This window comes from Colletotrichum spaethianum (assembly GCF_022836535.1).
Source record: "Colletotrichum spaethianum MAFF 239500 DNA, contig35, whole genome shotgun sequence".
Lineage (NCBI taxonomy): Eukaryota > Fungi > Ascomycota > Sordariomycetes > Glomerellales > Glomerellaceae > Colletotrichum > Colletotrichum spaethianum.
Window position 1 is genome coordinate 1 of NW_026054805.1, and position 480,122 is coordinate 480,122.

Sequence of the window (480,122 nt, forward strand, 5' to 3'; positions counted from 1 at the left end):
GTTTATCCTAACCGTGAGATCTATTAGGGACTAAGTCCGCCTAAGGGAGATACAGAACTACTGGAAACTACTAGGTGGTGACGAATATTGGTGGATAATCATAGTCATACCTTTACTTGTTTGCCTCTGGCATTGCAGGCAGGCAGACGGAATAGAGAAGTCAACTGATATGCGCCGAAAACGTCACAAAACTGACGAAATCGAACCCCTTGCTAGTGTACTGGAAGGCGGTCAAATTGTGGACGTCGTTCGTCCCAAGATGTTCAATGCGAATGGAATACAGAACCTTACACCTCACGAGCCATATCCATCCGTAAACACAAGGAGGAACTCGAACGCGAAAACACAGACCTTCACGAATTCCTGCGCTCCCTACACCTCTGACATGAAGGGGAAGCCGTCGAGATCTTTAAGAGTTGCAGGGAGTGGACTTCGACACAACTCCACGTGATGTCATGTTTATCAATCCCAATGGTGCAGACCGCTCTACAGGCCTTCTGAAGGTCCCTGCAAAACCTTGGACCGATCTGGCCAACGACAGCATTGTGTCGGAGCTGATTACTGGGTTCTTTCAGTGGGATGAGCCGTCTCTCCTCGCGTTTGTCGACCAGGAAAGCTTCCTCGAGGATATGCGCCAATCTTTACTCGAAACGGCAAGATACTGTTTCCCGTTACTAGTTAACGCCATTTGTGCGTTGCGAAGCGTACGTACCAGGGTTCCTCTGGCGAAACGGTGATTTGAGGGACTAGACCATGGTAAGATGCGTTGAAAGACGTACCAATTAGTTTTGTGCTACCTTCGTCCGAAGAGCTGAGGGTCAAAGGCGACACCGGAGTCCGGTTGGGTAACTTGATATCCAGTTGCAACGGGCTATCTATGTCTGAATAGTATTGATGCTGCCTCCATCTTTGCATGGGCTTGTAGCTTAAGCAAAATCCTGGGCATGTACGACAGCGGATTACCGATCTTTGGTCAGAAGGGCCGTCTTACAGCTTTATGATTATCAAGTTTGTTTCAGTCGCAGGGTTCGATAGCTTTTCAGTAGCCCACGGCCATTCGCTGATACTACCTAATGCGTGAAAATCCCGAGTCTCCATTCATTGATGTTGTTTGGTGGCTCAGTCACCAGGATACCTAGATAAAGAAACATGGACTGATGCGGCCGATAGTTATCGGCTGGCCGGCGGGGTAATGGATGCCAACTCCGGGCTGATCGAAGCCGTAAGCCAATGATGTTAAACAACACTTCATTCAAGTTTGTTCCTTTCTGATGGTGTTTCTTCCTAAACCTTCGGGCATACAGAAAAGGAGCACGAATGGGGAGTGCAAATCACCCCTATTTCCAATCAGAGTTCACTTCTACTATTCATCGCATTGAATAGCCGTCGGGTTCTTGTCCAGATCTCACCATCAGTAGACACGTGTTGGCAGACTTCCGCTGACGAGGAGCATCCCTTCTTAGGAATATTGATTTACAGAAATACATGGAAAATCCAGACTTGCTAAGGTGCTGGTCAACTCAGCAGCAGAATGAGGACCCAGCCCACCCATTTACCCAATGTATATCCCGTGATCGCTTCCAGCTACTTCCGGCGGCTCCATATTTTTGATAGTTCCAACCCAGCCAGTCGGAAGGACTAACTAATCCACGAGAACCAAAACCATATAGGATACCCAGTGCATGGAGCCAGTAAAAGGAGAAGCTTATGTAAGGTTGGACGAGCCGAACGGCTGATTGTAAATAAAAGGACTTATGAAATTAAGCGGCAGTTGCTCTTTCGCTATCGGGGCGTAATGTGATTTAATCAATCAATCAATCAATCATCACACTGACCCCCTACCCCGGGCTTGTCATGTCACTGCCCGACAGATTGCATGTTATGTACAGCGTGGAGAAGCCCGCTGGACCGTGCGTCACTATCAGCTTGTGTGGTGACTCGGCCTCCGGAGTCTAATCGGCTTCACGTCGGAATTTCGCCGGCTGGTGTGGGCAGCTGCCTGTTTCACACTAGTTTGCAGCCCACGTAGACTTATATAAGGATTTTCAAATCGAAATAGGCAATAGCCACATGTCAGTAGCTCGAGCGTTGCCACACGGTCCAAGACGGTATAGGCCAACTCCTAGTGTGTCATAAGAGCGGCCGGGGTTCATTTCATCCTTTGTCATCCATCCCTTTGAAATGACCAACGAGGTGGCAAACAAATCTTTAAAGTCTCGAAATCTTTTTGTCATTATCACATTACTACCGAGAGGTTCTCGATCGTCAAAATCAGACCTTACACCCGGCACGCATCGGCGTAGAACTCGATCATCGTCTTCATATGTCGCTGGACGGTCAGCGGCTTCGTCCGCTTCTTCCGCAACCCGCCCAAGGGCCCCGTCACGATTTAGAGATCACGGAAAATCATGCGAGTAACAGAAAGGGACGCAAAAGACAACGACCCAATACTTTGAAAGCATGCAACTTCTGCCGGGAGAAGAAGAATGCCGTAAGTAAACGGCGGGGTTTCCTTCCTCTTCAGAAACCAAAATGCAGCCGACCAAGCCCCACTTGGCCATGCTAAGTATTGGTGCCTCGTATACAAGCCAGTAGTACTGACAATCAACTTTAAACAGTGCGACGGTAAACCAGAATGCTCACAATGCTTGCGCCGTGGTCGTAAGTGTGAATACAGACTGATTACCAACTCCATTCTGAAGGCCATCCCCCCCGGAACCCAACTTGTGGACAAGGAAGAAGCTCTAAACAATGCTGACGCCGGAGATTTGCTTGAAATCTTGAAGCATGTGCCAGATGACGAGGCCCTAGAGGCACTGAAGCTTCTGAGAAGTGGTAACAAACCGGCCGAGGTGGGCTCAGCTTTGCGGAGGTACAACGTAGGGTTGTCGCAAGCTGCGCTCAATAGGGCAATTCTACCACCTAAGCAGTCTTCCTTGGAATTCGAGCTGATGACAAGGCATCCTCTTACTTACCCTACCTGGGCGCCGGTTCGGCCACTCAGGATTGACCTAGAGTTCCTGCTGCTCCCAAGAAAACTTCGATGGGACGGAGCTGGCGAGATTGTGTAAGCTTTTCTATTGTCAAGCAGCACAGATGGAGCTGTTACGTCTCTGCTAGCCCTGAAACGGGCTTGGAAATGTACTAGGAACCTCCCGATTGTACCTAAAGCTATTGTTGGCGGCGGCGCATTATTAGATCCTCACTAACTTTGCAAATCTATTCAGTACTGCAGGCTCGTCCGATGGTAGTTCCTACCTTACACCATATGGCCACGAACGTCGAGAGAGAAGCCCAGACGCAGAAAGTCTGGTTGAGCCTCTCAGACCGTCCACACTGTATGACAATAGACTGCTCGGTGTCGACATAACTCAATGGACGGATGTGCCCATCACCAGCGAATTTTTCATCGCGGTCCTACAGCTCTACCTCGAGACCGATCACCCAATGATGCCCCTGATTGACGTTAACTTATTACTGAACGGGCTGCTTGGTGAAAATGAGTTTTGTTCTCGAATTCTCATCCATGCGCTATTGGCCTGGGCTTCTGTAAGTGTTTTCACAACTGATAAGTTTATAATTCAACTATATGCGTAGTCTTATGCTGAACTAGCAGGCATATGCTGCCTTTGAACCAGAGGCCACAGTTTTGAGCTATACCTTTTATAATAAAGCAAAGGCATTGTGGAAGAACACTGAAGAAGCTCAAGCCATAGATCATGTCTGTACTGTGGCTGCCCTGTATTACTTATTAATAACCGCAATCTCCCATGGGGCAGGGGCAGATTATGTGGAGTTACTTAGCGATCTCTTAGGGATGTCCATAAGGCTCGAGCTTTTCGACATTGACCCTTCTCAGATATCAAAGAGCGATTCTAACGACAACACCGAATATCAGCGAGCAAGAGCCCGAATTGCGTGGGCGCTTTTCAACAATCTTACGTACGTCATCATTGGATTCATGAATCCAGCTGCTCGTTCCATTTCCCCTCACAGACCATCCCCATTACCGTCCTAACCCTTTCCTCCCTCACTTTTCACAAAGCAGAATTCATCTGTCCAGAGTCGTTCTCTGACATAAATTCGATCCCGGTGATCTGAATTTGCATCTTATGCATTGTCAGTAACCTTGAAGTGTGCAAGCTAATGGGTCTGACAAAGCTTTTTCTCGATGCACGTCCATCAGCGCCTGGTCCAGCACCCACCCCATTTATCCCCGCCAGACAATAGCATACATGCTGCAGAAGATGTGAACACGCCGAAAGAACACGAAAGACAAACACACAGCGAAAATTTGTTTCGTGAGCACTGCCGCCTCTCCTCGATAGCCCACAGCTTGATCCAAGCCATGTACCAAACAGAACAGGCCCCGTGCGCCAATGCCATAACTCTGCCCTTCGCCGCGGAGACTTACCAACGGCTTTTGGAATGGGCAGATAGCTTGCCGCTCGAAATGGCTCAGGGCGATGAGTGTACACACCACGCTATGATTTTGCAGTAAGTCACAAGTGATCAATAAAGTTCAGGAGCTACAGCGGTGTCTAGTATATATTATCACTTGGTCATCATGGACCTGTTTAGACCTCTTCTTCCGCAACACGGCGCTCCTAGACAGCGACTTCCCGCCTTTAGTTCCAAAGACTCCACCCCGGATGCCGTATACAAATCATCCGTGAACCAGTTGAAGAGACTCGTGCTCCTTTACCGGCAAAGCTATCCGCAGTCTGCATACTGCTTCCTTTGGCACTCAGGACTGCTCTACCTCGCAAACGCGATGCTAGCCGAGGCAAAGACTTCAGGAAAAGCGTCGGAATGGCGATTCCATTTCCGCCTCTGTAACTCAACCACCCTGCTTCCCACGCAACCCCGCATACCACGCAGCCCCAAACCCCCATCAATATCACCATACCCATCAACAACATCCATTATTCCTCATCCCTACCACCTACCCAGATGCAACTTTCTGCTTCACTAGATAATTCAGATCCACTGGATTCACTTGTGCTACTCTCTGCTTCGCCAGCAGCAATTTGCGCCCGTCGGATATCCTCGATATTAGCGAACGTCGTGTTAGGGTCCGTCTGGACCCTTTTTCTCCTGCCTTGTTGCTGACTATCCGTCTGGGCCTGGAATGCCTGGGCCTGACGCTCTAGGACTGTCAGTCTATAGGCCTGTTGGTCCCAGCCTTTTTGGACCTTTCTAAATAGGTGGCGTTGAGTATAGATTTCTTGGGTATCTTGTGTAAGCTGGTTGAATAGGTGCAGCTGACGCTGAAGATCAGTAGACTTACGCGGGGTTAACCATGGGACTATAGATACAGCTTCATCCCACTGCTGACTTCCTGACTGCCCAGCTGTCTGGCCGTCTAGCTATCTGGCTGGCTAGCTGGCTGATGCCTTAGACACGAAAGGGCTAGATAAAGGTTGCGCTACATCAACTAGCCATAACCCAGTGTGTTTCCAGCCACTTTTAATAACCTAGATAATCAAGGCGTCTAGACGTGCCCTTCTATAATAGTCTATAAAGTTCCTCTTACCTATTACAGTTAAATTGCTTTATATATCTAGGTACCTTAGATACTTCTTATAGGCTGCCTTAAGAGGTCAGAATACTGACTGATCTAGAGGCTAGAGGACGTGTAATGTGTGCAGTGGCAGAAACAGGAGGTGTATATGGTTCTGGAAGCATTGCCACAGAAAGTCTGTTGTTATATGGCTGTGATAGGCGTCTAGAACTAGTAGTCTAGTATCTGAAGGGTCCTCTGGGACAGTCTAAGGGATAAAGACCTTTTCTAGCCATTCTAGGGCATTCTGATCAGTTGTCTAGCTGTTCTCTGTTGCTATGAATTTCCAGCTAGCATAAGGTTAAAGATCTAGAGGAAACTACTGTTGCTAGACTGACTTACCCTTATACATAACAAGAGGCGGAAGTGCGCGTCCTCTGGCAGAGACGCACTCGATCAGAGATACCCATACCCGCGATCCAGGCTGTTTTTTCTGGATATACTTGGTCTCTGACGATCCTAGTACTAGCCCATTGCTTCCTTTGCCCTCGAGGATACCAGTCTCATCCATGTTCCATCTATTAGCTGGCTTAATAGGCAGGATTACTGGCAGATCAAGGCGATGAAACCATTCCTGGATAATGTCAGCAGTTGCCCCATTAATTCGCCTAGCGTCAATTGCCCTGCATCGCTGGGTTCTGATAGATGGGTTTCTGCGAAGAAATCGCTGCATCCACTTCCTCCCAAGTGGTCGCTGCCCATCGCCCAGCATACGCTCAGCCAGCCCTTTGACTTGCTGATGGCAAAACGCAGAGCCTAGGGCAGCCTGCTTAGATATCCACTCAGCAAGTAGACCTTCCTGGTTCTGAGATAACCGCTGCAGTCTACCAAAGGCAGTATTTCTAGACTGGGTACCATGGAGACGTTGTCGTACAGTCGCCTCTGGGATGCCCCATTTGCGACCTGCCCCGCGGATACTAAGCCCGTCAGCAATATCCCAAAGTGCCCGCTGCAGCTCATGTTCACTATACTGCTTCATCTTATAGTAAAAAAGATATCCTCAAAAAATGGCGTTGTTTGGGGTAGAATAGAAGATGTTGTGATAGTTAGAAAAGAGGAGTAGGTTTTATGGTGACGCGTTGTTGGGCTGCGTGGTATGCGGGGTTGCGTGGGAAGCAGGGTGGTTGAGTTATGGCCTGCTACCAAACATTGTACACAGGATTTTTCTTAGCCAAAGACATAGCGCTGAGCCTGTTGTCCATGGCTCTAGAAAAGGGTGTCTTGGACGTCTCGCAGGCCAGGGGAATCAAAAGAGACCTTGAGCTTCGGGGCAAGCACCATAAGGTCTCGCACCAAGTGCCGGCTTTCCTGATCGTGGATTTGGACTTGGCAGTGACGAATCCTTGCGCAGCACAGGCGGAGGTCTTACTTCGAAAGTTTCAGGAGGTTCGGCTCCTGGAGACGAACGACAGCGATGAGTCGCTGGTTTGAGATCCAGAGGACGACCTACAGTATTTTGTACGGTTTGGCGTTAAATCCCGAGGCATTTTCCTCAATGCTAGCTGCACCGAGGACCTCAGCTCGGAGAATGTTGAGGGAAAGAAGACAGTGCTACTCGTTGACTCGTTGATCAACAGCGGCAAGACAATCGTGGACTTCTCTCAGCAAGTCCGCAAGCTGGATAAAACTAAGTGCATCGTGGTACTGAGTGGGATTTTCCCGGTAAAGGCAGTCTCGGATGTACCGGAGCCATTCATTCGAGTCTCGTTGAACTACGTATGTCAGAGAACAAGTTTCCGAGACGGGTAGCACGGATACCCGGTAATAAACTTCTTAACATGATCAACCTTCCCTGAGCAGGAGGGATTGTTGACAAATGGTGGTTCTAAGTGGGTTGGTGTAAATAGAAACGAACCGTTTTAGAGCTTGTATGATTTGATATCTTGATCCGCCACATCAACTATGTCGGTCTGTACACCAGCAACGCGAACCGCCTCTAATGGACTCCTAGTCTTTCCTAGCAGACCTCTAGAAGCAAGATAGTTACGGCGCAACGATGACTATGTCGCGTCTCCAGGATCTGTGCTGGACGCCGGACTCCGAGACGCAGTGACCCTCATCCTTTGGTCGAGGAAGTCTCTGAACCACTGGCTGAGCAGGCAATGCAACGACTTACAATTGTTGATGGTACGGAACTGTTAGATACAAGATACTCGGCGTCTGGGATCAGAAAGGAGGTTAATCATCAGTCCGATGTGAGTTGAAGAAGACGGTCACGCCATGTACCTGTAGGTACTTGGGGTCGAGCGTCCAAAGCTGCATAAAATCGACAGAGGTGTGCGAATAGCGACTATAGCCTGGCCATAGGTTCCTTGTTGCTGCTCAAAAAGTGATACAAAGACACCTCGCCTTGGAGTGATAATGAGCTGGGTGTTTCTCTGTCGTACGCGATACACTATATCCATAACTATTCGTCCAGTGGCACACAGAGACAGAGTGAACGGGGAAAGTTTTGATGATGCCAAGTTAGCAAGTCCCGCTTTCGTATGAGGTGACATTATCAGGAGGGATGAGGCATCCGAATAGTCATGGATATTGACACCATGCATTGAATCATTGCATCTGTCATTCATTAACGTCAATCGACTGCGAGAAAGCCAATGACCAACTGCGGCGCGACCCGACGCAATTAAATCAAAAACGGCGGATGCGGTAGAGCTTGCTATCGTCTCTAAAGACGATGTAGTGTGCGCAGCAGCTCTGTGATGATCGCCCGGCGACTCGACAGTGGGCGCTAAGATACATCAGACATCTTTTAAACCAGGAATGTGCAAAACAATATCCCCTGAAGGGCAACCCGACCCAGTGGGACAGCCAGCGAATACAGCACTTGAGATGGAAAAGAAACGAAAGACTGATCCAGCTGGGCGATGCATAAGTTGAAACCACCAAAAGGCCAGTCAACAGGTCCTGGACTTTGAGAGTACAAACAGAAAATTCAAAATGGAAGTGATTAGACGAGATGCTCCTCAACCTATGCAAGAGATTATCATCGTCTTACAATGCATCAGAATCAAATCCACCTGATCAGAAATATCGATCATTGAGATATAATACGTCTTCCATTATTCTGTGAACTAATCAGTGATTGCGGAGATATAGATTTAAAACCACTCACTGCCGTTGAGTATTCGGGCTCCGACGGTCAATCGCGTGTTCAAGATTAAACTTGATGCTGTACAACTTGAGTCTATCATCCCATTCCTCAACAGGCTCGGATGGCGGATACTGTTTTTGGTACTCGCGGAAGAAGGACCAGGGCAAGGTCCCAGTCTTGCGGCACCAGCCGCCCAGTTCGTACTCGTTGTGAGCGTAGAGAATGCGCGGGCCGAGGAGGATGGGCTCTTCATTGTCCATGTTGAGGGCCATGGTGCTGGCCGACAGGTTGCCATGAACGAGACACGGTTTGATGACGCGGCCATTAGACTGCAGGGCGCCGAGAAGGCGGGGAATGGTGTGGTCAATCAGCCTGTTGAAGTCTCCCTGACATTGCTCATTCCAAGGCCCATGCAACGATGTCTCAAAGTCGAACAGGCGGTTTAGGAGCCTGGCAAAGAGATTGGCCCAGCTTTCATCCCAATCGACAGGCTGACGGAACGGACCATGACAGCTGACAACTGGGAGGCCGAACTGGCTGTTTCTTGGCGAGACACTGTCTCGATGCATGGCGGCAAGTTTTACGCAGAGTATGGTCGGGTCGGGTAGGATATGGTCGATCGAGACAAAATCCATGACGAGGCTGTGGTGTGGTCGTGGGTATATAGATGCGGCGCCGATTCCCTCGTTCTCTTTCTCGCGTCTTGGTCTTTCTCTTTCTCTTTGGTCTTTCTCGTCCCTCGTTCTCTCTCGTCCCTCGTTCTCTCTCGTCCTCTTCTCTCTCCTCGTTCTCTCTCGTCCCTCGTTCTCTCTCGTCCCTCGTTCTCTCTCGTCCCTCGTTCTCTCTCGTCCCTCGTTCTCTCTCGTCCCTCGTTCTCTCTCGTCCCTCGTTCTCTCTCGTCCCTCGTTCTCTCTCGTCCCTCGTTCTCTCTCGTCCCTCGTTCTCTCTCGTCCCTCGTTCTCTCTCGTCCCTCGTTCTCTCTCGTCCCTCGTTCGCCCACGCTCGCGACACCAGTCCCGGCACAAGTTTGTGTAGTGCCACTAAACCTGTTCGTTGACTTTCGAGGGCCAGCTGTTCATCTTCCGTGGTAGATTCCTATGAGTCCTATCAGTTGTGCCGTTTCAGCCGTAAACCTCGCTCAAACTGACACTACCTTCACAAAGTAAAACTTCCTAGTACCGTCTGGCAGCTGGACTATCAGACGACTTGTTTTCAACCCCCTGACCCATACGGACACGCTTCGATAACCTTGGAGGCCGGCGGTAGCACGTTCCGTAAGTCATGGCACTGTTCTACCATGCGTTGATACCGATCCATGGGGAGGTTGCTTGCGATGCTTCTGCAGAACTAGTGATGCGGAAACGCCAGCCTGGCGTTTGTCCAAGTAAAGTGGCTTAGATAATCGGCACAAAGATAGGCCGTTAGTGCGGGGTAGATGGGGGTATGCCTTATCAACTCTGGGTCCATTAAGGGGCCCCGAACTTGTCCATTGGCCCGTGTCTTGGCGTTACGGCGCCGTCCTACCCAAGATATCCCAAGGTCCGAACAGATCCTAACCTTCGTCCACTTCTATCCGATTCGCTTATGGGTTGCTTCGACACAGCACGGTCTGTGTTTACTTACTCCCGGTTACATACAATGCACGAACACAAGCGGGACATCTTTAGTCTGAAAACGGTGTATGAGCCTGCGGGGGTCTTGCCGTACCTCAACATCGTTTTAGTTCATGGTCTTGGTCGTACAAGCACTGAGACATGGTCGAAGGAAGGACGACAGCCGTGCTTCTGGCCGGCCTGGCTGCACGAGACCGGCTCGCTTCGAATGGCGCGGGTGTATACGACAGAATACCGAGAGCTCAACTTTCTCCAGAGCCTCCTCGAGACACCTCAGGATACCATCGATGACTTTGTAGAGGGTCTGTGGGGTACACTAGCGAATGATGTGAGTTGCCGTGTTCGACGCTGCTACATTGGTATATACATCTGACTCTGAAGCTATACAGAACGTCTCCCCCGAAAAGCAGATACCCGTCGTTTTCGTAGCGCATTCAACTGGCGGCATCGTTGTAAAACAGGTTTGTTTGTCGCCTTCTGGCTGCCTAGATATAGTCTGAACGTAACAAATATCAGGCATATCTTTCCGATACCAAGTCCACCACGCGGTCAACTAGCGCAATTCTTTTCCTAGCAACCCCTCACAAAGCTAGTGCAGTGGGACCTTCTCTCACTTGGGGATTAGAGAAGCCTTCGTTGGTGGGGGAAACGACCGAGGACGGGATACTGTCGACACTGCAAACGATCAACCAAAAGTTTCAAGCAACAAGAGGAGATGGGCTACATATCGCGTCATTCTTTGAAGCATTGAGGACGCACGGCAAATTCATCGTGGACCAGAGGTCTTCATGCTTGGATTTGGAAAAAGAGGTTAAAATGCCAATCGACGCTGACCACGAAAACATCACGCGACGTCCGAGTCGTGACGACCCAGGATTTGTGAAACTCTCTCAGCAGTTGCAGCTCATCCTTCGCTGCCAAGGTCCGTTCAAGCGGCGCGTTTGGGGTCTGGACCCAAGAGAGAAGACCGATCTTCTGTACAGGATGCTCGGTGTTGATGACGCTATGGATGAGCTTGAATCCGTATACAGTCAGTACGTTCCAGGAACTTGCGAATGGATCGAATCAAATTTGCAATATCGCGGCTGGCTGAACGACAGATCACTACAGCCACGGGTCTTGTTCATCTCTGGCCCTCCTGGGTCTGGCAAATCAGTCCTGACATCACACATTGTACAAAGCCTCAGGGGTCGCAGCCTGTCCTGTCAATTCTTCTTTTTCCAGCATGACGATCAACGAAAACAATCTGCTGTCTCCCTCTTTAGGTCACTGGCCCTTCAACTAGCCAACAAGATCGAGCCGTTCCGCGACTATCTGGTGGCCCTAGCTGCCGGTAGCTATAGCCTCGAGCACAATACCCAGGACCTAATCTGGAACAAACTGTTCACCGACGAGCTTCCAAGGCTTTTACCCGACCGGGACAACCCCATGTACTGGATCATCGATGGCCTGGATATTTGTGGATCCGGTGAAGCGTTTCTTTCAGGTTTAGCTAACCCATCCCTATCTTCTATTCCCATCCGGGTTGTCGTCACCAGCCGTGTCACGCCAACCCTATCTCGCGTATGCAATCGGCTGGGTGCTTCCTTGCAGGTTCAGGTTCTGCGGCTGGACAAGGATGCAACAGATGCGCAAAAGGCAGCCATGAGACCCCTAGTACGGACCAAGCTTGGTGCGCTCCACGAACATCTGACTGATCAGACCGTGCTGGAAGGCCAAGGCAACTTTCTTGAAGTCAACAGAATCGTCCGAGGTATTCTACGCGGCAAGAGCCACCCCTTAACCAGCCCTGACAACGTCGCGACAAGCCAGCCAGATACCAGACAGTACTGGAAAGAGGTTGCAGCAGACATGAGTGCCGGCTGGACAGCTAGCAAACGGGCACATGCGAAACGCATATTGACATTGGTTGCTTATGCCCGTTATCCCCTTACAATTGCGCAAGTTTGTGAGGCCATCACGCGATACGAACCCATGGCGCCCGATCGTTATGACCCAGTCCAACTATGCGGAGCATTGCTCCAGGTCGACGGGCGGTCCCGCCTCATACTAAGACACCGCACCGCTCACGAGTACTTAGTCGCCGCGGAAGGCCGTGACCTATGTTGCGAATCCCACGAGGCCCACGGGATCATTCTCGCGATGAGCTTGAAAGCCATGGCGAGGATGAGCGTGGGTGGTACCGACAGCCAGCCCCGGTTGAGTCTGCCGCCGGACTCATGGGCCTCATATGCCACTACGTCCTGGGAATTCCACCTCTCTCGCGGCGCAGTGTACCTCGATGGAGAGCTTCTTTCGATAGTCGACAGTTTCCTCGAGGCCCCAACGGTGGTTTGGTGGATCTTCATCCTCGCAAGCTCTAATCAGCTGGATCTCCTTACGGACGCATCGGCCGCCTTGACCGTTCTCCATGCGCGCAGGAGCGCCATGCCATCACTAAGGCACAACGTCGATCATAAACTGTTACAATGGGCCACTGAAATGGCCATGGTTCATGGAAAATTCGGGATGCATCTGTCGAGATTCCCTCGCGCTATCTACGACGTAGTTCCAGCGTTCTGCCCCGAGACTTCACCAATACGAACACTGCATACCAGCAGGGACGAGGCATCGAGGCTCGTCGTCAAAGGCATTCCGGACAAAGCATGGGTTGAGACGTTGGCTAAGATCCCTGTTAAGAACCCCTCTGGCATCGCGTGTACCAGCCAGTATGTCGCATTATCCTCTTTTGGCAGCCGTCGGGTCAGACTAGTCTCAACGACAAACCCGTGCAGTGCTAAGACGGTTCATCACCAAGAAAGCGTCAGCCGCATGCGCTTCAGCAATTCTGGGCATATGCTTGCCCTGGCCAGTCTACGGACCATCAGTGTATGGCAAATCGACATCTGGGTTTTGCGCTGGACCTTCGCCGCCCCGCCGGCTGCCCCGATGGTCGACATGGCCTTCGACTCCGGAGACACCGCGCTTCTGGCCTATTTCAAAGATGGGCACGTGTGGAGATACCCGCTGGAAGACTTCGCGGCAGGCAGTTGCTGTCTCGGGCCAGCTCTCGCTGTCGGCCCCGATGGCCGCCGCCACGTCCCTAAAGCTGCTGCATTCAATCAGGGCGCCACCATGCTTGCTACCGCGTACTACGACCTACCCCTATCGGTATGGGACGTGTCCAGCAGCGGCCTGCGCGGGCCGCGACCACAGAGCAACGCCGCACGCCAAGATGCAGACCGGGCGCCGGACCCCGTGGACCGGATCGACTGGACCCCGGCTCCGTGCCACGTTCTCACCATCCGTGGCGGCTCCGCCTACGCGTGGGATCCCGACCGCCAGGTTGAGCGCCAGATATGCGGCGGCGTCGAATCCAACTTCACCCATATATGTACTATTCCAAATCGCCTCTTCACGATCACTGCCACTGAATCTGGCTTCCTTCATGTCTGGTCGACCGGGCAAACACGTCTCCTCGATAAATTGGAATGTGGAGAAAACATCCGTTATTTTTGCTCAGATGGACATAAGATATATGTCCTCCATGGCAATTCCTGCGATGTATGGCGCCCGGCATGCCTTACTTCGTACCGTCCAGAAGTCGATCACACACTGAATCGTTTTCAAGACCCTTCCCGACTTTTCACCACGTCTCCCATCACTTCGTCCAATTTGTCAGACACGCATGGCCCTATTGAGCTACTCGAAGTGAGTTCAATATCTCGCATGTACTGCACAGCACATGCTCGTGGTAAACTCAGAGTTTGTAATATGGATGGAAAGTCTTTGATAACATACACACCGCCTTATTCCGCTACTATCACCCAGATGGTGTGGAGTAACGATGGACAGTATTTAGCCACTGTTGATGTATCACGCAAGCTTTCCGTTAAGCGCGTTTTGCCCAAACAGCCCTGGTTGGTTACTATCACTGAAAAGAGCTTGACCGAGGAGCCGAGTCAGGTACTCTTCAACATGACTGACCAGTTGATTGTTGTTGTTTCAGCCCAAACAATCTTGTTGTGGTTCTATGCCTCCCACCCAGAGTCCCTTCAGCGTATCTCCCTCGACAGACCTTATTTCTTGATTAGCCATCCGTTTGAAGCTGACGTCTTCCTTGGATTTACTCCTCACGGGCTTCATGTTCTCAAATGGAATGACCTTGAGCACAGCTTAAGCATCCCATTCCAGTTTCTGTACACCTCTATCGATGCCGATGTTCAAGAGCGCATTATGAGCCCTGTAGCCACTTGGAAGGTCTCGAAAGTGTCGGTGGCACCAAATGGATCACACATATTGGTTCAAGCCACTCAGTTCGACCATAGCTGCGTTGATTTGCTCCACATCAAAACCACCGACATCGACATGGCCCGGCGCAGTTTCATATTAGAGATACCAATTAGGTTTTATCCACTAAGCCTGCGTGTTGTCGTGGACAGGCCTCTGGGTTTCGTGGATGACGGTTCGGGGTTTCCTATGTTTGCATTCTTTCACACGAATGGTTGGGTATGTACAGTGGGGAACGGCCATGAGCTTGCAGAGCACTTTTTCTTGCCTTACGACTGGCTGGATAGTGATAGCCTCGAGAAGATATGCTTGGGAAAAGATGGTATCATGTTCGTTCCCCAAAGAGAGCGGGTGGGAATCATCTTGAACGGGTTCGAGCTCGATTGCTCCTCCAGACGCTCATAGCTATTACTCGGCAGTGGTGCTATCTGGCATCCATTTCTCTCTCCATTAACTAGCCTTCCTCTTGCTGCTGAGACGTCTTGGCTGAAGGTCGCTAATTTTGTTACTGGCTGGTCAAAACTGACCAGGGAGTGCACGAGTCCCAATACGGTCTCCCAAATCATTCGTCAACACCATCATAACCACAACCTCTTGGCAAACTCCCGCTGCGGCTGATAAATGTCGTGTAGTATTCGCTTGAGATTTCCAATTATATTTTTTTTTACTTTGACGCTTGTTTTCCCGACTATTCCATTATCCAATAGGCTACTCTCAAGATATCGGTGTCCTGCATAATGAGCTAACCGCGCGCCTGTCATGGCGAACTGCAAGGTATGGCGCTTCAAGTGGGTCACCTAAGGCATTTCCTTCAGGGGCGATGGTGAACCCTGTTTTATTATTCGTGGCTCGTACAATGATAGGCTTGTTGGATCAGAGGGAAGGCCTGGCTGACCGGACCCCTTGAACTTCGGCCCCTGTGAAGAGGCCGCTGATACAACGCTCCAGCTGTGAACAAGATATTTATAATTAGTGGCCCCAAGAGTATGAAAAAGATCTCTTTGATTGTAACAAACTCTGAAGACCTAATATCGCTGAGTCAGTCTCCACAATCAATCATCTTGCCATCAACCTAACATACTCTAAGCACGACAATCTATACCTTCCCGCAACTGTATCACCTGATCCAAATACGTGACGCATCTACGCATAAGTAATTTCACCATGAACATCGGAGTCGGCCTGGGCGATTTTTTTTTGGCAATCAAGCTTGCACATACTATTTACAGTAGGTTCAAGGACGCCCCGGTCAAATTTGATCGCCTATCGAACGAGTATGTGCCTCTTGAGGACATCAAATACCATTAATAACTCTTTGCCAGGGTCAAGCTTCTCGTTCCTGTTCTCGACGATATCGATCACGAGCTCAAGCTTGGGCGGCTTACCGAGAAACAGAAGGAGGAGCTATGTGACCTTGCGAGAAACTGCAAGAATGTACTTCATGACGTAGACGCCACACTACAAAAGTTTGCTGTTCTCAAAACGGTTACGCCTCAGTCAACATCTTGGATACATAGAACGCGGAGGGCCATTAAAAGGCCTCAATGGGACCCGGCTGAGGAGCAGTATCACCAAGGAAGAATCGTCAAAAGTCTCATTTACTTACAGGCCTTTCTTGATAGACTCATCAGGTAATTGCAATCTTGTGTCAACATTCCTCAGCTAATGAAGCTCCAGACAGCAGAATAGAATGTCTACAATTCTCAATTGGATCAGTATCCCAGGAAAAAAAGTTTCTCCGCCTCTCGAAGGCACTGGCCACTGGCTGCTGGAGTGCAGCGAAGTCCGATCCTGGGTGCGAGGAACAGAGAGTACGTTGCTCTTGCATGGACCTCCCGGTGCGGGAAAGACAACCATGACGTCACTGGTCTCTAATGACCTGCGTCGACGAAACCTCGCAGACCCCACCGTTGGCATCGCACATCTGTACTGCGAATCTGGAAGACGAGACTACCAAACTTACGACATTCTGATAGCCAGTCTCCTGCGTCAGCTGGCAGAAGCCAAACCCATCGTTCCTGCACACTTGATAAGCTTTTACGAGAGATACGAGAGTCAGATATCATCGCCATCTGGACATGAGCTCACGCAGGAACTCAAACTTGTTGTGACAGGGTTAGCAAAGGTGTTCATCATTGTCGATGCTTTAGATGAATGTGACCGGGGTGTTTCTACACACCTTTTGGCGACGATTCGCAGCCTTCAGGCCGATTACAACATCAGATTTCTCGCAACCTCGCGACATCGAAACGCTTTGACTGGCTTTAAGCGTTGTGAACTGGTGGAAATTCGAGCAAGGGATGCAGATGCGCGAAAATACCTGCAGTATCATCTGACGATGCTTGATGAATTCGTTCAAGATCGTCCGGACTTGCAGGAAGATATCAAGACTGGAATTACCAAAGCGGCCGATGGCATGTATGTGGAACGTTGCCTATAGTATTGCACACCTAATTTTGGACTAGGTTCTTGCTTGTACAGATCTATCTCGAGCTCTTAAAACATGCAGCCACGCCAAAAGAGATGAGGAAGATGCTGAAAGAACTTCCAACGGGACCAGACGCCCCCAAAAAGGCGTTCGATAGGATCACCAAGAGAATCAAGGAATCACACTTAGAACAGCTCGCTAAAGACGCCTTGAGAATTGTTACATTTTCCAGAAGGCCACTATCGATACAGGAGCTTCAACATGCCCTCGCAGTGGAACTGGACGCTACTGAAATTGACCCGGACAGCATTCCAGCCATTAACAGCATAATCTCAGCCTGCGAGGGGTTTGTCTCACTGGATGAAAAAAACAACACGGTCTGTCTGGTCCATCGCACAATGCAGGAGTATTTGAGACGTCTGGACTGGTTTTCCGACGCTGACAGAGAGATCGGCAAGATCTGCACAGCATATCTGTCGTTCGAGGCATTTAACGACGGGCACTGTCAGAACGACAAGGACTTCGAAGAGAGAATAAGAAGGTACCCTTTCTATGATTATGCGGCGAGATATTGGGGTCAGCATGTTCGAAAAGGCTCTGCTGAGACACACGGAACCATTCTCAACTTCCTACGGAACGAGAAGAAAATCCTTGCATGTAGCCAGGCATTGCTGATTAAGAGAGCACATTCTTGGCGAGGGTATTCCCAACGCGTTGCCGGCAACGTCACGGGGCTCCACCTAGCATCATATTTCGGATTGAGCAGCACAGCGCAGAAACTCTTGGTTACTGGAGCACCGGCCGGAAACACCGATACTCAACATCGAACTCCGCTGTCCTGGGCGGCTGAGCATGGACATGATGCCGTCATTGAGCTGCTGCTGGATAAGGGAATCAACAACTACGGCTCCGATCATCTTGGCCGTAATCCCATGTTTTGGGCCACGATAGGGGGGCATAAAACCACGGTCGAGTTGCTGCTTAACACTGGGGCTTACGATATCAACGCTGAAGATGGATGCGGCCGAACAGCGTTCTCTTGGGCCACAGGCAAGGGCTACAGCGAGATCGCTCAACTGCTTATCAACCATGGTATAGCCAATATGGATTCAACTGACTATTTCGGCCGGACACCTCTCTTTTGGGCGGCCGACAGCGGAAACGTTGCCACGGTGGAATTCCTTCTCCGTACAGGACAAGTTGAACTTGACCGGGGGGATAGAAGAGGGCGAACACCTTTTTCGAAAGCGGCTGAGATGGGACATAGTAGTGTTCTTGAACTACTCCTCAGAGCAGGTGCGATCGATGTTGATGCTCAAGACAAGAGCGGCCGAACACCCCTATCGTGGGCAGCAGGAAATGGCCGCGAGGTAGTGGTAAAACTACTACTCAACACGGAACGCACGTGTGTTTTGTCTAGAGACAGAGACGGCAGGACCCCATTTTCCTGGGCCGTTGGCTCTGGCCACTTGGGAGTTGCCCAACATTTCTTCAGCGGCGCAGCTGCAAATTTGGACCTGGCCATTGATTCCCCCGATAATTTTGGCTGGACTCCGCTAATATTGGCAAGCCAAAATGGCCATGCCGTAGTCATAGATTGGCTGCTCAACACAGGGAAAGTCAATGTTGCCAAGGCGGACCTTAACGGGGGAACTGCTTTTTCGTGGGCAGCTCGGAACGGCCAGGAGGATACAGTCAAACTTCTTCTTGGTATATCAACACCTTGTGTCGACTTGAAAGACATGGATGGCCGAACTGCGTTCTCTTGGGCCGTCGGAGAGGGACATGTAGCGGTGGTCCAACTTCTACTTGATGCAGGAGTCGATATTGACACAAGAGACGATCGCCTCAGAAGTCCGGTCTCATGGGCCGCTCAGAACGGACATGTCGACATTGTGAAACTGCTTCTTGGCAGTGGAATGGTAGATGCTGATTCTAAAGACAAAGACAACCGCACACCACTCTCTTGGGCGGCTGAATACGGACAAACCGACATTATGAAGCTGCTACTTGATATTGGGGTGGACGCAGATTCTAGAGACAAGGACGATCGTACACCACTCTCGTGGGCGGCTGAGTATGGGAAGGAGGCCGTAGTAGAGTTGCTCATTAACACAAGGATGGTTGCTATTTATTCTACCGACAAAAATGGCCGAACGCCCCTCATCCTGTCAGCCGCAGATGGATACGAGAACATCGTTCGGAAACTCATCGCCGCATCAAAGGAAGGAATTGAAATCAGGGATAATAGTGGTCGTACTGCTCTTTCATGGGCAGAACAAGGCGGATGCACAAGGGTTGTACAAATCCTGCTCAGAGTCCGACGGGGTTTGTCAGTTAATGGCAAGTAGCACTGGTTGGGATAACTTGTTATTGCTTACACAAAACCGTCTCGAATCCGCGTCCCACAATTTTGACTCTGTCATCTTTCGGCATATAGAGCGTTCCATCATATGTAATGTGAACCAAATTCAAACACGCTTCATCCATCCATTCGGGCGGCAAGAACGCAGCATATTTCCTGAGTTTACCATCGCTGCTGCAACTCCAGAACCAGCCAGCTTCATCAACATAAGCCAACTCGTCACTCCTGGAGGGTTTCCTTATGAAGCCAAGAGGCCTAAGAAGCTTATTTAGCACTGTTGGGGTGTAGGTTTTGATAGGAACGCGTTCTTGTCCAGAACGATGCGCCCTCTCAATATCAGTTGACATGACAAAAACAGTATTCACATCATTTTCATCCTCTAGCGACGCGTGAATCAAGATCTTTCTTCCGTCGCTTGATATAAAGACCTTGACCTGCTGTCGGATGCAGGCAAGGGATACATGGTCGTTAAGACTGCTTGTCTGGGTTGCCATAGTTCGGGGAATTGACGTAGAGTCGAAGTCGAGATAGGTGATGAATTGTAAAGTGTCCCATTTTAAAATGCGAACACCAGTTGAATCGCATCCAAGTAGCACATTAGAGCTGGATGGATGGTTGATCCAAAAGCAATGATGCGAGAAAAGGATGCGCTGTGAGATAAAAAGCTGTTCCTCCAAGGTCCAAGTGGACAAGGAGTTTGCCGAGACAACAAACACCATATCTTTGATCTTATGAAAAACAAGTTGACGGGCAGATTCAGGCATCTGCGCATGAAACCTGAGAGAGAATTTTGCGTCTTTGTAAAGCCTCTTCCGGATATGTAACTGTTGAATATCATTCGCAAAGCCAAAATATTTTTCGTCTGGACTCCAAGCGGCGCATTTGATTGTCAGCGAATAAGAATAATTCTCAGAAAGCAACTCGTTCGCATTCTCATCGAACAGCCCCAGGCTGCCGCCAGCATGGGCCACGAAGTACATATGGGTTTTGGGTGAGACGACGAGGGCCTCAATAGCTGCTTGTGAGTCCCTAAAAAGAGGTTGACAGCGCTTGTAGAGCAACATCGATGGTTGGACACCAAGCCCTGCGTCGTATAGGTTCTCCTTGCCAGGAAGGAGAATCCTGGGAAGGCATTTCAGACCCACAACGTCACACGAGGTATTGCCGAGGAAAAGCAATCTCCTGCCCGAAGGACAGATAACTAGTTGAACCAAAGATTGAGACAAATGCAGGGCATAGGCTTTGGCAAAGGTGGTTGTACTCCAGAAGTTCATCATACCATCGACCTCGTGGATGGTGATAAGAAAGTCCCCGCCGGCAGAGGAGGAAATATATTTGGGACGGCCGCCGCATATCTGGCGCTCAACCTGGCGGTCGGGATCCCACGCGTAGGCGGAGCCGCCACGGATGGTGAGAACGTGGCACGGAGCCGGGGTCCAGTCGATCCGGTCCACGGGGTCCGGCGCCCGGTCTGCATCTTGGCGTGCGGCGTTGCTCTGTGGTCGCGGCCCGCGCAGGCCGCTGCTGGACACGTCCCATACCGATAGGGGTAGGTCGTAGTACGCGGTAGCAAGCATGGTGGCGCCCTGATTGAATGCAGCAGCTTTAGGGACGTGGCGGCGGCCATCGGGGCCGACAGCGAGAGCTGGCCCGAGACAGCAACTGCCTGCCGCGAAGTCTTCCAGCGGGTATCTCCACACGTGCCCATCTTTGAAATAGGCCAGAAGCGCGGTGTCTCCGGAGTCGAAGGCCATGTCGACCATCGGGGCAGCCGGCGGGGCGGCGAAGGTCCAGCGCAAAACCCAGATGTCGATTTGCCATACACTGATGGTCCGTAGACTGGCCAGGGCAAGCATATGCCCAGAATTGCTGAAGCGCATGCGGCTGACGCTTTCTTGGTGATGAACCGTCTTAGCACTGCACGGGTTTGTCGTTGAGACTAGTCTGACCCGACGGCTGCCAAAAGAGGATAATGCGACATACTGGCTGGTACACGCGATGCCAGAGGGGTTCTTAACAGGGATCTTAGCCAACGTCTCAACCCATGCTTTGTCCGGAATGCCTTTGACGACGAGCCTCGATGCCTCGTCCCTGCTGGTATGCAGTGTTCGTATTGGTGAAGTCTCGGGGCAGAACGCTGGAACTACGTCGTAGATAGCGCGAGGGAATCTCGACAGATGCATCCCGAATTTTCCATGAACCATGGCCATTTCAGTGGCCCATTGTAACAGTTTATGATCGACGTTGTGCCTTAGTGATGGCATGGCGCTCCTGCGCGCATGGAGAACGGTCAAGGCGGCCGATGCGTCCGTAAGGAGATCCAGCTGATTAGAGCTTGCGAGGATGAAGATCCACCAAACCACCGTTGGGGCCTCGAGGAAACTGTCGACTATCGAAAGAAGCTCTCCATCGAGGTACACTGCGCCGCGAGAGAGGTGGAATTCCCAGGACGTAGTGGCATATGAGGCCCATGAGTCCGGCGGCAGACTCAACCGGGGCTGGCTGTCGGTACCACCCACGCTCATCCTCGCCATGGCTTTCAAGCTCATCGCGAGAATGATCCCGTGGGCCTCGTGGGATTCGCAACATAGGTCACGGCCTTCCGCGGCGACTAAGTACTCGTGAGCGGTGCGGTGTCTTAGTATGAGGCGGGACCGCCCGTCGACCTGGAGCAATGCTCCGCATAGTTGGACTGGGTCATAACGATCGGGCGCCATGGGTTCGTATCGCGTGATGGCCTCACAAACTTGCGCAATTGTAAGGGGATAACGGGCATAAGCAACCAATGTCAATATGCGTTTCGCATGTGCCCGTTTGCTAGCTGTCCAGCCGGCACTCATGTCTGCTGCAACCTCTTTCCAGTACTGTCTGGTATCTGGCTGGCTTGTCGCGACGTTGTCAGGGCTGGTTAAGGGGTGGCTCTTGCCGCGTAGAATACCTCGGACGATTCTGTTGACTTCAAGAAAGTTGCCTTGGCCTTCCAGCACGGTCTGATCAGTCAGATGTTCGTGGAGCGCACCAAGCTTGGTCCGTACTAGGGGTCTCATGGCTGCCTTTTGCGCATCTGTTGCATCCTTGTCCAGCCGCAGAACCTGAACCTGCAAGGAAGCACCCAGCCGATTGCATACGCGAGATAGGGTTGGCGTGACACGGCTGGTGACGACAACCCGGATGGGAATAGAAGATAGGGATGGGTTAGCTAAACCTGAAAGAAACGCTTCACCGGATCCACAAATATCCAGGCCATCGATGATCCAGTACATGGGGTTGTCCCGGTCGGGTAAAAGCCTTGGAAGCTCGTCGGTGAACAGTTTGTTCCAGATTAGGTCCTGGGTATTGTGCTCGAGGCTATAGCTACCGGCAGCTAGGGCCACCAGATAGTCGCGGAACGGCTCGATCTTGTTGGCTAGTTGAAGGGCCAGTGACCTAAAGAGGGAGACAGCAGATTGTTTTCGTTGATCGTCATGCTGGAAAAAGAAGAATTGACAGGACAGGCTGCGACCCCTGAGGCTTTGTACAATGTGTGATGTCAGGACTGATTTGCCAGACCCAGGAGGGCCAGAGATGAACAAGACCCGTGGCTGTAGTGATCTGTCGTTCAGCCAGCCGCGATATTGCAAATTTGATTCGATCCATTCGCAAGTTCCTGGAACGTACTGACTGTATACGGATTCAAGCTCATCCATAGCGTCATCAACACCGAGCATCCTGTACAGAAGATCGGTCTTCTCTCTTGGGTCCAGACCCCAAACGCGCCGCTTGAACGGACCTTGGCAGCGAAGGATGAGCTGCAACTGCTGAGAGAGTTTCACAAATCCTGGGTCGTCACGACTCGGACGTCGCGTGATGTTTTCGTGGTCAGCGTCGATTGGCATTTTAACCTCTTTTTCCAAATCCAAGCATGAAGACCTCTGGTCCACGATGAATTTGCCGTGCGTCCTCAATGCTTCAAAGAATGACGCGATATGTAGCCCATCTCCTCTTGTTGCTTGAAACTTTTGGTTGATCGTTTGCAGTGTCGACAGTATCCCGTCCTCGGTCGTTTCCCCCACCAACGAAGGCTTCTCTAATCCCCAAGTGAGAGAAGGTCCCACTGCACTAGCTTTGTGAGGGGTTGCTAGGAAAAGAATTGCGCTAGTTGACCGCGTGGTGGACTTGGTATCGGAAAGATATGCCTGATATTTGTTACGTTCAGACTATATCTAGGCAGCCAGAAGGCGACAAACAAACCTGTTTTACAACGATGCCGCCAGTTGAATGCGCTACGAAAACGACGGGTATCTGCTTTTCGGGGGAGACGTTCTGTATAGCTTCAGAGTCAGATGTATATACCAATGTAGCAGCGTCGAACACGGCAACTCACATCATTCGCTAGTGTACCCCACAGACCCTCTACAAAGTCATCGATGGTATCCTGAGGTGTCTCGAGGAGGCTCTGGAGAAAGTTGAGCTCTCGGTATTCTGTCGTATACACCCGCGCCATTCGAAGCGAGCCGGTCTCGTGCAGCCAGGCCGGCCAGAAGCACGGCTGTCGTCCTTCCTTCGACCATGTCTCAGTGCTTGTACGACCAAGACCATGAACTAAAACGATGTTGAGGTACGGCAAGACCCCCGCAGGCTCATACACCGTTTTCAGACTAAAGATGTCCCGCTTGTGTTCGTGCATTGTATGTAACCGGGAGTAAGTAAACACAGACCGTGCTGTGTCGAAGCAACCCATAAGCGAATCGGATAGAAGTGGACGAAGGTTAGGATCTGTTCGGACCTTGGGATATCTTGGGTAGGACGGCGCCGTAACGCCAAGACACGGGCCAATGGACAAGTTCGGGGCCCCTTAATGGACCCAGAGTTGATAAGGCATACCCCCATCTACCCCGCACTAACGGCCTATCTTTGTGCCGATTATCTAAGCCACTTTACTTGGACAAACGCCAGGCTGGCGTTTCCGCATCACTAGTTCTGCAGAAGCATCGCAAGCAACCTCCCCATGGATCGGTATCAACGCATGGTAGAACAGTGCCATGACTTACGGAACGTGCTACCGCCGGCCTCCAAGGTTATCGAAGCGTGTCCGTATGGGTCAGGGGGGTTGAAAACAAGTCGTCTGATAGTCCAGCTGCCAGACGGTACTAGGAAGTTTTACTTTGTGAAGGTAGTGTCAGTTTGAGCGAGGTTTACGGCTGAAACGGCACAACTGATAGGACTCATAGGAATCTACCACGGAAGATGAACAGCTGGCCCTCGAAAGTCAACGAACAGGTTTAGTGGCACTACACAAACTTGTGCCGGGACTGGTGTCGCGAGCGTGGGCGAACGAGGGACGAGAGAGAACGAGGGACGAGAGAGAACGAGGGACGAGAGAGAACGAGGGACGAGAGAGAACGAGGGACGAGAGAGAACGAGGGACGAGAGAGAACGAGGGACGAGAGAGAACGAGGGACGAGAGAGAACGAGGGACGAGAGAGAACGAGGGACGAGAGAGAACGAGGGACGAGAGAGAACGAGGGACGAGAGAGAACGAGGGACGAGAAAGACCAAAGAGAAAGAGAAAGACCAAGACGCGAGAAAGAGAACGAGGGAATCGGCGCCGCATCTATATACCCACGACCACACCACAGCCTCGTCATGGATTTTGTCTCGATCGACCATATCCTACCCGACCCGACCATACTCTGCGTAAAACTTGCCGCCATGCATCGAGACAGTGTCTCGCCAAGAAACAGCCAGTTCGGCCTCCCAGTTGTCAGCTGTCATGGTCCGTTCCGTCAGCCTGTCGATTGGGATGAAAGCTGGGCCAATCTCTTTGCCAGGCTCCTAAACCGCCTGTTCGACTTTGAGACATCGTTGCATGGGCCTTGGAATGAGCAATGTCAGGGAGACTTCAACAGGCTGATTGACCACACCATTCCCCGCCTTCTCGGCGCCCTGCAGTCTAATGGCCGCGTCATCAAACCGTGTCTCGTTCATGGCAACCTGTCGGCCAGCACCATGGCCCTCAACATGGACAATGAAGAGCCCATCCTCCTCGGCCCGCGCATTCTCTACGCTCACAACGAGTACGAACTGGGCGGCTGGTGCCGCAAGACTGGGACCTTGCCCTGGTCCTTCTTCCGCGAGTACCGGCAACACTTTCCTCCATCCGAACCTGTTGAGGAATGGGATGACCGACTAAGGCTTTACAGCATTAGCTTTAATATCTTGGACCTGATCATCTCAGAAGCTGCCGATATCAGAATCCAGTGAGTGACACCTACCATTCTTTCCTTGTATTTCATTCTTTTATCATGCTGAAGGACTGCGCTGAATCCCTTCTTTCAGAATTCAGGACGACATCCGCCTCCTCAACACCCAGTCATTTTAGCTATGGTCCCTTTGGTGTTGTAACAGTTTCCCAAACCTTCAGTCAGCTGTTCAGGTTCACATATCCGAGGCGATCATTATATCTAACCAATGCATGGCAATGATTGTTAAGGGAACTGCGAGCTAACCCCATTCGATCCCTTCTATCGTGAGCTTCGCCTGAAGTACTTGTCTTTGGCTCTTTCAGTAAACGGCCAATCCAGCCGAGGGAGTGTTGCTTGGAAAGGCAGATTGGTTAATGCAAAAGATTGCATGATTTATGAGTCATTTGCGGCGGGCTGTTTATAGTCGCCTACAGCAGCGCCTGACCATCACAGCGAAATAGATCCACATCTTCGCATCATAATCATGGGGCTTCCATCGAAGCAGAACTGGAAGCTCAAATGATGACTTCTGAATGATAAACACACAGAGAGTTTGTCACGCGCTCGCTACCGATGTTTCACAAGGACTCCGGAATAGATCAATCAATCAAATTAGAAACCGATAGACAAGATAATCCTGATCCATCTACGCACAGCTAGGCAGATCGGTGCCCCTTCAACGCCAAGGAGGATGTCGTCCAGCCAGGCTTTGCCTAAGAAAGACCACATATAGTGAGAATCACTCAGGTCAGTATGAGCTACATTTGGCTGTAAAGGCACAATTACTCGACTGGCGAAGTATCCGGCTCCCGGGTTTAAGCCAAACCCGGCTCCATTGGGCGAAGTCGCCGTCTCTTCCCCCTATGTGGTGGAGACCCATAATCGCTCGCGCCTCCCTCATTGCTGCGGCTTCTCCGCTTTGCTGAAGGGAGAGAAGGGAATATAGATACTGATGAAAATGTTGTGATACTCTCTTCGTAAAGAGCACCCAGAGATGACGCCGGCGGCAGTAGAGATGGGTCGCTATACGTAGGAGGCCTTTTGAGAACCGCAGTGTAAAGTCGCTCTCGATCAGTGTCGGCGTCCTGACTGACCGTATCTCGTGTTGTCTCATCGAGGTAAGATGCTGGGGAGTTGGGTAAGCTGGCTCCTGGGTTTGTCGGGTGGGGTCCTGCTGGGTCACTGTTAACTTGGACATTGTTGGACCTTCTCTCATCAATCTCCCCGGTCGTGCCACATTACCAGATGATCAAACGACATGCTCCGACAGACGCAGGAAGGCAGTCCATCGGGATGCCGAGCAGGCTTTTGGAGTACTGTCGTCTTGCTCATGCCCTCCAAGGCGGGGGCAAGACCAAATCGCTGATGTTCCCCCAATCAGACAGCTTATCTCGTCCTATGCGTCGTTCATCTCGCTGATACGTTCATCCTTCAGCGTAGCAAGTTGAAGCGGTCGTGAAGTGAGGTAAACAGGTCCTCAGGAGGTAGGCGGAACTTCCATCAAGGCCGAATCTAGCCTCTTACCGCCTGCATCTGGGGAACTGCACCCTGGGCGTCGGTGAGGCTAAGCGAATCCTGGCTGATATGTCCTCTGCGATATCCTATTTCCACAGCCAGGGCATTGTGCACAACGACATCAAGCCAGCAAACATCACGTTCAGCCACACTCGCGGTGCTGTTCTCATCGACTTCGGCCTATCGTCCGGGTTGAAGGATAGTGCCGTACACGTTGGTGGTTCGCCGTGGTACACCCCCCACCCCCAACACGCCATTAACGGTAAGCGAGGGGCCCCTGGCGATGTCTTCGCCTTGGGAGTTGTGATGCTCTTTATCCTCAGAAAAATCCCCTCCCAGATTTGCGGCCCCGACTGAACTGGATGATTGCGGATGTGCGGAAAGGGGGGCAAGGAACGCAGCTTGGGACACCATGTTTCAGTGGCTGGGAATTGTAGAAAAAGCATCCCGAAGTTCAAACGGCCTTCAGCATGCGCCGCTGGCAGCATTAGTTAGAAAAATGCTTCTCACCGTCTCCAAGAGGACCAGTGTTGACGAGCTTCTCCAGCGCCAAGGCCTGGAATAAGGAGGCATAGATTAATGCCACAGTGCTGAACAGGTGGAACTTGCAATTGCAAAACTACACGATATTTGTAGGTGGAAAGAAAATATAATTAAATCTCCTTCGCGGCATCTCCCTCGCTGTAATTTCGAGGTCACGATGGCTTCATCATCAGGCCCACATTAATTCCTCGCTAACCTACGATCACCGACCCTCGCGACGACAAGTCGCGCATCGAGCGAATAAAAGGTGGCCTGTTGCGAGACTTCTACCGCTGGGTCCTCGACCACGACGACTTCCACAGATGGCGCGACGATGACCAAAGCCGGCTGCTCTGGATCAAGGGCGAACCCGGCAAGGGCAAACCCGGCAAGGGCAAGACCATGCTGCTGTGCGGCACCGTCGATGAGCTGGAGAGGCTGCCTGCAGGTACTTCTACGCTATCCTATTTCTTCTGCCAAGCGACCGATGCGTGTCTGAATAATGCGAGGGCCGTGCTTCGCGGCCTCATCTATCAGCTCCTCGATCAAGAGCCCTCTCTTATCGGGCGCGTACGAAAGAAATACGACCACGCGGGCAAGAAGCTGTTTGAAGACGCGAACAGCTGGGACACTCTATCCAAGATGCTTATTAGCATCCTGGAGGAACCAAGCCTATAAAACAAATACCTTGTTATTGACGCACTTGACGAGTGCGAGACGGACCTCGACCAGCTTCTACACCTGATCGTCCAATTATCCTCGTCATCCCGCGCGAAGCTGATTGTATCCAGCCGCATATGGCCGAATATCGAGGACGCCCTAGCTGATGCCACGCAGAAGGTCCGATTCTCGCAGGAACTGAACCAAGACTCGATTTCAGCTGCTGTTAGCAAATACATTGCGTATAAGGTGGACCAGCTAGAGTGCTCCAAAAATTACGACAGTTTAACACGGGATGCTGTTCAGCAGCACTTAACTCCATCGCGTGCGATCGCTATGTGGCGAACTTCACAATCAACAATATTCATCATCTAGTTGACCTGCTGGTTCCAATGAGTCGCTGCTACCACTCTTTTGTCGCTAACGGCCTCTATACTGCTTCACATATTCAAAAGCCTCGCACTAGAGACATTGAGCATCGATCAACGCTCAAACTCAACTGACATCCAAGCTTGTTGGCGCGAGTGCTAAACGGAATCGCCACGTGCATTATCAGTGATTTGCACTTTGTATTTAACCATGAACGATCACTATTTATACCAGTGAAAAAAGGCGCGTCAGCAGACACATTGCCACCTGCTTACCCCAAAACTACAGCTTCCTCTCTCAGGTTAACTTGTTGATTTCGCGATGTCTGATTTCTACCAGCGTCCGGAGCTCTCGGGAGAATGTCTTGAGTCGGTTGTGCACCTCTCTGTCATGCGTCAGAAAGGGCAGCATAGAAAAGTTGCGCCCTCACCTTAAAAGCGCCTGGTGTTGCGTTGGGTAAACCAGGTCAGACATATCAGAGAATTTATTCTTTTCCCAGAGTTTGTCCACCACCTCCTTTCCTGCGGCTTCTCTGACATCATCTGCCATGCACCAGTCCGCTACAGCAACGACCAGGTCTAGTAAACAAAGGAGCACAGTGATTGCGTTCATCGCGAAGCCACGTCCTTGATCCGATGGCAGACTGCTCTTGGCTTCATCGAGGCGTTCGCGGGCAAATTTGTGGAGGTCGAATCCCGCAGCGTCTGAGGCCATCGTATAGTCTGTGTGATGAATACAACCAACTGTTTGAAAAGTTTCGACGTTGTGGAACGAAAAAGCGGAGAATGGAGTGACAGGCGACGAGGGACTGACGGACCATTAATAACGGATCCAGCATTGGCACTCGTTGGTCGCAACAACCACCAATGGTACCAGCAGGCGATGCGGCCGAGAGCAAACGCCCAGACAAGCAAACATTGTCCACTGGCGGCAAACGGGAAGCTGTCTTGGAGGCGGGACAGTCCCCTATTGGCCAACGAGCGAGTCTTCCCAGTCGCACGAGATGCACTAGCGGAGTTAGATCTTGGCCGCGCGTGTTTGCACAAACGGGTCTGGCCGTGCAAAAGCATTGTTTTCAGTCGTAAAGTAGTATGCAACCCGCTCAGTGGGCTGGAAACTCGCCAGCCTTTCTAGCGCCTTGGCTGCACGGGAGGCCACCGAGGCCACTCAGTCAGGGAAGTTGCGACGACCTCCCGCAACTTCAAGTGCCCTCAAAAATACATGGCTCTTAGTCTCGGTTGACCTGGCGTGAGACGCCAACACGACCCAACAGAGAGCATTTGATTGTCTCTTGACACTGCCCCACAAGCCCTGTCTAGCCCCGCCTCGCAAGTGATGACTGTCAGCATGCATATGCAAGAGTTCGATAACGACGACCAAGGCAACTGTGGCTACAAACCCCGCCACCTCGAACCGCCTTACGAGGCGCCACGCCGCTGCCTACGAACAGCGCTTCCGGCCGCCTAATAAAGGAAGAAAGCCCGCAGAATGCAACAAGATACAAACGCGAAGCTGCTGTGGATCAACGGACCGCCAGGATTCGGGAAAACGATCCTCTGCGCCCGCATCGTCGAGCACCTGTATTCTGCACTCCAAAGGCCCGTCGCTCACTACTTCTTCTCCTCTGACCTCGAGACCCGTGATGATCCTTTCTCGATCATACGAGCATGGGTCTCTCAGATTGTGTCTCATCACGATGAAGCTTTCGAATACGTCCGTCAAAGGTGGGAAGCAGACTCCGATTCCGTTGTCGCGCGCCCCACTACCCTGGCGACCTTCAAGCGGCTCCTCCACATTGTTCCTGGCTGCCTCTGCGTAGCTGATGGACTGGATGAGTGTACCTCCTTGGACATAGGAAATACCTCGCTTACGGCGTTCTTTCGGTCTGTTGCGGATGCCATGTCGGGAACAAACACTAGCGTCCTTCTGGCAAGCCGCAACGAACAGAGGATCCGATCTACTGTGACAGACAACGACTTCTACAGCTTCACTGAGTATAAGATATGCCCATTTCTGGCGGCCCACGATAGCGGCGTCCGGCCCTCCTTATCCGCTGCCTCGGTATAGGCGCCCCTTATAAAGAGCAGCCGCTAGACGCCCTCGTGCCCGTTCACGGCGGCCCATGATAACGGCGTCTGACCTTCTCCGTCCGCCGCTTCGGTGTGGACGCAGCGATCGAGGAGCAGCTTCAAGACGGCCTCGCTCTTGATCCAGTACTTGTTACAGGTGGCCCATGATAACGGTCCCAAAATCCGTAGCACATGCGAAACAGCGTGGTGCTATGTTCAAGTGTGCCGAAACCGAGAGGGAAAACTGCGACTCAGTGACTGCTATTCCTACAAGCTAACAAAGCATGCTTTCGACGGCTCTGTTCGGGTCCAAAATGCAGTGAAGGCCGGTTGTTACGGTCAGATATCCGATAGTGGTGTTTTCTGCTAATAGATAGCTGAGGTCGATAATCAATAACAGTAAGTCAGGTCTCGTGGGTACTCTTACTAGTCGTAGGCGTCTGGTGATCAATCAGTCGTTCAAGGCATAGGTAGCTCGTATAGCTTCACAACAGAAGGATAATCTAAGAGTCACTTAGGGTAGAGTGAATCACGAAGTTGATTGCTGAAGAGCTATGGAAGGTTTCTATCTTCTTGGAATGAATGTCCTTATATCCCAACGAGTTCCCTTGGATCGTTCCCGTCGCTCATGATCCTGGATGGGGGATCAGTCTTGCTGGTTAGTTATCCTGGCTGGGGGATCACATTGGATCACCAGTGATCCAACTAATCCATCACGTGACCTTCCTTAGTTCTTCCAATCCGAACCCGGCCCGTGCCGCAGGCCTGCATACTTGAATCGTCTGGCTGCCCACAGCGAGCAACAGACGGAAGAAAGCTGGGAAACGTATAAGGAGGCGAGAAACAGAAAAGGCCGTGTCATACGGAAAGCACTGCAACGAGCACACCGCGAGGCAGTGGAAACAGCAGCTGAGTCTCCTGCATCGCTATGGAAAGTCGCAAAATGGGCACGGAATAGACAAAATCAGTCACCGACCGTCACGCCAGAAATCAAGAAACCAAACACGACTCAGACCGCCACCACCTCTGGAGAGAAAGCGGCGCTATTCAAGGAAACCTTCTTCCCCCCACCTCCGGAGGCAAACCTCGAAGATATCGACAACGCATCATACAGCAACCAGATCATCTTACCGTTAATATCAGAAAGCGAGGTGGAAGAGGCCATTCAGGAAGCAGCGCCGCTGAAGGCCCCAGGCCCTGACGGCATCACCAACAAGGCACTTCAGATAGCGAGACAATGGATCGTGCCACACCTCACTCGCATATTCAATCAAAGCCTCCGAATCGGACACTGCCCGCAACACTTCAGAAAGTCTACCACAGTGGTGTTAAGGAAGCCAGGCAAAGATAACTATACAGTACCTAAAGCATACAGACCGATAGCCCTCCTGAACACGGTTGGCAAGATTATGGACGCTATAATAGCAAAAAGACTCAGCTACCTCGCGGAAACACATGGGCTACTACCAGATAGTCATATGGGAGGTAGAAAACAACGGTCCACAGAGCATGCACTACACCAAATAGTAGACCAGATTTACAAGGCCTGGGGCTTAGGAAAGGTGGCAAGCCTACTCCTCCTAGACGTGTCAGGTGCCTTCGACAATGTCTCACACCGCCGACTCCTGCATAACTTGAGGAAGAGAAGGATAAACGAAGCATTAGTGCGTTGGATCGCAAGCTTTCTCGGATCACGAGAGACAGAAATCCAAGTGGACGGATTTCGATCCGAAACCTACAGAATCAATACCGGCATCCCCCAAGGATCACCCCTGTCGCCGATACTCTACCTCTTCTACAACGCAGATCTCTTAGACAGCTGTAATGAAGACGAAGACACAACGGCCACTGGCTTCATTGACGACGTAGCGATCCTCGCTATAGGGGACAGCACCGAGGAAACCTGCCAAAAGCTGCAAGAAGCGCTTCGGAAGGCTGAGTCATGGGCTCTCACTCATGCGTCCGTCTTCGCACCCGAGAAGTTCCAGCTTACCCACTTCACACGAGCAAGAACTAGATTCAACACAGACACAGCACTCCAGAGCCAATGGGGAGAAGTCAAGCCCAAAATGACCTGTAAATACCTCGGCCTCATCATGGACTCACCCCTTAAGTGGAAACCACACATCGACGAGACAGAGCGCAAAGTCACCAACACCATCACAGCACTCGGCAGCCTAGGCAGCTCCACATGGGGCGTGAAAACCAGAGAGATGAGAACTATCTACAAGGGAGTCGCAATACCACAGATGATGTACGCGTGCTCGCTGTGGTCGAACAGCGGATGGGGGGAGAATGGCTATACTAAAAGAACACTCTACAGAGTGAGCAGGCTCCAGGCCAGAGCGGCCAGGGCGATGAGCGGGGCGTACAGAGCAACCTCGTTCCCAGCGCTGGATGTGGAGATGCATCTCTTGCCAGTCGAACAACAGATATGGAAACACAACATCGACACCATCAGCAGAGTAGGCATGGCCGAAGTCCCTGCGCGCAGAGGAAGAAGAGCGAGCCCGAGACAAGCGATAACAAAACGACTGCTTGAGAACCCAGACACAAGCAGCGGAGAACCTGAACACATACCGCCATTCGTGACTCCCCCGTGGTGGCAGGGACCGCGCATCCATATCGTCGGAGGCGCAGAACAGGCTGAAAAGGAACACCAACGATGTCTAGAACAGAATACCGACGCGATCCACATCTATACAGACGGCAGCGGCATCAATGGCCAAATCGGAGCCGCCGCAATCTGCACAACCACACAGCAAACCCGAAGAACACACATGGGCGACGACACAACATCGACGGTCTATGGGGGAGAGTTGCAAGGGATCGTTCTAGCCCTCGAAATGGCCCAGGCAGACAAGGAAAACGGAAACCACAGGAGCAAAGTCTTTATCCACACCGACAATCAAGCCGCAATCAGGTCGTCAGCCAAACCGAAGGGGAAGTCTGGCGCATATCTCCTCGAGATCATCGCAGACAAGACACAAGCCCTCCGCGAACAAGGACTCGACGTCGAGCTCCGATGGGTCCCCGCCCATATCGGCATTCAGGGCAACGAAGCAGCAGACGCCGCAGCGAAAGAAGCCACAGGATGGAGGCAGGATGGACAAACGGGGGTCAGGGCAGACAAGCCAAGAGCTCTGTTCAAGCTCAGGTCCACAGTCAAGACCTGGTCACACAAGCAGTCGCATCGAAAATGGCAAACCGAATGGGAAGCTGAGACGCGAGGAAGAACGTCTTTCCGCCTCACGCCAAAACCGACAAGGAAGGTCCTTCAGACGCATGAAGGACTCAGCAAACGACAGAGCGCGCTCCTGGTCCAGATGCGCACGGAAAAGATCGGACTCCAGGAATTCCTCTTCAACCGAAGAGTGCCGGGCATCACCAGTGCCAACTGCCCATGCCGGGAAGGACGACAAACGGTATCGCACATCTTGCTGCAATGCCGCAAGTATCGACAACTCCGACGCCAGGAACTAGGAGCCCTCCCAGGACGACACAATCTCCGGGTCATACTGAACGAGCGCAAAGCAGCCGCCAAGGCAATCAGGTTCATAGAACAGACCGAGATCCTTGGGCAATATGGGATCGAGTCGCAACCCAGACAAAGCTGAACATTGGGGGGAGACTGTAGGTAAACAGAACCATCGCAAGAGGTATAAAACCTCGACAGAGCCTAGATATATATGTAGATTAGTAGAGAACCGCAGACTACATGAGGGTGCCAGCCAAATGTAGATAGAGGTTGGAAAGCAAAGCGGGAAATTTGGAAACAGCTGGCCAATGTTTTGCATTGGCGAAGTGGGGCGCAACGGATTAACACTCGGAGCGCGTCGGCTGTCGGCCAAACCCCGCTATCCGGGCATAGCTGCTGACAAAGCGGCTGAAACTGAGTAGGATATAATCAATCAATCAATCAATCGTCTGGCTGCCCTGCTGGTTGCTTCAGGGGTTCACCTCAGGCTGCACTAGTCACCAACCGGATTTGGGTCGTAACACTATGATAAGGTAAAAAGGATAGGTTGCTAAAGCAGGCAGAAAAGAAACAGGGAAAGAAAGAGAAGAAAGACGAGAGGGGGGAAGACTGTTAAGCACCTGCCGCGTCCTCTGAGAATCGAAAAACCAAAACACGGCCTGAAGCATAGCCGATGCCTACTGTAGATCCTGCTACAGCTGATACCGCACTGTGCTCTGTCGGCCGATACTCTGGCGGCAGCCACAACAGGTTTACAGAGTTCCTTGTAATCCACATCCCGTCACCACTAATTGCATAGCTATGAAAACGCGGCGTTTCCATTGCACTCGTCAGCGGTAGTGATGCTGTTGTATTTACAGTAGAAGTAGGTGGCCTTTCTAGATCGATGACACCTATTTCCGTGTAGAGAAGATGCGAATCGGTTTTTGAGAAGGAGATATATCGAAGCGATCGACCGATATTAAGCGTCCGGAGACACTGAATCGTGGCGCTGTCCCAGACCTTGATGATGCCGTCGCAAGATGCTGAAGCCAGCTGCGTGCTATCGCCTGAGAAGACCACTGAGTAGACACAACGACTGTGGCCCTCTAGCGTCTGGAGACACAGGCCCGTGGCGCTGTCCCAGACCTTGATGATGCCTTCGCAAGATGCTGAAGCCAGCTGCGTGCTATCGCCTGTGAATGCCACTGAGGTTACGGGGTTACTATGACCCTTAAGCGTCCAGAGACACTGGCCCGTAGCGCTGTCCCAGACCTTGACGGTGTTGTCGTTTGATGCTGACGCCAGCTGTGTGCTATCGCCTGAGAAGGTCACTGACGTAACAGAGCGGCTATGGCCCTCGAGCGTTTGAAGACACTGGCCTGTGGCGCCCTCCCAGACCTTAACGGTGCGGTCGTTTGATGCTGACGCTAGCTGCGTACCATCGCCTGAGAAGGCCACTGAGTTAACCTGGTTGCAATGGCCCTCTAGCGTTTGGAGACACTGGCCTGTGGCGCTGTCCCAGACCTTAACGGTGCGGTCGTTTGATGCCGACGCCAACTGCGTGCCATCGCCTGAGAAGGCCACTGACCTAATGAAGTCGCTATGACGCTGAAGCGTCTGGAGACACTGGCCTACAGTGTTATCCCAGACCTTGACAGTATAGTCATCTGACGCTGATGCCAGCTGTGTGCTATCGCCTGAGAAGGTCACTGACGTAACAGAGCGGCTATGGCCCTCTAGCGTTTGAAGACACTGGCCTGTGGCGCTGTCCCAGACCTTGACGGTGTTGTCGTTTGATGCTGACGCCAGCTGCGTGCTATTGCCCAAGAAGGCCACTGACCTAACAGTGCTGCGATGGCCCTTGAGCGTCTGGAGACACTGGCCTGTGACGCTGTCCCAGACCTTGACAGTGTGGTCGCGCGATGCTGACGCTAGCTGCGTGTTATCGCCTGAGAATGCCACTGAGGTTATGGGGTCACTATGGCCCTTGAGCGTCCGGAGATATTGGCCCGTAGCGCCGTCCCAGACCTTGATGGTGTTGTCCTGCGATGGCACGCAGCTGTCGTGTGTCGCTGACGCCAGCTGCTTGCCATCGCCTGAGAAAACCACTGAGCTGACGGAGTCACTATGGCCCTCAAGCGTCCAGAGACATTGACCTGTGGCGCTGTCCCAGACCTTAACGACACCGTCACAAGATGCTGACGCTAGCTGCGTGCTATTGCCTAAAAAGGCCACTGAGTTAACAGAGGAGCAATGGCCCTCCTGTGTCTGGAGACACTGGCCTGTAGCGTTATCCCAGACCTTAATAGTACTGTCCCAGGACGCTGACGCTAGCTGCGTGCTATCTCCTGAGAAGGCTACTGAGACAACGCTACCACTATGGCCTTCAAGTGTCTGTAGACATGCATTCCACTTGTCTTCCATAGTAGGCTTTGTGACTATCCATGTAGGCTCCTCCTGATGAAACAGCTTCCTTGTAAAGCTATGCACTGGGCTGAATATGAGTGCTGATGCATACGTCTGGAGAGGGCTACTCTCTATGCCTGCTCTATGCGTCCGAATAAACCGGAGTCCATCCCAAGCTAGCTGCGCTAGCTTAGATGTTTCTGTTGACACCTACGGAGCATTAGTACTATTATGTAGCTTCTACTGTATCTAAGACGAACCTGGGCTAGATGTGCCAACTTAGATAATTGAAGGATACCTTCTGATACGCTCCTGAGAAGACTAAGCGCTTCCAGCCAGTGAAGGTAGTGCTGCTCTAAGAATGTATAGACCGTTTCGCTGTCCTGAAGGCTTTTGCCGCGCTGTTCCTTTCCAACAGCATCCCTGACCTCCAGATGGTTGACCCAGTAGATGCAAGAATACTGGACTGGCGCTAGTGGATCGGGTTTGGGCGGCTTGACTTGGTCGATTGGGAACCCGGGCGCGCGTAGGTCGTACACATCGCGTCGGAGTGTTCTCGACATGACCTGGATCGACCTTGAGGCGATAGTATGGTTTTCCTGTGTTACACCTTGTGGGTAGATTCTCTTCGATTCGTTCTTTAACAGGAAGTCCTTTGCCGACTGATGCACAAAGTAGACAACCCCCTCCCGAAGAGTCAGTAAAGACCCACAGATACCAATCATCTCCTCTAGAGCGTTGACATCATCAGCGTATTCTTCAAGCGACTCGGCAAGAGACGCCAGCTCCGTCAAGCTGAGCGGGCGGTATGCAATTGACACAAGGCTGAGCACCTGCCTGCAGAGGTCTGCATCGTCTGAGCTGAAAACGCGGTCCATCATCCGCGCGTACAGCGAATCAAGCCCTGGCGGAAACTTCTGCAACTTTGCGCGGATGTGCCATTTTAGGACCCTTGGATCCGCCAGCTCTTGACAGACCAAGGCTACCCAGAGAAAAGTGTTGTTTGCGTTTGAAACCAAGTGCTGCTGAACAACATCCCGTGTTTTACAGTCGTACCTTTTCCGTTGCACTAGCTGGTCTACCTTGTACTGTATGTATTTGTCAACAGCAGCCGAGATCGACTCTTGGTTTAGCTCTAGACAGAACCGAATTTTCTGTGTTGCATCACCCAGGGCATTCTCAATGTCCGGCCAGTTACGACTAGACACAACCAGCTTTACGCGGGATAACGTGGACACTTGGACGATCAGATGTAGAAGCTGGTCGAGGTCCGCCTCGCACTCATCAAGTGCGTCGATAATTAGATACGTGTGGCGCAGGCTAGGTTCTTTCAGGATGCTAATCAGCATCTTGGACAGGGCGTCCCAGCTGTTGGCGTCTTTAAATAGCTGCTTGCCCGCGTGGTCGTACTTCTTTCGCACGTGCCCGATGAGGCAGGGCTCTTGATCGAGGAGCTGATAAATGAGTCCGCGAAGCACAGCCGTCGCGTTGTTCAGGCGCACATCGGTCGCCTGGCAGAAGAAGTACGACAGAGTGCGTGTGCCTGCAGACGTCTTCTCCAGCTCGTCGATGATGCCGCAGAGCAGCATTGTCTTGCCCTTGCCGGGATCACCCTTGATCCAGAGCAGTCGGCTCTGGTCGCCGTCCTCGCGCCATCGGCGGAAGTCGTCGTGATCAAGGATCCAGCGGTATGAGTCGCGCAGCAAGCCGCCCTTGGTGCGCTCGATGCGTGCCTTGTCGTCGCTGGGGTCGGTGGATCGCAGGTCGGCGAGGAACTTGGTATCTTGCTCAGAAAGGTCGGAATTTGCTGTAGATATGTCAGCTCTTGAATACTTCCTGGATTCCAGCTCGTCGAATTTGATTACGCACGTATCCGTTGCTGGACAACAGCTTGAGCCCCTTTACACATCCTTCGCAGCTCCTGTGACACTCTTTCGAAGGAGCGATCGTGAGGATTGGAGAACTTATTCATCATAAAATGATCCGCTTGGAGCGCGATCCTATTGGCGCCATCGATGCAAGCGGAGATCTCGTCGACTACCTGTTTGGTGTGAGTGTACTGTTCAATTAACGTTATAGAGACCTGGCATACCATTCCTTTAATGACCCCTCGCAGCACACGTTTCCCGTAGTCAGCCTCGTACATTTCGAAGAAGCAAGACACAGGCAGAGAGTGTGTGTTCGTCATCCGACAGAATTCGTGTAACTTGTCTCGAAGGGCTGCATCATTGGGTGCCAGCTCACGGACGATGCCGTCGTGGGAGCCAGCGGGCTGGAGAAGTAATGTCAGGGCTTGGGACACGGGCTGAAATTTGGAGCCCCTCAACGGCGAGCCCAGGAAGATGACGCCCGCCGTCCAAGTCACGATATGCTGAAACTCGTCATCTGATTTGGCGTACAGGAGGCCCTGCTGGTGTCAGCTCGTCGGCCACCGGCCGCTCTGGTCACTCACATGCTGAATGACGTTGCCGCCTAAGCTATGGCCAACGAAGACAACTGGTCGGTCCGCGATCCCTTCCCGGAAATTTCGGATGCTACGGATGAGATCCTCTCCGCACAACTGGAGACGGGTCCTGGGTGCGTCAGCGTGCCACCTGGAGTCGTAGTTATAGAGCGCGACCCGCGATTCAGGAACGACGCTCGGGAGCATATTCGTATCCTGGAGCCACTTGACATGGCGGCTCGGGTCTTTCGGATCTTTCCACGTCCAGGACCAATCCACGTTGGCGCCGAGGCCATGGACGGCGATGATGCTGCGGATGTTAGCTGGACCACCGTACGCAGCCAAATAGCATACTCAACGTGGGCGCCGGTCTTGCTCTCGTAGACCACCTCGAGGGCCTGTCGATTTCTTTGGTTCTAGACACTTCAGCGAACGGCCAATAACGAGGGGAGAATGCTTACCATGGTGACAAGGTAACTAGTCCTCCGGAGTCGCCACGATAAGCCATGGAAGGTGTGATACTCAAGATATTCCGTCGTGGGTGAAACGAGGTTTGGAAATAGTCTCCCGCGGCGGGTAGCCTGCGTCCCTCTACGACCTTAGTTGACCGGGCTGTTATCACAGCCTGATTTGCCTAGTGGGATCAGCTGCATCTTTTTCCATGGACCAGGGTGAAGCGTGAGTACTTCGGGCATACTGCGAGCGCCTACGCGGGATGGTCAGCAACTCTGGAGATGATTGGGCAAGATAATAAGCACCTATGCAGGCCGCCTACACTTTCGGTTAGCACCTCGCCCCTCCAATGCCCGTGAGGGGTTACCAGCCACCTTGGAAGAAACATGTCACGGGTTCATGCCTGGTAGCTCGAGAGATAGGCCATTAAGGCACAGACTGCTGGCCGCTGTGATGGCTACATCTTGGCGATGAGAGGTGCGGGGACCATGTACCGGCCCCATTCGATGCCTGCTTGCGACGGCTCGTTGCGCAAGGGATTGGCTGCTCCTCATCGTCAGTATAGGATTGCCAAGCTGGGAGATACATGTGTAGCATCATGACGGCTGGAATACAAAAAGGCCCAGCATCAGCCGTAGGCCGTCCAGTCACGGGCAACACAATGTTCCAACGTCGCGATGGCTTCGCAACCAAATCAAGTAAGCTCTCTGTCAGGCTTTTGTCTGGGAATCCGTGCATATTAACTAAGCTCGACAGTGGCCTCCCTTCACCCAGCAACTCTTAAAAAACGACATCGCGCAAGGGACTCAAGCGTCACAAGGCGGTGAGCACGATCTCACGTCTCTTTTGCCTGCATCCAGACGGACGACGGAGGATGATGTGGTAGCCCCTGCTCTTTCTCCCATCCGCGATCGCGCCGATGTTGAGGTCGACATGCGCCGGCTGGCCGATATCCACGACTGGATTGACGAGGAGGTCGACCTCCGCCGACTGGCTGCAATCCACGACTGGCTGTGGATGGTGGGTCGGCCCATGCCACCCCGTGCGCTCCACCAGCAGCGCCTGCTCAACCGCGAGATCGCGATCACCGAGAAGCTGGACCTGCACCTGGTGTGGACGACCGGACGCATCTTCATCAAGCCTCTTCCGCGCTTCTTCCTCGAGCCGCGCTTCTGGGAGAGATTCCTCCGTTGTCACACAGTGCTAGTCCCCAACACAAACTCATGTAGATGTAGCGGCCGGCGGGAACGCGCGCTTGGCTTCCTCTTCTCGTACGCGGCCCTCATAGCACATGAGAGCGACTTTCATATTGCCAAGGCGACGCACCTTATTCCCGAAGAGGTACAGTGGTCGGCGTGGCGGACGGCCATGCGGCAATTTCTGGGGACCTCGCCCATCTACCCCTGGATTGACCCCCGCTTTTACTACGGGGAGCTCCGCCTCAGCCGGCTCAACAAGATCTACTTCTTCTGGAAGACCCCGCTCCGCGGCTACGAGTCTCGCTGGAACCAGTACGGCTCGTTCTTCCAGGACAACTTCACCTGGCTGGCCAGCTCGACCGTTTACATCGCTGTTGTGCTGACGGCGATGCAGGTTGGCCTCGCGACGGAGGTTCTCCAGGGCAATCAAGCCTTCCAGTCGGCCTCGTACGGCTTTACCATCTTCTCCGTCGTGGGGCCTCTGGCCGCTGCAGGTCTGGTCATGGTTGTGTTCTGCTACATGTTCATCGGTAATTGGGTGGCTACACTACAGTATAGTAGGGTGAGGTTGGAAAGGATTAAGGGTCGGTAAAAAGTTGAACAGTGTTTAGGCAGCGCCAAGTCGGTGATGCTATGCCTCGGCTTGGGCTACGGGCTGTTACTCTGACTTCTATCGATGGTGTTATGCTAAAAAACCGGCTGGGCTCTCTTGGTGATTGAATACACCATGCTGGTTCGCCTATACCGGATGCCTTGTACGGCCATCTTGGAGAGCGCTGTTTCTTCTCTGTATGGGGCCATTTTGGTAAGAGCCTGAAACTCCGTGGTTTGCTGCCACGCTGGTACGGGCTGGTCAATTGAAAGCTACACAACATCTGCTTTGGCTACCTCTCCGATGTCACCGTCAAGCGATGCGATAGAGGCATGATCTTGTATACTGCGGACGTCTGCTTTTGAGGCCTTAAGCATCATCCACGTCGTAGTATTCTTATATTTTACAGTTCCTGAGAAGTCTTTTAATAGTGGTACTAGCAGAAACGATGGCTACGACTTTGATGCGTTCTCGACTGCAACTAGTTTGAACCTTTTACACTAAGTCTCTGCTGTTACAGCTTTAAACAAGAAAGAGCAAATAGAAAATGGGAAAGCGTCCTAAAATTTCCTAAATAAGAATATAGCGGATTAAAGCCTATATACTTGTTTTAGCCTTACGTGTTTTTCAAAAACTCCACTACCCTCCTACTTTAACCACCTGCTGTAGTAGGAGACCATTGTGATTGAACTTGAAGTAGTTATTAAGCATCTTCTCCCTCAAAAGTTTCCCATAGGCTGTATCTACCAATGTTCCTCAATTTACGTCGTCCATTCTGAACGGCAGTCTGCACCTGACTGCTGTCTCTGAGACTAGCAGTTCGGAGTCCGGACGGTTGGTTAACGAGGCAAAGGGTATCGTCGATGCACAAACTGAATTGTTCTTGGAAACTACGCCGCAGACAACTCTCATAAAGAGATTCTATATGTTGAGGATAGCAAAAAACAGAAGCTTGGGTGTCGCCTTGTGATTCGGATCGGATTACTAGGCCTAAGGCGTCCAGGACCTTGTCCATCAAGTTGGATTGGGTGCCTAGAGCTTCAGCGGTGGACCTTCTTACGTCGCTGTCCTCGTCCTTCAAGAGTTCCACAAGGGCAGTCGTCGTCGTCTCTGAAAGGGTCGACTGGTTGCCTAGAGCTTCAGCGGCGGACTCTTGTACTTCGCTGTCCTCGTCCTTCAAGAGTTCCACAAGAGCAGTCGTCGTCGTCTCTAAAAGGTTCGACTGGTTGCCTAGAGCTTTGGCGGCGGACTCTCGTACGCCGCTGCACTCGTCCTTGAAGAGTTCCACAAGGGCAGTCATCGTTGTCTCTGAAAGGGTCGACTGCTTGCCTAGAGCTGAAGCGGCGGAATATCGTACGTAGCCGTCCTCATCCTTGAAGAGTTCCATAAGAGCAGTCATCGTCGTCTCTGAAAGGGTCGACTGGTTGCCTAGTGCTTTGGCGGCGGACTCTCGTACGTGGCTGTGCTCGTCCTTGAAGAGTTCCATAAGAGCAGTTATCGTCTTCTCTGAAACGGTCGACTGCTTGCCTAGAGCTCTAGCGGCAGATGTTCGTACGTAGCGGTCCTTGTCCTTCAGGAGTTCCACAAGAGCAGTCATCGTCGTCTCTGAAAGGGTCGACTGGTTGCCTAGTGCTTCAGCGGCGGACTCTCGTACGTGGCTGTGCTCGTCCTTGAAGAGTTCCATAAGAGCAGTTATCGTCTTCTCTGAAACGGTCGACTGGTTGCCTAGTGCTTCAGCGGCGGACTCTCGTACGTGGCTGTGCTCGTCCTTGAAGAGTTCCATAAGAGCAGTTATCGTCTTCTCTGAAAGGGTCGACTGCTTGCTTAGAGCTCTAGCGGCAGATGTTCGTACGTAGCGGTCCTTGTCCTTCAGGAGTTCCACAAGAGCAGTCATCGTCGTCTCTGAAAGGGTCGACTGCTTGCCTAGAGCTGAAGCGGCGGAATATCGTACGTAGCCGTCCTCGTCCTTGAAGAGTTCCACAAGGGCAGTCATGGTTGTCTCTGACATATATCTCCCAGAGTATTGCAGACTGTCTAAAATGGCGCGTTTGTTTCGAGAAGCGGATAAGGCACCTTGCAGAACTTCGTCTGGAAGCTCTGATTCACTCGTGAAGGTTGATGATTTTTTGAAGTCGATTTCGAATAGAACCCATTCCTTCAGTCGTTTCTCCCTATTCGACCGAATCCCGGCTGGCAAGGAAACAGCCTCGCTCAAGCAATGCATGACCAGCCGCTGGTGCGTGGGCCCCAGGAGGTCGACCGGCTTTCGCTCAATTGCCTCGAAGAAGCGAGTTGACTCGTCTTTCCCTTCGTTATCCAACAGTCCAGCAACGAAGCGCCAGAAGATGTCGTAACGTGCGCTATACTTGTGTTGTTGAAGGAAAGTGATAGGAGAAATGTCCTTTGAATGTCCAGTGTCCCTGAGGCTGAAGTCTATGTATTTGAGGTTGTTGCCATCCTTCCATCTTTGTACAAAATATTTCGCTGCAAAGAACTCGTGGAAAGTGAGATGTATGAAGTGGAAACTCTGGTGAGAATGTTGTGCCGAGGGATCGGATGTTCGTAGGAATGATAGACGTCCAAATGTCTCATCGAGAGTCCACTTAGGGTTATGCTGCTTGACATGCTGGTATAGAGCATTACGATGAACCGGCTGGAACTCGATGATGTTGCTGCATATCCCACTGAAGGCCATGTATTCAAGAATCCCGATTTCGCCTAAGACGGCATTCTTTGTTTCCGCCGGATTCCTAAGTCCGACCATTGATGACTTTTCGAGTCGCTCGATGTCCTTGCTCCACAGCTGTTGTGTGATGTCTTCGTAGACGGCAGTCATTGTCTCCCGGATAGCCTTGGAGGTGGGGTTCCATGTGTAGCAGAGTGCGTCCAGCTGAATCGGAATTCGGACGAGGCTCTGCATAAAGCGATTCTTCTGAAGGTACGACTGGATAGCCTTAGCATTCGTGGGATTTTTCTTCATGACTGTTTCGATATATTTCTGTACTTGGTCTGGGTAGAAACCGATGGTGTCCAGCTCGAGATCAGGCCGTTGAAATTGAGAGGGGAGTGTGGTATGCGGCCGAGTCGTGATGATGACGTTGGGTCTGTTCAACAGTCCTATGAGGAACTTGTGCCCCGAATGAGGCTTTCCGTGTTTATGCTCCATGACAAGTTCAGTGACCTCGTCCAGACCGTCTAGAAGAAAGAGGGTGTCCTGTGAATTCGTGCTCTCCAAATGCTTCGACAACTCAGTGTGGAGACAATCGTCGCCTGCGTGTTGCCGAAAGAAGACATGCTCGAATATTCCACCAAGGTTATATTCCCTGTCAGACAAACCCTTTAGTTCCCGCAGTCGTATCCAGACCACGCGACGAAACAAGCCTCGCCACATGCTTTCGTGGATGTAGCTGTGGACAATCTTCTTGCATAGGGTGGTCTTCCCAACTCCAGCACGGCCTCGAATCAGTATTCTTCTCGGCTCTTTCGTGCGGCCGTCGGGCAGTTTGCGCGACGCGAAGAGCTTCGCTAGCTCTACCTGGAGGTCCTTGTGCGGAGTTCCAATTTTCAGCCGATCAGACAGGGAGAATGGTGAAGACTGTAGCGCTGGCTCTTCAGATCTGCGCTCCGAGCTGTCTGCCCGTTGCAGCTCCACAAGCGCAAGATTGATATAGCATTGGTCCATTCGCAAAGGATCCCCGGAAAGCCGCTCAATCTCGAGCTTCTCCTCGGTACAGTGCTCTTTGCGTATGTAGGCATCAGCTTGCTCGATGAGAGACGGTTCTCTGAGCTCCTCTATGGCCTTTTTGATTGCACGGTACCCAGGGTCTTCATGATTGCTGAACTTGTTTAACCCAGAATGGTCGGTGTCTATGTCGATAGGCTTTGCTGCGTAGCCCATGGCCGAGGATTGATCAACAACCTAAGCCATGGTCAGAAGATAACTTAAAAGCTTAGGGGCCGTACGTACGAGGCCGACAGATAACCATCCAAGCATGAATGTAGGCTTTGTCTCACAAAATGACATGATCCTCGATACAAAGTCTCGTTTCTGGTCGCTGACGAGACGCCGAAACCGACGTTCCAGAATTAAAAGCTGGCTTCCGCGGCTTCGCAGCGCGAGAAGCAGCGTAGTGTTCGAGCCGAGGAACCCAGTCAACTTGGCCACGAGAGCTCCTGCAGTTGACAGTGACGAGCCCTGATGGGGAGTGCCAAGAAAAATGATGCCGCATGTGTCATCGCGGATTGTCATATGCGGTTCGGCGACACAAAGAGCCTTTAGTAAAGACATTAGACGCTGGAAAGCATGGTGTATCGCAGGGACCGTACCTCTTTTATAACGATGCCGCCGAAGCTGTGCCCTATGAAGATGATGGGAAGGCGCTGCAGGTGTCAGCGAGGTTTGATGGAGGGCACACACTTCCTACTTGTTTTTCTTTGCCTCGGTGGGCCGCAAGTCCATTCACCAGTCCCTGGCCGATTTGTTGAGCTGTCTTCTCGAGCGCATCGACTAGCCAGTCGGAGTTGTAAGAAAAGCTCAGGATTCTAGCGGTTGGGAAGTCGGGTGGTAGTAAATTTCGGAGTAGGTGAGACTTTGTATGGTCCTGGCTAGTGGGTTTGCCCTCCCAGGTGTGCTCGGGATGCGCACCTAGGCCATGGACAGCAACAATTCTGTGAAGAACGTCAGCGGTGTGAAAACCACATGTTAAGGACGCGGATCCTTCTCACTCAAAATTGGCGTTTGAAGGATTGTGAACAACCTCGATTCCATCTGGGCGCAAGCTTTGTCTACGACGTTGTACTTTGATGGCAACAGGGTACAAAGCAACAAGCACGACGGCAACGCTGGTGGTCCAGAAAGCCCCTCGGATTATAGAGGCAGTGCCATGAGAAGAAATCATTATGTGCCCAACGCGAAAAAGATCCCTAGAGGATGGCTGAAGCTCATAGAAATAGTTCTTGGAGTATGTAAGTAACTGAGGCCGACGGCATCGAAGGGAAAAGCGGTAACTCAACCACCCTGCTTCCCACGCAACCCCGCATACCACGCAGCCCAACAACGCGTCACCATAAAACCTACTCCTCTTTTCTAACTATCACAACATCTTCTATTCTACCCCAAACAACGCCATTTTTTGAGGATATCTTTTTTACTATAAGATGAAGCAGTATAGTGAACATGAGCTGCAGCGGGCACTTTGGGATATTGCTGACGGGCTTAGTATCCGCGGGGCAGGTCGCAAATGGGGCATCCCAGAGGCGACTGTACGACAACGTCTCCATGGTACCCAGTCTAGAAATACTGCCTTTGGTAGACTGCAGCGGTTATCTCAGAACCAGGAAGGTCTACTTGCTGAGTGGATATCTAAGCAGGCTGCCCTAGGCTCTGCGTTTTGCCATCAGCAAGTCAAAGGGCTGGCTGAGCGTATGCTGGGCGATGGGCAGCGACCACTTGGGAGGAAGTGGATGCAGCGATTTCTTCGCAGAAACCCATCTATCAGAACCCAGCGATGCAGGGCAATTGACGCTAGGCGAATTAATGGGGCAACTGCTGACATTATCCAGGAATGGTTTCATCGCCTTGATCTGCCAGTAATCCTGCCTATTAAGCCAGCTAATAGATGGAACATGGATGAGACTGGTATCCTCGAGGGCAAAGGAAGCAATGGGCTAGTACTAGGATCGTCAGAGACCAAGTATATCCAGAAAAAACAGCCTGGATCGCGGGTATGGGTATCTCTGATCGAGTGCGTCTCTGCCAGAGGACGCGCACTTCCGCCTCTTGTTATGTATAAGGGTAAGTCAGTCTAGCAACAGTAGTTTCCTCTAGATCTTTAACCTTATGCTAGCTGGAAATTCATAGCAACAGAGAACAGCTAGACAACTGATCAGAATGCCCTAGAATGGCTAGAAAAGGTCTTTATCCCTTAGACTGTCCCAGAGGACCCTTCAGATACTAGACTACTAGTTCTAGACGCCTATCACAGCCATATAACAACAGACTTTCTGTGGCAATGCTTCCAGAACCATATACACCTCCTGTTTCTGCCACTGCACACATTACACGTCCTCTAGCCTCTAGATCAGTCAGTATTCTGACCTCTTAAGGCAGCCTATAAGAAGTATCTAAGGTACCTAGATATATAAAGCAATTTAACTGTAATAGGTAAGAGGAACTTTATAGACTATTATAGAAGGGCACGTCTAGACGCCTTGATTATCTAGGTTATTAAAAGTGGCTGGAAACACACTGGGTTATGGCTAGTTGATGTAGCGCAACCTTTATCTAGCCCTTTCGTGTCTAAGGCATCAGCCAGCTAGCCAGCCAGATAGCTAGACGGCCAGACAGCTGGGCAGTCAGGAAGTCAGCAGTGGGATGAAGCTGTATCTATAGTCCCATGGTTAACCCCGCGTAAGTCTACTGATCTTCAGCGTCAGCTGCACCTATTCAACCAGCTTACACAAGATACCCAAGAAATCTATACTCAACGCCACCTATTTAGAAAGGTCCAAAAAGGCTGGGACCAACAGGCCTATAGACTGACAGTCCTAGAGCGTCAGGCCCAGGCATTCCAGGCCCAGACGGATAGTCAGCAACAAGGCAGGAGAAAAAGGGTCCAGACGGACCCTAACACGACGTTCGCTAATATCGAGGATATCCGACGGGCGCAAATTGCTGCTGGCGAAGCAGAGAGTAGCACAAGTGAATCCAGTGGATCTGAATTATCTAGTGAAGCAGAAAGTTGCATCTGGGTAGGTGGTAGGGATGAGGAATAATGGATGTTGTTGATGGGTATGGTGATATTGATGGGGGTTTGGGGCTGCGTGGTATGCGGGGTTGCGTGGGAAGCAGGGTGGTTGAGTTAAGCGGCATGTCGGATGAACGAAGGATTAGGGCCGTCCCAGTGGGCCGTCCCGGTTACTTAGGACTATTGCCGCTGCTCTGTGCATGCTACAAGCACAGCCTGCATTTAACCAACGCTGGCGATGACGGCCAAGCCAAGCCAAACCACGTGGCTTTGTGCACCAAGCTGGGAACGAGACTGCCACGCAACGTAGCGATAAGACGGCTGCATCTTGCCTGCAGAATGGGGTTGGGGTGCGAGTGGTCCACAGCGGGTGCCAAGGGCGCCTATATAATTGGTAAGGACTAAAGATGGACGGCATGCTCTTTTGGTGATTCAACGAGGTGATGGGCACGTGCGCGGGCTGCCTGTGCTTTTCGGTCAGCACTTAGCCTCTCTAATTCTCCCCGGTAATTGGGTGCCTACACTGCAGTACAACAGGGCAAGGTTGGAAAGAATTGAGGCTCGAAAGGCTCAGTGAATTCTCGGGCAGTATTTTGGGCAGCACCAACTCGGCGAAGCTGCACCTCAACTTGAGCTACAGACTGTTTACTTTGACGTCTATCGATAGCCAGAACCTCCACACGGTGCAGTTGCATAGCCATCCCACAGAGCGCTGTTTCTTCTTTGTAAATCATCATCCACGCCGCAGTAGTCCTGCAGTCTGCATTTTTGGGAAGAATTATCACAAATAGACGCAGAAACTATGACCATTAATCTAACGCTGTCTTGAGCACCGCCTCTTCAAACTTCCCATCGTGCGTTTTCGCCGCTACTGTGGTGTCGTTAACTGAGAGTATGCGGTGCTATAGAGCCAAAGATAAAGGGAAGCCACTGCTCTGACCAGGATAAGAATCCAGCCGACCGACACCGTTGTCTCAGGCAACAGGTAGAGACTGCAAGTCTTTTGCTCGTCCTGTCGATGGTAGAGAAAGATGTTGTTGCAGCCAGCCAGCATTCCATCGCGGGGTCAAGATGCGTGGTGTCACATGGGCAGCAAGCTGCACTACGGAACGGGTCCTCCAATAATCAGCACCGTGCAGGGCTGTGCTACCTCTTGCTGGTTAGACCATCAGTCCAAATTTGATTGGATGAATGAGTGTGATGCTTACTGTTTATCGATAAATGCCAATTCTGTTCTTTCGGCTTATCAATGCGTGCGCGGTATGTCTGCTGCCTGCACGAAGCCTGACGACGGAGAACGACTCGACGAGCCATGCTCTCTCTTGCGTACTCACCTATGTCTATGTGGAGGTTGGTCTGATCCACCTGGTTGACAATCACGACTGGTTATGGATGGTAACGTCGGCCTAAGGTGCTGCGTCCGCTCCATCAGCGCTTGCTCACAACTACAATGAAAAGCTTAATCAGCACCTGGACGGCTGACAGAATAAAACACAGACGGCAGTGAAATGTGTGCTTGCAGGCAGCTGACAAAAAGCAAGAAGAATTTTGGTAGTCATCACTTGCGAATGGATGTTTGCGTTGAGTTGTTTGCGTTGAGTTGTTTGACAATAAGGGAAGTGAGGGGTACTGATGTGAGCGACCTTTTCCATATCGCAGCTACACGAGAGCAATGCAACTAAGCCCTAGAATGAATGGGTGAAGGATAACACTTAATTGGGGTTATGGTGATGCCAAGCTAGTATCATCTTAGTGGCTCATACAGAATCCACTGCACTTGTCTGCATGCTAGGGACGGAGTGCTCTTGGTCCAAGGAGTGTGCCAAGAGCACCGATGTGATCGACATGGGTTGAGAATGGTCGGCGAGCTCTGGAGGCGATTGGGCAAGACAAAAGGCATTTATGCAGGCCGCCTGTGCAACTCGGTCTGTGGTAGGCAACTTCGATGCCCGCTGGGGTCTCCACCCACCTTCCGGCGTTAGAAGAAAAATGTCAAGGGTTTTGTGCTGGCAGATCAAGAGACAAGCCATTGGAGAACAGCCTAGTACTGCTGTAAGACTACATCTTAGCGATAAACAGGTGTCGGTAAACCTACTGAAATCACGTACACAGGTTTGCCTTAAGCCTTCCTGCGACGACCTGGTAGTGCGTTAGCCGCTCATTACCATCAATATCTTATTGTCAGGCTTGCAGAGATACATGTGCAGTATTAAGACGGCTTGGGATAAGACGGGTCGGTATCAATTGTAGCCACGTTAAGTTACGGAGCAACACACTGTCCTATTTTCCCATGCTGTGATGACATCGCAACCATGATGTCCACACCTTTCTTGCGCTGGGCTAGGTTAGTACTGCACACTCTATGGTTCAGGTCGTTGCCTAGCCTAAATGCATCAAAGCGTCGAGAGGCTTGCGATAACCGATCAAGGTTTCCGTCTCAGAGTAGTGCCCTATCCTCTAAGTTGCGCTCGGCTTGGCAACGGCTTAGCACCGGTGCCCCCCGCGCCGTGACTCGAGCCCGACCGTGAGTTACGGGAGGTAACACCGTGCCGGTCTCCTGGTGGTTCCGGATTTGTGCTCATGACGGCTCCGGATTTGGGCTCGTGACACCGTCAACCAATCTTCTTCGGATCTGTCGGCTTCCATCTCGCACAGCTCGAGTCTTCCGCGTCAAGCCATGGTCGCCTGGCATCACCAGGATTCGCGGCGTCCCCATTATATGCGCACAAGCGGGACGAGGTCCAGCGGTTCTCAGAAGGCCCGCGCAATTGGCCTACTAAGCCTTCCTCGGAGCCTGTTGCAGAACCCAGTCATCGGTTGCTTCAATACTGCTCGGGTTTGCGAAACAGTCCATCAATATTTGTAGGACAATGGGTGGTGCGATCTTGGCTGCAACCGGGCTACATCGATACTCCGTCACTTCTGGTTCGACTCGGTTGGGAGGCGAGAGACAGATGCAGTCAGCTTCTGATGAGTCTCGCCCCGATTTTTGTCAGGGTCTGCAGTAGTTGCAGGCAACGCAGTCTATTCACCACCGGTTCTTCCAAGCCCATCCTCCTAAGTGTTCCGGTCCTATCTCTTGGCCCTTCAAATCTAAACATCCCATGTCCTTCGGAATTGCAGCCCCAAGGTGCTCCCTCTCGCCCCGGTTAGATAAACCTAACCACCACGTCGCTACGAAGCGTTGGTCCCCCTTGACCCAGCGCAATGCGCCTCAAGAGCGTCTCGTCTGTCTTTCATCGCAATTGGCCTTCGGCGTCGTCGATGTACTTGTACCTAAAACCGCTGGAGGCAGGCTGAGACGCACGAGTCATACAATTGTACACCAATCTGTCAGTAATTGTTATCATGGTGCGCGGGCGGCATATGCGGGAGGCCGTCCAAGTCGGGCAACCAGAGCGGCGCAACCGCTGAACAGCACTAACTGTCACTATCACGTATGAGAGCGTGCCAGATAATCAGAGAGACCTGGTGCTGACCGAAAAGTATAGGCGGGCCCGCACACGTGTCCATCGTTTTGTCTAATTACCAGTAGCTTGCTCGGGGTTTGCCAATTACATAGGCGCCCTTGGCATCCTTCGTCTCTCGACCGAAATTTCGGCTGATCTAATCAACAAGAGGCAGCGGAGCCACTCAAGATTCTGATTATAGGAGGACCGTTCTATGGTGCATTTGTTCCGCGCATGGCCCCGCGACGGTCCATAGCCGCCCGCCTCTGAAAACACCTTTTCGCTGCCATCCTAAGGAGAAGTAGAATGTTGCATTCTTTCAAACCTATCATCCTAAATTACGCCAATCCGCGAGTCAAGCAGATATCGTATTCATACGATGACAAGGCTGTCCACGTGCAAGGCATCACCACCAGCAGGATTACGACCCAGCCGCTCGCGCTACGATAGGACCGACCATGCTCACCCAAGTAATTTCCCTCGCCATAGCCACAGTTGTTCTCTATCGTTGTCTCCCCAACAAACTCGCACAACTCCAATTCACGTCATGGTTCGAACCTAAGCCATCATCTCAAGAGCGCCCTGCACCCCACGGTGCGACACCCCAGCGGCAACGCCGTGGTGTTCGCGTGCGCAAGGTCTACCCTATTGAAAGCGATTTGGAAACTGACATCGACATCATTGCCGTCCATGGCCTGGACACGAACTCGCCAGATACGTGGGAAGATAGAAGCAAAGGCAAGCCGCCGGTGAACTGGCTGGCTGACGAGGGCATGCTGCCGCAAGAAGTCCCACGCGCTCGCATCTTCACGTGCGACTGGCCTGCAGACCTATTCCGGGACCCAGATGTGGAGGAGAACAGGATCGACGAACTTGCTCGACTCTTACTTGAGGGCATTTTTGGACGACCACAAGCAACGGACAAGCAACTAAGGAACCGACCAATCCTCTTCATCGCCTCGTGTCTCGGAGGTATCATCCTGATGAAGGCACTTGTCATGGCTGATAAGACATATCTCCCCGTTCAGGAAGCTACTTGTGGCGTTATCTTCCTTGCTACGCCATTTAGTGGCACTTCGTTCGAGAAGGTGGCAGGGTGGGCTGAGCCGGGTCTAAGGACATGGGCTTCACTTCGAGGCCAAGGGATTAACCAGTTACTCGACTGGGTGAACGGGGACCATTTTGATCTCGACGAGCTCGTGCGCTGCTTCACTACACTTTATCAAAAGAAGGCCTATAAAGTACATACCTTTCACGAAAAAGGTTTCACGGATCTATCTCGCAAAGTCCCATTACTATCCTTCTTATTTCCCTCTGAAAAGACGCAGGTAAGACCTTTGCCTCATCACAGGTATAGGAACTTCCGTGCTAATGCTTGTTAGCTGGTCAGTAAAACGTCTGCGACTCTATCCACCGTGCAGGACCCAGTTCCACTAGAGCGAAACCACGTACGAATGAACAAGTTTCGCGGGCCCAAGGACTTAGATCCAGACTACAAGTTAGTGGCGGACAAGATTCGCCGCTGTCTTGAGGAGATCCAGAAAGGGACACCGCTCGAGAGAGCAGATGCCTAGATACGCGAGAACCACTATACTAAGGACAAGCTCAAGATTGAGCGGCTCTCAAGGGCTCCTCTACAAATGGATCAATGCTATATCAATCTTGCGCTTGTGGAGCTGCAACGGGCAGACAGCTCGGAGCGCAGATCTGAAGAGCCAGCGCTACAGTCTTCACCATTCTCACTGTCTGATCGGCTGAAGGTGGAAACTCCGCACGAGGACCTCAAGGTAGAGCTAGCGAAGCTCTTCGCGTCGCGCAAACTGCCCGACGGCCGCACGAAAGAGCCGAGAAGAATACTGATTCGAGGCCGCGCTGGAGTTGGGAAGACTACCCTGTGCAAGAAGATTGTCCACAGCTACATCCACGAAAGCATGTGGCGAATACACTTCACGCGTGTGCTTTGGGTACAGTTACGAAGACTGAAGGCATGGTCTCCGCGAGAATACAACCTGGGTGAAATGTTTCGTCGCATCTATCTAGAGCAATGCCAAGATGGCGCCACTTTCGCCAAAGAGTTATGGACAGATATAGAGGATGCTGCATCCCGCCGGACCCTCTTTGTCCTCGACGGCCTGGACGAAGTGTCTGAGCTTTTGGATCCAGATGACAATGCTTTTGGATTTCTTGTGGGACTACTGAACAGACCTAATGTTATCATTACGACTCGGCCCCATACCACGCTTCGCTCCGATGTCAAGACGCCTGATCTCGAACTAGACACAATCGGGCTCCACCCAGATCAAGTACAGCAATACCTCAAAGCGGTTGTTCCTGGGAATGCCGAGAAAATCCAGTCGTTCCTTCGGAAAAACCAGCTTTTGCAAAGCCTTGTTCGAATCCCGATCCAGCTAGATGCGCTCTGCCTCACGTGGGACGAAAACCTTGAGATCGATCATATTCCAGAGACAATGACCGCAGTATACAGATCCATCGTGGAGCGACTGTGGAGGAAAGACATCAAACGACTCGGCAAAGAGAAGAACACTGAAGATCTTCTTTCCTCCGAGGTGGCCAAAATTGTCGAGCCTGAAAGCAGCCTTCTTGAATGCCTAGCCTTTAGTGGTTTGCATGGCAACGTCATTGAGTTTCAGCCGGCACACCGCGATGCTCTATTACATCAGCATTTATGGCCATTGCAAATAAAGATAAAGGCCAATGAGATGTTCGGTCATCTCTCGTTCCTACGAACATCTGACCCCTCAGCAAAACCATCAACCCGAAGTTATCATTTCTTACACCTTACTTTTCAAGAGTACTTTGCACGGAAGTGGAAGGACAACCAGAATTTACCATACCTCGGCTTAAATCGTCAGAAATTCGAACGTTATAAGATCTCTCCTAAGTCTTTTCTTCAACAACACAAGTATAGCGCACGTTACGACATCTTCTGGCGCTTCGTTGCCGGACTGTTGGATCACGAAGAGGGAGACGAGTCAGCTCGCTTCTTCAAGGCAATCGAGAGAAAGCCGGTCGACCTCCTGGGGCCCACGCACCAGCGGCTGTTCATGCATTGCTTGAGCGAGGCTGTTTCCTTGCTAGACGGGATGCGGGCGAATAGGGAGAAACGACTGACGGAATGGGTTCTATTCGAAAGCGACTTCACGAGATCATCAACGTTCACGGGAGAGTCAGAGCTTCCAGATGGAGTCCTGCAAGGTGCCTTATCCGCTTCTCGAAACAAACGCGCCATTTTGGACAGTCTGCGATACTCTGGGAGATATATGTCAGAGACGACAATGACTGCCCTTGTGAAACTCTTCAAGGACGAGGACAGCTACGTACGGGAGTCCGCCGCTGAAGCTCTAGGCAACCAGTCGACCCCTTCAGAGACGACGATGACTGCCCTCGTGGAACTCTTGAAGCACGAGGACAGCAACGTACGATCTTCCGCTGTTAGATTCCTGGGCACCCAATCCAATTTGATGGACAAGGTCCTGGACGCCTTAGGCCTAGTAATCCGGTCCGAATCACAAGGTGATACCCAAGCTTCTGGTTTTCGCTATCTTCAACATATAGAACCTCTTCATCAGAGTTTTCTATGGCGCAGTTTTCAGGAACAATTCAGTTTGTGCATCGATGATAGCCTTTGCATCGTTAACCAACCGTTCGGACTCAGAACGGCTGGTCTTGGAGATAGCAGTCAGGTGCAGACTGCAGTCCAGAATAATGAATGGAGGGAAGCCAGCTTAATGCCAGGAGCAGGGCACAACTGGAACTGGCAAGCAGAATCTTTGAGACCACAGGCCAGTAGTACTACAACCCTTGAATGGCTGGGACTAGTGTCGCCAGATCTGGGGTTTCTGGAGACTGGTCTCGGGCGCACTGGAAAACCTGGAGACCAGTACCACTGCAACGCAGGCCTACCCTATACCGGTCACCCAACTGTAACCTGACCAGTTACCAGTACCACGGCCCCACATTGTTGTCTTCAGTGTGGGACTGGTCAACATAATTACATTATGGCCGCGTTCCTGGTAGCTCGTCCCTGCTGATTTCGGGGTACTATTCACCCATGGCTCCTCATGTTCAGATACCAGTAGCCAGGCATAGAAGCAACTACCAAAACTTTGGTGCCCAGAAACTCTCGGCCGACGGCAGCTGGTGCCAGCTTCACAGCTGGCATCCTATGTTTGTCACCAAGACGGAGACAACCAGGTACATGTTAGTCAGCTAGGGGCAATGATCGCTCTGGAGGTCCACATCGCCCATGAGCGAGCAAACACTTGATCGATTCGTCACGTATTCCGCCCGGGTAAAAGGAACCAGAAATGGGGCAGCCAATGGAGACGAACTGGAAAACCGTGTGCACCCATTGCTTGGAGACGGGGACATGCACGGGGCATTGCAGCAAGGCATCCTTGCTCCCGGCTTCATTCACGGCAAGTTCACCCGCGAACTGAAACGATGCCAAGGGCTGGACTCAGGGTGACCAACCCAGGCTTACCCTCTGCTCACCTTTGCACACCTCCGGCTCAGGTTAAAGCGGCCACAGATCAGTCCCCACACCCAATGCGTATTTGGGACGAAGTTCCTGTCGCGGGTGACTATTGAGGTCATTAGCGGTGGTTGCATGACTTACGCCACACTCAGGCTGTATTGGCGCGTGGCCGTTGCTTTACACGGTCTCCATCAGGCTCTACGCGATCTGTGGAAACCCCACTTCTTTCTGTCATTACTGCCAATCATCGGGAGAGAGGTCGGCATCCACGCTCGTGGCGCCATTTCGGCCATTGGATCGCATCGGTCATACGGTTAGCTACTTCTTTAAGGCCAATACCGGCTACTGTAGTTAGTTACACTGCTAATAGTATTCTTATATAGATAAGAACACTTAAGAAAAGCCAGGAGGAATCCTGGAAGACTGCGGTCATAAAGACGATAAAGAATAATCTTTTGGTGCGCTTCTGGCTTGACCGAGCAGTTTGCCGGTGCCCTAAAAAGGCCGATCGCCGGGTGAATGGCTATGGCTGCACAGGTTCCTTTTGGAACTGTGACACACGACCGATGAAACAAGAGCAGACTTTACAATGGCGTACGGCGGTCCTAGTTTTGATTGTCAGGTCCGTCTGTACTTGATAAATAATCCAATCTGCAGAAGTTACGTCATTCGCTTGTGCTCTCCTGTATTTGGTTCTTTAGTGAAGTCGTGTTAGTGAGGCGCAACGCGAACATGGCATTTCCGCATGGATATCAAGTTCGCCGGACGCGTTTGGACAGACGATGCTTAGTCAGCTCCCGGCTTATGTTCGGGAACGCGAATTCACAAGCTTCGAGTCTGGGTTAGTTGGCTGGCTCGCATGTCGACCAGGGCAAGTCGTACCGGTGCCTCAACACCTTGGCAGCAGCTGGAAAGTAAAGGTTTCTGCAGTGCGACAGGGAACACACGGACGAACACCCGCGGCACCACCCTCTTGATTGTGAATGTACACGCGTACTTTGCATGAAGTTGATAACCATGATCATTGGTCAAGACCTGCAGTGCTCTGCAGTGCCTATTGGTTGGTGCCTCGGTCTTGGACAGTACTGTCGCCTAAGCGCTCAGGCATCAAGCGAGTCCAGCAGTCAACCCAGACTTGGCATTATTAGAGCGACGCCCCCCAGTGACAAAACGCTAGAAGATCACACAAACGGTCAAGCTAACCGTCTAAAATGCCCGTGTGTCGGTTTTACGATTGTCCGCCCCGTCCGTTTCAAAGAGCAATGCCCACCATTTCAGGTTGGTGAAGCCATCACGAAAAAGGCTGCCTCCGCTCCTTCTAGAAGAGAGTTCTGAGGGCCGGATTAGTAGTTGGGTCGGTGACGACCAGCGAATACCTGGTGTTGTATGTTTTTGATGGTTTGGTGGCTCGTTCTTTCAGTCTTCTGTGGGAGACTGTGTTCTGCTAACAAATCGGTGTATGAAACAGAATGGGCCCACAACTTATCTTACGGTGCGACAAGCAGAGTCGAATTCTGTCCCCGTGCGCCGACCATGCCTCCCTCCCCTCTACTAAATGCCTACCTGATTGCTATCTGCCGCTAGTTAGCTAACTTCTGGCCTGCTATCACACAAGTCCTGTCTCTAACAACGCTCGACTAGTAATAGTCAATTCCGTTAAAACATAAAAAAAAGATGGTCACCTCTTATTAATGAAATTTCCCTTAGCTACTGAATACCTAGTGTGCCAGGGCCTACTTCAGTAACTAAGACTATGGATATAAACTATAGTGCTAGGTGTAACCAAGGAGCCAGTCCTAGCCTACACTTAGCTTGTAAGGGGCTATATACTTACCACTAGGTCATGAGAGCTTCTCCTAGGCCTAGGCTTTAACAATCCAGAACTATATCCTCTCTAGCCAGTTCCACAGCTTCACAACCAGCTACATCAGCTCAAGCCGGTCAATCTCCACCTCTCCGGACCAAATATCTATCTCCAAGAGCTTTATAAAATTAGTCTTTTTAGTAAACTTATATTCCACAAAGAGAGATACAAAAATCAGTATATCAATATACAGCAGCAGAAACATCTTTGTGCTAAACCACCCAGGGAAGAACACGTCAAAGCCGTTGAACAGGGCCATCGTCTGAGAATTCTGCAAAAAGATATTCCGGCACAACGTGGTAGAATCCAATGAAGGAAAAAAGTACTTTTATTACTCATAGTACAATCGCCAAATAAGTCCGGCCCCTACCTCCCAAGCTACCCATGCTCACCCGTATCCACGTTCACATGTTCCTCTCGTCTCCACTTCACGACCCGTCCAGCCTACTTGCGACTCTTTTTCTTCTCGTCGCGTTCCTTCTTCTCATCACGAGCCTTCTTCTCATCGCGAACACCTCCCGGCTGAATGTAGGGTACCAGCCAAACAAACCCGACGGTTTCCTTGGCAATCTCCTTCTGTCGAGAAACCGTCTGTATAACGTGCTGTGTGGCCTTGACGCCGTTGGGTAGTTTGAATATCTGGAGCTGACTCTTATTGTCCAGTCTTAGGCTTATCTTGTCGGTAGTGTCAGTGCAGAGGTTGCTAACCAGCACGTCATTGTCGACAAACTGCAGAAGATGGCCTGGTAGTTCAATGCCGTCAGCATGTAGCCTCTTGTTTCTCGAATTCCAAACAAGGTCGCGCCAGTTTTCGCCGTAGATCTCGCGGGCGTCACTGAGGAGATTGTTAGGGATTGCGACTTGAAGAACTGCTGCTTTGATAGGAGGCAAACGTTCAGCCTGGTATCGAGCGTACTTGAGGGCGACATCGTGGTGCTTCGTGAAGTAAAGAAGCGTGTTGCTGGCTGGGTGAAAATCCGTCGGTGCCGTGGAGTATAGTTTTCCGATTCGGAGGCCTTGAGCTTCGCTGATGCTATCTTGAATTCGTGCCTCGGAACCGCCTTTATACATCATGGTGCGACCATCGATGGCCTTGGGGGGAGTGGGTGAAACTATCGCAGGTGAAGGAAGACTGCCAGTGCCACTACTCGAAGATGCACCAGAGCGTTCCTGACGACCAGGAGGAAAACTACCACTGCTTGAAGATGCACGAGAGCGATCATGGCGATCAGGGCGGATAGCAGGCGTGGGCTTTTTGTTTTCATCGGGAGACTTGACGCGATCGATGGTGTTTGCTTTGCGAAGTTTCTCGATCCTTCTGCTGAGACCGGCAAGAAAGTCGAACGTTTCCTCGAGGTTGTCCAATGCCCACTCTTCAGCGCTCCGTGTGCGTCGAATGTCGTTGAACTCTGGATTCATGATTCTTCTTTGCATGTCCTCCGAGATACCCATGTTATTGAGAGCTGCATTCCAGTCGTCATCGTCGTCAATGGCATTCAGTTCTATAGCCTTAGCCTTGATGTAATGACGGCCTGCTTGGATGACGAAATCTTGCTGGTCTTCTTGGTCACACCAATGACGCCAAATCCTGTCCGCAACGTCCTTGTCGAAGCCCGCGAAGAGAAGAATCTCCTTGCTGTTGAGATCATCGGGAACATCGACGGTATCCTCAGAACTGGAGGAGCTTGAGTATGATGCCATGGAGATGGTACGGAAACCAGGTCCTCTCTTTGATGGTGGAAAGTATGCCAGACTCGCAAGCGAGGCTTGTGAGAATGTTCGAGTCGGCATGGTTCCTTGATTGTAGAAGCAGTGCGGATTGGAGAAGGGAAAGAAAAAAAAGTCGGTTGTCAGAGAAAGATTTAAAAAGATTATATGTCAAAAGAAGACAGCCACATGACTTTCAAAAGGTGATGCAAAGCTATCTCCGGTACCTTCTGCAGTGTGATTCACACCGCAAGGTTTTCAACAACCATTGTTGTAGAGAACAATAGGGTCATGTGACTTTTAAGTGATGTGATTCACCCCGTGCTTCCAATACCTTGTCTCTAGGCCGATTGACACCATATTTCTAGTGACGAGCAATCAGTTCCTGTGATCGACTGAGACTTCCGGAGTACACTCGCCCCTTGCCTTGTCCTTGAAGTGGACCAACTTGCACAATATACTGTAGGATAAGTAGAGGGGAAGTGTACGTATCTAAACGCTATTTACTATGTACAGTCAGTACAGTTTGACACGGGAAAAACGGAGGAATGCCGTTTCGCTCGGGATTTACTGTGCTCCGTACAGTGGGGCCAAGATGGGAGCTTTGCCTTCCGATGATGGAAGTGGCATGCTTCACATTCAGGACGTCAAAGCTCTCACAGCTAAGACTTCATGAGGGCCGGATTAGTAGTTGGGTCGGTGACGACCAGCGAATACCTAGTGTTGTATGTTTTTTGATGTTTTGGTGGCTCGTTCTTTCATTTTACCCCATATATAATGGATCGACTCCATCCAAAACAGCCCACCTCTCTTTGCTTAAGAGCCAACCCCGGTTTCGTTGGCAACGGGCCAGAAGACTTTGTGTTTTATTCTCTTCGAATCGCAAATGCCCAGTATGCTGGTATCAATGTCGACTTTGCCATCGGAAGTTCGCTGGGGGGAAAGGTGGGCAGTCAGGCTTCGGCCTTTGTGCGCCCGTTTTCGAGGTCTTTCCACGTGGAACCTTGTCTGGAAAGATACCGGTTCTTTCTAGACCCCTCGATAATATTCGGTAATCATACGACTGGGGCACAGCGTTGGCTCCTTGAACTAGTTGACGGCATTCTTGTAGGTAGATGAAGTATGCTCCGTCTTGGGCATGAAGCTCAAGCCCCCGGCACCTCTGCCTTGGAAATACTGGGAACTCGCTTGCCGTTGTAGGTCAGAACAATCTGCGACTCGCCGTTTCCAGCCTCGGCATGGCGCATGGTCACCCCCATTCCTCTCAACCCCTCCTCCTCCGCCTGCTGGTTCCAGAGCATCTGCCGCACAATCCCATTGCTGGAGCACGAGACAAAACCCATCGGCCAGCGACCCCGCCCCAAAGCCTCCCGCACGCCCTTGCTCGCCGTCTTCTCGCTGACTAGGAATGCGATAACGCCGGCACCGCGCCAGCCGACCGGGGCGCCGATGAAGGAGCCCTCCAACTCCCGGATTAGCGAGGGGCCGGCGCGCTGGGCGCCTCCTTTGCATTGGATAATGACCTTGAGAGGTTCATTCTGAGAGGGTACGTCCCATGTACCGAGGAGGTCGATGCCGTTGTCTGAGGCTCCGCCTACCCGGACGGCCTGAATGCCGTACTGTGAGAGGGTTGCAGAGACTGTGTACTCATAGAGTGTTCCGACATAGACTGTCGATGCAACGTCGAGGCCAGTGCGATTTGCGTATGCGAGAAATGATGCGAGGTCGTGGTGGTGTGTTGTTGGAGGGTCAGGGTAGAGCAGTTCGGGGCGCTCTTTTCGGCTCTGTTTTGATGATGAGCATGTTGATATGAAAGTTGAGTGAAGCAAGGGGATGGTGAGCTGTGGATGTCGGGGCCATTGCCGGAGTAAGGGGCGTCGTAAAACATGCATTCTTTGAGAAAGAAAAGGTATGGTCCGTAGAAAAAAAATAGTCAGTCACCGATTCTCATTTTGTAGGAGTCTCGAGAGCGGAAGCCTCGTTAACATGAGTTGAAGTTGAGATTGGCAGGTAAAGGTACGTACCGCGGCTGGCAGCTACGGCGTTGAAGCTGGCCAGTGCGCTTGCAGCAAGCACCCCGGCGGTTCCAGGTACCTTGGCAGATCGCGGAATAAGAACCTAGCCTAGGATTTGGCCCCACGAAGCCACCACCACCCGTGAGCGCAGCCTTGTCTGTCACCGCATACTCAAGCAAATACATCGACAGGAATGCTACAGCAGTACCGCAATGGGCGATAGACTCACTCAATTGCAAGATGCTGTGGACCAGGTACAAACCCATGCTTCTCGTTCTTGGCGCCTGCAATAGCTGACGACGCCTCCAGCTGGCCCAGCAGTTCGTCGCGAGCTTCCACTTCGTCCACCGACGTCACGATCTCGAGCTCCTAGGGCCCAACGATAAGATTAGAGAGGTTAAGCAAGACCCCGAACAGAAGGAGGGTACGCAAGACCTCTGAAGCCCCGAAACACCACACGTCCTGTATAGTTTGCTGACATACCACGCGCAGTCGACCCCCTCCCGCCCGACGAGTTCAAGGATGGCCTAGCTGAGCTGGCGCGCGACTTAATTATCAAGGAGCAACAGATTGAGGTCCTCATATCCACTCTCCCAGGTCTAGACAGCAGCGAGGCCGACCAGGAGCGCTACATTCGAGAGCTGGAGGACGAGCTGAAGGTCGCCGAGGCGCAAAGGCAAGATGCGATCAAGGAGAAGGACCAGATCTTGGCAAAACTTGACGAGGTGATCAGGAGTATTCGACGGCCGTGAAGCCAGCAGCACCACAGGCACAGGAGTTTTTGCAATTGCGCGATTGCGCGCGCGGTGTCTTGGCGTTGAAGGTGTAAAGAAAAACCCCGGGGGTATGTTTACGATATCTATGGATTCAGCGAGACCCAGTCCACCGAAATAAAAAAATTCACGGTTCTACTCCATCTCTATGCTCCCTCTACACTGGTGTCTTTGCCCTCGCTGGCGCCCTGCAGTGTCCATCCGTGGTCGTTCAATCATTGTCTCTGATGATTTACAGAAGTCTAGGCGTTCTTTGACTTAAAGAATTGAGGAAACACCTCTCGGAGCTCCCTTAAGTGCCGGATCTGGTGCGCGGATGCCGGCGTTCTCGGCACAGGTAGATTCTCTTCCACCAGATGTGCCACGTTCCAGCCGTAACTTTGGGCTTTCTGACAGTTCAGATACGAATCGTCTAACATATCAGTCAGGGGGGAGATCGGTAAAGGGTGGCCGTGCTTTCCACATACCAACGAAGTAGCAGTCCTCCATTTTCTCGATGCCCGCCTCCCGCATGGCTCTGAGGTACATCTCCTTGGCAGGCTTGCAGACCAGCGGTTGCTGTCCGTAGTCGCAAAACGTCAGACCGTCAAAGAGGTCCTCGATGCCCAGCAGCTTCACGACACGCTTGGCGTGGTTGACGTAGGCGTTGGTCAGGAGCCACATTGTGCACTTGCTCTTGTCGACGTCCTCGAGAAGTTGGCGCAGCTCGGGGTTGGGCTTCAGGATGTCCTCGAGGGGTAGCGCATCGTCGACCTTGGAGTTGTACTCTAGGGGGTCAATCTGGTGGTGTCGTACGAGGCCCTCGATGGCGAGGCCGTAGTTGGTATAGTACTCCTTATGCAGCTTCACTGCATCTTCCCAGGGGAGAGAGAGATGCTTCGCAAAGTACTCGTCAATGAGCTGCGCCATGTGATCTTGGACTCTCGAGCCTGGCTGATTTTAGCTTCTGAAAAACTAGACTCCCAGGCGCATACGACTCACTTCTGGGGTACAGGCAGTTGTCAATGTCACTAGAGGCGCATCAGCTCATTGATCCTCACCATACTGCCGCATAGTAGCCAACTTACAAGAAAAGCACTGGCTTGGGAGTTGACATTCCATTCGTCTGGGGCTTGCTAGGATCCATGGTTGATGCTGAGGAGTAGAAGCGACTTAGTCTGTAGTGGAAGGGAGAGCGTAGTGACGAAACAGGCCTGGGAGGCTCGGCTTCGCGTATTGATGTAAAAGGCTTGGTGGTATATGAGCAAGAAGACCTGAAAGGTCGGATGGTAGAAGAGAAGCTTCTGGATATGCGAGGTGGGAGTCTGGCCGGCATGAAGCAAGCGAAACGAGTCGCGTGGGAACTCAAGGACACCTTTAATGCTCCTGTTTCTACGGCTCAGGAAATAGCAGACCCTATTGCTGGCTTATAAATGCAGCGTGGGGTTTTGTGAGGCGATTGGAAGGCTTTCCAAGGTAGTTTGACAGATGTATCCTGTGATTGACTCACGCCGATAACGTGAAATGCACACTACGTTGCTCTCTGAGGCAATTAGAAAGGGAGCTACAGGGAGCTGTTGCCGGCAGACAGGAACCTTGGCGCTAATTAGACAGCGGTGGATGACTGACTGACGGAAGATGTTGAGGTGCACGGCCCACATGCTACGTAACTGCATTGCAGCCCCCTTTGAGGCATATCGCTCTAAGAAAATTGGTAAAGCAGTCAGTCGTGGACCTCGATTCTTTTCTCCATCACATTCACCAACACACATTCTTTTCTTCATCTTCCACGGCACTGCTGGACTACCTTCCCGCCCAAGGATTGCTACGCCGCTTGTTAATCCGACAGTGCAGGCTTTTACGATATTTAGTATTCCTGTTTTCCTGCTTGGATTCCTTTCTTTTCTTTGGCGCGTTCTTGTTTGATTGCCGATCTCTGTCGCAGAGGATTTTCTTGCGCAGATTGCTCATCATCATGGCTCAAGGCCAGCTCGCTTCAATACCACCAATGGCAAATGGGGTGTCGCTGGGTCTTTCCAAGGATGAGCTTCACCACATCCAGCAGTACGAGAGAATTGTGCAGTTTCGCGATGCAGTCCTTGCTGGGTCACATCCCAAAATCAAGGTGCCAAACCTGTCGGCATCACAAGCATCTGCCACTGCAGTAGCATCGCCTTCAAATGCCTTTACAGCAGCAAAGGAAACAACGGGGAGCACAGCGCAGGGATATCAAGTTGGAAATCTGCAGTCGTTGGCGTCCAACACGCAACAACACGCGTCTCTTCCTGGCCTGGGAAACCCGCCACCCGCTAACGCGAACTTGCCTGCAAGGCCGTTCGTTGGTGCTGGCAACACGGAGATCAATCCCATCTTCCTCCAGAAATCTGATGACCTAATCAAGGCCGAGATCCAGCTCCAGAGGCAGCGTCTTGAGCGAGCGCTGCGTGATGAGGTCGATCAACGCCGGGCCTCTATGAAGGCTTCGGCGCAGTCGGAGCCTCTTGCCGACTTCGACCTCTCCGACGTCTTGTCCAAGGCTCTGACTCTGGTCCAGGCTGCTTCTTCTTCATCTGCCAATGCTCTGGCTGCTGCTAACACTTCAGCTGCAAGTGACTCTTTTGATGAGAACTCCTACTACTCCTCCCAACACAACTCACCCGACTCCTCGCTCCCCAGTTCGCGCGCAGGTAACGACGCCAATGCTGCTGCCCAGGCATACAAGCCGTCCGCTGCCAACCGGCCACTCGAAGGTCAGGCGCAGGTACAAGCAAACCAAAGAGCCCAAGCTGGCCTGCCCTCTTCGCTTTCCCATGCGTCTGCTACTCATCAGCCACAGGGTCAAGCTTCGAACTCTACGCCGTCCCAGACACGGCCGATCCCAGGCAGAACCGACGCCGCGCACGGATACTCTCGATACCCGTCGGTAGGAACGACGCAGAGAATGGAAGGAGGTGAAAATACCGGCGCGTCTACATCAGGAGGTGGGAGCGGAAATGCCAGTCGATCTGAGGAGTCAGGCGTTATGGATCTTGACGACAGTGCTGATAGATCTGTTCCCGCTGCAGGTCAACAGCAACTTAGAGAGTCTATGCTTGCCCGCCAACCCTCGCCTCTGATCCAGGTTCGCGCCCCGAACATATCCCCCTTGGCGCCCCAGCCTTCCCATGTTTCGCCTCTGGCAATGGCCAGAGGTCCAGCAGTCGATGTCCAGGATATGACCATCCCTCAGGGAACCACCGCTCAAGTTGCAGCATTGCGCAATGAACCCAATACTATTTCCAGTCCAGATAGCTCGCCGCAAGGGGGACGGAATGGTGAGAAACGAAAGGGCAAGAAAAAGAAGAACAACGCCAACAACAACGCGAGCAACAAGAGGTTAGCCAGGCAAGCGCCAGACGAGCCTTACATCAAGCCAGAGCCGCGTTCGCCATCCCCCATGAGCGCGCCGTCTTTCATTCGACCACAGAAGAGACTGAGAAGACAGGCTGACGAGGAGCCTCGTTATGCCCAGCCCGAGCGTCAATTCTCTCGATCCTATAGAGAGGAGGGTGCTGCGTCAATGTACGAGCCTCAGGAGTATCGCCCACGACCGATGAGCCAAGTTGTAACGACTGGTGACTATGGGTATGGAAGGGAATACGCGGAGGAGCCGCGCGTCGCAAGTGGTGCTGAATATGTCCGACGAGTGCAGTCACCAGGTGTCTACGCTGTCCACGTTGCTCCAAGTGAGATATACGCAACTTCCCCGGCAGCCAGTGTCGATCGCTACGGTAGGGAGCCTACGCGGCATTATCGCGATGGTTACGAAGTAACGCGCATGAGCGCTCGTCCCATGGCAGATCGTGCGAGATCTCGCTCCCCCGTCATGAGAGAGAGAGCATCCCCGCTGATGGGACCACCCAAAGCACCGCCGGCGAGAGTCGTAGTTGACCCCGCCACCGGCCGACGATACTACGAGCCGGCAAGCGTTATTCGACAATCGGTCGCGCCGCCGCCACTCCGACCGGGCGAGCCCGAGATCATCTACGAGAGGGCGCCGATCCGAGCCGAGTCCAGGCGACCTGGGCCCAACCCTCGTGACGATGACGTGCTCTACCAGCGTACCTCACCAATGTACGCGGCGCCTCGCAGAGTCGTCACTCAGCCCGAGTATGCTGTATCGGATCCCCAGCGCGTCTACAGACAACGGGAGTATTCGACCAGACCGATGGCGCCGCCAGGTGAAGAATATATCCCGGCGAGAGGCGGTTTGGAGCAGCGAAGAATCATTGACGAGCCGCCGCGGGAATACATGATGCGGGCAACGACAGCTCGACCGGCAGAGACAGTGCGGTACGAGCTTCCGCGGGAATACGGAAGAGTGCAGAGCGTGAGGCCGGAACAGCTACCTATCCAGGACTACGCCTCGGCACCGATGCACCCAGAAGCCCGTCGGGAGGTCATCCAGCCGGGTCCTAGATCTTACAGTGTGAGGCCGGCGGAGCCTCAGGTGGTACGCCGGGAGTACAGCGTGCGACCGGTGGAGCAGCAGTACTATGGGCAGCCGCTGCCGGCTCGCCCCGAGCCGGAGGTGTCATACATCGAACGGCCAAGAGTCGCCGCGCAGGAAATTTATTATGCTGATGAAGCACCGCGCTCGGTGTACCGTTGAATGAGGGACGGGCTGGTTCATTAGTGCGGAGCAGGTCGATATACAAAACCAAATTCACGCGCTGTCGGAAACTCGGAAAAGGGAAGGCATCAGATGGAGTTTGGGTCCTAAAAACTGTGAAGGATTGGAAGGGGAAAAAAAGTTTAGTTTTTGTTTGATGGGACGGAGTTTCGGATATGAGGCGTGGTCGATAAAGAACTCTTTTCACAATGCTAGTCGTACTCAGCTTCACCATATACACCTTTGTAATCGGACACCCGGAAGGCGACTCCAAATCAGCATCATTTGCGGGAAACTCGACCCTAGTGACGTGTACTAGAAGGCAAGTGAGTTTTGGGTAAACTAGACAGGCTGCTGCTTCTCGACGGTTTGGGCCATGGCAAACACACCCGAGACACGGTCACGATGGAGGGAAACAGTCTAGAAAGTTGAGACCGCGGCGTCTTCAACTCCGCGACTAGACTCTACTCGAGCCAAACTTTGTTCGAGGGAGCAAGGGAGACTGAGTAGGACAAGCGAGAAACCACAACACATGATTGAGTTTGCTCCCATCCAAGAGGAGAAAGACCCGCCGTCAACTTTGGGCCACGGAGCACAGACACGATGCCCAAAGCGCGCCGTCGCCGTCCGTAGAGTACGGATGTTGGGGGAGGATCTTGAGTTTACATGGTTTACTTGGTGTGCCCGTCCGCTTGGTGCTTTACGAAGCAAGACGGAAGTGAGAGGGGAACGCGTGGGGGCCGCCTCCCGAGCCCGGCGGTTGGCGGAGGGGGAGATGAGCGGAGGAAACAGGATACAGAAAGCAAAGGGAAGAGGAAAAAAAGGGAGAAACAAGGAGATCTCGAATCGGGCGTTTTGCTAGTTTGCCTCAGCGGTTACATCGTCGCTTGCGGAGGGAGGAGCGAGGGTGCCAAGGGAGAAGGAAGCGCGAAGCACGGCGAAGGGGTTCTGTGAAGTCATTGTTTGGATACTTGTGCGCGCTTTCTGTCGGGGTTTCCGCTTCATGTTGGGTTATGTGTGGGTGGGTTCGAACTGGAGACGAGTGAAGATCTGTATCCGCAAATGGAAGATGCTGTAGAAAAGGAACGATATGTGTACTTGAGAATGATCGCAAAGTGGGTTCGTCTTATGCGAAACTTTTCGTTGCTTCGTTGTCGTCTTGATAGGAGATCCTCCATGACAAACGGATCTCCCAAAGTCTGGTACTTGTTTTTTTCTTCTCGCAAAATGTCCGGGGACGCAGATTAACGGAAGTTAGTTTTATTAGTCGCCCTGACAATATCGGACGTGCCAAGTGTGCCTTGATCGGCGGAGGGAGACAAGCAAGGGAGGAGACATCACTACCGCCGCGCTCTTTACTCCAGTAACTGTTGCTCAAAATGCGTCTACTCCGGCGGGTCCGGCACGCGGAGGCACTGTTTTCAACTGCATCAGAGACGTCGACTTCTAGGCCAACTCGCCTCGTCCGCAAAACAAGGTTTGCCAGTCAGTGTCGCTGCAAGGACGTACCCAGACAGCAAGTATGGCCCATCGCTGACTTGGTCTTGGTCTTGGTCCGAGTGCCGCTATGTGCAAGACCAGTTCGAGGTTGAAACGTTCATTCCAGGATCATCGATCTACACCCTCTCTCAAGCTAGAGGGCGAACGAGGCGGGATAGGTCGATACGGGCTGGGCTCCCGTTGCCTATCGCCGTTGGAAGGGTCCAAGGCCACTTTCCATCAACTCGGCTCCGGCCATGCTGGAGTTGGTGTAAATTGGATGTTTGGAACCGATCTTGGGCGCCAGCAGAGCCCATCCAGCACCAAGGCAGGCTTGTCATTCGCCTTTTATGTACCGTAGTGTGTAGGTATGTGTGCCGATTCACCTGTGGGGCATAGCTGCAGTTGGCGAGCGCAGGAGGGCGCGGCCACTTTTTCATGGTTGCAGATCAAGTAACCAGACCGTGCCAACGCCCTGTCTTGTTTCCAGGCGCCGACTCTCTCCACGGCATATTCCCTGTCTCGGGAGCGTGTCGAGGGCGCGTACAGCAAGACAGGACCAGGTTTCTGTGGCCCGCGAGGGAAGCCCTAACCCGCAGCTTTGGTGGTGTTTGCTTGACATGTGTCAGTCACCCTTGTGCAGAGCCGTTGCGCTGTAGGCATGCATAGTGTCTCGTTCTTTCGCAGTACTCGAGTTTTTTTGAGATGTTCACCAACCAGCGAGACACACAGAGGGATATGCGAAGCCAGCAGCAAGTGCCGTGACCGGGACATGCACAGTGCAGTGCCGGCGCCCCGAAGTAGCCCTATCAACGAGCCAGAGGACTGGAGCACACGGCAACTGCACTGGTTAGTGGCTAGGTAATGGTCACGGTACGTGGATGGGTGGTGCAGTGGGATTCGGGAAGCTTTCGTTCGGGGCTCGAGCTCCCTACACACCCACTCTTTGAGACGTGAATGCGAATTGGTCCAAGGGTTCAAGGATGTTCTGACTTCAGGGCAAGAGTTGGAAGTTCAGTTGAAGCTCCAACATGTCGGGGAGTGACGGTTTAGGAAGTTACGGTGACTATTTCGCGCGCCCGACCGATCTTTCTCTCTTCATAGGACTTACAGTAAGCATTGCATTGCCGTGTTCAACCATGGCTGCTGTTGAGGGACTTGAATCAGTAGGACGGAGAGTCTGAACTGTATCGAGACTGACTGGCAGACGCCTGTGCTCCGAATACTCCGCAGGGTGTTTTGAACAGATCGACAACGGTCAGTGGTTGATCTTCCGGTGTTGCGGTGATCGGCTCAGATTGGGCCGCTTTGTTGCGGATAGCGGACATGATCCTTTAGAGGTAGTGCGGACTGGACCCCAAATACGAACGGCCCAACTTGACGGAGACACGGACATAACGTCGGCCGGTTGATAGCAGCTGGGGCGGCCGGGATATGGAGATGCTGAAAGTTGGGGAACGAGGAGAGAAATGGAGCTTTTGTTAGGTTACCGTTCGACTCTGCGACAGGTCCTGCAAGGGTTGCCGTTTGGGCTCATTGGGAGTTGGAGAAAATGGTGACGACGTTGTAATCATGACGACTGCTGGGCGGGCAATGGATCCGAGCACTAGGAAGCTCCCCAAAGCGATGTGTCCGCCATAGTTACCACGACGGTTTGAGCAGCTTTCTCTGCCTACCTCCCTGGGCTCAGGATTCGTTGATGTGAAGAGGGGTGACCTGGGCTTTCGTAGGCGTACATGATGTATACCACAACAGCTCAGTAGGGGACAGGGCACGCGGCAGATTTGATCCACGTCGGCTGTCAGTCGCGTGCCCAGCGCTAGGAATTCAGGATCAAGTTTCTAGCGGAACGAGGGAGGGTCTCATCAGGCGTGGGCGGCGGGCAGTGCAACGCGATGCGGTGCGTATTGACTGGTGACTGGCAAGCAAGGTGGTGCGTACGTAAGGCGCGTGAGACTAGGTATCCATATGAGTTTGGTGATGGAGTGGGGGCTCTGCTCGAACCTCATCAACCAAGAGGAATCCTGGTCCGTGACCTCAGGCTTGCGTTAGGGAGGAAAGCTGAGATGTCTTGGGTATAGAGACTTTTTGACCTTGGGGCAAGAGACCCGAATCGAAGCTGACATTCGACGTCTGGCCATCCAACCATGGTTGCCTTGGTTGCTGATAGGATTTGCATACCTGTCCGGACGAGGAGGAAGGAGTTGAAGTCCTGACCGGACCGCTGAAAGGCCCAGCCAGCGTCTGATCAAAATGGTCCGGGCTTGAAGATGACCTGCATTCCTGCGCGAGGTGTCTCGAGAGTCGACGAGTCGAGATGGTATGTGCACGAGTTTCCATTGACTGATGTCTGAGTGTTTGGGAAAGACGGTAGTCGGAAAGTGTCGTTTGTGGGAAGTCTCACGCAAAAATGCAGCTCTGTATACTTGAAAGGTACATGGCATGACGGCTGGGCTCCCGAGTGCCCGCGGGCCTGTCGTGGTTTCCTGGGAGGCGGCGGCGGCGACGCACACACACCTGCTTGGTCCTTCCTCATTAAGCCCGGCATGCCGTAGACGATCCTCGCATCTCCTCCCACCCGAAGCATTTTTCTGACCTGACTCTGCTCTCATAAGCTTGACTGTCAACATGCCTGGCTCGAACTGGCGGCTTCGGGAATCTCGTGACCACCGAGCAGCCCAAGCATACGTCATTTAGCGATTTCCCCCTGAGGCTGTGCTTGGGAACGGGGAGATTGTAAGGTCAGCTTGACCCTTACCATCTGCAAATACCTAAGCTTATTTGCTGCAGGTAAAAAAGGTACTTGGACTACCTCGAGGTATTCCACCCTGAAGTGCACAGGTAGCAATAGTTGGACAGAAAACAGCCAAACATTGGACACGGCTCACCGGACGCAGAACAAACGAGACAGAGAGCGAGCGGACGCATCCTTATTTGCGAGTCTACATATGTCCTGGTTGCCTGCTTCGAGGGCCAGTCTCGTTGGAAGCCGAAACACATATTGAAGGGCGTCTTGTTGTTTGACATGGACATGGACGCGTTGTTGCCCTTCTAGATTCTCATGAACATGCAGCCACCATGGATGGCCCAACGTCCCGTCTCGGTCACTTCTGATTTGTCTTTTCCGCGGCAGCCTGTCTTTGATCTGCGGTTGCTGGGGTTGGTCCTCCGCGCGGCTCGAGGTCTTGGTGCCCGTGGATGACATGCACAACGACGGTTTTGCAACCAGCCGAGCAGGCAAGCTTCGTTGTTTTAGCTGCCGCCACACGGCCAGACAGAGGTACCTGTCATGTCTACCCCCAGAGCTTCCCTCCGTCAACCGCTGTCGTCCCAGTACAGAGTACTTTTAGTACCGTGTTACACAACAACCAGACACTTAGGACGGGTTGAGAGTCGGAACACGACTCGGCTTTCTCAGTCCCCCCAAAGCTTGATACGTCCGCGTTTGCAGAAGACGTGCCAGGGATCGTGGAGCCCCAGAGAAGTGGTAATACTGCAATAACCTGTGGTAATATGGAACCTCGATGTGTGATGTTGGACCTGGATTGGACGCAGCAATCAAACGATCGCGTGTGGTCTGGCGCCTTTTGTCCCCTTCATTTTTTTCTCTCTTTCTGTTGGGTTTTCGAGAAATGCGGGACGATACTGTACACCTTAGCACTCGAAAAGTATACTTTGGCTTCTAGCAGGACGAAAGAATACACACTGCCGGTTTGGCCGGCCACTGTCAACGTGGACCCACTTGGCCTTACGTACCCTGCTATGTACGGGATCATAACCTTTCCAGTCAGCGGCGTAATAGCGTACCCAGTCCCAGCGAACTGCGGCCGTTATGAGTGAGCGCACCAAATGCAAGGGTGTGCGTTGTGTGGGTACATCATCCATGTATGTTTACCTTAGCTGCCGGAGGTACTTGACATACGGCGACGATGTCGGGGGCTTTGAGCGGGAGGAAACGCCATGCTGAGTGAGGATGTGCGGTCTTCGGGATGCGCTGATGGGCGTCATGACGTCCAGGTATTGGGTAGTTGTGCCTCCCTGATCCATTTCCCATGTCATCGTGCTCAACAACCACAAAGGCTGAGAGACCGTCGGCCGATTGGACAAACACGCAGTATCTGGACTTAAGGGTCTTGCTGCACCGGATCTCCCCCCCAGCGAATCGATGACTGAGGTGTGAGGTGATATGCCCTGGACAGTGGGCTGTGTGGGTGAGTCGGTGGTCTTGCCGGGGGAAACTTTAGTGGCCCTCGCCTGAAGGGAGCCGAGCCCTGTCACTGCACTCAGGGCATTTGAACAGGGGCCCCGTCCAGTGTTGCCAATCCGGCGTCCAGTGTCCAGCATCCGTGGACCCAAGACAGGGTTGGAGGGAAAGATACTTGGCCAGGCCGCGATATTAGCGTGGACGTGGATGTACCTAAGCATGTACCTACGTATCGGGACGGGGAACATCTGGGACTGGAGGAGGAGGAGGAGAGGAGGGGGCCACACACCACTGCAACGGAGCGGCTGGCTTGACTGGCTGGTTGGTCTGTCGGGTGGAGTTGGCCTGGGACTGGGTCTAGGACGGGGGACTGGGAGTGGCCGGACCATGCCATGCCATGCCTTGCCTGGTCTGGCCTGGCCTGCTGCCGTGTGGCCTTGACCACCTATGACCATCTTTCGCTGTCCAGTATCTGAATCTCCCGACTCGACTCCTCTTCTCTTGAGTTCTTCCCACACTCACACCTTCACCCAACATCTTTCACCCTCCTCTCTCTCCAACAATTCCCTCTCTACAGGCCCCTTGTCGAGTCTGAGAGAGAGCTTCGAGAAGCGACACCCTCTTCCTTTTTCTCATCCCCCCATTTCCTTTTCTTCCCCTTTCCCTTTCCCTGCCCGTTGTTGCGTTTTCGAATACCCTCAATTGCTGTTCGCGGTCCGTTCCTTTGGCCTTCTGCCCACTCCTCCCTGTCCCCGCGCCGCCGCCGCCTGTCTTCGCTCGCAATATGAACAAACTGGCAAACATGCGTCACTGGTCCGAGAGGATGAGCCCCAACTTCGGAATGGGTCGTCCCAACATGCCCATGAACCCCATGAACCCGAGGAGAGATACGGCTCCCCAGCAGGCTGCTTCGATAAGCTCACCTCAACCTCTCGACGCCCCGACACCAATCATTCACTACTCGTTCAATGTGCCCTTTGCCTCCGACCTCGCCGGTCCCAACACCGAGGACATTCTGCACGCGACTGCCGATGCCGTTCTACGATGGACTCATCCCGAAGACGCGCCCGATGATGTCCAGGTCCACGAGTTGCCCGTTCACACCCAGAACCTCGCCAACCTCCGCAAGGTCTGCAAGGACATCACCAACGGCCCTTTCCAGATCGAGGCTCATGTCATCTCGACGACGCCCAAGAACGCAAAGGGACAGCAGGTCACCACCGTGTGTCTGTCGGGTACTCCGGAAATGGTCCACAAGAGCAGGGAGACAATCTTGAACGACAACCAGACTGTCCTGGTAGGTTTTCAAGCACACGTGCAGCAGGCGTTCAGACCTTGGATTAACGTGTGCTGGTTTAGCGCTGTACAACTGTTGACGTGGAGGGCCATCTCGTCTGTGACTTGACCGCCGGCGCTCTGAAGCAGCAAGTGACGGATACCCTGGATTACATCTCCAAGTACTGCGGGGTCGACATTTTCCTGCTGGGCCCCAAGCTTACTCCCGTGGTTGACGGCATGACGGGTGATGCCGAGATGCGTGTAGACCAAAGATGGCGAGTGGCCATCTATGGTGATATCCTCTCTGTTGAGCATGCAAAGGCCCGTGTGCTCATCCAGATTGACACTCTGGTAAGCCCAACCAACCACCCATTGGTCTGTCTCACCTTGCTGACTGTATGACAGCTCGGAAGAGTTGTGGATGCCACCAAGCTCGACCTGTCGATTCATCAGCTCGTATGCGGCCGCCACCGGAAGAACATCAAGCTCATCGAGTCGTCTACCGGCACTGCCATTTACTTTCCGCCTCCCTTCTCCCAGATGTACAGATACTGCCCCCCTGGTGCAAGCCGCCGAGACCCTACGGACATCTTCATCACCGGAGAGAGCCCCCAGGCCATTGAACTTGCTAAGCAGAAGCTTCACGAGACTGTTTCGCGCATTCGCCTCTACATGAAGGACGTTACCATTGCGCCGGCCAAAATTGACAGTGTGCTTCTGACGCGTCTGGACAAGGTCCGCAAGATTCTTGAGGCGAACGGCACCTACATCTTGTTCCCTCCCCTGGCAAGCCAGCGCAACATGGTTCGAGTTCAAGGCAGTGAAGGACTGCATGTCGAACGCACGGTTCGCGAGATTATGGCCTTGGTAGGTTTGGCAAAGATTTTGCTTGCAGACACATCTAATTCTCTGTTACAGGCCGGACAGTTCTACAGCGCAGCTTGGTGGATTCAACAGCCCGACAGCCGACAGCTTCCGAACCCCGCTGACGTCAGAACCATGCTTGGTGATGTTTGCGCGAACTCTGATGCAGACCTGTCTTTCGACAAGATGAACTTCTCCATCACTGGTTCTGACGACGCCGTCAAATCTGCTTTGATGGTTATGTCCGAGATCAAGTTCCTCGTCCAGTCGCAGTACCAGATTCGAGTCAAGATTGAGCTTGCCAATGAGCACAAGGAATTCGTGAGCGGCAAGAAGAATGGAAAGATCAACAAGATTATGGGGCAAAGCAGCGTCCAGATCATCTTCGACGGCTTCAACGAGTATAACTTCAACATTGATGTGATGGCGGCTAGCTATGACTCGATGAAGCAAGGACTCACCCTTGTTGAACAAGAGATGCCAGCTTCCATCTCGTTCCATGTCCCGGATCAGTACCACAAGCGAATCATTGGCATTGGTGGACAGCACATCCAGCGGATCATGAAGAAGCACTCCGTCTTTGTCAAGTTCTCTAACGCCATGGACCGTGGAGGCATGGGCCGTGAAGATGACGACGTCAAGGTCGACAATGTTATTTGCCGCACTCCTGCCAGAAACGCCCAGAATCTCGATGCCGTTAAGAACGAGATTCTGGAGATGGTTGACAGGGCCGTAAGTCTACGCCAGTGCTCCCGAGTATGCCCCCCTCGGCTTACCGTTTGCTCTAGGACTCCGAGTACACCTCCCAGATTGTCAACGTTGACCGCCTGTACCACCGTCAGCTCCTCGCTCGCCTCAACGAGATTGACGAGCTCGAGGGCAAGTACAACTGCAAGATTGTCTTCCCCAGCACTGAGCAGGCCAGCGATGAGGTCACTGTTACTGGTCCACAATGGCAGGTACCTCATTGCGTGGATGAATTCTTGGTACGTGTTTGTAGTGGCACTCGTTGCGCATGTCACTAACGGTTACCCAGGGCATGGTTCCTGACAACCACGAGTTGGTTCTCACCCGTACCCCCGAGTTGATCAAATTCCTCGAGTCGCCAAGCTTCGCTCACGACCTTGTTCCGAAGCTGAAGACCCAGTACGAAGTCGAGGTCACGGTCCACCAAGATGCCGACTCCGAGGAGGGCTTGCCGGCTCTTGCTCTGCGCTGGACTTTCACTCGCAACAATGCTGGCGGCCTGAGAGATGCAATCGATTTCTTGCTTGCTCAGTTTGCCACTGCCGGCGTCGAGGTGACCATCTTGAAGGGCTCCATCCCCCGACCTAAGTCCGACTCGTTCGAGGATTCGCTTCAGTACTTTGACTCGAAGCTTCTCCAGCATGCCCCGGCCACGATTGCCGCCGATTCCCCCACCAAGGTCGCCTTTGAGGGTGAGGTTGCTCGCGAGCGAAGCACCATCTTTGATCGCCTCCGTAAGCCTGGCAGCATGACCTCCATTTCGTCTTTCCTTGATCGCCGAAAGAACAGCTCCCACTCGACCAACGGCAACTTCTTCAAGGGATCCAGCAATGTTTCCAAGTCTTCCCTCATTTCGATCGAGTCCACCCGCAGCTTCAATGCGGACAGAAACCCCTGGAATGATAGCGGCGTCAATCTTCCAGACGACGACAACCCTTGGGCACACCGCCCTATGGGGAATGGTTCCGACAAACTGAACATTCCCCAACCTGGTGACGTTACGCCACGTCACAGCACTCGAGCGTCCGGTGACAGCGGACGCCCTTCTACGTCTCATTCTACGAATTCTGGATACCCCGGTCCCATCGGACCTTTCCGTTAGATTCCCGTCTTAGAAACTCTACGTGCAAAATACCCCGGCTGGATATACCCTGGCGTACAATACCCCCGGAACGTTGCTTCCGATGCATCGGTCGGCCGAAGTTATTGTTTTGCTTGCTTTACTATTGTTGCCTTGCTTTCTGGTTTGCTTTATTTCCAACTCTCTCAAGTCTTTCGGGTTTCGATGGTTACTTGTCGCACGATTTCACGTCCACTCTTTATACCCCCAATGTCGAAAGACGGAGGACAAAAAAGAAAAGATACCTTGTTCGCGGTTTGATTTCGATTGTTTTGATGCTTCCAGCGCCTCTGATGACTACGGTCATCAGAGGATACGAAAAAGAAAAAGGCTGAGGGGTCATGCGGTTTCGCCTACCGCCTCAATTTTAGCGTTTCAGTTGCTAGGTCTCGCGACTCAAGGATCTGGTCGACCTGTAGCTTCTCTTATCTCTACTCCGACGGTTTCCCACCACAGATATACGCCGGCACAAGGGGTCATGGGCCAAGCTGGGGTGTAAACTGGGAAGAAAGATATGAAAAGAGGTTCATGCTCTTTGGTGCTGGTTGGCCCGGCGAAGCTGCCACGCGGTTAAGGGAAAGATTGTTATGGCGGCGGGCCAGTGTGGCGCAAGATTCAGCGACTGACTGAACTATTAGCGAGGGAATGATGACGGAACTGTATTGATATCTATACACCTTTTAGGTCGGCCTTGACATGCAATGATACCCATGGTCGATCATACAGGCTCTCTTGGAAACATGTGATGATTTGACGATATGCCCTGCTCGCATGTGTGTAAGGGCTCCCGGGATGGACGTGTTCTTACTGAGGGGGTCTATATCATGATTGACAGCGAGGTATCGTAGCCTATATCAAGCTTGATGGAAACCCTCTCAAGAGTGCGTCTCACTCGGACGGAGAAAAGTAGGTGCTATCGCGTTTCTTCATGGTGGAACCGAACAGACGTCCGCCGTACTGTGGATATGCCACTGCATTTCTTTCATGTACTTTACACGTCCGTATATCGTACAAATACACGCTAGTTTTACCCAAGTACAACAATGTTCTGACATCGCTAAGCCTTACAATTATCATCAAGGAATGACGAACGAGGCAGGCCCTCACGAAGCAACAGGACCAACGGAAACCTTCTCCTGCCGCGTTCGCGCCTCGTGCTGCGCAATCTTATGATGCTGTCGCTGGATCTTCCTTTTCTCCGTCATGATGCCCGCGAACCGGCCCTTGGCCCCATGCTTGATCTTGGTAATCATGTCCGTCGCTTTCCCCTTGTCGACGTTTTCGGCCGTCAGGGGCTCCTCTTTGGAACGCAGCTTATTAAGGAACTCGAGCTGGCCGGGCGTCGGCGGACCTTTGCGCCAGCGCTGGTACCGGTGGATGAAGACGTGCGGGAAGACCTCAGATGCGTACTTGTCGCTGCCGTGTACGGCATCGGCGAAGGTCGTCGCTTTGAGGAGCTCGCGCGGCGCGGCGTAGGGGGATTTGGCGACGCCGGGGGTAACGCGCGGACTTCAACGGCGAGCCAGAGGGGGGATGGTTGTTGTTTTTGTTGCTGTTGGGCTTTGGTGGCGTCAGGTTCGAGCTTGGAGAGGCGGATGAAGGATCCGTTCGGGGCGCAGAGGACGTATTTGTCGACGCCGACTTGGACCCAGGCGTACTGGCTAATGGCCCGTATGTGTTTCTCGCCAGAGGTATCCTCAATCAGATCGAAAACGGAGCCGTAGTCGGTGAAGGTGACCGAGCCAGCGGGTGCGATGCTAGGTTGAGGGCCTGGAGCGTCGGAGTAAGCGTGCTGCTGCCGGAGCTGCTCCGCCTGTTTCCGGTCCTTGATGTTGTTCAGATCCACCGTAGACGCCTTGTCCACGAGCTCGCCCGGGTCGAGGCCGAACAGTGTCGGCGTGGTTACGATGCCAGTCTCGAGACTCGACACCATGTCGATTACGTGACAATCGGACTTCCCCTTATGGAGTCTCATGCCTCTCCCGATCATCTGGACCAACAGGTTCCTAGATCGCGTCGGCCGGGCGAGAACCACGCAGTCGATGTTGGGGATGTCAGTGCCCTCGGTGAAGACTCCACAGTTCACGAGCACGGGGAACTCTCCATTTCGGAAAGCCTCGAGTATCTCGCTTCTCTCTATTTTGGGCGTGTCGCCCGTCACGAACCTGGCGTCGTAGCCGTGCTTCCGGAACGTCTGGGTCAGCCCGGCAACGTGTGCAAGGTCGACGCAAAACACGAGCGTCGACTTCCGGTCCGATGCCCTGGCCAGCCAGCTCCGGACGGTGATCTCGTTGATCTGATCCGTGTTGACGGCACGGGACAGATCCCCCAGCTGAAAGTCCCCGTTGGCGCCGTTCTTGACCCTGGATATGTCGGCCGAAGACTCCACGGTCGTGAAGATAACGTCCGATAGCCACTTGTCGCCGATCATGTCGACATAGTCCTTGTGGTAGACGATCTGGTCGATGGCGGCTCCCAACTTCAGCCCATCGAAGCGGGAAAATGTGGCGGACACGCCGACCAGAGCCGGGGAGTCGGGCCGCTTGGTGTCGAGCCCAAAGTGGCGAAGCACGCGCATGTATCCCGGTGCAACGATATGGTGTGCCTCGTCGACGAGGACGAGCTTGAAGCGCCGGGGGTCGAACTTGCTAAGCCGGTCGCCCGAGGTGATGCTCTGCAGACTGGCAATGGTGATGTCTGCGGTGCCGGAGGCGTGGATGGAGCCCATTTCAATCTCCACAGAACTGCTGGGATAGGCGTTTGTGCAGTGTCGTGCTGCTTGCTCTACGAGCTCCCTTCGGTGTGCGAGGATCAGGGTCTGCGTGGCGAGGCCTCGTCTTGGTTGAATTCTTTCAATCAACTGAGTAAAGATTACCTGGGGAAAGTTATCACGAAGTAGGTTTTCTTTGGAACAAGAGAGCTTACTGTTTTGCCACTGCCTGTAGCGAGTGATATCCCGAGTCTCTTGTGCCCATCTTTGAGAGATTGTATGACAGATTGGATGCACTCTTCTTGATAGTCTCTCAGCTGAATCTTGGTGCTTGCGTATCGTGAGGCAGAGGGTATGGGCTGCTTCGGCAAGGTCACGAGTGGCCTGAATGCACAAATTTGTGTTCTTATTGTTGACGAAGGCCTGAGGAGCTCCCTTGCTATAGATCGTATCATGTTGTACTGTTTTCCATGGTTTTTTGGAGTTCAAGACGATTGAGTGAGTCTAAGTCCTGAGGTCACTAACTCAGGAGCTCGAGAGCACATGGATTAGGCAGATGCGCCAATCAGGAGCCTGGAGAGCCCCCATAGTGGCAGCATGCCTGAATGCCGATGTACCAGCGGCTCTACACTAACACGGATCAATGCAAACCCCTTACAAATCTGATAGACGGATGCAAGGTGCACTTCCACCAACCCGTTTCCCTGTGGGTTCCAACCCAGGAAATCTTCAATCTCAAGTGAGGCAGACAACTTTCATTTCATGACAAGAATCAACCGGTCTCATGTATCCGCAAGGCAACCACGAATAGCAATCGCTTTAACTACAGCATCCAAAAGCAACCGACAATTTGCCTGATTCGGCGTCGCTCCTTTTGATGCTGGTGTTCTCATCACACCATGTACGTTTTACACCGCCCAGGCCGAATCGTCGACTTCAGAGTACCAGACGAAGATGAGCATGGAACCGGAAGCCGACTATTTACACGACGAGGAGGAGATTGAAGATTACGGGAACCATGAACAATCGCCCTCAAAACGGCAAAGGACCGAACGTAGAGGATATGAATCTGCTTATTCAGGAGCATCATCCAGCGACAATGACATTAGCATTCACGCAGGCCGCTCGTCGCACAAGCGACGGGCTATGAGTGAAATTATCGAGCCAGTTCTCAAACGACGCAAGGGCGTATTCAACAACAACTACTTGGATCTTCTCAACAGGGACATTGAAGATGTTGCGAACATGTCACTTGACGGGGAGGAGGACTTACCCTCGTCTCAAATCGGCTTGACGCTGTGGACACCATACGAGAAGAAGGTGTTTTTCGAAGCGCTCGCCAGACTCGGAAAGGACAATATTCGGGGCATTTCTGACCGCATACGAACCAAAAGCGAGGTCGAGGTCCGCCAGTACATCGTCTTGCTCGAGGATGCCGTTCAAAGGAGAGGACAGGAACAGGAAGGAGGCCTGAAGTCCCTGGAACCGGCAGAGTACCCCGCGGCCGTCGAGATAAGCTTGCCATGCTGCCACGCGCTCGATGAAGCGGCGGACGCGCTCTCCTTCCGCCAAGAGCGGCATGAGGAGCTCGCCGAGCAGAAGAAGTGGGGGGAGTTCTGGAACATCAACCTGGAGCTCGCGAAGCGCATCGAGGGCGACCACGGCCTCGAGAAAGACGCCGCCTTCGCGAGTGACCACGGTCTGGAGTTCACCGAGCTCCTCCACGTTAAGAACTTCGTCCGCCTCCCCGAGCGCATCTTCATGAACGCGTCCCATGCCGAGGACAACTGGCAGTTCGTCAGCGAGGAGCCGCCGACGATCCGGGCCACCGCCTTGCAGGATTTCCACTCGCTCTTAGTCTCTGTCACGAAGAAGCTTGTCCTCACGACGCTATTTATTGCCGAGTCCCGTATCAGGGGAAAGAGGAAGGTGGAGCCGTCCACGAGGAACCTTGTTAGACGCAAGGACGTCGAGGCGGCGGTCGCGTCCCTGGGGATGAAGCAGAACAGCGACGAGTTCTGGGTAACCTGTGCGCGTCGGCTGCGGCTCGAAGTTTGGGACGACAAGGATGAGGGGGACATCGAGGACGAGTGCGAGAACGAGGAGCCGATGGCTTACGACCGCGTGGAGAGTATTCTTCGTCGTGAGTCCGATGCCACCGAGTCCAGGGCAACGGGAAAACCATCCTCGACGCCAGAGGTCAAGCTTGAGGACCGCGATTCGTCTGAATCTACTGACGACGAGGCTTCTGCTGGTGAAGAATCGGGTGACGAGGCGGACGCTGCTGCGCTCGGCAGCGCTGAACGCGAAATTATCGAGGAGGCCAAGGAGGTCCTTGTCTACTCCGCCCACGACTTCCCCGAGACACACCGCACGAGGGAGGCTCTAAGGAATAGGATACGCAACGAGCGGGAGCAGGAGGCCCAAGCCGAAGCCGAGGATGCGAAGGCAAGCTACGAGGCTGAGTTGGAGATGTGGCGTCTTCTGCAGCGACAGCCACCCGAGTCGTTCATGATGCCACAAATCCCGGAGCGTGGCCGTAGAGCTGTCGGAAACGTCGAGGATTTTTATGACGCCGGGCGAAAGTGGAGGGAGAGGTTGACGTATCACAGCGAGTGGGAGATGCTTGGAACGTCACAGGTAGCGGACAAGAAGGACTGAAACGGTAGTTTCGTTGTTGGATTTAGTGATCGTTCTTGATACCCATAGACTTGGCTTAATCTATATGCTTTTGGCGAGACCCTCCGATAATATTCCATGCTCGTACACTGATGAGAGGTCGCGGTATGTCCAGCTACAACGTGGACCTGCTGAGTCGTTTCCATACATGTCGCGCCTTGCGACGGGTATCATTCTTGCCTACGCCATCTCCGAAGGACAACCCACCGATCTTTGGGTGCGAACGTGATCTAACGTCCTCGTGCCCTCGCTCTGCCCCGTCCTCTGCCTCTCGCACGACCGCGAGCGTTCCCTCTGGTTAGCCGTGACACTGGAGTCCCGCTATCCTCGGCGCTCTCTTCATCGTCGTCTTCTTCTTCCTCACCGTCCTCCTCCTCGGAATCGCCTGAGCCGCTACCTCCCTCTTCGTTTTCCTCTTCCTCTTCTTCCTCCTCCTCCTCCTCCTCTTCTCCCCCTCCTCCTTATCTCCCTCTTCTTCTTCTTCTTCTTCCCCTTCTCCTTCTCCTTCTCCCCCCCCTCCTCCTCCTCCTCGTCATCGTCATCTTCTGCCTCCTTGCCTTCGTCTTCCTCGTCGTCTTCATCTTCAGAGTTCGTCGACTCGGCCTTTCTAGCCTTCCCAGCCTTCCCACCCTTTTTAGACTTTTCTGTCTTACCCACTTTCCCAGGCTTGTCAGACTTTTCAGGTTTCTCGACCTTTTCAGCCTTCTCAGCCTTGGCCTTGCCAGCAGCCCGCTTCTGACTCCGGGCCACCCTGGCCGACTTGGGCGGCGGCGACGCAGCCTCGGTATCACCGTCCTCTGTGTCCTCGACAGTGCTGGCGCGGGTTTTTGTGACGGTAGAGGCGCGCTTCCTTCGTCTGCTATTGCCGCCGGCATTGCTGCCCCCGGTGATGGCGGGGGTGGCGTGAGGTCGAGCTCGGGCGGCGAGGTCGGGGGCTCACTACCGCTGGCCAGGCGGCGTTCCATCATCATGTCGTCGAACTCGTCATAGGGAAGGGCAAACTCCTTGAAGCGGTCGTCGTAGTTTTCATCCTCCTGCGCATCGTAAAAGTCCTCGCGTTGGTCGATCGTCTTAAGGTCGTAGAAGGTGCGCAACCTCGTCCAGATGTGGGGGATGCGCGTGTGGGTGAAGAAGTCTGGATCGATGCCGTGATTTCGTAGGTGTTCGCTGATGGCAATCATTCGAAAGTGCTTGTGCATGCCTGCGAGGGATGGGTCAGCTTCAATGGGTCCGTCCAGGACAGTAGAGAGGTAGTGTGAGCTCACCCGCGGGCTTCCATCGAATGACTCCCTTGAAGAGCGATGAAAGTTGATCGTCTGTCCACATATTGTTTGGCCATTCGTCTAGAGAAGGCTTGACTGGAGGCACGGTTGCTGTGGGAGTATCGGCAGCTGGTGTGTCAACGTCCATAGCATCTTCATCGCGAGCTGGCGTCGGCGTTGCGACGGCCGAGACGCTGCTGCGCGCCTTCTTTTTAGGAGGCATTACGGCGTAGGTGAGTATCTGATTCGGATGTCGCACAGGCTATAGACTCTAATGAGCCGAGGTAGAGTAGCGATACGCGTAGCTTTATCGTGGGTGCAAGGTGCCGTGGTCCAATGGGTGTGGAAATCGATGTAGAAAGGTGAAGCATTTCGATCCTGGAGCTCCAGCAAAACAGAAGAGCTTGGTTTGTTGCTCCGAGCGCGGCAGGGTACATCTTCAGCCGCCAGGGGCCAAATCTGTGGGGGGTAGCCGCTAAGAATCGGGTGTGTGCAGGGTTCTTTTCTAGCGGGCGTTGCCTGGATTCTAGAAGTGTGACGCGCCTGTCGCGTCGCGGAGGCCCTGCACTTTCTCGGCTCTTCCGATCGTGCGGTGTTGAAAGGCAACGAACGTCGACGGCATCAGGATCCTGGGCGATGCGATGTCACTGATCGCAAAGCGCACGCCATATTCACCAGGACCAATGCTTGCCAGGAATCAGTCCCATCGGCGCAATCATGTCCAAGGAAGATGAGTCGGCCAACGTCTTCGCGATTCCAGACTTCTGGGAGTCGTCAAAATGGCTAGAGGAGCAGCTGCCCCGAGCCGATGCTGGTTTCTTTGCGCTCGACCTAGCAGGTTGGTCTTCTCGAGACTGCAAAAAATTGTTCTTACTTGCTGATTTATATGACTCGACAAAGAATCGTCTTCTCTCTATAGCCTTCCCGATCCGAAACCTAGCGAACTCTTTACACTTCCTACGATAGATCCTGTGACGGAGCAGGAGGCACCAACTGCTATAGACATACCGGATACCACCCACGGAGAACCTCCGATCGAAGAAGAAGTTGAAACGAATGACTTTTGGTTGTCTCTTGAAAGACCCGCGCGGAACAATCCAGAATACCAGACATGGGAAAGCTTCGAGTTTCGCGACACTCTCCCGACAAAGCCCCTTTTTATATCAGAAGCTGGTCCCGGTGCATTTGACGCCTTGATTGCGTTGAAGGATGACCCCTACGCCTTGGAAGCGCCGAGTTTACTGTGGTGGAGGCAGGTCCATACTGTAATGCGTTGATGGCTTTGGCTCTTGGTCGAGAGTCGGTCTTCTTCTCCTGGCAAGACGAAGCCGAGGCCTTTAAGCCGGCTTTGCCACAGATCAGAATCTCCGCCTACTCTGGCAAGACTATTCAGGAGGTCCAGCGCTCCTGCTTGAAGTGTGGAAACACATACCGCCGACTGCGCAAGTTTGTCGACACTACATACCTGAAGAACCCGACGCCTTGTCGTGTTGCTCTGGCGAGCGCCGTGGACAAGGCCCTGTTGGTCGTTCAAAGCAGTATTGCTTTACACCATCAACACCCACGGTCGATCCTCCAAGTCCAATCCCTTGTCGTCCACATATCCACCATTCTGCGCCAGTTCGAGTCTTTGGTGTCGAACATACGACGTGGCCATTTGGACGAAGATGTGTTTGTCATCGTTTTCCAGCAAGCCCAGTCTGCCGAGTACGCCGAGATTCATCTCAGAGACATGATGCGGGAAGTCCTTCGGCGGGTGTCCAAACCTTGGATCGAGCTAGTCGAAGAATGGATTGGCACCCGCCGCGAAGTTGGCGTGCCGCTGGGCAAGCATGAAGTGGGCAGACAGAAAGGCTTCATCAAGGTTGAATCTGAGACTTACATCGACGACTTCGGTGACGAGGTAGACGAAGTCGATTACCGGTTGGACAAGCAACGGATACCCAGCTTTATGCCAGAAGACGTGGTTAAATCTCTCTTCGAGGTTGGACGAAATCTTCGTTTCATCAGGTCGACGCACCCAAAGCATCCCTTGGCACAAGACCATGTTGTCTCCTCGAGCAGACCTCCTGTGTTGGAGTGGCTGTTTGACTGGGACTCTATCGTACAGCTGGAAGGTAGGGTCCATTCTTACGAACGAGCCCTACGAGAAGCTGTCAGTGTCTATGTTACAGAAGAATCGACAGAAATCGAGACGCCAGCATGGCCGATGGGTGGTTCAGCAACATACCAGCTACAACTATTCGGTCTGAATGAGCTTCAGTTACAAAACAAACTGGCCGAATCCATCTACGACTTTGCACAGCCAATCGCCGACTCAACATCAGACGACCCACTGGGAATTATCATTAGGGAGCGCCTATCTGACGTTACAACCGAAGCTGCAAATGCAGGTACCGATTTCACTCCGCACTGGTCACTGCTTCCTGTCCTCTCATTCGGATCGATTATAGCGGCACAATCCAGAGTTGTTGGCAGGGAAAGTCTAAAGTTGCTCTTCACATCTCACAATCTGCGGGATCATTTGAAGTTGCAAAAATCGTTCCACTTGCTAGGCAATGGCTTCTTCTGCAGTCGCCTCTCCCACGCGCTGTTCGACCCAGATCTCGAGACGGCGGAAAGACAAGCCGGTGTTGCTCGCCAGGGCGGCGTCATGGGACTGCGGCTGAGTGGTAGAGACACTTGGCCCCCAGCCAGTTCAGAATTGCGTCTAGCACTGATGGGAGTTCTGACGGAGAGCTACGAAGGACCTATTCAAGAAGGCCTCAAGCCTCGAGACGGCGAAAAGAACGAGCTTCCCGGCGACTTGAGTTTTGGTGTTCGGAGCTTATCCAGCGAAGAGATCGACAAGTGTATGGACCAAGACGGACTAGAAGCGCTTGATTTTCTTCGACTGTCATATAAGCCTCCAGCTGCATTAGGAGCTATCATTACGCCCATCATCTTGGTGCAATATGACCGGATCTTCAAGTTGCTGCTCCGAGCGCTTCGGATGCAATACACCATCAACCGCCTCTTCCGCGATGTTACGGCTAGGGAGTCGGGTTGGCATGATGTCGAGGATGTGTCTGTCCGCTTCTGCTTTGAAGCTCGTCACTTCGTCTCCAGCCTCAACTCCTATATCTTCGACACCGGTATTGAGATGCCTTGGCAGAATTTTGAGGGCTTGCTTGACAAAGTTGAATCTGATCTCAAGAGTGAAGACCAAGAGAGGTTTTCTGGGTCGGTCCTCAGCCCTGACCGTCTGCGAGAACACCATTCTCAAGTACTAGATCGGATCATGCTGGCACTACTGCTGCGGAAACGACAACAGCCTGTGCTCAAGTTGCTTGACGATATTTTCCGAGTCATCTTGAACTTTGCCAAATACTCCAGGCTCCAGTCCGATGGGCGAAGGTCTCGCAGCCAGGATGACACGACAGCAAGGAGTCTCTACAAGACCTTCAAGCGGAATGTCGAGGTTTTTGTGACGGTTTGCAAAGGTTTGAGTGAGAAGGGAGACTATGGAACAAAGAATGATACAATGGGCCAGACAGGAAACTCGCGGAGAGTTGACTCTTTAGAGGACAACCCTATTGCACAGCTCCTCCTGAAGCTTGATATGTCCGGTTACTACTCTAAAGCGTGAGGTTTAGTAAAAGATTGGATCAGTTGGTAGATTAAAGATACCCCCGGCGTTAGATAAATAAATGGCCGTTGTGCGTTATAAGCCTCTGACCTTACTACAGTATCTTGTTGCGATTGTTGATTTTGAGTTCGGACGATAAAATATAAGGCTGACAACACCCTGCGGTAGGTATGAGGACGGGGATGTCCCGCCATTCGATTGCCCCGACCCAGGCTCAATGACTAGGAATTGCCCCGCATCGCGTGTCCCACCGCCATCCGCGTTTGTTGATTGCTTTCCTTCATTGGACGAAACGCTCACCTTAACAAAACAAAACAAAACCACACTCTGCGACCTACAACTAGAACACCGACAGGAAACGCATACAGCATGTCTCGTCCGGGTCCATCGGCGCGCAATCTCACTCTCACCGAAGAGTTGGAGAAGTTGGAGCAGTCCATTACTCTGACTCTGCAAGGTAAACAGGTCTCCTGCGAGCAATGGTCGATCTGTTGGTGTTAACAAACTGCTCTATCGCATAGAGATCGATTCAAACTTCAGCAAGGCACACCGCATCGTCACCACAAGCATTTTACCCATAGTCGAGCAATATGGCGAGCACTCAAGAAATGTCTGGGATGCTTCAAAGGTGCGCCAACCACACAGCCATGATACGACCGCTGTGGGCTAACCTGGTGCCACCCATAGTTCTGGAAGCAATTCTTCGAGGCCTCAGCCAACGTCTCACTCTCCGGGTACGAGGAACAAGCCAATGACGATGACGAGACCGGGGCGACCGAGGAGTCGATAGCCCAAGACGATACCAGCGTCGACTACACCCGCACCCCCCAACGACACGAAGGTGCTGAAGACATGACGCAGGCCTCGGTCGCAGACTCTACGTTCCGCGCCGAGGAGTCCGTCCTTGAGGACAACGACCTGACGGGCAGCACGCCGCGACCGCCCAAGACCAAGACGATCAAGCCCCAATTCTCGAGCCTCGAATCCCCCTACGAGGCGCTCAAGCGCGAGCTCAAAGGCGAGCCGCCCGCGCCGCACGAGGAAGACGACGAGGACGAAGATCTCGGCATCGAGGAGGACTCGACGGTGCTCTTCGCGCAGCACACGGCCCGGCTGCCGGATATGTCGATGACACCGCGGTCGGGGTTCGCGCCGTCGTCTCGGCAGGAGCACCACAAGGACCCGCTGATGCACCGCATGCTCGACAAGACGTTCCGTATCCAGGCCACGCCGCACAAGGGGCCCACATACCGCGTCTCGCCGCTCAAGCGTGACGACAAGGGCAAGGAAAGGGAGAGAGAAGCCTTGCCGGCGTGGCGGCAGGATTCGCCCATGTCGTCGCCCGTCATGGAGATGCCAAAGCTCCGCAGTGAGGCCTTCATGTCACCGGCCAAGAGCAACGCCCGCCAGCGCCTCGTTGCGGCAACTGCGTCCGCGGGTCCGCGTACACCTGGTGTGAGCGTGCAGACGCCCGGAGCGGCGAGGAAAACCAAGGATGTGTTTGCTGCGCATGGCGACTACAACGATGATACAACGACGACGGACATTGGCGGCGGCTTTGCCAAAGACAAGTATGAGATTAATTGGGAGAGCGACAGCGATGAGGACCAGGCGCTGTATGGCGGCATGAGCCCGCCCAAGACAATCCAGTTCGCGCTGCCCCGTCCAAGCTGCTTCAGACACCTGGTAAGTGGGCGTTAAACTGGTGTTTGTGGTAACTTGTTTTGCTGACAAGACTTACAGCGCGAGAAGCGAGCAAGCGTATTGTGGATGACATCCTGCTTACAGCTGGCGCTGAGCCGGAGAGCTTCGAGGAATACAGCCCCACGATGGTGAAGATGAACAAGGACATTCTCGATGAGAGTTTTTGATCTGTTGTCAATTTGACTGGTTTGGCGGAAACCTAAATAAATAAAAACCAGAAGAAGGAAAGGCCTTTGTCTATAGGTATAGATCAGGCTAGTGCTAGGAAAGATACCCATGGATCCAACAGTTGAGACCATTCGACCTGCTCCAGACTTCTTGGTGAAGGCCCCTTTTCTATTGTCCCTGCCCGGGATACCCAATTACCCCTCGGTCCATGTTCCAAAGAAGTCAGCCAAATCTTGGAGAGCATTAACACTTCCGTCTGCAACGTCCCACCTCTACAAGTACAAATCACACCCATGGTATTAAAAAAAGTAGAAAACTCCCAAACGCCAGCCCCAAAAACCATTGTAACTCATCGAGGACGGCCGGCTGGCGTTCCTCGCCAGCGTCTTGTATCTCCGACCCATAGACCATTTGTCGTCTGACTTGATCCTGTCCACTCTGTTCGTTGTTTACAAGTCATTGCGGGCCGAAGAAGCCCAAGCAGCAGACTCCGCCTTGGAGACCTGCGCCTCCGCATCCTCAGCGGCCCGTTGACGAGCTACGAGGGACGAAGACTTTTTTGAGCCGGCGGAGGAGGACACTGCGCTCGAGTGGTTGTGGAACTTGCCCTTGAGCAGGGAGACGGAGCTGCCGAAGCTCGAGACCGAGGCGGCGTCGGCGTCTTTCTGGCGGGAGGACGAGCCGGTGGCGGCATTGTTGCTTGCGCTGGAGCCCTGTTGGAGGGCGGAGAGGAGGGCATAGCTGTGGCGGTTGTCGCCGGTGACGGAGTTGGAGAAGGTTGAGTGCATTCCCGACATGGTTGTGGTGGTGAGCTGGTGGTTTTGTGTAAGTGGGGTGGGTATGTGATGGTGGAGGAGATGGTGAGGTTTGCTTGAGAAGCTTCCGAGGAAAGATTGGGCTCTGTGTAATTGATTGTTTGGCTTGTTGATCCGAGTGATGACGCTGATGAGGGTCCAAACGAAGCCTGAGGATGAGATGAAGATGCCTCTACTTATACGATTCTGACACTCACTCTGAAAGCTGCGAGATGCGACCCTGACATGACTTACACCTACACCCTCGACCTGGGACGTGGAAGCGCAACGCCAACGGGGCTCAGTTGCGGAAACTCCACAGGCCCATCCGTCAGTCAAGGGAAAGAAACCCGTCATTGTCAGATGTGTCACGTCCATGGAGTTGAGCGTAAACCAGACACACACCACGTAAGTCGTTCCGCGTCTCGCCATTTGCCGGCCGGGGGTGGGACTAGAAGGAGCGGGCGGTGGACGGGTAAGCCTACGGACTAGCCATCCCTACCCGGGGCGCTGTCGCGCGGCGTGGACGCATGCCGGGATCACACACGACACATTGAGCAGAGACCCGGCATGATTGTACCGTTGAGTCACCACGTACGGTTCGCGCCTCATGCGAGTGCGCTCGTGGCAGCCTCTTGGATGTACGCCACGTTCGGTGTGTGTGTATTACACAGCCCTTGCTCGAGGCCTTGCATGAGGCCTCTTACATAGTCTATGTAAGCGAATTCGCGGACAAACTTCAATTACAACTCGCCGTGCTTACCTATCCCGAGTATCGTCTAGAGCCAACTAGAAGGGACTCGAGTTTGGGGATGATGAGCCTAGGCATTGGAGAATGAGACGCGCCCGGCAGATGTCCAGATGCCTGTGTGTGCGTGAGTATGGTGTGGCATCCCCAACTACAACCGCGACTGATTGGGGCGTCTGCCTGGCGAGGAGCCTCGGGTTGCCTGTCTTGGCCGGGCAATCTGGCTGTGCTGCTTATGGAGGTCTTTTCCCCCATCCTGTTTGTTTCTGAGCTGCTCAACATTTCTGGCCTCGGTAGATGCCTGTCGCAAATAATCTTTGTCCTTTACTTTCAGGCAGCAGCAGCACAGCAGCTGTGCTTGCGGGATCTTGTCGTTGGTTCACCGCATGCCATGAATACAGGTGGTGGAGCATGGTCGGAGTAAGATGTGGTCAGTGTGGATGTTGCGGTTGGGGTACCGTAGCCCGGAAACTTGGCCGGCGAGTGTGAGCGTGACTGTCAGGTTTTTCTGCAAACTTTTTTCTCCTCGCTGGAACTCGAGATGCGACAGTAGCATTGCGTACTGTCCATCCAGCCAATCTCCGGACTGAGTCACTGGGAGTCATGAGCCAGCCACCTTGCACTGCACACCGTCGAGGACAGGCCTCACTGCTCCGGTAGGCCTTGTGGGGCCGGCCGACGAAGGCTGAATTGTTGCTCAGATCGGTGCCGAATCGCCTGTCGCTCCGGAAACTTTTCGGCCGCCAACCGAACTGGGTCGCCTGCGGTCATGGGGATTGCTCTCAGCAGCATCCCGACCAAGAGAATGCCCATCACCTTCACGGATCTCATCCGCGGTGACCAACGTACCATTCAACCCCGCTTCCGTAGAGTACTTAGCTGGTCTTGCGCTCGTGAGCGTTGTAGAATCCCGGCCTGAAACTGTTTACAGGCCGCAGCTACAACAGCAAGTGAACATACTGTCGATAATGACCCGGACGTCAGCCGTCAAAGGTCCGGAACGAGCGTGTGCGAACCTTCGACCCGAGAACCGAAAATCCATGTTCTGCTCGGCAAAACAAGCTTAACTCCTTGGTTCCAATTGGGTATTTGGCTTCGTGGGCGACTACGCAATGGTTGCACTTCATCTCGCGGCCAACCGTCATCAATGCTTGGCGGGCCGCGTGGCTGGCTACTTGCGGCATGGCTGCCACACACAGCGACGCGCAATTCACCAATCGCTCCATTTCCATGGTTGCGTCGACTCAGCCGTTTCTTCCCTTTGAGGCTTCCATGCTGGCTCTCATGGGTCTGTCGCTTCGCCTCGAATTTGTCGGTGGCTGTGAAATGCTAAAAAGACTTCACCGTATGACCTATCATCAGCATCTTACACCTGCAGTCATGCCTCATAACGTGGCTCGACTGCCGCGCAAATTTCGGCTGCTCCGAGAGCAGAATAGTCAGCGAGGAAGTTTCGTGTCTGTCATGGTATAGGACATTATCGCCTATTGGTCACTTCAATCTCTCCTTGCCAGGCTCACCTCCGTCAGATCTGAAAAGCCCGGACGGGAGCCAGAAGAAAGAGGTTCGGCTCCAACGTCCACCAGGCGTATGTCTTATGACCGTGTGAATAGACGAAATAGAGTGGCTAACAGACCGCTGCTTATCGAGAGGCTATAAGAGTATCGAGCTTCGAGAACTACCGACCCAGGTTGCCAAGAGATGGCTTTGTATCAAGAACACGATGGTAAGGCTCCAGCATGGAGAAGTATCAGTCCCGAGCAACGCTATTGTTTGCTTGCCGACCAACTCCGCGAGCTGCTCGTCACGCAATGATTTGAGACTGACTGGTTCGGAGGCTTGTTGCGACATGGCCAGCAAGGGCAGCAAGGTAGACGTTTTGCCCCCAGGACATGTTTTCTGATGGCTCGCAAGCAACCGAGTATCGATAGACGGGTTAGACGATGGAGTTGCCTACCGTCTCCGCGTTTCCAGCAGGAAGACCGTCAACGGTGGCTGGTCCGATGATTGTAGGAGCGGTTGTATCAAGGTAAATGACGACCGTACAATGAGGCTTGGCTTGCCTCCACGGCGCCAGGATGGGACGATCATGTTACATACTCCGAAGAGGGAAAAGCAACCGGCTCGATGCTATTACAATGAATAAACTGCCGTACTTACGGGATCCCAGTTCCCAGCTTTGCAGCGGAGATGCACCTCTTGTCCCGCCACAGTGGGAAAGGTGGTCTGTGTACATTCATCGACAGGCACTCCACAAACTTTAATCAGAGCCTCAAAGCTGGGTTAAAAAAAAAAAAAAAAGAGCGTCATGACGTTTCCAGAGGCCAGGCTAGAGGAAAACCAGACGCTTGGGGGAGTTATACAGGCGGTGGACGCCAATCAGGCATTACCCCGCCATGGCTGCACCTGGGCAAAACAGCTGCTTATCAAAGCCAATGGCTTATCAAAGGAAGGAAGGGCACATCTCTCGTGTTCGTTTAAGGCATCAACCATGGCCCGTGGACGGGAGACGGGGCGGCCAGGAGATCAGATGATGTGATTGGCCTAGGTGCCAGATCACAGATTAGGGGTAGCTGCCATTTCTGGTGGATTGGCCAATAAGAGAGCTCCCGCGGCATACCACAACGGTGGGGTCGCATTTGCACAACTCGGTTGCTCTAGCACATCAAATTACGTCGATGGGTTGAGCGGAACAGACGGACAACGAACTCAAGTCCACATTTGGAACGAGATGTGAAGAGTGCGTTGTGTGCATTTGCGATTGGCACATGATTTCAAGAAACAGATTTCCCGTCCGGGAAGTCTGTCTACCGAGGAATCAGGATGCATCGGACTGGATCGTGGGTCGGTCAAGTCACCGACAGACGCCACCAAGCATACCAAGGGCAAGGTAGATAATCGTACACAGTACATCGACTTAGCTTTTGTGTGCGCCCGAACCCGCGTAAGTTTGCCCGGCCCTGTGATCTGGGTTAGGGGACAAACAGGGCGACACTGACGGTTGACAATGAAAGCCAAGCCAGCTGGACCTACATAGTAGCCTTTTCGACGTGTATCGGGTATTCATTCTGCACCAACTCACGGGTGCTCACTGCTAACGGGACCACCAGAGAGCGGTGCTGGAGATTCGCGTTCGACGATGCGTGCCGTCCAGTTGGAGCGTATGCGAATACGTGGAAAGGAGAGGGAAATTTTGAAAACGACTGACCCACGAAGTTGAGAGAGGCAAGGCAGCTCCAATCTCGCATGGCTGCGTGGTACGCCAGATTCAGGGTCAAACCCATGAACCAAACCCCACGTCCCAATGTATCTGTACTGTTGCGCCATTCGGACTCTCGCTTCAATGGCGGCGCCCGAGAAGTGAGGCGCGTCCAATAGGGCTCGACAGATGGTCATTCAACCCGGGCAGATTTCGACAAGCAACGCCAGACGAATGGCGCAGGACCGGGGACTGAATGGGCAGGTTTTTTACCTGTGTTGGTGTGTTGCACATGGGCAATCGCAATGGCATGCGCATTGCGGCCCCTCCCCTCCTGCTAAACGAAACGAGGTAGAGACTAGTCGGGCCCAACAAAAAATGGAACACTAGTCCCGTCTGCGAGAGATGGCCAGCAGATTCTTCTCAGGCTAAGACAGAGCGAGGAGGAACCCCAAATTGCCATGTCGACGTTGGGTGCTGGCGGACATTGCGTACCGGCCCCCCGAGCGCATCACGACAGTCGCTGGTGGGTATTGCAGCTGCCGTACCTAGCTTTTCGGGGCGCTGCGATGTCAAGCACTGCAGGGATAAGGATCATGCTTATCAAGACGCAAATTTTGAATAGTCAAAAGCTTCTTACTAAGACCGCCTTGCGCACCCAGAAGCCCAAACTCTACCCCCCCAAAATACATTGTATGGATCTGGGGAATGTCAAACCGAGAAACCTGTAAAGTGTCGAGTATGAAGTCGGAACTGGAAGTCTGCAAGAGGTCCACAGGCGGGATGAGCAGAGACGCCCGGCCACCGTCCGATGGTCACCGGGGCATGTAGGGGTTCTGGCAATAGGGGTCTTGTGCAAACGATTTGCTGGTTCCGTACAGCAGCAACTCATGGCATGAATTCCCTGAGGTGGTATTGGATCGAGAAAAAAACTTCGGAAACCCACCTTGGCCTAAACGGGGAACCTGCAATCCACAGTTCCAACACCGTTTGATCGCGTTCTTCTGCTCCTGGTCGTGAATTGGCGTAACGGAGACCGCCCTGGCCGTCGTCTACTAAAACACTGGTTATGTCAATACACTCGCGTACACCAACAGAGGCCGAGAGGTGGCAGGAGAGGTAGGGAAAGCAGGGAAGGTACAGGTACATCCGAGTGACCCCTTCCTGGACAGGACTGGGTACAGTACGCTGCACTCCCACTCACCTCTCTCAACTTTCACCTGGTCATTTGCTGCTGGCCTACCACGACAAACAACCTCATCCGGGTATCCACTCACTCCCATGCCCCCCGTCCATGTCCGCCGTGGGTGATCAACTCCCTTCTTTAATCTTTTGAACATCTCCTTCCCTCCCACATCTCTCTCCCCAGTGCTCCTAATCAACCTCCACCGAGAGAGTTGCCCAAGTCCACCATCCTCGCACGGCATCCCCATTGCTGTCTGTGTCCCTTTTCTCCGGAACTAGAACAAGCGTGAATCTATTCTGCTTCGCGCTGCGCCTGAGTCGCCAACCGATTCGTTTGCGCCTCGGTGTTTTTCTCGCCCGCTGGCCTGTCTTTCGAACCGCATCCCCCGATCCCGACATCCCAAGCCGACCACGATGGATTCCAACGCGACCACCTTCACCTCGGTGTTGGCCAACGCCAAGCTGGGCAACGTCAACATCCCTCCTCAGATCGACTATGTCATCGAGACGGTGGCCAACGCTAGCGCCTGGACGATTCTCTTCACCCTGCTGGCGCTTGCTGTCGCATACGACCAGAGTAAGTGATGCGCCTGTGCCCGGTCTCAACGATAGAGCAGTGTCTGACACACCGCAGTCAGCTACATCACCTCCAAGGGCTCCATCGCCGGACCTACCTTTAAGATGCCCTTCATTGGCCCCTTTTTGGAGTCTGTGAACCCAAAGTTCTCGGAGTACAAGGCCAAGTGGGCCAGTGGTCCCCTTAGCTGTGTCTCTGTCTTCCACAAGTGAGCGCATTCCGTGGTACCCCCCTCTGCAGTTGATGATGTGCCTGACACCCGCAGGTTCGTTGTCATCGCCTCGACCCGTGACATGGCTCGCAAGGTCTTCAACTCGCCCGGCTACGTCAAGCCCTGTGTTGTTGATGTCGCCCACAAGCTCCTTGGCCCGACCAACTGGGTCTTCCTCGACGGCAAGCCGCACGTCGATTTCCGCAAGGGTCTCAACGGCCTCTTCACCCGCCAGGCCCTCGCTTCCTACTTGCCTGGCCAGGAGGCTGTTTACAAGCAGTACTTCCAGGAGTTCCTTCAGACCACCAAGAACGCCGGCGGCGAGCCCGTCCCCTTCATGCCTTGTTTCCGCGACCTCATGACCGCCGTCTCATGCCGCACCTTTGTCGGCCACTACATCTCGGACGAGGCCGTTCGCAAGATCTCCTCCGACTACTTCCTCATTACCGAGGCTCTCGAGCTCGTCAACTTCCCTCTCATCCTCCCCTTCACCAAGCCCTGGTACGGAAAGAAGGCCGCCGACATGGTCATCGGCGAGTTCGCCAAGTGCTCCGCCAAGAGCAAGGTCCGCATGGCTGCTGGAGGCGAGGTGACCTGTATCATGGACGCTTGGGTCAAGTCCATTCTCGAGTCCAAGAAGTGGCGTGAGGCCGAGGCCAGCGGCTCGACCGAGGGTCTTGAGAAGCCCCACCCCCTCCTCCGCGAGTTCTCCGACTACGAGATCGCCCAGACCGTCTTCACCTTCCTTTTCGCCTCGCAGGATGCCACCAGCAGTGCCGCCACTTGGCTTTTCCAGACCATGGCCCAGCGCCCCGACGTCCTCGACCGTGTTCGCGAGGAGAACATCAAGGTCCGCAACGGAGACCGCCACGCCGAGTTGAACATGGACCAGCTCGAATCTCTGACTTACACCCGTGCCGTCGTCCGCGAGTTGCTCCGCTACCGCCCTCCCGTCCTCATGGTCCCTTACGTCGTCAAGAAGCCTTTCCCCATTACCCCTGAGTACACTGTCCCCAAGGGTAAGTCGTTCGTTCCTGTGGAGTCGCATGAAGTTTTGTTGACGTGATTCCAGGCGCCATGGTCATCCCTACTGTCTACCCTGCTCTTCGTGACCCTGAGGTCTACGACCGCCCCGATGATTTCGACCCCGAGCGTTACTATACCGGCGATGCGGAGGAGAAGGGTGCCAAGAACTTCCTCGTTTTCGGAACCGGTCCCCACTACTGCATCGGCCAGACGTACGCTCAGCTGAACTTGGCTCTGATGATTGGCAAAGCCTCTGTCATGATGGACTGGGTTCACCACCCCACGCCGAAGTCTGAGGAGATCAAGGTGTTCGCGACTATTTTCCCCATGGTATGTTTTGGCGCTGTCCCGGAAAGAGGTGTGGTAACAAATACTGACAAAACGTAGGATGACTGCCCTCTTACCTTCAAGGAGCGCGAGGCATAGATGTTTTATACGTCTTGTTCGAGGCCATGCGCTGGCAACGGCTCTGTCCAATAAGTGAGCCAGGCCTAGTCGGCTGATGTTGTAGGATCGCCGCTAGTGCTACCTCTTTGTAGGTCAGACGCCATGTGGGGTCCTCAAGCAACGGGAGGCTCGTAAGACTCGAGTCGAGGTTGGTCGAAGCCAATTCTTTAGACTACAACTTGTAATGAACGTTTGCATGTACATAATTATACCAGGGCAATGGTGTCCTCAAAAGGTGGACAAAGACCCGTAACTTGGGTTGTCTTCGGGGCGTGACCTCGGGACGAGGATATTGGGTATTCGGCCGATTTAGATGATGCTGGGTGATGACAGACTCAGTTTAGTGCCAATGGTAAACAGATTTCAACCACTTCTAGTTGGGGCAGCCGGCGAAAGTGATCCTCTTGCAAAGGAAGGTGTGATAATCGGCACTGCGAGCTGTGATGACCCTTGGTGTTGCCGAGAAGTCTGCGTTGCCCGGATTAAAGGTCGTCAAAGAAACCGCATGTTGATTGTACTAGGGAACAAAGAGGAGAGATTCCACCCTGCCAAAGTCACCCAAAGATGGGTGTCCTTTCACGAGGCGGGCAACACGGTGTGGTGGTTTTTTGTAGGGTCAACCTTCGAAGGCGACCAAAAGACCGAGTTGAACGGATTCCTGAACTATACCCATGTGACCCTAGACCCCTGGGCCAGAAGGATTGCACCCCCTCCCCTAATTACTAACCTTCAGCGGGCACCGGTATCAGAGCTTACGGCTCCCGGGGAGCCAGGTCCCGCCGTCCAATGGCCGAAAGCCGTCTAGAGCTCTCCCATCCAGGACGACAGCTCCAAGCTCCAGCCCGGCACCTCCTCAACGTCATCCACCAGCGTTCAAACCTACCTGCCTTTGCGTGAGTGAGCCGAGACACCAAAACCACAAAGGAACAGAGGGACCAAAAAGAAAAAAAAATGGCTTCAACAAAACGAGTCTGCACGAATGCGCTCCGCGCAGGTAGCAGCCGCATCGCGGCGCCGACACCGGTCGCGGCCGCGAGACGGTGCTTCGCCGCTGCGGCGGCGGCGTCATCGTCGTCGTCGTCGTCGTCCAGGCTCGGGTCGTCTGTGACACGCGCAACGACAATGGTTCCCATCCGATGGAAGGGCGCATCCGCCGCGGCAGCACCGAGGTTCTTCTCCTCCAAGTCGGACGAGCACCACGAGATCGCGGCCAACGGTAGCAAGCTCTGGAACTACGAGCAGATGGCCAAGCTGGCCAAGGACCCCAAAGACATCGTCATTGTCGGTACGTGCTCCGTTCCCCGGACTCACCCGGCTGCTGCGCGGCCTTGCAGATTTTCCTCAATGCTAACGCCGCCGCCCCCGTCCGCAGATTCCCGCGAGCCGAGCGAGCTCAGGCAAACGGGCCGCATCCCCTCGGCCATCAACATCCCCGTCACGACGGCGCCCGAGAGCTTCCACATCCCCGAGGAGGACTTTGAGGAGCGGTACGGATTCCCGCGGCCCGGCAAGGACACGGAGCTCGTCTTCTACTGCAAGGCCGGCGTGCGGAGCCGCGCGGCGGCGGCACTGGCGAAGGAGGCCGGGTGGACCAAGGTCGGGGAGTACCCCGGCAGCTTCCTAGACTGGGAGGAGCACGGCGGCGAGGTCGAGAGCGGACGCAAGAGGCCCGGTCAGGAGTGAGCTTTGGCTTTCTTCTCCATGGCAGGGATGACAAGGATCATGAAGAAGGTGGGACACGGGGGAAGGCTGGAGCAAGTGTACGAGATTTTGTTAAGGCGGCTACATGGCACAGGCACAGGATAGACGGTGCGTTCGATCATGATGTTCGTTGTACAGTAATGGTACATGGAAAACCCCATTCCGCTCCAGCGGATAACATAACAAGTGCCGATCCTAAAGTCCAAACCGAACCCGGCGACCCCGCTCCTTTGCGTGGCTCCTCTAGAGACTCTAAAACTTTTCCCCCGTGACGAATGCGTGCGATGAACAAATCAGAAGAACGCGGGCTTGGGAGGCTGGCCGTCAGCCGGGGGCGCGGCAGCGGGCGGTTGCGCGGCGGCGGGGTCCTTGTTCGCGACGGGGCTGCCGTGGGCGAAGAAGAGGATCTTGATGGCGAGGGATAGGCCGAGGTGGAGGGCGACGACGACAACGAGCAGGATCTTGCTCGTCTGGTGGTCGGTGGCGCTGAGGACGGGGTAGAGGTTGCGCAGGAGGAAGGCGACGGAGAGGCCGCAGCCGACGGCGACGAAGACCCAGTTGAGGATGTTGATGGGCGACCAGCTGATGAGGGCGACGGGGATCCAGATGAGGTTGGCGTAGCCGTAGAGCGCCCACTGCTCGAGGAGGTTGGCCGAGTCGGAGCCGAAGTAGCGCAGGGCGAGGTAGAGCGCGACGGGGACGAAGAGGGTGTAGCCGTAGATGAGGCCGGCGGCGCCTGGGGGGAGCGTCATCGTTAGTACGTTCCTCACTGCAAAAGGTTGCCCGAGAGCTTCCACATCCGGCTACTTACCACTCAAGAGCTTGAAGTCGTAGGCAAACGGCCCCGTGCCGGTGCTCGCGAGGTACTGGCTGATGGTGCCGCCGAGGAAGAGGATCAGGACGACGGTGGTCGCGATCCAGAAGGGCCCGTATAGGTCCGGGTTGCCCTCGAGGACGTCGAGGAAGTTGGCGCGCGGGTAGAGAGCGGCCCAGCAGCGCGAGAGGACGGCCGAGGTGTCGACGTCAAAGTACTGGGCGTAGAAGTTGATGCTCCAGAGGAAGCGCTTCGAGGACCCGGACGACGCCGTCGCGGGCGGAGGCAGCCCCGACGCGGGCGCCTTGCGGGTCCCCGGCGTCGAGTCCTGGAAGTTGGAGCTGTGGAATTCGAGGTCGTCTTGGAGGTCGGTGTGGCCGAGGTCGCCCTGCGAAGCATGTTCGGTCAGTTTGGTCGTCGGGAGCGAGTACAGTGTGTACGGCAGGGGGCTTCTACCTCGTCGTCGACGTCCACGACGGCGTCGTACCCTGAGCCGGACCGTGACATGACTGCTGTTTAAAGCTTGTGGTTGGGGTGGCAGGTGATCTCGAAAACAATCCGCTTATGTGTACTCGTCGATGTGCAGCTTCTCGCGCTCGGTTCGTCGTCAATGTGGGTAGATCGTGGAATCAGCTACCTATGTCCAGATGGCCGGATACGTGACCTGAAGCTCGGACGGGACAAGGTGTCGTAATCCCACATATGCAGTTTGGCCCTGTAGCTCCCTGCCAAGGTGGCCCCACCCAGGGATGCAGACTCGTTCCCCCCCTGCGGGAGCGGTGCTAGTGTTGCACTACTGCGGATAATTGTGATTTTCACTTATGCAACACGCACAAGACCGCTTAGTGAGGTCACGAAATCGCAACTTTGGATATCAGATTAGATTGAGGCGACGGAGCTCACATGCAGGCAGGGGAGAACATGAATTTTGGGTCTGAGGCTCTGTATTCCGCTACGGTGCTGGAATTCCACTGTAGTCAATGAAGCATTGTGAGGCAGGTCAGTCGCCATCCCGCATCCATCATAGTACGTCTCTCATGCCCATTAGCATCTCCAATATGCTGCACTCAGGACGCCCAGGCGCGCTCTCTCGCCAAACGATTTTTTTTGTTTCTTTCTCCCAGCCTCCCGACATCGAAACCTAAGTGATGCAGGACCAAGGCGGCAGCCCCGGGGTTTGTTCATTTTGCCTGTTTTCCCGTCTTTGACATTTGAGGTAGGAGGGCGACCAATTCAGTTTTTATTCGTAGAACTGCTTGCCGATGGAACGTAATGCTACCACAAAGCCCAGGAAAATTCGTATCCCTGCCATCCTCTCCAGAATGCCAGAACCCGTGACGCCGCAACCGTGATAAATCGTCTATTTGAGCTTCTTCTTGGGGCGGAGCTGGTTGGTGTGACCGCACTTGCGCTTGCGGCAGTTAGTCGCACGGGGAGGGAGACGGGCCTAGAGGTTGGGTGTTAGGTTTGCTGCTGTGCGCGCGCGACGGATGTCGGTTCATGGGTTGCGGCCACTTACGTAGCACTTGCGGCAGATCATCTTGTCGCAGTTGAACTTGGAGGCAAGAGCCTTGAGCGAGGGCTCGATGATACCACCACGGAGGCGGAGGACCAGGTGGAGGGTGGACTCCTGTTGGGTGTCAGCTTCTGTTCCTTTTCCCCATGTGGCCGTCCCGAAGTCTTCAAGTCCCAAATGTCTCCCTCACTTCGTCAGACCCCCGGAGCGCAGAGTCCACTGACCTTCTGGATGTTGTAGTCGGAGAGGGTGCGGCCGTCCTCGAGCTGCTTGCCGGCAAAGATCAAGCGCTGCTGGTCGGGGGGGATGCCCTCCTTGTCCTGGATCTTGGACTTGACATTGTCGATCGTGTCCGAGGACTCGACCTCAAGGGTAATGGTCTTACCCGTCAGGGTCTTCACGAAACTGTAACCATTATCGTCAGCACCTCGGCGTCTTCGGATGCATCGTCGCGTAGGAAGGCGAGAAAGAAGAAAAAAGCTGTCGCGCGGCGGGGATTGGTTCGGGGGCGGCTCACATCTGCACTACAAGTCAAATTGTTAGCATCGCCATCTCAACGAAGCAACATCAACGGCGCGCTATATGACGCCGTCAACAAGGGGGGGTATTCTCTCATCACTTACTTTTGCCGACGTCCGTGAACTGGCTGTTGTTACCGAAGAGTTCTGGTGATCGCGGCAAATAATTGGTGGGGCGACGCTTGAGAATGGTGTTCAAGCAGCAAAGGCCGGAAGAGAAATCGAAAGCCCTAATTAGGGCACGCAGTTAGTCGGGCTGGTCCGAGCGTCTGGGCGGGTGCGAAAGCTGGGCTGCCCGGGTACACGAAGGCGGACGCCCTGTGGGAATGGCACACCTCGCCTCTGACGACGTCCGCCCCGCACTAGGCACTTCACTCAGTGCCCTGTAGGATTGATTGATAGATTGCGATGACCTCAAACTTGACAGACAGCCAAGCCTGGGTTAGGAGAAGTGGTTCTGCACCATTTCGTATGGGCACTCTTTTCCGGAGGTTTTGTTTTTTTCGTTTTTGCTTTAGGAGGCTCGTTGAGGCTTTGTAGAGAAACTTATTTGATTTCGGGTATCTTTATGTGTTTCGATATGGTCCTAACTCCTACACTGACTGCCATGCAATACTTGTTGCTTCTTGAGCCCAAGCCAAGGGCACTTACATAAATACCTACCCCTGGGCTCTGAACTGATATCGCGACTTGCTCGCCTACAGATTACCATCACTCGGCAAATGTGGGCTGCTCAGTCTCCGAGTCTACATTCATTACTGACCGAGATCTTTCGCGACGTTCAATTGCCGCCCGACGTTGCTCCCTTTGCCAGACTACTATGTATGCCTCGAGCATGTTGACTGCTCGCACCAGCATAGGAACTGACAACCCTGCTAGTTGGGCAGCGAGCTTAAAGAAGTCTCTGCCTGCCGGCGGCAAGTCTTCTTCGGACTTGTAAGAGTAGTATCGGTTCTTTCGTGGACTGCCCTCCTGGTCGGCAAACGATGCAGCTTGTGCTTGGATGGTGCGTAACCTCCCAAGCGTCTCATCTTCGGGGGTCTCGGACATTGCTTGCTTGGACGGCTGCTCGTCGATGGGAAAGTACCTCGCGAGCATCGTTTCCTCGGCTATGTAGTTGTCAGTTCTTTGAGCGCGTTATGAGAATACCCCGTGGTTGTTTACCTTGCGCGTCGGTAAGGAGGGACATATGTGCAAAGTACTCGTCGAGCTCCGACGGCTCCATTGACATTATCTGTGACGCCGTAACATCGGTGTAGTCAACGCTCGCCTGAGCCGGGCCTGGGCTCAAAGCTGGTGCCATAATCGTCCGCCATTCTTCCCAGTTGAGTCTCGGCACCATGAAGTTGTTCTCATCTCGAGCAGAAGGCGTAGATTCCTCGAAGGGGAAACAGTGGATGGTTGCGAAAACGAGGATGGCAACAAGAAGAACTTCTGGCTGGTGTATGAGACGAATTCGAGTCTTCTCCAGTGGAAAACCAAAGGTCATATTGGCAATTGGCGGTATTCTACGAGCAATGGCGATCGTCTCAACTGCAAGCCGTCAGTCTGTGTGCACCTTCGGGAAAGCTGGGGGGGGGGGGCTTACTGGGCAGCCCAAGCTCACGGACATACTGCAGCGTCATCAGGACGTCGTTGAGCGGGGGAAAGACCATGTTGTAGTTGAAATGATACGATAGAGCAAGGTTCAAGACCGAAGCATGGAGTTCGCCCTGGTCGAACGCAGCAAGGCGTGCTGCCTTGAGCGGTGTGGTATACCACGGCGGTAATCTGTCGCGCATTTCTTGAGGCAGCCGACGATACTGTTCATCATCAGTATAGGTTCTCAGAGACAATGGACCATGCTACATACAGCTTGTCTGTAGGGGATGCTTCCTGTCCTCGCCCATCTCGCAAGATCACCGATGCGCGTTGGTATCCTGAGAAGCACGCATCCCAGGAAGCAGAGACCTAGAGTATCCATCACCCGCGGTGCCGGCCACTCACTGCCATTTTCAGCAGTCCAGCTTTGTGCCCTCTTGGTCCTCGTGTGAGGCTGCTCATCCTGCGTGAGGTCGAGCTGTGAGCTGAACAGTGAGGGCTCCCCCTCCGAGGCCGAATCGTCGTGGACGACAGTCGCAGCTCCGCAGGTCCGAAGATCCCAAAGGTCGCGAACCACCGTTTCCAGCTCGGCCTTATGCCCCTTTTCCCTGACCAGCCAGAGGATCTGTTCTCTCAGTATAAGCTGGAGGCATTCAAGATACAAGTCCCGCGCCTGCTGGCCGGTAAGCACCCTTTTTACACGCTCCTTGACCTGCTTCTCTTTGCGAGACACACGACCCTTCTGGCCGAAATCCTCGTCGCCAAGATCGAACTCCACATAGCCCTATGGTCCTGTGTTAGGTGTTTTCACACTGAGAAGCGCGCAACGCAGTTGGACAAACCTGGAGTTGATGGCCTTCCTTGGCACAGTATCTCAGACCGTTCTCAAGGTACCACTTTCGAGAACCGCAGAACTCGCAACGTTCTCCCTTGGGAAACTTGTGAAGCTCTCTTTCGGGTGCCATGGTGACGAAGAGACCAATTTGGGCGGAGGTGGTTCAAAGTTGATGTTAGGCGGAATCTTCACCGTGTCAGTGAAGTTTTGGACAGTGCGCGCGACCTTGCCCGCCCGGGTTCCGGTCAACTGATTAGGCAGGCGAAAACCAGCATATTGCTTGTGTAACACGAGACTTTAAAGATTATATCCTTGGGCCAGTTGATAAGTTTACGAATTCAAACGCCAATGCTAAGCTCGGAAAACGGGGTGGTTCAGCACTGCAATGCCACCAACATGTCGGCTGCCCTTACCGTACGTGATCGTCGCTTTCCACAGCTGAAAGGAGCTCGGTCTAAGTAGTCGCGTAGCCACCTGGAGGCTCAAATCCGCCTATTGGTATGGGCATAGCTCGTTTTAGGCAGGATCACTAAACCAACATCGCGTCACTTGTGCCCACGAGGTCGAAATGGTTCTGAAGGCAAGGCAGCGTCACACATGAGGGCGCACAGCGCTTTGGTACTTCCACGAATATGCACTTAGAGTATGAACGAAAAACAGAGACGACGTGGTGGGGAAGTGTACCGCTTTTCCATCGGACAAATCTGCTGCCACCACGAGGCTCTCCCATTTTTTTCACCTATCCCATTGCTAGTCTGATCGTCGTAAGTGTCTGTGAGACAGACAAAACAAAGGAAAAAGTCGTGCGACAAGTCTTGCAGTTGTCAAGTCCGCGTACCCAGTATCAAGTCCTGTCCAGATATGGCCCTTTACGCAACGACTGACGGGGATACCGTTAATTTCGACGCGCCAAGAAATATCGCAAGAAATGTCCCCAGTCTGCCAACATCTGCCAGCAAGGCCGCACGAAGTAAGCGCTTGTGGAAGTCATTGTCTGATGATGTGGTTGAGAGCAGCAGCGCTTAGTTCTGCTTGGGGGCCTCCTTGGCCTCAACGGCGGCCTCCTCACCCATGGCGGTAAGAATAACGACGTCTGCGATTCGAGGTTAGTAGTGTCCCACGTCCCGCAGCTGTACAGGATTCGGCAAGTCTCACTGGTGTCCTTCTCGTCAATCTTGAAGAGCTTGTTGATCTTCTCGCCAACCTCGCCGTCGGGGAGACGGACGTCGTCCTTGAGGTCACCGTCGTCGTTCATGAGGGACAGGAAACCATCGTCGGAGATGTCGAGCTGAAGAGTAGCTTGTTAGCGGACCGCAGAGGTTTCCTGGATGGGAGGACAGTCGTCACTTACGAGCTGGAACTCCTTGCGGGAGACGTTGGGGACGTCCATGTTGTGGGTGGAGGGAGACAGATCCTCAAGCTTCTTGCCAGTGAAGATGTCGATGGCGACCAAGTGGACCTTGGCGTGACCGTGCTTGCCAGTCTTGGAGGTAGACATGTCGACAATCTTGCAGGGACGGCCCTTGATGACGACGTGACCGTTCTTGCGCAGGGCAGAGCACTGCATGGGGAAGGTGAGAGACGCACCGGCGTCGGTGGACTCGAAGGTCATCTCATGCTGTTGGATCGTTGCGTTAGCAGAGTGTCCTCCAAGAGATGAGCATGTATCAACATGGTGTAAAATGTAGTTCGAGACGAGAAGATGGGTTCGATATCGCGGGTCGTATCTAGTGTTCGGTTGTGTTGCATGTGCGTGTGATGCGCAGAGCCGTGTTGTGTCGAGATGCCCGCGGGGCTCTCGCAAACTGTGTGGGTGCGGGGTGGTGGTTTTTCGCCCAGGCCCAAGCAGCGGACATAGCATCGCATGCGACGACGGCGGGAGGGTGGGAAAAAAGGGGAGCAAGAATAGCTATCGCGATGGACTCACCTGGGCGTCGTCGTTGGACATTTTGAAGGATTGACTGGAAGATGTCTAAAAAATCGAAGGGGAAGATGTCGACAGGCAAAGGGGAATTACCCAGCAAAGGACGGCTGCTATGTTTTTGAGGGGGGAGAGTTGTGAAAGGAAGAGAGCGGGCAGAGGGGGGGAATGGAGGGGAAAAAAAGAAGCGAGGCGGGAGTAGATAATTTTTTTCCTGGTTTTATTATTGGTTTTTTCGCTCCTAGGCCCAGATTCGCGCCCCTCCCTGGCCTCTCAGGCTTCGGCGGACACTGCGACAGGGTGCACTTTGACAGTGCAAAAAAGGTGGAGTGCGGGCTCATCTGTTTTTTTCCTTCCTCAAATTCAGTCAGTCTGCCTGTCACCCCCCGCCCTCTCCGGGTGAGTGACACTTGGGCCGTCCCAATCACTCACTGGGGGGGCGAAGTGCCTTTCTCACTGGGGCCCGAGGTGCTCGCCTGTACTGTCATTCTACAAGGCCACTGACCGCCTGTAACTCGTGCCCTATCCAGGTACACCTCCCATCCCAAGACGAAGGTTTCGCCCTCCGGAGACCCAACAGGCGAGTAAGTACCCAAACCAAGGGGACTGGACGGCAGGGAGGAGCCCCGTGGCAACAGTCTTTTTTTCAACGCTAATGCCGTCGGGCCAAATTCTCGCTGAGGCGGCTGTCGGCCCTGGCTCTTCCTCCTGCACCTGCCTTTTTCCTTCGGAAGTGTACCATACTTGAACGACGGAAGGGAATGCGACGGCATGCGCCTGAATTCCCACCGAAAATGAAGCTCTTGTGCCGCCTTCCCTGAATAAGCCTGACTCTGTGTACATACCAGGCACTACGGCATCCGACACCGATTCATCTCAATGGACACCACACATTCATTCATTAGGACCCCGGGTAACCTGACCTCCTCCCCTGCCTCAGCTCAGCCGAGGTCAGGTACCCCTCAAACCCATGTAGGAGCTCTCCTCCGAGACAATTCCAGCAGTCCGAGGTACGGTTACCTTGGAGGTGTTGCGGATTCTGCACAACATGTTGCAGTCTTCCTTCCGTCTATATCTGATGCATCAATGGTCTGTTATTTGCTCTTTCACTGCACAGCCAAAGGCCTGCCCCGCACGTTTGTTTGCCGCTTCCGCCCTCAAAAACGCTGCCCCGCAGTTGTTCACCCTCCCCTCCAAGTCAAAGAAATCCGACCCCTGTTGCGCCACAGTAGAGCTTCAGCAGTGCGGTCTCAATGTGGCTGATGAGACCTCCTGTCACCCATCCAATCAGAACACATTGCCTCCCTAAGGCCGTCCAGCCTCGTCTGCTACCTCCTAGCCATTGTCACAGGTGTACATATCTCCCAATAAGACAGACTGCGAGCAGATCTCCCCGTTTCCACCTCTCCGTCCGCATCGCGAACCCTTGTTGACATGGTTCTCAACTCTTCCGAACTCACCGCTTTGTAGCCTCTTCTCACCACAAGTCCACCATGTGGCTTGATCGGCTCGCAGCGCAGTCGAATCCGTCTCCTTCCTCGTCGCAACCCAGCAGCCGACCCTACTCCCCTCTCCCACGACGAACATCGAGCAGCCCATATGTCACCTCGCAACGACCTGGCCTCACACCGAGGGGGTCACAGCTCTCTCTTGTCTCCAACGATTCGTCGAGCTCGCTCCTAGCCTCTCGCAGAGTCAATGGCTCCGGCTTAAAGCAGTCCCAGACCACCTACGATGGGCCAGATTCGGTCGAGATCTTAAGCCAGATCCTGGACACAACATCCATTGCCGACTCCACCACGAATAGCACAACGGGAACCATCACCGAAAAAGACTTGGAGTTGGACTTCGACTTCGATGGACTGGGTCTCCGAGAGCTTGCTAGTTCCGATAAGGCTGATGCGGACGAGGCGGATGGCTACCGGCGGCAAACCGCAGAGGAATGTATGAGCTTCCAAGAGCCTACAATATTGTCTCCGCAGATTGTTAACTTGGATATGCAGTTGAAACTAGCAAAGCCCAATTTGAGGACCTGCATCGGTCTATCGCGGCATGCGACGGCGTCCTCAGTTCTGTGGAGACCAACCTCACCAGTTTCCGCAACGATCTCGCCGCCGTCTCTGCAGACATAGAGAGCCTACAATCCCGCTCCACAGCGCTCAATGTGCGGTTGGAGAACCGGAAGGCGGTCGAGAAGGCGTTCGGGCCAGTCGTCGAGGAACTGAGCGTCTCTCCCCACGTGGTATCCAAGATATCTGAGGGGCATATCGACGACACCTGGGTGAAGATGCTGGCAGAAGTAGACAAACGAGCTACGGCTTACAAGAAGAGCATGGCAAGTCAGGGAGAAAGCAAGGCTTGGTCGGACCTTGGCCCGTTGTTGGAGAAACTCACAATGAAAGCTGTCGAACGAATACGGGACTTCATAGTGGCTCAAATCAAGGCCCTGCGGTCTCCTCACATCAACGCTCAAATCATTCAACAACAGAACTTTTTGAAGTTTAAAGAGTTGTACGCCTTCTTGCACAAGCACCACTCTACGCTTGCAGAAGAGATCAGCCGGGCATACATGAACACCATGAGGTGGTATTACGCAAATCAGTTCGCGCGGTATCAGAAAGCATTGGAGAAGCTCAAGCTACACATCATCGATAAGAACGACGTCCTTGGGCATGACGAACCGACTCGGAGGGCCACGGTTCTGTCTGCCACGAAGCCTGCTGGGCCACCGCATGATGCCTTTAACTTGGGACGACGTATCGACCTTTTGAAGACAAGCAACGCCGCTGCCCTCTCATCTTACCTGGCCGAGGAAGACCAAACTACACATTATCTGGAGGTGCCTTTCAGGAACTTCAACCTAGCACTGATAGACAACGCCACCGCGGAGTACACCTTCCTGGCCGCATACTTCTCGCCGCCACTGTCATTACAAGCAGTGTCGCGACAGTTCAATTACATATTCGAACCAACCTTTGCGCTGGGCAAGACGTTGACCAAGACGCTTACCGCGGAGTCCTACGACGCGCTAGGCTTGTTGTTGTGCATCCGCCTCAACCAGCATCTGGCATTCGAGTTGCAGAGGCGCAAAGTCCCCGCCGTCGACGGCTACATCAACATGACGACGATGCTTCTGTGGCCAAGACTGCAGGTGGTTATGGATCACCACTGCGAGTCGGTGCGGCAGCTAACAAGCTCCTTGCCCACCAAGCCTAGGGCCGCAGACCAGAACAAGCTTTCGGCGGCGCCGCATCTCGTCACACAGAGGTTCGGTCAGATTCTGCAGGGTGTTTTGGCGCTCAGCACCGAGGCCGGGGATGACGAGCCTGTGGTCACTAGCTTGCGCCGCCTGCGGTCCGAGGCGGAGGCCTTTTTGACACGCCTCAGCCAGTCGTTCAGCGATAAGCGAAAGCGCGAACGGTTCCTCTACAACAACTACTCGCTGATTTCGACCATTATCAGCGACGTTAGCGGGAAGCTGGCCGTGGAGCAACAGGAGCATTTCGAGGGACTCAAGGCGGCATTCCAAGAGGGCGCCTAAGAAGGAAGCCCGATTCCAGGGATTGCATGGAAATGTGTTTTGCAGGTTTGGGAGTAGGCGCGGCGTCGGGTGCTCCTTACCAGATGGGATATCATGAATGTGCGGTAGCCTTTTCCCCTACCACGGAAATCTAAATTTACATGATGCACAACTTTCCGAGGGCCAAGACCTTGTCCAGCTCTGTCTAAAAGTTATGCGTCCAGTTCGTCCCGTTTGTCCATTTGTTGTACAACTCTGCCAGGGCAAACACGGGGCTGGGGTTCCGACGGCCCAGATAGACCGCCACGAGGCCGACGACGACGGCCAGTCCCGCGGCGGCGGCGCCCTTTCTGTACGCCCACAGCACCCTCATGAGTTTCTGCCGGCGTTCCAGAGCCTTGAGCTCGGCCAGCTGTCTCTGAAAGTACGCGTGCCCCTCGTCCATCGTCTGATTGGCGCAGGCCTCGACGGACCGCGCCGTCTTGAGAGAGCTCGCCTTTGATATTTTGCGCCAGGCAGACAGCGACTCGGGCGGGTATCGCTCGTACAACGCGGTAGCACCGGCAATGAGCGACTCGAGGTCCATCTTCTGCGGGACCTTGGAGAGGATGAGGTGCAACATGGAGGGGTCTTCCTCGTCGTTGTCGAATAGCTCGTCGCGGCGGTTGAGAACAATCTGGGCGAACATGTAGACGCTAAAGACTGGCTCGCGGACGAGGAGGATGTCAAAGAGGCGGGCGATATCGCCGTACGCCTGGATGTCGTGGGCGTACATTGTCAGCGTCCCAGCGAGGGCGTAGAAGGGCTCCGTGCCGGCAAGGTGGCGCTTGAGCTTCGGGTCCGCCGCCTGGAGGATATCGGGAATAAGGCGCAGCTGGGCCACGGTCGGTTCGAGGTTCGTGAGCATAAAGTCTCGTATACGGAGCACCGAGAGGCGCGAGACCAGCCGGGCGCGCCATGGCGGCTCGAGAACCAGCATGAAGACTTGACAGATGTCATGGTAGCCTTGGAAGTAGCAAAGGTATGGGTAGCGGCGGAGGACCTCGACAATAAGATCCGATAGTTCGCTCTTGTTCTTTTCGAGTTCGGTGTCGTTCTGGTCTGTTCGGTGGGTCAGCTTGTCTGGCGCATTCCACCGCTTCTACTACAATACGGGTGTGGCAGGCAATGGGCATCTTACGGTTCGGGTAGTAGATGAAGGCTCGGTTGACGTCGAGCGCAACCTGATCTTCGTCTCCATGGCGCGGCAAGTCTTTCCAAGAAGGCTTCTCATCTTTCTCTTCTGCAACAGTATCTCCAGAACTCTCGTTCTCTGCAGGACCTAGGACTATCGGCCCTGTTACCCACGATGCATGTATTAGCTTCACGGCACAGGACAACGGCGCGCAATGGCTGGCGCATGCGGCACTAACAAGCTTTCCTGCGCAAAGTGTCGGTAAGGAAACCGCCTCTAGTGCCGGCAAGACCCTTGAGAGCCTCGATATTCCTCCACTTGCATGCTTCTAGGATATCTTCCGTCTTGCGCTGGGTTGGGTCGGTCGTCTCGTCCTTGGTCTGGGTATCGGCCACTGAGTCAGAGCTGAGGAGAGCCTGCTCGCCAGCTACCGGGTCTACCTCCATGTGTTCGTTCCGGCAGTGGGCGTTGTTGCGTTACGGCACTTCGAGGGGTCGTTGATGAGGGTTCTCGTGTCGGGAACAACGCGTGCATCGTGCAGCAGCGAGCTTGTTGGTGATATGCAAAGATCAATGTCACCCAGCGCTTGCGGACACTGGTTGGACTGGGGAAGCCCGGAAGGCGGGCGATCTTGAGTGATTGACTAGAGATGGAACACGTTGTCAAAGGTGGAAGCTGCGATTTGAGTCGATGTAAGGAGACAAATACGTTATTACACGCCTCTTCGGCCGGCGATGAACGACCGGTTATGAACGGGAGTGTTGCAGAACCCAAGGCAGCTGAAGGCCCGGGCCAGGAGCTGCTACCACCATGGCGGAGTTACCTCCACAGTAGATCTCTGTTTCGAACTTCGATCCAGCAAGGCCCGCGTCGCAAGGTATGTATGTACCCAGGCGAAGAGCGCAGTGTACCGCCTGGAGCACTTAACTGGCCCCCCAAAGGCCTAGATCGGCAAGACGGGACGCACAGGCCAGCATCGGGAAGGAGCGCCACAACCACAAATTGTTGACAGACGAGCTTGAACATTTGACATCGCACCCTGAACTTTTGTGCAGGGTCAAAAGTGCTGCCAAGGGAATTGTAGGTGAAGTGTAGCGCGGTCCGCCGACCCAGTAGTATATACGAAGCCAAGATACGCCGAAATCGGTTACATCACACAACATGCAGTTGGCAAGTAGCCGAGTATGTCGCACATTAGTGTCTCATGGCCCGAACTAAAGGAATAAGGAAGACCGCCTTACCACTCGGGCTCCCTTGACACGAGAATAGAGCTGAGGCTGAGCACTTGAAGGGCAGAAACTCCGTTATTCAGTAGAACTAGCTCCAGGCATACGGCGTGATTTACCTGGAGCAGACATGCCATTTATAGCACGGCGCTCCTAGACTGGAACTTATAATCGCGTGTGAGGAGTCACTCGCACTGGGGACGATTCAAGACTTCAACCGGCACCTGACGTCCGTAAACTGGCTGTGATCTTTGGAGTTGCGTCGCGAGCCGGCCAAGCAGCAAACTCCGCAACAACCATCTTCTAATTGATAGCAAGCCCCTTCCTTCTTGACTCGGCCTTTAAATTGTTGGGGCAAATCGTCCTGATGATCAGTTGAGATCGACATTAATCGGCATACATGGCGTCGCCTTCAAGGGAACACTCCAAGGGAAGATGTGAAGCCGGGGCTATGAGTCAGTTTGTTTGGTCGTGCCGTGGTGTAGAAGCCATATTGTTGGCTCATGGCGAGTATCTTGACGGCACGGGAAAGGCAAGGTTGCTATGGCACAGATCGCTTCGGACGACCTGACTGGTGCATTGCAGCACTATTGACCTAACAATGCATGTTCATGGGCGTTGCGCATGAAAGCGCATTCAGTTGGCTACTCTCACATGAGGCACATAAATACACAGGTCAGTTGGCTCACACAGCCCTGGGCATTCAACAGCGGAGAGGGGGTGTTGGCCATGATAAAGTATTCACCAATGTGAGTCGTGGCCGTCTGCGGAGGAGGCAATACAGTGACTCAAGTTGTCGTGGTGGAAATCGTCGCGAAATTCGTTCCTTACTTTTCGACACTGCAGCTCGGCCAGCCGACTTTGTTGGTAGTTTCCGAACATTTGATGACCGAATAAAGACAGCGGTTGGGCCAGCAGCGAGTAACATACGCCGGCACGAGGCTTCTGTGAACGGGGAAATGTCATCACGAACGACAGGCATGACTCCTGGGTCCCTTGTCGAGTAACCCCCGGCTGGTCTGGAGGATCATAGACCCGCATCCAGGCCCTGGCGCATGACGACGTCTCCATATTGATTCGGCCGTTTGCCTCATTTTTGGAGTAGAATCTCCGGGTACATGTGTGATAGCGCGCTGGTAGATGGCAATGGCTTTGGGGTCTGCCACTTCGGCCTCTGAATATGACCAGGGTGTTTTGGTTGTTGAACACTCGTCCCATATTGCGTGAGCCAAGGTCAGACAGTCGGAGCCCATAAAGATACACTAGGTTTGGTGTGGCCGATACTCGCTCGTCTTGCCTGTGCAGCGGGGGGAAATGGCCGCCGATCCTACAATGCAAGAGGGCATTCCGAGTGTTGTGGATCGTCAGATTACACGTCCGACACGCGGCGAGGTCGTTGCTGTGCTTTGGAGTGACTTGGTTGGTGAGTTTTGAAATTCCACTCACACACATCTGGAGGTGACATTTGAAGTATTTCAGGTTAGGAAGCACCAATCATCTGTCCAATAAGCAAGGACCAACGATTGATTCGAACTTTCTTATTTGGCGCCGGAATGTCCTTGCAACCGCAATATTGGATTATCCCATCCAATTGTCCGACTCCAAGGTAAGGTAGTCTTTGCCCATGGCGGACCTGGCGGCAAGGATTTCGTGGGTCGACTTCTTCAGCGGCCGTCAGTGTCATGCTGTACTGTCCACTCACTTTACTGCCACTTCGGGATACCTACACTTGTTCACATGGAACGTCCAACCCCGCCTGGCTGTCGTTCTCTGCCTATTGCCTGCCTGCCCGCCTTGGCCCATACGTAAGGTAAGGTACAGTACAAGCAGATGGCTTCAGACCACCTCACCACCGACGTTCCATCGCCTTTTCATGCAGTACTGACCGAATCTCGTCACAGTGGAGTGTCTGGCGGTCGAAGCACACATCTTTCGCAGTACCCAGGTCGGGTCCCGGCTTATTTAGCAAAGAGTAGCACATCTCGCGAATCCAACTCGCAGACGCCTGGGTTATTGCTCCACCGCGCACCTTGGACGGGATCTAGATCGCGAACAGCACCTGCCCTTATCGAGCTGCCCTGAACACCCAGAGGTAGGTTATTATGTCTCGCCTGAGTCGGCCGAGTGAGTGTGCGCATGAGCAGGGTCTTTGGCTAAGGTGCTACAAACTTGCGGGTTTAGCTCTACACCACTTGAACTGAAATGACCAGGAAGGTGGTGAGTGCAATGTAGGTAGGTAGTGTGGTGGAGGAGGTATGTAAGCTGAGATGAGGGTCTTTGATAAAAATAAAATAAAGGGTACATCGGGCTTGACCATCACTTTGCTTTATTACTTGCGGCCACCGACATTTGTTCCATAATGTGCGTTACGCCCATCCATACACATGAAGCTGTCTGGCGGCCCCAAGTCCGGGACGCGCCTTACCTTACCTGACAGATATTCTGCTTTGCACCACACTCATTGGTTCCTTAACGTTGGCTTAAAAACACTCTCACACACAAAAAGTACCTCATTCGGGAACGTTTCATTAGCTTGTGTCTTGCGCAACGTGGTGCCCCACCAGCAGCCAGAGTACCTAACCTACCCTAAGCTACTTGGTGTACCGTAATTACTTACCTACTCTCTCACCTCACGGCTGGGTACTCTAAAACCAACCTCCACTCCCCCGGCTGTCGCAACAGGCGGCACGACTACCTTGCCTACCTCACCTTACTCATACTTCGAGGTAGCTCAGCCCCAGTCACCGTCCTGTCGTACGGCCGATAAACCCCCATTCTCAAACATTTGCTAGAAACGGGAAAAGACGCTCTCATATTGACTTGGTTTTTAAGTCACGAGACCCAACCTCTTGGTCCCCCGCGCAGAGAACAAAACAATTTTGATCCGATTCCACGACTGCCATCGTTCCTCCAACCTGCTGTCCCCAAGACCAAGAGCTGGTCCAACCATGTTGACATAGTACGGTCCGTCGAAATGGCCTTTCAGACGAACGTCTTCAGGAATGGAGCCTGGGTGACGGAAACTATCGACCTCCAAACTGTGCTTAGGGGCTCAACCACCACCGCCGCCACCGCCGCCCCTTCACTCCCTGCCCCGCCAAATTGCGGCATCCTGACGAGAACCATCATCGAGAGCCCTATAGCCCGGTGGGTTCTCCCAGCTCGCCTCAGATCTGCGCATCATAACGATGTCGCCTTCGTTGGGGTGAGTCTCTTACTCTTGCCTTCCACAGCCGCCTGCTAGCACGGCCATGCGACCACCCTTACGCGGCGTTCAATACGTTGTCTCTTGTCCAGAACGAAAGCTCACATGAACAGGACCGTTACGTGAGCATCAATGAGCTGCGGAAGGATGGCCAGCTTCAAGAGGTTCTGCGGAAGAGCGACTTCGGCTGCCGCATCCGAAATGCCCTGGTGATTGGAAACAAGTATGAGCACTTCCGCGTCGTGGCTGACGAAACTGGGCCCGACCATATCAAAAGCGAGGATGAGGACGACGACACTCAGATGGCCGACTTCAGCTCGGCCTCCGGTACCGGCGGCTCCCATGGTCTGTTGCCGCCGCACTTGTTACTTCTCGTTCTTGAATCCGGGTCCTTCGTTTTCCTCTTCATCAGGAGGGACCTTCACGGAAAGCTAGAGTTCGTTGCCTCGCCCTTCCACAACCCAGCGAGGCGATTGGGTCATCTGGGCTTTCATGTAGCCGTTGATCCTCGTTCTCGTTACATTGCTGTTGCTGACGCCCAAAACAAATTTGTTGTCTACGAACTTGAATCCATGGAGTCCATGAGCGACCAGTATATGCGTCAAAAGTCCATCAACCCAATCAAGACACATCATCCAAGGGCCATCCAGGGGACAATACTCAAGATGGAATTTCTTTACCCTCGCCCAGAGGATGAACAGCATGTTATTCTCCTTCTCATCGTTGTTAAAGGCGACAGATCAAAGATGGTTATCTACGAATGGGAACGTGGGGACGATCTCAGCCAAGTGCTTGCAGAGGAGAAGCGTGGCCATCGTATAGCACCGGAGCATCGCCTGCCACTCTTGATTATTCCTTTGACGGTGAGAAGCTCCTTCTTCGCGGTTTCCGAGCATGCACTTGGCATCTGCAAGGACCCTCTCCAAGGCCCTCCCGATATTGAGACGATCAACCCGATCAGCCACCCCACGACTTCTTTCCACCACGGTACTGGCGTGCCACTTTGGACGGCATGGGATAGGCCGGTACGAAGACGACGCTACTACGACACAAAAGACCTCATTTACCTGGCTCGGGAAGACGGGGTGATTGTCTTCTTCGAGTTTAATGCAACAGACATTCTTAGCGCCGCCATGAATGTCGGCAACTGCAACTGCAATATTTCCACCGCTTTCACCACAATGTACGATGCCTACTCTGATGTAGCCATCGTTGCGGGCGATTCTGGTCCCGGAATGGTATTCCAGGTGAGGCGAACCGTTCGTGAGGCTCCAACGGCCGGTGCTGACAGACGAAATAGCTCAAACCTCGAGAGCCCCTCGTTGAGCTTGGAACTATCCCCAACTGGTCGTGTGCTGTTGATTTTGTCACTACAGATGCTCTGACGACATGGAATCCTGAGAGCGGGCCAAGGGGGAAACCAGTCGTGCCCTGGCGACAACGAACGCTGGATAACTTGACATCTCCAGACAAGGTCCTTTGTGCCTCGGGAAATGGCCCTCAAGGCAGCATCACAGAGCTCCGCTACGGACTCCCTGCCAACATAATCTCGTACTTTGAACCGTTACCCACGAGACGAGTCTGGGTGTTCCGGACTACTGATGTCAACTGGCCATACCAGATGTTAATGGCAAGCCCCGGAACCTCGGATGTGTTGCTCATATCCGCCGATCTCTCTCATGCAGAGATGGCGGACCCAATGTCGACTGAATTCGACACAGCTTCCCGAACTCTTGCAGCAGCTCAGAGCCTGGAGGAAACCATCATTCAGGTGTCCGAAAAAAGTATCACCTTAATCAGCCGAGACCGCAGGTATGTCTCTGACGGCCAACTTTCTATCACTCTGTGATCTTTTCAGTTTCGCTGATATTGTTCTCAGTTCAAGATATGAACTCGATGAATTCCCCGGCATAGATGGAGTAGCAGAGCATGCAGCGGTTAGGGGTGATTGTGTTTGTGTATCGACCTATGCAGGGTCTCGCTTTCATATCCACGCATTCCGCACTAGCAATGCTGGGGTGTCCCTCACTCAGACATATGCCGTTGATGGCGAGGTGACTTGTCTAACACTATGCTATATCAATGGGCGAGAATTCATAATGGCTGGCTTGTGGCGACGAAACAGCCCTTGGTTAGCCATCTTTGCTGCTGGCAAGTCGGAAGAAGCTCCTGAACTAATAAGGCTCGATGTCGGTAAGTGCTGCTCTTCGCTCTAGAAGTCTGCAGCGGCTGAACTTTTCATGTGTGACAGATGACGCGGCAATCGAGCCAGACGATGGGGATGCAATGGACATAGCACCGACCATTGAGCTTATCAACACTATCGTGGCGGTAGCTGAAACAAAGCAGCAAACGAGTTTGGTTCTGGGGACTCGCAGCGGCCATCTGATAACAGTTCAGCTCAGCGGCGCTGCCCCCTTTCACCGACGTATCTTTAGGGAAAGGCTTGGCACGGTTGCGCTTGAGGTTCTTCCTGTCGATGCGCCATTTCTCCCAAACTCGGTGTTGATCTGCTGCAACGACACTCTGCTTCTGCTGAGAGACTTCGAGGCCAGGCGGCCAGGCCAGTTCGCCACCAGGCACCGCGTGTGGGTAACTGATCTGAAGCATCCAACAACAGGCTCTGTACCAGTCATCTCTGCTGCAAGCATACCGACCGACCTTAGCAGTAGCAATCGCATACCTTTGGTCCTTCTGTCGGGGAGCGTATATCCTTCACAGAGCTGTATCTGCAAGCCGGGCCGGTTCCCAAGAGCCTGCCATTGCCGGGAACACCCTCCAAGTTGCTATACTCCCAAACGCTGCAGTGTTTGGTTGTCGCTGTACAGATCGGACAACAGCCGACCATCCTATTTATGGACCCCGAAACAGGAGAGGATCTCTCTCTTCCTCAAGACAAACACGGTAACGTAACGACATTCATCAGTGGTATGGGAAGTCTCAACGACAGGATACATGCAGTCTATGACTGGTTGTTCGTAAGGGATGGGATGACTTTCCATTATCTCATCATCACAACAGCAGGTGGGCGCCTCCTGCTTGTGACCCCAAAGAAGGAAGAAAGCCGAGATCCCGAGGGCAACAGGAGAACGAGGATACGATTCTTCACCAAATACAGGTTGAAGGAGCTTGCGCCCATATACTCGATTGTTGGAGACGGTGACAGCATCATTTACTGCGCCGGCAATGTGCTCCACTGGGACGTTCTTGATCCCGTCGAGAAGAAGCTCGTTCGGAAAAAGAGTTATGAGCTGAACTCCCCTGCCACCTCACTGCGGATAGTCAACGGCAAAATATCGGCACTGACTCTGAGCGATTCCGTAGTGGTCATTGACCACAAGTCAGAACACGGACATGGCGATATGACACAGATCCACGCGGACCAGGTAACGCGGAAATCGAGCCATTTCTTCGATGTTGGGGATAGTACAGACGAACAGCCGGCCTGGCCAGTGACTTTGCTCACTGGCATGGACCGATACTTCACGGCAGTGTGGACTCCTTGGAAAGAGCCTCAAAGAGAGTTGGAACTTGTCGCTGAGGGACCGCTACCGGCCAGTGTTAGGAAACTCCAACGGGGCCATGTGCGGCCGGAGTGGGTTGCAACGGGACATGCGCCCCGGTACGGCAGCGTACCAAGCACGGTTGACGGGGCTGAGGTGCTTGGTGTCTGCCTTGATGGATCGCTTTTGCACTTCAGCCTTCTCAACATTCAAGCATGGCGATTCCTTCGTCTTGTTGAGAACCTGGCCTTGAGAAGTCGATTGCTGTTTCCGTACAATTACGAAGTCTCAGTTCTAGAAGATGAGGAGTACGATGCGGAGGCAAAGGAGACGCCTAAATCAATGAAGCACATCGATGGAGACCTGCTTCAGCGGTGCGTCGATTATCGGGCGCTGGAGAAGATTATATCGGAGGACAGCGACATCGACCTATTGCGGGAGTATCTGGACGACCTGGATGACGGAAAATGGACGGCATCGTTCCAGGACGCCAACGACTTTTCAAGGTACTTTGAGCTGGCCTACGACATCTTGGACTATTACCTAGCTCCTGTTATCTGAGTAATGACATTGAAGATGGTCATTGATGGGCCAAGCTGAAGCACCCCATCCCACGGGGCTGTCATTTCCAGTAGCGTTGGGGTAAGAGTCATTCAACTAAAAGAAAAGACGTCATCCATCTGTTGGTGTATTTCTAGCTCTTGGCCTCGGTGAACAGGCCTACGCCGTGAAGGAGTACGGATGACCTGGGTTTAAGCAGAGACACCTAGATGTGGTCACCTCGGAGGCCTACACTATAGCCAAGCTCTCATGCACTTGAGAACCTCGATGTGTTGAAATGTGGGGACTGAGGGGCTGGCATGGGTAGCTTGGCTTCCAGGTTGTGTGCGTAGTGTATCCAGCACTGGTCACTGCAGGTCGCAGCTGTAATGGAGAATTTTGAGTGGACGACACCTTGATGAAATTTTGTTTGCACCGTGAGTGGGCGATACATATGTGTGCTGCCCTATCTTTACTAATAAATACTCTTTCTGCTGCGAGAAAGGACGCTTGCAAGGCAAGCCAACCGACCCGAGACTCCTTGCATGGCAGTACCCGTTACCGTTCATGGAATTGGCCTCAGTCGAACTCGTATTTCTTAGTGTAGCGTCAGCTCATGCTCAACAAGTGTCTGTAGTGTAGCTAAAAGCCGGCGCATGAAAATTGTGCAAGTGCGGGTTGGTAGCCCAAGGAAGTGCCTGCACAATCTGAGATACCCCAAACCCACAGCAGCTATTTACGCACCAAGTGCGACCGCACTACGCACTGGACTCCCGGCCTCTGAACACTCGTCCTTTGCCCCGCAGTGAATCTTTGCCATCCCATTTTCCCTGCTCGAGATTTTGAACACCGTCCAACGGCCGCCGTCTTTCTTCTTCAACTCGAAAATACCGGCGTATTACATCGTCCGTATTATGTCGTGTCGGCCCCGACAGTATTGCACCCAGGACTCGGTTTTCTCGCCACCCAATCTCTTACATCGTTGAAAAGCCTTCATTGTGCTTCTCTTCTTGAGCCACCAAAAACCCGACCCCACCCATCCTAGGGAATTTCCATCGGTTCTCTACCCGTCACTCTCTGCTTGATATCGCCCACACCCAGCAACTTTTTTGCACCGGGCCCAGCTGCTTAGCCAAGAATCTACTCGACTCGTCCACAGTACTCGAACGTCGAATACCGCCAAAATGCCTCCCAAGAAGAAGGGAAACAAGGCTCGCGCCAACGACGACTGGGAGAATGAGCTTGGCGAGACCGTTGCCCCCGCCGCCGCCACCCCAGAGGCTGATGCCGAAAAGCCAGCCGAGGAGGAGGATGAAGCCCCCGGCGGTCTCATGGCCACCATGCGCAAGAACAGAGAGAAGAGAAAGAAGAAGGGCATCGAGGAGCCCCCCGCCGCACCCGAGCCCGAGCCCGAACCTTCGCCCAGTCTCGCTGAGAAGGCCCCTCAGGAAGCCACCATGGAGGACGAGTTCGCCCTGCCCGAGAAGAAGGGTAAAGGTGGTAAGGGCAAGCAGGCCGCCGCCGCCGCATCCCCCGCTGCCGACGATGAGGGGGATGGTTCCGGCCGCGTCTTGACCAAGGCCGAGAAGGAGAAGTTGAAGAAGGAGAGGGAGAAGCAGCGCAAGAAGGAGCAGGTGAGTCTATATGGTCTCTCTCCGGAACCGCGAACCTTTGTTAATATTGTTTTGCACAGGCTGCGAAGAAGAAGGGCACCACCCCTGCCGCAAAGACGGAACCTGCCAAAGCAGCTCCCGAGAAGAAGGACTCCCCGACGCCCGCCGCTTCTGCCGTCGCTCCCCCACCCGCTGAGGAGAAGGGTGGTAAGAAGAAGAAGGTTCCTGCTGCCCTTGCTGCACTCCAGAAGCAGCAGGAGGAGCTCCGCCGCCAGCAAGAAGAGCAGGCTCGCATGGCCGAGGAGGAGAAGAAGAGAATCGAGGAGGAGGAGCGCGCCATGGAAGAGGAGAACAAGCGCAGAGAGGAGGCCAAGGCTCTGAAGAAGCAGAAGGAGAAGGAGAAGATTGAACAGCTCAAGAAGGAGGGCAAGTTCTTGACCAAGGCCCAAAAGGAGGAGAAGGCTCGCAACGAGCGTAAGCTCCAGCAGATGCTTGCTGCCGGTATCAAGGTCGGTCCCGCCGACGAGGCCGATGGCGACAAGAAGAAGAAGGTCGTCTACGACAACAAGAAGAAGGGAGGCCGCAAGGCGCAAGACAAGGTGAGCTACGCATGCGTTTGTCTTTCCATAGTTCCCCCAAACTAAACACCTGGTCTGCAGATCGATGAAGAGAAGGCCCTTGCCGAGGCTGCCGAGCGCGCCAGGAAGGAGGCCGAGCGTCTCCACAAGGAGGCGGAGGAGAAGGCAGTCAAGGAAAAGGCCGAGGCCGAAGCTGCTGCCGCCAAGAAGAAGGCCGCTGAAGCCAGCGACCTGGAGGACGACTGGGAGGCTGCCGCCGCCTCCGAGGAGGAGGACGTCAAGGACAGCTGGGACGCCGACAGCGACGAAGAGCAAGAGAAGAAGAAGGCTGCCAACGGCAAGCCCGAGAAGCCCGCCCGGAAGGGCGATGAGGACGAGGACGAGGAGGACGACTCCGAATCCGACTCCGAATCCGACGACTCTGAAGAAGATGAGAAGGAGACGGCGGCTCGCCAAGCCGAGCTTCAACGCAAGAGGGAGGCCGCAGAGCGTCGCGAGAAGGCTCACCAGGCCGCGCTGGCAGCGAGATCCAAGGACAACCTCCGATCGCCCATTTGCTGTATTCTGGGCCACGTCGATACCGGAAAGACCAAGCTTCTGGACAAGATCCGTCAAACCAACGTGCAAGAGGGCGAAGCCGGTGGTATTACTCAACAGATTGGTGCTACCTACTTCCCTGTCGAGGCTATCAGGCAGAAGACGGCCGTTGTCAACACTGACGGCTCGTTTGAGTTCAAGGTCCCAGGTCTGTTGGTCATCGATACCCCTGGTCACGAGTCTTTCTCCAACTTGCGTTCTCGTGGTTCGTCACTCTGCAACATCGCCATTCTTGTTGTCGATATCATGCACGGCCTCGAGCCGCAGACCTTGGAGTCGATGAGAATGCTCCGTGAGAGGAAGACTCCCTTCGTTGTTGCTCTCAACAAAATCGATCGTCTGTACGGCTGGAAGAAGGTCGACAACAACGGTTTCCAGGAGAGTTTGGCCCTGCAGCCCAGAGGTGTCCAGAACGAGTTCAAGAACCGTCTGGAGCAGACCAAGCTTGCCTTTGCCGAGCAGGGCTTCAACGCCGAGCTTTTCTACGAGAACAAGTCCATGGCGAAGAACGTTTCCCTCATCCCCACCTCCGCCCACACTGGTGAGGGTATCCCCGACATGCTGAAGCTCATCATCCAGCTCACCCAGGAGCGCATGGTCGGATCCCTCATGTACCTTTCCGAGGTCCAGGCTACCGTTCTCGAGGTCAAGGCCATCGAGGGTTTCGGCATGACCGTCGACGTTGTCTTGTCGAACGGTATCCTGCGTGAGGGTGACAGGATCGTCTTGTGTGGTGTGGAAGGTGCCATCTGCACAAACATCCGTGCCTTGTTGACGCCGGCGCCGATGCGTGAACTGCGTCTCAAGTCGGCGTATGTACACAACAAGGAGGTCAAGGCCGCCTTGGGTGTCAAGATCAGTGCCCCTGGTCTTGAGGGTGCCATTGCCGGTTCTCGTATGATGGTTGTTGGCCCTGACGATGACGAGGACGACATCATCGACGAGGTCGAGTCTGATCTCGCCACCCTGTTCAGCCGTGTCGAGAAGACTGGCCGTGGTGTCAGCGTGCAGGCTTCCACTCTCGGTTCCCTCGAGGCTCTGTTGGACTTCCTCAAGGACTGCAAGATTCCTGTTGCCAACGTCGGAATCGGTCCTGTGTACAAGCGCGACGTCATGCAAGCCGGTATCATGCTGGAGAAGGCGGCCGATTTTGCCGTCATGCTTTGCTTCGATGTCAAGGTCGACAAGGAAGCACAGCAGTACGCCGACGACGTCGGTGTCAAGATCTTCACGGCAGACATTATCTACCATCTCTTCGACGCCTTCACCAAGCACATGGCTGAGCTCCTGGAGAAGAAGAAGGAGGAGTCCAAGATGCTGGCTGTCTTCCCCTGCGTGCTCAACACCGTTGCCGTCTTCAACAAGACCAACCCCATCGTTGTCGGTGTCGACGTCGTTGAGGGTCAGCTGAAGATCAACACGCCTATTGCTGTTGTCAAGAATAACGCCGTTACCGGTTTGAAGGAAGTCATCAACCTGGGCAGAGTGTAGGTTTTCCCGCGTCCTTTGCTTGCAAACCATCTGGAAAAGAAAGCTAACATTCAAACCACTAGTACTTCAATCGAGCGTGACCACAAGCAGGTCCCCGTCTGCAAAAAGGGCCAGCCTTCGGTCGCCGTCAAGATCGAGATGGGTGGCCACCAGCCAACCTACGGCCGCCAGCTCGAGGAGTCGGATACGCTGTACAGTCTGATCTCGCGTGCCTCCATCGACACGCTCAAGGAGTTCTACCGCAAGGACGTCAGCAACGACGAGTGGCAGCTCATCATCAAGCTCAAGCCCCTCTTCGACATCCACTAAATACAGAACCCCCCCCTTTCCGCCTCTTCCTTTCTGGGAGGGGATGGCCGTGGTCTCTTTGTCTGTCCAGATCGCATGGCGGATAGAGGATTTGCGAGGGTGGTTTCGTTTTGCGTGATGAAGGAGAACCATGTTTCTTGATACAAGGGAAAAAGGAAAGGAAGACAGGAAACCCCGGGCTTGGTTGTGACATGGGAAAGGGATTGATGATGGACGAGTCAAAGAAAAAAGGAACATTGTTTTTTTTTGTTTTGTGTATGATCATATCCCCACCAAATCTCCTGCATCGTTTCACTATTTTTTATTTCTTCTTGTCTTCTCCCCAAGTCTCTCCCCTAAAAGCATCTACTATTGTGTGGTACAGTTTCCATGTTAAAAAAATATAAAAGCAGGTCAATGAACCATTCATTCCATCTGGGCACGAGGTTCGGTCACGATGACGATCCATGAGTGCATTCGATGTTTGACGTTTGGGGAACGGCCGACCTTGTGCCGTTCAATGCTGCTGCTGAGTTGCCCAGTCGAACAAAGGGGCCAAAGACGCCCCGTCAGAGCGAGCGTGTCTTGCGGCAGAGTCGGCTCTCTGGTCATGTTCCCGTGTGGATTCCACGAGCGCAGAATCACCAAATCCTGACCACCCGGGCGGCCCTGGGTGACATTTCAAGCAAGACAGGTAGGATGACACGGAATCACGTTGAAAGTCATGTGCATGCAAAGACGACCAGCTTGGATATCATCAAAGATCATGTCATTTCTCTCATTCCATGATAAAACCGTCGAAGCTGCTCTAGCCTGATAACCCTATGCCAACCCGAAAGAAACCATAACTAGGGTCTATTCTATCGTCTTCGTTACTTATCGCTTTTTCTTTCGTTCTCGTTCAGGCGCCAGTCTGGTCGGACGAGGCCCTTATTTCGCGCCCTCGCCAGCCTCCTCAACCTCGGGCTTGTTGCCGTCGGCATCAGTCATCTCCTCGTCCTTGGGAGCCTTCTCCGCCTCAGCGGCCTTGCGGGCCTCCTCTTCGGCACGCTTGGCAGCCTTCTCGGCGTCTACTCTCTCCTGGACGAGACGGCGCTCCTCCTCAACCTTGTCGAAGTGGCGCTGGACAATGGGGCCAGCCATGGCGCGGATCTCGTCGATCTTGGCAATGTAGACAGCCTTGGTGGTGTCGTCACCCTCATCGTAGAGCCAGTCCTGTTTTGAGAAATTAGCAAACTATTCATACAGAGCTTCGGCCTCCTCATTGCATTATTAAACTTACCTCGGTCTGCTCAAGCTTCTCCTTGATCTTGGTCTTCTCCTCGTCACTGGCGAACTCGGCGTACTGGTCGTCGAGCTTGTTGCGAAGGTCGTAGATGTAGGTCTCGAGCTCGTTCTTCTTCTCCTCAGTGTCGGCGACAAGCTTATCCTCCATAACCATGGAAGACTCCTTCTCAAAGAGGGAGGTTCTTGCAGTGTCGGACAGGGACGCGGTGCCGCTAACAATAGGGAGATCGCCCTTGCGGACCTGCTTCTTAACCTTACGGGTCTTCTTGGGAGCGTCCTCCTTGTTGTCGGTCTCCATGGCCTTTGGGAGTGCATAGGTTAGCTTCGAGATCTCATCTTCGTCCTCCTCGACATATGCGCAGGATGAAAATGGACGAGTCTTCGGGTCGACACCGTGGCGTCGCCGCTTCAGCGGCGACTCCATGCTATCGCCCACTTCGGTAAAAGACAAATTCTCGGAACGAGACGCCGCAAAACTCACATCAGGGTCCTTCTTCTCTCCGGTCTCCTCCTCCTTTACCTCCTCCTCGACCTCCTGGTCCTCGACGTAGTAGCCGCTCTCGACGTTGAGGACGCCGTGAATGTTGACGCGCGCCTTGAGCTTGCAGATCATGAAGTCATCCTTGCCGTCGGCCTTGACACCCTTGACAGAGAAGCGGCCGATCCACGGGTTGATCTTGCCAGGAAGGTCCTGGGGCTTGGCGTAGCGGGCCTCAAGATCGAAGGGCTGCTTGCGGTAGAAAGTAAGAATCTTGGTGGAGGGCAGAACGTTGCCGCGGTTGAAGACAGTCAGGCTGGTGTCCTCGTCGGGGATGTCGGGGGCCTTCTCCCAGGTGAACTCGATGGGGTAGCTCATAATATCCTGGACAGTGAAGTCACGGACTCTGAAGACGGGGGACAGGATGGCGCAGCTGAAGGCGCAACCGCGGGCAACGGCCTCGTCCTGGTTCAGGGTGAAGGACAGGGTCTTGCCGAAGAAAGCCTGGATTCTCTCCTTGAGCGCGGGGACACGGCTGCCACCGCCAATCACCTCGATGACGTCGATGTCGTCCTTGGTCAGCTTGGCCTCGGCCAGAGCCTGCTCAAGAGGCACGTGGACGCGGGCCAGCAGGGGCTCGACCATGGCCTCGAACTCCTGGCGGGTGATCATGGCGGAAACGTCGATATCGTTCATGATGGACTCGATGTTGACGGGGGCCTGCTGGTTGGCGGACAGGATCTTCTTGCACTTCTCGGCGGCGGCAATGGTGCGAGCCATGGCGCGGCCGTTGGAGTGGATGTCGATCTTGTACTTGCCGCTGAACTCCTTGCCGAGGTGCTCGACGAGGGCCTTGTCGAAGTCACGGCCACCAAAGTGGCGGTCGAAGGCAGTGCCCTTGACGGCGAGCTCGCCCTTCTTGAACTCGACGATGGACGCAGTGTAGTTGCTGTGGCCAATGTCGATGAAGGCAACGCGGCGGGGCTTCTCCTCGGGACCGGGGAGGTCGAGCTTGGTGATACCCCAGCCGAGAGCGGCAGCAGTAGTGTCGTTCATGAGGCGGAGGAGCTTCAGGCCGGCGATCTCAGCGGCGTCGATGATGGCGCGACGCTGGATGTCGGTGAACCAAGCAGGGACGCTCATGACCAAATCAGAGACGGGGAGCTTGATCTCGGTTTGCGTTGTCTGCTTGAGCTTGCTGAGGTACATGGCGATCAGCTGGGTGTTGGTGAACTTCTCCTTCTTGCCAAGGTAGTTGACCTCGACGCCGACCTGGCCGTTGACATCGACGAGGGGAGCAGTGATGTACTGCTGCTCGAGCTGGGCATCGGGGTCGTCGAAGGAGCGTCCAGCAAGACGCTTGATGGAGCTGACGGTGTTCTTCAGGTTGGAGATTTCTTGCGTCTTGGCGCTCTCGCCGAGGTATCGCGACTTGGGACCAAAGCCGACCACAGACCTACGAATAGCGGTCAGCACAACTGTAAAAAAGAATGTGTATACGTCAGGCGGGAATCTGGGTAATACATACGGCGTGGCGCGGTTGGAGACCTCGTTACAGATCTAGAATACCAATGTTAGCCGTCATTGTTCTGTCGTATAATGCCGAAATTTTTGGAGGGGGAGGGGCAAATGTTGGGTACGCACCACATCGACGCCGCGATTTCTGGCGACGGCAATGACCGACTTGAGGGTTCCGAAATCGACACCTGAAAGCAAGGGCGCAAGTCAGCAAACATTCTATCCATGTGGCACGTCGACGGGCGACGGGAGCGACGATGCGCAAACATACCGACGACACTCATGTTGGGTGGTTGTGTTCTTTCTGTGAGGATTGTAAACAAGGGTCGTTCGGCGGACTTTTGATGATGGCGGGGTTGCGCTCACAACAACGCTCTATAGAGGGGGAGAGAGGTGATGATGCGAATCGAGTCGAGTCGAATCGAGTAGGGGTTGATTATCCGACTTGCTGGAAGGGTATTTGCAAGCGGTCGAGTCGAAAAGGAAAAAAGGTCGTCTCGTTTGGATAGGATGGGGGAGGGAAAAGCAGAATGCAGACAAATGCAAGGTTTAAGAGTTTGTCGATATGCAAGAGAGCCTGAAGGTGGGATGTGTGGGAGGTGGGCAAAAAAAAAGTTGCAGTGCGAGTGCGCGCAGTTCGCTCTAGCGTAAGTCTGAGCCTGGGCGCTGGTGTGTAATGGGAGGTGTGGATGGTGGATACACTGTGTGGAAGGCAGGGAGTAGGGAAGGCGAGGCAGAGAGCGGTAAGTCTAAGTGGCCACCTTTGTGCTTGAGGCGAGCAGTGCTATGTGTGTATTGGACCTGATGCCTTGTGCCGTTGTTGTGAGCTATGCTATACGATACCCAATGGTGAGCCTATAGCGTTTTGGACCTCAGTAAAGGTAGAGTGCGTCTTTAGTGGACGGAGGATGGGGGGGTGTTTTTCTTTTTTTTTTGGCGGGGAAGAGGCAGCTCCTCCAGCGGAATTCTCACAGGTGTCGTGGTCGGGGCGCTGAAATAGTAGTGGAGGCCGAATGGGAAAGAAGATTCTCCTTCGTTCTCTGTCGTTCCGCTGGCGGCCCCTGTCCGGACTGTCCACCGTCTCTCGTCACGTACTCCAGCCCTGCCCCTCCATTGCTCCTTTGCTCCTCCACCCCCTCCACCCCTCACGGCTCCTTGTCCCCAACTGGCTCGGGCTTTCTGGGGCCTGCTACGTAAGGCCAGACGAGGCGAACAATCAAGGCAAGGAGACACGCTGCGGACGGGGACAACATTGCCATCATCCGGATGGTGTACCTGACCTGCTCGAATCCGGTGCCATAGTACAAACACGCCGTTTCGCATAGGAAACATGCACCCGACCAATGTACCTATGGCATCCGCTGAAATCGAGAACAATCCCGACATGTCAGGCTTTGTCTCTCTTGGCACGAAGTCCAGCACAAGCGACCACATGTCGCACCTTCAGGGATGCCCCGAATCTGTCAACGTCAGGGACGATTGAGTTTCGGCCGAAATGCTCCGGATCAACGCGTCCTGCTCTACTACCATGGACAATTACCGCCTGACTGCCGACCACCAGCCTCTTTGCTTTTCGTTATACACACCGAAATACCTACGCAGCGAATACACCCAAGTCTCGCCAGAGTACAGCATCCCGATCAGTCCATCCCACCTGCACTTATCTAATCTAATCTTGGCGATACCCCACCATTGGGTAATGTCTGCTCTGTGCCACGGTTATTACCACAAGCATCCCCCAGACTCTCCATCTTTACCTAAGTTACTACCTCACGAAGGCCAATCCCATGGCACGGGTTCGACATTCGATACCTGGCGCTTATGCACCGCTGTCATCTCTTCAGAATCTGGCGACTCACCCGAGCTGCCTTCTTCGAGGCCTGTTCCTGGGCTGATGGTGTCACGGCGTTGGAGTCTCCATTTCAACTTGCTAGCTTGCTTGTAGCCGGCCACCGTCATATTTCCGGTGCCATGTCACCATCATTACTCATTGTCACCGGTTTCCAAGACTATGCCTGTCTCGAAGCGGTATTGTATTAGGTAACTCTTGCCAACAGCTATTCAGCCATGGGTGTCCCCCGTTTCCAACGACGTTCACACGGCCAGATTCTCTCATTTTCAGTTTTTCCTACACTGTTGACCTCTGGGTGAACCGATTTGATTATACAAAAGGAAGGAGGGGAAAAAACGAAAACAAAGATGCTGTCAACACATCTCTACCTGCAATCCCATCACTACAGGCCCTTCTAACGCCAGTATTTATGCATATATCCATTCTGCAGCACGACTTGTCTTCCTTTGCTCCATCCTTCACCGCTCTATGGTTTGCCCCTGGGCGAATGGTCGCGGCTGTTCTTGCCGCTGTTCGAGCTCTCACCTTCGGATGGGACATCTTCAAGCTGGATGGTACGGACAAGGCTGGCTCGTGCAAGTGGACTACGGCCACCACGTGCTGAATGAGTTGTAGACATTGAGTGCGTGGAGGTGGCGGTGGTGGTGGTCGTCGTCGTTGTTCCTTGTCTCGATGACAAGCCTTCTCCGGACTTGGGTCGAGAGAGGCGGTTGTCAACGTTGCCCATCCTCACGTTGTCCGTGTACTCCTGACCGCCTTCCATTGGATCGGGTGCGTCTTGAAATCCCGCTTGCTTCATCTCAGCGTCTGAGTACTCGTACACTTGGCCGGTCGACGTCGTCTGTGCCCCAAAGCGCTTCGAGTTGGACAGAAACTGGTTGAACTGGCTCTGTTGGGCGAGCTCGTACTTCTTCCTATCCTCATCTCCCATGATACTTTCCACGCGGCGAGGCATGTAGACAGAGTTACCAGCAGTCTGCGCCGATACCATACTATCGAACGAATCGCGTGACTGCAAGGCCCACGCAGGTCCAAATCCGCTAGGACCAGACCGGTTGACAGTAACTTGGGAGTCATCAGGGTTGACGTAGAAACCATTCTCACTCTTCTTTCTGGCGGCAAAACGTCCCTCGATGTTGGGCGGCGGCTGGACCACACTGTGCTTGCGACCCGGATGACCCATGATGATGTGGCCCTTGCCGCCGGCAATGCTCTCCTTCCTAGCTTCGGCGGCAGGAATAAAGGTTTCGGGCACGACGTTGAGATCGTCTCCGGCCTCCTCGGCTTGCTCGATGGCTTGCTGGGCAGTAGTGGAGGTATCAGCAGTAGCGGCGTCGGCTCTGGGTCCTCCCCAAGTTCTTTGTCCGGCAGTGAAGATACCATACACCATGTAAAACCAGTTGAAGAACGGGTTCAAGATGAACATGACAGGATAGAGCCAGATCTTGAATCGCCTGAGCTTGGCACCGAAATACAGCATCATGAGCCAGTTGAGCCCAAGTGAGATGGCGATGAAACCGACTGGCAAGTTCTCGACTTTTTTGGATGTGGTGATGATGGCGAGCACCATGATGAAGAACAGCAGGGCCGTTGTACGAATGGTGTTTTGCATAAACCGGACAAGGACCAAGATGGGGTAACGCTTCCAAAGACGCCAATCAGTAAGCATGCACACTTCGTTGGAGAGGAAACCCAGGAACCAACGTCGGCGCTGCTTGATGAGTGATTTCATAGTCTGTACGGCCTCGGTCTTGCAGAAAGCTGACGTGCACATCTGGATCTGGTAACGCTTCTTGGCTCCGATCATGAACAAATGGGTAAGCCAACGGTCCTCTCCAAGATGGCACTTGGCAAAATCGAAGAGATCCTCGCATTGCTCAGCTTTGTCGGCGAAGTAGTATTTGGCCATGCGGCGAAACGCGGAGAATCGAAGCATTGTCAGAGCACCAGGAAGGCAGGTAACAGCACCGCATCCCGACTCGACGGTACGCTCGAAGAGTTGACCGTGAATATATTCCATATCTTGGAGCAATGTGATCAAGCTGTGCTTCTTGGTCGTAGATGTAATGACACCAGTCATGGCCAGCATGTCCCTGTTGTTGCCGGGACTCAACTCCATATCGTAGACAAAGTTCTGCAAGCAGGTAGGGTCGAGGATACAATCGGAGTCGATGAAAAGGATGAAGAGGTTGTCGTTTCTCTTGAGGTAATGCTCGTACACCTTGTCGATGAGTTTGAAGGTAGCCTTCTGGCAATGGCGCTTTCCACCATGCGGGAAACGGGAGACAGTGATACGGGCGGACTTGTAAGTAACGTCGATACTCTTAGGGTACGTTTCGAGAGTCAATGGAACCCCCAATTTGTCTAGGGTGTTCAAGTAGAGTTCGTCCTCCTGGTCACCGTCAAAGGACAGGAAGACGTGAATGCACGACGGCGGGTAGTCGCAGTCTACGACCGAATTGATGGCAACGACGAGTACGTCAGGGTCTTCCTTGTAGACCGGCATGACAATGACGACCTTGGGAGCCGAAACCTCGTCGAGTACCTGCTTGATTCTCTTCTTTCTGCCAAGCTGGTTGGTAACCAGCTGGTAGACACAGAACAGCCAGGGAATGGTCAGCAGACCAGCAAAACTCCAAAAGGCGAACCACTGCAGGACGTCAACCATGTTCTCTGGCCAGTACTTGACGACGGCACTGGGCAGCGGCAGTGTGACGATCATAATCGGAAGGAAAATGGCTCTGTTGGATGTCAGCTTTGAACACTTCCTGAGAGTATCATACGAGGCCACTCACCTGAAGCATGTGAATATAACGCCAACAACCACCGCCAGAACTCGAATGGACCAATGTTCAGCCTTGATGAAGACCTTCCAGAGGCAATATAGAAACGCGGCGACCCATAGGAACCATTCAAGAATGGCCGCCAACATCACCAAGCCCACAATGGCCGTGTAGACGATCTGAGCAAGTCAGCGAAAGAAGCAAATGTCATGCTTTAAAAAGGAAACTCACGTCCTTCGTCGGCCAGTAGTTCTCGTCCACTTCCGCCATCTTGAAGAGTTATTTGGGTAGTCTCTTTGGGTATGGTGGGCAAGTCGACGAGCTTTGAAGCTCAAGTGAAAACCCAAGGAGGGCAAGAAGCCGAATGAAAAGTTACCCCTCAGTCACCCAAGAAAATCGAATTCGCGGTGAAAGAGGCGGAATGCTGCAGGATGGACGTGGTGTCGTCGGATGAGTGCAGCTCGCTTGCTCGGCGCGTACTATCTTTAATACCGGTTCCCTCGAGCCTGGTGGCACGGGTAGGTCGGGCTGAAAACGTTGCTCGAGGCGTACTGTACAAACAGAACAAAAACGTCCGGAAGGAATGGTCGGGTGAGGTATTCTTGGTGGATGGGTGCCACTATGTCGGTCGCGAAGGTGGAAACCTCTACCTTTTTCTTAAAGGTGAAGTTAGTATGAAGTGTCGCTGGAAAACTAAAAGGGGAGGCGACTCGCCTTCTAACACTAACACGTCCTCTTACCTGGGCCACTCAAGCCCCAACAGATTGGTCGTGATAGCTTGGGGTCAGATGGGCTTTTATGAGATCAACAAATGCATCATGGATGAGGATCAGCAGAAAGGACAAAGAAGGTATGAGGAGCAATGAAGACTAAAAGAGGCGCTGGGAGGCAAATAGAAGAGGTGAACTGCTGGCCGGCTTGTACTCGTTTATAAAAGCACTGGGCCTGACGTGTGGAGCGACGGAAAGGGAAAAGAGACCAAAGACGGAGGAGGCGCGAACGGGGTTCGAGACTCGATAGGACCGCGCCCGGCTTGGACAAATCCGGTATATCACAGACTGACTTGGTCAGGACGGATGGCTCAAGGTCCTTAGTCTAGTTGTTGGGTGGGATGGCTAGGTTGCCCGCCCAGGAGGAGCAAGCAAACAAGCGACAAGCAAGCAGACAAGCAACTCTCGGGGACGCCCGATATGCACGGGTCAGGTTAGGTAGGGCAGGCTGGTCGTTGGATAGACACCGATGTCGGGTCAGGGTGTGTGTGTGTGGGCGATTTGGTGCAGATGGCCACCCGGCCTCACACTCAATTTTCGCGCATAGGCTAGCTCTTGGAATTGCAGCCGGCCGGTTAGAAGCATAACCGCCATGCCTCTGGGGTACCGGAGACGTGTTTCGGTAACCTACTGGACGCCTCCGGCTTCTTCTGTGCGGCAACAATGACGAAGCGGGCTGCCGTCGTGGCGACAGCCTCGTCCAAAAATGCGGTATGCTGCCTCTTTCTCCTTCTCGGGGCGACAGCTAGAATACATGAGGTGTGTCATTTTAGGTCCTCTGGGCCTGGTTGCCTCGTGTCTTGGAGATCCCACGCAGCCGAACACTGGTTGACAAATTGCGCATCATGGCTACTTCCGGGCCCCGTCTTCGTGTACCCTACCCTTGTTGCCATGTTACCTATCTCGCCTTGCGTTGCAGTCACTGACGACAAGAGGGGCGCTTGCGATGGTAACGGCGGACTGCCTCAAGCAATGTCCTCACTCATTGCCAAGAGCACCTCTGAGCGAGAGTTGACTCTAGTCCTAGTCTGCGGAATGCACAGCCCAGCCCAGGCCAAGAGCTTCTTCAGCACACCTGTCGAACCCGAGTTTTGAATGCCTGCTCGGGCTAGGCCTAGTAGCATCCACCGTCGTCAAGGTCCGAGCAGGACGCGAGAGAATGCGACGTGCGCGGGAGGTCGAACAAGGCCAAAGGTATCCAAGCGATGCGGGATGTGGAAAGTAGACGAGGAATTGCAACGAAGGACGGGAGGTGAGCCACGGTGCCTCAGCTTAGCTAAGCTGCCTCACCCCTTTCCGTACATTGATGTCGCGGACTAGAGCGAAGACGGTCAAGACAATGAAGCCCCAGGGATCAGAAGGAGTCGTTGGGCGGATCGACAGCCCAGCAAGAGGGATCGGACGGTAGGGGCGGCTGTATAATTGTTCCTAGGATGAACATTCCCAAACTGCAAGCGCCTGATCGTGTACCCAACCAGCTCGGTGGTGAAGTGTCACTGACTAACTCTAAGCTGTGCTGTCTCCTGTCAAACGTGAAATCCAGTATCCGCGCGGTTGCCATAGGAATCATCGCGGTCTTGCGTCTCGTCCGCCCCCGTCAAAGAGCATGGCCATCACATTTTCCCTCTCTTTGTCTGCCTGAATATGGCCTCATCCGAATGAGTGAGTGAACGTCGAGCTCTGGTGCCTGGTTGTATGCGAGAATGCAGAAGGACGTTGCCGTCCAACCTAGGGTTGATGTGCTTTCAGACGGGATGGAGGAAACATCTGGAGAGTGTCCCACTTGCACCTAGAAGGAGTTGTGATTGGCGTGATTGTTTTCCGATAATGGATCCTTCCCTCTCCTTGGCGGCACTAGGACGATTTAGTCCAGGGGTAGTTGATCTCGCAGAAGAGGATCCTGGCTGTGTGGGGAATCCTCTCTGGAATCATCCACCTCACCTTCCATTTCGCCTTCCCTCACCTCCATAAGCTCACTTCGTTGGTTTAGGCTCGAGCGTCGTGGATGTAGGGAATCCTAGACCATGCCGCGATCAGTCCCAGGCCAAAACTGACGACAGCAAACGCATCCGAACCTCTACATATCCAATCTTCCCAGTCACTCCAACACAGTAACCTTACAGCCATGGAATTTCCTCCCGATCACATCTGCGACAAGACATCACATTGCTCACGTTGTTGCATCCGCTTCAAATCCTCTTTCTGACCCCCCTTCGTCCTTCAGGCTATCCTCAATTCCGACATGGTTGGCACAGAACCTGAAATGGTGACTGGTACCACACCCGTCCGTCCCATGATGTCTGTGAACGTCCGAGCAACCCAGGGCCAGCCGGAATGTGAGATTTCAGGACATTAGGAGATGGGTCTCCCACCATTCTCCCAGCTCTTGCTCCCACCTACAGTTGGGCTCCTCGGTATCATAACCGTAGTGGTCGTTTGCGGCCTCATTTCGCCATCGTGATCGCCCGCCACTGCCGACTCGAGTTTCACTTGTGTGGCTAGTGACCACTCTTATACGCCTGCATCCACTGACGGCGCGTTGGGTCCATCATGCTATCGTTTTTTCTTGGCGTTGAGGGAACAAACGTCCGGCCATGTCCGCCAAGCTTCCCATGCTCCCGTATATTCTTACCATTATTCTGTCCGTTTGCGGCAGTTTCCCATTCAAGGTAACTAGCTACTTTGGTAAGCCAGCAGGTGCCGCCAGGGCCCTACATCATTGGACGAATCAGGACGGCCTCGAGCAAACGAGCCTAGGACCAGCCAAGAAAAGATGGGCCCAGCCGTGTCATTTTGTCTGCATCGATCTCAAGAGATGGGCTCTGTTCGTCTGTTACAACCGCCAAGGTTCGAGGCTTATACTTTGTACGTGCATGGACCGCGCCGGACGCGCTTCCGCTTTGCTTGCAGTATCAGTCTTGCGTCCACCGGATATATATGTACCTAGACGTTAGTCACGCTGCACTGCAACGATGGCAAAATCAACAACGCAACTCGTTGTCAGGACATCAGGTGTCCTCGACTAAATCAGAACGAGAGTGAGTTCCTCGAGATCCGGCATTTGCCACGTCTGCTACTCAACACCAGGCACCTGTTCCCCGGATGAAACGAACGATGGCGCCCTCCCCAGTAACTGCTATTGTCTGCTCCAACTGAAACATATGCACTTCGTATTTCCTCCATTGCCTGCCAAGAAGCACCATCGCCTCACATCCGATCTAATTCGCAGCGTCTTTCGAGATACTCCACTCCACCCACCACCCGCGCTCTTGATCTGTTGCAAGCCACACCCGCAACCGGCGTGTCTGGACGTTGCCCAAGTCCATTCGCTACCTAGCACACCACATCTGCCAGTCTAGTACAAGACCAGAATATTACCCACTCGGCCGCAGCAGCCATTGGGGCCATCACAATCACACCAGTCGTTTCCTCGCTGGCCGCCGCCGTCGCCCAGGCCGCGTAGGAAGCATCCGGTCTGGCAGACAAGTCTAGCACGACACGTCTCGCGTATGCGTTTTTATGTATTTCCTACTATCTCGAAAAGCATCGCCTCTCTCTCCCCCTACTAAACGAATGTGGTGGTTCACGAATGATGTGATACTCCTCCATAATCAGAGGCAGAAGCGAGTGCCCAAGTGTCTCTGGCTCTGGTAATAACAGCATCAGTTCCTGAAAACGCCATGCCACATGCTCGTGAAGGATACTGAAGATCTGCCTTGCCCCCATCTTCACACCTAGTCATCTCCTCGGCCCCTCGTAGCCAGTCAACACACCGAACGAATCTCAAGTTGGGTCTGTAGTTGACTATCGTCACAAAAACCGGTTGCCCTCCACTGCCTAACTGCTGCTTATGGAGCATTTGCTTGTCAGTCTGCCATAGGTCTTGGGGCCAGACCTTGCATGTTCGGCATTTTGGTCTGCGTTATCAGGTGGGTGGAGCCCTCGAAAATCCTCGATAACCATGGTCTTCTCGACTGCCTCTTGCGCCCGGCATCCTTGTTGTGCCTTGGTCAGCCTTGCGAGTCATCCTTCGTTTTGAAAAGTTTGGCCGCTGCAGCGTCCCGGCGATCTGCGTCGGCTGCGTCTGTTAGACTGTGATGATGTGTTTTGCATAGAACCTAGTTCTGTGTGGTTTGCTTTCTTCACGTCCTATAGTCAGAGAATTCCCTATCGTTAGCAAACTCTACTGGTATTTGCGGACTCCGCGAGGCTGTTCCGAGCTTTCAGCTTGGATGCAGAACCCATAGCCAGGCATGCAACGCTTGTAGACATTGCCGTGATGATGTGTTGGAGAAGTCATCGACTACCCCTCATCGTTGCCAGGATCCGCCCTCCGAGCTGGAAGAAGGTCTAGTCGTCCGCATAAAGCATGATCCACGCTTGGTTGATGATTCGTACCAATCAACATCACTTAGCTGAAGCTTGCGGACTCGCTGTCCGCCACGGTCTTTGCCGCGATCCGATCGGTTGTGGTGGTAAGACGTCGGCTTGTCATGGCCTGCTTTGGTCTTGTGAATATTTGGGTTGGAATGTGGCGGCGGCACCAGGTGGTCATTACCATCGGGATCCTCGTTCTCGCGAAGATCGTAGTTCAAGACAAGATTCTTGATGCGCTGTTGTTCCTCTCTCTCAGCCTGTTGCTGGGTCTTCATTGCTACGGCGAATGTCGAGTCTGAAGGAAGCTCCACAGTTCGGGTCTGGTGCAAGTGTCAGAAAGGCCATAAGTCGATCAGGATACCAACGCTGCACGAACCTGTTGACGGTTGCCCTTCTTCGTCAAGAGAGAGAAGGCCATCGTGCTGCTAGGAGCGGGAGCTCCGGTTTCTACAGGCTCGGATCCTGTTGCCGTCTCCTTGGACTTGCCCCGCACGGGAAGCGGCACATCAAAGAGAGGCTTGCGCTCGAATTTGCGCGACTCTAGACTCTCGGCCATCATCTTAGCATACTCACGTTCGAATTCAGCCTCGGCCTCCGGGTCGATTTGCTCCTGTTGACGAGTGACGACGATGGCTTCGTCTTCGCTTTCAGATTCTGCATGCGACATGTCAATGTCTTGGTCCTGTGCAACGTGTTAGTCACGGTCTAGGTCAGTAACAGCTAGATGAGTATAGTGTCTCGTACGTCGACGCCTTCATCTTCAGAATCCGTTTCCTCTTCATCAGCCTCAGCTTCAGGAAGATGTTCATCTCCATCCTCGTCATCCGAAGAAGAGCCAATCGATGCGTCATCTGCCTCAAGGGCCTTGTCGGCTCCCGAAACCTTCTGATCCTGGGCTATGGCAAGTTGGAATGCCTTTGAAGCCTCTTCCAAGTTGGATGCCAGCTTCCACTGGGGTCGCGTGAGGGCAAAGGTGTCTTGAACAATGAACTCGATATCCATGGGCAATGACTGTTTGGTGTAAATGTAGTACTGCGCTGTGTTAGTTAGAGTTTATAGCAAAGCTTAGCATTGGACGAACCTGGAAGAAAGACAAAAAGTAGTCTAGTTTTTTGCCTGCTGCACCTTTGGCAAAGTACATGCCGCATGTCTCCAGGATAGTTGCAATCAGGCGAATCCGGAAAAAGTCGTCTGGCAGATCGAAGTGGTTCAGTCGACCAGGAATGGGAGGGCCACCATGACCGAATGTCATGATTTTGTACATGGTGTCGAAAATGACTGGATGTTCAACCATCCTATAGTTGTAAAGCTCACCAATGTACTTAACTTCGGAAATCCGTCGTTGATAGAACTTGAAGTCGTTCTGCTCCAGGCCGAAGCAAATCGATTCCATGACATTGTCGATGACTCTGACAACAAAAGCTGGGTGGTACCGATAAAGCGCGCTAAGGAGAATAGCAAGGAGGTGAATGTTGCCATATTTGACCTTGCCAGGCTTGGAGAACACCTTCTCAAGGATACCGACGACCTTTTGGTAATGGGTTAGTACATGGGAAACGTATCAGTTCTTGATGCCTTGGCTTACCTCGGCCTCTTCCCAATGAAGTCTGCGAATTTGCTTCAAGATCTTACTGTAGTTACGCTTAGTCATGTCCATGTAGATCAACTTGCGGATGAATAGCTCCATGGGTGTTCGCTCCTTTTGCTGAATGGCGGGCCGATCGGGAGGGTCGACGTAGTAAACAGCATTCTCGATGAGCATGCGCTCAGCCTGCCCAATGTGCTGGACAGACTTCTTGCGCTGTAACGTCTCGAGAAAGGTTGCCATGCGCGGCGAAGTCTCCGGATTCCGTAGAAGGTAGCGTCCGCAATTCTCTAGGAGGTTGCAAATGATTTCAATGTTCATTCTTGAAAAATCATCAAGGCTGACCTTGAGGCAATGGAACACAACATGCTCCGGCACTATACCAAACTTGGTCAACTCGGCAAGGTACCGGATGTTGCTCAACCGAACTTGGCCGAGAAAATCCTTGTCCTTTCGTCTCTGAAGACTACGGAACTCGGCATCCAGATACTCAACGAGACCCTTCGGAATGTCTGGCATGTATCTGCCCAAAGTTGCGGCAAGTCTCGACCATGAAGGCAGAAGGTCGCCTCGGCCTTTAGGGACCTCAGTCAGAGCTTTGACCAATCTGTTACGGGAGGCCTTTGAGTTCAAGTAGCAGAAGTCGATGGCGGCTTGGTCGATAACATCCTTGTTGGTAAGATCTGGCAGTCGGGCCAACACGGCATCAACCTGCGCACCAATCGTCTTGTTGGCAATGGAAGTGGATTGGTCTTCGCCTGCATCGGGGGCCTTTGGTGCGTCCGGGGCATCTGCCGGGTCAATCTTCTTGCCGACTTGCTCTTCGTTGTCCGGTTTCTTCTTCTTGCCGTCGTCGAGAAGGATCCCCGGAACCTTGCCCTTCAAATCGACCAGGTTTTCGTAGAAACGTCGCTCGTCTTCATCTTCCCAGATTCCAGCACCGTCTCCGAGGCCTCGCAGATAATCGCCAGCCTTGACCAAGCCGATGGAACCGTTGGTGTTTGCTAGCGAGTCGTCGTTGTCCTTGAGGTCGGGCATATCGGCGCCAATAGCATCCGCGATGGCCTGGGCATTTGCTACAAGCCTCTCCTGAGCCTTCAGCTGTTTCTCAAAGTTTGCTTGCCGGTCCTCGAAGACTTCGCCGGACTTCACGTAAGCCTCAGCGTTCCGTCGAGCTTGGGAGTGAATGGATTTCTGGTCCCGGACAACGTGGCTCTTGACGTCCTCAAAGTATTTCTTGAGAATGGTCTTGAACTTTTCCTGGAGCTCGGGAGGCGTGAACGGTTGGTCGTCGGCATCGCCAGCATGGTCTTCGCCGCTGCCGTCGCCCTGCGTAGTCCCGTTGGTCGTCTTGGTTGCGCCATCCTCCTCTACCGTTTTGCGTCCTTCGCCTGCCGAGGACTTGACGCCCAGAATATCCCAGCTGAAAGCCTTGACAAAGATGACGAGTAGCGGTAGGTTAACATGCTCCCTGTCATGACCCAACAGATCCTTCAGCACCTCAAGGGGAAAGGGCTCAGCCGCGCCGCTTTTATTCACTTGAGCCCTGGGCTTCAACTCGGCAACCTTGCCTGTGGCACCCTTGGTGGCATCATCGGGTCGTGTAACGTCATCGAGGGTTCGCAGAACATCGACCAGCCAGAGTTCGGTAACGACGCGCAAGAGCACTCGCTGGCGCGTCAAGCGCTCTTTCTCCTCCTTCTCGCGGACCTCGGGAGCCAGTGACTTGAGCAAGCTCTTGTCAGGCGTTGCCATTCCCTTGCCAAGCAGCCATCCTAGGTACTCGGTGAACTCGCTAGGGCCGAAGCGCTGGTGCAGAGCGCTGACAATTTCGACGCCGGCCTCGATCTCGCCGGGGGACTTGAGCCTACAGAGGCCTTCGTAGCAAGCGGAGATAATCTCGGAGAGGTACTTGTGCAGGCTGAGGGCGCGGATCTCTTGGAGGAAGGTATTGAGGGTAGCTGCAGAGATGGCAGTTCGAAGGCGCTTGATGAAAGCAGTGTTCTTCTTCAAGGACGAGTCGAGCGACTTGCTGACGGCGAACACATCTGCGTAGGTAAGGAGCAGTCAGAGGAGGGGCGCTCAGCATGGTGGGGTTTGGACATGGTGTACGAACCTTGGTCGCCATCCCAGGCGCGAGTGTTCAGGGAGCGCAATTCGCCTAGACGGCGATGTCAGCGGATTGCAAAGAGATGAGGGATGAAGCGGCGGGCAGAGAGGACTAACGCTTCCTTGCACGATCCATGGCGGATCGTGTAAATGTTTTGTTGTGTGTGGGGAGGTCGGATGCGGATGAGGGCTACATAAGGCAGGATCGCAGCGAAGATGTTGGAGGCTGATGCTATGGGATCGAGTGTTGTAAACGAATGTGACTCTGCGCGTCAACATGGGCCGGCATCGGTAAGGTCGTTTGCAGCAGCAGGCCGGGCCTGAAAGCGCAGGAGGTCTTGTCGGATCGTGGGATTCGGTGCCGTTCAAGTTCGGCGGTGCTGAGAGAATTCTGGACCTGACTTGAAGGTGATGAGCCGTTGCCTGTAGCCGATCTGCAGAAATTCAGAGGCGGAGGCGGATGTGTTTAGCGGGCGTTTGGTAGCGACCTTGAATTCCTAGAGACCGGGCGTTCCCCACACCACAGGGAGCCTTGTTGGACTTTCAGGCGCACAAAGAAGGTACGAGGTAAAGCGCTACTGCGTAGGTACAGGTACAGTAAGGTAGGCTGGTACCTTGATGCTCAATCGAGGTAGGTGCCTTACTCACAGCATAAGGCAGGCAAGCTTTCAGTGAGAATTTCCTCTAGAGCTAACTCAGAACCTTGGGTAAAGGAACCGGTCTGTCAGCGCATAGTCCCTGCTATAGGCCTGTAGCTTTCCGATTCGCGCAGGGCACTTCACGGTTGTTTTAGCGCCCCGGGCGGTGAGCGTCATGGCCCAGTGTCTTGGTTGAACGACTGCGCTTGTCGGAGAATTGTCTTCGGAGGGATTTACAATGAAGCGAACAAGTGGAGCACGAGGGGACAAGGACCTTCTTGGGGCTCCTTACCGACGACACATTCAACAGGACCAGGCGGTCCTACAGCTGTGCCCGGCCAAAGAGGCCGAACGCGACAGCTTCCACGTCCATGCGCTTTGGCACTCTCCGCCTCGGCGTCTTTGGCGGCAGAGGGCGATAGGCTGTCGGAACAAGTAAGCTGAAGTGAGTCGAGGCTTGGGAGGAGCTTCCCAGAAGCCACTGCCAAGCGTATGGCAATTCCGCCATTGTGGCTTGATCTCGACCAACACCAGCTCCTTGCCCTCACCTCACATCTCCCCACTCTACCTTTGATATATTGTGTCATTGGGGGCCAGAGACTCGTGACAGCTCAATGTTGATTCTCTGCATAAGGACTAAATGTGGCGGAACAGCAGAAGCTGTCGACGTATATCAAACCAAGGCCTAGAGGAAATGAGAGGACAAGATCATGCTTGACAGGCCAACCTTAAAACTGACAAAATATCGGTCAATTGTCCAATGGCAGACTGATCTTGAAAACAAACTCGCCAATCCAAAGCCCAGCCCACCAACCGCATCACCATGCAGCCTGTGAATACCGGGCGATGCAAGGCACATGCCTGAGAAGTTCCGCTGTCTTGCAGCCCGATTTGGCTGCTTAGGTCTGCATCTCCGACGAACTCCACGAGCTCATCTTAATCACATGGTACCTGAGACATGGGTCTCAAGATCACGCATCGGATAGCAAGGCTTCATGAGATTACCATGGTATGACCCAGATGTTATTGCCCAAGCCTCTGGCGCCACATCGACACCGCAGCATTCGTGGACTACGGCTGGAGACTGTGGATGCCACGAGGACTAGGTTTATTCTCCGCATCCCGTTGTGTTAGCTCTCACGTTGTGTGACGTGCTAGGTTGTCGACAGAATCATCCGAAAGGAAAAGACGCCTCATGATCCGGCCCAACACCCGCCTTTCAATGTTTGGCGGGCGATTCCCAGGAGAAGTAATACCGAGTGTCATTGATAGAGGCAACGCCCGCATTCACACGCCAGTGTTTACTTTTTAGTCTGATAGAATTGCAATTGCCATTGCGTTCGGTTTCTTGCTGGCCGTCGCAAAGAAAGCTACTGGCACCCGTGAAATACATTGGAAGATACTCAACCATCAACCCCCATCTCTTGGCACACAAAACGGGCGTCAGACGGGATGAGGGAAGACGATGATGTGCGACTTGGGCTTCCACATTTGCATACCTTGGGGGCTAACAAAAAGTCGCAAGAAGGCCGAAACAGCAAAAGCCGGGCATGGTTCCCGGTTCTGCAGGACGTGAGGACCCGTTCCGGAACCCTCCCACGGGCCATTCTCGGGCCCAGGGGCGTGGATCCAAGTGCAATCGTCCTTATCTGGCCAATCGGGACTTGAAAGGGCAGCCGATACATATGTAGGAAACGCCTGGCGATTGACGCATCTCCGCGCTGGGAATTCCCCCTTCGTCCCCCTTGCCTTTGTGCCCTTATCGCCCCAATAGCATCAGTCGGATGGTCGACGTCGAGTTCACGGCCGCAAAGAATATGACGCCTGCTGATAAGAAACCTGCGTTAGTTGATGATTAGACGTTCGTCTTCTTCCGCGGACTCTTCAACACACGAGCATCCCCCCTTGGTTAGGATGTCGCATCTCCTCGCCTGACGCCGTGCCGTCCCCGTCAAGTTACCTGATTCGGGTTCATTCTTATGTATCCTAGTCACCGGGGCATGTGGCCTATTCCACTTACACGGTACTTGGACAATAGCTGACAAGGGCACAGAGGGCTAGGTACCTCGAATAGTGTACAGCATGTATCAGCAAATGGCCATTGGGGAGTTATCCAACCGTCAGCGCGCTTCGATTCGAGTCGGGGCCGGCGATCATGCTTCGTACACAGCGTAGTTAATTATCGCTCGGTCTGATTTGCCTTGCGTCACTTCCTCCGGTGATGTATGTGGTGGTGTACTATCCCATCCCGTACTGACCGTCCCAGCCCATCCCATCCCATGCTTTTCTTGCCTTGCCTTACCTTGCCTTGTGCCGTGCAGGAAGAGCCACTCCCTCGCCTCCCGTCGTGCGTCCGATCCGCCCACACCACAATCACTCAACTCCGGCTCCAGGAAATTCAAATCTCACATCCACCAACCCACACAAAGTGGTACTTATTCACACCGTTGTCCCGTTCCACGAAACGTTTCTCTTCTCTTACACTCCTTGATTATCTGTTCTGCTATATTAGCCTCCTGGCCACGGTTTACTTTCTAATCTTCCGACCTTATTCATAATACCCAACGCTTAAGCAGGGATTTTGATTTTGTCTCGGCTGGCTTGTGATCACCGCACGGAACAACCTCTGTTTGGAGTTTTGTCATCCGGAGTACACGCTTATACACTCTCATCTCCAAAACACCAAACCCCGTACGATCGTGGTCTTCGCCACGATGGACGTCCTTCCTGTCCCCGTCCCCGTCGCCTTCCGGGAACCATCCGCCAAGGCAGAGCTCAGCTTCCCACCGAGCCCGGCTACCACAGTTAGGGAGGGTTTGTCTTACAGCGTCGACGGCAGATCAGAGCATTCGGCCTCAGGAGGTCTACTCGACGAGCCCAGCGTTGAGGGCTCTCGCAGCTATCCCCTGCCTCCCAAATCAAGAACCAACAAGGTCCTGGCCGAGGATCTCAAGACACCAGACAGCCATGTCACCCGAGACCCTCGACTAATACGCCTGACCGGAATCCACCCATTCAACGTCGAGGCCCCTTTGGGCGAATTGTACGACGAAGGCTTCATCACCACCAAGGACCTGCACTATGTTCGGAACCACGGAGCCGTACCCAAAGTCGAGGACGAGGACATGTTTGACTGGGAATTTACTATCGAGGGCCTCGTCGAGAACCCCATCAAGATGACACTGAGAGATCTCATCTCAGACTACGAACAAATCACTTACCCGGTCACCCTGGTTTGTGCTGGCAACCGCCGAAAGGAGCAGAATATGGTCCGCAAATCAAAAGGCTTCTCATGGGGCGCCGCCGGCTTGTCAACAGCCCTCTGGACCGGTGTGTCGATCGGCGACCTCCTTGCCCGGGCAATGCCCAAGAGAGGGGCAAAGTACGTGTGCTTCGAGGGTGCCGATAAGCTTCCCAACGGTTATTACGGAACGAGTATCAAGCTCAACTGGTGCATGGACCCAAACCGCGGAGTGACAGTATGCTACCGCATGAACGGTGAGCTGCTGCACCCTGATCACGGAAAGCCTGTGCGCATCATCATCCCTGGCCAGATTGGTGGCAGGAGTGTCAAGTGGCTCAAGAAGATCATCGTCACCAAGGAGCCCAGTGACAACTGGTACCACATTTACGACAACCGAGTGCTTCCTACTACAGTCTCCCCAGACGCCAGTGCAGACCTGCCGGAGGTGTGGAAGGACGAGCGATACGCCATCTACGACCTCAACACAAACAGCGCCACCTGCTACCCCGCTCATGACGAGGTTGTCCCCTTGGCCGATGGGCCAGAGACTTACAGAGTCCGCGGGTACGCCTACGGCGGCGGCGGCAGGAGAATCACAAGAGTGGAAATCACCCTTGACCGAGGCAAGACGTGGCTCCTTGCCAATATTGACTACCCCGAAGACACGTATCGACTAGCCCCCGAGGGCGAGACCCTCTACGGCGGCAGGGTTGATATGGACTGGAGGGAGACTAGCTTCTGCTGGTGCTTCTGGAATCTGGACATCCCCATCGCTCAGCTCGCCGACACAGCAGACGTCATGGTCCGCGCCATGGACGAGAGCATGATGGTGCAGCCTAGAGACATGTACTGGAGTGTACTGGGCATGATGAACAATCCGTGGTTCAGGGTGGTCATCCACAAGGAGGGACACAGCCTACGCTTTGAGCACCCTACTCAACCGGCTCTCATGGCTGGCGGGTGGATGGAGCGCGTCAAAAAGGCAGGAGGTAACCTCTCCAATGGCTTCTGGGGCGAGAAAATCGAGGGAGAAGCCGAAAGTGCCGTCGAGCCGGAAGAAATCAAGGAGATCTGCATGACGAAGGACACCATCAAGCGCAGCATTGCCATTGATGAGCTTCGGCAGCACAACGGCGAGGAGGAGCCGTGGTTCGTCGTCGATGGCGAGGTTTACAATGGCACCCCCTTCCTTGACGGTCATCCGGGAGGCGCGGCCTCCATCTTCGGCGCCGCCGGCCAGGACGTGTCGGAAGAATTCTTGACCATCCGTAAGTCCACGCCCGCGCTACATAGCCCCTTACGTCCACTAACACGCCACTGCAGACAGCGAGAACGCTAAGAAGATGATGCCCGACTACCACATCGGCACACTAGACGAGGCCGGCCGGAGGATGCTTGCCGAAGGCGAGATTGTGCCAGAGGATGACGACAAGACTGCGCGGTCAGTCTTCTTGCAGACCAAAAACTGGACCAAGGGCATCCTTTCGGAAAAGAAGAAGGTCTCGTCCGACTCCAAGATCTTCACATTTACGCTCGAGCACCCGGACCAGATGGTCGGCCTGCCAGTCGGCCAGCACCTGATGATGCGGTTGCGCGACCCCGTCACCCGCGAGGCCATCATCCGCGCCTACACGCCCATCTCGGAGGGCACCGACAAGGGCAAGCTTCACGTGCTCGTCAAGATCTACTACGACACACCGGACCGCAAGGGCGGCAAGATGACGCAGGCGCTCGACTCCATCCCCGTCGGCCACTTTGTCGACTTCAAGGGCCCCGTCGGCAAATTCGAGTACCTCGGCAACGGGCTCTGCTCTATTGCCGGCAGGCCGCAGCGTGCCGTCAAGCGCTTCATCATGATCTGCGCGGGCTCGGGCATCACGCCCATCTTCCAGGTCCTGAGGGCCGTCATGAAGGACGCCGCCGACCCGACGAGGTGCCTCGTGCTCGACGGCAACCGCGTCGAGGAGGACATACTCTGCCGGGAGGAGCTCGACGCCATGGCCGCCGCCAATCCGGGCAGGTGCCGGCTGCTCTACTCGCTCACGAAGCCCGATGCGTCGTGGACGGGTCTCAGGGGTCGGATGGACGGCCAGTTCTTTGGGAAGGAGGTGGGCGCGTGCCGCAACGAGGCGGGTGGCGATGAGCTCGTCCTCGTGTGCGGACCCGAGGCGTTCGAGGCATGCGTGCGCACCACCCTCACCGGTCTCGGCTGGAAGGAGGACGACTTGGTGTTCTTCTAAAGTCGGCCGTTTCTGCTTTACGAGCAGATGGGGTCAAACGCCCCAAGTTGGCTCTTTCTTCGGACGACCAGATGTCGGTTCCTTCAAGCGTCGTCCCACGAACGTGCTTGCCGATCTCGGGTACCGGCAGTGCTAGTCACCAGGGTGGGAAGTGGGTGGTGGGATGAAGTCGGATCAGACCCAACCCGAGCCGCCATCGCCTCGGGCCGTCATGGCGCGCAACCGTGTCCGGGTAATTGCCGGCGACCGCTGTTACTCGTCGGGCCCTAGACGCTGACCGTTTAGGATGGGTGTGTGTGTGAGTGTGTGGGGTGGGGTTCAATCGGTCGAGCATAGAAACATTGGAGAATCGAGCATCTCCGGAATAAGCTTCGTAAGCGGCTCAAACCTAGATAGCACGCACACGAGAAGATCGGGAGTGTGTGGTGGGATGGGACGGGCGTTGTGGTGCTTACCAGCGGGTCTTTACCTTTGGGATTTCTTGCACGGAATGGCATTTTGGAAGCATCTCCGCGGAGAACAAAAGGCGATCTGCACTACAAGGTTGCAAGGATACAACGCAGCCCAGACTCGGCACGGCGGTGCCGACACTTTATCGGAACGGGCGCAGAGATGGGATCATAATCTTTTTATATCATTAGTTGTCTAAAATACAAATGCTCTCATGGCCCTTTACGTTGGAACCTATTCCATCGCCGCTCGAGTGGTTGTCCTTCTCTGTCGAGCCTGAGAATGTGCACTACGTGCTAGCTACAGGACAGATCGCAACCGGGCCCTGACTGAACCTCGGGCATCGGGGGCAGCGGATCACGTCACACATGGGCTGTTACCACCTCTCTGTTGTTTGTACAATCTCTGGTTCCCATCAAACACCGCAAACGCTGGCAAGGAAGGTAAGTATAGCATGCTTGTCTCTTTTCGTAAGCGTCGTAAAACACCTCCGTCCTCTCCTCTTCTCACCCACCCGCGCGCGTGCCGCAGCTCAATGCTCGCCGAGACCTTCCGGGTTGGGGTAGTAAAAGGCAGCAACCGCGATGGCGACGTAGACGGTGACGCAGAGGTAGCCCTCCAAGTAGTTACTCTTCTGGTCGCGCAGGAAGTTTCCAACTGTCAGTATGGACAAGATGAGCATGCCAATGTCAAAGACCTCGAAGACGATGTCCATGTGCTTGTGCAGGCCCCAGGCGACGATGACGACAAGCGGGCCGTTGAGCAGGGCCGTCTGCAGCGTGGCACCCAGGACGTGGGAGAGGGCAAAGTTCATCTGGTTGTCCCACGCCTCGTCAACAGCCGTTAGGTGCTCGGCGGCCTTCTCGACGAGGGGCACAAGGATGAGGCCCATGAAATGGTCCGATATGCCATGCTTTAGGACAATGGGGTGGATCTGCTCGACAAGGTAGAAGGCCATAAAGGTCACAAGCGTAATAGAGATAACGAGGGCAATGATGCACTCCGTCAGCGTCAGCTTGGGCTTGTTAATATCCTTATGCTTGTCGTGGTCCCGCTGCTCATCGTGCTCAAAGATGGCATCGTAGATACCGTGGTGTGACCGGGCCTGGAACCACACAAAGACGCCATAGGCTATAATAAGCAAGACGGAGACGATCCGTGAGATGTGGAGCGTCTTGCTATTGAGGTCCTCGACCGTGAGCGACTTGGCCATAGAGTAACTGAAGATGGCGGGGATGGCCAAAGTGACACCTCTGTTTATCAACAGTCAGCATTCATTCGAGGTATTCCCTCTTAATGGATTCCGCTTACGCCGTGAGTAGCAAGCCACTACCGGCTTCACTGACGGTCTCACTGAACTCAGCCTCGTCGCGTCGCATGCCGCCGGCAATAAAACACAACCCCAGACATAGGAGCATTGTTGCCAAAATTGAACCGAGGATAGCGGCTTTGATGACGGTGAACTGGTCGCTCCTTAGGAGTATCATAAAGAGGATGATTTCGACTATGGATCCAAAGCTGTAATGGTAGGAATGTGTAAGTGACAGTTGCGGCATGCAGGGGCGGGATAGGGGTATCTCACGTCGTCTCAATCAACACGCCGAACACGTGGCTAACCTTGCGGGACAGTTCCTGGCCAGCAAAACCGACCATGTTGGCACAAGGAATCATGGCCATGTAAGTGAGGATGAAGATCAAGACATGGTCTTCAGGCCGAGTGTCTGAACATCCTGTATTAGTTCTGCCAGTGCCTAGACCTGCAACTGTCGCGGACGACTTACAACGAACGACAAAGGCGGCGGGGACCACAGGCCAGAAGAAGTTACAGGCGAGAGACGCCCGACTCGACGACTTCCACGTAATTTTGAGAAACTTGAAGGGGTGGAAGCCTTTGCGGCCACTTTCGCCCGAGGGCTTTACTTTGACTTTGTTTCCTGGCGGAGGGGCTCGGTGATGGTGGCCATTGTGGACTGGTAGCTCCTCGCGGGCCGAGTATCCTGAGGTGCGTGCTTTCTCCAGCGGGATGATGGGGTGGTTCGATTCTCGCCGACGTGAGCCGGTCGACTGGCGATGGGATTGACGATAGGGAGATCTGGGAGCCGACATGACGGCGAACTGGGGCGTCTAAATGGATAAGACGGCACGTTCGTTGGGCGAAATAGGCAAACACGCTCCCTAAAACTAGAACGCGGAGGAGCAGAGAGGGTATATAGTCGTACAGAAGTATACCCAAGTGGGTAGGCTGGCTCGTGTTGCTGGGATAGGGAACGGTGAGGACGTGTGGAACAGCCCCAATACCAAGAGGTCTCGAAAGTGTGGCTGAATGGCCAAGAGATGCGGAGCGAGGTGCAGAGATGCCCAAGAGACGGGGAAGTGAGGTCCCTTATTCTCCAGTCTTGTTCGACGTGGTCCAGTCCGCCGGGTTGAGGCCCCTCGGCGGTAACTAGGGTGTCTGGTCCGGGAGGGTGGCTGGGCTGGGCCGCGGGTCTGGGGTTGCGGGCGAGGGTGTTTCAACCTTAGCTTTTCTCGCGGTTTCTACTGCTACTGCTGTTACTAGACAGTCGGTGAAAATTGATGACAGTTTTTCGTGCTGCTGCGATTGTGGAACGAGAACTGAGGCCGGCAATCCAATCCGTCAATCCGAAGTAAAGGTTTCTAACATGTTCGGCATCGCAGCAGTTTGGGATGCCAAGAAGAGACGGAAGGGAGGGTGAGAGTGAGAGTGAGTCCTCCAGGGAACCGCTCGATACATTTAACTTTTCACAGCCAAGGCGCTCCGAAATGAGTGAGAGATTGAGCAAGAGCGATAGTAGGAGAGGCTTTGGGCAATCATGGAACGTGGATGACCGTGTTGTGCATCAATCAAGGCACGGCCAAGCTTGCTGTCATGCCAAGACCTTTGACAAGATCCCTGTGCATTGTTGGACGAGCAGACGAGTTAGGTGCTTGGATCGTCGTGTATGGGTACACCTGGTAACACCCAACGACTCGCCTGAAAGGCTGTGAAACCTCGAGTATACGATACTTTCTGCCCGTGTATGAGATGAGGCAGACGCGCAGCTTGCGTTTCCTCCACTCAGATTGCGAGGAAAGGGCCGGCGCCGCGGGTTCCACGTCGAGAGCGAGAGACACGCAGAGAGGCCCTGTAGATTCAAATGTTGTTGTTGTTGTTGTTTCTGGCTGCGTCGCTACGCTGTAAAGAGGCGGTGATAGAAGGCAGGGGTAAACAAGCCCGACGACGTCACAAGCTTCCAGACCCCTGCCGACCCCAATGACGGAGCATTTCCCAATGCAATTCCAACCGACCACGTCTGTCTGGCTGGCTGAACGGTCTTCTTTGCTTGGCGTTGTGCACCCGTTGGTGATGCTACTTGTCAAGCCTTTTCATACCAGGCCCAAACACATACTCTTGGCCGTCATGATGACCAGTCCGACATGGCCCCCGATCTATCTTTTCCCCAAAAGCCTGCCATCAACGCCCGCAAGATACGGGGTGCCGAGGCTTCTGGCATCTGGGCAGAGTTATGCAGCGGGCGGAGGTGATGGACTGTATCAATGCGCCAAATTGCAGCACGTCCCAACTACCTTGGCTTCTCAGCTGCAACCGTCGTGAGGGAGGCCGCCAAGCACTGACGCTACAGCGAGACCCTGGGTACACCAACATCAGGAGATCAGAAGCCAAGGGCCTCCCAACAACATGCCAAGCTGATGCCACGAGTGCCATAGAGGCTGAGACACCCGTCGCACATCCACCTCCATCTCTATCTCCACCCTCGACCTCCAACGCGGACAAACCATCCATCTGGCCGCCCCTTGGCGAAAGCTTTTTTCATCCTCTCGCTTCATCACTTACGCATCCTTGTGCACATCCTGTTTGTTTCGTTGACCACGAACGGTTCTGTTTAGTATTTTCTGGTTGGTAACTTGCGGTAACACGCACAAATTGTATCCCAAACGGCTGCCTAGTTCCCATGTTACGCTCAGCTTCTGCCCCCCTGAAGCTCTCCACGTCCTACTTGCCGCCACCTGCCATATGCCCTGATTATATTCCTCCGCCCGGTATCCGAAAATCCACGCAAAAAGAAAGAGTGCAAAACAAAAAGGAAAAATAAAAGAAAAGAGGGACCTCAGAACGAGGCCAAGCTAGGGACGGAGCCGAAAGAAAGGGGACCCCACTGAACAGAAGGCTAGAATGATGCTCACGCACAAGGATCCTATCCGTAGCGACATTCCACCATTCCGCGAAGCTCCAAGCCAATCGCCATACATGCAGCTTCCCCTTGACAGCGGGTGCTCGCGAACCGCCACTCTAAAAGCTGTACGGCCTGGCCTCCCGGATTGACCCTGTATTCGCGTGGGATGACTACCTCGGTCTCGAACTTGAAGAACTGCTTGAACCATTGGCTCAGTCGTGGCTCATTGACGTATTGAGCTGGGCCATGGATGAGCACCACTCGAGACTTGTGGCTGTCTCTGGTACCCCGTGCTGCTGTCCTGATTCGATTCCAGGTGATGCGTGGACGACGTCCTCCCACCAAGAACCTGCCGGCCTGGTTGGCGCCGAGCAAGCTCTCTGCGCCTTCGCGCGAGAAGAAGACAATCTTTGCCGCAGCATGCGGCTTGTTGTCAGCGGGATTGGCTGGGTTGATATACGAGGCCCAGATCTTGCCTGTCGGGCGAACCTGGGCGATTGCTCCCAGAAGCATATGGGGCGTACAGCCAGCTGGAAGGCCTTCCATCCAGAGCGATGTGTTCTGGTCGGCCGGTACGTCGGCACTCATGTTGCCGTCATTGAATATGTCACCGCGGTATTGGGCTGAAAATCCCCTAGCCTGCCGGAAAGCACGCTCGAGATCTGAACTGTTGTATCGAAGCACGGGTTGCACGACCATTCTCATGGGATGATACTGACGCTGATGAATGCCTTCGGTTTGGGAAGGTACAGCTGCACCACGGCTCGCGCCCGTGTCAGCAATGTTGACAGAGGCCATGGCATCATTGAGGGCGCCATCGGCAGGATCGGTGTGAACAAACGGAAGCAAAGCTGCACCAGGTCGTCCCAGAGGGTGTGGGCCAGAGCCGAGGACTTGGTCCAGGGTGATGGCGCTTTGGGGAACGAGAAGTTGGCCTAGGGTATTGCCAGGAGCCTGGGGAAAGCTTTGAGAAAGATCGACGAGGGGAGCAGGAGCGCCTGCTTGATAGGCTTGACCTTGTTGAGTACTGCGGCCGCGACCGACCTGATTGGAGTTGGATCCGTTGTTAACAGACATTTCTAGTAATTATTAGCAAACAATAAATGACAATGGAATAAGTAGGTGACTTACTAGCTGGTATGTGATGATTTGTTGATTGAGGAACGTTAGGGTGATATTTTGTGCAGTGTTCCTTCTCAGTAGAAGGATTTTGTGGTAGTACAAGTGGTCGTGATAGAAGAGAGGCAATCGGTTTGATGGACGGCAATTCTTGTCAAGGAAACAAGTCTGTGAAGGTAAGTTCGGTCTCGAGGCAAAGAGCAAAGTTGGATCGAAGGAGGCGATGGGATCGAATTTCCAGATGAAAGGGGATCTTTCGGTCCAAGATCAAGCGAGTACTTTCTGTGTGTGAAGTAGGTCTTGTTTGCCCAGGTGGATTGTTGTAAGTAGGATGGGAAAGAGAAAGAGGTTATATGTGGAAGGGGAAATGAGAGAAGAGGGTGGTTCAGATAGAAGAAGAAGGAGAGAGAGAGAAAGTTAGGCAGACAGGCAGGTAAACGGCACGAAAAGGAAGGAGGGAGGGCGGGCAGGTCGGTCTCCTTACAAAAAGGGAAGGGTCGCTGTGGCCTGTGAAGCTATTCACGTGTATTCAAGGCCTAGAATGTGGAGGCGCGCTGATGAGGCAGGAGCGAGGGGACAGTCTTTGTGTAAGATGCCGCCCCCAGCCCCTAGAACTCGCCAAAGAATCAGATTCTGGGTGCCTGCCTACTATAAGTAGCAAGGAACCGGAGTCTCTTTCTGTAATCGGACTCATCTTTTCATCTGGAAAGGAACAAGACCGGAGCAAGATGGGAGCGAAAGGACCGTCAGGGGCAACCGTCTTCATCCATACTCACCAGTATCGCACACGTTTCATCCCACAACACCCAAAAAGCTGCATTCTAGACAGGGAGGACAAGGAAGCCACAGACTTCCTTCATTGAAGACGACTTTTTGTTAGTGTTAAGAGCAGTAAATTTCTCATCTCCCACTCAGATTCGCAATACATTCAGACATAATCCGTACTTCATTGGCTTGGTCACTTGCTTTCATGGCTTCCTTTATGTGAGGAGCACCTCATCTAAGAATTGGCTCTGCTCTGATATTCGACTGCAGTGGAAAACACCAGCGAGGATTCATCCCTCCTCCTGCTGCCCAGTCCAAGCTTCAGCCTCCTCCAAAAGCACCGAATCACGATCCTCAAATTCCTCGTCCTTGATCTCAACCACCCTAAGGTTATTCCGGTCCTTGGGTGGCACAGTCTGAGCAACAACAACCGTCTCGATGCCCGCCGGACTGTACTCCTCGGGTCCCATTGGTAACGCCTCAACATCAATCTCGAGGTTCAGCAGAGCTTTGAGGATGACCTGGCTGCCCGCCTTGCTCATCACCTCGTTGGCCTGCTTGCACAGGTCCGACGCCACGCACTCTCGGCACCCGTTCTCGCAGTAACAATTCTCAATCCGCTTAAGAGCCTGCTGAAGGAGATGGTCGATGTGCTCGAAGGCCTTGGTGCTGATCCCCGACCCACTGGCACCTCCCTTGGCGTCGTAGAACGTCAGCCGTCCGGGCCTCTTCCTCTGTGACTCCTTCTTAGCAAACTCCTTCAAAGCGACCTTACATTCCGTCCGAACGTCTCCAGGTAAGCTGATGACGAAGTTGGGCATCAGGCTAAGGATGGCGTGTTCCGCCGCATGGATGGACGCGGCGATGTGCAGACGCCTGTCTGCGAGGATCTGCAAGGCCTTCTTGGGTATGTCGAGCCACATGCCCTTCCCGTACCTAATGACGGGAGGGTTGTCTACGTGCACAGCGTCGAGCACCCGCTTCTTCTTGTCGACCTTGAAGAATCCGTACACGTTCTGCTGGATCTTGATTGTGCCGTAAAACGCTCTGGACAGGGATCCGGAAATTTTCCTGATGGCCTCCGTCTCGATCGGGTCGATATCGGTAAAATCTCGTTGCGTCGTGGTCCACTCGACCTTGACTCTTTCCACTCGGGCCATCATCTTGTCGGGTTGGAAATCTCTGACGAGGTATTTGTTGCCCTGGTGCAGGAAAATGGCCCCGTCGTATATCGTAAATGTTGCCCTCGAGGCCTCTAGTTCCTCCAAGACCTCATTCCTTCCATGGGTAATGTCGATGATGGCAAAGTGATCGTCCTCGGTGTCGCGGATGGCGACGAATCTCGAAGGGACGGGTCTAAACCGTTCGTGACAATGGTAGAAACCCAAGGTGTCCTTGAGCAGCCTCTCCTCGCAGATCTGGGGCAAGTCATTGCCGAAGTATTCTGCATCCTCAACTGGCCGCACTGGCATTTCGTATGCGGCACATTGAATATGTCCTTCTCGCACCAGCATGTTCTCCAGGTCAACCTGGAGCTCACAATTCGGCTTCGAAAAAAGCTCGTCGGGGTTTTGCATGTAATGTTGATCTGTAGCGAAGCAATCCCCCACCAAGATCGACAGTGAGTCTTTGTTCCTTCTTCCGGCTCGGCCGCTCTGTTGACGCAAGTTGGCGATGGTGTATGGAAACCCCCAAGTCAGCACACAGTCCAGAGTTCCGATGTCGATTCCTAGCTCAAGCGCAGTGGTCGCGACAATACCCAAAAGTTTCCCTTCGAACATCTCCGACTCAATTCTCCGTCGGTCTTGAGCGGTGTAGCCGCCCCTGTAGCCCATGACTCTGTTGACACACTCTGGCCGTCCAAGAGACTCGAGTTCCTGTTGTACAGCGGTTACCAGTTTCTCACACTGCTCTCTGACTCTTGTGAATGCAATGATACGGACGCCCCTGAGCATAAGCTGGCAGAAGAGACGAGCACATTCGAACATTGCGTCGCCACGACCACTCGATGGATCCCCGGGGTCTTTGTATGGCGTGTTCCAGCACAGAAACTCTTTGCGGCCTGTTTAACGTCAGCAAAGGACACTCAAATATCGAAAGGAGACTGGAAGACATACCTGACGGTGAACCATCAAAGTCCACCAGCCGCACGTTCTCTATGCCGAAAATCGTCTTGAAGTGCTGTTTTGGGTTGGCCACAGTTGCAGAGCAGGAGATGAACTTGATGTGTCGGTTGCCAACGGCAGCGCATATTCGTCGAAGTCTCCTCATGATGAAGGCTACATGGGAACCCATCTGCCCGTTGTAGTAATGCAACTCATCCACCACGACATACTTGAGATTCTTGAGGAACGTCCTCCACCTCTCTTCTTGTGGCAGAATAGTTATGTGCAGCATGTCCGGGTTGGTGAAGATGATCCTCGCCTCTTCCCGAATTAGGTTCCGCTCATTCATCGGAGTGTCGCCATCAAACGTCTCAACAAGTACCTCCTCCATGCCCGGCATGTAGCTCATTAGCTCTCTCAAACTTCGCTTCTGGTCCTGTGCCAAAGCCTTCGTGGGGAAAATGTACATGGCTCGGGTGTTCCAATCCTTTTCCAAGGCGTGAATCACGGGGAGTTGGTAGATAAGGGACTTGCCAGAGCTCGTTGATGTTGAAACAACAACATGCTGTCCTTCCAGCAGACTATTAATGGCTTCCGTCTGATGCGCAAAGAATTGGGTAATCCCCTTGGAATTGTATAAGGCGTTGACAAGATCCTGGCTGAGAAGGAAATTGAGGTCGCCGTACACGGGCTCCTGCGGCTCGAACACGCGATGCCCGTCGGGAACAATCTGCCCTGTGTACCATGGACCGTCTTTCAGCTCCTGAACGATTTCGGGAATGCTTTTGCGCTCCGTTGGAATAGATTCTGGCAAAGCTCCGAGTTTCTTGTCCAACGGCTCTGGCATCGTCGGCACGGGTATATAAGCCTCGGTCGCTGTTGCCAGCCTCAGCTCGGGATCCATGCTCTCGGCTACGCATTGGTTGATGAACAGACTAACGGCGTCGCTGAACTTTTGGTTCCGCCGCTCGATCAAGTTAGTCATCTGCTTCTGGCTGTACACTGGTATCTTCAGGGTCTCCTCTCTCAGCTTCCTGTTGGGTTTGATGATCTCGCCCGTCTTCTTGTCCTTGACCTGCCGTTTCAGGTCTCCGTCCACGAACTCGAAATACAGCACTTCCTTTCCCCCTTCAACCGGGTCGTCAGGGTGATGATCCAAACTATCAAGGCCTGAGATCCCTCCGACAGAGACATCAGGCGCGGGCGCCTGTGAGAGAAAGTCCCGCCCTTTTTTGAACACCACGTCCCGCTCAGTACCTCGGATCTCAGTCTGCAGCATGATTTCGTCGACATAGGCAAAGTTTACGCCCTCGGGACGAATGGCGGCAATGGCTGCAACATCCTCAATCGTCAAGGACGTCTTAGTGTGCGATTCCACCGCGGACTTGATCGTCTCGAAAGTGGTGGCGAGGTGCTTGCGGGTGCAACAGAAGGTAAATACGAGGTTGAGTGCACGATGCGTCTTTTCCAGAGCCTTGAAGCGTTCGGGCCACTTCATCTTGCACTCGACAGCGGATACTGCGCTATCCGTGCGGTTCAGAGTTGATCCAGCCTTCTTTGACGCAGCCCGTTTCTTGGATTTGGTTGTTCTCGGGCTGTCGGTGGAAGTGACACTTTCGGCAACTGCTGTGTCTCCTTCTGGCAACTCGGCAGCAGTCTCTCCTTTTTCTACCACAGGTGTTTCGCTCATCGCCCTCTTACGTTTCCCTCGTGGCTTTTGGGCTGCAGGCGGCTCTTTGCCTGGTGCGACGGGCGACATGTTTGCAGGGCTTCAGTAGCCCTCCAAAGGCCGTTCTTCTGCAAGCATGAGTAGGAGGAGACTGCAGTAGAGTAAGAGGTAGAAAATGCGGTTTAGACTCGAAAAGGTGAACAATGAATCTGTACGCAAACCACTACATTACTGCTGTTGTTGTCAAGTGAGGTCCCCAGACGAGGAATAAGTGGCTTGACAGTGAGCGCGCGACGCCACAGCGTCAGGACCAGGAAAGTCGTATGCGTCACGTAATCCACACCAGATCACGTGGACCATGTATATCACGGAGGACCAGCAACCCGGAGCCATCCTCCTCTCGAAAGCCATATCTCGTTATTTCGAGGCGCCGAGATAACTGGTGAAGGTGAATCTCATTTAAGATTGAGCTTGATTGATATCTAATCGTATCAAAAGATAGCCTCTTTCCTGGTATCGTGACAGGATAGCGACCTGAGATTGAGATACCCTGCATAGTCAAACTGGAATGGCCCCCCTAAACAAATCCTTGCCATCCCACCGGTTGTATGCCTGTGTCTTCTTTGCCTGCTGTCCCGCCTCCAGAAATGCTCACGCCAGCCCTCCCTGTGTGGTACCATGCGTTCGGATCTGTATCGTCTTACAAGCGTGCACAAGCTGCAACGCCGTTCGATGCCCTTTAGACCTCTTTATGCCTATGGGTTCAAGTGCTCAGTTGCCCGAGAGCTCTCTCTGTACCATTCCAACCTCATTAAGGAACGACTTTGCACTGGCGGCGCTCATCTAGAAAACTGGCGTTAGTAAGCAGAATCAAAATGGACGCCGGTGGCGCTGATGAGCACGTACCCTGACATGAACGCTCACAGGTTTGGCCTCCGCACCCTCGAAGGCCGTAAACATGACGCCAACAGACTTCAACGTCGCCTTTTCCTGGAACTGCATAGCGGGCAGGATGACTGTGTTCAGCAGTATTCTGTGTGTTTGGTCCTGTCTCATGATGAGACGGGCTACCTTGTGGCCCTTGTTGTCGCCGGCCTCAGGATCCTCTTCCAGGCCTGATGCGTCAAAAGAACCAGGTATCGGCAACCCGGCCTCGTCGAACTGAACGCACGCCTCGGGAACATTGATCTTGAGCATGCCAGATCCACGCTCCTTCCAACCGACTTCCTTTTCTAGATAGAATATTTTGGCTCTGACCTGGAGTATGGTCGCTTCACCGGCTTCGCCGTCATCGACAGTAACTACGCCCAGTTAGTACAACTGTAAGTCCTAGGCTGATTAATATCCACTCACTCTTCTGCAGCTTGGTACGTTTCTTATCGTCCACAGCCTTGGATTCCTCCTTGTCAGACTCCTCCTTTTCGTCCTTGTCGCCAGATTCTGAGGCAGCCTCAGCGACATCGTCCGCTTCATCGTCGCTGCCTTCGTCTGCGTCGCTATCGGGCGCACCAAACGGCTTGGCTGCCTTTTCAGTCTTGAATGAAGACTCGCCTGTCTTAGAGAAGCTTGTAAGGGGCTTGCTGCCCAGGCCACTGCCAAAGGCACTGCCGAATGCCGATCCGAAACCACCATTCGCGCCAGCGGGCTTCACACTGGCGAAGGGGGAGGATGCTGCGCCTGCACCACCAAAACTAAGAGTAGGCGTAGGAGCGGGAGCGGGGGCAGCAGGCTTGGAAGGGGACAGACCGCCAAAGGGCGAGGCGGAAGATGCTGATCCACCAAACACGCTCCCCTTAGTCGCAGTCCCCAGCGAGCCAAACGGGGATGCACTCGAGGCTGACAGTTTGGCGAAACCCGAGCTAGCAAAAGCAGAAGCCGAAGCCCCCTTCTTCTCATCGTTGGTGGAACCCTGTGATGTCGCAGATGTGCCCTTGGTGGTCTCGTTTTCCTTCGCCTTCGTGTCGGCAGCGGCAGAGGGTGTCGCCTACACGGAGTAATTCCAGCGTCAGTATGCATGGCCGTGTCAACGATACAGCAGGGCGAAAACCTACAGAGGGATCGGTCGCAGCGTCAGCGGGGGTAGCGACCTCGTCTCTGTGTCTCTTCTTCTCGGGCTCTAGTCGCGAAGCCCTGTCCTTGGCCGAGTCGCTTGAGGCGACGCTCTTGTCGTCAACCTCGTCAACGTCCTTGTCTTCGTCTACCTGGTCGTGTGCCCGCTTCTTCTTTGGCGACGAAACGCGCTCCTTGTGGTCCTCGTTTTGCGACCCCGAGGGTGTGGTCTCGGCGGTGGCTCCATCTGCGGAAGACTTCTCTGAGATGGCCGTATGCTTCAGTTCTTTGCGGGCAGCAGCGGTCTCGGCGTCCTCCTTGGCATAGATCGGGTCAGACTTTGGACTGCCGGGCTGAGGGTCGTCGGCCATAGTGACAGGTTGGTACGGCAAAACGGCTCGTCGTCGGCGTCGGCGTCGGCGGCGGCGTCGTCGTCGTCGTTGTCGTCGTCGTTGAGTGGTGTGGAGGTTTCTTCTCCCCGACTCTGCAAGTGGTAGAGCAAAACGGGTGGTTAGCAGCCAAGCGCAGAGTTAGCTGGCAGGTGATAGTTTGAGCAGCTGTGCAGGAACCGGAAAAAAAAGGTGCGGGTCCCTTCCAAAAAGACGAGGGGCATCTACACAGTAGGAGCAGTGGGTGTGCAAGAGCAATTTGAGTTGAGAGTCAACGACGCACGTCTTTGGATGGTCGCGCGACTAGGCTTTTGGGGGTTGTGGTCGAAGAAGTTTGGGTGCGGTGCGGTGCAAATGCGGTGACAGCAGGCCGGTCGGTGTCTGGCCGTCACTCGTCCTTAACCTGCAGGCGAGATTCAGGCGCCGTTGCTGAAATGAGGAATAATTGGATTAGACCGACTTCACTATTGGAGCTGCCGGGCAATCGGCCCAATCATTCAGTGCGCTCCGGCTCGGATAAGACGATGCTGGGCACCCTTCAGTCCCTACCGTGGCAGACAGTACTCTGTAGGGAGCCCAGATTCCATTGGGTCGAAGGCGGCCTGCATTAGCGTGCTTTGCCTGAGTAGAGACTGAACCACCTGCTAGTAATTCGCTAAACTGCCCGAATGACTTGTTGACATGGCGCGGACTCGATTAAACCTTTGCCAATGACCCACGCCTGGACAGTGGGCCAACCGTCGTGATGAATGGAAGTACAGTGTTCCGGGCCGTCGGGGTACCAGCGCGGCGGGGAGCGGCATGTAAACTAGATTCGTACACTCAAGGTACCAGTGGGGGAAACAAAGTCCCCTGATTCCACCCCCACCTCAGCATCAGTCGCTACCTAAGATTGGACTGACGAAACTACGGTTCTTCTTTGCACGGTCTGAACCATGGCCTTCCAAAAAGAGCAACACGGGTGACATTCTCAAGGCAACTACCAACGCTGTTTGCGGCCAGAGCTTGCCTCCCTTGAGTGCCTCAAGAAGACTAGCTGTCGAAGGCTCGAGCAAAGTGTAACCATGCCTATGACACGAGTCCCTCTTGCTGAAATCACCTCGTCCTGTGTCCAAGACGTTCCAAAGACCACGGCGCACAGAGGAGCATTCACAGGTAAGGTGTCTTATGCAGGGCAACTCTTTCCCTCCAAGTCAGCTGAGACTGCAACCAGAAAACTCCACATTCGCATTCATTGGCCTGCCGTCGTCTTTGAAACAAGTAAAAGGTACAGCAATATGGGATATCTAAAAATACAGTGTACGCGCCTCGGCTTTTTGCTTCGGCCACACGCAAGATGCAGCGCAACCCCCTTCCCGCCAACAGTTTCCTGCCCAGCACTCTTCCCGTATCTAGAGCTCAGCTGATGAAGCAGAGACAGCCCAGGCCGAGGTAGAAGACGAATAGCGGGTACACTGCTATGCCGACACGGTTCTTCACCACGCCGCTGCCCCCCAGAATACTCACGCCTGCGGCCAGAGACCACGCGACGAGGAACAGGTAGACGGGAACGCGAGCGACGGTCGGAATGCCAAAGGCCGAGAGAAGCGCCGCGATTACGAGGGGGAACAGCGTGTATCCTATGATGCAGACGCTCTGCGCGAAGGAGCTGCCATGTTCCGTCAGCATTGACTTGCAAGATGACCAACGGCCACTCTTGGGATGAAGGAAGATGACTTACATGCTGCCTCCCAACAGCTTGATCTGCAGCGTCACAACGGCCTCTCCGATCCAAATCATGGCAAAGACTCCGCTGAAGACAATATCCTTCTGATCGGCTCGTGCGTTGAAACTCAGGAGAAGACTCAGGAGCAGACAGAAGATGAGGGGGCCCCAGAGGTCCCAGTCGCGCAGGCCCGGTGTCATGTTGTTCTGCGACAGAAGTGCCTCCGAATCCATGAAACGACTGGCCAGACCGGTTATCTCCTCGCGGGCGCCGGAAAGTCCAGCCCCGCGGATGTTCGCGTATGCCCCTCGGATGCCGTCGGCATCAAACATAGTTCCTCCAAGCAGGTACTTGGGGTACAGAACTTCCCTCATCTTGGCCCAGACGGCGAGCAGGTCTCGGCGGAGGGTGTCCCACACCGACTCGTCAATCGTGTTTTGCGGGGCAGCGCGGTCTTCGCCAGGTATCCTAGAGGTCCAGGCGTTCTCGTTGAGCGGCCGCGACGAGGAGGAGCCCGAGCCGATGTTGCCTGTCAGCGGTTGGCGTGACGATGTGTTGCCGAGGGGGTCATCGAAATCATCAAGATCAGCTGCGCACCGATGAACCGTTAGCTCCAGAGGCTTGAAGAGCGCGCAGACCGCTGTAGAGCCTTACCATCGTCAGGGTCGATCAGGTCGTCGTCAGGCAAGGGAGGGTTGGCGTAGTCGTCCCGTCTGCTTGTAGATGCCATGGTCGCAACTGTTGTAGCGTAGTGTCGACACACCTATATTCTCGACGTTTCTGGTGGGGTGATAGGTCTTGGACGGTTATCTAGTCGTCTGTTGCCGTCGCCGATTGGATTCTTAATCGCTCGAGGCGCTGCAGTTCTCCGTCCTTGAGATGGGATGGGCAGAATGTCGAATTGACGTACGTAGCAGCTTGCGACTCCCTGCTGGAAAGACTCCACGGTTTCCTCTAACATGCATGAGGGTGGTCCAAGCTCCCTTGATCCGGAAAATACTGGCCCGCCCTCCCGACTACTACTCACTGGTACGATGTTGTTTACCTGTAGTAGTTCCACTCTTATTGCATGCTCCACCCGAGCTGGCCCCTCCACGCCCGGCTTTCCATATGGATTCCCGTCCGTCACACGGAAAGAAGCCGGGCTACTGAGTGCTTGTGCAGTCCTCCTGCGAAGAAGCCGCCCAACCGACACACATAATTGAAAAACGCATAGCACCTGAGTCACGCATCGTCATGATACATGGTGCTTGGCATATCGCTTTTATTGCATTGGGGTGCGGTGTATCTACAAGCGCCCAGACGACGCAAAACGCCTCCGACGCCCTATCCAGCGAAGCATCCTGATGTTGGGATTCCATGTGCCAACTCCTTCTCCTTTGCGAGTGCACAGGCCTCGCGGGTATCTACTCCTGCCGCTGTTTCTAGTAAAACGTGGGACGTTAATGTCATTTCCCCCACCATCTGCTGCCCCGTGGATGTCAAGCTCATCTGTACATCCACCTTGTCCCCATCTACCAAGAGACAATATTCGTTTTTCTCCAAGATCTAGCACCCTTGCCCGCTCCTATCGTCGACAAAATTTGGAGACGTTCCAAACGCCAGAACTGGTGCCTTCACAATGTTCGCCCATCTATCGTTCTCTCAGTTTGTCGGGTTCTCGGACTACTGCCACGGGTAGCGATAGCCTTGAGACGGCCCATGGTTTCCAGCCGGGTTGTTTGGACCATGGTTGGAATGTCCATTGGAGTCCCCGTTTGCGTGTCCGTTTGAATGACCATTAGAATATCCGTTGGCATGCCTTTGGCCATTGTACGGCGGTGGAGTCTCGCCCCACGATTGATCCTGTAACGTTGACTGATGCCCAAAGCCATGTGGCTGCTGTTGGTGTTGTTGATGGTGCTGCTGTTGGTATAGTTGGTGATGACCGTGGTGGTTATGGTGAGCATGATTTTGCTGATACTGCGTATGCTGTTGATGCTGATGGTCTCGATGATGGCTGTTGTTGGCGAAGGGGTCGAACGCGGACGTGTAAGCAGGCTGTAGGCCAGGCCAGGTGGGCGGCGCTGGCTGTGAATAGATGTAGTTGCCCATGCCGCTTTGGGGGCGTGGCCATATCCTGCCGTCGCGCCGTGAGAGTATGGCTGCTGATACGATGTTGAGCCCAAATTCTTTTCCTTATCATAATTCGCCCAACGACGGACTGCCTGGTTCTCCGGTCCGAGATACGAGGCACTTCCAGCGCTCGGGTCCCAGACAGGTAGCCCGTCAGGCTGGGCTTGATCACGCGGTAATCCTCGCGTGTACGTGGCGAGGTTGCCATTGATTCCCACCAGCGCCCACGCAAAAACAGCAACGTCTCTGATGGAGTTCATGAGGTGGTCGACTGGTGGACCTCCAGCCGTCATCACATTGTCGCGCAGAGGCATGTACTGTGGCATGAGAGGAGGCCTAAACGTGTAGAGCGCTTCCTGTGGGACTTGAGGCCGAATCGGATATTGGCCCCAAGGCGCAGCGAATAGACCGTTGGTATAAGTTGGCACGACCAGTGGCGCATGAGGCGCCGGAATCGGGGGACGCGCCTTGCGGATCACGACAACGAGGCCGTCCGACGTGCAGGACACGACAGCCTCCAGCTCAAAGGCCGCGGGCGGCTCTCGACGACGGTTTCTCGGACGGTCAGCAGGCGCGGATGGCTGGGCTGCCGCGCCATCGACGGACGGAGCTGAAGAGGCCGCAGTCTGCTGCGTCCCACTGCTCGAACCCGAAGCATTCGTGGTCGCTGTGTTTGTCGTGGAACTGTGATGTGACATCTCTGGCCGGGTCTGGTCCTCTTGCTTAATCTGAGTGTCATCTTCGTCGATGTCCATTCGACCATCAAGCTGATCGTCGAGTTGAACGCCGCCACCATCCGAATCACTCGAGTTCCCGCTCTGGTGTTCCTCATCATCCTCGTTATCGAAGTCCTCGGGCCGGCGCGGATCTCTATACCAGAATCTTAGGTAGGCAATCGAGTCGTTGGCCTTTGCACTCTCGAGACACCGGATGGCATCCGGCAGACAGTTCTCCTGGATGCACTCGTAAAAGCTCTTGTCCTTGATCTGGTCTGGTCGGACACCGAGGATGGAAGACACGGCATTGGTTGCAAACATGACAGTCAGGGTGCGAGTGAACCTATTCAAGATAAGGGCTGCGCGAGGCTCGCGCTCGACGGGAGGCATCCTGAATTTGGGCGACAGATGCTCCAGCATGTGGTAGCGGGGGTCTCGGGGAGAGCTCGAGAAAAGTCGACGGATCTGGGGGGCTTCAACAGCTCGTCCTGGTTGTGAGTTAGCATAAAGTGGCCTGTGAGTTAAGAGATGAGAATGCCTGCTTACTATCGCTCTTTTCGCCACGCCGATAGATACTGGTGCAAGCGACCAAAACATCATGGACTACAGTAAAGCAGCACTCACAGCTCACCCACTGGCCGTCGCGCGACATGATGCGAACATAGTGAAGCACGGCGGCCTTATCCAGTAGGACGCCGCGACTGTGAACAGAACGAGCGAAAGGCACCTCGTCGGGGTGAAAGAAGTCAAAGCATGACTTCCCCTGTACCTCCTGAGGGGTATAACCCAGTATGTCGAAGACTGAGTCAGACACGAACAGAATAGCAGCGCTGGGGTCCGTGGAATGAATCGTCATAAACGTTTGCTCCATTGCAAACAACTGTTGGGCTCGTAGCAGTAAGGACAAGGTTTGGGGTATATGTCTGTCTGGCTAGCCGCAATCACACCCGTTTCTCCGCGCCTTGTCCGGAAGCTTGACTAGCTGCTATTAGACAGGTAGAGTTTTGGAAAGCGGTTGAATAAGCAGCCTGTTAGAACCGCAGCACTGCGTGGTGCCGTACTGGTAGATGTTTCCTCGATGACGACAGCCGTTCGAGGAAGTCGGCTTGGACTGGACGTTCGTTCTTCGAGGAACTGATACTTGTAGTACGCGCCCGATTGTTGACGTTAGTCACGGACTGCGCTGTTTCCTTGAGGGCAAAAGGCCGGCAGTCTCACAAAAATGGCGTGCTGATAAAGTGACCAGGGCAGTGACAGGCCGTGGTGGAATTAGGAATAGCTGAGGGTAGCGGTTATGTGCAGTGCCTAGGTGAATATGTGTCGTACACGCAATTATGAGCAGTACGAGTGAGGACAGACCGGGGTATGTTCCACTGCCTGTGGCGACCAAGAGCGATTATTGCAGGCCACAAAGAGCAGACTGCGGAATTGGGGGAATTGGGATATGCTGTCGGAACTTTCTTGCAGGCTTTCGGTGCGAAGAGGGCGCAGTCTGTTGAAAAACGAGACCCCTGGCGGCAACAGCGGCGGGATTTGTTAGTGCTCGGTGGAGACGAGAGCGTTGCAGTGCTTTGGTTCAAATGCCAGAATTCCTGACGTAGTTGAAGTAAAGGCAAGGCACTCGGACGTTGAACGAGGGTTGGGCTGGATATCAAAAAGAAGGGAAAAGAGTTGACTCGCTTCCACAAGGTAATGGTAAAACGACAACTAGACTGTGAAATACCGTTGTTAGGTCCGGGATTGTGGGAGAGATGGCAAGAACAAAACACCTAATAGTGTAGTAACGGCTGAGATGAGAAGAAGGAGGGTTCGGGGGGTGCAGCGCGGCGCAAATGGCGGAGGAGACGAGCATCTTTTTATGACAGCTCGTTGGGTTGTTGAAGGACGAAAGGCGACGGCGGCGGCGGCGGCGGCGGGGACGACGTCCAGGACTGGTCTGTGACGGCACCGCACCGCACCGCAGCCCACCAGTTGCAGCCCTCCTCCTCCTCCTCCTCCTCCTCCCCCTTCTCCTCCAAGCTCCAAGCTCCAAGGGCCCCCAGCCAGCGGCTTCGAACAACGGATGCGGATAGGGCAAGGTTGGTGAGGAGAACTGACAGGGCCCAGCTAACAAGGGCCCCAGATGATGCAGCCCAGGGACCCCTCCATCTTGCAGCAAGCCCGACCTGCGACTGTGACGGCGACTTTCGACCTTGGACTGCTAACCCCCGACAGCTGAACCAACCGGTGCGTGTGTGTGTGTGTGTGTGTGTGTGTGTGTGTGTGTGTGTGTCTGTGTGTCTGTGTGTCTGCGAGCGTGCGTGTACATAAGAAAAAGTAGCTGTCTAGTCTCTGAAATCCGTCGCGCTGGAGGTGGGCTTGTCGCTGGTCCGTGAACCGTCCACCGATCCAACTTTTGCCCAGCCAGGGCCGTCTGTGTTAACACATTGCTTTGCCTTGCTTTGCTTTGCCAGGGCTTAGAGCCAGGGTCGTGATCGCCTTCTCGCATCAGGCAGAGGGGCAGATGCAGAGCAATACTGATCCTAAGACACATTAGAAACATGGGCAGTTGGGATAGCTTTTCTCCCACGCTCCGCAGAAGACGACATCTCACTCCTTCGCCTGCATGTCAATCTATGCTGCAACGGGACACATACGGCACCAGTAAAGCTCACTAGTAACGGTTCGGCCATTTAGCTCATGTCCCTATCGTCCTTGCTGCTCGACGACCAAGGTGCTTGATTGAACCTCGTCCCGCGCAACTCAAGGCCGAACCTCTTGTGAATCTTGTCCATCGACCAGGTATGTTGTGAGGTGAGACTGGGCACGCAGTATACGAAATAGCGCACAAATCGCCCGTGTACAGGTCCCAACACACTCGATGATTGATGTACATGTACTACATGTGAAAGCACATATACACTACATGTGCACTACCGCTCTTGTTGATGGAGAACGACAACCAATGTCCAATGTGCAATCGACGTTGACAGCGGGGCAAGACACTCTGCAGCCATGCCTGTTCCCTGCTCTTAATACGCGGCGGTTTTTGCTTTTGGCCCGTGTTGGGACTGTAGGCCGTGCAGCAGCACAACGCCGTATCGATAGATGACGATCCATCATGGACCAATCTGCTTCCAGAAAGACAGAGATGAAGAGCTGGTAACCTAATCTGGACAAGACGAGACAAGAAAAGAATACACCAACCTTCGTACTGGAATACAGTGATATCACGTCCATGCTGGTCCCTTCGGAGAATCCTGCCCATGCTCAACCGATGCCTGATGAGTCTTGATTCAACGTTACACACTCTACCAGGGTGGGGAGGCCAATTTGCCTCCCATACCCCCTTGAAGCTGCTTCGGCCTGAGGGAACGAATAGTAACCCGAAAGTGATTCAAATATCTGGGGACGCCCAGATGAGATGATTGCTCAAAGTGGCATCTACTTCTACGGCCATGACACCTGACCTCTGAGTTTGCTATTGACGGACTCGTCTGGGTCTCTTGACCAAAGGCACCCTCATTCTTGTATCGCCCTCGACGAGTGACGGGCACCAGTGGTGTGCCGTGTCGGTCTACAGTTCATTCGCTGACGGTTGTGTGTCCGACTGTAACACTTGTCACTCGAGGGCTTAAAGGCTAGTCAATCAGATCACCAGCATTGAGACAAAGCCGTTTGCCAACATGTCCTTGCTCAAATGAAACCCTTGTCATAGGCTCCCGGATACAACACCCGCGCAATGTGCATTGAGCATCGACATCGAGATATGCGGCGGTTGTCTGTCAACAGCTGCCGGTGGGGCGTACGCAGTTCGGAGAAGATGGGATGTCGAAGTGTGCCGTTGCGGACGTGGATGGTGGACAACAGCCACCGGTACCTGCGTACGCATAGGTGCGGATGGAAGCGTACCATAGTATGCGGATACTCAGTGACGCAATATTGGTGCCGCTCTTCGGATTAGACTGACGAGAAGTTAGAGATTGCTTTTGACGACTTCAAGGTTCTGAGATGTTGCTCATGAAGCCGAGGCCTGACAATTGTCGGGGTGATGGCTCCCGGCTGAATTGCGGCATCTTGTCCGACACTATCGTCGGACATTAACGGGTTGGACTGCCGATGCGTCGCTAAGTATTGTGTTTCATGTCACGGAGATACACACGCCAGAAACGCGGTGCTGTAGACGAGAAATGTTCTGCCATCAATCCTTCCAATTCGGAACATCCAATAATCATTTCAAGGAGTGTAGACGAACGGGCTGCTGCTCCAGGGCCTAGCTCCCCACCTCTTCCAGAGCCCATGTCCATGATACCGAGACCAGGCCTGGGGTCTGGGGATCTCGCAGGGGGTCAGCGGGCAGCTCCCTTCTTGTTTGGGTAGGGCTTGCGAGACAGCGGCCCTTTATCCCAATTCGAACTGACGGCCGACGGGCCTTGCAGGACAGACAAGCCCAATTCTTTACCCAAGCTCCTATTTCTGGTGTTTGCTCTTTCTCCTCAGTTTTTGCAAGGCAGGCTGCCCGTCAACGGGAGTGAGAAAGGCTAAAATGGCGTTCGTGTGGGTTGAGTATCCGCGCAGGGGCGACGCTACGCTCTGCTTGGCATAGCTTGATGTCTGATTTCAGTTGACAGCTGTGAAGACATCGTTACCCGGTTCACCAGTTGGGATCTGCTGCCAGGGTCCCCGAGCAAGCAAGAGCAGTCGCAGTTTCCCCGTCTCATCTCTCCGAGCTGCACCTTGCTCATGTATTACAGAGTTCCAACCTCGTTGTCCCTGTCCGATGCTGGGTGTTAACTAGAGAGGTACTCATCTGGAGTATCCGCAGTCTTTGAATAGATGCCTGGACGACGTGTACCACTCCGGCATGTTCGTGGATCCATAACAGTGAACAGGCCTCTTGGAAAGCCATATTGCTGCACTGCCCTAGATGGCATGGCAAAGGCGACCGTCGTCGGGTCGGGATAAGCGGGAGCTTCTCGATGTGGGAGTATTAGAGGCGTCCGAAGTGCCTGACTCTTGCGCCTCGTATCATCTAAGAAGCCGGGTCCTGTTCTTCCCTCTTCACGGGTCGAAGAGATGGATTGGCCCAAGAGACCGAACAGGGTCGCTTCGACATACCTTTGTGGAAGTGAACTGCATCTAGACGTGGACGCCGATGTCGCGGTCCCGGGTCACAGAGGGGTCGTGCGGCTAATTTGCAGATGCCCAGCAGCCCATGTTGACCACTATTGTAACAGTACACAGAGTGCGGCTCACGGACGACGACCCGCGGTGGGACAGGATTATTGGCAGTTGGCGGAGCCCCATTCCAAGGCGTGGCTTGCGTGGAGCATGCGGCGTAGAACAGGCGCTGGAAGCGTGGTATTAGCAGACAGGGCCATAACGAAGTATCGAAAGACGGATACGGTTGAAGGGCGATACTGGTATGCCGTGATGGATTGCTGGCATCGAGAGTCGACGATTGGACGTGATGGGGATTTGGCTGCGACGAGGGTCTGTGAGTCTAGTGATCCGGTCATTTCTCACATCCGTAGCTGACGTATTCCCACGCCTTGTGCCATGGTTATGGTGTTCAAGATGCTAGGTCCGGAAGGATCGTCGTATTGAAATTTGGCAGGCAGGGACGGGCTGGCGTTGAAGTTTGAAGGCGGTGATAAGAGAGAGTCGTCTTGTTACTCATGCGTCGGTGAGAAGTGATGCAGCCTGGGGGTGCAGTCGGTCATGTGTATCACCAATCCTTTCCTTGCCAGGTTGCCCGACGGACTATCTCAGGGCTGTCCGGCAGGAGTTACAGGCTCCGCTCGGGACGGCGTCATGTTGCCTGTTTGCAAGGTTGCAGACAATGTCTCCGGTCATGTAGGTTGGTTGGTGGTTTGCGCATGCAATCGAAGGAGGGAGGGTTTTGGCTACCTACCACGGTTAACCTCGTTCTGCAGAAAAACATGCACTGGACGGTGCGCCTTCCGAGGTAACCCACTGTCCCTGAAGATCCGGATTGCTACCTACATATTGCAGTGGTTTACTCTATAGTGGTCCACAGTCTGGCCAGGACTGCGTTGGCCGAGCAGACAAACTGCGCAGGGCCACCAACAATGAAGGGGACGGCCGAGAGACACAGACGGACAACCTTCTGTGCCAATGTGTCCGTCTATGGCTTTGCTGCGCTGTTAACGTTGCCGCTCCAGAAATCCAAAGCAGGGCCTGTCTGTGATGACCAGCATCCAGGGCGCCCATGCTGAAGCTGTTTGCCGCGAGGCTACTTGCCCGCCGGCAGTGACATTCGTACGGACGTTTACGTTCGGTTTCACAGGGCCCGGCAGAGGCTGCTGTTGCCTTGAGAGTTGCTTCCTGTATATCCTCCAGGGGTGTCTGGTCTGTGTGACACTACGGGTAAGCTGCGAAGAATCCACGAAGAGGTAACTACACTGCATGTTGTGTTGCCTCTAGTGTATTCGAGCTTGCATAGCAAAGGAGATACTGCAAGCTAAAGTAGTGTAGGTAGCTCAGGGAGAAGCGGCGGGTCCCGTCGTGGGATTGATGTCGTACGGCCCCATTTGGTGTTGGCGCACCGTTGCAGGCGTTGCCGGCCCCATTTGCCATTCTGTCCCTTGATTCAGGCAGGCACTGAACAAACGGGTCACAGGAGGGAGGTGGACGCTAAGGAGGCTAAGCGTTCCTCCACCAGAATGGAACTTGGCCCGGCCCAGGCAAACCCCATTTCCCGCCAACCCCGACGGGAACAACTAAAAAAAGAAAAAAAAAAAAAAAACCTGCAACTCATTGGTCTACCTAAGACTGCAACTCAGCCATTGCCACTCTTGGCTCAACCCCGTCTGCAATACTGCATCTTGGAAAGTCGTCTTCGTCTGGTTACCCGCCTTGCATCCACTGTCTGACCGCAACCTTCGGCTCCAGCCAATTGACTCTACCACTTACACCTTCTCAGCCCTTGCTCACCGGCCTGCCGCCTCAGGCTACTGTGATCCCATCTCAACGCGTCTTGTGTTTCCTTCCTTGTCTCATACCCACCGCCGCGCACTACTTGGGACCCTCTCCGCCTGCCGCTGTCAAATCTTAGCTTGCAGACAAAAAAGGGTGGTATCACTGCAGAAAGAGAGCAATTGGCCCAGCACTCGGACCGGGGTCGCACTCATCGTATCCTCCGATCTCCGACCTCAGTCTCAACCGTCTCGATTCTGCCATGGCCCCCATTTCCGTCCCGACCCCTTATGACTTTCCAAGACTAAGAGTGTCGGTCCATCTTGAGGTACGTGTGTGTCAAGCTACGCCAATCCATGGTGGCCGAGGCCCCTCCTATTACTGTTATCCCACCTCTCCATGAACCTCCCTCCAGCTGGATGAATGTCGGTAAAAGACGCACAAATGCATGAATCCAGCAGCAACCACAAGCAATACGTGTCTTGGCGTAATTCCACTTGTCTCCTGCTAACATTGTCTACAGGATGACACCAGATACCTCGCTCAAGATGACCCCGTGCCTGGTAAGCTCGACGGTCAATACTCCACTGGTTCAGACCGAATCTAATGCACTTTTGCTTAGAGTTCTTCGACGTCAAATTCTGTCCCTATCAGCCACTAGATGCGAGCTCCGTTTTTGCTGCTGTCAGCAAAAAGCATGTAAGTCTCTCCCAAAACGCCGCTTACCACCGGGCCCCTCTTCGGCCCAGACGTAAACTCATTCTTGTCGTTAGATAGTTGTTTGCCGTTTGACGGCAACCGCAGATGACTCTAATCCTTGCGAGATAATCAGCATAATTCGGGATGACGATGTACGTTACCCACAGTAACCATCTGCCCATACGGCCCTTGATGACTGACTCAAGTGCAGACCGAGGCTAGAAACTATTACTGCACTTGGACTAGAGATGCAGAGACGGGAAGGCCACTCCTGTGCTATGGCGGCGAGGATGCCAAGATCAAGATTTACGACATCGTTGAGAACAAGCTTGTTAACGTAGGTGTGGAAAACCACACAATCCCCCGCTGGACGTTTTGCTCACATCTCACCTAGTGTTTAGTCGGTCATGGAGGAGTAAGCTTTGCCTCGATTTTCGTAAAGAGGAGTCGCGCTGATGAAACGGCAGGATGTTTGCGATGTGGTCACCTCGCCCATCGACCCCTTGATCATCGCCTCGTGTTCCGATGACACTACAGTCCGTATATGGAGTCTGGACCCGAAGCATGAGAAACAGCCATGCCTGTGTATTCTTGGTGGCGAGGGTCACTATTGGAACTTGCTCACACTGGTCTGTTCAGAATCGTCCTTTTTAATACAGCCGCGAGCCTGTGGCTAACATGAGCGGATAAGGCTTGGCATGACACTGGCCGTTACATCCTCTCAGCCGGTCACGATCAGATAATCAACTTGGTAAGGACCCTCTCTCAATCGGACGCTGTCTTGTAAAACTGACGAAACGGGCAGTGGACGGTGCCAGACCTCCCAACTGAGCCAACCGACCGTCCAGTCGAGGTTCACTACCCGCACTTTTCTACGTCTGAGGTGCACAGCAGTCTCGTAGACTGGTAGGTGTTCTACACAAGAAACAGCCACAACAACAAGCTTACGTCCCTTAGCGTTTCCTTTTTCGGTGACTACATCCTATCCCGAGCTTGCCACGACGATGTCATCGTCCTGTGGAAGATCGAAGGTTTCTCGTCCCAGGACCCGCCCCCGCCGCAGTCCATGGCCCCGACCACCATCAATCCGGCCAACCTTACCCGATCTGCTTTCAACCCAGGAGTCTCGGCGGAATGCCCTGCCCCCTACACCCGTCTGATCGAGTTCCAGACCCCCGGATGCGGCCCGCAGTTCTTCATGCGGTTTAAACTGCATTTCGTCCCTGACCAACATCCCGTCTTGGCTTTCTGTAACGCCAGCGGCAAGATCTATTTCTGGGACTTTGAGCAGATTACCGGCTTCCACCACTACGTCAACGCTCTCAGGAGGCCGAGGCGAGACGGCGAGGAGCCTGTGTCGAAGCCGAACTGGCTCAATGCCATCACCCACAGGAGCACCGGCAACGCCAAGTCGGGGCTGACCGTCCGGGAGAGGAAGGCGGCGGACAAGGTCCATCGCACAGAACTCGAGCAGGCACCTGAGCTGAAGGGCCAGTTCAACCAGGAGACACTGGACATGTGGAACGGTAAATACAGCGTGAGCAACCCTCAAGTGCCTCTAAAGCCCCATAAGATAGAGAACTGTGGCGCATCGACGTTTGTGGGTAGACAGGTGGCGTGGAGTCCGGGAGGCCAGTGGTGTGTCGTTGTGGGCAGCTCCAACTTCGCTCTGGTGCTGCAGAGATGGGCGCCTTCCAAAAAGGAGGGGTGAGAGGGAGAAAGGCTACGAGGCATATCGTGCCTGCCGGCGAAAACGAAGGGACGTGGGCTTTTTTTTTTGGTTTTATTTTGTCGGCTCTTGACGTCTCAACCATTTAGAAAAACGCCGACGACCACTTCTAGATAGCCGTGCGGTACTCTCGGATGGGAAGCGACGAGAAAACTGGCAAGATGGGGCCGTCGTCGTGTCCGGCGGGTGCGAGCATATCCTGAATAAACACATCGGGCTTTCCGCCGTGCTCCACCATCCTCTGAAAGCTGCTGCGCGCGTTGTTCCTCTCGGCATCACGCCGTATCCTCGCCTCGGCCATCTGACCCTCCGTGTCCGTGTATGCCGGGATGAGCAAGTCACCAATGTACAACGACACCATCCCCCGTAACCGCAGCAGCTCGTGGTTATGTGAAAACGGCCGGTCCTCGAGCAAGTCGTCCATGCGGCCCGCCACCTCGCGCATCGCATCCAGCGTCCGCAGGCGGATCTGGTCCCTCGCCTGGCGCTGCCGTCGGTCCCGCGCATCAGGCTGCCAGACGGGCGCCTTGAAGTCGGCGTCGTCCATCATCATGCCGTCGCCGAGCGACGAGGGCTCCTGCCAAGAGTCGTCCTCCCAGTCCTCGGCTTCGCGCTCCGACCGCCGCAGATACGATGCGTGCTGCGTGTGTATCTGGAACACCTCGTAGCTCAGCAGCGCGGGCCAGAAGTCGACGGCCGAGACGGCGCCGCGGTACTTGAAGTTGTACGGGTAGCGCTGAATGAGGTCCTGGAAGTACTCGCGCACACGGGGAACGTTCGACGCAGGGTATGCTTTCCCTCCTTCTGGCCCGTCGTTTGCGGCGTCGGTGAGCGGGCCGCCGCCCTCGCGCATGAGGATCTCGGCGCCGAGGGCCCAGTAGCTGTTCCGCCTGATGTCGACCGGCTTCCCGTGGACGTGGGACCTCACGAGAATGCCAAAGGCGCGCTTGGCGTTTGACACGTCACCATTGTCGAGGAACCCGTAGATGGCGCGGACCAAGGGCCGGAACGGCGACTTCTCGGAGGCGTACTTGGCCTTGGGTTCCCCATCCCTCTTCCTCCTTCTCCGCTTTCCATCATCATCGTCCGAGTCTTCCCCCTCATCCTGACCGCCATCTTCGTTCACGTCGCTGCTTTCCAGGTCTTTGGCAGTGGCGATGGGTCCCCGTCGGCTCGGCGCATCCGGGTCCTGCCACGCGCGGTGCGGGAACCTGGGCTGCATCCGCGAGGGAGGCTGGTCCGTCTCCGCCAGACCGGCAAGGCGGAGCTGGCGCAGAACGGAGGGCGTGTGGCTGAGAGGGTTGATGGAGTCGCTGGGAAGTTGGGACCCGTAGTGAGTGTCTTGGCTGTCGCCCATGGACATGGCTGAGGCAGACCTCTTGCGGCTAGAAGCTGGTCGGCTCATGGTCGCCTTCCACCGTTCACAACCGGAAGCGATGACGATGAAGAAATTTCAATGGGGTGTTAATACTGATTGTATGACGAGATACGAACTGTAACAGTGGGATATCGTGCGTTGTTCTGTTGTGTTTCGCGCGCGAACTAGAAGTGAGTCTGGGTCGTCGGTGTAAGCTGTAAGGTGTGAGACGCAGTGGGTAAGGATTCGGTGAAAAACGAAGTGGGACCCTCTCTGCCTCGGTCTGCTTTGGTCAAGTTGCACGGCTACTTTGACTGCCCAACTACTTTTGAGGCCTGCTATTATTAAACTGCTCGGGAATACTTGGTACGTTTGGTCCTTGGGTCAATAGCGTGGAACTTATCCCAGGCGTCTCTCTAATCCTTTTTCTTGCTCAAGGTAACTTCATTCAAGGTTTATTCTACCGTGCTCCCCAAGAGGCGGGCGGGTGAGGTCACCCAGCGTTAGGCGTGCACGCTTTTATGTTACCCGACAAAGAAGTCGACCGCTTTTCAATATTAAGAGGCCTCTATGGTGACATGTTGTCTCGCGATATAGTTTTCGTGTAAGCCAAGTCTTACTATTGCGAGAGATAATGGTGCAGTCTATGTCTCCTTATGTCAGAAGACGAGCGGAAATAGTCACGAAAGGTTTTGAGAGCGCGTCCCTTTCGCGCGCTCGTGTTAAATATAGAGCCACGTCAACTACAAGGGATATATAACCCGCACACACTCAACAACTCAACAGCCAACGCGGAGAAGCAACAGCTCAATGTGTCTTGGTCATCACAGTCGCCTAATATACACTGTCTATAACGCGCAGACTACTTTTCTGCAGTAGGTGGCCCAGCTTACGCAGAGTTGCGTTCAAAGTAGGTCCATTGGCCTTCGACGGGCTTCTCCTCCAAGTCCTCCCATCTGTTCAGAAACTGTTAGTACGCGCGGGGCCTAGGGGGCTGAGAAAAAGGGTAGAAACGTACACCTTGGCCTGCGTCATCACGTCCACGAGCTTCAGCTCGCTCTCGGCGACCTGGATAACCTCCTCGATGAGGCCAGCTCCAATCTTGTTCTCCAGTTCGGAAATCCTATGGGCGCGCAAAACCGGTTAGTATGCATGCCATGCCATTGAGCCCCGTTCCCCACTGGTAGATCCGTAAACATACTGGTCGGCCGTCAACTGCGGCTCAGACTCCCACTGGACCTTGGCGATGTCGTTCAGATCCTTGCGGTCGGCGAGCAGCTGGTGGTCCTTTCGCTCAGCCTCGGTGCGCGGACCCTCGAGAGTGCCGCCCTCGTCCTTCTCGCCATCCCACTCCTCGACGCGGACGTCCTTGGCGTCGTGCTGAGTAGCAACGACGAACGTTCGGTTGCCCAGTTTCACTGTCCGGGCACCGCTGCCGTCGACGCGGCCGCTAACGAGGCGGAACTGTTCGGGCTTCTCCTTCATAATCTGCTCGGCCTTCTTCTCCCACTCGGCGTATCCAGGGGGTACCGTGGCTTCGACGAGTCCGAGGCGGTGCTTCGTAAGGGCTTCGACAGATTGGCGGTATAGAGAGGACTCGGGACTGTCTTGAGCTTCTCGAGGGTAGTGCCGTACAGGTACAGCAGCGTCGACCGGGGACTGTTGTGCGTCCAGAGGCCGGTGAGGCCTGTCGGGGTGCCGGCTTCGAGATAACGAGCAGGCTTGACGCCCGCGAGCAGGCGAAATGTCCTTCGCATGATTGCGGTATCAATTGGCTCGAATTCGGGTAACGGCGTTGGGGGGATTGAGCTGTGGAGCGTGAGGTCGGGAGCTGCGCTCGCAATGGCAACGGTCGCTTTGATTTCATTGACCAGTAGATTTCCTTACATAAGTCAGCGTGTTCAAGTCACGTGACCCAGCGCCATGACGCAGAAATTAACAGAATACAGGTAGACACGCGATGACTAGGTAGGTTCCCGCTGTCAAACGCCAGCCACTGAACGACTGGTATGAAAAAGTATTAGGGCGGCTCGTGGCCGCTCTTAGAAATCAAAGAACTTTTATACTTAGCCTTTGCAAGTGTGCACCACTAAGATCGGAGCGCTGCTTCAACGTGATCAAGCCGCCTCACTTTCACTGAATCAGGTCAGGCGATGTATACCCATTCGGAAGTTATGCAATTGGATATCCAATCACCGAATGTAACATCATTTGGACCTCGCAAGACACGAAAAGAGCTATATATTCGTAGGTCGTGGAAAGAAACATGAATGGACGTGAACCAAGGCGCCTTCATCCCTGCTTTCCAGTCGTCGGGCGGAGATGCGAAGTGTTCCTAGCAGCCACCAAACGCTACACAGAACGATGAAGGGCCGTTCTATGTGGGGGAAATGGTGTGTAGTAGAGGCGGTCCCGCCAGATTGGCGGCAACTCAAGAAATAACCTTTCCTCCAACCTTCAAAGTACTCTAGTTACCGAAGTTCGACGCTTCAAGACATCAAACGGATCTAGGCGTGAAGAAGCTGCCAGCACAGTGGTGGTGATTTTGAAGAACGTGACACTCAATGGAGTTGCTTAAGAAGCGTTCTCACGGCTCTTGCGGTAGCTGGCCTGAAATGACGGCGTCAGCAAGGACGGGGCTTGTTAAACATCGAAGGTCGAGGCGCGACTAACCTCTTGCTCAACCTGCAGACCATCCACAACGGGAGCAAGCTCGCTCAGGATCTCGTAAGCCCTCTTGTGGTACTCGATCTGAGCAGCAATCAGGTCGGCAAGGTTGCGAAGGGGCTCAGGGGTATCAAGGACCTGTCTTGTATGTTAGCAGCGATTACGATGCGAACTAGGAGACTATGTCCACATACGTTCTTCATGACGCCGACAGCCTCCTCAGTCTGCGTGACGAACTCGTCCTCGGCCTTCTCGATCTCTTCCTGCGCCTCGGGGCTCAGCTCCTGAGACTGAGGCTCGTCCGGACGGGGAGAACCGGGGCCAATCTTCCAGGTGGTACCGTGGGCGCGGGCCTTGACGGCATCAAGGGTCAAGCGCGACTTCTCGACGTTTTGGCGGGCACGAGTAGCGAACTTGAGGTTGGTGTTTAGGGTGGTGTTCCAGCCAGCAAGGAACCGGCTCTGGATCTGGGCATCCTGGGCCATGCGGGCCTCGCCGACGCGCTCCATGGCCAAGGCATACTTCTCGAGGGCCGTAGCCAAGGGGTCCTCTCCTGCACCAGTGTGCTGCTGGTGCAACACCTGGCTGCTAGACAGACTGGCTCTGGCGATGGCATGGTTGAAGGTCTTGGGCTGGGGCTTCGCGGTGGGAGGGGCAGTCAGGGCGGCCTGGGCCTCAGCGGGAGAGGCGGCGGAAGAAAGGAGAGTGACCTTCTCGCTGACGGTGCGACCGAGATCCTGGAAGGTCTCCTTGATGTTGGGAGGGTAATCATAGGCCTCGTTCGAATATTGTGAGCTTCACGTATTGGTGTTAGTGATGGATTATTGGTTTTGGGGTAGTCGCTGGGAGAAACCCACGTCACAGCCAACATCTTCTGATGGACCTGCTTGAGAGCATCAACTCGCTTCTCGAGGTCGATGTAGTCGGGAGGGAGCTGGGTCTGTTCAGATCATAACGGTTAGCTTCTTTCGTCAAGGAACTGGTAATCGATTGGCGTCAGAGGTGCCGTACCTTGTCCTCGGCTTGACCGAGCTGCTCCTTGGTGTACTGAAAGGTACGAGAGGCGAAGGGGGTAATGGAGGCCCCGAAGGAACTGTGGTTGAGGGTTATTCGTCAGCCTGAAAGCACCCCTCGAGATAGCCCATTCAAAGGGTACACAGCGACACGACATACGTAATGTTCTTGCCAAAGTTCTTGAAATCCATCTTTGCGACAGTCCTGGACGAAGTCTGAAGATGTAAAGCAATGCGAATCGATCGCAGCGGAAAGTCGGCACCTGAGACGTGCCTGTTGAGAGGATGGTGGTGGGTTGTAGATGCGGAAGTTCTGCTTCGTATCGTACCTGCGATCAGCTAGAGCAAGGTAGACAAGTATCCAGTATCTTAAATTGGCTGCACAGCAACGTTCAGTATGCTGTCACAAGCTATCCAGGGGCAGCTGGACCAGCCAAGCCAGCACCGGGAACACTGGAATGGTGCACAAGGCACGTGATGTGTGGAGAAACCAAGCCAAGTACCTAAGGTACACTAGGTACTCCCTCCATTCCCACCCCCCGTTACTTGTAGTGCAATTCGAAGTTGTGCATGCACAATCCACCACGCGACAAACAGTTCTGCTCCTCCTGCCCATTTTCAAACGCTGATCATCATTCTGGGGATGCGATTCATATCCAAGCAAGACTGTGGCTCTCACAACAAGTCCCAAAACAGCCAAGTGGGAGCAACACAATCCACCCCTACAGCATTAGGTGTATGGGTGCATCTTGGTCACTTGTTCCGCTCCCCTCAGTCGTAACCATCCACTATGCTCGTAAAACCAGACATCAATTTCTCTTTAGTTGTCTTCTTCCCAGTCCTATTGACCTGGGCGTTGCTTAAATAACAGAACGCGGAAGTTCTCGTCTACACCTGTCTTAGTCTGGTGGCCTTGAATCTGCCCACGATGGCTCAATGTTGCGGCAAACATCCTCGTAATCCAGCAACTTCGGATCGCTTAGTGGCAGATAAGGAGTTGTCCAGAACATTGTCCAGTTGGTGTCCTTCAGCTTCCACGTTCCCAATGACCTTTCGAAATACCACTTGTTGACGGGGTTATCTTGTCGACTACGCCAACAGACACCCTCTGGGAAACAGCCCCTCACCATGGCGTTGAAAACTACGTCAGCAACACCGCCGCTGCCCTGTCGACTTTTGAGGACGGCAAACTTGTCTAGATACGGAACGAGGCGTCCCGTCTTGTATGCCGTCTCCTCGTCCAACCCGAACGGCCTCTCCCACGTCAGGATCGCCCCGCCTTCGTATTCTCCGGCAATTATGATGCCAGCCAGATTCTCATTGACACGCTCCAAATAATGTTGAACGTCCAACTCACGGTTGAAGGAATCGTTGATCAGATGAACCAGTCGTGGCAGGTCTATGCAGGTGTCCGTGAGCCTCAAGCGTGGGCCTCCCGGACGCGGTGGCAGCCAGGCACTAATTGTAGGATCAGGGTACACTGTAAGAGGCATCCCGCGTTTGAGCAAAGTTGCCACGTGTGTTTCGCCGGATACTGCATCGGCCTTCTTCCCTGAACGCACCCGCTCGAGGGGCAGTGATGACGAGAAGACGGGTTTGTCCGTCAGGAGGTTGTGGATCAAAGGGTTTTGCCTGTTACGCGTTGTAACCCTGGTGAATTCCTGGATGGGCTTGTTCGCTGCAGCAGAAGGGGTGCTGATGATGGCCGAAGACGTCGATGGCAGCATGGCAAGCACCTTCCTCGACAAGTCAAGGTTGCGGGCATGGATCCGCCGTGCATCTTCCGGAACTTTGTCTCGTGCCGCCTCCGACCCCGAAGGATGTGTAAGCCCATACATAATGCCTTCGAATTCCTGCTCGAGATTGATGTATCGATGGCAAGAGTCATCGTGCGCGTCAGATAGAGGCGTGCCTCCGACTGGGTCCAGAATGATGACCTTCTCAACCGAGGCAACCCAGGCGCCTGGACTGTGACTAGAGTCTGGCGACCCCATTGCGTGCTCAGAAGCATTGGGCTGAAGCCCGCAAAAGTATTTGGTAAGCGCTATAATAGTTTCATCAGCATCAACCACGTCAATGCTCTTCATATCGTGCGCCATAGTGACTGGAGGCACGACTACGATAGCGTTATCCCGTAGAGCTCGTAGCAAAATATGTGGGTGCTGGACGTAAACGCCAGACGGCATAAAGCCCTGGGTTTGAGGCGTCTGTGACTGAGCCTCGGCAACGCATTGGTCAAGCAAAATGCAGCCCGGTTCGCCAAAGACCTCGACGGCTTGCTGAACCCGCCATGATTGTTCACGGAGGAGCTTTCGGTTCGAGGCTGACCCTCCATCCAGAACAATGAGACTCACAAGACCGAGTTTTCTGAGCTGGGTCAAAGTCTTGGCCATGGCACTCAGCATTTCGTCGTCAATCTCCTGCGGAAGGCGTATTTTGACAATGGCCAAGTTGATGGGCTCATCAAGGGGAACGGTAGTCTCGGTCTTGGTATCACTACCCTGGATGAACTTTGGCGCCTGATTGACAACCCGGATGGACGAATAAGTCTGGTCAGGTGGTTCTTGCAGCTCGTTTGCCTTGCGGTTCTTGGGCGCGCCTTCACCCGACTGAGGGGCGTATTTCTGAAGATATCCCTTGGCATCACGACGGGTAGCTGATGCCTCTAGAACGGATACAATGAAGTCCTAAAGGTGGAGTTAGAAGTAGGTAGCAGAAACTTGTCAGAATGGATGATTACCCTGTCTTCTGCTCGTTTTTTCTCCCGGGCTTTGGAGCTCGAAGAGTGGCGGACTGCCGAGAGTGCATTTTGCAAGGCTTCTTCTTGGCGCGTGCCTCCTAACCGCGGGCGGTGGTAAAGTCTGCAATCAGGAGGACTACATGAGTCGAGAGCAAACGGTGCCTGGAAGGAGTTGCGTAAGCTCATTTGCTGCGACTCTAGAGGATATCGTAACGGTAGAAGATGCAACACATACCCTCGCAACCAGGTTGCTCGCTTGTTTCAATGCAGGAGCCCGCATCTTACCCACAGCAGTGGAAAACTACAGAGCATACCAAAACAGTCGTTCGTCCTTAAATGACGGTACAACTCAATCTGGTGTAAGTAGAGCGTAGCCGCCAATGCGATGGGGAGCCAGCCAAGACTCATTCAACTCCTATCTTTTTTTTTGGCGGTGAGACCCAACCCAGTCGTGAGCGTTGAAGTAGGTTGAAATCTGGTGCTTGAGTTCCCGGCCCGTTGGAGGCAGCGCTTTAAGAAGGGGGAAGGGTCAAAGCCCAGCCATTTCTTCAGACGGCCATGCAGATGACCGTCAGTCTGCCTTGGAATCTGCTCGAGCTCAGAGATGAATCAGTTGTCAAAAAATGAGCTTTGGTGAAAGTTGGAGACGGTGACGAAGGGAAAGACGCGGGCTGGGGACCTTGAAGAAGAGCACGAACTGCAACCCGCCCTGTTCCCCCCGAACCAGGGAATTTCCGCTTTGTGAGTCAAACCAACCTACCAAAGGGCGTACTGATAAGGCGATAAGGCAAGAAACGTCCCCATCATGGGGCCGCCATCGGCGACCGTGTTGTATCACCGTAGCACCGAGGCGAATTATCGGCCAAGTGTAAAGGTAGACCAAGACTTGACAGTGATCACAGAATGTCTCGAAAACACTCAGGATTTATGCCTCACAGCGTTTTCCAGTTGCGCTCGCATACGAGCTGGAAAACAGCTCAAACATGTGACGAACAGCAAACTAGTCTCTAAGCGGCTACTTGCGGTTGGTTGATGGGTGTGTTCTGAACGACTTACATACACTGACTGGGTTCGCAACCAACAGGACCTATGTAGCAAGCATCGGTTTCTAAGTCTGCGGCCTTGGCTTCCAAAGACCAACTGCAAGGACGGGAGCTGCCACAGCCAGCAGGTTGGCTGCCTGAAATAACTGACATCTCGGCACTCATGGTGCAGAAGCTGAGATCATGAAAGAGAGCGATGTGTAATACGTAGGCCCTACCAATCCGCTAAAAATGCAAAGCGGAGTACTATGCAGATACGCAACTATGCGTATAGGTAATTGCCGTTGTTGTTGCCGTTTCCCCTCCATACGTGCCCATCCATACCTACTCGTTGGATTTGCAGTATCTCCGTATGTTGTTTAACACAGGCCGTCGATGGATATGCACAGATGACCCCGCTTCTCTTTGCAGCACATCGGCCGTTGTCGTCACCCTGTGAAACTTACCTGAGCTGCTTACCTTACGGGTATTCCGGGTGTCAATGCCGCTTACCAAGTTACTTACCTCATTGAGCTTCGTCTTAAGGAGCGTTTCTACTCGGATTTTCCATGCCTGGCTCTTGTGCTCTCTCAACTTTCCACCCCTTCTTCAACTCCAAGTTCCGAGTAGCTGAAGCTGCTCTCTTTCTCATATCTCTGACGTTTTTACTCTGACCCTGATTGCCACTCATCACACATTTACACAATGGCTCCAAGGCTTCTTTGGATCGGCCTCGGTAACATTGGAAGGGTGAGCCTCCCCCACCTCTAATTTGGTCAGTTCCCACACCATTCAAGGCACGGAAGCTTACCTGGCGTAGGGTATGTGTAAGAACCTGGTAGAGAAGTCTGACTTGGACCAACCGCTCCTCATCTATAACCGCACCGCTAAACGAGCGACGGAACTGAGTCAAAGCTTGCCCGCGGGCAAGACAGAGGTCGCTCAGTTGCTTGGAGACGCCATCACCAAAGCTGACATCATCTTCACGTGCGTCGCCAACGACCAGGCAGTAAAGGAGGTCTTCGCAACGGCAGTAGAGCACGACCTGAAGGGCAAAGTCTTTGTAGAGTGCTCGACCATTGCCCCGGGTGCTACTGAGGCCGCCGCGAAGTCGGTTCTGGACAAGGGCGCTGAATTCATTTGTGCCCCTGTCTTTGGTGCGCCTGCCATGGTGGCTGCTGGTAACGCGACCTTGGTGCTGGCAGGCCCTAAGGCTTCAATTGAGAAGATCCGGCCATATGTCGACGCCATGGCAGCTCGCGAGATCAACATGGCCGATGAGCCGTACCACAAGGCCTCGACGTTGAAGGTGCTGGGAAACACTGTCATACTGGGCATGGTCGAGCAATTGGCAGAAACATATGTGGCTGCCGAGAAGAGCGGGCTTGGAACTGGCTACGTCAAGCAGTTTGTTGATGCTCTCTTCGGTGGGAGTCCGTACCCTGCGTATTCGGTACGCATGTTGGAGGGTGACTACTATAAGAGAAAAGAGCCGCTATTCGCGGTTGATCTGGCGCGGAAGGATGCAGGTCATGCCATTGCCATCGCCAAAGCTGCTGGCACGCGCCTGCCTAACATTGAAACCGCCGACAAACACCTCCAGATTGTAAAGGAGCACGCAGGACCGTCTGGTGACATGGCTGGCATTTATGGCGCCGTGAGAAAGGAAGCTGGTCTCAAATTTGAAAATGACTCTTGAATAGATTTGCGATGTAGAACAACTCAGCCGAGTTCTCAAAATTGTAGGACATCCGGGCGGAATAGGGTAAAGCAGGAATAACTCCTCGTCTTTCCCTTCGCCTTCATCTGCCTGACACAATTCCCTTCGTCCCCGAGAGTTCAGTCTGCCCCATCGACTTTTCTGTTCGTCCGTGCACCAACTGGGATAGCAGTGAGATACACTCGACGAACAGAGGGGACTCAAAAGTACGGGTAAACCAAGATGTTGTGCCTGACTTCTGCTTGACAAGTGCGCGCGTTTCTGTATTCGAGACGGAGAATGTGAAGGCAGGAACACCAAGCGATGACAGAGCGCGTGGGGCTGTGCATGACTAAGCAAGCATTGACGTTCGTCCTCTTGGGCCTTGCGTCAGCCACACTGTCCTTGGCACTGTATCGACAGCTGCACCCACTGTCGACATCCAACCTCTCAGCCTTCCTGCCGACGACAGGAGTAAACGACAAAGCGGCACGACAGCACCATCGCGAAGCTCGGTACACTTGCACACCCCAACGTAAAACCACATCTTGGAATCGAACATCGAAATGGCGCAAGGGTTCGTCTACCCCGTATCCACCTGTTCGACGGGCGGAATGCTGACGCGAGGGACAATAGGTACAGCATCTTCATCGGCCTCGTCGTCGTTGTGGTGATGGGCGCTGGCGCATGGTTCTTGTCGCCCAAGGGCGATACTCAGATGTAGGTTCTATCCCGTGGGATACAAGTCACGATAGAGCCCAATCGGGCCTCACATTTCTATGTGGCACTGCTAACGCCAATGCCAGCATCTGGAGGTCGTCCCTCCTCCTGGCCCTCGCATGCTGCTACCTCATGTGGGCTATCACGTTCCTCGCCCAACTCCACCCTTTGATCGAGCCCAAACGCAGCAACCTTCGAGAAAGCGCCGTGCACCACTGATGAATACCTCGAGGCGATGGCGGCCGAAGGACCGCGATGGGATACCGATGTACTATTACCGACTTTACACAACTACAACCTCATATGGACGGCGTTAGGGACTTGCGGGGATTCTGTCATAGAGGCTTGCTGCCGGCCGTCGAGGGTGTTGCCACGGGTTTTCCAGGCCAGATGACGATAACTGATGGCGCTAGCGAGACTCGCGGCTTGGGCCGGTGCTCGATCGTATGCGCACTCGAGCCGGCGAAGCAAGTATTTAGGCAACATCAATTTAGGCAATGCTGAGTTCTACACTATTTGCCACGTTCTATATGATTTCTTTGGTAGTAGACGCCCTGTTACCCGGCGGCCAAGTCGCTCGCCCATCCCCTCACGTACATCAACAGAGCCCAGAGGGCCTTACCGTCTGCAGCAATGCTCGTCTCACCAATGGAATCGACGCCATCTAGCCCAGCAGCCCACAGAACGCTGCGTCCTACAGCCCAGCGCGCCAGAGCTCCCGTCGTGGCCAGCAAGGTAGCGACCCCGTAGCCACAGTCCAACAGAATACGAAGTGCCTCGACATTGTTCGCTACCACGGCCCAGCCAAGCGATCGCGCTGCGGCTGGGACATCATACTGCCATATAACCATGAGGATCGGGAAGAGCTTGGTCGAGGATGAGACGAGTAGCGCGGTCGAGACGGAGTTGGGACGCGAGTATCGAGGCAGGATGTTGAGCATGCCTAACGGAGAAAAGACAGACGAGGTCATGAAACGGATACTCATGTGGAAGGCGAGGGTAGACAGAGCACAGAGGATTACTGGTGACATGTTAGCTTATGCTTCCGCAATGCCCCTGTGGTGTTTTCAATTTCTTTATTGTTACAAACTTACAAAAGAAGAGGTATTGCGACACAATGGACTGTTGGGTCAGGCTACCTAAACTGGCGCCCTCGTCTTGGGCGGATTTAGGAACTGTTTGCTTCTCGATACGGGCCCATGTCAAGTACACGTCGAACAGCAGCAGCAGAACGCCAAGTCGCACAATGGATGACTATCATGGACCATGTCAGCAACTGTTGAACATCAAGTAGTCAACACGCCAATCGCCTTACATCGAACCGGTCATCGTCCTTCATTAGGGTATTGTGAAGCAGGTGACGGTAGACCTGGGGTTTGATCAGAACCAGGTCAATGAAGAGCACGACGAAATCGTGCTCAACGTATTTGTCGCAAAAGTGACCACAGTTTCTGCAGACGGTCAAGCGTATGTTGTGTCCGCTGGACTTGTCATCAGCGTTCGAGTATTTGGTCCATAGTGTCTTGACCGGGTGCCGGCACTCGATGCAAATGGGCATCGCGTGCTGAAGTCAGAGCCGAAGCGCTGCGGCAGCATACGCGAACTTGGTAACGCTGGTCGACACTGAATGCAATCCGACTAGAATCGACCGAGAAACAAAGCGGTCGCAGCACGTGGCATTGTCGTGGTGTGTTGAGTCGTATAGAAAGCTGTATGCTGCGCAAATGCCGAGTTCAATCAGTGTAGCCTTGTCGCCCAAGCTCTAGGTTGGAAGCTGCCGAAGCGCGACCTCGCACTCGCAGCCAGTAACGAACCCAGGTGGGGTCGCTGCATGCCGGGCGCAGAGTCGGAACTAAGGTACCTCTCACGGGCAGGACAGCTGCAGGTGTACATACATGCCCGCCAGTGGCTTAAGCACTATGTATGGTGCTGTTGAAAAACAACCCCCACCTTGCTTGCCTGGGCGGGGGCATTTCTCCAGTGCGCCTGGAAGACACTGGAGTGAGAGGGCCGCTAACTCGGGTCCTAAAACGGCCCAGGCCTCAAGCGAATTGAGAGGATTGCAGGAAAGCCACCTGTTCCGTCCCCACGGAAGGGCCGCTAATCATCATTCACGGCGACAGGGAAGGGGGTGGGAATGGGCAGGGCTGTTCGCGGCGCTGGTTACGTCGTCTCAACCAAGGGTCCCCGTCCCCTTGACCCTTCGCCCTTCCAGCAAATCAGTCCTAAGTCCAAGTCCAAGTCCAAGTCCCGCCCGCCTAATCAGTGGAGGACAGTTTAACCCAGTCCAGTCCAGTCCAATCCACATCCACTTTCCCGCTGCCATTACAGCTTCGCTGCTGCTTGCTCTCTCTACTTTGCAGCGACATACGCTAAAGAAGAGGTACTACGAACCACGGACAGTCCCGATCACGCACTGTTGTTCAGCTTCAGCCATCCTACTATCTCGCCTCATCCATTCGTTCCTCTTACTCAACGACCGATTGCAATTCCCCGCCTCCCTTACGTACCCTCCTTTCGAACCGTCTCGAGGGCGAATCTGCATACTTCCCGACATCTCCTGTGAACCTAATCCACACCGGCCCTCCCCCTCGTCGCTTTCTCTTATCCAAAGCCGCCCACGACGCCGCGTTTCCGAATCACCTCCCTCTTCTTGCGATCGAACGTCGTTCATGTCCCAAGCTGCGCGCTGATGCCCTCCCTTTCAACTGCCTGCCACCTATCCGACGAGGTGGGCGGCCTTGCTCCATCATGGCAAACTCCCTGAACCCGGTCGGGTCGGCATCCCATATGTCTTCATCGTCCCTCATGCCCGCACGCCATGATGCCGAAGCCCGCCCGCGCAACCGACGCCTCATCAGCACTATGGACGATTCTTCCTCGACCAGCGGGCCTATAGAGAGGCTTTCTGCTTCCTTAAATGCCCTGCGTACCCCATCTAGCCGCGAGCCCAGCCCTATGCCTTCCGGCCACCTGTCCAGGGGCACATCTACTAAGCCCAATGCTCGAGATGCACCTGCCAGCAACCGACGAAACAATACCGCACCTAGTACTGCTAGTTTTTTGGATACGACGTGGTCCCAGGGCTGGGCCTCGATTCAAGGGCTGGCGTCTTCCATCTTGTCTGGTGGAAGTGTCCACGATGCAGGCTACGAGTCAGATCACAGGGAAGGGAGACGGACGGGGTTCAATTCTCTTAAACGGGACTATTCTACGCCGCCACGGAAGGCTCCAAAGGATTGGGGTCCTGCACCTCCATCGAATTCTCGGCCTGATCATCGAGACATAGCGGCAGGTTCTCTCGCGGAGAGAGACGCTGCCCTCAAAGCAGCCCGGACGGCGAGCGTCCTGGAGAGCCACGAGGGCGTCAATGGGGGTCTTGACGTGGCGGGCAGGTACAAGAGGAGGAACTCGGACGAGGTTGCCAGAGACATGCCGCAAGAGGAGGAAATTCAAGATCAACTGGTGTATATCCACCACGTGCAACCAACTGACACCTATGCCGGCATAGTGCTCAAATACAGGTGCCGCGAGGACGCATTCAGAAAGGCCAATGGCTTGTGGTCTAGGGATATCCAAGTGCGAAAATGGCTAGCCATACCGGTCGACGCATGCGAGATCAAAGGCCGCCCATGCGAGCCGCCTTCATATGAGGGGCAAGCTGTCGACTTGCTGGCTCCAACACCGGAGCCGAGAAGCGCGCATGGGCGGGGTGGGCTTACTTCCGCTCAACCGCAGCAAGTTGATTTCTTCAGCTTGCCGGCCACGAATGGCTCAGCATCCGAGCTATCCAAAAAGGAGGAGCAGGAGGAGCCGCCATGGACTCACGTTCGGTGGGTTGCTCTGGACTCGGTTCCGAACCCAGTTGAGATCGCCCGTGTTTCCAAGAAAACAATAGGGTATTTCCCGCCACGACGGAAGAAGAGCCTCCGAAGCACTTCGACCATGTCGACACCGAGGCACTCTCTTGATACTGCAGCGATAGCAGCCGGGTTCACGGAAAGCCCCGAACAAGTAGGCAGGCCATCTTCTCGACGTCAAAGCAACCTCAGCAACAGGCCGAACCTACCCAGCACTCCGGGGCTGTCTACACCTGCGTCATCCAGAAGCAGGATGAACAGCGATGCGGGGGACACACGGCCAGCATGGATGAGGAGGCCTGGCGGCGTTGGTTCCCTAAGTCGAAGCGTGCGGGCTCCTGGCCCGGAAAAGGATTACTTGAACTCGTGGGCGAAGAAGCATCTCCCTGGGATCGCCATCGACGAATCCCTGCCGTCCATTTCTGTCATGGGCTCCGAAACCGCCAATTTTGGGTTTAGGCCAGGGTCTAGCGGCGGGATCGTCGAAAGCCCCTTCGATGAGGGCCAGGATCTCTCGGCGAGTTCCCGTCAAGGCTCGGGTCTTGACCGTGCTGCGGCGACGGTAGAAACGTGGTTGCGCGGCGCCTTCACCAAATCCCCTGGCACGCCGATTTTAGGGACCCGGGGCCGCCACCCGGACGATCTCGATCTCATCGAACTGACGGATACCAACAGTGACGACGGAAGACTGCCTATGCCGGTTGGCGGCGGGGTGACAAGTTCAGGCTTACTGGAGGCCCCCCCGATGACGGTCGGCTCCACGAGCAGGAGTGACGGGAAAGGGTCTGTCAGAGGGCGAGGCTCAAGCAATATGGGAGCGGCTGCCAAGGGTAAGAAGTCTGATTAGACTCGAGATGCCGGTGCTGTTTTGGCAATCTCGAGATGCACAGCTACCACGCCCTCAAGGTGTCAACAAGGACGCGTACCATTATCTAAAGCAAAGACGGAAACGCCCATGAGGTGCAAGGGGTGACGAGGGAAGGCAACATTCGAATTCGTGCCGTGTGATTGAGCATTTGCAAAGGCGTTAGCGGGCATAGAAGGGGGTTTTACGGCAAGGGTGGGTGGCTTGTCAGTCTGCCACGGCTTCCACTTGGGATGGTCGCCCAACCTGCCCTTGACCGACGACTGCCTCCCACCTTTATTTACCAATCTCTTTTTCATAAACATTAGACATGGGAACTATGTATTTGTTCTTCAACGTTTTGCGGTCTAGGTATGAAGCTAGGGAATGAATCGATGGGGGTGTAGGTGGTGAACGGGCAGGGGAGAGGGAAAGGGGTTGCGGAGCGAGGAGCCCCTGGAAGAAGTTGGCCTGTTTCTTCGATTAGAACGAATCTTGGACATTGCACCACCGCCTTTTTATCACAATTTTCGTGGCAAAGATGTCGGGCCAACTGCGATTAATCAGTTGTCGGTGAGAATGTGTGTGGCGCTTCTCAGCAAAGCACAAGATGAAACAAAAGATAAAGCCTCTCGCTACACATCTCGAACACTGTTCATTTACACATCCTCTATCTTCCTTTGCAGCTATGGACACGCCTTGGACGAAGCTTGGCTACATGTGCCGTGGGAATGAAGCGGAGAATGTACATAGAGCGCATTTGAGCCATCTTCACTGAGGGCCGAGCCCCAGGTCAAGATTCATGCTTGCCAAGTCGCCATTGTTGATGCCGAAAAATTGGAACCTGTCGACCGTCGTCAGTTTAGTGAGTAGGTTTGCGAGCGTCATGTTCACTCACCAGTCTTCAACATTCAAAGTGTTTGGTACAGGCTGCCCCTGAGCAGACCCTGTACTCCAGCTATCACTCGGACTCTGTCCGTCAGGCATCAATCCATCAAAGTTGGCAGTCCACAGATTGCTGTTAAGACTGTTGTTGGTGTTGGAGTTCTGCCCTTGTCCTTGCGTCTGCGGCTGTTGCTGTTGTTGTTGTTGTTGTTGTTGTTGTTGTTGTTGTTGCTGCTGCTGCTGTTGCTGCTGCTGGAAGCCTTGCATGCCTGATTGAATGACGTTGTGACCTTGGAGAGGGCTTCCACTTAAACCCGTCTTGCTGGGCCCCTTTGCTGGAATGAAGTGTTCTGGGCTGGCAGTCCACTCTGCATATTGGGATTTTGCAAGTGCGCCATGAGGCCTGCGTCGAGGCCTGGTTGGTTTGCGGGTGGAGGCGACATGTGGGGGAAGGCCGGCATGCTGGCACTATCAGGGAACAACTGGTCGGGCTGGAAATTCTCCCACAGAGACTGAGATATGTTCGGCGAGTTACGGGTTACCAGGTATAAATCTGGTGGCGTAGCGGGAACTGAGAAAGAAGGGTTGAACGGGGTTGCAGGTCTGGTCTGCGGCCGCGAAGATGTTCCGCCCATGAATGTATCGTGTTGCCTGGGGTTAGGAGAGGTTACCGGCGGCGGCATGGGTTGGGGGTTACCATCGCCCTTCATGTGGCTGGGCGTCTGAGGACGAGACCGTTCGTACGACTCCTGAGGCGTGGGAGTGTTGACGCTAAAATCGATCGCCATGTCATCGTACTTCCTCTTAGCCACATCCTGAGGACGCGAATGCTGCTCCAACTGCGCCATGGCCTGTTGCGCTTTCCTGTGTCGCTTGCCTGCGGCTTTTTGCAAACGCTCCTCGAGGACCTTGTTTCCTATGATGGACTCAAACAAGGTGTACACCATCTTCCCCACCAGCCACACCCGCGAAACTTCCTTGAGGGCCTGCATACAAGTCCGCAATCTGTCCTGGGTCACCTGTTGGATAGACGGCACAGGCGACCGCATTTGATACACATGCATGATTAGAGCAGAGAACAAGCTGTACACCACAAATGCAGGGCAGAATCGCAGTTCGCCGTGGGCCGCCAGGTTCTCTATGATGGAGGTGATCATAGCTGCTGCCTGGAACGCAATGTTCCGCGATGGGTATGGAGAATCGTCAGGGAACCTGCTTCCGCCGTTGGGCGGCATGTGCGCCCTGTGTAAAAGACACAAGGTTGTGTAGTAGTTGGAGTGAAGCAAGGCAGACCAAAAGTGATGCCGAGCAACCTCCCAGTACACAATCTTGGGACAGTTTTGTAGCCAGTCTGCCAGAGCCATATCGCTATGCGTCAAATCAATCGCGTTGCGCTGTCGGCCTTTCGAGGCCACCGAGTACTGTTGAGAGAGCACCAAGCCCATGATCTCGCAGAGTTTGACATATTGCATGAAAAACTGAACGTGTATCGGATCTGGAGGGTACTCGCTGTTGCGGTCGCCGTCATCCTCGATGAAGTCATCCTCGGTAAGCATTTCGACATCCGAGTCGTCGAGGTTGATGTGTACCGGCCGGCCAAGAGCTACGGCAACGGACCTATCTCGCGTGAACAGAGTCCACCAGATTCTCTTCCAAAGCCTCTTGTCGGAGCGACTGAGCTGCGATTGTTCAACGCTTCTATGCATACCAGAACCCTGAGCGACGATGGTAGCGACTCGGCTCCAGTAGAACACGTTCTTGGTGACATCTTCCGGCCCTTCCCAATACCAGCCCATCAGCAACAGTGACTGCACGATGGTCACTCGATCGTCCTCGTAGTTGGCGTCGTACAATGCCTTGGCTCTTTTATAGAAGGTCAGAGCCGCAGGGGTCGTTGAACCATTGGCGTCCATCAACTGTGGGTTCGTGCAGACTCGGGAACCGGCCAGCAGCACAGCCTGCAGCAGCAAAAGGGAGGGCGGGTTTTTGGGATCGCGATATTGTCGCATGAAACGGGTGCGGTTGATGACGGGAACGATGGGATGAATCCATTTGAAGTACGAATCGATGAGTTCGTCGCATAGTGACCTCGGTGGTAGAAGAAAGGCGCCGCGCTGGTGCAGAATGTCGATTTCGACGTTGTCCAGCTCGGTTAGGCGGGCTCTCGATCCCCTGACGTTTTCGGGCAAAGGATAGTGGACGACATCCGACGAGCCTTGGCGATCGTGAACAAGTAGTGTCAGGTTAGAAGATTCTCCGAGATATGCGACTCTGCCGGCATCTGTAATGGGAGCCCTCGTAAACTTTGGTTTCATCACTAGGTTGAGATAGGTGCCACTGTCAACCTCCTCCTTTCGGGCTTGCGACTCGGTGTAGTTGGACGACGGCGTACCATCTGTGGTGTGATAGACAGCAGGTGTTCGCGGCGGAAATGTCCCAGGGCCTGGAGCAGAGATACTAGGGGCTCTCGGTGAACGGTCATCGGCAGTATCTCCTTTCTCGCTGGAGCGCACCTCAGTTAGCCCAGTGTTGGGGGTATGCGGGAATGGCGAATCTGAGGCAGACCTGTCCGAGTCCTTATTCGTTCCGGCATTTGTCGTCTTCTTGCGCTTAGGGGTAGGGATGCGGCACTCGATCTGGAAGGCGACGCAATTCGTGCAAGGCACGCCTAGACTCGCGGCGTCGCATCGCACCTAGCAAGTGTCAGTAAAACGAGGCTTGGTGAGGAGACTCGGTGGAAAGAAGAGGGGTTTGGGAGATGGATGACCGCGCAGGAAGCCGGTGCATGCCGTTTGGCGCAGAGGGGGTGAGTGGCAAAAAAAACAAAACAAAAAAAAAGCGCCAATTGCGTATGCGTACCTTGCGGGCGTGACATGTCTATATATTGAAAGGCCAATAGTCAGTTTTGGTTCGAATCAGGACGGGTCAAAATGCTGTGGTGGGCGATGGAATCTCGCAGTGTAGTAGTGCAGCGCAACGCGGCGTGGCGGCGCGCGAGGTAAGGAAAGATGCCTCGGCACAAAGTGGGCAGAGGGGCAGAGGGATAGCGGGCGCGGCCAAGATAAAGGTGGGAGACTACGTACCTCACAAGCTCTAGAAGCTCGTTGCCTTATGAATCAAAGATATGTCAGCACACACATGCCATTTGAAACCGACGACAACGACGGCGGTCATCGTGAAGAATCACCAGGGCGGAGGTTGGTGGTGAAGGACGAACCTGCGAAAACTCATGTGGTTCGCCGCGGCAGCGGCAGCGGCGGCGGCGGCAGCAGCAGCAGAGCTGCCTTGGGCGTTGGGGCTTGTGTTGGCGGCATTGGAACTTCCGCCAGCAGACTGGGATGGCGATTCGGACTTTTGCGGCGGTTGCGGCTGCTGCTGCTGCTGCTGTTGCGGCTGCTGGGCCGACTGGTCGGTGGATGACATGTCGACATCCATGGGCGACCATGAAGCGGGAGCTGCGATGGAGTCGTAAGAGAAGTGGTGAAGAGAGTCGTCGACGAATTTCTCTGGTCGAGTCGTAGTAATAGGAGGTAGAGGGCCACCAGGAGGGAACAGGCGCGGCACTGGCACTGGCAGCGGCAGAGGTGCTGCTCGCTCTAGAGGCGGCCCAGGCGCAACGTCTGGCTGTGTCTCCTGCTGTGTCCCTGGCGGCGGCGGCGCTGGCGGAGGGCACGGGAACTGGCGGCGGCGCTGACGGTGGGCTCCTCCAGCTGGGTAGGGGGAGTGCTGCTGCTGGAGCTTCTGGGGGTTCTGGTGCTGCTGATGTGTAAGAGGATTGTTCAGGTGGCGTGGATGCGGGTGCGTGTGCGTGTGCGTGTGCGTGTGCGGGTGCGGGTGCGGATGCGGGTGGAGGGGGGGTGAGGCCAGCAGAGAGGAGTGCGAGAGTGGTGTTTCCCCTGATGAAGCTGCGAGGATGGAACGGGAGCGGGAACTGGAACTGGTGGAATCGGTGCTGATGCTGCTGGGGCTGGACGTGGATGAAATGGAATTCGGCAAGTGCACGTCTGCCGACGGTCCTGCTGCTGCTCCTGCGGCCGGGCCCAGCAATGACAAAAGTGGGTCATCGACTGCGGGACCACAACCAGCAAAACCGTGACGTTGCTCAAGTCTAGCACTGGGCAACGCAGATGCAAATGTAGCAGTTTTCGAGGCAGGTGCAAACGCACCACTTTGGACTGCTTCTCCTCCCGCAATGGAGCCTATGTGCGCCTCGCTCGTTGTCGTCGTGAACGGAAGCTGCTGGAGGGGTGAGAGGAGCACTGACGCCAGAGTGGTCTCGTCCTGCTGCAGACCGGGGGCCGCGTTGTAATTGTTCTCTGTCAGAACCAGGGTCTCGCCCGCGTTGACGACTGGCAATCCGACGTTCAAGTCAAGGTCCTCGTTGACTTTGGCGCCGAGGTCAAGGCTGAAGGCGAAGTCCAGGTCAACGTCGACGATGCCGTCGACGTGTTGGTGAAGATCGGCGTGGTTGCAGCTATTGGCAACGTGGTGGTATCCAAGGTCCAGCTTGGGGTCAAGACGACTGCCACCGTCTGGATATTCAGATTCGAGACTGCTCTGTTGAGATAGGAGCCTTCCCTGATTCTGTTGGTGCTTTCCCTCAGGTTTCAATACCAGCACGCCTGGAAACTTGACTTCGCCGTCCGCTTCCAGATTCGGCACGCTTGGCCACTGGAGTACAGCCATCCAACTCGTGGTTTAGGAGACAGCCGTCCTCCTGCTGCTGTGTTGATTTTCGTCTCTGATTGAGTTGTCTTGAGCGCTCGGTAAGCTAGGGCAGTGGCTGCCTCGCTCAAGATGGTCGGTCAGTGTTTGTCCGCTGCTCTTACGGGCTCTTCTCTGCGCGAAAACGTCCTCCTCGTCGAATAGCCAGAAGAAACTCCAGGGCAAAGTAGCATTGAGGGAAGAATCGGAATAGTATGCAGCGCAACAGGTGTAGATAAGACGCAGAAATCGATGGACCGGGTACCTTGGAGTAGCCCAAAAGATGTCATTTCCGTACCAACGTTGTTTAGAGCTAAAATGGTTGTCATGTACTGTTCTCTCGAACCTTGCCCCCCCCTTCTGAAGACGTCTCAAGACCTAAATTTGTAACAGAGTTGTCGCCTAAAAGTTTGGGGTTGGTGGATGACGGCGCATTAGAGATCGGTAATCAGAGATCAGGTCGTACCCTTTGAGATTCTCGCAGATATGTTCCGGTTCGCCGCTGCTGGGTTGGCTTTCGAACAGCCCGTCTTACATCACCGAGCAGCCTGTCACTGTAGCACAGAAAAGGCAATCAGCTTTAGCTTTATAGCAACAAGCCCTTGGCGTTTCTCTTGGTTGCCGTCGTCTGCTCCCAGGTTAAACGCTGTGCGTGGCCCACTGCTGTGGTATGCAATGCACTTTAACGGCCCTTACTCGTCAGTTCCCGTTAACTCGCAACCGGCTCCCGTGCAAGCAAGGTAAGCTTGTCTGCCTTGGGCCGGGGTGAGCTAAACGGGCTTGGAGGTGCTAGTACTCTAAGGGTGTGGAGGGGGTCCGTCAGTCGTATTCCCAGATATCGATCCCGAAATGCAGCTCGAGTATTGTCCGGCAAGAGATTAGACTGGACCTTGTAGTCGACTCCTGACGCTCTGCGTTCCGATCGAGGTGATTTGCGGGTGTGCTTGCTTTACTTTTGGTGAGCCCCAGCAGTGATTGCCTGCCTACACTCTGAGGGCCTCTTGAGTTCGAAAGGGAGCGACCACATGCTATTATAGAAAGAGGAGTGCCGGTGCGGTGACGGGGGTTGCGAGAAGGCTGGCTTAGCAGATACCAAGCCATCAGGTACGACGCCCACGAGAAGCACATCGTCCCCCTTCTCACCATGTACTTCCGGCATGATCAATGCCAGGCTCTGCCTATGCCGCCAACCAATAGCTAGCTTCTTCATTCACCCTGGCTGTTGACGCTCAAATCATGGCCCCGTGAGTGAGTGTGGCAGCTGGACAACGCTTGCCTAAGAGCAGTAGAAATAGACGCCACAAACGTCGGCTTGGCAAGCATGTGAGACTTCCCTCAACGGCACTGCTGACAAAATTGCGACCCCTCCACCAAGCTCCCCGTCCCGGCTCCCGGCGAAGATGTGGAAGGCATGTCAACTCGAGGTAGCAACGGGGATGAACAATGACTGGTCTGCCAGAGAACACCTGGACGCGAGACAGTATTAGTGACTGTGTGTGCCAGTCATCAAAAGTCCAATTCAGGACAGTGGCCGCCAAGCCATGCATGCATCTACCCATGTCGGGGATGAGAAATGAACCCACCCCCTTCCGCTCGTCCCCGGCCGGCCGCTGTCCCCTCTGCCAATGCCCCTTTGCCCTCCTCCCACTTGATCGAAGTTGGACCGCAGGCCCCCAGATCTGGGGTAATAGGAGATGAGTGTGTGAAGGACTGGGATGGTGCAACTTGGATGCGCAGCTGTGGGTAGGGCATAGAAACGGGAGGCAGTGCGGTACGGTAGGTACTGCATGGATCAGGGCGAAGCGCTGGCACGCGCCACGAAGACAAGAACAGCCGGGTCGAAAGGTGAGTCGAGAGTTCAGCATGTCGCTGGCACGGTTAAGCTGTGGATCGGGGATGTGCTCCGAAACGGCTTGGTCCGCGCATGCGTTTCCTTTTTAGGCAAGGACCACGCTGTGCGTGGACATGGATATGGAAATCCTTCCCTCGTGTCCCCAGAATGTTGCCGAGAAAAGCATATGATCACGTCTGGTCTTGGATCGTCCATTGTTGTGATGCCATCTTCCTGGAGAGTGCTCAACGTCTTGCTCGCAGCGTGTTCCCACCACTCCGTAGGCAATCGACAACACTGTAGTGGGGGGAAAAATGTCGAAAAACTAACCGATGAGCTCGTTACTAGCCGGCAGTTCTCGGAGTCTGGACAGCGTTTTCTAGGCCACGGACGTCGTCCGGAACCAAGCCAGCACACCACTTGATGAGTGTTAGAAATGACAAGATGGTGGTGAAATGGCGAGGCGCGCACGCACGCACACATACACATACACACACTTATACACACACACTTTGGAAAGAAACGCGCTGCAATACTTTGGGGGTGGGGGAGCCAAGCCCTCGAGCTGGTCGTCGAAAGCCTCGCGTGCACGGCATCCGCGGAGGAACGACATCGAGGTGATTCACTGTGGCAGGGGTATCAACTTGAATCGAGCTGATCAAGAGTGACAAATGCCTCTGTGAATGATGGGGTATCAGACGCTGCGACGTGTCGCACAATTCGGATGTGTACCCAGACCGGTGGGTGTGATGGGCATGACGCAACGGAGGGAGGGGTGCGTTTGCTGATCTTGGCATCTTGGGATGAATGAAATGAAATGGATGGATTCGAGAAAGCTTGAGAAGAAAGAGATAGCAAACATCTCCTTGGAAACACCGCTACCGTGGTGCATACCCTTCTGGTATATTAGTCCTATGAGAGACACATGTGGAAGGCGGGAGGAACGAGGTCTCACAACGCGTCATCTCACGGCAAGAGCAGCGAGCTGGTAGACATGCATTGCTCACAGTCCTTTTTGACTACCTATGATATTGGAACCTATCTTTATTTTCCCCCAACAACGAGCCGAGCCTCCACATCGGAATAAATGTCCCTGGTCACCTTCACTGGACCCCATACCTAATTACCATGAGGGACCCTGCTAAATCGAAGTGCCCGAAGTCAAATAGTGTTGGATGGAGTCGACTTCTAGGTAAGCTTGGCTTGAGACGCTCCGCAACAACACGGACTTTGGCTTGCTTCCCCGTATGGTTCACTCACCACCCTCAATCACACCACCAGACACTGTTCTCGTTTTGACTCGGTTCCATGTACATCTCGACAGGCCATGTCCTACTATAAGTCTTTCGCACTCCAATGCGACATGGCGACTGCATCGTAAGCCCTATGCTGCCCTCCATTATCTGGCTGGCCCCAGGGTGGCCCTCCTTGTCTGTAGAATCGTGAAGCTGTTAGTCTGGAGAAGCAGAGATACGCGGTCCATCCAACTGGTCACGAAGGTCACATCCAACTGTGCAGAGCTCTGGACAACTCGGCTCTCACCCCCTCTTCTGGTATACCACGAGGCATCTCAGACCCGCTGGCGAACTTGCAACACGCGAGGAGTATACAACCAACTCCCTGCAAGGTACCACGCGCCAGGTCGTCTCCTGCACACAATGTCCTCTTTGACCCCTGCACTCCCACAAACGGAGACGGCGTGACGGTTCAGCGACCCCTCACCACGCTTCCGGTTTATTTTCATGCGCTGGTACACCGATCCCAGCCAGTACTGTAGATCCCTATAGGCTTCCAAAGTATGGATTTGCTGTCCCCATGGTATCTTCAACATGATGCCGAGGTCCAACTGTCCCTGAAGACAGTGACCAAAGGCAAGGCTTGGTCGATGATGGTTTGGACTACGCATCGACGTTGCTGAGGATGACCTCAGGAGATCGGGTAGTAACAAGCCAGAATGACTGGTTGTAGAAGAAACTCAGGTCGATACGAGAGCTGAACGCAAGCCTTAGCTACAGAGAATGTGTTTAGTCAATTCACTTACCCCCCCACGCCAAACTGGAAAAAGTCAAGTAGGATGGTGCCTGCCGGGTTATTTGGGCCTCGTATTAAAGCATGACGCCAATATATATATATATATTAAGGTTTGTTAAACAAGGACCACGGTCCGTCATGGGTTGGCAACGGCTGAAGGTATCTTGCCGTTGGTAGTTGTGTGTCCTGTGGTATGAGATGCTACCGTCCCGTTCTGTATGCCATTACCTTGCGGTCCCTCGACTTCGATGCCGCCAATGAACAGCGCACTGACTCCCTCAAGGGCGGCCACAAAGACGCAGAGCAAACTCGCAATAAAAAAGTGACTGATGGTGGAGCCGATCTCTAACCACGAACCCTCGTCCTTCACCACCCAAAAGAAGTAGAGTGTAAGAACATCGCTAATGGCCATGACAACCATAAAGAGAGACGAGGGCGCCACGCCCAGTCTAACGTTGAGGATTCCGAGGTTGGCCGAAATGAGGGCGAAGGGGATCATGAGCTTCAGAACGAGCAGTGCTCCCTGGGAAATGGGGTCGAAGATGGGGATCAGCCGGTATACGCTGTCTAGGCTGAAGGACGAGACCGAAGCCACATTGCCTGTGCTGAAGAAGGCCGATTGCAGCAAGACGAAGAAGAACAATGAAACTCGCGCGTCGGCGAGAGTCAAGGCTCTGAAAGCTGACGAAGACGTTTCCGGCTTTTTGTTGGCAGTACCATTGGATTGCAAGCGTCGCTCGTCTGCAGAGCTCTTGTTAAAAATGAATACGCGATGCTCAAGGCCCACCCAGGCGACCAGCAAAATGCTGAAAGCCACGTAGAAAAGCCCTTCATACGAGATGGTCAGAATTACAAACGTCGGCGCGCAGGTCAAGAACATAGTCATCAGACGGTGCATGTAGTGATTGTTGGGCTGCAGGCGATGGGCCAGTGGCATAAGCAGCGAAACAACTACAGAATAATTAGCACCATTGAACGTCGAGCCGTGCTTTACACTTACCAAGAATAACCCAGCCAACCACCTGGTTGCCCCGAGGCAATCCTAGTTTTGCTTGTAGAGACAAGGCGCTGGACCGGGTAACTACGATTGCGAGCAGGATGAGACCGACCTATATTCAACTGTGTTAATTGTAGAGCCGATTTGCAGAGAGCCATATATTTACCTGGACACCAGTCAGAGCCCTGGCAGTCGGCAGAGCTGGTCTTGCAAGAAGCTTGTCTTCCCAAACAAGATAAGCCAGACCAATAGCTGCCATGGCAGTTCCACCGGCCACGCTGCGAATGGGTCAGCCTGTGAGAACTCCTGGGACAGAACAACGTAAACATACATGAGAGGGACGTCCTCTGTTTTCATGGCCGGAAGCAATGTGAATACACTCATGACGAGGCACGAGAGAAACCAGACCACAGACAGCAACGCGTTCGTATGGAGGAATCTCAAGCCGTACGTCATGGGCCAGAATGCCGCAAGGACATAAATGACGGTCAAGACCTCGCGATAGATGTATCCAAGAGCCTCGGCTGTGTTAGCAACATCAAAGTGGTTAAAAGTGAGGATGAATCTTACCAAAGAGACAATGATGCCAACGTAGAACACAACGTTCAACGAAAACGATACCAGGCTGCCTCCAGTCTTGATGTGCCCGAAAAGCACCTGCCTACCTTCAACAAGTGAACGGCGTCGGGCCCAAACTTCTTCCCAAAAGACGACGGGAAAGAAACCGTACGCATAATAGGTGATCGGGGACTTGGAGATGATAAAGGATGCGTACAGTGCTGCGAGTACTGATGTGGAAACCATTGTGCCCATTGTCGTACGGCAAGGGGGGTGGCTGCCTCGCAAGACGTGCAAGTCGATGACAATAGTGAGTGCAAACGCCATCCAGCCAAGGTAGCCAATCGTGATCAGCGTGCGAAGGAAGAGCCAGTCATATGTTTGGAGGTATCTCAAGCCCTCCAACGCAATTTTCATAAGAGCAGCCGATTCTTCAATAGCCTCTTCGTAGTTGCCAGCGTCGACCAGACGTTGAATGTCAGCCACCCGGCTATCAGGGGTGAAACCCGCGTCACTCAGTGGTCCGAACGGCCGATAGCGCAACTCCGTCGCCTTCTTCCGCTCTTCCTTCACTCTGTACATCTCGAGAATCTCACGGGCGTTAACAAGAGCCGCCTGCGCTTTCTCCTCGATGCTCGACGAAACATAAGACAAGGGAAGCTCGCCAACAGAGTTGGCAGGGAACTCCACGCCGATCAAGTATGACATCAGGGCCGCAATGTCAGCTTGCGCCACATCGTGTCGCTTGACACTGTTAAGGTGCCAGTCGGACGAGTACTCGTCGTGCCCTGGAGCAACGGAGTCTGGCGTGAGCACCGGCGGTGCGATGCCAGAACCCCAGGTGATTAAGGGCGTACGAGTATTGTTCGGATGGCCGTCGCCGTGGCTTCCCCAGTCACTCATGCCGTGGTCCGCTGTGAAGACGAAAGCGGTTCGGTCATCAGCGTAGAACTTCTCGATAAGCGCAGTTATTTCCTTTACGCCTTGGTCCACAACCTTGATATTGTTGAGATATTCCTTTGAGTAAGGCCGGTACGAGTGACCGTTGGTATCCAAACCAAGAAGATGGAGGAAGAAGACGACCTTGTCCTGACGAAGGGCAGCGTCCAGGGTTTCGTTCTTGGCCGCCTCGGCAAAAAGCTCCTTGACATGATCAAAGACCCAGTAGTCAAGCTGCAGAGCATCCTGGCTAAAATCCTCAAACTCATGGCCGTAGGTGTAGGAATCCACACGGCCAGGGACAGCACCGTCCTCGAACATAGGAAGGATATCAGGAGAACCCCAGCTCCAAGTGTGACGGCTCCGGTTGAAGACGCTGTCGAAGTTGACAGGGTTGTGCTTCCAGCCAGTCGCGACAGCCGAGACGTCCTCGTATAGGCCGGCGATGAGCGCAACGTGACCGGGACGAGACTCAGTGGGCACGCGTGTATGCGACACGCCGAAGGTGCCGTGCTCCAAGACGCGGGATCTTAGGAAAGGGGCCAATGGCCGTGGAGTCAGGTCGTCCTCGGATTCGGGGTATGGTTCTGGGAAGGACTGGAAGGCCTTGTCCGCTCGCAAACCATCTCCTAAGTTGAAGTGTCAGAAGCTTGCTCGCAAGTCGGCGCCAGGTGTTAGGGAAACAGAGCAAGCGCATACCAACGAAGAGAACCAAACGATCAGCAGGAGCTTTGACATGGTCGGGCCGGTCGATCTGGACAAGTGCCATGCCCGAAACGATTGGACTAACAAAGTAAATGTCGAAAATGGAGTAAATGTAGGCGAGGTGAAAGACGACTGCGATGGCCAGAAAGCTGGCGCGCGAAGAGACGGCCATGGTGGGTAGAACAGCGAGGAGTCGGAGCTCTTCTGGTGCTGTTCCGTCCTTTGACTCTATTCGAGTCCTTTGTGTCGTGTTGTTGCTTCGCTTGAGCGCCCCGAGAGATATGGGAGTGGCCGAACCGACAATGGACCGGGGAGGGAGGCGTCAAGGCTGGCCGGTTTATATAGCTTGTTCGACTGGTTCGACGCTCAAGTCGTCTCACCGAATGGTTGGGGTTAAAGAGTGAAGAGAAATGGGGACCAAGGGCTTCTTCTTCTGCGCAAGGGAGTGGAGGCGCATTATCTCCCAGCGTAAAGCATTGCTCCTGGGGCTGTTGGTGATGCGCAGCGCTGGATTTTTCTTGCCCATGGGAAATGGGAAACACTGTAGTCCCGTCCAGTCCGGTGCAGCGCAGTGCAATCCAGGTTCAATTGGTCCCGCTTGTTACATCGACGCGGAAATTATTGGTCTCTTCGCGACACGTTGACAACCCGTAATGCACCAATTTGGAGGTGCAGGGCTCCTAGGTCAGAAGGGACCGACCCACTTCAACACCCCGGAAGCCTACACCATGACGCGGGAGCGGCTATTGGCACCTAGCGGGGTTCTGGAGGAACTGATCCTGGATACAACGTTGGTTGGCGCAGAGGCAGTACAAGAGCGGGCCAGTCATCGCCCCCCTAACCTCATAGATGGCGAAGCTTTCTTCTCGTCGCCCCTTTAAATGCAGTTTCGGGCGATATTCTGTAAGCCACAAGGATATTAGCAAACGACTTGCCGGACATCAAGGTATCTGCTTTGAGGGCAAAGATATACCAAGTATGCATGATACCCCAAAGCCTATTGTCAAGGCGATCTTTGCCTCCGCATGACGTGTCCTGGCGGATCGGAAATTCTTTGAATAAAGACATTATTTCGTCCCATGACACCCTTTATTTTTACAAGCTCCTTGCGTGGTAGAGGATTGTGTTTGCAGGGCGCCAGGTTAGGCGCTTCGCTCAGTGCACCATGGTCCGGAAACCGCCACACTCAACGCCAGGTCTCGCTCAGCAAAGTCGTTACTCTTCAGAACCAAGTCAAATTATCGACCAAATCTATACATTCGAGCGATGTTGAGAAAACAGAGTCTTCAGGGGTATCGTATTGACCAATTCCAAATGCTTCTTAATCGCCACCCCAAGCTTTTATCCCTAACAAGAACATTCGTCCAACCCAGGAAGACTAATCGAGGCGCTCGGTTAAAGACTTGACCACACGCGCGTAGAACTTCGCGGCATGCGGTCGAGGAAATGTGATCTCCTCGACCAAGAAGTCAGGAAGCATCTCGATCAAGTCGCGGTCTCGGTTTGCGTCTAGTTGTGGTTTGTACGTGAAGTGTGCTTCTTCGTAGTTCTCGCCTGAACTCTCACTCTCGACTTCGAGCTTGAAGTGAAGTGCTTGAAGAGCAGTTAGTACAGGGAGACCAGTCCTCAGGGTACTGCAGGATACTGCTGCCAGGGGTTAACTTACTTCCGTTTTTTCCCGTCTGTATGCAGTCAAAAACCTGACCAGCGGAGTCGCGCTTCGTGACCCTGACGATCAGCCCAGTCAGATCGCCATAAAGGTCCTCTTTCAATTGCCCCGTTTGCACCGCATCTGAGCTAGCGAGAGCTCGAGCAGCTGCAGCGCTTCCAGCCTTGACAGCACTGCCAGGAATCACTTTAGCGCTTGCTGCAGCTTCAGCAGACCTGCTCGCGGCTAATCTCGTCGACAGCGTCTTAACTTCTTGTTTTGCTTCGGCCAGCGATGTAGTCAAAGCTGCTACTTTCGCCTCCATTTCTTCAAGCTGCTTCTTGTGCTGTTGTCCTGCCTTTGCTAAATCCCGCTGCATGGCAAGATCGGCCTTGAGATGACCTATGAGTTCGCTCGCAGCTTGAAAATGTTAACACTGCTCTTTCGCCGGCTTTGGCCCGATACTTACTGTTTGCTCGTTCCTCGGTTTCCTTTTTAAGATTGTCAAAATTGCGTTCGGCTGCCTTGACCCCAATGTCCCGAAGATCACGGTATTTCGCCTCAAGGTGATCATACTTCCTGGTCGTCTCACCCAGCCGGCGTCGTAGTTGCACCTCGCTTGCTTCCACGTCTGAGCTCCCGCTGGCCTGACTGGAACGGTGAGCGGGTTGTCGTGGTGCTGGCAGGTCTTCGGACTGATCATCAACCTCCGTATCAACGTCCATAGCATCTTGAGGCTGTGTCTCCGGGATTTCCGCCTCTTCGTTTCGCGTCGATTTGGTAGCAGGGCGGCGCCCACGCTTGGCTGGCGGCGCGGTGTGCTTCACGGCGGAATCTGGTACCTCCTTCGATTCGTCTACATTGGATGTTGCTGCTGCCCTGGCCTTTGGGCGCCCTCTAGGCTTGGGGACACTCGACTTCACCGGAGAAGGAGCTTCCTCGTCTGTTCCGGCCATATCTTCATCCTCTTCTTTGTCCTTCGCTGCTGTTTTGCGCCCCCTCTTCGGAGCTTCGCTATCGACCTTGGTCGATGCGTCAACGGCATCGTCCTCTTCTTTCTTACTGATTGCGGCTGCGAGCTTGGTATTTGTACGAGTTTTCGTTGATCTTTGCGGTGGCTTCGTGACTTTATTGGCGGCCGGAGGTCTGCCCCTGGCTTTCTTCGCCGGCGGCATCTTATGTTCTTTCGACGCGCTGTCGCTGCTGACTTTCGCGCCGAGACCAGAAAGTTCGTCGGAATCCGAATCCGCCAATGCCAGCAACTTAGCTGAACGAGCAGTACGCGACATTCGCGCCGGAAGTTATTGTGGTGGGTAAGCTAGTCGGCGCAAGTTACGCAGTGGAGAGCAATTGGGTTTGGGCACGCGCTCGAGAGGATACCATCCGCATCCCACGGCAAGGTAGTGGGTCGTAATTCGTGGGTCGTTGGCTGTTGCTGAAGAACGGGGTGAATCGTGTTCATCAGGGAATTGACGGCATGTACGTTACGACAGGTATTCGTGAGAGGGGGTTGGAGCGAAGGGTTGCGCAGACTGCGATCCCGACTGAGAAGCACGGGAGGGGAGGGGCATCTGCGCAAGCAAGGCGAATATCTACAGGTACTTTGCGACGAAAAAGTAAACAAAGAGCCCAGCAGCAACCCCTGGACCTAACCTGCACAGGTTTACATCAATTGGCAGATTTCCTGGCCGAAGCATATGGCCGTGCGTGTTTGTGGCGGTGCACCTGTTGTTTGGAAACTGGTGCACGGCAATCCATGTGTGGCTTACAATTCCCTCCGACAGCTCACAGTGCAAAGATACTTACCGCGGGTGGCGTTAACTCGGCTCAGTTTCTACACTAGAACGGGGGCCACGTCTCGTCCGCCCGCCGTCCGTTCCTCACCTGGATGCGCCCTACGAAGCCACTACACAATCTTTGCTTGCCGACGTGCAACCTCAAAGCGACGTTCTTCTCCTCATTGCAAGGAGAGACCACCGCGAAAATCGCATTCGACTGACACCGACCACTCACTATTACGTTACACATTAGGCTGTTTCAACCACATCCTGTCGGCCCTTCGCCGCGACGCCAACACTGATGACGGGCGACCTTGACCGTTGGCTGGGCTCCGTCGGAAAACTCCTCGGCATGGGTGACCGCAAAAAGGGCCTGGGCGATTTTGCCCTGGACCTGCTGCTAGTGGCTGGCATGGTAAGCGGACTACATCGTCATGGATGCGATGGCGCTTGAAGGCTGACATGGCTTCGCAGATGGCAACTGGTGTATACCTCGCAAGAAACTTTCTATCGTCGCTTACCAACACCCTCGCCGACCCCGATCGAGAGAAACACGAGCAAGCACGACTGCAGGCAAAAGCCCACTTGGAACGTTTGCGCAAAGGCAAGAATGTCGGCAAATCCGGCGAGGAACAGTCGGACGATAGCAGCGCGTCCCGCCGCGGACCGAAGCCAGAAGAGCTGGTGTTGAACGAATACGAGAACCTCATTGCTCTGGAGATGGTGGCCCCGGAGGATATTCCTATCGGCTTCTCTGGTAAGCGCTACGCATGCACCTCGATACGGCACATCAGGCCCGGGGCTTCGCTAACGAGGCATGCCAGACATTGGCGGCTTGGAGGACATTATCGATGAGCTCAAAGAGTCTGTCATTTATCCCCTCACCATGCCACACTTGTACTCTCATGCAGCGCCGCTCCTGTCCGCGCCGTCTGGTGTGTTGCTGTACGGCCCTCCTGGATGCGGGAAGACCATGCTGGCCAAGGCGGTTGCCCGGGAAAGTGGCGCATCTTTCATCAACCTGCACATCTCGACTGTGACCGAGAAGTGGTATGGCGACTCGAACAAACTGGTTCGAGCTGTGTTCTCGTTGGCTCGCAAGATGCAGCCTGCAATCATCTTCATTGATGAAATTGATGCCGTTTTGGGTACGAGAAGAAGCGGCGAGCATGAGGCCAGTGGTATGGTCAAGGCAGAGTGAGTCACTGGAAAGGGGACGTCATCATATTCAATTGGCTAATAAAACAGGTTTATGACCCTATGGGATGGTCTGACGTCGTCAAACTCTGCGGGCATGCCTGCTAGAATTGTCGTTCTCGGGGCAACAAACAGAATACACGACATTGACGAGGCCATTCTTAGACGAATGCCCAAGAAGTTCCCGGTTTCTTTGCCGAGCAAAGAGCAAAGACGGCGTATTTTGCAGCTCATTCTCAAGGACACAAAGACTGATCCAGAGTTTAGTCTTGAATACATAACCAAAGTCACTGCCGGCATGTCAGGTAGCGACATTAAGGAAGCATGCCGCGATGCTGCCATGGCACCGGTCCGTGAATATATGCGAGAGCACCGAGCCAGCGGCAACTCTATGTCCAGCATCACGCCTGAGCACTTCCGGGGGATACGGACAGAAGACTTTTTCGGAAGAAAAGGCGGGGGTCAGATTCTGATGGACAACCATGCGAAGCATTCAGCGAAGGGTTCAGGAACATCAGCAACCGATGAGTACGAGGATATGGTTGAGGAATTGGGATAAGGTGAATGCATCACTGGGCGTATCGAACAAATGTTGGACTGTTTTGCGCATCAACACATTTCGGAGGCGTGTCTTTGACGACATCAAACTCTTCACATGTAAAAATGATTGCGCGTGAGTTTGGCGGTCTTGAGGATAGATCTACATGGCAAGGCCAGCCTTCAGGCCTCCTAGAACGGCAATTCCTTGTACAATAATTGTACTATCCAGGGCCAAGGATGAATACCAGACATAGAAAAACACCTCTCATGGCGACCGCAACTTACAGCCAGATTTGCTCGGCGGTTATACGAGTGCTTGCTCTGCCAGCTACCTCTGCTTTGTCTAGGGTTGTTTAGTTCGTGAAGTCGTTTGTTCCATGCGCCAATCACTTCAAGATTGTTGAGAAGACGTCATTCCATGCCAATTATTTGTTTCTCCTGGGTGCCGGGCAATTGCAGTAAATGCCATCCGTACTTGTCCCAAACGTCCGGACTAACGGCCCTGGTCCTGCATGCCCAGGTGCATTGACCAATTCCGACGCCGCTCCTCACCTCCGCGTCCCATGTCCAGGGTTCAAGTCGCCCCGCCATCGCCGACTTTCGGGGGACACTGGGTACACCGACAAATCACGTCATCCATGGGGATCCACAATAGTCATTGTCAGTGCTGCTCGAGTCACACGCTCCCGTCTCCCCAAAAGCCCGCCATCCGTTCCCTTCAACATCGCCGGAAAACTTCTCCTACACATCTACAAGCTTCCATTAGCTCTTTTCGTCCTTCCCGCCAACCACCTGCTTCAATCGAGTACGCCGGTGCTGCGTTTGGACAATTGATTTGCTGAGCAATTCAGTCTGTCCGCGGCGACAAGTCTGGCTCTTTACGAGACCAGCGGTAGTACTGTACTCGATCTACTAAAGCCTTTCCGAACCTCTGTTCCCGCCTCTTCCCTTTCGACCATTAACTGCGACGGTCACAGACGCTGTCTGTGTAGTACATTATCGTCAATCCGATTAGCCGAGAATAGCCCCAGTCACTCGCCGCTTCGAGCCAGACAAGCCGGCAGTTCCCACGTTGCGCTACCCCGCCATCGCTACGACTTGCCTGTCTCACAATGTCTACACCGCCTAACAACGGACCTGCGGCCAAGTCCAGCAACCCCCTAAAGCGGGTTGATCTCGACGGTCACGATCTCCCTCCATCTCCAGCGCCCTCCAGCCCTCGCAATGGTCGTCGCCGTTATGCTCTCGCCACTGAGCTGGTCTACACTGACAGCAATGACCAGTATGGCGCGTCCAGCATTCCCATCTACCAGTCCGCAACCTTCAAGCAGACCTCAGCCACCGGTGGCAATGAGTACGACTACACCAGGTCAGGCAACCCAACCCGCACTCACCTTGAGCGCCATCTGGCCAAGATCATGAATGCCACGAGAGCCCTCGCCGTTGGTTCCGGCATGGGTGCCCTGGATGTCATCACCCGTTTGTTGCGCCCCGGTGACGAGGTCATAACCGGCGACGACTTGTACGGAGGCACCAACCGGCTGCTCGCATACCTGTCCTCGAACCAGGGAATCATCGTTCACCATGTAGACACCACCAACGTGGAGAACGTTCGTAATGTCATTTCTGACAAGACGGCCATGGTTCTACTCGAGACGCCTACGAACCCCCTCATCAAGATTGTCGACATCCCTTCGATTGCCAAGCTTGTGCACGATGTCAACGACAAAGCCTTGGTCATTGTCGACAACACCATGCTCTCACCCATGCTCTTGAATCCTCTGGACATTGGTGCCGACATTGTGTATGAGTCGGGTACGAAGTATTTATCTGGACACCATGACATCATGGCAGGCGTGATTGGCGTCAACGACTCGGCCATTGGAGACAAGCTGTTCTTTACTATCAATGCCACCGGATGTGGTCTCTCGCCCAACGACTCGTTCCTCCTTATGAGAGGTATCAAGACGCTCGCTATCCGCATGGAAAAGCAGCAGGCCAACGCCCAGCAAATCGCTGAATTCCTCCAGTCCCATGGATTCAAGGTCCGATACCCGGGACTCAAGTCCCACCCTCAATACGACCTGCACTGGTCTATGGCGCGTGGCGCCGGCGCTGTTCTGTCTTTTGAGACTGGCGACGCCGCGCTTTCCGAGAGGATTGTCGAGGCTGCTAAACTGTACAGCATTAGCGTGAGCTTTGGCTGTGTGAACAGTTTGATCAGTATGCCTTGCCAGATGAGTCATGCTAGCATCGATGCCAAAACCCGGAAGGAGAGGCAGATGCCGGAAGACCTCATTCGGCTCTGCGTGGGCATCGAGGACGTTACGGACTTGATTGAGGATCTCTCCCGTGCCGTAAGTGGCCATCTATTTCACACTTCTACAAGCCCAACTAACTGTCTTGACAGCTCGTTCAGGCGGGAGCAGTCAACGTGACCTTGGAGGGATTCCATGCCACTGACTCTGTCCAGCAAGCCTGAAATGTGCTACCGGACACGGGACTATGATACCCAGCGTTACTGGACCTAGTCAGGGACCCTGTGTTGGTGATGAACGGAAGAAATTCTATATCTGTAGCACGATGGTGCTTGACTAGGTATCCTTCGGATGCGTTATGGAAAAAAGAGAAAGGGTTAGGGTGAAGAGGGAAAAAGAAAGAGAAAAAAAAAGGCGAAGGCATAGATTACCCCGGCTACGAATTTGCGTGGAGCTGCTTCAGGACAGTGTCAATAGTTTTGCCGTTATTTGTACGTGACCCTCAGAACGATGAGTGAGCAGTTCGTATGCCTTTATTTCAACTTCACATCAGACCAATATATGTGATGCGGAATTGTACATACAAAAAAGGCACTGTTACGCAACAGAGCCAACCCCAATAGACCCTGTAGGCTAAACATAGTCTCGAATAACGAATGGCCTCAGGCAAAGTCAAATTAGAAGACAATATTTGTTGTAAGCAACTAGGCCGTCTAATGCACACTATGCCTCCAAGTGAGACTCCCGAAGAACTCCAGCATCCGTGGAAGAGAAAAGAGACTGTATGTTGTAACCAAAACAACAATCATGAAAAGTCGAAGCGGTCTGGGAGAATGACCGGAGCTACCAATGTCCAAGCATACATGGCATAGCAAACCCAGGCGCTCACGATCTTAACCCAACTAGCCCAGTAAGATCGGCCAACGGGGGCAAAGTTGCCATCGGCATTCTGGTCGTCGTAGCTCTGGGTCAGCAAGGTAGCGATCCAGGTTGTAGCTAGGAAGAAGATGATGTGGAACACTGTGTAGTTGTATTGGGTCCTCGTGCGCTCGTCGTCGCCGTGAGTGTGGGTACCGCCGGCGTCGCTCTCGTCATCAGACAAAAGGGCGTCTGCCGGCAAACTGCCCTCTTCGACGGCGCGGCGCAAGGCCTCGGCTCGCATTTGCTTGTGGCCATTAGGCTGCTGGGTGACGAGATCGTGTTCGTCCTCCTCGGGAAGACGGATGCCGCCCGAGGAACCCAGTCCAAGACTCTGGGTCGCAGCCCTCGTGGTAGTGTAGGCGATGGTAAGCATGGTTACAACAGCACCAATAACAACCGAGGTTGTTCGAGTGCCTTGCGCACGAACTAGAGGGTTGCATAGCTTGTCATCCGGCTCCATTGAGACGGCGGACATGGTCAGGTAAGTGCAGTAGACTGCTACCATGGCGCCCTGGGCTAACCCAGCCTTAGGGTTATACTCCTGAACCGTGGGGTGAACCGAGATGAACGAGATGCCGAGCCATAGTAAGAGGTTGATGGTGATGGCCGCCTGGTTCATGGAGCAGCCAGACCCAGCAAAGAAGATGTACTGGACAATGGTCATGGCGAGCGAAGCGAGGTACATGCCCAAGGTTGAGCCAATGAGTACTGTCCGCCAGACCTTAGAGTCGGTTTCCTCAATTTGCTCGAGGCAGTATTCGGCCCAGTTATGTGCGAGATCAACAAGTAGGATGAGACCGAGGATGAGGAACAGCATTCCCCCGAAGCGGGCGATATAGGCGCCGTAAAACTGGAAGAACTCGTCGGGTATCAGGAAGGAAAGGACAACAAAAGCGAGCCAAACAATAACCTTTGGGCCCCAGTATCCGTTTTGAATAGCGGCGCGCGGGTTCTTGGAAGACGTGATGCCGAAGAGGAGGCCAGCAAAGATGAGATGGAAGAGACCGAGGGCGAAGTTGAAGCGGTGGACAGCCATCCAACCGTAACACTGGCCATTAGGGCAGTCAATCTTGACGTAGTCGAGCATGAGATGTTCAAGCTTCTTTATGGCCCACGGAGTAAGCATTATCCAGGACAGAATCGAGTTGACGAGAAGTATGAGGGCGTAGCCGATACGCGTAGCGACACTGCGGACGAGGTTAGTACCATCGCGATTCGCGTAACACCGACAACGCACCTGTTGCCGCATTTTCCGCAGGCACTACAGACAGCTGAGCATGTTGCCGCACCGCAGCAACTGGCGGCGAAACCTATGACCTGTAAAGCGTTAACCAGCGATGAACCTTGGGAGCAGTATGCTACAAGTAAAGCGACGTACCGTGCCCATGCTCGGCACCGCCATCAGCGGCAAAGACAGCAACGCACCCATGGCGTCAGTCAGGTATGGAAAACGCGATCGATCGTATGAAACGTGTGGAACGGCGAGCGGATATCACAATCAGTCGTGAAAGGTGTGGTGGTCGTCGACGGTGTCGTAACAATAGTCGTCGTTCGGGGCTGGGATCGGAAGCCGCCTTGCGCTTGCGCAGCCCGAAAGCCGACTCCAGGACAACCAGCAAGAAATGGGGCAGCTCGGGCGACGAAGGCTGAAGGTGCACGTGAGATTACGTAGTCATACCCTCCTGAGCCACACAGGTGGAGCCGGGAGGTTGTTGCGACGGCTGCGGCTTCCCACCCGGACCCGACCCCAGGTTTTCAGGATTTCTCCGCCGAAGTCGGCCAACCGCCGCCGTCGGCATCGAGGCACCGATTCCCGACATCTTGAACAGATACGCAGTCCATGAAACCACCTTCCAATCTAGCACATCCTCCCCACCATCCCTGCCCAACCTCGCCTGCCGCGCAGCACCAAGTGGAACTGCACAAAAGCCCAGTGGCTTGTCTTATCATCCATGCCCAAGCAAAGCGCATATAGGCCACGCTGATGCGTCTGCAAGACATCATATCGTGGCACAGGCGTTGAGTTGTCAGATTTCGGATCTAACGCATGCCGAACCTTCATGGGTAGGCAAAGCTTCTGTTCCGGCCAGCAATATCTCCAAGGCATATTGAGAATTTGGGAATGGACAGGCATCGCGGTGCGGCTGGTGTATCGAGGTGGTGGTTTCTGTCAGTACTCTTCGCTATAGCCTTTCGACCTCCTCGCAGGGCCTGTACCGGTATTTTGGGCACGGCATGGTTATGCTCTCTTGCGTGCGAGGACCGTTATCATTCGAACCCACATTTTCAGTCGCATTCGTTATGCAAGGTGCAGTTCAGCGTTGCGCCGTGTTATCGTTCATCTCACTTACTCAAAGAGCCGATTAGAGGAGTTTGCGAAGTTCCGGCCCTCGATGTTGCAGCACGGCCAACGGACATACTTATTCATGGATGCCAAGCCCTTTGTGGATTACAGAAGTTGACCAAACTACTGGGTGTGTTCCTCCTTAGTGACTTGGGCCCGTGTCCTGATCTTCGAGGTGCAGCCCAACTAGTTCCCTGCTCCGCGACAGCCACGCCCTCTAGCGCTCCATGATGATGCCTTTGAATGGGTCATATGACTGAGCCATTCCTAAGTATCGCGCGAACCACCCCGAAACAGATATTGAACAGTCGACTGGGGTTTCTCGCTCACAGCTATCGGCACAAAGGCATGCTAAGGCGGACTGATTGATGATGGTCGACAGACCGGTGCCGCAATGATACTTCTGGACGCGCAACGAGCGGTTTCAAGCCTGTCAAGCGGCAACGGCGGCGGCGCATGGGATTTTGAAATCTGGACCAAAAACAGGGGTTAGGGGGCACTGAAGGAAAGGGAGGGAAGAAGGCCCCGTCCAGTTGACACATGCACGCGCTACTTTGCGCAGCACGCCGCACGGCGTCGAGCCATGATGTTCCGAACTCCTTCAATGTACTGGGTACGAGACGGGTTACGTATCCAATATGTAATATCTCTACCGTCATTGGTACTCGTTACGTAGCTGGTTAGCCTTTTCGGCAGCGAACTTACGGCATTGCAGCTCCGACCTAGGAGGAAACAGGGGGCTCCCAATTCCCTACCTTATTTCCCGTTGCCATCCCAGTCGGAGGGATGGGCCACTCAAGCCACTGTACACGTACATGTCATTGGCAATTGCAGGGAACCTCTGCACTACGAAAGGATTCGTGATTTCCTTCCCCGAAGATAAGGGATCCGGCATCGTCCCCGTTTCGTTACCCGTCCGCGAAGCTTCCCGCCGCCCTTAACCACCTCCCCTCTTGTTCCCTTTCCCCTTCTTATTCCACCACCTACTTCCTCCGGACCTGTTACACTTACCAAACCTCAGATCCTCCGTGCGACGCCTATTCTACATGTCGCATGTTGTTGACCTCGTCCGTATAGCTATGAAATCTGCGCCTCCGATAGTACACTGAACCAACCACACCGCACGTTGACCCCAACTCAACACAAAGACTCCAAAGCATCGCCGTTATCGCCGCCCATTGCCGATTGTCGCTATTGTCAGCCATCGACGGCCGGTTGCATTCGTACTTCTACCCGAAACTCGAAGCATGATATCTTGAGAGGCTGGATTTCCTCTTTGACTACAGGTCTACAGCAAGCATGGTCAACCAACGAGAGAAACAGCTGCATCGCGCGCGCCTGGTTGCCAGCGTCGCAGCTACCGTCATCTCTCTGGCATGTGGCACCAATGTGAGTTGGCGCGACCGGATCGTTTCCCTTTCCACAACATCTGCCATGATCCCCAGCTCAGCCCTCTTTGCTAACATGCTATATTGTACAGTACGTTTACTCAGCATGGGCACCCCAATTCGCTGAGCGATTGAAGCTTTCCTCGACCGAAACGAACGTCATTGGTCTGTCCGCCAACTTGGGAATGTACTCGTTGGGCGTTCCCGTCGGCATGCTTGTCGACCACAAAGGACCTCGCTCTGCAGTCATTCTTGGCTCCGTCTTGCTCGCCCTTGGATACTTCCCTTTCCACATCGCCTACGACCGCGCCGCGGCTCCTGTGGCGCTCCTATGCTTCTTTTCCTACTTGACTGGTCTCGGTGGCTGCCTGGCCTTTGCTGCGGCTGTCAAGACATCTGCTCTGAACTGGCCGCATCATCGGGGCACCGCAACGGCGTTTCCTCTGGCTGCTTTTGGTCTGAGCGCCTTCTTCTTCTCGACATTTGGAACCATCTTTTTCCCGGGAAACACCAGTGCCTTTTTGGCTCTGCTCTCCTTTGGAACCTGTGGGCTGACCTTCCTCGGCTTCTTTTTCCTGCGCGTCTGGCCCCATGCCAACTACCACAGCGTGCCCGCCAGCGATGTCCTATCTGGCTCGCAGCATCTCCGTCGTACGTCCTCGCAAGAGGTCAAGCCCAACCGCCCTGGTCATGCACACGGCGCCGCCCTGATTGAACCTGGTACGTCGCTTAAAGATGCCAATACCACCACTACCACTACCGACTACGAGCCTGTTCAGCCAGAACAGGAACCGTCCGCGCCGTCTCGCGAGGCTGATGAGGCGCAAATCGAAACCATCGATGCCGATGATTATGAGCCCGACGAGACGTCCTCGCTGGTGTCAAGCTCCTCCTCTATGCCCGGTGATGTTTTTGTGCAGAGTAGTGTTGATCTGGATCGTTCTCATCGAGTAGATATTCGTGGTTGGGCACTTTTGCGTGAGGTCGATTTTTGGCAGTTGTTTATCATCATGGGAATCCTGACGGGTATTGGCCTGATGACCATCAAGTAAGTCGCGAGGTCTCGCGAGACTGTCTGCAGTCCGAAGCTAAGATGCCTCTAGCAACATTGGAAATGACGTAAAAGCCCTTTGGCGCCATTGGGATGAGTCCGTGGACGAAGCGTATCTCATCACGAGGCAGCAGATGCACGTGTCTATCTTATCAGTTTGCAGCTTTGCGGGTAGGCTTCTTAGCGGTACGATCACTGTCGAAGATCCTAACTCCACCTACACACTAGCTGACTTGATTGACTCAGGTGTTGGTTCCGACTTCATTGTCAAGGTACTCCACGGCAGTCGAGTCTGGTGCCTCGTAGCATCCAGTGTCGTCTTCTTTGTAGCGCAAATTCTGGCTCTGCACGTCACTAACCCTCACTGGCTTGGGTTGGTCTCTGGTCTGTCTGGCATCGCGTATGGCTTCCTTTTTGGGGTGTTTCCCTCCATCGTTGCTGAAACGTTTGGAATCCACGGGCTCAGCCAAAACTGGGGTCTGATGACGCTGTCGCCCGTTGTCTCTGGTAACGTGTTCAATATTTTCTATGGAAAGATCTACGACAAGCATAGCATCCTGGGACCGGATGGCGAGCGTGTTTGCCACGATGGGCTCGAATGCTACCGCGCAGCGTACCTCATGACGCTTGGAGCATGCTCCATTGGCCTGGTCCTTACGCTATGGGTTATCCACCACCAGCGAGTAAAATGGGCCAAGGAAGAGAAGAGCAAGGCCGAGCAGGATGACTGAAGAAGAAGCCATCTGTGGCAGATATCGGAGACATGGTTATATATAAAAAAGCGGAGAACACGGCTGATCATGAGAGATATGGCCCCGACTTTCAGTGAGCCCCCAAGAGCTCTCTTGCTCCGGGCAAAGCGAATTAAGGATGGGCGGTATCGGAGCGTGGGTCGACATTCTAGCAGACCTTCCGACGCGACGACCATAGACAAAGGATAGAGTATCGGCGTTCTGGGTTGCTTCACTAGCGCACCATTTACTAGACAGGTTCATAGGAGTTGATTCCGGTTGTTTTCTACGAGGGCCACCGCAAGCTCCCGGTGCCTCCATTGTTCAACTTCCAGTGTACTATTGTTGTTGCTGTTGTTGTTGTTGTTGTTGTTGTTGTTGTTGTTGTTGTTGTTGTTGTTGATGTAGATGATGGGTTGGACAAGCACCGGTCACATACAACGTACATAACCGCATCTGAAGCACATGCCAAGTCACAGGCGAGTTTGCGGGGATTCAGCAATAGTAGCAGAACCGATCTAGCATTTCATCGAGTATCTGTGGGCAGTCGCCGCCATTTGGCAACTCTGCGCGTCTCCTTACGCATATCATCACTTCCTCTTCCTCCTCGCCCCGTTCTTCTCTCCTGGCGTGCGCTCTTGGCCGGCGCGTGTAGAGAATGTAAAGCTTCCTCTGGGTTGCTACTAGATTAAAAACCAGGGACGGGATCCAACACCTAAAATGAAAACCCGTCATGTCATTAAACAGAACCTTGGGAGAAAAGAAGTCTCCCCTTTCTAGCATATAGCCTGCCACATGGAAACGCCACTTCGGGCGAATGCTTTTGTGCAACGGTGCAATTCCCTGGTCCAAGGGGAATAGGAGAATAGGAAAGAGAACCCAGGACACGACCGAAGCTCTATGGCCTAGTCCATAGGAAAACATATTCGTTTCGACGCCTCTAGCCAAAACGTGCAAACCGTGCAAACTCCCCAGCCAATGCAAGATGCAGATGAACGAAAATGACGAGAACCCAAAAACATTGTGCCAACGCCAATGTGTCGTGGTCAAAGGCCTGGTATATCCGTCCTGACGTCGAGTCAATACCAATTTGACGTCGATTACAGATGGCTGAGACTGTCTATATCAAAGAAATGAAGGCTCCTGCATCTTCACCGTTGCGACCCCCTCATATTGTAAGTGAGGGCGCAACGAGCTGATCGCATTCGTCGTATATACATCGTGGACTGGTCGAGTTAAAAGTCGGATTCCAAGAAGCTATGAAAGTTTTTTTCTGACCGAGCAGCCATTGCCAATGACATGGCAATCTGGACAATTGACCAATTGTCAGCTCTGCCGTCATGGTGTCTTACCACGCTTGCGGCCTTCGAGGTGACTGTTCTCGAAGATTGAACTGAAGCCGGCGAGGGGCCAGTTATCATTTGTTGAGTGGATCACCACTAACCATGCAGCTATCAAGTTGACAAGGTAGTGTAGCATGTAGGCGTATGAAACGCCGTAAATGGCAGCATAAATGGCTGTGCCAAACAGAAGCACACTTGTAAGATGCCTCATTCTGCCGGTGACTCTAGGCACCATCTTGCCCGTCGTCAAGTTCTCCACAAGAAGTATGAAGGGCATGATGGAGAGTACATTGTGATGCGAGGAGAATGGTGTAAGCCAATGAACTGAGAGGTTGCGAATCCACACGGCCAATATCGGCAGGTTGATAGGAAGGACCCAAAGCATGAGCAGCAGTATTGAGTGGGCGTAGTGGTAGAAGTCGAAGTTCGGCCCAGACTTGAGCTCCGAAGCAATTCGGAGAGCTCGGACAACGGTGAACAGCTGGACGAGGCATGCTACCAAGTAAGCGAATTGGTAGGGTATGAAGGTAGACACTAGAAACAAAAGGACAGCCGTGGTGACCATGCGCCGTCGGGGCGACGAAGCGGCGAAAAGTGGTAGCTGCGCTCGTCGGCGCTCATCTCGCGCCTGGCCGAAGGGTCGAAGAGCCACCGACGCGTAGACGAATCCAAGGAGCTGAGTCAAGGCCAGGGTAATATAGTGAAGAACAGCGCACACGCCGATACAGACAACTCCGATTAGGGGGATTAAGAACCAGAAGAAAGGATCCTGAGTACCCGTCAGAAGGTCGTTGCTGTGAAAGTCGGTCGCAGTTGACGTTGTATTCCGCCAGTGCCAGAGTACACCCGGCCCCGACGACCAGGATCCTGTCATTGACAGGGAGAGGAACGTCAGAGAGAGAAGCATAAGGGGTAGCGACTGCCGCAAACAGAGGTCGAGACTCTCGGAAAAAGAGATGAATGTGCCAGTGGTGTCGTATACCCGGAACTGCTTGCGAAGCACGAGGGTCACCACGAGCAGTGGGAAAGCTGCGAATACCGTTCGATAGCGCATGTATAGCTTGCCCAAACTGCCCAATGCGTCGATCGTCAGCTTGACTTGGATAGTAGATTCGCATGTCGGGTCAGTCCAGAATTGAAGGCTCAGACCCTGCTCATCATGCTCCTTATGCCTCAAGGGGGGCGGAACAAAGGGGGCTACTCCGTGCATACTGATGCTTGCATGCCTCGCGTTTACGAAGAACTTGGACTCGTACGGCTGAGCCAGGTACTGTCGAATCAGGGGAGAGAAGAGCTCTGAAGTGGTGCCGCACGCTTGGTTGCCAATTTCCAGATTGTAAGCCAGAAGGCTGGATTGGAGCGTGGGGATGTTGATTTCCGCAACCATGGGACGGTTCGATGGAAGTCGCAATGTCATACCAAAAGCGAAAAGTCTGCGTAGACTGATATTGCGCCGCCTGTGGGACTGCGAGTTGTCGCTGAACTCGGCTACAACAAAGCTTTGAGTCGGTTTGACAGCTTTATCCACAATGGCCACAAATTGGTGATCGGCGATGTCTTCAATGTCGAACTGAAGATATGAGAAGGGCTTCGCTACCGGCTCGTTGTCCAGGGAAAACGGTTCATGACGCGATCGTGTCGAAGCAGGGAGCAAGATAGCGTCGGGCGCAGCGTTCTTGCATGCCAACCTGGTCGACCCGGTGCTGTCTCCTGAGAGATCCATGTTCATGGAAAACAAGGTTGTCGCTTGGCCAGGCTGCAGCGGGAAAACGCTGCAGAACAAGATCTCCAGTTTCCCATGTTCTCCCGGCCCATCCAACGTGGTGTCAGTCAGAAGAGTAAAACGCTTGCCTTCTGGGGACCCCTGAGGAGGCACTGGAAGTAAATGTGCCCGCGGTTTCGGGTCGCGTCCAAGCTGCCGCAGAACTAGGCGCTCGCCTTGCGCCATAATCGCGTTGGAGTTGTCCTCGAGAGTGAGCAGCGTGCTTGGCCCTTCGGAAGGTAGAGTTTTCTCCGCGATGGATTCCATGCCGGTAAGAAACCATTTCTTAAAGACTCTCATCCTCTCTGCCCTCGGTTTCGTTTGCGAAGATCTGTGGACATCAACGACGTCGTACATGGCCCGAGCAACGACTTTGCGGAACTGATCACACCACAGAATAGCCTGGTGATCCATACTGGTCCAGACACCAGGAATGCCGGTGGTGAAGACGGTGAAACCGTGCGTCTCAGGAATTATCGACTCGACACTAGCATAGTCGGATGGGACCACGGTGTCTAAGCCACCCCCAGCAATCGAAACAAGAGTAACGTGCCACAGTGGGTTGTTGTTAGCCCACTTCTGAGAGTAGGCATGGCGCCAGTAGTCGTTGATATCGTCATATATCTTGACAATCTGCCCGTCAAAGCTCACAGGAGGACGCGAGTGGGGAGCAGACATGGTAATGATGGTGTTGATCGAGTTGGACTGGTAGTTTGGCATGATGAGCATGGTGCGCGCAACTATACCACCCATTGAGTGACCGAGAACGAGAACAGACGTGGGATCCGGCAAGTCTTGATCACGCGCAGACATGCGCGGGTCCATGTACAGAGACAGAATGTACCTGATGGCCTCGTTCAAGTACTCTGCCTGATCCAACATAGTCTGCCCGTGAAAGGCTGTTATGTCTTCGTTGAAGTCAACGGTGAAAAAGTCAAGGCTTCGAGCGCCGGCGGCGGCAGCAGCTTCATCGTGTTGGAGAGACTCGTGGTAGTAATTTGCAGCTTCGGCGGCTATCGGTCGAACTTGTTTGTAGCTTCCAGCGTTACCTGGGATGAAGAGGACAGGGACACCTCGCAACTGCAAATGGTCAGTACAGTCCATCTGACGGGGGATTGAGAGTTTGGGGAGGGGGGCACCTTTCTTTCGTCGTCGACGCCCTGCTCACGGTACAGGTACAGCGAGTACTTTGTCGCAAAGCGGGTGTGTTCGGTGTCGAAGTCACGCAGGCGAATGTAAGAGGGCCGCATGTATGACATGCGGCATCCCTTCGCGTCGAGCTGGCGAGTCCATGACGAATTCAAGATGGCGCAGAGCAGAGTAATGCCAAAAACAGTAACAGCCAGAGCGAAAATGGTGATGGACCAGGGGCCGCGAGATCGGGAGCGGCGGCCTACGAAGCGCACGTCGGGCATCTTCTCGGTATTCATTGCCATCTGATCGTCTGGAGGGGTGTCGTCGCGACCGCCTTGGTCGTCTTGCAGGCTGGCGACGTCCTGGTGGAGCTGGCGTTCGGCACCGGGAGCTTGGGAGTGGTTGCGGTTCGGGAGTTGTCGTTGGTTGTCTCGATATGCTGGCGATAGCGCGTTCAGGGGCGGAGACGAGAGGGGCGGCGGCGGCGGCAATGAAGACGCAATTAAGGAATGGTTCTCGGGCGATCCATTCGCATCCAGGCCATGTTCGAGCTTCCAATTGGGGTTGTTTGAGCGTCTACTCCTTGCGGACGACGGTCTCGAGGCGCCGGCAACTGCGGGAGCGGCGGCGGCAGCGATAGCGGACTGCTTAGGAGCGTGAGGTGGTGGTGCAGAATTGCGCCCTTGGGCAAGCTGTCTGTATTGGTGTTGATGTTGAAGTTGGATAGCAGCAGCAGGAGGGTCGGGGGGAGGTTCGTCGCTGTCGTCGGTCGAACCCGACGAGCGCCTCTTCATGGGTGGAGAGGGCTCGCTCGAGTCTTCCACGGTAGGGAAGCGTTAGTTGGTTGAATCGAGCCTCGAGGGAGGAGATTGTTTACCTCTTGGCTACAAGGAGAGGAGGGAACCGGTAGAGAGAACCTAAGGAGCGAGACGAAGGACGACGGCGACGACGACAACAAAGAAGGGACAGACGGTAGCGGGAGGAAGGGACGAAAGAAGGAAGGAAAAAGAACGTGCTTTCTTTGGGCGAGGCGCTGGTGGTGGTGGTGGTGCTGCTGCTGCTGCTGCTGCTGTCGCAGCTAGGTAGGCTATCTATCGCTGCTGTCACTGGCGCTCAGGTATTTACACGGTACCCGGCTACTGTTGTTAGTGCTGCTCCCAATGTAAGATGGGCCCGCACAGATGAGGTGTCCGTCCTTCCTGGTGGGAAATAGGCGTGTCAAGTGCAAGTGAGGTTCGCTTTCTGAGGTGGTCTTTCGATGCTGCCGAGACTAGGCATCTGTAAAGTACTCCAAGGTACTTGAGGGGGTACTTGACCCAGACAGATAAGGAAACCATGGTTCGACACACGCAGAGGACACTAAAGCAAATGCTGCAGTTATTCCAACATTCACAGCCTTGACGGTGAGACACTTCTGAACTACCTTGATGCAAGCCCACTTTCCGCTGAGGAACCAGGTACACGGCACGTATCCACGGGTTGGGCGCGTCGAGTCGCATGGCAAGTACCCGAAAACTGCAGAGCCCCAAAGTGTATTAGGTATGGAACTTACCTGTCCCGCCTGTGTAGCCATCCCTCGGTGTCCTCCTTTGCGACATGGCGTTGCACTTGTTACCAACATAGAGCATGTGGAGGCACCGACGTTTGGGGGAGCGTACCTACTGTACTGCACTCTACCTGTCGACCCTGCCAGTCGTCGCCTTCCTCTCGCGCGCGCAATGCGCGCAGAGACGTAGGATTGGGTAATCCATTCGCAATCAATTTGGGGCGGGGGGGTTTTCCCTTGATGGAAGCAGACCCCTTCCTCTTTCTGGTACGAGCTTTTCTGCACAGCCCGTGCTCGACAATGAGAGGGAAACGCAGGATTCACAAAAACTAGAACTAAAAGATGATAAAGTAAAAGGGGGTGGTAGGAGCCGGTTTCTGCGTGAAAATGGCTCTGGCGGCAAAGGCTTTCTGTCACAACTTGTCCCGAAGCACCCGACTCGACTCATGGATGGGGGGACTTCAGCAGCGTCAACATGTGTACACCACACTCTGCAGACGTCCGAAATACCGCTCACCTTACCCTCCCATGGTTGATCCCCCTTTCATAACTTTGCCCCGCCGTGTCTTCTTGCTTGCGTACACTAGTGTATGATGGTACCTACAGTCCCGTTCAGTCCCAACCGGTTGCCTTGTTTTTCACTCTTCTTACACTACATAGGATTAGTATCCCCTGAGCTAGCCTGGCATCCCTGGCTCTCGCAATTGCCTATGGTTCCCTCAATGTGACGTGAAACGTTTTCCTCTCGTTTCTCCAGCAAACGCTGTGTCCGTGTCGGTCGCTTCACATTGCCCTCTTTCTCTCTCGTTTGCTCGTACATATGAGTGGCAGCTGTTTTGTTTTGTTTCTCCTCATCACTCATCCACCCACCCACCCTTGCATCCCAAACCCATTCTCACATCTCCAACTCTGAGCTTAACCCTCGTTCTCGTCGTTGGGCCGCATTCCAGCGCAAATTCGGCCGGTCTATCCAAAAAAGATATTCCGATACTGCCGTCACGATTCGACTTGCCACGGTCTGTGAATGCCCTCTGTCCCAAAGCCAAACCAGGTACAAGATCGATATCCAACCTCTTCAGCAACATGCATCCCAGCAATCTGATATAAATCACTAGCGCAAGTCTTCTGCAGCTACGATGCAACCCTTACCGCGCCGTGTACACAACTCCGAACCCGTCCAGCACTGTTACTGACCTAAGTACCTGTGTTTGCCGCCGATAGCTGTCTTGTGGTCGTCATCGTACACCAAGCTATTATACTTGTTCCGCAGCATGGCTAGAGACACAAACTATGCAGTAGTTGCTCTTCTCAACTTTTTGTGTTTCCATCGCAAGGTTGGACAGCCCCGAGACCACAAGAGGGTATCCGCTAGACCGGAACTTTCGGGCGTTTTCATCTTCGCGAAACTGCGAGTCGACACTCGAAGAACAAAGGCCGACCAACCACAACATCACTACATAGGACGAAGTAACCCGCCACGACCCCCATCGGCCGCTGTCGGCAGTCAGTGCAGTCGCCGTGATTGTAGTGTGTGTACTGCGTAGCGCCGGCAGCCATGGGCTTTCTGCAGAGTGGGCCTTCGCCAAGAAACCCTGCCATCACATATCCACACCCATGCCGATGCTAATGTCCATGTCCACGCCAATGTCCATGTCCATGCTCATGCCTGGCATGGCCTGGTCTGGCACGGCATGGCACTCAGACGCGATTGACAGACACAAGTGGGATACCGTCCCTGTCACTTTTTGTCCCTGTGCATGCACTTGTCCTCTGATGGCCCCCTGGTTGCTCCGTCTGGACCCTCAAAAGTCGATTGGTTAATGTGAAAGAAAACACCCTCATGGTGAGAAGCGGGACATCGAACTGTCGAGTATTGAGTCGTCGTCGAGCTTACCGACCCAGCGTAAAGGAGCAGCAATGGAAGTATAAGTGCATATGGCACATGGCATTTGGCCGTGGGTTAATGACGAGCTCCTGGCTTCACATGGCGTCGCTACGTTTCTTGGCCGCCGCCGCCGCCGCTGCCGACAACTAACAGGCCAACAGCCACCACCTACTTATCGACGCCTCCAAGCAAGGAGTGAGGTGTATCGGCCGCAATGCAACAAGATCGCCCAATAGGCAGCTGCTACTCCCTACGGCGCTTCAGTTCACCAGTGTATGTGATGCCAGCCACGCGGCATGGTATGGCAATGTCTTGCGGACTGGGCTCCGTACAGCTCTGGTATGGGAGGAACACTTTTCATGGTGTTTTTGCTACCTACACCCTGCTTGAACAGGTGTGACTTTCTATGGAGACGTGCATCCGTAAATGTGTGACAGGAGATATGCTCCTCTGCTATGCGGCAGAAACGCAACCACATGTTCGACCTTGCCCACCGCGGCGGGCGTTGATATTCCATCGCTTATTTGTCCCGGCCATGGTGAGTTTGACGGGAAACCTATGGGAAACCAAATCGACCTGGCTGCTGCACGAGTACGTTCGAGCTATGTGACCATCTATTTCAGCATTACCAGTACGCGTTACCTGCATTACGCACATTTGCTCAAACAAGGATGCTTTTTTTACGGGAGCGAATAACGGCCGCTCGTCCTTGCTCCGTACGTCGCATGAAGCTGGATCCGGCTACTCACCGAGTCGCACATCCTCATGTCGTCTCCTCTGAAGAGAAGGAAATCAATTGGACCAGGCGAGCTTCATATTTGCATTCAACCTGCGAGATGAGATGGGCCCATCGTGGCATCAATAAGGAAGGGCCGTAGTGCCTGTCTAGTGTCCTGCAGACCGCTGACCATAGTACACTATGTACTCAAATCTCTTCTTGATGCTCCTTTGCCAGTCATTGCTTACCTAACGCTTGCAGTCAAGTCTCTAGGGACAGATTGGCCGAGTGAAGGCTCCTTGCACTGGTGCCCACCCCCTCGAGCAACTCCCGACAATCAAGCATTTTTTGCGTCCGAGACGAGCGTGGAGACGCTGTAGGCGACGGCTTGGCTGTGCTGTAATCACAGCGGACAACATGGACACAAGAAATCGAGCACTGCGCTGCAAGTGTATTGGCTTACTTAATCGCGTCTGGATGGATGGGTATGGCCGGCCATACTTCGGGTTGCATCATCCGCTGACACCGTGCGTCCGCTGCGCACAAGACCATGCACTAGCGGGTCGTTACTTTACGCGTGTACGGCACGTCTTTGCCAGGTACTTACCGCGCGTCTGACGCGGGTCACCATACAGGAGTCGTTATCGGCACACATCTCTGCTCCGTTTCGACGTACCTGATCTTACCTGAAGTGCCTATTCTACGAATGCGAAGATTATGTAAGAGGGGTCCTTGGGTGAGTGAGTACTAAACGGTATTGCCTATGAAAGCGGCGTGGGTATAAGAAAAGTGATGCACTGAATGCCAAGTTCAAGATTCGTGGAAATGGCCACAATCAAGCCCATAGAGGGCCGCACAGTGAGCATCCTCCCCAGCATCTCTTCCTTTACGGAAAACCATTCTCGACCGTACTGACCCGTCTTCCACCCTCAAGGTCCACCAGATCCAATCCGGTCAAGTCATCGTCGACCTCTGCTCCGTCGTCAAGGAACTAGTCGAGAACAGTATTGACGCCGGCGCTTCGAGCATAGGTATGACCCTTGGATACCTTCCCGCACTGCCTTCCATTCCGAAGCTGACGTCTGTCTTGTTTTCCCACAGATGTGCGCTTCAAGAACCAGGGGCTGGATTCCATTGAAGTTCAGGACAATGGCTCGGGCATCTCTCCTGACAACTACGAGACTATAGCTCTCAAGCACTACACCTCCAAGCTCTCAACATACTCCGACCTCGCTACTCTCCAAACATTTGGCTTTCGTGGCGAAGCCCTGTCGTCCCTGTGTGCTCTCTCACAGTTCAGCATTGTCACATGCATGGTCAAGGATGTTCCCAAAGGCACCAAGCTCGACTTCGAATCCTCGGGGAAGCTTAAAGATACGCACGTTATTGCCGCCCAGAAAGGCACCAATGTCATTGTCGAGAATCTATTCCATAACCTTCCCGTGCGCCGCCGCGAGCTGCAGCGCAACATCAAGCGGGAATGGAACAAGGTCATCGCACTCCTGAACCAATATGCTTGTATTCAGACAGGTGTCAAGTTCTCCGTATCGCAACAGCCCACCAAGGGGAAGCGTATCGTTCTCTTCTCCACAAAAGGCAATCCCACCACGCGCGAGAACATTGTAAACATTTTCGGCGCCAAGACAATGACAGTCTTGGTCAAGCTCGACCTGGCCCTCGAGTTCGAGCCTACTACTGGGCCTGGCTTGAAGTCTGCTGTTAAGGACAAGCAGATCTCTACAGAGGTTCGCGTCCAGGGTTACGTGAGTCGGCCGGCCCATGGAGAAGGTCGTCAGACTCCTGATCGACAAATGTTTTTTGTCAATGGCAGACCATGCGGGCTGCCCCAGTTTGCCAAGGTCTTCAATGAAGTGTACAGAGCCTACAATGCGTCGCAGTCCCCTTTCATCTTCGCAGACATCCAGCTTGATACCCATTTATACGATGTCAATGTCAGCCCAGATAAGCGCACCATCATGTTGCATGACCAGAACCGCATGTTGGAGTCTTTGAAGGAGGCATTGGCATCTCTTTTCCAGTCTCAAGACTACTCTATCCCGGCCGCTCAGCAGTTGACGCAGAAGATGAAGCCGGGTGAGAAAGCGGCCGTTGCTCACAACGACGGCTTCGACAACGAGAACGAAAGCCCCAAACAGGCAGCAAGCCCGACACCTGGTGCTGGGTCGAGCTCCGGGGACGACGACGACGACAGTGATAATCAACCTCACTCTCACACCAAGCCAACACAGAGGGCTCGTACCTCAAAGCCCAGGAAGCTCACCTCTGCAGATATCCAATCACAGAGCTTGATCAGCCGGTGGGTTGGACGAACCACAGACGATACAAACACACGACACGAGGAACGGGAGACACGATCTCGGTCTAGGGGCTATCCTGCAAATGGCAGGAGCATGAGGGTTCCGGCGGCTCTTGCCACGTCCGATGCCTCTGAGCTGGAAGACGAGGCAGCTGGAGAAATGGCCGGTTCTCAGGCAATCCAGCCTGAAGCTCGATCTGTCAATTCTATTGAAACACCTCAACGAGTCCTTGACTTTAACGCTCGACTTGCCGAAGACAACAAGGATGACTCGGAGACGTCTCCCGGCAACGACTCGCAGCCAGGGGTTCGCAGCAAACGTAATGAACAGGCCCAAATTCCGGCCATAACACCGGTTCGAACGCCACGAGATGGGCCTCTTGCGTCTTCATCGGCTCCCCGGCTACCTAAGCGGTCGGCCCCGGATGTTGCGACTGTTACTATTGGCGACAGCACGGCCACAGGCTCTATAGGGACAATGCCTAAGAAAGCAAAGGTTGGGTCGGAGATGCCTTCTTTGCCGGGGCTGCCGTCAAAGACAACCGCATTCAAACCGTTGACGATTTCCGCGGCAGCGAATGCCTCCTTTGGCTCGCGCCTCACCCAGATGTTTTCAGCAGCTCAGTCGACGAGGCAGGAAGGGAGAAGTCGAGGAAGCGCCGAATTGTCAAGCAAGACCAGTCCTAGTGCGGATACGGGCTCGGACGATGAAGAGACCAACAAAGGCAGTCAACTGGATGACTTGCCCCAGGACGAGCAAATGAAGGATAATACTGTTCTAGAAGGTTCAGACGCTTCTTCTGGCACCTCTGATGAGCGTCCAAGTCCAACAGCCGAACCAACTAGGGAATCGCCGGGTCGCAACAATGAATTGGCGCAGTTGTTGACAGCAGACGATGGGGCAAAGCAAGATTTGTCCAGGCAAACCAGGTCCACAGACCACAGGTCACATATCCTAAAGGGGGCATCAAACGCAAGGATGCTACTCTACAGCACAGTCAAAATTTAAAGATCGATGCAGCCGATCTGCAGTATCGCATCCAGGCGTGGAGAGCAGAAATAGAACGCGTCATTCCGCAGCGAAGCCGGTCTATCATGACCTCCGGTATCGATGCAGAAGATGCTGAAGAAGTTTTGTCCCTGATCATATCGAAATCAGACTTCGCCAAAATGACCATTGTCGGTCAGTTTAACCTAGGGTTCATCATTGCTGTTCGTCACGCGCCGAGAGATGGAGATGGGGATCCCTCGGGGGACGATGAGCTTTTCATCATTGACCAACACGCGTCGGACGAAAAATACAACTTTGAAAGGCTGCAGTCGACAACGGTCGTCCAGTCACAACGACTGGTACACCCTAAGCAGCTAGAGCTCACGGCCTTGGAGGAAGAGATCGTGATGGAGAACATTCCTGCCTTGGACGTCAACGGTTTCAAGGTTGGTGTAGACAGCTCAGGCGACCAGCCCGTGGGATCTAGATGCAAGCTTCTCGCCCTACCCCTGAGCCGCGAGACGACCTTCACACTGTCCGACCTTGAAGAGCTCATCTCCTTGCTCGGCGACCATCACCTGACGGAGACTAGTTCGTCCGCCCCGCGACCATCCAAGGTGCGCTCCATGTTTGCCATGAGAGCGTGCCGCAGCAGCGTCATGATCGGCAAAGCTCTAGCACAGCGGCAAATGGAGAAACTGGTCCGCCACATGGGCGAGCTGGACAAGCCTTGGAACTGTCCGCATGGGCGACCAACAATGAGGCACCTGAGTGGGCTTGGCCCCTGGGACGACATGGGGTGGAAAGAGGCCGAGCCTCGGGTCAACTGGGCCAAGTACGCTCAGAGTTGATTAAAATTGTCGTTCTGCGATGTTAAATCAAGGGCCCGATGCTCGCAACCAATTTGGCCAGGCAAGGTATCATTCATGGTCATCAATATGAGCAGGGAAAAGAGCATATATTGTGCAGGAGCATTAACCATATCGGTGTTCGTTGAAAAGTATGTATAAAATAGCTTGGCGTCGAAGGATGGCCAAGAGGTTGCTCCAATAAGTTTCAGCTCAAATTCTCTGGATTTCACTGATCTAATCTACAAAACGTCACATGGATTGCAATGCAGTGGCCTGCACAAGGTATCAATCATATTTATTCTCTCTCCGTTCCCCTGACGAAGCCATCTTGCCATACACACTCAAACTTGGCTTGACGTCGTAAACCGTGACCTTAATCCCACGCCAACTCCAAAACAGAAATCCCCATGATCTGAACCATTCGCTTTCCTTCCTTGCCGAGGTCTCTTTTCATCCAATCATCCCCGTATCGCGCTGTAGCGCGAGTAACCGCCTTTAGACCCGGCAAAGCCTTCTTCGGCGACCTTGCCGCTCACGTTGCGTCGTCCGTAGGCCGACGAGTACTGTTTCTTCTCGTAGTCGTTACCGGACGACACCTGACGGTTGCTTTCGATCATGACGGGCGGCGTCGCGGGCTTCAGCTCGCCATAGGGCTTCGAGTAAAAATCGGACTCGGGCTGGATGGAGCTGTCGCGGTTGCGCGGCCAGGCCTTCGGAGCGAGCGAGGAAGGCCTCTCGTCGGCGATGTCGTTTGTGCCGCTGACCCTTCGTGAGTTGAGGTCCACCTCCGACAATGCCGTGTCTTCCAGAGAGTAATACGGCGTCTTGGCTCTCGGGGAGTGGCGTGGGGGTTGGATGCCAGTGGGTTTGGGTGAGGGCTGTTGCCGACGTCATTCTCGAAGTCGCTGCCAGCGAGGTCATTCTCATCGCGCTCCGAGTCGGAATCGTCTGCATTGTAACGCTGGCCAAGCGCCTCATAGGCTTTGTTGCTTCTTCTCTTCTGCTCTGCGATCGCCGCAGCATCCATGGCGCGATTCCGCTTCTGCGTGCGTGAGATCAGCGAGTCCGTTGCGAACCAGGTCTCTGTAAATTTGCCAGTGTTGCGAGGATCACCCGGAGACTGCGGTACTGCGGCGGAGGGAGTGGACAGTCTGGATGGCTGGGCATTCGTTTCGTGGAGCGGGACTTCGGCATAGGAACCACGATGCGAGAACCGAGGCGCGGACATGCTTGCGTATTCGCTGACGGCTGCCGAGTTGCGTGGGGAGTTTCCTGGGGAGATCTGGTATTGGCGGTAGGGCAAGTCAGTGCGGGAGTCGCGGGTGAAGTTGGAAACATCCGAGCCGGCTCGCGTCCGCTGGAAGGGGATGCTCGGGGGTCGAGACACATCCTCGTATGGGGCGCCGGATCGACGTCGGTCCTCGAGAGGCGTCGACATTCGCTTCTCGCTATCGCCGCTCACAGACGTCGCAACGCTGGATTTGTTTTTCTTGTGCTTGGCCCGGGTGGTGAGATGATCTTCTAGGGGATTCATGTCCGGAGGCATCTGCGTGATTTTACGGAACATGAAGCCAAGCCAGACGGAGATACACAAGGAAATCAGGTGCAAGCCCCCAGCGCCAATAAAGGTATAAAAGACGGCAGGGACGAAATATTCCAGCAGGCTCTGGTCAGCCAGCCTCATCTTCCACACATCGCCGCTGCTGTGAGCATTCAGAGCACCGTATGCGTACAAGGGCATGACGCCCAGATCTGAGATGCTGGCGAACAGCTGATAAGCGGTGGAGGAGGCTGGACTACGACCGCCAGCAGGTCTCTGTAGGTGGTAGATAGCGTATAAACAGTGGACTATGCTAACACCCGGCTTTGACTTTGTTAGCCTCGGGAACCTCAAGGTCTGGCGGATATGAGGAACAAACCGTAATACGCATGACCCAGCCAGCGAGAGTTTCGATGTTGGTCAGCAAAATAAGCAGAGCAAAGAGCCCAGCGGCTCCGATGAGCTCGAGGGCCCTCAGGCCCAGCTGAACGAAACGAATGGACCTGATCCAACTCTTCATCCTTGGGCTGAGAGAGACGTAGTTATTGGATCGGTGAGAAAGTACCAAGTGTGCGCTAAAAAGATGTCGTAGTCAGTCAATACACTCTGCAAAGGCTTCAGCAGACGTTGTCGACGTAACATGGACCTCATTAGAGAATTAACTCACTCGGGATGGCGGTTGAAGGAGACCAAAGGGCCTTCGGGTTTCGGTTTACGCGGCTTCGGTTCCCAACTCGCTCGAGTCACAGCCTTGGGGTCGAACTTGGGCTCGGGGAAGCGGGCATCGCGGTCGTGGCTAACGGCATTGTAGAGGTAAGGTTGGTGAACCATTGTCGCGACACGCGTCGTAGTCAAGCTCTCTTGTCGTCTTCCTGGTTGAGGAGTGTAGGGTATCAGGAATGCGCGGGGAGGCTCTGTTCGAAGTAAACTGGCTGGAATGCCGCCAACCCAACAGACAACGAAAGAACTCGAAGTGGTTGAGACTGTGACTGAGAGGATGGTCGCTTGGGAGGGTCTCTCTGTCAGCCTATACCTTGTAATGTGGATGAAGGAGGGGAATGCCCAGCCAGGCGGTCGTGGTGGGAGCGACGGGATAAGATAGTTTAAGAGCACAGTAAGACAGACCAAGACTAAAACCAGGCACGGTGAAACCAAATCAAGTCAAATCAACCCCGGCCAGGCCAGTTGCCTTGAAAGTAGGTACCTGCGGTGGGTTGTCCAACGCATCATCACCAAGCTGGGTTTGGATGCGCTAGGTTGCGGTGCATGAGAGGTTGCTACGGCAACGGGGTGCCTATATGCCCGCAACTTCAGGAGATTTCACTTGGTTGCAGCACTGAAAGTTGTCCTTCTCCTACTGGCCCAGGAACCGCAGTGCAGGTGTATGAGGTAGTGTGGGTAGTAGTATCCACTGGCTTCCCGAGGCGCTAGTTCGGGATTGGTAAGGTGTCTTGCGCTTGGACCAGATCCTCCCGTCAGACTTCGGTAGGAATCAATATTGTTTGCACAAGCTGGTTTGATCGCAACAATTGCAAGATACGACAAACGAATTGGTTTATTGGTGTAAATAGCCATCGTGTAGTTTCTTGGCTTCGACTGACTTTCATCCCAGCCCAGTATGCCAAGAGTTGTGTCTGTTCTGCTCGTGCATCGACATTGATGATCCGGAGACATCTGCCAGCCTTTTACCGCCGATCACGCTCCCAACGGTGCCTGCCGCCCGTCACTTGTCCGAATTCCGGAGTTATATCCGACAGCTTCCATTACGGTGCTCTCGCCTTAACTCACTTATCACTACTTGGTAACTGTTCTGCATCTTATTTCGGCCAAGCCCCCATCGACTTTAGCACGATCTTCCTCTTCAATTCATTCAGGGCCATCACCAGGTGCTATTCCTGGAGGGTACTTTCCAGGCGGTTGACTGAAAGCTCACCGGGCCCCGCCCCATCCCGCCGCTTTTTCACTCATCACCAGTGTCATGCTTCTGTCCCGAACCCGGTCCCGGTTTGGACCGTTATGTAGTCATGCCCGGCCACAGGTGGGCACCGGCGCCCCAAGCTTGCGCCCGATGAGTAAAGCCACTCCTGCTGCGAGACAAATCCGTCGATCTGACGCCCCATTCCGCCTGGCCGTCGTCGGCTCCGGACCTGCCGGCTTCTACGCCTCTTACCGCGTTATGTCACAGCTTCCACAGGCCAAGGTCGACATGTACGAGTCGTTGCCTGTTCCTTTCGGCCTCGTTCGTTTTGGAGTCGCTCCGGACCACCCCGAGGTCAAGGTTGGAACTCTTGCATCTTCAGCTGCAAACATTGCGCGTCTGACTAACACACGGCAGAACTGTCAAGATAAGTTCGAAGAAGTTGCTAGCTCGCCTAACTTTTCCTTCATGGGCAACGTCTCCGTTGGCGACTCTGGTCTTTATCACGATAGTTGTACTGTTCCTTTCACCACCTTACTACGCAACTACGATGCTGTGTTACTGGCGTATGGGGCTGCCAAAGACAGAACCCTCGGCATTCCTGGAGAGTCTGGCCTCCGTGGCGTCTACTCAGCCCGCCAGTTTGTGGGCTGGTACAACGGACTTCCGGAATACGCCGGACTTGTGCCGGATCTCACGAAGGGCGAGGAAGCTATCATCATAGGTCAGGGCAACGTGGCTTTGGACGTCGCTAGGATGCTCCTTGAAGATATCGACGTTCTGCGGCGAACTGACATCACCGAAGAGGCTCTGGCTCAGCTTGCGACATCTCGTGTCAAACGAGTCCGTATTGTCGGAAGACGTGGACCAATGCAGGTGAGTATGATAGTTAGTTTCCATGCTGGCAGGGAACTCAAGCTAACCCCCCTTTTCAGGCAGCGTTCACCATCAAGGAGGTCAGAGAGCTGATGAAGATCCAAAATGTTGCCTTTCATCCTGTGGATAAAACCCTTATCCCCCAGATATCAAGTCACTGCCTAGAGCAGCAAGGCGCTTGATGGAGGTGGTCGTAAAGGGCTCCGCGGCTCGTCCAGAGGATGTTGATAAGTCATGGTCACTTGATTTCTGTCTCAGCCCAATTGAATTTCGGGCCAGCGAAACGGCCCCTTCCGATGTTGGGAGCACCGTATTTGAGCGGACCGAACTGTCCCACAAGTTCGACCCTGGTGCCCAGGCGCGCCTTACTGGGGAAATACTGGCACTATCCTCGGACTTGGTCTTCCGTTCTATCGGATACAAGTCCGTACCTTTGCCTGGGTTCAAAGAAGCCGGCATAGCGTTCGACGATCGGCGAGGCGTTGTGGTGAACGACGGACGAGGCAGGGTTCTCGGGATAGACCAGGATGAAGCCTCTGACTCGACCCAGTCAGGAGTGTCCACTGGCGTGTACTGCGCTGGATGGGTGAAGCGAGGCCCAACTGGTGTCATTGCCTCAACGATGCAGGATGCCTTCGAGACAGGTGACTCTATTGTCCAGGACTGGCTGTCCGGATTGCAATTCCTTTCACAGGCCGACACAAAACCCCCGGCAGGCTGGGAGGGTGTCCGAACGGAGATTGGCGAGTCTGCATCCAAAAGGATTGGATGGGACGACTGGCATAAGATAGATAGTGCAGAAAAGGAAAAGGGTCGAGCCGCAGGCAAGGAGCGGGAAAAGTTTACGTCCACCAAGGCCATGCTGGAAGTACTATCATAGAAAACCACCCCATGTCGTGCAATACTAGTGTAAGAAGAACGATCACTTGTAGAAATACCCATCTTTGTATATTACAGAATCATTGCTGCTTAATCTTCTCAGTCAACTCCGGCACCTTGTCAAACAAATCGCCAACGAGTCCGACATCCGCGACTTGAAAAATCGGAGCGTCTCCATCCTTGTTGATGGCAGCAATGACTTTGCTATCTTTCATACCTGCCAAGTGCTGGATGGCACCAGAGATACCCACGGCCAAGTACAACTGAGGTGCAACAACCTTGCCGGTCTGGCCAACTTGAAGACTGTTGTCTGCGTATCCGCTATCGACAGCAGCTCTCGAAGCACCAACGGCAGCACCCAGAGAATCGGCCAGGGGAGCATAACCTTATCAAACTCCTCCTTGGACTTGAGACCTCTGCCGCCAGATACAACCTTGCTAGCAGTTGAGAGGTCTGGTCTGTCAGACTTGGCGAGGTCCTCAGACACCCACTCGGTCGTAGACTCGGACTTAGGGTCAACACCATCCTCGACCGCGGCTGAACCGCTGGCGATCTCTGCAGCGGGGAAGGCCGTACCGCGAATCGTGACGATCTTGATCGCATCGGACGATTCGACGGTTGCGATGGCGTTGCCAGCGTAGATGGGACGGACGAAAGTGTTCTCGTTCTCAATAGAGGTGATATCGGAGATCTGCTGCGAATCCAGGAGGGCGGCAACGCGAGGCATCAAGTTCTTGCCAAAGGCAGTGTGTCCGGCGATAATGTGAGTGTACCCGCCCTTCTTGATGTTCTCAACCAAAAGCGGCGCGTAATTTTCGGGCAGTCCCTGAACAGAAGTTTCAAGTCAGTGGCCTGTATGCGAAGTACTCTGTCTCATCTGGCGGCAATACCGACCTTGTCGTATGCTGCGTTCTCAACCGCAATGATCTTCTCAACACCCTCAACCTTTGCCGCCTCATCGGCAACACCCTTGATGTTGCTTCCCGCCACAAAGCCATGGACAGAGCCGCCCAATTTCTTCGCAGCAGTGATGGCGCTCAGAGATCCATGATTCAACTGGCCTTCCCTCTGCTCCAGAATCGCAAGAGTGGACAGCAGACTCCTCGTAGATCCAGGTCGGAACCCCGAAAGTCCCCTTGACGCCGCCGCAGCCCCGCTGGCAGCTGCTCTTCGGGCAAAAAAGAGCATCGTCGCTTGTGCAAACAAAAGAGAAAGGCACAGTATAGATTATACTCGGTGGGGAGGAGCAATTGACGAGGCTCAGCGTGAGCTGGCAGACTCTGGGCTTGGTGTGTATGACTGCGAGATGTACAGGGACGGTTGGACACGGCCCGAGGTTACTACGCCGAATTCGCATGAAGCCTTCCTCAGTTGCCAAAGTGCCGTCATCAGCAACAGGGTGCTGATGGGCACGTCCCTGGGGTACGCCTAGTGTGGGCCAACTTGAGTCGGCTTTATGCTCATTGCGGCCTCAGGACAGTTATTGGCTGACTGAGCTGAATCTTGCTAGACGCTGTGCCTCGTCCACGTGACCTTAATCTCCACGTGACTCAATGGTCCAAGCGTCGCGCTTACACCTTGCCAGCTTAGAGCCAGAGGTGCGTATTGGACGGTGGCCATCAGACTCAGAGAGCCGCCCCTTGGAGCAGTTCACCCCAAAGCATCTCGCGCCAAAATTTCTCCAGGTCCAGACGCGACTCCATAATCACCAGACCTCGTCAACGTTCATCGAAACCACGCGCTTTTGGAGGGGCAACACCTGTGGGCTCCATCATCCATCAACCAATTTCAACAGTCGCATGCCGTAGGCTGATTCATCCGTGCAATCTGCATTCCATTCTGCGCGTCGCTTTGTTGAGTTACTTCGCGACTTTCCGACTGTCTTGATGTTCGCTTGCTCCTGAGTTTCCTTTACCAGAAGTCATCATGGAGGACCAATCGAACTATGGAATCTCCAATGCCGCTTCTCCTGGAAGCAACCCAATTCTTTCGCAACCACCTCTGCAGCCTGCTGCGCCCGCCGCAGGTGATGGAGCTGAAGGTAAGTGAGAGCGTTGTCCTGATTGACACCACCCTTGTTACGATATTGGGCGCCATCTAATAATCTTGTATGTAGATGTCCAGATGACCGAGGGCCCTGTTGCCGAACCCAACATCAAGCAGGACAGCGCAACACCCGCACCAGGTGTTACGTCCGACAACCCTCTCGATGCTCCCGATGGGCCCGCGCCTGAGGCTACGCAGGACCAAGAAATGGACGGTTCTCGCGACGAAATGAAAGATGGCCAGGTTGCGGCAAAGGATGGCGACGATGCCGCTACCGGAAACGATGCTGAAGGACAAGATTCCAAGACCAAGGAGACCCTCGAATCCGCGGCTCGGGAGCACCTCATCTCTCAAACGCATGCTATTGTCCTGCCGAGCTATAGCACCTGGTTTGACATGAACACCATTAACGACATTGAGCGTAAGGCCATGTCCGAATTCTTCAACAGTCGCAACCGCAGCAAGACACCTGCCGTCTACAAGGACTACCGCGACTTCATGATCAACACCTACAGACTGAACCCTGTCGAATATCTCACTGTCACGGCTTGCCGGCGCAACCTGGCTGGAGACGTTTGCGCCATCATGCGCGTTCACTCTTTCCTTGAGCAGTGGGGATTGATCAACTACCAGGTACATATGTCCATGAGATGCGCACAATTTACAGCACGAACTAACAGAAATTTAGGTTGATGCCGAGCAACGACCTTCGCACGTTGGCCCCCCTTCACTGGCCACTTCAAGATCATTTGCGACACGCCCCGTGGCCTCCAGCCCTGGCAACCGTCTGCCGATGCCGTTGTCTCGACTGGCAAGCCAAGTGCCGATACCGATAAGAAAGCTACGGCAACGTCTGCTGCCAAGAGCGATCTTAACTTGGAAGTTAGCCGGAACATTTATGAGGCAAGCGCCAAGGGAACGAAGCTGAACAAAACGGAGCCCAAGACCAATGGCGAAACACCTGTTACTAACGGTATCTCGGGTGTCGAGGAGGCTACAAAGACGCCTATTGTCAAGGTCAACTGCTACACATGCGGCATCGACTGCACCAGATTATATTACCACAGCTCGCAGGCCGATCCCAACTCCAAGACCAAGTACGATGTTTGCCCTAGCTGCTACCTCGAAGGTCATCTTCCTGGCAACCAGACCAGTGCCCAGTTCACCCGCATGGAGAACCCTACTTACACAACCGTTCTCGACCGGGACGCGCCGTGGAGCGATGCCGAAATTCTCCGGTTGCTTGAGGGTATTGAGAGAATGGACGACGACTGGAATGAAATTGCGGATCACGTGGGTACTCGAACGCGCGAGGAGTGTGTCTTGCAGTTCTTGTCGCTGGATATTGAGGGCAAGTACGCGGACTCGGACCTCGCCGTGAATGCCCCAACCGGCCTTGCGATGCTCGGACAGCAGGGTGGTCATCTGCCTTTCAGCCAAGCGGACAACCCTGTCATGTCAGTGGTTGGTTTCCTAGCGGGCCTCGCGGACCCTGCAAGCACGGCGGCGGCGGCCAACAAGTCGGCCGAGGAGCTAAAGCGCAAGCTCCGCAGACGGCTTGAGGGCGAAAGCTCCGAGGAGCAGGCTGTCACCAACGGCAAGGGCAAAGACAAGGATGGTGACTCAATGGAGATTGACATCCGACAAGACGTAACGACTACGACAACGACAACAACGACGACGACGACGCTGGCGACCATCCCCATGGCCACTATGGGTGCCCGTGCTGCCGGTCTTGTATCACACGAGGAGCGTGAGATGACGCGACTGGTTTCTGCTGCAGCAAACCTTACGTTGCAGAAGTTGGAGCTGAAATTGAAATATTTCAACGAGATGGAAGCCATCCTGCAGGCAGAGCGGAGGGAGCTTGAGCGCGGCCGGCAACAACTGTTTCTGGACCGGCTTGCGTTCAAGCGCCGTGTCCGAGAGGTACAGGATTCACTCAAGACGGCGGTTGAGACGGGTGGGGACCAAGGCCTGAAGATGGCGCAAGATGCCATGACGGACGGTGCCAGCCTCACATTCCAGGCGGCACCCGGGCCCGGCGCGGTACAGCCGCTGAGCAGCGAAGGGCAAATCAAGAGCTTTGAAGCCTGAGTGGCGACTGAGTCTCTTGCTCTGACTAGGCTACCTTGGGCCACAACAGCGACGAGGGGCCCAACTGTGGCGTGAATGTAACCGTGTATGTGCTGTTGTGTGTGTAGGTGTGTTCGCACGTGCGGAAGATGGGGATTCTTTTCCAAGGGGTTTGGGTTGGCGATGAACAGGAAACGGCACGAATAATTGTGGTGAATTGAACTAGTCCGGGTGATTTTGGGCGTCGGAGGGGTTCCAATCTGCTTTGCGGCGTGTTGTCGCCTTGTGCAAGTGTATTAGATAGTCACATTACCCAGTTACCTTTGCCTTTGTCGCTCTTGGGTCCTCCGTGTTGTCGATGGTCCATGTAAGTGGTCTGCAACTGGTTACTGCTCGACGCATGTGGGAGTTGCATGTGGTTTAGTAGTGATCTAACTTAGCTAGCCCCGCGAATTGAGCCGTGGTCCATGCTGGTCAAAATCATACATATGGCATCGACGGTGGTGCTCAAGGCCAATCGCGGTAACTACAGCAAGTACAATGTCACATGTAGTATGGATGTCAGATGCCAATATGATAGATATTGAGATGCAGAGAGGTCAAGGCACGTAAGATCAAGGTACATCACACGTGTCTGCATTGGACTGCACCTTGGCTACTACGTACTTTTCAATGGTATAATGGCTTGAGATTTCAAGAGAATAGGCGCGCCAGGGTTAGAACCAGATGCCCACTAGTACACCAGTGAGAAAGCTGCAGTCAGATGCCACGGCAAGCCTGGCTTTCTGCTTTCCGTCAACCATTCTATGTAAGGTCTACCCAAGCCGGAGGTAGGCTAACACAAGAGTGAGATGCTGTGCATGTCAAGGTGGTAAGGCAAGGCCAGGCTGCGCATTGTGTTCATGGAGGGCCGGCCAAGATCCCCGTGCTCCAAAAGTGCAAGTGATCATCGGGTCCGTTCGTCCAGAACGTTGCAAAGCTGGAGAGTGTTGGAGATGAAGTTGCGAGCAAGCGCTGCGCAGTTTACTCAAGGCCGTGCTCTGCTTTAGGGCCTGGAGATACCTCAGATGTCTGGTTAGGCCTGTAAAGAGACCCACTCCGTTGGAACCTCCGTTGGTCCAGTCCGGCCTAGTCCGGTCATATCCTCCTCTCCGGTCGCGTCCTCCCCTGTCCGTCGCAAAATGGTAGCTACTATCCTGGTAGAAAGCCTTCTCATTGTCCAACTTTCAGTTGAACACGTTCCGCAGCTGGTCCCATCGACGTAGCACTTTGGTCGTGGGCCAGATGGAACACTACCGTCGCCCAGGTTGGGTGATATTCCAGAAGCGGGAGTGGCGGGTCGTGGTTCGTGATAAGGGCTGTAGACAGTGAGCTGAAGTGGTCACGAGAGGGTTTGACGGGGGTATCGCAACGGCGGCCGGCTCGAGTAGCTCGGTCAGCATACACAAGTCAACCGAAGGTGCCACCCTACCTAGGTAAATCCGTTCAGAGCCTAGGCTCAAACAAAGTATGTGGACTTTTTACCATTTCCGAATCGGAGGTGCATGGTGAAGCTGCACCAAAGATGTCATGGCTGACGGCAGCGCGTTTTAGAGTGGATCTTTGGGCTTACCTACACTATGTACTTGTCTGGACTGGGGCGGCTTGGAACTGGATCTCAGCAGGTCTGCTTCGGTCTCCAGAAGGACTGGGGTGTGGAGACGCCCACACATGTATGTACTGGTAGAGCTGCACCCGTGGGGCACGTACTGTAGAACCTTGCTTGTTCTTGGTGCAGCGGCGCGCAGCAACGCTTTCCACATCCACCGGTCGGCACGGAGAGTACGGGGTAAAAGCGCGCAGGCCCCCTGTTTAACCTCGGCTCAGTGGCACAGTCCACACTACTCCCGGCGCTCAAGGTCCCACACAACACAAGAGACAATAAAATAAAATAAAAAAGACAACGCTTACTCACTGCGCCGCACGGTACCGAGGGATAGCAAAGACTCAAGGAAGGAGCACGAGGGAGAAAGAGTATAGCGCTGTACGTACACATTTACTGCTATCCTATACATAGTAGTAATCGATGTATGTTTGGATGCTCGAGCAGACACATGAGCATAGCATGGGATCAGGGCCCAGATACGGGGGTCGAGCTGTCATCTGCTGCGGTTGCCTGCTCCCCAATTCTACCTCCGCCGGCCTAGTCATTACACCGTGCAAGACCAACTGGTAAGCAAGGTACTGTGTAAGGTGAGACCAGACATCCGGACCAAGGCAAGAGATGGCAGCGCGAACAATGCCCTGGAGGAAAGGGAGGGAGGATGAACGAGATAGACCGGAAATGAGTGTGCGCCAATGACCACCAAGGCCGATATCACAGGTACATACCCAACCTACGCCGACTTTTCTCTCTCTCCCTCTTTCTCTCTCTTGTCTTCATTTTCTCCATGGTCTTTGCCCATTTGCCCCTTCTTCTAATACTCCTCTGGCCATAAGAGCCGTAAGCTGGCAACCCATCTGGCCGCGCTGCACTGCACGACACCTGTCCGTTGTAGGTCTCCCCATCAGCAGCAAGACTGAAGACCCGATCCCCACGCCGTCCTCCCCACACCAATTATCTAGCTACCCTGTCGCCTCCCGCCTTTGGTCACCATTCCAGCGTTACTGCTGCTGCATTTTCAACGACGCTACTGCTGCACCTCTGAGAACCCGGCGATCAACATAGACCAAATTACCTTGGAGGGAACAGGTAGAGATTTTCCAAGCCGAGGTATCGGCAATCAGGAATACTTCTCTTCAAAGAGTTACACTCCATCTCTCGGTACCCTCGCCATTGAAGAAGGCCTGAAGCAACGCCTGGGTAATCCCCATACCCCGTCCACGCCCCCCCCCCAAATCCCCCATAGCCAGGGCCCCGTACCGAACCGTAACCGCGTCCCTGATTCCTCTCCCTTTGCCCCCTTCCCCAAGAGAAACAGGGATTGAAAGGTACCTCAAATCCTCGACACACACTAAACACCGATCTCCAGCCACGCATCCTTGCCCTGTTGACATAATAAAGCCGGTCCCTCGTGGCAGCTGGGTTTTGGCTTGTGACAAGCAGCCACTCTCAGTCCCTTCTTTCCCAGTCTCTTACTGTCACTTGCGACGGCTAGTCTAGCCTCCGCTCCGATCCACACCGAAAGCTGACTGACCGGACTTGCTACCGCTGCCGTATCGTCCGTTCTACCGCGGATCTTCCTGCGGCTACGTGTGCCACTGCAACTGCAACTGCAACTATTTGGACACACCAACCACACACACGGCACCACCACCATACGTCTTCCCCTTTCAAGAATTGGTCATGTCGGCCGCTCTGCGAGCTTTCGAGGCTAGGTCTGCCACGGTACGAACGTCGTCCTTGAGACATCTGAGGTTCAATCGTCCCGTAAGTCATCCTGTCTGCCTGACGCACTACTCCCGAGTCCATATATCCTCGGCTCAACCCCATCATCCTTGATCCCACCCCGCTCCGCTTGTTTGGCTGGCTCCATCCGTTGTTTTTGGCGTCCCTTTCCGCCGTTCTGCTATGCCACATCTGCCTCTTTCTCCTCTTCCTCCAACTTGTGCCTCTAACACTTCATTGACTTTTCCCCAGACCTTTGCAGCAGCAATGGCTCCCGCCGCAAAACGGAACAACAGTTCCCTTCCCTCAGGTATGTTTTATTGCCTTGCGTTGCACCTCTGCGACGTCCCTCTTCGCATCCAAGTCCCGCAACCCTTCGCGGTTGCTCATCATCGGTCGCATTGCCTCCAACAGTACCGGCTGACATCCACTCGCGCACAGGATATGTCGAGGACAAGTCCAAGGGCCCCATGTTGAGATTCCAGGACTCTCTTCCCCGACTGCCTGTACCGACACTCGAGGAGACGGCCGCGCGCTATGTCAAGACACTACACCCCCTTCTCTCCGAGTCCGAGTTTGCTGCCAGCAAAAAGGCCGTCGAAGAGTTCGTCAAGCCAGGTGGTGTGGGCAGCAGGCTCCAAGAGAAATTGCTGGCCCGCAGAGAAGACCCTGCCCACCGCAACTGGCTATACGAGTGGTGGAACGATGCAGCATACCTGAGCTACAGAGACCCCGTTGTCCCCTACGTCAGCTACTTCTACTCCCACCGCGATGACCGTCGGAGGAGGAACCCTGCCAAGAGAGCCGCCGCCATCACCTCAGCTGTCCTCGAGTTCAAGAAACAGGTCGATGACGGCACCCTTGAGCCTGAATACATGAAGAGATTGCCCATCTGCATGGACAGCTACAAGTGGATGTTCAACACGAGTCGTGTCGCCGCAAAGCCCGCCGACTACCCCGTCAAGTTCTCCTACAAGGATCACAAGTACATCATTGCCATCCGCAAGAACCAAATCTTCAAGATCCTACACGAGGTCGACGGTAAGCAGCTCAACGCCTCAGAGCTTGAGCAGCAGTTCAACAAGGTCTACGAGTTGGCCCAGAGAGTCCCTGCTGTTGGTGCTCTGACCAGTGAGAACCGCGACGTCTGGGCCGATGCGCGCGAGATTCTGCTCAAGGCCAGCCCTAAGAACGCTGCTGCCTTGGAGGCCGTTGAGGCGTCTTCCTTCGTTGTCTGCCTCGACGACGCCGCCCCCGTCACCCTTGAGGAGCGTGCACACCAATACTGGCACGGTGATGGCGCGAACCGCTGGTACGACAAGCCGTGCCAGTTCATCGTCAACGACAACGCTACTTCAGGCTTCATGGGAGAGCACTCCATGATGGATGGAACCCCTACACATCGTCTCAACGACTTCATCAACGACCTCATTTTCAACAACAAGATCGACCTCTCCGACCCATCGATCCGGTCCAACCTGCCTGACCCTCAGGTTGTCAAGTTTGAAATCACTAAGGAGGTTCAGGCCGAGATTGACCGCGCCAGGAAGGACTTTCATGATGTTATCAGCCAGCACGAGCTTGCTGTCCAGGCCTACCAGGGCTACGGCAAGGGTCTGATCAAAAAGTTCAAGTGCTCACCCGACGCCTATGTCCAGATGGTCATTCAGCTGGCCTACCACAAGATGTACGGCAAGAATCGCCCTACGTACGAGTCAGCCGCTACCCGCCGTTTCCAGCAAGGCCGCACCGAGACGTGCAGAACCGTCTCTGACGCCTCTGTTGCTTGGTGCAACGCCATGGCCGATCCCAACGTGGAGGACAAGGACAAAGTCAACCTATTCCGCCAGGCCATTGACTCTCATCTCGAGTACATCACCGCTGCTTCGGATGGCAAGGGTGTCGATAGACATCTGTTTGGCCTAAAGAAACTTCTGGAGCCTGGCCAAGAGCTACCGGCCATTTACCAAGACCCTGCCTTCACGTACTCGTCCTCCTGGTACCTTTCGTCTTCTCAGCTCAGCTCTGAGTACTTCAACGGATATGGGTGGAGCCAGGTCATTGACGCCGGATTCGGCATTGCCTACATGATCAACGAAAACAGGTGAGTGCCGGGAAACTTCATTTCCACTCTTACACTCTGCAGAGCCTGCTAACCGATCAATTCTCATAGCATCAACTTCAACGTTGTCTCCAAGGGTCTGGGCAGCCAGCGCATGAGCTTTTTCCTGAACGAGGCTGCGGGCGATATGCGCGATCTGCTCATTCCCACCATCAAGCCGGCCAAGGCCAAGTTGTAAACTCCGAATACGAGAGCGCAGAATTAGTAGGCCATAAAGAGGTGGGGAATCGAGCCCAAGCCTAGTGAGGCAGAGAGGGAGAAGGGTGGGGGGCTGTCTCTAGGATGAGTCCCGTGGCTATACGTGTTTGTATGTGGGCGGCCAGTTATGCTTGGCATCGATACAGTAGAAGCGTTTCCGCAACATGATAGACGTGACCGGCAGTGTCGGCACTGCCGCGATCATTCCAGTGTTTTCCAAAATCCCTTCATTTTTTTTATCTCCAATGTACAATACACTTCAGCGTTGGCTGCACCGCTAAAGTCGGACCATATTTCACTCCTTCTCCTCGGTCTCTTTCCGTCCATCCACGCAGCTAGAGAAGAATGCACGGCAGGGCGCTGAAAATGTACGCTGGTCTAAATTAAAAAGAAGACAAAATCAGGATGATGGAAAAGATGTGGATGGCAACTAGGCAAAGTGTCAGAAACGGGAGGTCGACGCGTCGACGATTCTATTCAATCATCAGAGCGTAGAACCCGAGTCTTTCATCCGGAGTGAGAGACGATTTCATTGACGAGGTCGCCCTTGCTTTCATCGAAGTAGGAGCAGATCTGCGACGGCAGAGGCACTTCCTTGTAGTCCTCATCTTCCCCAGAGATAACATTAAGGTTAATGCCAGAAGACTTGCTCGAGTAGATCTTGGTCCCCGTGCTCTCCTTACTAAAGTAGATTTGAGCGCCATCGATCGAATCCATTAGGACAGCTGGCACAGCCCCAAGAACTTGTAGTGCGAAGTTCTGGGACTTGATTACGTCCACCGTGGACACCAGAGACTCCACAATCAGCGACAGGCGGCTCGAGTTCTCGATGGTGACGGCATTTGCCTTGCCCTTGACAATGATGGTGGTGTTGCTGCACTTGCTGATCAGAATGGAGTGGGAGATGGATGCGTCAATCTCGATAGGTTGAGGCTCTTTTTCGAAGTTTTCCTAGAAGAATGGATATGTCAGTTTTTCTTCTTCGTACTACTATGGCTGGGTTAACGGGGTCGCGTACGATAGTCCACTTGTTGCCCTCAAGCACCTTCTTTGGCGGTTTCTTGACGCGCATGCTTTCCGGCTTAGGCTTCTTTCCCGGAGCAGGGCTCTTGCCGCGTACAGATCCCTCTCGCTCAGATACTGTTGAGCTTGCGCGGAGCGACGGGTTCTTATGCGTCATTTCCGATCTGTCAACCTTGCGAAGGCCCTTTGTTACAGCCTCGCCCTTGTTCAGCTCAGAAAAGACGGCGCCCAGCCCACCCTTTCCGCCCGGGGTTTCTTCCTTGATTTCGAGCACGGGAGGCGGCCCAGGAGGCGGGGGCGGAGGCGGCAGGCCGCCAGCCGGAGGAGGAGGAGGTGGGGCGGAAGCGGCAACGGCAGAGGCGGACAAAGACTTGGCGACTTCCTGAGCAGGCTGACCTTTGGGATTCCAGGGGATACCGTTGGGGAAGTGTTGCTTGACATAGTCGGTCAGATCGCGAAAAACTTGGTAGAAAGCTTGGACCCATTCCGTCTGTTGTAGATCCCTTGAGGCAGCACGTTAGCACAGTGATTCCACCTTGAAATTAAGGTAAACCAGGCCAGTCAGGCCATTCTTACTTGTCCTTTTGCTCCTTCAACACTCTGTTGCCGAAGAACTGGGCCGAACCCAACGAATCCTCGACATGCTTATAGGGGCGATTATCGACGGTGACCCAGGCGAGAACCATGATGCCCTCGGCAACAGCGCTCAGCTGGCTAAAGACAGCCGATCCTCGGTTGGACTCCTTGATGTTACTGACAGCGACAAGAGCTTCATTGATGGGTTTGAGGAGGTCCTGGTATACGGCCATCTCGGCCCCATTCAGGTCCGGCTTCTTGGCCTTGGTAGTGATAAGTAGAAAATTGCGCTGAGCTTGGAAACCCTGCAATACTTTGGCTGCCTGTGGTACAGATTTGTGTCAGTTTTGAAGTTGGAGTTCGTCGCATGAAGCAGACGTAAACCGACCTGGTCAGCAATGAGGCCACCCAGCTGCTTGCTAATCGTGACGTATTTGTCGACCGAGGTAGCTATGAACTGGTCAAACTCCTCGACGGACTCGGGGACCGGCTCAGGGGGCGCTTGGGGCGCGGCGGTAGCTTGCGGCGGGGGAGGCGGAAGGGCCGAGGCATTGGAGGCAGTAGGCGGCGATGGGACAGATTGATTAAGGGAAGGGACGGCTTGAGGGAGCTCGATGGTCGAGGTAGCGATATCTTCAAGTCTAGCTGTAGCAGCTTCGAGCCTTGTTTCAAGGTTAGCTACTGACGTGCTGACGGGTTGCTTTGATAGAAAACAGGAACGACGCGAGACCCATCGTCATCCTCTTCCCGCAGTGAGAGGCAAGGAGTTCTGGTTTGTGGGAAGGCACTCAACATACCGCTTGATGAGAGTCGTGAGGTTGTGCATGTTGTTTGTTGCCATGTTGAACAAAGAGGAGAAGCCAAAGCTCCTCGCGAGGTAATCAGGGTCGACAGAGAGGAGTATGGGTCGGCAATGGCCCAAGGGCTACGACGCGTGGCAGAGATGGTGTGACGAAGAATGTCAAGATACGGAATCCAATGGTGAAGGACGGTGAACAGGGCCGGCTTTTTCGCAATGCGATACGGATTCAATGCAACCGAGGCCGAGTGAAGAATGCTGGATAATGACAGCTCAGCACGAACACAGCAGTAGCAACAGTCCGTCGATGGATGGATTGATCAGAGTGGAAGCTAACCAAATGGGTTCGAGGTTTCAGCTGGTGCAGGGCCACCGGGATGGAAGGAAATGCACCTGGCAAAGAGCAACGGGTCGGCGGCGCTGAAGATATTTGTAGATGGGACAAGATGATATTGGGTGAGCGAGGTGTTTTGGATGGGTATAATCGCAAACATCTAATGTCATGCCAGACCACGACTCGTCCAATGTGTGGGGGTAGGTACGTACCTCGTGCCGACAACAGAGGCACTGAGAGGTACCGCCAGCCGCACACGCCGCATTATGTATGTACAGGTAGAGAGGCAGAAGGTACCTTGCTATGTACCTACCTCAAGCTTGGGTGGGTCCACGCCCAAATGGTGGACAAGAGTCTCTGGGAGCCTGGCAATGAAAGCGCACTACTCTGGGTGTTGTGTGAATTTGATGAATGCCACTTGTTGAAGGTTATCGAACCCCCCAACTCCTACTCCTGCTTACGTGCTGACGACATTGTTGACGAATGTCACTCAGGCAACTGCCACGCGCATTATGAATGGAAGCAAGGCAACAGATGTATTTAGCTATAGTCAGCCCCTTCCCTTGGATGCCTAAACATCATTACCATCTCCAAATGATGCTGACGCCGTTTGTTGAAACCCGTCAACGGGAACGCGAGGCATGATTTGAAGTTATTGGTAACATCCAACTTAACATGCACGCTCAATTGTGGAAACATCACCCGCCATGGGTGCCTATAGCGGGACTTCTCTAGTGATTGCTGTCATGGTCATCTCTGTATCTCTGCCGAGAACGGAGGTAAGGTCCGATTTCACTGCGAGCTTGTTTCCCCCCTTAAGCAAGCCTAAGTGAGGTGAGACAAAGCTTCTGGAACTTGCCTGGCATTTTCCGTTGCAGGCTTACCCTGTCCAAATCCTATGCAGGCTCGCAGCGGTGTCCATGCCTGACTTTAGCAGGAGACGATGGGACTTAGGGCAGATGGACGGTTATCATGGAATATTGAGGCTCGTTATCAATTGATGTCAATCGCTCTCTCGAGCTGCGCTTCTCAACCTACCTCATTTGTCTCTCGTTTCCTGATATTGGTGACTCGTTACCGCCTCACCACTCAACCCGCATACTTCTGATCTCGCCGAGAGCTCTTCCCCGTCTCACCTCTCCTCACCTCACCTCAATTCACCTCCCCTAAGAGTACAGATGCAGTGGCCTGTCTGAGCACACACTCAATTCCGCTCGTGCATGTGTTTTCCTCTGTTCATTCACGACCAGCAACCCCCAACAGACAGCAGACTGAGTGCCACATACCAAAAATCTGTCGCCCGCCAGTTCCTACCCTCAAAATCGCTTACCAGCTGCAGCGTCGTAGCTGTGGTATCAGTATTGTCGAGGAAGATATACAAACTACACCAGTCTAATAAGAGCACGTCAGTTGCGCCATAGCAGCAGCCAGCAATCCAACTACCCCTTGACGCATCACGCATTTTGTGGCATACCCTGGGATTCGCTGATTGCCGACTCGTCGCCATGGCCGATGACGATTCACAAAAGCCGCCAGAGCAACGGCTCACCGACGAAGAGCTTGCCTCGCTACCCCCCATTGACTTTGTGACATTGGGCATGTTCATAATTGGTGAGCAAAGCAACCGTTTCCTTCCCCATTCCCTCTCGACTCAGCTATAAGCACACAAGCCCCGCACTCATTGACGGAAATCGTAGATGAGATACACTTCTTACCGCCTACGCCACCAGTTTATGATATCCTCGGGGGTGCCGGGTCATATGGTGCCCTGGGAGCCCGTCTCTTTTCGCCGCCTCCCCACGCCTCCTCTGTGGGTTGGATTGTCGACAAAGGCTCTGACTTTCCACAGTCCTTGACCGACCTCATCAGCAGCTGGGGGACTTCCGTTGTGCTCCGCGACGACCCTGAGCGTCTGACCACTCGCGGATGGAATGGCTATGAAAGCGCAGAAAAGCGTGCCTTCAGATACACTACCCCCAAGAAACGCCTTACCGCCGGCGATTTGACACCCCATCTGCTACTTTCCAAGTCATTCCACCTCATCTGCTCCCCAACCAGGTGCAGAGACCTAGTAGCAGAGATCACCTCGTCCCGCAAGCGTATATGCCCGCCGGATGTGTACACAAAGCCCATATTCATATGGGAACCCGTACCAGACCTATGTACGCCCGACGAGCTCCTTAACTGCACCAATACCCTACCCCTCGTCGACATCTGTAGTCCGAACCACTCAGAGCTGGCCGGTTTCATGGGCGACGATGGATTGGACACGGAAACCGGCGAGATCTCCAAGGCGGCCGTCGAGAGATCGTGCGAGCAGCTCCTTGCCAGCATGCCTCTTTCATCCTTCACGCTAGTCATCCGCGCTGGCGACAAGGGCTGCTATGTCGCTCGGAACGGCGGCCGTAAGCGCCAGCCCAAGACACGGGACGGCATAGGCTCGAAGCGCCGCAAAAAGGATTACACAAGAGGCGGTATTCAGCCCGACACCGACATGGAAGCACTCTTCGCCGGTTTGCTTCAGGATGACGATGGTGTCGTTGTTCGCGAGGAGATCGAGGTGGATTCCGGTACGGAGCAGTGGATTCCTGCTGTCCACAACGACCGCGCCAAGGTGGTAGATCCAACTGGAGGCGGCAACACCTTCTTGGGCGGTCTCGCCGTCGCACTCGCGAGAGGTAAGAGCGTCGAGGAGGCTGCCATATGGGGCAGTGTCGCTGCCAGCTTTGCTATTGAGCAAGTGGGCGTGCCTCAAATGGAACAAGATGACAAGGGCAACGAGACATGGAATGGCGTCAGGGTAGAGGACCGGCTTGCCGAATTCAAAAGTCGTTTGTAGAGAGAATAGAGACTGGTGCATGAGGTTCCATTACAACACTTGAGTTCGCGGAGAGGGTAACGCCAAACACTGTGTCTTTTAAAGTGTTTGCCAGAATCACTATACGTGACCGACCCTCTAATCGTTACTCAAGAATACCTCCCTCGGACGCCGCCTTGACATGAGCCCAACGCCGGTTTTCATTCATAATCAACCCAACACGTCATGCTACAGAACTAGATCTTGTATACAAGCTCACCATCGGTGTACCTGTTTTCTTATTAGCCTTGAACGTACACAATCCAACATGACACAGGGGAGACAATGCACCAGGAGAACATACATGATCTGATTAGCTTCGTCCATCTTCTTAAGAGCTTTGACAGCCTCTTGCTTGCTGAAAGCAGCACCACTGCGAGACTGCAGCTTATTGTTGACTGCTTCAAGAACGGCATCGACATTGGCAGAATCGTCGTCGAACAAAGCTGAGTTGAGTAGTTGACCGAGAGCGCTTCGGAAAGCCGTCAGTCGCTGAGGAGTGATAGGCTCGTCTGCAATAGCAAGACCGGCTGCCTCTGAAGCCAGTTCGTCGTCGTCCTCCGCATCCTCTTGCGACTGCGAAGGCAAATGAGACGCGGGTACTGATGAAGCAAAAGATGTCTGCGTATGCGGCGCCGCACTCGAGGAAGCAGCGTCCCCGCCGCGACGACGAGACCTACGGGGAGTGGCATTATATATGCCTTCTTCATCGTTTTCCTCTGCGTCAGGTCGTGCCGATGATTCTTCATCACTCTCATGAGCATCTCCGTTGGCGCCAGTATCGTGCGGGTCACCAGCGGTGGTCCGAGGACGCGCAACACCTCTTGTAGATCGCGTGGAACGCGCGGCTGGTGTCCGGGCAGCTGAGCTTCTGAAGTTCCTGTCGTCCCCATCCTCGTCAGAGGAGCTTTCCTCGCTGGATGAAGCAAACTCGGTGGTCTGTGTCTTTCTCCGCTTCTTTCTCGACTCGTCCTCAACCACTTCTTTGAACAGGGCAAAACGAAGGATTCCCTCCGCCGCAAGTGCATCCCGCTCCTCGACTCTGTTGGAAAGTCGGGACTTGGCGTGAGCGGTAGCTAGACGAATCAAAGTCTCCAAGGTACGAACAGTCAGAGGACTAGTTCGACGTTGGTTGCCCTCCATTTCATCGTTTCGTAGACCAACGTATATATCGGCGATACGGTCTGATGCCGCCTGGGTTAGAACTGGACGTATTCTTGTCTTGGCGTATTGGATGTATTTCTTCATAAAAGGAATACTGAGCACCTCAGGCTTCTTGTTTGCTCCACGGCCAGACGTCAATGTGACACCGGCGTGGAGCATCGCGTCAAACTTCTCGTAAACATCAGTGGGTCGATGAGTATCAGTTTGATTATTGAGGGCGACGCCGAGGGCCTGGCCAGCATTCTCACGCACCGGTGCGCCTTCTTCGGTTCCCGGTTGGCGGTAGCGGTGCATCCGTAGAACGTGCTCCGAGACCTGTCGATCTCTCGTGTCCTCGATATCATCGGTGACGACAAACAGAAGATCGAAACGTGACAAGAGAGAGTCCGGCAGGGCAATGTTCTTGTGCGGGTCCTTGTGGGTGTCGTACTGCCCGAAGATAGGGTTGGCGGCGGCAACAACGCTGCATCTGGCGTTTAGTGATGTGTGTATACCGGCTTTGGCAATGGTGACAGTTTGCTGTTCCATGACTTCGTGAATGGCAACTCGGTCGATGTCAGACATCTTGTCAAACTCATCAATACAAACCACACCACGGTCAGCCATGACCATAGCTCCGGCCTCCAGTCTTCTCTCTCCAGTCTCCTTATCGGAAGTCACAGCAGCCGTTAGACCAACACCAGACGAGCCGCGACCAGTGGTAGCAATGGCAAGCGGTGCCGTATTGAGGACGAACCGGAGAAGCTGAGATTTCGCCGTGGAGGGGTCTCCCACCATGAGGATATTGATGTCACCTCTTAAATGGGTGCCGTTCTCCAGATTCTTCTCCATTCCACCGAGGAGCATCAACAGGATTGCCTTTTTGATATAAGCGTGACCATAGATACTAGGGGCGAGTGACTGGGATAGTAAGTCGAGAAGGTTCTTCTTCTTGGCGACTTTGTTGATGTTTCGAATATCGGTGTCGGTGATGGTGGCTGTCGCAACACCTCCTCCAGACTTCGAAGATAGAAGAATTATGTGATTGGCAATGATTACCGTCTTGAACAGGGCGCTGTTGTGGTTTGTGTTTCTGTTTCCAAGAGTCCTGTAAATACCGACAAGTTGGATGCGATCGCCAGGCTTGACCTTGTCCACGAGGTCATCGTCAAGTATTACATCCACGCCACGAGGCAGCTGACCGGCAGGGGCACGCTCGGGCATCTCCTGGATGGAAACAGTCTGATGGTCTCTATAAGTGCTGAAACCGTACTCTGTGGTGAGGGGGTTGCCTTCGTCGTCCTCCTGTGGATAAGCGCTAGACGTGGTGACTCCATTGGTCATGGTTTGGTCCTGGTATTCGCGGAAGTGGAAGACATCCTTGGTCTCATTATAGTGTACACTCTTCACCACCTTGGGGCGAATCAAAGAGCATCTCGTAACAATGCCTTCGAGGGACACCATGCTGTTCAGGTGCTGGGAGGACAATGTGCGAGGGTTGCAGGCATTCATGCCAAAGCTACCAGCCCAGGCGCAGTAATATGAAACATCGTTCAGTTTTTCGGCGTCGCCCGACTGTGGCAAAGTCTTGACGATTTGCTTGAGAGCATGGTTGAAGGCTAGACTGTAATCGAAGGGGTCCTCGAGGATTCCAGAGGCAAGTTCAGGGTTGTGAGCTCGGAGTTGGTCGAGATTGACGACGAGTCTCCTCTGGTTCTTCTGCAGCATCAAGATGATGGCTGACCTGTAGCTGCGCCCTTGGGAATCATTCTCTATAAGGTCGCAAATCAGCATGTGCATGCGATAGCGAGTGGCACAAAGGAAAGCTGGAGGATCCAGCCAGACGCGAACAACATACGAGGGTCGAGGAACTCTTGGGCTGCGCGGACGCGGTCCAAGGCGGCTGCGTCTTGCAGCATAAAGGAATCCATGGCGACGACTGTTTACGGAACTCAGCGGCAGGAGGTGGAGTAGGGAAAAGGCGAAATTAGGGAAAGGGTATCAGAAGCGCAGGTTAGCGACAGAAAGCGACAGTATGAGGTGGGATGGAAATTGCAGATTGCAGATTGGAATGGGAGTGTTGAAGGGGGGCGGGGTGAAATGCGAAGGAAAGCGGTCCCACCGCAAAGAGTGTGCAGATGCGGGTGCTGGTGCAGGTGCAGGTGCACAACAAGCCAGGCTGGTTACCTAGGAAGAAAAAAAAGGAGGGGACAAATTGAAGATCAAAACGCGACTTAACGCGCTATGGATGGTGGCACGCGTTAATTGATCCGATGGGCCCCGCCCCTGTGGCTGGTGTCTGGGTGACGTGGAAGCCATTCGCTAGGTATATGGGGACTCAACCCCTGACTACTGTACATATGCTCTGTGTAACCCGAGGATTTACTTGCGAGCGGCGGTGCTTTCCGCACTGTTCATTAATCGGGACGTCGTCTGATCAGACGTATCGATGCAGGTACAAGAGGTGATGCCCATTCATCCGGTAATTGCTATCATCTCGTCTAAACTTTCAACATCCATCGTTTTTTCCTTCTTGTTTTTTTCTCTCTTTTGGTGAACGAGTCTTACATAATCCCTACATTGTCTCACCTCTTTCTTACGTTTGTGCGGGTGAGAGGTGTTCGTCTCTTACTATACTCGTACTTCAACTGTATCCTTCCGCCAGACGGCAATACATTCGGTGACACATTACTTTTTGTTCTTCTCCTGGTTCTCGTCGTTTCTCTTGAGCAATTAAGCCTCGAGGTTTGTCACACTGCGGCTGGCCCGTCGCACTTCTCAACCACCTTATCTTTGTTGCGTCTTAGATAGCGTACAGATGTCACAATTATGATGTTGGTTTGATGAGAAAGTGACAAGGACGTCGGTTGGGCTGTCTCGTCCCATTGATAAATCTTGAAGTAGGGAAATTTACATATGCCGGATTTGTCGGTCATCCAGCTTCCAGCTGAGCCACTCGGAATGCTACCCGACACCAGTAGCATCAACAACGAAGGCACGGATACCAACATTCGTATACCGCGCTACTCGTTTCTGAGGCTGAGGTGTCCTGGCCTGCCCCAGCCGCTGGAGGCGGATGAGTCTCTGCCATTGCCCAGTGTCTCTGTTGCGCATGCGCTTCCATGCCGATATTATATCGAAGACGCGGTCCGCCGCCCAACGCAAACGAAAAGGCCCCGACTACATGATACCGCTCCTTTCAAGTGACGCTGGTCACACTGGCGCCTTCAGGTTGTCGCTGATCGCCACAGTTTTCTCTGCCTCTGGTCATCCATTGCCAAACGCCCACGCGTATACGCCTGTCGCCTTAAATTCGTTAAACAGGTAGACTGGTTTGTTCCAGCAGCCATGGATGCGACCTTCTTTGCTTCATCGGTAGTGAATGTAAGCGTTATTTGAGTAATGGAACGACTCGTATCCCAAATGGCCGACCACCTTTAAGTCTTCTGACTTTCGGTCACTCGTCATGGTTTCCCTTTCCCCTCAGCTGGTAAGGGCTCACTCGTTGCCAGCTGTCGAGGATGGGGCGCATACGCCCCCCCTTGCAATATGACTGCTGATCAATCAAGGTGGCAAGCTAGTTCTCTGGATTTGAATCCGAACACCTCATGTCCGTCAACTCCTGGTACCCTTATACCCGTCATCTTGCTAAGCGTTGACTGAGGCTCTTCCCCTACCAGCGACTAGGTAACGGTGGTCAAAGGGAGCGACACATACAGCAACGGCAGTTAACATCCAAGAAGGTCGGTGATCTGACGACATAATTGTCCGGCGCGTGTGCTCCGTGTGCAACTCTTGAAGCGCTCGTCATTCGGAGTATCCACGACAAAGGAGGTATACAGCCTTGCCTGGGCTTAACATTCTCTAAACCAGGCCTCATCCATTAGCCCTACAGCCACCTAGATGACGACAAGACATCGGTTCCATGTTGAAAAGGGGTAGCCGCATAGTGCACCAAAGTAGGCGACCCGAAAATGTATCTGTATCCCGAGAAAATTGACGTCGGAACTAGAACCGCCTGAGCAGCGGATAGCCGATACATCATGAGCCTCCCGGTATGTTGGTGACATGACAATCATCAGGTGACGGGTTTTTATATGCAGGGGCCACGCCTGGATAGACACCCAGACTTCTGCACTATGATCGGCGGTAAAGTACGGGGTTGTTTACCGGCGCTCCGAGTGTTACCCTCCCGAGACCCGATGATTCCACAGAGCGGTCGAAGCAACGCCAGTTCACATTGCAGGCCAATAGAGGGGGTCTAATCTGCGATAGAGGCGATGGTCGCTGCACGAGAGCACAAGAGAGCCAACGGCCAACGACCAACTCTTTTCTTTGTGGAGCGGCTTGGTGCTCGAAGAGCTCGCCGTTCCGTCTGGCAAGCCGATGGCGGGATGGACACGTCTGCGCCCCCTTCTCGACAGGGGTGAAGCACCCTGCCAATCACTGGAGCTGGTTCAAAGCTATCGCGGCGCGGCTCGTTTGTCTGGGGTTGTGGTCTTCGGCACGAACCTCTCATGGCGGTTCTCCCAGCGATGGCTTGCTTACTTTGAACTCTAACCCCGATGCCACGCCCCTCTCCGCCCCGTGTAGGATGCGCCAATACATCCCCTCTCACCATGGGGGATCACACTACGCCATCTCATATGTACTCTCCACAAGGTATATACAGGACACTAGTGTGGAAAGCAGAATACTCTAGCTTCGGCTTGCCGGCATTTACACGGACGGTAGACCGACACAATAGCTTGTGAGATCCCGTAGGCTCCCGATATATGCTTCATCCTCTGTAAAAGGGCTGGCTTGCCGTGGAAACAAATGGGAAAAGACATATATATTTGCCTCTACATCTTGCAGCGGACGCCATTTAGCCATACCAAAGACACTGTGCTTATAGTTCCATACCGGCATACATTTTACGCTTTGTCCCGCGACCCTTGTTTCTTCTTTCACTCTTGTCCACATCTTGGCGCAGCATACCCATTGATCAAGATGGCTCTGAAGTCGCTTAATACCGCGGAGTTCACTGATGCTAGTCATTCAGCCGTTCTTCACCGTGATCTACGGAGTCAAATTGCGCGGGTAATTGGCGGAGAGGGCCACTGTTATGTGCTGGAAGGTGGCAGGAAGATATTCGATGCCTCTGGAGGCGCCGCAGTGGCGTGTCTTGGCCACGGGGACCAGAGAGTGGCAGATGCTATGATGCGGCAGCTAGGCGGTATCGCATACAGTCCTTCGACATTTTTCACGACGTCGGTATGCGAACAACTGTGTCGGTTCCTCGTCGATTCGACCAACGGCCACATGTCACGAGCCTACCTAGTCAATAGTGGTACGTGTGCATGGCTTTGGCAGGAACCGTTCTTCAGCCCGCTGCTAACGCATTATAGGATCTGAGGCTATAGAGGCAGCCATGAAACTAGCAAGGCAGTACTATTTGGAAAAGGAAACAGCTGAACCGCAGCGGCATCTCTTCATAGCGCGAGAGCAGTCCTATCACGGAACAACATTAGGCGCACTGTCGATGGGAGGCCACGTGGCCCGTCGAGCTAACTTTGCGCCTATGCTTATCGACAGCATTGTTTCACGCGTTTCCCCATGCTACGGATACAGGCACAAGACGTCAGGCGAATCGGATGAGTCGTATGTTGCAAGACTCGCCCAGGAGCTCGAGGAAGAGTTCATCCGGGTGGGCCCAGAGAAAGTATGCGCATTCGTGGCGGAACCGGTTGTTGGAGCTGTAAGGCGATCCACTGAAGCAGCGTTAAGCGGTACCAATTTGGTTGATCCGACTGACATGTTCGTGCAGGCCTTGGGCTGCGTCCCAGCCGTGACCGGCTACTTCCGAGAGATGAAGTCAGTCTGTGATCGATATGGAGCGCTTCTAATTCTGGACGAGATCATGTGCGGCATGGGCCGTTCGGGAACACTCCATGCGTGGGAGGACGAAGATATGGTACCCGATATTCAGACGATCGGTAAGGGGCTAGGCGGGGGTTACCAACCGATTGCAGGCGTTCTAGTCAGCAATAGAGTGAGCGAGGCGTTGGAGAAGGGCTCCAGGTAATTCTACTGTTGTTTTGCAGTGGCAGTTTGGCGGCAAAAGGATTGGCTAACGCGGGACTAGGTGTTTTGTTCATGGACATACATATCAGGGCCACCCCGTTGCGTGTGCAGCAGCGCTCGAAGTGCAGCAGATCATCAAGGAAGAGGGTCTCCTCGATAACGTACGAAGCATGGGCCGAGTGCTGTCGGAGCTCTTGAGAGAAGGACTCAGAGATGTACCTTATGTTGGAGACATTCGCGGCAAGGGACTATTCTGGGGCATTGAGTTTGTGCGAGATAGGGACAGCAAGGAGCCGTGGCCCCAAGAGGCACAGGTTGCGGCGGGAATCAGTGATCTTGGACGCACAGAGGAGTATGGAATAGTCGTCTATCCCGGAGCAGGCACCGTAGACGGCATATTGGGCGACCACATCATTGTGGCGCCGCCATACACTGTGACAAAGAACGACATCGAGTATGTTGCGAGGACGGTGACAAGGCTGATCAAGGGGTATTTCTCAATGTTGGAATAGGTAGTAGATGAATTGATTGTTCCATATATTTCACCGAGTGAGATGCAAAGCCCATCCGTACAAGCAAGAGGTGTTGAACAGGTTGGACCAATGTCATATGACGGAGCTGTAGACGATAGGTGATCGGTGTCTGTTGGATGGACGTCAAGGTGACAAGTCGAGTAACGACGTCTTGTAGCATTCTGCAAAGGTATTAACCCTTCCTCAAACAGCAGCCACAGGAGGGAGCATCTTGAAAGACCTGGCATTGCGTATGATCTATAATGCTTGGCCTTGAGTGCTTCATACGTTGCTTGAAATAGACTACACACACGGCCTCGACAGCTCCCCAACTTGCTTTGAGATACTTGATTAGTTATTGGGCGATGCACAGAAAACTATGCATGCATAGATATATCTTAGACTATTGTGTTGTGCATGATGCACAAATTCGGGAAAAGCCAATGCACCAGCCACAACAACTCGACATAATTCATCCCAACTCGGTTCATCCAACCTCGCCCCTGGACGCAAACCGCCTGCCCGTTGCGTCAGGTCCCAGGACCACAGCTGCACCTAGGTATCTTATCCGACTCGGGGCCCCAATTAACGTGCTCCCGCTCTGCAACCCCGGCGTACCTTACCACGATCCACCCGCCCGCCCTAGCTTGGGAATCAACCCCACGGCGAACTGCAGATGACGGTGACTTTACTTTGACTTCGCGCCTACCGAACCGACAATACCTTCTCGCGACGACCACAGTACTGCCGTCACCTCCGCTACGTTGGCGACTACGACACTGGCGACGCCCGCCTGCCTCACTCCCGGCCTCCTGCTCCCCATGATTCCTACTGAGCCGACAACGGGGCGCAGTTGATTCCATCTTACCCTGTCTTCATTTCCTCTGTCGCTGTCTTTAGAGTCACAACCGCCACAGATTGCAGGCGCAAACGAAAAAGTACATCATGTCTGTCGGCCCTGCGACCAGTCGTCATGCCGCCGATGAAGAGGCTCGTGCCGAGGTCGATGTGCTCAACTCTCGACTCGAGAAGACCTCTCAATTGACCAAGAAGATACAAGCATGCATGGGAAGGCTAGAATCTACCGGCAAAAGCGTACGCGAAGTTGCTGGCCCCTGAGCGGAGAGACCAAGAAGCTTCAGGTCTTAGGCAATAGTACGTCCATGGGAAGATCCTCCCTCCCCGGGTCCTCTCCCCAGATAAACTGACTCTTGGTCCTCACTCGCAGATATCGATGCTGTCCTCGCTGCCATTGAGCGCCTTCGCCAACCTGCCGATAGCAAGAACGATGAAGAGCAGATCATTCGCGCCGGTCCCGACAAGGCTGGCCTTTCCAACTTCCTCGCCTCGATCAAGCGCCTATCCAAGGCTCTCGCCGACATGCAGGCGTCCAACTTGCGAGCGAACCAACAGACAATGGCGGAGCTGGTCCGCTTGATCAAGTCAGGCAACTCACAACTTGAGGGTCACTTCGATAAGTTACTTCGAGGAGATACCCCCCGCTCGGTAGAGCCGCTCCATTACATCACGAAGGACATGCCGTTCCCGGTTCTGTCTCAGGACAAGGTCACGCGCCTCGGCTTGGTCAATTCGTATATATCGAGCACCCATCGTCAGAATGGTGGTGGTGCTGCTCCTCAAGACTCGTCAACGGCCAAGATCTATGCCGAAATACGCGGGCCTTATCTTTCGTCTACGTTGGCCAACCTGGCCGCCGCCAGCGTCAACACGACGAAGAAGAAGAACCCTGACGCCATTTACCGCGCCGGAACCAACGGCATCGGCACGTATGCGCAGGCCATGGAAGGTCTGTTTCTGGCTGAATACGACAACATCTGCAGTATCTTCACACGGGAGGACTGGGGCCCCCTTTTCCAGGCCACGTGCCAGGCCGCCATGGCGGAGCTTGCCCGCACCTTGCGAGAGCTGAATAGTCATATCAAGGGTCACCTAAACACAGATTGCTACCTCGCTTATGAGATCACCGAGATTATGTCGGGCTTGTCGAGCAACTTGGAAACACGTACTGGCGAGCTCAAGTCATCGCTTGCTGCAGCGCTCCGGCCTGTGCGAGAGACGGCCAAGCTGTCGCTGGGAGAGTTACTAGATGACACAAGACGAAGGATCGCTGCCATGCAGACACTTCCCCAAGACGGTGCACCCATACCAATCGTGTCCGAGACGATGCAACGTCTGCAGACCATGGTCGAATTCTTGCGGCCAATCTCGAGCATCATGTTTTCCTTGGGTGATGGGGGCTGGAAATCCAACGCCGCTACCGACGGACGGTCCACTGACGCAATTCCCAGTCTCTCCTCATTTGACATCGGCGCTGACGGCAAGGAAATCTTCTCACATTATTGCTCAGACACGGTTGATATGCTCATGACATCACTTGACCAAAAGGCGAAGATGGTTCTCAAGGGTGGTAGGGCTGTGATTGGTGTATTTCTGGCCAATAGCGTTGTCATTGTTGAACGAATGATCCGCGATTCGGACCTCGCGCCTCTTCTCGAGGGTCGAATGGGCATGCTGGACCAATGGCGCAAGAAGGCGACGGGCATGTACACAATGGACTGCAAAGAGGTGTCGACACACTTATTTGATGTCATCCACACAAGCAAGCAACGGCCCACGTCGGGCCAGGCCGACTCAGCTTCCATCCTCAAGGGTCTGAGCAGCAGGGATAAGGACAATATCAAGGGCAAGTTCCAGGCGTTCAATACCTCTTTTGATGAGATGGTCAGCCGACACAAGACGTACAACATGGAACGGGAGGTGCGACAGATGTTCGCTCGGGACATTCAGCAGATGCTCGAGCCTCTGTACAATCGTTTCTGGGATCGATACCACGAGGTTGACAAGGGCAAGGGCAAGCATGTTAAGTACGACAAGGCTGGAATAGCCGCCGTTTTCATGACGCTCTACTAGGCAGGGGTTTTGGTTGTCAGGACTGAGCACATTTGGGTTTCCCCCCCCCCCCATGTTTTCGGTCCATGTTGTTTTTCATCGTGGAACTGGCGGGGCGTTTCGGTGGCGAACACCAAATCGCGGTTTGGCGAATGGGTTTTATGTTGGGTGTAAGCCAGGGTCTCGTTTGGGCATGGGAGAAGATAGATCGGGGAGGCACGCGGAGGCTGCTTAAGCACAGCGATCTTGATGGTTTCCACGCAGCCCGCAGGACAATACGCCTTCCTTTCTCCAATATAATTGAAGGCATTAGAAGACTTAATAATTATGGTACACTGCCAGTATCAATGTCATACTGAAGAGGGCTAGACAATGCTTCCAATTCGAGAACCGGTGCTTACACGGCTGTGGGCAAAGGAAATAGGATGGGCTGCGAGTGACGTTGTATTTGCAGATCTATCTTGGGCCCATTCGCTCTTCTAACATGTCCATATCAAAGACGCCGTTGCCAAAGCTCACGTCGACAGCGCCCGGCCAGTCCCAAGCTTTTACCATGATGACCATTCTCATTCACCTCGTTCCTGCTGCGTCGTATCCGGGACATTGCCTTGTGCCTTTTTGAAGAGCAGGTCAATGCGTTCGGACCTATGCCAAACGATGACATCGTCGCTCCGGCGCTTGAACCATAAGATGCGGTGCTGGGGGATGAACTCTTCATGCGTCTGTTCACTCTTCCAAGCAGAAAGAGCCTTTTCTTGTGGCCCTAGAAATCGATCCTCGTACCCGATAAGGAAGTCATTGCTGTCAATGTCCGGGTCCCATCGCAACCGGTTCAGCACGTCAAGTGCTGTGCGCAGCTTGCCCGCCCCCTCGGGTTTCCGGGTCGTCGTCGAGCGTTGCTTTGCCGACTTGCCCTTCTTTGCCGCCTTCTCCAAGAGCCACTCCTGGTTCTCCTCCTCCTCCTCTTCCTGTTCTTCATCCTCCGTGTCCGAGTCGTCGTCACCGTCAACGTATACACCCCATTCGCGACTGTCCAACTGCAGGTCGCCCAGCTCGCTTCCCCTTACAACGGTCGCGCTAAACCACATAGTGTTTGGATCGAAATACTTTTCGTCACTCATGATAAGCTTTTCAAACTGCTGCAAAACGCCCCGCAGGTTACTGTGCGCCGTCTCCAAGTCATCCTTTGATGGCTTCTCGTCCGAGTTCATCCACTCTAATCCGACAAGATAGGAGCCCTGGTAGTCGCCCTGGGTCCCCTTGGCTTCGGAAGTGGATGAGTCTACAAACCTGGCGGGCCAAATTCTGGCCGAGAGTTGAGGCACCCTCCTGTGCATATCTAGAGAAAAGAATCATCAGACACGTCTCGCCTCGGTGTTGGTTGCCGGGGGTTTTAAGTTAACTCACCGACCAGAAGCGACGCACAACGGGACTCTAGCCAGCCAACGAGTCTGCTCCCGCGTTCGAGGGAGGCACCCCAATAGTGAATGCGAAGATTGGCGAACGAACGGTATGAACCGAGGAAACTCGAGGCGCTCGGTGTTAAATTCTTGTCCTGGCTCAAGTCTGGGATAGACAGAAGGGACTGCCAGCTTGCTCCGTCTCCCCATACTTGGGTAGCGGTCTGGGCAATTTCAGCCGCGATGATCTTCACGGTCGGAACGGAGGCGATGAGCGCCGTGTTGAGCGTCGGAGAGTGCCAGCCGAGAAGGCACATGGCCTCCCTCGGCGTACGATGATACCTCAAAATCTTGTGGAAGAATGGATCAAACACCATGTCGTTCTTCCAATCAAACTGTGAGTAGTGGTCAAAGAAAGTCGTGATAATGTCAGCAGTAGAGACTACGCCGCCATCGCGCAAGAGCATCTTGCAGACCTTAACCAACATGACGGACAGATGTATGCCGCCGAAATACCCAAACTTGGCTGCGTATATCCCGCGCGACTTTGCCCAGGCCTTGATGACTTGAAAACTCGCGCGGAACTGCGCCAGGTCTGGAATCGAGCGCTGTAGGTAGAACAGATCCCTGGCAGGTTTCAGCTTTAGGAGTGTCTGCATGGGTAAGCTGAAAGTCGGGTCTGATGGAGGCCGCTTTAGCATTTCGGGCCACTGGTCTACTACGTTGGGTGCTTGGCAGTATTGGAGGTCGCATTTCACGCCGTTAATCTCGACCTCAAACATGGTGCCTGTCTTGGCCTTGACTTTCCTCAACAACCGCACACCCGGGTCAGTCGACTTTCTCAGCCTTTGACGGGCCAGGGTGAAGAAGACGCGGGGGCTAATGGACCCTATGCAGAGGCAGTCGATGTCAGACGTCCTAGACCAGGTACCAAGACCGTACGACCCTACGGGTACCAGCACAATGGCAGGACGGCCCCGTGTCTGATCTGGGGTCGCCTGGTCCGACTCCAAGAGGATTTGCCGCAGTAGCTGAAGCGCCTCTTTCCGGGTGGTCTCATCTTGATCCGTTGGGAAAATGTCAAGGTTCTCCATACACTGTCTCAACGCGGCAGCGTCCGACAGACCGGCCGGGGCCTTCTTGTGCTGGACGGGAACCACACGGGCGTTGATAGCTGCTGAATCCCTAGCGGCGAGGCGCTGCAGAAGACATCGGATGCCCCAGTGATCACTTGCGTATACTAGGCCTTCTCCGGGTCCGCCTTCGCCGGTAATAAAGCCGAACATGTTAAAGCGTGAGATTTGCAAGGGGCCTCCGCTCTTGACCAAAATGCGGTCATATCGCTGCGGACGGTTATTGAGGCCGCTTCCAACCATCTTGGCAGCATGCGGATTCTCTCTAGGGTCAAAGGTCGCGCCCTGTTCACCTTCAAAAATGTCGCCAATATCCCCTTTGAGATTGTCACTGACGCCTGCCTCAATGCGTGAGACCATCCAGACATCGAGGAGGTTGGCTTCCGCTAGAGTTGTCTCGATGCTTCGGAGAACATTCTCCGTCTGCACAGTGATTGATCCCTTTCTGACGGCGGTATCGACAGTGTAGGAAGAAGTGGCAACATTAAAGTCGCCGGCAATGATCCATTGATTGGCTGCATAACAGGTCTTGAGATGGTTCAATATGCGCTGGAGTTCTCTGCACAAGGAGATGTCAGCCTGACAGAAAACTGATACACGCAACAGCCAAAACCAAGTTATTTTTACCTTTCTTTAGCGACAACAGCGCCGTCTGTCAGACCCTGACTGAGGTGGCAGGTTGCCAGTACCAGAGGCAAGGCGCGGCCCTCTGCCTCGCCGTGTCCTAGGCCGTCAAATTTGAGTACACATGATCCTTTGTGCTGACGCTTGAAGGGAAGATATTCCCAGGAAAAGAGGTGTTTACTAAGGACCACGTTGTTAAGTATGTTGGGCAACGGGCCGGCAGCAGGGTCGTCGGGCGATCCGTGTGATACGTATGTGTATTGGTTTCGAATGCGGTGATCCTTGAGCAAGAATGGCAGAAAGTCGTCGGTTATCTCTTGAAGTACTACAACATCTGCTGACGAGTTTGCTGCAAGCAGGTTTTCGATGATTATGGGATATCTTGTGCGAGAAGGAGGCCAGTGAAACTCTGCAAGGACGTTCCAACTGGCGACGATGAGGTTTTCTGGAGGCTTGACATCCGAATGTGGCGGCTCCGAAGAAACCGCGTTCACCGGCTGCCATGCCGAGTGACATTCGGAGATAAACCATGTTTGTTGGGGGATCAAAGTCGCAGTTGTATCTTGGTCCAGGCCAAAGGAGTCCTCACAGAGCCGCAGAGAGGGCGAGGTAAGATCAATGATACCCCACTGCTTCATCTGACCTGAGGGTGCGCGAACTAGAACTGCCAGCTGGCTAGCCTCCCAACTCACGAGTGGCAGACGCCGCAGCTTTTCAAGGAGGAACTCGAGCTTGGATGTGTGCGTCGTATCCTCACACTGAGCCACCGTCATGTGCATGTTATATGGCTCGGAACGTGTCTGGCCAATGGCTGCAAAAATTGCGGCTCTCAGAGAGGTAAGCTGAGATGTCCTTTTGGCATCCTTATCACACAAAAACAGGGTACTGCCATTTCGGTGTTGAAAATAATCTGACGAGTCCAGGTGGACGGAAAGAGCGGCGGCCTCGCCCGAGGGTGTGCGGTTGGCGAGGCAATCGACAATGGCATCACAGGCCAGGCGAAGGGCACCAGAGTCTGTGAACTTGACGAAGGGGTAGATGAGGTTGACATGGGGGGCCATTTCGCATAGGCCTTATCGTTGTCGAAACGAAGCCGGTCGACTGATGGCCATTGGTCCCTTGGCGGGATCAGGCAGAGAGCCGTGTCGTGAGTTGCTGGAGCTGGGAAATCCATAGGCACCAACGTATCGAACTGACTGGCGGCTGAATTTGTGCTTTTAATGTGGTTGAGAGGGAACAGGGCTGAATGTATGGTGTCGTCGTGCAGGGTACACCGGTAGAGGAGCGTTGGTCCTTCACAGCAGTCGGCCCTTGAATGGCAGTTGATGACCAAGAGGTTGGTATATGTGAAGACAAGTAGTTCCCCACGCTGCAAGAAGAACGGCTGGTCCTTTGTATATTACCTACTGAATGAATAGATCGAGTGAGGCAGCCTATGTGTAAAGTATCTGATTAAGCGATTGAAGCTGAATTAAGGCGGGAAGTCATGTATACGAATCCTTGGCATCCCATGAACAGGGTCAAGGTTGTAGTCGAAGTCAAGGGTCCAGGGCCATCAACTCAATTGGGTTGTCTGTGGGTTGATGGCAGGGAGTCACTGGCCGAATGTGTCAGGTGAGTCGCAACTCGATTCAGACTCCTTTGGGACCTTGGCTTAAGCGTTTAGGCCAGTGTCTAAAGTATCCAAAGAAATGGCAGTGACTCACGGGGCCTTTTACCTCTACGAAAGTACTGGGATTGGGCCTGGGGGAAGCGTTCGCGCTTTACTGTGTAGTAGTTGGCGGTGGCTACAAACGTTACCCCTTCCAAGTCGCCGAGTGACTCACTTTACGTACCCGAAGCAAGGTACCACACAAAATAGTGGCACGCTGTAACATCATATTTTTCTCAACCGCCAGCCGTTGCGTACTGGAAAGTGGATAAAATTACCTAGGAAATACTAGAGACCCCTAAAGCGTAGAAGTCCCATAACATGATCTTCTTTCGACTCTGGGGCCAACACTGGTGGAGTTGAGTGGCTTGTACTGCACAGCCTGCTCCCCTTCGTGCAATGACTGCTACTTGACAGTAGGTGCATACCGCATGGTAGCACTATATTGTACGCCATCCCAAACAGAAAGCACTGTCGCTGGACCCAAGAACCATTGGAAGGTGCGTGCTTACTCATGCACCTTGCCTCGGCCGTTAGGGGCACCATCTGCACATCATTGATAGGCGCGATAATTTACAGTGTCTACCTTGTAATAGTAAGTTCAAGACAAGAACCGGAACAAGCATCTGTACAACCTTGGACTTGGTCAAGGGTATGAAGCGATTGGCCAATCTTTCCAGCTCTCTGGTAAACCAACCTCCAATTAACCCTAAAGCACCTAAGCAAACTAATTCATCTGCGTCAGTCTCCAACCACAGGTGTATCGTACGCGCGTACCTGTAACAAGATGATGCTTCTAACATGCTCACGGCCAACTCACCACTCTTTGGGTATCATCCTATCCTTTTCCAGCACCCTTCTCCCCAACGAGCCCAGCAAGAAACACATAATCAGCCTGGAACGACATCACGGGCCGTGCTCGTCAACGTCGGGCCCACCCCAGTCGATGGATGTTACGCCCTTGCCCTTGCCCTCCATCAAAGCCTCCAGCTTGTCCTCGTTCGTCACGTACGCCCCATTCTGTCTCTTCAGCGTCATGGCGTACTTGATCGAATCTCGCCACTCCTGCGATGAACAACACGAATTAGAAGGATTGTTCAAAAGGTAGGCAGAGTATCGTTGAGATGAACAATACTCGGCTCGGCATGGGAACTTACTCTCCACCAGACCTCCTCACTCTGCACCATGCACCTCCGTCCATCCTCGCCGTTTCTTGCCGACGCAAACGGCCACACTGACTGTACCACCTCGTATTTGTGTTTGCTTGAGAAGAGGTTCTTCATGCCCAGGTACAGTTTGCTTGGCTTCTCGGCGCTCTTGACTTTGACCTTAGCATGCGTAACGGGAAACGAGATGTTGATTTGCCCCTTGTATTGTGTTGACGCGATCAAGCTGCGAATCTGACCCTCGATGTAGAGCGTGTCCATGTTGGCAACGACCCGTTCAAGCGCTGTGGGCATGGAGTCCCAATATTAGCTATAATCATCGCCACGAACTTGCGACATCCAGGCGCTTACCGAAGCCTTTTACCGGCGCCGGGTCCTCGATGAAGCGGCGGCACCACTCTTCGAGCTCCCTCTCCCCTACCTCGGGGAAGACATCGGGCTTGGCGCCGCCCCGGAACGCCAACTCGCCAGGCGCAACGCATCGGATGTAATCCATGCGTCTGCTCGCGTCGTCGGACACTAACAAACTCATAAGGTTCAGTTTGAAGTCAAAGTCGACGGTGCGCCCGCGGTTTCCTTTGATATGTATTAGTGGTTTAGGTGGGACACTGGCCTGCGCCTTGATGAGAGAAACGAGGGCGCTGGCGCTTGCCGTCAGATGCTCTGCCTTGGAGGACAGGGTAGTGCAGTCCGGTGACAGGGTGAAATGAGGCGGCGAATAAAGCCTATAATCCAGCCTGGGCAGGCCTGTGTAGCAGGGAGGCGCTGGTGTCGTCCCGGAGAGGCCCTGCGAACCATGCGAGATGGACATCTGCGAGTCATTGGAGGGGCTCGAATATGGTGGTGGTTGCGGTGGGCTTGCGCCGTTGGCCGTCACACCGTGACTGCTGGTACGACTTGCAAGCAACGTCTTCTCGGTCACCAGAGAGAGGGGCCCCGCCGTGTGAGTTACATTGGCTGTTGGCGGAGGAGCCGGCGGCGGCGGCGTCGTCGTCGTTGTCAAAGGTGGCAGCGGCAACGGCGGCAGGTCGGCCGGCAACTCCGACGGGCCCGGGGAGTCCGCCGAAAGCTCCGGTAGTGACTGAGACTGCAGCCGCGGCGGAACTATGTTGTTTATTGCTCCAACCATCGCAGGCACCGTTTATGGCCGTGGTAGAGTACTGTGTGTCACCCAGTTGAGCAATTATGATCAGACGGACACAGATGATCGTCCAATGTGAGAGACCGCTGCAGCGAGCGACTGGGAGGAGAGTGGTGAAGAGTCAAGATGGGCCAGGAGGAAGAAGCAGAAGAAGAGGGAAAAAGAAATTTTATCTAGATATTGGGTCCAAGATTGTCAGGAATAGAAACATGTGCTGCATGGTATCTACCCTATGTAATACGCCAACGAAAGCAAAGAAAGCTAGCCTCATGTAAGGCAGAAACCAGCGAAGGGAGCCACTCCGAATACCTACCTACCCTTCGCCTCACTATAAAAAGGACCTTGGGGCTTGCTCTAGGCACCACCATTCTGTCCGGCCCCGCGGCGCTGCTGGAGTCGGGCAACTTGGGTGTTAATAGAGCGCCCCTTGCACTTGCACCCAGCGATAGCCGAACACAGGCAACGCCGGACAACACTGCGTTAGTGACGAGACACAGGAGACCCAGTAAGGTCCAGTAGGAGAAATGAGATGCTTATTTAATGAACGTCTCTAGCCGCTTTCGGTTCGAGGCTGCCTGGAAGGATCACCGGCCCCTTGTTAGTCAGGACCGAATCCGACTCCGAGCTGACGAATCACGGCCACTCTCTAGAGAGATCCTCCTCTGAACATGCCACTCCGTATTAATCGTCTGGGCATATCTTGACTTCAACTCAGAAATCACTTCTTGCCATTGTCAAGGAGTCCTTTAATTAGGTTGAGTATGCTGCAGTCAGCCTAGGACTGGCACTCTGTCAGAATGGGAATAGAGATGCGAAGCCATCTGACTAGGTTGTCTCGTTGAGCGAGTTCTATTTACCTATATTAGGGATCACCATGGTCGTTCCTTCGTACACGATGCTGCTGTCCTCCTTAACCCAACGCCATCCCATGCCACCAAGTCCGGCACATCGCAAAACCATTGAAACCCTATAGTCGCCTTGCGTGCCATGCTCAATTCCAAACGCCAGGGCAAGCATAATCCGCCAAGCAACAAGCCAATCATTCAAGTATCATCTCATACAAGCACTTAGGCGAATTGTTGGCGGGATCAGACCAGTTGGAAACCATCATCCTCGGAGACGCGAGTGCCATCCTGACGCAGGTTCTGACGCGCCTTGCGGCCCTTGAGGATCTGGCCGTTCTCATTGAGTATCTCGTACTCCTTCTCCACCATGCGCTCCGTTTCACGTCCCGTCGTCTTGACGAAGACGTCAAGCGTCAGCGGCCGGTTGGGACTTTCGATCCTATCAAAGCTGTACTTCCAATCCTCCGAGGCGGCAAGGTTTTTCCATCCGTCTTGAGAGGGTGCCATCTCCATGACTGATCGACTGAGCGGGTCCTTGATCTGTTCTCTAGCTCGTGCTGCCGAGTGCAAGCGGCCTTGTGGAAGCTCCCAGTGTGATCGGAACTTGGTTACGTTGTGCTGTGTCTTCCTGTAGTGGGAGCTGCATCTCGTGGGTCAGAACAAGTCATGCGAATGCGCGACATGGGTACTAGTATAACAAACGTACGTTTCACTGTTCTTTCCCCTGGGACGCGTCTTGGCTCGCTGCTGCTCGGTTCCACCGACAGCCTCCAGGGTGGTCCAGTCAAGACGACAGCCTGCCAGAGGACGGGCACCGTTTGACCACTTGGACTGCGAATCCTTGGTCCTTTTATATTCTTGGTGTGCGCTTCGGAGGTCCCGCTCGAACTGGGCCTGAGACTCAATCGCGGCGGCCATTACGTCGGCTGCTTGTAGACAAGACAGGTAAGTTGGGGTGGTCTTAGGATTCAAAATGGCGGCGCCGCTTCCGGGTGCGTCGCTGCGAGTAAAGCACGATATTTGATGTCTACAGCCTAGGAAGCTGTGTGATGTTCGAACTCGGCGTCGATTGATGGTGTCTGAGTCGCTGCGATGCCTGTCACGTGTAGAGTTTGTAGAAGGGGTGCGGCAAGTTGTTTCGTTGGAGGCGGAGGTTGAAAGGCGGATGAAAGTTGGATAGATATAGAGTAATAGATGGAAGGAAGCCTGCTGAGTTATGCCCGCTTCGATGCCCGTGTCTGGAAGGCGGGGGCTAAGACGAGGCCAAAAGGTAAGGCGATGTGAGAGTTGATAGGTGAGGTGAGGTAATCACTGTCGGGACGGAAGTGGCCGGGTGAGTCACCGGACAAGTCAAAGGGCTGGGTTACCGAGGATGACGGCAACAACGGACGGGGTTAAGAAGGGATCCTGGATATTGCTCCAAGAGGCGCAGGTATAGAAATGGACAAGACCCGAGTATAGAGCCAGAGACGAAGTGAGCAAGTTACTAGAGGGTGCGATGGTAGAGGTTTCGTTCTCGTGTTGTTGGGTAAACAGGTTGATGAGAGGGGAGCAGAGAGTCAGGCCCAAGGACAAGGGCGCGGGGCTGTGGATGTGATGTTATTATACCTCAAGGTGGTTGAACCGTTTATAAACTAGACTGGACGGGACGGGAACTCTACGGAGAAACCTGGAAACAAGGTCGGAAAGGCAGACGGGCAGCCCATGTGCCAACTTTGGAGACAGCTGAGCTCGACTCCAGATGAGACGGGACGAAAGGAAGTGACGACGTTGGCTGCTTCCTTATCTCTGCGTCTGTGTCGTCAACCCCGAGGGGGATGGAGGTGTGATCCAAATCTACTACAGCGTGTAGCAAGTCCGCCTGGGGGGGGGGGGGTGCGGAGCGTATCGTCTCGGGCGCGTCGTCTCGGCTCAATGCAGGCGGGTGATAAGGGGCCCGATAGGTGCTGATACGAATGATGATAAAGCTCGGGGCGTGGCAAAGGCAAAGGGGGAGGGGTGGCTGCGTCATCAGGTCCCTTGGCAATGGACAAAACAGCAAGTGCAGGTTGGGTGCCGCAGATGTTCTGCTTCAATTCCTCATGCTATGGGTAGCATCATCCAGGCTGCTCCAATCAGCGATGGCTCATGAGGGGCGTGAACGCCAGGATTCCAACCATCCAGTTACTATGTATGCCGATGTCATCCGCGATCCGGCGGGCCCAGCTGCGCGCAGCTGCCACACAGCCTGAGCCCCTTTCGGAATGAGGCGCAGCTGAGCACGGAGCACCGGCACAGAGGTACCATCCCTCACCATCAGCCCCCATGATGGACCTGAGGTACTTGAGGTACTTGGGGTCAGCAGTAGCCAATCGTGTCGCTGCTGTTGATTGATGTCATGCATGTGCCGCGCATCTCTTTGATGTACACTATTACGGTCCGCAGCACTCAAGTTGGGAAGGCTTCCTCTCCAGGCTTCCTCCCTGGCCTACGCGGGCGCGTGTGCTTGCTGATGACGATGCTAGCATCCAAATCCATGCACTCCTCTGCTCTGGGCCATTGTTAGGCTGTCAGCTGGCCGCTCCTGAGCCATGCCTACCTTACTTCAAATGTACCTGACGGTCCTGACTTGCCTCACACACAGCCTATGGGATGTCACCTTATTGTTGGTGCACTGCCAGCTCAGCCTGAGAAGGTGGTCGCATTGGGGTCATATGGCCTCACCCACACCCTTCCATCTCCGTTCGTTTCTCTCCCAGACTAGTATTTGCTCCCATTACCTCTCTCTCCCACCTCTCGCCTCGCCCATTCGTTTCGTAGTGACAGGAAAATGCGTTGAGATTTTCCAGTCAAACTTTGAGGAGATGGTCTTTCTTCGCCCAACCACCCATATTAACAATTTCCTGTCCGGCCGCGGCCGCCGTTGCTTGAACGGGTTAGACTCGTCGGTCGTCATTCGTGACGTTCGAGTGCGACAACTGTCTTTGGTTTAATGAGGAGGACGGGGGGATCTGAGGCCCGAAAGGGTCGACTCAAGGTCGAAGTCGACATGGCGCTCATTTCGATCCAACCATACACTGGCTGACCAGCCCATACCCAGCCAACATAGACCAAAGCCCCGAGGACGACGTATCCGGCGGCTCCCGTTGCTCCTCCCCTTCAGCTCCTGAGGGTCTTGAGTGTTTGGAATCCACCGACTTGCCCTTAGGTTTCATTGTTCCATCAGCGCTGGCGGCTGCCGTTTCCGGAAGGTCGAAACGAAACCCAGCTTCTTACCCGCAATTGAACAATAAGTCTGGATGGCTGCACGTGCAATGAAAGGACCGGTAACGTGGTGGCATGCATGACTATGGTGTAACGGCATACTGGGAGATTGACAGCTCGTCATGTCCTGACGTATCCAGTTGCCCTGTTGTTTTTGTAGCTGTCTCCGGCGAGTTCATTTACGTAGGCCGGTCAAGCTCGAAACCTCAACTGCAAAAGTTCACCTACTGGCCGTCGTTGTCGTATATTGAAAGCGTGATAGACGAAGGCCAAGGTAGCTCGGTTCACGCTCGTCACTGCAGCAGCGTGGGGACGTCATGGTAATAGGTAGATAACACAGCGTGAAGCCATTACCCGGTCCGAGCTCGGAGCTAAGGCAACCATCTATCGCGGATCCTGTGCAGTACCACTGTACCGCACCACGCCGCTCGGGCCGGACAATGGCTCTACCAATCGCAATGCCCGGGGGCTTGCATGGCCATCCATACCACGACTTTATCCGTAGGCTTGTGCACTCTGCACGCCCGCCGCTCCCGGGCCCGTCCCTCGAAACATCGACACCTACAAGTTCCTCGCACTGATCTCGTTTGGCTCGACAACCAACTCTCGGGTCTCTGACATTGTGGCATCTTGAAAGCCCCTCGGCCCCTGATTTAATCTCCCAGTCACAGCAAAGTCAGACGCTCGTCAGTATCGTCTTTCCGCTTAGGGAGAGAGCCATGTAGTACCGACCGTGTTGAACGACATGGCCAATCGATAGCCGGAAATGGGGAGGGAGGAAAGACGTGAGCAGTCAGCAACGTCTTCGTCGTCATTACCGGCATCGTCACTTTCGTCTTAAACTAGCTGTGCTGGGCTTGAAGTCTTGACTGGCTCTCTTTAGCCACCGCCGTTCGGTATTCGACTGCTTGAATAGGTCTTCCCATCACTGATTTCTTCATTGGCTGATACTCCCACTGCCCGGATCTTTCGTGTCGAGCTTGACCATTCAGATCATCATGTTTCGACTCGATATATCACGCCCAGATTGGATTTGACCCTAAGCGCATGATGGAGGCAGAAAAATGCGAGAACGCCCATAGTGACCGCCCGGGTCAATGCAAAGCACTGCGATATTTCTTGCTTCGAGCTAACGCAGCCCACAGAAGCCATTGCTGGGGTCGCTGGGAGACCGCCGATCGCAACCCATTAGGTCTTTCAATGCGTGCAGCTTCAGGTAGGCGAGTTGGTTTGCTACCCTTGATGCTTGGAACCCCGCCAAGTTGTCTATCGTGATCCTACCCGCAGAACAAACTCTGATTGCAGGGACTGACTGTAGTGTCAGACCGCAGGCCAGTCGTGTACGCCAAGGCGAGCCGCTGAGTGATCACTGTGGGTTTCCTGGCTCAGGCGTTGCTGGGTCCTTCGTTGGCCTAGGCGATGAACCGAGGCTGGAGAGACACAGGCTCTTGAGTTTCCATTCGCAAGTCGGTCCCAGATGCGCCAAGATTGAGAATGCGCCGAGAGGAGGAGTGCAGTACGAGGTTCAAAGAAACGAGCAGTACTGCCAAGGGCCCGCCAGCGCCAAGATCGTGGCATTTGCAGCTTCCGTCAGTTGCATCGAGTATCGTTGTTGGTCAAGGCTAGCCGGCCCGAGTCCTCATCTGGCAACACTGGCAAAATGTTAGCGACATTTGTTCCTTCATGTTTATTTTTGTGAACGCCTCCCACATTGGTCTGGCGAACTAACTCCAAGACATGGTGCCGAGCCTGCTCCAACAGTCAACCCATGATTTCAATCTCGTCTTTTGAATATTTCTTGGCTCTCGCTCTCCCCTCTTTCCCCTTGGTAGAAAGACGAAGGATGTCGAGGAATGATGGAGAAGATCGGATACGTTGGTCAACATCTCTTCCCCGTTGACTAGTTGTCGATGGGTGTGTCAACCAAGTGGATTGCATCGTGTCATGTGTTAGCGAACGTGTAGCCATTTCATCCACTCCCACTTATTGGCGACCAGGGCTGCATCAATTCATTGAATCGTTGACACCATCAGCCGATGACTTAATTAAGCCTTCATGCTTCAGAATAGTGCTACTGGCAGACCGTTTCAGAGGATTGTGTCTAGGTGGCGACCAGAAGCTTTGTCAGGTTTCGTTTTGTCTCGTTTTGTCCCGCACTGGCTCATAATCTCGAGGCTTTGTCGACCTTGCCCGTTACTTTCACGTTTTCCCCTCTATTCCAGAACCGGTTTTTTTTTTGTATCAGTCAGACTCTTCAACGACTGGACTCGACAAAGAACAAAAACCTCCTCCGAGAACCCCACCCACCTGTCTGTCTCTCTCTCAAACAGATCATCACCAACCCTTTGTACGAGTTTCATCTAATACAATGCAATTATGGTTACCATCAGAGGCGCCACACCCAAGTATTGGGCCCTGGAAGCCCCAACGCCTCGTTTCAACGATGCTCTTTCTCGGTACCCGCCTTCACTTGGCAGGGCGGTCATCTCCACGATCCTTTTCACCTGAGGGAACGACAGCCCATGCCTAGCTCGCGAGCTGCCTCTAGTATCTTCTTGGCCTGTCGAGTGGCAGATCGGGCCACCATGCTTTGTCCTTCATCCCATGGCCCTAGGGCTCCCCGTCCGGCCATGGGCCCACCCAACACGGTCCAGCGTCCGAGAGTCAGCGAACAACGGCTTAACCTGTTGATGGTTTTGCCATCAGGCGAGAAAGTGGCTTCGTAGAGTTGCAATGTCGCCCACGCTCTTGACTTTCACGAGTTTACGCGGTACGGGCCCTCGGCGCCACCAGTTAGGTAGGGCCGGGGTAGGGGTCCCCGGTGCCTCCTCGAATATATATCTCTTGTATCTCGTTCCCTACCCTCTTGAATGAAGACTTGCTTTCATCCTCATCTCATCATTGCCATCTGGCGCGCAGTCTTTCGTTTTCTTCTCACCTTGAGGAGGCCATTCTTTCTAAACTTATAACCTGGCAACACACCGCCATCATGGCTTTAACCAACACTTTGCTTGGCCTTCTTGGCCTTACAGGAGCTACATACGCAGCATGTTCTAATCTCTTGATTGACGACTTTTCGAGACAAACCCCCTCCGGTCTGAACAGCTTGAGTTCATGGACTAGTGACGACAACTCCATGTCGAGCATCGTCCTCGCCAACGGAGTACTTTCCTTCACTCCCAAGCCGGACAGTTCTTCGTACTTTTACGAGACTCTTGATTGTTATCGAGCAGCCACTCAAGGTTACAAGGCATTGTCTTTAACTGTAAAAGGACCCAAGGATGCCTCCTTCATGGTAGAGATCCAGACCAAGCAGGCTTGTACGGATAAGGAGTACAAAAGCCAATGGGTTGTTATCTCTGGCCTGACGGGTTCGACGCAGACTGTCAGCATCGCCCTGTCTTCGTTTCCCGACGCCAATTTGGACGGCATCACTGGCTTTGTTTGGTCCACCTACTCCCAGTTCTCCGGCTACCAGTTCAGCAACATCCAACTCACTTGCAATGAGGGCACCACCTCATCCCCACTACCAATCTCATCAACCGCATCCATAAAAAGCTCTCTTTCGGCTTCTCAGCCTGTTCCAGCCTCGGCGTCTTCAACGTCCTCGACAGTGCGTGCTGCCGGCACGCCATCAAGTGCGAGCTCATCCTCCACTACATTGGCAAGGTCGCCGAGTATCTCATCTACCTTGACGTCTCGCAGTACCTCTGCCAGCTCAATGAACAGAGTGTCCAGCGCGCTGTCAAGTTCTGTCTCTAGCACGTCTACTAGTTCTTCCCAATCATCCTCCCGAACATTCAGTACGTCTTCATCGGCCTCGCGCAGCAGCTCCTCCTCTTCAAGTTCAACCACGTCTTTGACCTCAAGAGGCAGCACCACTTCAAGCTCGTCAAGCACCACCGCCTCTTCCAGGACATCGTCCCTCCCCAACAGCAGTAGTCGCTCATTGACTATGTCCGGCTCGGCCACTGCTCAATCATCACCAGCTTCATCGAGTTGCAGTAACCTCCTCATTGATGATTGGGAGTCTCAGTCGCGGTTGACCTTCCTCTTTTACAACGCCATGCTCCAGCCAAGTAGCGATGATGGTTCGATGAGCAAGATTGAGGTTAGCAGTAATAGGGTCAAACTGACTCCCAGTAGCAAGGACTCTTACTTCTACAGTAAGACTGCGTGCACAAACGTCCAGGCTAAGGGGTACGGCGGCATTTCCTTCCGCATCAAGGCCAACAAAGGAACAACATTTGGAGTTCAGTTGGCGTCAGCAACAACGTGCAGCGGCGAGGATACGAGCTTCAGCCTACATACTACCAGCGAGCTTGGCTGGACGTTCGACGGCACCGAAAAGCTGTATAACCTACCCTTCTCCAAGTTTACGACGATTGACCTGTCCAAGGTGTCCTCCATCTTATTCACCACGCTTTCCGGACCTGTACAGTTCGGTCCTATGGCCTTTTATTGCGGCAACACACCATCCGAGTACGTCATCAAGACGCTGCCGTCAAGCGCTGTCCCCGTATCGACTGTTGCCGCGCCCAAGGGCACAGCGGCAGCCAAGCTTATCGATGACTTTTCAGCCAAGGACCAGAATTCTCTCGGACAATGGCATGGCGGCGACAACGAAGCTGCAGTCACATGGGTTAAGGGCAAGGTGACCATTAAGGCGCCAGATGCCGACTTCAGCTACTACAGTCAGTTCGAGAACAGCTGTGCCGACATGACCAGCTATGATGGTTCCTACTTGCACATTGCATACTCGGGGAGCAACAAATTCACCATCGCCATGCAACAACACAACTCACAGTGTAACGACGCCATCGCACCTTTCCCCGAGACTTGGGACTCGCTCGAGGCGGCCCGTTATGCTACCGGCAACAACATCTACATTCCCATGTCACACTTCAACATTGTGCGCACACGTGCGGTCGGCCTGGCCTTCAAAGGATTCTACACGAACGAGGCTGTTACCCTGACCAAGATTGAGATCGTCTCATCTGTGCCGAGTGGTGTCTACATCCCGAGTAAGTTGCCTTCTGGCAATCTCGTCTTCGCTTGCAAGCGTCCCAACTCGATTGCGTTTGCCATCGACGACGGCGACCCAACCTACGCTCAGGAGGTCATGGAGGTCATCAGATCTGAGAACATCAAGGTCACCTTCTTCACTGTTGGCGCGCCTCTTAGAGACCCTAGCACGAATTTGAGCAACATCTACCAGGACATGATGACACAGGGCCATCAGATGGCTCTCCACAGCTATACTCATCCCAGGATGGAGGGTCTTCCCAACAATGAAGCAATTGCTTGGGAGTATAAGCAGGACATTGACGCCGTGTCAGACATGTTTAGTGGTCTCAAAACCAAGTACTTCCGGCCGCCTTTTGGCAACGAGGGCGCCCGTATGCGTCAGCAGCTTGTTTCTACCACAGGCAACAGCGACGCCTATATAGTCAATTGGAACATTGACGTCGAAGACTGGCTTTGGGCTACTTCCTCCACACCCGAGAAGCAGTTGGAGGCTTTCCAGCGCGACCTGGACAAGGGGGGTAGCCTTGTCGTTATGCACTACTTGTATCCCAGCACAGTCAAGTACCTGAGACAGTTCATTCAGATGGCCAAAAAGACAAACAAGCAACTCATGCGGGTTGATCAGTGTATGGAGGATCCCGAGGCGCCTCCATTGTAGATACGAAAGGTTGATGCTATTGAGACGGCATCGACTCAAATGATGAACGAAGTTGGTGGCGTTTGCATTTTAAGGGCACCTCTAGTTTAGTTTAGACAAACTATAATCTGATGGCCATATTCTTTACTAGTTCGTCTTCCTTGCTGCTTTTGGACCGATTGGGAAAGCTCCAATGTCAGAATAGGCAAGGTACTACTGTTACACGTAACAAGTGGCTGGGTGCTGACAAAGGGCCGCGCATATGTCGGGTCATTGAGCAACACCTGGAGGCTGGTCTCTGGCTGCGCGGTGGCCATCATTAACCACGGATCAACCCAACAAACGATGACAAGCACTGCTTGCTTTTGAAGTAAGGCGCAGTCAGACGGAGGCTTCCCGTCCACTGACCGTCATTGGCGTTTACACGCACCATGCGGGCTTACGGTAAGATTACTTTTACCGTCATCGGATTGGACGAAGTACCTATCATCATATCGTCCCGAGGCCAGGATTGTTGATGTCCTTAGTAAGAACCATGTGTCTCTGCTGGACCATGCAGGCTGGCAATTAGGTGCTTGTGCCATCATAACTAGTGGTTCCCTCGTAAGGAGGATCCATGTAGCGTAGCGTATATAAAACAGACAGGAGATCGATAATTCAGATCTTGGCCTTGTAAGTTCGCCAGAATAGTAAACCTCCTGGTTCGTCTGGTGCTTTACAAAAAATCATCGCCTACCATGCCTCTGCCGACTGACAACAAAGTTGTTGAGACCTCCCAAGGTCTTGTCGACGTGCTACACAACATCTTCGGACCACATCCGGGATTCAGACCAGGTAAATAGGGATCTGTACATCTTATGGGAACTAAAAGTACAAGCCAATGGTTAATATTCTCAGCACATGCGAAGGGTGTCCTGCTCAGAGGTGTATTTAGGCCCACGGACACAGCTGCTCGACTTTCACGGGCTCAACATTTTACAAACCCCGAGACGCCGGCCATCGCTCGCTTCTCCAGCTCTACGGGTATACCCAATCTCCCAGACACCGATCCCAACGGCAACCCACGTGGCCTAGCCGTGCGCTTTCAACTCGCAGACTCTCCTCTTCGTGTCCACACCGATATTGTTGCGCACTCGACGCCGTTCTTCCCTGCTCCGAATGGCGAGGAGGCGCTTGCCTTCTTCCAAAGCGTCGCCAATGGTGACGTGGCTGACTACGTTGCTTCTCACCCAGCAGCGCTTGCCTTTGTGCAGGCGCCGAAACCTTTCCCGGCTAGTTTTGGACGGGAGACATACTACAGCGTCAACGCTTTCAAGCTGATTGCTGCGGACGGTACTGGGACTTTTGTCCGCTATCGCTGGGTGCCAGTACGCGGTGAGATGTACCTGGAGGGCGGCGAGGTTAGGAGCAAATCTCCACGCTTCCTCTTCGACGGCGTCTCGGAAGTTTTACGCCATGGTCCCATCGAATTCAAGCTCCTAGTGCAGGTGGCCGAGGATGGTGATGTGACTGACGACAACACTGTCCACTGGCCTGAGGAGAGACAAGTTCTTGAACTGGGACAGCTGTCTCTAACGGAGCTTGTGGACAATGATGCTGCAGAGCAGAAGAACATTATATTCGATCCTGTTCCAAGAGTAGACGGTGTAGAGCCATCGGCAGACCCACTGCTAGAGGTGCGAGCAGGTGTTTATCTTATTAGCGGCCGTGAGCGACGACAAGCCTCTACGTAGTCTTTGAATATAAGTTACAGGTCTTCATATAACGTATATGTATAGCAAGCGAATCAACATAGTGAGCAGATCACTTTTCTTTACCTTTCTACTTTTTATATAAGTTAATTAAGCTCTAACGTACATGCATAGTGAGTCGCCTACTTCTTCTTTCTTCTACACCTTTCCTTTTCCTATTAACTTTACTTTATATATAACTATAAGTTTTACTTTAAATAAAAGTTGTATTCTTTTTATAATTACAGCTATTTAAAAAGACCTAAAGTTTTTATATAAAAGGTTATTTTTATTTATATGTCTTAAAAATAATAATTTAAAATTAATACATTAAATAACTATTATAATAAGAAATATAATTAAAACTAATAAAAATAACTAAACAATTTTATTTTTCTTAAATAAGTTATTAACTTAATTAATTAAATATTTTTAACTTAATAATATATAAGATATAACGTAACTACACGTATAGCGAGTAGCGTATTATAGTAAGCGGCGTGTTTACTTATTATACCTTAAAAAGTACTTTTTTTTAACTATTTTTAAAAAGTTAAAATCTTATTTGAAATATTATTTAAAATTAATAAAACTTAGTATTTAGCTATTAATAAGAGTTATATACTAGTAAAAAATGTATTAGAAATTATTATTATTTTATTACTTTTATTCTTATATAATTTTCTTACCTAAGGCTAAAAGTAAAAGTATAAGGGTTAAGGTAAAGTAGTAGTTTTTAGGATATTTTTAAGTAATATATAACTCTTATTAATAGCTAAATATAAGGTTCTATTAGGTTTAAATAAGATTTTAATTTTTTAAAAATAGTTAAAGAAGTACTTTTTAAGGTATAATATGTAACAGCACAACTCCCTTAGCCAGATGGTTGTACGTCACAAGGGCATATAAGCAGTGTTGACAGCAGGGCTTGCACGCGTGCAAGCACTGACGGATCTTTTGGGTCAATTGGTTAGGCCGTAGAGTCAAAGGGTCCTTGCGACCGACGTCACTGTCAGCGTCTGTTACATAATAAGTAAGTGTATTACTTACTATAATACGCTACTTACTATATATATGTGTTAACGTATATATAGTTATAGTTAGTAAGTAGCTTATTATAGTAAGTAGACTTGTTATACTTTTGTTATAGTAGTGCTATCTAGAGACTTAGACGCTGTAGCGGACCTTGTAGTAGACCCTGTGGCTAGAAGTAGGACTAAGGCTACGTCACATGATCTACAGGATTAGCGTACTGGAAAGGGGCAGGGTTTCGCGTTTTTGTTTTTCCTTTTATTAGCCTACAGACACAATCACAGGCCTGATCAGACGTGACTAAGCAGGACCCTTCTAAGTACAAAAGGGGACTCTAGTCAAATACTATCACAAAAGCAAGGCATCAGCATCTAATCACTAAGTAAATAGATAAGCTTAATATCTTTAAATAAGTACTTAGGTAGATATAGACAAATTTATTACTTTAATATAAAAATAAGACGTATAATAAGTAACTATTACTTTATTTCCTTAGGCCTAACTAGACCTTTAAGGTCTAAGAGAATATCCTTCTCCTCTAAAGATCACAATATATATATATATACTACTTAGTAATAAAAGCAAATTTAAATAAACTATAAGATATAAAGGATATACTTTTCTAGTTTACTTATAGCCTTAATTAGGCTAAAGAGAACCTAAAAAGAGTAATATCTTATAGTCTAGGCGTTAAGGTAGTTACTTAAGGTAATTAGTTACTCTAGGTATACTTATAATAATACTAGGACCTTAGTATTTAGTGTGGTTTATATGTTAATTGCTTACTTGCTAGCTTCTTTTATCCCATGTAGTTTTAATAATACCTTATAATAAAATTAAACTACTAATTTTTTTATTATTTTATTTTAATTATATAATAAATCTAATATTAATACTTTAAAAATAGCTTTAATTAATAAAATATATTATTAAAAAGATATAAAAAAATAATATTTTTAACTTAATTAGACTTAGTCCTAGATATAGAAGTAAGCTTAACTTTAAGAAACTATAATAAATAAGACCTAAGAAAAGTAGGATGTTTTAAAAAAGTAAAGAAATAAATAACTAGCTATAATAATATAATATAGCTAAATAAACTTTTTATATAAGTAATCTTTTTATAAGTAAATACTAAGTAAGCCTAATTAAAAAAAAAAGTTTATAAAACATAAAAAAAAGAAAAAAAATAATAAGATAAGAATAATATCTTTTATTAGAATTAATAAGTTAAAAAGCTCTTTTAGTATAAATTATAAAATAATTATAACTATAAACTAAGCCTAGAACTTCTTAAAATCTTATTATTATATAAGCTTTAGTTTAATTAGGTTTAATATTACACTATTAATAAAGATTAAACGTTTTAGTATTAATAGATTAATAGTAATAGAAATTTAATGTTCTTTTAGGATTAGCTTAGACTTAATAAGTATTTTTTTTAGAAACTTAATTAAAGATATAATAAATTAATATTTTATAAGAATATATAAAATACTACTTTTAAGTCTAATTAGGTTAATAGACTAGGCTAAGTAATAACTTTAAAGAGATTTTATATATAGTATTTTAAAATTAATTTAAAGTAATTAATATTATTTATACTTTTTATAATTAGTTTACTAAGATATTAGTAATATATTTAAGTTAACCTTATTAATAATTAATATAAAGTAGCTTAGAGGTTTAATTAATTAAGTAGTTTTATTTACTAGTAAAGCTTTTTAGAGTTACTAAGGCCTTAATAATAATATAAATACTAAGTCTAAGACTAGTCCTAGGATTCTTAACTTTAGAACTACTAAGAGAAGTAAAAGTAAAAACCTAAGCTTAGGCTATTAGTAATATAAAAAGAATCCTAATTAGGCTAATAAGGATATAAGCCTTTTCTTTAATCTAGTATTAGACTCCTTTATTATAATAAACTTCTAGGCTTAGTAACTCTTAATAGTAAACTTATTAACAATAGTTAATATAAGTATAACTAAGGACTAAAGGTTTATTAAGCCTAATTAAGGCGGGATAAATTACTTATATTAGTTAACTATTAAGATATTACTACTAAACACTAAAGAGGCCTTTACTTTTAATAGCTATAATATTACTAATTTTCTTAATAAATATAAAGTCTTAACTAGGCTTATTAGTTACTCTAATAAAAAGAAAATAAAAGTATTATTATAGTACTTATTTAATAAATACTAAGTAATAGTAAAGATTAAGGCTAAAAAAGAGACTTAATAAGAACTAAATAAGTTTTTTTTTAATACTTATAAATAACTTAATAAAAAAGTTATTCTTTAACTAAACTGTTATATTAAGAACTTTATAAAAAAAGACTTAATTAAGAATAATAACTTAATAAAAACTATAACTTTATTTTAAAAAGTTAAGAGTATAAAAGAAAAGGTAAAGGCTAAAGAGAAGCTTATAATAAGTGCTTAAAAGCTAATTAAGCTTTTTATTATATGATTTTTTAAAAATATAATTATAGTAATATCCTTATAGATAAGACTTTTTTCTATTAATCTATTTAAGAGAAGGAACTTTAGTGCTTTTAAGAAAGTAATATTTATATAAGTAAAACAAAAGTTAAAATATAAGGGTTATTATAGAGATTCTAATACTTTTACTTTTTCTTTATTAGCTATAGTTTTTTATTCCTTAAAGTAGCCTTTTAGCCTTAATTAGGTTAAAGGTATACTCCTTAAAAAGTCTACTTTTAAAAATATTAAAGTTATAACTAATTCTATTATAAATAAACTTTTAAAAATAGTAATAGCTTTTATACTTACTATAAAAGCTAGTCTTAAAGCCTAGATTATCTTTAATAGTTAACTTATAGTTATATATAGTTATAATGTCTTTATATCTAGTCCTTTATAGCTATATATATTACTAGCTTAATAACTATTCTCTTTTAATAAGCTAGGTTTTATTCTAAGCTATTTTAATTAGTATTAATATAATATATATAACTAAAGAAGGTATTAGATATACCTATAACTTAAAAAGGATAAAGAGGCTAACTTAATTATATTAAACTATAATATCTATAAGTATAAAGTACTTTAAGGATTAAACGTTAAAGTAAATAAAGTTCTTAATATTACTATTTAAGAAGTTTATAAAAACTACTAGCTTAACTAGGTTATTATTCTTACTTATATAGTAAATAATACCTTATTCCTAAAAGCTATAAAAGTAATAAAATATATAATTAACTAGGGTATTAAACATCTTTTTTAACCTAAAATATAATACTACTTATTACTATATACCTAAGACGTCTAAGTAAATCTTATTAAATATATCTTAGTATCCCTTAAGATATACACTAAAGTCTTCTTAACTTAAGAAGTAAAAGTAAACATAATTATTAAGTTATTAGATATAATACTATAACCTATTTTGTATTACCTTAATTAAATAAGGCTTTATTTAGTATACTAAGGCTTTATTTTAAAAAATATATATTAAAAAAGAAGTACTTCTAGTATTAGCTTCTAAGCTAAGGAAATAAACATAGATACCTATACCTAGACTCCTCTACTAACATAACCTATTAGTCTAGTATACTTTAATTAGGCCTATTAGACTCCTGAAAGTTCAAGGTCTTTTTTTATTTAAACTATACTAGTAAATAAACATATTAACTTTATATATAGCCTAGGATATACTTAAAAAGCTACTAAAAAGAGTTTTATCCTAAATTAGTTAAAGATAATAAACTAAGTTATATCTACTTAAGCTATTATTAAGAAATTTAGAGGGAATATTACTATTCCTTTTAAAGTTATACTTTAAATCTAGCCTTAGTTTAACCAGGATATAATAGTAATAATATACTAGATACTAGATAGTAATAGGTATTTAGATATCTACCTAGAGGCTTCTTTTAACCTAATTAGGGAAGTAAAACTATATAAAAGATTAAAAGCCTATAAAGTAATTAATAGATATAATAGAGATATTCTAAACCTTATAAGTAGAACTACTAAGGTTAAACTTATTAAGATACTTAACTTAACTACTATTAAGTTTATTATTCTATACTTTATAATACCTTACTTTGTAATTAACGTTTAAGTTAATAGTTTTTGTTTTAATTAGAATGACTTAATTAAAGGTATTATTAATAATAGTTTATAAATTAATATTATTTTAAAATTATATATAAATAAGTATACTATTAAGCTTATAATTATATTACTTAGAATAAATGCTTTTAATCTTAATTTAAAATATATATCCTTTAATAAAGTAGCTATTATATTTATTTAGGTTAAAGGCTACTATTTTTTAACTAGTATATTTATTATTAATAATAAAAGGATAAATAAATTACTTCTTTTAAGATTACTTTTTAGGTTCTATATATAGATTAATTATATATATAGCTCTAATATAATTATACTAATACTAATAATAAAATAAATTTATCTTTATATCCTAGTTATATTTCTGAAGTTTAGTAATTCTAAGAAGTTCCTAGATTATTTACTAAACTAAAATAACTATATAAGAGCTTTTAAGGATTATTTTTTTGATTAGACTAAGCTGTATTAAGACTAGGAAAACTAGACTTTAGTAATAGTACTAGGACTATTACTAAAAAGCTTAAAATTCCTGGATATAAGCTATAAGAGGATAATAAAGAAGTAATCTAGTTATCTGAAAAAGAATCAGATTATCTAGTGAAAATAGTATTAACTATACTCTTTATCTTAGCTATAGAGGACATCTATAAGACTATAGTAAAGGTTAAAAGGTATAATAATAAGGGATGTTCTTGCTACATTAGAAAGCCTAACCCGCCTTATATTAATACTAATTATTTTAATTAGGCCTACTATCTTAAGGTTTACCTTAACTAGTTATTAGTAACTATTAGAAAAGTTAAAGTAAAGAGAATTAGAAAGCAGATAGTTAAGTACTTTAACATGATTAATAAAAAGAGAACACTTTTACCCCTAGAGTAACTATATAACTATAAGGTAAATCTAATAAAATATTATTCTTAGTTTAATTAGGCTAAGTAGAATATAAAAGTATTTACTATATATAAGGAAAAAGACAAAAAGATATATTTAGTTAATAACTAACTATCTAATAGATTAACCTCTAATAGTAATCCCCTTTAGAAAGTTAAGAACCTAGTTAAAGTTAAAAAGATAATATAACCTGATAAAAGACTATTCTAAGGCCTAATTAAGCCTAAGTATTTAAGTATTAAGCTATATTTATGCCTTAAGCTAAACAAATTAGTAGCTATTATAGATATACTAGGTTATCTTTTACTCTATAAAAAGGACTTATTCCTCTAAGTCCTTCTGAACCACGAAAATGCTCTTACTTAGGACTTCTTTAAAAACAGCGTGCTTAACCTAAAAGTTACCTTTCCACAAGTAATTAAAACTATACCTTATAAAGCCTAATAAGAAAAAGGGATTCTAATACTTAAAGTACTTAAATTATAAGCTATAAATATTATTTAGGTATAAATTAATAAAAGTATTCTAAAAAAAGGTTATAAGGCTATATAAAACCCTTAGTTTTTTATAAAAAAGAAGAATAGTTCTTTATACTTAATTAATTTAGTTACTTAGATAAATAAGGTTATAATTTATAATACTTTTACTCCTTTAAGAACAAAGAATTTCTTAAAAGACTTTAATATATACTAAATTCTTTTACTCTTAAACTTCTTTTTTAGATATAACTAAGTCCCTTTAGCTAAAAAAAACAAAGATTTAATAATATTTACTACTCCTCTTAGACTTCTATATATATATACCTTACTATAAGGTAATACTAATTCTATAGTATAGTTTATAAGAGTTATTACCTAAATACTTTATAACCTTATATTATATTATTACTAAGCTTTTTTTAATAATATTATTATTAAAAGGCTTATAACTATATATAATAATAAAGAGCTTTCTAATTGGGCTAGTATTTAACGCTATATTTATAAATATATTTATTATATTAATATAGTACTCTTTAATATTAAGTTAATAAGCTATATAATAGCTAGCAAGAAATTATAATAGCTTTAAAGAACAGCTATTATTATTAATTATATTTATAGTTCTAAAGGTTATTACTTTAATTAAATAAATATTATTAAGATTAAGGAATAGAAAGAATACAAAAATATTAATAAAGTTAAGTTATTTATAGAAATAACTAGGTTTTATAGATTATAGGTTAACAGATACTTAAAGATTATTTTGCTTTTCTAGAAATTCTTTAAAAAGAATACTACGTTTACTTAAAGGCCTAATTAGGTTAACGCTATAAATACTTTTAAGTCTAAACTAATAACTTCTTTTATAATCATTTTATTATCTTATAGCCTAAAAGCTAAATTAGTAGTTATTAATATAAATATAAGTTTATAAAGTTAAGGTATAATACTAAATTAAATAATTAATACCTAGAAGGTTATAGTAAAATATGAAAGTAGTATTTAGAGAAGTACTAAGTTAAAATATAACTTTAAGAAACTGGAATTAAGAGTGGTTTTAATAACATTAAAGAAGCTTTAAAACTATATCTATAGTATTAGATTTTTGTTAAAAACTAATATATAAGTCCTAGTTACTTAGCTTAATAAAAGGTCTTATAATCTTCTTAGTACTTTAATTACTAAATAGATTACTTAGATATATCTTTTTAACTTTAATATTAAATATATACTAAGAATAAAAAATATAATAATAAATATACTATTATAAAAAGCATTAAGGTTATCTAATATTAAAAAATATAAAAGCTTTAATTAAGTTAAAGATTTTATTAATACTAACTTTTATTTTATTTAACTATATAAATTATTTAAAGGATCTAAATCTAGTATTTTAAAAACTTTTTACTTATATTAACTCTTTAAAGTATAGCTTTACCTTGATTAATATTAGACTAACTAAATAAAATAAATTATCTTTTATTTAAAGATATTATTATATTTAGATAAAATATTACTATATACTTTTAAGAAATTTAAAATAAAGGCTTAGTGTTATCTTATTTAAAATAGCTATTTATATTATTAACTAATAAAGAGATATTTGATTTCTAGACGCCTTATTAATGACCTAAAGATTTAAGAGAACCTGATTAAGAATATATATATTAAATTAAAATACTAAGGATATAATATAATATTTTATTAGCTTTTTATATTCTATATTTAAAAAGATATATATTAAAGGGTATAGGCCTAGTTTATATTATACTTAGCTTATTAGAAGGCTTGATTAACCTGGATAGACAACTAGTATATTGGTATAGTTTTAGGGGAATTACTGTTTATAAAGATATCTATTGATGTCTAGTGGATTAGTTCCTGGGTATTGATTGAGGGATGTTGTAATATGATGGGTTAGCTTGAAGTAAGGAGGGTAAGGACTATTACCTTTGATTAGGTTACTAACTTTATCTAGGAAGACTTTTTTTGTTACTATAGTATTTATAGAAAAATAATTATTAATAGTAGACTAGAAAATAAAAGGACTATAGATTACTTAAATAAAAAGTATAGTATTAAAAAAACGGTTATATTAGTATATAACTTAAAAGTAAATAAGGTTAATAAATAAGGCTATAAACCTATTATGTATACTATTTTGACTTAGTTAAATAGAAAAAAAAGAGATTAGGGGAAAATTGTGCCTATTATGTTATTTATAGACTAAACGATAGTTTATATATTAATAGGCTATATACCTTTCTTTTTAACTATAAGATATAAAGTAATTACACTTATTAAAAAATCTATTTTAATTTAGAGAGTATTAAACTAAGGATAAGTTTATAACTTTAATTAAGAATTTACTACTAAAATATATTTTTTTAAATAACTTAAAATTAATAAAAAGACTATAACTAAGAATATAGTTTTTATAAGATAAAAATCTATAAATTACTATAATATATACTATTAATATATAATATAATTAAAGAAGCTTTAGTTTAGCGATTTAGTTCTTATTTTTAATAAAAAACGTATAATTAATAAATTAAAAGCTAAAAAACTTATATATTATTAATAAGGCCTTTTATAAGTTTACTCTATGTCTAAGAACTTAGTATTATATTACTTAGAGATATTTACTAGTAACCTTATTATAAAGGCTATATATATTAAAAAACGTTTTAAAAGATATATTAAGAATAACACTAGTTTCTAGGAATCAGAGGATCCTATGTAAACTAAAGCCAAGCTTAAAAACAAAATAACCCTCTTTTTCCTAGCCTAGGACTACTAAGATAAACTTTAAGAATTAGATATAGCTCTTAGCCCTGATTAGGATAAAGACATTATATAGATATAATTAAGGCTTTAATAGCTATACCTTAAAAAAGAAAATAATATACTCTATAAAGAACTAAAATATTAAAAGTTATTATTTAAACTTATAATTAATATCTAACCTAAGAACTTAATAAAGGATATATAGTATACTAATATAATATAATAAGCCTAATTAAGTTTACTATTATATTTTTTTATTTTTTATTATTAATATTTATATTATATTATTATTTCTATAATATTTTATATATATTTCTTTTTATAAAAAGTTTATTAATTTAGAACTTTTATTATATTTATTAATAAACTTAGGGATAAGGTTATCTAGAAAAAGAAACGTTTAATTAGACCTAGAAATATCTTAGAATTACCTTAAATCTTAAGCCTAAACTACTAAGTTATTAGATAACCTTATATCCCTAGTTTAAATCCTTATTATTACTTTTTATCTTTTAGTTAATACTATTCTATACCTAGATAAAGCTATTTAAGATACTAAGTAACTTTCTCTTTTTCTTAAAAAGCCTTTTATACTAATCCTTAATAAGTTTTATAAAGTTAAACTAAAAGAACTATATAGAATTAATAAAAGAGATATTATTAAGAATACTTAAAAAGATACTATTATTATTAGCTTTTTGCTCTTTAGTGCTTTTTACTTAACTTATATATCTAAACTCTTAGTAAAAGTCCTTATTTTAATAATAGTATTAGACTTAAGTCTTATAGTAAAGGTAATTAAAGTATATATTACTGAATTTGTTAAGAAAAGAGATATATTCTTAGAAGGGGATAAAACAGGTAACTTAATTAGGCCTAGCCTGGACAGCTTACTAACCCTTTTTATAGTATTTATAAAAGATAATATTATAACTACTAAGGCTATAGATAGCTAAGGTAATACTAGCCTATATATAACTAGTAAGCTTTTAAGCTAGGGATCTAAAAGCACCTTAATAATTAATATAAATAAAAATATAATACTTAAATAAGCTAGTTTTAGTATAATTTTAAAGGACTTAAAGGATATTACTTTTTATAATAGCTTACTAAAAAGCCTAAATAACTTTTTTATAAGTCTAATTATTCTAAATTTTATTAATAAACTAGATTTTATAGTAAAAATTATTAATTAAAGACTTAAGTTTTTATTATATTAAAAAAGTTATAATTTATTTAATTAAAGCTATAAACCTTTAATAAGGAGTAAAAAACAACTTATTATAGTATTAATAGGAGTTATAGTTAAGTAATTATTTCTGGTAAAAGAGTTATAAGTAAAGAACTATAGGTTCTAGGTAGCTTTAGGCTTACGCTTAGAAGGTATAGTAATATCTAATTAAGGCTATAATAAGAAAGTTAAGTTGATTTATTAAGTAGTTTTAAGTTATAGAAAAGATAAAGCTTAAGAAGTAATATAAAGTTATATAAAGGAAAAGAAGAAGTAATCTAAAGGAAGATTCTTAGCCTCTTTTTTATTTTATTAACTATAGTCTACTTTTTTTAATTCACTAATTAAAAAAAAAGAACTAAAAGAAAAAAAGTAATTTATTATTATAAATAAAAAAAAGTTATTTACTTTTATAAATATTAAGTAAATAAATAATTATTTTTTTTATTTTTTTATATTTTTATTTTTACTTTTTTTTTAATAACTTTAAATTACTTTTTTTTTATAATAAAGTTAAGATTTATTAGAAATAAAGCTATAAAATAAGCCTAAAAAACCTATTAATAATAACTTTTACTTTTCTTTTTTTTATTACTACTATTAACTTTAGCTATATAATTTTAAATTAACTAATAATTAACAATATATTATTTCTTTTTTCTTTTTATTTTCTTATTTTAATTAGACTTATCTATATATATCTATAACTTATTATATTTTTTTTCTAAGCTATTAATATTATCTAAAATGCTTTTATTAGCTTAAATAGAACTAATAATATATAAGTTTTAAAGTACTACTAAACTCTCTTTAAGGAATACTATATTTAAAATCTTAGTAATAATTTTTTTAATTTAACTAAGTAAACTATAAACGCTATTAAGATACTATAGAAATTATAGTATATATATCTTAAAGACCTTAAGCTATTTAAAGGGTTTATAGACCTAGCTACTAAAGACCTTATTACTCTACTAAGACCTTTTAACTGTCTTGGTTTATCTAATTAGGGTAATAGACCTGCTCTTATATAGATTCTAAGTAATAACATATCTACTATAAGTATAATATATAATTATTAAAGTAAAAGCTTTTTATAAAATAGTTTTTAAGAGAAATAAATAAATAATAAGTTAAAAACTTATTTTTTTAGTATTTATAATATAATTAGATATTTAGTTAAATAGTCTTAGATAGCCTTTAATAATATTTAAAGTCTTGTAGTATTTACTGCTTAAGATATTAAGGTTAATTGCTTTATTACTAATAGCTCTTCTTAGAGCTATAATACCTCTACTATAATAGCTAGACTTGATTAAAAGGACTGGATTTAAAAGGTGGACTACTTAGTGTTTATTACCTATTATATTAATTATTTTATTACCTTCTTTATTAACTAAGTTACTAGATGATCTTTTTGGTATAATAGTATATAGAGAGATAGAGATATAACCCTTTAGTATGCTATTAATATAGACTGTCTCTATAAGTTCTATTAGAGCATTAATGTTGCCTTTAACCTAATTAAAGTAATCTATATAAAAGTAAATATTATGATTAGCTTTTAATAGCCTAATAAGTAAATTTATAGAATATATATAATAGAATTTATTAAATACTATATCTAAGATAATATTACTAATATTACAAAAAGTCTAACTTAGATAAAAGTTTAGAATAATAATAAAAGTAATATTATTAACTATATTAACTATTTTTAATATTAATAAGTTACTAAAGAGTTTAATAAACTAAAAAACTATAATAAAAAAGACCTTTATAATAAGCTAAGGCTTATATTAGATAATTATAACAAGAAACTTTAATAAAAAGTATTTAATAAGCCTAATTAGACTAAGGAGAACATACTAGAGTTCTTTAATACTTTTTTTAGGACTTTTAAGCCTATTAAAAAGACGCCTTTTTCAGTACCTTAAAACAATAATCTTACTAGTCTCTTTGGTTTAATACGCCTCCCTTTAGATACTAGTGTGCTATAGGACCAGCTAGGCTTCTCTACTACACTAACCCTAGAAAGTAATATAATAAGGTTATCTCCTAAGCCTAATTAGGCTTAAGATATAGATAACAAAAAAGAAGTTAATAATACTAATTCTAAGGCTACTATAAAGCCTATGCTTTTATACTACTCCCTTAACCTTAAGTAATTATCTAATATAACTTCTATTATATATATAAAGACTAAAGAATAATAAAATACTTATAAAAAAGCTTTATTTAATATATAAAAGTAATACTATAAGCTAAAAAAGCATAAAATCAAGTCTATTATTAATTATACTAAGAATAAATATATTAATATATTTAAGAACTTTTATAAGACAATAATAATATAATAGTACTCTTAGTAGTTGTTTTTATAACCTATAATTATATTTGGATAAGAGGGTTATAAGCGGTATAATTAGAGATAAGAGTAGAATACTAAGTTTAAGGAGGAGCGTCTTAAGGCTAAAAGGGAGGCAGCTTATAACAAGGTAAGTAGCTTAAGATACTTTTTCTGCTACTACTAGGAGAATATTATAAGTCTAATTAGAGAAGATATAATAAGAATAAGTAGTTTTTGCTTTTATATATTATTTACCTTTATACTTTTATACTTTTTTTTTTTTAATATATTATATAAAGAAGAAAACTAAGGGATAATTAGAAAAGGGTAAGGTTTTACGTTTTTGTTTTTTCTTTTATTAGTCTACAGACATAATTATAGGCCTAATTAGACGTGACTAAGCAGGACCCTTCTAAGTATTAAAGGGGACTCTAGTTAAATACTATTATAGAAATAAAGTATTAATATTTAATTACTAAGTAAATAAATAAGCTTAACATCTTTAAATAAGTACTTAAGTAAATATAAATAAATTTATTACTTTAATATAAAAATAAGATATATAATAAGTAATTATTACTTTATTTCCTTAGGCTTAACTAGACCTCTAAGGTCTAAGAGGGTATTTTTCTTCTCTAGAGATTACAACATATATATATATACTACTTAGTAATAAGAATAAATCTAAACAAACTATAAAACGTAAAGGATATATTTTTCTAGTTTACTTATAGCCTTAATTAGGCTAAAAAGGACCTGAAAAGAATAGTATTTCACGGTCTAGGCGTTAAGGTAGTTACTTAGGGTAATTGGTTACTCTAGGTACACTTATAATAATACTAGGACCTTGGTGTTTAGTGTGGTTTGTGTGTTAACTGCCTACTTACTAGCTTCCTTTATCCCACGCAGTTTCAGTACCTATAAAGGTCTAGCCTTCTAGCCTAGTATAACTATAGTTTTCTTTTCTTTTTTACCTTAAAGTCTTTATAAATAAGTAATATAGTTATATATTAATTAACGTATATATATAGTGAGTTAGCCATCATAGTAAGTCAGCCACCTTCTCCTACCCTCCAGTTATTTATATAAGTTAATCAAATAGTATCATATAAAATCAATTAAAACTACTTATTATCCTCTTCTTTAGAGGTCTCTTATACTACTTAATATATTTATACATTATATCTAATCTTTCTATAATTACTATATTACTAACTACACAATTTACTCCCCTCTATATAAGCCCCCTTTTAATATATATTTTCGCCTCTAGCATTAATAACCCTTTTCTTTACCTAGATTACTTTTACTTTAGCTATATTAAGAGACCCTTTAAGACATAGTTAAGTTTTTTTAGCCCTTTAACGTTTACTTAGTATCTTATTTATTATATAAAGCTTATAGTATTTAGCTTTAATAAAAGCTAATTTATATATTAACTTATTAATACTTTTAGCCTATAAATTAATTACTTTATATAAATAAGTTAATAAGCTATATTAATAACTAGTAATCTTTTTCTTAAGTAATATAAAGCTTTATATAGCATTATATACTATAGTTAATATCTTTAGGTCTTAAGAGCCTTAGCTATTTAAGCGTAAATTAGATAATATTAATATCTTTAGCTTAAAATTTAAGTAAAAAATAACTACTTTTAAGTTAAAAGGTATAAAGCTAGCTTATTTAAAACTAGCTTATATATTTTTTTTACTTATTAAAATAAAAAAAGCTACCTTAAAAACAAAAAAAAAGTTATTTTTAGTAATATATATAATTTATATTTATATTATTTTTTTAATTTTCTTATTATATAATACCTTTAATAAACTAAAATAACTAATATTAAAAAGCTAAAGCTTATATAATAAATTAAAAAATATATAAAAAGTAATAATACTATATTTTTTATAATAATTATTAAATTTAGTAAACTTATAGCTATTATAGCTATTAAAAATTAAAAGCTACTTAATACTTTTTATATAAGACTTTATATACTTTTTAAAATACTATAACTAATTTAAGCTAATCTTATTTATAGTTTATTTATTTTTATTAAAATAAATATATTATTAAAGTAAAAATTAGCTATTAATATACTATAAAAAGAAGTAATATTTACTTTTAATAATAATATATAAAAATAATACTTAACTATTTATATATATACCTTAAATAACAAAAACCTATTTATAATTACTAAGCTACTTTATATAAGGCTTTTTATAGTAATTAGAGGTTATAATAACTTTTATATATAATAGTATTTTTATTAAAAAGCTTATTTTATTAAAATTATAAATATTATTATTATAAATTTTATATTTTATAATTATATTTTATATAAAAATAAACTAAGCCTATATAATTATAAGATTTTTAGCTAATACCCTTTAATAGTTAATTTTATATTAAAAACGCGTTTTTAGTTATAGTTAGTATTATATAAAGTTCTCTACCTATTAAGGTTTAATACATATTACATTATATTTATTAAGGAAATAATTAGCTATATTTTATATATTATTAAGTTATAGTAAAAACTTTTAATTAATTAAGTTAATAACTTATTTAAGAATTACTGTTTTTTTTAGTTTAGTTATTTTTATTAATTTTAATTATATTTTTTATTATAGTAGTTATTTAATACGTTAATCTTAAAGTATTATTTTTAAGATATTATAGATAATAGCTACTTTTTATATAAAAAGATTTAGGTCTTTATTAATAGCTTAAAATATAAATATAATATAACTTTCTTTTAAGGAGAATTCTATAGTTATATATAGAAAAAACTTAGTATAAAGAGGAAAAGTGTAGAAGTAAAGAGGAGTGGCTAACTTACTATGATGGCTGACTCACTATGCATGTATGTTAGTTAATATAAGATTTACTATTATAATATTACTTTAAGGTCTTTTTCTTTTCTTTAAAGACAAAAACACTAATATCTTAATTCTTTTTATTTTAAAGCGCTATTATAACTTATCTAATAGCTATTACCTTTATTTTTAACTATATGTTTACTAAGCGTCAACTAGTACTTTTATATACCTTACTTATTAATTAATACCTTTTACCTTTTTAATAATAATAGCCTAATTAACTAACATAAATAATTTAGCTTTTCTTAACGCTAAAACCTATACTTTTATTAAAACGCTTATAAGAAACTATTATAGTATTTTGTTAACTAAAAAGAACTAAAATAAAGTAAAGATCTAGGTCTTTAATAATAATTATTTACTAAAAAAATAACTATTAAATACTTTAATTATAAAAGCAAACTAAAAGACCTATACTTAATATCTTTAGTATATAATTAATATTACTTTTTTACTTATTACTATTTATAATACTTTTTTTACTAAAAGTAATAAAAAGTAATAACTTATTAATAACTTATTTTAGTATTATTATATTAAAAACCTAAAAAGTACTTTTATTTAGTTAAAGCACTAAATAAAAATAACATTAGCCTACTAATAACTAGAGCTTTAGTTAAGTATTATTATCTAAGTAGCTATTGTGAAGGGCTAGGCCTAGAGTTTAGTTTAACAGGTAGGTAGCTTAATTAGGTTTATCTAAAGCTAAGGAGAGAAAGGAAAAAGAAGATGACTATCAAGTAGGGCGCCATATAGATAGTTAAGCTATTGGGCGGTCACGCTAAGCAAAATGCCAAGGTAATCGCCAAGGGGTCGCTAAACATTCAGCCAAGGCAAAGCCTAGCCACATTTAAGGCTTAGCCTATTATAATACCTTTCCCCCTTTCTTAATACACTTTTACTATATCTTCTACTAGGAGTTAAGGTCTTTATTAAATATAAGAATACTTCCCTAATAAGCCTCAAAAGCGTCTAAGGCCTTTATGTCTTATATTATCTTAACTAGCTCCTAAGTAGGTTATATATAGCTTACCTATTTAATTAATACTTCCCTATAATATCCTTTACCTATTTATTACTAATAAGCTACTAATATCTTTTTAGTAGCTTATTTTATACTTTTAGTATTATTTAGTATAAGTATTAGTTAAGTATTATCTTAATTTTGTTTTAGTAGTAAATTACTAGTTATTTAATAAAAAATATTTATATAAAACCTTAAATAAATTTTACTTAAGATATTTAATTTTACTATAAATAAGAAGACTATTTTAGTTATAATATACTTAATATAACTAATTTAGCTTTTTAAATAGTCTTAATAAATAATAATTAAATATAATCTTTAACTTTAAATCTCTTAATAGCTATTTATTATTAGTTTACTAAGTCTTTTTATTTCTATTATATAATAGTTATAGTAGCTTATATAAAGTCTATAGTATCTTTAAGCCTTTGTATTAGATCTTTTATAGTAACCTTTTAGTTATTAGTTATTAATACTTTATTTTTTTTAACTAATATAAAATTTATATTTTGTTTATACTCTAAAAAGAATAAAAATACTTTAATTATTAAGTTAAACTAGTTATTTAAGGCTAACTATATAATAAATAGCTATTTTTTTAATTTCTTTACAAATAATAAATATAAGCTTAAAAAAGGCTTAAATCTTTTAATTAAATATTTAAGTTTTATTATTTATTTAAAGGTAATAAATAATACTTAGGTAATATTTAATACCTAATAGCTAATAAAACGCTATCTAAAAGTAGCTAATCTAGTTACTTCTCTTATTACTAATAATAAAGTAAAAGATACTATAGAACCTTATATAGCACTATAAGAAGCGTTCTATATAAACCTTTACTTTTATAGATTTTATCTCTTTAAAGGTAATAGACTTACTAAGTTTATTTATAATTACTTATAACTAAGTAATATACTCCTTAAAGGCTATTTAGTAATAGATTAGTAATAAAGTCTATAGATAAGTTAATATATAATTATTAAGGAATTAGTAATAGTTTTAAGAACCTCTTCTTAAATTATTATTATATATACCTTTTTCTATAAACGTTATAGTTTTATATAGAATATCTAATGAATTATCATAGTTTAAGCTAAAAAACCTTTTAATTAATAATATTAAGAGTATTATTATAACTAAAATAGCTTATAATAAAAGAGTTATAAGATTATTAAATTATCTTTATATAAAGTATATTTATTTTATTATTAAGGTCTTATTTACCTAGTATTTATATATAGTTATAAAATAAAAGTTAGTTTATAGTATTTATAAAGTATTTTTTAATTTATACCTTTAGACCTAATAAAAAGAAAAAGGCTTTTTGTTAATAAGTAATAGCTTAAAAAGCTTATAAGTAAGTATTATTTTTTATTAACGTCTTGTCCTAGAGCTCTTAGAGCTTAAGGTATTCTTTAAAAACAACTATACATAGTAAAGGGTCTTAGGTAGCTTAAGCTACTTAGGGCCTATTCGCTATACTTTTACTACTCTTAAGGGTAAAAGTTAAGATAACTTAGACTACCTAACCTAGCTTTCTTTTATCCTCCTATTCCTTTATTTTGAGGCTTATTAGGGAAGTATTCTTATATTTAATAAAGACCTTAACTCCTAGTAGAAGATATAGTAAATCCTATTTTTAGTAAAATAATACGTTTAGGACTATAGCCTTTTACCTAGGTTAATATTTTAAATAGAATTTATGTTAAGCAAATTCTTTAGTTTACTTATTTACCTATTTTATTAACTTCTACTTTTTTATAAAGTACTTTAAGCTCTTATAGTCTATTAAAACCTTAAATAAGCCTATACTTTATAGTTTAGCCCTTTAAGTATATAAATAACTAAGTATAACTAATAACTTTTTATTATAAATAAAGTAATTATATTTAATAAAAGTTAACTTTTATAAGTAATAAATAATAACATAGTATCTCTTAAATAAATCCTTTTAAGTTAATATACCCCTTAAAGTATACTTAAAGTAATTAGCCTTAATAAAAGTCTTTTCTTTAAAATTAAACTATTATAATATTAAGGCTTTACTAAATATTAACTTTAATTATTAAAAAGCCATTTTTATAGCTTTTTTTAACAAAATATAATAGTCTTTTTTATAAGTTTAATAAATAAATAAATAATCTTAATAAAGTTTAATATGAATACTTAATAATAGTTAATAAATCTTAAGAAACTTTTTACCTCTTTTATAATCTCTAAAGCCTACTATTCTATAATAGCTCTTAACTTCTTAGAATTACATAAAATTCTTTGTTTAACAGTAACCATAAAGATAATATACTTAATAGTCTTAACTAAAAACTTATATTTAGTAAAGTTAAGGTTTAGACTTATTACTAAAAAGGTAATAAATATATAATAAACCTTCTCTTTATATTTTTATAAGCTATTAATATATACTAAAACATTATTAATATAAATAATAACAAAATTATTAAAGAACTCTTATAAAGTATTATTAATATAATATTAAAAAGTTATAAGTATACTTATAAGGCTAAAAAAGTAAACTAGCTATTTAAATAGTTTATACTAAGTTTAAAACGTTATTTTAGACTTATTTTCTTTTTTTATTTATAACTTATAAGAAATAGCTATTATATTAAGTTTAGTATACTATTTAGTAGTACTAACCTAGTAAAAGGTCTTTAAGATTAAAAGGAAAAGGTAATAATTCTTTTTTATAATAGCGTTTAAGGCCTAATAGTCTATAAAGAACTATATTCCTTTACCTAGCTTTTATATAAATAAGACTAGTACTAAGATAAAAGAGCTACTTACTCTAATAAACCCCTTATCTAAAAGGTCTTAAAGTATCTTTTTAAGCACTAAAAGCTCCTCTTATAATATACTATGAAATAGCTCTTAAAGTAATAGTAATTTATAACTATCTAGTTCCTATTTAATAAAGATTTTATAGTCTATACTTAGCTAATAAGGTAATAATAAGTATACTTTCTAAAAATCAAAAAGTACTCTAAATTCCTTTAAAATGTTCTTAAAGACCTAATTAATAAGGTTGACCTTCTTCTTAAGCTAAAGCACCTAGTTAATATTAGTAATACTAATAGCTTAAATATACTTAATTACCTAGTATCTCTAGGCTATTTACTAATAGATTATTACTTTAAACCTAGTAGCCTCTAAGAATCTTTTAAACTAAATTTCTTTAACCCTCTTAGGTTCCTCTTATTTAACTATATAAATAGTTATTTCCCTTTTCTTATAAAATAATTATTTTTTTACTAAGTTATAAATAATATAATTGATTTTAAATTAAAGATTACTTTAAAAAATATTCTAGTCTAAGCCCTTAACTATACAAGCATAAATCTTTTATATATAAATTCTAAAGTAAATATTACTACGCTTAAAGCTAAAACTCCCTCTACTTAGCTAATAAATCTACTAAATATTCTTAGTAAATAGTTAGTATATAATAAATAAAGATGTTAAGTGAATTTAGCGTTTACTATTATATTAGTATTATATCTAAAGTTAATAAATACTTAGGTAATAAATCCTTTATTTACTTTAAATACTTATAACTACTAATAAACTACTTTAGTATTTCTTAGCCTTTTATTACTCTTTTATATTTTCTTTAATTACTTTTAGTATTTACTTTTATACTAAAGCTATTCTTTTTTTAATATATTATTAATATAATACTTAATAAATAAGCTTTTACTAAAACTTTACTTAACTATTACTTTATTCTTTTTAACTTTAATAATAAACACCTTAGTCTTCTTGATCTTCTTTTAACCCCTTAAATAATTCCTCTTAATATACCTTTTTTTATTATATATATAATATTAATAAGTATTCTTATTACTTAAACTACTATTAGCTTTAGTTATTAACGTACTCGCATAACAAGTAGGCCAACATAACAAGTAGGCCACTTTCCTTTACCCTTCTACCTTTTATATAAGTTAATTAAACTATAACATACAAAATTAATTAAAACTACTCCTTATCCTCTTCCTCATTACTATCCTAAACTACTTCATAGGTTTATACATTATGTCCAGGCTTTCCGCAATTGCCACATCATTGCGCGTATAGTTCAGCACCTTCTATACAACCCTCCTTTTAAGGGTTATTCTATCCTCTAGCATTAACACTACCCTTTTCTACTTATAGTGCCTCTACTTTAGTAGTATTAAGTGACCCTCTAAGACGTAGTCTAGTCTTTTTTGCCCTCTAGCACTTACTTAGTATCTCTATCCCTATATAAAGCTTATAGTTCTTAGCCTTAATAATAATAAGCCTATAAGTTAACTTATTAATACCTTTAGCCTAGAAGTTAATTACTTTATATATTAGTATTAGTAAACTACTTTAATGTACTTAGATCTTTTTTTTAAGGGAAAAAGCACTTTATATGCCCTCTAATACTATAGTTAGTATCTTTATATCCTAGGAGCTTTAGCTACTTAGCTATAAGGTTAAGGGTATTAGTGTCTTTAGCTTAAAATCTAACCAAGAAATAACTACTTTAAAGTTAAAAGGTATAAGGCTTACTTATTTAAAATTAGCTTATATATTATTTTTCCTTATTAAGGTAAAAAATACTGCTTTAAAGGCAAAAAAAAAGTTATTTTTAGTAATGTATAAAATTTATATTTATATTATCTTTTTAATTTCTTTACTATATAAGTACTTTAATAAACTAAAGTATTTAATATTAAAAGGCTAAAGCTTATATAATAAATAAGAAGATATATAAAAAGTAATAATACTTTATTTTTTATAGTATTTATTAAAGTTAATTAATTTATAATTATTATAATTATTAAAAATTAAAAGGTAATAAAAGCCCTTTATATAAGTCTATATATACTAACGTACATGCATAGTGAGTCGCCCATCATAGTAAGTCGCCTACTTCCTTATCGTACATAAAACCCCTAGTTTTCAACTATTTTTTAAAAATCTATTTTAAGCTTAAAATACACTAGGTTTTAACTATTAGTATTCGATAAGAGTTATATTATAAGAAATAATACTATAGAAATTCCTACCTTAGTTATTATACTACCTTATATAAGCTAGCTTATCTAGCTTCTAGATAAGAGATCTAGGTATAAGGTATTATAAGGCTAGAGTAATAATTTCTATAGTATTATTTCTTATAATATAACTTTTATTAAATACTAATAGTCAAAACCTAGTCTATTTTAAGCTTAAAATAGATTTTTAAAAAATAGTTGAAAACTAAGGGTTTTATATACAATAAGGAAGTAGCCGACTTACTATAATAGCCGACTCACTATGTATATACGTTAGTATTATATAAAATTAATTAAAACTACTTATTATCTTCTTCTTTAAAGGTCTTTTATACTACTTAATATATTTATACGTTATATCTAGTCTTTTTATACTTACTATAACATACATATATAGCAAGTAGCCTATCATAGTAAGTAGCTTACCTTTACTTACCCTCTAGCTATTTATATAAGTTAAGTAAGTAGTATTATATAAAATTAATTAAAACTACTTATTATCTTCTTCTTTAAAGGTCTCTTATATTACTTAATATATTTATATATTATATCTAGTCTTTCTGTAATTACTGTATTACTAACTACACAATTTACTTCCCTTTATATAAGCCTTCTCTTAATATATATTTTTACTTTTAGTATTAATAATTATCTTTTTTACTTAAATTACTTTTACTTTAGCTATATTAAAGAACCCTCTAAGACATAGTTAGGTTTTTTTAGCTCTTTAACGTTTACTTAATATCTTATTTACTATATAAAGCCTATAATACTTAACTTTAATAAGAGCTAGTTTATATATTAATTTACTAATACCTTTAGCCTATAAGTTAACTACTTTATATAAATAAGTTAATAAGCTATATTAATAACTAGTAATCTTTTTTTTAAGTAATATAAAGCTTTATATAACATTATATACTATAGTTAATATCTTTAGGTCTTAAGAGCTTTAGCTACTTAAATATAAGTTAAATAATATTAGCGTTTTTAGCTCAAAATTTAAGCAAAAAATAATTACTTTTAGGTTAAAAGGGATAAAGTTAGCTTATTTAAAATTAGCTTATATATTTTTTTTACTTATTAAAGTAAAAAAAGTTACTTTAAAAGTAAAAAAAAAGTTATTTTTAGTAATATATATAATTTATATTTATATTATTTTTTTAATTTTTTTATTATATAACGCTTTTAATAAACTAAAATAACTAATATTAAGAGGCTAAAGCTTATATAATAAATAAAGAAATATATAAAAAGTAATAATATTATATTCTTTATAGTAATTATTAAACTTAATAGACTTATAGCTATTATAACTATTAAGGATTAAGAGCTACTTAATATTTTTTATATAAGACTTTATATACTTTTTAAAATATTATAACTAATCTAAACTAATCTTATTTATAGTCTATTTATTTTTATTAAAGTAAATATATTATTAAGGTAAAAATTAGTTATTAGTATACTATAAAAAGAAGTAATATTTACTTTTAATAATAATATATAAAAGTAATACTTAGCTATTTATATATATACTTTAAATAATAGAAACTTATTTATAATTATTAGGCTACTTTATATAAGGCTTTTTCTTATAATTAAAAGTTATAATAACTTTTATATATAATAGTATTCTTATTAAAAAGCTTATTTTATTAAAATTATAGATATTGTTATTATAAATTCTATATTTTATAATTATATTTTATATAAAAATAAACTAAGCTTATATAATTATAAGATCTTTAGCTAATACCCTTTAATAATTAATTTTATATTAAAAATATATCTTTAGTTATAGTTAGTATTATATAAAGTTCTTTACTTATTAAGGTTTAATATATATTATATTATATTTATTAAAGAGGTAATTAGTTATATTTTATATATTATTAAGTTATAGTAGAAATCCTTAATTAATTAAGTTAATAACTTATTTAAGAATTACTATTTTTTTTAGCTTAGTTATCTTTATTAATTTTATATAAGTCTCATAGTATAGTAATTATTTAGTGCATTAGTGTTAAAGTATTATTCTTAGGATATTATAGATAGAGGCTATTTTTTATATAAATAGTTTTAGGTCTTTTTTAATAGCTTTAATTATAAAGATAATATGACTTTTATTTAAAGAAGAACTTATTATTATATATAAAGTAAAATTGATATAAAGTTAAAGTTTAAGGAGAAAAGAGGAAGTAGGCTACTTGCTATAATAGGCTACTTGCTATACATGTACGTTAATAGTATTATTATATTTAATAAATATATATAACTTTTAATTTATAAAATTAATAACTTCTAGTAAGTAGTTATATTTTAGTAGCTACTAAAGTAGTATTACGTATATCTAGCTACTAAGGCAACTAATTTAGTATCTAGACTTATTAGCGTTCTAAATATCAGAAAAGCTAAGGTTATACTCTTATATAATTACTTAGTACTAAGTAAAGAAGTCCTTTATTAAGGCTAAATTTAGCTTTACTTTCTTCTAGTATAGCTTAATTAGCTTAATAGTAGACTTCTTTTAAAGCTCTAGGTAGTTAATAAGCTAAATATAAACAAAATACTCTAAGATAAGGCAAATACCCTAGAGGTTACAGAGGTAATTAGCTATTTCTTTGACTTATATTAGTAAGGCTAGGAAGCCAGCTTTAGTAAGCTATATAATAAAGGCTATAAGAGCTACGTCTTTAACGTCTATTAACGCCTAGGGCTAGCTAAGGGCAGCTAGTAGGCTTACCCAGAGGTTACAGCCAGCCTAAAAGGCCCAGAGATACCAATAAATAGACATATTAGATATACTATACTACTAAGTAACCTTACAAATAAATATAATAGATATCTACTTACTAGCCTAATTAAAGTAGCTAGCCTATTACTAGGTAATAAATACTACTTTAATAGCCTTTTTAGTAATAGTTATATTTTTGTTATATTAGCAAAATATATTAACTATATTAAATAAAGATAATTAGTTTAAATAGTGTTAATATTTATTAATAAAATATCTAAATAATTAATTGTTTTAATAAAAATATAATAAAAGTTAGAACAAAGTGGGGACAGGCTGTAACCTCCCTTTTCCTGCTATAACCCCCCTTTTTTTGCCCTCTCCGTGAGGAGAGGGTGTTTAGCTCTGCGCGGCGCTGACTAACACCCCCGGGTACTCTAAATAATCACTAAGTAAAAAGCTTACCTTAGGCCTACTTTAATTAATTACTTTAACTAGTATTATAATAAATAGAAATAATATATAAATAAGACTTAAGCCTAGGGCTTAAAGACTCTCTATAGCTCTTTAATAATTAACTTTATGATTTATTTTACTATAAGTAACTCTTAGATTATCTTTTTATTATAAAGCTATATAAGTTATTTACACTTTAACGTATATAACTAATTACTATTTATTAATAAAGCTATAAATTATTAATAAGACCTAAGTTACTATTATTAAGTATTAACCTTAGTTATCTATTAGTAAATACTACCACTATTAAGTATTTAACTATAATACTTTAATTGCTTCTATTTAGTAAGTTAACTTTAATACTTACTTAATAGTATAAAACCTAGTAATATATTAACTAATAACACTGCTGTAACTCTGTGACCCCTAGCTACACCTACTACTCTAGTGCCTAGGGCTACTACAACAGTACTACTACTAACTAACTAGTAGTTATTCAAAATATTAGCTTAATTAAAGACTAAAAACAAACAGCTCTCTACTTAACTCTTAGCTCTATAACCAGTTCAGGCCTTATAAGCTAAGAACTTTAACTTAGATCTATTTAATAGAACACTAAGAACTCTTTAAGAATACCTTACTAAGACTAAAGTATACCTTAAGTTTTATAATAGCTTTTTTACTATAAAGGCTAATAAAGTTTACTATATAGCCTTATTTTTAAAGAAAAATGCTTTAGTATAATTTAAACCTATTTTATAAGATTACCTAAAAAATAGTATAAAAAGATAAGATAATAAGATTAAAAAGACTTTTAGTAACTTTAACTACTTCAAGCTATCTAGAGACAATTAACCTAACAAATTCCATAAATACGTTAAGAAAGCTATCAAGATTAATAACTAATTATATAAATAACGCCTTAAACAAAGAGAATAACCTAGTTAAACTAGCTATGCTAAACCTAATACTAGCAAAAAGTATATACTATAAGGACCTAAGACTACATAGCCTAGTAACTACATAGCCTAGTAACTACTAGAAGAATAACCAGAACACTACCTATAAATACTATAGTAGCTTAATAGACCTAAGGGCTACTAATAAAGATTAACTAAGGAATAACACTAAAACTATTTAATACTATAATCATAATAAGATAAGATATTATACTAATAAATACTAAAACTAGAAGAAGAAAGGATTTAGGCTAGTCCTTTAAAAAATCTAAGAGCCTTAGTATAGCTTGTAAGACCTTATATAAGTAACTTATATAAACTACCTACTATAACAATAAGTATACTACTTATTAGGAATATAAGGAACAAGCAAAATAGTACTTCAAGGAACCTTAAGTTAAGACCTTAGCTATAGAATAAAAAGCTTTTAATTAAAAGTTAACTAGAAAAGCCTAAAAATAACTAAATAAGATACTATAAATCCAGGAATACTAAGTACCTTCTATAATATACTCTATATTATTAATCTTAGATAACACAGTAATAACTATTAAAATACTACTATAATACTAGAGGTAGCTATAATAAGCTACTAATAACTATAAGTATTACCTAGACTCTTCTATAGAGGCTATTAGCTTATATATAACACTAGAACCTTAAAGGATGCTTTAAAGGACCTTTAGCGTTAATAATACCTCTAGTAAAGAAGAAGAAAAAGAGAACCTTACCCTTTAATAGATTATAAGAAAAACTGTAAACCTAAGTAAAAATAACTACCTACACCACTAAGGCTTAGAGACTATACAATGCTTAACCCTGAACACCCTAGATACTAGACAATCTTCTAGGCAAAATGTATCTAAGACTATTATATTAAGTATATAACGTATAAATATAAATATTAGTTCTTTCTAAGAAGATATAGTATCAACGTTATCCTTAAAGTCTATATAAATAATTAGCTAAAACTATAAGAACTTAAACAAGTAAATAAGCATAATATAGCAACCTAATCCTATTTATACTATAAAAAAACAGTAAACTAAGACTTTACGTTAATTATTAATAACTTATTAATATTATAATTAAGAACTACTACTTACTACCTCTTATCTCTGAATTACAAGACTTATTATATAACGCTAAATAGTTTATAGCCTTAGACCTTAAAGGAGCCTATAACCTAATTAGAATAGAGGAAAACAAAGAATAAAAAACATGTTTCTATACTTATAAAAGTAACTATAAGTACCTTATAATACCTTTTAGACTCACAAATACACCTACTACCTTTGTTGTACTTTAGTGTAGATAAGATAAGTATAAAGATTAATAATTCCTATTTTACTTGGCTAGCTAGGAATTAGTGATGAAATACTAAGGGGTTCCTGTCTAGAGCCGTCTGAAGCGTAGGGAAATTACTGGGAATCTGCTAGGGATTTCCTAGTAGATTCTTTGTAGTTATAAAAGTAGGTCCTATTAGGAATTTATAGCGAATTCTTAGTAAATATACTACTACTATGTAGGTAGACCTGCTGCTATAGCGTGGTAGAACTACTGTGATTTCCTAGGGATTTCTTAAGGCTATTTCTATTTGTATAAAAAAACCTTTTTCTATAGATTTATTACTTTTACTTATAACTATTATATAATAATTACTTATATAAAAAATATTCTTATTTTAAGTACTTTTTTATTAATTAATAATAATATATATAAAATAAATAACTATAAAGACTTAAAATAACTATAAAATAATAAAAAAATAAAATATAATTTATTAAACTAAATTTAATTATAATTTTTAGTAAAAAACTATTTACTATTATAAAATAATTAAGGATTCTTATATTAATATTTATATATTTATATAAATATATTAATTATAAAGTATTATAAAATTATTATTAGAAGTATATATAATTCTCTATAAACTACTTAATTAATTTATTTAATATCTAGACTTTTTTTATAGTTATTTAATTATTCTACTAAATTACTAGTAACCTTATTATAGTTAATAAGCTTATTTATAAGGCCTATATTAATATCTTTTAATTACTTAAAATTAATTTTTAGTTATTTTTAGTTTCTTAAGCTATTCCTTTAATATTTTAGTATATTCTTTTAGCTATAACTTAGTTACTTAATATACTATAATAATTTTTTTGTTATAGATATAAAAGGTATATACACTAATATAAAATATAATTTTAATAAAGGTTATTTTTTAGTATTACTTAGTAAGCTTTACTTATTAATTGTTCCTTATTATAAAGGCTATATAACTATTAGTGATTATTATAGTTATAGTAAAGATAAAAAGCTAAAGCTAGATTACTTAGAATAGGTTATAAAGGGATAATTAATTATAGTTAATGTGTTTTATGAAATGCTTATTAATAAGGTTTATTATTACTAATATAAGGTATAGGTAAAAGATAATAAAGTAGCTGTTTTAATATAAGTTAATATATAAATTAACTTCTTTCTAAGTAATAATATATAAAGGATTTACTATAAGTTAATTAATAAAGTCCTTAATAATAATACAAAATATTATCTTTGTGTTTAAGGTAGGCTTATTCTTAGTAATAGCTGGTTACTTAAAGGTTAGCTATGTAATTAGTAAAAGGTTTACTTTAAAGTTTATTCTTTTATAGTATAAAGTATTAATATAAATTAATAAAAAAACTTTACCTTATTTCTTATTTTTAATTATTACTTAAGCCTAAGCTTAAAGGTTATCTTTTATAGTTAAGTCCTTATTAGTTACTTTAGTAGCTAAGGACTTAAGGATAATTAGTGTTTATAGTGTAAATACTTAGAGAGCTTATATAAGAGTAATAGTTTATTAATTATTAGTTTTATTATTCTCTTATTTAGTTAAAGCTTTATAAAAGCCTTTAATAGTATTAACTATATTATTTATTTGTTTTTTTGTAAAGTTACTATTAAGAACAATTAAGGTCTTAGTAGTCTTTCTTATCTACTAAGCTATTACTAAGAGATTATAACTAAGAGTTTTACTAAACTTATTAAAAAGTATATAATATTATTAACTACTTATAGTTTTTTAAAAAAGCTTTAAATTATTATTAAAAGAGTTATAAATACTTAATATATTTATAATAGTTTTATTAGTATTTATTAATATAGTAATAAGAACTTAAATAAAAAATAGTTAAGTCTAATTATATTAAAAGCTAAAAGTATTAAATTACTTAATAAAAAGTAATTAAATATTTACTTTAAAAACTTATTTAGCTTTTACTTAGTTATTAGTAAAAGTAACTAAATAACCAATATAAAAAATAATATAATTAAAGAAGTTAACTTTAATATTATTTAAGCTAAAGTTATAAGTTTACTTATAATAAAGAATAAGAATAATAAAGTTATTAGTATAAAACTTCTTAAAAGTAGTAATATAACTCTTAGTTTTATTAATTAGCTAAGACTTTTTATTATAAAGTATAACTATATAAAGATATTTTTAAAAGAAAATAAAGTATTATTTTAAGATTTAGTAAAATAAGTATGAAAGTTATACTTATAGTAAAAGTTATAAAATAGATTCTTATTAGTTAGTTAAAGGATAAAAAGAAATCTTATAATATAGAATTAATAAGGGATTAATATATAAGCCTCTAGGTATATAAGAGTTAATATATATATTATACTAAATGATTACTAAAGAATAAAGGAATTATAAAGAAAATAATATAAATAAATAAAAAATAAATAACTTTTATTTATTTAGTAAAAGTAAAAGAAATAAGTAATAAGTTATACTAAGTTATTTATAATGTCCTAGGTAATATTTAATAGCATATTTACTTATCCTGGTTTACTAATAGTATATTTATTATAAATAGCGTAGTTATATTGTCTAATTATCTGGTTACTTAATGGTTCTTTTACTAAGATTTCTTAGGGGCTATTAGTTTAAATCTAACCTACAAATAATATTTTATTAGTTCTCTTTTAGCTATTATTTAATAGTAGTCTCTTTTAATAATAACTATTATTATCTAGTAGTTTAAGGCTAAACTTTAGATACTTCTCTGGGATTCTATAGTATATATTAGTGTATTAGTAGTACTTTTTCTACTTAAATCTTTACTTATTTATTTTTTATTTTTTAGTAATTTCTTTTAAACTTTTAGATAAGTTTATTAGCTTTTATTATATTAGTATTTATCTAAGTATTATAAGTACTAAGATATCCTTTTTACTTAATAAAATATTAAGTCTAAGGTTTTTCTTAACTTTAATAAGTAATTCTTTTTTCTAGAATATATTCTATTTTATAGTATTAATAGTTATTTTTTTATTTCATTTACTAAAAGTTATTAGTTTTTACTAGTTTTACTAAGACTAGTCTTTATTAATATAGATTTAACTATAGATCCTTAGCTAAAATAAGATAAGCTACTAATACTACTAAATAAATATTTATTATTAGTAATAACTTTAGCTTATAAGCTAGTTTTTTAACTTTTTAAAGGACTTTTATTAGTTTAGTATACTAAAGTAATGTTTTTTATAGTAAATTCCCTAGTAATTAATCTTTTCTTTTTCGTTATAAGTAAATAAAGTTCTTTAAGGTAAATAAAATATATCTATAATAGTAGTTAAAAACTTGTTTTATATATATTTATACTATTATAATAGAAAATTTTAGTTTTTTTTAAAGTGTTTTATAGTTTATTTATATATTTATATTACTTAATAGGTTTAATGTTTTATTAGTTTAAAACTATATAGTATTTTATTTAGTAAAGCTTTAATAACTTTAAAATATATATTATTTAGTTTAGCTTGTTTTTATATTATTATATTAATTTATTTTTTATTAAAGAATTTAAATAAAAATACTTTAATAAATATTTATATTATCTAGTTTTTTTTTTAATAGTTTATTAGTCTAAGGATAATAGAATATAGAGAATTAAAGTATAGTATTTATTTTTTTCTATAGAGTTTACTAAAAGTTAAAAAGAAACTTAGGATTCTTATTTAAAACAACACTTTTTAGTATCTTTTAGTTATAAAGTTGAAGAAAATAAAGGAGGACTTTAGCTTAGTTTTTTATTATATATATAAAATACTTAGGGATTAGTATAGTTGATTTTATAAACTTATTTAATATTATTAGTAAAGACTTAAATAATAGGAATTTTTTGAGTTATTATAGAGTATTTTTAGATAGAACCTTTAGTAAGCTTATAATAAAATCTATAGCTATAGTATAAAAAGGTATTAGTAATATAATAATAAGTTATAACGCTTTTAATAGTTTATGTTTTCTTTTTCTTAAAAGACTATAAATAAAGTAATATTTATAATAAGTTTAGATTTTTCTTATTATATTATAAATAAAAAAGTTCTTTTAAAGTTTATATTATATTTACTTATTTTTAGTATAATAGTTTTTATTATAAATAAATCTAATAAACTTATAAGCTATTAATTCTAAAATATAAAGTTTTTTTTTTCTAGAATATTTTATAAAATAGAATAAGTAGTAGTTAATTTTGAATAAAAGTTTAAAGTTATATTATAGTTATTAAAGTTAATCTTATATTTTATTAAGTTTTTTATTTTTCTTATAGCCTTTCTAGATTTCTTATTAGAATTTAAAGTCTATTCTTAGGTCTATAGATATATAGATTATATTATTTAACTATATTTTATTTAATTCTTTATAATCTTTTTAAAAAGGAATTATTTTATTTAAAAGTCTTAATAATATATTAGCTATTATATTTAAAGTTCCTAGAATATAAATATAAAATAAATTAAATTAGAATAAATATTTAGCTATAAGTATAAAATATAGATTTACTTAGTATTTATTTATTATAAATAAAGTTATTTATTATATTACTTTAAAAGTAAAAGTATAATCTATAAGAATTATAGTAGGATTTACTTATACTAAAGTAACTATAGTTCTAGTTTTACAAATCACCTAGACTAAATAAGCTACTTTAAGTTCTATAACTTAGTACTTTTATTCTACTAAACTAAGAACTTTATTTAAGTATATAATTAATTAAATTAATATATAAAGAATTAGTTTTTTTAGTAACTATTTAGTGTTTTCTTTAAGATAAAATAGAAAAGCTTTAAATTTATAGTTATAAGAAGCATTTAGCTAAATAAATAAACTATAATTAAGATTATAGTAAAATTATATATTATTTATTATAAGAGTATACTTAATGTCTTTAAAGCTATTTATTTATTCTTTAGTTAAAATAATTATTATTTATTTATAATAGTTCTCTTTCTTTATTTTCTTAGTAATCCCTTAAGACTAGGCCTTAGCTAAAAGAGAGGTTTTTAAAGCTTATAATAGTTATATTCTATTAATATAATATAAAATAAGATACTATAGATATCTAGTAAACCTTATTTATTTTTCTAAGGCCTTTAAGTTTAAAGGGAATCAGATTTATTATAATACTTTTATATAATCTTTTATATTACTTAACTTAAATATATTAACTTTAAAGCTAAATAACTAGACTAATAGAAAACTTATAAAAGATTTATTTAGAGTAAAAGTTAAATTATTTTACTTAAATAACTAAAAGATTATTTATAAGTGTTTCTTATGTTCTTTTTAAGTATTTAATGCTATTATAATATTATTAATAAATACCTAAGTAAAATCCTTAAATAAACATAAGTAATTATCTATATACTATTAAATATAAGTAAGTAAATTCTTAAATCTTATAAGAGCTATTATAGATTTTTCTTATTTATAGTGACTAATAATTATAAATCTATCTTAATGCTTCTTCTTTACTAGGAACTAGTAAAAAAAGAATTAGGTATTTATAATAGTAATAAAAATTTTTTAATCTTTTATATTACTTTTATTTATAAAGGTATTAAGTATATATCTAAAATAATTATATAGTTTAAAGCTTATAAATTATTAACTATATATCCTTTTAGTTTACTATTAACTATTCTTTATACTATAAAGGCTAGTACTTTAAATAAAGTTAGGTTAGTTATCTATTTTAGTTTATTATTAGCGTATATATTGTCTATGGTTTTGTTTAGGAATTCTTAATCCCTAATGCTTTCTAGGTATAGATATTAACCTAGCTAATATTTATAGTAGTTTTTAACTAAAAGAATAGTTATTTTTTTCTTAGAAGTAATTTTAACATAACTTATGAGTTTTTATAGGTTTAGAAAGTCTTTTATAAGTTATTTTATTTAGTTAATAAATATATTATTAAGATTATAAATAGTTACTTTTTTACTTATAGTAATAAATTCTTAAGAATAGTCTTATTTAATTTTAACCTTTTGATTTTTTATTAGTCTTTTTTAAAAGATATTATTATTTTCTAGTTTATATTAATTAGTTAATAGTTAATTTAGTTTAATCTTTAATAAAGAGAAAGTTATTTTATATTTAAATAATAAAATAGAACTAATATTTTAATTCTTTTATATCTTTAATAGGTATAAGCTATAATTATAGATAATAATAACTAGCTTATAACTTATAATAGATTCTATTTTATTTCTTTATATAAATTAAAATAAGAGTAACTTTGTTTTAAATTGTCTATATAATTAATTTGAACTAATGCTTTAAAGTAAAAGCTAACTATAAGTAACGTTTTTAGTACTCTTTATTATATATTAATAAAAGGATCTCTTATTATATATTTATATATAGATTTTAATTCTATTATATGAATATATTTTAATAATTTCTTTTAAATTAAGTGTATTTATGTTATCAAGAATGTTAAATTCTTAGCTTATAAGAATTCTAGTAGATAGCTTTTTTATTACTTACTTTTAAAGGTGTAAGATAGCTTTTTTATTTTATCTATAGATTTTTCTAAAGTATTTTACAGTGAATTTAGCTTATCCTAGAGTTAGGGATTCCTTTATTTCTTAGAGGTAAGTTTAATGGTAAGTGTCTAAGGTGTGATTTAGAATCTGCTTTAAAAGATCTTTTTATATTAATATCTACTTACCTTAGTATCTATATAAGCTTTAGTGGTTATAGTAGAGTTTCTGCTTATATCTATATAAATATAGATATAGATATAACTATAAGAAATATAATATTAACTAAAACTAGCTTATAGTAAGCTTTTTATTTACTTATTACTTAGAGGCTTAATAATTATATTTTAATATAAGAAAAGATATTTCTTTTAGGTCTTTTGTTTCTTAGGTAATAGGAAGTTATAAGTAAAATAAGCTATAAATAAAAAATATTTATTTATATATTTTAGTATTTATTAATAAAATTTGTTAATAGTTAGATCTAAGTAAAAGTTTACTAAGTTTAGAGAAGTTATAACCTTATTTAAGGTATTTAGACTACTTAATTAACCTATTATTAAATCTTTTATATAAAACAAGTTAGCTATTATAAAACCTAAGTCTTATATATATAAATAGGTTTTTAGATCAAAAGTATTATTCTTTTTTTTAAATATTTATATCTATATAATTATTCTTGAAATTTATACTTATTCTTAGTATATATTAATATATAAGCTATATTAATTAAGAATCCTATATTAGTTTATTAAAATTAAGTTTTTAATATTAACGTATCTGTATAGCGAGTTACTACTTATAGCAAGTTACTACCTTTCCTTTACTCTTCTACCTTTTATATAAGTTAATTTAGCTATAACGTATAAAATTAATTAAAACTACTTATTGCCCTTTTCCTTATTACTATCCTAAACTACTTTATATGTTTATACGTTATGTCTAGGCTTTCTGTAATTGCTATATTATTGCGCGCGTAGTTCAACACCTTCTATAAGACCCTCCTTCTGGGGGTTATTCTCTCTTTTAGCATTAACACTACCCTTTTCTACTTGTAGTGCTTTTGCTTTAGTAGTATTAAGTGACCCTCTAAGACGTAGTCAGGTCTTTTTAGCTCTCTAGTATTTACTTAGTATTTCTACTAATATATAATACTTTTTTTTCTTAGCTTTAATAAAAATAAGCTTATATATTAACTTATTAATACTTTTTTTAGCTTAGAAGTTAATAATTTTATATATTATTATTAATAAGCTATTTTAATATTATTAGATCTTTTTTTTAAAAGAACTAGTATTTTATATACTATTTAGTATTATATTTAATGTTTTAAGGTCCTAAGAGTTTTAGCTACTTAGCTATAAGCTAGATAGTGTTAGCGTTTTTAGCTGAAAGTCTAAGTAAAAAATAATTACTTTAAGGTTAAAAGGTATAAGGTTTACTTATTAAAAACTAACTTATATATTGTTTTTATTTATTAAAGTAAAAAATGCTACTTTAAAAGTAAAAAAAAAGTTATCTTTTATAATATATAAAATTTATATTTATATTATCTTTTTAATTTTTTTATTATATAAGTACTTTAATAAGCTAAAGTACTTAATATTAAAAGGCTAAAGCTTATATAATAAATAAGGAAATATATAGAGAATAAAAATATTTTATTTTTTATAGTATTTATTAAAGTTAATTAATTTATAGCTATTATAGCTATTAAGAATTAAGAGCTAATAAGAACTTTTTATATAAGTCCTTATACATTGATTAAAGTGTTTTAGTTAATTTAAGTTAATATTATTTATTATTTATTTATTTTTACTTAGATAAATATATTATATAACTAAAAATTAGCTATTAATATACTAGGAGAAGAGGTAATATTTACTTTTTATAATGATGTATAGAGGTAATATTTAGTTATCTATACATATACCTTAAATAATAGAAACCTATTCCTAATTACTAGGCTACTTTAGATAAAGTCTTCTTTTATAGTTAGAAGTTGTAATAACTTTTGTGTATAATAGTATTTTTATTAAGAAGCTAATCTTATTAAAATTATAGATATTATAATTTTATATTTTATACTTTATAATTATATTTTATATAAGTATAAACTAGCCTTATATAATTATAGGATTCTTAGTTAAGGCCTTTTAATAGTTAATTTAATATTAAAATTATATTTTTAATTAAGGTTATTATTATATGAAGTTTTTTGCTTATTAGGGTCTAATATATGTTATATTACGTTTAAAAAGGAGTTAGTTAGTTATATCTTATATGTCTTCTTGTTATAAAGGAAACCCTTAATTAATTAGGTTAATAACCTATTTAAGAATTACTTTTTCTTTTATTATAGTTATTTTTATTAAATTTAGTTATCTTTTAGCTTATATAATACGTCTAGTATATTAGTTATATAGTATTATTTAAGGGACCTTAAAGATAAATATTGTTTTTTTATAGATATTTTTAGGTCTTATTTAATAGCTTAGATAATAAAGATAATATAATTTTTAATTAAAGAGGATTATATGTTTATACATAGAGGAAAGTTAGTGTAAAGGTTAAAGAGGTAGAAAGAAGAGAAAGGTAGCGACTTGCTATGAGTAGTGACTCGCTATGCAGATACGTTAATTAAAAGAAGTTTTTTTAAGAGTATTTTTTATATTACTTTATTCTTTCTTTAATTAGTTTTTTATAGTATTAATATAATCTGGTTTTTAATAGTTAAGAAAACTTCTTTTTAGTTATCTTAGTATTATTTGATTTTATATTTAAGATAATTTAGATTTTTTAATAGTTTTTTTTATTATAAAAGTTAACTTTTAACTAAGTATAATTAATTTCAATAGTATTTTTGTTTTAACTAAATATTTCTAGTTACTATATTTTATATTGTATCTTTAACCTTTTTAATAAAAAGTTAGATATTAGAGCTAATATGCTTAATAGGTATCTTTATTTGGTTATAGTAGACTAGTAATAAGATTTAGGTTTATTTTATTATATATTAGTAAAAGATATTTGTTTTTTAGTTTTTTAGTAGCTTTAGTTAGCTGTTTGACTTAGGCTATAAAGTAGTAAATATCTATATAATCTTTAATGTTTTTTAAAGTATAATAAAGTTTTTTAAGTTTTTATTTTATTATTTTTTATAGAATTTTGAATTATTTTATAAGTAAGTTTACTTATAGATCTAATTTATTATCTAAGTCCTATAAATTTTTTTAGTTATTTTAATTTAAATCTCTAGTATATTATTTATTAGCTACTTCTTTTAAATAAATATATAAGTTTAAAAGTATAGCTTTTATATAAGTAATAGATATATAGGTATATTTATAAAATAAATTAATAAATTAATAAATATTAATTTATATTATTTTTACTTCTTTTAAATAGTTATTTTTATTATCTTTAAAAGATTTTAGTAGATTAAACTATTTAATATTTTTTGCTTTAAATTAAAAGCTTAATTAATGTTTATATATCCTAGAATTAATTAGTTTTTTTAGTTTATTTAGTTTAGATAAGTAATTAAGGTTTTTATTTAGTAGATTTAGTAGGTTTTTATTTTAGTTTTTATTATTATTTTTTTAAGAGAATTAAAAAACCTTTTTTTATTTTTTATAATATAGTTACTTTTTATGTAAAGGTTATTAGTATATAAACTTTTTTTATTTTATTACTTTTAATAAGCTATTATTAAAAGAATTTATTTTAAAGTAAAGATTATAGCTTTTTATTAGTTTCTTTTATAAAGAAATAGATTTTTTAGTTTTATTTATTTTCAAAATAAATTTATTAGTAAGTTTTATAAAAATAAAATTAGATTATTTAATAATAATAGAATTATTTAAAAGAATAAGGTTTTTATTTTAAAGTTTTTACTTATTAATTTTTTATAAAAAATACTTTTTTAAAGAATATTAATAAAGGATTTTTAATATACTAAAAATAAAAATTAATATAACTTATTAAAAAATAAAAATAAAGCTAAAGTTATTTTTATAATTAATAAATATTATAATAGATTTTATAAATATATTTATATTTTATTTAAGTATTTAGATTTAGTTATAAGCTAAATCTAAATAGCTTTTTTAAATCTTTAAGGACAAGTTATTTAAGTTAATAAATAAACTATTAATAAAAAAAATTATAAATATTAAGCTTATAGTAATTATTAAGTAATTTAAAAGAGTATATGTTTAATTTATAAAAACGTTTATTTATATATTTTTAAATAATATAAATATATAATTATTAGTTAAACTATTTAATATAAATTTATTAGTAATAGAATTTAATTTAAAGTTTATAATAATAATAATAATAATATAAATATATTTATTATAATTTAATAATAATAAGTATTTTATTTAATTTAATATAAGTACTAAAACTAATAAAATTTTAAAAAAAGCTTAAACTTTTATTTTATTATTTTTTTTATTTACTAAAACTCTTATAAAAACTTAAACCTTTATTTTTTCTTTTTTATAGTTATTATAAAATATTAAAAAAAGCTTAAACTTTTATTTTTTTATTTTTTTATTAACTTAAATACTATAAAAATAGTTATTTTTAAATAAAAAATAGTTATATTATTATTTATTATATTTTAATATAAATAAAATAAATATAAAGATTAATAATTTTTATTTTATTTAATTAATTAAAAATTAATAATAAAATACTAAAAGGTTTTTATTTAAAGCTATTTAAAGGATAAAGAAATTACTAGGAATCTACTAAGGATTTCTTAGTAGATTCCTTATAGTTATAAAAGTAGGTCCTACTAGGAATTTGTGGTAAATTCTTGGTAGATATACTGCTACTGCGTAGGTGGACCTGCTGCTATAGCGTGGTGGATCTACTGTGATTTCCTGGGGATTTCCTGAGGCCGTCTCTACCTGTGCAGGGAAACCTTTCTCCGTGGATTCACCGCCTCTGCTCGCGACCATTGCGTAACAACCTTCTAAACCATGATTAACCACGTCCTAAGAGAATTCATAGATATATTTATTATAGTCTACTTAAATAATATTCTTATCTTTTCTTATAACCTTAAAGATTATAAAAAGTATATTTACTAAGTTCTTTAAAAACTATAAAAAGCTAAACTCCTAGTAGAACTAGAGAAAAGTGTATTTTATAGCTAATAAGTTAACTTCTTAGGATTTATTATTATATTTAGTAAAATTTAAATAGAAAATAGAAAGATTATAGTAATAAAAGACTAGTTATAACTATTGGATATTAAGGATATATAATCCTTTTTAAGATTTATTAATTTCTATTAATAATTCTTCAAAGGATATTTAGGAAAAATTAACCTACTTATTAAGCTTATTAAGAAAGATATATTTTTTATATAGACAGACAGAGGAACAAGAAAAGGTATTTAAAGAAATTAAATAATAAGTTCTATTTAAACTAGTCTTAACTATTCTAGACCTAGGTAAACTATTTAAGCTTAAGATTAACGCTTTAGATTACGCTATAGGTAGATAACTTAGATAATAAGATAATAAAAGGAGGTTATACTTTTATATATTCTTCTCTTAAAAACTTAGTAGACCTAAGCTAAACTACTTAATCTATAATAAAGAACTTATAGTAACGTAGTCTACAAGTAAGCAGGCTATACAAGTAAACGGGCTACTTTCTTATTGTTCCTTAAAGCCTAATATTTTCTCTTTTTATATCTTTCCAAAGATATAACTAAAATAACTAAGATTTTAAATACTTTATTTAATAAGATATCTAAATATAAAATAAAACTTTAAAAATTCTTAGAAATTTATAAGAGGGGTAATATTAAGAAATAGCTTATTAAAGCCCTACTTTTAAAATATTCTAAGGTATAGCTTATAATAAAATTTAATAGATTTACTGATAAGTTAATAACCTAGTTTTATATAGTACTATAAAGTTTTATTTATTTTAACTTTATTTTTATAAAGATATTAAAAGAGAAAATATTAGGCTTTAAGGTACAATAAGAAAGTAGCCTGTTTGCTTATATAGCCTGCTTGCTTGTGGACTACGTTAATTATTAAAGTATTTAAGGAATAAAAACCCTAGTTATTAAGAATAAAATATAAAGTTAAGGTTTGTATAGATTATAAAAACCTAGTTTACTTTATTACTTTAAAAGTCCTTAATAAATAATAGATCTAATAGTCTAAATTTCTTTCTAAATTTAACTTTTAAATTATCTACATTAAAGGAACTAAAAATAGAAAAGCAGATGCTTTAAGTAAAAGACTAGACTATAAAACGCTAGTACTAGAAGAAATACTTATTATTTTGAAGTAAAATAATAAGAAAGACCTTGTATTAGCCTAGAAACTCTTAATAATTATTTAATGTACTAATACTAGTATAACTAGAAGAATAATGCTTAAATAGATTAAAGAAATTTATGGTGCTAAAGCATACAGACACTAAAGAGTAATAAAAACCTTTAAATAAATTTAGTAATATTATAATAAGTAAATTACTTAAGTAAAAGTAGCTAAAGTAATTAGGGACTATAATATATATAAGAAGAGTAAAAATAGCCTTTATAAGTTATATAAGTAATTATAACTACTACTAGTACTATTAAGAGCATAGTATTTAATTTCTCTTAACTTTATAATTAAACTTTTATGGTTAAGAGAACTTCTTACTAAAGTCTAATATAATAGTATTCTTATTATTGTAGATTAACTAATAAAGTATATCTACTTTATTTTATACCTAGAAGCTAGTATAGCTAAAGAATTAGTATATATATTCTTAAAGTATATTATTAGTAACTATAAATTATTAAAAGAAATTATGTTAAATAGAAATAAGCTGTTTATATCTAAGTTCTGAAAATCCTTGATTTTATAACTTAGAGCTAACTATAAGCTATTAACCGCTTTTTATCTATAAATTAATAAATAAACTAAACAAGTTAACCAGATACTAGAATAATAGTTATAATACTATATTAACTATAACTAAGATAATTAAATACTATTACTACTACTAGCCTAATTTATTTATAATAGTACTATTAGAGAAAGTATATTTAACTTATAATTTTACTTTAACTATAGATTTTAGTTAATAGCTTATAAAGAAGTATAGTAAGACCTAAAAGTAAATAAAGCTATAACTAGTTATAATAAATTACAAAAAATCTAAGAAAGTATTACTAAGGATTTAGAATTTATTAAGATATAAATAACTAAATACGCTAATACCTTAAGGATAACGAGACTATCCTTTAAAGAAGAGGATAGCGTGTATTTACTAGGCTAAAACATTAAAATAAAGCAACTAAGCAATAAACTAAACTACAAAAAACTTAGACTTTTTAAAATTACCTAAAAAGTCTCTAATATTAACTTTAAACTTAACCTACTAGAAACTATAAAGATTTACTTAGTTTTTTATATTATGCTACTAGAACTAATACTATACAGATTAAATACTAATAACGTATATGTATAGTGAGTTGGCCATTATAGTGAGTCGGCTACATTCTTTTACCCTCTAGCTGTTTATGTAAGTTAATTTAGTAGTATTATATAAAATTAATTAAAACTACTTATTATCTTCTTCTTTATAGGTCTTTTAAATTACTTGATATATTTATACGTTATATCTAGTTTTTCTGTAATTACTATATTGTTATTTATATATTTTATTCCCTTCTATATAAGCCTCTTTTTAACGCGTATTTTTGTTTCTAGTATTAATAACCCTTTTTTTTACTTAGATTACTTTTACTTTAGCTATATTAAGGGACCCTTTAAGACGTAGTTAAGTTTTTTTAGCTCTTTAACGTTTACTTAGTATTTTATTTATTATATTAAGCTTATAATATTTAGCTTTAATAAAAACTAATTTAAATATTAATTTATTAATACTTTTAGCTTATAAATTAATTACTTTATATAAATAAGTTAATAAACTATATTAATAACTAGTAATCTTTTTTTTAAGTAATATAAAGCTTTATATAGCGTTATATATTATAGTTAGTGTCTTTAGGTCCTAAGAGCTTTAGCTATTTAAGTATAAGTTAAATAGTATTAGTGTTTTTAGCTTAAAATCTAAGCAAAAAATAACTACTTTTAGGTTAAAAAGAGTAATACTAGCCTATTTAAAACTAGCTTATATTTCTTTTTATTAAAATAAAAAAAGTTATCTTAAAAGTAAAAAAGAAATTATTTTTAGTAATATATATAATTTATATTTATATTATTTTTAATTCTTTTATTATATAATGCTTTTTATAGACTAAAATAACTAATATTAAGAGGCTAAACTTATACAATAAATAAAAAGGTATATAAAAAGTAATAATATTATATTTTTTATAATAATTATTAAACTTAGTAGACTTATAGCTATTATAGCTATTAAGGATTAAAAGCTATTTAATATTTTTTATATAAGACTTTATATACTTTTTAAAATACTATAACTAATTTAAGCTAAGCTTATTTATAGTTTATTTATTTTTATTAAAATAAATATACTATTAAAGTAAAAGTTAACTATTAATATATTAAAAAAAGTAATATTTATTTTTAATAATAATATATAAATGTAATATTTAGTTATTTATATATATATTTTAGATAATAAAAACCTATTTATAATTATTAGGCTATTTTATATAAGGCCTTTTATAGTAATTAAAGGTTATAATAACTTTTATATATAATAATTAGTAAAGGAATAATACTATTAGCTTAGCTTAATAATAGATATAAAATATTATATTTAGAACTACTATATATACTATTAACCCTAAAAACTCTATAAGAAGCCCCTTAAAGAACTTTATTTTTTACTTATCTTAGACTATTTTTAGTAATATATTACTATAGACTTTATAGCTTACCTTAAGAACTCTAAGAGTTATAATACTATCTAGGTAATAATAGGTTACTTAGAGAAATAAAGGATCTTAATATTTTATTATAAAATAATAATAGCTTATAATATAATAAGAATAACTAGCTTTTTATAGTAGATTACTTATAAACTATCGTTATATATAAAGAAAACTTAGTGTAAAGAGGAAAAGTGTAGAAGTAGAGAGGAGTAGCTGACTTACTATGATGGCTGACTCACTATGTATGTACGTTAACTATATTATTATAGAAACTAATAAACTAAAGTATAAGGTTAAATAAGTTATTAGCTATAAGATTAAATAAAACAAAATATAGTACTTAGTAAAATAAAAGGACTATAGATATAAAAAAATTATATAAAAACTAATAAAGAACTTAGAAAAGTGTTAAAAGAAATTAAATAGTTACTTTAATAATATTAATTTATAGGATTAACTTTAGCTAGAACACTACTAAGAACCTTTAATACTCCTAGTAACTCCTTTAGGACTATTATAGGCCTTAGGACCCTTAGTTACAAAAACCTTAATAAGTAACTTATTAAAAAACTACTAGGAAAGATTACTAGGATTAAAAGAATTAAAAAAAGACAAATTAATTACATTAAAACTACTATTAGCTTATACTTTATAAACTACTTTAACTACCAGATCTATAGATAGATCTACAAGCTATTTAACAGTAGCCTTATAACTCCTCTTAAAAATCATTTGCTTCTCTTTATATAAATAATTAAGCTAGGTAAAGAATACATTTATCTCTAACTACGTAAAACAAAATAATTCTATTTACTTTTATAATAACTTAGCCTTTTAATAAAGTAACTTTTTTTTAGTTCTTTAGCTTTATTTAAACGATTAGCTTTATTTAGTAAATAATTTACTATAGTTATTAAAAAAGAAATATCTTAGAACTATAGAAAATACTTATACTTATAAATTATATTATTATTTTTATTATAAAAATAATTTTAATAAGTATACTCTTAATATTTCTAAAAACCTATAAATGTTTCATAATAAATCCCTTTGGAATAGTACTAGTTATATAGTATCTTGATTTTGATCTTATGCTTACAAATTCTTAAGGAATTAGTAAGATAACGTTTAGTAAAAGAAGCTTTACTAGATTTAAGAGTATTTGATTTTATTATATTAGCTGTTAATGATATAGGAAAAGGAAGATAAAGACAAGGAACCCTAGGGACAACCTGTAGCAGGAACCTATTTACTTATATAGGTCTAAGGGACTAGACCTTTAAAGAAAAGACCTAATATTATAACCTAGAAAGCATTAGTTAATATAACCACCTAGAATAAACCTATAAAAGGACTAACAGAACAATTAGGCTTATATATATAATTATAGCGTTTATAGAAAGGGTTAGAATAGAATAACTATAGACAGGTTATATAATAATAAAGAAGTAATTAAAAGATAAGGTAATTACTCTAAATAATTACTAAGTAAATAGCTTACTTTAGGCCTACTTTAGTTAATTAGTATTAGAATAAATAAAGATAATGTATAAACAAAACTTAAGCCTAGGGCTCAAGGACTCTTTATAGCTCTTTAGTAATGAACTTTGTGGTTCACCTTATTATAAGTGACTTTTAGATTATCCTTTTGTTATGAAGCTATATGAGCTACTTACATCTTAACGTGCACGACTAATCACCGTTTACTAATAGAGCTATAGATTACTAATAAGACCTAAGTTACTATTATTAAGTATTAACCTTAGCTGTCTATTAGTAGACACTACTACTGTTAGATATCTGACTATAATATGAGGCTATCCCTTTAACCTAAAAAAGAAATACTAAGTAATATAATAATAAAGCTATTAATAATGAAAGTAATAATAATAATAAAAAATAAACTTAGTAATAACTTACTATTAAAGATTATAGTCTATATTATTAATTTTACTTTACTTTAGTAGAACTTAGGTAAAGCGACTTAGAAACAAGAAGTCTATAGCGTCTTTATTAATTTATACTTTGGTTTATATGTTTTTTTATATAGTATTATATTAGATAACTATAAAGTTATTTACTTAGTAAACAATATATTTCTTTTAGAACTAGGTATAGTCTAAGTAGTTAAGAAAAGCGATTAATAAGTTAACTTAAGTACTACTTAGTATCTTATATATATAAAAGGTAAACGTATAATTAAAGGGATTCTTAAAAGTTAAAATAGAGTAAACTAGGACTTTACGCTTAAGAATATAGTATATATAAAGAACTTTTATATATATATTATATTAAAAACTTTACTTTATATAATAGGCATTTAGTACTTAGGGCTTAATTATACCCTTTAATATATAGGATATTCAAATAGCTTTATATAAGACTAATAGAAATAAGGTAATAAAGAGGTAGAGAGTAGGTTAAAAGGTGACTTTATTAATAGTTGCTTAGATTACTACGATTAATAAATTTGAAAATCTTGCCCTTAGGTAAGAAAAAGGGCTTCTTTATATAACTAAATTCCCTTGGACGTAAAAAGTACTTTAATAAGGAATTTTCCCTTAGTTTAACTAGAAACTATCCTAAAACCAGTATTTAGGTAGTCTGGTTTTATTATAACCTTATTATATAAATAGTTATTATCTAGTTTTGTTTTAAGCTTTACTTTTATAAATATCTTAGACCTAGTTTTATCTTTTAACCTTATTAATAAATACCTTCTTTTAAATATTTTAAAGGGTTTTAATCGTTTTTTTTAAACCTTTTAGGTACTACTTATTATAGTAATACTACCTATTAAGGTAATATTACTTATTTAACTTAATTATATTATAATAATAAGTATTTATTTTCTTTTATATCTTACACTTTATAGTTAAATAACTTATATAAAAATAAATATTACTTTTCTTAAATATAAGCCTCTTATTAGTTATTTTACTAATATATAAATCCTTAACGTACATACATAGTAAGTCAGCCATCATAGTAAGTTAGCTACTCCTCTCTACTTCTATACTTTTCCTATTTATACTAAGTTTTTTCTATATATGACTATAAAATACTTTTTAAAAGAAAACTATATTATACTTATACTTTAAGCTATTAATAAAGACTTAAATCTTTCTATATAAAAAACAGCTACTATTTATAATATTCTAAGAATAATATTTTAAGACTAATACATTGAATAACTACTATAATAAGAAATATAATTAAAATTCATAAAAATAACTAAGCTAAAAGAAATAGTAATTCTTAAATAAGTTATTAACTTAACTAGTTAATTAAGGATTTCTTTTATAATTTATTAATATATAAGATATAACTAATTACTCTTTTAATAAACATAATATAATATATATTAGACCTTAATAAATAAAAAACTTTATGTAATATTAATTATAACTAAAAACGCGTTTCTAATATAAATTAACTATTGAAAGGTATTAGCTAAGGATTTTATAATTATATAATCTTAATTTATTTTTATATAAAAAATAATTATAAAGTATAGAATTTATAATAATAATATCTATAATTTTAATAAAATAAGATTTTTAATCAAAATATTATTATATATAAAAGTTATTATAACTTTTAATTACTATAACAGGCTTTATATAAAGTAGCTTAGTAATTATAAATAGGTTTTTATTATTTAAGGTATATATATAAATAACTAAATATTACTTTTATATATTATTATTAAAAGTAAATATTACTTTTTCTTATAATATACTAATAACTAATTTTTATTTTAATAGTATATTTACTCTAATAAAAATAAGTAAAATATGAATAAAATTAGATTAAATTTAGTATAATATTTTAAAAAATATAACATATGTACATAGCAAGTAGCTTATCATAGTAAGTGGCCTACTTCCTCTTTTCTCCTTAAACTTCAACTTTATATTAATATTCCTCTATATATAATAATAAGTTCTTCTTTAAATAAAAGTTATATTATTCTTATAATTAAAGTTATTAAAAAAGACCTAAAACTGTTTATATAAAAAATAACCTTTATCTATAACATCCTAAGAACAATACTTTAATACTAATAAACTAGATAATTATAATACTATAAGACTTATATAAAATCAATGAAAATAACTAAACTAAAAGAAATAGTAATTTTTAAATAAGTTATTAACCTAATTAACTAAGGATTTCTACTTTAACTTAACAATATATAAAATATAGTTGATTACCTTTTTAATAAATATAATATAATATATATTAGATCTTAATAAGTAAAGAACTTTATATAACGTTAATTATAACTAAAAATATATTTTTAATATAAAATTAACTATTAAAAGGTATTAACTAAGGATCCTGTAATTATATAAGCCTAGTTTACTTTTATATAAAATATAATTATAAAATATAAAATCTATAATAATAATATTTATAATTTTAATAAAATAAGCTTCTTAATAGGAATATTATTATACATAAAAGTTATTATAACCTCTAATTACTATAGAAGGCCTTATACAAAGTAACCTGGTAATTATAAATAGGTTTCTGTTATTCAGGGCATATATACAGATAACTAGGCGTTGCCTCTATATATTATTATTAAAGGCAAATATTACCTTCTCTTATAATAAACTAATAGCTAATTCTTACCTTAATAATATATTTACTTTAGTAAAAATAAATAAACTATAAATAAAATTAGCTTAAATTAGCTATAGTATTTTAAAAAATATATAAAGTCTTATATAAAGAGTATTAAGTAGCTTTTAATTTTTAATAGCTATAATAGCTATAAGTCTATTAAGTTTAATAATTACTATAAGGAATATAATATTATTACTCTTTATATACCTCTTTATTTATTATATAAGCTTTAGCCTCTTAATATTAGCTATTTTAGTTAATTAAAAGTATTATATAATAAAAAAATTAAGAAAATAATATAACTAAATATAAATTATATATATTACTAAAAATAACTATTTTTTTACTTTTAAAATAACTTTTTTTACTTTAATAAGTAAAAAAAATATATAAGTTAATTTTAAATAAGTTAGCTTTATTCTTTTTAACTTAAAAGTAGTTATTTTTTGTTTAAATTTTAAGTTATAAATATTAATACTATTTAACTTATACCTAAATAGCTAAAGCTTTTAGGACCTAAAGATATTAATTATAGTATATAATACTATATAAAGCTTTATATTACTTAAAAAAAAGTTTATTAGTTATTAATATAGTTTATTAACTTATTTATATAAAGTAGTTAACTTATAAGCTAAAAGTATTAGTAAGTTAATATATAAACTAGTTTTTATTAAAGCTAAGTATTATAAGCTTTATATAATAAATAAGATATTAAGTAAATATTAAAGAGCTAAAAAAACTTAACTATGTTTTAGAGGGTCTTTTAATATAGCTAAAGTAGAGGTAATTTAAGTAAAAAAAAAGGTTATTAATACTAAAAGCAAAAATATACGTTAAGAAGAGGCTTATATAGAGAGGAGTAAATTATGTAGTTAGTAATATAGTAATTATAAAAAGACTAGATATAATATATAAATATATTAAATAGTATAAGAGACCTCTAAAAAAAAGGATAATAAGTAGTTTTAATTAATTTTATATAATACTACTTAATTAACTTATATAAATAGCTGGAGGGTAGGTAGAGGTAGGCTACTTGCTATGATGGGCTACTTGCTATATATGTACGTTATTTATACTATTATAATAAAGAACTTTGTTTTTTTAGAGTATTTTATAGTTTATTTATATGTTCATATTATTTAGTAGGTTTAATATTTTATTAGTTTTAAAACTATATAATACTTTATTTTATAAAGCCTTAATAATTTTAGAATATATATTATTTAGTTTAGCTTAGATTTATACTATTATATCTATTTATCTTTTATTAGGGAATTTAAAAAAAAAATACTTTAGTAGATATCTTTATTATCTAGGTTTTGTTTTAATAGTTTATTAGTGTAAGGATAATAGGATATAAAGAATTAAAGTATAATTCTTTTTATAAAGTTTACTAAAAGTTTAGAAAAAAACTTAAAATTTTTATTTAAGATAATACTTCTTAACATCTTTTAATTATAAAGTTAAAAAAACAGAAAAAGACTTTAGCCTAGTCTTTTGTTATATATATTAAATGCCTAAAGACTAGTATAATTAATTTTACAAATTTATTTAATATTATTAATAAAGACTTTAATAATAAGAATCCTTTAAGTTGTTATAAAATGTTTTTAGGTAAAACCTTTAATAAGCCTATAATAAAATCTATAGTAATAGTATAAAAAGGAATTAATAGTATTATAATAGGTTATAATGCTTTTAGTAGTTTATATCTTTTTTTCTTAAAAGACTATAAATAAGATAATATTTATAATAGGTTTAGAATTTTCTTATTATATTATAAATAAAAAAGTTTCTTTAAAGCTTGTATTATATTTATTTACTCTTGGTATAATAGTTCTTACTATTAGTAAATCTAATAAACTTATAAGCTGTTAATTCTAAAATATAAAGTCTTTTTTTAAAGTATTTTATATAATAAAGTAGATAATAGTTAATTTTAAATAAAAGTTTAAAGTTATATTATAGTTATTAAATTTAATCTTATATCTTATTAAGTTTTTTATTCTTTTTATAGCCTTTTTAGATTTTCTTTATAAATTTATAGTCTATTCTTATTATAATAACGAATTCTGCGTTAGTTAATATATAACTATATTACCTAACGTACTCGCATAGCAAGTCGCGGATTATAGCAAGTCGCGCACAGGCTTATTGTACCTTAAAGGGCACTTTTTTAACTATTTTTAAAAAATCTAAATCCTATTTAAAATAGATATAACTTTGTATAGAGGGTTTGATAAGGGTTAAAAACTAGTAAAAAATCTGCTAGAAATTATTATTATACTATAACCCTTAGTTCTACTTAACCTTCCTTATCAGAGTAAACGATAAGGTTTCTAAGTGTTATAGTACAATAATAATTTCTAGTAGATTTTTCACTAGTTTTTAACCCTTATTAAACCCTCTATATAAAGTTATATCTATTTTAAATAGGATTTAGATTTTTTAAAAATAGTTAAAAAAGTGCCCTTTAAGGTACGATAAGCCTGTGCGCGACTCGCTATGATCCGCGACTCGCTATGCGAGTACGTTAATTATAAAGCCTTTAAAGTAAAGAAGAAAAGAAAACTATAGCTACGCTAAGCTAGAAGGCTAGACCTTTATAGGCACGCTGATCCCGCAGATCACATGATGCAGCCTTAGTCCTACTTCTAGCCACAGGGTCCACCACAAGGTCTCCTACAAGGTCCGCCACAAGGTCTACCACAAGGTCTACCACAAGGTCCACTATAGCCACTAAGTCTCTAGCTAGTATTACTATAACATTACTCCCCTCTTTAAAAAGCGTTGTTATTTATAATAAGTATTTTCTTAAGCTAGAATTATTTATAAACTAACTATTTTGTTTTTATATTTAAAATAATTAATTAGGAAATATTTTTTTAGATATAAACGTAATATAGTAAAATTAAGAATAAAAAAGAATAGATAAGTCTATAATAAGGTTATATAATACGTTAAGTAGCTAGGGTCATAATAGCGTTATCGTTAAAGTAACTTAGAGGGTCTTTACTAGCCTTTGCTACTAATAGCTAGTAATAAAGGTTTTTAAAAGGCCTTATTACCTCTAGATAATCCTAATAAAATTATTATAATATTACTAGTAAATAGTAAAAGCCTTTTATATTATATTATATAAGGTCTTTATTATAATTAACTTAATTAGCTTAATATTATAGTTTCTTTTAATAATCTTATAACTTTAGGATTTTTATTATTTCATATTTAAGTTTATTAGTATTATATCTTACTAGTAATAAAAGCATCCAGTATTATCTTAATAAGAGGTTATTTAAAGCCTTTTATAGTTTACTAAAATAAAAGACAAGATAAGCTTTTATATTTTCTAGTAGCTAGACTTTTTAGGTATTACTAAGGCTAGCCTTAATAATAAGCTAAGACCTGACTTAAAGGTTTTAAAGCTTATTAAAGTTATTATACTTTTAGTAAAAGATATTAATAAAAATATTATTATTTATAGTAAGATTATTAAGGTAATAATATTATTTAATATAGTGTTTATGGTACTTTTAAATAGCTTTTATGTTTTTTTAGGCTATTTACTAATACCTATAAATATATTATATTATCTTTTATATATTAGTATAGTTTAGGTTTTTACAAGTAATTAAAAAGCGTTAAGTATAATAGTCTTAATTAAAACTTAAGTGAAGTAATATTTTAAATTTTATTTTATAAGGTAAGAATCTTATAGTTTTACTAAAAAAAGATATATTAATAAAATTAATAATAAGTAATATTTTATTTTAGTTATTTTAGTATTAGTTAATTAAAAGGTAAAGTTATTAAGTAATATACTAGTTTAAGAACTTTTTTTATTTATTAGTTTATAAGTAGTTTATTATAAAAAGCTAAATCTTAACATTATATATATAATAAAGCTTATTTTAAAAGTTAAAAATAAATTATAGACTTAATTTAAAGTAATAGTCTTAAGAAACCTAAAGATAAATAGTATTTATTTATAAAATATTCATATTATATTATAGGCTATTATTATTTTATAATAAGATACTAAGAACCTTTATTTCTTTAAGTAATCTACTATTACCTAGATAATATTATACCCTTTAAAGTTTTCCAAGTAAATTATAAAGTCTATAGTATTATATTGCTAAAGATAATTAAAGATAAGTAAAAAGTAAAGTTTTTTAAAGGGGTTTATTATAAGGTTTTTAGGTTTAATAGTATATATAGTAATTCTAAATATAGCGTTTTATATTTATTATTAAAGTAAGCTAATAGTATTATTCTTTTATTATTTTTAAGATCTTGTTTTAGCCTAAATAAGCTAATAGTTTTTAATTAGAGGCCTTTTAGATAATACTAATATAAAGGGGTTTTTTCAGGTATTATTAGCTTATTTTTTATAGTAAAAAGCCTATTAGACTAGACTTTTTAGTGTTTTTAGCTTTATTAGGCTAATTCTTATTATAGTACTAAGAAAAAGTAAAAAGGTCTTAGTTTAATTAAAGGATTTATTTAATTAAGAGGTATCTTTGAAGTTTATCTTTAAGGGTTAAGGCTATAAGTACTATAAAGGCTTTTAAGGTTAAAAGAGTAGTTATTATAGTTTCTTTAAGAAACCCTTTAACTTTTATATAATTTTTAGTAGTAAGAAGTTAAAAGGTAAAAGGATTTAGGTATAGTTAGCTTTTTTAAAGCCTTTTAGGTATAAGACTAATAGAAATAGGATAATAAAGAGGTAAATAGTAGGTTAAAAGGTGGCTTTATTAATAGTTACTTAGATTACTTAATTTATTGCTGTAATTAATAGTAATATGTTTTACCCTTAGGTAAGAAAAAGGGCTTCCTTATATAACTAAATTCCCTTAGACATAAGAAATACTTTAATAGGGAATTTTCCTTTAGTTTAACTAGAAACTATCCTAAAACTGGTATTTAGGTAGTCCGGTTTTATTTTAACCTTATTTTACGGATATCTTAGACCCGGTTTTATCTTTTAACCTTATTAATAAATATCTTCTTTTCGGTATTTTCAAGGGTTTAGTCCTTTTTTAACTTTTTAGGTATTACTTATTATAGTAATACTACCTATTAAGGTAATATTACCTATTTAAGTTAATTAGGTTATAATAATAAGTATTTATTTTCTTTTATATCTTATACTAAGCTTTAGCTAAAAGAAAGGTTTTTAAAGCCTATAATAGTTATATTCTGTTAGTATAATGTTAAATAAGATACTATAGATATCTAGTAAACCTTATCTATTTTTCTAAGGCCTTTAAGTTTAAAGGCAATTATATCTATTATAATGCTTTTATATAGTCTTTTATAATACTTAGCCTAAGTATATTAACTTTAAAGCTAAGTAATTAGACTAATAGGAAACTAATAAAAGATTTATCTAGAGTAAGAGTTAAATTCTTCTGATTAAACAGCTGAAAGATTATTTATAGGTGTTTCTCGTGTTCTTTATAAGTGTTTATTTAATGCGTTTAACGTAAGCAAGCGAATCCTTGAATCCTATAAGAGCTACTATAGATTTTTCCTGTCTATAGTAACTAACGATTATAAATCTATCTTAATACTTCTTCTTTACTAGGAACTAGTAAAAGAAGAATTAACGTACTCGCATAGCGAGCGGGCTAACATAGTGAGCGGGCTACTTCGTTATTATATGTAAAACCTTTAATCTTTAACTATTTTTAAAAATCTATTTTAATTCTAAAATACACTAGATATTTAGCTTTAGTACTTGATAAGAGTTATATTATAGGAAATAATATTTTAGAAATTTTAGCCTTAGTTATTATACTACCTTATGTAAGCTAGCTTATCTAGCTCCTAGATAAGAGATCTAGGTATAAGGCTAGTATTAGAATTTCTATTGTATTATTTCCTATAATATAACTCTTATTAAGTACTAAAGCTAGAAATTTAGTGTATTTTTGAGTTAAAATAGATTTTTGAAAAATAGTTGAAGATTAAGGGTTTTATATATAATAAGGAAGTAGCCTGCTCGCTATGTTAGCCTGCTCGCTATGTTAGCCTGCTTGCTATGTTAGCCCGCTCGCTATGTTAGCCCGCTCGCTATACAAGTACGTTAAGTATTATAACAGTAATAAATTGTTTTCCTCTAATATTTTATATTACTTCTGTTTATAAAGGTATTAGGTAAGCATCTAGGATAGTTATATAGTTGAAAGCTTATAAATTAATAACTATATATCCTTTTAGTTTACTAATAACTATTCTTTATATTATAAAGGCTAGTGCTTTAAATAGAGTTAAGCTAATTACTTATTTTAGCTTATTATTAGTATATATATTATCTATAACGTACATGTATAGTAAGTTGCCTATCATAGTAAGTTACCTACTTCTCCTTCCTTCTACACCTTTTATTTTCCTCTTAGCTTTACTCCACGTACAATAATAAGTTTTATTTTAAATAAAAGCTATATTCTCTCTATACTCTAAGCTGTTAAAAAAGACCTAAAATTATCTATATAAAAGGCTACTTTTATCTATAACGTCCTAAGAATAATACTTTATAATTAACGCGTTAAATAACTACTATAATAAGAAATATAATTAAAATTAATAAAAATAACTAAGCTAAAAGAAATAGTAATTCTTAAATAAGTTATTAACCTAATTAATTAAGGATTTTTACTATAACTTAATAATATATAAGATATAGCTAATTACCTCCTTAATAAATATAACATAATACGTATTAAACCTTAATAAACAAAGAACTTTATATAATGCTAACTATAACTAAAGACGCGTTTTTAATATAAAATTAACTATTAGAGGGCATTAATTAAGGATCCTATAATTATATAAGCCTAGTTTACTCTTATATAAAATATAGTTATAAGATATAAAATCTATAATAATAATATCTATAATTTTAATAAGATAAGCTTCTTAATAGAAATACTATTATACATAAAGGTTATTATAACTTTTGACTATAAAAAAGGCCTTATATAAAGTAGCCTAGTAATTATAAATAGGTTTCTGTTATTTAAAGTATATACATAGATAACTAGGCGTTACCTTTATATATTATTATTAAAAGTAAATATTATTTTTTCTCTTAGTATATTAATAACTATAAGATATAAAAGAAAATAAATACTTATTATTATAACCTAATTAACTTAAATAGGTAATATTACCTTAATAGGTAATATTACTATAATAAGTAATATTACTACAATAAGTAATACCTAAAAAGTTAAAAAAGGACTAAACCCTTAAAAATACCTAAAAGAAGGTATTTATTAATAAGGTTAAAAGATAAAACTAGGTCTAAGATATCTATAAAATAAGGTTAAAATAAAACTGGATTACCTAAATACTGGTTTTAGGATAGTTTCTAGTTAAACTAAAGGAAAATTCCCTATTAAAGTATTTCTTACGTCTAAGGGAATTTAGTTATATAAGGAAGCCCTTTTTCCCACTTAAGGGTAAAAAATATTATTATTAATCACAGTAATAAATTAAGTAATCTAAGTAACTATTAATAAAGCCACCTTTTAACCTACTATCTACCTCTTTATTACCCTATTTCTATTAGTCTTACAATAACTAATTCTTATTTTAATAATATATTTATTTTAACAAAAATAGTTATAGTATTTTAAAAAATATATAAAGTCTTATATAAAAAGTATTAAGTAGCTTTTAATCTTTAATAGCTATAATAGCTATAAGTTTACTAGGTTTAATAATTACTATAAAAAATATAATATTATTACTTTTATATATCTTTTTATTTATTTTATAAGCTTTAGCCTCTTAATATTAACTATTTTAGTCTACTAAAAGTATTATATAATAAAAAAATAAAAAGAATAATATAAATATAAATTATATATATTACTAAAAATAACCTTTTTTTTGCTTTTAAAGTAATCTTTTTTATTTTAATAAATAAAAAAAATATAAAAGCTAATTTTAAATAAGCTAACTTTAACATAGTCCACAAGTAAGTAAGCTATACAAGTAAGTAAGCCACTTTCATAGTACTTATACAACAATATATAAGAGATATTAATTATAACGCCTTAAATTAATTCAAACTATTCAGAATCCTCTTTTTCAGAGCTAAATTCAACTTTTTAATACATATAAGCATTATAACTAGGCTCTCTATAGATGCTATATTATTATATATGCGTTTCTAGCCTCCTTATATAACCACTATTTTGACTTATTTCTACCTTTAACTACTCTATTATATCTATTTAAGACTTTAAATCTTTTGTCTTATTAATTATAAGTAATTCTTTTTACTGTAGCTATTTTTCTTTTATATAGTAATAGTAACTAAAGTAGTTATTTACCTCTTAAAGTTTAGCTAAGTTACTTTATATTAAGGTCTATTTATCTACTATTATTATTATTATTTTTTAGCTACTATATATTTTAAAGAATTATTGTTAAAGAGCTATTTTTGGTGTTATATAATATAATTACTAATATAATTAGATTATAAAGTAATTTTAATTAGGTTATTTAGCGTCTTTAGGACCTAAGTTAATAATAAGCTAGTAGATAAATTAGGCAGTATTAGCGTATAAAGCTTGATATTTACCTATGAAATTATATAATTAAGGTTATATAGTATAAGGCTAGTTACTTTAAAGCCTACTTAAATATTTAATGTAGTTATTATAGTATTATATGCCTTATAAAAGGCTAGGAGAAAGTCTTTTTTAGTAATATATATAATATATACTTATATAAGACCTTTAATTTCTTTACTATATACTTATTTTAAAGGACTAAAGCACTTAATATTAAGAGGCTAAAGCTTATATAATAAGTATATAGGTATATAGAGTATAATAATCTTTTGCTTTTTATAGTATAGCTTAAAATTAATAAAATAGTAGCTTTTATAGCTATTAAGGATAAAAAGACAATAAATACCTTTTATATAATTCCTTATATCGAAATCAAAATACTATACTTATTCTAGGCTTTTTTTTATTATTATTTAACTTTTTTTATAAATATAATTACTTAGTTAAGTAAAAAAGGGCTATTATATATCTAAAAGTTAAAATAAACTTTATTTATAAAAATAATATATAACAAAATAAAATAACTATATAACTTAATACTTTAAATTACTATAACTTATTCTTAATTCTTTTATTATACTATTTTTAGCTTATTATATTAATTAAAGGTTATAATAACTATTATAGCTAAGATTTTATTTATTATAAACCTAATCTTATTAAAATTATAGATATTATTTTTATAGTCATATTTTATATTTTATTATTATATTTTATATAAGAGAAAACTATATATAATATATATCTAGATCTTTATAAAGGACTCTTTAATAATTAATTTTTAATTAAAACGCATTTAAAGCTTAGGTTATTATTATATAAAGTTTAAGGCCTAGTTTGTCTTAACGTATTATATGTTATATTTATAAAAATGTTAATTAGCTATTTCTGAAATACTACCTAAGCGTAAAAGAAATAATTATAAATTTAAGTTAATTGTATATTATATAATACTATTCTTTTTATATAAAGTTAAATTCTAGTAAAGTAATTATATATTTTATTTTATAAGTTAGCTTTTATATTATTATTAAAAGGTTAACATATATGTATAGTAAGTGGCCCATCATAGTAAGTAGCCTACCTCTACCTACTCTCTAGCTATTTATATAAGTTAATTAAGCAGTATTATATAAAATTAATTAAAACTACTTATTATCCTTTTTTTTAGAGGTCTCTTATACTATTTAATATATTTATATATTATATCTAGTCTTTTTATAATTATTATATTACTAACTATATAATTTACTTTTTTTTATATAAGCCTTTTTTTAATATATATTTTTATTTTTAGTATTAATAACCTTTTTTTTTATTTAAATTACTTTTACTTTAGTTATATTAAGAAACCCTCTAAGACATAGTTAGGTTTTTTTAGCCCTTTAACGTTTATTTAGTATCTTATTTATTATATAAAGCCTATAATACTTAGCTTTAATAAAAGCTAATTTATATATTAATTTACTAATACTTTTAGCTTATAAGTTAATTACTTTATATAAATAAGTTAATAAGCTATATTAATAACTAGTAATCTTTTTTTTAAGTAATATAAAGCTTTATATAGTATTATATATTATAATTAGTGTTTTTAGGTCTTAAGAGCCTTAGCTATTTAAGTGTAAGTTAAATAGTATTAACGTCTTTAGCTTAAAATCTAAGTAAAAAATAACTACTTTTAGGTTAAAAGGGATAAAGTTAACTTATTTAAAATTAGTTTATATATTTTTTTTATTTATTAAAGTAAAAAAATTTATTTTAAAAGTAAAAAAAAAGTTATTTTTAGTAATATATATAATTTATATTTATATTATTTTTTTAATTTTTTTATTATATAATACTTTTAATAAACTAAAATAATTAATATTAAAAAGCTAAAGCTTATATAATAAATAAAAAGATATATAAAAAGTAATAATATTATATTTTTTATAATAATTATTAAACTTAGTAGACTTATAGCTATTATAGCTATTAAGGATTAAGAGCTATTTAATACCTTTTATATAAGACTTTATATATTTTTTAAAATACTATAGCTAATCTAAGCTAATTTTATTTATAGTTTATTTATTTTTATTAAAATAAATATACTATTAAAGTAAAAATTAGTTATTAGTATACTATAAGAAAAAGTGATATTTACTTTTAATAATAATATATAAAGGTAATGCTTAGTTATCTATATTTATACCCTGAATAATAGAAACCTATTTATAATTACTAGGCTACTTTATATAAGGCCTTTTATAGTAATTAGAGGTTATAATAACTTTTATATATAATAATCCTTTTATTAAAAAGCCTATTTTATTAAAATTATAAATATTATTATTATAAATTCTATACTTTATAATTATATTTTATATAAAAATAAACTAAGCTTATATAATTATAGAATCCTTAGTTAATACCCTCTAATAATTAATTTTATATTAAAAACACGTCTTTAGTTATAGTTAGCGTTATATAAAGTTCTTTGCCTATTAAAGTCTAATATATGTTATATTATGTTTATTAAAAAAGTAATTAGCTATATCTTATAACTATGTTATTAAGTTATAATAAAAATTTTTAATTAATTAGGTTAATAACTTATTTAAGAATTACTATTTTTTTTAGCTTAATTATCTTTATTAATTTTATATAAGTCTTATAGTATAGTAATTATCTAGTATATTAATATTAAAGTATTATTCTTAGGACATTATAAATAAAAGCTGCTTTTTATATAGATAGTTTTAGGTCTTTTTTAATAGTTTTAATTACAAAAATAATATAACTTTTATTTAAAGAAGAACTTATTATTATATATAAAAGAATATTAATATAAAGTTAAAGTTTAAGAAGAAAGGAGAAAGTAGGCCACTTACTATAATAGGCTACTTGCTATGCATGTACGTTATATAGAATACATTATAGATTAATATAGCTTTTTATACGCTTAATTTTAGGTTTAACTAGAGCGCATTAAGCACTAAAACTAAATTGCTTTTAATTAAATGTTTTGCTATAGTTATAAGTAAAGAAAAACAAAAAGAAAGGTAATATGTATAAAAGTCTAGGAAAATAGCTTACTTGCTTGTATAGCTTACTTACTTGTAGACTACGTTACTTCTATATACTATACTAAATATTCTTTTAAGAAAAGGTCTACTTAAACATAATATAGCTTTATAATATACTAGTTATTTAGCTAATAATATATTAGAATAGTTAGAACTAAATAAACAAATATTATATATAGAAATATATACTTAGGGCTATATTATTACGGTTTATAACTAATAACTTCTAGGCTAAACAGTAAAGCTTAAAACCTTTAATAATTATAATATAAAAGGTCTTACTAAGCATATAGTGTTAGTACTTAAAGGTCTAGCTATTAGTTATTAATATATACTAACTTAAAGAGTTACTATATAGTATACTCTAAATACACTATAAGTACTTAAAGTCTCTTTAAAGGGTAGGCTTTAAGGTGTTAGTATACGCTTTCTTTTTCTCTTTATTCTTCTTCTTTTCCTTTATCTTTTTTTTTAGTATAAACCTAAAGGTAATTATCTTTATTTAATAGCATTAGTAAGAAGTTTAAGTTAAATAAGAAAAGTATAATATATTAGCTAGTCATTAATTATAAAAGGCCCTTAGTATTATGTTAAAGTAGGCTTAGGCGCTAAAAAAAAGGAGGTAACTTTAAATTGTTTTTATTTTTACCTGTAGTACTTATAGAAAGGTTGTTTAGAAGAGGAGGCTATAAGCTGTTCTTTTTGTTATTAACTTTCTTGTTATTATAGCTTTTATTAAGAGGAGTCTACTTTTATGTATTAATACTACTTAAGATATAAAGGACTTAGCTAAAAGATAAACGTATAAGAGAAAAGGGGCTATAAGCTAGTTACTAAAAGGATTAAAGAAGCTACTACTCTTTTTATTATATTTATACGCTTTGTTATACTTTTTAAGTTAAGCTATATATACTATAGTAATATAAGTATATATAGTAGCCTTTTTATTAGACTTTAAAGGTATTTATTCTTAAACGTTAATATTATACTAAGAGCCTATAATATAAGTAAATATATATATATATAATAAAAATAAAAGTATTTTAAATATATAGTTATTATTATTATAAATAAAATAGAGAAAAAAAAGACCTTCTTATTAGGCTAGAAAAAAGTAATATTATAAAAGAAGATAAGTATTTAACTTAATAATTAATTAGCTAATTAAAGGCTATTAAACTAATTAAATTATTTAAAGGTAATAAGAAGAAAAGAAGTAGGTTATTTGTTATCAATAATTAGATATAGCGTTGTATAACTGTTTTTTATAGTTATTATTTTAAGAGTAAGTATTTATGTTCTTATTTATTTTTTAAAGGTAATTCTTTGATATATAGCTATTCTTAGGCATATAACGGTTAAAATCTATTAATCTACTTAGAGGGGTGTGTCGTAATGCTTTCACAGGTATTACGTAGCCTTATAAGATTTATACTAAGGCTAGATTAGCTATTAGTCTAATTACTTTATACTAATCTACTATAAAGGATATATATTAATACGTTTTAGATAAGGTAATCCTGCACATAGAAATCTAAGCCGGTTTTCTTATGTCTTTTTCACTCTAAGTAGTAACTTTATAATAGAATTATAATTATATTTAGTTTAGTTTAGTACGTTTTACTTTTTTATTACTTTATAGTTATTTTAGGTCTTTATATTACTTATACTATATATATTATTATTAATTAGTAATTAAGTTCTTAAGATAAGAATATCTTTTATATAAATAATTATTATATAATACTTATAAGTAAAAGTAATAAATCTATAAAAAAAAGTTTTTATATACTAATAAAAATAACTTTAAGAAATTACTAGGAAATTATAGTAGATTTATTACGCTATTATAGTAGGTTTACTTATAAAGTAGTAATATATTTACTAAGAATTTATTATAAATTCCTAGTAAGACCTACTTTTGTAATTACTAGGAATTTACTAGGAAATCCTTTGTAGATTCCTAGTAATTTCTCTACGCTTTAAACGGCTCTAGATAAAAACCCCTTAGTATTTTATAACTAGTTTCTAGCTAGCTAAGTAAAATAGGAATTATTAATCTTTATACTCATCTTATTTATACTAACGTATAACAAGAATAATCTAGTTGTTTTCTTATTAATATAGGTTAAAAAGAAGTAGTAATATATAGTAAATAATAATACTAGTAATAATACTATTATTATAATAGCTTAAATTTCTAATTATTATATAAAAAAAGATCCTATTTTAAAGCCTTAGATTAGGCTATTAATTAATACTCCTTTTATTATTATGTAATTAATACTCCTTTTATTATTATGTAATATTATAGTTATTCTAACCTTTTAAATTAAAAAGTAAAGGTTTTTGTCTATAATAGGTAAAAGTAATATTATTTATAATGTAAAGTATAACTTCTCTTTTACTATAATAACCTCTTTTTTTTTGCCTTTTATGTAAGTAAAAGATTTTTAGCGTAGTAGCTTAATAACTAAAACCTCCAGGTAGTAATTATAGAAAAACTAGATATAATATATAAACCTATAAAGTAGTTTAAGATAATAATTAGAAAAAGAGTAATAAGTAGTTTTAATTAATTTTATATATTATAGCTTATTTAACTTATTTAAATAATAAAAAGTAAGTACATATACGCTACTTACTATAATACGTTACTTACTATATATATATATACATATATATTATACTAAATATTAGCTTTTATTTATTATACAGCTTTTAGGTTTAAAAACTTTTAACTTATATTACCCAGGGGTGTTAGTTAGCGTAGCAGAGAGCTAAACACCCTCTCCTCACAGAGAAGGTAAAAAAAGAGGGGTCATAGCAAGAAAAGGGGAGTCATAGCTTGTCCCTACTTTATCTTAACTTTTATTATATTTTTACTAAAATAATTAATTATTTAGATATTTTATTAATAAATATTAACATTATTTAAACTAATTATCTTTATCTAACATAGTTAATATGTCTTAACTATATAATAAGAATATAACTACTACTAAAAAAGTAATTAAAGTAGTATTTAGTTATTACTTAATAATAAGCTTAATTTAATTAGGCTAATAAATAAATATCTATTATATTTATTTATAAGGTTACTTAGTAGTATAGCGTATTTAATATATTTATTTATTAGTATCTTTAGACCCTTAAGGCTAACTATAGCCTTTAGGTAAGCCTATTAGCTGCCCTTAGCTAGCTGTGTGCGTTAACTACTACTGAAGATGCTGCTCTTATGGCCTTTTTTATATAGCTTATAAAAGCTAGCTTTTTAGCCTTACTAATATAAGTAAAGGAGATAACTAACTATTTATATAACCTTTATGTTATACCTCTCATATTAGAGCATTTTATTTATACTTAGCTTGTTAACTACTTAGAGCTTTAAAAGAAGGCTACTATTAAGCTAATTAAGATATACTATAAAAGAGTAGAGCTAGACTTTACCTTAATAAAGGACTTCTTTATATAGTATTAAGTAATAGTCTATAAATATAATCTTAGCCTTTTAAAAATATAGAATACTAATAAGTTAAAGTATTAAATTAGTCACTTTAGTAATAAAATATATATAATATTATTTTAGTAGCTACTAAAATATAACTATTTACTAGAAGTTATTAATTCTATAAATTAAGAGTTATATATATTAATTAGATATAGTAATACTATAAGTAATAATATACTAGGATATTTAATTTTTAAAATATAGCTAGTTATTACTTAAGTAGATTATTAGATTTAAGAAGGTATCTACTTTGTCTATTTAGTAACTAGCTTTTTAAACCAAGAGGTTATAATAAACTATATATAACGTACATGTATAGCAAGTAGCCCATCATAGCAAGTAGCCTACCTCTACCTACTCTCCAGCTATTTATATAAGTTAATTAAGTAGTATTATATAAAATCAATTAAAACTACTTATTATCCTCTTCTTTAGAAGTCTCTTATACTACTTAATATATTTATACGTTATATCTAGTCTTTTTATAATTACTATATTACTAACCACGTAATTCACTCCTCTCTATATAAGCCTCCTTTTAATACATATTTTTACCTCTAGTATTAATAACCCTCTTCTTTACCTAGATTACCTTTACTTTAGCTATATTAAAGGACCTTTTAAGACATAATTAGGTTTTTTTAGCTCTTTAATATTTATTTAATATCTTATTTATTATATAAAGCTTATAATACTTAGCTTTAATAAAAGCTAATTTATATATTAATTTACTAATACTTTTAGCTTATAAGTTAATTACTTTATATAAATAAGTTAATAAGTTATATTAATAACTAGTAATTTTTTTTTAAAGTAATATAAAGCTTTATATAGCGTTATATATTATAGTTAATATCTTTAGGTCTTAAGAGCTTTAGCTACTTAGATATAAGTTAAATAGTATTAATATTTTTAGCTTAAAATCTAAACAAAAAATAACTACTTTTAAGTTAAAAAAGATAAAGCTAATTTATTTAAAATTAGCTTATATATTTTTTTTACTTATTAAAGTAAAAAAGGCTACTTTAAAGGTAAAAAAAAGTTATTTTTAGTAATATAACGTACATACATAGCAAGTAACCTATCATAGTAAGTGGTCTACTTTCTTCTTTCTCCTTAAACTTTAACTTTATATTAATATTCCTTTATATATAATAATAAGTTTTTCTTTAAATAAAAGTTATATTATTTTTATAATTAAAGCTATTAAAAAAGACCTAAAACTATCTATATAAAAAATAGCTTTTATTTATAATATCCTAAAAATAACACTTTAATATTAATATACTAGATAATTATTATATTATAAGACTTATATAAAATCAATAAAGATAACTAAGCTAAAAAAATTAGTAATTTTTAAATAAGTTATTAACCTAATTAATTAAAGATTTTTATTATAACTTAATAATATATAAGATATAGCTAATTATCTCTTTAATAAATATAACACAACGCGTATTAGACCCTGATAAGTAGAGAACTTTATATAACGCTAACTATAACTAAAAACGCGTTTTTAATATAAAATTAACTATTAGAGGGTATTAGCTAAGGATCCTATAATTATATAAGCTTAGTTTACTTTTATATAAAATATAATTATAAAATATAGAATTTATAATAATAATATCTATAATTTTAATAAGATAAGCTTTTTAATAAGAATACTATTATATATAAAGGTTATTATAACCTCTAATTGTTATAGAAGGCCTTATATAAAGTAGCCTAGTAATTATAAATAGGTTTCTATTATTCAGGGTATAAATATAGATAACTAAGCATTACCTTTATATATTATTATTAAAAGTAAATATCACTTTTTTTTATAGTATACTAATAACTAATTTTTACTTTAATAGTATATTTATTTTAATAAAAATAAATAGACTATAAATAAAATTAGTTTAGATTAGCTATAGTATTTTAAAAAGTATATAAAGTCTTATATAAAAGGTATTAAGTAACTCTTAATCTTTAATAGCTATAATAGCTATAAGTTTACTAAGTTTAATAATTACTATAAAAAATATAGTATTATTACTCTTTATATACTTCTTTATTTGTTATATAAGCTCTAGCCTCTTAATATTAGCTATTTTAGTCTATTAAAAATATTATATAGTAAAGAAATTAAAAAAATAATATAAATATTAATTATATATATTACTAAAATAACTTTTTTTTTACCTTTAAAGTAACTTTTTTTATTTTAATAAGTAAAAAAAATATATAAGCTAGTTTTAAATAAGCTAATTTTATCTCTTTTAATTTAAAAGTAGTTATTTTTTATTTAGATTTTAAGCTAAAAATACTAATACTATTTAACTTATACTTAAATAGCTAAAACTCTTAGGACCTAAAAACACTAACTATAATATATAACGTACTCGCATAGCAAGTCGCAGATTATAGCAAGTTGCGCACAGGCTTATTATACCTTAAAGGGTACTTTTTTAACTATTTTTAAAAAATCTAAATCCTATTTAAAATAAATATAACTTTATATAGAGGGTTTAATAAGGGTTAAAAACTAGTAAAAAATCTACTAGAAATTATTATTATACTATAACCCTTAGTTCTACTTAACCTTTCTTATTAGAGTAAACAATAAGGTTTCTAAGTGTTATAGTACAATAATAATTTCTAGCAGATTTTTCACTAGTTTTTAACCCTTATTGAACCCTCTATATAAAGTTATATCTATTTTAAATAGGATTTAGATTTTTTAAAAATAGTTAAAAAAGTACCCTTTAAGGTACAATAAGCCTGTGCGCGACTCGCTATGATCCGCGACTCGCTATATAAATACGTTAATACTATATAAAGCTTTATATTACTTAAAAAAAAGATTACTAGTTATTAATATAACTTATTAACTTATTTATATAAAGTAATTAATTTATAAGTTAAAAGTATTAATAAGTTAATATATAAATTAGCTTTTATTAAAGCTAAATACTATAAGCTTTATATAATAAATAAGATACTAAGTAAACATTAAAAAGCTAAAAAAACTTAACTATATCTTAAAGGGTCTTTTAATATAGCTAAAATAAAAGTAATTTAAGTAAAAAAAAAGGTTATTAATACTAAAAGCAAAAATATACGTTAAAAAGAGGCTTATATAAATAAAAAAAATTTATATAGTTAATAATATAGTAATTATAAAAAGACTAGATATAATATATAAATATGTCAAGTAGTATAAGAGACCTCTAAAGAAAAGGATAATAAGTAGTTTTAATTGATTTTATATAATGCTATTTAATTGACTTATATAAATAGCTAGAGGGTAGGTAGAGGTAGGCCACTTGCTATGATGGGCCACTTGCTATGCATGTATGTTATATAATTTATATTTATATTATTTTTTTAATTTCTTTATTATATAACGCTTTTAATAAACTAAAATAACTAATATTAAAAGGCTAAAGCTTATATAATAAATAAAAAAATATATAAAAAGTAATAATACTATATTCCTTATAATAATTATTAAACTTAATAGACTTATAGCTATTATAGCTATTAAGGATTAAAAGCTACTTAATACTTTTTATATAAAACTTTATATACTTTTTAAAATATTATAGCTAATCTAGGCTAATTTTATTTATAGTTTATTTATTTTTATTAAAGTAAATACGCTATTAAAATAAGAATTAGCTATTAGTATACTATAAGAAGAAGTAATATTTATTTTTAATAATAATACACAGAAATAGCGCCTAGCTATCTATATATATACCCTGAATAACAGAAACCTATTTACGATTACTAGGCTATTTTATATAAGGCCTTTTATAGTAATTAGAGGTTATAATAACCCTTATATATAATAATATTTCTATTAAAAAGCTTATCTTATTAAAATTATAGATATTATTATTATAAATTCTATATTTTATAATTATAAATTCTATATTTTATAATTATAAATTCTATATTTTATAATTATAAATTCTATATTTTATAATTATAAATTCTATATTTTATAATTATAAATTCTATATTTTATAATTATAAATTCTATATTTTATAATTATAAATTCTATATTTTATAATTATAAATTCTATATTTTATAATTATATTTTATATAAAAGTAAACCAAGCCTATATAATTACAGGATCCTTAGCTAATGCCCTCTAATAGTTAATTCTATATCAAAAACGTATCTTTAGTTATAATTAGTGTTATATAAAGTTCTTTGCTTATTAAGGTCTAATATATATTATATTACATTTATTAAAAAGGTAATTAGCTATATCTTATATATTATTAAGTTATAATGAAAATCCTTAATTAATTAGGTTAATAACTTATTTAAGAATTACTATTTCTTTTAGCTTAGTTATCATTATTAATTTTATATAAGTCTTATAGTATAGTAATTATTTAGTGTATTAATATTAAAGTGTTATTCTTAGGACATTATAAATAAAGGCTATTTTTATATAGATAGTTTTAGGTCTTTTTTAATAACTTTAATTATAAAAATAATATAACTTTTGTTTAAAAAAGAACTTATTATTATATATAGAGGAATATTAATATAAAGTTAAAGTTTAAGGAGAAAAAAGGAAGTAGGCCACTTACTATAATAGGCTACTTACTATATATATACGTTAGTACTTTAATACTAAATTATATATAAAGTTAATTAAGTATTACTATATAAGCTATTTACTTAAGAACTATTTTAGCGTTAATATATATAGTTATAATAACTATAACTTATATTTATTTAATAGTAAACTAAATAAAGTATACTAATAATACTATAATTATTAGAATACTATTAAGAAGTTAAAGTAGTTATATTATTTACTTTTATTAAATAAGTTTATTAGTTATATTAGTATAAAGCTTATAAAATGTTATATTAATTTTAATATTATTTTAGGTTTCTTTTAACCTTATATAATACATTTTCTTTAACTAATAAATATTAAGGTTTTTTTAGTTATCTAAGAGTATTTAGTAAAAAGTACTTTATAACTATATATAAGATAATAACTTTATATTTATAAAAAGTGACTTTATTATTACTTTTACTAATATAACTAATATTACTTTTATAGCTATAAATATTATAAGAGGATTTAAAAAATTAGGTATTTAGCTTATTAAAGATAATATTATATTAGCTTAGTTAATAAGAAAGATATAGTAAAGTAAAGGTAATATATTATCTTATTTTATATATCTTTTACTATATAATAATTACTTTAATAAAGCTATATTTATTATTAACTATATAAAAAAGAAATATAATAGCTTATAAAGTACCCCTTTAAAAACAGGATTTAAGGTAATTAAAGAAGTAATTAATAAGAGAGCTTTTAGCTATAAGCATTAATAAAATTATATTAAAGACTACAATAAAAAGCTAATAATATAATAATAAAAAAGCTAAGTCTAATAAGCTATTAAGTTAAGCTATTTATTTATATTAAGTATTACTTTTAATAATATAAAATAAGTATATAAAAAGTAAATAACTAAGGCTATATAAGTAAAATAATAGTAGTAATAAGTAGTAATTAAGGGAATAGCTTATAGCTAAAAAAAAGAGGTCTACTAATAATATAATACTTTAAAGTATTAGATAGTAAATAAGTAAATAAAGTAACTAACCTTTAAATAGTAGCTATATTATACTAAAGAAGTTAATACTTATATTCTATTTAATACTTTAAATCCTTAATAATATAATAAACTAAAAAAAAAATTTACTATTAACATTAACTTTACTTTTTTACTATAGTATATACTTAATTAATTTAAGTATATAATAAGGCCTCTTAATTAAGGTAATATTAACTAAGTATTAACTAATACTATTATAGAAATAACTAAGCTAAACTTTAATCTTAAGATATTTATAAATATAAATAATTCTATTAATAAAAACATTAATAAGGCTATATCTAGCAAAGAATTAGTTAATATAGCTAAGGATAAAGATAATAACCTTGAAATAGTATTAGTACTATTGCTACTAGTAATATTAACGCTAATAATAACATTATAAGTACTATTATAATATAAGTCATAATACTATATAATTAAAGATACTATAAATACTTAGTAAAACAAAAATATAATAAAGAATAACCTATTTACTTTCTTATTAATATAAACTAAAAAGAAATAGTAATATATAGTAGATAATAATGCTAATAATAGTACTATTATAATAGTAATTTAAATTTTTAATTATTATATAAAAAGAGAAAAAAAGGTACTATTTTAAAGCCTTAGATTAAGGCTATTAATTTATACTATTATTATTATTATATAACGTTATAGTTATTATAACCTTTTAAATTAAAAAGTAGAGTTTCTGTGTATAATAGGTAAAAGTGATGCTATTTGTGATATAGGCTATGACTCCCCTTTTACTGCTATAACCCCCCTTTTTTTACCCCTTACGTAAGTAAAGGGTTTTTAGCGCAGCAGCCTGATGACTAAAACCCCTGGGTATATTTTTATATATTATAAAATATTTTTTATAATATGTAACGTAGTTTATAAGCAAGTAAGCTACACAAGCAAGTAAGCTACTTTCTAGTACTTATATAACAAAGTGTAAAAGAAATTATAAGATATAAAAGAAAATAAATACTCATTATTATAATATAATTAACTTAAATAGGTAATATTACCTTAATAGGTAGTATTACTATAATAAGTAACACCTAAAAAGTTAAAAAAGGGACTAAACCCTTGAAAATACCTAAAAGAAGGTATTTATTAATAAGGTTAAAAGATAAAACTAGGTCTAAGATATTTATAAAATAAGGTTAAAATAAAACTAAATTACCTAAATACTGGTTTTAGGATAGTTTCTAGTTAAACTAAAGGAAAATTCCCTATTAAAGTATTTCTTACGTCTAAGGGAATTTAGTTATATAAGGAAGCCCTTTTTCCTACCTAAAGGTAAAAAATATAATTATCAATCAAAGCAATCTAAGCAACTATTAATAAAGCCACCTTTTAACCTACTATCTACCTCTTTATTACCCTATTTATATTAGTCTTACAGAAATCAACCATAACGCCTTAAATCAATTCAAACTATTTAGAATCCTCTTCTTTAGAAGTAGATTTAACTTTCTAACATATATAAGCATTATATCCAGTCTCTCTATAGATACTAGATCGTTACACACATATTTCTATCCTCTTTATATAACTACTACTTTAACCTATTTTTACCTATAACTACTCTATTATATTAATTTAAGACTTTATATCCTTTACTTAATTAATTATAAGTATTTTACTTTTCTAAAGTTTTTTTTTATATAGTAATAATAGCTTATATACTTATTTGTTTCTTAATACTTAGTTATTTATACTTATATTAAAACCTGGTTATAAGCTATTACTATAATTCCTTTTTTAGCTACTATATATAACGTACATGCATAGTGAGTCGCCCATCATAGTGAGTCGGCCACTTCCTTATCGTATATAAAACCCCTAGTTTTCAACTATTTTTAAAAAATCTATTTTAAGCTTAAAATAGACTAGGTTTTAACTATTAGTATTCGATAAGAGTTATATTATAAAAAATAATACTATAGAAATTCCTTCCTTAGTTATTATACTACCTTACATAAGCTAGCTTATCTAGCTTCTAGATAAGAGATCTAGGTATAAGGTATTATAAGGCTAAAGTAATAATTTCTATAGTATTATTTTTTATAATATAACTCTTATTAAATACTAATAGTTAAAACCTAGTCTATTTTAAGCTTAAAATAGACTTTTAAAAAATAGTTGAAAACTAAGGGTTTTATGTACGATAAGGAAGTGAGCGACTTACTATAATAAGCGACTCACTATACATATACGTTAACTAAAGATATATTTTTAATATAAAATTAACTATTAGAGGGTATTAGCTAAAGATCTTGTAATTATATAGGCCTAGTTTACTTTTATATAAAATATAATTATAAAGTATAAAATTTATAATAATAATATCTATAATTTTAATAAGATAGGCTTTTTAATAAGAATACTGTTATATATAAAGGTTATTATAACCTTTAATTACTATAAAAGGCCTTATATAAAGTAGCTTAGTAATTATAAATAAGTTTCTGTTATTTAAAGTATATATATAGATAACTAGGCGTTACCTCTATATATTATTATTAAAAGTAAATATTACTTTTTCTTATAGTATACTAATAGCTAATTCTTACCTTAATAGTATATTTACTTTAATAAAAATAAATAGACTATAAATAAGATTAGCTTAAATTAGCTATAGTATTTTAAAAAGTATATAAAGTTTTATATAAAAAGTATTAAGTAACTTTTAATCCTTAATAGCTATAATAGCTATAAGTCTATTAAGTTTAATAATTACTATAAAAAACATAATATTATTACTTTTTATATATTTCTCTATTTATTATATAAACTTTAGCCTCTTAATATTAACTATTTTAGTTTACTAAAAGTATTATATAATAAAAAAATTAAAAAAATAATATAAATATAAATTATATATATTACTAAAAATAACTTTTTTTTTATTTTTAAAGTAGTATTTTTAATTTTAATAAAAAAATATATATATAAGTTAACTTTAAATAAGCTAACTTTATCTCTTTTAACCTAAAAATAACGTATATATATAGTGAGTTAACCATTATAGTGAGTCGGCTACTTCCTTATTGTATATAAAACCACTAGTTTTCAACTATTTTTTAAAAATCTATTTTAAGCTTAAAATAGACTAGGTTTTAACTATTAGTATTTAATAAGAGTTATATTATAAGAAATAATACTATAGAAATTCCTACCTTAGTTATTATACTACCTTATGTAAACTAGCTTATCTAGCTTCTAGATAAGAGATCTAGGTATAAGGTATTATAAGGCTAGAGTAATAATTTCTATAGTATTATTTCTTATAATATAACTCTTATCGAATACTAATAGTTAAAACCTAGTCTATTTTAAGCTTAAAATAGATTTTTAAAAAATAGTTGAAAACTAGGGGTTTTATATACGATAAGGAAGTGGCCGACTCACTATGATGGCTAACTCACTATGCATGTACGTTAGTTATTTTTACTTAAATTTTAAGCTAAAGACGCTAATACTATTTAACTTATACCTAAGTAGCTAAGGCTTTTAAGACCTAAAAACATTAACTATAATATATAATATTATATAAAGCTTTATATTACTTAAAAAAAAATTTACTAGTTATTAATATAGCTTATTAACTTATTTATATAAAGTAATTAACTTATAAGCTAAAGGTATTAGTAAATTAATATATAAACTAGCTCTTATTAAAGCTAAATGTTATAAGCTTTATATAATAAATAAAATACTAAATAAACATTAAAGGGCTAAAAAAACTTAACTATATCTTAAAGGGTCTTTTAATATAGCTAAAGTAAAAGTAATTTAAGTAGAAAAAAGGGTTATTAATACTTAAAACAAAAATATACGTTAAGAGAAGGCTTATATAGAAGGAAATAAATTATATAGTTAGTAATATAGTAATTACAAAAAAACTAGATATAATATATAAATATATTAAGTAGTATAAGAGACCTCTAAAGAAGAGGATAATAAGTAGTTTTAATTAATTTTATATAATACTGCTTAATTAACTTATATAAATAGCTAGAGGATAGGTAGAGGTAAGCCACTTACTATGATAGGCTACTTACTATACATATACGTTATGTAATATATACTTATATAAGGACCTTAATTTCTTAGCTATATACCTTAAAGAACTAAAATACTTTACATTAAAAGGCTAAAGCTTATATAATGAATAACAAGGTATATAAAGCATAATAATATTTTACTCTTTATAGTATAACTTAAAATTAATAAAATAATAGCTTTTATAGCTATTAAAGATAAAAAAGTAATAAGTACTTTTTATATAACTCCTTACATAAAAATTAAAGTACTATACTTATTTTAAGCCTTTTTTATTTATTACTTAACTATTTTTTATAAGTATAATTATTTAGTTAAGTAAAAAAGGTTTATTATATATTTAAAAGTTAAAATAAACTTTACTTATAAAAATAACATATAGTAAAATAAAATAACTATATAACTTAATACTTTAGATTATTATAACTTATTTTTAATTCTTTTATTATACTTTTTTTTTTAGCTTATTGTATTATTTAGAGGCTATAATAACTATTTTAAATAATATTTTACTTATTATAAACCTAGTCTTATTAAAGTTATAAATATTAGTATTATATATCTTATACTTTATAATTATATTTTATATAAAAAAAAACTATATATAATATATATTTAGATCTTTATAAAAGACTCTTTAATAGTTAATTCTTTAATTAAAACGTATTCAAAGCTTAAGTTATTATCATATAAAGTTTAAGGCTTAGTTTATTCTAATATATTATATACTATAGTTATAAAACAGTTAATTAGCTATTTCTTAAATAATACTAAGGCATAACAAAAATACTTATAAATCTAGATTAATAATATATTATATAATAGTTTTTTTTTTAATATAAGGTTAAATTCTAGTTATATAGTTACATATTATATTTAATAAGTTAATTAGCTTATTATCATTAAAGAGTAGCACAAAATATATTATACTATAATATAACCTTTTATACACTTAATTTTAGATTCAATTTAAGCGCATTAAGCGCTAAAACTAAATCGCTTTTGTTTAATTGTCGTACTATAGTTGTAAGTGGAGAAAACCAAAGGGAAAGGTAGGTCCTACAAAATTCTAGAAAAGTGGCTCACTCGCTTATGAACTACGTTATAGTAGGAATTTAAAAGAATTTTTAAGGCTACTAATAAAGGCTTAAACTATAAATCTAGTCTTATATATAAGTAGTTATTTATTAAAAATCCTTAGTAGTAACCCTTTTTTCCGGTTTTTACGCCCTTTACGTTAGTAAGGGTTTTTATCGCAGCGGACTTGATGACTAAAACCCTTGGGTAAGACAGAGTTCACTGGCCAGATACCTAAAATCCGATGGCATGTGCATTCAGGCACTTTGCTAAAAGGGGCCTGGACAGTTAAGGGGAGATTTCCTACCAAGATAGTCACAACAAGGATATCCTATTAATTAATATACTTGAACAGTATCACCATGCTACACAGATTTACCACATTAAACCCGCAATATATATCTAAGCAGTGTATTGTAATGTAGCTTTAAACCTCTAATGGCCTACTGTAGTGTGCCTCCCTGTCTGTTATGACCCACTTAAGCTGCAAAACGTTACTCCGTAGACCAATTATACCTAGACGAAGTTTCCCATCCACTACACTTCACTCATCAAAGCCACTAGATTCAGGTTACGATGTCACTGCTCAGATCATGGGCTTTTATACGGGGAAGCTCCTCCAGGCTCTTCAGTCCCTCTCGGGCTATGTCTAGTCAAAGTAGGCTGAGGCTATCCTATGACCTGCACGAACCAAGCAAGCCAGGGGCCGGATCATCTCCGAGTCCTATCATCTTCCTTCATGGCCTTTTTGGATCGAAGAAGAACAACAGAAGCATCAGCAAGCAAGCACAATTCGAAATTCTCCCTTACGAAACAGCTGCTGACTGCGTTATAGAGTGCTTGCTCGTGACCTGGGTCGACCAGTCTATGCCTTGGTAGGAACCCAAATGAGATGTAAAGAAGTTGTTTGTTGACAGGCAGATAAGGACTTACGAAACCATGGTGAATCGCCGCATGATCGACAACATGACTATGTCCATATGGCCGATGACGTTGCCGGCTTTATAGACGAGCATGGCCTGGAACAACCAACTGTCATCGGACACTCGATGTGAGTAGTGGGCTTTTCTCGTGGCAGAGTTTCGTTGAGTCGGACGCTAAGGGGAACTGATGCCTGAAGGGGAGCAAAAGCCGCCATGACTCTTGCGTTGAAATCGCCTCAACTTGTCCAAGACATAGTGGCGGTTGATAATGCGCCGGTCGACGCCGTGCTCGAGAGCTCCTTCAGTAAATACATTCAAGGCCTGAAGAAGATCGAAGCTGCCAATATCACCAGGCAGGCTGAGGCGGACGAAATTCTGAAGGAGTACGAGAGCGTAAGGCTGCCCAAACCACCCAACTGCGGCCTCCCATCTCACCTTACCCTGTTCATTAGTCCCTTCCTATCCGCCAATTCCTCCTTGGGAACCTGCATCGACCAGAGCCCGGTAAGCCGCAGCAAAAGTTCCGTGTGCCACTGGACATCGTCAGTCGGTCTTTGAACCATATGGGTGATTTCCCGTACAAGGACCCTACAAAAGTCCGGTTTGAGAAGCCCGCTTTGTTCGTCCGAGGAACCAGAAGCAAGTATGTCCCCGATGACGTTCTGCCCATCATAGGACAATTCTTCCCCAAATTTCGATTGGTGGATCTTGACGCAGGACATTGGTGTATATCGGAGAAACCGGAGGAGTTTCGCCAGGGTAATAAATTCCGCATCCCGTGCATGTGTTTGCAAGCTAACTTTCATTCCAATGTGCAGCCGTAGTCGAGTTCCTCAAGGACCAAGAATAGGGGAAGTGTACAGTTGGAGCACGTTAGATAATAGTCAGGTGTCCAAATGGCGACCAACGCCCAGCTGTCACGGAAGAGGTCCTATAAACTTCATGAGTAATATCCAGGCGCAGGCCAGGAAGATAGAAGATAGATAGACATCGGCAACATGAACACCAAGGCGGACTTTGCAGAGCTGGAGGTACTTAATATGTCTAGGCACTGAAGGAGTGCAACACAAGCATGTGATGGACGAGGGGAATCAGGGGGGAATCATGTGGCGCTTTATATCTAGTCACATGATGGACAAGCTCTTCGAGTTTCGGGAACCAAGTTGCATTGTTACTGCAAGAACCTGCCCTTTGGTCGACGGCGGACCGCGATGAAAAACCAAACGAATCCGTCCATTCCACACACATGACGCCTTTTTTATATTCCTTCCAGTCGAGTCCCGAAACCCAAAATCTTGCCATCATGATTCGGAAGCGAGGCTGCGTACACACCCGGCACAGTGTCTTGAAGAATTGACCATTTACCATTTTGAGGTAACTTAGACCCGCAGCCGCCTTTAATGCTACGCCATGTGCAACGACCTAAAACAATGCCGGAATTGTTTTCCGGCCGGTAGAGCCAGAATCCCCTCTGCCGAAGCATCCATCATGTAAGGGCCTGATTCCTTAAACCTCCTCCAGAACGCGCTCCTTGAACTCCCGCTCGACCTTCTGTCCCTGGTCGTCGGTGCCAGACTCGCCGTGGAGACCCATCAGGGCACCGAGGTCGAACTTGGGCTGCTTGAGGAGCTTGACCTTGCGGATGTGGACCTGTGAGAGGTTAGAATGTGACATGCCTCGAGACGTTGTGAGCAGAAGTAGGTGAAACGTACGTTCTGCAGGGGGTAAATGCCCTGGGTGGACTTCTCAATCTCACGGCCAATGACCTCGGGGATGAGCTTGGAGGTCAGCTGGGTGAGAGTGCAGGTGGAGGCCTCGCGCTGGATGATCTCAGTCATCTTGCGGCGGATGGCACGGATTTGCGAAGAGGCGGCGTATGTCGTCTTCTTGATCTGGTTGGGGCGGCGCTTGGTGAAAGCGATGGCGAAGAGGCGCAGGAGGTAATCGTCGGTGGTCTTGACGGTGACGTTGGCCTCAATGAGAGTCTGCCACTTGCGGACGAGCGAGCGGAGCTTGTCCGAGGTGAAGTCGAGGCCGTGGAAGTTGGTCAGGCAGTTCTTGCCCTGGACCTCGTCGACGCGGAGCTTGACCTTGCGGAAAGCGTGGTCCTCATCCTTCTGGAGATCCGCCAGAGAGACTTCCAAGATGCGGCCCTTCAAGGCATCGTTGGCGTTCTTGAGACCAGTGGTTCTGTTGACCAGGGTCTTGCCAACACTAGACGCAAACTGTCAGCAACCTTTATTCGAATAGCCGTGGCCTTTCTCGCACTCCGCTCTCGTTTATGGATGTTTGATTCGGGTTTCTGCTTCGGACTGGCGATAGGAGAGACTCACTCGCGAACGTTGAAGGGAGCAGGCGCCTAGAGGAAATCGTCAGCAAGCCAAAGTACGCATAGCGGAAAATCCTCGATTCGCAAACAAATCTTACCTTAATCTGGTACCAGTCCTTGCGGGTGAAGGGGTCCACGGTCTTCTTCTTGAGACCCTTCTTGCCCTTGGACAATCTCTTGTTCCTGCGGGAGAAAATTGCTTGTCAGCAAAAGAACACGGCGCCAGGCAAGCCAACGACGACGCGGGTGCGCATTGATCATGTCGTTGTCAATTCTATCGTGGACGGTCGTTTGCTTACTTTCCAACAGCCATTTTGGGCGGCTGCTAATTGTCTGGCGGATGAACGTTGAGTAATTGGAAGATTTGGAGGGGTGGTGATTTCGGCTGTTGATAAAATTCAAGTCGCGGTGTTGTGTGGCTCGAAATTCTTAGCGAGTGTGCCCCGTCGAATTATGTAATCCGCGCTACTGCCCTCTACCGTGCCATCGCTACTATGCACTGTTTCTGCCCCTTCCCCACAGCACAGCCGTCGGTGAATTGGGCCTCGAAGACAATAAGCAGCTATCCTGGTTACTGGCCAGCACAGTGCATCACGTGATGCACAATCCCACAACTGAGAAGGCAGGAGCGAGCCCCAACGGTCCCACTGGGTTAGGATCTCTCAAGTTTTCACTAGGTTGTCGCTTATTGGCCATGCCAGAGGTGCTTTAACCAAGCCACACTGTGGCGGTGGAACCAGTCGAGCCCTGCTCCCAGTGACATGTCATCACAGGCGGTTGCGACCGCCTGAGCTTCCACAACCATGTTAGGAGCCACACAAGGCCCCGCAAATGTCATTTCTTCACCGATTACTTCTGCTGCAATACTCAATGATCGTCGTCAAATCGAGCGATGCCGCTCAGCATCTTTATGTATCTTGGTGTCGCTTCAAGTTTACATAAGGGTATTCCACATCGACAATTACAAAGTCAAAACAAAAACTCCAAACCCGGACGCCTGTTGATACGTAACCCTCGAATTCATCATCGAAACATTCACCTCTCTCATGGAGATGTGCATGTGCTTCAAATCATCCAATCCTGCCACGTCAACGCCATACCCATAAGATCAATGTCTCAGTCTGGTTGAGAATGGTACTATAAAACCAACCCTTCTGTGCTGTGTCACCGGTCTATTCCGTCTCTGGATCGAGCATGTTTTGCTCGATGCTGATCAGCACTCACTCGGTCGCTGACAGGTTACCTTCACTGCCCAACACTTTTGCCGATCTTGCTAACATGCTTCGCTTTGGCGCGGAGGTTGACTTCGCGCTGAGTTGCCGGATAACGTGGTCTGTTGTCGCTGGTTCCTTTCTCATTTCTCTTCGACTGTGCCTAACTCGTCAAGGGATGGGCCATCTCCTAGTATCTTCTTCACCTCTCGGCCCAATTTAATTCAGATGACCTCTTTGTCGTCGCCCCTCCGCTCTCCATCCCAGGCGTCGAAATTAGGAAAGCTGAAGTAGCCATTTGAGTCTGGTCGCTGCTTGTTAGTAAGACTACCCCGATGCATGCTGAGGGGAGCCGCGGGTGTTCACGAACAGGGATGAGGTTCCCGATGACCTTGTACACGATTTGTTGCCGGAACAGTGACGTCTTCGGCGCTGAGTGAGACCATTGGTGGTACGGCATCTGAAGTAGGTGAGTACTCGGGCGGATGGCCCGAGTAGACGGCCACACGGTTCAGCAGTTCGGTCGCTCTCTGGGATGATTGCGGACTCGATATGGCGCCGCGGCTGGCATTGGACGTTGTCGTTATAGTCGGCTCCGTTGCGCTGGCTCTCAGTAACCTTGGCCGGCGTTGGCGATCCGGCCGCGGTGATGACTCTCTCCTCCGCACGCCATCCGCGTCTCGCAAGTCCCGTGGAACGGCGGCCATGGTGTTGATATCGGGTGTGTATCTTGATCTTGGTCTTTGCTCAGGTGTGTGCTACTGTTGGGTGTACGCTTTGCCGATCTGTACGTTGCGGCCGTCTTTGCAAAGCTGCAACGACTGATAGTACGGGACACAGGGAGATCATGGTTGCTCTCTCTTTCAAGCCCCTTAGCTCTGGCGGGCATCGTGCACATTATCAACAAGCTATTGATCGAGTCGAGTCCGGCTACCCGGCAGGAACGTCGGTTCTTGAGGAGGGCCGGGTCTGGTCGACTGTTTTCCGCTGACAAGTCTCTGCGTGCCGTAATTGGGCCACATGGCCGGTGCCTGATGGGGAACCGGCTCCCAACTATGTGTCTGGTTGTGTATGGGTCGGTGTGCTTCTGTTTGGGCACTTATACGCAAAGTCCATGCATGGCAGGCGTCACGCATGCAGCTACTGTGGGGATGCCGACCACTCCCTCGTCCAGTTCTCGTCAGTTCCCGCCCATTCCCGGGCGATTCGAGTCCAATCATAGCCGACCGCCCGCTATGCCACTGCTGGACCGGTGAAGCAAGGGTAGTAGCATTGGTTAGAGGAATGGGAGCTGCAGAATGTAAGAGTACACCCGTGGGGGAATCTGCATCGCGACACTCTCCCTGTCAGCTTGTACATACGAGGTCGGGTCTAGCTCGGTCTGGCTTCTTCGCAAGCAAGTAGTGCTACCACCATCGCTCATCACATAAGTCTTGGAGGTTGATTGTATTTCCGCGGCGACGCGTCTGGTTGGTCTTGCTATATGCCATGTTGCATACCTAAATTGTTGGACATACCTCCGATGAAAACATCTCACTCGCTCCCATCAGCTTCTCTTTTGGTCATGTTCGTACTACCGAGCGTTACCTCCTTGCCAACGTGCCTCTGAGCTGCAGTTTTCCCAGACTTGGCCAACGTACTCGCGTTCAAGGCTGCTTCCTTTCTTCGTCGTACCCATCTATCCGGACCGGCGATGACGCACGTGTTCTGAATTGGAGGGAGTGTTGTCACCATCGGATGTAAGAAGCATCGTCACTCCAGGGCTCACCCGACAATTCGTCCTGCGTTGTCTTGATTGCATTGGCGACTAAGCTGTTCAACTTACCCTCCCCGGACAATGAATGCACGCTTAGTGGTCAAGACTGCGAGTGCCAACGTCGTCAGTCATCTTCTGCCCTCGTCGGACTGGAACGAGACTAATGAAAGAAAAAAATGGGGAACTTACTCTTCCCACATTCTGCCCTGCACAGCTCTCAGCTCTTCTTCCGTCATGCGCTTTCCGGCAGTGAAATAACCTGCATCACGAAGTTAGCATTTCACGGTAGGGTCACAGTATCGCCGTATCTGCATACCTGCGGTGATTTTCGCATCGATTTCTACCCGGGAGTCGGCCGGGATCAGCTCTTCGGGCAGCTCAACACGCTCGTGTATGGGGATTCTGAGTTCTTGTCAGCGGTGGCGCGAATAACTACCTGGCAATTGACAGCGTAAGTACCCTTGTCCTACGATAGCATCGTGCTTCATACTGGAGGCAGGTTTGTCAGCAGTGTTAGCTTTAGAGGCCAAGGACCACTCACTTGCTCATGCTGAGCATCCTGTCAATCTTGCGAATTCCGAGCCAGTGCAGGATATCAGGCATTAGCGCCTGGAAACGCATGTCCTTCACTCCGGCAATGTTTTCTGTTCTCTTGAAATAATCGGAGGCTCGGTCCTCACCCCTCTTACGGGCGTTGTACACGACTGCGTAGTCGGTTAGCAAGACTGTCACAAGTCGTCCCAATCTCGACACCTAGTGTGTTCTCCGCGCGAAACGGGCACAAACACACGACAATCAGAAGGGCACATACGGTACTACGACAGGGTCAGCAACGCACGTTTAAATATTTGGCCTAAGCACTGCTTACCTTAGTGACTTCGCCGAGGGCTCTGCCCTCCTTTCGGAAGTAGATGACTACACCACTGCCCCCGTTCTGGGCTTCCTTGACCGCCTCTTCAATGCCAAAGATGAGATAAGGACGGCAAGTACAGATGTCAGAACCAAATACATCGCTACCGTTACACTGGTCAGATGTGAGCAATTGCACCAAAAGCAGCAGACATATAACAAACCTCGTCGTGGATGCGCAGCGCTAGGCGCACCGACTCATCAGACATCTTGGCCGGGTCGCCAAAGCAGTAGACAGTGAGGCCACCTGCTCGTTTTCACGTGTCAGTCCATCTTCTCGCGCTTCTCAGGACACCGGATAGCTTTGGTATACCCACCAATAGGAGGAAGAAACACTTTGATATCGTTGCGGGTGATGAGCTGTTACCATCCGTCAGCAGAATACTCGCATTGCCACTGATAAAGGGGGTCGCCAACTTCAGGGTAACTGCCACCTGTGTGCTCGAAGAGAGATCGTCTCAAGGCCCCCTCGTCTGTCTATAGTTAATAGTCGGTCTATCTACCTGGAGGTCTCAACATACCAATGCCGAATCTCTCAGCCACACCAGGAAGATACCAGACCTGGTAGGATGACGTCAGTTCATCTTACATTCGAATTCAAAAGAGCGTACACATACCGGTTCAACGGCGAACTTGGTTACGGCAAGCTCTCCAAGGTTGTTGAGGCAGACCTTACCGTCGGGAACACTAGCTCTAGTCAGTAGTCCGACAAATATACTGGAGACAGCTTCACTTACAGCCGGCCACTCCTGACACTCTCCTCTAGTTCAGGAAGCTGACACGTGTTAACTCTGAATACGCACTCTGTTACACGCGAGATCGAACCTTCATGTGTGCTTTCGTAATGGCAATCGTCGGGCGAATGTCAACTGGCGTTGTAATTTAGTCCAAGGGTTCTCTCAGATAGATGTGTGGCCGGGTAGGCTTTTCCTTACCATTTTGCTTCTCAATGATGTCCTTGAAAAGCCACGGAGCCAGATGACCCCAGGGATCCATGGCGACGATCTTCTTTGGGTCTCCCCATTGAGGGAACGGGCCGATCTTGGCTGCGGGCTCCGTGTTGGTAAAGTCGGGTCTGGGATGAGTGAGCTTACATGGCAGACTAAGGTTGGTTCGATATGGGCTAACCTGTGCTCCAAGTTGAGTTGCTTGCTGGCAACGGCCAGGGCATAATAGATGGAATAAGAGCCACCACTGCGTACCACGTGGTCAGCAAAAAATCTTATACAGAAAACTCCTTCTGTTTCCATTAGGAGGCTCCTATTAAGTCCATGATATACTCACTGGGCTGAATCCAAATATTAGCTTAGTGTACCCAGGCGAACACAGGAATGCCAGATACTTACCTCCAACAGCTAATGGTAGATAACAAAGTCAGCTAGACCTGCACTCAATACGTAAACAAAAGGGCACTCCGGATCTACAGACCATTACGTTTCCCAATTGTGGTTGAGGATCGGGAGACAACAACAGGGCCGCGGGTATGCGGGTCAGATTCACCCCATTTCATTGGGAGCGGGTTAATGCCAATCTGCTTCGGGTATGTTCTGGCCCAACAATGTCAGAGACCAAATACCATGGCAGACCCGTAACGGACGAAGGGGCGATCAACGTACGTGAGAATGATTCGGGAGGTGAGACCGGATCGCTGACTGGGCGAGGAGGGCACAGCCGGAGCCTGCAACGTCAAGTCGGACGAGGAACCTTGAGCCGAGTCACCAACAGCACCAGCCTCGGAACGGCCGGGGGTGCGGGGTCTCTCGGAGGCCTCGCCGAGGGACGGACCCGGGCCAAGCGCTGCGACATCGGTGTCACCGGCCAGCTGCTGGTATCGGTGGTTTAACGAATCCACAGCAGCCACCAGGTCAGACTGTGTCTGCTGAATGGACTTCAGAGAGCTTAGGACCTCGGCCAAGGAGCCGTCATTGGATGTTTGGCCGCTCATGACGATCAATTTCTAAATGTCACTCTACGACACGAGAACGCAGGCACAATCGAGGCTTGAGGAACGGTTGACAAAAGGGTTGAACGTGTGACGAGATGCCCTCCGTTTCCTGTGTCCTTCCAACAGCGTGTCGTGCGGAAAGAGGGGTCAGGTCGAAGTATAACGAGTTTCGTGAATGAGAATACCGAGAGGAGGGAAGATGGGGAAAGGAGGAGGAGAAGAGGAGAAAGTGAGATAAAAAGGAGAGGCCAGAGGCGAGTCTAAGTAAGGCAGGACAAAGACGACAAGCGTCAAGGAGAAGAGAACAGCGCAGGAGACACGAGGGGAGACGAGACAAGTCGGTGACCACCGATGGCTGGTCCACTACTGGTCAAGGATGGTTGATGGCTCTATCGGATGCAAAAAGAGGATGACTATGGAGTAAAGGGCATGAACAATGGTAGAGATGCAGCAAGCGCAAACGGTCGACGCCCCGAGCGAGATCCCATGACCTGTCGGAAGGCGCCGCGCATGCGCTTGATGTTGACCGGAGGTGAGGGTGGGTGAGGGGAAGGGGTGAGGGGAAGAGGCAGAGGTATCAGGGGTAGCTTGCCATATGGAGTAGGCGGAAAGATACATGGAGCTCTCTCATATGTACACGGGGGCAGTTTAGGTTTGCAGTGTTGGGGCTGGACGGTGGAACAAGGTTGGGACGTTTCCTTACATAGGTACTCTCGACCTACCTAGGTACTGTAAAGCCCGTTGCCTACCTTTCCTTGCTGTAGCATGCACTTGCTGGATTTAGTGAGCTGAGATACCAAACAGCCCCGACCTGCCCCTGCACTATCAGAACAACTCAGATACATTCACACAAGAAGCTCTCGCAGTGACCTACCTTGCTCAGCTGAGCAGACTGTAATGACAGCATTTAGCTTATCTGCTCCGTTGCCTCCGCAGCTGATGAGGTTCAACAGTTATGAACGGGTGCCAAGGGTAGGGCGACTTGTAGTGATGCAGCGGCGCTGCGGGACCGCCCGTCAGGAGGGAAATAGATAAATAGAGCATCGCCTTGTGCCGACTTCAGCGCCCAAGATAAGGACCGAGACACTCGTGGAGACTACCAGGTATGGTACCTTATCGAGGAACCCCGCCAGCTCAGGTTCCCGCCGAATGCAATCCACGTAGGTACGTACGACTGCACCAACTGAGAGTACTTCCGTATCGTAAAGCCCGTTTTCCCCACTCTTGTCCAGGTGCCCGGTAGATACCTAGGTACCATCCACTTCCAGATTTGATTATCTAGGCGTAACAGGTTAGGCCTCGTTGCATTCATTCAAGGTGGTACTGTCTACTGCCTAAGCTAGTGTAAACCATCTTATTACCCGTACATGCTAGAATGCCATTGCTCAGGTCAGATGAGGCTGCTCAAGCTCGGAAATTTAGAAGGCAAAACGACTCCTGTTGTTCGCACCATGAGGCAAGTAGGTAGCTCTTTCGCACAGAGAGACACATCTGGTGCTGGCGTATCCCTACCAACCTACCTAGCTAGCTACGGAGCAAGTCCTCGGATGCCTTGCACCCCACCAACTGAGACGCCTTATCGATTACGTGCTTACCTAAGACGGCCAAAGTGGCAGTGGCAGGCCAAGCCACCCCGCCTTCTTTTTCCGATAAGACTACAGACCTAGTTTATCTGTCGCGTGAGAAGAGGCTTCCAGGTTTTGTCCACCGCGCCTCGCAACATCCATCTCTCAATCCATCCCACCGACTAGAGAAGGTACAGTGCTCCTCTGCCATAAGACAAGGATATACAGTGCTGGGACAAAGGAAAGAAGAAAAAAAGAAGCCCCCCCCGGTCGCCTTACATTTGCGCAATTCACCCCGTCCGTCGCAATCGCTAGGTACCTAACTTTACTTCACCACCTTAATTATCAATCACCTAATATTCGGCGCTTGTTTCCCCCCTTAGTCAATCTCTGTCCGAACCTACCTCACCGACCGCGCGTGCGCCCGCGCACAACGATATCATCAGCCCCTGACCTTCTGACTGCTCTACATTCCTATATCTCACGCGCCGGCCACGCCCATCTCTGAACCCGAGCGCTAAGAGAACGTCATGGGCAAGCGCAAGAGTTCGAGCAAGCCTCAGGGTCCTAAGAAGGTTCGTCCATTTACAGCCTCGTGTCCTGCCTACGCCTCTTTACCTTCGAGGCTGCAAGGCCACGCTTTACCGCACCAGGTCCAGTCACTGACGCGGCGCCGCAGAAAGATCCTCTTCCCTCTAAGTTCACATGCCTCTTCTGCAACCACGAAGACTCCGTCGCTGTAAAGCTGGATAAGAAAGCGGGTGTCGGTTCGTTGGACTGCAGAGTGTGCGGTCAAATGTTCCAGTGCAGCATTAATTGTGAGCTCTCATGCTTTCTATTAATTTTGCCCGCCAACGCTAATTTGTGTAGACCTCTCGGCTGCTGTAGACGTATACGGCGAGTGGGTAGACGCAGCAGGTAAGCCTGATAAAAACTTCTCCAGGACGCCCATAGTCCGCCTCCATCCGCGAAGTCATTACGAGGTATACAGCTGACATATCAAGACGCCGTTGCGAAGGAAGCAGGACCCGCCGCCGGAAGCCAGAACAAGACCTCGAGCGCCCGCCGCGCACCCCCCAGCCGACCGGTGAACGATGACGATGACGATGACGACCGGAGGTACGGAGGCGAGGGTATCGACGTGGACGATGAAGAATACTAGATGACCAGGCATCACTTTTTACGGACGTCGGATTTCGGTCACGAAGCAGGATTCAAGTCCCGGTTGTAAACGGGCAGAGGCAGCAGCGCGATGAGGACAATCGAGCCAAATATCGTGACCATCCGAGTTCCAGGCGAGCACGATGGTCCCTGAGCAACTAGCCCCCACTTAGACAGTGTAAAATCTGTCGCCGAAATCGCCGAGGCCGGGGATGATGTAGCTGTAGCAGTCCGTTAGCAAAGATACGGCAGCATCGCAAGATGCAGTCTCACTTCTTCTCATCCAAACCCTACAAAGGTGTCAGTCCAATACGTCTACCCACGGCTGAGGCTGGTTTGTGCTTACCTGGTCAACAAATGCCGTGACAACCCTGAGCTTGGGGAACTTGGCGGTGAAGTTCTGGATACCCTCGGGGCTCGCGATGAGGTTCAGGAACAAAATGCGATCCTCGGGAACACCCCGGGCCTTGAGGACCTGCACGGCCATGATGGCCGAACCACCAGTGGCGAACATAGGATCCAAGAGAAGCACCCAGCGCTGGGCAATGTCCTCTGGCAGCTTGTCGTAGAAGAGTTTGGGCTGAGCCGTCTCCTCGTCCCGCTGGATCAGGATCTTGCCGATTCTCACAGAGCGGCAGCAGTCCCGCAAACCTTGCTCCATAGCCTCGCCGGCGCGCATGATGGACACGCCGCATATCTTGCCCTGGAACATGAGGCCGGAGTAGGTGCGACCAATGGGCGTTGTCACATCATGCTCAACAGTGGGTAAGTGATTCAGCCCCTCTTCGACAAGCAGGCGAATGATGCGATTGGAGTAAAAGATGAAGTCACCACGCTCAGTGTTCCTGTCTCGAATAATGCTGTGTCGAGACGAGTAAGTCAACGGTGATACTCGGACAGAGAGGCGAGTTCGAGGGCCCGTCAGATGTCGTTGGCCCTGACCTAGCTACACTGGTACCGAGGATGACATAACAATGGAAGTAACGAAACCCAGTATGGGGTGGGCTACTTACGTGAGGAGGGCAATGAGCTGAGGCGTCTGGGGCAGGATAATAACGTTGTCCGAGTTGATCTCGGTGGAGACGGTTGCCGTGGGCTTTTGACTCTCTGAGCGGTACAATGGGCCGACGCATTGCGTAGGACCGCTGCTGCTGACAGACTTGGATTCTTGGCTCGCCATTTCGAGTAGTTTAACTGTGGCTTGAATTAGATAATGTTTGGTAGCAGCTTTCAAGTGACGTGTACAGGGAGAAAGTTGAAAAGAGAGACGACAGCAAAGAGATACGTGTGAGGGGTTGCAGGGGCGCACAACAGAGAGACTGAGGGTTTGTACAAAGGTGACTTGGTCTGCTCTATGACGTGGAGTGGATGGGATGCAGAAGTTGCGTTCACGGCTGTGGTATTTAAAACCCTGGGTCCGGGTTCCAAGCTGAAGAGAGAGGGGGAAAGAGCAGCTACCTTAAAGCCGTGAATGTTCGCAATCGCCCGATATAAACGCGTGGAAAAACCGAAGGGTTCAGCGAGAGAGTGTCACGAGACTCAATGGAGCTCGCCGTCTACCGTTACTTGGACCGGACGAAGTCCAGGGTACCTCGAGCCAATGCAATGCGAGGTAAGATAGGGTCGGTCTTGAGGCGGGCAGGGTAACGTAAGGCAAGCAATAACAATTGTAAACGTAGGAGACAAGGTGGGCAGGTCAATCAATGAGATTGTGAACCGAGAGCGGGAAGACAAGTAGAGATAAGGGTCGTGTGGGGTCTTTTTTAGGATACCTTGTGGAGGGGTTGAAGCAAGACCATGACATTAAATTACCGAGCTCTGCAATCTAGCAAATGCAATAGTGGTCGAGTCACCAGATATTTCATAATTAGTTGCGATTTAACTTGCCCGGAGCGATATGCGGGGCTGCTGCATATATGCAATTAGAAATGACTCTCGACAAGTGGCATGGTCTTCGAGCACCCCGATACGTATATCTTCCCCAAGAATCCGATCGGGAGAGTCGACTGATACCCAATTGCGAGCAGGCCCCGTCCGGCGGTAGCGACCCTGGGCGGGACGGCAGCCACGGCAGGAGAAGGAGACGTGCCCCGGACGAAAAGTAGAAACCACCTCCTTATTCCCTCTCAGTGGTAGGCTAGGTACTTTGGCGTATGTTCCTGCCTACCACTACGCCAGCGCCACACTTGAAACCTGTAATTACATTATTCCTCGTAAACAACCTCAAGTCAACCGTCAATCAAGTCTTACGTGTTGAAGCAGCACTCACCCTTTGTGACGGCATAGAAATCCTTTTCATTTCTTGGAAGACGTGCAGGCTTTGCGGGGCACTGCGTCTGCTGTATTCCCCTTCCGAACAGACGTCGGCTGTTGCCCAACCTTCGATCGAGGCACTTGAAGGCAGCGGCAAGTCGTTCCTTCTGTACCCCATCTACAAGCACCTGCTTCTCAGCTCGCCTCCGTACCAAGTACTACCTAACAACACCAACCGCCTATCTAACACGCCTTCCTTGCCTTGTCTTACTTCAGGAAAACAACAATCCCGCGCACACGACAACAGCTTCCCACCAGTCCGTCGCATCTCTCCCAACCCGTGATCACTGCCTCCTTCCACTCATTGCAGGGAGCCCATCTCTCGGCTGTCACGGCGACCACATTGTCGACAACAGTTGTTCGGCTGGAAACCTGCGCAGAGCTGATCATAAACGCGCCTGTACTAGGTTGCGACACACGATGGCCACCAGAGACGGGCCGAGCGTGCCACGTAAAAAGACGACAACCTATGGCAAAACATCGCGAAAGCGCCCCATTCACGCGTTTCTTGACTTGTCTAATGGTTCACGACGCGCCCCTGACACCACGCAAGCTGCCATAGCATCTACAACGTCCGCCGACCACCTTTACGATTTGTACGATCTGCCCGATGATGAACCTGTCCACCGCCCAACATCTCGGCGCGATGCGCCGCCCATTGACGCCACTGCGCCCCAGCCCGATGGTTCGAGCAACTCGAAGAAGAGGAAGGTGTCTGCTGCGCCGTCGGCCAAGGTCGAGCGTGCGCGCAAGATGGACGGCAAATCCTCTGCCATCGCACCACTAGCGAAGGCACCTTCGAACATCCGCCGAGCCAAATCACCCTTCACCTCAGGTGCTCCCAGCTCTTTGCGCGCTACCAAGGAGGAATATGTTACGCGAGGGCTTGAGCAATCCAATACCCAGAAACAGGCCGAAGCACGTACAGCTGCTCCACGCTCTCGCGCTGAACCCGAGGTTCTGCGCAAGTCAGAAACGAATCTAGAGATACGCCAAGCGCTCCCACGATCATCACATTCACATCCAACAATTGTGCAATCGAAACCGAGCACGTTCGTCACGGACTTATCCACCCCGAAGCCGAAGAAAGTACCCGAGCCGAGGCGTGTCCGTCTAATCGATCAGCTAGCGGCGCAAACAGAAGAGAGCTCCGAATCTGACTCGGATGCGTCTGACGATTCAGAAGTATCTTTCGCTAGGTTGGGAGCAAAAGAAGCTTCGCCGTCCACCCCGATCAGGCCTATGGACATGACACCGAAACCTTCGGTACGACCTAAGGTGTTATCGAGTACCAGGAAGTTGAGATCGATCTATGGGCAACAGAGAACGCTAAAGGCGGATGAGTCTGGAGGAGATGGTCTCGGCAGCCAAATGGGCATTGATAGTAGTCAGCATGACTTGAGTCCGGCTCCAACTATGTCAAAGCTGGCCTCGTTTGCGTTCGAGGAAGAGGACGTCGAGGAAGAAAGCTCCTCGAAAGGCGGCGGCATCATTGACATCCATGCGCTGAGGCAGGCTGGTGCTAATCACCGCTTCGCTGACAGCATGGCCGACCTACTCGACAGAGTGGGCACACCGCAACCACCGAAGTCACCATCAGCGCGTTCGAGACGCAATGCGTTATTGGAGCTAGCGAGCAAGCTTAAGGACAAGACATTTGTTCGTCAATTCCGCGACCAAGGCGCCAAGGATGCCTTGTTCCAATCCATCGGACAAGAAGAGGACCTATTCAGTGGATTCATCCTTCTTTCCGTCCTTCTTGTCCTCTTCACGTCGTATTCGGTCCCACACCTTGTCCCGCAGCTACAGTCAGAAGGCATCGCGCAACTAGCTTCAAGGCTGTTCGAGCTTGACGAGGATATCGTAAGCATCGCCAGTCAACGTCAATCTAACTTATCTAGGAATGCACAATCATCTCTAAGTGCTTTGAAATCGACAATACAGCGTCTAGATCTATGGAAGGGGTCGCCCCTGTCGTTCTATCGCCACGAACAGTTGCCCTGAAGGCCATTTCGGTGCTGTGCAAGGACGGCGACAGCCCAGCAACCCGGGACATTCTTGCTGGCCTGACAGACCAGCTGTTTGAATTCGCCGAGAAAGGTTGGGAGCAAAGTCGAGCGGAGGGGATCGAAGGGACAGTTGGCGGGCTTGCGCTCTCTCTCCTGGAAGGCTACTCGATTGCGGCGATGGAATCAGACGCTGGCCCTCGATGGACCAAGCTTTATCTTCCCATTGTCGCGGATATACTAACCGCGGCTATGGTGCGACCAATGCAGCAGTTTGGTGATTTTGAGTCCACGACGTTAAAACTGGCGCTGAACACAACAAACAACAACCCCGCCGCCGCAAGCGCGTTCAGTAGGGGGGAACTGTTCCACGAGTTAGCTGAAGCCAGCGTTATGGGGTTCGAACTTCTCCAGCAGTCCGTTCGCCAAGGGGCATTTTCCAAGGACGTCTATGAGACACTTATGCTATTGCTGGGCGTTATGATCAACACCACCGAGCATTGTCCGTCAACCCGACGGTCGGTGGATGCTTGGCAAGGGCGGGAAGAGTCACCCCTGGACAAGTTGATGGATGTTTATCTGGAGAACCGCGAATCGGCAGGCACTGTGAGTCTCGATGGGAAACAAGATGATGCGGGATGAGACTAACTGGCACAGGCTGACTCGGTCGAGAAAACATCAATTGCCGTAGCCCACGGTTACTTAGCTATATTGCTGGGCTATCTATCGCTTGGTGGTCAAGTGCGACGACGGCTTGAGGAAAAGAGCCACGGAAGGGGGACTAAGTATTTGCTTGATTCGATCCAAGAGTTCATGTCACTGCATCAGAAGCTCGACGCGGACGAATTGACGACGAGTCTGCAAAATCTCGTCAACGAACTCAGGCAAAGACACCGGCTATCCGGATGACGATGACGACAAGGACGACGATGACGAAGGAAAAGAGAACAGGATCACAGGGTTCTACTCGGGCGAGACATAGCAAGAGGCTGCTTCAGCGAAAATATGACTACTGAGCGGATGATGGCGCCGTCATGCACTGCGATCACGGCGTACAGCAAGTCGGCTCTTTCACGAAGCATGATTAATGCGGGGGGGGGGGTCTGCCACGGGTTGGAAATGGTACACTGGTTACGAAGAATGGTATTGATTAGCGGCTTTGGGAGGCCGGTTTCGAGCGAGCAGCGAAGCAGGGGGGAAACATGATCATGACCTTTGCGGCAAACTGGCAGCGATACTCATGCAAAGGAGGATATGTTGATAGTTACATGCTTAAACGAAGGCCATCATTTAGAGGCAGATATACCAGTATAGGGAGACTCGTGGGGGCCGGCAACCGTTATTGGGTACTCAATCCACATTTCTGGTCGGGCAAAACTGATGCTAGGTGCCTTACCAAACAGAGGTAGAGTTGTGATATTAAGCGGCATCCGAAGGAGTGCTCGCAGGTTCTGTTCCGTCTTGAGTCGGTTGGCATTAGGAATGCAAATTCCTAATTCTGTATCATGGGGACGACAAAAATGTCGCGGAACAGGATACTTAAGCTCGACCAGAGTTCTGCTCTATGTAGATCAAGTTTTTGGGAGGTACATTTTTGTGGCAACAGCTGCGCCAGGGAACCCCGCGGTCCTGTCCCCGCAGCCCAGAGACCGAAGTAGCTTTGGTAGATCGTGTATGTGTCTAGGCTCGAAAGGCACATCACTGACTAGCCCAGCAACACCGTGCAGCGGGATGCAAGACCCCCTTTCCCACCTAAGTGCACCCTGTTCCATTCTATGCCCCCCCGAGGTCGTTAGACGATGTCTTGGCCTTGTTAGGTAGCACTGGTACACACAACAGTGGAGGGGTAAAAGGGGCCGGTCCGTCACTTTTCAGAGTGTGTGCATGTGCCTGCATTCTGCAGTCTGCGTCAAGTCAGGTCGGTCGAGTCTAGTGTCATGTCATACCTCTAAAATAGTTCAATGTATCCTCCAGTGCCCATCTCCTCCTCCTTTACGCCTTTTTGCTGCTCCGAATCTCTCCCCCCTTCATCCCCCTTCGTCCTGCCATAGCCTCTTTTGGGTGTTTATTACTGCTACTCGTTATAACTAAGGCCATAGTTACTTGTTCGTTGTGATATTACTATTACTTCATTACTTGCTCCTTTGGGCCTTGCTGCGACAAGTGTTCTATTTTCCTTGCGCCTGAGCCCGACCCTCCAGCGTCTTCAACCGCGACCCTCACGGCGGTTCTCTCCACCATAAGCGCGGCGTCCTCCCCTGCGCATTGCACAACATAACAGCACACCACTGCAGCACCAGCACCAGCATTGATACTAGCACTGGAACTGGCCGAGCGTTCTTCACAAGCTTTTGCGGAGGAAAAATCGCCTGCATCCGCACTCCTCCTTTCCAACATAAACTCAAGAGAACGAAAGACCGAGCGAGAGAAGGAGAAAGAGAGAGAACGTGATAGTGCCTACGAAACCCTCCACCTTGCCTCCAACACCCCCACGGTCAAATAAATGCCGGCACCAAAGAACAGGAAGGTGGCCATTGTTGGCAGTCGGTCCGTCGGTCTGTAATCTTCTCCATGGCTGCCTCCCGTGCCCCTCTTCTCCTCCCTCCGATCTTATCATGCTATTTATCTTGCTAAGGACGATGGTTGGCTAAGCTAGGCTCGGAGTCAATGACGTACATCCTGCTAATCTCTCCTCTGCACACAGGCAAATCATCCCTCGCAGTCCAATTTGTAGATGGCCATTTTGTCGACAGCTACTATCCCACCATTGAGAATACTTTCAGCAAGACCATCCGGTATAAGGGCCAGGAGTTTGCCACCGAGATTGTCGACACGGCCGGCCAAGTACGTCTCCTCTCTGCCCTTTTGGCCGTCCGTCCGGCGCCGGCGGTGGCGACAACATTATGATACTGCACACGATACGAGATATATTGGAAGCGCTGCATTTGGCCCGAGGGTTGGAAACCACGAACAGGATACGGACGTGACTGACAAGACAATCCGCAGGATGAATACAGTATTCTGAACTCGAAGCACTTCATCGGCATCCATGGCTATATGCTGGTCTACTCGGTGTCATCCTTACCTTCTTTTGAGATGGTCCAAGTCATTCGAGAGAAAATTCTGAACCACCTAGTAAGGCGATTCTCCGCAGCAACCTACCAACTGGCTAACCGCGTCTCGCAGGGCACCGAGTCAGTCCCCATCGTCATCGTCGGAAACAAGAGCGACCTTCGTCCCGAACAGCGACAGGTCAGCGCTGAAGAGGGCAAGAGGGTGGCGGAAAAGATCCAGTGCGGCTGGACGGAGGCGAGCGCGCGGTACAATGAGAACGTTGGAAAGGCCTTTGAATTGTTGATCGCCGAGATCGAGAAGGCCCAAAATCCGGGCGAGGCAGCAGAGGGCGGCAAATGCATTCTTATGTAGAAGGAGCTCCCAATATAAAGACCGACCGACTAGCTGTATCAGTGGATTCCTTCCTGCGCTACAACACTTCGTCGTGGTACTCAAGCGTACGCTTGCTCCCTTTATCGACTACTGCGCAGTGTCTGTGCATCAGATAAGATACGGCGTTGCATAAAACCACATGCTGGTAAATAAATAAAAAACATCTGACTTCAGGCATAAAACTAGCACAAGCGTGCATCCGCGGATGCAAGTACTCATGCTGCAGTTGTTGTAGGTAGCTTGGCTGGATGGGTCCCTCCTGCCTTGGCTCACTAAGCCCAGTAGCAGACGCTGGAGCGGCCAGCCGTGGGGCTTCTCGAACTAGGTACTGTAGGTATGTAGAAGGGGCCTCCATACGACCGCTGCAAGGACCATCACGAAGACTAGGGACCCTGATCCGACACACCTCATCTTCCACTTCTCGGCAACTTCTTCCCGGTTACGTTGTGGAAAGCGACAAAGTCACCCGCCAGTTTCTTTCTTCACCTGTACAGGATATCTCATCCCATCTTTGCTTTATGTGCACCGCCTTTATTCGTCCAATGTATCTCATCCCCAGGCGTCATGCAGTAGCGACACTTTAGGACAAGCAGAGAGCCTTGAACAATTCTCCTACTGGCCTGCCCAAACAAAGCAAAGCATCATCGTCTCGGCGGCAGCTCTGCGTTCGGTACATGGCATTGGTCATTGTCGTTCCTCACTCTGCCCATCTCTCTCTTTTCTTTCGCTACTAAGTACATACATGTGTCCCACTCCACTCCTTTCCCACAGCTTCCGCCCACCTGTTTGTCGGTCAACATCGTATAAAGCTCGCCTGTCATGGAAAACAGCATAGTATGCCCTTTCTGTGGGAAGGCCGGTGGCAGAGAGTACGATATTTTATTGGCAAGTACATTTCGGCGCTATCATACACAACCCGACCAACATGCTAACCGTTTCTCAGCACATGGAGACATTTCATCCAGAAGAAGATGGCTCTCATTGCCCTTCACCCGGTGTCCAGGCCCCGCAAGAGCATTATAGGGAGTGTCCTATTGAGGGCTGCGGTGAGATCGTCTCTGTCGCCGAGATCGACTACCATGTGGACCTACACCTTGAGGAAGAACGTCAGGTCGCAGACTCCCCAAACCCACAAGCCACCATTGAACCTCGGAGCTCGGCTACTGCCCATGTTTTTGGGACAGCATCCGATAATCACGCTGCAAGTGACCCTGCCGTAAACAAACAGAGGACAGCCTTTGAGCAATGGAATAAGCTTCTGTCGATGCCTCTCGCCAAATCAAAGGGCAAGGAAGGGGAAAAGCGTCTTGGAGTATGCTTTGCTTGACAGTATCTTGCTTGAACACTGGGCTGATACGCTTTAGAAAGCAGAGCTGGGAAAATACGCTCACGAGCAACAGATGCCGGAATGGCTAGTCTCCCTCCTTCACAAAGGTGGTGAGGTCAAAAGCGATGGTGAGTTCGCTTCGTATAGGGTGGCTCAATTACATTAACACGCATAAGGGGTCATAACTGTTCTAGAGCAGCTTCTTCGACAGAGCAAATCGACAGAATATGCCTACCTATGCAACCCAGCTGTTCAGCATGTGTCAAAGCTTAAGAGAGAAGGTACCAGAAAGCCATAAAACAGACAGAAAAACCATGGGCTTACTGAGTTTTAGGGGGCTTTTGTGGATATCGCAACATCCAGATGATGGTCTCGTACATTATTGGCGCCAATGCCCATGGCAAGGATGCATTCAGGGGTCGCTTGCCGACCATATTTGAAATCCAGGAATTCATCGAAAGTGCATGGGATCTTGGCATTAACTCGCAGGGCCGGCTCGAGACTGGTGGCATCAAAGGGACTCGAAAATACATTGGCACGCCAGAGGCAAGACAACTTCTCGCGCATGAACCAGAGGATCTGCTGACTTGTGTGGTCTACAGGCCCAAGCACTCTTTGTCAGTCTTGGGATACCGTAAGTCGACTGAAGACCCTTGCCTGGCTCGAATAATTAGCTAACATTAGAATAGATGTGTCGCTCAGGGATTCAAGGACCCTGAGCCAGGAAAGTCCGAGGCCAAGCTGATGATGGCTGTCGAACAGTATTTCAGGCAGGGAACACATGGTCAGCCCTCCAAAGTTACATGCACAACGTTGCCACCCATCTATTTTCAACATGCGGGCAAGTTTTTCTGGAATTCGTCTAGTTTGTGATCTTCGCTCTATTTGCTGCTAACAATCAAATATTCTCAGGCCATTCGTTGACAATCGTTGGTTTTGAGAGACAGAAGCATGGTCCTGCTAACCTGCTGGTCTTCGATCCCATGTTCCGGGATCCACCGGCGCTCTCTCGCCTCATCGGCCAGACATTTAAGCACAGGTCGGCCGATGAATCACTGAAACCTTATCGTCGGGGCGCCAAATACCTCCGGCGGTATCGCGAGTTCGAACTCCTCAGGTATGCCATTCGCACAATGAACTAGGATGAAGTCGGCCTCAATCTGACACAAACTACAGGCTCGATGGTCCAAAAGCCTTGCTGGTTACTGCGCAGAACAGCGACTGATATCGAAAATAACCGAGCCCCTGCTGCGGCGGGACCCGCTGGTCAATTGTCTTGTCATCGACGGCTTCTAGCTCGCCCGCTGTTGCGCGAACCAGTCCTGCAGCTTCCTTAGAGCGAGACCGCGGTGGGAGATCTTGTTCTTGGCGGCCTTATCCATCTCGGCGTAGCTATATCAGATGTCAGATGATCAGGCGATCAGTCAGCTCATCGACGCTGTACTTACGTTTGTCCCTCGTACTCGAAGATGGCATCCCAGCCTTGACAGGGTCAACACCAGAGCCACGTGGAGAAAGATCGGAGTGCTTACCAAAATCGGCCGGGCCTCGAGGCGGGACAATCTTGCCCTGGTTTCAATGTTGGGACGTCGTCCATGGTGCATTTTGTAGGCATGCGGGATTACTCACCCTTGTTCGCCCCTGGAACAGGACAGGCTGATGACCGGGGCCGGGTGAATAGGCGAAGGTGCAGACAGCATCGGCAGACTTATCCTCGTAAGCAACGAGAAGATTGTTTAGACCATGGTGACCAATGGACTGCATGAACCACTTGCTAGGCGCCTGTCAGTAACTGAAAGACATTTGGAGTAAAAGAGCACTTGCATGTAAGGGCCGGGGAGATCATTGAGGGCCTTGAAGCAGAGGCAAGTATCTTCAACGAGGACAGGGCCTTGGATCTAGATGCCCAGGTGATAATGAATCAATATTTCACATGCCGGAAACGCACAAGATAACTATTTTCGCAGTGGGTGGAGGGGCTAACCGTCTCTGCTGCCTTGCGGCATTTGGCCAAGGTGACTTCCTCTACTGTACCTTGGACTTCCTCTAGGTCAACTGCCTGGCTCTGTACAGTAATGGCAGGTTCTAGAATTGCCTTGACTTCGCGCAACTTGTTGGCGTTGCCAGTGATAAAATTGACCACCGGTGGCGTAGACATAGTGGATAGACTAGCCTAACGAAGCTCGAACAAACAGAAAACTAACTGTACGACAGAACCGTAAGGAGTTACTTCTCAAAGGATACAGCATTGACTGGGAGTGTGTGTTGGTGTATCATCTGCCAGCTGAGGGAGATGTGCAACTTGCCACAATGCTTGCATGTGTGCAACGGCCGCCATATTGCATAGTCTGGGGGTCATTCTTCTTGTAGATGCATACGTGCAATGACCCACCTGTACTTGTGACTCCTCGAGACACTGACAAGGGAAAAGGGAATGGAAGCGTCAGGATTGATGCCACGTCCCGTCGCTTATTCGATGGTAAGTGAGTCTTTTCTACGACAAAGCTCACCGAAAGAAAGAAAAGCGCCGGCATCAGTTTGACCACCGCACCACGCTCTCAGCAGTTCCCTCCCAAGTCCCACCTCAATGCGTGTTTACAAGGTCCTGCAGATGATTCTTATCCTCTCATCGTACCAATACCGAGGGTGCGGGAAAGTATCATATGGCTCGTTGTTTTTCATTTTGTCTCATCTTCCATTCGTTCATTCATTTCATTCCCTCTCTATGACGAGTGATCCTTCCTCCACTGCTCGAGCCACGCCTCGACCCTCGAGATGTTGCTCTCCATCTCGTCCGACGTGTTGCTCGTCAGTTCGACAACAATTTCCTCATCGAACGCCTCCCGGGCCTCCTGAAGCAGCACCTCCATGATTTCCGAGTCTAGGTTCTCCTGAAGCTTGGCCTCGGAGTATTTTCTAAACACATACAGTCAGTTTTGGAAGTTCCCCTTCTTCTTTTTATTTCTCGTTGTTTTCCGTCTTCAGCTTATCCCCTGAACCTGGGATAATTCTACATCGACAGAAGAACATGGCCCCAAAAAAGTCAGTGGGTTTTTGGGTCTCTTACCTTGCCGACAGACGGTCGTAGAGCGTCGTCGAGTCCACGCGTAGAACGACAACGAGGTCGATCCAGCTCTTAGGGAAAAGGTCGCATGCGTGCCAGTCGATGATGTAGCCTCCCTCTTGCACATCTCCTTCGATCGCGTCGAGCAACTGAAAGTAATATTAGTATGTTGGATATACCAAAGGAACACCTTGCCCTTCCAACCCTCCTCACCCACCCCGAGCCGACGTCGAGTGAAGGTCTAACAAGATAAATGAAATCAAAAAGAGAGAAAATACCAACCTTGTCTTCGTCAACGATCCAGCTCTGAAATTCCTCATCCCAGCCCTCGTGGCATTCACGGTCCTTGACAACTTGGTTGACAGAAAGGTGCTTTAGGCCCGTCCGCCTCGCGAGCTCCTCGCAGTGCGTCGTCTTGCCCACGCCCGGCGTGCCGGTAACAATGATGTTCGGAGATGTTCTGGACATTTCTGGTGATTGTTTAAGAGCTCAACTGACTCGCTAAGACGTATGGACAATTCAGGTAGACTGTTGAGCGTAGGTATGATTTCAAAGTGTAGTGAGTGAGAGGCACAGTGGACAGAAAAGCTTCATTTGTTGCATGTAAGTGCAATGAAGGGGGGCCACTTTTCCACCACGATGAATGCGCTTATCTCATCTACATATTGAAATTTTCATCGTCACGTGCGAGGGGCAGATACCTTCCTCCACCAGCAATTGCAGTTCCACAACCACATGGCAACAGACAAGCATGGCAGTCCCAGAAACCAACGACTAAGGGACCAATTCTTAGTCGCAAGTTCGTGAAAACAATGACTTAGGGACACAGAGAAGCCGTGAACCACTTGGACGTGTACTGCAAAGCCTGCAATAAAGACCCTCCGGTTCAAATCTCATCTCGTCTCGTTCCGTTTTCACGTCACCAATACTATGCGCTTCAGACACGTCAGACATGGATATGGGTAGACTACATTCACAAACTGTCCAAACGTGAGTCTTATCAACCAACTGCTAAACGGAGAGAGTGCGTCTGTACAAACCTCTCTTACTACCCTTCCGGACCGTTCACACCATCGGCCATATCCATAACAACACTTTACGCCCTTACAACTATTGCTTCTACATTATCCATACGAGAACCTGCTGTAGTAAATCCCCAATTCTAGCTCATAACGATGGAGTTACAGACACTTCGCCGCCCATGCACAGGCCACCATCCACTTGACAGCGTCATTATGTCAGTGGTCAACCTGGACCATAGGGTAGTGAGCAGCAAACAGAGAAATGCTCTGCAGGACAGGCTCTAATGCCCGGCCAAGCTCCCAATCAAAATACAGACGCTCTTTTCCTCCGTACTCATGGGCTACGCAAGCTTATGCGGCTACATCTTCCTCATCAACCTCGGCAAGGTCGCCATTGGGCTCAAAGCCGTCTTCAGGATCGTACTCCAGCTTTTCTTGCTGAGCAATGGCCTGAGCAGACACAATTTCAGCAAGACGCTTCAAGCGCGGGGTTTGAAGCCCTGGGTTGGCAATGTTAGCAAGGTCAAGTTTATTACGGACCGACGGCAGTATGAATATCCACATACATGAAGGGGTGTAAGTCTCCAGGGCGGTGATGACTCTGGGCTCGGCGATCTCGTAGGGGCCACTGTCGTCCATGTCGACGGCCTGCAGCAATAGGACGTCGCTCTTCTCCGTGACCCGAGACGCAACGGCCTTCATAATCTCGCCGTTGATGGGCTGCTCGTAGTCTGCAACAAGGTACTGGTTCAGGAGCTTTTGGATCTGGTTGGGGGACAACCTGCGAGGTAGAAGACGTCAGCAATGGGACACCACACTCATCCCTAACCGTGTCTGCACTTACATCCAGCAGATATCCTGAATGATCTCAATGTCATTCAGGGTCGCCTTCTTGAGCTGAAGGAGCTTAGTTGCTTGCTGTTGAACGGGTCAGCTTACGGCCTGCACGCATTAGTGGACGTAGTCTAACGTACCATCAAGTGCTCGAGCTGGAGAGTGCCCTCAGGCATGTCGTGGCTCTTGCACCACTCCTCGATGCGGGTGATGTTGTAGTTGATCTGGAGACCACGCTTCCAAGAGAGGAAGTTACGCCTCATCAGTAGGTCATTGAACGCGGTGACACCGACAAGACGGAGCAGCTCGGTGATGGTCTGCGTAATGATAGAGTCCTCCAAGTAGTACGCCTTCATGGCGCGGAACACGCTGTTCAGCAGACTGAGCAGGTTGTCCATGCTGTAGGCCGGGGTCGAGTTGGACTGCAAAAGTTTGCCCAGGAAGCGGCTGCTCTCGTTGGTGACGAAGCCGGGGAGCGACTGCGATTCAATGATGGCCGGGATGATCATTTTGTGAAGCTTCTTTTTCAAGACCTTCATCCAAGTGTGGTAGATGTTGAACTCCAAGCTTTCGAGGTCATGCTTGACGATCTCCAACAGACGGTCGTACTCATAGTTATCCGTCTTCTGAGCCTCATACCAGTCCTCAGCCAAGAACACAAAAGACAGCATTTCATGGACGTTGGAGAGCCAGAAGGCACCCGGATTGATGGCTTCGTCGCCGTCGTGCTGCATGACTTCCTGCTGGATCGACTGCATGACATTGGCAAGGAAACGTTCCGACTCCTTGACGAAGCCGTTGTTCCACATCTCGGACGTGACCAGGTTGATCAGGTATGAAGGGAAGAGAACCTCCTTGTCGGACGGCGGCGGGTTGGTGTTGGGGGACGGTATCTTGAGGTTGCGGATAAGGCCCATTGTGACTTCTTCGTTGAGGCCGTCCTCGTCGGCCAAGAGGGTCTCGAGCTCCAGCTCGATGTTGTCGACACCGGGCATGAAGCCGGTGCCCTGCAGATTTTGTCTGTGGGCTGTGCTGGTGATGGCCATTGAGACGGGTCTAGGGTTGTAGGCAGCACTGAAGCGGTCGACCTCGCGGGGCTCGGCACCGGCACTTCTACGCTTCGGCTTCTTGGAAGACACGAGGTTGATGAGACCGGGTGCGGCCGACGCTTGGGACTGGGCGGCACCGTTGGTAAGCTCGCCGTTGGTCGGCGCAAGGCGTCTCGCCAACTCCAGTTGATCCTGCAGCTCTGCGAGCTGCTGACGCAGCGAGAGCTTCTCGCTCTCGATCTGGGCGCTCTGCTGGCGGACTGTGTCGAGCTCGGTGCTCGTGGAGCGTAGAGACTCCCTCAGTTCCCGCTCCTCCTCCTGCATCCTCTTTATGTTGGAAGTCGACTCCTCAAAGCTCTGCTGCAGCTTCTTCATCTCGTCTTCCATTGCCTGCAGTCGAGCAACGGCGATACTGCCCTGGTTGGCCTCTGTCTGAAGCTCCTTTGTCCGGGCCTCGAGAGCATTGTGGCGGTTTTTCCACGCCTTGATCTGACCCTCGTAGTTCTCGACCTGAGATGACAAGTTCTTGTTTTGCGCCTTCATCGTGCCCAGAGACTGTGTCAACTCGACGACCTTGTTTTCCAGCTTGTACGAGATCTGCTTCAGGTCGCGGGCCTCCTCGCGCGTCTTCTTGTAGTCACGACGAGCAAGCTTGCCACGCCACAAGCTTTGGATGAGGGTAACCTTCTTCCTATATTGCCTCCAAGCCAGGACTTGTCGCCGCGATCGCCATACACGCTGGATGAGAATGGCGGCGTTGCCTACGCGGGTCTCCATGATTTCTTTTCGTCGAAGGTAACCTTTGGCCGCCGCTTGCGCCAGGACGACATTGTTCCTGACGCGTAAGTACTCTTTTCTTTGCCTTTGGCCACGCCAAACCCGCTGTATTGTTGTTGCGGCTTTGACCGTGCGGAGCTCCTGGACCTGCTTTCGGGCATTGTAGGCTCTGACTGCGGACTGAAAAGTCACGATGGCGTTGCGAGCCTCAAGGTAGCGACGGCGGTAAAATTTAGCCCGAAGGTTCTTCTGAATGAGAATGGCGCAGTCGTTGAGTCGGTTGGTACGCAGGTTCTCGAGAAAGGCAAGCATACCAGCACGGAAGAAAATCTTAGTGAGACCGAGCTGATACTTGTCTGAGCCCTTGCCGGAGCTGGTGCCGAGCGCCTTGGTAAGGATAGCGTTGGCCATATCCCGAATCTCCGACGTCCACAGATCTGAGTTGATGAGCATGTAGTAGCGGAGTGCAAACTCTTCGTAGGTCCATCGAGTAGGGTAGCCGGCGCAGCTTATGCGCACAGTCTCGAGAACACCACAAGCTCGCAACTGACTGAGGACCATGGGACCCTCAAACTTCCATGCCTCCTTGGCTTCATTGGGCTTGATGCATCGGATGTAGTGGACATCCGTGTTGTTGATGGTATTCATCAGCTCGATCAACGAAGAACGGAAAATGCCCCCAACGTTGGTTTTCTGTTGACGGCCACGCCAATCTTCCTACCAGCGGCAGGCTTCACAGAGCTGGACGTCGCAGAGGCCACATCCTTCTCGCGCACAGCCGAGGCAGCGTCCAACACATCGCGAAGGAACTTGTTCGTGGAGGCGCGGAGAACCGCCATGTGCTCATCGGGCACGGTGTCGCGGTTCTTCTCAATGAAGCCCTCCGATTCGTAGGTGACGTCTACAGCGTAATGACATACGGTGAAAGCAGACTTGCCAAACCTGGGCTTCTTATAAAATTTGTGCTTGTCGCTGCCATAATTGTGGTGCAGTTTTGTGACAAACTGCTCATCCGAGCCCATGGGCAGACGGGACTCTTCATCCAGAAGAGACAGAATACCGAGCTTGCCCTCGATCAGATCGATGGCTGGCTGATTGTCCGAGAACTCGATGAATGTCCAATCGATTTTCTCTCTCAGATATTCTTCCTGTTCCAACTTGAAGACATGCTGGTTGAATTCTTGCTGGAGCTTCTCGTTGGCGTAGTTGATGCAGAACTGCTCGAAAGAGTTCTTGGCAAAGTGTTCGAAGCCGTAGATATCGAGCACACCAATGAAGGAGGTAACGCGGTTCAAAACCTCCTCGGTCGCCAAGCTGCGGTTGATAATCTCCACAAGCCAGTCGAACAGACTTGAGTAGATGAACTTGGCCACGGAATCACGTACGACGATAGCCTGGGCCTGTGTCAAGTTGGACGTGATCTTCTCGCCTCGTGTGACCAGCTGCTTCTTCACAATCCACTTGGCAAACTCGGGCCCGTTGACGCCTAGGATCGAAGAAGCCAGCTCCAAAGAGGGCTCGGTAGACGCGAGGACACTATCGTTGCGCGACGCTCCGATCTTGATGTTTCCAAGGTGCAGTAGACCCGAGAGGAGCTTGAAAATTTCCGCCTGGTAATCATCATTGACACCAATGGTCCGCAAAGAACCCTTTGTCGCCTCGAACTCAGCCTTGTCATCGACGCCGTCTATTGTGGGGCAATTGCCCTGGTTGAGGTACTCGAACTCCTCGATAGGGAGAAGGTGAAGGTCTTGGCGTTCCTTGTCCGACGCACCGGCGACGAGTTGGTAGAAGATGTGGTAGTTGCGCTCCTTGAGAGGTTGGAAAACCAATCTGGAGCGCTCGAGGAGGTAGGTTCTGATCTTAGCGCCGATAATATTGGTCTTGTCGTCGAACATGATCTCGATGTACTTGCCGAATCGTGACGAGTTGTCGTTGCGCGTCGTTTTCGCGTTTCCAAAGGCTTCCATAATGGGGTTCGTGGCCAAAATCTGCTCTTCCGTTTCGCTCATAGATTCGGCACCTTTCTTAGATCGCGTTCCCGGGTTGTCTGGGGATTCTCTTGTCGCGAAGTAGCGCATGATATATTTGGCGCTGACAGTCTTCCCAGCACCGGACTCTCCCGACACAACAACAGTCTGATTCTTTCCACTGCGCACCATGTCACTGCAACATGTTAGCAGATGGTCGAGGCGCACCCTTGAGGGGTAATGGCGAGAATAGGTTGGCTTACATGAAAGCCTCTTCCGCAATAGCGAACAAGTGCGGTGCTTGTGTTGCTCTCTGCTTGCCGGCGTATACCTGCACCATGCCGGGAACGTAGAGGGAGTCTACTCTGGCAAAGGGGTTCGCCGCGATCAGGACAATACCACTGTATGTGTAGATTTCTTTCTGTGCATATCGGAGGCGAATGGCTTGCAGGACTACAAGCAGCGGTAAGGTCAGTAAGCAGAGCTGATGATGTTTGGATTGTGGAAAGTTTAGACCGTACCGGCAGGCTCGTTGAGATGGGACAAGTTCGTCAGGTCGTCGCTGGCCTCGAGCATGGTCGGGTTCATCAAAGGAGGTAGGGAGGAGTCGCCTTTCTGGAGAGCCTCGGCAGTGACCTCAATGGTTTTTTCCTATCACGGTTATCAGTAAGGAGACGTGTGAATATCGGCCAGGACCCAGCCCGACAAACAGAGTGTCGCACCTCGCCATTGTCAAGCTTGAAGACCAGCTTAACCTTGGAACCATCTTCGGTCTTGTTGATGACCTCGGACGCAACCCAGCCCTCCGTTGTATCGGGCTGCCACGCCCGCGTTCCGACGTCGTAGTTCTCAGACATTGCGAAGGAGTAAGGAGCACAGTTGAACGGGTCGAAACCGGAGGCTGTTGGTTTGGAGGGAGAGCTAGTATGTCCTGGAGGAGAGGAGTATGGGATTCGGCAGGTGTAGGGCTGGGAGCTCGGGGCAACCGGTGAGATTCATGGGCGAGCAAGGCAGGAGCAGCAAGAGAGATTGAAGGCGGTGGCTGCCAGTGATCGATTCTGCCTGCGTATCTCCCGGCGTCGTTGTCTCGTCGAGGAGGAGGAAGACGGGTGGTAGAGGACCGGAAGAGACGCTGAAGCACTGGATGGATGTTTGACTGTCGGGAGGAAGGATGGGCCAGCCTGAGTGCGGTCCGGTCCGGTACGATCTTGTTGGAGATGGCTTGAGATGGAACAAGAGAGCGCGATGCTGGATGCTCGGTGCTCGACTACGGCCAGCGGGTATATGTCCAAAGTTGAGAGAGACCAGCTGGTAACCGCAGATTGCACAAAGATGCAAAAGTCGTAATTGAACGGGGATAGATTAATGACAGTTGTGAGGGAAAGGAGCAGGAGGAGGAGGAGGAGGATGGGCCCGGGTGACCTGATGCAAGTGGAAGAGATCTGGACAACTTTTTGAGGTTCCAACAGACAGGGGCTCCAAGGAAAAACGCCAGGGGAGGGACGAGCGCACTGATGCTTTTGGTGGTGGTGCTTTTGCTGTTGCTGCTGCTGTTGCTGTTACTGCTGAGTGCTGCGTGCTGCAGAGTATGTTCAGCACCTTCGCACCAGTTGTGAGCACTGTAGCACATCACTCTGCGTCTTGTCTTGACGCCCATCCAGCTGCTATCTCACTCGGTGAGGTACCTCATACCACCCGCTGCTGCGGGCCACTAGGGGTACCCTGCCTTGTACCTCCCAATCCCTCCACTTTTTGCTCTCGGGACTGCTATGTGCTTTGTGTGACAGGTACAGAGCAGGACAGGGTGGGCCGGTAGTATACTGAGTGGTCCCCTATTCCTTCCCCAAGTTGGGAGAACGTGCGAGAGGTGCAGTGCGTGAGGCGAGTGCATCGTAGAGGAACACATTAGACCGACCTTGACACTAGGGGAGACAGGGGAAGCTGAAGTAACCTGACCCGGCCTTCAGTTTCTTTGACCTCATCGTGGTGGTGGCCGGTACCTTACAGCAGTGCATGTTAGTGCTGGTGCTGGTGCTGGTACAGTCGGGTACATTGGCTCTCACATGCTTCAGCACCAAGTCAAAGGCTATTCCAAGTGCAGATACACAGCCAAGTAGGTATCGCCAGCTGTACACCGTCTTACATAAGACACCACCCCCTTTTCAATGGCCTTACATAAGGATCCGAGGCACGCCGCACACTAGAGGGTCTTGGGAACGGAAAGGGGACGGGCAGCCGAGTGTGGCCAGGAACAGACAGTGCGACGACACATGAGGGACACTGCCATTCAAGCAACGTAAACGACATACTCTGGAATCCTTGCTTTACTTTCTCTCGGTCATGGACGATCATAACCAATGGCAAGTTTGGACGTATAGAAATGCCACAGCCAAGGTACAAAGATCCAATGAACGTCTTCTGCTGCCTTCCCTTTCCCTAGTTAGCTTCATTTGACATCCACGGTGGACGGACGGGGAAGGGAAAGGCCCAGTAGCTATGTAGCCTCAACACTACGACTGTCGGCATAGTGGCATAGGGAGTTCAAAGGAACTGGCTCTTGCCTCGACTCAATTCGAGCTCCAAGGCCTAGCTCGCTCGTCCTCGACGAACATGAAATGTTAAGAGACGACGAGCTCGATGGCCAATATCCAACCTCAGGAGCGCACTTGATATCCGAGTCAGTAAAGCTGCGAATCTGGAGAGCATGAGACCATGCATAGACACCGGGAGAACAATATTCACGGTGCTCGACTCGAATCGGGAGGCTGTTTGGGCACGACAAGTCATCGCCATTCGGATAGATCTGCGTCCTTAACAGTTGGTCGGTATCAACCATCTGCGGGCAAGTATCTCGAATCCATTTGACCATTTCTTCGAGAAACACATCTATGCAAGCCCAACATTGCCTCATCTCCAAAGTCGCTTTCCAGGCTTCTTGACAGCCTGCGTCGGTGTGTTGCAGTAAAGCGCCACATGAGTCGCAAAGACTGGTTGGTTGGCGGGCGGTGGCCATTTGCCTTGGCTTGCCCAAAAAAAAAAAAAAAAGACGAAACAACCGACCCTCTTAAGCTTCTCCTGGTCTGTGAGTTTGGCGTTGTCGTCTTTGCCTTGCGCCGGGGGTTCTTGCTTTTGCCCTAGAACAACCAAGGAAAAGTCTTGCAAGCCTTCGTGGATCGTCCCAAGTTATTGAACCAGAGCAAACCACAGACGCAACACTCTCAGGTTCTGCCCGTCAACAAAGCCATCTTGTCCGCGCAAGTTATTGAGTCAACTCAGTCAGCCAATGTGCCGGCAGAGTCAGAGTCTGACCATTTCTTGTTCCAACAAGCGGGCATGTTACCCAGTGCCGTTTCTTTTCTCAGCCCCGTATGGGCATTTGGGTCATCAGAAACATGCCACGCTACACCGTTGCCTGGGGGTTCCCCAATTTTGGTCTGGAGGACCGTTGGAATGCACAGTGTCCGCCTACCGCCCTTTGGATTGATTAGGTATTATTAAATTTTATGCCTCCGTTCAGCCAGCCAGCCAGTCCTGTCCAGTTGTCTCCTAGCTCGTCTCCAATGCCCCCCTTTTCCCCCCTCCCACCTGGAAGGTCTTCCTATCCGCTTCGCTCCCAAGTGTACATACTAAGGTGCAAATCTCATCCCTCCCTCAACTCAGCACGCCCAGGGTCATCTCTGCTGTCTCCAGCATACCCCCCGGTCGTGCCATCTCATGCTTGTTTGACATTGGCACTGACAATCTGTAACTGTGGTCAGCAGCTTCTTTACTGTCAAATTTTATTCCTTCTTCCTTCTTCTTTCTTATGGCCGTGGTCTGACTGGCATATGGCTTATGAACCACATCAGCCATGCACTGCTCTTTGCCATCCGAGAGGTGTCACTTTTGACACCGACAAACAGGAAGGGCTTCGTTCACACGTACCCGCGTCAGGCACGGTGAGGGAAGAGCTTATGCTGTGTAGTGGCTACTGCGTCCAAGGCCCGGGCTCGGATCTGCTGCATCACCATGTACAATTTCCGGGCTTGCCTGCCCACTCGTAACTCGTGCTGGCCAATTTCTGCAATTGATAGGTCCTTCATGCATCCTCTCATTCCCTCACCGCATTGCGTTCGCATCCACTTTTCCCCAACAGTAACAACGCCCACAACTCCATCCTGAGACGCTTTACCCAGCTTAGTCATGAACCACATCTTGCTAGTGGGATTCGTTGTTCTGAATTGGGCGTACTACCTAGGAACGCGTCACATGTCGTTGATGCGCTCAACACCTTTGCAGAAACTCCCATTCCGATTGATGAATATTCCTTTTCTATTTTGTTTTATCTACTCTGTCTGTTCTGGCCGCTTTTGTCTTCGTATACCGACCTACGTCTGTATGCCTTCAAGTTGATATGAATCCCGATACTCCAATATCCAAAGCGTCCAGGCGGACCCTGCCGACATGTTGAAATGCTGTCTCGAATTGCAGAGAGCCTCGTCAGCCGCTATCATGAACCCAGAATGTCCAACGTAAACGCCCTCCCAATGCCATAACTACTGTGCCCGCTATTAGTACAGAACACGGGTTAAGATACGCGCTGTCACGTATGTCAGTAAAAGCCCACTGAAATCCCAGGAGCGGGGTTTGCACTTACAGCTGAGAGAATCCAATCCGTCGGAGATCTCCTTGATGTCCTCCGTCTTGACACTGCTGACATCGGCCATCAAATAGGCAATCTGTCTCCGTGTTAGTAACATGCTCTTGTTTCGAGCAAACTTTGACTTATGACTGACATCACCCTTGCTGTCGGAAATCTGCTTGTCGACGTTGTGGTTACCCAAGATCTCGTTAACTATTGTTGGTCAACATATGTAAGCACACTTCATGGTTTACGCAGTTGCTATCATCTTACCTCTGCGCAAGACACCAGGAACGTTTCGGTGAATGTAGATGACCTATTTACCCCAGTCAGCCACGTTCGCGCACGTTCTGTACCAATGAACACTTACACGAGCGTGTTCAGGCTCATCCAGGGTCAACGATCTCAGGTTGACTTCGGGCAGGTTTACGCTGTTGAGTGTGACACCCTGGTTGATGTAGCGCACAAGAGCCTCGGCAACTAGTCCAAGTCAGCATCGCTGTGAACCCGACTTCACAATGATATCGTCTCACCTTCGACGCCAATGGCACGCTGAGCCTCCTCAGTGGAACCACCAATGTGAGGGGTCAGGATGATGTTGTTCAGGCTACGCAGGTCCTCGCCCCAGGAGTTAAGCGAGCTGTTGAAGTAGTCGCCATTGGCTGCTGGTTCATTGGGGTAGACGTCGAGAGCGGCACCGGCAATCTTACCAGAGCGCATGGCGTTGATGAGAGCCTGGATGTCGACGACGCTGCCACGGCTGGCGTTGATCAGGTAAGCGCCAGTCTTCATCTTCTCCAGCTGGGCAGTGGAGATCATGTTCTTGGTCTCCGGGAGCTCCGGCACGTGTAGGGTGACGAAATCGGCCTCCTCCAGTAAATTGTCCAAGGTGGGCACTTGTCTCGAAGTCCCCAAGGCCATGAGGTTCACAACATCGTAGTAAACAACGTTCATGCCCATAGCCTCAGCCAAAACAGACAATTGCGAGCCAATGTGGCCGTAACCGACAATACCTGGCTACACGTCAGTATATCACCGGTGTGCCGCACGGATCGGTCCGACGGGGGCAGGGCAGCGTACCGAGGGTTTTTCCACGGATCTCCCAACACTTGGCGCTGACCTTGTTCCAGGTGCCACGGTGCATCTCGTTGGAACGGTCACCAAGCTGACGGGCGAGAGTGATAATCTCAGCAATGACAAGCTCAGCAACGCTGCGCGAGTTGGCGAAGGGAGAGTTGAAGACGGCAATACCGTGGGCAGCGGCGTATTCGAGGTTGACCTGGTTGGTGCCGATACAGAAGCAACCAATAACGAGCAGGTTCTTGGCCTCACGCAGGACCTTCTCGGTCAACTTGGTCTTGGAGCGAATGCCAATGACATGCACGTCCCTGATGAATCACATGGTATGAGCAGGGGATCTACGTTTTGCTTGTCGAGCCACGATCCAAGGGAAGACGCCTACCGGATCTTCTCTATGAGTTGGTCCTCGGGCAGGGAGGTCTTGAGAGCCTCAACCTGGTAGCCCTGCTCGGTGAGTATGTCCTTGCCTGTCTGGTTTACATTCTCAAGAAGCAGAATCTTGATGTCTTGGGTGTCGAAAGGCTTCAAAAGCTTCGGGGCTGGTCTCCGGGTCAAAGCAGCGCCTGCAAAGCTAGAAGGGGGAGATTGGAAAGTGGCCGTGGGCGAAGTCGACAGACCCATGCTGGCTGAAACTTCGAGCTGCTTACTCTGGGCGGAGGCGCCGGCGATATCCTGTGCTGAGGCCATGGTGCGTGGTGTCTGATGTATATTCTTGATGACTCCGATGTTGATGGAGGAGCAATGCGATTTTTGATGCGGGGCAGAGAGAAGTACACGGATACGACTCAGTTAGAGGCGGTCGATCTGTCAGGCGTAAGACAATGAAGAGGGTTTGACCAGTATAAGAGACGAGGAGCAGGAATTGTCAACGGGATGGCCAGAAAATGAGACCGAATGGCAATTTAATGTGTTCTGGAAAGGAGAGATTTTATAAAGGCACAGTCAAAATGACGCGGGATGTGAGGGAGGGACGTGACTGAGGTGGAAAAAAAACCAAAAACGTCAGGTAAGGCAAGTGCCGGATCGTTGACCATGTAGCTTTCCTAGGCTTCATCGCCCAAAGATACTTCATACTGCCTCGCTCGTAAGGTTCTCGACGTGCGCCGTCAGCCGCCAGCTTCTTAGTGGAGGGGGCAGGAAAGGAAAGACCCAGCGAGACAGACCCCGACGTTGTGGGTTAGTGTCCAGGATTCTACCGCCGCAGCTGGACACTGTCTTGACACTGTCTTGAAGGGAAGGTTCGACTTGGGCTTCAACTACGCATTGGTGTCTGGGTAGAGTATATGGTCTTACTCACACAGTGTCCATTGTCCGACATTGCTGGCGGAGCAAGCCCGAAGACGGCACGATCCCTCAAGGTTCCGGCACTCGGTCGCAGGCTCTGGAGAAACACTGACACCATCCAATCCACCGAATATGCCTTGGGCAAAGGCAAGTCCCGCCCAACCTGACGGCACCAGAGCAGCTTGAGTCACTCGCTCGGCATGGGAGAGCAAGAGAAAAACTTTTCCCCAGCGCCGGCGCGGAGGCACACCGCATCACGCAACGACGAAGAACCCAAGTGCCACTTGTCGTGGGTCACAGCCTGTTTGAAGATTTGACCGACGCATTGCAACTTCAAACATTGGAGACCCTGCAACTCTAGTTTACCTCATCGATATGGCTGAAGTGCCGGTTACGGACCCCTCTACTGCCGCAAACAAGCCATTCGCAATTGGAGGCTATTTACTGTCTAAGCCAATCCGTACATTGTACCTTGAAATGGCTCCCACTCACTCACAAGACTCCTGAAGGTGCCGTCCCGCTCGAACGCCAACCTGACCTCATCACCTGTTAAAGAGATTCTATACCCAATAGAGATCCAGGAGTTATCAAGTCATGGCACAAGCACGCAACCTACCATCCGACAGCTTGTCACGTCACGACCTAACTATGATGCATTCACGGCTACTCCGACTATGCCATGCCCCAGTTCACCCGTGCTGCCGCCACGTCCGCCTCCGACCCCCGACACCCAACTTAATGTGAACGGAGCTACCATCTTGGTCACACCCGCTACGAACCCCGAAGCCGGCATACTCACCATCTGTTGTTTGCTCTGTGACTTCACTTCTATAGCAGGACTTTCCACTGCCCCGAACACAGTATGGGTTTCCTGGAAATGTGTATCCTCACATCGGTGCGACATTTGAATTGGCTTGGGGATTCTCTGATTCAAGTTACGTTATCGTCTGAGGGCCTCAACATATGTACAAAAGGGAGCGAATGCTGGCTTGACTTGTTTCCTGTCTACTACCTGCGTTGTTGGTCCTTCGATACCCGTCTTACATTAAAAGAAACTCAAAACACCCTGTCTACGAATCCCATTTTAGCAGCAACGTACAACATCATTCATGACCAAGACGTAAAGAGTCGTATCGTCGAAAAGAGTCTGGGACCGAAATGTGGGTTACCATCTATCAAGCAGGAGCCCCGGCCGTCGGACGCCGCTCTGCTTGGCCCAATCCTCAACGTGGAATGCTGACCTGGCGCGAAGTATAACGTAGTTACTACCGCGCCTCTGTCGGCGCGAGAGAACCATTGCCCGACCATCAAATTTTCCTCAATCCAGACCGTCATGAACGTGAAGAACCTAGCAACAGAAGTAACCTATGCTTGCTTCGCTCAGCTCTGCTTGCACTCGGCCGCCTCCTGTTTGGGTTTGCCGGTATCGTCCTGCGTCCATGGTTAGCATCTGTTTTCCGACCGCCCCTCCAATGTACCGCCTCGAGGCAGTGGCGCAGGGAATGGCTTACGTCGTCCTCAGACTCCTCATCGTCGTCACCGCCCTCGCTGAGGTCATCCTCGTCCTCATCATCCTCATCATCGTAATCACCCTCCAAGTCGTCGTCCTCCAGCTCCTCAAAGGCCAATGCCTCACCAGTGAACCAGTCGATCGCACGGGGAATGAGCTTCTCCTTGATGTCCTCGCCAAGTTGGTAGTCGAGCTCGAGGCGTTCCTCGATGTCGGAGGCGGCGTCGTCGTCCTCATCGCTAGGGGCCTGAGGGGGGGAGAAGAAATTGAAGAAAGACTCGGTGGGTACCGTCTTCTTGACAATACGTGTCTGCTTGGTGTCTGCATCCGAGGTTAGTGGCCATATATTGGTGAATTGTGACTCGATGAGAACTCACTCTTGTTTCTCTGCTTCTTGCTCTCAATTCTGACCGTCAAATCCTTGCCCTCCTTCCACTCAATCTTGTCGCCCTCAGCGTGATCATAAATGAAGTCGCCACCGTAACCGCTCTCGTTCTGGTAGAAGTAGGTCTTGGTGATGGTCTTGTTCGTGAAGAACTCGTTCTCGGCGAACTCGAAGATGAGGCGGAAACCAGGCTTGTCGAGGTACTCCATGCGAATGTCGACAAGGTGCTTGAGGGCAGCCTCGTCACGGTCGGTGATCATCTCAGCAAGGGAGATCTGGTTCTTCATGGCGGACAGCCAGAACTCGGGAATACCAGAGACGGGCTCAGACGACTCGGCAGGCTTGTCGGCCTTATCAGCCTTCTCAGCATCCTCGGTCTCGTCCTCCTCCTCGTCATCTTCCTCACCGGCCTTGATCTCCTCCTCGGAAGGCTCAGAGCCTCCGTTGACGATCTTGGCACGCTTCTCATAAAGAGGAGTGAACTTGGCAAAGTATTTCTTCTCGAGCTGGAGAACCTCCTCTTGGAACTCGGCCTCGAGCTTGGAGTGCTCCTTCTGGATACCCTTCAAGCCGGCAACACGACGGCGCACCTGAGGGGGCAGTGACTCGATGTAACCGGAGGATCGGCCGACGAGGGATCCAAGTCTTCCCTGAATCATCTGGACAAGCTTGGGGTTCTGGGCGAAGATGGAAGCGGCAGCAGCGCGGTCGAAGTCCTCTGCGATCGGGGTGCATGTTAGTAGCAGGTCGATAGAGGGGCATGGCAAAACAGGGAAAGCGAGGTTGAGGAGAGGGGCAGTTGATACATACCCTCCTTGATGCTGGCAACGCCAGGCTGCTGGGCATGCGATGAGATGGGCGCATTCTGAAGAGGAGTGTTCTGCGGCGTGCTTTGAGATAGAGACATCAGTGTTAGCAATCATGATCAATTCCGGGGAAGGGGGGTGGCCGAGGCGGGTGAGGGAAGTGATGCGCAAGACGACCCCTCGCCACCGCCAAACGGTGCGGCAGGATTTGTTACTTACGGCGCAGTAGCCGGGTCGAGGCGCTTGTTGCGAATAGGCTCAGCCATGATGGCGTTCAACTCGTCTTTCTCGTAGGTGAGAGGGATGGAGTGCAGTTGCGAAAGGCGGGGGATGAAAAATTCCCGGGCTGATTTGGAGGTTGAGGTTGATGGAGTTGACAGGGCAGAGGACGCGGGTGCCGAGAGTGGTAGGTTGTAGATGTGCAGCCGACTTTATTCTGGTGGGGGGAGGCAATATGCGGTGTTGGAAAAAAAAAATTGGGAGAGAGGCGTTTCTCCTCCTCCGTTGGGGCGGGTACCGCAACTGCCTTCCTACCCTTACCTACCTAGGCGTTTAGGACTCTGGTCATGATTAGGAGGACACAGCGGGCACAGCGGGTAGCGAACTGCCAATAGATCCCATTGCGGCGAAGGTGTGTAGGGGTGTCCAGGGTAGGTGCCTCACTAAAGGACCAGGCTAGGCGGCCTAGCACCTTCCACGCTTTCAATGCTGTACCTTACTACCTCACCTTTGTCGCCAGCCGGTACGTAAGGCGAGGCAGGCGCCCCAAAGCACCGACTACCCTAATAGAAGGCTAACTTTGTGGTTGGAAACCCAAACCTATACATTTATCTTGATTATTCTCTGATTAAGAGATCAAGAATGTTTGCTTGATGTGCCAAGACGAACTATGACCTCAATCACTACGTGTCTGGGCCAGGCAATGTCGGTCAAGAAGAGGAAAGAGTTCACCGTCCATTCGGTGCTGTGCTACATCCATGTCCAGGTGTTCATGTGGAGGCAGGGCCAGATAAACACCCCAGGGACGCCTTGCTGCAGCAACAGTGGTGCATTGCACTCGATTGCATTCCACTGGAGGCAAAAGAAATCCTAGATACATCGTACTGCCTCTTCTCCACTCGGAAAAATGGCTTTTTTTCTCTCTTATTTCTTCGCCCGCTGCAACTGCTCATACGTCGTTTCGGGCTTGGCCCAGTCCGTACCCGTCTGCTTACCTAATATCGGACGCGCCCCTCTGAAATCACTACCTACGGGTGGGTTCCAGTGGTTTTTTACCAACTCTATTAGTGAGGGAGGGGTCCCTATCGTAGTCGGATAAGACTGATACTGATCGATAAGACTCACATCTGTATCATGGCCAATCAGAAATCTTGTTTCATCGGAATGCACTTGCTTCAGCCGCCTCCCCTCCAGGTCGGTAGGTGAGTGCTCCCGGCTAGATACGGCCACGGCAGTGTCACGGTTCTCTGCAGCTAGGTACCTTGCCAGGCATGTCTACCAGGTCCCGTACCTTACCTCATCTTCCAATCGCACCGCACGCGACGCACTTGGGATGCGCTAACCTCCCATCCGTGTTATTCAACGGGGCAGCGACAGTGCCTGTTTTTCTTTGCTCAGTTGTGATTCCGAGTCGGAGAACAAACTTCATAGCGCTGATCCAGACCGCGCAACGTTTGCGCTGCGCTTCATCTGTACCGAAATTCATGGTCAACATCGTTTCAACCCGATCTATCGCAAGCCTTTCTTTGCAACCGCATCACAAGTAGCAGCTCTCTAAGCTTCCTCGAGCTACCAGCGGCACCCAGTCTTGTTATCGACATCGTATTTTTGTTTTGCGGACATGCGCCTTGCCCACATCGCGTACACCGAAATCCCTCCTCAGTCGCACCCTGCCTCAACGGTTTGACAAATCCTCTCCGGTCCTACCGTTCGATCTGGAAACCTCGATCCCGTTGCAGCGACTAGGTCGCACTGAACAATCCGCCAACATGTCGGTTCCGAGAGAGAACGGACACTCTTGTGCCTTGTCGACATCGAGAAATGGTCATGCCCCTCTGTACCGGCTCAACTCGAACCAGAGCAGCACGAGCATATTCGAGGAGGTGGAAATGGCCCATGATGAGGTTAGCCCACCTGCAAAACATACCACATACTCGTCAAGTCTGACTTTAGATGCTCATAGCTCTTCTCCGGTCCTATCGCCGAAAGTCTCCCTACCAGTGTTTCCGCCTTCTCCCACCGCCGGCCTCGTGCGGATTCCACAACGAGTTTTGCATACTACCAAGACGAACCCGAGCCCTCTCCTACCTCATTTGACGATGAACGCCGAAGCATGTCCGACGTCGGGGACTTCACCTTTGGTGATGAGGACGAGAGCGACGTCGATATCGAGAATGGGGACGTCGTCAACGACTACATGATTCAACACAGGCGATCTTCGACACACTCGAGATCCTCTGTTCATGCCCGTCTTTTACGCCGGGATAGCGCGACGACCAACAAGAGCATGGGCGGAGACCGTCTAAGTCAGAAGATCTACATGGTGAACGAGGACCTGACCATTGCTATTGCTGGTTTCCGGACTAGTCGTCTGGGGTTTGCCGCTTATGCAGCATTATGTCTTTCCACGCTTGGCCTCGCGTGGCTTTTGTTAAGATGGCTTCCTCGCTGGCAGGTGAGGCTGTTGGGCAAACCATTCCCATTAGCTGAGTGTGACTGGGTAGTGGTTGAGGTAAGATGTTGTTGCGCTTAGCCAGCTGAAAAGATTACTAACTTGCACAGAATCAATGGGGAGAGTTTGTCGTGATGGATGTGGACAAGAAACTGTACGGCAGGCCCATGTCCACCATCTTTGGCTCCAGTGAAAAGAGCTATGCGATGGACGATGAATACGATCCGATCATCACCGAACTGCGTATGTTAAATTATCGTTACGTCCGGCTGTACTTCAATCAGCAAAAGGACAAGTTTGTCATGTTCAATGGATGGGTGGACCCGAACTGGACCGATCCTCGCGTTGTCCGCGCCGGCATTGACAGTGACGAGAAGGGGCTACGAGAAGTTGTCTTTGGCAACAACCTCATTGACATTGAGCAAAAGTCGATCCCTCAGTTACTCGTGGATGAGGTAGGTTATCATCTATTACGTTAAATTGGGACCATAATTGTTAATTTCTCCAGGTGTTCCATCCATTTTACGTCTTTCAGATTGCTAGTCTGGTTCTCTGGTCTCTCGACGAATATTACTACTACGCCATAGCTATCTTTCTGATGTCGTTTGGCAGTATCACGACAACCCTCATCGAAACTAGGGCGGTAAGTTCGAACCATGCTTTTGAAACATGACTGGATCCTGATAAATTCAGACCATGAAACGACTTCGCGAGATTTCTCGCTTTGAGTGCGACGTACGAGTTCTTCGAAACGGATTCTGTGAGCAACATATCAATCGCTACTATCAACACTAGAGACCACTAACAACAGAAGGGCGATATGTGCCTTCAAGCGAACTTGTGCCCGGCGACGTATACGAAGTCAGCGACCCGAACTTGACCCAGTTCCCAAGTGATGGCCTACTCCTTAGCGGCGATTGTATCGTTAATGAGAGCATGCTCACAGGTAAGCACATGCAGGGCTTTCTTTAATTCAACAAGTAACATGTACTCACACCTGTATTAGGCGAATCGGTACCTGTCTCTAAGACTCCAGCCACGGATGAGACTTTGTACAATCTTGACTTGGCTGCGCCTACAGTATCTCCCGAGATTGCCAAGCATTTCCTTTTCTGTGGTACCAAGATCATCCGCGCTCGACGCCCCCAAGAAGACCGTGATGGGGATGCCGTTGCCCTCGCGCTTGTGGTTAGAACAGGATTCAGTACTACGAAGGGCTCTCTCGTGCGATCCATGCTCTTTCCTAAACCCTCCGGTTTCAAGTTCTACCGCGATTCCTTTCGGTACATCAGCGTTATGGCTGTAGTAGCTATGCTCGGTTTCATCGCGTCTTTCGTCAACTTCCTGCGTTTACATCTTGCCTGGCACCTCATCATCGTACGCGCTCTGGATCTCATCACTATTGTGGTGCCTCCTGCGCTCCCAGCCACACTCACGATCGGCACCAACTTTGCGCTAAGTCGGCTCAAGAAGAAGCAAATATTCTGTATCAGCCCTCAACGTGTCAACGTGGGCGGCAAGCTTGATATCATGTGCTTCGACAAGACGGGCACTCTTACAGAAGACGGACTGGATATCTTCGGGGTTCGAGTTGCCTCACCGACAACAGGCAAGTTTACAAATGTGCTCACAGACCCTTCCTCCCTGGTACTTGATCAGGCGGGAGATTCGGCATCGAAGCTCAAAGCTGCTTTGTTTACTATGGCAACATGCCACTCGCTCCGATCCGTTGACGACGAGCTGATGGGAGACCCGCTTGATCTGAAAATGTTTGAGTTCACACGATGGTCTTTCGAAGAAGGGAAGCAGGGCCCCAATGAGGCAGATGACCAAGACCAAGGTAGTCTTTCGCCGTCGGTCGCCAGGCCGCCCGCTGAATACAGTGACATGCTGCGCGGTACCACCGCGCGACGGGACCAATCAGTAGGTCAAGCACCCATCTTCGATAAAATCACTATTAACACACTACAAATAGGCCTCATTCGAACTGGGAGTTCTGAGGTCCTTCGAATTCGTTTCTCAACTTCGAAGAGCCAGTGTCATTGTCCGACAATTTGGCCAGCAAAGTGGAGATATATACGTCAAAGGTGCACCAGAGTGCATGCGGGAAATTTGCCGCGAAGACAGCTGTACGTGAAACAGCACCATTGGAGTATTATCCTTCCGAGATTGGCAATTTTTCTGACCGTTGTTCCTTGTTCAAACAGTCCCGATCGATTACGATGAACAGCTTGCCTACTACACCCACAAAGGTTACCGTGTGATTGGATGCGCCACTCGCCATATCCCCAAACTCAGCTGGGTGAAGGCGCAGAAGATGAAGCGGCACGAGGCAGAGTCAAACCTCGAGTTCACTGGGTTCATTATTTTCGAGAACAAGCTGAAACCAACTACGGCTTCGGTGCTGACCGAGCTCCTGGAGTCGAATATAAGCACAACTATGGTAACCGGCGACAACATATTGACTGCCATAAGTGTGGCTCGCGAATGCAACTTGATCAACAAGACGGCGCATTGCTTTGTCCCAAGGTTCATAGAAGGTAGGTGGTACATTCGACCAAGCCGAGTCGTCTTCTAATGTCCAGTAGGCAATGCTGGTGATCCTAAAGCCCAGCTCCAATGGGAGAGTATCGACAATGGTGCATTCCATTTGAACGCGGAGACACTACTGGTAAGCAGCCATCTCCAACCTTGCATGCATTGGCTGACCACTCTGCAGCCATCGCCTCCTCCAGCTGATGTGGATGCGTCCCTTGCGTATAATATCAACGACATACGCAACTATTCGTTGGCTGTTAGTGGCGACGTTTTCCGGTGGATCGTAGATTTTGCGTCTCCTTTGGTTTTGCAGAGAGTTAGTCAGCCCTCTGAAGTTGTACTCTGGTATTATTCACTCACAATCATAGATGCTTGTCCGTGGTCGCGTGTTCGCGCGGATGTCACCGGACGAGAAACACGAGCTGGTTGAGAAGTTACAAAGTATTGGGTATTGCTGTGGGTTCTGTGGCGACGGTGCGAACGACTGCGGTGCTCTCAAGGCAGCCGACGTCGGTATTTCACTTTCAGAGGCGGAAGCCTCCGTTGCAGCCCCTTTCACGTCGCGTGTCTTTGACATTGGATGTGTGCCTCAGGTCATCCGGTAAGTGTGACAATACCTCGTCCTGGTAACACCTACTGACCTTGATCATAGTGAGGGACGCGCTGCGCTTGTGACTAGCTTCAGCTGTTTCAAGTATATGAGTCTGTACTCGGCCATCCAGTTCACCTCTGTCAGCTTTCTCTATGCCACGGCTTCAAACCTTGGTGACTTTCAGGTTCGTTGCCATACTGCACCACAAGTGCATGACTGCTGACCAATCCTCAGTTCTTGTTTATCGACTTGCTGTTGATTCTGCCAATCGCTGTCTTTAGTAAGCCAAGCCTGAGAGGAAGTTTTCAAGTTAGTATACTGACTTATATGCCAAGTGAGTTGGGCCGGACCATTTCCTGTGCTGTCACGGAAACGGCCAACAGCAGACCTTGTCTCTCGCAAGGTGCTCATTCCGCTGCTTGGCCAGATGGCCATTTGTATCCTGATACAGGCGGTCGCCTACGTGGCTGTGCGAGAACAACCATGGTAAGCATCTGCTACTTTAGTAATCTTAGCCATGTCCATGTTTGCTCACACGAAACAGGTATATTCCGCCCCGGGTCAACCATGATAAGTCAAACATCAAGAACTCGGAAAACACAGTCCTGTTCTTGGTGTCTTGCTTCGAGTACATCCTAGCGGGCGTGGTACTCAATGCTGGCCCGCCCTTCAGAGAGAAAGCGGTGAAGAATTGTCGGTACTGCAATTTTCAAGATCGCGCAGTTTGCTAACTTCTACCAGGGCCATTCATGGCAACCATTGCGGCGACTCTTTTGATCACACTATACATGATTGTTGGACCTGCACATTCAGTACGACACTTGATGCAGCTTACCAAGACAAGCTGGGACTTTGAGGTTTTCATGATTATTCTAGGAGGCGTTTACTTCGCAGCGGCGTGGACATCGGAAAAATACATCTTTCAGAAGCTGGCTCGGGCGGCGGGATATTTCAAGGAACGGGTCCTGAATAGGCCCAAACAAAGGAAGGAGTACAAGATCATTTTGGAAAACATGCAGGTGTAGGAGATTCACGACTTCTCGACCACCTCGAGGTCGTAATGTTGATCGAGCTAGTCGGGTTTCTTGTTGTCAGAATAGGTCAGACCATAGCATTAGTTTACGTTGAATTATGTGCGTATACTGCCGCTGCCATCGCAAGAGAGCTTGTCGAGGTCTTGAAAATTCACATCACGCCATTCCATTTCAGTTGCGACTGATTCAATGTGCATGTTATCTAGAAGCCATAAGAGCTACAACAGGCAGCGCAGGGTAGGCAAAACGAACATGGACGTGTCATTGATGGTCCACAAAGACCCGCATTCCGATGCCGAGCTAGCCCAAGCGGGTCAGCCCGGCTCCGAGCCCCTCGGGGCTGGATTAAAGCTGCGTCGTGCAACCTACCACCGCAACCACAGCCCGTTGTCGAGTCACATCTGTACTGATGGAATGAAACCGTTCTTGTGCTCGTTGATCTACTAATTGCTTCTCCTTTGAATTCTTTGTGCCAGTCAATCTTGTCGAGGTACCCTCCGTAACACATCCAATATCGGTGTACCTGATACCCTCACATACCCTGTGTGCTCGGACACCCCTTCCGGTTTCGAAGCATAGCACCGTTTAACATTCCCGGGCTCAGATCATACAGGCGGTGAGGATAAACATCGTGGCGACGACCAGGGCGAACTTGCCTCCCCATTCTTCTCACTCTCATCATACAACAAGCTGATAGGAGGCATTTCTGGTCGACTTACACTCGATATGAATACGGGTGAGTGTCAATGTCCCACCCACTGCAGCAGCTCAAATGAGACGGCCCATCGTCGGATTACACTGGAAATTGCTTCTGACACGTTGATCCAGACTGGATCCTTGACAGCGGCTACTTGCCCCATGCTGTCATTAGGATAGGCATCCGGCGGCAGCTCCAGGAGCGCCTCGACTCTATCGCGAGCACGTCTCTTAGCCTTGACTACGAGCGCAAGATGACTTTCATCGAGAAGCTTCGCACCCAACCCATCGCCATCGAAACCGCCACTGCCAACAAGCAGCACTACGAGGTCGGCACCGGCGTTCTCGCTGCATGTCTGGGACCCCGCATGAAGTACTCGTCCTGTTTGTACCCTAAGGGCCGCGAGACGCTGGCTCAAGCCGAGGTAGCTATGCTGCAGACCTACGTCGAAAAGGCCGAGTTGAAGGACGGCATGAGTATTCTGGACCTTGGGTTGGTCGCCTTTTCCATTATCCCGGTCACAGCCTGCCTTTTTCGAAGGGAGAGAAGGTATATCAAACAGCCAAAACTGACTTGATATTCATAGCTGCGGTTGGGGATCAGGTGCGCTCTATTTCGCCGAAGTCCTCCCCAACTCCAAGGTCACGGCTTTTTCCAACTCAAAGACGCAAAAGGAGTACATTGACGCCAAAGCCAAGGAGAAGGGGCTCACGAACCTCACTGTCATCACCGGCAACGTAGTTGACTACGAGTTTGACCAAGAATCGTATGACCGAGTTGTCTCCATTGAGGTATGCGCCCCCCATCATTTTCTCGCCTCTCGGCGGTTGAACTGCTGCTGACACAGGAAACCACAGCTGTTCGAGCACATGAAGAACTATGAGCTGCTCATGGCTAAGGTCGGGCGGGCACTGAAACCTGGCGGCAAGTTGTTTGTTCACATATTTGCCCACAAAACCACGCCATACGACTAGTGAGTGGCAGCTACATTCTTATCATGCTTCCACAGTGATCTCTGACCTTGTAAAACTCAGCGAGGAGGGCTGGATGACGACTCATTTCTTCACCGGAGGCACCATGCCATCCACTGACCTCCTCCTTTTCTTCCAGAGGGACCTCAAAATCCAAAAGCAGTGGTGGGTCAACGGCCAGCACTACTCCAAGACATGCGAGGTCGGTATTGCACTCCCTATTGCCTCCCTATCATCCCGAGTTAGGTGCAGGGGGACCAACAACTGACACTGGCATCACAGGATTGGCTAAGCAAAATGATCGCCCACAAGAAGGAGATTTGGCCGCACCTGGTCGAGACGTACGGTGAACAGGACGCCAGCGTGTGGTACAACCGGTGGCAGATATTTTATATGGCGTGCTCTGAGCTGTTCGCCTACCAAGGCGGGGATACCTGGGGCGTGGCGCACTACCTCTTCGAGAAGCCCAGCAACTGAATACACAGACGTGGAGTGGATCGAGCAACGATTCGCGTTCAAGGTAGATTTAGGTTGTACCCATAATAGAACAGCCATTTCCCCTTCCACGTGAACGTGTCCGACTGGCAGCTCTAGCGAAAGAAACGATTTCTTGTCGCCGTCACTGTTTCCCATGCAAAACACCAACTTATCTGCCCAAACTTCTAACTCGACGTCTTATTCAGTGGTCCCAAGGGTGCTTCCAGCCCAACAACACGGGTCCTGCGTATGATCCGTCAGCATGTCTACAATTGTAACGGCCCTATCGGGTATAGAGCAAAACGAACCGTCCTTCTTCGCGCGGTACATTAACTGTGGAAGGTGCAGCACGTCAGTATGTCACAGGCTTTCGGAGTCGTTGAAAGCCGGAGGGAGAGGACGCACAAAGAACCACATGCCGGCGCCCAGGGCAGTCGCTGTGAAGCGGTAGATGCCAGGGACGTGAGGCGTTGGGGGCTTGGGGCCGGGGTACATCGTGAAGGTGGTGGTTTCGCCCGGGCGCGTCTCGTTTGGGTAGGAGAAAGCTTCTTTCGGGAATGAGAGAAGTCGGTATCCTGCAGTTGCGATCGTTAGTTGCCCGCCCAAAGGACTCAATTGATTCAGTTTGGTTGGTTTACGGAACTCGAGTATCACCTTGGTCACTAGGCGCTCGGAACTTCGCTGGCGGGGACGTCGAGAAGCTCAAGTCGTGATGGGGGATGCTGGGTAGTAGGGTGTCGGACCGTCGTTCAAGACCGACAGTGTGGAAAGCGATTTGAGCCTTAGGTGCTTAGGTAAGTCGGATTGAGACTGACGGAGCACCGCTCTGAGCCAATGGCAAAAAGTACATTTGGAGGTGGCCCCCTGCTTCTGCTGCCCTTCGGTACGTACCCTGGGTCTGCAACTCAGCGGAGACACCCTCCGCGGCTTCCAGTGGTGTTCAGAGCGAGCGGGGCCTCGAAAGCCACTGGCAACCCCCGGGGCGGGGCGGATACAGGCCTCTCTCTTTCACAGACCATCCGCGCCTTTCTGCAGCACAAAGGCGTGCCCCCCCTTGGCATCAGTTAGCGGCGTCAGCGCTCGTGGATTCCGCGACGTTGGATCTCCCGATAAACCCCCCAATTGGTTATCGCGACGTAGTTGGAGCCACCTATCCCGTCAACACGCATCCCTTCAATAATACTTACACTTCCTTTGAGCCCTCGGCCAGCGGAGTTACTCTCAAACCTACAGTCTGTACCTTGTTTGTCACTCCTTATAGCCTTGAAAGTCGCCCGAATCGTGCATGCATCGTTTCACAGTCACCATCTTCTAAACCTTTCTATCTTCTTGTTCGCCATTCAAATCAGAGAATCGGCGTATTAACGTTAGCAGTAACACATTTCACCAAAGGGTCCTTCAACCACCCAATCGTCCATCATGGCAACTCCCAAATTCAACTCCAAGTCGCCTACGATACGACGTATACGTAAGAGTTCCCTGCGACGCCTTCCCCTCCTCTGACATGCCTGGCTTACCTGTCGATCAACCCAGTACGTGAAGCACAAGAGCTCTCCAGCTCCCCGTCGCCAGATTACACGGCCACCCGATAGAATCAGACCTGTTCGAATGGCACTTCACCTTCAGAGGCCCTCCCAACTCGTCCTACAGCGAAGGCATCTACCACGGCCGCATCGTGCTGCCCCCCACTTACCCCCTCCGCCCGCCAAGCTTCCGCTTCCTGACGCCGAGCGGCCGGTTCGAGACCAACCGCGAGATCTGTCTGAGTATCAGCGGCCACCACGAGGAGACATGGCAGCCCGCTTGGGGCGTGAGGACGGCACTTGTAGCGTGCGTTCCCTCCTCTTGCCCTCTTACCCGCATCCGCGAGTAGCCCTAACTTAAAGCAACAGGTTGCGAAGTTTCATGGAGACGGATCCCAGAGGTCAACTCGGCGGTCTCGAGACAAGCGACGCCGTACGAAAGCGCCACGCCACAGCATCACATGCGTTCAAGTGCTCAACATGCGCAAAAACCAATATCGAAATCATTCGAGAGTGCGAAGAGGCCGCCAAAGCCAACGCCGACTCCTCTGAAGCCACGACCGAAGTTGAGATCCCGTCCGAACTGAAGTTGAGCTACAAGGACGAGTTGACCAAGGCTGCGGCGGGTTCAGAAGAGGGCCAGGAGGCGACCACGACGGCGGCGGCGGTGGCGGTGGCACCGAGGACTGAAGCGGTTGATACAGAGAGCGCCGAGCTGGCGGAGGGTTTTGTTCGTACGGCGCCCGAGACAAACGCAGCAGTCCCGAGTACGGCGCCAGCTTCACAAACTTCGGCGGTATCTTATCCTCCTGCTCGTCCGGGTCAGGGGATCCCCGCCCCTACGAGGACAGTTTCGTTGCCCCCGGCTCCGAATGTTAGTGTACGTCAGCAAGCTCCTCCAGCTGCTCGTGCCTACGACGAGGGTGTTCCGCTTTGGATTGATCGAGCGATTGTCGTGCTCGTCGTACTTCTGCTGGCTATGATTCTCAAGGTCTTACTTGATATGTAGTAGGGATCTGTTTGTACTTGTTGTTCTTATGTTTCCTTTTGCTGTCATGGGATCCGGGCCCCGTTTCCACCCAAAGCCTGGTGGGCGACATGGTGTTTGATTTATTTGCTGGTGTCTGGTCATACGGTGTTCGGCATTTTTACTAGCTTGGTATTCAAAGTTTTCTCAATACTCGAATATTCTTAGATGTTGAGTTATTGCTACAAGGGCCGTCATGCCAATCGCCCGTCTACGCAACGTTCGGGTATGCTGTTATAGAACTGTCTTGGCAATAAGCATTTGCAAGGGTGTCTCTTCAGTTCCTCGGATCGTGTCCCTTCGCGCCGACTATACAGCACTGGCTCGCTGCCTTCCGATCAGCAACCACCACCACTCGTCGACTGTACAACTCGCCCCATGGGCCATTCGCTTTAACACCCCGTTGCGTTTTCCCCAGTCGAACACCATCTGCACCTCAAACTCCTGTAGGTATGGCTTGAGCACGGCGCAGACGGACGGAACGTCCAGAGGCCCCCGTGTTGCGATAACAAACGCAACCGCGCCGAGAACCTGAGACCAGCGGTCTGTGTTCATTTCTCCAAAGAAATCTGACCACAGAGGTATCGCGCGGTTGTGGTTCTCCCTCGGCGGCTTGTCGCCCTTTGCCTGGCGGAGGATGTCCAGGTCCTCGTCGTAAATGTATGTCTCTGTGGGCGCGATCTCTAGGCCAAAGTTGTAGTACGACTTGGGGTACTTTCTGCTTTCGTAGTTGCCCGGATCGAACCCAAGAGGGATGCTCGGTACATCCACTGTGGTAACGATGACTCGCCCGCTGGCCTGTAGGTTCATCATAGCCATGACCTCACCGTCATTTAACACGTACGGGATTCGAATCTTCTCGCCTCGCCGGAAGCTCCCGTCAAGCTGAGACTTGAACCTGGCGGCATCGATGAACTTGACCGCATGAGTCCACTTCATGAACCTTGGCAGGAATGTCTCTGTAAGGCGGTACGGCCGGCCCTCGAGTGCCTTGAGCTTGCTGTCCGTGATCACACCTTGACCCTGGAGGGTCTCGACTGCCTGCTCAAGCAAGGATTGAATGCGGTCCTCGTTTCCGCCCCCTATGCTCGCCATTTTTTTCCTGATATCCTGGGGCGCGTACCTATCGCGGTGTGTGTAACAAAGGGAGCGGAGCCATGACATGGCTGTGACAAGATCGTCAGCGTCTGCTTTCGACACCAACTCGTTGTTCCTGTCCACGAGAGACGTCGCTGGACGTGAGGTTGCCGCCTCGAATCGGTTGAAGACGGACATCTGGAAGTTGTAGTAGTCGTCGCGCCAGTTGGTAACATCCGTCCATGCCGAGCCAAGAGAGTAACCACGCTCCAAAGCAGCCTTGCTGGCTGGTAGTTCCTGCGAATCCTCGATCAAACCAGCTGTCCACTTGATGAGGCGAGGCCAGTCGTAACCAATGTAGTCGTCGAAATTGATGGGTGGGAACTCGTTGTTCTCGTATGCGGAGATGAACTGAATCTGGAATCGTTCCGTAAGCTGGTTGATGAATGTACCTCGGTCTTTTCGAGCCTTCGACCAAAATCGTCGCATAGCGCTGAGTGCCATATCAGGAAACAAAGTCATCATTAGACCCCATTCGATAATTCGATCGGCGCCACCCAAAAGTGTTCTCGTGACAACAAATGCTGCTATCAAGATGGTCTCGTTTGTCTCATCAAGCCCAGCATTGCGTCTCGATACGTCTCTCAGATCCATGTCCCTGGGAAGAGGTATAAGCGTTCTGATCTTCAAATCAATACCGACGACAAGCTCCTTTGGTTCGGTTGCGAGCTTGTTCTGTCGCCGTTTCCGCCTTCTTTGACGACCAAGTTCACCGCCCCAGAGATGATCGGTTGCAGTCGTCGCCTGTTCTGATATTTGTATGTCGAATAGGGCAGATGGATTGAGCTGGTTGGCAGGATCCCATTCAAGCGGCGGGTTCTCCCATTCACCCGGAAGGTCGCCAACACCGTGGTTAATAAAGACATGATCAGGAGCAATTGATTCGGCCAAAAGAAGCTTCATTCCCTCGGTAGACAGTTCCCAATCGAAGCATGCGTCGACCTGTTCTGTGAACTCGTAGTACTGGCTGCTGCTTGGGAAGCTGGTCTTGGGCCGGCCGCGCCACTTGATCATCTCGGCCAGATTTTGCGGCAGGTTCTGTCTCAAAAACCATCGAGAGTCCGGCATCCAGCCACCAATCGTCAGACTGCGATCTTCCACCTCGAAGAAGCTGTTGTCATATGCTGGCCAGGTGCCATTCTCGCCCACAATCGCATCGGCGTCAGCGAACGTGACATTATAGTTGTTGACAATGCCACTTTCCACCAACGTTGCGGGATACGTCGGCTCTGGATCTAGAAGATCAGGTCGTAATGCAGACCGAACATCCTCTGGTATCTCTTGCCCCAAGTAGGTGTTAGGGCGGAGGAAGACAAGCCGAGGAGTAAAGCCGCCATTCCAGTTTCCTGACGAGGCCGAAGGCCCGTCACTCGGGCCACCCCGTCCGTCCATGAATATGCGGAAGATATCTTTCCTGCGTTTGCCGTCAGGACCTTCGTCCTCGGCATGAGTGAGCTGCTCCTTCGTGACCATCCTTCTCCTGCGCTTTTTGGGGGTCTGAAAGCCTTCAGGAGGGGTGACTGGTCTTTCGTTGGCAGCTTTGGTGGCATAGAATGGAGCGTCAAGAACCTCGATTCCCTGTACCAATTTCCTACGGCTGGAAAATACAGGCTGAGCGTCATGCTTGTGCTCTGCGGGAAGCCCTGCTTTAGGCGTGAAAGCGGGCGGTGTGTACACTCTTGGGTGTTTGGCAACAATGTTGGCTTTCATGGCCACACCCGCTGGAGACGATGCATCCACTCCGGGAATTCGTATTAACTGGTAGTTTGCCATCATGCCTCGTGAGTCCTTGAAGGCATGGGTGCTGACCACTACCTGTTTCTTCTTGGCCAATCTGGCCAGAGCATCCTTGTAACGTTGGTGATCAGGAGCTTCTTCCGAAGGAAATGCAGCTTCCCATGTGGCAATGACAGCGTACCATAGTGACTGCCCGCCGGCGAAGACTCCGCCGTTCGCACGGAGTATGTACAGGAGGGCCCTCTCCATGATTTCGAGCTCTGATAGAGCACCGTTATCATTAAGACTAGCCCCCAATGCTTCAGTATGTGATATTTGAGAACCGCCAGTTCCTGATGAAGGTGTTCCCCTGGATTCTACCGCCTTGGAATTGCGAGTGGTATTCCGCACAAAGCGTTGTTTAGCAGGACCTGAAGATGAGTCTCTCCGCCCAAAACTACCACGACTTTTCTTCGGCATCGATGGAGACGGTTGTTCGGGCTCATCCATTCCGGCAAAGCCCTGTCTACGACGTTCCGGAGAGGTATCTAATTCGTCGGCGTTTGGGGTATCCTCTATTCGTGACCTCTTGAAGGCTGGCTGGACGGGCGTGTGTTCTGCTGGCATGTCTCTCACTCCTCCAGCAGCATTATCAATCAACCCGCTCATGGACGACTGGGTTGAAGACACGGGTGGCTTCAGAAATGAGGCCGAGTTGGTGCTCCTTCGTCGTCTAACCATACCCTTCCCCACACTCTGTCTGTTCTCTGACGATGCGTTAGGTTGTCCTGCTCCATAGCGTCGCATGTTTCTGCTTCTGAGAGAGCCGGTGCTTGTTCCCGGGTCAACCGTCAATATTGAATCCTCTAGTGTTTGATCTATATCCTGGTTGTCGTCATCTGGAGCTTCAGCGATGGCTGACGACCTCGAGTGGCGAGACTGGATTTGCCGAGGGACAGCAACTGCTCGTTTAGCTGGAGTGGAACGTTTGGCGGTTGAGAACAGAGCTTCAGGAGGTCCAGATAGTGGTGGGAGATAGCTTGGGTTGCAGGTGGTCTTCGATTTCTCGAGGTGGTATTTGATGCCAACGTCGTTTTTCCACGTCCCACCACACTTGTCGCACTTGAAGACCTTGGAGCGACCGCGGTTCGAAGACTTTGTCGCCTGTTTCTTCTTGCGGCGTCCTCCACGCTTCAAAGGGGGCTCGTCAATGGGGTCCTCATTGACAACCTCGGTATCGTCCATGTCCACATCTTCACCCGAAATTGCCGGAGCTACCATAATCGACTCTTCTACATCTAGGGCGTCAGTAGAAACTGTGCTTTCTTCGATCGAGGGGTTCTCTGGAGGTGCATCTTTCGCTGAGAGCGTTGACGAGTGGGTAGCTTCCTCAGAGGTAGCGTGTGTAGCTTTGTTGGTTTCTCTAGTATTGTCGACATGCTTGGTATCAGAAAAGGCGTTGACTTCGGCTTTCGTCTTTGTGGTTCTTAAGAAATCTGACAATGCTGCGGGGTCTACCTTAAGGGTGACTATCAGCGATGTCAGTTCGTTTTCGACAAGTCGTTTTCTCGTGCCGCGTCTGGTCGAAAGTCTAACGGTTTGTTCAGATTCGGGCTCAGAGCCGACCCTCCCCGAAAAGCCACTGTCGTCCATGGCTTCATCCTCGACCTGCTCTGATACCTTCGCCCGCTTTGTAGAGCGAGGCCCCATCCCTCGACTTTCTTTGGCTTGTGGGAGTTCCAAGACCTCAGCCCTTCTCTTCGAGATGGCGTTCAGCCCTCTGCCGGAAACATGGGCGAGGGCCGCCAAGCCGCCAGCGGCTCGGGCCGTATCGGGGAGAAGAGCTGGGTCTGTGAAAGAATCTGCTAAAGTATCACCAGGGACAGCGTCAGCCATGGAATGGCTGTTGGCTTCGCCATCAACTGTTTGCTCGACAGCGATCGGCTCAGCAGCCCGCTGCGAGCCCTGTGCAAAGTAGCGGTATTGCTGAGACTTTCCCTTCCGATGCATCTCACTCGTCACTTGGAAGTGCCCAAGATGCTTGGGTTGCTGTGTTGGAAGAGAAATTGTCGACGAAATCGAGGACAAGTACCTTCGAAATGACGATCCCAGTGTAGAGTCTCCTATCTGCTTGTTGGAAAGACCCGCAGCGCCAGCAGCCGAGATGTTGTCGAAGACGGTGATAATCAGGGGCTTATCTGGCGACCAGTTGGTCCGTGAATTGGTGCGCTTGTTAGTGTCGCGACGGGGAGCAGGTTCAGGGTTTGAGGGGTCGGCATTCACAGCTGTGTCTGTCGGACCAGACCCAATGTCCGCATCACCCAAGTCCGCGGTTGAGAAGGAGATGCTTTTCTGCTTGCCTGTAGCAAGATAGGCAGCCCAATCCTCATGCGTAAGGTCATGGTCGAATTTGAGACAGTCCTTGAAGAGCTTGCCGGACAAGGTAGCACCAACATACTGAATAGCACCAGTCTGAACAAAGAAGCGACAGGTTTTTGCTGCAACTTTCATCTGCCACCTCAAACCTAGGATGCCCAGCTTGCAGCGCAGGTCGTGATATCTGATAATTCCGAACGCCTTGACAACAGCCATGATTGTCTGAGCGAGAGAGATGTAGTCGACCGAATCCCCGTTCCACCTATTGCGCCATGGGACGGGTTCCAAATCGCGTGCGAGGGCATCCCGAGACATATCCACAGTTGTGTGCAAACTGGCGACCGCTTTGAGCGGGTTGGTCGGAAGGGCTGGGGCGAAGCGCGTCAACCACATCTTGCTCGTTTTGGTGCCCCTGACGAGAGTCGTACGCTTCGAGATGTACCCCTTATCGGCGAGCGCGTCAGTTCTCTTAGGCAGCGACCGTTTGTCTTGGCCCACAAGTCGGCCTAGATCGCCTTGCAAAATGCCCTGCTGCTTCGTGGATGCGATGCCAACCAAGGCCATCCACTCTAGTCTCGGGACTCTTCGATAGTCAGGCGCGTGTCCAGCGATGGCTTCCCACATGCGGTCCTCAGCAACATAGATTCGGGGTCGCTTCCGGGGAACGTCTTTTCGTGCCATCATTTGAGGTTGCTCCTTGGGTTGAGAGACGTTCGGTGCTGTTCCCAGGGACTGTCCTGATGTACCAGGTACCGTCAACACATTCTGAGAGTCTGTATCTGGTACAGCGAGAATATCGGATAGAGCCAGGTGGTTCCATTTCCGATTCGCTCCCACAGAGATATCCTTCCTTGCTCTGAGCCAGTCCCAAGCCGTCGACCAAAGGAGATGCTCTGGCTCCGCGGGTGTTGATTGAGGGAGAGGGTTTGCGGATGCATTTTGTCTGGGTTGAGTGTCTTTGTAAAATGTGCCGAGTGATTCAAGTACATGCGACACAGTGCATCCTATCGTCGCCTGTCAGTAAGTGAAGCAATGTGCTAGCTGAGAGATGGATATGATATTATGTCCGAGGATTTTGAACGTAGACGAAACCTTACGTCTTCCAACTTGTTGCACTTGCAACATGAGAAGCAAGAAGCGGGTTAGGGTGAAAAACATGAAAACGAGCTGCGACCCAGTTCTCTCGCTTAGTGAAGCAGCAGGATTCACTCACCCAAATCACCGTAACATGAAATGTCAGTAATGAGTGACTCTATCAGTCGCTCAAGGTCGCGAGACATTATGACCGTTGGTACCGTTTTGACATTCTTAGGTGGGCGACTTGATGGAGAGAAAAAACTGCATAGAATTTGAGCGTGGAAGGTCGACAAGGGCAACTCGAACCCGAGGCTTTTGAAAATGGCGTTCGGGGTTGGTCGGAATTTCCTCTGGCCTTAATTTTTTTTGTCCCTTGCCTCTTCTGCGTTTGAGTCGGCCGACGAGGTCTGCTGGAGTGGGTGGAGAGACGGGACTTGGTGGCAGGTGCAGGTGCAGGTGCAGCGTCGGGACCCCGCTGGGGATGGGAGCTACCACTTGGGTGTCGAGACCCTTGGCACAGGAAAGGTGAAATTGCAGACTGAGGTGGGGAACTGTGGCTGGTACAGCGAGATTTGTGTTTCCAGCGCTTGAGGAAAGGCACGTGATGCTGTATCGGTGGTCGGTCTTTCTTCCAGCGATCGGCGGGCACGGACCTAAATCGCCGACCATCCCTCAAATTCATCAAATCAACGGCACCAGATATGGCGACTGTGAACATGGACAGTCCACCATTGATGTGCACATGGTGAAGTTAGAAGGATCCAGCTATGCACTAAAGTATCTGCATCAGATTCATGAACGATGAAATACTACTTCGGGTATCTTATGAGGTGGAAGGGGAAGCTTCGGCAGCAAGACGAGCTAGTTTTTCCTCCCTCTTTTTCCTGTATGACGAGACCAGTTGGTCCCGAATCTCCTGAAGCTCCTCACGCCTTCTCAAACTCCCCGCAGATTTGGGCACGTTGGAAACATCGACTGCAGCACCGCGCACTAAGAGCTTGTCTCGTCCGGCCTTGTGAAGCTCTGGCGGCGCTTGCGCGACATCGTGAAGTCCCACCTTAGCCTCTGCGCGCATTTTCTTGAGCACTGCCCATGGATCTTCTTCGCGGTCTGCCCCCTTGCCCTTCTTGCCCTTCTTCTTCTTCTTCTTGCCGTCCTGACCTGGCTCGTAGAAGGCTGTGGATGTCTGGCCAAAGTTGCCAAAAGTACCGCCGTTGATCTCCTCGTCCAGCTCGCGTTCGGCAATCTCCTCCAGTTCCTCTTCCTTCTGCTCCTGGATCTTTCGCTCCTCCTCCCTCCACTGGTCGTAGAGTTTATGCATCTTGCGTTCTTTCCGCGTCTTATGGACCTTGAGCCCTAGAGGATCCTTTCCACCCCTTTCCGTCTTGTTGACCAAACCAGCGAGCGGCAGAGCAGCGTTAACACGCGCAGAGAAATCAGACATCTTCTCTCCCGGACGGATGGTCGGCACTTCGGGCTTATCGACATGACCGCCGGATTCGTCTTTGTTTTCGGCCGCAGCAGCAGCTTTCCTGGCCGCCTTCTTCTTCTGATTTACCGTTTCGCCGTTGTCGAGGCCGGACCGTTGTTTCTTGCCGGATGCCAGCGCCATCATACGCTTAAACGCTCTTGGGGCGTCGTCATCTTTGCTACGACCCTTTCTCTTCTTGACTCCATCATTCTCTGTCTTTGGGTTTTTTCCGTTCTTGCCATTTTTGGCAGCGGCAGCCAGAGCTTTCCGGCTTCTCTGTTGAACGGGCAACGGCCTCGCGATCTGGGATGGAGGAAGATCGAACCTGCAGCGAGGGGTCAGCATGGGCCATGTTGTTTGGGGCGGGCGAAACATACGATGCTGGATCGTGATCCCTTCTTGTGTGCTTATGAGGCATTTTTGATTGATGTCACCGGTAAATGAACGATTCAGTCGAGAAACGCGTCGTCGTCAAGCCTTGCCGATGAAATGAGGCGGGCACATGGGATGCGACACGGGTGGCTAGTGATGATCCTGGAAGGACTTTTTTTTTCGAAAATTTTGGATTATGTCAGCGTAGATAAGAAAAGGTTTATCTGATAACAACTGACGCCGCTCTTACACTACATGGACCTCAGACTTTTGTCCCGCTCAATGAAACCAGCTCCCTGTAATCGATGCGAATATGGCAGGGGTATCCATGCAAGAGGTCCCAGGGGCGATCCACAGTCGAGAGATCACAAGCGGGAATCCCACAATCTGGCATCTTGGCACCTGATCAATGACAGTTCTTCAGCACATGGACTGGCTTCATCCCGATGGAGGAACGGAAACTCTGCTCGGGATCGAGGTGGCCGCCTGCAGAAGTTTTGGTCCTCTCGAGTGCTTGGCCTAGAAAGTTTTTCTTGCATCCTCGCGTCGTCTCAACACCTTACCCAGAGGCACCATTTAGCATAAGCCGAAGGATGGTAGAACCGGCGTCTTAGCCGAAGCGCGTTGGGTGAAAGCTTGTTCAACCGAGTAATTAAGGCGGGATACCTGAGGTAGTTCGCTCTGGTTCAACTCGTTAGGTTACCTCACGCTGGAATGCCCTGCGGAATGTGGGTGAGGCATGGTCAGTGTTTCTCGTGAGCTCGGTGACGGTACTGAGGATGCTAAATGACGCCAGGTGCAGCCATCAAGTCAGTTACGGAGACGCCGCCATGTCCCAGGTGCGCATGGTGGTCGAAGTCGCAGCACGATGGGCTGTGCTGCGGACGTAGGGCAGAGAAACCCGATTCTGTCCCAAACAAAACGCGCAATGCTCAAACTCGGCTTCTTTTGTTTCGCGTGTCGGGGTTATCGAACGGCCGTTGACGAAGAGGGGACAAAGTCAATTGCGACCGTCTGAATTTGTGACACTGGAAGATGTTTTCAGGCGTGTCTCAGTGTCTGCGGCTGATGAGTTTGCGTACGTATTCAACCGCCTTGACCATTCCGTGCCTCTCGTCCCCTTCGGGTGAATCATCGGTCAGGCAGCCCACGATCAGGTCGAGTCGAACACACACACACACACACACAGGTATACCACGACGGCATGGCATATGGCATCTGGTTGGTGCGTCTGGCGGGAGGACAGAGACTGCATGTGCCGCGCGACCCACGGCATCACTGTCGAGTGAGTCTGTGCCCATTGTCGAGCATTTACTACGTGCGGACTCATCAGCCACGAGGGACCGATGCAATTTGTAATAGGCAAATTCGGTCTGGTCCCCCCCGGGTCTTAGTGTATGGCGCTCAGTCTTGGGGGAGGGGGACTTTGGGGATGGCCCAGTCTGGTCCGGTGCGGCGCCAACGTGAAATACTCATGCGCCAGCAGTGATGCAGCGGAAAACGCCGCAGGGTAGCACAGCACCCTACGTGAAAACAGGGTGCGCGTGACAGACAAGGTACATGGAAAAGGGTAGTAGTTGGCAGGCGCTTAGAGTATCTAGGTTGTTTATCCGCCTATAGGCTGCGCCACGTGCTCGGATGGGAATGGCTTCACTGGTGCTAAGGCGGTGGGGGAAAGGAGGAGGAGAGACGACGGTGTAAATAGAGGAAGAAAGAGAGAAAGACCCATGTGAGACCCAATCTATTGATGTGTACGAGCTACGTGCCCACACCTTCTAAGGCTAAAGGGTGGTTCTACAAGGGGTCGAGACAGCGCTGGCACGGGCCACGCGGGGGATGCGGCGGCCGGGAACAGGTGCAGAGGACAGACAGTTGACCACTGAGAAACTCGTATCCGTGGCTGTAGGCGCAGCTGTTGGACTGGATTGGAGGCCCAGACGTGGTCCCTTTTTGGTCCCCTTTTTTCTTCTTCTTCTTTTTCCTCCCCTCTTCTGTCCGGCTTGAACGTGGAGTAATACGTCCAAAGTCTTGGTTTCTTGCACTTCTGTGCGGCGCTGACTTGTCTTGGCACCTCATCTTTTTCTCCCATCTGGATCTGGGGACCTTGGGAAAGGGGGCCCGAAAAGCACAATTCGTCCACTTGCATACAGTACAAACACCTCGAATCATTGACTTAGCGTTGGGTACTACGGAATATGTGCTAAGCTTATCGGCGAAGGGGCAGGGCTTTCCCTGTGGGCTAGGCCCCGATGGGCTCACTGTCGCCATTCGACTGAGGCATTCCGACACGACCATTCTGGTTTGGGGGATATGCTGATTAACCTTAGTTTGGGGCTCTTGTTTTGCGCCTAACGACAACAGGAACTTGCTGCGCTGTCGCAGGGTCATCATCCATGCTCAGCTGTGCTGCTGCTTCTCTTCCTGGGCCTGGCCTCACTTTTCTCGGTGGGCCCTATTTGCCCCGAGCGTCTCTTTGAAGGTTCCCTTACCTCAAGAGGTACCTCAATGTCCTGACACGATGCGTCTCCTTGTGTACCGGTACCACGTATGACTGACGAAGTTGATACCCGCATTCACTATATCTACACTACAAAACAATAACTGACACTCGGATCCATCCTCACAATTGCATCCACTCAATGCGGGCTCTGGCCTTGGCCAAACCCCCCTCCCCAGACAGGGCAGCAAACACAAACAAACCAGGCGCCAGAGACAATCCCTCGGGTCCCGCACCCCCCACCAACTTTGGGCTAACTAAGCTCATGGTAGTGTTCCTTGATCGCCCCCTCCCTCGCCGTGGGACGGTGACATGGATGGGTTGGAAATGCTTGAATGCGCCGCCACCTGACTAGTATGAGTACCTTCTTCTCGAGACACTTGCCTCACACAGCCAGCCGCTGATGAACGGCCCAGACAATACGCTCACTCACTTGTACCTCACGCGCTTACACGTACTCACTCACTCACACAGATGCATAACCGGAAACATCACATCTTCTGGAACCACACGCCAGACGCCAGACGCCAGTCCCGCCCACCGTACGGCGTATTGCCCACATTCTCACCAGCCACCCCCCGTCTCTTTTTCTTCACCCTGTCCTTCGTGTATCTCTTGTCCCGCTCTCAGACCCCTCAGCTCTTCTAAAAGTCTGTTCTCAACCATCCTTAGCCCCCAATCATCCCTATCCATGCTCGGATCTACTTGCCGTTTAAACCTTTATATGACCTTCCCCATCCCGCCCTGCCTTTTCGACTCGAAGTACCCGGACCAACCTCATGGTGATTGACAAGGTAGCTGCGGGTTCCCTTTCACTCTGAAAGCAAGCAGCAACCCAAGCTTTAAAGCCACCGCGATAGCTCCTGCTATATTTGGTGTTTCTCCTTTCGACGACTCCTCCTTCTCTCGGTCTCTCTGCAAACGTCTGCATCCCTTGATTCTCGCCTTTGTTGCTGCCCTCTTTGTGCACAACTGAACACCACTACCACTTCTGTGTTATATTACAAACCTACCTCCCCTCTTACCCTTGAATTTTCTTCGCCTCCACCTCTGACAGACTTAGACCACGTCTTATCATTCAGAGTTTTGCCGCACTCAGGACACCAGAGATTATCCCCGGCTAGTCACAATTCCGGCATGTCCTCTCAGTAGGAACATCTCGGGTACCTCTACGATTGCGCCCTGCAACATTGCAGCATTGAATTTGGGTCAGCAGCCGTCAATTCGTGCCTTTCAGTTGCTTGAAGAGTATCGACGTAACTCGAATATTACCACCATTTGACGATGTCCACCCCTGTTAGCCCCGGTATCGACGCCGTACGTGATCGCTTCCGTCTATTTTGGTCCCGAGAGAGCAACACGATGGCCCGGTACAGAGACTCATCCGAAGATGGCGATGTCGCAGGTGACAGGGATATTGAGGTGCCGCCGACTCCAGCCGAAAGCTACACTTCCGAGGACGAGTTACTGCCTCCTGCCTACATGATTCCGAAGCCCTGGACACGGAAGCGTTCCTTCTTCATGTGCGGCGCTGTTTGGTTGGCCATGCTGTAGGTTCTCTGACCGAGAAAACTCGGGGATGTTTAGCTGATGCCTGAACAGGTTGATATTCGTTCTCTTGAACCTAGTTCTGTTCGTGGCCCGTGAGGTTTGGGACACTACGCCTGAGGAATTTGAAGAAGCGAGCGTCGTCGTGCCCATACCTTGTCACTCTCATAACGACTACTGGAGAAAACGGCCAATCTACGATGCTCTCCAAGTAGGCTGCATCGGCATCGAAGCTGATGTTTGGCTATATGGCACCGAGCTGTTTGTTGGCCACAACAAGTGGTCCCTTCACGAGAAGAACACATTCACGAACCTTTACGTCGATCCCCTCGTTCGACTACTGGAGGAACGCAACATGGACCTCGACAACTCCACCCAGAGGTCTCCTCGAGGTATCTATGAGGCGAACCCAACACAAACAATGGTACTTCTCGTGGACTTGAAGACGAGCGGCCCCGAGACCTGGCCGCAGGTGGTGCGTCAACTGGAGCCCTTGCGCGAGCGAGGTTGGCTGAGTAAGGTCGTGGATGGCAGGATTCACTATGGACCTATCACCGTTGTCGGTACGGGGAATACACCCTTCGAGCTGGTCGCCGATAACTCTACCTATAGAGATACCTTCTTCGACGCCCCTCTTCTCAAACTGGACAGCCACGATTTCAACCCGACCAACTCGTTCTATACCAGTGTATCGTTCAAAAAGGCGATTGGTACTGTTTGGTTTGGGGACCTGTCGGAGGCGCAGATGACAAAGCTGAGAAATCAGATTAAGGAAGCTCACTCTCGCGGCTTGAAGGTTCGATACTGGGATCTTCCCGCGTGGCCTATCAGTATCAGAAACCACATTTGGGATGTACTCATCCGGGAAGGCGTCGATATCCTGAATGTGGATGACCTGAAGGGTGCCAAGAAAGAATGGGATCTCAGAGGTTGGCCAACGCTCACTGCCAATCGGACGGTACCGGCCTGATGGAATTTTTGCACGAGAACGTAACATGTCGCCATATGGACGGACTGTCAGCACCAATACCAGAAACTGAGCCCCAGCAAAGTGTTTGCTGAGCCGGAATCCGCATAGCCATTCGAGCCATTCTCGAGCAATAGGTCGGCCAGGAGTATCTGTTTTGGTCCCGCACAAAGGACTGTACAGAAAGTGCAACTTACACCATGTGTGTGAGTGATCAATACGTCAAATGCAGCCGACGGTCGTGGGTGTCGGAAATGCCACAAGGCTCTACAGGACATACTCACCCAGTAACACTGTTCTGCTGAAACATTGGGAGCGACTGGAAGATTGATCGGCCTACTCCCGACCTCCAACGATGGGTTTGTAGCGCGATCATTGGGGGTTGTCTTGGGATACGCAGTTCTTTTGGAGTATCGACTACTCAAGTTTGTTGATCGGAACTAGACAGTGGGTACGCAATATCTGTTGCCCTCGAAGAGAGGGAGGAGCATCAGGAGCCAATACCCAGAAGCTCCCAAAACTGCGTAGAACAGAGCATAGTCTATCTGTTCAGCAACAGCTAAAGGCGAAACTCGAAGGGTGGGCCAGGCCAGCAGCCCCAGTTCTATCAAGTCCGACCCGGGCCAAGCCTTGGATGTGCTTGCCGACCGGGCCGCTTCCGCTCAGCTCCGTGTGCCCGGGGCCCGCCATAATGAATAATGAATACTATACGGAATTAGTCATCAATTCCTCGTCGGGATTTGCAAGAGATCAACGGTGCACCGTTTGTTATGAGTGAAGCCGAAACGCCGTGTTTTCTCCGGAGGGGGCGGCTTCGGCCTCGGCAGCAGCCAACAAGAGACGCATTTCAGACTGATGCTTTTGTTAGCTCACGACCCCGCATTATCCATGGCCGATCTGTATGAATGACGTCCGGACGCGATGTATCCGCATAACCCGGTAGCGGAAACCTATATAAAGAGACATCAGACTTGTATCTCATGTCTGTGATTCATAATCAGACCTGCACCTGAAGCTGGCTGTCTTGTTCTATCTCATTCACCACACTTAGGACGAACTTTCCTCCGAACTCGAAACTTGGCAACGGTTTCATCACATTGGACAGTTGACTTTGCAGATTAACGTCACAGACTACATCTAAAGCCTACAATGTCCGGAAAGCTCGCAAGCCTTGACGTGAGTGAAGGAGTCAATACCTGGGCGAAATGCCTATGCATAATGAGAATGGCCATCAGCTAACCTGATCCTAGCCCTCGATGGCCGATCGTCTCCCCCCTCACTCCCAGGTCCTTTTCGACGCAAAGGCGCAGAGCGGCCATACCTTTGAGGCTATCGCCAAGCACCTGGGCCGCAGTGAGGTGGCGGTTGCGGGCATCTTCTACGGCCAGGTGCAAGCGTCGGATGAAGATGTCGAGAAGTTGTCGGGACTTCTCGGCGTCGACGCTGCGTCCTTGAAGCCCAAACTGACTGCCTTCCCTGACCGTGGTCGCGCAGGGCCCATGCCACCTGTTGAGCCGCTCATCTACCGTCTGTACGAGATCGTGCAGAACTACGGTTACGCCTACAAGGCCATTTTGAACGAGAAGTTTGGCGACGGTATCATGAGCGCCATCTGCTTCAACACCAGTGTCGAGAAGGAGACCGATGAGGCAGGGAACCCGTGGGTTGTCATTACCCTCAAGGGCAAATGGTATGTATACTGTGTGGTTCCACGTTGGAGTTTTTCCTTGCTTCTGGACATTGAGCAAGGTTGTGCTGACTAGTCAAAGGCTCCCTTTTACCCGCTTCTAAAGCAAGGGCGTAGCAGGTTTCCATTGGCACAGATATGCTGGTACATCAAGCATTGCGAATCATTGTTGTCACCGTCGTTTGTCGGTCAACGTCGGCACGGTTGGGAGCGTGGAGTTCCAGGATGAGAATAGTATTGGGAAAAAATAAACGACTTCAACAGCTCAACTCTCAACTTTTTTCTTTTCTATGCGTCTTATCATGCTACTCGTAGTCTCCCATGCGAAGGCAGAGGCGAGCACTGGCAGCGATTGCTGCTCCAAATGAAACAGCCTATGTCCGAGAAGAAGAGAGCCCATGTTAGACACTCGGTATATAGCGTCGCTTTAGATATTCGAATGTCCATACTGTCTCACCGCATCCAGCGCCTTCCTGACTTGGGCGTTGCTGCACCGAATCGAGTGTATTCTCTTGCATGTTTCCAGAACAGCCAACGTACCATCGTTCTCATCGTTCTGGGATGACGCAAGGGAGAGAAGCCGAGGCCAAACGTCTCAAAAACAGAGTGGAACAACTCGCGAACGTGACACTGAGAGACAACTCGGTGTGGCAGAAGGGAGACAGGTGGCGACGCAATAGAAACCTGAACAGTTCTCAACCCTTTGAACAGGCGGTGGCTTAGAGGAATCGGTCCAGTACGATTTCCTTGGCCATGCCTTGTTCTTCAGAGTACTCTCCACGTCCATCCCTTCGTTAGGCCCCGGCCTCGGCCACTTTCTCTGCTGGGTCAACGGCATACGCTTGAACCATCCAGACAACACGAATCGAGTCGCACAAGCGACAACGTATCTGACCATGTCACCGATGGAAGCTCCAAAGACATTGCTTTACCTAGGCATTATTGACCACGGTCAGCAAAACATTCACTGCCCCATGGGACGACCAAAGTTTGAGGTCCAAGGGCTCGGTAACATACCTCTAATGTTCAGCCAAAGAAGCCATCCTTCCCTCGAGCCCTTGCTTCCTCCATTTATAGCCCGCGTTCTACGGCAGCAACGACATTCGTGACAGAGACAATGATCCAGGCAGGGTAGCTGATCTTGTCAAAGGGACAGTGTTGTCAACGTCCCTGACTTACAGATTCCAAAGCCAGGCTATACCCGCATCCGACCAGAAGCGTATTGCACATGTTTTGGATAGTAAAACAGCATGTGTTTCTTTGAGCACGCGGATGATGGAGGAAGCACGATTGAACTGACCTCGTATATTTAAAAAGGCCGGGTGTCTCCTTGGTCTACACACTCTCTCGGACATCACCAAATGACAGATTTCGAATATACCGCCTGCCACCAAGAAAACAAACAAGAAGCAATTCAAAACAACCATACTCCCAAACCACTAAAATGGAGTCCGTGCCAGATTGTTGCAAGATCACGATGAAGCCAAAGTCAGGCACCCAGGAGCCTGCCGTCCCGGCGCAGACGAACACCAGTCCTGGGGATTTCGGCGGAGCTACATTTGTTGGTTGTGTGATCTTGTAGAGCAAGACGAAACCAAGAAACACTCTCATCATTTCAACCGTCTTGCTCATTGCGGCTCGAGCCCAAGGGAGTTGATCAGCAGACAAGAAAAAAACCGGAAGAAAAAAGAAAAAAACCGCCGGAGGACCCAAAACAACACAACGACAACCTCTTTTCCACTCATGTAGCCCGAAATATCAGGTACTTGTCTTCAACATGGTCGAACATTCTACATTTCACATCGGCAGTCCGTTTCCGTTTCCGCTTCCAAGATAACAAGTCACCAAAACCCAAACCAACCACTACCACGTCTCCTCTATAGGTCCCAAATACACGAACAAGGAAAAGAGAAGGGGGAGAGAGAGAGAGCAGGTGCAAAGTCTTGGCGATCTTGCTCGCATCCCCAAGGCTCGTGAAAGCTGGAATCGGGACATCTTGTTGGCCGCAACGTTGGATTTGTTTCCAAGGCAGAGGCATCCTGGACCGGGCCATTACAAAGTTTAGCTATGGCACTTTAGCAACAAACAACCTTTTCCGTAGCCTTTGTCACATTAACATATCCCTTTCTATGTCCCAGACTCTATCTGGGCGCTCTGAGCCAATTCTGTTTTATGCAACAGCTGCAAAATGCTTCAAAAAAACATACAACACCAGGTATTCGCTGGTCGTCACCGACCCAACTACTAATCCGGCCCTCACTGGCTTATCTATGGGAGAGCGGACGGGATCCCGAGTTTTCCAGTGGGTATGGTCGTATGTGATGTGTTGGGTTTTAGAAGCAACTTATAAACCAAAAGTTTGCGAACGGAGGCAGTGGTCGTTTGTTCTCACCTATTGCCCGAGCTTCCTGAGAGCGGCTGTATCTAACCCTTGGAGTCTTGTGCCCGATTTCTACACTAGCTTCTGAGTAATATTGCAATAGTTAAAGAACAGCCAATGAAGAAAGTGGATGTGATCCATCTGACTGTCACTTTTGTTATAAGCGCACATACGTGTGAGTTAAATACTAAGATGTTGCTAGCAACTTCGAGAGTCGTGTGCCAGGACAAAGGCATAGTGACCAATCAATGCTTACCAAACCCCACCGCATGCCGGAGGACGGAGCATGAGTCCACTACAATATTGACCGCTTTTGGGGAGTGGGTCACCGAAACGGCAGAATTATTTTCAATCGACATTTTTTCCTAGGCCCTCCCCACCTTGGTTCAAACCGCTTGTCGAGCAAGAGGTCAATTCTTCGAACTAGCACACTTTTTCCGCGACCATCCCAGCGCCAGTGTCTTCTTCTTTCCCATATATTTCTATTCGGAAAAGCACCAAAAGTTGCAGAAAAATGGTCACCAAATCCAAACTTAAGCTCGCCTTGGCGGCCGAGAAGGGCGTCGACCTCCGCAAGGTTAAGGAACAGAGAAAGATCAAGGCAAAGCACCGCGAAACCGCCAAGGAGAAAGAGAAGAAGGCCAAGTCCAAGGGCACCGAAGCCGAAGACGATGTCGAAGACGAGGAGATGGGCGAGGACGAGGACGACGACGCCTCTGTCATTTCTGTCGAGGGTGAAATCACACTGAACGCTGAATTCGAGGATGCCGACTCGGAAGAGGAGGAGGATGACGAGGACGAGGACGACGAGGAGGAAGACGACAAGGTATGTTTTATTTGCGCTGCGCAACCCTGAACACCGGCTGACACCAACTTGCACAGCTCGACATCGAGGCATTGGACGACACAGACAGCGACTCCGATTCCGAGATCGACATGGAAGAAAAGATTGAGCGTCCAGCCAAGAAGACTAAGACGGCTAAGACGACTAAGAAGACGCCGACAGAAGTCGAGGAGAAGGATGATGATTCGGAAGACGACGAAGAAGACCCCGAGGCGGACGACGTGCCCCTGTCGGACCTCGACGCCGACGAGGAGGACTTGGAGGACATTGTCCCGCACACCAAGCTCACCATCAACAACAAGACGGCGCTCCTCGCCTCGCTGAACCGCATCCGCATCGATACCTCGTCCACCGTTCCTTTTGCGACGCACCAGTCCGTCGTATCGTCCAAGCCCACGGCCGACGCCGTCCCCGACGTCGAGGACGACCTCCAGCGCGAGCTCGCGCTCCTGTCGCAATCGCTTGAGGCGGCGCGCAAGGGCCGCAGCCTGCTCATCAAGGAGGGCGTGCCCTTCTCGCGCCCCAACGACTACTTTGCCGAGATGGCCAAGGACGACGGCCAGATGCAAAAGGTCAAGGCCAAGCTCGTCGAGGAGGCCAGCGCCAAAAAGGCCGCCGCCGAGGCGAGGAAGCTCCGCGACCTCAAGAAGTTTGGCAAGCAGGTGCAAGTCGCCAAGCTGCAGGAGCGCCAGAAGGCCAAGAAGGACACACTCGACAAGATCAAGACGCTCAAGAGGAGTAAGTTGCTTTGCTTGGCCCCCTTTGACCAATGCCCTACGTTGTACTGACTACCCCGCCCAGAACGCCAAGAAGGCTCTTCCAACCTCGACACGCACGAGGCCGACCTGTTCGACGTCGGTGTCGACAACGAGATCAAGAGCCACACCAACTCGTCCGGCAAGCGCGACGGCAAGCGCGACGGCGGCCGGTCCGGAAGCGGCGTCAACGCCAAGCGGGCCAAGAAGAACGACAAATACGGCTTCGGCGGCAAGAAGCGCCACGCAAAGTCGGGCGACGCCGTCAGCTCCGGCGACCTCAGCGCCTTCAACCCCAAGCGCATGAAGGGCGGCGTCGGCAAGAAGCCCCAGCAGCGCCCAGGCAAGAACAGGAGAAAGGCTCTGTCAAATAAATAAAAGAATCTCTGTAGGAGGGAGCGATCGTCGGATGGGATGAGAGCGCGTCGGGCGGTGGATTGGAAAGGGATCCCATGAAAATAAAATAAGGGCAAAAGAATGGAGGAGGAGCAAATACCCTCGGGCTGGATGGACTGCCAAAAGAAATCAATCACCCCTTTCTGTTGACTGTAGATATCTAATTTGAACTTTTACGCATTCACCTTGCTCTCGCGGCCCTCCCAAATAGACTTTCCGATACCCCCTGCACCAAAGCAGAGCGTCTCCACGAACCTAGCTCCGTCCCGGATTCAGCGTTGACGGCATACAACAAACTTTTCCGCACAGGCGCGCCTACAAGCCGCCGAGTTGAGTTTAGCCCCGACGACTTTGAATCAACTCCTTGTCGCAAAATACACGGCGAACTACGTCATGAGCATCGTTCATTGGCACTTCCCACCGGCACTCCCCCATTGGCAGAGCCTTCGACAACAATCACGAAAGGAAAGAGTAAGTGATTCTGGAAGACCGTATAAATCCTGACATTATAGCTGGTAAACTCTCATAACAATACGTACATCATCCTCCGCTGGCTGCTCGGAACATATGCTCCTTGAGCGCCGATCCATGCTTTCCCGCCCGTCAATGCTATCCAAGTCCCAAGGAATTTGATAAAGCCGCTCTGCTCTGTTGGTTCCTCCGCCACCTTGAATATGGTCAGGCGGATGATCGAGACTCGAATCAGAACTGCCGCCAGTGTTATCCATAGTCTCCTTCCAAGCTGTTGCGAAGTTCGCCAGTCTAGTAGCCAAAGACCAAGACACCTGCCAATCCAAAACATAAAAGGCAGTCCACAAAGACGCAAGATGGTGCCCTATGCGGGACGCTGGGCATCGGCTCTGAGCAAACGCAAGTTGCGTCAGCTAGGGTTGGCTGAGGGCGTGCGCTGCCCATTGCAGTTTCATGCTAGGTCGTCCGCGAAACCTCGTTGGGCGCTGTCGAAGCGAGCCTGCATCGAGAAACTGAAGCTCGCACCTTTCTGTGTTCGGAAATGTATACAGTAAGAGGCACTTGTCGTGCCACCCCCTTGGCTTCGACGATTGTCTTGCGAAATGTGCTAGGGGAAGAAAGAAGCTGATGATATATCGTCCTGGCAGACAGAAAAAAAAGAAAAAAAAAGAAAAAAAAAGGGAAGTCGTGCCGCCTCCATTAATAGCAAGCACCCAATGCCGAACCTTGAATATGCTGCTGAAAGACCAGTGGTATCGAGGGAAACGCCATGCATTTCAAAAAACGCTGTGCTGTGCAATGCAGTGCCACCCGTGGGGGCGTAGGATCCGTATTATAAACATTACGCCTGAAGGAGGCGTGTTCCGGGTATAGTCGAACATGCTGATGCGCCGAGTGGTTTGTTTTTCACTGGGTTGCGGCAACGCACCAGTGTCGATGGAAAGCCCATGCACTCTTTTGGCATTCCTTGCTGCAGTACTTGGTGCGACGGCAGCGGCGACACTTGGCAAACTGGCGGGTGAACTCTTCCCACTTGCCGCACTGGTAGTAGGCGCACTGTCGGATACCTCCGCGAGTATCGTCCTTTCGGCACAAGTTTCTCATGACAACGCCAGCCCAGTACTGCATATCTGTACTGTGATGTCGAACTGTGAACTTCTCCACGAGGGGAAGATATTGAAATCGTTGGGCAGCAGATATTCCTCCTCCAATTCCTCGTCTTCGACCTGATCCGCTGCGGCGTTCTCGCCGTCCAAATAACGAAGTTCCTTGCCAATCTTGAGCCTAGGAACCAGGTGGCTTTTTTGGAAGTATGATCGCAGCCCGCAGTATTTTGAGACGTAGGCAAGCAGCTGAAGGGACATCAAGACGTCCTCTTCGCGAGGCATGGCAGCAAGCATCTGGGCGTTGGGGACGAATTGCCGGTCGAGCAAATACCGAGGGACGCTGGCGTTAGGAATGGCTGGCTGGGGTGGAGTGACCATTGTAGGGCGGTTCGGTGAAAGACCGATGGTGGGCACAGGTGCAGGAGTCGTGGCAGTGGTGTTGCTCGTCTCAACGGGGCCACGGTGCGTGATGTTGAAGGTTCCGGTATCCTGCGTCTCTGACACGGTGGGAGTGTTCAGGTCCATAGTGGTAGAGCCAGCAAGCATGCTGTCTCCCTCCTCCATGGTGATATCTTGGATGTTGACAGCAGCCTGGATCTCGGTGCCAGTCCCCGACATTTCGGCGTCAGGAGACTCGTCAGAGGGCGCGTCATCGCCGACCAAATCGTCCGAGTCGACAGTCGAGTTCTGATGTCGGATGGAAGGGCGGCGGCGGGATCGGCTGGTTGGCGCGAGTCCAGAGGTGGGTCGGACGGTGGGAGAACGCATTTGAGGGGGTGCCAAGGGGGTAGTGGGAGAGGATGGCTGCGAGGTCAAGTTTGCGTTGCCAAAGCTCATCATCGATGCAAGACGATCGACATCGCGGACAGGTCGCACGAAGCCTTCCATGGTTTCCGTAGGAGGTACAGCGGGCGCCAGGGGCTGAACCGTCTGACGAGGCGGAGAAGCAACAGCATGGCGGGCCTCGGCAGCGCGGTAGTGGTGGTGGTGATGGTGATGATGGTGGTGTCGGTGAGCCGGGAAGGCAGGCCGCTCGGCCGAGGACGCGAGCGGGTACTGGGACGGAGTGGGCGTGGACTCGGTGGTTTGCTGGTCGACTGCAGAACTGGACGATGAGGACCCTGCATAGGTCGCAGAAACGTCGATGGATGGAGGAGGCGCCTGACGGCGGGAGGCTCTCTGATCAACCTCAGCTCGGCTAGATCTGTTGGTGAAGGAAGGAGCCTTGTGGACACTGCGGTGCTCGTGGCTCCTGTGACGGTGGTGATGATCTTTGCTCTTGTCGTCCGACTTGTCTCTGCACTTTTCCGTGACCTTGATGTAGTTGTCGAGGATGGTAGCAATGACAGGGACCATGTCAGCCTCGACGACGCGAGTGCGAACGTTTTCAGTGCCCCTGACACCAATGTTGACGACGCACTGAAAGGCCAAATTCCATTTCCACATGTCCATCATGTCCTTGCTGCGGCCGCGTTTCAGAATGCAAACCAAGCGCTCGATGCCGCCATCGACGGTGAGGATGTCGCGGATGCGAGCGGAGGAGGTGGTAAGGTAGGCAAGATGGTTGAGAGAGTTGATGAGAGGAAGGGTGGATGTGCAGTCGAGGGCCCGACGGTCGTAAAGGGCGGTCGTGATGCCGACCGACGCCTTGTTGACGTTGGGAATACTGAAGTTGACTTCTCTCATCTTGAAAGGCGATCAATGTGACGATATATCGGCTGAGGTATGAGTCGGGTCGAATGGGGCCAGGCAGTGCAGCCGTGGGAAGGTAGGAGAGTGATAAATCCCTTCCAGCTTGGATGGCCCCTTTGACAGGGTTTTGCGGAAAGGGTTGTAGTATCGGGCTCGATGGATTCGAGAAATGCACTGTTGAATGTGCAAGACAGGAGGTAGGGAGAAGAGAGAGAGAGTGTGTGAGAGAGAGAGAGAGAGAGAGACAGAGAGTGTATGAGTGTGTGAGTTGCTTTTGGGGTCGGGTTGCTCGAGGGTGGCGACAATGGGTTTATGTGTGTGTATGAGAATTGGGTTGGATTGGATCGGATCGTGCGTGAGCGGACTCGTCTCGATTCGATGCTAGTTTCGTGCGGCACGACGGGTTGGATGCGAAGGTCAAGGACGTTGCGAGGCCCTATGATTTTCTTTCGTTGCGGTCGTGAGAGGGAATCCCCTTTTCGCTTTGATGGAACAAATGGAGGCGGGCGGAGCTGGTCGTAGGTCTTGAGGAAGAAGGGTGTAGAAGGGGGGAGGATGAAGAGTGTGCGGATGGATGTGTAGACACAAGAAAGACGGTCGGTCGAGGGCGAGGGTGATGGACTGGTCTGGTTGTGTTTCAGGACCGACACCCGGAAGCGTGACTCGGAGGAGTGCGGTGAATTGGCCCAGTGGCAGCGGCGGCAAGTACCAGTAGCAAATGCAGTGAGCAGCAAGTACCTATAGCGTCAGCCAGAACCAAGGTCTGAGCCGAGACACAACTGGAAGACAAGGCAGCCGAAATGTACGCAAGCGAATGCTGGCATGCAACGACAGCAGCAAGACAAGTGCAGACGGACGTTTGTCGCCCAGATCAGGAGAAGGCGAGTATGGATGGGAGTGAGAGAAAAAGATGACGAGGAGGTTGGGGAAGGGGAGGAAAGAGGAGGAGGGAGAGGAAGATGGGACAGGAGAGAGCGAGAGAGGAGAAGCAGACGATGATGGATGCATCAGGTCCGCACGTCCTGCGCACGCGAGATTTGTGCAGTGGTGGCCAGCCCAGCCCAGCCCAGCACCACCAGCCCAGCGGTGCAGCACTACAGCAGCACGCAGTTGGAACCTAGCAGCAGCGGGATGAGCAATTGAGACAGGGCATCACGTCGTTCCTGACAGGGTATGTGCGATACCCACACAGGCCGGTGAACAACGCACTGGGCCGACACGCGCACACAACATATCAATCCACAGCCCACAGGCCAGAGTCAGCGGGATGCTAGACCCAGCACGCAGTACATAGGAGCGGGCAGGCTGGGCAGGCTGGGCGGGCTGGGACAGGACCTGGGAACCAGCGGCGGGAGGAGCAAGAGGAAGCTGGGACGCTGCTGGAGGGCCGCCGCGCCACGCCCGGTCGGCGGCAGGGGTTGGGGACTTTCACGGGTGCGAGGTCCCTGGGTTTCCTCTCTCTCGGGGTCATCGCAAGCCGGTGGGAAAAATGATGATAGGTGGGTGGTGGATTTTGCTGGGTGGAAGCAACGACCAGTAATCTTGGACGCGCTGCAGCCTGAGCCTGACAGAATAGTCCAATCATTGTTAGGGATTTAAGGCTTGTCATTGAACCATTGTTATTCTTTTCCCCGGCAGTTTTCATTATTTCTCCCCCTCTTCAATCTTTATATTAGCTTGTCTCTCTCTCCGCTCATGCTCTCCCAATTTTCATTTCCCGCGGGCAAGCGCGGCGAGTGTCCCAAGCGAGACAGCATCACTTTTCCTTTCTGTATCCCACCCCATGGCCTTCTCTTCCTTCCCGTCATTCGCAAACAGTGTTCTCAGATCCATCTATTAGCGGCAGCTTATCCGAGTTAACGTTAGCAGCGTTCCTTCTGCCGCCGGACAAAGCCTGACCATGTCAACAACCCAACCCGACGCTGTGAACCCACACATCTTGTTGCATTTGATACTGGCCGTCGTCGAGAAAGCGACACCTGACATTCATCCCAGTTCAGCCTTGCTGTGTGCAGTGGTAAAAGCCAGTACAGAACTGCACAACACAGCAGGATTAGAGGCTGCTCCACTAGTCATAATCACGTTCCCCTACATCGTTTGCTGCTGCAACTGCTGCAAGGCCCTGTTCGACTTTGATGCTTGTTGGAATCTTGGAATCTCTTGGGTCGAGAATCTGAAGCACGGCCCCCCTGAAGTACCTAAGCCGTCCAAGTCTGACGTGCTGGTGCAAAATCAAACAGAAAAAAAAGATGGAAAAAAAAAGAGGTACCGCATCAGGCAAAGGCACCAGGTACCGGTCACGCCGCTCTGCAAACCCACGATTTCGCACCCGCCACTCGGCCGCATTCGGCCCTGCATCTTGGCACCTCCTACCCACTGGGAAACCACTGTGAAGGAGACGGAGAGCTTTTCCCACCTCCAGAATCGCATGTTTCGTCGCCCGAGGGGGTCACGGTTTGCTCTCCAAGGTAGCTCCCGCTCCCCTTCACTCCCACTACCGCGGCCAACCCCATCCCATCCCTTCACCGTCTTTTGACCCTCTCTTTTCCAGGTGCCTGGGACCGCCTGCCGTCGCCCGCCGTCTCCCCCCTTCTTCAGGTACCCTGCCTGCTTGCCTTTCACACATCCGTCCTCTTTGTCCCTTGAAACGACTCGGATTCCCTTGTTGTCTTTGACAGTCATTCCCAATGCCAACAAGCCACTTACGGCGGCTTCTAGCGTCGTCCCTGCCGCGTCCCGAATTCCGTTGCCGCCGCTTCGGGTCGTTGGGTTATTCCATTGTTGCGCTTTCGAAAGCCGGACATTGATTCATTCGTTCCAAGGATGCCGTTTCTGCATGCACCAGTCTCTCTGCATGTACGTGCCTCTGTTCGTACGGGCGGAATCTCCGCTGAGGCGGCGACGAATGGGTCGTATCTAGGTACCGCGTAACTTCGTAAGCCGTCTGTGCCTATTGCGACGCATTGCAAGAATTCGCTACCTGCATTGAGAGGCTTGACAGAGGAAAGACCAAGTCACGGCCGCACCCGCTCAATTCAAAACAACTGGCGGAATTCTTGGAACAGCCATCGAAGATCAATAAGCATAGGGATCCAAGTGGTCAATCCGGAAAGATGCGAGATTGGCGGCCGGCCTTGGGTAAAGCGAGCTTGCGCGCAGCTGCATGAATGGCCGTGTATTGCATGTGTCGTCCAGAGATCCCGTGCCCTTGCTAAGACCAAGCTGACCCGTCGCCAGAGGCTTGTGGCACCTCAGGCAGGCCAACAAACTTCCGAGCCATGCGGTCGCTAGCCCGGCAGCTTTACGTCAGGGCCGTAAGCCTTGCAGTGACTTGCTCAGAGTTTGAGTTGTGGAGTGCTAAAGGGGGGGCCGGAGAGCCTATAAAGATACAGTAGGGGCTCGGTCGTGAGGAAGACGACGGGCTGACATGCGACGACCGTTCGTTACCACTTGTTGCTGGTCCGGTTGGATGTTGGCAGCCTACGCTATCCTTGTCTTTAGTTTAATGGACTGACGGGCCATGTACCGACCAGCAACTTGCCAAAGCATGTATTCTGTAAGGCAAGCAGCCCTTTACCACCCAGCATCTCCCATTTGGCACAGGAAGGGACAGCGGCCCCCCGGGGTCTCGTGGTGGTGGTCCGACAACAATTTGCACCTCATCGGCGGGATGCAAGGATGCTCCCGTCTCCAAGACTTCCTTAACACAGGAGGGGGTTCTGTGCCACTACCAGTACCAACACAGCACACCTTGGTGCTCTCTACGTAGTAGGTACTAGTTGTATGCTATTATTTTGTTGAACGGGACTCTTTTCTTTCTCCCCTGCACCGCCGGATTGTCATCATCACCACCATCTTCAACATCAACATCATCGTTATCTTCACAATAATCGTAACCATCAGGGTAGGCATGCCATGCTTTGGGAAGCGGAGCAAGAACCGAGCGAATGTCATTTGCATTTCTGTATCCCTTGCGTTGGCGTCGGCGTCTCCCTCTCCTGTTCCCGTGTCCGTGGCGCTTGCGGAGTCCAACTGGAATGCTTCGGTGGAAGCCGGATGGAATGGTGCTTCAGTGTCTTTAGCAATCGTCAGCAAACGGCACTTGTCCCAGATCCAACGGTCTCTCTTGCGCATTCCACAGAGCGCCGTTTTCGTAATGGGCGCCGCCTGTCTCTGCCTCCGGGGCCTCGTTGGCGCTCATGTTTTGCTTTGCCGGTACTGGGCCTCTGCTGTTCCCCGAGGGAGCTGTGAGGTCATGCTGTGGCGGAGGAAGGACCGCACCGCACGGGCACAGACACGACCATGTAGCAATCTCAATCTCAATCTCACATTAGCGCGGAGACAGGCAGGACCTTTTACGACGTGGACAGGGGAGAGATGGTAATACCCGCCGGACCCGCCCCGCCCATTCATTTGTTCCAGCTCAATTCCTTCCTTCCGCTTTCTACCCACCTGCCTAGGTGGCGTGCATACAGGTACGTTACCTCGTACAGTAGAAGCGGTAGGTGCCCATTCCTGGCTGTTGTGTTCTGCTGCTTCTCTTCAGCCGACAAGGCGCGCACACATCTGAACAATCATCAGCCTGCAGGGTGTTTTGTTATTTGCAGACAAAACCGTCCGAGAATCCTTCTGAATGGACAGGCAAGCGACGATCACAAGGCTCCGACCCTTCGAGCCCCAAATCCATGTTCCCCACCTGTGCCGTCTTGGACACCTTGGACCACATCAGTCCTGGTCTCCTTGGCGGAACATCTCCGAACCATCTGCCAAAAATGGGCTGGGCTCGACCGGAGCTAACGACATGCAACGTCGAATGCGAGCGCGACGCAACCGACCAAGCATGCGCAACGTAATGCAGTGCAGTACGGCCCGGACATGGGCAGCAACACTTCTCGTATGTTCAAGTGCATTGGCATTGGCATTGGCAGTGGTGGCGGCAGTTATCCACCAAGACACTGTCGGCTTTTTCTGCGTCTTGCTTGCATGCCTTCGATGCTTGCGATTGGGGCACGTTAGGCGCTTTGCCGCTGCCGTTGCCGCTGCCGCTGGGCTCCTCCATGCAATGCAGAATCCTTTCTCTCTGTCGACATTCTTTGTTTTTGCTTTGCCCTTTGTCGCCCATTTGCCACGAGTTCCAACACTGTTCGAGCGGTTGACAAGTCCACTGGGAAAGCTCCATAGGTAGGCAACGAAGCGCTGCTTTGGTGAGCCCAACGCTTGCCGCCGAATCCAGCCAACCAATCCACGTACCCCACCCCCTCGATTCACGCAATATACACAAGCCATCCAGCGATGCAAATGGCGCACGAGCATCCTGTCTCCTCATGGCAAGGTACTATCTAAAGTGAGGTGACTTGCAACGGGGGCTGGGATCCTGCTGATTGGCCGTGCGGGCCCGCCGCCCTTTCTCTCTCTTTTCCTTGCCGCCTCTGCCATCTCAATTCTCAACAGCGCTTAAATCGACCTGCAGAGCCCGTTCCCCTTCCCACTTGACCCTCCACTCAGTGGGCCTGGATCGGGTGCCACCACCACCGCCAAGACTCCATTCACACCTCTCCAAATCTCTCAAGGGTCCGAGGCCTGAACTCCTCCCCTCAATCCTTTCCCTTCTTCTTCTTTTTCTTATCCGGCCGCTGTACGCCAGCTCGTGCCCTCGACCAACTCAAGGAACGGAAGGGGGACCCCCTCCCCGGCAGGAAGGGGCTTGCCGTGTCCGTGACTGCCCACTGACTCTCTCTCCTCATTTCCCCTGAGGTTGACCATCCAGGTGCATCGTGATGCGTCTGACACTGGCTTACTTGAGTTGAACCCATCTCGCAGCCAGTCGCAATGTGCTTATCGTGCCAACGCACCAGACCACTCGGTTGGCACCAGCCACTACTAACTGTAGTGTACACCAGACCATGCACGCGGTCCGCCCAGACACTCCACACTCATCGCAAAGGACCACCATGCTCCAGTCGAAAATGTCTCGCCTTTTTGTCGATCCAACTTGGCCTCCCCAAGAGCCTGCTACGGTCGTCGGCTGTCACTTTTGGGCACGACTGGGACGAGACTGTTGCGTTTCCTGTGCTGTGCCACCAACATGATTGTTTCAGATGATATGTCTCAACAGGGACTCACCAGGTCTACGACCCTTTCCCCCTCCCCTTTCGTCTTCTAGCCTATGAAGATCCTCTGCCGTCACATGCCGTCTCGTGAGTTGGACTGTAGGCAGGCAGAAAACAGCAAGTCGGGGGTTTTTTTGGTGTCAATTACTGTCTTTTCAGGACTGGGTTGGCATCGCACAGGTGAGATAGTGTAAGCCCTGAGCAAGCGCCAATAACCCAACCCCAACCCAACCTCGACATGACCTGGGGGGGTCTGTGTTGTTGCATACGCCAGAACAGATCACGACAACAATCTAGCTCTACGTATGCCACGGGCAGCTCGACTGTACCACTACGTCCGGCGTACTCTACGTAGCCAACTGTCCTGCGGCCTTCCCTCCCCAACCAACCACGTCAACCCCCACCACCGAGATCCTGCAAAGTTGCGGTCCGTGGACCCTTGTTTCTCCGCCCAAAAGGTGAGCACAAAAAGGGAGAACAACAGAGGAAAAGGAAAAAAAAAGGGAACCCGGCAAAGTCGCAAGGACCCAGCCCGGGTTTCCTCTCCCCTTGGTGATTACGCGCAGACGGTGGATCACGCCCTCTCTTCCAACTTCGCTTCTTCCAGCCCCGGCTTCGCCTTGCCAGCAACGCGGACGTGTAAACGTGTCGATTGATGGTCGCCCCCGCTGTCTGACCGCAATTCCGTCTGCGCATGTCCAAACTGTTGCAACACAACTTAACAAGGTCACTGGGGAGCAGCGTCAGTCGTGGTCTACTGGCTGTCGCGGTGGTAGTGTATGCCAACTCCCAGGTTGCTGGGCGCCGCGTTCCATCGATTCTGGATCTGCCGTGGTCTCGCAGGGCTGTCCTCAGAAATCACTACAGTAGGACGTCGAGAGCCGATCACTGCGGGTGATAAACCACGCGCTTGATCAAAACCGTTGAAGAGTTTCGTTGGAAATGACAGGATCTCTGTTGCCGAGTGCCCACAACACCAGCTTTTCCCATACGCCTGTCAAGCACAAGCAAAGCCAAACACGCTTGCTTGCTTTTGGGCTCAATATCCGCTCTAGCCAACGCCTCCCCCCCCCGCCCCAAAAAAATAAATAAAAAATAAAACACTTGATCGTAACAGCGCCGTTCCGATATGGACAGCCGCATTGAGGCATGCCTGCCCTGGACATACGCCAGTCGAGTATCGTAAACAAAGCGGCCACCCAGCAAGCCAAGCCTTCTTCACTCCCCACTGATCTTAGCATGGCGAAAGTACTTCATGCCCACCCATGCCACGACAACCCACACCCAAGCCATGATACAAGTGAGAATGATGAGGGCCGGATAGTAGCCCACGATGGGCAGCGTCGGGTCGTCCTCGAGCTCCGGGGGAGCATACGGCGTCGTCCCGACGTCCCAGGCCCAGCTCCAGATTCCCAGGACCGAGCCCATGCCGACGACGAACACAATCCACGTAACGATCAGGACAACCCAGCCCCACCACTCCGTTTCCGAGTAATCCCATTCCGCGTCATTGGGCGGTAATGGCGTTGTAGAGAGCCCGCTATACGAGAGCGGTGACTTGGCTTGTAGTATAGACCGGCGCCTTGAACGGTTCCCAAAGTACGAATCGGAGCCTGACGACAGCGATAGGTCTGGCCGTAACGGGGAGGGGATATGGTTTGGGATGTGCAATACATCATCCTCGTCCGTCGTAGAGGTGTAGGATATCGTGGGACTCGTGATGCCGGATTCCGTATCGTTGGGTCGCGGAGGACTCGTCGACGGCAGCAGAGAGGACTCCGCGACGCTCGACCTGCTCGCGTACCCATCCATCGAAGGACGCGGCGTCAGGTCCGAGATGTTTAGTCCGAGAGGGTCCTGCTCGAGAGTCGCGTGCGATCGGGACGCGCCGCTGTCCATGTCGCGAGAGACGCTATGTGATGTGTCAATGGTGAGCTGCTTCGCTTCCCTGCGCTCCCTTTGCGCGCCCCTCCCCAGCAAGGCTACCTTCCTAAGGGAGCCCTTTCTCCGTCGCGACTTTTGCTGCTGCTGCTGCTGCTGCTGCTGCTGCTGGGTGATGGTCGACATGGATGTCGGCGGAGAGCGGGATGCGTCTTCGTCACCTTCTTGATACTGATGATGATGCTGCTGCTGCTGTTGTTTCCCATCGGAAAGGGAGCGCATGAAGGGGAACTTGGAGAAGAAGTTTGCGCCAGACGAGGTGCGTCGGTGGGGAACCGGCGGCAGCACCGGTTGCTGGTGGTTATTGAGAATATGGCGCTCGTGCTCCGAGATCGATTTCGGCGAGGCTGTGTTCGTCAAGTCCGCGAGACTTTCGAAGGCAGCGTCATCGCCGCCAGTGGTGGTGGTGGTGCGGTCCATTGCGTTTGTGTTCGAACTGCGATAATCCCTTATCGCAGCGGGTTGGTCCCGTTGGAGGGTGGATCGAGTCGGTAGGGATGGGTGGGGTGGGGAGCCTTCAGTTCAGGTCAGAGACTTGGGACCGTGTTCGAGATGTCCACTGCAAGGGGCTTCTCTCAACATCGCCGCCTTGGACAAGCAGAAATAGGTAAAACAATAAACAAAGTAAAGATGAAAATGGTTGAAGGCGACAACCATACAACTGGAAAACTCGCCAGTCAAAAAACTAGCTGCAGGTCAAACTTGGGTAACGGGGTCGAAGTCGAGGGGGACTAACTGCAAATAGGTAAAAGAAGTAGGACCCTGCATCGTAACGTGGTCCGCCCAATGCGCAGTAAAGTCAATGTCGTTTCCGCTACGGAGCAGAGCAGTCACTAGGTACGGAAAGTGGGTGCTAGAGCCCCTTAGAATTGCACCTGCGAAAGACACGTGTCGGGCATAGAAGCATATTGCTAGCATTCACATGCAACTAAGCAGGACTGATTGTGTGGGGGATGGAACCTGGAGACGGAGACAGATCTCCGTCCCGTCTTTGGCTGGAACTTCCCCCCCCCCGAATCTAAGGCAGTCTTGAATTCCAACCTCCAAAGAAGCACTTGCCAATTAGGTATTGCACATTTCGTCCTATCTTATCCCAGTGTTTTTGTCTTGCAAACCATACCACAGGATTCGTACGCGGACTCACAGGAGCCAATTCCCTACCGCCTTGAGCCTCTCTTGCGCGTACGCATTATGAATGCCGGCCCGGCCATTGTCGGACAACATCGCTATTGACACCGTCGCAGACACGGCTCTTGACTGTCACTCCTTGGGGAATGCCACTGGTTGCTGGGAAGAAATAAAAAGAGGTTCCATGGATTCCAGCCCTACTGCACCGGGCCTATCTTCATCCTCCACCCCTCCAAGACCAAGAAGACCTGCTGCAACCTTCACCCCACCGAGCCCCGAAAGCGGTTACGGCAAAGACGATAACGCATCAACATCAACAACCCATGTCGACTGTCCCCCTCCTCAACTCGCCTTCCCATCTATTAACATCGACGACGGCGACAGCCACGAGGATCACAGCCACGACCGTAGCACCCCCTACTCCCCCCGAGTAGCATCGACACCCCTAGGCAGCCCTGGACTTCTCGCTCCCGCTGACCTGAAACCTGGTTTGCTTCGGCCAGACACAGCAACGCCAGCCATGGCCGAAGACGACCCTCCCTCTGCTGGTGGCTCGACCGTCCCAGGCCCGTTCAACTTCCAGACGCAGGTCATCTCGACCTCGCCTGTCAAGTCGGTAAGTCTAGAGATAACATCGTGAAATGATGATGCGCGCGTCCTCGTTCTCCGCTACTCACCAATTGACCGCTGACAATGGCGCCTCGCAGAACATTGGCCAGCGTCGCGGCCATCGATACAAGCATAGTTCCATTTCGACACAACATCAGATCTTCCAGGAGCCCCCTCAGCGACCGCCGCCGGTCCTCCCTGCCTCTCTTCCTGTGCCCACGGTCCGAGAAGCATGGAAGAGCATGTCCCGCGACCAGCGCGTCAGGCTCTACTGGAGTCTGTGCCATTTGACCGTTGCGTCATGGCTCTTCTTTATCTCGGAGGGCTCCCTCGCCATGATGGCATTGTCCCACCTCGTCTTTTTTGACGCTGGTAGTGCTGCCGTCTGTGTCGCTGTCGATGTTCTCGGCAACTTCGAGGTCTGGCGCCGCAGCAGTATCCGGCATCCCTTTGGTCTTGAGAGAGCCGAGGTTCTCGCCGGCTTTGCCATGTCCATCTTCCTCCTCTTCGGCGGTTTCGATCTCGTGTCACATAACCTCAAGCACTGGTTGGAGACCAAGGGTGGCCATGAGCCGCACCATGAACATATCCACGAGCGCGTTTCGGCAGGCGAGGTGGACTGGGCCGCCTTCGCCGCCATCACCAGCACAGCCGTTTCGGCATACGGCCTTAAAAATCACGCGCGCATCGCCAGAATCATGCGTGTATCATGGTTGGCCAAGCTGCCCACCCACTTCTCCAACATTTTCCACTTTCTGACCGTTTTCTTTTCGAGTCTACTGCTCCTGCTGCCGCTTCTGTCCATTAAGAGCTATATCTGGCTCGACCGCACGCTCTGCGCTGCGATCGCCGCTTCGATGTTCCTCTTTGGCGCCAAGTTGGCCATGGCCCAGGCCATGATGTTGCTCATGTCGTACGGCGGCATTGGGGGCAATGAGGGCGTGTCATCTGTGATGCGGGATATCGAAGCCGAGCCGGGCGTCGCACGAATCGAGGACGCGCAGTTCTGGCAGGTCCACTACGGCCTGTGCATGGCTAACCTCAAGATCTCCGTAGCCAAAGGCTGCGACGAGGGTGCTATCAGCAAGCTGCGAAGTCGGATATCTACCCTCATCCAGAACAGACTAGGCGAGGGTTATGGCCGCGGTACGAGCCTTAGATGGGAAGTCACGTTACAAACGAGCGTGGATGCGACATTTTGACAAAAAATTGGGCAAATATGATTCTGCGGGCATGAGGGTTGGCGCTACTGTTTCTGGAATGGGCATCACGCCAGCGTGCTGGCATCAGAGTCACCGTCTGGCTAACTGCAAATGGAAATGGGGTTTCAAGAGAGGCGAAGAGGGAGAAAAAAGTCTATTCTTTCAACAGGCCGAGTCGAGGAGGGTATCCTTCCGTGTTATATACCACTTTGTACAAAAAATACCGTAGAAAACTTGTAAATAGACTGTGGCCTGCTCTATAACGTCCATGTGACGAGGGCCAGGCCAAGGCCAATAAGCAGAATATTCATCTTTCAAACCCACAACTCCTTGTACACCCAAGTCATAAACGCGTTACAGGTCCCCAAGGCAGAAAGGCAATCTTCGGGTGTTTCGCAGCACAACTGCTTCGTCCTTTTAGAAGAGTCCCCAGCGTCCGCGCTGCTTGTCATCCTTGGCGGGCCTGCTGTTGCCGCCTTTCAATCGCTCCCGCTCGCGGCCCTCGAGCTGTCTCAGGCTCTCCATCTTCTCGAGGACCAACTCGAGCAGCTCCTTGCGACGGATGACCTCCAAATGTCTTCTGATCTTGGGGTCTTCCTTGGCAAACCTCTCAATGTCTTCATCGGAGAGATGTCTTCCGAGGCGGAGGTCAAGCTCACGCGGGAAGTTGTAGTAAAACTCCGAAAGGAGCTCCACGTTAAGGAAAAGAACAGCTGTCGAGGCAAGCTTTGTGGCTGCCGCATCGAGGAAGACCTCGGGGCAGTAGTATTTATTCTTGAGATTGGCACATTGCTTCGACTTGACTGCCATCAGGCGCATCTTGATAATGTCGGCGCGGTCTCGAAGGAAGACAGCCTCGCGTCCTGAGAACCATTAGTAACTATCATGGATAAGCGCAATTGTTTCAACTTACCTCTTTTGAGGAGGGAGGCACTGAACCCTCCAGCACCACTTCGGCTTTCTCCCTCAACCACAACCTCTCCCTTGCGAGCGCGGTCAACAAAGTTCATCACCTCTCTCAACTTCCTGCGACCGCCAACAGTATCTTCGATACCCTTGAGCGCACCTTCACAGTCCTGAAGCTCCTTCTTTAGGACAACAGCCGAGTGATCGCGGCCTTGAGTCCATTCCCTCTCGTCAATGTCAATTTCGAACTTGTAAGGCTTGATGCAATTTTCAACCTGGTCGCTTGTGCTATAGAATCGTTCGTTCAAGATCGTTGAGGCGGCTTCATTAATCGCTTCCCGAGCGAACGGGTGGCTGCTGAACGTCGAGTGCTTGATCAGCTTGTCGATGTGTGCCTGGATGGCGGAAGCAACGACAGTCGTGGCCAGTCTGCCAACACCAAGCTTCGTCAACGAAGAGGTTGAGGCGTCGAGTTGGCGGTGCCAGTACAGAGAGTTGGGATCGGCCTTGGGAAGGTCCGCCAAGCTGTCTGGCTCAGGCCTGGCAGGGGACAAGTCTTGAACGGGCTTGTTCCAGTACCGGGCTGCCAGTAGGTCGAGAACTTTCTGGTCCAGCTCTTGCTTGAGAAGCTGGTGCATCTGGGGGCGCCCAAACTCCTCAGTGAACTGCTTGAACGAGTGCTTGAAGCCATCCAGGCTTTCCGCCAAGTAGGACTCAGCAGACAGGGGGCGGTCATTGTACTGGACCTTGAACTCATAAGTCGCCTCCTCGAGCTCTTGCCTGATGGCGTCGCTGGTGGTTGCCAAGCTGGCAGACATTGTTTGTTCGAGAACGGTCATAAGCTTCTTACGCAGATTAATCGTCCCTACGTTGACGCCTGCACCCTCGCCAAATTCGAGTGGGTGTGCCGAGAAGAATGTGTTCTCGTTTTTTGCAATCGCAGACATGACGCTACCAGACCGCTTGAACAAACCACCAGTTTGCGGAACCTTGGATACAACGCCCACGTAGCCGAGCCTGAGAGGGTATTGCTTATCGCTCAAGATGGCTGCACCGCGAGGAGCATCCACCAAGTCCATTTTGGTCACTACCCCAATGGTTCGTTCACCTCTGGGATCCACGCGGCGGCTTGCACGCAGGGCAGTGGAGTTTGCCAGGTCCACGTCGGCGGCGGAGATGGCCAAAATAACGTTGGGAGGCTGTATGTACTTATCGCAGAGCTCGGAGATCTTCTGCTTCAGCTCAAGCGGCTGGCCTTGTCCTACCACTTGGATATATCCGGGAAGATCGATGAGAGACAGATCCGGGACGTTGGGTGAGTAGATGGTGAGGTGGATAGGGTCGTCCGATACGCATTGTGTATCAGGGACTGCCAAGTTGAGCTCAGTTAATGTCCTCTGAATAGATGAAAAGTCGGTAATGCGTCGGAGACCCAAGTCAGGGAATTCGCCGTACTCAGTATCTGATTCAGGAGTGTTGACGAGTGTCAACTCTATCGGCCGGCGAGTGACCATGTTAGTTCCTTTGGGTAAGAACTCATGGCCCACAAGCGCCTCGAGGACAGAGCTCTTTCCCGAAGATTGAGATCCAATCACGACAATCGAAGGGAGTGTCAGAGTGCTCGATTGTCCGACCTGCTGCAGCATACTCCGAATCTCGATCATCTTCTTTGTCAGGACCATCATTTGGTCATCGTTGGCCACCTCGTCGGGGTCTCGCGGGTCGTCCTCCGAAGATTGATCGTAACCATATGCTGCAGCTGAACCGCCCGCTACAACGGCCGCACCCGCTTTGCTCTGTTTAGGCTGCTCCCCTCCAGGGCCCCAGACCCGCCTCCGCCGGTTCCAATATCCTCGTGGATACGCAAGACTTTCTGCAGCCATTCGGGCGTCTCGATTTGTTCTTTCGTGTTTTCCCATCCGCGCATGGTTTGGTCTACAATGCCCTTCGCCCCTCCGAAGAAGCTCGATGCGGTCTCCGAAACGCCATCTGCCGTCTTGGTAACCATGTCCCAAGCATTATTGGTGATCTCTGTAGATGATATTGTCAGTGGTAAGCTGCTGGGGACTCGGGAGGGATAGACGTACGGTTGGCTTGATACTGAATCCAGGCGAGTGTTCCTACAGCTAGGCCGCCAAACATGGCGGGGATCCTGGCAAACTTGACGACCAACTTTGGCAGAAAGCGGGCGAAAGATGCATTCCGCACGATGACAGCGTTGTGGAAGGCATTACCAGGAAACCACATACGGCGCTGGGTGGCCCGAACGGCTGCATCAGCTCGCTGAAGACCGCCTGCGGGAAATCGATGGAAGTGTCGTACGGCTTGGACTGGAGCGCGTCGCGCCAAGGGCGAAAGCCCAGCGGCCAGGAGACGTCCGCTCATGCTGCCGGCGAAGCACGGGACGCGTTCAATGAGAAGCGGTGATGGTTCGTTTACATGCGAGATTTGAAAGCAAGCGATGAAGCCAGATTTGAATTATCGAGTACGTCAAATGCTGTTGTTCTCGTCGTTGTTGTTGTTGTTGTTGTTGTTGTTGTTGTTGTTGTTGTTGCTGTTCTTGTTCTTGTTCTTGTCTCCAGCGCTTCTGGTCCGCCGGGAAGACGTGGACATCAAAATCCGTTGGGATGGAAATGTCGCGAACAGGAGTGGCGTGGATGGACCAGCCAGAGCAGAGAAAGCAAGCGGGTTCTCGCGGGTTGCATGAAGACCCCATTTGCAGTAGTGGGGACAATATTGACGTACTTTCTCCAAAAAAGGTACTTTGTTACCTGCCACTTGATGCCTCTCCACCAGGCGAGAGGCGTCTGTAACCTTAGGCTTCAGCTCAGTGGCTCTCTCGACACTGTAATGCAATCGCCTGCCGGTCTCCGAGTCGCCTCAGGGGGGCCCAAGGGGGGGAGGAATTAGCCACCAGCGGGTCTGCAGCTGCTCCCCAGAATTTGGCTTACTGCATACTAGAATGAGCTAGCATGCTTCTCTATCATATAATTGCTAAATGCTTATCGCCCTCGTCATACTCTCAGTAACTTGATAAGTGCTCCGATGGCGCTGCACCACATCACCAGTCGCACCCGACCTTTTGAGAGATTGAACATCCCAGCAGCCGTCCAGCTGTGCGTATCCATACCAATATCAAATGACTCACTGCAACTCTCTGCTTCCCCATCTTCGAGACCCAGAAACGACCAAGCCACCTTGGGGCACTCTCTCAGTTGTCAGTTACTCAGAGCTCAGTCCGAAGGCGCAATCGCCCATTCCGCGTACATCCATTTTACCGTTCCTTTTTCCTGCCAGCACGGACTATCAGCTGCCGCGCGCCCAGAATCAGCCCCCGTATCTTTCACCACCGGTGTCCCAACTGACCTTACTCGGTACTCCGTGCTCTATCAATCAATATCCCTATCAACTTGCGCCACCGCCCTGGGGTTTCTGATCGCGCCATAGCTCGTCAAACATACAATATCTGGCCGACACCTTCCTCCAGCTCCTATTCGCAAATCCGTATCCCGCGGAATGCTTCTTCGTCCCATCTATCTCTTGCCGGTGGTATACAAATAGAGTCACCTGTTGTCGACCCAACTCGCACCGCTCTTGCAGCGTCTGTCCCGCTTCTCTCCCTTTCTGTCCACTCCTTCCCCACGAAGTTGCCGGCCGTAACACAACCAACATGTGCCGGTTCTTGGTAGGTTTCGCGTCGCTGGACACACTCAAACAGATGCTGACTGCGTCAAGGTCTACCGGGGAAGTGACGAGATCCTTCTCTCAAAGCTCATCCTTGACCCGACTCACTCCATCTTGAAGCAATCGTTCGATTCCAGGCTCAGATTGGTATGTCTCCTAAACCTGTCCTTGGCATCTAACACACCTTACTGACAAATTTTGGCTGGTCGAATAGGACACCCGACGAGGCCAGAACAACGCCGATGGCTTCGGAATCGGCTTCTATACCGATCCCAAGTTGGGCCACGCTCCTTGCCTCTTTACATCGACAATTCCCGCGTGGAACTGCACCAACCTCCAGCGAATCGCCTCCAAGACTGCCTCACAACTCATTTTCGCCCATGTCCGAGCCACGACCGAGGGATCGCTGAGCGAAGACAACTGCCATCCGTTTTGCCACGGCAGTTTGATGTGGATGCACAATGGAGGTCTGGGAGGTTGGAAATACATCAAGAGGAGGCTAGGAGAAAGGTTGGCCGACAAGTGGTACCTGGGAGTTCAGGGTGGAACAGACAGTGAATGGGCGTTTGCCCTGTTCCTCGACACCCTTCAAAGGATGGGTTTTGACCCCAGCTCACAGCCCGCCAACGGATTTGGTCCTACGGTGCTGAGAAAGGCTATGCTTAAGACTATTGCCACCATCAACGAGCTGATTGACGGTATCCCGGAGAGCACGATCCAGTCGGAGAACGTTGATACCCGAAGCTTGCTCAACTTCGCCGTTACGGACGGGAAAAGTGTTATCTGCACACGGTACATCAGCAGTGCTACGGATGAAGCGGCAAGCCTGTACTACTCATCTGGAACTGAGTGGGGAACGAGGACATCGGCTGCCAGCGACCGAAACTACCAAATGGAACGTCAAGATAAAGGCGCTGATATTGTTCTGGTTGCGAGCGAACCGCTGACTTTTGAAAGAGGTACGTTTTGGGAGATGTCAAGTGGCACATACTACGAGCACGTGCTAACCCTCCCATAGAAAATTGGGTGAATGTCCCCACGAACTCGATTCTGACAATCCACAACCAAACTGTTATGGTTCATCCGATCATTGATAAGTACTTCGATCGAAGCCCGTACCACGCCAGATCCAGCGCCTTCGTTCAGACGAAGGGGCTGATGGCGAATGAGAAAATTTCATCGCTGCTTAGTCCGGCGGCAACGCCGCTGCCTAGCCCTGAGACTACGAAAAAGAACCTTGGCCCAACCATTCCTTTCGGCGTCTCTCGCACACACACACCGGAGCCTGGTTTCACTGGCAAATCACGGCCGCCCAGCCAGCTTCACGAGGTGTCTACGCCAGCAGACTCGAGATCAATCAAGACTACCTCGAGCGCGCAAATCAACACACCACGGCCTCCGGTGCAGGGCAATATCAAGGTGAAACGGACTGCGCCAGAGCAGGTTTCCCCTAATGTCGACAGTGACACTGAGTCACTGCTTCCCGATGACCAAACTCAGAACAGAACAGAATTTGGACATCCCAATAAGCTGTCAAGATACTTTCCTGAGTTAACAATGTCCTAGCGAGCGGCACACATAAAAAGAGTCTCGGTATTTTTGTTTTCTTGGTAGGAATCCGGGATTGTTGTCAATCTGAGAGGGCGCAAATTGCATACATTCGGTTTGCGTTGAGTCCAACTGTATACTAGAATTGGCAGGTGCATATAAGCGGGCGTTTCTTGTAAAATAAGAGCAGGCCGGGATACAGAATAGAAAAAGTAGAGAATAGCCAGATATCAAAGACATTGGGACATGACAGCGATGCGTGATCTGAACTGCCATATCACACTGTCATGGTGTCAGGCTCTCTAACTGAACCGACTTTATAACCCGTACAGAACTGGCGACCCAGAATGATGTTCACGAAATCTGATTTGATGGCACACTGCAGCTCGCCTAGGTCCTTTTCCCAGACCAGATGGGGCTTTGCCAGGTCCTCTCCACAAGTTCGTCTATACTAACTTTGTGGTTCCCCTCGACCCGGTTCAAATCCTAGTGGACAGTCAAGCACGCCATCCGTCTGTCAAACTCCTTTCAGCTGAAAAGCGATACATACTTTGCCGTCCTATTACAATGGTGAGACTGCTCTTTGCCACATTTAATTGATTGTACATGAGATTTGATGGTTCTCTTCGGTCATTTGGAGATGGCCATCCTGTCCATGTATGATACCTGAGAATGCCCGTCCTCCTTTCATTCAGGCACTTTGCACATCTAAGAAGTTCAAGGAATTTAGCAAATGCTTGCCAGCGATAGGAAAGGTGGTTCATTCTGCGTTTAAGCCAAAGTCTATTCCAAGATGCTTGAGTCACATTCCTAAAAAGTAGCGGTTTCTCTACGTTTCCTCTCTTGTCATTTCCCCCTTTCAGAATAGAAGTAAAGGCAATAACTAACGAAGATAACACTATGTGAACTGAGGCTATTCAGAAGTTGGAGAAGAGAAGGGAGAATGGATGAGCTGACGGGGTTTGTGACAACCCTGTGCTTTTTGTTGCGTCATCATCTAGAGTAGTACTCAATGTTAAACAATTATGAGTTTTGGAAAGAAGCGGTAAGTACCTACCAGGTCGGCGTGGCTTGCCTTTTGGTCCGGTCTTTGGAGCGTAGTGGCATTGGAGGCGACTAGTGATCTGATACGGTAAAAGCGCCAGTACAGGGGTATACACCACCGATCAGTGTCTGTCGAGGACTGAGGTTTGTTCGTCGGACAATAAACATTCATCTACCCAATCTTCCCTAAGATTTGACTACTCACTCATGCACCCAGGCTGTTGCACGATACCTCATCGCCCTGTCTATTGCGAAAAGCTCCGGGTTACCACAATGTCTTCCTCAAAATGTCACTTCCTAGATCTCCCGCTCGAGATCCGGCTCGACATCTATGCCCATCTCCTCCTACACCCTCCTATCGACAAACTCAACCCGAACCGACCCGCGGCACGGATACACCCAGCCATCCTCACTGCGAGCCGGCAGACCCACGCCGAGGGCACACCCGTCCTATATTCCAAGAACATGTTTCTGGCGCACGCGACGCTGCTCGCCTCCTTCCCAAGGCTGCGGCTGTGGTACCCCCCGGTACGAGAGCGCTCGGTGCTTCCGCAAATCCGCCGCTTCCACATCCGCGTGCGGCTCGACTGCGACCCGGCCTTTGATGCCAGCGCCGCCGCTGCGGCCTTCAGCGGCGTCGACGAGCTCGTCGTCGAGGTGTGGCAGGCTATGTTTCAAGGAGCCGACCACGGCGCGCTGCAGGTTTTCGAGGGCGTCCGCGGTGTCAGGGACGTCAAGGTCTATGGGAGCATCACGGGGTTTGAGGGGTACGTTCGCTGGCTCGAGGACGTAATGCGCTACGACACCGGAGGCGGCGAGAGGACTTCGCTTGCTGAGACACGACGGCCGAGTCCGATTGCGTGAATCTTAATGCGCGTGTTCAGGTCGGCCGACATCGCGAGCCGTCCCAAAGCCCCTATTGACGAAGCAATTCTAGTGACAACCATACAATCCCGACACTTCGGCATTGCTTTTAATAGCAGCCGATCGCTCAGGAGCTTTCCAAGGCATAGTTTCAAGCCTGTTATCCGTCTGAATCAACAACTCATGCAGTCCCAAGTTGATCCAGGGGAGGAACTCGAATTCACACCGTCGCCGTCACCGCTAGGGCACCGCAATGGCGACATCGCACCCCACGGTGACAACACCGAGCCCAAATCCACCACGGGGACCCTTCAATCAGGCGCCCCTCAGTGGGTCACAGGGTGGACTGGAATGAGCTTGCCTAGGCGGTTGGACCCTGGCCCGCCTATCACGGCAACATTGCTACCGACCTCCTGGTCACGGCCAGCCGCTGCTTTTGGCGCGGCCCAAGTCCTCAGTGTCGCTCTGGGTGGGGCCGATGACTTCGGCGTTGGCCGGGACCGTGCCAACGTAGCGCAGCGATGGCACTAACCCGCATCTGGCCGCAATTGTCCTCCATGTCGCAATCGCGTGAGCATCCATCTCATTTGATACTTTTGCGACCTTCCCGTCCTGCATCCTTATCACAAGCACCCGTGCAGAAAAGCCCCCGATTCGCACAATTTAGGAATCCCATAGGTTGGCTGGCTGGCCGAAGGTTTTTGGTGAGAGGGACAGGAGCCAGCGGTGTAAAAACAAGCGCACGCCCACCCGAGATCTGCGACGCCTGGACGATTCCATCTCGAGAGCTTCACAGCCATGGCGTTTGAACTCCTCCCCTTTCTGTCCGCCGTCTTCGGCTGGATCTACTTCCTTTGCTGGTCTGGGTCCTTCTACCCGCAGCCTCTCCTCAACTTCCACAGAAAAACCACGGCCGGTACAACCGTTGACTTTCCTCTGATCAACTGCCTGGGTAAGACCTGTGTCCCTTTCACAAGAAATGCGCAATTGCTAACGAACCATGCGACCACAGGTTTCCTCGCCTACTTCGTCTCCAACGCCGCCTTCTACTACTCCCCCTCGTCCGCTCCCAGTACGCCGCGCGCAACCACGGCCTGACCCCGACCGTCGCCTTCAACGACATCACCTTCGCCGCTCACGCCCTCCTCCTCTCCTGTATCACCACCTCCCAATACGTTCCCAAGCTCTGGGGATTCGCGCCGGCCCCCGGCACGAAGCCGAGCCGCTTCATCTCGGGCATTGCCCTCGGCTGCGTCGTTGGCGTCATCATCATCGCTTTCGTCGTTGCTGGTGCCCCAGGCGACGGCGACCCGCGCACAAGCTGGTGCGCCCTTGACGTCGTCTACGCCGTCTCTTACGTCAAGCTCGTCATCACCCTGATCAAGTACACCCCGCAGGTCATCACCAACTACCGCAACAAGTCGACCAAGGGCTGGTCCATTTGGCAGATCCTGCTCGACTTCTCCGGCGGTCTGTTGTCTGTGTCCCAGCAGGCCATAGACTCGTACTTGCAGCGCGACTGGTCCGGCATCACGGGCAACCCGGTCAAGTTTGCGCTGGGCAACGTCTCCATGGTGTACGATGTTGTGTTCATGACGCAGCACTATATCTTGTACCGCGGTTCTGACGGCAAAGCCGACGAGAGGGACTCGCTTCTCCGAGGAGATGATGAGGAACATCAAAGACTAGACTAGACTAGACTTTCGGTATGGTATCTCTTACATATGAATAGGTGTTTAGAGACTATCGAGGTGCCCGAGTGCCTTGTGTCGGCCACGTTTTCGCCCCGTGTGTCTTGGTCAAAGCTTTAACAATATGTTACGTTTGACGGAGTTGTACAGAGTCGCAGGCAAAGCCTCGGGTCTTTGAACGGCATTTGATTACTCCATACATATCTAAGACAAACAAATAGTCTAAACACATCTTTTCGAGAAGCAGAGTCTAGGATTTCTGCCTCCGACCAATGACATGTGTAAAGTCTTGCAGCGGCCCCGTAGGAGGGAGATGCGATTATGCCAAACCATTTTGCAAATGCCCAAAGGCAATCTCCCTTTCAATCCAGAAAGATAATACCACAAGACAAAGAGAAGGCAAATATAGAAACGCGAGATAAAGGAAGAAAAAAATGCCTCAAGACCCTTTGTATGCCTACCCCTGAACGCCGTCGGGGGGAATATGCAGTCTCTCTTACCGTCTACAGCTCGCAAAGATGTCTGCCACCCAACTTTCTCTTGATCCACTATAGAGATCTTTCCCCCATCTCTGTCTTGGGTTTGTTGCTCTACGTCTTTTGTATTCCCCGGTCGTATATGCGATTTTTGCGAATTGTGACTTTGAACACTTGGTTTAAACCCAGTCGAGCACACCAAAGCTTCTTCTGGTTATTCTATTGGTTTATCCAACCTTTCGAATTTGATCTGTTCACGAAGAGCTGCTTCCGTTGGTCTGCATGAAGGCAGGCAGCTTCTTCCAGCTCTCCTGGCTCGGGACCTTGACCTTGCCAAAGTCCTCGTCAATGTCAAGGATAATCTTGAGGGCGTTGCGGCTGCGAGCGAAGGGGCTGGTGTCGAGGTTCTCCTTGAGGGTCGAGATGGCGTCGCCGACGCCCGTGTGGACCTTGGAGCTCTCGGGCCTGCCGGGGTAAGGGATGACGTTCTGCAGAACCTCGTAGGCGGCGAGGGTGAAACCGAATTGGGGAGAGGAGCGGAAGATTCTTGCGGGGCCGCCCTTGAAGAAGGCGCGGAAGCCTTCCTCCTTCCAAATCGTCTTTGCGGCGTGGCGGAGACCCGTGTAGGTAGCCTCTCCCTTGCGGGCCTCGACCTGGAGACGGGTCTTGATGACATCGCAGGGTGTCGTAAGATAGGCGGCGGGCATACCGGCAATGGCGCCGGCAGTCAGCAGCTGGAGAACGCCGAGCTTCTTGGTGGGGGATTCGCCAAAGAGGTCCTTCTTCAAGTGGCTGTACGTGGGGAAGTAGATGGCCGAGAAGGGGACATCTCGCAACAAGCAAGCAGAGGCACCCTTGTAGAGACCAACGAGACCCAAGTTGCGCACAATCCACATGGCTGACCTTCTAGGAGCTCCGTCCACCGTCTTTGCGACCTCACCCTGGACTTGAAGACGAATCTTGACGATTTCGAGAGGATTGGTGAAGACCTGGGAGGCGCAATATTAGCATCTGTGTGCTCTGTCATACAGGGTGCATTGTTGGATGGAAGGGGAGACTCACAACTTGGCAACCGCCAGCCGCACCACCGGCAAGAATCTCATGGCCGTACCAGATCTTGCCCTCCTTGTTGGTAAAGTATCCGCGCACAATGTCGTTCACAGTCAGCTTGATGGCCTTCTCAGGGGCAACGCCAATAAGCTGGGGCACGACACCCGAGTACAGGCCTCGGGGACCCTCGTTCCTCCACACCTTCTGGAAGCAGTCGATCGAATTCTTGTACAACCTCTCTCCCGGCCTGGCGCTTCTCTGGTTCTGCAAACGCGTCTTGACGAGGTCAATGGGGTACACCATGAACGCACCAAAGGCACCCGCCATACTACCCAGACCAAAGTTGTACGCCGACTCGAGGATGGAGGTGAGGAGAGCCTTGGACTTCGTGGCGCCCTTGGCCAAAGCCCGCGAGGCAATATCGTCCGCGTCGTAGACGGCGTTTCTCCACGACGGGTCGAGCACCTTGGCAAAGTCGCCCAGGCCAAGGCGACCGGAAGGCTCATCGAGGCTGGCAAAGTGGAAGAGAATGTCGGCCTCCATGGGAGTAAAGAGGGAGAAGCGAGTGATCTTGGCGGCCTGGTTGAGGAACTCGGTCCTGGTGATCTTGCCGTCGGGGCTCTTGGCACAAGCTCGACGCACGATGAGCTCGACCAGATCAATCTCCTTAATCATGTTCTGGAATGCGCGCACGTTGGCGTATGACACCTTGCTGCCGAGAGAGATGTTGCAGAGGGTCGACAGGTTCTCGAGCAGGTGGTCGGAGAGCTTGTGCTTGGAGGTCTCAAGGATGATGCGCTCAAAGTCCTCCGGGTCGATGAAGCCATCGCCGTCCTTGTCGAAGAGCTGGAAGGCCTGGCGGATGCGCTCGCCCTGCAGGCCGCGCAGCATCTGGGAGAATTGGGGGTAGTCCATGTGGTGGCGCTTCTTCTTGCTGCCAATGTACAGCTTGGCCCACTCGCACTCCCAGTCGAAGGGGATGCTGTCGGGACCCTTGTTAAGTTCGTAGAGCTTCCGGAAATCCTCATATTTGACGTTGCCAGTCCTGTCGACGTCGAAGAGGCGGAATGCGATCTCGTACTCGGCGTCGGGCTTCATCAACAGGTTCTCGAACGCGGCCCACTCGGAGAGGCTAATCTTGCCGGCGCCTTTGCGGTCGGCGACGCCAAACAGGATGCCATACTGTTCCCGCTTGATTTTGTGCTGCAGCAGCGCGGATTTGCAGAGTTAGTAAAACGGTCGGAACGGGTCGTGTGAATCATTGGAAGGACATCGGAGCTAGCTTGTGCTCCTCCTGGGCTAGGAATAGCATGAATAGAGACGCAACACAGAAAGGAAAAATCGGACGTACGAAGTCTTCATCCTCGGGCGCAACGGCCTTGGTGAACTCCTCGAGGCCCATGAAGAGCTCTCCTGTGGTCTCATCCTTGGCAGCATTGGCGACGAATCTCGTCTTGGTCTGTGCCGACAGCTGGACGGGTTCCTCAGCACCAAGGAGGCTCTCCTTGACGGCCTCCTTGACAGCCGCTGCTTTGCTCATGATGGGCGGGTGGTCGATTTCAGCTTAAGAGCAAGGAAAGCTGGGTGTGATTGATGCGCGGGCGCAACAAGAGGAATTGTATGAGAGCTCTCTGTCTTGCTGAGTCCCTTTGCAAAAAGAGGAGAAAGATGCTCGCTCGGTGAGGGTGAGGTGACTGTGGCCCTCGTGTGGGTTGTGGGTTGAGTGGGTGCTATCGCGCCACGGAGGTTGGTGCAGACGCGATAAGATTGACTCCTAGCCGACGTGGGCGACGTGGGCCTGGAGCGGTAGTCGGCGAGTAATTCCTAGTCTCTCCAGTCTTTTGGTCGTTCTTTTTACGGTATGGAATACAGGGGGTAGACAAAGACGAGGCCCGAAGAAGAGGGGAGGGACTGAGGGAGGGAAGGGGAAAAAAGGAGCGAGTTTGGGGCAGAATTGGGAAACGGGAGATCTGGTCTGGGGAAGCTCGTCATACACGCAGAGAAAGCTTCTTCACTGCAGCCGGTCACACTTTTTTGGTCTCTTGCCTCTTGCCTCTTTCTCTCTTGGTTGCACGCGGCAAGGAGAATGCAGAGAAAACTTGATTCAGTAGGTCTCAGATTATAGAAAAGACTAAGACGGTGTCAGGACAGAGACGAGGCGTGCGCGGTGCGTGCCAGGACTCCTCTGAGAGACAGTACCAGAAACAGCGGGATGGATGACCTGAGTCAATTCCAAGGACCTAAAAGCCCGTTTTTTCGGAATCGTCAGCCATCTGGCGTCAGAGTAGAATAATTTTTATTTTTTTCGTTGCTCGTTTTTGCTTAGCCCCACGCGGGAGTCAGGAACATGCACCGGATGATTGTTGGCCCAAGCCTCACACCCCTGCAAGTCTCATCCGATAATGGGCGCGATAAGAAATTTTGTCGCCGATTGTGACCCTGGGACCACGGTTGTACGGGCTGGGAGACTTGGCTGAGATGAGCAAAACCCACTAGGTGCCACTGCCACATGCACATGCAGACACATGCAGACACATGTGCACGCAACCACACGCCGCCGCCTCCTCCTCCTGCAGTGTCCTCGTGCTTGCTTGGAGCTCGCTGACCTTGAGGCGTTGACCGCCTCACCCATGCCCATCGTCATTGCCGTTGTTCGTGTGTCTGCAGAATTGTAGCCCGAAACTCTGCCCATCTCTTCCTTGCGTTCTTCCTGTTTCCTCTTATCCCTATCCGATTCCTCCTCGTGGCTTTCTTCCATAAGTATGATCGACTGAGTGATGGCGTTGCCATCAAGGAACAACATGTGCTGGCTCTCCAGGAGCGCGCATTTATCCAACTGCGAGTGCCTAGCAGAGCTGAGCTTCTGCGGTTCGCGCAAAAAGCAGCCATAAGAGCATCTAGACATTGAACCTGGCCATGCGCTCTGCAACCTGGGCTGCGCTCCCGCCTCATATCGGACGCGACCGGGACATTTGGCACAGAAGACGAGGTCCAGGGTGCGGCGCTGCCACGAGTCCGTTCTTCCGATCGCCCTCGATTCGTGCGCATAAACCTCGGACAAGTGGATCCCGGATCCGCTCCGAGCTTGCCGACACCGCAACCAAGTCAGTAGGTATCCCTGGATTCGACCCTGATTAAGGCACCATGGGGTAACACTTGCCTGTCTGGAGCGCTCTCTGCCAGCTGCCCAGCTTGCGTGCTTGCCCAGAGAAATCTACGAAGGAATCTCTTAACGCGGGAAGTCTAACCGCCTCTAACCTCAAGCTCTGAAAACTCCGAGGAGCGACACGGGAGGACCTGAGGCAAGAGAAGACATCCCTGAGATAATTTACGAGAGTCCAAATGCCGCTGCTGCTTTTGCTTCTGCTGCCCACGGCCTGGTTCGAGCTGCAGCTTGCAAGTCGCTCAGCTCTATTCCTTTTCTGCTATCATCCGGCAGGCACACGCTAGGAATTTACCTTCCCGAACCCTTTACGCCCTACATTCGCCTACCCATTGCCGCAGTTTCACTTCGATACATGCACACCAACGGAGTAAGCGGTGTCTGGACTTTTCCCGTTCGGATTCGAGACGAGGCTGGTACTTCAGGGAAGAGTCCTCGAGGCGAGGGTGCTATAGACCCAGCCAAGCCAACTCAGAGCTCCCTCTGCCCTGCCTGCATCATACACATCCCTAAGCCCCTTGAACTCCCACTATTGCCGCTTCTCGAATCGAGTTCTTAGCTGGTTCAGAACGGCCGAGCGGCATCGATGAATCCCACGCATTCACCAAGTCCCACACCGTTGCCTGCGTACCCGCTAATGCGCACACCGTCGCCGTCCTTCAAATACGTCCTGTTTTGACCACTGGTCGTTTTCCACCCAACCTTGCCGCCCTTGGTCATCTCGAGCAAACATCCGTGCTCGTCGTCGCCAGATCCCGACACCGTTCCTGTCGCCAATATGTCGCCGGTGTTGAGATTGCACCCGTTGATTGTCTGCTGAGCCACCAGGTCTCGGAACGTCCAGTACATCCAGCTGAGCTGAGCCTTGCAAACCGTCGTGGCCTCGCCGCCCGTCAATACCTCGGCCTTCAGTTCAATGTTATAACTCGGCTTCTCTTTCTTGTCTAACAGGTATGGTTGGGCGGGTATGTCCTTCGCCGGTGGCTGAGTCGCAAACGGTTCGAGCGCTTCGAGTGTGATCACTTACACGATACTCCCGATTAGTGGTTGATTAACGAAACGAATACGTTACTAGATTTGACTTACCCCAGGGGCTAATCGACGTTCCGAAAGACTTGCCATTCATCGGGCCCAGAGGGCTCATCTCGAAACCCTGGATGTCGCGAGCTTACTTGTATTAGTCCTGTGTCGCCTGCAAAGACGAGACGAAACCTACCGCTCCAGTCATTCAACAGGACGAGGCCAAATATATGCTCATCGGCGTCTGACACTGATACCCGGTCTCCCAGCTTTGTTGGCTTGCCAATGATGCAAGCCACTTCCAGCTCGTAGTCGAGCGCTTGCGATGGACCGAAACCAATTTGCTCACCGTCTCGATATTGGCCATACGGTCGAGTGATTTTCGTTCCCGTAACAACAATGGAAGAAGGCCGACCGCTGTAGCCGACGGGTTGATATGACGCCGATGGTGGCATGGACGCTTGGCCCATGACGGCCTCTGATGCATTCAACATATGTTCCTTAGAGCATGAGTAGTCGGTAAATCCGTCAACCTTGACCGGCAAGTGCAACTGAACCTCGTCGACCGGGACTCCATATTTCAATAGTGTGGGCTTGTCGGACAGAAGCTTCTGGATATTCTTTCGAAAGAGCTGGAGCTCGGTCTTGTTTACGGCTGCCAGATCATTGAGCGTTGGCTGCATGGCGGTCAATATCTTCTCGCTAATGACGAAGAGGTACAGGGCCCACCTGAGATAACGCGGACTTGATCTGCTCGGAAGCCTCGAGGTCCAAGTCAGCGAGGAAGACGACAGAGTCCTCGACTCTCGTGACCACGCTTTGTGGATGCTTCGAAGTGCTCGCAATCCCGTAGGGAGTGTTGGCAATGGAGAAGTGCTCGGAGAAGCTCATGGTGGGCAACAATTGTGATTTACGGGTTCACTTGTGGGAAAGATCTGGATTACACAGTTGGCTTGCCTGCGTTGCAGCTGCCCACGTTGCTTTTACACTTTCATGGCGAAGCTCTGGAGGAGCTCGCTAGTTGTCTACCCCGACTTCAGCCCCCTCATTCCATCCCCCACCCCCACCGGCCCCGGATTCTGGCCCCTACTCACCCACCTAGGTACGTAGGAGGCTCGGATCGACTCGTTGGAGCTCAACTACGCTTCGTCCTCGGCAAAGTTCACGGCATGGAGTCAAATACGTTGCAAGCGATTACTCGGCTGAGGTTCTCGCCTTCCTCAATTCAGCGGAATCACAGGCAAAGTTACATAATTCTCGAGGCCTTGCCCGAAATGGATGTTGTTCAGTCCTGCAAACTTGGACGCAGGCCTTAATAGTGGTGGTCAGCATATGGTCGTCAAACGAGTGCTTGAGGAAATGAAGCTTACCTGTCGACTTCGGAGGAATGCTGGAAAATGCCACTGCCCTGTGTGTCGCCGCTGCTAACTTCGAAAACAAGCTTGTTACCCTTATCGACAACGACGTTCGTCGGCCAGATCTCGACGTCCACGCCGTAGACCTCACCAGCCTTGACTGGCTGGACGTCTGTGGAGAGGTACTCTCTGTGCGGCAGCCAGGACTTGTGTCGGGGGTCCTCATCGTGTACCTTGCGGTTGCTCACTCTCAGCCAGCCCTTGACCAGCGGCACGGGATCGCCAGCCGTACCCGTGTAGTATATTTCTTGCCCATTGGCGTCAATGTGCCGCAGAGTCAAGAACAGGTCAATGTCGGTCGCATTGCCAGCATTATCGGGCGTAACTGAGACGTTGAGATGGGCGGTGACGTGGCCAGTTATCTCGGTTTCCTCCTCGAACGGCGCAGTGGTGAAGGAAACAGCCTGCTGGTTCTCCAACGAGCCTAGAGCCTTGTAAGAAACCGTCTTGGACTCGCTGCTGGGCCCACTGGTCGTCAGACCGAGATCTGGCGTCAGGTAGAAGTTTGTGTATTTGGTGCGCGGGATGGGCCAGGCCGTCTCCTCTCTCTTGGGGTACGCCTTCTCCTTCTCGGCATCATTAAAGCCGACGTTCCCCTTTCGCAAGGTAAGCGTTACAGGAGGCACCTTACCAGGCGTGCTCCAGCCAACGCGGTCTTCGCCCTTCAGGAAGGCGTCCAGGAAACTCTTTTGCAGCTCAACCTCCTCGGGGTAGTAGAAGGGGAGGTCGTGGCGACCCGTGATGAAACGGAGGTACTTGAGCTTAGAGCCGGCTCCGAGATAACCCTGCACGTTACCTCGCAGATGCAGAAGAATGCCGCCCCAGTTGGCAACGCTTAGCACGGGGACCTCGATGTCTGACAAGTTGTACTCCTTGCTGGCGTAGTAAGCGTCGTCACGGAAGCGGTTGGCCTCGTTGTCTTTGGTCTGGTCCTGGCGGTTCGCGACGAGGACGTCATCCGGCAGATCGCCCTCGATGGTGTCCTCCTGGCCTCTCGCGCCAGGGCCGTCGGGCGGGAATTGCAACTGGGATCTGTCTTTCCTCCCGTACTGGTTGACGAGGACCTGACGGTTCCACCAGACGCCGATGAACTTGTTGGAGTAGATTCCGCCGTGGCGGCAGCGGTCGCGGTAGTAGTCCGACATGCCTTCCCAAGGAATTATGGCGGCAAGGCCCTTGGGTTTTCGAGCGGCGACGCGCCATTGGGAACCTGGATGCAGCGTAAGCTAATTGCCTCGAAGATTCATACTTGGAGAGGAAATCTACGTACCAGCATAGTAGGAAATGCCCAAGAGGCCGACCTTGCCGTTGGACCACTGCTGATCCGCTGCCCACTCCACAACATCAAAGAAACACTCGCTCGTGCCGCGGCTCATGGTGTCCAGCAGACCGGGACTCTGGCCTAGGCCGCGCTCGTCGGCGCGGACGATGGCGTAGCCCTGCTTCGTCCAGAAGACGGGATCGGGGGTTTCCCAGGCCGAGTATTGGGACCTTTGCTCCGGGCTCACCTCGCTGAATGACTTGGGGAAGAATTTCTCATAGGGAATGTCCTTGCCGTATGGCCCATAGGTCACTAGCACGGGGTAGCGGGTCGCCTTGTCCGCGGTGAGTGGGAGGTAGACGTTTGCGCGGATGGGAAGCGGCGAGTCCTTGAGGGGAATCGACACATTCTTCATGAAGGTGAGGCCATTTGCGGTATCCTCGGTGACCTCGAGGAGGTCTTTGATGGGAGGGGTCTTGACGGTCATGTTTGCCTTGGGTTACCTCTGGCACAGTTGAGTTTGTCTCGTTTCAATGAGAGAAGAACGTGTTACGGGACGGGACTCTCTGGGTTTTATTACAACGAACTTCTTTAAAACTGAAATCACGTTTTCTTCGTGGACGACGCGATACTAAGGGCGGATGATGGAAGCGGTCGATCATCAGACCCCTCTCCCTTTTGCTCCTCCCTTCAAAAGCGTAGTGTTCCGCACGGGCGGAAGGGTGGGGGAGGGGCTGACCGGCACCTAAACATTTCCGTCGACGCGGGAGGCGCTGTGTTTCTTGTGCTGCGAGCCCAGTGGCTGAAGCCCAGTTAGGTGACGAGGAGACGGGGATGGTTTGAGCTCCGTCTTGGAACCCGAGGCTGTGACGTTGTGTGGTTACTCATGCACGACAAGCTTCGGAAAGTGAGGGGACAGCCAGTGGGAGGGTCAGTGCATCTGCTTTTGAGCATCGGTCAGCAAAGCGGAGTTTTTGTCCGTCTCTTTTTTCCGGGTTTTCAGTTGGCAATGGCTTTGCTTCTAGTGGTGTTGAGTATCCTAACTTGCATTGTTTAAGCTAACATCTCACTTGCAACAATTTGTCACAGCACCTCAAGTGGACGCACGGTTCCATCAAAACAACCAATGGAGAAGGAAATTGCATATTGGCCTGGGAAAGAATGTCAACCATGATTATACTACAAAACGAATTCCGCCTAGCACGGCGCGCCATTGGGATGCTGCCATTCTATGAACCTTGACGCCTAAGCATCAAATCTCACCACCAACTTTGAACCTGAAGTAGTCTTTATTCACTCTTCCACCCGTCGTCCTCCAGAGCCAATTGGTGACCTATCAAGCTACGCATCAGCAAACGTTTGTCTCGCAAGCGCCGACTGGACGCCATCACATATCACAGCTTACCCCTTGAAGCCAGCACCCGTTCAACATGAGGTACACGAATGCCGACTCGACGCCGTTAGAACCCCACGGCCTGTCCGCGAGATCCATATTCCTGTTCACGGGTCTGTGTGGAGGAACCTGACGATGCTGGTCATACCAGCCGGGAGGGTACTCGGCCGCCGGCGCCGGCGCGTCTTCGTTGCCTCTGGCAAACGCTTCCTCGACTCCCCCGGTGAGGCGGATCTGGTAGTCGTGGAGGTAGTCCTGCTGGATCGTCGACGTGACGGGGTTCTCAGTAACCGTTGCCGACATGTTGGATGACTTGAGTGATGATGTTTTTTTCTTGTTTTTTTGCTTGCGTGACTGGAACGAGTGAGACCTGAAGTGTTCTAGGTAAGAGACTGAGATTGTAAGCCTTCAATTGAAGCTTAGAGATGCCCTTCTCAAAAACTGACACAAGGGTGGGAGACCACCCCGTTCAATATGCCGACCGTCGACCCGTCCGTCCCCGCAGACCCGCGCCCCAATCGGCCCAGACCTGCGTCGGAAGTGCGGAGAGCAAGCATCTCCTGAGTGTACAGCGTGCAACGTACCATATCCTGGCAGATTGCCTCTTGGATCGGCAAAGCAACCCTTGGCCTCCACATTCCGCCCCTCCAAGAGCTCGGGGCCGCCTAGCTCAAACGAAGGTTCCTGTCTACGGTCCGCGGACAGCTAACTGTTTGGGCTGCCGGTTCATCGGGTCTCATCAATAGCCCAGGTAATGATGTTGAGCTCAGGTCATGTAGATAGAATACCATCGCATCGCATCGCATCACACTTTTTCATCGCTGGCCCCAGTCGTTGCGATCTCGTCTCATTCAACCTCACCTAACTGCATTTCTTCTTCACCTGGCTCCTCTCATCTAATCAGCTCGTAGAGTTATTGTAAAACTTCACGATGGAATCTGCCATTGAGAAACTGCTCGACACGGTTGTTGACGGGCGCGCTGAAGGCATTCGCTTCCGCCAGGACAACCTCCTCAGCCTCCACAACGAGTTGCGCAAAGAGTCGGCGGCCCTGATCGCAGCCCTAGAGAAGGACACGGGCGCTTCAAAGGCGGAGATTGAAGCCGAGAACTTCCTGGCTCTCGAGGCCGTCCGGCACTTTTATGAGTCGCTCGACTTTGCAAAGGAACTCGAGAAGGAGTACCTCGTGGTCCATGGCAAGGACAACGCGAGCAGGAGAACCGGTGCTGGGCTGGTGATTATCAGACCGACCACTTACACCCGACTCTTCTCCATTTTGAGTCCTCTTGCCGGGGCTCTGGCTGCTGGGTCTGTTGTAGCTCTTGAGGTATGTTGATATGGTGAGACCGGATACTCCAGATCAATAACTGACGGTAAACAATCAACAGCTTGAGGACACCCTCTTGCAACTCGACACAGTCCTTCGCGTCGTACTCACCCGCGCCCTCAACCAGAATGCCTTCTGTATCACCAAGAAGATCACAGATGCCTCCCTCCTCGAGCAAGCCATTCTCGTAGACCAAACCAACACCTCCCCCCTCCCCGCGGCCCGCGCAAACCACCTCATCTCGGCCAACGCCACCCGCGCCGTCGCCATCGTCGACCGGACCGCCGACGTTGAGGCTGCCGCCAAAGCCATCACGGCGGCGCGCTTCGGCTTCGGTGGTCAGTCGCCCTACGCGCCGGACCTGGTCCTCGTCAACGAGTTCGTCAAGAAGGAGTTCTTCGAGGCGTGCTCCAAGCACGCGACGCTCGCGTTCGCGCGAGAGACAACAGTCAGGCGTACGAGCGATAACTCGAGCGAAGAGACGAGAAAGGCCGTGCAGGAGGCCGAGGACAAAAGATTGGTTTCGAGCTTTGGATCCAAGGACTTCAAGCTGGTTGACATCAAAGACAAGTGCGCTCGAACCTACCTCTCTAGCTATGCCTTTTGAAGATGAAATGCTAACAGTGCCAGGGGCGCTCCGCTGCTGAACATCAAGATTAGCGGCCGCTTCTTGCCCATCGCGACGTCCTCTGGACTTGTGGATTCCATCTACACCCAAGAGTTCGAGTAAGTCGGGTCCTACATACAGTACAAAATCTCTCATCTGACATGAACAAGGAACCCTCTGCTGGCCGCCTACCTATTCGCCAGCCCCGATGCGGCGAAGTACCTCTCCCAACACCTGCCGGCTCACTTCTCCCTCATTAACCAAATCCCATCCAACCTCCTTCTCGGACCGGCGGCGCCAATCTCGCACGAACCGGCCTTTGCCTTCCGCTACAGCAAGGTCATGTTTTCCGTCGCCCGGCCACAGCTCGTCGAGCGACCGGCCGGCGCGTTAGCAAAGCTCGAGCAGCTCCTCACCAGCTCCGGCTCCGGCGCCGTCACGACACAGAGCCTGCACGCGCTGGCCCTCACGCCGCTGAAGCCGACGAAGCAACCCGGTAACAGCAGATTGGGATTCTTCGAGCAGAGCTTCGTGCTGAGTGCCAGCCTGGTCATGAGCGTCCTGCTGCCGAGCCTCGCGTACGGGACGTGGATCGGTGGACGGAGGGTGCTCGATTATGCGTTGAAGCTCCGGAGTTGAGCATTTCCCTCTTTACTCGTATAGTTCAATAGTGTGTATAGTAGGTTTAATGCACATGCAGTTTCATTTGTTGCAGCAAGCTTTGCCTCGGCATTCCAATGTGACTCAACAATGTAGCATGAAGCTTCCCACCAGTAATCACTCCGTCCGTATTCAGTGCTCTTGAATTGCTGCAGGTCTGTGATATGGCTGATTATCTAATAGGCTTTCGCTCGCTGCATACTTCGAAATCTGATCAAACCTAATTGATATATCACGGCAAACTTCAATCTCCGGTTGCAGTGAAGCGACACATTTTACTGCCTCTGAATCCTACGGCAACTTTCCTCGGCTCTGGTTCGGCTCGGAAAGTGGCGGTCGAGCTACTGGGCCCAGTTTCGGCCCCGCCGGCCCCATATTACCCCAGGTCGAAACCCCCGCCGACTTTGTTACACTTTGGCTCCAGCATTGAGCATCCCAACCAGGGTCTTGGGACCCGACATCTCTCTCGCGTTCACTACGTGATTTGTTCGCTCTGAAAGAATCGCCCGGTTTGGCCGATGGGGCCGTGTTGAATAAACTATCTTGTGGCAATCTTTCCCGGAAGAGCTGTCGGCCACCGGACGTCCACTTACACCAACCCCAACCACACCTGGGGACAGCGTATTCGAGATTTGAATGTCTTCCCGTACCTAAGAAGGCATTCCTCTCTAGATACTCGAGGCCAAGTTGAAACCAAACTTCATTAGATACTAGATCACACTCTCACTATTCACCAAAAACTACGTAGCAACGTCCATTCACACAAAACAAACGCAACATGGCGATAGGAAGGAAAGATGAGGGTCCCATGAACCCCGTGTTTCTCTTCTCCCATGGCTCGACTATGATGCTCGGCGAGGAGAGCAACTCGGCCACCTACTGGAAGAAGTGCGGCGACGAAGCTCTCGCCCAGGGAATCGAGCACGTTGTCATGATGGTAAGCAACTCATCCTTTGCTCGCAACGCAAGCACTCCTTTTCACCAGAACGTCTCACTCAGAACATCCTTCAACCAGGGCGCACACTGGGCCACAAGCGCCCCAGGCGAGGTCCTCATCTCAGCACACTCCAAACCCGCCAAATCCCCCGTCGCCTACGTCAACCCCCAAAAGTACCAGCCCTACGAGCTCAACCCGGATCTCGACTTCATCCCCACGATCCAGGCGCACCTCAGCGCCGCCGGCATAACCTCCAAGACGGATCCGACCTTTGACTGGATCCACGACACCTACCTCGTCCTCATTCGCATGTTCCCCGGCGGCTGCCCGCCCACGACCTTGATCTCTATGAACGAATTCTATGATCCCCACTTCCACGTCGCTGTCGGCGCTGCCCTCCGGCCCCTTAGAGCCGCAAAACACAAGACGCTCTTCATCGGCTCCGGCGGGTCGGTCCACAACCTCTACCGGAACAACTGGGCGCCCATGGTCAGCTACCGTGACAACTTTGCCCAGCCGACCCCGCCGGAGCCGTGGGCTATGGATTTCCGCCAGGAGGTCATCGACACCTTCTGCCCAGCCTACGAGGAGGACGTCCCCACTGAAAAGGACGTGTACGGCAAGGCCATCCGCGGCAAGAAGCCTTGCGGCGGGCCGATGCTGCGACGGAAGGTAACGAGTTTGATGAAGCATCCCATGTATCGCGAGGCGCATGCGACGGACGACCACTTCATGGCGACCATGTTCATCGGCGGTCTGTGTGGAGGCAGAGGCGATGAGAATATGAAGGCCGAGATGGCCGCCGAGGACTGGGAACTAACCAACATGTGTAATTCGCAATTCATGATGGGCAGCTGGCCAGAGGCAAAGTGAGAGGGTATGAACAGCAAACAAGAGGAAATAGGTTTGGATGCGTTTTTATTGGTATCAGACGTAATGTAACATGCTATCCTGTCGAGGCCGAGGCCTTTCTGAATCTGGTCATTCCAATCCCCTGTACGCCAACAAGCACTTGAACCAGGTCTGTCTTCTTAAGTGATCAAAGAACAACTGCTCCTACGAAAGGTCCATGTTGTCCCATTGAAAGTCGTCGCCGGCGCCGAGCCCGCCGAATATGTCATCGGCCCCTAGGTCCAACGAGCCTCCTCCGTTGTTCGATGAGCCCCCTAGGCCCAAATCTCCACCAACTCCACCGAGGCCCAGGTCGAGGCTAACGTTATCCACGGACATGCCGTCGCCCTGCGCAACGTTGGCAGCCGCAGCTGCCATGGCATCGTCAAGAGAGCCTGTGCCAGTGTCCAGGCTCAGCCCGAGGTCATTCTGCAGCATAGTGTCTGCCTGGATGGCTTGAGCCTGCGAAACTGCCATCTGAGACTCCACCTTGCGGTATAGCCTGACGACGATCTCGGCCAAGTTCATGTCCGTCTTCTGTAGCCTCTTGCAGTCCTCAGCATCTGACTTCAGAACCTCGCGCAATGTCAGCTTCCTCTGGGCGGGCGCAGGCATGTTGCCCGAGCTGTCGAGGAAGTTGACGGGATTTGACGGCGTGTTGACAATGTCGGGCGCGCAGATTATTGCTGTCGCCACGTCGTAAATGATGCTTCCGCTGCCCGTATCTGTTTGCTGCCTGATGTCCTCGTAAAGGAGCTGCAGGAGGCGTTTTGCACCCAGAAGTTTCAATGCGACAAGCATCTGTCGATGGGTGTATGCCGGAGGCATCCTGTCCATTGTTGGGTGGATGCTCCACTGCACCAACTGCTGCAATGTTTGCCGGATAGAGTTGGAAAAGCCACCCAGAGACCAAGCATCCAATTCGGTGTGGTCAGCTGCTCCTGTCCGCCGGGACAAGGGAATGCTGTCTTTGATTGACTTCAACAGGGGCTCGACTTCTTGGCTCTTGGGATCCGACCGTTGGTATGCCCTTAGTGAGTGTTCCAGCGGCTTGGCCACTATGTTCATGACGGAAGTGAGCATAGCTTGCGCCTCATTGGATATGGAAGTAGGTGCCAAAACGGAGTTCAGGACCCTTACGATCGCCTTCTGACAATCAGAGCGCTCAACCCACAGTGAGTTAGCAAGGTACGTAATGGCCACGACAAGGGACGGCAGAAGGAAAGTATCGACAAGATCTGTAATCGGATTAGCGTCAAAATTACTCGGAAATATGCGGGAATCCTACACTCGATGCCTCCCCTGAGGCTCTCCTCAGCCAAGTGACCAGTGCTGAAGGCGAGAACAATGTTCTGGAACAGTGTCGAAACGAGCAAGTAGAAATCTTGCGGTGGGCAAGATGACATCAGTTCATCGCCCAGCCCACCGGCTTCGGAATCGAAAAGACCATGAATCCATCCATTCAGATGACCCTTTTCTTGGTCTGACAACTCGTCAAACGGCCGGCTTTGGTGACCCTGCCCGAGCAGCCTTGCAACAAACGAGTCAGGAGATGTGATTCCCATGTCCGACGCTGACAGGCCATAGCGATACGCAAAAGCCATGACCAAGAGAAGTATTGAACCGAACTCTTCATATACGGGTTGATACTCCCCTGGTCCTCGTCGTACTTCCAGTTGTCCAGAAGGTCGCACATCGGATGAAGAATAGTCGCAGGCTTCTCAAACATCAACATGACGTCCAGAGACAGCGGCTTCTGGGCGAGTTGGCTGCACAAAAGTTTCAGAGACATCGTCTCCTTGTTCCTGCAGAGTTGTCCCATTACCTGCTTGTGGTCAGCATCAGATAGGATTTACAGGCGGCAAGTACAATGAATACCTCGGTCAAAGCCTGGCATACGGCGCCAGCATTTCCGTCCTTGTTATCCAGCTCGCTAATCAAGGCCTGCATTCGTTCCGGGTCTGCCAGACACTCTGCAACCAGGTTTTCCTTGACATACCTGCCACCAGCAGGCAGTGACTGATAGGGGGTCTCCCCGAGAAGAGTCTCAATGCTGCTTTCTCGTACCAGGCCATGCAAGCAACATGCCCAACAGAACTCTTCCCGCACAGAATCCGTAAAGGGGTTGTTGCTCCTAGTCTCATCGAACATTGACGACAAAGTAGGGAACGTCGTTGTGTCAACACGACCAAGAGCTTCTGTGATGCAATATTCGGCGTTCACTGGGCCGTACATATGCTTGCTCAAGCTTTCGATGAGGATGGGCAACTTATTCATCAGAAAAGAGCGCAAGAGATGAGCGGCCTGGTTGCCTTCGTTCCGTGAGGCGGCGTTGGCCAGCACGTCAAACGAGGCGAGGATAAAATCGACCGTCGTCGTTTGCACATCGCCCTGGAAATGTCAGCGGAATATCCCTACGAAGAAACAATTCATGATGCCCACCTGGTATCGGTTGTTCAAGTAGTTGAATATGGCAAGATCATCGATCAATGGCCGCCCGACAAGCTGTCCCACGTCTCATCAGCATCTTTCGTACTATCGATAGTCATGGTGAACAAACCGCAGCGTTCAGGTATATGTATAGACCCGCTCTTGAGTTGACAATGGGCAACTCGGAAATCACAAAGTTCTCCAGCGCCACAGTTGAGTCGAAGAGGTCTTCGATTTCAGCATTTGACTTGTTCTTTTGTTCGTCGACGGGCTCGAAACCTGCTAGTGTGCTCGTTCGGAACATGTCGAGGCGGGTCGCAATGGGACCAGCACTCTGCATTATGGTGGGTACAAAGTTTGCAAGACTCTCGGATAGCGCTTTTCTGGTGTCTGATCGAATCAGCTGGTAGTTCACGAGCCGCACGTCGTATGAGCGCCTACCTTGAGCCTCGGGTTTACTCAAAGCTTTAAGAACAACTTGATTCTCGCACACCCCCAGAAGAAGTGCCACGAACGCGGCGCGGGCTGATTCCATCTCCTCTCTTACTTGGCTGTTGTGAAGCTGGCCCATGACGTCGACCGTGAAGGCTGTCGCAGCATCGGTGAAGAGCGCGATCCACTTGGCCATGATATTTGCTATCTCGAGGCTGGTTCCCATGTTCTGTATCGCCGTTCCCTGCGCCACAGACTTGGTAAGTCTGTAGAACATAACCTCTTCCGCCGCATACGAGCTCCCCCATCGCGGCATGTTTGACCGTTGCGTTTCGCCATTGGCGGGCTGCGCAGCGTCTCGAGAGTGCGCGCGGGACGTAGAGTATCTGTAGAGGGCTTTGAGGATCGAAGGCGTGTCAATATAGTTCAGGTCGGAAAGAACTTGGAGGTAGCGCGGGACTCGAGGATCGAGGCTCTCGTGGTTGTGAGGCTGGGGTCGTAGGAAGAGGTCGGCGACGGCGACAGGCGGTAACGGGTGCTTGACTTGAAGGAAAGGTACGTAAGACTCGAATTTGTCCGGGTCTATGCGATGAGAAAGGCTCTTGGCTATGAAGTCGGACCATTGCTCGAGCGCGGCGCGCTGGACGCCTCGAACGACACGACCATCCATAACGCTCTTCTTACGACTATAGGCTGTCGATGTTTTAGCAGGTGTTGCTGGTGCCGATCAAGCTGCTGGGCGCATCAAGCCTGGCTAGTTGATGTCACCTTAGCTGGGTGAGCAAGCATACTCTCTACAAACGTGTATAGAGTACAAGGTCATGCGACGATCGTCGTCTTTTGTTGGGCTTTCGTGATGTGCAAGGGAAGGCTGAGCGCAAACGAGACCAGCAGCTTCAACAGCCTTGCATTTGCATTTGCACTTGGCCGAGGTCGGGTTTGTGTTGCTCTTCTCTAAGCCTATTCACCAGTGGAGGGGTGCAGCTTTAGGGGTGTTGCTAAGGTAATTTAGGGACCTTGTTTGAGAAGCCCCTGGCCGCCTAGAATGTCAGCCGAGCACGGGCCACAACAATCCGATATCCATCGCTGTCACTCTACAACAGCTGGGCACTTCCCTCGAAGTAATTCATCATTACTCAGATGTTGCTGCTGGTTGTATCTTCTGTCAATCTTGTTCTGAGGGGGCCGCAATCCGTGGACCATCTCATGTCGAATTCTAGGTGTTTCATGAACGTGCTCGTACTGGAGAAAGGTCACGAATGAAGTCACGATTAGAGTGCTTGCAAAATGTTGCTTTTACTGTTCATTCAACTTGACATTGACTTCCACGTATTGTGGAATATTGGCTGTGAACGCTGTAAAGCCAGATACCACTTGGTTCTGGCAGCAAAGCCATGTAGCCCGGTTCCTTCTCGAGAGTCAAGATGCACTAGCATCAATCAACTCGTCTCCTGTACAGCCGCTGCATCCATGACGAGGCATTGGGCGCTATGCCAAGTCTCCCGTTTGGGGGTGGTCCGCCTCCATGGCCATATGCGGCGTTGTTGGCCAGTCAGACCCTGGCCTGTAGCCGTGAAGCTGCAGGTCCGTCACCCGTGTCTGCTGAGTCTTGTCCTTCGGCCCATACCAGCGTTCTTCTCTCTTTCTGCCTACCAGGCTGGAGCTTTCAAGCTACCAAAGGACCTGTCGTCTCCCAATCGGGAATGTCTTTCAATCATTTCCATCAAGCCATATTAGAGAACGCCGATTGCACGTGTTGTGTATGTGTGGGGGATGTTGTGTAGCTGTCAGCCCAGCAAGATACGTAATGCCTCGCTGACAGACAAGGGGATGAGTGACGGTTGGTGCTGTGGGTTAGGGGGTAATTGGGGGGGGGGGCTGTTTTGGGGGGATTGATCCAATGTCGGCAAGTTGCTGGACAGCAAAAAGCACGTCTAGGGTCGTTGTCAATTTGATAGTTTTACATGTCCATCGAGTCGCCACCGTTGGCAAAGCTGAAGCCGCCTTGCTGGGGAGCTGCGTTGGTGCCGAACCCGAAGGTTCCGTTGGGGCCAGTACCCTGGGCCATGCCCTCATCCGCGTTCTCCTCCTCGTCCGAGAAGTACTTCTCGATAATGTTGTAGGCCTTCATATAAATCTCCTCGTTGGCGTTGGTCTGGCATTCGTGGATCTTCTCCATGCCACCGCACTCCTCGATGAACAAGGCGTAACGGTTGATGGAGTCAGGACCCTCACCAGCGGCCTGCTTGTCGAGATCGCCAACCTTGAGGATGTTTTCCAATCCATCCAAAGCGACCTGAATGATCTTGTTGTCGGGGCAGGCCAGGAGATCGCACAGAGGCTTGATGCAGCCTTGAGAAACGAGGTAGCGGATTTGCTCAGGCTTCTGCAGACCACCCGAGGTGGCGTTGCTGATGGCCCAGCAAGCCTCCTTACGGGTCTTCAGGTCGCCGTTGGACAGGAGGTGGATGAGGGGCGGAATGATGTTGGCGTCGATAACCGATTGAATCTGGGCCGAGTTACCAGCGGTGATGTTGGAGATCGTCCAGCACGCCTCCTTGCGGATGCCATCCTTGTTGGAGCTGAGGAGCGACAGGAGGCAGGGCAGGGCGCCGCAGTTGATGATCACCTGGGTCTGAACGTCGTCACCGGTGACGATGTTACCAACGGAGCGGAGGGCAGGTGTCTGGACCGAAGTCGAGGCGTGCATGAGGAGCTCGACCAGACGGCGGGGAATGCCTGCCTCAATGACAGCCTGGATCTTGTCGTTGGACCCGTCGGAGAGGTAAGAGATGGCCCAGCAGGCGTCGATAAGCACCTCATCATCCAAAGAGTAAACAAGCTTGGAAAGCACAGGGAGCGCGGGCGCAATCTGCATGACGTTGTTAGACTATGGTAGCGAACTGGCGTTCAAAGGGGTTGACTTACAGTGTTCCAGTCGGGCTGCGGAGTCTTGCCTCTGCAAAAATTGCTCAGGGTCCAGGTGGCGTTGCGCAGCATGCTGAGCTTCCGGCTGTCGCCCAGAAGGGCCAGGAGAGGCTTCAGGGCACCGCAGCTGAGAACATAGTCACGGCAGTGAGGGCTGTCACCGGCGATGTTGCCCAGGGCCCACACAGCCTGTTCCCGCACATCGGGCTCAGGGCTGGCCAGAAGCTCGACAAAGATGGGGACCGCACCAGCCTCGATAACGACCTGAGTTTGCGTGGCGGAGCCGGAAGCAATGTTGGTCAACGCCCAGGCAGCCTCGAACTGAACAAGAGTATGGGGGGATCGCAGGAACTCGACGAAACGGCTGACGACACCAGTCTTGATTACCTCTTCGATAGGAGGGTTGCGCTCCTTGGACAACAGCTTCCGGAACTTGGTGGTTGCTTGGATCTGGAGGTCGATCTGGTCCGAGAAAACACCTTGGACCATCTGGGGGAGGTCCTCGTTAAGCTACGGCCGGTCAGCATCTTGCATCTCAACGACAAGCAATTAGGAAGGATGAAGAAAAAAATCGGGTTTGCTCCTTGGTGCATTTATCGTCTCGAGCACGCAGCGCCAGCTCGAGACTTAATGCGCTCGAGGGCTGGACCAACTCGCGCAGAAAAAGGGAAGTGGGGCAGCGGCAAGGCGCCCTGGCAACAGGAGGGGGAAAATAAGACGAAGGGTGCAGCAGTATTGGCGGGGTTCCAACAAAGACGAGTTTGGGGGCGGCGACGGCGCAAAAAGGAAGCAAAACTCACCTGGGATTCAGTAGGAGCGGTATCATCGTCGCTGTCGGGAGCGGCTCCAAGGGAAGCACCAGGTCTGTTCTCGCCCGTGCCAATACCGCGGCGCTTGGCCAAGTTCTCCTCTCTCTTCGCCTTGCGGATCTCGACTTGCTGCTCCTCTCTGCGGCGGCGGAGCTCCTCAGGCTTGAAGGTGCTCTTCGCCTTGAAGTTGGTACGGCGATGCTCGGGGATGTAACGATCAGCCATGTTTGCTGTCGTGTCGGTTGATGTTGGTGCTAGACAGTGTTTTCTGGCCGTCCGTCAGGAGAAGGAGGGGGCAAAGGTAGTGTTTTGGTGGTGACCGATTTGGGAAGGCTTCACGTAAAGAAGCGTCTCTTATCGAGAGATGCTCCCTTAATCGTATTGCGCAGTAGTAAAAGGAAGGTAGAGTTGCGCGATGTCAACACGAAAGATCCTGATCCGGTTGCCAGATCGCTTGGGAGAAAAGTTGATGCAGACGGAGGGGTGGGAAATTTATGGTGATGGGGGGAAGATGAATGGAAAGTTGGGGAGGAGTGAGAGAGAGCGGGTCGAAGAAATGGAAAAGTGCAGGGCCCTTTCCAGAGCCCAATGGGGACCGAGACGTATCGATGACTTGCGTCTTGCCTTGCCACAAGGGCTAGTAGGAGGTACCAGCTACTGCACTGTCCTTGGTAGGTGCATAGGTGCCGGTGGCCGCAAGCGAACTTTTTTTGGTTTTTTGCACTGCTCCTGTTGGAAGAGAGGGGAGGGGGGGCAGACTGAGCAGTGAGTGAGTGACCTTTGCACCGGTTAGACACCTCATTTGTCTACTGTCCTTCACCATCATTCAATAGCTGAGTCAGGGAGAGATGGTTTAATTCAATAGTGAGTCAAGTGCTCTCATAAGAGATTGCCGCCCCACCATGGCTTTTTGCATGCTGTGTTCAGCCTGGTTTCCCAGGGGATTATGTCATGAGCCGCTAACAAGGCAACTTTCCCCACATCCACGGGCTGCTCTTTCCTTTGAGGTTTGAAGTTCGCCCAGGCTTCCACGTCCTCCCCTCTGACAGCGGCCGCCAGGTGTCGGTCTCGACACTACAGCCCCTTGCTAGAGCTGGAGCTGGAGCTGTGGTGCCCCCTTCGAACTGTCCGTGCACATGCTGGCAGGGCAGGACAAAGCAAATGCTCCCTCTCGCAAGCAAGCCCGGCAAGTGGCAGACATCACGTTCATGGAGAGGGAAGCTCAACGCGTCCCCAAACTTTGGAGACGCGTCGACAGCCAAGAAACACACGCCAACAACACAAGACTAAAACCTTTGACAATTGTTGAATCTCCTGCCAATATCCTTCACTGAGAGCTTCTTTTAGCGATAATCTGCACTGTACCTTTTTTTGCGCCAGGGTTTCAGTCTCGCTTTTGAGATCACATGTCCTGACTTATACGTCTGACCAACACAGCTCACCATGACAGTACCTGATGCCGGTACAACCATGGATCTTCCAGGAGGCTTTACGAGTATTGCAAACCTTCTGGACGAAAAGATCACCGCGGGAAGTTTTGTCGATATCATCGGCATCGTCGTGGACTTTCAAAAACCCATTCCTACCAAGGGAACAGGCACGTCGCAAGACCCCGTAGTGGATGGTGCAGCAATTCGAAGTGGGCGCTGACCCTTACCAGACTATAAAGCCACGATACGACTCTTCGATTTTTCAGGCATGGAAGAGTACAAGGACATAGAGTTCAATCTCTTCAGGCCTGAAAATGAGATGCCTGACGTTGGGTCAGGGGATATCGTTGCCATCTACAGGGCGAAAGTAAGCTACGCCATCGCTTTTCACCAAAGATATCCGTTTCATTGACACCTCTGTCAGTACCAGAGATATCGCAGCAACTCCTTGTCTCTCATAACGAATTTCAGTACAGCCGTCCATGTGTACCCAGCGGCCAGTCTGCCCCCCAGCCCTGGACAGCCAGCATCACGCCCCTTGATGCTCTCAAAGCAGGACGCGAGTCGCAAACCCGCCCTGAAAGACGAAAAATACATGTCCTGGCTCTTTCACAACGTCGACAAGAGCTTCATACCTGATGTGGAACAGTTCAATATTCAGGCCACACGCTCACTCAATGTCAAGAATAAACTTTGTGAACTGAAAGATGCCAAAGATGGTACTTTTCATGACATTATTGCCCAAGTTGTCCAAGAACCCCACGACTATGGCGACAAGATTCGACTCTATGTCTCGGACTACACCGAGAATTCTGGCTTCTTCAACTACATGAGGACCGGTCAGCCCGGCGATAATTCCAGAGACGGTGACCCGTACGGTTACACATCCGGCAAAGCCAGCACATCGTCAAACTGGAACGGCCCTTTGGGGAAGAAGTCTCTCCAGGTCACCTGTTGGGAGCCACATGCAACTGTCATCAGAAAAAGAGTCAAAAATGGTTCTTGGGTTCATCTACTCAATGTCCAGTTCAAGTTTGGTTCAAACTGCCAGAACCTCGAGGGTTATCTTCGCCAAGATCAGAACGCTTTCCACAACAAGATTTATGTTGACGTCCTTGATCCATCCGAGCAGTCCGATTACATTCACCCGAGCTTGAAGAATGCCATCAGACGGAAGAGGGACTGCGAAAAGGAGGAAAAAGCTCAGCGCAAAGGCCTGCAATCAACCCAGGCAACGAGCAAGAAGCGCTCGAAGGCGGACCAACCAGAGGACAAGCGTCCGAACGCAAAGCAGAGACGCGCCATGCAAAGGGCTCAAGCTGCAGAAAAGGCAAAGCAGGGTGAAGCTCCTATAGAGGTCCATCTCAACTCGCAAGTCGTCGCGGAACATCCCGAGCAGGCGATAGTCCCCGTGTCTGTCATTCTGGAACCAACAAAGTACGAGACCACTTACCAAGGTGCTCCCCTTTTACTCGACCTCCCCTTCAACTGTGCTAAATACCGCACCAACGTACGCGTAATCGACTTCTACCCAAACAGGCTCCAGGATTTTGCCCGTCCCCGCCGCAAGCAAACAGAATACGACGTCCTCTCGGACTACTCTGGGGAAGAATCGGAGTCGGAGTCGAAGACAAAAGGTTGCACACTCGATAGTCACATGAGTAGCAGCGACCAAGTTTGGGAATGGCACTTCGCTCTCCGTCTCCAGGATGCCACAGCCGTGGCTAACGACCCCAAAAGCCGGAAAGAAAACAGCTTCTGGGTCGTGGTACGTAACATGGACGCGCAGCTTCTGACAAATCTGGACGCCTGCGACCTCCGCGTGAGTCCCGACGAGCTGGCACAGCTGCGGGAGAAGATGTTCATCCTCTGGGGCGATCTTGAAGAGAAGAAGACCAAGGAATTGGCAAACAAGAGCAAGAAGCAAAAAGGCACCGTGGGTAAGAAGATGGCGAACGATCGGCCGCTAGACAGTTCCGACAACGAGGGACCCGGCGCGCCGTCAAAGGAGACCGAGGCTATTTCGAACCGGCCTTTCGCCTGCTGCATCTACCAGTATGGCATCCGGGTCAAGGAGTCGAATCCAGACAAGGCGAACGCAGGCGAAAGCAAGCGATGGAAGCGGATGTTTGGGCTTTTTGGAACCAAGATTTGTTACAAATAAGGGCACAGAGCAGGAGTTCTGTTTTGATACGGGATACGGATCGATGGTCCTCGAGGGCGGGGGGACAGGGGCCGTCATGGGCGCAAGAACAGACTTGTACGGAACGGGAATACCTTATGAAATCGTGTCGTATTAGCTACCATAGGAGCTAACTATCTTTTGAACCCTTTCTAACGCCATGAGTCAAATGAGCCGCTCCAGGACTGGCGCCTTCGATTCGCCGTCACCATCCGCCGTCACCCTTCCACGCAGAAGCAATATGTGAAGGCGTTCCATAAGCAAGCAATCCCACGCCAGCGCACAAACACACAACGCAGGGGATAAGAACGGTCTCTCCAAGCCAGAAGAATCATTATATGAACAGAGCAAAAAAGTCCGAAATGTTTGTGTGTTTGCCCTCCAGCGGTCCAAAGTCGAAAAAGGTCCCGTTTAGTCGCCCAATACATCATCGTCGTCTGCGTCATTATTGGCAGGAGCCTCCTCCACGTCAGGCTCCTCTTCTTCCTCTTCCTCCAGCAATTCTCGTCGGCGGAGGTCTTCCTTGGAACCCTCTTCCGGCTCAAGTTCGGGTTCCTCGAAAACGTCTTCCTCGTCGTCATCGTCGTCGTCGACGACGATCTCCTCGCTGCGAGCGGGTTTCGCTGCGGCCGGCTTGGCCGACGTCTTCGCCCTTTGCGCTTGCTTTTTGCCGTACAGGTGCTCCCGGACCTTGGACGGGTCGAGGTAAGCAACCACTTCAGCAAAGTTCTTGCCGAGCCTGCCCTGATTTCGGAGGAGACGCTTGCGAAGCGTCCCGGCGTGAGGCCCTGTTTGGTCCAATACCTTTTGGACGATGGCGAGCACGAACTTGGCAGCCAACTCACAGAGGGCCTTCTCAGACTTGAGTTCAATGGCGAGCTTCTCCTCTTGAGTAAGACCCTCGTCTTCATCCTCCTCGTCGTCGGAGTCATCATCATCCATGGGCTCTTCGTCTTCGGCCGGCTCGTTGAGAACCTTCTTTGTCCGCTTGGCAAAGCTCCGCTCAACACCGTCGTAAATGGAGATGAGCTCAGGCAAGAGCTTGGGCTCGAGCTCATGTGCAAGCCTCGCGAGCTTCTTGTAGTTGGCGTTTCCGCGAGACTCTTCCGTCCAGTTACGCAAGGAACCGAAGAGGACGTGAATATCGCAAAGAGCACCAGTGGCGAAAATGCGAATTTCGTCAATTACAGCTCGCGACGACAAAGTCTTGATCAGACCCGTGTCGTACTTTTTGCGCAGGACGGCGATTCGGTCCACAATGGAGTCAGGGATTTCGGTTTCGCTTTGGATGAACTTCTGAAAGCTCCGCACCTTCCACATGAAGTAGAACTGAATGCCCTTGATTGCAAAGGACGTGACCTCATCTTCCAAGTCATCAACTTCGCTGGGTTCATTGAAAGTGCCCCGACGGACAATGTTGACCAGGATATCGATCGTGGACGACATTGAATCAGCCGCACGACCTTCGGTTTCGAGGACCTCGGTGCAATCAGAGATGCGAGCAAGCTCACTGATCTTCATGAGCACGGTGGAAAGTGCCGTCAAATGCTCCTCTTCTAAATTGCCGCGGATGGTAAGCTCGCACGTTTTGTCGAAACTGCGCAATGTGTTGATGACGTTCTCCCACAGAACTGCGAGCCTTCCATCAGTCAGCTCCTCGAGCTCGTCATACTGACGAGAATGGAGGAGAGCAGCAGCAGCTTCAGAAACAACTCTCTTATCGTCATGCCTGTTGAACTGCGTGCTAATCTCGTCCAATAACTTCTCATACTTCGTTGAATCTTGCCGTAATGTCTGGAAAACCTCCAGATCTAGGAAGTGCTCCATGCGCAGGACAATAGTGGCGGTGGTAGGATCAGCCCCGAACTTGTTGAGAAGTTGCGGGATCACCGTCGCCAGCTCCAAGGCTGTCTCTTCTTGAGCCTCGGTAACTTCCGGGCGACCACTCTTCTTCTTGTTTTTCTCAATCTCGGTAGTTTGGAGCATCGACATCTTGACTGCCGAAGCCAGGACTTCTAGTAAAATGGCCTCCTCTGACCCCACAGGCCCAACAGCTTTCTTAAAAGCAATCTCGGTGGAGGCGCCATGTGACTTGGACCTGGACCTGGAGCTGACAGTATGATCGTAAAGCAGATATCCCGCCAGCACCTCCCACTGTTTGACGTAGGGTACCTTTTCGAAAAGAACCTGGGAAGCGAGCGATATGCGGGTGTCAGGAACACTCGCCTGCGTGACATCAGCGGCAACGGCGAGACCTTGAGAGTTGATGTCTTGCTGCTCGCCCTCGACCTGCGCATCGAACGCCGCCAGATTCTCGGCTAGGCACTTGATGTTGACCCAAGCGCTGCGAGGCGAGTCGTAATCATCCTCCTCGATTTCGCCAAAGAGCTCATCCAGGGCATCCTGACCGCCGAGCTCTTCCATCTTGCTTTCGATAGAATCTTCGACGCAGGAGACAAAGAAATTGACAACGGATTTCCTAATCCTGGAGTCGCTGTCGAAAATGAGCTTGCCGATCGAGTCAACCTCGTCCGGCTCCAGCATCCCAGCATCCCGGAGGACGTTGATAACAGAGATGGCCGCGACGCGGACAGATACCTCGGCGTCCTTCGTGGCAATCTCAATGAGGCGGGGTCGGAACCGGTCGATGAAGTGGCCTAGCGGCTGGATATCCTTCCTGAAGATGCGTGCCAACTGTCTGAGGACTTCTTGTCGGGTCGAAGAGACTACGTCCGACAGCATCCAGCCGAGGTAGCGTAGATACTCGGGTTGCATGAAGACTGTCGGTTGGCCAATGATCCAAGACCCCAAGGCCTCGACACACTCGGTCCGGATACGCGGGTCAATATCTCGGTATCTGTGGATAAATGTGGTGTCGAAAAAGTCCTTGATATGATGGCCGCATAACTCTCTGTTGTTGTTGGCTTCGTCAAGGGTGCGCTGCATTTCCGCCAGCTTCGCCTTGTTCTTGCCCCTCTTGGCTTGGTTGATTTGTTGTTCGATCGCAGTAATCCGAGAGTCCAGGGTGTTTGCGACGTCGATTAAGCCGTGCACAAGGGAAAGGATAACAGTGGTCGCTGTGTGCCGGAACGGACGAAGTGATGAAGTCGACATGGATGCTATCCAACGGACAAGGTTTTCCATCAATGTCGCGTCGTTGTACAGGATATCAGTCTCGTGAACGCTACGCACAACGGCCCTGAAGAATCCGGTCAAGAGGTCGCGAAAAGCCTTGGTATTTTTCGCCCTGGAGATGAGAGGGTACTCCGTTACTTGCTCCTACCCTAGGTTAGCACTCAAGCCCGTACAGTAGAGTCGCATAGAGGGTTGAGCTTCCATACCTCTTGGAAGAGATCCTGAAGCTCGGTCAGGCGAGCCTGACAGTTATCAGGGTCACGGACGTCGTCTTCGGTAATTTCGAGATCGCAGCCGGAGCATTGCAGCACGAGATTGACCAGCTCGACGACAGCAAGAGCATCGTTTGCCTGGTACCTAGTCTGCCACTTGTCGGCAACTTCATCTGAGGGCAACCCCGAGCCAAAGACGTCGGCTGTAGAGACGTGTCAGATGATAGGACTGTGAACAACATTCCAGGGTGGTTGGCTTACCATAGAGGCCCTCCCCTTGCTTGTTAGCGGCAGAAATTCTCACCGATTTCTTCGGACGAGATGGCAGGCTTGCCGAATGGGCAACCCCGTTTGTCTTTGGTTTCTTGGTCGCGGGCTTCTTTACGCGGTTCCCTTGCGATGCGCCTGATCGCTTCTTGGGTCTGGCGCGAGGACGTTCGTCACCGCTATCGGCGGCGTCGCTCATCGTAGCATCCGTCTCGGGCTCGTCATCTTCGTTTCCTTCATCATCATCATCATCGTGCTCCAGGCCTCTTTTGCGCTTGGGGCGGTGACTGGTTCGGGGCTGAACTTTTCGGGGGCTCGCACGACGCGTCCAGATCGACGACGCGACGACTCGGGTTCGGGGATGCTGTCGCGCTCTCCATGTTGTCGCGCAATGGTGAAATGGTAAACTCGCTGAAATATGCAGATAAAGACAGCAATCGCGACAATTAGTTTGCGCCGATGAGCGAGGGTTCAGAAGAGTGGCGCATACGAGGGAAATTGTCGCGTTCAGTCGGTGCGTCTGTGTCGAGGATGTTTAGGTGACGAGCTCTCCAATTTCGCGGGTGGGAGGATGGACGGATTTGGGTGGATCGAAGTGGTGGTACCTGCCTTGTTCACTGTGCGAGGCACGCAGCTGATGCGCTAAACAACACTGTACGCCTGGCGCGGGAGGAAATGGAAGACAAAACGCAGGTACGTACCTTCTCATCGCCATCGACAGTCTATTTTGGAAACTCTCAACGCTGAGGCGCACGGAAGTCGTTAACCTACCTACACTACGTACAATTGGGCTCTTGAAGTCTACCCAAGGTAGAGCGACGTACGTGGCAGAGCCTACCTAGGTCACCCCGATAGTGCTTGTGCAGACTTGAAGTTCGGAGGTTGCCAAGCTTGGCTGTCATCGTTCTAGGCGGGCTGCTTACCTTGCCGAGTTTGAATACATCGATATTCCTAATTGGCTTGTTGATACATTCGAAAAGACAGCAATGTTGCGAGGGTGGTCTGGGGTCTTTCAAGGTCGGGTACCGTTATTTTGTGGCCTTCGTTGCAGAGGCCAGGGTAAGCTCGCCAGCGGCCATACAGTACGTACTCCGCATCTAGACTTTTCCTCTTCGCTGATGGACTTTGCTACACGCAATTTCTTGTATACCTAGTGTCATCTCATAGAAAAACAATCAACAGGGTGATTCGGCTGAGCATTTTATAGTAAGCGCCCGTCCCTTGACGTTTAGTTTCTCCCAAACAACGTGTACTCTCAGGACACTTCTGACTTTGCACAGTCCGCAAAGGACGCTGTTTACAGTCGGGAATGGCTTGTCGCATTTGCCCCTGAGACGCATCGAACAACTTTCAACCCGCACCAGTGTGGCCGACGATGGACTCCCCATTTCCAAAGTCCTCGTCGGTTGCCGGCGAGGGCGAGATCGTGGCTCAGCTGCTGCCGAACGGCCTCTCGGGTCTCAAAGCCATGTCGTACCAGTACCCTCTGAAACTCATCTCACCCACACCAGCAGCCGACCAGAAGAGTGTTTTGGTCTTTTTGTTGTCGTACGGCGGTGGACTTGTCGGAGGTGATAGTGTCAATCTGGCCATTCGCGCTCTACCAGAATCAAAGCTCAGCGTTGTTACTCAGGGTCACACAAAGATTTTCAAGTCCGCATCCCCCGACATCGTCACACGTCAGACACTCGAGGTCCATATCGAAGACAATGCCGGCATCTGTCAGCTTCCAGATCCAGTACAGCCTTTTAATGGGAGCGTGTACGAACAGACACAGATATTCACAGCGGCTCCCAGCGCATCTCTGTGTCTCCTGGACTGGGTGACGCAAGGCAGAATGGCACGCGGCGAGGACTGGAGCTTTGTCAAGTGGACAGGGCGCAATGAAGTCTGGTTGTCGGGAGAGAACCCAGAAAGCAAACCTCGCCTGCTCGTGCGAGACACGGTCATCTTGGACAGAAATAGCCAAGAATTGGTCGGCAGGTCATTAAGAGACTCTATGCATGGGAACGGGCTCTTTGGGACATTGATTCTTCGAGGACCGCAGATGCACGCACTAGGAAACTTCTTCCTCGACGAATTCGGGGTTTTGCCGCGGCTTGGCGCGAGGGATTTCAGATCGGCAGAGACAAAGGCCAAGGAGGAGAGCAACCTGACGGATGATGAGTTATGGCGGGTGAAGCGCATAGAGATGGAGGCCAAGGATGGCATCTTATGGTCAGCAGCGAAGGTCAGGGGATGTGTCATTGTGAAGTTCGGAGCGAGCACTGTTGAAGCTGGGCGGTTGTGGATTGGCAGTATGCTCAGTCGGGAGGGCAGCGTCGCAAGACTGTATGGTGAACAGTCATTGATGTGTGTAAAATGAGACAACCTCAGAGGGCCAATAAAGTGCTTTCCAGAATCGAGCAAGTCAAGCTTGACTTGAGTGGTGGTGAGATCATCTCCAACCGTAAAGCATCCCAAAGATATGAATGCAGACTGGGTGAAGCCACCGAGAAAACAGTGCAAAACAACTACACCGGGTGTTCGTATGACTTCTTTCCAACCGAATTTCTGCTTTCTTTTAAGTAAGGATCGAGTGGTATCCTCTATGAGAGTCGTGGTAATGAGCGAACCCAGAATGATGCACATCTCATTTGTGCCTCAGCGCCCCTCCTTCTCTTTGAAAGCCACAGCACTGCAGCAAGTGACCAACGCGGGGTGACTCAACCCCACTTTGGGTGCAGCGATTCCGAGGGACATGGAAGAAAAAAAAGTGCAAGGGTACCTCCACAGACGTTTGGTCCCCCACCACGCTAAGGTAATCGAGCATCTTTTTCTCACGGCGGCGCCTGTGACTCTCCATCGACAACCATATTTCACAAATTTCCAAAGCCTCCACCCAGCCTACGACGACGGTAAACGTCCAATTGCACGACATAGCGACAAAGTAACAAAGTTTCTCCCGATACATCACCCTCACCCTATCGTCGTCAACTACCATGCCCGAGGGAACGACCCCGGCTCGAGGCGCCGGCAGGGCTCGCGGCCGAGGAGCGAGAGGCAGAGGTGCAGGAAGAGGAGCTGCTGCCAGTGTCACACCAAGTGCCGAGACGCCTGCGCCGACATCCAGACCTTCCTCGGCACTAGGCACTGCTTCGGCAACCGCAGGACCTTCCAGAGATTCCGCAACTCCTCGGCCAGCGCCCACGCGGGGCACCTCGGTCGGCAGATTTCGCCCCAAGGTCGTGCGCAGAGACGAGGCCGCAAGAGACGCCATCGCTCGACAAGAGTTGGAGAAAGACAATGCGAGGGCAAAGGCTGAGGCTCGAGCGCAAGCCCGGTCCCGAGGTCGTAGTCGGCGAGCTCGTGGAGATGCCATGGGTAGGGGTGGATTCATGTCGCGAACTGCTGTTGCTAGCGGCCCCTTCTCGCAAATAAACATTGAGGGTATGTCCGGCAGTGTCCCCGTGACGGAAGGTATAGAACTAACAACATTGCCTAGGAGGCGGAAGATCCGGAGGCTGGGGAGGTGGTGGTGGTGGCGGTAGCGGCGCCGGCGGTGGTGGTTTCTTCGGTGGCGGCGGAGGGGCAGAGCCAAGAGAGAAGGCGGTGGCTTTGGAGAGGCCTCTGGCCATCGCGAAGCCCGAATCAATGCCGACAGACTCGCCGGATACGCGGTTGACCGCGAGCCAGACTCCGACGACGAAGCGACCGCAGCTCTCATCAGCTCGAAGCCCGATAACATCTGGCCTATGGGTATTGCCCGAATCGACAAGAAGGAAGAGAAGAAGGTCATTGCGACCTCGGCTGAGCTTGAGGCAGAAGAACAAGGAAAGGCGGAAGAAAGTCTATGGGTTGACGGAAATGAGTCTTGGGCCGGCGCCGTTCCCCGGGTGGAGGAAGAGACCAAGGTATGGCATGCGGCACCCAAGGGCATGGTCCAGGTCAAGGCAGAACCAGGAGCTGAGCCAGGAGCCATGGATATTGCGCCGGTTGATTTCGACCCCCGAGTCAAATCCTCGACCCCTGAAGCCGAGGAGAAGATTACGCCTGAACCGAAGACGAAGAAGCCAGCGGCTGACCCCGAGGTGGAAATGATTACACACGATATGCAACTTTTATTGGGCGAGCTGGGCACTGTTTCCGACGAGAACTCAAAAGCACCCGAGGCCGAAGCTGTACAGGACAAGGACGGCCGATTATACCTCTTTCAATTCCCGCCCCTGCTCCCACCCTTACATCCTGCGACGGCGCCCAAGGTCAAGCCGGAGCCGGACGACGTTGTCATGCTGGACCAGCCTGGCGAAGCGGTCGATCTCACCAACTCGGATGAGAACATCAAAGCCAAGGCCGAGGAGGACAAGGACATTGACCTGACCGACATCAATCAACTTGTGTCCCAGGCCGGCATGATGGGCAAGCTCAAGGTCCGCAAGTCTGGCAAGGTCGAGTTGGATTGGGGTGGACGAACTCTAGAGCTCAGCCCAGCGGCGGGGATGAACTTCTTGACCACGGCAGTGATCGTGGAGGAGTCGGACGAAAAAACGAAGCAGGGTGTCATTGGCGGCGACAGCATTGGTATGGGCAAAATCATGGGCAGATTTGTTCTCGCACCCACCTGGGGCGACGAAGAAGAATGGGAAGTCGACCCGGATGATCTTGTTGTCCCCAACGAGTAGGGCTGAGAGTCGGCACCAATGAACGAGCACGACACGGCATTACCACCGCTGGCGACACACACCACTGCTGTGTCGGCGGATGGGATGGAAGGAAGACATAGAAACAAAGGAAGCCAGTGGCCTCGACGCTAGGTTTCCGGGGGGCGGCGGATAGACAAAAGAGAAAGATACCCTACATTAGTTCGCAATGCAGCTAATGGGACGAACCTGAGGGACGGCGTCGTCCCGTCGGTCTTCCCCACACTCCGCACATGAGACCCTCCGTGAGCCCAACCCCCAAGCCGCGGCAACGGCGTCTTTTTTTCCTGAGGTGTATCTTCAGGGCCCATTACGACAGTCTCCTTGATCCAGCCTCTCCAGAAATGGTCTTTCGAGTTGATAACGGTGAGAGGAGATCATTGTAGAATGTTGGCTGTCGCTCCGCGCACCACATTTGCACAATCAACTCAGTGACCTACCTCAATTTACTCACACGGCGCTACCCGCGACTTCGCGTGAGTGACCGGAGCCATCCAACATGAGCGCAGAAGCAGGATCCAACGCCGCGGGTCCTCTCCATGTCATAATCATCGGCGCCGGCCTCGCAGGCCTGGCCACCGCCCTCTCGACAAAGCTGGCAAACCCTTCCCACCGCGTCACGATTCTCGAGGCCGTCAAAGAGCTTCAAGAAGTCGGTGTAAGTCGCCTTCTCACAACTCCTTTGCCCACCCTGCGGCGCCTTCCACTCACTAAACACAACCACAGGCCGGCCTCCAGCTCACCCCCAACGCAACCCGCCTCCTCGAAGCCTGGGGCCTGAACCCGACCCTTGACCCCCTCGCGACCCGCCCGTCGACTCTCTCCGTCCACCGCTACGACGGCACCCGCCTTCTCGCCCATGAGCCGCAGCTACAGGAAACCATCCAGTCCCGCTACGGCTATCCCTTCTGGGGCTCCACCGCGTCGAGCTCCAGCGCGCCCTTGTCGACCGCTGCACCGCCCTTGGCGTCGAGATCCGCCTCTCCTCGCGCGTCCGCTCCGTAGACTTTGACCGCGCCGTCGTAACCCTCGACCACGAGGACGCCGATGCCGCCTCCGGCTCCACAGTCGCTGGCGACGTTGTCGTGTGCGCCGACGGCATGTGGTCCGCCACCCGCGCCCAGTTCCTCAACCGACCTTCACCTCCGGCGCTGACCGGCGACTTGGCTTTCCGGATCGCGATCCCGATCGATTCCCTCAAGGGCCCCCACAAGGCCGAGCTCGAGGCCTTTATCGAATCCGAAACGGTTCACTTTTGGATCGGTCCGCAGTCCCACGGCGTCTCCTACACCGTGAAGCAGGGCCGCATGCTCAACCTGGGCCTGCTATCCCCGGACAACCTCCCCGAGGGCTCGACAAAGGTCCTCGGCGACGTCGAGGAGATGCGCTCCCTCTTCTCCAGCTGGGACCCCCTCCTCCGAAAGCTCCTAGACCAGGTCGAGAGCGTCCACAAGTGGAAGCTCTGCTGGATCGAGCCCCTCGACCAGTGGGCCAGCGCCGACGGGTCCTTCTTCATGGCCGGAGATTGCTGCCACCCGATGCTGCCCTATCTCGCACAGGGCGCAAACTCCTCCCTGGAAGACGGTGCCGTGCTGGGCTACCTCCTCGGGAAAGTCGGTGGGCGTACGACAAAGGCCGCGCAGCTCCCCGCGGCCGCGGCCATGTATCAGCGCCTGCGGATGGGTCGCGGGCAGCGCATCGTCATGGAGTCGTTCCGGCAGCGCGACGACTTCCATATGCCCGACGGCCCCGAGCAGGAGCGCCGCGACGAGGTTATGGCCGCGTCGTTGCAACCGGGAGGGGAGCCGCAACCTGGGTTCCCGTCGCGGTGGACGTGTCCCGAGATCCAGGGGTTTCTGTACTCGTATGACGCATACGCAGAGGCGGAGAAGGCGTACAATCAGGACCCGTATTAGATGGTTCAAGGCGTTTGGTCGCCATACTTTCGTCTATAGGCGGGCGCTTGGCTCTCCCTTTTATCCGGGCTGGCTTGTGTGCCCGCACCAAGCGATGTGGTTCAATGTACATTCTGCCTTCACCAGACGCCGTAGCGCTCTATCCTTCATCTCCGTGATCTCGTCGTTTGCCCTGTCGAGTCACTTTTTCCCATCCGAAACCCATGCCGGACCTTTGTACAGATAC

At 48.7% G+C, this 480,122-nt stretch overlaps 129 protein-coding genes and 1 non-coding gene across 130 annotated transcripts; 60 read left to right on the top strand and 70 right to left on the bottom strand.

Moving 5' to 3' along the window:
- Positions 1 to 2,644: 2,644 nt before the first annotated feature.
- ColSpa_10344 (uncharacterized protein) lies at positions 2,645 to 3,071 on the top strand (the record flags this gene model as incomplete). The annotated part of the gene is given in 2 exon segments (XM_049276556.1): positions 2,645 to 2,661; positions 2,678 to 3,071. 2 exon segments carry the CDS (start codon positions 2,645 to 2,647, stop codon positions 3,069 to 3,071), a joined length of 411 nt encoding a protein of 136 aa, XP_049132513.1.
- A 3,692-nt stretch (positions 3,072 to 6,763) lies between these two features.
- ColSpa_10345 (uncharacterized protein) lies at positions 6,764 to 6,994 on the top strand (the record flags this gene model as incomplete). Its single annotated transcript, XM_049276557.1, has 1 exon — positions 6,764 to 6,994. One exon carries the CDS (start codon positions 6,764 to 6,766, stop codon positions 6,992 to 6,994), a length of 231 nt encoding a protein of 76 aa, XP_049132514.1.
- Positions 6,995 to 8,677: 1,683 nt separating this feature from the next.
- Positions 8,678 to 9,295, bottom strand: ColSpa_10346 (protein-ribulosamine 3-kinase, chloroplastic; the record flags this gene model as incomplete). The annotated part of the gene is made up of 1 exon (XM_049276558.1): positions 8,678 to 9,295. The coding sequence occupies one exon, from the start codon at positions 9,293 to 9,295 to the stop codon at positions 8,678 to 8,680; it is 618 nt and encodes a 205-aa protein (XP_049132515.1).
- Positions 9,296 to 11,089: 1,794 nt separating this feature from the next.
- ColSpa_10347 (uncharacterized protein) lies at positions 11,090 to 13,871 on the top strand (the record flags this gene model as incomplete). Its single annotated transcript, XM_049276559.1, has 3 exons — positions 11,090 to 11,307; positions 11,539 to 13,702; positions 13,776 to 13,871. 3 exons carry the CDS (start codon positions 11,090 to 11,092, stop codon positions 13,869 to 13,871), a joined length of 2,478 nt encoding a protein of 825 aa, XP_049132516.1.
- Positions 13,872 to 20,470: 6,599 nt separating this feature from the next.
- On the bottom strand, positions 20,471 to 23,210 carry ColSpa_10348 (uncharacterized protein; the record flags this gene model as incomplete). The annotated part of the gene is made up of 2 exons (XM_049276560.1): positions 20,471 to 20,517; positions 20,615 to 23,210. 2 exons carry the CDS (start codon positions 23,208 to 23,210, stop codon positions 20,471 to 20,473), a joined length of 2,643 nt encoding a protein of 880 aa, XP_049132517.1.
- Positions 23,211 to 24,960: 1,750 nt separating this feature from the next.
- On the top strand, positions 24,961 to 25,578 carry ColSpa_10349 (protein-ribulosamine 3-kinase, chloroplastic; the record flags this gene model as incomplete). Its single annotated transcript, XM_049276561.1, has 1 exon — positions 24,961 to 25,578. One exon carries the CDS (start codon positions 24,961 to 24,963, stop codon positions 25,576 to 25,578), a length of 618 nt encoding a protein of 205 aa, XP_049132518.1.
- Positions 25,579 to 27,143: 1,565 nt separating this feature from the next.
- On the top strand, positions 27,144 to 27,431 carry ColSpa_10350 (putative serine/threonine-protein kinase PkwA; the record flags this gene model as incomplete). The annotated part of the gene is made up of 1 exon (XM_049276562.1): positions 27,144 to 27,431. The coding sequence occupies one exon, from the start codon at positions 27,144 to 27,146 to the stop codon at positions 27,429 to 27,431; it is 288 nt and encodes a 95-aa protein (XP_049132519.1).
- A 567-nt stretch (positions 27,432 to 27,998) lies between these two features.
- On the top strand, positions 27,999 to 28,274 carry ColSpa_10351 (vegetative incompatibility protein HET-E-1; the record flags this gene model as incomplete). The annotated part of the gene is made up of 1 exon (XM_049276563.1): positions 27,999 to 28,274. One exon carries the CDS (start codon positions 27,999 to 28,001, stop codon positions 28,272 to 28,274), a length of 276 nt encoding a protein of 91 aa, XP_049132520.1.
- Positions 28,275 to 30,113: 1,839 nt separating this feature from the next.
- ColSpa_10352 (vegetative incompatibility protein HET-E-1) lies at positions 30,114 to 30,692 on the top strand (the record flags this gene model as incomplete). Its single annotated transcript, XM_049276564.1, has 1 exon — positions 30,114 to 30,692. The coding sequence occupies one exon, from the start codon at positions 30,114 to 30,116 to the stop codon at positions 30,690 to 30,692; it is 579 nt and encodes a 192-aa protein (XP_049132521.1).
- Positions 30,693 to 34,784: 4,092 nt separating this feature from the next.
- ColSpa_10353 (vegetative incompatibility protein HET-E-1) lies at positions 34,785 to 39,511 on the bottom strand (the record flags this gene model as incomplete). Its single annotated transcript, XM_049276565.1, has 6 exons — positions 34,785 to 36,770; positions 36,821 to 38,367; positions 38,430 to 38,601; positions 38,653 to 38,967; positions 39,013 to 39,313; positions 39,465 to 39,511. The coding sequence occupies 6 exons, from the start codon at positions 39,509 to 39,511 to the stop codon at positions 34,785 to 34,787; spliced, it is 4,368 nt and encodes a 1,455-aa protein (XP_049132522.1).
- Positions 39,512 to 40,389: 878 nt separating this feature from the next.
- ColSpa_10354 (uncharacterized protein) lies at positions 40,390 to 41,247 on the top strand (the record flags this gene model as incomplete). Its single annotated transcript, XM_049276566.1, has 1 exon — positions 40,390 to 41,247. The coding sequence occupies one exon, from the start codon at positions 40,390 to 40,392 to the stop codon at positions 41,245 to 41,247; it is 858 nt and encodes a 285-aa protein (XP_049132523.1).
- A 921-nt stretch (positions 41,248 to 42,168) lies between these two features.
- ColSpa_10355 (protein phosphatase PP2A regulatory subunit A) lies at positions 42,169 to 45,145 on the bottom strand (the record flags this gene model as incomplete). Its single annotated transcript, XM_049276567.1, has 2 exons — positions 42,169 to 42,210; positions 42,233 to 45,145. The coding sequence occupies 2 exons, from the start codon at positions 45,143 to 45,145 to the stop codon at positions 42,169 to 42,171; spliced, it is 2,955 nt and encodes a 984-aa protein (XP_049132524.1).
- A 6,755-nt stretch (positions 45,146 to 51,900) lies between these two features.
- On the top strand, positions 51,901 to 53,016 carry ColSpa_10356 (uncharacterized protein; the record flags this gene model as incomplete). Its single annotated transcript, XM_049276568.1, has 2 exons — positions 51,901 to 52,683; positions 52,864 to 53,016. 2 exons carry the CDS (start codon positions 51,901 to 51,903, stop codon positions 53,014 to 53,016), a joined length of 936 nt encoding a protein of 311 aa, XP_049132525.1.
- Positions 53,017 to 58,248: 5,232 nt separating this feature from the next.
- ColSpa_10357 (uncharacterized protein) lies at positions 58,249 to 59,505 on the bottom strand (the record flags this gene model as incomplete). The annotated part of the gene is made up of 1 exon (XM_049276569.1): positions 58,249 to 59,505. One exon carries the CDS (start codon positions 59,503 to 59,505, stop codon positions 58,249 to 58,251), a length of 1,257 nt encoding a protein of 418 aa, XP_049132526.1.
- Positions 59,506 to 60,656: 1,151 nt separating this feature from the next.
- Positions 60,657 to 61,462, bottom strand: ColSpa_10358 (uncharacterized protein; the record flags this gene model as incomplete). The annotated part of the gene is made up of 2 exons (XM_049276570.1): positions 60,657 to 61,285; positions 61,453 to 61,462. The coding sequence occupies 2 exons, from the start codon at positions 61,460 to 61,462 to the stop codon at positions 60,657 to 60,659; spliced, it is 639 nt and encodes a 212-aa protein (XP_049132527.1).
- A 276-nt stretch (positions 61,463 to 61,738) lies between these two features.
- Positions 61,739 to 62,278, top strand: ColSpa_10359 (mediator of RNA polymerase II transcription subunit 21; the record flags this gene model as incomplete). The annotated part of the gene is made up of 3 exons (XM_049276571.1): positions 61,739 to 61,780; positions 61,836 to 61,950; positions 62,019 to 62,278. The coding sequence occupies 3 exons, from the start codon at positions 61,739 to 61,741 to the stop codon at positions 62,276 to 62,278; spliced, it is 417 nt and encodes a 138-aa protein (XP_049132528.1).
- A 263-nt stretch (positions 62,279 to 62,541) lies between these two features.
- Positions 62,542 to 63,425, bottom strand: ColSpa_10360 (uncharacterized protein; the record flags this gene model as incomplete). The annotated part of the gene is made up of 4 exons (XM_049276572.1): positions 62,542 to 62,711; positions 62,767 to 63,228; positions 63,281 to 63,309; positions 63,367 to 63,425. 4 exons carry the CDS (start codon positions 63,423 to 63,425, stop codon positions 62,542 to 62,544), a joined length of 720 nt encoding a protein of 239 aa, XP_049132529.1.
- Positions 63,426 to 64,253: 828 nt separating this feature from the next.
- Positions 64,254 to 66,929, top strand: ColSpa_10361 (uncharacterized protein; the record flags this gene model as incomplete). Its single annotated transcript, XM_049276573.1, has 1 exon — positions 64,254 to 66,929. The coding sequence occupies one exon, from the start codon at positions 64,254 to 64,256 to the stop codon at positions 66,927 to 66,929; it is 2,676 nt and encodes an 891-aa protein (XP_049132530.1).
- A 6,485-nt stretch (positions 66,930 to 73,414) lies between these two features.
- On the top strand, positions 73,415 to 76,603 carry ColSpa_10362 (KH domain-containing protein YLL032C; the record flags this gene model as incomplete). The annotated part of the gene is made up of 6 exons (XM_049276574.1): positions 73,415 to 73,909; positions 73,972 to 74,241; positions 74,296 to 74,757; positions 74,809 to 75,486; positions 75,543 to 75,740; positions 75,791 to 76,603. 6 exons carry the CDS (start codon positions 73,415 to 73,417, stop codon positions 76,601 to 76,603), a joined length of 2,916 nt encoding a protein of 971 aa, XP_049132531.1.
- A 1,121-nt stretch (positions 76,604 to 77,724) lies between these two features.
- On the bottom strand, positions 77,725 to 79,596 carry ColSpa_10363 (putative mitochondrial carnitine O-acetyltransferase; the record flags this gene model as incomplete). The annotated part of the gene is made up of 3 exons (XM_049276575.1): positions 77,725 to 78,078; positions 78,132 to 79,458; positions 79,547 to 79,596. The coding sequence occupies 3 exons, from the start codon at positions 79,594 to 79,596 to the stop codon at positions 77,725 to 77,727; spliced, it is 1,731 nt and encodes a 576-aa protein (XP_049132532.1).
- A 689-nt stretch (positions 79,597 to 80,285) lies between these two features.
- On the top strand, positions 80,286 to 81,992 carry ColSpa_10364 (uncharacterized protein; the record flags this gene model as incomplete). Its single annotated transcript, XM_049276576.1, has 1 exon — positions 80,286 to 81,992. One exon carries the CDS (start codon positions 80,286 to 80,288, stop codon positions 81,990 to 81,992), a length of 1,707 nt encoding a protein of 568 aa, XP_049132533.1.
- A 2,556-nt stretch (positions 81,993 to 84,548) lies between these two features.
- Positions 84,549 to 86,900, top strand: ColSpa_10365 (spindle pole body component alp6; the record flags this gene model as incomplete). The annotated part of the gene is made up of 1 exon (XM_049276577.1): positions 84,549 to 86,900. The coding sequence occupies one exon, from the start codon at positions 84,549 to 84,551 to the stop codon at positions 86,898 to 86,900; it is 2,352 nt and encodes a 783-aa protein (XP_049132534.1).
- Positions 86,901 to 87,269: 369 nt separating this feature from the next.
- ColSpa_10366 (DASH complex subunit ask1) lies at positions 87,270 to 88,771 on the top strand (the record flags this gene model as incomplete). The annotated part of the gene is made up of 4 exons (XM_049276578.1): positions 87,270 to 87,357; positions 87,422 to 87,528; positions 87,588 to 88,586; positions 88,661 to 88,771. The coding sequence occupies 4 exons, from the start codon at positions 87,270 to 87,272 to the stop codon at positions 88,769 to 88,771; spliced, it is 1,305 nt and encodes a 434-aa protein (XP_049132535.1).
- A 450-nt stretch (positions 88,772 to 89,221) lies between these two features.
- ColSpa_10367 (uncharacterized protein) lies at positions 89,222 to 89,569 on the bottom strand (the record flags this gene model as incomplete). Its single annotated transcript, XM_049276579.1, has 1 exon — positions 89,222 to 89,569. The coding sequence occupies one exon, from the start codon at positions 89,567 to 89,569 to the stop codon at positions 89,222 to 89,224; it is 348 nt and encodes a 115-aa protein (XP_049132536.1).
- A 5,543-nt stretch (positions 89,570 to 95,112) lies between these two features.
- Positions 95,113 to 96,938, top strand: ColSpa_10368 (cytochrome P450; the record flags this gene model as incomplete). The annotated part of the gene is made up of 5 exons (XM_049276580.1): positions 95,113 to 95,275; positions 95,333 to 95,483; positions 95,541 to 96,505; positions 96,559 to 96,842; positions 96,900 to 96,938. The coding sequence occupies 5 exons, from the start codon at positions 95,113 to 95,115 to the stop codon at positions 96,936 to 96,938; spliced, it is 1,602 nt and encodes a 533-aa protein (XP_049132537.1).
- Positions 96,939 to 97,910: 972 nt separating this feature from the next.
- Positions 97,911 to 98,642, top strand: ColSpa_10369 (thiosulfate sulfurtransferase TUM1; the record flags this gene model as incomplete). The annotated part of the gene is made up of 2 exons (XM_049276581.1): positions 97,911 to 98,244; positions 98,332 to 98,642. 2 exons carry the CDS (start codon positions 97,911 to 97,913, stop codon positions 98,640 to 98,642), a joined length of 645 nt encoding a protein of 214 aa, XP_049132538.1.
- Positions 98,643 to 98,953: 311 nt separating this feature from the next.
- On the bottom strand, positions 98,954 to 99,981 carry ColSpa_10370 (protein YIP5; the record flags this gene model as incomplete). Its single annotated transcript, XM_049276582.1, has 3 exons — positions 98,954 to 99,396; positions 99,472 to 99,862; positions 99,931 to 99,981. The coding sequence occupies 3 exons, from the start codon at positions 99,979 to 99,981 to the stop codon at positions 98,954 to 98,956; spliced, it is 885 nt and encodes a 294-aa protein (XP_049132539.1).
- A 2,238-nt stretch (positions 99,982 to 102,219) lies between these two features.
- ColSpa_10371 (RNA polymerase II assembly factor RTP1) lies at positions 102,220 to 104,054 on the bottom strand (the record flags this gene model as incomplete). Its single annotated transcript, XM_049276583.1, has 5 exons — positions 102,220 to 102,617; positions 102,673 to 103,041; positions 103,097 to 103,310; positions 103,361 to 103,873; positions 103,932 to 104,054. 5 exons carry the CDS (start codon positions 104,052 to 104,054, stop codon positions 102,220 to 102,222), a joined length of 1,617 nt encoding a protein of 538 aa, XP_049132540.1.
- Positions 104,055 to 104,946: 892 nt separating this feature from the next.
- Positions 104,947 to 105,872, bottom strand: ColSpa_10372 (eukaryotic translation initiation factor 5A; the record flags this gene model as incomplete). The annotated part of the gene is made up of 4 exons (XM_049276584.1): positions 104,947 to 105,017; positions 105,080 to 105,212; positions 105,276 to 105,542; positions 105,852 to 105,872. The coding sequence occupies 4 exons, from the start codon at positions 105,870 to 105,872 to the stop codon at positions 104,947 to 104,949; spliced, it is 492 nt and encodes a 163-aa protein (XP_049132541.1).
- A 1,466-nt stretch (positions 105,873 to 107,338) lies between these two features.
- On the top strand, positions 107,339 to 109,386 carry ColSpa_10373 (vacuolar protein sorting-associated protein 53; the record flags this gene model as incomplete). Its single annotated transcript, XM_049276585.1, has 2 exons — positions 107,339 to 107,789; positions 107,864 to 109,386. 2 exons carry the CDS (start codon positions 107,339 to 107,341, stop codon positions 109,384 to 109,386), a joined length of 1,974 nt encoding a protein of 657 aa, XP_049132542.1.
- A 184-nt stretch (positions 109,387 to 109,570) lies between these two features.
- Positions 109,571 to 110,985, bottom strand: ColSpa_10374 (GTPase-activating protein gyp10; the record flags this gene model as incomplete). Its single annotated transcript, XM_049276586.1, has 3 exons — positions 109,571 to 110,466; positions 110,546 to 110,701; positions 110,778 to 110,985. The coding sequence occupies 3 exons, from the start codon at positions 110,983 to 110,985 to the stop codon at positions 109,571 to 109,573; spliced, it is 1,260 nt and encodes a 419-aa protein (XP_049132543.1).
- Positions 110,986 to 114,739: 3,754 nt separating this feature from the next.
- Positions 114,740 to 116,355, top strand: ColSpa_10375 (uncharacterized protein; the record flags this gene model as incomplete). The annotated part of the gene is made up of 2 exons (XM_049276587.1): positions 114,740 to 114,970; positions 115,084 to 116,355. 2 exons carry the CDS (start codon positions 114,740 to 114,742, stop codon positions 116,353 to 116,355), a joined length of 1,503 nt encoding a protein of 500 aa, XP_049132544.1.
- Positions 116,356 to 117,069: 714 nt separating this feature from the next.
- Positions 117,070 to 119,034, top strand: ColSpa_10376 (uncharacterized protein; the record flags this gene model as incomplete). The annotated part of the gene is made up of 3 exons (XM_049276588.1): positions 117,070 to 117,163; positions 117,222 to 117,562; positions 117,643 to 119,034. The coding sequence occupies 3 exons, from the start codon at positions 117,070 to 117,072 to the stop codon at positions 119,032 to 119,034; spliced, it is 1,827 nt and encodes a 608-aa protein (XP_049132545.1).
- Positions 119,035 to 120,083: 1,049 nt separating this feature from the next.
- On the bottom strand, positions 120,084 to 123,322 carry ColSpa_10378 (uncharacterized protein; the record flags this gene model as incomplete). Its single annotated transcript, XM_049276589.1, has 4 exons — positions 120,084 to 120,653; positions 120,683 to 121,970; positions 122,016 to 122,767; positions 123,173 to 123,322. The coding sequence occupies 4 exons, from the start codon at positions 123,320 to 123,322 to the stop codon at positions 120,084 to 120,086; spliced, it is 2,760 nt and encodes a 919-aa protein (XP_049132546.1).
- Positions 120,198 to 123,601, top strand: ColSpa_10377 (eukaryotic translation initiation factor 5B; the record flags this gene model as incomplete). Its single annotated transcript, XM_049276590.1, has 5 exons — positions 120,198 to 120,647; positions 120,707 to 121,225; positions 121,286 to 122,800; positions 123,167 to 123,288; positions 123,355 to 123,601. 5 exons carry the CDS (start codon positions 120,198 to 120,200, stop codon positions 123,599 to 123,601), a joined length of 2,853 nt encoding a protein of 950 aa, XP_049132547.1.
- Positions 123,602 to 124,510: 909 nt separating this feature from the next.
- ColSpa_10379 (heat shock protein hsp88) lies at positions 124,511 to 127,147 on the bottom strand (the record flags this gene model as incomplete). The annotated part of the gene is made up of 5 exons (XM_049276591.1): positions 124,511 to 124,795; positions 124,863 to 126,801; positions 126,874 to 126,905; positions 126,990 to 127,051; positions 127,135 to 127,147. 5 exons carry the CDS (start codon positions 127,145 to 127,147, stop codon positions 124,511 to 124,513), a joined length of 2,331 nt encoding a protein of 776 aa, XP_049132548.1.
- A 2,034-nt stretch (positions 127,148 to 129,181) lies between these two features.
- ColSpa_10380 (chitin synthase D) lies at positions 129,182 to 131,768 on the bottom strand (the record flags this gene model as incomplete). Its single annotated transcript, XM_049276592.1, has 3 exons — positions 129,182 to 131,456; positions 131,511 to 131,677; positions 131,730 to 131,768. 3 exons carry the CDS (start codon positions 131,766 to 131,768, stop codon positions 129,182 to 129,184), a joined length of 2,481 nt encoding a protein of 826 aa, XP_049132549.1.
- A 4,810-nt stretch (positions 131,769 to 136,578) lies between these two features.
- Positions 136,579 to 140,475, bottom strand: ColSpa_10381 (regulator of nonsense transcripts UPF3; the record flags this gene model as incomplete). The annotated part of the gene is made up of 6 exons (XM_049276593.1): positions 136,579 to 136,965; positions 137,022 to 137,327; positions 137,390 to 137,677; positions 137,727 to 138,173; positions 138,231 to 140,278; positions 140,457 to 140,475. The coding sequence occupies 6 exons, from the start codon at positions 140,473 to 140,475 to the stop codon at positions 136,579 to 136,581; spliced, it is 3,495 nt and encodes a 1,164-aa protein (XP_049132550.1).
- Positions 140,476 to 143,691: 3,216 nt separating this feature from the next.
- ColSpa_10382 (nitrate reductase [NADPH]) lies at positions 143,692 to 146,461 on the top strand (the record flags this gene model as incomplete). The annotated part of the gene is made up of 2 exons (XM_049276594.1): positions 143,692 to 145,489; positions 145,545 to 146,461. The coding sequence occupies 2 exons, from the start codon at positions 143,692 to 143,694 to the stop codon at positions 146,459 to 146,461; spliced, it is 2,715 nt and encodes a 904-aa protein (XP_049132551.1).
- Positions 146,462 to 147,443: 982 nt separating this feature from the next.
- On the bottom strand, positions 147,444 to 149,017 carry ColSpa_10383 (vacuolar calcium ion transporter; the record flags this gene model as incomplete). Its single annotated transcript, XM_049276595.1, has 4 exons — positions 147,444 to 148,164; positions 148,223 to 148,429; positions 148,494 to 148,632; positions 148,693 to 149,017. The coding sequence occupies 4 exons, from the start codon at positions 149,015 to 149,017 to the stop codon at positions 147,444 to 147,446; spliced, it is 1,392 nt and encodes a 463-aa protein (XP_049132552.1).
- A 2,108-nt stretch (positions 149,018 to 151,125) lies between these two features.
- On the bottom strand, positions 151,126 to 152,181 carry ColSpa_10384 (uncharacterized protein; the record flags this gene model as incomplete). The annotated part of the gene is made up of 1 exon (XM_049276596.1): positions 151,126 to 152,181. The coding sequence occupies one exon, from the start codon at positions 152,179 to 152,181 to the stop codon at positions 151,126 to 151,128; it is 1,056 nt and encodes a 351-aa protein (XP_049132553.1).
- A 1,097-nt stretch (positions 152,182 to 153,278) lies between these two features.
- ColSpa_10385 (ATP-dependent helicase HRQ1) lies at positions 153,279 to 156,852 on the bottom strand (the record flags this gene model as incomplete). The annotated part of the gene is made up of 2 exons (XM_049276597.1): positions 153,279 to 155,050; positions 155,106 to 156,852. 2 exons carry the CDS (start codon positions 156,850 to 156,852, stop codon positions 153,279 to 153,281), a joined length of 3,519 nt encoding a protein of 1,172 aa, XP_049132554.1.
- Positions 156,853 to 157,533: 681 nt separating this feature from the next.
- ColSpa_10386 (nucleoporin NUP56) lies at positions 157,534 to 159,182 on the bottom strand (the record flags this gene model as incomplete). The annotated part of the gene is made up of 4 exons (XM_049276598.1): positions 157,534 to 157,605; positions 157,669 to 158,063; positions 158,116 to 158,746; positions 158,814 to 159,182. 4 exons carry the CDS (start codon positions 159,180 to 159,182, stop codon positions 157,534 to 157,536), a joined length of 1,467 nt encoding a protein of 488 aa, XP_049132555.1.
- A 1,416-nt stretch (positions 159,183 to 160,598) lies between these two features.
- ColSpa_10387 (protein YIP4) lies at positions 160,599 to 161,635 on the bottom strand (the record flags this gene model as incomplete). The annotated part of the gene is made up of 3 exons (XM_049276599.1): positions 160,599 to 160,848; positions 160,921 to 161,434; positions 161,560 to 161,635. The coding sequence occupies 3 exons, from the start codon at positions 161,633 to 161,635 to the stop codon at positions 160,599 to 160,601; spliced, it is 840 nt and encodes a 279-aa protein (XP_049132556.1).
- Positions 161,636 to 163,086: 1,451 nt separating this feature from the next.
- ColSpa_10388 (aryl hydrocarbon receptor nuclear translocator) lies at positions 163,087 to 164,607 on the bottom strand (the record flags this gene model as incomplete). The annotated part of the gene is made up of 3 exons (XM_049276600.1): positions 163,087 to 163,108; positions 163,135 to 164,201; positions 164,368 to 164,607. The coding sequence occupies 3 exons, from the start codon at positions 164,605 to 164,607 to the stop codon at positions 163,087 to 163,089; spliced, it is 1,329 nt and encodes a 442-aa protein (XP_049132557.1).
- Positions 164,608 to 165,592: 985 nt separating this feature from the next.
- On the bottom strand, positions 165,593 to 165,884 carry ColSpa_10389 (uncharacterized protein; the record flags this gene model as incomplete). The annotated part of the gene is given in 2 exon segments (XM_049276601.1): positions 165,593 to 165,828; positions 165,848 to 165,884. The coding sequence occupies 2 exon segments, from the start codon at positions 165,882 to 165,884 to the stop codon at positions 165,593 to 165,595; spliced, it is 273 nt and encodes a 90-aa protein (XP_049132558.1).
- Positions 165,885 to 171,202: 5,318 nt separating this feature from the next.
- Positions 171,203 to 171,772, top strand: ColSpa_10390 (uncharacterized protein; the record flags this gene model as incomplete). The annotated part of the gene is made up of 4 exons (XM_049276602.1): positions 171,203 to 171,217; positions 171,309 to 171,353; positions 171,565 to 171,690; positions 171,755 to 171,772. 4 exons carry the CDS (start codon positions 171,203 to 171,205, stop codon positions 171,770 to 171,772), a joined length of 204 nt encoding a protein of 67 aa, XP_049132559.1.
- Positions 171,773 to 172,419: 647 nt separating this feature from the next.
- On the top strand, positions 172,420 to 173,064 carry ColSpa_10391 (uncharacterized protein; the record flags this gene model as incomplete). The annotated part of the gene is made up of 1 exon (XM_049276603.1): positions 172,420 to 173,064. The coding sequence occupies one exon, from the start codon at positions 172,420 to 172,422 to the stop codon at positions 173,062 to 173,064; it is 645 nt and encodes a 214-aa protein (XP_049132560.1).
- Positions 173,065 to 173,191: 127 nt separating this feature from the next.
- On the bottom strand, positions 173,192 to 174,445 carry ColSpa_10392 (uncharacterized protein; the record flags this gene model as incomplete). The annotated part of the gene is made up of 1 exon (XM_049276604.1): positions 173,192 to 174,445. The coding sequence occupies one exon, from the start codon at positions 174,443 to 174,445 to the stop codon at positions 173,192 to 173,194; it is 1,254 nt and encodes a 417-aa protein (XP_049132561.1).
- An 883-nt stretch (positions 174,446 to 175,328) lies between these two features.
- On the bottom strand, positions 175,329 to 176,196 carry ColSpa_10393 (NADH-ubiquinone oxidoreductase 29. subunit, mitochondrial; the record flags this gene model as incomplete). Its single annotated transcript, XM_049276605.1, has 4 exons — positions 175,329 to 175,395; positions 175,458 to 175,562; positions 175,641 to 176,042; positions 176,075 to 176,196. 4 exons carry the CDS (start codon positions 176,194 to 176,196, stop codon positions 175,329 to 175,331), a joined length of 696 nt encoding a protein of 231 aa, XP_049132562.1.
- An 886-nt stretch (positions 176,197 to 177,082) lies between these two features.
- ColSpa_10394 (protein GVP36) lies at positions 177,083 to 178,311 on the bottom strand (the record flags this gene model as incomplete). Its single annotated transcript, XM_049276606.1, has 5 exons — positions 177,083 to 177,244; positions 177,301 to 177,901; positions 177,964 to 178,046; positions 178,118 to 178,199; positions 178,280 to 178,311. The coding sequence occupies 5 exons, from the start codon at positions 178,309 to 178,311 to the stop codon at positions 177,083 to 177,085; spliced, it is 960 nt and encodes a 319-aa protein (XP_049132563.1).
- Positions 178,312 to 179,018: 707 nt separating this feature from the next.
- On the bottom strand, positions 179,019 to 181,139 carry ColSpa_10395 (amino-acid acetyltransferase, mitochondrial; the record flags this gene model as incomplete). The annotated part of the gene is made up of 3 exons (XM_049276607.1): positions 179,019 to 180,806; positions 180,860 to 181,021; positions 181,095 to 181,139. 3 exons carry the CDS (start codon positions 181,137 to 181,139, stop codon positions 179,019 to 179,021), a joined length of 1,995 nt encoding a protein of 664 aa, XP_049132564.1.
- A 1,447-nt stretch (positions 181,140 to 182,586) lies between these two features.
- ColSpa_10396 (putative oxidoreductase YfjR) lies at positions 182,587 to 183,580 on the top strand (the record flags this gene model as incomplete). Its single annotated transcript, XM_049276608.1, has 2 exons — positions 182,587 to 182,631; positions 182,702 to 183,580. The coding sequence occupies 2 exons, from the start codon at positions 182,587 to 182,589 to the stop codon at positions 183,578 to 183,580; spliced, it is 924 nt and encodes a 307-aa protein (XP_049132565.1).
- A 1,277-nt stretch (positions 183,581 to 184,857) lies between these two features.
- On the bottom strand, positions 184,858 to 185,858 carry ColSpa_10397 (protein arv1; the record flags this gene model as incomplete). The annotated part of the gene is made up of 3 exons (XM_049276609.1): positions 184,858 to 185,321; positions 185,395 to 185,554; positions 185,616 to 185,858. 3 exons carry the CDS (start codon positions 185,856 to 185,858, stop codon positions 184,858 to 184,860), a joined length of 867 nt encoding a protein of 288 aa, XP_049132566.1.
- Positions 185,859 to 187,051: 1,193 nt separating this feature from the next.
- On the top strand, positions 187,052 to 189,007 carry ColSpa_10398 (uncharacterized protein; the record flags this gene model as incomplete). The annotated part of the gene is made up of 1 exon (XM_049276610.1): positions 187,052 to 189,007. The coding sequence occupies one exon, from the start codon at positions 187,052 to 187,054 to the stop codon at positions 189,005 to 189,007; it is 1,956 nt and encodes a 651-aa protein (XP_049132567.1).
- Positions 189,008 to 190,197: 1,190 nt separating this feature from the next.
- On the bottom strand, positions 190,198 to 193,063 carry ColSpa_10399 (cutinase transcription factor 1 alpha; the record flags this gene model as incomplete). The annotated part of the gene is made up of 2 exons (XM_049276611.1): positions 190,198 to 192,582; positions 193,028 to 193,063. 2 exons carry the CDS (start codon positions 193,061 to 193,063, stop codon positions 190,198 to 190,200), a joined length of 2,421 nt encoding a protein of 806 aa, XP_049132568.1.
- A 9-nt stretch (positions 193,064 to 193,072) lies between these two features.
- ColSpa_10400 (uncharacterized protein) lies at positions 193,073 to 194,575 on the bottom strand (the record flags this gene model as incomplete). The annotated part of the gene is made up of 1 exon (XM_049276612.1): positions 193,073 to 194,575. The coding sequence occupies one exon, from the start codon at positions 194,573 to 194,575 to the stop codon at positions 193,073 to 193,075; it is 1,503 nt and encodes a 500-aa protein (XP_049132569.1).
- A 4,016-nt stretch (positions 194,576 to 198,591) lies between these two features.
- Positions 198,592 to 201,826, bottom strand: ColSpa_10401 (GPI ethanolamine phosphate transferase 1; the record flags this gene model as incomplete). The annotated part of the gene is made up of 5 exons (XM_049276613.1): positions 198,592 to 199,406; positions 199,456 to 199,564; positions 199,619 to 199,730; positions 199,784 to 201,578; positions 201,649 to 201,826. The coding sequence occupies 5 exons, from the start codon at positions 201,824 to 201,826 to the stop codon at positions 198,592 to 198,594; spliced, it is 3,009 nt and encodes a 1,002-aa protein (XP_049132570.1).
- A 1,206-nt stretch (positions 201,827 to 203,032) lies between these two features.
- Positions 203,033 to 204,591, bottom strand: ColSpa_10402 (monopolin complex subunit pcs1; the record flags this gene model as incomplete). Its single annotated transcript, XM_049276614.1, is given in 3 exon segments — positions 203,033 to 203,301; positions 203,321 to 203,704; positions 203,772 to 204,591. 3 exon segments carry the CDS (start codon positions 204,589 to 204,591, stop codon positions 203,033 to 203,035), a joined length of 1,473 nt encoding a protein of 490 aa, XP_049132571.1.
- Positions 204,592 to 205,381: 790 nt separating this feature from the next.
- ColSpa_10403 (protein MSP1) lies at positions 205,382 to 206,836 on the top strand (the record flags this gene model as incomplete). The annotated part of the gene is made up of 4 exons (XM_049276615.1): positions 205,382 to 205,495; positions 205,555 to 205,837; positions 205,905 to 206,277; positions 206,329 to 206,836. The coding sequence occupies 4 exons, from the start codon at positions 205,382 to 205,384 to the stop codon at positions 206,834 to 206,836; spliced, it is 1,278 nt and encodes a 425-aa protein (XP_049132572.1).
- A 1,093-nt stretch (positions 206,837 to 207,929) lies between these two features.
- On the top strand, positions 207,930 to 209,299 carry ColSpa_10404 (cystathionine beta-lyase; the record flags this gene model as incomplete). Its single annotated transcript, XM_049276616.1, has 3 exons — positions 207,930 to 209,009; positions 209,055 to 209,174; positions 209,228 to 209,299. 3 exons carry the CDS (start codon positions 207,930 to 207,932, stop codon positions 209,297 to 209,299), a joined length of 1,272 nt encoding a protein of 423 aa, XP_049132573.1.
- Positions 209,300 to 209,880: 581 nt separating this feature from the next.
- ColSpa_10405 (membrane protein TMS1) lies at positions 209,881 to 211,425 on the bottom strand (the record flags this gene model as incomplete). The annotated part of the gene is made up of 3 exons (XM_049276617.1): positions 209,881 to 211,183; positions 211,234 to 211,313; positions 211,375 to 211,425. 3 exons carry the CDS (start codon positions 211,423 to 211,425, stop codon positions 209,881 to 209,883), a joined length of 1,434 nt encoding a protein of 477 aa, XP_049132574.1.
- A 2,214-nt stretch (positions 211,426 to 213,639) lies between these two features.
- On the top strand, positions 213,640 to 215,510 carry ColSpa_10406 (putative metabolite transport protein; the record flags this gene model as incomplete). Its single annotated transcript, XM_049276618.1, has 3 exons — positions 213,640 to 213,729; positions 213,821 to 214,776; positions 214,832 to 215,510. The coding sequence occupies 3 exons, from the start codon at positions 213,640 to 213,642 to the stop codon at positions 215,508 to 215,510; spliced, it is 1,725 nt and encodes a 574-aa protein (XP_049132575.1).
- Positions 215,511 to 216,848: 1,338 nt separating this feature from the next.
- ColSpa_10407 (GPI inositol-deacylase) lies at positions 216,849 to 220,543 on the bottom strand (the record flags this gene model as incomplete). Its single annotated transcript, XM_049276619.1, has 2 exons — positions 216,849 to 219,695; positions 219,755 to 220,543. The coding sequence occupies 2 exons, from the start codon at positions 220,541 to 220,543 to the stop codon at positions 216,849 to 216,851; spliced, it is 3,636 nt and encodes a 1,211-aa protein (XP_049132576.1).
- A 7,972-nt stretch (positions 220,544 to 228,515) lies between these two features.
- Positions 228,516 to 230,428, bottom strand: ColSpa_10408 (uncharacterized protein; the record flags this gene model as incomplete). Its single annotated transcript, XM_049276620.1, is given in 4 exon segments — positions 228,516 to 228,935; positions 228,947 to 229,873; positions 229,977 to 230,124; positions 230,265 to 230,428. The coding sequence occupies 4 exon segments, from the start codon at positions 230,426 to 230,428 to the stop codon at positions 228,516 to 228,518; spliced, it is 1,659 nt and encodes a 552-aa protein (XP_049132577.1).
- Positions 230,429 to 231,665: 1,237 nt separating this feature from the next.
- On the top strand, positions 231,666 to 232,573 carry ColSpa_10409 (NADPH:adrenodoxin oxidoreductase, mitochondrial; the record flags this gene model as incomplete). Its single annotated transcript, XM_049276621.1, has 2 exons — positions 231,666 to 232,391; positions 232,451 to 232,573. 2 exons carry the CDS (start codon positions 231,666 to 231,668, stop codon positions 232,571 to 232,573), a joined length of 849 nt encoding a protein of 282 aa, XP_049132578.1.
- A 777-nt stretch (positions 232,574 to 233,350) lies between these two features.
- On the bottom strand, positions 233,351 to 234,458 carry ColSpa_10410 (putative electron transfer flavoprotein-ubiquinone oxidoreductase, mitochondrial; the record flags this gene model as incomplete). The annotated part of the gene is made up of 3 exons (XM_049276622.1): positions 233,351 to 233,557; positions 233,617 to 234,096; positions 234,165 to 234,458. 3 exons carry the CDS (start codon positions 234,456 to 234,458, stop codon positions 233,351 to 233,353), a joined length of 981 nt encoding a protein of 326 aa, XP_049132579.1.
- Positions 234,459 to 235,196: 738 nt separating this feature from the next.
- Positions 235,197 to 237,413, top strand: ColSpa_10411 (SWI/SNF and RSC complexes subunit ssr3; the record flags this gene model as incomplete). Its single annotated transcript, XM_049276623.1, has 3 exons — positions 235,197 to 235,311; positions 235,387 to 235,949; positions 236,061 to 237,413. The coding sequence occupies 3 exons, from the start codon at positions 235,197 to 235,199 to the stop codon at positions 237,411 to 237,413; spliced, it is 2,031 nt and encodes a 676-aa protein (XP_049132580.1).
- Positions 237,414 to 241,026: 3,613 nt separating this feature from the next.
- Positions 241,027 to 243,059, top strand: ColSpa_10412 (carnitine O-acetyltransferase, mitochondrial; the record flags this gene model as incomplete). Its single annotated transcript, XM_049276624.1, has 3 exons — positions 241,027 to 241,069; positions 241,201 to 242,863; positions 242,933 to 243,059. The coding sequence occupies 3 exons, from the start codon at positions 241,027 to 241,029 to the stop codon at positions 243,057 to 243,059; spliced, it is 1,833 nt and encodes a 610-aa protein (XP_049132581.1).
- Positions 243,060 to 243,586: 527 nt separating this feature from the next.
- On the bottom strand, positions 243,587 to 245,519 carry ColSpa_10413 (adenylyl cyclase-associated protein; the record flags this gene model as incomplete). Its single annotated transcript, XM_049276625.1, has 5 exons — positions 243,587 to 244,030; positions 244,098 to 244,605; positions 244,679 to 245,001; positions 245,067 to 245,367; positions 245,476 to 245,519. The coding sequence occupies 5 exons, from the start codon at positions 245,517 to 245,519 to the stop codon at positions 243,587 to 243,589; spliced, it is 1,620 nt and encodes a 539-aa protein (XP_049132582.1).
- A 1,797-nt stretch (positions 245,520 to 247,316) lies between these two features.
- ColSpa_10414 (uncharacterized protein) lies at positions 247,317 to 248,650 on the top strand (the record flags this gene model as incomplete). The annotated part of the gene is made up of 2 exons (XM_049276626.1): positions 247,317 to 247,422; positions 247,542 to 248,650. The coding sequence occupies 2 exons, from the start codon at positions 247,317 to 247,319 to the stop codon at positions 248,648 to 248,650; spliced, it is 1,215 nt and encodes a 404-aa protein (XP_049132583.1).
- A 215-nt stretch (positions 248,651 to 248,865) lies between these two features.
- ColSpa_10415 (DNA replication licensing factor mcm3) lies at positions 248,866 to 251,742 on the bottom strand (the record flags this gene model as incomplete). Its single annotated transcript, XM_049276627.1, has 3 exons — positions 248,866 to 248,899; positions 248,973 to 251,568; positions 251,670 to 251,742. 3 exons carry the CDS (start codon positions 251,740 to 251,742, stop codon positions 248,866 to 248,868), a joined length of 2,703 nt encoding a protein of 900 aa, XP_049132584.1.
- A 3,061-nt stretch (positions 251,743 to 254,803) lies between these two features.
- Positions 254,804 to 256,389, top strand: ColSpa_10416 (putative aminotransferase; the record flags this gene model as incomplete). The annotated part of the gene is made up of 3 exons (XM_049276628.1): positions 254,804 to 255,143; positions 255,202 to 255,874; positions 255,939 to 256,389. 3 exons carry the CDS (start codon positions 254,804 to 254,806, stop codon positions 256,387 to 256,389), a joined length of 1,464 nt encoding a protein of 487 aa, XP_049132585.1.
- A 945-nt stretch (positions 256,390 to 257,334) lies between these two features.
- ColSpa_10417 (exocyst complex protein exo70) lies at positions 257,335 to 259,320 on the top strand (the record flags this gene model as incomplete). The annotated part of the gene is made up of 3 exons (XM_049276629.1): positions 257,335 to 257,484; positions 257,532 to 257,544; positions 257,618 to 259,320. The coding sequence occupies 3 exons, from the start codon at positions 257,335 to 257,337 to the stop codon at positions 259,318 to 259,320; spliced, it is 1,866 nt and encodes a 621-aa protein (XP_049132586.1).
- A 545-nt stretch (positions 259,321 to 259,865) lies between these two features.
- On the bottom strand, positions 259,866 to 263,517 carry ColSpa_10418 (nuclear poly(A) polymerase 1; the record flags this gene model as incomplete). The annotated part of the gene is made up of 3 exons (XM_049276630.1): positions 259,866 to 260,638; positions 260,707 to 262,391; positions 262,460 to 263,517. 3 exons carry the CDS (start codon positions 263,515 to 263,517, stop codon positions 259,866 to 259,868), a joined length of 3,516 nt encoding a protein of 1,171 aa, XP_049132587.1.
- Positions 263,518 to 265,013: 1,496 nt separating this feature from the next.
- Positions 265,014 to 266,402, bottom strand: ColSpa_10419 (uncharacterized protein; the record flags this gene model as incomplete). The annotated part of the gene is made up of 3 exons (XM_049276631.1): positions 265,014 to 265,172; positions 265,265 to 265,557; positions 265,625 to 266,402. 3 exons carry the CDS (start codon positions 266,400 to 266,402, stop codon positions 265,014 to 265,016), a joined length of 1,230 nt encoding a protein of 409 aa, XP_049132588.1.
- Positions 266,403 to 267,502: 1,100 nt separating this feature from the next.
- ColSpa_10420 (uncharacterized protein) lies at positions 267,503 to 268,177 on the bottom strand (the record flags this gene model as incomplete). The annotated part of the gene is made up of 2 exons (XM_049276632.1): positions 267,503 to 267,899; positions 267,966 to 268,177. The coding sequence occupies 2 exons, from the start codon at positions 268,175 to 268,177 to the stop codon at positions 267,503 to 267,505; spliced, it is 609 nt and encodes a 202-aa protein (XP_049132589.1).
- A 5,314-nt stretch (positions 268,178 to 273,491) lies between these two features.
- On the top strand, positions 273,492 to 274,444 carry ColSpa_10421 (uncharacterized protein; the record flags this gene model as incomplete). Its single annotated transcript, XM_049276633.1, has 3 exons — positions 273,492 to 274,115; positions 274,142 to 274,246; positions 274,277 to 274,444. The coding sequence occupies 3 exons, from the start codon at positions 273,492 to 273,494 to the stop codon at positions 274,442 to 274,444; spliced, it is 897 nt and encodes a 298-aa protein (XP_049132590.1).
- Positions 274,445 to 274,457: 13 nt separating this feature from the next.
- Positions 274,458 to 276,188, top strand: ColSpa_10422 (chitin deacetylase ARB_04768; the record flags this gene model as incomplete). Its single annotated transcript, XM_049276634.1, has 1 exon — positions 274,458 to 276,188. One exon carries the CDS (start codon positions 274,458 to 274,460, stop codon positions 276,186 to 276,188), a length of 1,731 nt encoding a protein of 576 aa, XP_049132591.1.
- A 716-nt stretch (positions 276,189 to 276,904) lies between these two features.
- On the top strand, positions 276,905 to 277,900 carry ColSpa_10423 (catalase-related peroxidase; the record flags this gene model as incomplete). Its single annotated transcript, XM_049276635.1, has 2 exons — positions 276,905 to 277,001; positions 277,065 to 277,900. 2 exons carry the CDS (start codon positions 276,905 to 276,907, stop codon positions 277,898 to 277,900), a joined length of 933 nt encoding a protein of 310 aa, XP_049132592.1.
- A 74,469-nt stretch (positions 277,901 to 352,369) lies between these two features.
- On the top strand, positions 352,370 to 353,006 carry ColSpa_10424 (abhydrolase domain-containing protein; the record flags this gene model as incomplete). The annotated part of the gene is made up of 3 exons (XM_049276636.1): positions 352,370 to 352,549; positions 352,609 to 352,915; positions 352,975 to 353,006. The coding sequence occupies 3 exons, from the start codon at positions 352,370 to 352,372 to the stop codon at positions 353,004 to 353,006; spliced, it is 519 nt and encodes a 172-aa protein (XP_049132593.1).
- A 656-nt stretch (positions 353,007 to 353,662) lies between these two features.
- On the bottom strand, positions 353,663 to 354,798 carry ColSpa_10425 (40S ribosomal protein S1; the record flags this gene model as incomplete). The annotated part of the gene is made up of 4 exons (XM_049276637.1): positions 353,663 to 353,806; positions 353,869 to 354,381; positions 354,584 to 354,668; positions 354,785 to 354,798. 4 exons carry the CDS (start codon positions 354,796 to 354,798, stop codon positions 353,663 to 353,665), a joined length of 756 nt encoding a protein of 251 aa, XP_049132594.1.
- A 1,122-nt stretch (positions 354,799 to 355,920) lies between these two features.
- Positions 355,921 to 356,403, bottom strand: ColSpa_10426 (uncharacterized protein; the record flags this gene model as incomplete). Its single annotated transcript, XM_049276638.1, has 2 exons — positions 355,921 to 356,000; positions 356,067 to 356,403. 2 exons carry the CDS (start codon positions 356,401 to 356,403, stop codon positions 355,921 to 355,923), a joined length of 417 nt encoding a protein of 138 aa, XP_049132595.1.
- Positions 356,404 to 357,423: 1,020 nt separating this feature from the next.
- On the bottom strand, positions 357,424 to 358,570 carry ColSpa_10427 (putative GTP cyclohydrolase-2; the record flags this gene model as incomplete). The annotated part of the gene is made up of 6 exons (XM_049276639.1): positions 357,424 to 357,508; positions 357,642 to 357,711; positions 357,769 to 357,854; positions 357,994 to 358,136; positions 358,321 to 358,476; positions 358,526 to 358,570. 6 exons carry the CDS (start codon positions 358,568 to 358,570, stop codon positions 357,424 to 357,426), a joined length of 585 nt encoding a protein of 194 aa, XP_049132596.1.
- A 55-nt stretch (positions 358,571 to 358,625) lies between these two features.
- On the bottom strand, positions 358,626 to 360,306 carry ColSpa_10428 (urea active transporter; the record flags this gene model as incomplete). Its single annotated transcript, XM_049276640.1, has 6 exons — positions 358,626 to 358,721; positions 358,979 to 359,054; positions 359,099 to 359,165; positions 359,297 to 359,436; positions 359,490 to 359,555; positions 359,978 to 360,306. 6 exons carry the CDS (start codon positions 360,304 to 360,306, stop codon positions 358,626 to 358,628), a joined length of 774 nt encoding a protein of 257 aa, XP_049132597.1.
- A 2,095-nt stretch (positions 360,307 to 362,401) lies between these two features.
- Positions 362,402 to 363,033, top strand: ColSpa_10429 (transcription elongation factor S-II; the record flags this gene model as incomplete). Its single annotated transcript, XM_049276641.1, has 4 exons — positions 362,402 to 362,446; positions 362,572 to 362,689; positions 362,742 to 362,789; positions 362,876 to 363,033. 4 exons carry the CDS (start codon positions 362,402 to 362,404, stop codon positions 363,031 to 363,033), a joined length of 369 nt encoding a protein of 122 aa, XP_049132598.1.
- Positions 363,034 to 363,301: 268 nt separating this feature from the next.
- On the bottom strand, positions 363,302 to 364,212 carry ColSpa_10430 (uracil-DNA glycosylase; the record flags this gene model as incomplete). Its single annotated transcript, XM_049276642.1, has 3 exons — positions 363,302 to 363,322; positions 363,379 to 363,892; positions 364,046 to 364,212. The coding sequence occupies 3 exons, from the start codon at positions 364,210 to 364,212 to the stop codon at positions 363,302 to 363,304; spliced, it is 702 nt and encodes a 233-aa protein (XP_049132599.1).
- Positions 364,213 to 365,765: 1,553 nt separating this feature from the next.
- On the top strand, positions 365,766 to 367,993 carry ColSpa_10431 (uncharacterized protein; the record flags this gene model as incomplete). The annotated part of the gene is made up of 2 exons (XM_049276643.1): positions 365,766 to 367,208; positions 367,247 to 367,993. 2 exons carry the CDS (start codon positions 365,766 to 365,768, stop codon positions 367,991 to 367,993), a joined length of 2,190 nt encoding a protein of 729 aa, XP_049132600.1.
- Positions 367,994 to 369,854: 1,861 nt separating this feature from the next.
- Positions 369,855 to 370,777, top strand: ColSpa_10432 (GTP-binding protein rhb1; the record flags this gene model as incomplete). The annotated part of the gene is made up of 3 exons (XM_049276644.1): positions 369,855 to 369,906; positions 369,987 to 370,195; positions 370,358 to 370,777. 3 exons carry the CDS (start codon positions 369,855 to 369,857, stop codon positions 370,775 to 370,777), a joined length of 681 nt encoding a protein of 226 aa, XP_049132601.1.
- A 1,714-nt stretch (positions 370,778 to 372,491) lies between these two features.
- Positions 372,492 to 373,267, top strand: ColSpa_10433 (ubiquitin conjugation factor E4; the record flags this gene model as incomplete). Its single annotated transcript, XM_049276645.1, has 3 exons — positions 372,492 to 372,742; positions 372,815 to 372,909; positions 373,038 to 373,267. 3 exons carry the CDS (start codon positions 372,492 to 372,494, stop codon positions 373,265 to 373,267), a joined length of 576 nt encoding a protein of 191 aa, XP_049132602.1.
- A 150-nt stretch (positions 373,268 to 373,417) lies between these two features.
- ColSpa_10434 (inosine triphosphate pyrophosphatase) lies at positions 373,418 to 374,283 on the bottom strand (the record flags this gene model as incomplete). The annotated part of the gene is given in 6 exon segments (XM_049276646.1): positions 373,418 to 373,517; positions 373,574 to 373,607; positions 373,658 to 373,694; positions 373,755 to 373,907; positions 373,919 to 374,023; positions 374,074 to 374,283. The coding sequence occupies 6 exon segments, from the start codon at positions 374,281 to 374,283 to the stop codon at positions 373,418 to 373,420; spliced, it is 639 nt and encodes a 212-aa protein (XP_049132603.1).
- Positions 374,284 to 374,848: 565 nt separating this feature from the next.
- Positions 374,849 to 375,657, bottom strand: ColSpa_10435 (adenylate kinase isoenzyme 6 HBR1; the record flags this gene model as incomplete). Its single annotated transcript, XM_049276647.1, has 3 exons — positions 374,849 to 375,041; positions 375,193 to 375,338; positions 375,472 to 375,657. The coding sequence occupies 3 exons, from the start codon at positions 375,655 to 375,657 to the stop codon at positions 374,849 to 374,851; spliced, it is 525 nt and encodes a 174-aa protein (XP_049132604.1).
- A 905-nt stretch (positions 375,658 to 376,562) lies between these two features.
- ColSpa_10437 (myosin-2) lies at positions 376,563 to 379,519 on the bottom strand (the record flags this gene model as incomplete). Its single annotated transcript, XM_049276648.1, has 3 exons — positions 376,563 to 376,992; positions 377,056 to 377,129; positions 377,186 to 379,519. The coding sequence occupies 3 exons, from the start codon at positions 379,517 to 379,519 to the stop codon at positions 376,563 to 376,565; spliced, it is 2,838 nt and encodes a 945-aa protein (XP_049132605.1).
- An 8-nt stretch (positions 379,520 to 379,527) lies between these two features.
- Positions 379,528 to 381,698, bottom strand: ColSpa_10436 (myosin-2; the record flags this gene model as incomplete). Its single annotated transcript, XM_049276649.1, has 4 exons — positions 379,528 to 381,037; positions 381,105 to 381,294; positions 381,363 to 381,492; positions 381,564 to 381,698. 4 exons carry the CDS (start codon positions 381,696 to 381,698, stop codon positions 379,528 to 379,530), a joined length of 1,965 nt encoding a protein of 654 aa, XP_049132606.1.
- A 3,693-nt stretch (positions 381,699 to 385,391) lies between these two features.
- Positions 385,392 to 387,229, bottom strand: ColSpa_10438 (D-3-phosphoglycerate dehydrogenase 1; the record flags this gene model as incomplete). The annotated part of the gene is made up of 8 exons (XM_049276650.1): positions 385,392 to 385,420; positions 385,478 to 385,559; positions 385,617 to 385,675; positions 385,736 to 385,778; positions 385,833 to 385,942; positions 385,996 to 386,475; positions 386,543 to 386,850; positions 386,925 to 387,229. The coding sequence occupies 8 exons, from the start codon at positions 387,227 to 387,229 to the stop codon at positions 385,392 to 385,394; spliced, it is 1,416 nt and encodes a 471-aa protein (XP_049132607.1).
- A 1,977-nt stretch (positions 387,230 to 389,206) lies between these two features.
- Positions 389,207 to 390,793, bottom strand: ColSpa_10439 (putative nucleosome assembly protein; the record flags this gene model as incomplete). The annotated part of the gene is made up of 5 exons (XM_049276651.1): positions 389,207 to 389,257; positions 389,626 to 389,657; positions 389,714 to 390,439; positions 390,532 to 390,611; positions 390,747 to 390,793. 5 exons carry the CDS (start codon positions 390,791 to 390,793, stop codon positions 389,207 to 389,209), a joined length of 936 nt encoding a protein of 311 aa, XP_049132608.1.
- Positions 390,794 to 392,515: 1,722 nt separating this feature from the next.
- ColSpa_10440 (putative CDP-alcohol phosphatidyltransferase class-I family protein) lies at positions 392,516 to 397,353 on the top strand (the record flags this gene model as incomplete). The annotated part of the gene is made up of 17 exons (XM_049276652.1): positions 392,516 to 392,650; positions 392,710 to 393,258; positions 393,309 to 393,653; positions 393,707 to 393,841; positions 393,892 to 393,958; positions 394,013 to 394,144; positions 394,205 to 395,121; positions 395,174 to 395,327; positions 395,406 to 395,738; positions 395,784 to 395,869; positions 395,918 to 396,052; positions 396,105 to 396,337; positions 396,389 to 396,512; positions 396,563 to 396,608; positions 396,664 to 396,814; positions 396,873 to 397,021; positions 397,070 to 397,353. 17 exons carry the CDS (start codon positions 392,516 to 392,518, stop codon positions 397,351 to 397,353), a joined length of 3,975 nt encoding a protein of 1,324 aa, XP_049132609.1.
- A 735-nt stretch (positions 397,354 to 398,088) lies between these two features.
- On the top strand, positions 398,089 to 399,507 carry ColSpa_10441 ((S)-coclaurine N-methyltransferase; the record flags this gene model as incomplete). The annotated part of the gene is made up of 6 exons (XM_049276653.1): positions 398,089 to 398,098; positions 398,191 to 398,608; positions 398,646 to 398,850; positions 398,917 to 399,032; positions 399,094 to 399,232; positions 399,313 to 399,507. 6 exons carry the CDS (start codon positions 398,089 to 398,091, stop codon positions 399,505 to 399,507), a joined length of 1,083 nt encoding a protein of 360 aa, XP_049132610.1.
- A 198-nt stretch (positions 399,508 to 399,705) lies between these two features.
- On the bottom strand, positions 399,706 to 400,002 carry ColSpa_10442 (uncharacterized protein; the record flags this gene model as incomplete). The annotated part of the gene is made up of 2 exons (XM_049276654.1): positions 399,706 to 399,840; positions 399,913 to 400,002. 2 exons carry the CDS (start codon positions 400,000 to 400,002, stop codon positions 399,706 to 399,708), a joined length of 225 nt encoding a protein of 74 aa, XP_049132611.1.
- A 924-nt stretch (positions 400,003 to 400,926) lies between these two features.
- Positions 400,927 to 402,039, top strand: ColSpa_10443 (ubiquitin-conjugating enzyme E2 Z; the record flags this gene model as incomplete). The annotated part of the gene is made up of 3 exons (XM_049276655.1): positions 400,927 to 400,975; positions 401,100 to 401,337; positions 401,400 to 402,039. 3 exons carry the CDS (start codon positions 400,927 to 400,929, stop codon positions 402,037 to 402,039), a joined length of 927 nt encoding a protein of 308 aa, XP_049132612.1.
- A 327-nt stretch (positions 402,040 to 402,366) lies between these two features.
- Positions 402,367 to 407,967, bottom strand: ColSpa_10444 (uncharacterized protein; the record flags this gene model as incomplete). Its single annotated transcript, XM_049276656.1, has 1 exon — positions 402,367 to 407,967. One exon carries the CDS (start codon positions 407,965 to 407,967, stop codon positions 402,367 to 402,369), a length of 5,601 nt encoding a protein of 1,866 aa, XP_049132613.1.
- A 1,219-nt stretch (positions 407,968 to 409,186) lies between these two features.
- ColSpa_10445 (uncharacterized protein) lies at positions 409,187 to 410,252 on the bottom strand (the record flags this gene model as incomplete). Its single annotated transcript, XM_049276657.1, has 2 exons — positions 409,187 to 410,159; positions 410,212 to 410,252. The coding sequence occupies 2 exons, from the start codon at positions 410,250 to 410,252 to the stop codon at positions 409,187 to 409,189; spliced, it is 1,014 nt and encodes a 337-aa protein (XP_049132614.1).
- A 3,735-nt stretch (positions 410,253 to 413,987) lies between these two features.
- Positions 413,988 to 415,221, top strand: ColSpa_10446 (altered inheritance of mitochondria protein 6 ARB_06966; the record flags this gene model as incomplete). Its single annotated transcript, XM_049276658.1, has 2 exons — positions 413,988 to 414,253; positions 414,306 to 415,221. 2 exons carry the CDS (start codon positions 413,988 to 413,990, stop codon positions 415,219 to 415,221), a joined length of 1,182 nt encoding a protein of 393 aa, XP_049132615.1.
- A 1,146-nt stretch (positions 415,222 to 416,367) lies between these two features.
- ColSpa_10447 (cyanate hydratase) lies at positions 416,368 to 417,009 on the top strand (the record flags this gene model as incomplete). The annotated part of the gene is made up of 3 exons (XM_049276659.1): positions 416,368 to 416,394; positions 416,505 to 416,908; positions 416,988 to 417,009. The coding sequence occupies 3 exons, from the start codon at positions 416,368 to 416,370 to the stop codon at positions 417,007 to 417,009; spliced, it is 453 nt and encodes a 150-aa protein (XP_049132616.1).
- A 2,098-nt stretch (positions 417,010 to 419,107) lies between these two features.
- On the bottom strand, positions 419,108 to 419,223 carry ColSpa_rRNA_041. The gene has a single exon (XR_007414272.1). It is a non-coding gene; the product is annotated as a 5S ribosomal RNA (ribosomal RNA).
- Positions 419,224 to 419,799: 576 nt separating this feature from the next.
- On the top strand, positions 419,800 to 421,262 carry ColSpa_10448 (rRNA-processing protein EFG1; the record flags this gene model as incomplete). Its single annotated transcript, XM_049276660.1, has 3 exons — positions 419,800 to 420,111; positions 420,168 to 420,867; positions 420,931 to 421,262. The coding sequence occupies 3 exons, from the start codon at positions 419,800 to 419,802 to the stop codon at positions 421,260 to 421,262; spliced, it is 1,344 nt and encodes a 447-aa protein (XP_049132617.1).
- A 1,589-nt stretch (positions 421,263 to 422,851) lies between these two features.
- Positions 422,852 to 424,543, bottom strand: ColSpa_10449 (MYND-type zinc finger protein samB; the record flags this gene model as incomplete). The annotated part of the gene is made up of 1 exon (XM_049276661.1): positions 422,852 to 424,543. One exon carries the CDS (start codon positions 424,541 to 424,543, stop codon positions 422,852 to 422,854), a length of 1,692 nt encoding a protein of 563 aa, XP_049132618.1.
- A 7,334-nt stretch (positions 424,544 to 431,877) lies between these two features.
- On the bottom strand, positions 431,878 to 433,020 carry ColSpa_10450 (uncharacterized protein; the record flags this gene model as incomplete). Its single annotated transcript, XM_049276662.1, has 1 exon — positions 431,878 to 433,020. One exon carries the CDS (start codon positions 433,018 to 433,020, stop codon positions 431,878 to 431,880), a length of 1,143 nt encoding a protein of 380 aa, XP_049132619.1.
- Positions 433,021 to 434,248: 1,228 nt separating this feature from the next.
- ColSpa_10451 (putative zinc-finger protein) lies at positions 434,249 to 435,539 on the top strand (the record flags this gene model as incomplete). The annotated part of the gene is made up of 2 exons (XM_049276663.1): positions 434,249 to 434,344; positions 434,436 to 435,539. The coding sequence occupies 2 exons, from the start codon at positions 434,249 to 434,251 to the stop codon at positions 435,537 to 435,539; spliced, it is 1,200 nt and encodes a 399-aa protein (XP_049132620.1).
- Positions 435,540 to 435,956: 417 nt separating this feature from the next.
- On the bottom strand, positions 435,957 to 438,127 carry ColSpa_10452 (protein msp1, mitochondrial; the record flags this gene model as incomplete). Its single annotated transcript, XM_049276664.1, has 2 exons — positions 435,957 to 436,402; positions 436,453 to 438,127. The coding sequence occupies 2 exons, from the start codon at positions 438,125 to 438,127 to the stop codon at positions 435,957 to 435,959; spliced, it is 2,121 nt and encodes a 706-aa protein (XP_049132621.1).
- An 89-nt stretch (positions 438,128 to 438,216) lies between these two features.
- On the bottom strand, positions 438,217 to 438,830 carry ColSpa_10453 (uncharacterized protein; the record flags this gene model as incomplete). Its single annotated transcript, XM_049276665.1, has 2 exons — positions 438,217 to 438,476; positions 438,533 to 438,830. The coding sequence occupies 2 exons, from the start codon at positions 438,828 to 438,830 to the stop codon at positions 438,217 to 438,219; spliced, it is 558 nt and encodes a 185-aa protein (XP_049132622.1).
- Positions 438,831 to 440,115: 1,285 nt separating this feature from the next.
- On the top strand, positions 440,116 to 441,695 carry ColSpa_10454 (putative glutamine amidotransferase DUG3; the record flags this gene model as incomplete). The annotated part of the gene is made up of 4 exons (XM_049276666.1): positions 440,116 to 440,130; positions 440,181 to 440,276; positions 440,344 to 441,088; positions 441,148 to 441,695. The coding sequence occupies 4 exons, from the start codon at positions 440,116 to 440,118 to the stop codon at positions 441,693 to 441,695; spliced, it is 1,404 nt and encodes a 467-aa protein (XP_049132623.1).
- A 1,299-nt stretch (positions 441,696 to 442,994) lies between these two features.
- ColSpa_10455 (uncharacterized protein) lies at positions 442,995 to 443,585 on the top strand (the record flags this gene model as incomplete). The annotated part of the gene is made up of 1 exon (XM_049276667.1): positions 442,995 to 443,585. One exon carries the CDS (start codon positions 442,995 to 442,997, stop codon positions 443,583 to 443,585), a length of 591 nt encoding a protein of 196 aa, XP_049132624.1.
- A 417-nt stretch (positions 443,586 to 444,002) lies between these two features.
- On the bottom strand, positions 444,003 to 444,203 carry ColSpa_10456 (uncharacterized protein; the record flags this gene model as incomplete). Its single annotated transcript, XM_049276668.1, has 1 exon — positions 444,003 to 444,203. One exon carries the CDS (start codon positions 444,201 to 444,203, stop codon positions 444,003 to 444,005), a length of 201 nt encoding a protein of 66 aa, XP_049132625.1.
- A 1,803-nt stretch (positions 444,204 to 446,006) lies between these two features.
- Positions 446,007 to 448,342, bottom strand: ColSpa_10457 (calcium-binding mitochondrial carrier protein Aralar1; the record flags this gene model as incomplete). The annotated part of the gene is made up of 3 exons (XM_049276669.1): positions 446,007 to 446,741; positions 446,815 to 448,005; positions 448,154 to 448,342. 3 exons carry the CDS (start codon positions 448,340 to 448,342, stop codon positions 446,007 to 446,009), a joined length of 2,115 nt encoding a protein of 704 aa, XP_049132626.1.
- A 2,187-nt stretch (positions 448,343 to 450,529) lies between these two features.
- ColSpa_10458 (fumarylacetoacetase) lies at positions 450,530 to 451,876 on the bottom strand (the record flags this gene model as incomplete). Its single annotated transcript, XM_049276670.1, is given in 4 exon segments — positions 450,530 to 450,987; positions 451,052 to 451,132; positions 451,182 to 451,714; positions 451,731 to 451,876. The coding sequence occupies 4 exon segments, from the start codon at positions 451,874 to 451,876 to the stop codon at positions 450,530 to 450,532; spliced, it is 1,218 nt and encodes a 405-aa protein (XP_049132627.1).
- Positions 451,877 to 452,351: 475 nt separating this feature from the next.
- On the bottom strand, positions 452,352 to 454,148 carry ColSpa_10459 (putative serine esterase; the record flags this gene model as incomplete). Its single annotated transcript, XM_049276671.1, has 2 exons — positions 452,352 to 453,610; positions 453,671 to 454,148. The coding sequence occupies 2 exons, from the start codon at positions 454,146 to 454,148 to the stop codon at positions 452,352 to 452,354; spliced, it is 1,737 nt and encodes a 578-aa protein (XP_049132628.1).
- Positions 454,149 to 454,913: 765 nt separating this feature from the next.
- On the bottom strand, positions 454,914 to 455,357 carry ColSpa_10460 (uncharacterized protein; the record flags this gene model as incomplete). Its single annotated transcript, XM_049276672.1, has 3 exons — positions 454,914 to 454,994; positions 455,067 to 455,157; positions 455,203 to 455,357. The coding sequence occupies 3 exons, from the start codon at positions 455,355 to 455,357 to the stop codon at positions 454,914 to 454,916; spliced, it is 327 nt and encodes a 108-aa protein (XP_049132629.1).
- A 628-nt stretch (positions 455,358 to 455,985) lies between these two features.
- On the top strand, positions 455,986 to 457,627 carry ColSpa_10461 (aldehyde dehydrogenase family 3 member B3; the record flags this gene model as incomplete). The annotated part of the gene is made up of 4 exons (XM_049276673.1): positions 455,986 to 456,381; positions 456,443 to 456,951; positions 457,006 to 457,107; positions 457,159 to 457,627. The coding sequence occupies 4 exons, from the start codon at positions 455,986 to 455,988 to the stop codon at positions 457,625 to 457,627; spliced, it is 1,476 nt and encodes a 491-aa protein (XP_049132630.1).
- Positions 457,628 to 458,426: 799 nt separating this feature from the next.
- On the top strand, positions 458,427 to 459,458 carry ColSpa_10462 (4,5-DOPA dioxygenase extradiol; the record flags this gene model as incomplete). Its single annotated transcript, XM_049276674.1, has 2 exons — positions 458,427 to 458,585; positions 458,634 to 459,458. The coding sequence occupies 2 exons, from the start codon at positions 458,427 to 458,429 to the stop codon at positions 459,456 to 459,458; spliced, it is 984 nt and encodes a 327-aa protein (XP_049132631.1).
- A 183-nt stretch (positions 459,459 to 459,641) lies between these two features.
- On the bottom strand, positions 459,642 to 461,080 carry ColSpa_10463 (mediator of RNA polymerase II transcription subunit 5; the record flags this gene model as incomplete). Its single annotated transcript, XM_049276675.1, has 2 exons — positions 459,642 to 460,714; positions 460,765 to 461,080. 2 exons carry the CDS (start codon positions 461,078 to 461,080, stop codon positions 459,642 to 459,644), a joined length of 1,389 nt encoding a protein of 462 aa, XP_049132632.1.
- Positions 461,081 to 461,297: 217 nt separating this feature from the next.
- On the bottom strand, positions 461,298 to 463,008 carry ColSpa_10464 (mediator of RNA polymerase II transcription subunit 5; the record flags this gene model as incomplete). Its single annotated transcript, XM_049276676.1, has 3 exons — positions 461,298 to 461,867; positions 461,919 to 461,981; positions 462,037 to 463,008. 3 exons carry the CDS (start codon positions 463,006 to 463,008, stop codon positions 461,298 to 461,300), a joined length of 1,605 nt encoding a protein of 534 aa, XP_049132633.1.
- Positions 463,009 to 464,298: 1,290 nt separating this feature from the next.
- Positions 464,299 to 466,300, bottom strand: ColSpa_10465 (importin subunit alpha; the record flags this gene model as incomplete). The annotated part of the gene is made up of 3 exons (XM_049276677.1): positions 464,299 to 465,210; positions 465,267 to 465,776; positions 466,067 to 466,300. 3 exons carry the CDS (start codon positions 466,298 to 466,300, stop codon positions 464,299 to 464,301), a joined length of 1,656 nt encoding a protein of 551 aa, XP_049132634.1.
- A 1,218-nt stretch (positions 466,301 to 467,518) lies between these two features.
- On the top strand, positions 467,519 to 469,669 carry ColSpa_10466 (protection of telomeres protein 1; the record flags this gene model as incomplete). The annotated part of the gene is made up of 3 exons (XM_049276678.1): positions 467,519 to 467,714; positions 467,736 to 467,872; positions 468,029 to 469,669. 3 exons carry the CDS (start codon positions 467,519 to 467,521, stop codon positions 469,667 to 469,669), a joined length of 1,974 nt encoding a protein of 657 aa, XP_049132635.1.
- Positions 469,670 to 470,049: 380 nt separating this feature from the next.
- ColSpa_10467 (uncharacterized protein) lies at positions 470,050 to 471,136 on the top strand (the record flags this gene model as incomplete). The annotated part of the gene is made up of 2 exons (XM_049276679.1): positions 470,050 to 470,059; positions 470,415 to 471,136. The coding sequence occupies 2 exons, from the start codon at positions 470,050 to 470,052 to the stop codon at positions 471,134 to 471,136; spliced, it is 732 nt and encodes a 243-aa protein (XP_049132636.1).
- ColSpa_10468 (cohesin subunit psc3) lies at positions 470,115 to 473,681 on the bottom strand (the record flags this gene model as incomplete). Its single annotated transcript, XM_049276680.1, has 5 exons — positions 470,115 to 470,124; positions 470,364 to 472,966; positions 473,029 to 473,237; positions 473,296 to 473,588; positions 473,623 to 473,681. The coding sequence occupies 5 exons, from the start codon at positions 473,679 to 473,681 to the stop codon at positions 470,115 to 470,117; spliced, it is 3,174 nt and encodes a 1,057-aa protein (XP_049132637.1).
- A 995-nt stretch (positions 473,682 to 474,676) lies between these two features.
- On the top strand, positions 474,677 to 475,666 carry ColSpa_10469 (putative urease accessory protein ureg-like; the record flags this gene model as incomplete). The annotated part of the gene is made up of 1 exon (XM_049276681.1): positions 474,677 to 475,666. The coding sequence occupies one exon, from the start codon at positions 474,677 to 474,679 to the stop codon at positions 475,664 to 475,666; it is 990 nt and encodes a 329-aa protein (XP_049132638.1).
- Positions 475,667 to 476,282: 616 nt separating this feature from the next.
- On the top strand, positions 476,283 to 477,962 carry ColSpa_10470 (uncharacterized protein; the record flags this gene model as incomplete). The annotated part of the gene is given in 3 exon segments (XM_049276682.1): positions 476,283 to 476,730; positions 476,786 to 476,892; positions 476,907 to 477,962. The coding sequence occupies 3 exon segments, from the start codon at positions 476,283 to 476,285 to the stop codon at positions 477,960 to 477,962; spliced, it is 1,611 nt and encodes a 536-aa protein (XP_049132639.1).
- Positions 477,963 to 478,479: 517 nt separating this feature from the next.
- ColSpa_10471 (FAD-dependent monooxygenase OpS4) lies at positions 478,480 to 478,985 on the top strand (the record flags this gene model as incomplete). Its single annotated transcript, XM_049276683.1, has 2 exons — positions 478,480 to 478,638; positions 478,707 to 478,985. The coding sequence occupies 2 exons, from the start codon at positions 478,480 to 478,482 to the stop codon at positions 478,983 to 478,985; spliced, it is 438 nt and encodes a 145-aa protein (XP_049132640.1).
- A 95-nt stretch (positions 478,986 to 479,080) lies between these two features.
- On the top strand, positions 479,081 to 479,896 carry ColSpa_10472 (FAD-dependent monooxygenase OpS4; the record flags this gene model as incomplete). The annotated part of the gene is made up of 1 exon (XM_049276684.1): positions 479,081 to 479,896. The coding sequence occupies one exon, from the start codon at positions 479,081 to 479,083 to the stop codon at positions 479,894 to 479,896; it is 816 nt and encodes a 271-aa protein (XP_049132641.1).
- Positions 479,897 to 480,122: the final 226 nt, after the last annotated feature.